Source organism: Pelophylax lessonae (assembly GCF_965119305.1).
Source record: "Pelophylax lessonae genome assembly, chromosome: 1".
Lineage (NCBI taxonomy): Eukaryota > Metazoa > Chordata > Amphibia > Anura > Ranidae > Pelophylax > Pelophylax lessonae.
The window spans coordinates 629,668,883-630,245,598 of NC_138768.1; the positions used below are offsets into that span (position 1 = coordinate 629,668,883).

At 47.5% G+C, this 576,716-nt stretch overlaps 1 protein-coding gene across 1 annotated transcript; it reads left to right on the forward strand.

Annotated features, from left to right (window-relative positions):
* Positions 1-13,388: 13,388 nt before the first annotated feature.
* Positions 13,389-409,308, forward strand: ADAD1 (adenosine deaminase domain containing 1; the record flags this gene model as incomplete). Its single annotated transcript, XM_082243486.1, has 11 exons — positions 13,389-13,563; positions 28,831-29,019; positions 50,107-50,259; positions 73,496-73,582; positions 115,963-116,088; positions 169,986-170,112; positions 186,475-186,645; positions 198,648-198,877; positions 267,689-267,923; positions 365,037-365,169; positions 409,195-409,308. The coding sequence occupies 11 exons, from the start codon at positions 13,389-13,391 to the stop codon at positions 409,306-409,308; spliced, it is 1,740 nt and encodes a 579-aa protein (XP_082099612.1).
* Between the last annotated feature and the right edge of the window lie 167,408 nt (positions 409,309-576,716).

The window sequence follows — 576,716 nt, forward strand, 5'->3', positions numbered from 1 at the left end:
CCTTTGGCTCGCAGGGTGTCAGAACTGGCAGCGTTATCTTGCCATTCTCCGTACTTTGTGATTCACCGGGATAAGGTGGTTTTGCGTCCGCATCCCTCCTTTCTCCCTAAGGTGTTCTCTGAGTTCCACATTAATGAGGACATTGTCCTACCTTCGCTTTGTACGAAGCCTAAGCATCCTAAGGAGGTTGCTCTGCACTCCTTGGATGTTGTTAGGGCGATCAGGGTTTACCTGTCGTCTACGGAATCTTTTCGGAAGACGGATTCCCTCTTTGTCCTTCCTGAGGGACCTCGGAAGGGCATGGCTGCATCCGCAGCGACTATTGCCAAATGGATCAGACAGACCATTGAACAGGCTTATGCTTTGAAGGAACGGGTTCCACCCTTCCCTTCTAAGGCGCACTCTACCAGATCTGTGAGTGCGTCCTGGGCCTTTTGGCATCGGGCCTCGGTGGCCCAGGTGTGCAAGGCTGCGACTTGGTCGTCGGTGCACACCTTTTCCAAATTCTACAAGGTAGATGTTCTGGCATCAGCTGATGCCTCCTTTTGGCCGCAAGGTTCTTAGTGCGGCAGTGCCATGAAGGACCCTTGTTTTCTGGGTCCCTGGCTGTTGGTATTTGCTTTCCTGGGCTGTTGCTCCTGTTGAGCATTGTTTTTTCTGTTTCCCAGAGGTTCTCTTACTGTGCATGTAAGGTTCCTTTCTCTGATGTGGGTACTGTGTTGCCTTTTCTACGGTTGCTTCTCCCACTCCTCATGTCTATACTGCTTTGGGACATCCCAACAGTGATGACTTAGAGGTGGCGGCGACTGTTGGAGGACTTAAGAGAAAACTGAATTTTTGTAAAATCTTACCTGTAAAATTCCTTTCTCTGAGTCCTCCGTCAAGTCGCCGCCCCCGCCCCTCTTTTGGGGTTCTTACATTACCTACTGCTATGCTACCAAACTGAGTTGGGAGTGGTCACTGCAGGGGGGTATTGACCAGATGGGACATCCCCCATTGGTGTGTATATGCAAATGCCTTTGTTCTTTTGACTAAGTCTTTATGCCTAGCTACTCCTGCGGAGCGGAAGTCAATACCCAACAGTGATGACTTAGAGGTGGCGGCGACTGTCGGAGGACTCAGAGAAAGGAATTTTACAGGTAAGATTTTACAAAAATTGTTTTTTCTTTACATTACTAGCTGTTTATTTTGTCAGCACTAGTAAGTTGGATCTTCGGATGAAGGCGGCGTTTGCGGAGCTGGGAATTGGACTGACCGTCCTGGTTCTCCAGGACAGAGGGTCAGATGGAATCCCAGCCTGCCATTGATCGTTTCGCAGGCTATGTGTTTGCCCTGGCCTCGCAAACGACCCATCCCTGTCCTCAGGGATGCAGCCTGTGAGGTGGCTACCTCACTGGACACAGCATAGGTTCGTCCGTGCACTTCTAGTATCGTGCGTTTTTTGGCTGACGCCACTCCCCTGCCATCTGAGGGTGGGCGGTTTTCCATCTGATATGAGGCATCCCACGCCATCGGGTACAGGTAAGTACACTCTGTGTGGGGCCTCTGTCTGGGGTCTGCAGTCCTGTGTGTCTGTGGTATCCCCTATGTCTGTGTTTTGGGCTCCCTGGCCCTGGTCCCTGCGGGGGTTTTATTCTCTCACAGCAGCGCTGTGTGGGGTTTTTGGGGGTCCCTCTCCTAATGTCACTTTAGGGTGCTTGGAGGTACAGACACATGTGGTGACCGCTGCGGGGTTAAAAAACGCCGGTCCGCCATTTTAGGTGTGGGCAGCAAGTCTGGCTTCACTATGGGTGCTTATACAGCATGCTATGTAGTGTATTTTGGCGCCTTGCGGCGCCATCTTGTGTTTGGCAAGCGATCGTTCCGAGCACATGTCGGCGGCCATCTTGCCGAAGCCTCCCATTAGTTTCAATAGGCATCCATTTTCCCTTGGTCTGCAGCCTCAGTTCAGCCTCCGGCGATGATATCACTTCCTTCTTTCTCTCAGACCGACCGAAGAAGCTGGTAACACACGTGTGGGGTTCTGTCCTGCTGTTCCTTTCCTTTCCTGCTTTGTGCAATCTTCCTGGCCAGTTTTGTCCCTGCGGGGGGTCTGTGTTTCACAGTCCTTATAGCGGTGTGCTGCGGGGGTCCGCGGCGCTGTTAAAGGGCCAGTACTAAAAAAAAAAAAAAGAAGAAGAAGAAGAAAAAATCTTTTTCTGCTATGGAATCCCAGGACAGCAAATTCCCTGAATCCTATACCCTGACTAATTTGACTGCTGTTGTGGCAACTTTGGTGTCAAAAATGGATGTGCTTATGACTGAACGTGCTGCTAGAAAAGGCCTAGGATTTCATTTTCTTCTGAATGTGACATGGTTGCTGTAGGTAGCGTGCCCCTTTTTGGGTCTCGCTCTTTCAGGACCTGCAAGAGTCCGAGGGGGAGGCGGAGGTTGCAGGGGTGGATGATCCCCCCCCCCCCCCCACCTGGGATGCCGAGGAACGCGCAGCTATGGATGCGCTGATTCTTGCCGTAAAGGAAACACTACATTTGGAGGATGAGCCCACTCCTCCGGGCGTTGTGTCCTCTTTTGGTACACACAGGACCCGCAAGACGGCGGAGGTTTTTCCTTGCCCCGCAGAGTTTCGCCATAAGGTGAATGAGCTATGGCATAATTTGAAACACACCTTTTGTGGTGCCTAAGAAGTTTCAACTCCTCTACCCTCATCGGACAGGTTTCGGGGGTTTTATTTGAATCTGTTCACTGTGCCCAGAAAGGAGGTCAAAGTGCGTCCGATTCTGGACTTGAAAGCTCTGAACCGCTTTGTGCGCGTTCGCAAGTTCCGCATGGTATCACTGCGCTCGGTGGTGGCCTCCCTGATTCCTGGGGAGTTACTGGCCTCTATAGACCTGAAGGATGCGTATCTGCACATCCCCATTTTTGAGGGTCATCAGAGGTACCTCAAAATTCGCTATCGCGGAGGATCATTACCAGTTTGTGGCATTACCTTTCGGTCTCGCTTCGGCTCCAAGGGTCTTTACCAAAGTGTTGGTGCCTGTTCTGGGCCGGTTGCGGGTACAGGGCATTGTGGTCTTGGGTTATCTGGACAATCTCCTGTTAAGATCGAGTGCCAGTCAGAGCCTGTTGTGCGATCTGTCCACTACGGTCCAGACACTCCAGGAGTTCGGTTGGACGATCAACATTCAGAAGTCAACCTTGTTGCCTTCGGTTCGTCTCCCATATCTGAAAATGGTTCTGGGCTCAAGAAAAGGTGTTCTTGCCGGAGGACAAGCTCCGGACCCTACAGGACGAGGTCATGTCCCTCAGGGACAACGAATTCTCGTCACTCCGGACCTGTATGCGGTCCCTGGGATTGATGGTGTTGGCCTTCGAGTCGATACCATTTGCAGTTTCACACGCGAGCTCTCCAAGCGGAGATCCTCGCCAGGTGGGACAGACTGCCTCAGTCCTTGGATCTGAGGGTGTCTCTGAGTCGCCAGACCAGAATGGATCTATTGGGGTGGCTTCAGTCCCCGGCTGTGTCGGACGGGAAATCCTTCCGGCCAATTCTGTGGACGGTGAGAACCACGGATTCCAGCCTGTCGGGCTGGGGGTGGCGTTCTGGGCAATCTGTCTGCCCAGGGCACTTGGTCGGTGGAGGAATCCTCCCTTCCGATAAACATTTTGGAATTGAGAGCGATCAGGCTGTGCCTGCTCCATTGGTCGGATTGTCTTCAGGGCCGTCCTTTACGGGTGCAGACGGACAATGCCACTGCGATGGCTTACATCAACCACCAAGGGGGCACCAGGAGTGGCAGGGTGGCCCAGGAGGTGACTGGTATTCTATCTTGGGCCGAGACTCATGTCCCGCCGATATCGGCAGTTCACATTCCGGGTGTGGAGCCGCCAGACCCTGGACCAGGGGGAGTGGTTCCTACACCCGGAGGTGTTTAAAATGCTGTGTGCGAAGTGGGGATCCCCGGATGTGGATCTGTTTGCGTCTCGGCTAAACCACAAGGTGGAAAGGTTCGTGGCAAGAACGTGCGATCCTCTGGCAGATGCCTTGGACGAGCTGGTGGTGCCTTGGCATCAGTATCTGCTGATTATATATGCCTTTCCTCCGATTCAGTTGTTGTCCAGGTTCCTTCGCAGGTTGGCTTTGGAACAATCACTGGTGATTCTGGTAGCGCCGGACTAGCCTCGCCGGTCCTGGTACACGGACATCGTTCACCTGGCCGTAGAGCCTCCGTTGCGGCTGCCCATACGAGAAGATCTACTGTCTCAGGGACCGATCTTCCATCCTGCTTTACAGTCGCTGGCTTCAACGGCCTGGCTGTTGAAAGCCAGGTCCTGAGAGACAGGGGTCTCTCCTCAGAGGTCATTCCTACTTTGATCAAGACTAGAAAAGCCTCGTCTGGTAAGATTTATTACCGTACATGGAAAGCTTATTTTACCTGGTGTGAGTCCAGTGGTTTCTCTCCTCGTTCCTACTTGGTGGCAGGGTGTTGGCTTTCCTCCATTCTGGTGTGGACCAGCGCCTTGCGTTGGCCACGATTAGGGGCCAGGTATCCCAGGTATTTCCAGCGCCCTGTGGCGTCTAGTTCCTTGATTTGCACCTTTATTCAAGGTGTGCGTCACTTAGCCCCTCCTAGAAGGGAGCCCTTACCTCCATGGGACTTGAACTTGGTTCTGTCCATGTTGCAGCGTTCCCCGTTTGAAAACATCAGGGAAATTTCGTTACCTATGCTATCTAAAAAGGTTGCATTCCTGGTAGCGATCACTTCTGCCCGCAGAGTGTCGGAGTTGGCGGTGGTGTCTTGCCGCTCCCCTTACCTGGTGGTTCATAGGGATAAGGTGGTCTTGCGACCTAATCCTTCCTTTCTGCCAAAGGTGGTTTCGGATTTTCACCTGAATGAGGACATTGTTTTACCTTCACTTTGTGCGAACCCTAAGCATCCAAAAGAGGTTGCCTTGCATTCTTCGGATGTTGTCAGGGCGATCAGGGTTTACCTGTCGTTGACTGAATCCTTTCGGAAATCAAATTCTCTTTGTTCTTCCTCAAAATGGATCAGACAGACCATTGTACATGCCTATTCCTTGCGGGATCGGGTTCTTCCCTTCCCTGTCTAGGCGCATTCTACCAGGTCGGGGAGTGCGTCCTGGGCCTTCCGGCATCAGGCTTCGGTGGCCCAGGTGTGAAAGGCTGCGACTTGGTCGTCGGTGCACACCTTTTCAAGATTCTACAAAATTGATGTTCTGGCATCAGCTGATGCCTCCTTTGGCCGTAAAGTTCTCTGGGCGGCAGTGCCATAGGGAACCCTGGTTTTGGAGGGGTCCCTAGGTGTTGGGGTTTTTTTCCCCTTGGTTATTTGTTTTCCTGGGTTGTTGCTCCTGTTGAGCCCTTTTTCGTTACCCAGAAGGTTACCTTTCTGTTCATGTAAGGTTCCTTTCTCTGATGTGGGTACTGCGTTGCTTTTCTGACGGTTGCATTGCCCACCCCTCATGTCTACACTGCTTTGGGACATCCCCATTAGTGAAGACTGTGTGAATGGGCGGCGACTGTCGGAGGACGTAAGAGAAAAGTGAATTTTTGTAAAATTCCTTTCTCGGAGTCCTCCGACAGTCGCCGCCCCCGCCCCTCTTTTGGGTTTTCTTCTACACTATTACTGCTTGCGACCAAACTGAGTTGGGATTGCTATTGCAGGGGGGTATTGGACTAGGACAGCCCCCATGGGTGTGACTATGTAGAGGAATTGTTCTTTTAAAAGTCTTATGCCTATAAACTCCTGCGTTGAGGAAGCAATACCCCATTAGTGAAGACTGTGTGAATGGGCGGCGACTGTCGGAGGACTCAGAGAAAGGGATTTTACAAAAATTCCTTTTTTGTGAAGAATCAACAAGTGGGACACAATCATGAAGTGGAATGAAATTTATTGGATATTTCAAACTCTAACAAATAAAAAAACTGAAAAATTGGGCGTGCAAAATTATTCAGCCCCTTTACTTTCAGTGCAGCAAACTCTCTCCAGAAGTTCAGTGAGGATCTCTGAATGATCCAATGTTGACCTAAATGACTGATGATAAATAGAATCCACCTGTGTGTAATCAAGTCTCTGTATAAATGCACCTGCACTGTGATAGTCTCAGAGGTCCGTTTAAAGCGCAGAGAGCATCATGAAGAACAAGGAACACACCAGGCAGGTCCGAGATACTGTTGTGGAGAAGTTTAAAGCTGGATTTGAATACAAAAAGATTCCCCAAGCTTTAAACATCCCAAGGAGCAAGGAGAAGACTGATCAGAGATGCAGCCAAGAGGCCCATGATCACTCTGGATGAACTGCAGAGATCTACAGCTGAGGTGGGAGACTCTGTCCATAGGACAACAATCAGTCGTAAATCTGGCCTTTATGGAAGAGTGGCAAGAAGAAAGCCATTTGTTAAAGATATCCATAAAGTGTTGTTTAAAGTTTGCCACAAGCCACCTGGGAGACACACCAAACATGTGGAAGAAGGTGCTCTGGTCAGATGAAACCAAAATCGAACTTTTTGGCAATAATGCAAAACGTTATGTTTGGCGTAAAAGCAACACAGCTCATCACCCTGAACACACCATCCCCACTGTCAAACATGGTGGGGGCAGCATCATGGTTTGGGCCTGATTTTCTTCAGCAGGGACAGGGAAGATGGTTAAAATTGATGGGAAGATGGATGGAGCCAAATACAGGACCATTCTGGAAGAAAACCTGATGGAGTCTGCAAAAGACCTGAGACTGGGACGGAGATTTGTCTTCCAACAAGACAATGATGCAAAACATAAAGCAAAATCTACAATGAAATGGTTCACAAATAAACATATCCAGGTGTTAGAATGGCCAAGTCAAAGTCCAGACCTGAATCCAATCGAGAATCTGTGGAAAGAACTGAAAACTACTGTTCACAAACGCTCTCCATCCAACCTCATTGAGCTCGAGCTGTTTTGCAAGGAGGAATGGGCAAAAATTTCAGTCTCTCGATGTGCAAAACTGATAGACATACCCCAAGCGACTTACAGCTGTAATCGAAGCAAAAGGTGGCGCTACAAAGTATTAACTTAAGGGGGCTGAATAATTCTGCACGCTCAATTTTTCAGTTTTTTATTAGAAATATCCAATAAATTTTCGTTCCACTTCATGACTGTGTCTCACTTGTTGATTCTTCACAAAAAATTACAGTTTTATATCCTTATGTTTTGAATCCTGAAATGTGGGGGCCGAATACTTTCTCAAGGCACTCAAGGTGTGTGTGTATGTGTGTATATATGTATATATATGTGTGTATGTGTGTGTGTATATTGTGTGTGTGTATGTATGTATATATATATATATATATATATATATATATATAATTAGTGAGCGACCGCTATTTTTCACATATAAAAATTACCCAAAAAAACACACAAATCGACAGAAATCTCTTAATAAACATGTTAATCATTATTAACATTTTTAACAAGTGCTTGTTCTTCACACCTTAACTGCATAAAAACTGATATGAAAACTTCAATTCCAGGGACATTTGCTTTGAATTTCACATCCTGATTGTGCATTAATGCATAAAACTGACAGCACTGCAGTAACGTATTGCAGTGTGTGAGTCCACTACTGCAGCACTTTTATGATGAAAGTGCTGCAGTAGTGGACTCACACACTGCAATATGTTACTGCAGTGCAGTCAGTGAAACAGCTAGAAAAATAGCTAGGCAACAGGTACACAAAATACACATGCACAGTGGATTTGATGGATTGGAGTCTGTGGAAGAGGACTACCTCTGCAATAAGGCACTGACTGCAACTAATGCAGTGCAGTCAGTGCAAAACTGCTAGAAAAAGAGCAAGGCAACAGCTACACAATGTCACTATGGATTGGACTGGACTGTAGTCAGTGGAGGACTACCCTCTGCAGTAAGGCACAATGTCACAGTGGATTGGACTGGAGTCAGTGGAGGACTACCCTCTGCAGTAAGACACTGACTGCAACTAACGCAGTGCAGTCAGTGCAAGACTGCTAGAAAAAGAGCAAGGCAACAGCTACACAATGTCACAGTGGATTGGCATGGACTGGAGTAAGTGGACTACCCTCTGCAGTAGGGCACTGACTGGAACTATTGCAGTGCAGTCAGTGCAAAACTGCTAGAGAAAAGCTAGGCAACAGCTAGACATTGGATTGGAGTCAGTGGACTACCTCTGCAGAAGCTCACTCACTGCAACTACAGCAGTTAGTGCAAAACTGCTAGAAAAAAGCTAGGCAACATCTAGACATTGGTTTGGACTCTTAGCAGTAGGGCACTCACTGCAACTACAGCAGTAAGTGCAAAACTGCTAGAAAAAAAAGGTAGGCACCATCTAGACAGTGGATTGGATTGGAGTGGAGTGGACTGGACACTACTCTTTTCAATACTCCCAGTTTAAAAACAATATTATGCAGAAAGCGGAAGATTTCAGCATATCCACGGTCACCTGTTAAAGGTCTTCTGTTTTCTTCAAACAATGCTGCAACTTCCTAAACTTGCTCAGGAGCGGAGGACAGAGGAGCAGAGAGAGAGAGAGGCATCTTCTAGCAAGGGATGCAAATCCTTTGTAGCGTGCCTCATTTTCTCTCCACCACTGAAGAGGATGACTTCTTCTGTTAATTACGGCTTCTTACAAATAGAGATGAAGTTCCTCATCCAGGCTCATCGTTGCAGATTCAGAAGAAATTGAATCCTCCGCATGAGGCCCCAATAAAACACAGAAAATGTCCTGATCAATTCGACAACGATGAAGCAGATTCTCTTCTGTTCGTTGATGTATTTTTGGACATTTGTCTGTTTTTTTCAGCATGCTGCTCTTCATAAAAGTAGTGTTCTGGACTTTTCTTTTGGGCAGGAACCTCCTGCACCTCCATATCTTCTGTCAGCCATTGTTTCACCTTAGCCAATACATCATCAGAAGAGAGAGCATGGTTCTTGTATCGGATTCAAAAGACTTGCAAGCACATGTTTAATCTCTTCATGCTTCTCAAAACATATATCAAGCAAAGCTCTTTTGCTTGACAGACCGTCATTTTGAAGTTGGAGGCTGTTGTGTGCCTTGATGACACAGAGGTCTGACGTATCAGCAAGCCTCACTCCTTTAGGCATGTTTGCTCCACTGTCTCTAAGTTGCGTAAGCATCACTCTCTTTTGCTAATTCCCATTCTTCAAGCATGCCTAGAAACATTTCTTTACTTTACTCAGCTGTGTGGGATCCTTGCATCACTTTTGTATTCAACACCAATTGCCTTTTTGTCCATTGTCAATGAAGTGGCATGTAAGAATGAGTAGTGACTCTGACTCTTTTTGTGACCAGCAGTCCGTCGTGAATAAGAGCGAGTTGCCAGCATTCTCTGGTTGCAGTATAGCCTTTACTTTGTCAACTACCCTTTTGGTGTAGCTTTGCCAGCATTTTGGTTCGATAATACTTCTCTTCAGTGTGTAGCTTGGCTAAAGCATGGACATCAACCGGTGAAATCCTGAGTAAGACACCATTGTAAATGGCTGGTTATCAGTGACCATCATCTCTGTGATTACTCTGTCCAGCAGTTGGGATCTTCCATCTGAATCTAGACAGTGACATCTGTTTTTTTCACAAACATATCTGTTATTGTTGCCTGGGATAGTGGAGGATGTATTTCAAAATCACATTGATATTCATTTTGTTTTTTCTGTGCTGCATGATACAATTCAGTATGATGAACTCTTAGATGGGCCCAAAGATTTGAGGTATTTTTGTTTTTTTGCAGTTACTGATCCCATGCTTATGTTGCTTGTACATGTGTTGCACACTGCTGCTTTTCCTGGAGATGTTGAGACGAGAAATAGTCCCAGGCCACAATTTTACTCTTTCTCTCCTCATCCATCTCCATTTAGACTTGAAAGGCACAAAATGGCTTAAAGAAATGGCTTGCTGAAGTTGCTGCTGATACTGGCACCCTGTTGTGGGTTGGTGGTGGCTGGCGGCTGGCAGTGTGGCTGGCTTGGTGTCACCCTTTTCTGGGTGGCTGGCTTGCAGGAACACTGTGGTGAGTGAGTGATTGACTGGCTTGGTGTCACCCTTTTATGGGTGGCTGGCTTTCAGGAACAGTCTGTGGTGCCTGGTTGGCTTGCTTGGTGTCACCCTGTTATGGGTGACTGGCTTGCAGGAACACTGTGGTGGCTGGCTTGGTGTCACCCTGTTATGGGTGGCTGGCTTGGTGACTGGTGTCACCTTATTGGTGGCCGGCTTTCAGGAACAGTCTGTGGTGTGGTGGCTGGTTGACTGGCTTGGTGGTGTCGCCCTGTGATGGATGGGTGGCTGGCTGGCTTGGTAACTGGTGTCACCTTGTTATTGTTGGCTGGCTTTTAGGAACAGTCTGTGGTGGCTGGTTGAATGGCTTGGTGTCACCCTGTTATGGGTGACTGGCTTGCAGGAACACTGTGGTGGCTGGCTGCATTGGTGTCACCCTCTTATGGGTGACTGGCTTGCAGGAACACTGTGGTGGGTGGCTGGATTGGTGTCACCCTCTTATGGCTGGCTGGCTTGCAGGAATACTGTGTGGTGGGTGGCTGGCTTGGTGTCACCTTCTTATGGGTGGCTGGCTAGCAGGAACACTGGTGGGTGGCTGGCTGGCTTGCAGGAACACTGTGGTGGGTGGCTGGATTGGTGTCACCCTCTTATGGGTGGCTGGCTTGCAGGAACATTGTGGTGGCTGGCTTGCTGGAACACTGTGGTGGGGGGTGGCTTGGGGTCACCCTGTTGTGTGGATGGCTGGCTTGGTGTCACTCACTCACCCAGGCCTCTCACCCAGGCCTGTGTAGCAGGTAGCTGATGGCTTGCTGGAACACTGGTCACGGTGGTGGGTGGCTGGCTTGGTGTCATCTGGGTAGCTGGTTGCTTGCTCGCTGGGCTGGCACCCTGTTGTGGTGCGCGACTGAGGCCAGGGCCTGTGGGTGGATGGATGGCTGGCAGCGTGACCGGACTGGACTGCAGCTGACTGGAACACGAGGCTGTGGGAGGCAGTTTTAAGCGGTGAAATGGTGTCACGTACGGGCCGCGCAGACGTGGGAGGCGGTGTTAGAAGGCAGAACGTGTGCGCGCAACATACGGAATGGCGTCACGAAAATATCGGCAATATTGGTAAATCAAAAGCCGATTCCGATATATCAGGGAAAGTCTATATAGGCCCTCGATATATCGACTTTGCCAATAATCAGTCGATCCCTAGAGAATAAGATGATTGATGCAATACTTTGCCACACCGTATGTGCGCAACAATAAACACTTTTTTGAATTAAAAAAAAAAAAAAAAAAAAACGTAAAGTTAGTCCAATTTTTTTTCTGTAATGTGAAAGCTAATGTTACGCCGAGTAAATAGATACCCAACTTCTCATGCTTCAAAATTGCGCACGCTAGTGGAATGGCGACAAACAATGGTACTTAAAAATCTCCATAGGCGACGCTTTTAAAGATTTCTACAGGTTACCGGTTTAGAGCCTAATGATCGCGGCAATATCTCGCGTGTGGTTTGAACACCATTTACATATGTGGGCACGGCTTGCGTATGTGTTGGCTAATGCGCACAAGCTCGGAGAGACAGGGCACTTGTTTTCTTCTTTATTTTACCTTTATTTTCACACTGCCCTTTTTCTTTTTTTTCTTTTGATCATCCCTTTTGTATTCCTAATGTAAACATCCCTTGTAATAGAAATGAGCAGGACAGGTCCTCTTTTTAATGTTAGATCTGTGTTCAAAAGGACCTTAGATCTCACATCTACAGTATAAAACAAAACCAGGGGGGAGCGAGACCCTCTCCCGCCGCCTATAAATGGATCCCGCTATGAAACTGCCACTGGGACCATGTTGATGTGAAGAGGACCGCCCACCCTGTAAAAAAATGCACAGGGTTAGGCAGCTATCTGCTGTCATAACCCTGGTATTTAACATCAAAATAATGACGTAAAACTGCGGCGCACAGTCTGGAGGTGGTTAAATTGATGGCAGCAGCATGTCTCAAAAATGTTAGGACAGGGCCAGGTTTACCAAGATGTAGCATTTTCTCTTCTTTAACACTCTATATCTGAGTGTTGCCCCATACATTCCTGATATAGGATTCAAACTGCTCAACTGTCGTCGGTCTTCTTTGCCATATTTTTGGTTCACAATTTGCCAAACATTTTCAATTGATGAAAGATCTGCACTGTATGCAGGCCTTTTAACCACGTCCTTACCGCTGGACATCATATAACGCCCTGGGCTTTAAGTGGGGATATCTGAATGATGCCTGCAGCTGCAGGCATTATTCAGATATCTATTTTCTTTTTTTTTTTTTAGCTGGTGATTTCCTGAACCGTAAGAACAATCATAGCGGCTGTTCAGGCGCTTGATCGTTCTTTTAGGCCGCGGGAGGGGACACACCCCTCCCGCCACCCTCTGGTGCTTCTACAGGCTTGCCTGTGCGATCTGCGAGCCTGAGAAGGATTCCGCTGGTGGCGGAAGTACACCATTGAGACTCCCGAGGACCAGATGGTCCCTGGCAGTCTCTGACTCTCGAAGCCCAGGCACGATGTTATGAGCCTAGAGAAGAGATCTGAGGTCTTATTGACCCCAGATCTCTCCAAAGGAGGACCTGTCATTCACTATTCCCATTACAAGGGATCAAAAAAAATTAAAGGGAAAGCGTAAAAATAACAATAATAAAAAATAAATAAAAATTCAAGTGCCCCCGTCCCCTCGTGCTTGCATGCAGAAGTGAATGCATGCGTACGTTAGACTACATATGTAAACGGAGTTCAATCCATACATGTGAGATATCGCCACAAACGTTAGAGCGAGAGCAATAATTCTTCACAAATTTCTGCAAGTTCTGCAAAAATTTGGGGAACATTTGGTTCAATCATTTGAGGTTAAAATTGGAGATGGCAAAAGGGGTTAGCTCGAGACAACTGAAAAAAGGAATTTGGGCAACCCTTGCTGCACAGACTACATACTTTGTAATGCCTTCTCGAACACTGATTCTTAAACATAGTGAGCTCTGATACACAAATACCGACTTGTATGAGGAAAATCTGTACGTCCCTATTGGTTTGTAAACCGAAGGGCTTAATTACCAATGAGAGGGGAGGGCAAGTAGCAGTTTTAGTGCTTAATGCTAATATTTACATGGGTGTTAGATTTGCAATCCCTCTTTCAAATTCACAGTTTTACAATTTTAGTAAAATGGTAAAATTTACACAATAGTAACGCTACTTCAGAAACGTATAGGGAACGCTTCTCTTTTTTTCTTTTTAAATGAACTCCAGTGTTGTAAATTATGCATCTACTAATATATTTTTTTCTTTTTTCTTTTTTTCTTCTCTTTCTCCAGAAATAAAAAAGATGACAAGTGTTGGTGGTTGGGGTCAGACCTCTAAGGTTCCCAGCTTTGCTCAGATACTGAAGAAAAATTTACCTCCCCAAGAGTCACCACCTGCTGACACCCAAACAAAAGCTTCTACAGCTTCATTACACAGTGAAACACAGGATGGAATAGCCAAAATTTCTCAAGTCACCGGTACAGTTATAAGTATTAAATTGTACATAAAGACTGTTTTTTTTTATTTCGCTATCATTCATTGACGGACGCAGTCCTCTGATCCATATCAGTAGGGTTATACTGCCCCCTACAGAAGTAGGACACTAGGCAGAAAAAATGTTCTGGCTATGCCTATGGGCAGTCCCGAAGGGTACAGCCCCTCTCTTCAAGCATAGGATGTCCGTTTTAATCTGCCTAGTCAGGAGTAAGGACCTAGTTCCTTGCTGGGATCTTTGGTCCTGGCATAAAAAGTATTTTTTTTTTATTTTGATGTTTTTTTTTTTTATTAGCTAGCTTTTTCTACAAATTTTTTTCCTGTGACATCTTCAAGCAACAATGCCGGATCCAGGCGACGGGCTGGATAATCTAGATCCAGTGGTCACCCCCAGCTGGCCAGCGAGCGCTTCCAGACCTTAGCTCCGCGTCCAGACCTTAGCTCCGCGCTGGGTCGGCCGTGACATAGTCCCACTGGCCCCGCGAGTTAAACATCTCGCAAGGTCGCACACGACGGTCTAGGCCTATGTTGCAGTGTTCCTATTTGGCCGACAGCCCCCCACTTCGGCAGAGAGGGGTCTTATCAGTAGATGGCGCCCGCCTGTGTTCCCGTTACGGTGAGTAAACATCCACCCCCCCTTCCCTGTCGAATTTTGGGGTGGACGAGGGCCCCTGGGTTGGTCAGACCCTCACACTCCTGGATTTCCCTCTATCCTTTTGTGCAACCCCCCCTTCCCTTCCCTTGTGGGGGACTGTTTGGGCATACCCCGGGGCTGAGACCTCGTGGCGCGAGGTCGATTGGGGGTGGGGGGGCCTTGGTCAGTTCCTCCAGGTCCTCCTGCTGCAGGATGGTGTAGGAGGGCTGGCGGGGGGGGTTCTCCCTGTGGGCCTTGTTGCAGCGTTTGCCGCCATTTTCTTGTAGCCTTGTCTGCTATTATGACGACGGCCATCTTGGTACAACCGTTTTCGGCCATTTTTCGCTGGATTCTCTGCTGGTAAGCTAGGTGGGAATGCCACGAGGCTTTTACCAGGGGTGGAGCCCCTCCCTTCACCCACGGCAGTTTCCTTTGCTCACTCCCTTATGAGAGTCTGCTTGTTACACATGCAGCCCTGGGAATGCCTATTGGGACAGTGGGTTCTGTGGTATCTCTCTATCTCTCTCTCTCTCAAATCTCTCTCTCTCTCTCTCTCTCTCTCTCTCTCTCTCTCTCTCTCTCTCTCTCTCTCTCTAATCTCTCTCTCTCTCTCTCTCTATCTATCTATCTCTTTGGGTCCCAAGTGGAGGTGGCCTTGAGAGAACGAGGTGCGCTGAAACGTTTCTCCACCTACCCCTGCCTCATCTGATGTCTCGGATTCTGAGTCTGACTCAGCCGCCGCAGACGTGGGCCTCCCTGCCGTGTCTGTTACCTCGTGCTCTGTCTCCTCAAATAATGAGGATGACATTTCTACCTCCCCTGCCGCGCATGATACAGGAGCTGGTGGATGCACTGGTTGTTTCGGTGCGTGACACCCTGCAATTTAAGGGCGCAGCGGTGGCTGCGCCTGGGACGCAGGTTGCATCTGGCACTCACATGCCATCTGGAGCAGCTTAAATTGGTAGCATGCTCATGGATGGGACCAACTGCAATGTTCCCCTGGGGTGTCTAAGCGGCTGCTAGATGTTGCCCTTTTGAGGAGTCTCTGTTATTGTGGACTGTACCGCCTAATGTGGACCTACAGGTCTCTAGACTGCATAGGACTACCATTGTTCCAGTGGAGGAATCCCTGTCCTTTAAGGACCTGGGGGATAGGATGGCGCGGGCTGTGGCTAGCGATCTGTACTCCCTGGCGGGGTCTGCACTGCGAACAGTGTTTGATTGCCCTTGCCACGCAGACTCTGCCTGATGGATGGAGTTCCAACACTGACTTGGTGAGGAGCAAGTCCCACCTACCCTGGGGGAACTGTTGGACCAGCTGGCGCAGGGGCTGCAATTTGTTTGCGATGCCGAACTAGACACGGCTCCTCTGTCGGTTTTCGGCGGTGGTTATTCGGGGTATACTTACTGAAGTGTTGGTCTGCGGATAAAACTTTTAAAAAGGCCTTAATGGATCTCCCTTTTCAGGGGATCGCCTGTTTGGTGCTGCCCTGGATGACATCATATAAAGGTCTCACGGGGGGAAGAGTGCCTTTCTTCCACAGGCTAACAAGGGCGAAACGCATCTAGCCACAGGCAGAGCGTCTGGCGTCACAACCAGCCAGTCTAACGCACGCTGCAGGAACCACCGCGCCACAGCTAGCTGACTTCTATTTCTACTTCTATGTAAGTGGATATTTTATACCTTAATAAAGTTGTTTAAAGTACTACACTATGGAGGACCCTTTTCTTGTATATCACTGAGGAGGATTCTGGCCAGCCCATTTACGATCTATGGCAGTTTATACCGATTCCAACTAAGTTTGAGGACACAGCATTTGGATGCGAACCTGTTTGGGAGACGACACGGCATCTCACACACACACACACACACACACACACACACACACACACACACACACACACACACACACACACACACACACACACACACACACGCTATCCACATTTAGTGTTCTGGTGAGTAGGCATCCAATAGGGGAGCACGAGCACATTGATTTGAAGTGGAGCACTTTATCATCAACTGTGGCATCTAAGAATTACATATATTGGATTTGACATTTGAACGACAATTATTAACTGATAAAGAACACTGAAATCATTTGCACTATTTATCAATATATTGCACAGTTTGCACTGAGCACTTTTGTATCACATATGATATTCGATGATTGTTTGAAGTATTTTTTATTTATTTATAAATACACGCAGCAGCGCCGACATTCACACTCAGCGCTTCACCTTAATTGTCAGCAGCATCTGCTTATTTCATTCATTAACATATTCAGATACTCCTAAGCGTGAGGATTTCTTCTTATTGCAGCTTGTGAGGAGTGAAATCAACAATTTATGCCCTTGGAAAGCTTGAAGGCGGTGATTGGTTTTTGGGGTCCTGTACGCGGCTAGACTGCCAAAAAGTATCACAGATGGGGTATCTCCATACTCAGGAAAAACAGCAGAATGTGTTTTGGGGTGTCATTTCACATATACCCATAGCATGTGTGAGAAAAATATCATTTAGTGACAACTTTGTGTTAAAAAATAAATAAAATAAAATTTTCCCAAAACTTGTGGCAAAATATAAAATATTCCATGGGCTCAACATGCCTCTCAGCAAATAGCATGTGGTATCCCTGTACTCAGGATAAGCAGCAGAATGTATTTTGGGGTGTCATTCCACATATACCCATGTCATGTGTGAGCTATACAACATCAGCCAATCAATTCCAAATGTACAGTCACATGACACAAGCTGTGTAGAAAAGAAATCAGGTGCGCTGAAATTCACTGGTGTCACAAATCAGGAAAAGGTGTGACACTATAATGAGTGTCCCCCATATACCTGTGATGTGTTTCCAAAATTGATGTGCACTTGAACGGGTGTACAGTAAATACTATGCACCCTGGTGCATATACTTGGGTGTGTTATGGTGAATAGGTGATGATAAATGGATAATGTGATACCAACATAAACCAACAAAGTGCACAAGTAATTCAAAGAAAAAGTGTCCAATATTTCAATGGTTGCCACCTCAGTGTAGTCCCCTCACAGGCTAAAGTAGAATCCACTCTGTGGGTTCCTCTAGATCCGTGGGGTGCAGATGGGTTCCACCACCTTTGTAGGGATTAGCCCCTTACCATAGATAAAAGAGGTTAAGGACGGATAATCAGCCCAGTAGTGTCTTGGGAATTCAGGGAGGTCACCGTGAAATAATCAGATAGTAAGTGTGGCCTCTTACCGGATCGCTCAAACCAAAAGGCGACTGTCTCACTGATCTTTCGGTGTCTCAACCCAATCCCGGTCCACTCTTGTTCTGGGTGTTACTCTCCGCACAGGTGAGGGCTTCCACGTGTATCTCACAGAAACAGAATCAGACCATAGCGCAGTACCTTTGACAATTTATTAAAACAAAAGTATCCAGTGCACTTACAGTTAGATGTTAACTAATGGACACAGGAAACCGATACCGATATTGGAGAGGCCGTGGCCGCCTGCAGTGCGGTCCTCGGCAACTTGCAATGACGATGCGGCGCTCCTCTGTGGTAAGGGGCTAATCCCTACAAAGGTGGTGGAACCCATCTGCACCCCACGGATCTAGAGGAACCCACAGAGTGGATTCTACTTTAGCCTGTGAGGGGACGATTGGGACTTTATGCACTTTTATATGTATATGGACTATACACTGAGGTGGCAACCATTGAAATATTGGACACTTTTTCTTTGAATTACTTGTGCACTTTGTTGGTTTATGTTGGTATCACATTATCCATTTATCATCACCTATTCACCATAACACACCCAAGTATATGCACCAGGGTGCATAGTATTTACTGTACACCCGTTCAAGTGCACATCAATTTTGGAAACACATCACAGGTATATGGGGGACACTCATTATAGTGTCACACCTTTTCCTGATTTGTGACACCAGTGAATTTCAGCGCACCTGATTTCTTTTCTACACAATTTTATCACCATTTGGTTCGAAGGTTGCAGCTATTCACATTACTGATCCTGTGCACTTATTTAATTTTATACACATGACACAAGCTACTCGCTTAGAATTAGCCAATGACACACTTATATACATTTAATACACCATAGAAAAGGAGTACACGATCGTGAATGAGCAGAGTGGTGTGCACGGCATCCTGCCTAACACTACACAATGAAACCAATGTGTAGAACCGTGAATGCTGCTCTGATCAAACTCGTGTATGTATTCCCGCTACTACTGCTAGCGTGAATCCTATTCAGCAAAGCTCAGAGGACAATACCTAATAGGATTATGCTAATGTTCCCATAGAATTGAGGCTATCTGCAGGGAAAGAGCTATGCTGTTTCCACTATGGTGATCAGGCATAGTAGAAAGACATGAGCATGTGTCCCTTCATAGAGGCAGATCTCAAAACGATATTGACTCTGCACTGCAATATACATAGATCTTTACTGGTAAACAGACCTGCGCCTGGAGTGTTCGCCGGTGGAGAGCTCTATGTAGAGCGAACGTGTCTACACATCTAAGGGAAGGTTTTCACTGCCAGTGGTCTTTCCTCAATGCCGGTTCGCCCGTACACGCTCCTAATGAGCGTGTTGCAAGCAAACCGACAACCGGAATCATAACGACAATCTAAAACACATCAGGAAAAATGTTTACACTAGTCCTAATAAAATTTCCACTACAGTATGTCCCCGGACCGCTTGCAAGGTCTCTTTTGGGCGTTACAAGACCTACTGCAATGGGATATGATGGTTCCCGCCTTGCACCGGTTTCAGGGTTTTTATTCAAACCGGTTTATGGTCCCAAAGAAAGAGGGCAAGGTGTGTCCCAATTCTTGACCTCAAAGCCCTGAATGGTTTTGTGCGGGTTCAGAATGGAATGGCATCCCTACATCAGGGAGATTTTCTTGTCTCTATCGACATTTACTTACTTATATATTCCAATATGTGCCCGGCACCAGCGCTTTTTCCATTTTGCTTCAGGAGAGGCGCATTATCAGTTTGTAGCGTTACCCTTTGGTCTTGCATCCCCCCCTCGGATCCTCCGCTGCTCTGGTGGACTCACTATACAGACCCTGATTGGGTCTTCTGAATTATCAGAAGTCTGCTTTGATTCCATCCAGAAAATTTGGATTATCTGGGTCTGACTCTGGACTCCACTTTAGCCAGTGTGTTCCTTGCTCTGGATAAACTCCAGAAGTTGCATGTTGCGATTCATCTCCTGCTGTCCAGCAGATGGCCATCCCTCCAGACTTGCATGAGTGTGCTGGCCTGCTGGGCCTGATGGTATCTGTCTTCAAGGTGATTCCGTTTGCAGTTGTATACAAGGTCACTGCAAAGGCAGATCTTGGTCAAGTGGGACAAGTGTCCGAAGTCTCTGGACAATCTGATCCGGCTGAGCTGGAAACCAAAGGGTCTCTGGTCTTGTGGCTTCGCTCCTTGGCTCTTTGACAGGGCAAATTCTTTCTCCCCTTGTATTGGACAGTGGTCACCACAAATGCCAGTCTGTGAAGAAACAAATTTAAACCCGCGCTACAAGATAAATATGTGACTAAATAATATATAGAAAAATATATATGTAAAATATATAAAGGTGTATGCAGCTGCTACATTGGTCACTCCCGGTCAGGACCTTCCTGCTCGTGGAACGCACGCCGAGGGCTGCGAACACGAGTTCTTTTCTGTACATGCCATAACGTTCTTTTTGTTTGTAAGTATCCATTTGGCTATATGGTTGAAATAAAAATAGTTCATACTTCACCATGTACGGCCTTTCTTTTATCGAATGGTGGAAGCGGACCCATTTATTTATCGAAGGATATATGGAGAAATTTCCTTTAAAAGATCCTGGCAACAAGGGCTACTGTGCAATACTATTTAAGGCTTCTATTTATTGGCAATTTGGTGAGTGGGGAACCGAGAGGGGCACCTATCACTTTGAAGCACCCTATATATTTTGGCACTTCAGCACCTTATTTTGGATCACGATTAAGGACTTTTTTTATATTCATGTGGCAGTAATTGTTTATATGGACTTATACGATAATCCACAGCACTGGAGCACTTTACTTTGATCACCTTTAGAGTTTATTCATATAATTTGTGTGTGATGAATTGATTATTTACCATTATTTATTTTCACTTGAATATTAACACTGATGCTAGCGCTGCATAAATTTGATTTTTATTACAAATGCCAGTCTGTCCGGGTGGGGGGGTGTCCTTGATCGAAGCTCTGCTCAGGGTGTTTGGACACCAGAAGAGGCCAGACAACCGTTCAATGTCTTGGAGCTCCGGGCGATCGACTGGGGGCTTCCAGCATGAATTCAGTTGGACAGTGCCACGGCGGTGCCTTATGTCAATCCCCAGGGCAGAACAAAAAGTGTGTTGGCAGCTCTGGAAGTAGCCGGCATCCTCCGGTGGGGAGAACACTTCATTCTGGCCCTCTCCGCTGTACACATTCCAGGAGTGTAAAACTGGCAGGCGGACTATCTCAGTCAACAGGCATTGGCCCAAGGGGAGTGGTCCCTTCAACCGGACATGTTTCATCAGATATGTCTCCAGTGGACTTTTTGGCGTCCCGGCTCAACAGAAAGGTTCTTAGGCTTGTGGCATGGTCACAGGATCCTCTGGCGGACGCCACAGCCACTCTGGTGGGGCCAGTATTGTCTGATCTACGATTTCCCTCTTTTCAAGCTTCTACAGATGCTCTTGGGCAGAATCAAGACAGAAGGGTTTACAGTCTATCTAGTGGCCCCAGACTGGCCTCGCCAGTCTTGGTACGCTGACCTGATGCGGCTGGTTGCCGATGTCCCTTTTTAGACTGCCTCTCAGGGAGGATCTCTTGTCCCAGGGGCCAATCTTCCATCCTGCTTTACAGTCGTTGGCTTTGACGGCTTGTCGCTTAGTGCTTCTTAGGCGTCCATTGCGCAGGTTTGCAAGACGGCCACTTTGGGATTTTTTGTTGTCACACCACTCATGTTTGGCTCTGCTTTGGAGACGTCTCAATGGTTCAGAATCCTGAAGAGCCGTGTCTGTCAATGAACGAAAGAAAATGGGATTTTTGACTTTACCGTAAAATCTATTTCCTCTTACGTCCTCCGACAGTCGCCGCCTCTTCATATTCGTCACATATGGGGTATTAGACTTTGCTCCGAAGGAGTAGCTAGGCAACAGAATATGTTAACATTAAAGCTTTTAACATATCCCACCCTCAAGGGGTGGTCCCCTCAGTCAATACCCTCCTACTTCCTGCAACCATATCTCAGTTTCAATGTCTAGCTTGTCAGGAGTGGCTGGCTCTCTCTGTGCTGGGGCTTTGTGCCCCAGACTCTTTCTTCTTTTTTGATTTTTTGTTTGAGTTTTCTCTCTACCTTTTACTTGGCTGTTCTTTTTGTCAGCATTAGTTAGTTCTTCGGATTAAGAGGATCATGCGGGCTGGGTCTCGGGCTGATCCCCCTGGTCGCAGGTCGTGGGTCAGTGGCTTCCCAGCCTGCCATCGAGCGTTCAGCCAGGTAACGCTCCTGGCACAGTGAACGACCCATCCCTGTTCGGTGCAGGGATGATTGGTGAGGTGGCTACCTCACTGGACGCTGTGCGGTTTCTTAACCCCCATTCTGTGCGTCTTGTATGCGACTCTCCCTGCCTCATGTGCAGCGGCTTGTTCGCCTGTGCGGGTCCCCCACGCCATTGTGAGGTAAGTGTATCTATGTGGGGACCTGTCTGTCTGGGGGGGTGTCAGTCTGGGACTGTGTAACCTGCCTCTGTTCACACTGTTTGTCTCCCTATCACTCGGCTGCATGCTGTGGGCTGCAAGGGGGGGGGGAGCTGTGTGACACTGTGTGTGTCAGCCTTGTCAGTGTGAGAAGCTGTGTGCTGTGGGGCATGTTTTGTGGCATGTTTGGGCACTATACAGCGATCGCTGCGGCGATCTAACATGTTTTTTTATACATGGATGACATGTATGCATTACTGTGCTGTGGAGCGGCGGTTTCGGCGCCAAACGGCGCCATTTTGCCTACACTCGCTCCGGCCGCATGTTCTACATGCATGGCGGCCATTTTCTTGTAGCCTCCCATAGGCTTTCATAGAGCGCCCTGGCCGCATCACTTCCTCTTCTCCAGGAACACCGATCGAGGCAGCAGCAGCGGCGAGGGTCTCCTCAGGTTATATCCTTCTTATCCATTGCCTGTGTCAGTTTTATTGTCCCTGTGGGGGTCTCATTGTGCTTGTGTGTGGTGCGGTGGGCTGCGCTCGCCGCGCTTGTTAAAGGGGCAGTTAACCCTTTATTATCCGGCATTTGTAATAGGGGCAATGGATTCTCAGGAGGGCAAATTTCCTACCGCCTTGGTGGAAAGCCAGGGGACCGCTGTTTCCCCCCCAGGGGGGGATTTAGCCACTATTGTGGCTGGCCTTGCTGCTCAGGTGCAGATGCTGGTGGCTGCTCAATCTGCTAAAAGACCCAGAGTTTCTCTTTCCTCTGATTCTGAGGGTGAAGGTGATGGGGCTGTTATGGCGGGGGCCTCCTTATCGGGGTCCCGCTCCTCCCTGGATCTAGTGGGGTCCGAGGTGGAGGCTGAAGTTGAAGGGGTTGATAATTCTCCCCCTGGCTCGCCTGAAGAGCTTGCAATCATGGATGAATTGATTGCTTCCATAAAACAAACGCTGCGTTTGCAGGATGAAGTGTGTCCCCCCGCTGCCTTGGCGGCTTATGGGACGCAGAGGAAACGCAGGACGCCGCAGGTTTTTCCCTGCAATGATGATTTTCAGCGCGCTGTTAAGGAACAATGGCGCAATCTACGCAAACCTTTTGCTGTACCAAGTAGGTTCAAGCTGCGTTATCCTTTGATCCCCAGTGGATCACGCAATTGCGGTTTTAAACAAATCCACTGCGATTCCTGCAGAGGATTCCCCTGTGTTCCGTGATGCCACGGATAGGAGATTGGAGTCTCTTGCCCTTCATACTTATTCTGTTACGGGTTCTATGCTTAAGGCTCTGTTTGCCTCTCATGGCGGCCCAGGCGGTCGCAAGTTGGACGCAGATGCTTAGGCGCGTCTTGGTGGCCGATTCGGCCTCGCTGGCGACCCTGGATATGGTGGATCAAATCCACCAGGGTGTCATGTATCTGTGTGATGCGGACTTGGACCTAGTCCCGTTGGCTGCACGTGTGCACAGCGTGGCGGTGTTGTCTCGCCGCCTGGTTTGGTTGAAATGTTGGTCGGTGGACCAATCTTCACGTAAGACCTTAGCCAATCTGCCTTATGATGGGTCTCGCCTTTTTGGGGAGTCCTTGGATATGTTGATTAAGGGGATCACCGGAGGTAAGAGCACTCTCTGGCCCCATTTCCCCAAGGCTAAGGGGGGCTTCTGGGAAGAAGCATGCTAATTTTCGGCCCCCTCAGGGGTCCTTTCGTGCCTTTCGGTCGCACTACAAGGGCAAACCGTTAAAGGTCAAGGCTCTCAGAAGAAGCCCTGGTCTGGAAAACAGAAGTCCGGTCAATCCGGATCCGCAGCCCATAACAGTGCGGCCTGAAGGGGCGCCCTCACCCAGTTTTGGGGTGGGGGGACGCTTGCTCAGTTTTCTTCAGCCCTGGTTGGCCCGTGTGCGGGACAGATGGGTTCAGGAGATTGTTCGATCTGGTTACAAGATCGAGTTTCTCTCTCGGCCGGAGAGCAGATTTTTTCCCTCAAATCTTCAACTGTCTCCAGAGCGTTTACGGGACCTGCACCTGGCGGTGCGGGACCTGAGGGCTCAGGGAGTGGTGGTTCCGGTGCCTCATCGGGACAGATTTCGGGGGTTTTATTCCAATCTGTTCACCGTGCCCAGAAAGGAGGGCAAGGTTCGTCCAATTCTGGACTTGAAGGCTCTGAACCGCTCTGTGCGGGTTCGCAAGTTCCGCATGGAATCCCTGCGGTCGGTGGTGGCTGCCCTGGTTCCGGGGGAATTCATGGCCTCCATCGATTTGAAGGATGCGTATCTTCACATCCCCATTTTCGAGGTGATAAGTATGGTGATAAGGACTGTGCCAGGATCTTAGAGGGATGAGTGAATATTGTCGCCAAGAGGGCCAAAACACTGGGAAACCAGTTATCCCCATGTCTGTTTAGCACTACAATTAAAAATACATCAGAAACATGGTTGCATCTGAAAGGTAATTTCCGATGTGGGGCTAAGGACTGCATTACATGTCCCCATATACTAGGGGGTGTTAACTTTCAATCCTCTATTGAGAACAAAACATACAAAATCAACAGGTTTTTTAATTGCAACACTACATACCTTATTTATCTCATTACTTGCAGAGAATGTTTTGTACAATATGTGGGTCGCACCACACGAAAACTTAAAGACAGATTTAGGGAACACCTTAGTGATGTCAGATTGAGGAAATCCACGAATGTGGCCCGACATTTTAATTCAGAACATGACGGTGATCTGTCTTTGATATCGGTCCAAGTGATCGAACGTGTGGTTGCTCCTGTAAGAGGGGGCGATGTGTTCCGCCTTCTGTGTAAGCGGGAGGTTTTCTGGATTCATTAACTCCAGACCCGCTTACCTGGCGGTTTAAACTTTGAATGGGATGTTACTCACTTTTATTCCCAGTAATGATTCATGTATCTATTCGTGGGTACATACATTTAACTATACATACAGAGAGGGCTACCTGTATCCCATACGCATACATGGTACATGTTTCTTTGATTGACCATTCTATGTCTTAGTGTTTCTTTGCTTCTTCTTCTCTTTTTTTTTTTTTTTTTTTTCTCATTTCTCCTTCCCTTTTGTCCCATTTCGGTCTCTGCATCTTCTTTTTTTTTGGAATGCATGTGTTCTTCGATATATATGCATGTTGTTCTGTTCGGCTTGCCTCCATGGCTATATATTTTATGCAATGTGTGGCTGATTCCTTTATGGATATTGATTGTGCTATATGCACGGTGGTTCACACATGTGCATGCTATACTCTGTGTTCAGTATGATCTAAGTCGACATGTACACGTAAGTGTATGTGTGTGTATATATATATATATATAATATATTTTTTTTTTATTTTTTTTTTTGTGTTAGATCGATGTGGGATATGCCTGAGACGTTACCAATGTCTTGGGTATATATCCATTTAAATGTCCCTATTTTTATATCTTTATAGGGGATAATAATACCATTATGCTGATAAAGACACACAGGACTTCTATGTTTATGCATTTATGTATTTATTATTATTTTTATGGTAATGTTTAGTGTTCTTACATATCTCATTGGTTATTTTTATATTCTTTCGATTGGGTGGATTGCCCTATGTATGTGAACACAGTTGCAGATATACCACTCAATGGATGGGGTTATACGTTTTTGGGGGTTGTGCTCATACCTATTACATATGTGTACAATTCCCCCCCCCCCCCCCCCATTTATCTATTTGTTTCATATGCTATATGGACGTGATGTATGTGTTTGTGGTTACACATTTATTATATATTTTTTTTTATGTGTACCACTTATATATTTACACATATATGCTCTTCATGACTATATTATACACCATTTCTTTTTATACCATAGTTCCATCTGGGTATGAACACATCTATATGCTTCCGTTTTACTGTTTTCTTTTTCTTTGTCTTTCTTTTTTCTTTTTCTTGTTTTTTTTCTTTTTTCCGCCTTTTTTTTTTTTTTTTTCCCTTTGTTTTTTTTCCCTTCGTTTTTTCTTTTTTCTTTTACTTTGTTTTTGTTCGTTTTTTGGCTTCTACCAGCTGTCTTTTTATATTATCACTACTGTTTTTTCCTTATTTTTATTGAAAGCTTTTTCGCATATGCATTTATAGAACTTTTTTGCTATGCGTTTTTGGACAAAAGGTGAAGCAAAAACAAACATACAATTCCTGCTGGGCTGTTTGTGTGCTCTTAATTGGGATTTAGTATCTGCAGCTGTGTGGGCTCAATCAAGCACATTCTGGGAGGTACATGTTATTTGAAATGCCTTTTCCTCTATATATAGCAGTGTCTTGTATTGTATAGCATGGTTACGACTAAGCGGAAGACTCCGTGAAACGCATCAACCGCCGTGCTCCCCTTTTCCCCCCATGTCTCCGACTGTTTTGGTTTCATCTTGGATGATTTTATCTTTTTGCCTGCAAAATAAATTTGGATTTTAACTTTTTGCATCTTCAACCGGTTGTGCGGCTTTTTGTGCTCTTCCATTTGAACAATTTTTCCTGCCTAGTGTCCTCCTCCTGTAGGGGGCAGCATAACCCAACGGTCAAGAAGATATGGAGCTGTGTCTGTTAATGAGCTTCACAGAAAAGGATTTTACGATAAGTCAAAAATCCAATTTCTCTATCATCCATTGACAGGCGCAGTCTCCATCTTCATTAACCATTGCGTTATGCTGCCCCCTGCAGGAGTACTTCTAGGCAGGAAAAATTTAAATCTCCTCGCCCATGGGGCTTTCCCCACAGGCATAACCCACACACCCTCTGCTCCAGCAAACCAGTTTGTTTCTGCCTAGAGAAGGAGTAGGACCTAGGTTTCCTGCTGTGACTTCGGTCTCATACTTCTTTTTAGAATATTTTGTTTTTATTTCTCTTTACTCACTTTGCTAGCTAGTGTTCAGGGAGATCCTCCTGGTGATCTGCAAGCAATGCCGGCTGTGGTTTCACACTAGATAATCTAGATCCTTAAGGTCTCCCCAGCATGGCCTACAAGCGTGAGCAGGTTATAGTCCCGCACTAGGCCTCACCACAACGGTGCCCCTTTCTGGATGGGGGAGAGCCTGCGAGTGGATGTCTCCCTTGGACGCGACGACCTTGAACGCCATGAGTTGCAGCGCACCCCCACTTCGGGTGAGAGGCGGTCTGCCCGGAGCATGGTATGGTGAGTAAATGTGATCCCCCCTTGTCCCTTGGTGGTCTTACCAGTTTAGAGTTACAGTAGAGGTCTTCGGCTAGAATTTTGTTCTTGCTCTAACGTTTGCAGAGATACCTCACATGTATGGATTGAACGTTGTTTTACATATGTGGCCGCGAAGTACGCATGCGTTCGCTTCTGCGTGCAGGGACAGGGCACTTTAAACATTTTTTTATATTTTTTTTATCGTTTTTATTTTATTTTTATTTTTTTATTTTTACACTCTCTTTAATTTTATTTTTATTTTTTAATTTTACACTCTCTTTAATTTATTTATTTATTTTTTTGATCACTTATTCCTATTGCAAGGAATGTAAACATCCCTTGTAACAGGTCCTCTTTTTATAGGGAGATCTGAGGTCAATAAGACCTCAGATCTCTCCTACAGCCTGGAAAGATTGAAATTAAAAAAACAAAAACAAAATAAACCAAATGATCTCAGCTGAATGCCGAGATCAGTGCAGTATTGAAACTGCCAGGCCGGGCGTGTCGATCGCACAGGCGAGCCCGTAGGGGGGGGGGGGGTTTCCCCCTACCACCGCCTGTAAGAATGATCAAGTGGCTGTTCAGCCGCTATGATTGTTCTTATGGTGAAGGGAATGTGATGTCATTGCAGGAGGACCCACAAAGTCAAAACCATGAGTTCCTAATGTCTAGGTTAGCAGTGTCTGAAATAACCTAAAACCTATCGACAGAAATAGCAATAGTAAGAGGAGGGTAAGCTAAGGGAGTATATTCTCCCCCTTTCGCATGAAGTAAGGTACTAAAGAAGCTGAGGGGCATAGAAAGGATAAAAAAATAAAGAAGACACAGGAAGAAGCGATAGAGTCAAGAGAAGGTGATAGAATGGGGAGGAATAAGGCAGGGAAAAGGGGAGGAGGAAGTGTAGGTGTAGCTTACTGCATGCAAACCAACCTTTTGCTTCGTCTCTTGAGTAACCATTCCTCCTATGGCCTTCAAGGTGAGACACTGATGAAAAAGATCATTGACCCTGTCATCTAACTGCATGACCTTGCCTCAGACTACCTGGTTTGAAAACTCATAATTTGGACTGGGCCATGGATATGAACTCTAAAATTCATTAATCTCCTGACCACTAAGACAAGTAGTGTTTTGATAGCATAATTCCAGGGGAGAACTAAAAGTTCCAACAAAGACCGACTTGACCTACTGTAGTGCATCTAGATCTATATGTAATAGAAGACTGCTGCATGTTGGTAATAGAGACTGCATCCTTGCCTGAGCATGTGTGATTTATGGGCCACATCTGGTTAACCCTGCATTGGGGGGGGGGGGTCAATGCAAATCAAGATTTCTTCTGCCAGCATTATTGCTGAAGAGGGCATAGAGTTACAAACCTTTCCTTAGGGACACATGGTGACTTCTAGTCATGATCCACTGGCTATAGTAAGGTTTCAGTCTGACCTGAAACACATATTCATATTTGTAAAATCAAAACAGTGCCTGACATCTTTATGTGCATGTTTTTTTCAGTCGGGGAACAAAAAACATTGAAGCAAGAAGGAAGCTAGCATTTGTGAAATGAGAAGTAGCATCCAGAAGTGGCGCCTCCATCTCTGTCATAAATGGCTCCTTAAACCAAAAGTTGCAGTATTGCTTTTTAGTGGATTTTTCTATTACTTATATTTGAGATTGTTTTGAGTTATTTCAGTTCTGACTTGATTACTAATTCTGTTTGCTTTCCTAGGCAACTTTCCTGAACCTTTTTTATCCAAAGTTCTGCCTCCACCCACCACCACCTCTTTGACTCCTAAAACGATCCCTAGAGAATTCATTGTTAAATATAGACGAGGAGAAATCAATTCAGTTTCTGCTCTACACCAGTTTGTACAAATGCAGAGAATGGAACTTGTGCTGAAAGAGACAGTAACTACAGGTAGGTGAAAAAATATTTATTAATACAGTTATGAGATAAATTAGATTCACTGCAGAAAATGTTTTATTTTATTCTCAATTTGACTGCAGTTCATAATCAGTGGAGAAAATATTTGCTACACTTTTATTTAAATCTTCAACAGCTGAGTAGAAGCTACAGAGGTGGAAAGCTTGACACTGCCTTTAACCACTTGCTGACCATTTAACTTGGATATACGGCAGCAAAGGGGCACGGCTGCTCTGGCACTTCTGGGTCTGGGGCACGTGTGCGCACCACCAGTGGCCCTCTCCCCCTGGGATTATACACAGTGGGAGCTGATCAGTATGCACCGCGGAATTAAATGTCCGCCGGCACCTACCGATCCTTTGGTACAGAGGGAAAACAGCGGTCTGCCTATGTAAACAGGGCAGATCGCCACTCTGTCAATACTGAAGGCATGGATCCTGTGTTCCTGCAAAGCAGGGACATGGATCTATGCTTTGCCCTAGTACAAGCACTCCCCCCCCCCCCCCCCCCCCCCCACAGTAAAAAAAACGTTAGCTGGGCACACCGTTAACCCTTTGATCGCCCCTGATGTTAACCCCCTCCCAGCCAGTGTCATTAGTACAGTGACAGTGCATATTTTTTCTCACTGTATTAGTGTCCCTGGTTCCCAAAAAGTGTTAGTGTCAGATTTATCCGCTGCAATATGGCAGTCCCTGCTTGAAGTCGCTGATCACCTTCTTTACTAGTAGAAAAAATAAACCGCTTGTAGACGCTATAAACTTTACACAAATCAGTGAAAACTTATTAGGATTTTTTTTTTTCACCAAAAATATGCAGCAGAATGCACGAATACACATTGGCCTAAATTTATGTAGAAGTGTGTTTTTTTTTTTTTTTTTTTTTTTTTTTTTTAACCTCCCTGGCGGTCTGATTATGTCCAGATTTCTGTGCTAAAAGCGGTACATTGTTTTGCATAGTAATCTGTTTTACATTTTTAAAACTCACCTTCTCCTGTGATTCCCCCGTTGTCCTCCCGCTTTGTGCTCGGCCTATGCCGGCACCTGTCTTCCGGTTCCCTTCCCTGTGAGCGTTGTGACGCAGGGGGTGGAACCGGCGCCAAATTCAAAAGTATAAATACACTAAATGACATGATACAAAGCTGTGATCCTGATGGATCATACTGTATCATGCCATTTCAGCACAGGATTGCACCTGGTGACTTTTCCAGTGCCCTGCCTGTGCTAAGCAGGAAAAAAAAAAAATCCTCATGCACACGCCCACGGGCCTGTCCCTTCAGGCATAACCCCCACTGCCAGAGCCCAGCACATCAGTTTGTTTTTTGTTTTCTGTCTAGAGGAGTAGACCTAGGTTTCCTGCTGGGACTCCGGTCTCAGTTTTTTTTATTCTTTTCAGAATATTTTGTTTTTTCTTTTACGTCCTCTGACAGTCGCCGCCCACTCATACAATCTGCACGTCTGAGTATTGGCCTTCTCCACAGGAGTAAGCTAGGCAGAAGATTTTGTTAGAATATTCACAAAAACTTTGTTTAGACACACCTACAGGGGGCTTTCCATCTGGTCAATACCCCCAGCTAGCTTCATTCCCAATTCAGTTTGCTGCTGCCTAGCTTAGGAGTAGGCTGGCTTTTCCCTGGCTTGGGCTGTGGTCTCAGCTTTTTTCTTCTTTTTATGTTTTATCTCTAGAAAAGTATTTTTTCTTTTAAAAGATAGCTTTTTATTTGTTCCTGCGCTTAGTTAGTCGGACTTAGACTACAGCGTTTGCGGAGCTGGGAATCGCACTGGTTATTCTAGAGCCTTATGGAATCCCAGCCTGCCATCGAGCGTTAGCAGGTTATTGATACACCCAGGCCTCGCCAACGACTATGTCCCTGTCCTCAGGGTCGAGCCTGCGAAGTTGCTATCTTCGCCGGGATGTCTCAACTGTGGTACGCCCGTGTGTTGCTAGTGTCCCCTTCGGCTGACAGCACCCCCACTTAGGGTGGGAGGCTTCCTGTCGCAGAGCGGTACCCATGTTTTCGCTGGACCGGTGAGTACCATGATACCCCTCTGTCTCTGACCGTGTCTGTCTGGGTGTGTATGTGGGCCCTCTGTTTTATGGGGATTGCAGTTCGGTATGGGTTCTGTGATGTCCCCCTCATGTCTGTAGGCGCGGTCCCTGTGTGTCCCTTCCCGGTCCCTGCGGAGGCGCTGTGGCGTTTCCACCGCTGTATGGGGGGTTGCGGGGGTCTCCTACGTCCTTGAGGTGCTTGTGCAACTTTTTGGGGAACAGTACATGGTGTGTGGGGGCAGCTTTTGGCGCAAAACCGCGCGGCCGCCATTTTAGGTGTGGGCAGGCTGTTTGGCCTCATAGTGAGGGCAGCAGCCATTTTCTACTGTACTTTTGGCGCCGATCTGGGGCCATCTTTAGTGTGGGCAAGTGTCCTTGTGTGGACAGCGGCCATTTTCCCACAGCTTTTCCCATAGGCTTGTATTGATTTCCCTCTGTGCTATCGCTTCTGGCTCAGTTTCTTTTCTCCTTTTGGGGGTCTTTTATCACTGTAGCAGTAGCGGTGGGCTGCGCACACCGCAGCGTTCTAAAAGGGGACAGTACACCGTTTTTGCACTGTAATTTGTTCTGATAACTTGAGCTATGGATTCTCAGGAAAGCAAGTTTCCTCCAGCTTTAGTGGGGGGGCCCCAGTTCTCCTGTGGCTCCGCTGCGACCCGATCTGGCTGCTGTGGTAGCGACTTTGGTGGCAAATATGGAAATGCTGATGTCTGAACGGGCTGCGAGAAAGAGGCCCAGGTTGTCTCTCTCTTCTGATTCAGATGGGGATATGGCTGCTGCTGCTGCGAGCGTGCCCTTTTCAGGGTCCCGCTCATCCTTGGACCCCCCGGGGTCTGAGGGGAAGGCTGAAATGGAGGGTGTTGATACATCCTCCCCAGGGTCACCTGAAGAACGGGCGACCATGGATGAGTTAATTGTTTCTGTTAAAGAGACCTAGCATTTAGAGGATGAGCCCTGTCCTCCGGGCATTGTGTCCTCATTTGGGACGCACAGGACCCGCAAGTCTGCGCAGGTTTTCCCCTGCCCAGCGGAATTCCATTACACTGTTAATGAAATGTGGCGCACGTTGAAACGTCCATTCCTGGTACCTAGTTGGTTCAAATTGCTTTATCCCTTTGCGCCGGCTACGGAATCACGATGGTGTGTGCCTCCACAGGTAGATCACACTGTGGCCGTGTTGAACAAGGCTACCTTGGTTCCTACTGAGGATACCCCGGTTTTCCGGGATCCCACGGACCGGCGGTTTGAGTCTCTTGCTCTCCATTCCTATACGGTGGCGGGTTCGTTGCTCATACACGTTTTCGCGTCCGTTCTCCCACCCCTCATGTCTATACTGCTCTTGGACATCCCAACAGTGATGACTTAGAGGAGGCGGCGACTATCGGAGGACATAAGAGAAAACGGAATTTTTGTAAAATCTTACCTGTAAAATTCCTTTCTCTGAGTCCTCAGACAGTCGCCGCCCTCGCCCATCTTTGGGGTTCTTATTACCTACTGCTATGCTACCAAACTGAGTTGGGAGTGGTGATGCAGGGGGGGGGGGGGGGGGTATTGACCAGATGGGACAGCCCCCATGGGTGTATATATGCTAATGCCTTTTGTCTTTGGACTAAGTCTATATGCCTAGCTATTCCTGCGGATGGGAAGACAATATCCAACAGTGATGACTTAGAGGAGGCGGCGACTGTCGGAGGACTCGGAGTAAGGAATTATACAGGTAAGATTTTACAAAAATTCAGTTTTTGTGGTGCCAAAGAGATTTCAGTACCATTATCCCTTTGCGGATCTGGTGGATTCTCGCTGGACTGCTGCTCCTAAGGTGGACCACACTGTGTCCAGGTTAAATAAGGCCACTTTAATGCCCGCGGAGGATTCTCCGGTGTTTAAAGACCCGGCGGATAGGCGGGTGGAAACACTTTCCCGCCACATCTATCTGGTAGTGGGTTCCTTGCTAAAAAACCTGTGTTCGCTTCGGTAATGGTCTCTCAGGCTGTTGTGGAGTGGGCCAAGGCACTTCAGAGCACTCTAATTGCTGACTCAGCCTCTCCTGCTGCTCTGGAGGTGGTAGATCAAATGGACCAGGCGGTTTTATACCTGTGTAGAGGCCCCTTTTGTCACACGACTTTCAGCAGTCGCAGTTGCGATTCGTCGCATCGTTTGGTTAAAAAGCTGGTCGGCCGACCAGTCTTCCAAGAAGACAGTATCTGACATCACTTATGCGGGGAGTCATCTTTTTGGGGACTCTCTGGATGAACTGGTAAAGGGGATCTCTGGATGAACTGGTCAAGGGGATCACTGGGGGCAAGAGAACTCTGTTGCCCCAGGTGTCCAAGGGAAAATCTTTCCGCGGCAAGCGGGGTCCTTCCTTTAAACCTAACCAGGGGTCCTTTCGTGCCTTCAAGGTGCAAGACAAAGGTAAGTCTTTCAAGGCCTCTAGTGGCCAGAAGAAGCCTTGGTCGGGCAAGTCAAAAGCCGCCCACACTGGCACAACGGCTCAGTCTGCCTCGGCCTGAAGGGGCGCTCTCACCCGTTTCAGGGGTGGGGGGACGTCTGGCTGTTTTCCCGAGCCTTGGCTGGCCAAGATTCATGACAGGTGGGTTCAAGAACACATTCGTTCAGGGTACAAGATCGACTTTCGATCTCGCCCCGCAGACAGATTCTTTCCCTCAAATCTTCATTTAACCCCCGATCGTTTTCGAGATCTCCATCGGGCATTTCAGGATCTCCTCGCCCCAAAGGGTGGTTGTCCCGGTTCCACAGCGGGACAGGTTTCGGGGTTTTTACTGGAATCTGTTCAGTGCCCAGAAAGGAGGGCAAGGTGCATCTGATTCTGGACTTAAAGTTTCTAAACCGCTTTGTGCGGTTTCAGAAGTTCCCAATGGAGTCCCTCCCGTCTGTGGTGGCATCCCTGAGTCCAGGGAATTTCCTGGCGTCCATCGACCTCAAGGATGCGTATCTACACATCCCTATTTACGAGGGTCATTAGCGGTACCTCCGATTCGCAATAGCGGAGGAGCACTATCAGTTTGTGGCGTTGCCGTTCGGCCTCGCTTTGGCTCCAAGGGTTTTTACCAGTGTTTTTACCAGTGTTTTTAAGTGTTGGCTCCTGTTCTGACCTTGGTACGGGGGATTGCCATCCTCGGTTACCTGGACAATTTCCTGTTAAGGTCGAGCTCCAGTGCCACTGTTGCGCGATCTGCCGATCACGGTTCAAACGCTCCAGGAATTCGGGTGGAACATCAATTTTCAGAAGTCGACTTTGTCCCCTTCTGTTCTCCTCCCTTACCTGGGGATGATTCTAGACTCCGCCCAGGCGAAGGTTTTTCTTTTCGGGAGGACGAGGTCAGGTCCCTCAGGGACAAGAAGTTTTCCTTGCTTCAGACCTGCATGCGGTCCCTGGGATTGATGGTGTCTGCTTTCGAGACGATCCCATTTGCACAGTTTCACACGAGATCTCTTCAAGCGGAGATTCTGGTCCGGTGGGACAGACATCCTCAATCTTTGGTATGGAGGATTTTCTTGAGCCCCAAGTCAGATCGGTTCTGTGGTGGCTCCAGTCTCCGGCACTGACGGAAGGCAAGTCCTTTCGTCCGTTGCTATGGACTGTGGTCACCACGGACGCCAGCCTGACGGGCTGGGGTGGAGTTCTGGGAAAGTTGTCTGCCCAGGGGACTTGGTCGGAGGGGGAATCTTCACTGCCGATAAATGTCTTGGAACTGCGGGCAATCAGGCTCTTTTTGCTCCATTGGTCGGATCGTCTTCGGGGCTGCCCTGTGCGGGTGCAGACGGACAATGCAACTGCGGTGGCTTACATAAATCACCAAGGGGGCTCCAGGAGTGCCAGGGCGGCCCAGGAAGTAACCAAGATTTTGTCTTGGGCCGAGACGCAGGTCCCGGCGATTTCGGCAGTTCACATTCCAGGTGTGGAGAATTGGCAGGCCGATTATCTGAGCCGCCAGACCCTGGACCAGGGGGAATGCTCCTTACACCCAGAGGTGTTTCAGATGCTGTGTGCGCGTTGGGGATCCCCGGATGTGGATCTGTTCGCATCTCGGCTGAACAACAAGGTGGGAAGGTTCGTGGCAAGAACGCGCGATCCTCTGGCAGACGCGCGGATGCGCTGGTGGTGCCTTGGAATCGTTATCGACTGATTTTATGCCTTCCCCCTGATTCAGTTGTTGTACAGGTTCCTTCGCAGGTTGGTCTCGGAACCGAAGTTGGTGATTCTGGTGGCGCCGGACTGGCCGCGCCGGTCTTTTTTACGCGGACTTCATACAACTGGTCGTCGAGCCTCCCTGGCGGCTCCCATTACGAGACGATCTGCTGTCTCAGGGGCTGATCTTCCATCCTGCTTTACAGTTGCTGGCTTTAACGGCGTGGCTGTTGAAAGCCAGGTCTTGAGAGATCGGGGTCTCTCGTCGGCGGTCATTCCTACCCTGCTCAAAGCTAGGAAGGCCTCGTCCAGAAAGATCTTTTACCGTACCTGGGATGCTTATTTCGCCTGGTGTGAATCAAGGGGCTTCCATCCTCGCTCCTTTTCGGTGGCGAGGGTGTTGACTTTCCTGCAATCTGATGTGGACCAGCGTCTTGCGCTGACCACTATTAAGGGTCAGTTGTCTGCGCTGGCAATCCTTTTCCTTTGATAAGCACCTTTTATTCAAGGGGTGCGTCATTTGGCTCCTCCTAGGAGAGTGCCTTTATCTCCTTGGGACCTGAATTTGGTCCTGTCTGTTTTGCAACGTCCTCCTTTTGAGAACATCAGGGTGATTCCTCTGCCTGTGCTGTCACGGAAGGTTGCCTTTCTGGTGGCGATCACATCTGCCCACAGAGTGTCGGAGTTGGCGGCCCTGTCTTGCCGCTCTCCTTACCTGGTTGTTCATAGGGATATGGTGGTCTTGCGACCTCACCAATCTTTTCTTCCTAAGGTGGTATCCGATTTTCATCTTAACGAGGATATTGTCTTGCCTTCGCTATGTGCGAATCCTAAACATCCTAAGGAGTTTGCACTGCATTCTTTGGATGTGGTACGGGGGCGATCAGGGTGTACCTGTCGTCTACTGAATCCTTCCGCAAGTCGGATTCTCTTTTTGTCCTTCCCGAGGGCCCTCGGAAGGGTATGGCTGCGTCTGCGGCAACCATTTCAAGATGGATTAGACAGACGATTGTACAGGCCTACTCAAATAGGGAACGGGTCCCGCCCTTCCCGGTCAAGGCGCACTCTACCAGAGCGGTGAGTGCATCCTGGGCCTTCCGGCATCAAGCTTCGGTAGCCCAGGTGTGCAAGGCGGCGACTCGGTCGTCCATGCACACCTTTTTCCAAATTTTACAAACTTGAGGTTTTGGCATTGGCAGATGCCTCCTTTTGGCCGCAAAGTCCTGTGCGCGGCCGTGCCTTGAGGGGGACATGGCGTTTACCTGTCCCTGTCTGTTGGGGTTGTTTTCCCCTTTGTTGATTTGCTTTCCTGGGTTTGTTGCTCCTGTTGAGCTTTCTTGTTACCCAGAGTTTACCTTTCTGGTTCAGATAAGGTTCCTTTCTCTGACCTGGGTGCTGCGTTGCTTTTGTGACTGTTGCGTTTCCCACCCCTAATGTCTACACTGCTTTGGGACATCCCATTGGTGAAGACTATATGAGGGGCGGCGACTGTCGGAGGACGTAAGAGAAAACGGAATTTTTGTAAAATCTTACTGTAAAATTCCTTTCTCTGAGTCCTCTGACCGTCGCCGCCCCCGCCCCTCTTTTGGGGTTTTTTTTTGGACTATCTACTGCTTGCTACCAAACTGAGTTGGGAATGCTGATAGCAGGGGGGTATTGGACAAGTGGGACAGCACCGTACAGGTGTGTCTATGCAAATTGTTAGTGTTTTTAACAAGTCTTATGCATAGCTTGCTCCTGTGGGTAAAAGGTCAATACCCATTGGTGAAGACTATATGAGGGGCGGCGACTGTCAGAGGACGACTCAGAGAAAGGAATTTTACGGTAAGATTTTACAAAAATTCAGTTTTTTGCAATTCACATTATCGAGTGCCAAATTAGGAAATCACCCTCATACCCACTCTGTGCGACTTCCGGACAGTCCGGATCGCAGTCGCTTGCTGTGATTTTAGCAGCCCTTGAAAGCCAGGCGACGAAAGTTTATTTAGCACTGGTTGATAGCCATGGAGGTGTCCTCTGATTCAGAGGCTGATGTGGTCACACGGACGGCACCCTGCCTGAGGGATCGCTGTCCTCGCAGTCAGACGGTGATGAGGACCTGTCCTCTTCCGCTGCAGAGCGGGAACCTGCTTTAGTGGAAGCCCCTATTATTTCAGTACGGGATTCTTTAAAATTGGCTGATGAGCCTGCGCGCTGAAAGGGATGCGGGTTGCTTTTGGTTCTCAGAAGTCTCCAAAAGGCGACAGGGTTTCTCTGTCGCTCATTGACAGACGTAGTCCTCCTTGATTAATATCAACTCGGGTTATACTGCCCTCTACAGGAGTAGGACTAGACGGGAAAAAAAAAGTTCTGGCCACACCCTAGGGGCAGTCCCAGAGGGTATATCCTCTCACTTCCTGCTACAGCAAATCAGTTTTTTTCGGTCTAGTTAGGAGTAAGGACCTAGATTCCTTGCTAGGATCTTCGGTCCTGGCAGGATTTTTTTTTAGAAATACTTTTTTAAACAGCTTTTTTTCTCCAGTGTTCCTGTGAGATCTTCAAGCAAGCACGCTGAAACTGGGCGACGGGCTGGATGTTGAGATCCAGTGGTCACCCCAGTTCAGCCTACGAGCGCGTGCAGGCCATAGCTCCGCGCTGGGTCGGCCGCGACATAGTCCCACTGGATGGGGACTGACCCTGCGAGTTAAACGTCTCGCCTGGACGCCAATGACCAGCAGAGTCACGGCATCCACATTGGTCGACAGCCCCCCCCACTCCGGTGGAGAGGGGTTCTGTCAGGAGTTGGCGCCCGTCTGGTTCCGGTATGGTGAGTAGAATGTTCCCCCCTCTCCCCCTGTCGGGTTTGTTGGGGACGCGGGCCCCTCTCTGGGATGGTCGGACACCTGGGTCTCCCCTCTATCTATAACAGGTCACAGACCCCCCAATTTGAGTGTGATTTTGTGAATAGAAACCAGGAGGCTTGGTTTAGGAGCTGACTATCTAAAGTCACTATATGACTGTAAGGGTGACTGAAGTCAGTGGCAGACTACTAAAAGGCATTACTATTGAGGTATAGAGGTATCCTACCTGTCAGTGTGTACACAGGCCGATGCCTATGCCTGAATTACTGCAGCCACAGTTCGCAATCCCTCCAGAAAGCTGGTCACTTCCACAGGCCGCACAGCCTCCCGCAGGCCGCACAGGCCGAATGCGCACCTCCCGCAGGCCGCTGCTAGCCGCCGCTCTCCTACGCAGGCCGCCGCCATTTTCCTGCAGATCGCATGAGGCCGCCATATTGGCGTAGCCTCGTGTCTCCAGCATGGGGGCGGCCATGTTTGAGGTGACCAAACACCTCGTGGAGTAATTGGGAGGCGCCGGAAGGCGTGTAAAGGGGCGGAGCCGCCTCCTTGGCCCGGGAAAGCAAGCCAAAGACTTCCTGTCTGTAACAGACAGTGCTGGAAGCAGGTTGATAAGAAACTTCTGTGCATCAGGTGAGCCTTGGGGTCTCTCTCTCTCTTTCTGAGGGGTCCAAGCAGGTAGACTGAGGGGCGTCTGAGGGGTCTAAGTAAAAAAAAAAAAAAAAAAAAATAAAAAAAGTTTTTTTCTTGCAATTAATTTTTTTGTGTTTGCTGGCAAGTGTCTTGTTACATGAACCCTGCCACTCATGTATCCCCACCTGATCCCCTCGGTGTGGCCGCAGGACCCTCCAGTACCCCACTTGTGATGATGCATTATCAGCAGTTTTGGAGTCTTTGGTATCCCGGGTGGAGGTAGCCTGTCAGGGACGGGGGTCAAGAAGAGCGACCCCCGCCTACCCCTATGTCATCTGATACTTCAGATACGGATTCTGAGCTGGTCATTGCAGTCCCTTTTCTGGGGTTGTTGTCTCAGGTACGGTCTCCTCAGACAGTAAGGAGGACGCTTCTGCCTCCGCCATAGCACAAGAAGCGTTGGTGGAAGCACTAGTTGTGTCTGTCCGGGAAACCTTAAATCTTGAGGTTACACCGGCAGAGGTAGCTGAGACTCATATTCCTTTTTTGGTACTAGCAAGCCTACCAAAATGGTGAAGGGTTTCCCTTGCCCAAATGGGGTCGTCCGTAAAAGAGCCCCTGCTATTTCCAAACGCATTGCTAGGCGCTATCATTTTGAGGAATCCCTCATTACAAAGATGGACGGTATCACCAATAGTGGACTCACCGATTTCCAGACTAAATAAAGCCACTGTTATCTCGCTGGATTGACAGAATGGGCCCCACCCATCTCTAGGGTGAGGGGACGTCTTCACCGGTTTCCGTATCCAGGGCTTTCCAGAATCCCGGATAAAGGGGTTCGCAAGGTCATATGGTCGGGATACAAGATCGAGTTCGATCACTTCCACCGGTGCGATTCTTCCCTTCCAATATTCGACATCCCTGGGTCGCTTAAAAAGCTTTGCGGGGGACAGCTTGATGCAACAAGCAGTGGTAGTTCCTATTCCTTGGAGGAGTTCTAGTCGAACCTGTTCACAATGCCCAGGAAAAAGGGCTAGGTGCGTCCATTTCTGGTCTTGGAAGAGATGGAGTCCATCCATACAGTGGTGGCCTCCCTGCATCAGGGGGATCTCCTGGCGTCCATAGACATTTAGGATGCCTTTCTTCATATCCCCATCTTCGCAGGACAATAGCGTTTTCTTTGCTTTTCCCAAAGATCATCCCTGGTTCCCACCAGGAGACTGAACTATCTGGGCCTAAATTTGGATACATCCTTGGCAAGAGTGTTTCTCCATGCGGAGAAACTCCAGAAGATTCAGTCAATGATTCGGATGTTGCTGTCCGTCAACTGGCTGGGATTGATGGTCGCCTCCTTAGAGGCAGTACCGTTTCCCCAGTCTCATACCCGAATTCTCCAAAGAGGAGATTCTTCTCATATGGAATCGGAATCCTGATTCCCTGGACAATCGGATCCGATTGAGCGAGCGGACCAGGGAGGCTCTGGTCTGGTGGCTTCGGTCTCCGATGCTCAGCCAGGGGAAGTCATTTCTTCTGATAAATTCCAGGTTACCGATAAATGTGTTGGAACTGAGAGCGATAAGACTTTGTCTGATTTACTGGACCGAGCAGCTCCAGGGCAGTCTGGTTCGGATCCAATCGGACTATGCCACGGTCATGACTTATGTCGATCACCAAGGGGCACCAAGAGTGCTCTGGCGGCCATGGAAGTGGCCAACATTCTTATTGGGGGAACAGTTGTTCCAGTTCTCTCTGCGATATTTATCACGGGGGTGGACAGGCAGATTATTTCAGCCGTCAGATTCTGGATCAAGGGGAATGGTCTCTTCATCCAGAGGTATTTCACCAGCTGTCCCTTCATTGGGGCACCCTGGATATGGATCTGTTGGCAGGTTGGCTCAACAGGGCTCGCGCCCGCGATCCTCTAGCGGACGCAGCAGACGCGCTGAGCGCCCCGTAGGGGAAGTATCAGCTACTGTATGTCTTCCCCCCCCTCTCAAGTTACTGCTGAGATTTCTCCGCAGGATAGAGGTGGAGGTAACTCCAGTTATCCTGGTAATTCCGGGCTGGCCTCGTCAATCTGGGTACGCCGACTTGGGCAGGCTAGTCGCAGACGCTCCTTGGAGACTTCTTCTCAGGGAGTATCTGCGGTCTCAAGGACCGATTTTCCATCGTGCTTTACAGTCGCTGGTTTTAATGGCCTGGCCATTGAGACCCAGGTACTGAAGGACAGGGGATTGTCAGCTTCAGTTATTCCTACTCTAATTAAAGCAAGGAAAGCGACTTCTAGCAAAGTCTATTATCGCACATGGAAGACTTGTATTGCGTGGTGTGAACCGTTGGGATTTCCCCCACGTACCTATTTGGTGACCCGAATCTTGTTTTTTTCTGCAAAAGGGGGTTGAGCAGAAACTATCCTTGAGCACTATCAAGGGTCAGGTTTCAGCGTTAGCAATCTTCTTTCAGAAGCCGCTGGCTACTCATTCCTTGGTGCGGAATTTCATCCAGGGGGTGCGGCACTTGGCTCCGCCAGTGCGCGCGCCCATACCGCCCTGGGATCTTAATTTGGTTTTGTCGGTTCTGCCGAAACCTCCCTTAGAAAATATCAGGGAGATTCCCTTGCTTACATTATCCCAGAAGGTGGCCTTCTTGGTGGCTATCACTTCTGCACGCAGGTTGTCAGAACTGGCTGCATTATCATGCCATTCCCCATATCTAGTGGTTCATAGGGATAAGGTAGTTCTTCATCCGAAGCCATCCTTTCTTCCTAAGGTGGTTTCAGATTTTCATCTGAATGAAGATATTGTGCTACCTTCCTTGGGTCCTAAGCCCAATCATCCTCGGAAATGTGCGTTGCATTCCTTGGATGTAGTTCGGGCAATCGGGGTATACCTGAAGACTACGGAATCGTTCCGTAAAACGGATTCACTTCTTGTGATCACGGATGGCCCTAGAAAGGGGTTGCCTGCATCTGCCGCGGCCATCTCCAAATGGATTAGACAGACGGTGGTACAGGCTTATTCTATTTAAGGGTCGGAATCCTCCGTTCCCTGTTAAGGCACACTCTATTCGGGCGCTTAGTGTTTCCTGGGCCTTCCACCATCAGGCGTCAGGGGTCCAGGTTTTCAAGGCGATTACTTGATCGTCGGTTCATACCTTTACAAAATTTTATAAAGTTGATGTGATGGCATCGTCGGATGCCTCATTTGGCCGCAAGGTTTTGCAGGCCGCAATTTGAGGAGACTGTTGGTCTACCTCGAGGGTTTGTTGGGTTTTTTCACTTAGGTCTCATCTTTTTGCTCGATGAGTCCTTGATGCTTCTGGTTGGCTCCGGTTGGGCCTTCTGGATTTTGATTTCTGTTATCCCACCCCTCATTTGTGGTACTGCTTTGGGACGTCCCGAGTTGATATTAATCAAGGAGGACTACGTCTGTCAATGAGCGACAGAGAAAAATGGATTTTTGTAAAATCTTACCGTAAAATCCTTTTCTCTTAAGCTCATTGACAGACGTAGTACCCGCCCCTCTGTTTTTGAGTTGGGTTGTGTTAAATTCTCTAAACACTGCTTTGTGACATAACTGATTTGCTGTAGCAGGAAGTGAGAGGATATACCCTCTGGGACTGCCCCTAGGGGGTGGCCAGAACGTTTTCTTTCCTGTCTAGTCCTACTCCTGTAGAGGGCAGTATAACCCGAGTTGATATTAATCAAGGAGGACTACGTCTGTCAATGAGCTTAAGAGAAAAGGATTTTACGGTAAGATTTTACAAAAATCCATTTTTTCCCTTGTCCTGACACCTTTCACAATATTGTGAATGACCAATGACGGCGCGTTAAGCATGTGTTAGTGGTGCCCAAATGCTTTAAACGCCGGCAAATGTTTCCAACCGTTGGACCGTGCCACCTAAAGTGGACCATCCTGTCTCAAGATTAAACAAATCTACCCTTGTGCCAGGTGACGGCTTTGGCGGTTTTTTCAATGCCCTTTAGCTACGCATTCTTTGATTCACACTTTTATCCAGGGAGTTCGTCATGTGGCTCCTCCGATATGGTCCCCGTTACCTCTGTGGGATCTTAACTAGGAACTGTCTGTTCTTAAAAAATCTCCCTTTGAAAACTTAGGGAGCTTCCTCTGCTTACACTGTCACAGAAGGTATCCTTTTCGGTGGCTATTACCTCTGCCCGCAGAGTGTCTGAATTTGGCGGGGCTGTCCTGCGGTTCTGGTAGTTCGACCTAATCAGGCGTTTTCTACCTAAGGTGGTTTCTGATTTATATTGAATGAAGACATTGTGCTGCCTTCACTCTGTCCTAAGCCCAAGCATCCCAAGGAAAATGCCTTGCCTTGCATTATTTGGCTGTGGTTCAAGCAATTGTGGTTTGCTTGGCGGTTACTGATTCTTTCAGCAAATCAGACTCTCCTTTTGTCCTTACAGAAGGACCTCGGAAGGGATTGGCTACGTCTGCTGCGAACTTACCCAGATGGATCAGGCAGACGGTGGTACAGGCGTATTCACTAAAGGGTCAGGTTACACCTTTCCCCGTGAAGGCGCATTCTGCTAGGGCGCGGAGTGCCTTTTGACATTAGGCGTCAGTGCAAGTTTGCAAGGCGGCAACCAAGATGTCTGTGCACACGTTCACTAAATTCTACAAAGTAGATGTGTTGGCATACTTGGATGATGCTTTTGGCCGTAAGGTTTTGCAGGCTGATGTTTAAAATTGCACTTTTTTCTCTTTGAGGGTGTATGTTGTTTCTAGGTAAGCTCCAGTTATTCCTGGTTGAGCTCCATGTTATCTGGTTGGCTAAGTTTAGCCTTTGGGGTATTACGTTCTTTCTCTGCATTGTTTTTCCACCCCTCATGCCAATACTGCTTTGGGACATCCCAATGGTTTAATAATATGGAGCTGCGATTGTCAATGATTTATAGAGTAAACTATATTTCTCTTACGTCCTCCGACAGTCGCCGCCTCTTCATATTCGTCACATATGGGGTATTAGACTTTGCTCCGAAGGAGTAGCTAGGCAACAGAATATGTTAACATTAAAGCTTTTAACATATCCCACCCTCAAGGGGTGGTCCCCTCAGTCAATACCCTCCTACTTCCTGCAACCATATCTAAGTTTTAATGTCTAGCTTGTCAGGAGTGGCTGGCTCTCTCTGTGCTGGGGCTTTCTGCCCCAGACTCTTTCTTCTTTTTTGAATTTTTGTTTGAGTTTTCTCTCTACCTTTACTTAGCTGTTCTTTTTGTCAGTGTTAGTTAGTTCTTCGGATGAAGAGGATCATGCGGGCTGGGTCTCGGGCTGATCCCCCTGGTCGCAGGTCGTGGGTCAGTGGCTTTCCAGCCTGCCATCGAGCGTTCAGCCAGGTAACGCTCCTGGCACAGTGAACGACCCATCCCTGTTCGGTGCAGGGATGATTGGTGAGGTGGCTACCTCACTGGACGCTGTGCGGTTTCTTAACCCCCATTCTGTGCGTCTTGTATGCGACTCTCCCTGCCTCATGTGCAGCGGCTTGTTCGCCTGTGCGGGTCCCCCACGCCATGTGAGGTAAGTGTATTTATGTGGGGACCTGTCTGTCTGGGGGGGTATCAGTCTGGGACTGTGTAACCTGCCTCTATTCACACTGTTTGTCTCCCTATCTCTCGGCTGCATGCTGTGGGCTGCAAGGGGGGGGGGGGAGCTGTGTGACACTGTGTGTGTCAGCCTTCTCAGTGTGAGAAGCTGTGTGCTGTGGGGCATGTTTTGTGGCATGTTTGGGCATTATACAGCGATCGCTGCGGCGATCTGACATGTTTTTATACATGGATGACATGTGTGCATTACTGTACTGTGGAGCGGCGGTTTCGGCGCCAAACGGCGCCATTTTGCCTACACTCGCTCCGGCCGCATGTTCTACATGCATGGCGGACATTTTCTTGTAGCCTCCCATAGGCTTTCATAGAGCGCCCTGGCAGCATCACTTCCTCTTCTCCAGGAACACCGATCGAGGCAGCAGCAGCGGCGAGGGTCTCCTCAGGTTTTATCCTTCTGTTCTTGCTATCCATTGCCTGTGTTAAGTTTAATATTCCCTGTGGGGGTCTCATTGTGCTTGTGTGTGGTGCGGTGGGCTGAGCTCGCCGCGCTTGATTAAAGGGGCAGTTAACCCTTTATTATCCGGCATTTGTTATAGGGGCAATGGATTCTCAGGAGGGCAAATTTCCTACCGACTTGGTGGAAAGCCAGGGGACCGCTGTTTCCCCCCCAGGGGGGGATTTAGCCACTATTGTGGCTGGCCTTGCTGCTCAGGTGCAGATGCTGGTGGCTGCTCAATCTACTAAAAGACCCAGAGTTTCTCTTTCCTCTGATTCTGAGGGTGAAGGTGATGGGGCTGGTATGGCGGGGGCCTCCTTATCTGGGTCCCGCTCCTCCCTGGATCTAGTGGGGTCCGAGGTGGAGGCTGAAGTTGAAGGGGTTGATAATTCTCCCCCTGGCTCGCCTGAAGAGCTTGCAATCATGGATGAATTGATTGCTTCCATAAAGCAAACGCTGCGTTTGCAGGATGAAGTGTGTCCCCCCGCTGCCTTGGCGGCTTATGGGACGCTGAGAAAATGCAGGACGCCGCAGGTTTTTCCCTGCAATGATGATTTTCAGCGCGCTGTTAAGGAACAATGGCGCAATGTGCGCAAACCTTTTGCTGTACCAAGTAGGTTCAAGCTGCGTTATCCTTTCTCGCCTTCCACTGATGAAAGGTGGTGTGTGCCTCCCCCAGTGGATCAAGCAATTGCGGTTTTAAACAAATCCACTGCGATTCCTGCAGAGGATTCCCCTGTGTTCCGTGATGCCACGGATAGGAGATTGGAGTCTCTTGCCCGTCATACTTATTCTGTTACGGGTTCTATGCTTAAGGCTCTGTTTGCTTCTCTCATGGCGGCCCAGGCGATCGCAAGTTGGACGCAGATGCTTAGGCGCGTCCTAGTGGTCGATTCGGCCTCACCGGCGACCCTGGATATGGTGGATCAAATCCACCAGGGTGTCATGTATCTGTGTGATGCGGACCTGGACCTGGTTCCGTTGGCTGCACGTGTGCACAGCGTGGCGGTGTTGTCTCGCCACCTGGTTTGGTTGAAATGTTGGTCGGTGGACCAGTCTTCACGTAAGACCTTAGCCAATCTGCCTTATGATGGGTCTCGCCTTTTTGGGGAGTCCTTGGATGTGTTGATTAAGGGGATCACCGGTGGTAAGAGCACTCTCTTGCCCCATTTCCCCAAGGCTAAGGGGGCTTCTGGGAAGAAGCATGCTAATTTTCGGCCCCCTCAGGGGTCCTTTCGTGCCTTTCGGCCGCACTACAAGGGCAAGCCGTTCAAAGGTCAAGGCTCTCAGAAGAAGCCCTGGTCTGGTAAACAGAAGTCCGGTCAATCCGGATCCGCAGCCCATAACAGTGCGGCCTGAAGGGGCGCCCTCACCCAGTTTTGGGGTGGGGGGACGCTTGCTCGGTTTTCTTCAGCCCTGGTTGGCCCGTGTGCGGGACAGATGGGTTCAGGAGATCGTTCGATCTGGTTAAAAGATCGAGTTTCTCTCTCGGCCGGAGAGCAGATTTTTTCCCTCAAATCTTCAACTGTCTCCAGAGCGTTTGCGGGACCTACACCTGGCGGTGAGGGCTCAGGGAGTGGTGGTTCCGGTGCCTCATCGGGACAGATTTCGGGGGTTTTATTCCAATCTATTCACCGTGCCCAGAAAGGAGGGCAAGGTTCGTCCAATTCTGGACTTGAAGGCTCTGAACCGCTCTGTGCGGGTTTGCAAGTTCCGCATGGAATCCCTGCGGTTGGTGGTGGCTGCCCTGGTTCTGGGGGAATTCATGGCCTCCATCGATTTGAAGGATGCGTATCTTCACATCCCCATTTTCGAGGGTCACCAGAGGTACCTTCGATTTGCCATTGCGGAGGATCACTACCAGTTCGTGGCGTTGCCTTTTGGTCTCGCCTCGGCTCCGCGGGTCTTCACCAAGGTGCTTGCACCGGTTCTGGCATTGTTGAGGGCCCAGGGCATTTCTGTCCTGGGGTATCTGGACGACATTCTGGTTCGGTCTGCGACCAGCCAGGGTCTGGAGGAGGACCTGTCTGTCACGATGCAAACTCTGCAGGAGTTTGGTTGGACGATAAATTTTCCAAAGTCGACGCTGAGTCCGTCGGTTCGTCTTCCCTACCTGGGAATGATTCTGGACTCGGTACAGGCGAAGGTCTTCCTGCCGGAAGACAAACTCAGAACTCTTCGGGAGGAAGTCAGGTCCCTCAGGGACGTTCCGCACTCGTCTCTGCGGACGTGCATGAGATGTCTGGGATTGATGGTCTCGGCTTTCGAGGCGATTCCCTTCGCCCAGTTTCACACGCGGGGTCTCCAAGCGGAGATCCTGTCCATGTGGGACGGGCGACCTCAGTCTCTGGATCTTCCAATCTCGTTGAGTCATTGCACCAGAAGAGACCTTCTGTGGTGGCTCCAGTCCCCGATGGTGTCCGGGGGCAAGTCGTTTCGTCCTATCTCGTGGACGGTAATCACCACGGATGCCAGCCTGTCGGGCTGGGCTGGTGTTCTGGGCGTTCTGTCCGCCCAGGGGACTTGGTCGGAGGGGGAGTCCTCCCTTCCGATCAACATTCTGGAATTGCGTGCGATAAATCTCTGTCTTCATCGCTGGACGGACCGGCTGCAGGGCTGCCCGGTTCGGGTGCAGACGGACAATGCCACGGCGGTGGCCTACATCAACCACCAAGGGGGCACCAGGAGTGCCCGAGCGGCTCGAGAAGTGGCCGACATTCTGACTTGGGCCGAGACTCATGTCCCGGCGATAACGGCGGTTCACATTCCGGGGGTGGAGAACTGGCAGGCGGACTATCTGAGTCGCCAGACCCTGGATCAGGGGGAGTGGTCTCTCCACCCGACTGTCTTCCAGATGTTGTGCGCGAAGTGGGGTCTTCCAGATGTGGACCTGTTCGCGTCTCGTCTCAACAACAAGGTGAGAAGGTTCGTGGCAAGGACGCGCGACCCTCGGGCAGGCGCGTCGGACGCGTTAGTGGCCCCGTGGCATCAGTACAGGCTGATGTACGCGTTTCCACCGATTCAGTTGCTGTCTAGGTTCCTTCGCAGGTTACACTCGGAACGCAGCACGGTGATTCTTGTGGCACCGGACTGGCCTCGCCGGTCCTGGTACGCAGACCTCGTGAATCTGGCGGTCGACGCCCCGTGGCGTCTGCCTCTTCGAGACGATCTCCTGTCTCAAGGACCGATATACCATCCTGCTTTACAGTCGCTGGCTTTGACGGCCTGGCTGTTGAGACCGAGGTCCTGAGGGAGAAGGGTCTCTCTCCAGAGGTCGTTCATACCTTGATCAACGCGAGGAAGTCTTCCTCGGGGAAGGTTTATTACCGTACTTGGAAGGCCTATTTTGCTTGGTGTGAGTCCAGGGGATTTTCTCCCCGCACTTACTCGGTTTCCCGAGTGCTGTCCTTCCTTCAAACGGGTGTCGATCAGCGTTTGGCGCTGGCTACGATAAAGGGTCAGGTGTCTGCGCTGGCCGTTCTGTTTCAACGTCCCGTGGCTTCCAACTCCTTGGTTGGCACTTTTGTTCAGGGTGTGCGGCATCTGGTTCCTCCTAGGAGGGATCCTCTGCCCCCTTGGGACTTGAATCTCGTTCTATCTGTGTTGCAACGTGCTCCTTTTGAACAGATCAGGGAGATCTCGTTGTCTATGTTGTCCAAAAAGGTCGCCTTTTTGGTGGCGATCACTTCGGCTCGCAGAGTGTCGGAGCTGGCAGCTTTGTCCTGCAAGTCTCCGTATCTGTTTGTTCATTTGGATAAGGTGGTCTTGCGACCTAATCCTTCTTTTCTTCCGAAACGAGTTTCGGAATTCCATCTTAATGAGGATATTGTCTTGCCTTCGCTGTGCGCGAAGCCTAAACATCCAAAGGAGGTGAGATTACATTCTTTGGATGTTGTTCGGGCGATAAGGGTTTACCTTAAATCGACTGAGTCTTTTCGAAAGACGGATTCCTTGTTTGTTCTTCCAGAGGGTCCTCGGAAGGGCATGGCGGCGTCGGCCTCTACCATCGCCAAATGGATCAGGCAGACCATTGAACAGGCCTATGCTTTGCAGGGGAAGGTTCCCCCTGTACCTGTGAAGGCGCACTCTACTAGATCTCTGAGTACGTCTTGGGCCTGTCGTCATGGGGCTTCTGTAGCCCAGGTGTGTAAGGCGGCGACTTGGTCGACCGTGCACACTTTCACAAAATTCTACAAAGTAGATGTTCAGGCATCGGCGGATGCTTCCTTTGGCCGCAAGGTTCTTAGTGCGGCTGTTCCCTAGGGTCCCTTGTTGGGGACTCCTGGCTGTTGGGATATCTTTTGTATCCCCTGGGTTTTTTTGTCTTTTCCTGGGTTGTTGCTCCTGTTGAGCACTTATTTTTGCTGTTGCCCAGCTGGTTTCCTTCCTTTGGTAAGGTTCCTTTCTTTGATGTGGAGACTGCGTTGCCTTTCGGCGCGGATGCGTTTCCCACCCCTCATGTTTGCACTGCTTTGGGACGTCCCCATATGTGACGAATATGAAGAGGCGGCGACTGTCGGAGGACGTAAGAGAAAACGGAATTTTTGTAAAATCTTACCTGTAAAATTCCTTTCTCTGAGTCCTCCGACAGTCGCCGCCCCTCTTTTGGGGTTTGGTTGTATACTCTACTGCTATTCCACTAAAACTGAGATATGGTTGCAGGAAGTAGGAGGGTATTGACTGAGGGGACCACCCCTTGAGGGTGGGATATGTTAAAAGCTTTAATGTTAACATATTCTGTTGCCTAGCTACTCCTTCGGAGCAAAGTCTAATACCCCATATGTGACGAATATGAAGAGGCGGCGACTGTCGGAGGACTCAGAGAAAGGAATTTTACAGGTAAGATTTTACAAAAATTCCGTTTTTTGACTTACCGTAAAATCTTTTTCGCTGAAGTTCATTGACAGACGCAGCACCTGCCCCTCTGAGTGGGTTGGGTTTTTTTTTTTTCCTTTTAATTCTGACACTGCTTGCAACAAATCTGAATCCCATAGCAGAGTGAGTGGGTGTATGCCTGCAGGGGCTGCACCATAGGCTTGGTAAATTTTATTTTTTTTTTTTTTTTGGTTTTTCCTGCCTAGTGTCCTACTCCTGTAGGGGGCAGCATAACCCAATGGTTAAGAATATGGAGCTGCATCTGTCAATGAACTTCAGAGAAAAGGATTTCACGGTAAGTCAAAAATCCAGTTTTTTTTTTTCTCTTTTAATTTCAGAAGAAAAAAATCAAAACCGAATCTTCTGTTTAAAGAATAGAAAAAAAACCTAAATCTTTGCAACTGCAAACTTTGCAATAGTTGTAATTACACCTTGTGTATGTTTTAAATTTCCTATCTCTCTGTTTATTCCTAGGAAATGTCTTTGGTGCTTATTTTGCATTCTGTGCAGTTGTTAATGGAATTCCATACAAAACCGGAATGGGGCAGAATAAAAAAGAAGCAAAAGCAAACGCTTCTCGGTTAGCATTGGATGAACTACTACAATATGAGGAATCTGATCTACAAGGTAATCTAAGAATTAAAGAAGTATTGTAGAGGTTTACTAGTGATGATAATTTTGTTAAGCCAAATTTATTATAAACCAACTTCTGTGTTTTCCTTACCCCAATGTAAGACTATAAAAGCATACTCAGGTTGTTTTTCTGTTTAGGGTGAAGACCTACCTTGTTGGTCTGGTTGTCCTTATATGTTGCAGTAACTTTAAAACCCAATGAAGGAGCGATCTGGAGAATGGCATTACTGAAAAAGGGTAGTTGCCTGGCTTTTATGCAAATTCATTGACCTGAAACATACACACATCAGAAAACACCATTTCTTTATCGTTCATCGACAAACACAGCCTCATCACACTGAGCTGAGTGGGTTATGCTCCTCCCATCAGGAGTAGTCTAGGTAGGAAAAGTTGAATGTACACGCCCTAGGGGCTGTCCCTCTAGGCAGAACCCCCCCACTGCCACAGCCCAGCACATCAGTTTGTTTCTGCCTTGAGAAGGACCAGAACCTAGGTTTCCTGCTGGGCTCCGGTCTCAGATTTTTATTTCTTTCAACAATATTTTACTTTTATTTCTCTTTACTCGCTTGCTAGTAACTTGATAATCTAGATCCTTATGTTCCCCCACAGTCTGGCCTACGAGCGTGAGCAGGCTATAGTTCCAACCTAGGCCTAGCTACGACGATCACCTTTTTCCAGAGGGGGGACGAGCCTACGAGCGGATACTTTGCCAGGACATGACGACCTGGAACGCCCTGAGTCGCAGCGTACCCCTCGGCTGGCAGCACCCCCGCTTTGGGTGGGAGGCAGTCTGCCCGGATCGGAACCCACCCGGTCCATGGTTTGGTGAGTAAATGTACCCCCTGTGCCCCTGCTGGCCTTTAGGGGATGTGGGCCCTCTCCTGGGGATAATGGGATTTGTGCCTCCAAAAAGATCCCCCTGGCCTTCCCTTTCTGTGTGTCCTTCCCTGCGGTGGTTGTGTGTCTGGGGGGTGGGGGTGTGAAATGGTACCTGTTGCGGTTCCTGAGGCCTTCATATGTCCGTCCCAAGCCTCATGGTTCTTCGTAGGCGCCGCCATCTTAAGTGTGTTCAATGGGTTTTTTTTTCCCCATAGACTTGTATAGGGGAGCCATTTTCCCTGTAGGCTCCAATTGTTTTGTATCTTTGTGTACCCCTGGTGCTATAATCAGCAGTGTAACCTTATTCTGGTGACATCACTTCCTGTGCAGTCATTTCCTGCTGCTGAGCCAAAGTCTTTCTTTCCATGCTGCTGGAAGAATCAGGAGGACGGTTTGTCTGAGGTGGTACAGATCTTGGGGTCCCTGCGGGCATATCCTTGCACTTTGTCAGTTTGGTTTAAAGGGGTTCCCTGCAGACAGCGGCAATCGGTGATGGATACCGCGATCGGCGATCTTAAAGCGACAGTACATCGTTTTTTTAAAATTGCAATATGGAGTCTAAAACTGCAACCACCTTCAGGCCCACTCTGTGCGACTCCCGGACAGTCCCGATCGCAGTGGCTGGCCGCAATCTCAGCAGTCCCCATATTCGATGGACATTGATTTCTCAGTTTTGCTGTGGCGGAGGAGCACTTTCAAATTGTGGCATTACCCTTTGGTCTCGCCTCGGCTTCCAGAGTTTTTTACTTAGGTGGTGGCCCTTGTGCTAGCCTTATGTTGGCGAGGTATTTCCATTGTGGGATATCTGGACGATCTCTTGTTGCGTGCAGTCTCCCACTCGGATCTGCTGGACAACATTTCTATCCCCATTCAGACCTTTTAAGTATTCGGGTGGACGATCAGTGTCACCAAATCTGCCCTGACATTGTTCGTGCAGGTCACTTATCTAGGGCTGATCCTCGACTCTCCTCTGGTGAGGGCCTTTCTTCCCTTGGTTGCTGATGGAGGTTGATCAGTTCTCCTTGCGGGCTTGCATGAGGGCCCTGGGTCTGATTGTCTCAACCTGCGAAGCGGTCCAGTTTGCTCAGGCTTATACGAAACAGTTACAGAAATAGATTTTGTCAAAATGGAACAGAGATCCTTGGTCATTGGACCAGAAGATTCGGTTGAGCCATCTCACGAAGTCGGCGCTCTCTTGGTGGCTCCAGTCACCTTTCCTGTGCCAGGGTAAGTCGTTCTGGACAGTGGTCACCATGGACTTCAGGCTGGGGTGGAGTGCTGGGGAAGTTATGTGCCCAGGGGACTTGAGCGACGGAAGAGTCTTCCTTGTCGATATCTGTATTCTGGAGCTGAGAGCGATCAAGCTCTGCCTGCTTCATTGGACGAGTCGGTTACGTGGTTCTCTGGTTCATGTCTAGTCGGACAATGCCACGGCTGGGGCTTACATCCGTTATCAAGGGGGCATCACAAGTGCCCTGACGGCCAAAGAGGTGGCAGAGATTCTGGTGTGGGTGGAACACAATGTTTGGCTCTCTCTGCAGTCCACATACCGGGTGTGTAGAATTGGCAGGCTATTACCGGAGTCGTCAGGTGTTGGATCAGGGGGAGTGGTCCCTGCATCCAGAGGTGTTTCATCTCCTATGTGCCCGGTGGGGGACTCAGGAGGTAGATCTGTTTGCTTCTTGCCTCAACAGGAAAGTCCAGAGGTTTGTGGTCAGGTGTTGGAATCCTCTGGCCGACGCCACAGACGCTCTGGTGGCTCCTTGGAGTCAATATAGCTTGATATATGCCTTCCCTTCGCTAGTTCTGCTGAGGTTTCTTCGCAGGGTGGCGAAGAAAGACATTCCGGTCGTTCTGGTGGCAGCCGACTGGCCTCTTGGTACGCAGAGCTCATATAAATGATCATGGATCCTCCCTGGAGTCTTCCTCTGCAGGAAGATCTTCTATCTCAAGGACCTATCTTTCATCCTGCTTTACGGTCGCTGGCTTTAACGGCTTGGCTGTTTGAAAGCAAGGTGCTGAGGGATCGAGGTCTCTGATTCAGTGATTCCTACACTTTTGAAGGCCAGGAAATCGACCTCTAGGAAGATCTATCATCGTACGTGGAAATCGTACATTTCATAGTGCGAATCGCTGCATCACCCTCGCTCTTTTTCGATAGCTAGGTTTTGGCCTTTTTACAGGGGTTGAGCAGCGCTTGGCGTTGGGTACCATCAAGGGCCAGGTTTCGGCCTAGGCTATTTACCTTCACCTTCAACGTCCGTTGGTTACTTATAGTTTTATTCACACCTTCATTCAGGGGGTGTGTCATCTGTCTACTCTGAGTAGATCCCAGTTACCGCCGTGCGATCTCAATCTGGTTTTATCTGTTCTTCAAAATCCTCCTTTATATAGAATATTAGGGAGATTTCTCTGCTCTTTGTTGCAGAAGGCTACCTTTCTAAAGGCTATCACTTCTGCCCATAGAGTCTTAGTTGGCGGCGCTGTCCTGTCCGCCTTATTTGGTGGTCCATAGGGATAAAGTGGTCCTCCGACCTAATTCATCTTTTCTCCCTAAGGTGGTAGATTTTCATCTTAATGAAGACATTGTGTTGCCTTCCTTGTATCCTTAATTGCCTTGCACTCTCTGGATGTGGTTGGAGAAAAAAGGGTGTATCTGACGGTTACGGAGTCCTTTAGGAAAGGCGGGCTCTTTGTCCTTTGTCCTTCGGGATGGTCCTCGTAAAGCTTTGGCTTTGTCCGCTGCGACCATTTGGAGATGATCAGGCAGACGGTTGTTCAGGCTTCAATAAAGGGTCAGGTTCCTCCTTTCCTTGTGAAGGCGCATTCTACTGGAGCGCTGAGACCCTCTTGGGCTTTTTGCCATCTGGCCTCTGTTCTATAAGCTTGGCAGCGACTTGGTCGTCTGTGCACACCTTTATAAAATGTTACAAGGTTGATTTGTTGGCATCTTCGGATGCCTCTTTAGGCCGCAAGGTTTTGCATGCTGCTGTTTCATAAGAGAATGTTTTTTGTTATTCTTTTACCTGGGTGAGCTCCTGTTGTTTGGTTGAGCTCTGTTGCCCAGTTGGCTAGGTTTATTCTCTTGGTGTTGACGTTACTGTCTGCGGTTTTTCTACCCCCTCATGCCTATACTGCTTTGGGACTTCCCACTCAGCTCATGGAGATGAGGCTGTGTCTGTCGATGGACGATTGCGAAAATACGATTTTTTTTATAGATCTTACCGTAAAATCTTTTTCTCTGCTGTCAATCGACAGATGCAGCACCCACCCCTCTGTTTGGGGTTGGTTCTTTTGTCTTCACTGCTTTAAAACTGAACAGATGTGCTGGGCTGTAGCAGTGGGTGTTATGCCTTGAGGGACAGCCCCTAGGGCGTGTACATTCAAATTTTCCTGCCTAGACTACTCCTGATGGGAGGAGCATAACCCACTCCGCTCATGGAGATGAGGCTGTGTCTGTCGACGGACATCAGAGAAAAAGATTTTATGGTAAGATCTTACAAAAATCGTATTTTCTCTATCGTTCATTGACAGACGCAGCTCCATATCTTGACCATTGGGTTATGCTGCCCCCTACAGGAGTAGGACACTAGGCAGGAAAAAACGTTACCACGCCTATGGGGCAGTACCTGCAGGCATACAGCCACACACTCAGCTATAGCCCTTAGTTTGTTTCTGCTTAGTTTAAGAGTAGGACCTAGTTCCCAGCTGGGACTTCCGTCTTAGCTGTTTTTTTTTTTTTTTTTTTGGGGAACCTTTTTTAAAGACTTTTTTTTTTTTTTAGTTAGTGTTCCTGAGAGAAGTACAGGCAACAGCCGGCTGGGTTTTCGGACTATATATTCTAGATCCTTAAGGTCTCCCAGCCTGACCATCGTGTGTGAGCAGGTTATAGTCCAGCACTAGGCCTTGCCACGACAGAGCCCCGATAGACAGGGGCGGGCCCGCGAGTGCAACATCTTGCAGGGACGCACATGACCTGGGATGCCCTGAGTCGCAGCGTACCCCAGGTGGAGAGGTAGTCTGTTCGGCGTTGTGCTCAGCTGATGCCGTGGTATGGTGAGTAAGGTCCCCCCCTATTCTCTGACGGTCTCTGAGTGGACGTAGCGCCCCCCCCCCTCTCATTGAAATGCATGGGAGGCCATGTTTGGTAGTTCCCCATAGGAATGCATGGGACGGCCATTTTCTTGAACTTCACGATTGCTGGACAGCAAGGGAGAAGCTAGGGGCTCTAGGCAAGACCCAGGTTTTTTTTCTGTTTCCTGTGTCAGATCGTTTCTCTTCTCTGCACAGAACATTCCTGAAGCCTCCAGACCATTTTGGTGGTATGTTCCTAGGTCCCTGTAGGTTTTCCTCACTCACCCTGCTGCAGGCTGTGTTAGGGCTGGGACTTGTGGTACCGCTGGTGCAGCAGTGCGGATGGTGTTTTTTGCGACTTTTCTTAGTGACACTGCTTCTTTTTTTTTTTTAAACTCGGAGCTAATGGAGTCCCAGGACCAAATCTCACCTACAGACCCCCTCAGTTCGGTTGTGGGACCCTCCGGGCCGCAGCCCCTGCCTGCTTTTACAGCAGTTTTGGAAAGCCTATTTTCAAAAGTGGATTTAGTTTTAAAAAATGCCACTAGCCAAAAGTGCCCTATGCCTTCACCTGCCTCTATAGCAGTGTTTCTCAACTCCGGTCCTCGGGGCACACTAACAGGCCAGATTTTAAGTATTACCTTGAGGAGATTCAGACTAGAATACTGCCTTTCACTGAGAAGCAAATGATATCACCTTATGATGTATTTCAGTTTTCTTGCAAACCTGGCCTGTTAGTGTGCCCTGAGGACCGGAGTTGAGAAACACTGCTCTATAGTATCCTCAGATTCTGAGTTAGATGTGGCCGCCACAGACTCCTATCCTGGTGGATCTATGTCTTCGCATTCTGACGGCGAGGAGGACATTTTCACGTCCGCTGCCGCGCGGGGAAGCACGCTGGTTGAGGGACATATAGTATCAGTGCGGGAAACCTTAAAAATGGCGGATGATTCTACAGCGTCAGGTTTGCAGATGTCTTTTGGCATCCCGACATCGGACAAGGTTTTTGACAACATTGTCAATGAACAGTGGGGGCGCATCAAACAAATGTTAGTGGTGCGTAAATGCTTTAAAAGGCGATACGCCCTTCGCAGATGCAGTTTCCATTAGGTGCACCGTGCCACCTAAGCTGGATCATCCGGTTTCCAGACTAATCAAGTCTACTGTGGTCCCGGTGGAAGAGTCCCCGGTATTTCCAGAACCCGTGGATAGACGGATTGAGTCTCTGTCCCGCCATTTACATGTTTTAGCGGGCTCAATACCAAAACCGGTCTTTGTGATCACTCTAGTGTCACAGAGCAAAACACAATGGGCAAAGTTGCTAAAAGGTGACTTGGAAACAGAGCGGCTCTCACCGGGCCTTATAGAGCTAACGGACCAAATGATTCAAGCCCTTTTGTATATATATATGTGATGCGTCGCTGGATGCAGCTCCACCGGTAGCAAGAGTGTTTGCGGTGGGGATTTATATTAGATGCATGGTGTGGCTGAAAAGCTGGTCTGCAGACCAGGCTTCCAAAGACTCCCTTTTTGACCTTCTCTTTACGGGGGACAAGTTGTTTGGATTCTCCCTAGATTAGTTAATCTAAGGCCTTATGGGTGGGAAGAGTACTTTTTCTACCCTAATCCACCAAGGGCAAGGCAACACGTAATAGACGGGGGGCCTTTATTTACTGCTCGTAGGTGTCCCCTTCGTACGAGAAAGGAGCTAAGCCATTCAAGTCTTCTGGGGGTCCCAAGAAGACATGGTATGGTAAGCCGAGAACAGGCCAAACTGGTTCTGCGGATAAATTCTCGTCTGCATGAAGGGACGCCCTTACCCGTTTCTGGGGTGGGGGGGACATCTTCGCTTCTTTCTGGAACCATGGACTTCCTTGATTCAGGACAAATGGGTCCACGAACTGATCCGATCGGGTTACAAGATCGAATTCTGGTCTCAACCATCAGACAGGTTCTTCCCGTCCAATCTGCGCTTATCTCCAGACCGTTTAAGGGACCTGAACAAGACGGTAGAAGATCTGCAGTTGCAAGGGGTGATTGTGCCAGTTCCTTCTCTGGAACGTTTTCAGGGGTTTCATTCAAACCTGTTTACGGGGACAGAAGTTTTGAATGGAGTCCATCCGCATGGTAGTGACGTCTCTACACCAAGGAGACTTTTTAGCCTCCATAGATATCAAGGACGCATATCTTCACATCCCTATTTATGCTGGACACCAGCGTTTTCTTCGCTTTGCTGTAGAAGAGCATTATGCATTTATGACGTTACCCTTTGGTCTCGCTTCCGCCCCCAGGGTCTTCACCAAAGTGTTCGCTCTGGTGTTGGCATTGCTGCGACAATGGGGGATTACGGTACTGAGGTACCTGGACGATCTATTAAGAGCAGACTCACATTCAGCTCTTTTGGGCGACTTGACAATTACTGTACGGACTCTACAAGAGTGTGGTTGGAACATGAATTAAAAAAAAAAAATCTGCCCTGATTCCATCCCTAAAGCCCCGTACACACGTAGCGATTGTCGGCCGAACGATCGGCCGTCTTTTGTCCGGTGCTGTCCTGTCAACAACAGCCGACTGCAGAAGTGATGTCATGTGATTAACTTTCCGTGTGTTTTTTCTTCTCTGAGCATGCCTAGTCTTGCTCATCTGCTGTTTGTCGGCCGAATTCTGTACTGACTGGTGAACAATCGGCCGTTGTGGTGTTGGCCTACAAAAATTTTAAAGCCTGCACACCAGATTCTGTTAGGCCGAAAAGTCGCAGTCGGTTGTCGGAAGCATCATACTAACAAGCCGACAATCGGCCGATCGAAAGTTGGCCGAATATTTACGGCCGACAATCGCTACGTGTACGGGCCTTTAGACTGGATTATCTGGGCCTGACTGGACCTCGCTTTGACTGTTTTTCTCCCCCCGGACAAGCTGCAAAGGTTGCAGGGGGCGATTTGTTTGCTGTTAGCCAACAATCTGTCCTCTCTGCAGACTTGCTTGCTGGTCTTGGGTCAAAGGGAGATTCTTGTCAAATGGAACAAAGATCCAAAGTCCTTGGACACTATGATTCGGTTGAGTCACAACACAAGGACAGTCCTATTATGGTGGCTTCACTTGTTAGCACTATGCCTGGGCAAGTCCTTCCTTCTACCGTGTTGGACTGCGTTAACCACAGACGCCAGCCTGTCCAGCTGGGGAAGCTCTGCATCCAGGGGTCCTGGACAGTGGAAGAGTCCAGACTCCCGATCAATATTCTGTAACTCAGAGCGATAAAGCTTTGCTTGAGTCACTGGACAACTCGTTTACAGAGTAGCCCTGTCCGTATTTAATCAAACAATGCCACGGCCGCGGCTTACATTAATCATCGAGGGGGAACTAAGAGTGTCTTGGCGGCCCGGGAGGTGGCTGAGATCCTAAAATGGGCGGAAAAATGTGTTCCAGCCCTTTCTGCAGTGTACGTGCTAGATGTGAAAAACTGGCAGGCGGATTTCCTGAGTCAGTTGTTGGATCAGGGGGAGTGGTCCCTTCACCCAGAGGTGTCTCATCTTCTATGTGTCCAGTGGGGGGACACACGATGTCGACCTGTTTGCTTCTAGACTCAACAAGATGGTTCCAAGGTTTGTAGCCAGGTCAAGGGATAATTTTTTTCCACCGACGCACTGGTTGCTCCTTGGGGTCAGTGTCGGCTGATCTATGCGTTCCCGCTGCTTTAGCTCCTGCCGAGGCTGCTGCGCAGAATGGAGGTGGAAGGGATTGCGGTCATTCTGGTGGTCCCAGACTATCCTCGCCTGTCTTGGTACGCAGATCTGGTAAGGTTGGTCGGCGATGCTCCTTGGAGACTTCCTCTCAGGGAAGATCTGTCTTGAGGACCGATCTCCCGTCCTGCTTTACAGTCGCTGGCTTTAACTGAAGGTGCATCCCCTCTGGTTTTCGGTGCCTAGGATTTTGACCTTTCTTCAAAAAGGGGTTAAACAGCGGTTTTCCTTGGGCACTATCAAAGTCCAAGTGTCAGCTTTGGCTGTATTTTCCCAACACCCTTTAGCTACGCATGCCATGGTTTGCACCTTTTTATACAAGGGGTTCGCCATATGGCTCCTCCAAGGCTATCCCCGCTACCTCCTTGGGATCTTAATTTGGTATTGTCTGTTCTTCAAAAACCTTTCTTTAGAGAACATTAGGGAGATTCCTCGTCACAGGTTTCCTTTTTGGTGGCTATTACTTCTGCCCGCAGAGTATCTGAATTGGCGGCGGTGTCCTGCCGCTTACCTTATCTGGTGGTCCTCAGAGATAAAGTTGTACGTCAACCTCATCAGTTGTTCCTTCCTAAGGTTGTTTCTGATTTTCATCTGAATGAAGACGTTGTGCTGCCTTGACTCTGTCCTAAGCCCAAGCATCCCAAAGAAATTGCTTTGCATTCTTTGAATGTGATTCGGGAGATTAGCATTGACCTGGCGGCTACTAAATCTTTCAGGAAATCAGACTTTGTCCTCGCCGAAGGACCTCGAAAGGCATTGGCTGCGTCTGCTGCGACCATATCTAGGTTGATCCAGCAGACTATGATTCTGGCTTATTCACTGAAGGGTGGGTCAGGTTCCTCCTTTCCCCATGAAGGCGCATTCTACTAGGGCGCTGATTGCTTCTTAGGCCTTTCGCCATCAGGCGTCCGTGATGCAAGTTTGCAAGGCGGCAACCTGGTCATCGGTGCACACCAAAATTCAACAAGGTAGATGTGTTGGTATCCTCGAATGCCTCTTTTGGCCGCAAGGATTTGCAGGCTGCTGTTTAATAGAGAAACTATTCTCTTTGAGGGTGTTTGTTGTGTTTAGGTGAGCTCCGGTTGTTCCGGGTTGAGCTTCATGTTAACCTGGTTGGCTAAATTTAGCCTTTGGGGAGTTACATTCTTTCTTTGCGTTGTTTTTTCCACACCTCATCCAAATACTGCTTTGGGACGTCCAAATGGTCAAGATGATATGGAGCTGTGTCTGTGAATGAACGATGGAGAAAACTGGATTTTTGATTTACCGTAAAATCCTTTTCTCTGAAGTTCATTGACAGACTCCACACCAGCCCCTCTAATTATGAGTGGGATGTTTTTTTTTTTTTTTCTTCTGAACACTGCTTGCAACAAAACTGAGGGTTATATATAGCAAGAGCGTGTGAGTATATGCCTGCAGAGACTACCCCATAGGCTTGGTAAAGATTTTTCCTGCCTAATGTCCTACTCCTGTAGGGGGCAGCATAACCCAATGGTCAAGAAGATACGGAGCTGCATCTGTCAATGAACTTCAGAGGAAAGGATTTTACGGGATGTCAAAAATCAATTTTTTTTTTTTTTTTTACTTTGTTATTTTTGTTCCTGTGTGAACTACAATCAACAGCTGGACTGCGTGACACACTGGATATTTTAGATCCTTATGGTTTTCCCAGCCTGGCTTGCGAACACGATCCAACTATTAGCTCCGCACTAGGTTGGCCCCACTGTACGGGGGCTGTCCGGCGAGTGAAACACCTCTCAAGGCCGCATAGCCCTGGTCACGACAGCAGTCACGATCAGAGTCGCAGCGTACCTCAGGCCGCAGCACCCCCATTCCAGGATGGTGCGGTTGCCTGCTGGGAGTAGCCTGATTCCATGGTGTGGTGAATAGTGCCCCCCCTCCTTTCTCTTGGGTTGGTCGCGGGCCCTCCCTGGGGATGGTAGGTCCCCTTCTGTGTCCTCCCTTCGCTCATGTCCCCCCCCCCCACTCCTTAACGGGGTTCCCCTGCGCCAGTCGCCCTCACCGGCCCCCTGTTTCTCCCCTGTTACCGATGGGTATTTATGGGTAGGGGGCTTTACTGGTGTTGGGCCAGAGAGCATTGGGTGGGTGTTACTGTTGGCCTCTGTTTTTGTTGTGCCTGTACCTTGGTACTGCGAGAGCAGGGTTCCTCCTGGCGGATGCTTTCTTCCCTGGGGTCTGGCGTGACGCCGCCATTTTGCCGTGGATCCTTTTTGCCGGCTTTGGGGGCCATGTTTGTGTATTCCAGGGCCATGTTTTTGGTTTCCGATTGCAAATAGTGGCGGCCATTTTCTTGTAGTCCGAGTGCCGTGATGTGCTGCGGGGGTTTCTAGTGTCAGTGTCAGCGCTTTCCCTTCCTCTTTCATCGCAGATTGGGAGGCTGTTTGACGCTCTCCAGCTCTGGGGTGATGAGACCCTGTGGGTATATGTTCCTTCCTCTTCTATACAGCGCCATGGGTGCGCTGATTCTTGTGGTGCTGCAGGGGTTTTTGTTTTTAAAAAACGTTTTTTGTGCACAACACGGCTCCGATTAACCATGGAGACTCTGTAGCATGTATCACCACCTGACCCACTCCTTGTAACTGCGGGATCCTCTGGGTCTCAGGTTGCCCTGGTGGCCATGACGGCAGTCTTTCAGTCACTGTAATGAAGACCTAGCAAGAATCCCCCCCCCCCCCCCCCCCGCCTTCACCTGTATACTCTTCCGCCTCAGAGTCTGAGGTGGATTTGGTAGTCGCGGATGGGAGGGTGTCCAGTCGGTCTGTGTCCACGCACGTTGCGTGCTCTGACGGTGAGGACGAATCCTCCGCTGCCGCGTATGAAAAGGTTTTGGTCGAAGCCTTAATTGTGTCAGTGCGGGAAAACCTTAAAGTTGGAGGACTCGGCTACCGCTGAGTCGGCGATGCCATTGCAGTTTGGTACCCTCAAATCTTCCAAGGTGACAAAGGTGTTCCCCTTTCCTGCCTTTTTTGACGAGATTGTTACTAGTTAGTGGGGTTCCCTTAAACGCATGTTTGGACTACCGAAGTATTTTGCTAAGGGATGTCTCTTTGAGGAATCTCTCCTGAAGAAACGTACGGTTCCACCACCGGTGGACTCTCGGGTTTCCAGGTTAAAAAAGGCCACATTTTTTGCCCATGGAGGATTCTCCATCCTTTGGATCCTGTGGACAAGAAAGCTGAAGCTCTGGTCCGGTACCTTTTTTTCACTGTGGCAGGTTCAGTGTTGAGGCCAGTGTTTGCTATCACCTTGGTATCCCAGACTTTTACTGAATGGAAAAAATTTTACGGCAGGATCTGGAATGCGTCCCCCCTTGGCCAGCAGTAACGGCCGTTATTCTCCTCCGCATGATTTGGTTCAAGTACTGGTCAGCCGACCAGGCTTCTAAAAAGGTGCCGACTGATCTACCTTTTGTAGTTGACAGTTTGGTGCCTCTATGGAAGAGATCATTAAAGGCCTTGTGGGAGGTAAGAGTATATTACTTCTGCAGGTTGCTAGGGGTAAGGAACCTTGTCGTCAACATGGTCCTTTGCTAGGGGTAAGAAACCTCATCATAAACGTGGTCCATTGACAAACGCAGCCTCCATCTTCATTAACCATTGGGTTATGCTGCCCCCTGCAGGAGTAGTTCTAGGTAGGAAAAATTTAAATCTCCATGCCCACGGGGCTGTCCCCACAGGCATAACCCACACACTCTCTGCTCCAGCAAACCAGTTTGTTTCTGCCTAGCGAAGGAGTAGGACTTTTCCTGCTGGGACTTCGGTCTCAGTTTTTTCTTTTCAGAATATTTTTGTGTTTATTTCTCTTTACTCACTTTGCTAGCTAATGTTCAGGGAGATCCTCCTAGTAATCTTCAAGCAATGTCGGCTGGGGTTTCGCAGTGGATAATCATGATCCTTCAGGTCTCCCCAGCCTGGTCTACGAGCATGAGCAGGTTATAGTCCCGCACTAGGCCTCGCCACGACGGTGCCCCTTTTCCGGATTGGGATAAGCCTGTGAGTTGATGTCTCACTGGGACGTGACAACCTGGAATGCCCTAAATTGCAGAGTACCCCTCTGCTGGCAGCACCCCTACTCCGGGTGGGAGGTGGTTCTGCCCGGAGCAAAGCCCACCCAGTCCATGGTATGGTGAGTAAATGTAGCCCCCTTTGCCCTCCTGTGGTTTTGGGGGGATGTGAGGATAATAGGACCTGGACTTCCGAAAAGATCCCTCTGGCCTGTCAGTTACCTGGCCCTGTGCCCTGTCCCCCTCCCCCGCTATAACTGGGACGCCTGGCGTGGTGGTGGTGTTTAGGGTGGGGGTTAATAATAACTTTTTCTCTTACGTCCTCTGACAGTCGCCGCCCACTCATTCAGTCTTCACCAATGGGTATTGACCTCATCCATAGGAGCAAGCTAGGCATAAGACTTGTTAGAAACAAAGCAATTTACATAGACAGCCCTATAGGGGCTGTCCCACTGGTCCAATGCCTTCTGCCTAGTTAGGAGTAAGATGGGCTATCCCTGTGCTGGGGCTACGGTCTCAGCCTTTCTTCTGTTTTTTTTATTACTTTTATGCTGGCCCCGGACTGGCCACGCCGGTCTTGGTGGGCGGACATCATGCAACTGGTCGTCGAGCCTCCCTGGCGGCTCCTGTTATTAGACGATCCGCTGTCTCAGGGGCCGATCTTCCATCCTGCTTTACAGTAGCTGGCTTTAACGGCGTGGCTGTTGAAAGCCAGGTCCTGAGAGATCGAGGTCTCTTCGGCAGTCATTCCTACCCTGCTTAAGGCTAGGAAGGCTTCGTCCGGTAAGATTAACCGTACCTGGAAGGCTTATTTTTCCTGGTGTGAGTCCAGGGGCATCCATCCTCGCTCCTTTTCGGTGGCGAGGGTGCTGGCCTTCCTGCAAACTGGTGTGGGCCAGCGTCTTGCGCTGGCCACGATTAAGGGTCAGTTGTCGGCACTGGCCATCCTTTTTCAGCGCCCCTTGGTGTCAAACTCTTGGATACGCACCTTTATTTAGGTGGTGCGTCATTTGGCTCGTCCTAGTTGAGCGCCTTTACCTCCTTGGGACCTGAATTTAGTCCTGTTTTGCAAAGTCCTCCCTTTGAGATTCCTCTGCCTGTGCTGTCACGAAAAGTTGCTTTTCTGGTGGCGATCACATCTGCCCGCAGAGTGTCTGAGTTGGTGGCTCTGTCCTGCCGCTCCCCCTACCTGGTGGTTCATAGGGATAAGGTGGTCTTGCGACCTAACCAATCTTTCCTTCCTAAGGTGGTTTCGGATTTTCACCTTAACGAGGATATTGTTTTGCCTTCGCTGTGTACGAATCCTAAGCATCCAAAGGAGTTTGCTTTGCATTCCTTGGATGTAGTCCGGGCGATCAGGGTGCACCTGTCGTCTACTGAATCCTTCAGGAAGTCTGATTCTCTCTTCGTCCTTCCCAAGGGCCCTCGGAAGGGTATGGCTGCGTCTTCAGCAACTATTTTGAAATGAATGAGACAGACTATTGTGCAGGCCATTCAATTAGGGAACGGGTTCCGCCCTTTCCTGTTAAGGCTCACTCTTCCAGGGCGGTAAGTGCGTCCCGGGCCTTCCGACATCAGGCTTCGGTGGCCCAGGTGTGCAAGGCGGCGACTTGGTCGTCCGTACACACCTTTTCCAAATTCTACAAACTTGATGTTTTGGCATCAGCAGATGCCTCCTTTGGCTGCAAAGTTCTGTGTGCGGCAGTACCTTGATGGGGACAAGGACGTTGCCTGTCCCTGTCTGTTGGGGTTGTTTTTCCCCTTTGGTTATTTGTTTCCTGGGTTCTTTGCTCCACTTGAGCTTTTCTGTTACCCAGAGTTTTTACCTTTTCTGTTCAGATAAGGTTCCTTTCTCTGACCTGGGTGCTGTGTTGCCTTTGTGACGGTTGCGCTTCCCACCCCTCATGTCTACACTGCTTTGGGACGTCCCATTGGTGAAGACTGAATGATTGGGCGGCGACTGTCAGAGGACGTAAGAGAAAACTGAATTTTTGTAAAATCTTACCGTAAAATTCCTTTCTTTGAGTCCTCTGACAGTCACCGCCCCGCCCCTCTAATGGGGTTCTTTTGGACTATCTACTGCTTGCTACCAAACTGAGTTGGGAATGCTGATGGGGGGGGGTGGGAGGGTGGAAGGGTATCGGACCAGTGGGACAGCCCCTATAGGTGTGTATGTAAATTGCTTTGTTTCTAACAAGTCTTATGCCTAGCTTTCTCCTATGGATAAGAGGTCAATACCCATTGGTGGCGACTGTCAGAGGACTTATACTTTGAGATTTTACAAACATTCAGTTTTCCCTGCTGGGTCTGGTTGTAGATTTTTAAGGCCTTCATGTTGGGGTTTCCATCTTAGGTGTAGGCAATGTAATTGTTTGTGTTTTTTTTTTTTTTCCATTGACTGACTTGTATGGGGCAGCCATTTTACCTGTGCTTCCTGTTGAATTGCATTGGCAGCTATTTTTGTGTAGCCCTGTGGAGCTACACAGGCAGCGTGACCTTTCACATACCAGGTTAATGTCACATCCTGTGACTCCCTCTTCCTGCTGCACACAGGAGGTTTCCTCTGGAGGTAGTAAAGTATTGGGGTCTTTTTGGGGGCATATCTCTGCATACTCTGCTGTCGGTATATATTTAAGGGGGACTCAACATACCGCGGCGATCAGGGGTGGGAACCGCAGTCAGCTTTTTAAAAGTGACAGTACCCTTTTTTCTGTTGCATTGAATATGGAGTCCCAGGCAGTAAATTCACCCTCAGACCCATTTAGTGCGATGCCTGGACTGTCCGGATCGCGGTCGCTGGCCGCAATTTAAGCAGCTCTGGAAAGCCTGAGGACCAAGGTAGATTTTGTAATGAAAAGGGTCACTAGCCCCAAACGGCCGCTGCCTTCTCCGTCATTGGTGGGGTCCTCTGATTCAGAGGCTCATATGGTCGCCATGGGACACCCTCCTACCTGAGGTGTCGCTATCCTCGCAATCGGATGGTGAAGAAGACCTGTCGTCTTCAGTTGCAGCGTGGGAACACGCTTTGGTGGAAGCCCTGATTGTTTCAGTAAGGAGAACTTTAAAACTGGCAGATGAGCCCACGTCGGCAGGGACGCGGGTGTCTTTTTGCTCCCGCAAACCCACAAATCAGGAAAGGTTTCTCCTTGTCTCAAGACTTTTCATGATATTGTTAATGACCAATGGCGGTGCATCAAGTATGTGCTAGTAGTGCCTAAGCACATTAAACACCATTATCCCTTTGCTGAGACAGTCTCAAACCGTTGGACGGTACCGCCTAAGGCGAATCATCCTGTTTCCAGGTTGAACAAATCTACTATAGTGCTTGTGGAAGATTCCCCGGTTTTTATGGATCCGGTGGACAGGCAGGTGGAATTCCTTTAACGCCATCTTCATGTTCTATCCTAAAACCGGTTTTTGTGCCTGTTTTAGTATCACAGACAGTTACGGAATGGAATAAAGTTCTGGAGGGGAACTTGGATCCTGACATAGTTGCCCCGGAGCTGATAGAACTTATGGACCAGATGGCTCGGGCTCTTGTGTTCCTGTGTGATGTGTCCTTGGATGCGGATCTCCTGGTTGCCACAGTTTCGGCTGTGGGGGATTGCCCTAAGACGTATGGTTTGGCTGAAAAGCTGGTCGGCTGTCCAGGCTCCAAAAAAGCCCTGACAGATCTTCCGGTTTTTGGGAGAGCGATTGTTTGGGGACTCACTAGATGAGTTGGTCAAGGGTCTGACTGGTGGGAATCCTCCAAGGGTAAAACAACCCGTACTAAGCAGGGGCCTTCCTTTACCACTCATAGGTGGTTTTTTCGTGCCTCTGGGGCGCAAGAAAAAGGTAAGCCGTTAAGAGCTTCTGGAGGGACTAAGAAACACTGGGGCAAGCCCAAGACAGCCCAGTTCAGCAGACAAGTCCTCTTCAGCACAAAGGGGTGCCCTCACCCGCTTTTGGGGTGGGGGGATGTCTGCGCTTCTTTCAGGAACCCTGGACGACTTTCATTCAACACAAATGGGTTCACAAACTGATTCGTTCCGGGTACAAGATCGAATTTCGGCCCCAGCTGATGGGTTGTTTCAGTCTGGATCGTTTGAAAGCTCTCCAGGAGATTGTGCATGATCTCCTGCCTCAAGGAGTGATTGTGCCGTTTCCCCAGCATAAACTCTTTCACGGCTTCCATTCCAATCTATTTATGGTGCCCAGAAAGGAGGGCAAGTTTCGTCAAATTCTGGATCTCAAGGCTCTGTACCGCTTTTGTGCGAGTGCAGAAGTTTCGAATGGAGTCCATTCGATCAGTGGTGGCATCCTTAAATCATGGGGATTTTCTGGCCTCCGTCAATATCAGACGCGTATTTGTACATCCCCCATCTTTGTGGGACATCAGCAATTCCTCCGCTTTGCGGTGGCAGAGGAGCACTTCTAATTTGTGGCGTTACCCTTTGTTCTCGCCTCTGCTCCCACAGGTTTTTTTTCCAAGGTCCTGGCCCCAGTGCTGGCCTTGTTGCGTCAGAGAGGAATTACGATTTTGGGATATCTGGACGATCTCCTGTTGCGAGCAAACTCTCATTCAGATCGGTTGGGCAACATCTCAATTACAGTTCAAACCCTTCAGAAATTCGGGCTGACGATCAATTTTAAAAAATCTGCTCTGACAACATCCAATACGGGTCACGTATCCGGGGCTGACTCTTGACTCTGCTCTGGCAAAGGTCTTTTTCCCCTTGAAAAGCTTCTGAAGTTGCAAAGGGCGATAAGGTTGCTGATTTGAACCGATCGGTCTTACTTGCGGACTTGCATGAAGGCCCTGGGTTTGATGGTATCGGCCTTTGAGGCGGTCCCGTTTGCTCCGTCTCACTTGAGGCCCCTGCAAAAAAGATTCTTGCTAAATGGAATAGGGACCCTCGGCCATTGGACCAGAAGATTTTGTTTGAGCCGTCTCAGGAAGTTGGCTCTATCCTGGTGTATCCATTCTCCAGATTTTTGACATGGCAAGTCCTTCTTGCCGCTGTTCTGGATGGTGGTCACCACGGGCACCAGCCTGTCACGCTGGGGTGGAGTGCTGGGAAAGCTCTGTGCCCAGGGGACTTGGTTAACAGAAGAGTCTTCTTGCCGATCAATATTCTGGAGCTCAGAGCCATCACGCTTTTCCTGTTCCACTAGACAAGTTGGCTACGCTGGTCTCTGGTTCGGATACAATCGGACAATGCCACGGCCATGGCTTACATCAATCATCAAGGGGGCACCAAGAGTGTTCTGGCAGCCAGGGAGTTGGCCGAGCTTCTGGTATGGGCAGAAGACAATGTTTTGGCCCTTAACGCAGTCCACATTCCAGGTGTGGAGAATTGGCAAGCGGATTACCTGAGTCGTCAGGTGCTGGATCAAGGGGAATGGTCCCTTCATCCAGAGGTGTTTTACCTCTTGTGTGTCCGGTGGGGGACTCTGGAGGTGGATCTGTTTTGCGTCTCGCCTCTACAGAAAGGTTCAGGAGTTTGTGGCCAGGTCAAGGGATCCTCTGGTTGACGCCACAGACGCCTTGAGGGCTCCTTGGAGTCATTATCGGCTGTTTTATGCCTTCCCTCCGCTCGTACTCCTGCCGAGGTTTCTTTGTCGGGTGGCGGTGGAAGGCATTCCGGTCGTTTTGGTGGAACCACACTGGCCTTGGCGGTCTTGGTACGCAGACATGGTAATAATGGTCGTAGATCCTCCATGGCAGCTCCCTCTGTGGGAACATCTGCTGTCTCAGGGACTGATCTTCCATCCTGCTTTACGGTCACTGGCTTTAACGGCTTGGCTGTTGAAAGCAAGTTTTTGAGGGATAAAGGCCTTTCTGACTTGGTAATTCCTACACTTTTGAAGGCCAGGAAATCGACATCCAGGAAGATCTATCATCGCTCTATCATAGTACGTGGAAATTGTATATTTCATGGTGTGAATCACAGCAGCGGCACCCTCGCTTGCTTTCTGTAGCTAGGGTTTTGCCTTTTTATAAAGAGGGGTTGAGCAGCGGTTGGCTTTGGGCACTATCAATGGCCAAGTGTCGGCCTTGGCTATTTACTTCCAACGTCCGTTGGCCACTAATGTCTTGATTCGCACTTTTTTTTAGGGGGTGCGTCATCTGGCTCCTCCGAGGAGATTCCCGTTGCCTCCGTGGGATCTCAGTCTGGTTTTCTCTGTTCTTCAAAACCCTCCTTTTTAGATTATTAGGGAGATTTCTCTGCTTTCTTTGTTGCAGAAGGTTGCCTTCCTGGTGGCTATTACTTCTGCTCGCAGTGTGTCTGAGTTGGTGGCGCTGTCCTGTCGTTCGCCTTTTTTGGCGGTCCACAAAGATAAAGTGGTACTTCGACCTAATCCATCTTTCCTCCCTAAGGTGGTGTCGGATTTTCATCTCAATGAAGACATTGTGATGCCTTCCTTATGTCCTAAGCCCTTCAAGCATCCCAAGGTAATTGCCTTGCACTCTCTGGATGTGGTTCGGGCGATAAGGGTTTATCTGACAGTAACTGAGTCTTTTAGACAATAGGACTCGTTGTTCTTACCGAAGGATCTCAAGAGAGGTTTGGCTGCGTCTGCTGCGACCATATCCAGATGAATCAGGCAGACGGTTGTTCAGGCTTATTCGCTCAAGGGTCGGGTTCCTACTTTTCCTGTAAAGGCTAATTTTACTAGAGCACTGAGTGCCTCTTGGGCTTTTCGCCATCAGGCCTCAGAAGTGCAAGTTTGTAAAGCGGCGACTTGGTCGTCCGTGCACACCTTTACAAAATTCTACAAGGTTGATTTTTGGCATTTTCGGATGCTTCCTTTAGCCGCAAGGTTTTGCAGTCTGCTGTTTCATAAGAGAATTGTTTTTCTCTTTAGGGTTTTTTTCACCTTGGTGAGCTCCTGTTGAGTTTCATGTTCCCAGTTGACTAGGTTTAGCCTTTGGTGTTACGTTACTGTCTGGTTGCGCTCTTCCCACCCCTCATGCCTACACTGCTTTGGGACGTCCCAATGGATAAGAAGTAAGAAGGCTGCGTCTGTCAATGGTCGATAGAGAAAACAGTTTTTTTACTTACCGTAAAATCCTTTTCTCTGAAGTCCATTGACAGACACAGCACCCGCCTCTCTAATATGAGGATGTTTTTTTTTGTATCTTCTTCACTGCTTACAACAAAACTGGTTTGCTGGAGCAGAGGATGTGGGGACAGTCCCGTGGGCGTGGAGAATTTTTTTCCTGCCTAGAATTAGTCCTGCAGGCGGCAGCATAACCCAATGGACAAGAAGCAAAAGGCTGCGTCTGTCAATGGACTTCAGAGAAACTGATTTTATGGTAAGTTCTTAAGAAAAAATCCAGATTTTGTTGGTGCGTATAGCCGTCTGTAAATTTCTGGGACAGGTATGGGCTAAATTTTGTGGAGGCCATCATTATCAGGGTCAACGCGTAGACAACAGTGGTTAATGTCATTAAACATAAATGCATTTTTTCTTACTGTAAAATGCATTTTTATTTCCTATCTTCCTGGCCAGTGCAGCAGATAACACGAGCATATGATGCATTGGATCTGTGGACCAATTTGACCGCAATTCATTATTTTTTTTTATTTTTTTTTTAAATAATGCCTATGTTAAGGGCTAGACCCCAAAAAAAGTTTACAATTCAGAAGCTGATAGATTTCTTGAATGGCCTGGCAAGGTATACATTTCGGTTGAGGGCAATATACTGTTGTGCAGAATGATTACTTTAGTTCACCTGTAAAATATGGTGGTCTTTGGTAAAAAAAAAAAAAAAAAATGGCTGAAAAAAAGTCAAGGGGCGTTGTTAAGTTGGCCATTTCCCCTTTAACCCTGTAAATGGGGGGGGGGGGATACCGGGTGCTGCTGAATCTGGTGGCAGCCAATTAGGGTTGGCAAGCACCTCTGTAAGGCTACTATGGGCTCTATGGGCCTTTGTTCAAATTCTTGATGGCTGTGTTTGCATTACAATACTAGTGCTAACCACCTCATCAGCTTGTACTGCGCTGCTGGCGCTTGCTGCTACACTATAAAATACTGCAATGCTGGTGTCTTAAAGGCCAGAATGTACTACGCTGCTGGGGCTCGCCAGATTGCTAAAAAAATTGTGCAGCGCTAGTACTTGTTCCCTGCTGCATCTGACCATAATTATGTTTCTAACACTTTTATGCATTCAGGTAAGCCTGATTTTACCCTTTTTTTTTGGGCACTAACTTTACCCTAGTGGCAACTGGGAAAAAGAGCTCATGGCTACCAATCAGATACTGCTTGTGCATTAGAAATAACATTAAAATTAACTGCTAGTGCTAGCAGAGATCAGGCCTGAACTTGCTAACACTGCAGTTTTTCAGACAGTGTGTCAGAGGTGGCAATGATCCTAAAAATTATATGGACACTACACTTGTTTGAAGGGTGGGGGCTAAACACATTTTTGTGGACATGAGTATAGTTCGGATTATGACCAGGATACTGATCCATACAGACACTATACTAGCAATAATAAACAATAGGGCGGGTTGGATTAAATGAGCCGAAACACCAGGCGGCGCTGAACAATAATTGAAAAGGTATAAAAACAGTCTTTCAAAATTAAAAACTGAAATCCTAAATAATTGCTGTCAATGGGACTATGGAAAAATATAACACAAAAAAATAAATCAAAACATAATTTTTAAATGCTGGGCCCACATATATAAAAAACGCAGAAAGTTTGCCAGAGCAGGAACTGCAGGTTAGTCGCATGGTGCAAAAACAGGATGGATTTCAAGGCCACTGAATTTTAGAAAAATGCTGCATGCACCTTTTTTCTGCGGAAAATGAGGGCATAGCAGCCCGTTCAAATCAATGGACTGCTATGCCTTTGCAAATGTGGGCCACCAACCCGCATGCATGTGAACTGCCAACCCGTATACATGTGAACCAGGCCCAAAGCAATAGTAACGTAATTTATAAATAACACCGGTCCTCCTTCAGGTTTAACCACTTCTTGACCACAACAATTTTTCCCCTTAATGACCAGTCCATCGGATCGGAGCCGAGCGCCAGGACCAGTCATCACCAGGTAGGCCAGACACTGCTTGATGGCTTATTTTAGGCCTGGTTCACAGAGTCTGTACTGACTGACTATATAATAATGTGCATAAGTGAACCAAAGTCCCTAAATTCAGCAATGAAATTCAAGTGAGGTAGAAATTTAATCATTTAAATTTAATAATTGAATACCGTATACCGTGGCAAAACCTTAATCAATTAATCGCAGCATGAAAATCTGATACCGTCACAGCCTATTTCTCTGTGTACATTACAGGACACAGGGATCCCTCCCCTCTTTAAAGTTCTTCAATGCTTGTTACATAGCTGAGGCTTAGTTGAGCTAGGAGGGGTTATGCCTGGGTAATGGATACCCAGGCATAACCCCTCCTAGCTCAACCTGGGCATTGTTTTTTTTTTGTTTTGTTTGTGGCTATTGCCCTTTTACTTGTAAGTGGCAGAGTAACCCAACTATGAATATTAAAGTGGTTGTTAAGCCAGTTTCAGGACTTTGTATAATCCTCTCTGTCTTTGTGTTTTAAAAAAACTTTTGTATATAACTGATTTCAGTGTGCTGCTCAGCGATCACGTGACTGGCTGGCTCTCTCCTCCCCCCGTTTGACAACTGGTGGGGGCGGGGCCGAGATTCCCCTGCTAACATCATTCAAAAGAGAGGGGAGAGAGATGTCCAGTTATGTGATTTCTGAGCAGCACACTGAAATCAGGTATTCACAGCATTTTTTTTTTTTTTTTTTTTATAAAACACAGATGCACAGGCTTGGGAGACAAACAACTGTTAATGTGTTTATATAATTCTGTTCGAGCAGAAGGGGGGGGGGGGCCCTGACATGGAGCTAACATGCAGGGAGAGGGAACACAGGAGAACAGAGAGCAGAGCTGCGAATGATGGTGGTACGTAAGCTGACCACTGTGTCAGGGCTCAGCAGCCGTGATATACCGTGGTCAGTGTACAGAGGGGAGGGCAGAAACTGGCTGCATCAGCCAGATTTTTTAGGTGATAGAATAGGCCAAATTACACAGCACAAACACTGTGCTGTATAACATGCTTTAAGAGAACAGGATCATTTTTTTTTTTTTTTGGTAAAAAACGCTTTAAGTGTCTTGTGAGGTATTCAAGAAAATAATTTGAGAGATAACCAAAAAAATCCTAATCCCCTAATCCTTTTCTGTGAGTTCTTTTAAACATAAATCTTTCTCCCCTCTTGTAGTAGCTATGGCCATTGTAGGTATTAAGGTTATGGTCCCTGGGGGCTGGTATCCTGTTTTTTGTTAGTGTGCCTAGTGTTCAATCCTCCCTTAGATGGCACTGTAACCAATGGATTGCGTATGAAAAATGCCATGTTTTCCAGTAAACACAGAGAAAGATTTTACAGTATGTGCAATCATTTTTGACCATTGTCTGAAATTAATATTTTTATGCCTCTTATTTAAAAAAAAAAAAAAAAAAAACTTACAGCTCATCTTGTGGAAAACACAGATGTCACTTATGTAGCTGGACCGCCATTATTACCCGTGGAATCAAATATCCCAGCTGAAGTTTTACATTCTCCAAGACCTCGTGTTGGTAAGTTGATCATGGCCTTTTCCTTTCTTATGTTATGAAACACTCCTCTCCATAGATTGTATTTCCATTCAACCTTACAAGAACAACAGCAACAGAAACACGTGCTTGACGTACTATGTGTGCTTACAGTTCCCAGCATATACTTACATCATGTTGTATGGCTTAAGTGAACAATAAAGTTACTACTTTTATTAGTACTGCACATGCAAATAATGGAATAGGATTGGACTGTGCTCAAAATTGGATGTTTCATGATGTGCTAACCATGTTTAATAAAGCCCACATATGTGGTTATAACAAATTTTGAACAATAACACTGCCTGTGTAAACTTTTAAAGCTGAAATTTAGCTAAAAATATTTGTAGCCCAACAGCTTTAGTCCCTTCACTTACCTAAAATGGAGGATGTCATGCAGGCAGCGGGATTCTGTAGAAATCTTTACTACAGGTCCTCTTTCTGGCTCTGAACGTTCGATATGCAGGGACTTAGTAGCTTTGAGCTCCAGACTGAGGAGTTATGAAAAAGTTCCAGACGAGGACCCCAAACTCCTCTCTTCTCATGCATAGAGAGAAGTTCTTTCATTGCTTTTACTAGCTGTAGCACAATTTGTAAATAAGGAAAGTCTGATAACTCACAGAATTCTCTCTCCCATTCACAGATTGATGGAGGGCAGGCTCAGTCATCAGAATCACAACTGCTCAGCCCCAAGCTCTCTTGGCCCTCATTCTCCTGCATTCACCTTACAGCGGGCTAAAGTCCGCTGACTTCCCTAAGCTTACCACTAAGAGCCTGAGCCAGCCACTCCAGCCCCCTCTACCATCCAGCGCTTCAGTGAGCTCTGGAGGGGAAGAGGAGAAAGCCAGTGACTGATAATCACTGGTAGTCACTGGCCCACCTCTGTTCACTGAAGAGGGAAAACTGAGCAATTATTGGTCTTTGATCACTCTGTTCTCAGGCTTTGAGGTGAGGGAAAAAAGGCAGCATCAGATCGATACTGCATTTACCTAGTTGAGTACAATAGGTAGGTATGTTGTTTTGAAACCCCACACTTCTCTTTTAAGCCCTTGTTAACCAGACTGACATTAGTGCACTTAAGATTTCTAGAGCATCCAGCAGTCTGCATGACACGCGACACCTTTTTCTCTTGCGTCTTCCGACAGTCGCCGCCCCTCATATAGTCATCACTAATGGGTATTGACTTCTGCTCCGCAGGAGTAGCTAGGCATTAGGGATGCACCGAATATTCGGCGGCCGAACATTATTCGGCCGAAAATAGAAAAAATAGCACTTTCTGTGTTCGGCCGAATAAGTCAAAAGGCTGAATAATTTTGTGCCGAACAATAGGGCTGAACGATAGTCGATATGATATCGACTATCGTTCTGTGGCCGTAGGAGATATTCATATCGCCGAGGTCACGATATTTACAGGGGGAAGGGACTCGGAGGAGGACAGGAGGACTCACAGACTTCCGTGTTAGGCAGGGGAAGCCGGGACACTTCAGCGGTGAGCATACATACATTACTCACTCGTGCACTGCAGCCCGCCCCACACATTCAGTGAGTCTTACTCTCCTCCCTAGTTTTTTCAATGGCACATTCAGGAAGCCAATCACGCCGTGATTAGCTGCACAGCGAACCAATCACGCGTGCCTGCACACCTGATTGGTTCCGCTGTGCCGCTACTCACGGCGTGATTGGCTTCCTGAATGTGCCATTGAAAAAACTAGGGAGGAGAGTAAGACTCACTGAATGTGTGGGGCGGGCTGCAGTGCACGAGTGAGTAATGTATGTATGCGGCTGTGCTCCTTTCCAGGCTCCTACTAGTCCACCTCCAGCCTCCTACTACTACCACTATGAAAGAATGCCTGTCACTGTATAATCTGATCGAGTCCACACTGACACTGACTGACTGTCACTGAGTAATTGATGTTACCACATTAACCCTGACCTGCCCAGTGCCCTGTATCTGCAATTAAAATTTACAAGGCTGCCTGCATGCTTCCTGATTTCCATTCCCAGCATCCTTCCCAATCCCTACAGTGTCACTAACATTAACCCTATGGTACAAGGCTGCAGTGTGCACTGAATCCCATTCCCTACAGTAACATTTAGGGAGAGAGACATGAGAGGACAAGAGAGATAGAGAGAGAGACATGAGAGGACAAGAGAGAGAGAGTGAGAGGACAAGAGAGAGAGAGACAAGAGAGAGGACAAAAAATTGGCAAAATAAATGGAAAAAATGCGAAACACCGCGTTCGGTATTCGGCCTTCGGCCAAACATTTCATTATTATTCGGCTTCGGCCAAGAATTTCATTTCGGTGCATCCCTACTAGGCATAAGACTTAGTTAAAAACCAAAAGCATTTAACATAGACACACCCATGGGGGCTGTCCCACTGGTCAATACCCCCCTGCAGTAAGCCATTCCAATTTAGTTTGTCTCTGCCTAGCGTCGTTGGGAGTAGATAGGCTTCCCTGTGCTGGGGCTACAGGCTCAGCCTTCTAATCTTTTGTTATGATTTTTATTTGCAAGAATGTCAGTTTTTTTTTTCTTTGCTTTACTAGCTGTTTATTTTGTCAGCTTTAGTTTTTAGTCGGATCTTCGGATGAAGATGGATTTTGCGGAGCTGGGAATCGGACTGGCCGCCCTGGCTCTCCAGGGCAAAGGGTCAGAGGGATCCCCATCCTGCCATCGAACGTTCGGCTATGGTTCGCCCTGGCACTATGAACGACCCATCCCTGTTCGCAGCAGGGATGCAGCCTGTGAGGTGGCTACCTCACTGGACACATCTGCAGTTCAGTGCTGCAGTGTCCTGCATTTTTGGCTGACAGTATTCCCTGTCATCTGAGGACAGAGGCTTTCCGTTTCATGGAGGCACCCCACGCCATCTGGTACAGGTAAGTACTTTTCTGTGTGGGGCCTCTGTCTGGGGTGCCAGTCCTGTGTTGCTGTTTGTCCCCTCATGTCTGTGCTTTTGTGGGGCTCCCTGATGCGATCCCTGCGGGGGTCTTTTTTGTATATAAGCCGCTGGCGCTGTGTGGTTTTGGGGTCCTGTGTCACTTCAGTGTTTGGGAGGTGCAGACTGTGTGTGCGGCGGTCGCTGCGGCTAAAAACCGCGCGGTCCACTATTTTGGATGTGGGCAGCATGTCTGGCTTCACTATGGGCTTTGCTGACAGTTGCTGTGTAGTGTTTTGGCGCCATCTTGTGTGTGGCAGAACGATCGTTCCGAGGACATGTCGGCGGCCATCTTGCCCTAAGCCTCCCATTACTTTCTATGGACAGCCATTTTCCCTTAGCCTTGCAGCATATAGTTCAGCCTCTGGTGACCTCACTTCCTTTTCCTCTGTAGCAGCGATCGGTGTGGTAACACTCTGTGAGGCTCTGCAGACTGTCTCTTCCATATTTCTCTGTATATCCCTTCTGGCTTAGTTTTGTCCCTTTTTGGGGGGGGGGGGGGGGGGAGGGGGGTCTGTGTACACAGTATATATAGCGGTTTGCTGCGCGGTCCGCAGCGCTCTTAAAGGGCCAGTACTTTTCATAGTGTTTTTCTGCAATGGATTCTCAGGACAGCAAATTCCCCCCAGCCTTGGTGGGGGACCCCAGTTCTGCTGAACCCCCCCGTTATACCTAATCTGGCCGCTGTGGTGGCGACTTTAGTGTCCAAAATGGAGGTGCTGATGGCTGAACGAGCTGCCTAGATTATCTTTCTCCTCTGATTCAGATGGTGATGTTGCTGCTGTGGCTGGCGTGCCCTTTTCAGGGTCTCGCTCGTCCCTGGACCCGCTGGGGTCTGAGGGGGAGGCGGATGCGGAGGGGGTAGATGATTCTCCCCCGGGGGTCGCCTGAAGAACACGCAGCTATGGATACGTTGGTTTCTTCTGTAAAAGAAACACTACCTTTGGAGGATGAGCCCAATCCTCCGGGCATTGTGTCCTCCTTTGGTACACATAGGACCCGCAAGTCGGCGCAGGTTTTTCCTTGCCCCGCTGAGTTTCATCACACAGTAAATGAACAATGGTGCAGTTTGAAATGCCCTTTCACGGTTCCTAAATGGTTTCAACTGCTCTACCCCTTTGTGCCTTCTACGGATTTGCTCTGTTGTGTGGCCCCCCAGGTGGATCACGCGGTGGCCGTGTGGAACAAGGCTACTTTGGTTCCCACTGAGGATACCCCGGTTTTCCGGGATCCTACGGACAGGAGGTTGGAGTCTCTTGCCCGCCATGCCTACATGGTGGCGGGTTCCATGCTCAAACCTATTTTCGCTTTTGTCATGGTGGCTCAGGCGGTGGCAGATTGGACTAAAGTGCTTAGGCGCACTCTCGCGTCTGATTCTGCTCCACCTGCTATGCTGGACATGGTGGACCAAATTCATCAAGGGGTCATTTATTTGTGCGATTCGGCCCTGAATGAGGCCCCTTTGGCTGCACGCCTGTCTAGTATCGCAGTACTTAACCGTCGACTGATCTGGCTGAAGAGCTGATCGGCTGACCAGATGTCGTGGAAAACGGTGGCTGATTTTCCCTATGCAGGGTCTCGCCTTTTTGGCGAGTCTTTAGATACTTTTGGTGTAAGGAGTCACTGGGGGCAAAAGCACTCTGCTGCCCAATTATCCGAAGAACAAGCCTTTTCGCGGCAAGCGGGGTCCCGCCTTTAGACCCAATCAGGGGTCTTTTCATGCCTTCAAGCCACAAAACAAGGGCAAACCTTTCAAGGGCCAAGGTGGCCAGAAAAAGCCTTGGGCGGGCAAGCAAAAGTCCGGCCATGCCTTTGCGGCCGGTCAATCCGCCTCTGCCTGAAGTGGCGCCCTCACCCGTTGCAGTGGTGGGGGGACGTTTGCGCGGTTTCCTCCAACCTTGGCTGCTCCGGATTCCGGACAGGTGGGTTCAGGAAATCATTCGATCGGGTTACAAGATCGAATTCCTTTCACGGCCGGCGGACAGATTCTTTCCCTCAAATCTTCATTTGACCCCAGGGCGCCTACAGGACCTGCAGGACCTCCTTGCCCAGGGGGTGATTGTCCCGGTGCCTCATCGGGACAGGTTTCAGGGTTTTTACTCAAATCTGTTTACTGTGCCCAGGAAGGAGGGCAAGGGGCGTCTGATCCTGGACTTGAAAGCTTTGAACCGATTCGTGCGCGTTCGGAAGTTCCGTATGGAATCTCTCCGCTCGGTGGTGGCCTCCCTGAGTCCAGGGGAATTCCTGGCTTCTATCGACCTAAAGGATGTGTACTTGCACATCCCCATTTTCGAGGGTCATTAGCGGTACCTCCGGTTTGCCATAGCGGAGGACCACTATCAGTTCGTAGCGTTACCTTTCGGTCTCGCTTCGGCTCCAAGGGTCTTTACCAAAGTGCTGGCGCCTGTTCTTGGCCTGTTGAGGGCACAGGGCATTGCGGTCTTGCGATATCTGGACGATCTCCTGTTCGAGTGTCAGCCAGAGCCTGTTGCGCGATCTGTCGACTACGGTACAGACGCTCCAGGAGTTTGGTTGGACCATCAACGTTCAGAAGTCGATATTGTCTCCTTCGCTTCGTCTTCCCTATTTGGGGATGGTTCTGGACTCTGCTCAGGCAAGGGTGTTTCTGCCGGAGGACAAGCTCCGGACCTTTCAAAACGAGATCCGGTCTCTCAGGTACAACAAATCTTTGTCGCTCAGGACCTTAATGCGGTGCCTGGGATTGATGGTGTCAGCATTCGAGGCGATACCGTTTGCTCAGTTTCACACACAGTCTCTCCAAGCGGAGATCCTGGCTAGGTGGGACAGGCTACCTCAGTCCTTGGATCTGAGTGTCTCGTTGAGTCGCCGGACTAGAATAGATCTTCTGTGGTGGCTTCAGTCCCCGGCTGTGTCGGAAGGGAAATCTTTCTGTCCGTTGCTGTGGATGGTGATTACCATGGATGCCAGCCTGTCAGGCTGGGGTGGAGTCCTGGGCAATCGGTCTGCCCAGGGCACTTGGTCGGAGGAGGAATCCTCCCTTCCAATCAACATCTTGGAATTGAGAGCGATCAAACTGTGTCCCTTCCAGTGGTCGGATCGACTTCGGGGCTGTCCTGTACGGGTACAGACGGACAATGCTACCGCGGTGGCTTACATACACCACCAAGGGGGCACCAGGAGTGCCCGGGAGGTGACCTACATTGTCTGGGCCGAGGCTCATGTCCCGGCAATTTCGGCAGTTCACATTCCGGGTGTGGAGACTTGGCAGGCAGATTATCTGAGCCGCCAGACCCTGGATCAGGGGGAATGGTCCCTACACCCGGAGGTCTTCCAAATGCTGTGTGCGAAGTGGGGATCCCCGGACATGGATCTGTTTGCGTCTCGGCTAAACCACAAGGTGGAAAGGTTCGTGGCAAGAACGCGCGATCCTCTGGCGGACGCCTCGGATGCGCTGGTGGCCCCTTTGACATCAGTATCGTCTGATGTATGCCTTTCCTCCGATTCAGTTGTTATCCAGGTTCCTTCGTAGGTTGTCCTTGGAACGGAACTTGGTGATTCTGGTGGCACCGGACTGGCCACGCCGGTCCTGGTACGCGGACATCGTTCACCTAGCAGTCGCACCTCCTTGGCGGCTGCCATTGCGAGAAGATCTGCTGTCTCAGGGACAGATCTTCCATCCTGCTTTACAGTCGCTGGCTTTAACGGCATGGCTGTTGAAAGCCAGGTCCTGAGAGACAGGGGTCTCTCCCCAGAGGTCATTCCTACCTTAATCAAGGCTAGAAAAGCCTCGTCTGGTACCTGGAAAGCTTATTTTGCCTGGTGTGAGTCCAGGGGGTTTTCTCCTCGCTCATACTCGGTGTCGAGAGTGTTGGCTTTCCTCCAGACTGGTGTGGACCAGCGCCTGGCGTTGGCCACGATAAAGGGCCAGGTATCTGCACTGGCTGTTTTCCAACTCCCTGTGGCGTCTCATTCCTTAATTCGCACCTTCATTCAAGGTGTGCGACACTTGGGAGCCTTTTACCTCCATGGGACTTGAACTTGGTTCTGTCCGGGTTACAGAGTTCTCCCTTTGAAAACATCCGGGAGATATCGTTTCCTCTGCTGTCTAAGAAGGTTGCTTTTTTAGTGGCGATCACTTCGGCTCGCAGGGTGTCGTAGTTGGCGGCGTTGTCTTGACGCTCTCCTTACTTGGTGGTTCATAAGGATAAGGTGGTCTTGCGACCTAACTCTTCCTTTCTTCCTAAAGTGATGTCTGATTTTCACCTAAATGAGGACATTGTGTTGCCTTCGCTCTGTGTGAAGCCCAAACATCCCAAGGAGGTTTCATTGCATTCCTTGGATTTTGTCAGGGCGATCAGGGTTTACCTGTCGTCCACTGAATCCTTTCGGAAATCGGATTCCCTCTTTGTCCTTCCTGAGGGACCTCGGAAGGGCATGGCTGCGTCTGCGGCGACCATTGCCAAATGGATCAGACAGACGTTTGTCCAGGCTTATGTTTTACAGGAACAGGTTCCTCCTTTCCCTGTTAGGGCGCACTCTACCAGACCCTTGAGTACGTCTTGGGCCTACCGGCATCGGGCCTCGGTGACCCAGGTGTGCAAATCTGCGACTTGGTCGTCGGTGTACACCTTTTCCAAATTCTATAAGGTTGATGTTCTGGCATCAGCTGATGCCTCCTTTGGCTGCAAAGTTCTCAGTGCGGCAGTGCTATAGGGGTCCCTTGTTTTTTTGTGGGTCCCTGGCTGTTGGGGTGTTTATCCCCTGGGTAATTTGTTTTCCTGGGTTGTTGCTCCTGTTGAGCCTTTTTCTGTTGCCCAGAAGGTTCTCTTACTGTGCGTGTAAGGTTCCTTTCTCTGATGTGGGTACTGCGTTGCCTTTTCTACGGTTGCGTCTCCCACCCCTCATGTCTACACTGCTTTGGGACATCCCAATAGTGATGACTTTTGAGGGGCGCGACTGTCAGAGGATGTAAGAGAAAACTGAATTTGTGTGGATAAGATTGAGCATAAAATGCCGGGACAGTCAAAACACCCCCCAAATTACCCCTTTTTTAAAAGTAGACACCAAAGCTATTTGCTGAGAGGCATGGTGAGTCCATGGAATATTTTATATTTTGCCACAAGTGTCGGGAAAATTATTATTTATTTTTTTTGTTGTTTTTTTACAGAATGTTGTCACTAAATGATATATTGCTCACGCATGCCATGGGGATATGAGAAATGACACCCCAAAATACATTCTGTTGCTTCTCCTAAGTACAGGGATACCACGTGTATGAGACTTTTTGGGACCCTAGCTGTGTACGCGACCCCGAAAACCAATCCCCTATCTTCAGGTTTTCTAATGGCGTAAATTGCTGATTTTACACTGCACTACCTGTCAGTTTCAGAGGCCCTGAAATTTCAAGATGGCACAAACCCCCCCCCCCCCCCCCCCCCAAATGACTCAATTTTGCAAAGTAAACACTCCAAGCTATTGGCTGAGAAGCATGGTGAGTCCATGGAATAGTTTATATTTCTCTATCGCTCATTGACAGACGTAGTCCTCGGTGATACAGCACCTTCGGGTTATGTTGCCTCCGCAGGAGCAGGACTAGACAGGAAATAAAAATGCTCTGGCCACACCCCAGGGGCAGTCCCCGAGGGTATATCCTCTCTCTCTCCGCCACAGCAAATCATTTTTTTTCTGTCTAGTCAGGAGTAAGGACCTAGATACCTTGCTGGGATCTTCGGTCCTGGCAAGATTTTTTTCTTAAGATTTTTTAGACAGCTTTTTTCCTCCAGTGTTCCTGTGAGATCTTCAAGCAAGAAAGCTGAACTGGGCGACGGGCTGGATGTTGAGATCCGGTGGTCACCCCAGTTCAGCCTACGAGCGCGTGCAGGCCATAGCTCCGCGCTGGGTCGGCCGCGACATAGTCCCACTGGGGGACTGACCCCGCGAGTTAAACGTCTCGCTGAAACGCCAAGGACCATGAGTCACGGCGTCCGTATTGGTCGACAGCCCTCCCGCCCCGGTGGAGAGGGGTATTGTCAGGAGTTGGTGCCCGCCTGGTTCCGGTATGGTGAGTAGTATGTTCCCCCTTTTCCCCTGACGGGTCTTGTGGTGAACGCGGGCCCCTCTCTGTATGGTAAGATAGAGTCCCTCTCTATCCTATAACATGGCACAGATCCCCCTACTTTGAGTGTGATTTTATGTGCAAAAAGCCAGGAGGCTTGGTTTGGGAGCTAACAATCTAATTGTATACATGTTAAAAAGATTGTAATCAGTGGCAGTCTGGGAATCTTACTGTGATAATAATAAGGTACCTACCAGTCAGAAGCCACGGACATGTAGACTGCCTTCCTAGTCAAATCTCCAGCTATAGCAGGCCTTCCGAACGGCCATGCGGTCCGCCAGGGCCGGTACCTCCAACCACGCCAAATCCCCATGCAGAGAGAAGGTGTTGTGTGCCCTGCAGCACACCGCTATTCGGTACAGGCCGCCGCCATTTTTTTTGCTGGATCGCACGAGCCGCCATTTTGGCGTAGCCTCGTGTCTCCAGCATGGGGGCGGCCATGTTTGAGGTGATCCAACACCTCGTGGAGCTAGGGGAGGCGCCGGAAGGCGTGCAGAGGGGCGGAGCCGCCTCCTTTCTTCCTGGGCAGCCAGCCAAAAGACTTCCTGTTTGTGAAGACAGCGCTGTAACCTGTTGCAGTTAAACTCTGAGCATCAAGTGGTGAGCCTGGGGGTCTATCTCTCTCTCTCGATCGATAGGGATCCCTAGCAGGTAACACTAAGGGGCTTTTGTGGCGCTGGGGGTCTGAAAAAAAAAAAAAATTTTTTTTTATTTAATTGAATTGTATTATCCGAGAAGTTACTGGAATAATCATGGACCCTGCCACACAAATTCCCCCACCTGTTTCCCTCGAGGGGGCCACGGGACCCGCCGGTGCACAGAGTATGGATGCATTTACAGCAGTTTTGGAGTCTTTGGTGGCTCGGGTGGAGGCAGCCTGTCAGGGACGGGGGTCAAGGAAGCGACCCCCGCCTACCCCTATATTATCTGACACCTCTGACTCAGATTCAGAGATGGTCACTGCAGCTGCAGGTCCCTCTGCAAGGGCTGTTACCTCAGGTAAAGCTCCCTCAGACAGTGAGGAGGACGTTCCTTCTCCCGCTATAATTCAGGAAGAAGCATTGGTGGACGCACTAGTTGTGGCAGTGCGGGAAACCTTAAGACTTGAGGTTTTACCGGCAGAGGCAACTGAAACAGAGATTCCCTTTGGTACTAACAAGCCCATCAAAACGGTGAAGGTTTTTCCTGTACCCAAGTGTTTTGGTAATAAAATTAAAGGAGAATGGGAGCATTCTAAGCGTACCTTTACGATTTCCAAGCGTATTGCTAGACGCTATCCATTTGAGGAATCCTTCATTAAGAAATGGACGGTACCACCAGTGGTGGATCCACCTATTTCCAGGCTGAATAAAGCCACGGTTATCCCAGTGGAGGACACTTCATCCTTTAAGGATCCGGTGGATCGGAAGATGGAAGCAGAGTCCCGCACTATCTTCTCTCTGATAGGGTCAGCATTTAGACCAGTAATTGTTATTGGTCTAGTTTCCCAGACACTTACGGAATGGGCGAGATTGGTACGCCAAGACCTTAGGGGAAAAGATATTCCCCAGGAAACATCTGATTTGATGGAACAGATTATACAAGGGCTACAGTTTATCTGTGACGCAGCCTTGGACACTACTCCCCTATTAGGGCATGCATCTATGTCAGCGGTAATCCTCAGACGTGTGCTATGGTTAAAATGCTGGTCAGCTGACCTAGGTTCCAAAAAGACCTTGACGAATCTCCCCTTTCAGGGGAATCGTCTATTTGGGGCCACCCTAGATGAAATTATTAAGGATGCCACTGGGGGCAAGAGCACTTTCTTGCCACAGGCTGCTAAAGCTAAGGGACCTCGCAACAAGCGAGGACCTTTCTTTACCGCCCATAAAGGGTTCGTACGCCCGGCTGGAACAAGCGGGAAAGGCAAGACTCCTCCAGGAGGGTTCAAGAAAGGCTGGTCGGACAAACAGAGGACCGACTCAGCCAAACCCGAAGCAAAGGATTACACAGCCTGAAGGTGCGCCCCCACCCGGGTTGAGGGTGGGGGGACGTTTTCACCGGTATTCAGGACATTAGATCGAGCATCGACTACTACTACCGGTGCGATTCTTCCCTTCCAACATTTAAGTACTACAGGGAGCGTTAGTCACCGTTCCCTGAATAGATCTTTTCCTTTACCTTTTCCTAAGATTAGTCTCTATTCCCCACAGGAATCGGATCTGGTTGACCAGACAGACCAAGAAGCCTCTAGCCGGGTTGGGCCTTCTAGATTGGGATTTGATTTCCATTTTCCCACCCCTCATTTGTGATACTGCTCTGGGACGTCCCGAAGGTGCTGTATCACCGAGGACTACGTCTGTCAATGAGCGATAGAGAAAAATGGATTTTTGTAAAATCTTACCGTAAAATCCTTTTCTCTTAGCTCATTGACAGACGTAGTCCCCGCCCCTCTGTTTTTGAGTTGGGTTGGGTTAAATTCTCTAAGCACTGCTTTTGTGACATAACTGATTTGCTGTGGCGGAGAGAGAGAGGATATACCCTCGGGGACTGCCCCTGGGGTGTGGCCAGAGCATTTTTATTTCCTGCCTAGTCCTGCTCCTGTGGAGGCAACATAACCCGAAGGTGCTGTATCACCGAGGGCTACGTCTGTCAATGAGCTAAGAGAAAAGGATTTTACGGTAAGATTTTACAAAAATCCATTTTTTGCCACAAGTTTCTGGAAAATCCGCACCTTCTGGCTTTCTAAGGGCGTAAATTGTTGATCTCACTCCTTACTACCTATCACACTTTTGAATTCCATGAAATGCCAAGATGGCACAAAACCCCCCCAAATGACCCCATTTTGCAAAGTAGACACTCCAATCTATTTGCTGAGAGGCATGGTGAGTATTTTGCAGCTCTCATTTTTTTTGGAAAATGAAGAAAAAACAGGAAAATGCATTTTTTTCCCTCCTTTTTTCAATTTCCAAAACTTTGTGACAAAATGTGAGATCTGCAAAACACATGCCTCTCTGCAAATAGCTTAGGGTGTCTACTTTCTGAAAAGGGGTCATTTGGGGGTTGTGCTGTCTTGGCATTTCATGGCCTCCGAAACTGTGTTAGGTAGTCAGGAGTGAAATCAACAATTTACGCCCTTGGAAAGCCTGAAAGTGGGGATTGGTTTTCGGGGTCCTGTACTCGTCTAGACTGCAAAAAAGTAAAAAAGTTTCACATATGGAATATTCCTGTACTCAGGAGAAGCAGCAGAATGTATTTTGGGGTGTCATTTCACATATACCCATGGCATGTGTGAGCAATATATCATTTACTGACAACTCTGTGTAAAAATAAATAAATGAATAATGTATGTATGTGTGTGTGTGTGTATATATATATATATATATATATATATATATAATATATATTCCGGAACTTGTGGCAAAATATAAAATATTCCATGGACTCGCCATGCCTCTCAGCAAATAGCTTGGGGTGTCTACTTTCCAAAATGGGGTCATTTTGGGGGGGTTTTGTGCTATCTTGGAATTTTAGGGCCTCCGAAACTGTGACAGGTAGTGCAGAGGTGACATGCACAATTTACACCATTAGAAAACCTGGGAGTAGGGATGCACCGAAATTTCGGCCACCGAAATTATCGGCCGGCCGAAAATGAGCCTATCTCATTTCGGCCGATAATGGGTTAACAGTGCCGAAATTAATATGGCCGCCGTGAGGAATAAGGAGGGCGCAGGGCAGGTTTTAAAAGTCTCGCCTCTGGCCGGCCGCCCGCCTCTCAATGACGTCCCTACTACTATGATTTCTGCATTAATGAAGGGACATATCAGGCGGGAGGGCGGGGCGAGCGGCCGCTAATAGATAGAACTATGTGATCCTTCCTGTCAGCTCAGCGGGACTGTGACTGTGTGTGAATGAGATCTGATCTGACCTGACGCCGGGTGGGGGGAGCGGCCGCTAATAACTATAACTATGTGAGAGCTTCACTTCCTTGTCAGCGGAGATACATGCCTGACAAGGAAGTGAAGCTCTCACATAGTTATAGTTATTAGCGGCTGCTCCCCCTGCCCGGTGTCAGGTCAGATCAGATCTCATTCACACACAGTCCCGCTGAGCTAACAGGAAGGATCACATAGTTCTATCTTTTAGCGGCCGCTCACCCCGCCCTCCCGCCCGGTCTGTTAGGGAATTGAAGGGCTCACATAGTGACAGATATTAGCGGCCGCTCGCCCGCCCGGTGTGTCAGTTCATTCATGGACAGATGGTAGTAGTAGTGACATCACCGGAGGCGGGCGGCCGGCCAGAGGCGGGACTTTTGAATAATGGACACCGTGACCGGAGGAGCTGAGTGAGTAGGAGAGGGACGCTGAGGCTGATGTGGGGGGGGGTGATAGCTGAGGCAGCTTACCATTGGTATTTGTATTAATTATGCAGCATGAGGGGGTTAATGTATTGTCACTGCTGCATTAGTGACCTTCCAGTGGCAGTTAATTAACCCCTTTGTGCTGCATTAGTGCAACCAGTATCAGTGCAACCAGTGTTAATTAACACTGATACTGGTTGCACTAATGCAGCACAAAGGGGTTAATTGCCACTGGTCGGTCACTAATGCAGCAGTAACAATACATTAACCCCCTCATGCTGCATAATACAAATACCATTGGTAATTAAACCTATTGCCAACCCGTCACAGTACATATACTGTGACAGGGTGGCAGCGACAGGTGTACGTCGCTGCCTGTTTTTTGGCATATGCCCCTGTTCTATCTATTTTAAAATTATTTGGGGGGAAAAAGTCTTTTTTGGTTTTCGGCCAATGGCATCCTGCATTTTCGGTTTCGGCCCAAAATTTTCATTTCGGTGCATCCCTACCTGAGAGTGTTGATTGGTTTTCGCGGTCCTGTACACAGCTAGGCTCCCAAAAAGTCTCACACATGGGGCATCCCCATACTCAGGAGAAGCGGCAGAATGTATTTTGGGGTGTCATTCCACATATACCCATGTCATGTGTGAGAAATGTATCTTTTAGTGACAACGTTGTGTAAAAAAAAAAATTGTAATTTTCCAAAAACTTGTGGCAAAATATAAAATATTCCATGGACTCACAATGCCTCTCAGCAAACAGCTTGGGGTGTCTACTTTCCAGGGGTCATTTGGGGGGGTTTTGTGGTATCTTGACATTTCAGGGCCTCCTAAACCGTTATAGGTAGTGAGAAAATGCAATGAAAAATGTACGCCCTTTGAAATTCTTATGGTGGTGATTTGTTTTCGGGCTCTCGTACACTGCTAGGCTCCCAAAAAGTCTCACATATGTGGTATCCCTGTACTTGGGAGAAGCAGCAGCATATATTTGTATATGTTTGTACTGCCCTGCCATTTTAGCACTTTATGAAATGAGATAGGCAGTCAGAGATTAAAGCTGCATAAATTTCAGTTTCTCTTACGTCCTCCGACAGTCGCCGCCCCTCTAAGTCATCACTGTTGGGTATTGACTTCCCCTCCGCAGGAGTAGCTAGGCATATAGACTTAGTCAAAAGACAAAAGGCATTAGCATATACACACCCATGGGGGCTGTCCCATCTGGTCAATACCCCCCTGCATAACCACTCCCAACTCAGTTTTAATCTGCCTAGCGTCAGCAGTAGTCACGCTTCCCTGTGCTGGGGCTTCAGTCTCAGCCTTCCTAATCTTTTATTTGATTTTCTTTGAAAATGTCAGTTTTTTTCTTACTTTACTAGCTGTTTATTTTGTCAGCTTCTAGTTTTAGTCGTTTCTTCTGATGAAGATGGATCATGCGGTGCTGGGATCCGGACTGACCGCCCTGGTTCTCCAGGGCAGAAGGGTCAGATGGACCCCCAGCCCGCCATCGAGCGTTCAGCTATGGTTCGCCCTGGCTTTACGAACGACCCATCCCTGCTCGCTGCAGGGATGCAGCCGTGAGGTGGCTACCTCACAGGACACATCTTCGATGCTGCAGTGTCATGTCCCTGGCTCACGGCACTCCGTCAGATGAGGACAGCGGTTTTCCGTTCATAGAGGCATCCCACGCCATCAGGTACAGGTAAGTACTTCTGTGTGGGGCCTCTGTCTGGGGTTGCAGTCTGTGTTGCTGTGTGTTCCCCATGTCTGTACCTGTGTGGCTCCCTATGCGGTCCCTGTGGGGATCGCTTGTGCATACTGTGTTTTCTGGGGGTCCCCTTCCCTGTGTCACTTCGGTGCATTGTTGGGGGTGCAGACGTTTTTTTGTGTGGCGACCGCAGCGGTGTATGTTCGCGCGGTCCGCCATCTTGGCTTTGGGCAGGCATGTGTGGCTTCCCTGGGGGCGATACTGCATGCTATTTTGGCGCCATCCGCCGCCATTTTGTGGGAGGTGGACGATCGGTCCGACCGCATGTTCGGCAGCCATTTTGGCGTTGCCTCCAATGCATCCCTATGGGGCAGCCATTTTCCCTAAGTTTGGCAGTCTATAGTTCAGCCTACTTCAGCAGCACTTCCTTTCCATCTGCAGCAGGACATCGGTAGCAACACTCTGCGGGCTCTGCAGGTTATCGCTCTCAATTTTCCTCTATATTATCGCTTCTGGCTCAGTTTTCTCTTCTCCTTTTGGGGTCTTTGTCACTGTAGCTGTAGCGGTGGGCTGCGCATTCTGCAGCGATTTTTAAAGGAGCAGTTCACATTTTATTGCACGGTTTGTTTCTGTAACCCTGAGCAATGGATTCTCAGGGTAGCAAATTTCCCCACAGCTGTGGTGGGGGTCCCCAGTTCTCCTGTGGCCCTGCTGCGACCCGATTTGGCTGCTGTGGTGGTGACTTTGGTGTCTGATATGGAAATGCTGATGTCTGAACATGCTGCAAAAAAAAGGCCCAGATTGTCTCTCTCCTCTGATTCAGATGGGGATATGGCTGCTGCGGCGAGCGTGCCCTTTTCAGGGTCCCGCTCATCCTTGGACCCCCCGGGGTCTGAGGGGAAGGCTGAGTTGGAGGGGGTTGATACCTCCTCCCCAGGGTCACCTGAAGAACAGGCGACCATGGACGAGTTAATTGTTTCTGTTCAGGAAACCTTACATTTGGAGGATGAGCCCTGTCCTCCAGCGTTGTGTCCTCATTTGGGACACACAGGACCCGCAAGTCGGCGCAGGTTTTTCCTTGCCCAGCTGAATTTCATTACACTTTTAATGAAATGTGGAGCACGTTGAAACGTCCATTCCTGGTACCTAGTCGGTTCAAATTGCTTTATCCTTTTGCGCCGGCTACGAAATCACGATGGTGTGTGCCTCAGCAGGTGGATCACACTGTGGCCGTGTTAAGGCTACCTTGGTTCCTACTGAGGATACCCCGGTTTTCCGGGATCCCACAGACCGGCGGTTGGAGTTTCTAGCCCGCCATTCCAACACGGTGGCGGGTTCATTGCTCAAACCCGTTTTCGCGTCCGTTTTGGTGGCTCAGGCGGTGGCTGATTGGACTAAGATGCTTAGGAGCAATCTCGTGTCTGATGGTGTTCCGCCTGCCCGGCTGGAAATGGTGCATCAGATCCACCAAGGAGTCATGTATTTGTGTGATGCGGCCTTGAATGAGGCCCCCTTAGTGGCTCGCCTCTCTAGTGTCGCGGTGCTTAACCGGCGACTGATATGGCTGAAGAGCTGGTCGGCCGACCAGTCCTCACGGAAAACAGTTGCTTATTTTCCCTATGCTGGCTCTCACCTTTTTGGCGAGGCGTTGGATACTCTGGTGAAAGGCGTCACGGGGGGCAAGAGCACTATGTTGCCCCAGAACCCGAAGAACAAGTCTTTTCGAGGCAAGTGGGGTTCTGCGCCTAGATCCACTCAGGGGTCCTTTCGTGCCTTCGTAACCAATCCAAGGGCAAGCCCTTCAAGGCCCAGGGAAACCAGAAGAAGCGCTGGGCGGGTAAGCAGAAGTCGGGTAATACCGGCTCGGCGGGTCAGTCCGCCTCTGCCTGAAGGGGCGCCCTCACCCATTTCAGGGGTGGGGGGACGTTTGCGCGGTTTCATCCAACCTTGGCTGCTCCGGATATCGGACAGGTGGGTTCAGGAAATCATTCGATCGGGGTACAAGATCGAATTCCTTTCCAGGCAGATTTTTTCCCTCAAATCTTCACTTGCCTCTGGGGGGCGTCTGCAGGACCTGCACCAGGCGGTACAGGACCTTCTTGCTCAGGGGGTGATTGTCCCGGTTCCTCACCGGGACAGGTTTCGGGGGTTTTGTTCAAATCTGTTCACTGTGCCCAGAAAGGAGGGCAAAGTGCATCCTATTCTGGACCTAAAATCGCTGAACCGCTTTGTGCGTGTTCGGAAGTTTCGTATGGAGTCTCTCCGTTCGGTGGTGGCCTTTCTGAGCCCAGGGGAATTCCTGGCTTCGATAGTTCTGAAGGATGCGTATCTGCACATCCCCATTATCGAAGGTCATCAGCGGTACCTTCGGTTTGCTATCGCAGAGGACCATTACCAGTTTGTGGCGTTACCTTTCGGTCTCGCTTCGGTACCCAGGGTTTTTACCAAAGTGCTGGCGCCGGTTCTGGGCCTACTGAGGGCACAGGGCATTGCGGTCTTGGGCTATCTGGACGATCTCCTTCTGAGGGCACGGGCCAGCCAGGACCTAGTGCGCGATCTCTCCACCACGGTACAGACGCTCCAGGAGTTCGGATGGACCATCAATGTTCAAAAATCGGCGTTGTCTCCATCGGTTCGTCTTCCCTATCTGGGAATGATTCTGGATTCTGCTCAGACAAAGGTGTTCTTGCCGGAGGTTAAGCTCCGGACCTTGCAGGACGAGATCAGGGACAACCCGTCCTCGTCACTCAGGACCTTTATGAGGTCTCTGGGGTTGATGGTGTCAGCCTTCGAGGCGATACCCTTTGCTCAGTTTCAGACGCGGGCTCTCCAGACAGAGATCCTGGCCAGGTGGGAAAGACTGCCCCTCAGTCCCTGGATCTGAGTGTCTCCTTGAGTCGTCAGACCAGATTGGCTCTTCTGTGGTGGCTCCAGTCCCCGTCGGTGGCGGAAGGCAAGTCCTTCCGTCCGTTGGTGTGGACAGCGATTAACACGGATGCCAGCCTGTCGGGCTGGGGTGGAGTCCTGGGCAACCTGTCTGCCCAGGGCACTTGGTCGGAGGAGGAGTCCTCCCTCCCGATAAATGTGCTGGAATTGCGAGCGATAAAACTCTCTCTTCCAGTGGTCGGACCATCTTCAGGGCCTTCCTGTCCAAGTACAGATGGACAATGCTACCGCGGTGGCTTACATCAACCACCAAGGGGGCACCAGGAGTGCTCGTGCGGCCCGGGAGGTGTCCGACATTCTACCGTGGGCCGAGACTCGTGTCCCAGCGATCTCAGCAGTTCACATTCCGGATGTGGAGATTTGGCAGGCCGACTATCTGAGCCGCCAGACCCTGGACCAGGGGGAATGGTCCCTGCACCCGGAGGTATTCCAAATGCTGTGTGCGAGGTGGTGATCCCCGGACGTGGATCGGTTCGCATCTCGACTCCACCTAAAGGTGGAAAGGTTCGTGGCAAGAACGCGCGATCCGCTGGCAGTCGCCTCGGATGCGTTGGTGGCCCCTTGGCATCAGTATCGTCTGATGTATGCCTTTCCTCCGATTCAGTTGCTGTCCAGGTTCCTCCGCAGGCTAGCCTCGGAACCGCACCTGGTGATTCTGGTGGCTCCGGACTGGCCACGCCGGTCCTGGTACGCCGACATTGTTCATCTGGCAGTGGCGCCTCCGTGGCGGCTGCCCATGCGGGAAGATCTCCTGTCTCAGGGTCCGATCTTCCATCCTGCTTTACAGTCGCTGGCTTTAATGGCCTGGGTGTTGAGACCCAGATCCTGAGGGACAAGGGTCTCTCCTCTGGAGGTCATCCCTACTCTTGTCAAGGCTAGGAAGACCTCCTCTGGAAAGATTTATTACCGTACCTGGAAGGCTTACTTCGCCTGGTGCGAGTCCCTTGTGTTTTTTTTCTGGGTCCCTGGCTGTTGGCATTTGCTTTTCTTGGCTGTTGCTCCTGTTGAGCATTGTTTTTCTGTTGCCCAGTTGGTTCTCTTACGGTGCATGTAAGATTCCTTTCTCTGATGTGGGTACTGCGTTGCCTTTTCTACGGTTGCGTCTCCCACCCCTCATGTCTATACTGCCTTGGGACATCCCAACAGTGATGACTTAGAGGGGCGGCGACTGTCGGAGGACGCAAGAAAAAACGGAATTTTTGTAAAATCTTACCTGTAAAATTCCTTTCTCTGAGTCCTCCGACAGTCGCCGCCCCCGCCCCTCTTTGGGGTTCTTATTACCTACTGCTATGCTACCAAACTGAGTTGGGAGTGGTTATGCAGGGGGGTATTGACCAGATGGGACAGCCCCCATGGGTGTGTATATGCTAATGCCTTTTGTCTTTTGACTAAGTCTATATGCCTATCTACTCCTGCGGAGCGGAAGTCAATACCCAACAGTGATGAGGGGCGGCGACTGTCGGAGGTCTCAGAGAAATATATTTTGGTCAAAAAAGTGACATAAATTGAGCATATTGGATATTTTTTAAAAGACAAATTTGAAAATGTAATTTTTTCTCAAAATTTTCGCTCTTTTTTTATTAATATCGCAAGAAATTAAAAGCGCAGAGGTGATCAAATACCACCAAAAGAAAGCTCCGTTTGTGGGGAAAAAAGGACATAAATTTTGTTTGGGTACTGCATTGCATGACCGCGCAAATGTCAGTTAAAGTCACGAAGTGCCAAGTTGAAAAAAGGGGTCTGGTCAGGAAAGGGGTAAAATCTTCCGGGGCTTAAGTGGTTAAAATTACAAAATTCACATTATAAATATATAATTTTTAAATTTCAACATTTTTTTTTTTTTTTTTTTACACATGTTTATTTATAGGTCAGTCCTATTTGCAAGGTAGGGCACACACTGTATTGGTTTAAAGCCTTTTTAGGCACTTCACATTATTATGAGGTAGGGCATGTATCCTAATAATGTCCCATTGGCATACTTACTACTTACTGTCGATAAGGGGCTTTTTTATTTTTTTTTGCTAGGTTTTAATTCTTATATATTCCTAATTTTTGTTTTAACTAATGTCTAAATGATGTGCTTATTTCTTATCATACATTCTTCCTGTATTGTTGTGTATAATGCAGTTATGTGAAGTCCAACTCCCTCCCCTTTGTTAATGAAAATGTGGCCAATACGAGTGCTTGAGTTCACATATAAGGAAGTGAGTATCGAGTACGTGCATTCCATTTCGGAAGACTTCACACCCTTTGATGAAACGTGTCAACTTGGAGCACACCTTGTCCACGTGATTTCAGGGTGGAAGTGGTAGGTGGAACACACGCTGGTAGCTTGTGCGGCATCCCCTCTATCTAGACCCTTGGGACACTATTTACCTTTTTCAACGGAGGCTGCTGTCCACTCTGTTTGGAAGCTCTTTTTATTAACCTTTTTAATTGTCTAAGTTTTAAAATAAAATGTTTTTTACGGAAATCACTGAGGTTCCATTCCTTTATATTTATACAACGAGCCACCTGGGCCACTAGAGGAAACGGGAGAGGGAGGTCGAATCCAGATGCCACAGATTTACAGGTCACGGAGACCACCTAAGCCTGAATGATCCCCCTGCCGTAAGGCAAGAGGATCCATTTCATCTGGTGAGTTTGATCCACAGCTCCCGTGCACACGTGGTGATCCTGGTCTTCACTCCCTGCATGAATTAATGCTTTAAATCTCCTTCAGGATTAACACTACTCCACCTCCCATTTCTTTTATATATCAACCCAGTGGGACTATATTAAGACATTGGATTTTTTGTCATAAATCAGTTTTGCTGGAACCATTTTTCCATTTCCTTCACCTATTGCACTTTATTTTTGTTTGGTGGTATTTCATATAGGTGTTACATGTATTTTTCTATTACTAACTCGTTTTGAATTGTTTTGCTATTGCACATTTGCACTTTATTGGTCCTGTTGGCCCCCTTCCGTAGGTGTATACATCATTGCATTTATTTTAGGGACTGACCGATTATCGGAGGGTCGATCTTAACTTTTCCCGATATATTGGTATCGGCCCTGGAACTGGCCGATATTACCGATATTTTAGTGTCGTCATTCTGCCTTTTTAGGCTGCCTCCCTCGCCTTTGACAGCCTCAATTGGAGTCGGGACTAGTCTCGCGGGAGTGTATCACAGCCGTACACCCACCCACAGCAGCCCTGTGCCAGCCAGCCACAGCAGCCCTGTGCCAGCCAGCCAGCCACAGCAGCCCTGTGCCAGCCAGCCAGCCACAGCAGCCCTGTGCCAGCCAGCCAGCCACAGCAGCCCTGTGCCAGCCAGCCAGCCACAGCAGCCCTGTGCCAGCCAGCCAGCCACAGCAGCCCTGTGCCAGCCAGCCAGCCACAGCAGCCCTGTGCCAGCCAGCCAGCCAGCCAGCCACAGCAGCCCTGTGCCAGCCAGCCACAGCAGCCCTGTGCCAGCCAGCCACAGCAGCCCTGTGCCAGCCAGCCAGCCACAGCAGCCCTGTGCCAGCCACAGCAGCCCTGTGCCAGCCACAGCAGCCCTGTGCCAGCCACAGCAGCCCTGTGCCAGCCACAGCAGCCCTGTGCCAGCCACAGCAGCCCTGTGCCAGCCACAGCAGCCCTGTGCCAGCCACAGCAGCCCTGTGCCTGCCACAGCAGCCCTGTGCCTGCCACAGCAGCCCTGTGCCTGCCACAGCAGCCCTGTGCCTGCCACAGCAGCCCTGTGCCTGCCACAGCAGCCGCAGGCCCTGTGCCTGCCAGCCGCCGCAGGCCCTGTGCCTGCCAGCCGCCGCATGCCCTGTGCCTGCCAGCCGCCGCAGGCCCTGTGCCTGCCGTCCAGCCGCAGGCCCTGTGCCGTCCAGCCGAAGGCCCTGTGCCGTCCAGCCGAAGGCCCTGTGCCGGCCAGCCGCAAGCCCTGTGCCGTCCAGCCAGCCGCAGGTTGCCAGCCAGCCACTACAGGGTGCCAGCCAGCCACTACAGGGTGCCAGCAAGCCAGCCATTAAACCTTAAACCAAAATTAGCATGTTCAGTACCAGATTTGTCAAAATGTCTTTATTTTTCAAAAGTTTAAATGTACAAAATATTGGCCGATACCGATACGTTGTGACCAAAATATCGGTATCAGCCCTGAAAAAACATTGGTCTATCCCCAAGTTATTTATCAATTTATATTTATTTTATTTATTAACCCAACAACCCCCTCCGCTTTTCACACATCCATGATTATTTAAAGGGTATTTAGTTAACGATAATAGGTTTGGCACTTATTATTGCACATATTCAATTAAATGTATAGCAAGCGCTTTGTCTGTGGGATAAGGTATACTTGCCTTCTCCTCTTCATTGTTCAAAATCCTGAATGTAGTAGCTATGCTACAGACAAATCATTAGATTTCGGTCAGAAGGGTTATGTCAGCCCTAGTAACCCAAACCTAAACTATGCCAGCCATTCAATGGGCAAGGCTCCATTTTAGGCCACTCCAAAGTTTGCTGCTGAAGGTTTGGGATCACAGTCCAAAAACCCTAGAAGCAAAGGTATAGATCTCCATCAGGGTCAAAAGGACCCTTTGGTGGTGGAGAAATCAATCATCTTTGTCAGTGGGCTTACTATGGACCTTTCTGATCCAAAGAAGAGTGACAAAGATGCCAGCATATGGAGATGGGGGGCCCACTGGGATCATAATCTGGCACGAGTAGTTTGGTCCCAAGCCGAGGCAATAAAGTCCTCAAACTGGAGAAGAGTTAAAGGCAGTCTTTTTAGCTTTGGCTGTCTTCTCTCCAACCCTCCAGGGGTCCCATGTGCAGATTTTATTGGACAACGCCACTGCTGTGGCTTACTTAAACGGAGGCACGAGAAGCAGGACCCTTCAGTTGCTGTCAACCAAAATCCCAGAGTGGGCAGAAATTCACTTGCTTACCTTATCAGCAGTCCATCTCAAAGGCACGTTAAACGAGGTTTTGCAAATTTTTTGAGCAGACGGAAGATGCAGAAAGCAGATTGGGGCCTGAATCCAGAAATCTTTGCATTAATCACCAGGACTTGGGGGCGTCCACATGTGGACTTGTTTGCATCAAGAAAACGCACAGCTCCCTCAATTCTTTGTGCTCCACCGAGATGACGGTTCCCTGGGCATAGATGTCTTAGCGCGTCCTTGGAACTTTCTCCTGGGTTACGCCTTTCCCCTTTTCAGCTGGTGTTAAGGAAAATACAGAAAGATTCTGATTACCCCATTATGGCCAAAGAGAGCTTGGTTCTCCACCATTCTACAGATGGCAGTTAAACCATTTTGGCAGCTTCCTCTCCAATAGGATTTGCTTCTTCAAGGCACAGTATGTCACCCGGATGTAGCCAGGCTTAACCTCACTGCCTGGTATCTGAGGAGCAGCTTTTGAGAAATAAGGGATTCTCAGAACCTCCTAGTGACCACTTTGTTTTCTAGTAGGAAGAAAGTAACTAGGGCTATTTACACTTATGTTTGGAAAGTCTACTATGCTTGGTGTCATTCAACAAATCAAACCTTGGAAGATATTGTGTCAGTGTTTGAATTCCTGCGGAATGGTGCAGACAAAGGTCTGGCACTTAGTACTCTTAAGGTGCTGGTTGACGCCTTAGGAGTATTCCTGGAGAGACCAATTTCTTCAGAAACCTTGGTCGCAAGATTTTTAAAGCACTTGTTCCAGACCAGCACCTGCAAACATTTTTCCGAAGTGGGATTTGTTAGTGGTTCTGCAGGCCTTCACAAAGGAGCCTTTTCAACCTTTAGAATCTTTTTTTTGAGGAATCTTTCCCTCAAGGTGGTATTTCTAGTCGCAAGATTAAGTGAACTGCGCACACTATCAGTTAATGAGCCTTTCTTGTCCATCTACCCTGATAGAATTATACTAAAACGGATTGGGATTTTTGCCAAAGTCTCGGTCTCGGTATTGTCCTTGCCAAAGGTGGCATTCAAATCCGGTCTCAGGATATTGTCCTAACCCATCAGGGGCTAAGGAAAGACTTTTTCACAATCTAGATGTGAGAAGAATCCTTATACATTACCTTGAGGTAACAAGAAGCTTTAGGTCTTTGGACTCTTTTGTTCATTTGCTAGGTGGCTTAAGTCAACTATTTTGGAGGCTTACTCCCAGATGGAATTATCTCCCCCGCTGGGCATTTGAGCACACTCTACTAGAGCTCTTGCCACTACGTGAGCAGAAAAAGTCTTGTTTATCCTCTCAAAGTGCATTCCTGAAAGACGTTAAGGGAAAATTCAAGGTAGACTTACCGATAACTTGTTTTCCAGGAGTCTTTCAGGACAGCAGCAACCCTCCATTTCTGTGTTTTGCTGTTATTAACCATATTGTGATTGTGTTCTAGCATGGGCCAGAGGAACTCTACTACTACTACTACTACTACTACTACTACTACTACTACTGATGAGCAGTGGGGAGAAGGCTACTTTTAAAGTTTGGTGAAAGTAGTGTTTCTGTATTGTCCATTGACAGACGCAGCTCTCATACTTAGCCATTGGGTTATGTTGCCCCCTGCAGGAGTAGTACTAGTCAGTAAAAAAAAGCAATTCACCACGCCCACAAGGCTGTCCATATAGGCATAACCCCACACACCCTACTCCAGCAAATCAGTTTTCAGAGTAAAATAAATAAATATTCTTTTCAGAATATTTTGTTTTATTAATCTTTACTCAGTTGCTAGCTAGTGTTCAGGTTCAGGGGGATCCTCCTGGTGATCTACAAGCAATGTTGGCTGAGGTTTTTCACTGGATAATCTAGATCCTTAAGGTCTCTCAGTCTGGCCTACGAGCGTGGGCAGGTTATAGTCCCCGCACTAGGCCTCGCCACGACGGAGCCCCTTTTTGGATGGGGACGAGCCTGCGATTGGATGTCTCGCTGGGACTCGACGACCTGGAACGCCATGTGTCGCAGCATACCCCTCGGCTGGCAGCACCCCCACTCCGTGTGGGAGGTGGTTGGTCTGGGCGGAGCCCACCTGGTCCATGGTATGGTGAGCAAATGCAGTCCCCCCGGTGGTCTTGGGGGGGGGGGGGGGGACTACGATGATGTGGGCCCTCTCCTAGGGATAATGGGACCTGGACTTCCTTAAAGATCCACCTGGCCTGTCAGGCTATCCGGCCCTGCCCCCTTCTCCCGCCCCCGGGGGGCTGCTATTGTTGCGGCGCCTGGCTCCCGGGGGTTTAAATGGTATTTTCTCTCCTCCCCTTCCAGGACGGCCCAACAGTGAGAGATGATAGGCTCCTCCCTACCGGAAACACAATCAATTAAGAATAGTTAAAAGGCTTCACCTTTCCCTCTGGCCCCAGTTTAGATTGTGTTTCTTCCTACGAAAAAATTACGATTAAGATCTCACCTGCAGACTCCTAGAGTTGAAAGGTACCCTGTGAGCCAGGTTCAGCAGAAAGCCACGGGTTCCCCTTGCAGAACTCTCTGGAGTGGGGGGGGGGGGACCTTACGAGAGGAGCAGTCCCTGCACTCCCATCCAAGGGAACTCACAGGTCGCCCACAGGCAAGCCCTCGGTCACTTCCTAGTGTTTCCAGGTCTTCTTTTCCGGCGCTAGCAGCTCTCCTCCGTTTTGAAGATTTTGAATTTCCCGCCGAAGAAATTGAGAGGACGGGCTTTCCAAACCTCGCTTTGAAACCGGAACTTCCGGCGCAGACGTCAGATGCACGCGACATGGGAAGGAAGAGAAGCATGGAGGAGACGCCGGAGCCGCTCGTTAGCGGGAAAGCAGAGTCCAAAGCTAGTACAGCTCGGGCTCCTGCTTCGGAAATGAAGTCCTCCACGACTCATCCCCCGGGGAAGGAGAAGGAGAGACAGTCCTAGGTGTCGGCAGCAAAAAACCAGGTCGGGCAAGGTAAGTGATAATCCTTACTGACTTATGCTGAAGCCTGCTAGCTTACCGACATAACATGTGCCTGGAACTTATCATTTCCCTGACCCTAGTAGATGATACTACCTTCTTTCTATGGTACCTATGTTTGATGTCTTTTGCTGGAAGGGCTATACTTATGTTATTTCTGTATCCAGTCTTCCAGAGTCCCAGAGCGGTTCACAAGAAGCTACATCTGCATTACAAGGGCCTGCTGTCCATAAGAAATGTGGTTATTGTTCAGAAAAGTTGCCCAGTACCCACACTAGACCGTTTTGCTATAGATCTATTCATAAATTGTCAGGAAGGGAAACCTCGGACTTTATGAAAGATTTCTTTGAAAATATGCAAGACGAAATGCTTTCTACTATGATGGCAGTACGGTCTAATCTAGGTGTAGCTTATAGAGAGGAACAGGTAGACCCTTCCACAATGGCAGGGACTTCGTGTCAAGAAACCCCTTTAAGTATAGCAGGGCCCTCAGCCACCACACCAGCTACTCAAAAGTCTTCCATCAGCACAGGTCACAGAAGAAGATGGAATATTTCCAGAAGATGACCACTCAATTTCCCCATCTTGTTCAGAAGCTGAGGGAAATAGGGACTCGGATAGCTCTGAGGAGGTAGAATCAGCAAAAAAACCTGTTTGGATTGGATAATATGCAGGGTCTGCTTCAAGCCATATATGCTTCAGAAGAGATTCCTGATCTGCCTAAAGAAGTCACGGCACAGGACAAACTCTATAAAGGGATAGGAAGAAGCCTTTCTAGAGTTTTTCATATTCACCATTCCTTGAAGAATCTGATCCTTCAACAATGGCAATTGCCTGAAAACAGGTTAAGCAAAGGGAATTCTTGGAAAAGATTTCCCTTTAAGGATGAGGATGCAAACAAATTCCTTAAAAGACCAAAAATAGATGCTCCCCTAGCGCAAGTCTCCAGAAAAACAGATCTCTCCTTTTTAGATACTGGTAGTATCAAGGATACTATGAATCAGAAAGCAGAGACATTCCTGGGAAAAGCTTGGGATTCCAATGCAAAAGCAATGGGTTCAGCTCTAACTGCTTCTTGTTTTTGCAAGAAATGCCTTTTCCTGGGTTGAAAAACGAAATAGAATTTCTCTTACGTCCTCCGACAGTCGCCGCCCCTTCATATTCATCACCAATGGGTTATGTCCTCTCATCCGTAGGAGTAGCTAGGCAATAGAATATGTTAGTACAAAGACTTTTAACATATCCCACCCCCAGGGGGTGGTCCCCTCAGTACATAACCCTCCACTTCCTGTATCCAACTCAGTTTCATTTGTCTAGCTGTCAGGAGTGGCTGGATGTTTCTGTGCTGGGACACCTTGTCTCAGCTCTCTTTCCTTTCTTTGGATTTTATTTGAGTTTTTTTCTCTCTCTTTCTTGTTAGCTGTTATTTTATCAGCGTTAGTTAGTTCTTCGGAAGAAGAGGATCGTGCGGGCTGCGTCTCGGGCTGACCCCCCTGGTCGCAGGTTGTGGGTCAGTGGTTTCTTAGCCCGCCATCGAGCGTTCAGTCAGGTATCGCTCCTGAGTTATCTGAACGACCCATCCCTGTTCCGTGCAGGGATGCCAGGTGAGGTGACTACCTCACCGGACGCTGTGCGGTTTCTCAACCCACCTTCTGATGCGTCCTAGATGCGACTCTCCCTGCCTCATGTTCAGCGGTTTGTTCGCCTGTGCGGGTTCCCCACGCCATGTAAGAGGTAAGTGTATGTATGTGGGGACCTGTCTGTCTGGGGGGTGTCAGTCTGGGACTGTGTTACCTTACCCTGTGTTCACAAATGTTACTGTCTCCCTATCCCTCGTATTGCATGCTGTGGGCTGCAGGAGGGGGGGTTGTGCTGCACTCTGTGTCAGTTTGCATGTGAACGGCTGTGTGCTGTGGGGCTTGAGTTTCTCATGCTTGGGGCACATTACAGCGCCGCTGCGGCGGTTTAACATGTTTTTTTCCTTTTGCTGGGCAATTGGTACGTTTTTCTACTTCACCCTCATGGGGTGTGGGAGCGGCGGTTTCGGCGCCAAACGGCGCCATTTTGGCTGCGATCGCTCCGGCCGCATGTTTTACATGCATGGCGGCCATTTTCTTGTAGCCTCCATAGGCTTTAATAGAGCGCCCTGTACACCAGCACTTCCTTTCCTTCAGAAGCACCGCAGGCAGCAGCAGCAGCAGCGATCTCCAGGTTCATTTCCCTCTATTCCCTGTATCCTGCCTTGGTTCATTGTCCCTGTGGGGGTCCCTTGTGTGGGGTGTTTTGTGTGAAGTGGGCTACGATCGCAGCGCTCTCTTAAAGGGGCGGTCACCCATTTATTTTTCTGCTACAGGGGCATGGATTCTCAGGAAAACAAATTTCCTACAGCCTTAGTGGGAAGCCAGGGGTCTGCACTCTCCCCCCCCGGGGGGGATTTGGCTGCGATTGTGGCTAGCCTTGCGACTCAGGTGCAAATGCTGGTGGCTGCTCAATCCTCAAAAAGGCCCAGGGTGTCAGTTTCCTCTGATTCAGAGGGTGATGGTGCTGGGGCTGCTGTGGCTGGGGTCTCCTTATCGGGGTCCCGTTCCTCCCTGGACCTTATCGGGTCAGAACTGGAGGCTGAGGTGGAGGGGGTTGATAATTCTCCCCCTGGCTCGTCTGAAGAGCTTGCACTCATGGATGAATTGGTTGCTTCTATCAAGCAAACACTGCGGTTAGAGGAGGAATCATGTCCTCCAGCTGCCTTAGCGGCTTATGGAACGCAGAAAAGGCGCAAAGCGTCGCAGGTGTACCCCTGCACTGATGATTTCCAAAATGCTGTGAAAGAACAGTGGCGTAATATACGCAAACCATTTGCTGTACCTAGTAGGTTTAAGCTACGCTATCCCTTTACGCCTGCTACTGATGAGCGCTGGTGTATTCCACCGCCGGTGGATCATGCAATAGCGGTTTTGAACAAATCCACTGCGATTCCGGCTGAAGACACCCCGGTGTTCCGGGATGCCACGGACAAGAGACTGGAATCTCTTGCCCGTCACACCTATTCTATTATGGGTTCTATGTTAAAAGCCTTATTTGCTTCTCTTATGGCGGCCCAGGCGGTCGCGAGCTGGACGCAGGTGCTTAGGCGGGCCCTGGTGGCTGATTCTGCCCCCCAGGCGACTTTGGATATGGTGGATCAAATCCACCAGGGTGTCATGTACTTGTGTGATGCGGACCTGGATATGGTTCCATTGGCTGCACGTGTACACAGTGTGGCGGTGTTAAATCGCCGCCTGGTTTGGTTGAAGTGTTGGTCTGTGGATCAATCTTCCCGTAAGACTTTGGCCAATCTGCCTTATGATGGTTCTCGCCTTTTTGGCGAATCCTTAGATGCACTGATTAAGGGAGTCACGGGTGGTAAGAGCACGCTCTTGCCTCAATCCCACAAGCCCAAGGCAGCTCCCGGTAAGAAGCATGCTTCCTTTCGACCCCATCAGGGGTCCTTTCGTGCCTTTCGGTCACACTATAAGGGCAAGCCGTCAAAGGGTCAAGGCTCCCACAAGAAGCCGTGGGCAGGTAAGCAAAAGTCCGGCCAATCCGGTTCTGCGGCCCACAACAGTGCGGCCTGAAGGGGCGCCCTCACCCGAGTCTGGGGTGGGGGGACGCTTGCTCGGTTTCTCTCGGCCATGGCTGTCCCGGGTTCGGGACAGGTGGGTTCAGGAAATCGTTCGATCTGGCTACAAGATCGAGTTTCTCTCTCGGCCGAAGAGCAGATTCTTTCCCTCAAATCTTCTGTTATCCCCGGAGCGTTTGCGGGACCTGCGCCTAGCGGTGCAGGACCTGAAGGCTCAGGGTGTGGTGGTCCCGGTGCCTCATCGGGACAGATTTCGGGGGTTCTATTCCAATCTGTTCACCGTGCCCAGGAAAGAGGGCAAGGTACGTCCGATTCTGGACTTGAAGGCGCTGAACCGCTTTGTGCGGGTGCGCAAGTTCCGCATGGAATCCCTGCGGTCGGTGGTGGCTACCCTGGTTCCGGGGGAATTCATGGCTTCCATCGACTTGAAGGATGCGTATCTTCACATCCCCATCTTCGAGGGTCACCAGAGGTACCTTCGATTCGCCATAGCGGAGGATCATTACCAATTTGTAGCTTTGCCTTTCGGTCTCGCCTCGGCTCCGAGGGTGTTCACCAAAGTGCTGGCACCGGTTCTGGCCTTGTTGAGAGCCCAGGGCATATCGGTCCTGGGATATCTGGACGATATTCTGGTTCGGTCTGCGACCAACCAAGGTCTGGTGAAGGATCTGTCCGTCACGTTGCAGACTCTGCAAGAGTTTGGTTGGACGATCAATTTCCCAAAATCAACATTGTGCCCGTCGGTCCGCCTCCCATACCTGGGAATGATTCTGGACTCTGTCCAGGCGAAGGTCTTCCTACCGGACGACAAACTCAGGACTCTTCAGGAGGGAGTCAGGTCCCTCAGGGACTATCAGTTCTCGTCCATTCGGACGTGCATGCGGTGTCTGGGATTGATGGTCTCGGCTTTCGAGGCGATTCCCTTCGCCCAGTTTCACACTCGGGGTCTCCAAGCGGAGATATTGTCCAAGTGGGACGGGCGACCGCACTCTCTGGATCTTCAGGTATCCTTGAGTTCTCAGACCAGAAGGAATCTTCTGTGGTGGCTTCTGTCCCCCTCAGTGTCGGGGGGCAAGTCTTTTCGTCCCTTTTCATGGACGGTGATCACCACGGACGCCAGCCTGTCGGGCTGGGGTGGTGTTCTGGGCGTTCTGTCCGCCCAGGGTGTTTGGTCGACGGAGGAGTCTTCCCTTCCGATCAACATTCTGGAACTGCGAGCGATACTCCTCTGTCTTCGCCGTTGGACGGACAGTCTTCACGGCTGTCCGGTCAGGGTGCAGACGGACAATGCCACGGCGGTGGCTTACATCAATCACCAAGGGGGCACCAGGAGTGCCCAGGCGGCTCGAGAAGTGGCCGCGATTCTGTCTTGGGCCGAGACGCATGTCCCGGCGATATCAGCAGTTCACATTCCGGGGGTGGAGAATTGGCAGGCGGATTATCTGAGCCGCCAGACCCTGGACCAGGGGGAATGGTCCCTTCACCCGGATGTCTTCCAGATGTTGTGCGCGAAGTGGGGCCTCCCGGAGGTAGACCTGTTCGCGTCTCGTCTGAACAACAAGGTTCCACGGTTCGTGGCAAGGACGCGCGATCCTCGGGCAGACGCGTCGGACGCGTTGGTTGCCCCGTGGCATCAGTACCGACTGATGTATGCGTTTCCACCGATTCAATTGCTGTCCAGGTTCCTTCGCAGGTTGCACTCGGAACCAACTGCGGTGATTCTTGTGGCACCGGACTGGCCTCGCCGGTCCTGGTACGCAGACCTCGTAAATCTGACAATCGACGTCCCGTGGCGTCTGCCTCTTCGAGAAGATCTTCTGTCGCAAGGACCGATCTTCCATCCTGCTTTACAGTCGCTGGCTTTGACGGCCTGGCTGTTGAAACCGAGGTCCTGAAGAACAGGGGTCTTTCCCCTGAGGTCATTCACACCTTGATCAATGCGAGGAAGTCTTCCTCGGGGAAGGTTTACTACCGTACTTGGAAGGCGTATTTTGCCTGGTGCGAATCCAGGGGTTTCTCTCCTACCACTTATTCAGTGTCTAGGGTGTTGTCCTTCCTTCAGACGGGTGTTGAACAGCGTTTGGCGCTGGCTACGATCAAGGGTCAGGTGTCCGCTTTGGCCGTTCTGTTTCAACGTCCTGTGGCATCTAACGCTTTGGTTAGCACTTTTGTGCAGGGGGTACGTCATCTGATCCCTCCTAGGAGGGACCCTCTTCCCCCTTGGGACTTGAATCTAGTCCTGTCTGTATTGCAGCGTGCTCCTTTTGAAAGGATCAGGGAGATCTCGCTGTCTTTGTTATCCAAGAAGGTCGCCTTTTTGGTGGCTATCACCTCGGCTCGTCGAGTTTCGGAGCTGGCAGCCTTGTCCTGCAAATCTCCGTATCTGGTTGTGCATTTGGACAAGGTGGTCCTGCGACCTAACCCTTCTTTTCTTCCAAAAAGGGTTTCGGACTTTCATCTCAATGAGGACATTGTCCTACCTTCGCTCTGCGCGAAGCCTAAGCATCCGACGGAGGTGCTGCTTCACTCCTTGGATGTTGTCCGGGCGATTAGAGTCTACTTAAACTCGACTGAGTCTTTTCGCAAGTCGGATGCCTTGTTTGTTCTTCCGGAAGGTCCTCGGAAGGGCATGGCGGCGTCGGCTTCTACCATCGCCAAATGGATCAGACAGACCATTGAACAGGCCTATGCTTTGAAGGGGAAAGTTCCCCCTGTACCTGTGAAGGCGCACTCTACCAGATCTCTGAGTACGTCTTGGGCCTGTCGTCATGGGGCCTCTGTGGCCCAGGTGTGTAAGGCGGCGACTTGGTCGACCGTACACACTTTCACTAAATTCTACAGAGTAGATGTTCAGGCATCGGCTGATGCTTCCTTTGGCCGCAAGGTTCTTAGTGCGGCAGTTCCCTAGAACCCTTGTTACGGGTTCTTTGACTGTTTGGGACTTTTGTTTTTCCCTGGGTTTTCTTGCTCCTGTTGAGCGAGTGTTTTGTTCTTATGCCCAACTGGTTTCCTTCCTTTGGTAAGGTTCCTTTCTCTGATGGGGAGACGGCGTTGCCTTGGGCGCGGCTGCGTTCTTCCCACCCCTCATGTTTACACTGCTTTGGGACATCCCATTGGTGATGAATATGAAGGGGCGGCGACTGTCGGAGGACGTAAGAGAAAACGGAATTTTTGTAAAATCTTACCTGTAAAATTCCTTTCTCTGAGTCCTCCGACAGTCGCCGCCCCCGCCCCTCTTTTGGGGTTTTGATATACTCTCTACTGCTATTCCACTGAAACTGAGTTGGATACAGGAAGTGGAGGGTTATGTACTGAGGGGACCACCCCCTGGGGGTGGGATATGTTAAAAGTCTTTGTACTAACATATTCTATTGCCTAGCTACTCCTACGGATGAGAGGACATAACCCATTGGTGATGAATATGAAGGGGCGGCGACTGTCGGAGGACTCAGAGAAAGGAATTTTACAGGTAAGATTTTACAAAAATTCCGTTTTTTTTTACAGATAAAAACCCAGGATATACAAGATTCCCTGTCGGTTAGAACTAAGGCAGTAGCCTATCTGGCAGACGCTGCACTAGAATCAGTGGAAGCCACTATTAAAACAGGGGCACTTTTGAACTCAGCTAGAAGAGCCATTTGGCTTAAGGAATGGGAAGGAGACATCACGTCCAAGACCAAGCTCTGTGGCCTTCCATTTGAAGGGTCACTCTTGGTTCAGGGCTTGATGAATTCCTTTCCAGATCCTCAGAAAAAGGAATTAAATTTCCCACAAAACCAAAAGAAACCAATAAAACGTTTTTATTGTGGCCCTCTGGATAATAAGCAGCGAAGTAGGAGAAGAGAACCTACAAAGAATTGGAGTTTCAGGAGGGAAAAGTCAAAAAACAATTCTTCTTCCTCCGGCCCAGCTGGGAGGGACAAAAAATGACTCCAACATCAAAGTAGGGGACAGACTGGAACTCTTTTTTCCAAAGGAAGAAATGAGAGTCTTTCCCTATACCCTCAGCATCCTAAAAATAGGCTACAGACCACAAACTGCACTTATATCCCTTCAGAAAGTAACCCTTACCCACCCCCCCCCCCCCAATAGAGTTGCAAAGGGACAGCTCATAATGCTTCCAGGGATTCAAGAACTTGGAAAATTACATGTAATTGTTCCAGTACCAAAAAGCCGGTGTTTCCAGGGGTCTTGTTCCCATTTCTTAGTGGTAACAAGACCCTCAGGAAAATATTATCGGATCATGATCCAAAGGAATCCAGGAAGCATTCCAGTCACTTCATGGGCTCAACCCTTTGCAAAAAATCTACGATTCTCCCAGATAAACTTTTGGGTAAAATGAATAAATTCCTTGGGCAGGATACGCACCCTCTTTTCACAGGACCAGAACTCTCTGAAGTGGTGGCCCAACCAAAGCAATCCAAAAAGCAAATTGGTGGGGCTGAGAGTTCAAAACCAGCAGTCGCTATACAAACCAGCCAATGCTCTTCCTCCCCTGACGCCAATTCCCAGAGTCTACCAGAAACTTGGCAGGCGTCAGGGACGGAAAATAATCCTGTCCGCTCCCCTATTCCCCATAGGATCACGGTTCATATCCTTAAAAACTATGTCCACGGCTCGCAGGTGGTATCGCCCAGTCCCCTCAGACCTTCTGTCTCAGGGACTAGTAAAATTTCAGAATCCAGGATTCTTCCAATTGACTGCCTGGTTACTGAACGCCAATTGCTAAAAGCAAGAGTGCTCAGATAGAGTGGTAGATACACTCTTACTGAGTAGAAAACCAGTCACTAGAAAGATTTACGTAAAAATATGGAAAAGATTATGTACCTGGCAGAAGCAAAATAATTTTGCTACTACCTCTACTCCAATTATTTTGGAATTTTTACAAGATGGAGTAGATAAGGGTGTGGCAGTTAACACCCTCAGGGTACAGATTGCAGCTCTTTCAGTTTTTCTAGACATCAGTTTGGCAAAGGAGCCATTGGTTAAGAGATTTTTTCTTAGCTAGGAGTAGGGCTACTCCTATTACAAAAAACAGGTTCCCTCCTTGGGACCCGAATAAGGTCTTAGAGGCGTTATCTAAAGAACCCTTTGAACCTATAAAGGACATTTCTTTAAAATTTCTATCCTTAAAAATAGCCTTTTTGTTAGCTATCACCACAGCCAGGAGAATAGGTGATTTACACGCTCTGTCTATTAAAGAACCTTTTATGTTGGTCTTCCCAGATAGGATAGTCCTAAAACCAGACCCTTTATATCTACCCAAGGTAGTATCCTCTTTTCATAGAACTCAGGAGATAAATCTACCTTCCTTTTGTGACAGACCAAAAAACAACAAGGAAAGGGAATTCCATTGTATTGATGTGAGAAGAGCTCTTCTCACTTATTTAGAAAGAACTAAAACCTTCAGAAGGTCAAACCACCTCCTAGTACTCCATTCTGGGCCTAGGAAGGGATTGCAGGCTTCTAAGCCTTCACTAGCCAGGTGGATTAGGCAACCAATTACCACTTCTTATGAATTATCAGGTCTTCCTGCTCCAACCAAGGTAAAAGCGCACTCAACAAGAGCCATCGCCACATCCTGGGCTGAGAAGGCAGGAGCTTCATGGGAACAAATCTGCACTGCAGCCAGCTGGTCTAGTCATGACACCTTCCTGAAGCATTACCGCATCGAAGTACTGTCTCAACAAGACCTAGCCTTTGGCCGAAAAGTCTTGCAGGCAGTGGTCCCACCCTAAGGTAGGCAAGGGATTTCTATTATCCTCTCACTGTTGGGCCGTCCTGGAAGGGGAGGAGAGAAAACCTACCGTTAGTTTACCGGTAACGGTCTTTTCTTCCCAGCCTTCCAGGACGGCCCGCCTACCCACCCTAGTTAAAAGGGTGTATGATGTTATGCATGAATGTAGGTGATAAGTACCTATACTATTGTTAGAACATTTCCCTCATAAATTTGGTTGTGGAAGTTTACTGTATTACAACTGGGGCCAGAGGGAAAGGTGGGGCCTTTTAACTATTATTAATTACCTTACCTGGAAACTAACGGTAGGTTTTTGCTGCTGGGTCTGGTTGTAGATCCCTTGTGGCCTTCATCTTCGGGGTCCCTGACCAGATGGCACACCGTTGGCACCGCCGTCTTTAATGTGGTGCAACAGCCCTGTTTTTACCATTGACTTGTATGGGGCAGCCATTTTCCCTGTGTTTCCCATAGACTTGCATTGGCAGCCATTTTTGTGTAGTCCTATGGAGCTACAGAGGCAGCGTGACCTTTCACATACCAGGCTGATGAATTTTCCTGTGACTCCTACTTTCCTGCTGCTGATCGATTTTCAGGAGGTTTTCGCTGAAGGTGGTACATTACTGGGTTCTTTCTGGGCATAGCCCTGCTCACTCTTTCTGTATATATTTAAGGGGGACTCCGCAGGCCGCGGTGATAGTCAGTGGGGACCGTGATCGGCAGTGGGGACCGTGATCGGCGATCTTAAAGTGACAGAACTTTTTTCCTATGCATTACTATGGAGTCCAAGGTGGTAATTTCACCCTCCGACCCCCTTAATGCGACTACCGGACCTTCTGGATCGCAGTCGCTGGCTGCAATTTCAGCAGCACTGGAAAGCCTGGTAACCAAGGTGGATTTTGTAATGAAAAAGGTTACTAGCTGCAAACGACCACTGCCTTCACCTTTATTGGTGGGGTCCTCTGATTAAGAGATTGATATGGTCGCCTGAGGGGTCGCTGTCCTCACAATCGGATGGTGAAAAGGACTTGTCCTCTTCAGCTGCAGGGGGGGGATGTGCCTTGGTTGAAGCCCTGATTGTTTCAGTAAGGGAAACTTTAAAACTGGCAGATGAGCTTACGCTGGCAGGGACATGGGTGTCTTTGGCTCTCGCAAGACCCAAAAATCGAGCAAGGTTTTGCCTTGTCCCTAGAATTTTCTTGACATTAATGACCAATGGTGGCGCATCAAGCACGTGCTAGTAGAGTCTAAGCGCTTTAAATGCTGTTATCCCTTTGCTGAGACGTTTTCCAAACGTTGGACGGTACCGCCTAAGGTGGATCATCCTGTTTTTAGGTTGAACAAATCTACTATAGTTAATGTGATAAAGAAGGATGTGCTAACCCTTAATATATTGCGCAATATATAGCGCGACTTTTTTAATATTATTTGCTTTTGGGATGTTAGTCACACTTGAAGTCGCAGCTCACATATTTTTGGTGGATTAGCGCAGTTGTTTGTTCTTATTTTATATTGTGGCAGTACCTAGAGCTCCTAGAACATAGGATTAATTTTCAGTAAATCTGCTGTAGTGCCTGTGGAAGGTTCTCCTTTTTTTTTCCCTATCCGGTGGACAGGCAGGTGGAATCACTTTCCTGCCCTATTCATGTGTTGGTGGGTTCTATCCTAAAACCGGTTCTTGTGTCTGTTTTTGGTGTCTAGACGGTTACAGAATGGGTGAAGGTTCTAAAAGGGAACTTGGATCCTGACATTGTTCCTCCGGAGCTGATGGAACTTATGGATAAGGTGGCCCAGGCCCTGGGGTTCCTGTGTAATGCTTCCTTGGAGATGGCTCCCCGGTGGCTAGAGTGTCGGTTGTGGGGATTGCCTTGAGACGCATGGTGTGGCTGAAAAGCTGGTTGGCTGACTAGGCTTCCAAGAAAGCCTTAACAGATCTTCTGTTTCTGGCAGAGCGATTTTTTGGCGACTCGCTGGATGAGTTGATCAAGGGTCTGACTGGTGGGAAGAGTACTCTTCTTCCTCAATCCCCCAAAGGTAAAGCACACCGTAATAAGCGGGGACTTTCTTTCACCGCTCATAGACAGTTTTTTTCGTACCTCCGTGGTGCAAGAAAAAGGTAAGCCGTTCAGAGCTTCTGGAGGGACTAAGAAGCCCTGGGGCAAGCCCAAGACCAGTCATTCTGGTTCTGCGGACAAGTCCTCTTCAGTAGGAAGGGGCACCCTCACTTGTTTCTGGGGTGGGGGAACGTCTGCACTTTTTTCATGAACCCTGGATTTCCTTCATTCATGACAAGTGGGTTCACAAACTGATTTGTTCCGGGTACAAGATTGAATTTCAGTCCCAGCCATAGAATAGGTTTTTTCCTTCAAATCTTTGCCTGTCTCCGGATCGTTTGAAGGATCTCCGTGAGGCTGCGCATGATCTCCTTGCACAAGGAGTGATTTTGCGGCTTCCTACGCAGTAACGCTTTCAAGGTTTCTATTTAAACCTATTAACGGTGCCCAGAAAGGAGGGCAATGTGCGTCAAATCCTGGATCTCAAGGCTCTGATCTGCTTTGTGCGGGTGCAGAAGTTTTGAATGGAGTCCATTTAGTCGGTGGTGGCATCTTTGAATCAGGGATTTTCTGGCCTCCATCGACCTCAACGATGCGTATTTGCATGTCCCCATCTTTGAGGGACACCAGTGATTTCCTCCGCTTGCGGTGGCAGAGGAGCATTTTCAGTTTGTGACGTTACCCTATGGTCTCTCCTCCGCTACCCTGTGGTCTCTCCTCCGCTTCCGAGTTTTTATGAAAGTACTGGGTCCCGGTGTTGGCCTTGTTGCATCAGAGAGGGATTGCGATCTTGGGATATCTGGATGATCTCTTGTTACGAACTGATTCTCACTCGGATCCATTGGGCGACCTCTCAATTAAGGTTCAGACCCTTCAGGAATTCAGATGGATGATCAATTTAAAAAAATCTGCTCTGACTCCTTCCGTACGGGTGACTTGGCTGGGGCTGACTCTATACTCCGCCGCCTTGGCGAAGGTCTTTCTTCCATTGGAAAAACTTCAGATTTCTGTGGGAAACCAATCTGTCCTCCCTACGGACTTGCATGAGAGCCCTGGGTCTGATGGTATCGACCTTTTGAGGCGGTCCCGTTTGCTCAGTCTCACTTGAGGCCTCTGCAAAAAGCGATTCTGGCAAAATGGAACAGGGCTCCGCGGTATTTGGACCAGAAGATACGTTTGAGCCATCTCACGAGATCGGCTCTATCCTGGTGGATCCAGTCACCAGCTTTGTGTCAGGGCAAGTCCTTCCTGACGCTGTTTTGGACGGAAACTGGGGAAGCTCTGTGCCCAGGGGACTTGTTCGATAGAGAAGTCGTCCCTGTCGATCAATATTCTGGAGCTCAGAGCGATCAAACTTTGCCTGTTCCACTGGAGGAGTCGGCTACACGGTTCTCCGGTTCGGATACAATCGGACAGAGCCACGTCTGTGACTTGTATCAATCAAGGGGGCACCAAGAGTGTCATGTCGGCCAAAGAGGTGGCAAAGATTCTGGTATGGGCGGAAGACAATGCTCCGGCTCTTTCCATATTCGGGGTGTGGAGAATTGGCAAGCAGATTACCTGAGTGGTCAGGTGCTGGATCAAGGGGAATGGTCCCTTCATCTGGAGGGGTTTCGTCTCCTATGTGCCCGCTGGGGGACTCCGGAGGTGGATGTTTGCATTTTGCCTCTACAGAAAAGTCCAGAGGTTTGTGGCCAGGTCTCGGAATCCTCTAGCCGATGCCACAGGCGCTTTAGTGGCTCCTTGAAGACGGTATCGGCTGATTTATGCCTTCCCTCTGCTCGTTCTCCTACCGAGGTTTCTTCGCAGGGTGGCGGTGGAAGGAATTCCGGTCGTTCTGGTGGCCCCAGACTGGCCTTGTCGGTCTTGGTACGCAGACCTCGTAAAAATGGTCGTTGATCCTCCGTGGAGATTTCCTCTGCGGGAGGATCTGCTGTCCCTGGGACCGATCTTCCATCCTGCTTTACGGTTGCTGGCTTTAACGGCATGGCTGTTGCAAGCAATTTGTTGAGGGATAGAGGTCTTTCTAACTCGGTGATTTCTACACTTTTGAAGGCCAGGAAACCGACGTCTAGGAAGATCTATCATCGTACGTGGAAATCGTACATTTCATGGTGTGAATCACTGCAGCTGCACCCTCGCTTGTTCTCTATAGCTGGGGTTTTTAGATTTTTTTCAAAAAGGGGTTGAGCAGCAGTTGGCTTTGGGCACTATCAAGGGCCAGTAGTCGGCTACTTATGCCATTGGCTACTCATGCCCTCATTCACACTTTTATTCAAGGGGTGCACCATCTGGCTCCCCAGTGGAGATCCCCATTGCCTCCGTGGGATCTCAATCTGGTTCTGTCTGTTCTTTAAAAGGCTCCTTTTGAGAACATTAGGGAGATTTCTCTGCTTGCTTTATTCAAGAAGGTTGCCTTACTAGTGGCAATTACTTCTGCCCGCAGAGTGTCTGAGTTGGTGGCTTTGTCCTGTCCGCCTTTTTTGGTGATTCACAGAAATAAATTGGTTCTTTGACCTAATCCGTCTTTTCTTCCTAAGGTGGTGTCGTATTTTCATCTTAATGAAAACATTGTGTTGCCTTCCCTATGTCCTAAGCATCCCAAGGAAATTGCCTTGCACTCTCTGGATGTGTTTAGGGCAATAAGGGTTTATCTGACGCTAACAGTCTTTTTTTTAGAAAATCTGACTCTTTGTTCTTACTGATGGACTTCAAAAAGGTTTGGCTGCATCTGCAGCGACCATATCCAGATGGATTAGGCAGAAGGCTTATTCACTGAAGGGTCAGGTTCCTCCTTTCCCTTTTGAAGGCACATTCTACTAGAGTGGTGAGTGCCCCTTGGGCTTTTCGTCTTTAGGTCTCAGCAGTGCAAGTTTGTAAATCAGCGACTTGGTCGTCAGTGCACACTTTTACAAAATTCTACAAGGAAGATTTGTTGGCGTCTTCGGATGCTTCCTTTGGCCGCAAGGTTTTGCAGGCTGCTGTTTAATAAGAGAATCTTTTTTTTCTCTTTAGGCGTTATTTCTTTCATGGGTGAGCTCCTGTTGTTCCTGGTTGAGCTCCTTTTTACCTAGTTGGCTAAGTTTAGCCTTTGGAGTATGCGTTTACTATCTGATTGTGCGTTCTCCCCACCCCTCATGCCTACACTACTTTGGGACGTCCCAATGGCTAAGAAGTATGAGAGCTGCGTCTTTCAATGGACGATAGAGAAAACTGGATTTTTGTAAGAACTTGCCGTAAAATCCTTTTCTCTTGATTCCATTGCCAGACGCTGCACCTTTCCCTCTGCTATGGGGACCGAGAAGAGGAGGATCCAGGCTGCCCTGTGCAAAGCCAACTGCACAGAACAGGTAAGTATAATAACAGGTTTGTTGTTTTTTTTTTTTTTTTTTTGGTTTATTCTTTAAAACAAGATTTTACAATAACTTTAATGAAAGAATTTTGAGTCTTTTTGTAAAGTCCTAAATTATTGGAAGTTCACTCAGCTTAAGACATGCAAATCTTGGAATACAATTCAAGTAACAATTTACTTCTCAATGCAGTTATCAAACAAGTGAAATATGCATTTCTGCCACTAGATTCAAAGAAAAATATTTTATGCAGGTGTGAACAGAATCTCAAATTCTTACAGTATGTTATGTTTGAATGTGCTTGACAATTTTGATTACACATTCTCCTGTGCACCATATGTTGTAGAGTTGAGACAACTCCAAAACAGCCCTTACAAATGTTCCCAAATTAACATTTTGGCTGTTTTTAGTCTTTATTCACACTTGTGTAGCATTCAAAATTGTGTAAATCTGCACATGTGCACAAAAGGGACGTGTCATGCTAGCGATGCCATTAATAGTGATGGCACGCCAAACAAAGCTAGCAAGATATGCAGGTTTGTGCACAAAAAATGAAAGTAAATGGGTTGTCCTGTGTGCAAAGCATGCAACGCTACATAGTGTGAGTGGAGGCTTAAAGCGGAGTTCCGGCAACACAAAAAAAAAATTTCAATGAACATACCCCCGGGACAGTCAGGGCTAGTGCATTCCACAATGGCTAGCCTCTGATCTGTCCCGGTTCGCACTTACCTTTTTAGAAGAAATACTTTTAAAATTTCTTCTCCAGCGCTGCCATCTCAGGTGTGGGCAGCTTGAAGCCAGCGCGATCCTCTTCTGCGTCCCCTTCTGTCCTCTTCAGTCCCACGATGCACTGCGCCGGCCCCGCCTTGACTTCCGGGTCTGCAGCGTCATCCCTGCACAGCTTCTGGGCATGCCCAGAAGCTATTTAGCAAGGTATGACGCGCCTTCACCGGAACTGACGTCGAGGCCGGTGCAGGCGCGTTGATTCCTGGGAGCGATGACGTTCAGCTCCCAGGAATCATTGTAAAGCGGAAGTGACGGCGCGGGCCTTGCGGCCGAGGGAGGAAGAGGAAGAGAGGCGAGTATGTTCTTCCTGCAATTACAAGGTAAGTAAAAAAAAATACTTACTACCCATTTCTTTTTCAGGTGAGCTAGAGCAAGTGGATGGCCCAAAATCGACTGTCGATTTTGTGGCCGGAACTCCGCTTTAAAGTTTATTGGAACTGGGAGCATTTTCTATGGTCCAAATTGTTGAAGGGGTATTCTGATATGCAACTGTCTTTCTGTCTAGTATTCGTAATGCAAATATGAGCTTGTCTGTCTTTTTACGAAGCCTGAAAAGAGAATATAGTTTCTGCCCTCAAGCTTCATTTATTGTCAAAGGGGGCTCCATATGTTTGCATTGTCGGCTTGGGTGAACATAGATATAGTTTTACTAGGAGAATAGTAATTGTTACCAGTTGCTTTTAATGTCTGCTGTTAGAGAAAAACCGTAGCCATAGTTTAGCAGGAAGAATGCGATTTCCACCAAAAATTTTGTAGGTTTGGGACCTTTTTATTTTTTTTATTTTATTTTTTTATACGTTTTGATTTTGTGTTTGGTTTTATGTATGTAAGTTTTTATTTTTTTATTTTTTAACCCTGCAAAACTTTAAAAACTATTTGATGAAAAAATAATTTTACACAGTTGTATATTGTTTTGCAGATAAGAGGCCTTTTGTTCATGATAGGATATCTTCTGTAATCAAGGAAAAGTTTTTGGATCTGTTGACAAAGTATCCTCAGTTTAAGAGCTGTGGTAGCTCTTTAGCTGCTTTTGTAATGGAAAAGGGTAAGTACTGTTTACAAATGCCTATACAAATTCGTAAATACCATTTATATTTCTCTGTCGCTCATTGACAGACGCAGAATCCATATCTTGATATCCATAGGGTTATACTGCCCCCTACAGGAGTAGGACACTAGGCAGGAAAAAAGTTCTGGCCACACCTATGGGCAGTCCCAGGGGGTATATCCTCTCTATCCCTGCTATAGGATGTCAGTTTTTTTTCTGCCTAGTCAGGAGCAAGGACCTAAGTTCCTTGCTGGGATCTCTGGTCCTGGCAAGTTTTTTTTTTAGATAAATCTTTTTTTAGTCAGCTTTTTTTCTCCAGTTCCTGTGAGATCTTCAAGCAATTATGCCGGATCTGGCCGACGGGCTGGATGCTGAGATCCAGTGGTCACCCCAGCCGGCCTACGAGCGCGTGCAGGCTCAGCTCCGCGCTGGGTCGGCCGCGACATAGTCCTGCTGGACGGGGACTGGCCCGCGGGTTAAACGTCCCGCCGAGTCGCATACGACCGGTCGACGGCCGAGTCGCAACGTCTCCTTTGGCCGACACCCCCCCACTGGGTGGCGAGGGGTTTTGTCTGGAGTGGCGCCCACTCTGTTCCGGTATGGTGAGTAAATGCCTCCCCCCCCTTTCTCCTCATGGCTGACTCTGGGGTGGACCCGGGCCCCTCCCTGGGATGGTCGGACCCCCACTAATCTGGGTTCCCCTGTGCACCCCCCGCCTGTGATGTCCCTCTCCCCCCTCCATCCCCCCCTAAGGGGGGGGGGGCTGTTTGTGGGTATGTGGGGTGGCTAGCTGTTCGTTCAGGCCACTAAGGGGGTGGGGGTCCCGGCGGTGCTGTTGGGCGGGGAGCTCCCTCCTTGGCTTCCCAGGGCCTACCTGCCGATCGATCATCTGTAATTGATGTGGGGACCCCCCTTGCCGCCATTTTCTTGTAGTCCCTCGTGTGGCTCATGGCGTGGCCATCTTGGTACACCCAGCTTGTTTTGTTTGCAAAGCTGGGCAACTGGGAGTTACTGAGGGCGTGGAGCCCCTCCCTAGACCCAGGAAGATCGCTTCACAGAACTTCCTTGTCATGTAGACAGCGCTGAGAGCAGTCCTTTTGAACTCTGAAGCATCGTGTGGTGAGCCTTTGGGGGTCTCTCTCTCTCTGCGGGGGTCTCGAGGCACGCTGTCTGACCATTGAGGGGCGCTGGGTGACATTTTTCAAAAAAAAAAAAAAAAAATTTTTTTTGCACGTGTCCCCACCTGATCCCTTTGAGGTGGCCGCGGGGCCCTCCGATTGTCCGCTCACCATTGATGCGTTTTCGGCAGTCCTGGAGTCATTTGTGTCCCGGATGGAGGTGGCCTGTCAGGGACAGGGGGTTAAAAAGCGACCCCCGCCTACCCCGGTCTTGTCTGATGCCTCAGATTCTAAGCCAGTCGCTGCTGCTGCGGGTTCCTCCTCTGGGGCTGCTGTCTCGCGCCCCGTCTCCTCTGATAGTGAGGATTACCTTTCTGCCTCCGCCATAGCGCAAGACAAGGCACTGGTGGACACACTGATTGTGTCTGTCCGGGAGACCCTAAAACTGGAGGTTGCACCTGTGGATGCAGCTCATACGGAAGTTGCCTTTGGCACTCACAAGCCCTCCAGGGTGGCAAAGGTGTTTCCCTTTCCCAAATGCTTTGACTATATTATCAAAAAGGAGTGGGTCCATCCAAAACGACCCCCTGGGATGCCCAAACGGAATGCTAGGCGCTACCAGTTTGAAGAGTCCCTCCTTAAGAAATGGACGGTGCCACCTTCCGTGGATCCGCCGGTTTGCAGACTAAATAAGGCTACAGTTATCCCGTTGGAGGATTCCCTGTCCTTTCGGGATCCGGTTGATCGCAGGGCGGAATCTGTGTCCCGTTCCATATTCTCCCTGGCAGGGTCGGCCTTGAGGCCAGTGTTTACCATTGCTCTGGTTTCGCAGACGTTGACGGAATGGGCCAAGCTGTTACGCCATGACCTGGAGGGGAGAAGTCTCCCCCCTGCCGTGGCAAATGGTGCAGGGGCTACAGTTTGTTTGTGACGCCGCGCTGGACGCTGCTCCATTGCTGGGGCGTGTGTCGATCTCGGCGGTGGTCCTCCGGCGCATGCTATGGTTGAAGTGCTGGTCGGCGGATCAGGCTTCCAAAAAAGCCTTGACTGATCTCCCTTTTTAGGGGGATTGCCTGTTTGGTGCTACCTTGGATGAGATTATCAAGGATCTCACTGGGGGCAAGAGCACCTTTCTACCACAGGCTAATAAGGGTAAGGAACCTCGTCGCAGACAGGGACCTTTCCTTTTCAGCTCACAAGAAGTTTTTTCGCTCTTCCGGAGCGGGCGACAAGGCGAAGCCCTCCAAAGCCCCCCCCACCCCGGGGTTTCAAGAGACCCTGGTCTGGTAAGCAAAAATACGGTCCTTCCAGACCTGAGGATAAGACCGCTTCAGCCTGAAGGTGCGCCCCCACCCATATCAGGGGTGGGGGGCGTCTTCGTCAGTTCCTGGACTCGTGGCTCTCCAGGATTCAAGACAAATGGGTTCACGAGGTCATACGGACGGGATACAAGATCGTGTTTCGATCGCTTCCACCGGTGCGGTTCTTCCCTTCCAATATGCGACTGTCCCGGGATTGCCAAAAGGCTCTGTTGGGGGCAGTGCAGGACTTGAGGCAACAAGGAGTGGAGTCCATTCGCACAGTGGTGGCCTCCCTGCATCAGGGGGATTTTCTGGCGTCCATAGACATCAAGGATGCCTATCTTCACGTTCCCATTTACGCAGGACACCAGCGGTTTCTGCGTTTTGCTGTGGGAGAGGACCATTATCAGTTTGTGGCGTTACCCTTTGGTCTCGACTCTGCTCCCCGGGTTTTCACAAAGGTTTTGGCCCCAGTTCTGGCGCTGTTGCGGCAGCGGGGCATATCGGTTCTGGGCTACCTGGACGACCTCCTCCTCCGTGCGGAGTCTCCGCAGGCTCAGTTTTATACGCGGACTCTCCAAAAGGAGATTCTTCTCGAATGGAACAGGAATCCCGATTCCCTGGACAATCGGATCCGGCTGAGTGAGCGGACCAGGGAGTCTCTGGTTTTGAGGGCTTCGGTCTTCGATGCTCAGTCAGGGGAAGTCCTTTCCTCCGATCTATTGGACGATTCTCACCACGGATGCCAGTCTATCCGGGTGGGGAGGGGTTCTCGGCAGGCTGTCTGCTCAGGGGCTCTGGTCCCTGGAAGAATCCAGGTTGCTGATAAATGTGTTGGAACTGAGAGCGATCAGGTTTTGCCTGGTTCACTGGACCGAGCATCTTCGGGGCTGCCCGGTTCGGATTCAGTCGGGCAATGCTACGGCCGTGGCAAATGAATCCCCAAGGGGCACCAAGTGTTCTGGTGGCCGTGGCTGGCATTCTTCGTTGGTCGGAACGGTTTGTTCCGACTCTTTCCGCAGTTCACATTCCGTGCGTGGAAAATTGGCAGGCAGACTTTCTCAGCCGTCAGTCCTTGGATCAAGGGGAATGGTCTCTTCATCCAGAGGTGTTTCACCAGTTGTGCCTTCGTTGGGGCACCCCGGACGTGGATCTGTTGGCATCTCGGCTCAACAGAAAGGTGCAGAGGTTTGTAGCCCGCTCCCGCGATCCTCTGGTGGACGCCGCAGACGCACTGGTTGCTCCGTGGGAAAAGTATCAGCTGCTGTATGCCTTTCCTCCTCTCAAGTTGCTGCCCGAACTTCTTCGCAGGATAGAGGCGGAGGGAATTCCAAACATCCTTTTGGCTCAGGACTGGCCTCATCGGGCCTGGTACGCCGACTTGGTCAGGCTGGTCTTGGACTCTCCTTGGCGACTTCCTCCCAGGGGGGATCTGCTGTCTCGGTCCGATCTTCCATCCTGTTTTACGATCGCTGGCTTTGACGGCTTGGCTGTTGAGAGCCAGGTGGTGAAGGATAGGGGTTTGTCTGCTTCAGTTATTCCTACTCTGATTAAAGCGAGGAAAGCGACTTCCAAAAAGATCTATCATCGCACATGGAAGTCTTATATCGCATGGTGTGAGTCCCTCGGGGGTTCCTCCACGTTCTTACTCGGTGGCTCGGATTTGGCCTTCTTGCAACGGGGGTTGAGCAGAAGCTGGCCTTGAGCACTATCAAGGGTCAGGTTTCAGCATTGGCGATCTTCTTCCAGAGGCCACTGGCTACTCATTCTTTGGTGCGGAATTTCATCCAGGGGGTGCGGCACCTGGTTCCTCCTGTGCGCGTGCCCTTGCCACCCTGGGATCTTAATTTGGTGTTGTCGGTTCTCCAGAAACCTCCCTTTGAAAATATTAGGGAGATTCCCTTGCTTACCTTATCCCAGAAGGTGGCCTTTTTGGTGGCTATCACTTCTGCACGCAGGGTGTCGGAACTGGTTGCGTTGTCCTGTCGTTCCCCATATCTGGTGGTTCATAAGGATAAGGTGGTTCTTCGTCCCAATCCATCCTTCCTTCCTAAGGTGGTTTCCGACTTTCACTTGAATGAGGATATTGTGTTACCTTCCCTGTGTCCTAAGCCCAGTCATCCTCGGGAGTTTGCGTTACACTCCTTGGATGTGGTTCGGGCGATCAGGGTGTACTCTGCTACTACTGACTCTTTTCGTAAGGCTGATTCACTTTTTGTGATCACGGATGGCCCTAGAAAGGGGTAGCCTGCGTCTGCCGCGACTATCTCCAGATGGATCAGACAGACGGTGGTGCAGGCTTATTCTATTAAGGGTCAGGTTTCTCCGTTCCCTGTTAAGGCGCACTCTACTCGGGCTCTCAGTGCTTCCTGGGCCTTCCGCCATCAGGCGTCGGTGCTTCAGGTTTGCAAGGTGGCTACCTGGTCCTCTGTTCATACCTTTCGAAAATGTTATAAGGTTGATGTGCTGGCAACTCGGGTTATACTGCCCTCTACAGGAGTAGGACTAGACAGGAAAGAAAACGTTCTGGCCACACCCTAGGGGCAGTCCCAGAGGGTATATCCTCTCACTCCCTGCTACAGCAAATCAGTTTTTTTCTGTCTAGTTAGGAGTAAGGACCTAGATTCCTTGCTAGGATCTTCGGTCCTGGCAGGATTTTTTTTAGAAATACTTTTTTTAGACCGTTTTTTTCTCCAGTGTTCCTGTGAGATCTTCAAGCAAGTACGCTGAAACTGGGCGACGGGCTGGATGTTGAGATCCAGTGGTCACCCCAGTTCAGCCTACGAGCGCGTGCAGGCCATAGCTCCGCGCTGGGTCGGCCGCGACATAGTCCCACTGGACGGGGACTGACCCTGCGAGTTAAACGTCTCGCCTGGACGCCAATGACCAGCAGAGTCACGGCGTCCGTATTGGTCGACAGCCCCCCCACCCCGGTGCAGAGGGGTTCTTTCAGGAGTTGGCGCCCGCCTGGTTCCGGTATGGTGAGTAGAATGTTCCCCCTCTCCCCCTGTCGGGTTTGTTGGTGGACGCGGGCCCCTCTCTGGGATGGTCGGACACTCATAGTATAGAGGGGAGACCCAGAAACTAACAGGTCACAGATCCCCCAATTTTGAGTGTGATTTTGTGAATAGAAACCAGGAGGCTTTGTTTGGGAGCTGACGATCTAAAGTCACTATATGACTGTAAGGGTGACTGAAGTCAGTGGCAGACTACTAAAAGGCATTACCATGAAGATAGAGGTATCCTTAGTGTGTACACAGGCCGATGCCTATGCCTGAGTACTGCAGCCACAGATCGCTATCCCTCCAGAAAGCCGGTCACTTCCACAGGCCGCACAGCCTCCCGCAGGCCGAGGACACCTCCCGCAGGCCGAGGCATTCCCGTAGGCCGCACAGGCCGAATGCACACCTCCCGCAGGCCGCTGCTAGCCGCCGTTATCCTATACAGACCGCCGCCATTTTTTCTTGCAGATCGCACATCGCCGCCATATTTGCGTAGCCTCGTGTCTCCAGCATGGGGGCGGCCATGTTTGAGGTGACCAAACACCTCGTGGAGTAATTGGGAGGCGCTGGAAGGCGTGTAAAGGGGCGGAGCCGCCTCCTTGGCCCAGGGAAAGCAAGCCAAAGACTTCCTGTCTGTAACAGACAGTGCTGGAAGCAAGTTGATAAGAAACTTCTGTGCATCAGGTGAGCCTTGGGGTCTCTCTCTCTCTTTCTGAGGGGTCCAAGCAGGTAGACTGAGGGGCGCTATTGCGCTGGGGGACTAAGTTAAAAAAAAAGAAAAATGTTTTTTTGTTTCTTGCAATTAATTTTTTTGTTTTTGCTGGCCAGTGTCTTGTTACATGAACCCTGCCACACATGTATCCCCACCTGATCCCCTCGGGGTGGCCGCAGGACCCTCCAGTACTCCATTTGTGATGATGCATTATCAGCAGTTTTGGAGTCTTTGGTATCCCGGGTGGAGGTAGCCTGTCAGGGATGGGGGTCAAGAAGAACGACCCCCGCCTACCCCTATGTCATCTGATACTTCAGATACGGATTCTGAGCTGGTCATTGCAGCCCCTTTTCTGGGGTTGTTGTCTCAGGTACGGTCTCCTCAGACAGTGAGGAGGACGCTTCTGCCTCCGCCATAGCACAAGAAGCGTTGGTGGAAGGTCGCCCGAGGGGGTCCCGACCCCGCGCCCACGGCCTCCCGCCCCGGCGGCGGTGCGCACATCGCCCGCAACTCCCGCGACACCACACTAGTTGTGTCTGTCCGGGAAACCTTAAATCTTGAGGTTACACTGGCAGAGGTAGGAGAGACTCGTATTCCTTTTTTTTTTTTTTGGTACTAGCAAGCCTACCAAAATGATGAAGGGTTTCCCTTGCTCAAATGGGGTCGTCCGTAAACGAGCCCCTGCTATTTCCAAACTCATTGCTAGGCGCTATCATTTAGAGGAATCCCTCATTACAAAGATGGACGGTACCACCAATAGTGGACTCACCGATTTCCAGACTAAATAAAGCCACTGTTATCCCGTTGGATTGACAGAATGGGCCCCACCCATCTCTAGGGTGAGGGGACGTCTTCACCGGTTTCCGGATCCAGGGCTTTCCAGAATCCCGGATAAAGGGGTTCGCAAGGTCATATGGTCGGGATACAAGATCGAGTTTCGATCACTTCCACCGGTGCGATTCTTCCCTTCCAATATTCGACATCCCCGGGTCGCTTAAAAAGCTTGGCGGGGGACAGCTTGATGCAACAAGCAGTGGTAGTTCCCATTCCTTGGAGGAGTTCTAGTCGAACCTGTTCACAATGCCCAGGAAAAAGGGCTAGGTGCGTCCAATTCTGGTCTTGGAAGAGATGGAGTCCATCCATACAGTGGTGGCCTCCCTGCATCAGGGAGATTTCCTGGCGTCCATAGACATTTAGGATGCCTATCTTCATATCCCCATCTTCGCAGGACATCAGCGTTTTTGTTGCTTTTCCCAAAGATCATCCCTGGTTCCCACCAGGAGACTGAACTATCTGTGCCTAATTTTGGATACATCCTTGGCAAGAGTGTTTCTCCATGCGGAGAAACTCCAGAAGATTCAGTCAATGATTCGGATGTTGCTGTCCGTCAACTGGCTGGGATTGATGGTCGCCTCTTTAGAGGCAGTACCGTTTGCCCAGTCTCATACCCGAATTCTCCAAAGAGGAGATTCTTCTCCTGTTCAAACGGTTTTTATTAAGGCAGAAGGAATGTAGTACAAAACAATACCAATAGGTAACAGTGGTGCATAACAGATCAATACACGTCAAAATGACATCATGAACAGCAAGTAGTAGCATAACAATCAGGTTAAGGAATAGGAAAGGGGCAAGCTGGGCGCCCGGAATACAGGTACAAGGGATAAACACAGTGCGCAGGGGCGGCTGGGGGTAGGGCAAAAAGGGAGGCCGTAGTGCAGCAAAAGTTTGTGGTCCAGCCACAATAGGGAAACAAATTAGGTAGCGGCCAACTCGAGGCAACAAGGGGGGGGGGAGAAAAAGAAGGGAGTAAGGGGGGCAAGAAGGACGGGGGGGAGAGGAAGGGCAAAACAGTGGGGGGGGTTATACGGGAGAGGAAGGGTGCCCGGAGGGAGTCCCGGGCCACTGATGTGGTTCAGATCGACAAAGCCATCAGGGAGTCGGTAACCACAGGTCAAGCTAGTACAAGAGATTCATCAAAGCCTATCGGAAGACAGTTGTCAATCCATGGTTTCCAGAGCCTTTCGTAAGGTATACGTTTATCCAGCAGGATAGCTTCAGTTTTAGCATGGATCATAGCTTGAGTGACTCTATTTTTCATGGTCAGGAAACAAAGGGAGGAAGTTTTCCTGGCCTTCGCTATGGTCTGTTTGGCAGCTGTGGTGACATACAGGAAAAGTTTAAATTGGCGATGTGTGAGGTCAGGAGGAGATTCTTCTCATATGGAATCGGAATCCCGATTCCCTGGACAATCGGATCCGATTGAGCGAGCGGACCAGGGAGGCTCTGGTCTGGTGGCTTCGGTCTCCGATGCTCAGCCAGGGGAAGTCATTTCTTCTGATAAATTCCAGGTTACCGATAAATGTGTTGGAACTGAGAGCGATCAGACTTTGTCTGATTTACTGGACCGAGCAGCTCCAGGGCAGCCCGGTTCGGATCCAATCAGACTATGCCTCGGTCATGACTTATGTCGATCACCAAGGGGCACCAAGAGTGCCCTGGAGGCCATAGAAGTGGCCAACATTCCTATTGGGGGAACAGTTGTTCCAGTTCTCTCCGCGATATTTATCACAGGGGTGGACAGGCAGATTATTTCAGCCGTCAGATTCTGGATCAAGAGGAATAGTCTCTTCATCCAGAGGTATTTCACCAGCTGTCCCTTCATTGGGGCACCCCGGATATGGATCTGTTGGCAGGTTGGCTCAACAGGGCTCGCGCCCGCGATCCTCTAGCGGACGCAGCAGACGCGCTGAGCGCCCCGTAGGGGAAGTATCAGCTACTGTATGTCTTCCCCCTTCTCAAGTTACTGCTGAGATTTCTCCGCAGGATGGAGGTGGAGGGAACTCCAGTTATCCCGGTATTCCGGGCTAGCCTCGTCAAGCCGGGTACGCCGACTTGGGCAAGACTAGTCACGGACGCTCCTTGGAGACTTCTTCTCAGGGAGGATCTGCGGTCTCAAGGACCGATCTTCCATCGTGCTTTACAGTCGCTGGCTTTAACGGCCTGGCCATTGAGACCCAGGTACTGAAGGACAAGGAATTGTTAGCTTCAGTTATTCCTACTCGAATTAAAGCAAGAAAAGCGACTTCCAGCAAAGTCTATTATCGCACATGGAAGGCTTATATTGCGTGGTGTGAATCGTAGGAGTTTTCCCCCACGTACCTATTCGGTGACCCGAATCTTGGTTTTTTCTGCAAAAGGGGGTTGAGCAGAAACTATCCTTGAGCACTATCAAGGGTCAGGTTTCAGCGTTGGCAATCTTCTTCCAGAAGCCTCTGGCTACTCATTCCTTGGTGCGGAATTTCATCCAGGAGGTGCAGCACTTGGCTTCGCCAGTGCGCGCGCCCTTACCACCCTGGGATCTTAATTTGGTGTTGTCGGTTCTTCAGAAACCTCCCTTTGAAAATATCAGGGAGATTCCCTTGCTTACATTATCCCAGAAGGTGGCCTTCTTGGTGGCTATCACTTCTGCACGCAGGGTGTCAGAACTGGCTGCATTATTGTGTCATTCCCCATATCTGGGGATTCATAGGGATAAGGTAGTTCTTCATCCGAAGTCATCTTTTTTTCCTAAGGTGGTTTTCAGACTTTCATCTGAATGAAGATATTGTGCTACCTTCCTTGTGTCCTAAGCCCAGTCATCCTCGGGAATGTGCGTTGCATTCCTTGGATGTGGTTCGGGCAATCAGGGTATACCTGAAGACTACGGAATCATTCCGTAAGACGGATTCACTTTTTGTGATCACCGATGGCCCCAGAAAGGGGTTGCCTGCATCTGCCTCGACTATCTCCAGATGGATTAGACAGACGGTGGTACAGGCTTATTCTATTAAGGGTCGGAATCCTCCGTTCCCTGTTAATGCGCACTCCACTCGAGCGCTCAGTACTTCCTGGGCCTACCGCCATCAGGCGTCAGTGGTCCAGGTGTGCAAGGCGGCTACCTAGTAGTCGGTGCATACCTTTATAAAATTTTATAAAGTTGATGTGATGGCATCGGCGGATGCCTCATTTGGCCGCAAGGTTTTGCAGACCGCAATTTGAGGAGACCGGTGGTCTACCTCGAGGGTTTTTTTCCGTTGGAATTTCTGTTGAGTCTCATCTTTTGATTGATGAGCCTTTTAAACTTCTAGTTGGCACCGGTTGGGCCTTCTAGATTGGATTTTGATTTCCATTTTCCCACCCCTCATTTGTGGCACTGCTTTGGGACTTCCCGAGTTGATATTAATCAAGGAGGACTACGTCTGTCAATGAGCGACAGAGAAAAATGGATTTTTGTAAAATCTTACCGTAAAATCCTTTTCTCTTAAGCTCATTGACAGACGTAGTACCCGCCCCTCTGTTTTTGAGTTGGGTTGGGTTAAATTCTCTAAACACTGCTTTGTGACATAACTGATTTGCTGTAGCAGGAAGTGAGAGGATATACCCTCTGGGACTGCCCCTAGGGTGTGGCCAGAACGTTTTCTTTCCTGTCTAGTCCTACTCCTGTAGAGGGCAGTATAACCCGAATTGATATTAATCAAGGAGGACTACGTCTGTCAATGAGCTTAAGAGAAAAGGATTTTACGGTAAGATTTTACAAAAATCCATGTTTTTTTTTCAGGTGGGTCTCATCTTCTTGTTTCGATGAGTCCTCTGTTCTTCTGGTCGGCTCTGTTTTGGCCTTCTGGATTGGATTTTATTTCTGTTATCCCACCCCTCATTTATGGCACTGCTTTGGGATGTCCCTATGGATATCAAGATATGGATTCTGCGTCTGTCAATGATCGACAGAGAAAACTGGATTTTTGACTTACCGTAAAATCCTTTTCTCTTAAGCTCATTGACAGATGCAGTACCCGCCCCTCTATTTTGAGTTGGGTTGGTATGAGTCTCTGACACTGCTATGTAGCATAACTGACATCCTATAGCAGGGAGAGAGAGAATATACCCCCTGGGACTGCCCATAGGTGTGGCCAGAACTTTTTTCCTGCCTAGGGTCCTACTCCTGTAGGGGGCAGTATAACCCTATGGATATCAAGATATGGATTCTGCGTCTGTCAATGAGCTTAAGAGAAAAGGATTTTACGGTAAGTCAAAAATCCAGTTTTTGATTTCCCTCAGGCTCCATTCACATCTAGGCCCCCCCGGTTCGGGGGTAGAATTGCCGCCATTCTGCTCGCAGTTCGAATTGCAATTGTCGCCCGGCAAATAATGGTAAAATCGTGAAACTGAATCGTAGGACACCTGTCGCCCAAAAGAAGTACAAGAAATTTTTTCCACACAAATGGAGCTTTCTTTGCTTTTTGATCACGACCTTTTATTTATTTATTTTTTTACATATAAACTAAGAAAAACCGAAAATTTAGAAAGGGGGGGATTTTTCTTTTTTGTTCACTGACGGACACCGCTCCATATCTTCTTATACTGCTCTCTCCTCAGGAGTAGGACTAGGCGGAAACAAATTGGCTACCCCCTGAGGCAGTCTCAGGGGGTATACCTTCTTTTCCTACTATAGAACTTCAGTTTTTCTTCCTAGTCAGGAGTAAGGACCTGGATCCCTGCTGGGATCTGCATTCCTAGCATTTTTTCCTTTTTTATATGGAATTTTCTTCTTTTTGTTATTTTCTGTTCCTGTGTGAACTACAAACAGCCGGACTTTGCAATGCACTGGATATCCTAGATCCTTACTGTCTTCCCGGTCTGGCCCTGTGGACAAGAGAGCTTAGGCTCTGGTCCGATACCTTTTCACAGTGATGGGTTGAATTTTGAGGCCAGTGTTTACTATCACCTTGGTATCCCAGACCTTAACGGAATGTGCAAAAATTTTACGCTAGGATCTAGAAGGGGATAAGCATCCTCCTGAGCTGGCAGATCAGTTGATTCAGGAGCTACAGTACATCTGTGACGCATCCTTGTATCCTTTGGCTGGCAGAGCATCTGTGACGGTGGTGATCCTTCTCCGCATGATATGGTTGAAGTGCTGGTCAGCCGACCAGATTTCTAAAAAGGTATTGACTGATCTCCCTTTTGTAGGAGAGTTTGGTGCCTCTGTGGAGGAGATCATTAAAGGTCTTACAAGAGGTAAGAGCACTTTGCTTCCGCAGGTTAATAAGGGCAAGGAAAGTTGTAAATGTGGTCCTTTTCTCTCGGCTCACAAACGGCCCTTTCGTCCAACTGGATCACAAGACAAGGGTTTGTCAGAATGTTTATACTACTCTGATAAACAGTGTCTATTTATGCAAAAAATCTTTAATGAAGGAGATTCTTAACTTACAGTGCATTGCGAAAGTATTCGGCCCCCTTGAACTTTTCAACCTTTTGCCACATTTCAGGCTAAAAACATAAAGCTATAAAACTGTAATTTTTTTTGAAGAATCAACTAGTGGGACACAATTATGAAGTGGAACAACATTTATTGGATATTTCAAACTTTGTTAACAAATAAAAAAACTGAAAAATTGTGCGTGCAAAATTATTCAGCCCCTTTACTTTCAGTGCAGCAAACTCTCTCCAGAAGTTCAGTGAGGATCTCTGAATGATCCAATGTTGTCCTAAATGACTAATGATGATAAATAGAATCCACCTGTGTGTAATCAAGTCTCCATATAAATGCACCTGCACTGTGATTGTCTCAGAGGTCTGTTTAAAGCGCAGAGAGCATCATGAAGAACAAGGAACATACCAGGCAGGTCCGAGATACTGTTGTGGAGAAGTTTAAAGCCGTATTTGGATACAAAAGGATTTCCCAAGCTTTAAACATCCCAAGGAGCACTGTGCAAGCGATACTATTGAAATGGAAGGAGTATCAGACCACTGCAAATCTACGAAGACCTGGCCGTCCCTCTAAACTTTAAGCTCATACAAGGAGAAGACTGATCAGAGATGCAGCCAAGAGGCCCATGATCACTCTGGATGAACTGCAGAGATCTACAGCTGAGGTGGGAGACTCACGATTGGACAACAATCAGTTGTATACTGCACAAATCTGGCCTTTATGGAAGAGTGGCAAGAAGAAAGCCATTTCTTAAAGATATCCATAAAAAGTGTCGTTAAAGTTTGCCACAGGCCACCTGGGAGACACACCAAACATGTGGAAGTAGGTGCTCTGGTCAGATGAAACCAAAATCGAACTGTTTGGCAACAATGCAAAACGTTATGTTTGGCGTAAAAGCAACACAGCTCATCACCCTGAACACACCATCCCCACTGTCAAACATGGTGGTGGCAGCATTATGGATTGGGCCTGCTTTTCTTCAGCAGGGACAGGGAAGATGGTTAAAATTGATGGGAAGATGGATGGAGCCAAATACAGGACCATTCTGGAAGAAAACCTGATGGAGTCTGCAAAAGACCTGAGACTGGGACGGAGATTTGTTTTCCAACAAGACAATGATCCTAAACATAAAGCAAAATCTACAATGGAATGGTTCACAAAGAAACATATCCAGGTTTTAGAATGGCCAAGTCAAAGTCCAGACCTGAATCCAATCGAGAATCTGTGGAAAGAACTGAAAACTGCTGTTCACAAACGCTCTCCATCCAACCTCACTGAGCTCGAGCTGTTTTGCAAGGAGGAATGGGCAAAAATTTCAGTCTCTCGATGTGCAAAACTGATAGAGACATACCCCAAGCGACTTGCAGCTGTAATCGCAGCAAAAGGTGGTGCTACAAAGTATTAATTTAAGGGTGCTGAATAATTTTGCACGCCCATTTTTTCAGTTTTTTATTTGTTAGTTTGAAATATCCAATAAATTTCGTTCCACTTCATGATTGTGTCCCACTTGTTGATTCTTCCAAAAAAAAATAGTTTTATATCTTTGAAGTCTGAAATGTGGCAAAAGGTCGAAAAGTTCAAGGGGGCCAAATACTTTCGCAATGCACTGTATTTCTATAAATCAACTAAAATATGAGATTGTTTTAAGTGGCGCTAACCTGAAGATAAGAATACAATTTTGTGCAAAAATATATATATATATATATATATTTATTAAATACTTCATTGCAGAATAAATGTCAAAAATATAATTGGTATCCACACAAAATCAGGAACAAAATTCAATAAAATGTATCACACAGGTAATGTGAGAAATGTAATCAAAGAATATTATTACAGAATATCAAGGTAACCAAAACCAATGACTTCTAGAATATGATTAATAGCCTACCAAAAGTATGCAAAAGATGGCAAAACATCTAACAGACTTGACACATGACTTCTCTCAGCCAACAGATGTTCACAACACAATGTTTAAAAGAAATGCATGGACAAAACGTGTTACATCATGCACGGACTTGTTAAAAGTCCAGATAGTTTTTGGTAAAATAAACTTCTATTAAGTTAATCTATTATTAAGAATACATCATAACTGACCCATTTACTATGGCCAAAATTAGCCTAAAATGACAAGATAAGAAATATTAAACCAATCATACTTGAGTTAGAATGGTCTATATTCAAATCTTGATGCTACAAGTTTAAGAATGGTTTAGTCAGGTGTATAAGGCAAATTCATTACCTGTAGGAAAATAAATATATACTTTAGCAAAGAAACTTCTATTTCTGTTGCCTGGGATGTCACGCTGTGTAGCCTCCGCTTCAAATATCGCCAATCAGTGTCCCAGAATCTCCTTCAAGGCATCTTAATCCCTTCTTGGTCTGTTCAATTCTCCTTCTCTCTCCTCGTCTCTAACGGACATGAATCTTTTATCCCATGGATAAGTAGACGGGGAACTGGTTTTCCATATGAAAAAAAATACCTCAAAAAGGGCCTATTAGCTACATTTCTATAACTCTTATATAACTTGGAAGATCACCAGGGAGCACTGTTGGATTACATACAAATGTGGGATATTGAATTTAATTTCATTATTTTCTCAAAGATAACCTTTTGACCGAAGTCTAGAAAAGAAACTTAAATCTTATGTGGGATATCTTCATGCCACCATTCTGTCAAGAAAAGTGTCACGCTTAAAGATATGTTTGCTTGGATAAAGTTTACGACTATATAGCGTCTTAGTACCCTACTTCAAATACCTTAAAAGTTAGTAATTTGGTTCAAGATACAATTTAGTTCTTTACACATAAGAAAAAAATGGTATACATATCTACCCAACTATATATAATGTATATATATTCATACATTTAAAGTTCACACCTACTATATCAATGATATAAAGAAATTGTTGCTAATATATTTTTTACACATAATAATAATGTTTCCTCAAGCATATTTTAAATGAGCCCTAAAAAAAAATATACTGATGTATTGTTCATTGTGAAACTCAGACAAGATTGACATCACATCACCCTCATTAGCATCTGGTGCCAGCATGGCTGGACTCTTTTCTTGGTGAGATGTCAAAAGGGCCTTTTTTTATGGCTTAAAGAAAAAAAGAAAAGTCTTTGCTGGACTTTAAACTTGTCTGTAAAGAAATCTTACTTAAAGAAAAATGAACTTTCATTCACCTCATGACGAAAAAAATGGCTGCTGGGCTGCCCAGTATAATATGTATGGGCTTTATATGACTCCTTTTTAGCCCCCAATAGTCCTGACAGGTTCAAGATTCACCCTTACCTTTGTGGGCGGCTTCAAGAGACCCTGGACTGGTAAAGTCAAAAGTGTGCTCTGTTGGTTTCGCAGACAAGCCTTCCTCAGTCTGAAGGGGCGCCCTCATCCGTATCTGGGTGGGGGAACGTCTTTGCTTTTTTCCGGACCCCCATGGACCCTACTCATTGAGGACGAATGAGTCCACAAGTTGATTTGCTTTGGTTACAAGATCGAGTTTCGGTCCTTGCCTCAAGCAAGTTCTTTCCTTCCAACTTACGCCTTTCTCATGATTGGCTGCAGGGTCTCTACGGGATAGTGCAGGACGTGTTTGCACAAAGATTAATTGTGCCGGTTCCATAGACGGAACATTTTCAACGTTTTTTATTCAAATCGGTTTACCGTTCCCAGGAAGGAAGGCAAGGCCTGCCTGATCTTGGACCTCAAGGCTCTGTGAACCACTTCGTGCGGGTTCCGAAATTTCAGATGGAGTCTATTTGCATGATAGCGGCATTCCTTCATCATGGGGATATTTTGGCCTATATCGAAATCAAGGACGCTTTCCTTCATATTCCAATATGTTGGGCACCATCCTTTTCTTAACTTTACCGTGGTTGAGGAGCACTATCTATTTGTGGCATTACCCTTTGACCTCGCTTCAGCTCCTCGGGTGTTCACAAAAGTGTTGGCCAGGGCTGTGGAGTCGGTAGATACATTTTTCCGACTCCTCAGTTTTTTGTACTCCCGACTCAGACTCCTCTGTATTAATTTGTATTAATCTTTCGACACTGACTTGGGTGGGGGGCATTGCAGTAACTATTCTGGCCACATCACGAACGATCTCTGGATAAACAAGGATGGCTTCTTCAACTAACAAGATTTAATTTTCCAGCAAAAGACTCTCTCTTTTCATCATTGAAGATGCAATGCCCTCAGCTATTAACCCTCCATTTTTGTTCAGGCGATAGAACAGGCTCTTCCATTCCAAGAGTAATTTACCCAGGGTTAGATAATCACATTGCAACCTCTTGGTGACAGTGAAGGGGTGAGAAAGAAGGTTCTCCAGTTTTTGTTTGTGTCCACTGGCTTTCAGTTAATGCAAGATTTTCATTGTCCATTTCTTCTATGAAGTATAAGTTCAAGCAAACGCTTCACCATTAAATAAGTGCTTCCCCAGCGAGTTGTTTGATCCAAAATTACTCCTTTTCCTGCACATCTTTTCAAAATTGCATCTGTTTTCGGGGCCCTGGCTGCAACAGTTACTTGCCGTAATTTGCCAATTAGTGTAGCTGCATGGCGATCTTTTAATCCATCTCTTATGGCAAGTTGCAGTGTATGAACAGCCCATCACATATGATGAATAGTAGCAAGCTTCAATGCTTCAAAAAAGTGGTCTAAAAAAAGTCAGCATTTTCTTCAGTTTCTAAACGTTCTCCAATACTTGCAGAGCTGTCTTCCTCTAACTCTTTTCTTTAATTGATTTTTATTGAGAAAAAGTCCAGTACAAAATACAACAAACATGGTAAAACGAACAGGCTAGACATGGTCCTGAATACCATACCTATAAAATTGAGGAGTACTAACATTCGAGGGGGGGCATATCCATTAACCGAGGTCAAAGAGGGTAGTCCAAAGATCCACCCCCAACATGCTATGGGAGCTGAAACAGGATGCAGAGGGTCGAGTCCCCATATAGAGGGATGCAAAGCCCAAGAATAAACCACAGGCAATATACAACGAGGTAAGGCGGAGGGTATCTCCAGGAGGGGAAGTATGAGGGGACACTATGCCCCCAATGGGTGGCGAGACATATGGGTCCAGCACATTCCCTTTCCAAAGAAAGCCCCCAAGAGTGGTAGGGCGGCAAAGAAGGGTGGGGGGGGGGGGGGAGTAAGGTAGGATAGACTGCAAGGGGGTAGAAGGGAATAAGAGCATAGGAGGCTCAAGAGGTTAGCTGAAATAAGGAGAGAAAAGAGGAAAAACAAAGAGGGTCTGGCGGCCAGATCAAATGGAATCCTGTACATATTTAGCCCAGGGTTTCCAGATGGTCTCAAATTTAACCACATTATTATTGATAATACCAGAGATTTTTTCCTTTGACATGATTCAGGAGATCTTAAGTTGGGTTTCCCTGATGGACACCCTGGGTGTTTTCCATACTCTGGCTATGGTGAGTTTGGCTCCCAGGAGCATAAAATGGAGGAGTTTCTGAGCAGGTTTAGAGAGTTTAGGGACCTTGACCTTGAGAAGTGCAATTTGTGGGGACTGAGTGATGAGGTGATCAAGTACTTTACGAATGATCTGGAATAATTTATTCCAGAATAGCCTAATCTTGGGGCAGGCCCACCAAGTGTGCAAGTGGTCAGCAGATGAACTGCAGCCCCTAAAGCACTGTGGAGAGGCGTTTGGAAACATGGCCGCAATGCGGGTAGGGACCAGGTACCATCTGGTGAGCAATTTAACATTAGCTTCGATGAAAGAAACATTCAGTATACCTGTAAAGGAGCGTTGACGGCGAAAACCCCAGTCGTCCAGGTCCTACTCCATTTCCAGGTCCCTCTCCCAGGCTAGTGCATATACAGGTTTGACATCGCTGTTGGATAGTATTGAATAGATGAGGGAAATCCCTCCCCTTGGGTCCCTGGCTACTGAGCACCAGCGTTCATAAAGAGTGTTTTGTGGAGGGTCAGGTTTATCGTCCCATATTGAGTGGAGGAAATGTGATATCTGGGAGTGGCGATATCTCTGTGAGGGGCATTTTGAGGAAATTGACACAGTATGGGAAAGAAAAGGGCCTCATGGAGTTAAAGAAGTGTCCAATGCGAAATAGGCCCTTGTTAAGCCACCAATGGAAGGCTTTGATATTTAGTCCAGGGGGAAATAGGGGGTTGTTAAAAACTTCCTCTAAAGCCCTGTACACACGTACCGATTGTCTGCCGCCGACCGATCGGCCGATTGTAGGTTTGTTAGTATGATGCCAACAGCGCATTTTCGGCCGAACAGAATCTGTCGTGCAGGCATTAAAATTTTTGTTGGCCAACACCAGAACGGCCGATTGTTTGCCAGTCAGTACAGATTTCAGCCGACAGACAGCAGATTAGCAAGACTGGGCATGCTCAGAAAAGATAAGACAAGGAAAGTTAACCATCACATGACATCACTTCTGCAGTCGGCTGTTGTTGGCCGACAAAATTCGTGTGCAGTCTTTTGCAGTTTTCAACAGACATGACAGCCCTGGACAAAAGATGGCCGATCGTTCGGCCGACGACACACGGGGCTTAACTCTATCTGTTTACCTTCTTCATCTGCGTTCATCTTCTCAATTGTGCTCAACATGTTAGAAGCGTTATCAGTCACAACACATAAAATCTGTTACTTTTGTAATTTCAAAATCTTCTATAACACCCTCCACTAACTTCTGAAGATAATCAACTGGTGTGATGTGCCCGAGTGTCCTTTAATCCGTGGGTCCGTGTTATTGTTTTGTTATTTTCATCCACAAATCTAACATTAATAGCAAAATAATTGACTCTGTGACGTGTGCATGCATCCATTTTTAAGGAAGACAGAATGTCCTTTCAGAACTTTCTGTAGTTCTTCCTTTTTACATTTGTCCTTCTCAATTATAAGTTTCCTTCTACGTCATTAATTATAACTTTTTGTGAATTGGGACATTAAAACTTGCTTTCTCTGTTGCTCATTGACAGACGCAGTCCTCTTGATTAATATCAATTGGGTTATACTGCCCTCTACAGAAGTAGGACACTAGGCAGAAAAAAACGTTCTGGCCACACCCTGGGGGCAGTCCCAGGGGGTACATCCTCTCTCTCCCTGCTATAGGATGTTAGTTTTTTTCTGTCTAGTCAGGAGTAAGGACCCAAGTTCCTTGCTGGGATCTTTGGTCCTGGCAAGATTTTTTTTAGATAAATCTTTTTTTAGTTAGCTTTTTTTCCAGTTGTTCCTGTGAGATCTTCAAGCAATTATGCCGGATCTGGGCGACTGGCTGGATGTTGAGGTCTAGTGGTCACCCCAGCCGGCCTACAAGCGCGTGCAGGCTCTAGCTCCGCGCTGGGTCAGCCGCGACATTCAAGCAATTATGCTGGAGCTGGGCGATGGGCTGGATGTGAGGTCCAGTGATCACCCCAGCCCGCCTACAAGCGCGTGCAGGCTCCAGCTCCGCGCTGGGTCGGCCGCGACACATTCAAGCAATTATGCTGGAGCTGGGCGAGCGGGATGCTGAGATCCAGTGATCACCCCAGCCGGCTTGCGAACGCGTGCAGACCCTAGCTCCGCGCTGGGTCGGCCGCGACATAGTCCCACTGGACAGGGACTGGCCCAGCGAGTTAAACGTCTCGTCAGGTCGCCTACGACCAATCTGAAAATTGGAGTAGTGGCGTCCGGGTTGGCCGACAGCCCCCCACTGCGGGGGAGAGGGGTTCTGTCAGGAGTTGGTGCCCGCCTGTTCCGGTATGGTGAGTAGAAGGCCCCCCCCCCTCTTTGACGCGGGCCCCCTCCGTGGGATAATCGGACCCTCATAATCCCGGGTTCCCCTCTATCCTGTAACATACTCCTCCTATCTTCCCCACCTATTAGGGGTTGGCAAGTAAGGCTTGTCCTGTAAAGATATACAATTGGTCACTGAGCTCCAGGCTTGGTTAGAGACTTACTATCCCAATCCATGACTAAGGGGTAAAGGATGGAGTATGATGCCGCGGGCATTACTAGTGAACGGTCATTCAGATTGTCAAACACTTACCGCTTAAAGTTAAGGTTGGTCAGGGATGGAGGATGGCCAGTAAAACAATCAGGCAGATTGTCGGACACCTACCGTGTGATCGGTCGGTTGCAGCGCACGGAACACCATCCTTTCAAAGCCATAAACTAGGGTTGTCAGGGATGGAGATGGCGGCGCAGGCATTCCCACTAAGAACATTGTCAGACACCTACCGTTGATCGGTCGGTTGCAGCCCGGAACACCATCCTTTTGAGTCGATCGGTCAGCTGTAGCATGGAAGCGGTCAGGTATGGGGCCGCGGCATCGCACTGACACCGGCAGAGGCTGCAAACACGCGGAACCCCCCTTTTTTTTGTGGGCCACGCAGGGCCGCCATTTTGGCGTAGCCTAGATGTCCCCTCTATGGCGGTGGCCATCTTGGATACACCCAGCCTCGTGGAGCAGCGGTGGGAGTGCCGGAAGGGGCGGGGCCGCTTCCTTTACCTGGGTAGATCAATCCACAAGACTTCCTGTCCTGTAAAGACAGCGCTGAGAGTAGTCCGGTAGGAACTTCTGTGCATCAGGTGGTACTTGCATGAGGGTCCTGGGTCTGATGGTGGCTTCATTCCAGGCAGTACCATTTCCCAGTCCCATACCCGAATCCTTCAAAAGGAGATTCTTCTCAAATGGAACCGGAATCCCGATTCCCTGGACAATCGGATCCGACTGAGCTAGCGGACCAGGGAGTCTCTGGTCTGGTGGCTTCTGTCTCCGATGCTCAGCCAGGGGGAAGTCATTTCTTCCGATATACTGGACGATTGTCACCACCGATGCCAGTCTATCCGGATGGGGAGGAATTCTCGGCAGATTATCTGCTCAGGGGCTTTGGTCCCTGGAAGAATCCAGGTTACCGATAAATGTATTGGAACTGAGAGCGATCAGACTTTGTCTGATTCATTGGACCGAGCAGCTCCAGGGCAGCCTGGTTCACATCCAGTCAGACAATGCCACGGCCGTGGCTTACGTCAACCACCAAGGGGGCACCAAGAGTGTTCTGGCGGCCATAGAAGTGGCCAGCATTCTTCGTTGGGCGGAACGATTTGTTCCAGCTCTCTCCGCGGTATAAATTCTGGGGGGTCGAGAATTGGCAGGCAGATTATCTCAGCCGTCAGATTCTGGATCAAGGGGAATGGTCTCTTCATCCAGAGGTATTCCACCAACTGTGCCTTCATTGGGGCACCCCGGATGTTGATCTGTTGGCATCTCGGCTCAACAGGAAGGTGCGGAAGTTTGTAGCTCGCTCCCGCGATCCTCTAGCAGACGCCGCAGACGCGCTGGTCGCCCCGTGTGGGCAGTATTAGCTACTGTATGCCTTCCCTCCTCTCAAGTCGCTGTTGAAACTTCTTCGCAGGATAAAGGTGGAGGGAATTCCAGTTATCCTGGTAGCTCCGGACTGGCCTCGTCGGGCCTGTTACGCCGACCTGGTCAGGCTGGTCGCAGACGTTCCTTGGCGACTTCCTCTCAGGGAGGATCTGCTGTCTCAGGGACCGATCTTCCATCCTGCTTTACGATCGCTGGCTTTAACGGCCTGGCTATTGAGACCTCGGTGCTGAAGGACAAAGGGTTGTCAGCTTCTGTTATTCCTACTCTAATTAAAGCAAGGAAAACGACTTCCAGAAAAGTCTATAATCGCACATGGAAGTCTTATATCACGTGGTGTGAATCCCTTGGGTTCCCTATACGTTCTTACTCGGTGGCCCGAATATTGGCTTTTCTGCAAAAGGGGGTTGAGCAGAAACTGTCCTTGAGCACCATCAAGGGTCAGGTTTCAGCGTTAGCAATCCTCTTTCAGAGGCCTCTGGCTACTCATTCCTTGGTGCGGCGGGGGTGCGGAACCTGGCTCCGCCGGTGCGCGAACCCTTGCCGCCCTGGGATCTTAATTTGGTGCTGTCGGTTCTTCAGAAACCTCCCTTTGAAAATATCAGGGAGATTCCCTTGCTTACTTTATCCCAGAAGGTGGCCTTCTTGGTGGCTATCACTTCTGCACGCAGGGTGTCAGAACTGGCCGCATTATCCTGTCGTTCCCCATATCTGGTGGTTCATAGGGATAAGGTGGTTCTTCGTCCGAATCCATCCTTCCTAAGGTGGTTTCAGAGTTTCATTTGAATGAGGACATTGTATTGCCTTCCCTGTGTCCTAAGCCCACTCTTTCTCGGGAATTCGCGTTGCATTCCTTGGATGTGGTTCGGGCGATCAGGGTATACTTGAATACTACGGACTTGTTTCGTGAGACGGATTCACTTTTTGTGATCACGGATGGCCCTAAAAAGGGGTTGCCTGCATCTGCCGCGACCATCTCCAGATGGATCAGACAGACGGTGGTACAGGCTTATTCTATTAAGGGTCGGGAGCCTCCGTTCCCTGTTAAGGCGCACTCCACTCGGGCGCTTAGTGCTTCCTGGGCCTTTCGCCATCAGGCGTCAGTGCTTCAGGTTTGCAAGGCGGCTACATTGTCGTTGGTACATACCTTTGCAAAATTCTATAAAGTTGATGTGATGGCATCGGCGGATGCCTCTTTTGGCCGCAAGGTTCTGCAGGCCGCTGTTTGAGAAAGACCGGTGGTCTACCTCGAGGGTTTTTTTCTGTTGGGTTTTCAGTTGAGTCTCATGCTTTTGTCTGATGAGCCTTTAAAACTTCTGGTTGGCACCGGTTGGGCCTTCTAGATTGGATTTTGATTTCCGTTATTCCACCCCTCATTTGTAGCACTGCTTTGGGACGTCCCAATTGATATTAATCAAGAGGACTGCGTCTGTCAATGAGCGACAGAGAAAATTGGATTTTTGTAAGAACTTACCGTAAAATCCTTTTCTCTTAAGCTCAGTGACAGACGTAGTACCCGCCCCTCTATTTTGAGTTGGGTTAAATTCTGACACTGCTTTGTGACATAACTAACATCCTGTAGCAGTGAGAGAGAGTATGTACCCCCTGGGACCGCCCCCAGGGTGTGGCCAGAACGTTTTTTTCTGCCTAGTGTCCTACTCCTGTAGAGGGCAGTATAACCCAATTGATATTAATCAAGAGGACTGCGTCTGTCAATGAGCTTAAGAGAAAAGGATTTTACGGTAAGTTCTTACAAAAATCCAATTTATTTTATAAATTCCAATCTAAATTTAGGAGTCGGTGCATTGTTGGCCGACTCAGACTCCGACTCCAGGTACCCAAAATTTCCTCCGACTCCTCGACTCGACACAGCCCTGGTGTTGGCCCCGGTGTTGGCCTTGCTCTGGCAGAAGGGGATCGCGGTACTAGTCCACCTAGACGATCTGCTTCTGCGTGCAGAGTCTCTAGAAGTCGATTTGAACATTAATGTGCAAACTCTACAAGAGTTTGGATGGACACTGAATTTTCACAAATCGCCTCTGACTCCATCCACCAAACTGGACTACTTGGTTCTGACGTTGGACTCAGCCTCGGCCCTGGTGTTTCTTCCACAGGCGAAACCACTGAAGTTGCAGGATGCAATTCGACTCCTGTTGTCGAACCCTCAGTCGTAGCTCAGGACTTGCATGCAAGTGCTGGGTCTGATGGTCTCCACCTTCGAGGCGTTTGTTTGCTCAGTTCCATTCCTGACCTCTGCAAAGAGAGATTTTTGGCAAACGGAACAAGGATCCGCAGGCTCTAGACAATCTGATCCTGTTGAGCCGTAATGCGAAAGGGTCTCTTATATGGTTGCTCCGCTCTCCGGTACTTTGGGGAAGTACTTTCTTCCCCTGTATTGGACAGTGAATTCCACCAATGCCAGTCTGCCGATCAACATCCTGGAGATTCGGGCGATCAGGCTTTGTCTGTCCCAGTGGACGGATTGTCTGCAGGGATGCCCTATGAGGATACAATCAGACAATGCTACGGCTGTGGCATATGTCAATCAGGGTGGCACCAGAAGTTCCCCCGGTGGCTGGGGGGGGGGGGGAGTAGCTGGCATCCTAAGGTGGGCAGAACCATGTGTTTCGGCCCTCTCTGCTGTACACTTTCCGAGGGTAGAGAATTGACAAGCGGACTATCTCAGTCGGCAGACGTTGGATCAGTGAGAATGGTCTCTCCAGCCGGAGGTTTTTCATCAACTGTGTCTCCGGTGGGGGACTCCCGATGTGGACCTGTTGGGCTCCCGTCTCAACAGGAAGATGCAGAGGTTCGTGTTAAGTTCATCGGCTCCTCTGGCTGACACCGCAGCCACCCTGTTGGCCCCCTGGTTCTTTATCGTCAGATTTACCCTTTTCCCCAATACAACTTTTGTCGAGACTGCTACGCAGAATTGAGGTGGAAGGAATTCCAGTCATGCTGGTGGCGCCAGACTGGCCTCGCTGGTCTTGGTATGCAGGCCTGATAAGGGTGGTAACAGACTTTCCTTTGAAATTGAAGATTTTCTGTAATGGTCTGTGATCATGCAATCAGACCGGTAGTAATAAACTCCTCCAATCTTATAAAATGGCAGATATATTCCTCTCCAGAAGTGGATGGCTCAGATAGAGATAAAAAAAACAAGGAACTCCTCATAGTGTAATAGGTTTCAACGGTTTTATTGCACACAAAGTCATAAGGCTTACATTATCTTGGAGTCAGGTCAGCATTGAGTGGTTCCTCCGCCTATGGTCCGCATCCGTAAGTTTCCCCACCAGAAAGATGGAGAGGAATATATCTGCCATCTTATAAGATTGGAGGAGTTTATTACTACTGGTCTGATTTCTGTTTATGACCTTTGTTATGAGGGTCCCGACCATCTGGTAAGAGGCAGTGTGATTTCTGGGCTTGGTGGCGGTTCTTCAGGCTTGCGGTTCTTTACACCTTGTTTGGAGTGGACACTTATTTATTGTGGATTTTCCCTATCATATGGACTTTTACATCTGTTACCCATATATTTGATTAGCGCTACACCTTTATTGTCTGGTAGATCGCACGAGGCCGCCATTTTGGCGTAGCCTCGTGTCTCCAGCATGGGGGCGGCCATGTTTGAGGTGACTCAAACACCTCGTGGAGCTAGGGGAGGCGCCGGAAGGCGTGCAGAGGGGCGGAGCCGCCTCCTTTCTTCCCGGGAAGCCAGCCAAGAGACTTCCTGTCTGCTCTAGACAGTGCTGAGACAAGTTGCAGTTGAAACTCTGAGCATCAAGTGGTGAGCCCTGGGGTCTCTCTCTCTCTCTCTCTCTCTCTCTCTCTCTCTCTCTCTCTCTCTCTCTCTCGCTCTATAGGGGTCCCTAAGCAGGTACACTGAGGGGCTTTGTGGCGCTGGGAGTCTGAGAAAAAAAAAAAAAAAAAGCAGTTTTATTTTTTTTTTTGGCAAATTGATTTTTTACGGGTAGCATCTGGAATTATCATGGACCCTGCCACACAAGTACCCCCACCTGTTTCCCTCGAGGGGGCCACGGGACCCGCCGGTGCACAGAGTATGGATGCATTTACAGCAGTTTTGGTGGCTCGGGTGGAGACGGCCTGTCAGGAACGGGGGTCAAGAAAGCGACGCCCGCCTACCCCTATATCATCTGATACTTCAGATTCAGATTCTGAGATGGTCATTGCAGCTGCAGGTCCCTCTGCAGGGGCTGTTGTCTCAGGTAAAGTTCCCTCAGACAGTGAGGAGAACGTTCATGCTTCCGCCATAATTCAGGAAGAAGCATTGGTGGACGCACTAGTTGTGGCGGTTCGGGAAACCTTAAGACTTGAGGTTTTACCGGCAGAGGCAACTGAAATAGAGATTCCCTTTGGTACTAACAAACCCACCCAAAACGCTGAAGGTTTTTCCTGTACCCAAGTGTTTTGGTAATAAAATTAAAGAAGAATGGGAGCATTCTAAGCGTACCTTTACCATTTCCAAGCGCATTGCTAGACGCTATCCGTTTGAGGAATCCCTCATTAAGAAATGGACGGTACCACCAGTGGTGGATCCACCTATTTCCAGACTGAATAAAGCCACGGTTATTCCGGTGGAGGACGCTTCTTCCTTTAAGGATCCGGTGGATCGGAAAGTAGAAGCGGAGTCCCGCACTATCTTTTCCCTGATGGGGTCAGCCTTTAGACCAGTAATTGTCATTGGTTTAGTGTCTCAGACATTAACGGAATGGGCGAGATTGGTGCGCCAGGACCTGAAGGGGAAAGATATCCCCCAGGCAACATCTGATTTGATGGAACAGATTATACAAGGACTACAGTTTATCTGTGACGCAGCCTGGGATGCTACCCCACTATTAGGGCATGCATCTATGTTAGCGGTAATCCTCAGACGTGTGCTGTGGTTAAAATGCTGGTCAGCAGACCTAGGTTCCAAGAAGACCTTGACGAATCTCCCCTTTCAGGGGAATCGCCTATTTGGGGCCACCCTAGATGAGATCATTAAGGATGCCACTGGGGGCAAAAGCACTTTTTTGCCACAGGCTGCTAAAGCTAAAGGACCTCGTAACAAGCGGGGACCTTTCTTTACCGCCCACAAAGGGTTCGTTCACTCAGCTGGAGCAAGCGGGAAGGGCAAGACTCCTCCAGGAGGGTTCAAGAAGGGCTGGTCGGACAGACAAAAGACCGACTCAGCCAAACCTGAAGCAAAGGATTACACAGCCTGAAGGTGCGCCCCCACCCGGCTTGAGGGTGGGGAGACGTCTTCACCGGTATTCAGAGCATTAGATCGAGCATCGACCACTGCTACCGGTGCGATTCTTCCCTTCCAACATTTAAGTACTACAGGGAGCGGTAGTTACCGTTCCCTGAACAGATCCTTTTCTTTACCTTTTCCAAAGATTAGCCTCAGTTCCCCACAAGAATCGGATCCGGTTGAACAGACAGACCAATATTGGCCTTTCTGCAAAAGGGGGTTGAGCAGAAACTAGCCTTGAGCACCATCAAGGGTCAGGTTTCAGCATTAGCAATCCTCTTTCAGAAGCCTTTGGCTACAAAATCCTTGGTGCGGAATTTCATCCAGGGGGTGCGGCACCTGGCTCCACCAGTCCGCGCGCCCTTTCCGCCTTGGGATCTTAATTTGGTTTTATCGGTTCTGCAGAAACCTCCCTTTGAAAACATCAGGGAGATTCCCTTGCTGACTTTATCCCAAAAGGTAGCCTTCTTAGTGGCTATCACTTCTGCATGCAGGATGTCAGAACTGGCTGCATTGTCATGCCAGTCCCCATACTTAGTGATTCATAGGGATAAGGTAGTTCTTCATCCTAAGCCATCCTTTCTTCCAAAGGTGGTTTCAGACTTTCATCTGAATGAAGATATTGTACTATCTTCTTTGTGTCCTCAGCCCAATCATCATCATCGGGAACATGCGTTGCATTCCTTTGATGTGGTTCGGGCAATCAGGGTATACCTGAAAGCTACGGAATCGTTCCGTAAGACGGATTCACTTTTTGTGATCACGGATTGGCCCCAGAAAGGGGTTGCCTGCATCTGCCGCGACTATCTCCAAATGGATTAGACAGACGGTGGTACAGGCTTATTCTATTAAGGGTCGGAGTCCTCCGTTCCCTGTTAGGGCGCACTCCACTCGAGCGCTCAGTACTTCCTGGGCCTTCCGCCATCAGGCGTCAGTGGTCCAGGTATGTAAGGCGGCAACCTGGTCATCGGTACATACCTTTACAAAATTTTATAAGATTGATGTGATGGCATCGGTGGATGCCTCATTTGGACGCAAGGTTTTGCAGGCCGCAATTTGAGGAGACCGGTGGTCTACCTCGAGGGTTTTTTTCTGTTGGAATTTTCTGTTGAGTCTCATCTTTGATGAGCATTGAAGACTTCTAGTTGGCACCGGTTGGGCCTTCTAGATTGGATTTAATTTCCATTTTCCCACCCCTCATTTGTGGTACTGCTTTGGGACGTCCCGAGTGTGTTGAATCAACGAGGACTACGTCTGTCAATGAGCGACAGAGAAAAATGGATTTTTGGAAGATCTTACCGTAAAATCCTTTTCTCTTAAGCTCATTGACAGACGTAGTACCCGCCCCTCTGTTTTTGAGTTGGGTAGGGTTAAATTCTCTAAACACTGCTTTGTGACATAACTGATTTGCTGTAGCAGAGAGAGAGAGAGAGGATATACCCTCTGGGACTGCCCCTAAGGTGTGGCCAGAGTGTTTTCTTTCCTGTCTAGTCCTACTCCTGTAGAGGGCAGCATAACCCGAGTGTGTTGAATCAACGAGGACTACGTCTGTCAATGAGCTTAAGAGAAAAGGATTTTACGGTAAGATCTTACAAAAATCCATTTATACCTCGGCACGCCACTAGGGGGCCATCCCTCAGCCATTATCCTGAAACCAATCTGATAACCTCTGTTTTATGCTGCCTAGCTTAGGAGCTGGTTAGGTCTTTCTGGCCGGGACCTTGTGTCTCGGTTTTTTTTTTTTTTTTTTCTGAAATCATGTGTTTTTTCTTTGCACAAAAGATTTTTATTTCTCTCACTATCACTAGTTTAGTCAGGGATTCCTTTCCTGGAGGACTACAAGTGACTGCAGAGCTGGGCCTCTGACTGGGTAATATTGATCCTTATGGAGTCCCAGCCTGCTAACGAGCATTGCAGGTTACTGGTACGCCCAGGCCTCGCAACGACTGTGCCCCTCCGAATGGGTATAAGCCAGCGGAGCTGCGTCTTCACTGAGGATGTCTAAACCCGGATCGCCCACGTGTTGCCAGCCCTCCTTGGCTGACGGCACCCCCACATAGGGTGGGAGGTCTCCGGTATCAGAGCGGTGCCCGCTTCCTGGACTGGTGATTACTGATACCCCCTTATTCCTTGGGACTTGGGGGGTTGTGGGCCCACTCTTAGGGGATAGCAGGGCTGGTGGTCTCTGTGGGATCCCCCTTCTGGCCGGCTTTGGGTTTTCTCCCTCCCTCCCTGTTCCAGCTGAGGGCGCTGTATGGGGTACTTGGGGGGGTTGTGCTCCATAGCTCTGAGGGTCACCCTGGGGTCCCCTGTGGTAGCCAGAACATGTGTGTGTACTTTTTTGGCGCCGTTAGGAGCGGCCGCCATGTTTGTTGTGGGCAGATCCTGGACTCTGTGGGCAGCAGCCATTTTAGGATTCTACACAAGGCTCCCGATCAGGCGCCATCTTGGATGTGGGCACATGCCTATTAAGGGCAAGCGGCCATTTTTCCCTGTGCCTTTTTACATAGTTTGCGTAGGCACCTTTTTGTCTGGGCTCGAGGGCTGGGCCTCTAGCGGCGTGAGGTCATTTCCTCCTTCACACATCTCCTGTGTTAAAATGTACTGAGGAGTTTTGAAAATCATTCTGCTATTTTTCCACCAAAACTACTTTTAATTGTGGCTGGCGTGTTTTCTGGGGGGGCACTTTCAGTAAGTGCAGATTGCGGGGGGGCGCAGGAACCGCCGATTTAAAGGGCCAGCGTCCCTTTAATTTTTTATGGCAAAAATGGACTCCCAGGACAACCAATCCACTGCAGGCCTGGTGGGGGTTTCGGGTCCACCCTGAAACCTCTGCCATGACCTCCATATCTGCTGCTCTTGCGACTTTGGCGTCCCAGGTGGATCTGCTCTAGTTGGAACACTTCTCCAAAAAACCGCCTGTGCCCTCCCAGTCCTCTGACTCTGAGCCCGAATTGGTTGCCACAGACAATGGTTACCCTGAGGGGTCCCCGTCCTCCGCTTCTGAGGAGGAGGAGGCTTCCTCCTCGGTAGCGCGGGTACACGCGCTACGATGGATACTCCCCTTAGCGACGTTAAAAGAAACCTATCTTGACGATGAGCCATCTCCGTCAAGTAAGCGGTAAGCTTTTGGGTTACAAAGTTCCCAGAAGTCAGGTCAAGCTTTTCCCTGCCCTGAGGAATTTCACGGGAGTGTGAATTCCCAGTGCTGGTGCATTAAGCACATGTTGGTGGTGCCTAAGCAGTTTTTCACTCCGATATCTGATTTTGGAGGCGAGGGACAAATGTTTAACGGTGTCCCCCAAAGAAATGGATCACACTGTGTCTAGGCTGTATAAGTCCACTTCGGTGCCAGTAGAGGATTCCCCAGTATTCAGGGATCCGGCAGTTAGGGGTGTGGAAGCACTCGCCCGCAACATTTATCATGGTGGCGGTTTCCCTGTTAAACCCTGTGTGTTGCCTCGGTGATGGCCTCTCAGGTTCTCCCGGCATGATCCAAGATGCACTCTGGTGGCGGAGTCGACCTCTCTGCCTGCCCTTGCCATGGTGGATTGGATCACCCAGACTGGGATGTTCTTGTGCGACGCAGCCTTGGACGAGGCTCCGTTGGTCGCCCGGTTGTCCGCGGTAGGGGTCGCGATCCACCGTATTACCTGGTTGAAGAGCTGGTCGGCTGACCACGCGTCCAAAAAGACGGTATCTGAGGTCCCCTATGTGGGGGGGTCGTCTTTTTGGGGATACTCTGGATGAGTTGTGTAAGGGGCTCACTGGAGGTAAGAGTACTTAGGGACGCAGGAGAAGGGTAGACCCTTCCGGTGGCCACAAGAAACCGCGGACGGGTAAGCCAAAAGCTGGTCAGTCTGGCTCGGCGCACCAGTCCACCTCTTCCTGAAGGGACGTCCTCGCCCTTTGTCGGGGTGGGGGTCGTCTGCGTTGTTTTAAGGAACCCTGGTTGTCCGGCATTCAGGACAAGTGGGTTCACGAGCTGATTCATTCAGGGTACCAGATAGAGGTTCGATCTCGCCCCGCAGACAGGTTTTTCCCGTCCAATCTCCAGCTGTCCCCCGATCGTCTCAGAGATCTCATGGGGGCAGTGCATGATCTGCTTGTCCAGTCATTGCACCGTTTCTTCACGGGAAAGGTTTTGAGGGTTTTACTTCAACCTGTTCACGGTGCCAAGAAAGGGTGGCAAGGTGCGTCCGATTCTGGATTTGAGGTCTCGGAACCGCTTTGTGCGGGTGTAGAAGTTCAGGACGGAGTCCCTCCAGTCGGTGGTGGCATCGTTGAGGTCCGGGGACTTCCTGGCCTCCATCGACTTGAAGGATGCGTATCTGCGCATCCCTAATTTCGAGGGTCCTCAGAGATATGTCCACTTCACGGTGACTGGGGAGCTCTATCAGTTCGTTGCGTTACCTTTCAGTCTTTCTTCGGCTCCCAGGGTTCTCACCAAGGTGTTGGCTCCGGTTCTAGCTTTGCTGCTTTTACGGGGCATTGCGGTACTCGGTTATCTGGAAGACCTTTTTATTCAGGTCAAGCTCATGTGAGACTTTAGCGAGCGATCTGGCCGTGACGGTTCAGACACTCCAGGAGTTCGGGTTGACCATCAATCTTCAGGAGTCTGCACTGCCTCCTTCAAATTGTCTAAAGTACCTGGGGATGGTCCTGGACTACTCAGGCTCGAGTTTTTTTCTTTTGGAGGAGAACTCGGGTCTCTGCGGGATGAGGTCAGGTCCCTCAGGGACAACGATCTCTCCTACTTGCGGACCTGCATGCGGGCTCTGTGCCTGATGGTTTCGGCTTTCGAAGCAGTTCCGTTTGCTCAATTTTACAGCAGGACTCTGCAAGCGGAGATCCTGGACAGGTGGGACAGGACGTCTCCGTCCTTGGTCAGGAAGATTTCTCTGAGTCATCTTTTTCGGCCGGATCTTTTGTGGTGGCTACGGTCACCGGCCTTGTCGCAGGGCCTGACCTTCCGGCCTCTGTTGTGGACGATTCTCGCCACTGATGCCAGCCTGTTGGGCTGGGGAGCAGTTCTGGGCACGCGTTGGGCCCAGGCGACGTGGTCGGCGGTGGAGACTTAATTGCCGATGAACGTCTTGGAGCTTCAAGCGATTGAGTTTTGTCTGTTCAGTTGTTTGTCTCTGCTTCAGGGGTGTCCGTTCCGGGTACGGATGGACTATGCCACGGATGTGGCTTGTATCAATAACCAAGGGGGCACCAGGGGTGCCTGGACGGCCAAGGCAGTGGCCGAGATCCTGTCTACGGCCATTTCGCTTGTACTAGCGATTTCAACTGTTCACATTCCGGGTGTGGAAAACTGTCAGGCGGACTATCTGTGTAGCCAGCCTTGGGACCAGGGGGGATGGTCCCTGCATCCGGAGGTGCTTCACCTCCTGTGCGTCTGGTGTGGGACTGTGGACGTGAATCTGTCACGTCCTGTCTCAACAAAAAGGTGGAAAGGAACCTAATGTATGCCTTTCCTCCGAGTCAACTGTTGTCCAGGTTCCTCCGCGGGTTGGCGTCGGAACGGATGTCAGCCATTCTGGTAGTCCCGGACTGGCCTCGACAGTCCTGGTACGCGGACATCGTTCAGATGGTCGTCGAACCTCCCTGGCGGCTTCCGCTGCGAGACGGATCTTCTGTCTCTATGACCGATCTTCCTTCCTGCTTTCCAGTCTCTGGCTTTTACGGCATGGCTGTTGAAAGCCATGTCTTGAGGGATAGAGGTCTTCCACAGGCGATCATTATTACCTTGTTAAAGGCTCGTACAGCTACCTCTAGGATGATTTTATCACCACACCTGGAAAGCGTATATCGCCTGGTGCGAAGCACGTGGTTCTCATCCTCATTTCTTCTCGGTGGCGAAGGTCTTGGCCTTCCTGCAGAAGGCGTGGACTACGGTCAAGGGTCCGTTGTCGATTTTGGCCTTATTTTTTTCCTTGGCGTCGTATTCCTTGGTCCACACCTTCATTCAAGGGGTACGGCATTTGGATCCCCCGAGGAGAGCTCCCTTACCTCCCTGGGATCTGAATTTGGTTTTGTCTGTGTTACAACAACCTTCCTTCGAGAACATCAGAGAGATTACTCTCGGTGTTGCCCCAGTAAAGTTTCCTTTCTGATGGCCATCACGTCGGCTCGCAGAGTGTCTGAGTTGGCGGCCTTATTTCGCTGTTCTCCTTATCTGTTACGTCATGGAGATAAGGTGGTTCTGCGATCCAATCAGTCTTTTCTTCCACGAGTGGTTTTCTTCATTCCACCTTCAATGAAGATATCGTGTTGCCTTCGCTGTGTGCGCGGCTTAAGCATCCCACGGAACTTGTCTTGCATCCCCTGGATGTGGTCCGGACGGTCAAGGTTCCCTGTCCGCCACGGAGGCTGTTCGGCAGTCTGAGGAAATCAGACAGGCGATTTGTTAAGGCCTATTCTATTTAGGGTCGGATTCCTCCTTTTCCAGTAAAGGCCCATTTTATTCGAGCCGTCAGCGCCTCTTGGGTTTTTTCGCCATCGGGCTTTTGTGGCTCAGGTGGGCAAGACGGCTACTTGGTCGTCCAGGCACACTTTTCACAAAGTTCTACGAACTTGATATTTTTGGCATCTTCGGGTGCTTTTCTTGGCCGCAAAGTTTTGAGTGTTGCAGTTGTTTGGAGGGGACAATTTTTTTTTTCTGTCCCTTCTTCTTGGGGTGTTTTTTTGTTGTTTCTGGATTTGTTCCAGTTTTTTTTCTGTGCGCTCAGGTTGTTACTGGCACGTCTGTTTACGTTCCCTTCTGAGTTGGTTGCATTTTTTTTCCCATCCCTCATACCTGCACTGCTTTGCAGGGCCGATCCTGGGGTCACAGGCGCCTGGGTGCAGATATATTTTTGGCACCCCCATGTGGGCGTGGTTATCTTACTAACTCCTCCCCTTTAAAATGGTAGCGGGCGCTGTGGTGGCAGGCGGGTAGGCGCTGTGCTGACAGGCGCTGTGGTGGCAGGCGGGAGGCCTTGTGGTGGCAGGTCGGCAGGCGCTGTGGTGGCAGGTGCTGTGGTGGCAGGCAGGCCTGCCACCACTGCGCCTGCCCGCCTGCCACCACTGCGCCTGCCCGCCTGCCACCACAGCGCCTGCTACTACAGCACCTGCCTGTCACCACAGCGCCTGCCACTACAGCGCCTGCTCACCTGCCACCACAGGACCTGCCCGCCTGCCACCACAGCGCCTGCCGCCACAGGACCTGCCTGCCTGCCACCACAGCACCTGCCTGCCTGCCACCACAGCACCTGCCTGCCTGCCACCACAGCACCTGCCTGCCTGCCACCACAGCACCTGCCTGCCACCACAGCACCTGCCTGCCTGCCACTACAGCGCCTGCTCGCCTGCCACCACAGGACCTGCCCGCCTGCCACCACAGGGCCTGCCACTACAGCGCCTGCCACCACAGCGCCTGGCCGCCTGCCAACACAGGCGGCGCAGCCTGTGTTGGCAGGCGGGCAGGCCTTGTGGTGGCAGGTGGGCAGGCGCTGTGGTGGCAGGCCCTGCCTGCGGCCTGCCACCACAGCGCCTGCCACCACAGCGCCTGCTACCACAGCGCCTGCCCGCCTGCCACCACAGCGCCTGCCACCACAGGGCCTGCCAACACAGGCTGCGCCTGCCCGCCTGCCACCACATCGCCTGCCTGTTGCAGACCATCTAACTTGAAGGAGCTAGAGCAGTTTTGCAAGGAGGAATGGGCAAAAATCCCAGTGGTAAGATGTGGCAAGCTCATAGAGACTTATCCAAAGCGACTTGGAGCTGTGATTGCCACAAAAGGTGGCTCTACAAAGTATTGCCTTTCGGGGGATGAATGGTTATGCATATTGACTTTTTCTGTTATTTTGTCCTATTTGTTGTTTGCTTTACAATTGCAAAAAAAAAAAAAAAAAAACGTTTTCAAAGTTGTGGGCATGTTCTGTAAATTAAATGATGCAAATCATCAAACAATCCATGCTAATTCCAGGTTGTGAGGCAACAAAACTCGAAAAGTGCCGGGGTCGAGGGGTGAATTCTTTTGTAAGGCACTGTAAATTTCTTATGCATCTATTGATTTTTGGACAGGAATATTTGTACAAAAATTATTTGTATATTAGTTGAATGGAGTGTTGTTGGAAAATTCCACTTGCTTTTAACATTCAATTTTAAAATAAATAAAACTTCTGAGGAAAAACCACATCCACTATTTGAAGATTCGTTTGATCAAGGTTTCTGGTCTGCTCTTTAGAATTTTCATGTCACTGTGGTTGACAACAAACCCCGAATGGACCCCACTAATGGTTAGAAAATCCAATTTCTCTCCTCACCTTCCAGGGCGGCCCAACAGTGAGAGATGAGAGGCTCCTCCCTACCGTAAACACAATCAATTAAGATTAGTTAAAAGGCCCCACCTTTCCCTCTAGCCCTCAGTTTAGATTGTGTTTCTTCCTACAAGAAACGGTTACGTGTTACTCACCTGCAGACTCCTAGAGTCGAAAGGTTCCCTGTGAGCCAGGTTCAGCAGAAGGCCACGGGTTCCCTTTGGGGGACCTTACGAGCGGAGCTTTACCTGCCATCCCCTCCGGGAACTCACAGGTTGCCCATTGATGCACAAGCCCTCGGTCACCTGTGATTGTGTTTCCAGGTCTTCTCTCCAGCGCCAGCAGCTCTCCTCCACAGGATTTTGAATTTCCCGCCGGGCGGGCGTTCCAAGCCTCATCTTCAAACCGGAACTTCTGGCGCAACGTCAGACGTGCGTGACATGAAGAGGAAGAACAACATGGAGGAGCCGCCGGAACCGCTGGCTCGTGGTAAAGCAGAATCCAAGTCTATCGGAGCTCGGATACCTGCTGGGGAAATTAAGTCCTCCACGACTCATCCGCCGGCGAAGGAGGAGGAGAGACAGGTCCAGGTGTCGGCAGCCAAACCCAGGTCGGAACAGGTTAGTGCTGAACATGTATCCTTTATTGAGTCTATGCATCCTAAATTCAGCTGGTTACCGACATTAAATGTACCTGGAAGTTGTCCCATTTCCATGACCTTAGTCGAACTTGCTATGTTCTTCTATGGTCTCCATGTTGTATGTTATTTAAGGAAGAGTGATACTTATACTATCCTGTATCCTGTCTTCCAGAGTCCCTGAGCGGTTTACACGAAGCTACATCTATCCCGGCATTACAAGGGCCAGTTGTCTATAAGAAGGGTGGTAATTGTTCAGATAAGTTTTCCAGTTCCCACACCAAGCCCTTTTGTTAAAAATGCATTTATAAATTGTCAGGGAAGGAAACTTCAGGAATGATGAAAGACTTTTTTAAAACCATGCAAGATGAAATGCGGTCTACTATGATGACAGTTCGGTCTACCCTTGGAATACCTGGTAGAGGGGAACCTATAGGCCTTTCTTCAATGGAGGGGACCTCATCCCAAGAAAGCTCTCTGTCTAGAGCAGAACCTTCAGCAACAGCTACACAAAGTCTTCCACCAATCCAGGTCACAGAAGAAAATAAGATTATCTCTAGAAGATAACCGCTCAGATTCCCCATCTGGTTCAGAAGCTGAGGGGGATAGGGACTCTGATTCCTCAGGAGAGGTAGAGTCAGCCAAAAACCTTTTTGGGTTAGAAAATATGCAGGCTCTTCTTCAGGCCATCTATGCCTCAGAAGAGATACCTGATTTGCCTAAAGAAACCACGGCACAAGATAAACTCTTGAAAGGGATAGGGAAAAGCCCTTCTAGAGTTTTTCATATTCACCATTCACTGAAGTCCTTGATTCTTCAACAGTGGCAATTACCCAAAAACAGGTTAAATAGAGGGAATTCTTGGAAGAGGAGATTCCCCTTTAAGGAAGAGGATTCAGGAAAATTCCTGAGAAGGCCAAAACTAGATGCCCCCCTCGCACAGGTCTCTAAAAAGTCAGATCTCTCCTTTTTGGATGCAGGTAGCATCAAGGATGTCATTAACCGAAAAGCTGAGACATTACTGGGGAAATCCTGGGATGCCAATGCAGTTGCTATGGCCTCAGGCCTAACTGCCTCTTGTGTGGCAAGAAATGCCTTTTCCTGGATAAACTGAATAAAAACCTTTTGCAGACAAAAACCCAGGATATCCAAGATTCCCGATTGGTGATAACCAAGGCAGTGGCATATCTTGTGGATGCTGCACTAGAGTCGGTAGAAGCCTCTCCTAAAACACAGCCAGAAGAGCCATTTGGCTTAAGGAGTGGGAAGGAGACCTCACTTATAAAACCAAGCTTTGTGGTCTTCCATTTGAGGGGACCCTCCTGTTTGGTTCAGGGCTAGACGAAGTTCTTTCCAGATCTTCAGAAAAAGGAAATACATTTCCCACAAAGCCTAAAGAGGCTAGTTGGAAATTTTTTCGTGGCCCCCGGGATAATAAGCAGCAAAGAAGAAAAAGGGACCCACAAAAAACTGGAACTTTAGGAAGGGAAGATCAAGGAACAATACCTCATTTCCTTCCACCTCAACCGCAAGGAATAAAAAATGACTCAAAATTCAAAGTAGGGGGCAGACTAAGTCAATTTCTTCCTAGTTGGGAAGAAATCAGTCTCTCCATACATCCTCAGTACCTTGAAGGAAGGCTACCGACTAGAATTTGTATCAATACCCCCTCCAACAATGATCCTTACACATGTCCCAGAGGGAACTGCAAAAGGACAAACCCTATTAGGGATTCGGGAACTGGCAGAACAACAAGTAATCAGGGAAACATTGTCTGATAATAAACCTGAGGAATCTCAACAAGTTCCTTCTCTACAAAAAATTCACTATGGAAACCATCTTCTCAGCAAGAAAAAATTTACTGAAAGATGTGTTCATGACCACTTTGGACCTCAAGGATGCATACCTGCATGTTCCTATTCACCAGGACCATCAGCCATTTCTGAGGTTTGCAATAGTGACAAAGGAAGGAACTTCTCATTGGCAATTCAGAGCACTACCTTTTGGCCTATCATCCAGTCCAAGAATCGTTACCAAGATCCTAGTGGAGCCGGTTGCTCATTTGAACAACCAGGGGATAGCCCTAATCCCTTACCTGGACGACTTGCTGATCTTTGCAAGATCAGAGGCGCAAATAAAAATAGACACCCAGCAAGTAGTAACCTACCTACAGAAGCTAGGTTGGCTTATAAATTGGGAAAAAGCCTCCCTGGTGCCGACTCAAGTGAAAACCTTCCTAGGATTTCAAGTGGACTCTGTGTCAGAAGCTTTTTCTTCCCAAAGACAAGAGGGAACAAATAGTTTTGACAGTCTTAGACCTAAAAAATGCTCAATCCTGTACCAGGAGGAAAGTTCTAAAGGTCTTAGGCCTCATGTCAGCCAGCATCCCAGCCATTGTGTGGGCTCAGCTCCACGCAAAAGAACTATTGTTCTTCCATATGTCCTCCTGGGACAAAAGAATAGAATCACTAGACTAAATTTTTGGTCACCCTCACTCCACAGGTCCAGAACTCTCTAGGGTGGTGGACCAATCAGGACAACCTAGCGGAGGGGAGACCTTGGGGTCAATGGGACCCAGTAAGGGTTACCACAGATGCCAGTACCAGAGGCTGGGAAGCCCACCTAGAAGGGGCGCAGGCCCAGGGGATTTGGAGCAACAAAACAGCTCAGGCCTCGTCCAACTTCAGAGAACTGAAGGCGGTCGGGAAAGCCTTAAAAGCATTTGGGAAATTCATATGGAACAGAGAAGTTTTGATATTATCAGACAACACCACGACTGTGGCCTACTTGAATCGACAAGGAGGAACCAGATCAAGATCACTCCTTAGACATCTTGGGGTGGACCGAAGGAAGGGTAATTTCCCTAGTAGCGGTCCACATCAAGGGGAAGGACAACCTGCAGGCAGATTTCCTCAGCCGCCACTGCATAAAAGAGGGGGAGTGGGAACTGAATCCCAAGGTCTTCCAATCTGTAGTAGAGAGGTTTGGGCAACTAGAGATAGACCTATTTGCCTCAGCCCAGAACAAAAAGGTGAAGAACTTCTTCTCCATAACCAGGGCACAAGAAATGGTTGGACTGGATGATCTAGCCCAGCAATGGCAGTTCAATCTGGCCTATGCCTTTCCCCCTCTGATGCCGATTCCCAGAGTCCTCCAGAAGTTGAGCAGGTCTCAGGGTCTAAAACTAATCCTGATTGCTCCATGGTGGCCCAAAAGACCATGGTTCCCATTCCTAAAAGCCATGTCTGTGGCTTGTCCTTGGCATCTCCCAGTTTCACCAGACCTTCTGTCTCAGGGACCAGTACAGTGTCTGTATCCAGGCTTCTTCCAATTGACAGCCTGGTTACTGAACGCCAATTTCTTAAAGCAAAGGGATGCCCAGATAGAGTGGTAGATACCCTCTTACTGAGTAGAAAACCAGTCACTAAAAAATTTAAAAATATGGAAAAAATTCTGTGCCTGGCAGAGGCAAAAGGGTTTTGCTTCTAACTCTACTCCCACTATTCTGGAATTTTTACAAGATGGACTAGATAAGGGTGTGGCAGTTAACACCCTTAGGGTACAGATAGCGTCTCTTTCTGTATTTCTGGACACCAGTCTGGCAAAAGAGCCGTTAGTTAAAAGATTTTTGTTGGCTAGGAATAGGATTACCCCTATTACTAAAGACAGGTTCCCTCCTTGGACCTAAACAGGGTCTTAGAGGCGTTATCTAAGGACCCCTTTAAACCTATAAAGGAAATCTCATTTAAATTTCTGTCTTCAAAAGTAGCTTTCCTGTTGGCCATCACTACAGCAAGAATATTCGGTGATCTACAGGGTCTTTCTATTAAAAAACCCTTTATGGTGGTCTTCCCAGATAGGATTGTTCTAAAGCCAGACCCTCTGTATTTACCCAATGTAGCATCCTCGTTCCATAGAACTCAGGAGATAAATCTACCTTCTTTTTGTGACAAACCAAAAAATAAGAAAGAATTGGAATTCCACTGTATTGGTGTGAGAAGAGCTCTTCTCGCTTATTTAGAGAGATCAAAAAACCTTCAGGAGATCAAACCACCTCCTATAGTCCTTCATTCTGCGCCTAGGAAGGGATCGCAGGCTTCTAAGCCTTCATTGGCTAGGTGGATTAGACAAGCAATTACCACCTCTTATGAGACATTAGGACAAGGTAAAAGCGCACTCAACAAGAGCCATTGCCACATCCTGGGCTGAGAAGGCCGGAGCTTCATGGGAATAAATCCGCACGGCAGCCACCTGGTCTAGTCATGACACCTTCCTGAAGCAATACCGTATTGAAATACTGTCTCAACAAAACCTAGCCTTTGGCTGAAAAGTCTTGCAGGCAGTGGTCCCACCCCAAGGTAGGCAAAAAGGATCTCTATTATCCTCTCACTGTTTGGCCGTCCTGGAAGGTGAGGAGAGAAAACTTACCGTTAGTTCACCGGTAACGGTCTTTTCTTCCGAGCCTTCCAGGACGCCTGCCTACCCGCCCTTGTTAAAAGGGTGAATGATAATATGGATAAATGTAGGTGATACCTATAAAAATTATTACAACACTTCCCTCGAAATTGGTTGTGGAAAATACTCTATTACAACTGAGGGCTAGAGGGAAAGGTGGGGCCTTTTCACTAATCTTAATTGATTGTGTTTCCGGTAGGGAGGAGCCTCTCATCTCACACTTTTGGGCCGTCCTGGAAAGCTCGGAAGAAAAGACCGTTACTGGCGAACTAACGGTAAGTTTTAATGTTCTTAAAAATTTTCTAAAAAAAATTAGCTTGTGTATGGCCAGCATAAGTGACAGGTGCAGGGAGCATGTATCAAGCGGTCTGTCAAGAATATTCTAGAACAATCCGGTCTGAAAATTTGCAAAACAGTGTTTTTAGGTCTTTTGAAATTTTTTAAATTTTGATCTCAAAGTCTGATATGTACCACATTTAAACCTCTAGTACATATATCTGTCTCAGAGTGGATTCAAAATCCAACTATATAGCTGGATAATATAGATTTACCAATGCATATTGATTTTCAAGAATATTACCAAAATTATACACCATACTCTTTTTTTTTTTTTTTATTTATTTATTTTTTTTTTTTTTTTATCCGATTAGTCGATTCATCAAAATCGGCCAACCAATCGATTTATGAAAATAAGCATTAGTTGCAGCCCTAGTGCGTTGTAACGTCTTTGGAGTCTTTACAGGGCAACCGCTTCTAGGAAGAGTATTTCCAGTACTAAACTCCATTCATAGGCATTATTTTTTCCTGTAGACTGATGGATGTGTAAACACTTCTGGGATTCCTTTGTGTCCCGTTCCAGCCTTATGTAGATCAACTACTCTTGATAGTATGTCCTCAGAGAGCTACTTTTTGTGAAGCATTGTTCACATCAGTTGATACTTCTTATGAACAGCAATCTTAAAATGTGTCATCAATCAAAGTAGTTCTAAACCACACCTTCAAACTCACTGCATTACCTGGACTCCAGATGTGTAAACTTCTGACTTCAATTTACTTTCGTTCAAGTAATTCATCTGAGTTCACTTACTTTTCTCTTACGTCCTCCGACAGTCGCCGCCCCCTCTAAGTCATCACTGTTGGGTATTGTCATCTGCTCCGCAGGAGTAGCTAGGCATATAGACTTAGTTAAAAACAAAAGGCATTTTCATGTATACACCCCTGGGGGCTGTCCCATCTGGTCAATACCCCCCTGCAGTGTCCAGTCCCAACTCAGTTTTAATTTGCCTAGCATCAGGAGTAGTTAGGCTTTCCCTGTGCTGGGGCTTCGGTCTCAGCCTATCTTCTTTTTTATTTGATTTTCTTGAAAAATGTCCGTTTTTCTTTATTTACTAGCTGTTTATTTTTGTCAGCTTTAGTTTTTAGTCGACTCTTCGGACGAAGATGGACTTGTGGTGCTGGGATTCGGACTGGCCGCCCTGGTTCCCCAGGGCACAGAGGGTCAGATGGACCCCCAGCCCGCCATCGAGCGTTCAGCTATGGTTCGCCCTGGCATTATGAACGACCCATCCCTGTTCGCAGCAGGGATGCAGCTGTGAGGTGGCTACCTCACTGGGTGCATCTGCGACTCAGCAGTGCAATGTCCCTGGCAAACAGCATTCCCTGTCAGATGAGGACAGCGGCTTTCCGTTCTGTGAGGCTCCCCACGCCATCGGGTACAGGTAAGTACTTCTGTGTGGGGCCTCTGTGTGGGGTGGCAGTCCTGGTTGCTGTGTGTTCCCCATGTCTGTGCCTTGTGTGACTCCCTGCTGCGTTCCCTGCGGGGATCGCTTGTGCTGGCGCTGCGGCGCTGTGTGTGTTTGGGGGTGCAGACTGTGTATGGATTGCGGCGGGGTGTCACCGCGCGGTCCGCCATTTTTTTATACCAGTGTTTCTCAACTCCGGTCCTCTGGGCACACCAACAGGCCAGGTTTGCAAGAAAACTGAAATACATCACAGGTGATATAATTTGCTTCTCAGTGATTGCAGTATTCTAGTCTGCATCTCCCCAAGGTAATACTTAAAATCTGGCCTGTTAGTGTGCCCTGAGGACCGAAGTTGAGAAACATTGTTTTATACACTGAGCTAGCATGTGAGCTTCTCTATGGGCATAAATACATGCTGAATTGGCGCCAATCGCCGCCATTTTTGAGGTGACCGATCGCTCGGTTCGGCCACATGTCGATGGCCATTTTGGTGGAGTCTCCCATACGTTCCTATGGGGCAGCCATTTTCCCTGGGTCTTGCAGCAGATGGATCAGCCTACTTTTACAGCACTTCCTCTTTCCTCTGAAGCAGGACAGCGGTGGCAACACTGCGGTGGTTCTGCAGGTTATTGCTCTCAATATTTCTCTGTACTGTCGCTTCTGGCTCAGTTTTGTCTCCTTCCTGTTTGGGGGTCTTTTTTTATCTTTATAGCTGGAGCGGTGGGCTGCGCACTCGCAGCGCTTTTAAAGGGACAGCACCTAATTTTTACACTGTCCTTTTTTTTTCTCACTTGAGCATGGATTCTCAGGATAGCAAATTTCCACCAGCCTTGGTGGGGGCCCCCAGTTCTCCTGTGGCCCCTCTGAGACCTGATTTGGCCGCTGTAGTGGCGACTTTGGTGTCTAATATGGAAATGCTGATGGCTGAACGTGCTGCTCGTAAGAGGCCCAGATTGTCCCTCTCCTCTGATTCAGATGGTGATATGGCTGCTACTGCGAGCGTGCCCTTTTCAGGGTCCCGCTCATCCTTGGACCTGCAGGGGTCTGAGGGGGAAGCAGAGGTGGAGGGGGTTGATACCTCCTCTCCGGGGTCGCCCGAAGAACGGGCGACCATGGACGAATTAATTATTTCTGTGAAGGAAACTTTGCATTTGGAGGATGAGCCCAGTCCTCCGGGAGTTGCGTCCTCCTTTGGGACGCACAGGACCCGCAAGTCGGCGCAGGTTTTTCTCTGTCCCGCTGAGTTTCATTACACTGTTAATGAAGTGTGGCGCACGTTAAAACGTCCGTTCGTGGTGCCTAGTCGGTTCAAATTGCTTTATCCCTTTACGCCGGCTACGGAATCGCGCTGGTGTGTGCCTCCACTGGTGGATCACACGGTTGCAGTGTTGAAGAAGGCTACCCTGGTTCCTACGGAGGATTCCCCCGTTTTCCGGGATCCAACGGACCGGCATTTGGAGTCTTTGGCCCGCCATTCCTATACGGTGGCGGGCTCTCTGCGCAAACCCATTTTCGCATCCGTGTTAGTGGCGCAGGCGGTTGCTGATTGGACTAAGGTGCTTAAGAGCAACCTCGTGTCTGATGATGTTCCGCTGGCCCGGCTGGAAATGGTGGATCAAATCCACCAAGGAGTTATGTATCTGTGTGATGCGGCCTTGAATGAGGCCCCCTTGGTGGCTCGCCTCTCCAGTGTCGCAGTGCTTAACCGACGCCTGATATGGCTGAAGAGCTGGTCGGCCGACCAGTCCTCGCGGAAAACGGTTGCTGATTTTCCCTATGCTTGCTCTCGCCTTTTTGGCGAGGCGTTGGATACCCTGGTAAAAGGCGTCACGGGGGGCAAGAGCACTATGCTGCCCCAGAACCCGAGGCACAAGTCCTTTTGAGGCAAGCGGAGTTCTGCGCCTAGATCCAGTCAGGGTTCCTTTCGTGCCTTTCAGAACCAATCCAAGGGTAAGCCCTTCAAGTCCCAGGGCAGACAGAAGAAGCCCTGGGCAGGTAAGCAGAAGTCAGGCAATACCGCTTCGACGGGCCAGTCCACTTCTGCCTGAAGGCACGCCCTCACCCGTTTCTGGGGTGGGGGGACGTTTGCGCGGTTTCCTCCAACCTTGGCTGCTCCAGATTTCGGACAGGTGGGTTCAGGAAATCGGTCGGGATACAAGATCGAGTTTCTTTCCCGGCCAGCGGACAGATTCTTCCCCTCGAATCTTCATTTACCTCCGGGGCGTCTGCAGGACTTGCACCTTGCGGTTCAGGACCTCCTTGCTCAGGGAATGGTCGTCCCGGTGCCTCACCAGGACCGGTTTCGGGGCTTTTATTCCAATCTGTTCACTGTGCCCAGAAAGGAGGGCAAAGTGCGTCCTATCCTGGACCTGAAAGCTCTGAACCGCTTTGTGCGAGCCCGAAAATTCCGTATGGAATCTCTCCGATCTGTGGTGGCTTCTCTGAGCCCAGGAGAGTTCCTGGCTTCGATAGACCTCAAGGATGCGTACCTGCATGTCCCCATCTTCGAGGGTCATCGCGGTACCTTCGGTTTGCTGTCGCGGAAGACCATTACCAGTTTGTGGCGTTACCTTTTGGTCTCGCTTCGGCTCCCACGGTCTTTACCAAGGTACTGGCGCCGGTTCTGGGCCTACTGAGGGCTCAGGGCATTGCGGTCTTGGGGTATCTAGACGATCTCCTCATTAGATCAAGTGTCAGTCAGGACCTAGTGCGCGATCTGTCCATCACGGTCCGAACGCTTCAGGATTTCGGATGGACCATCAACATTCAGAAATCATCGTTGTCCCCTTCGGTTCGTCTTCCCTACCTGGGGATGATTCTGGACTCTGCTCAGGCGAAGGTGTTCCTGCTGGAGGACAAGCTCAGAACATTGCGGGACGAGATCGGGTCCCTCAGGGATGTGCCAGCATCGTCACTCAGGACCTGTATGTGGGTCCTGGGGTTAATGGTGTCGACCTTCGAGGCTATACCTTTTGCTCAGTTCCACACTTCAAGCGGAGATCCTGGCAAAATGGGATGGGCTGGCTCAGTCCCTGGATCTGCATATCTCCTTGAGTCGTCAGACAAGATTGGCTCTCCTGTGGTGGCTCCAGTCTCCGTCGGTGACGGAGGGCAAGTCTTTCCGTCCGTTGGTTTGGACGGTGATCACCACGGATGCCAGCCTGTTAGGCTGGGGTGGGGTTCTGGGCAACCTGTCTGCCCAGGGCACTTGGTCGGAGGAGGAGTCCTCCCTTCCGATCAACGTCTTGGAATTGCGAGCGATCAGGCTCTGCCTCCTCCAGTGGTCGGACCGTCTACAGCAGGGGTCCTCAAACTACGGCACGCGGGCCGCATCCGGCCCGCCTGGGTCCTTAGCCCGACCCGCCTGCCCGCCTAAATTGTCAGGCATCGGGACGCTGCTTTGCTGATGCAGAGATTTGAAATCCCCGTTGCTCCTATCCAACACTTCTCTGTGTACTGACAAGAGGCATTTTAATTGGTCAGCACCGTCACATGGACGGCGCTGACCAATCAGAACCGGCTGCCTCTTCTCCACTCAGCACATCCATAGGACGCACTGCTCGGCTTCTGCCACTATCAACCTCCTCGTTTCGGTCACTCGGCACACATCCATCTGACATCAGGTAAGAGTGCCAGGTCCGCGGCTGAGCGGTGTGAGGCTGGGGAATGGTGCGCCGGGCTCTGCACTGGATTTCATGTGTCAGCCCCATCCCACTGCTCCAGCCTGCCTGTGTGTCACTGTTTTCTCAGCCCCTGGGGGAGATGGGAGTGCAGACTGAGCCCATCCTGCCGTGGCTGAGGGAAGGGCACCACCTACAATTAGTTGGGGGGCACAGTTTACATTTATTTGGCTAGGTGTGGGAGCCCCCCTCAAAGACACGTGTGTGGGAGAACAGAGCAGACCATTTTCTGGGTGCATGTGAGGAAGGTGGAGGTGGGACAGCTCCACACTTCTGGAGGATTCCTCTGTACACACCATAGAGCTGAGGGGACCTCACTGCACATATATATACACATCTGCCTGAGACTTTCACTCCCCCCATCTCCCCTTCTCTACCTCCCTCTCCTCTTTTTTTCCTCTTTCTTTTTTTCCCTCCTTCTTTCCATTGCTTTCCCTTTTATTTCTTTCTTGCTTTCTTTTTTTTTCTGGGTACTGGGCAGCCAATTTGAAAAACTGGCTCCTAACTTTTTTTAGCTGGCTCCTAGATTCAAAGGAAATTTGTCAACCCCTGGCCTAACCTATAATCAAAACGGCCGCTGTCTGCTGACATTTATTTTATTTTTTTTGCGTGTGCAGGAAATAGGCTGTGGCGGCCGCCAATTGGCTGTGTTACTGCCGCGCTGCATTCTGGGAGTTGTAGTCCTGGCCGCACTCCAGTTCCTTGTGGTGGTGGGTGGGGAGAACTGAACAGGGATGCGTAGCAGGAAACTACAACTCCCGGAGACTTTGAAGGCGGGCAGAGGCGGTGCGCACGGCGCATCAGGGAACAGGTTATGCACATCACATGACCCACTCAGGCTGGGCACTGGATGGCTGCAACAGTGCAGTCTGAAGTTTTTAGAAAGAGTGAAAGCGGCTTACTTTGGATTGGGAGTCTTCGAACTGAAGGCAGGGAGTGCCAGCCTGCCAAGGGAGGGGGCTGCAGCTTGAAGTGGTCATCAACCCCAGGATTCACTAGTTGGGGGGGGTCAGATTTATAGCTCTGAGGGGTTCATACAGGCATTGCTTGAACTTTAGTTCCTGAGGTCATGGTTTTAAATATTGTATCGTTTTTCCTGTTTTTTGTGCACTACAAATAAAATATGGGCATAGGAATTCATTCATATTTTTTCAAACTATAGTCCGGTCCCCAACAGTGTCCGTGGGACAGTGAACTGGCCCCCTGTTTAAAAAGTTTGAGGACCCCTGGTCTACAGGGCCGTCCTGTCCGGGTACAGATGGACAATGCTACCGCGGTGGCTTACATCAACCACCAAGGGGGCACCAGGAGTGCTCGGGCGGCCCTGGAGGTGACGGATATTCTGTCTTGGGCCGAGCTTCATGTCCCGGCAATCTCAGCGGTTCACATTCCAGGTGTAGAGAATTGGCAAGCAGACTATCTGAGTCGCCAGACCCTGGACCAGGGGGAATGGTCCTTACACCCGGAGGTCTTCCAGATGCTGTGTGCGAAGTGGGGATCCCCGGACGTGGATCTGTTCGCATCTCGGCTAAATCGAAAGGTGGGAAGGTTCGTGGCAAGAACGCGCGATCCGTTGGCGGACGCATCGGATGCGTTGGTGGCCCCTTGGCATCAGTATCGTCTAATGTATGCCTTTCCTCCAATTCAGTTGCTGTCCAGGTTCCTCCGCAGGCTAGCCTCGGAGCCGCACCTGGTGATTCTGGTAGCGCCGGACTGGCCTCACCGGTCCTGGTACGCAGACGTTGTTCACCTGGCAGTGGCGCCTCCGTGGCGACTGCCCATGCGGGAAGATCTTCTGTCTCAAGGACCGATCTCCCATCCTGCTTTTCAGTCGCTGGCTTTAACGGCCTGGCTGCTGAGACCTGGGTCCTGAGGGACAAGGGTCTCTCCCCTGAGGTTATCTCTACGCTGATCAAGGCTAGGAAATCCTCTTCTGGTAAAATCTATTACCGTACCTGGAAAGCTTATTTCGCCTGGTGTGAGTCCAGGGGGTTTTCCCCTCGCTCGTACTCGGTGTCAAAAGTGTTGGCTTTCCTCCAGTCTGGCGTTGATCAGCGTTTGGTGCCGGCCACGATAAAGAGTCAGGTGTCTGCCCTGGCTATCCTTTTCCAACGCCCTGTGGCGTCTAATTCCTTGGTCCGCACCTTCATTCAAGGTGTGCGACACTGGGCTCCTCCCAGAACGGAGCCTTTACCTCCATGGGACTTGAACTTGGTTCTGTCCGTGTTGCAGCGTGCTCCCTTTGAAAATATCAGGGAGATCTCTTTGCCTCTGTTGTCGAAGAAGGTCGCTTTTTTGGTGGCGAGCACTTCGGCTCGCAGAGTGTCGGAGCTGGCGGCGTCTTGCCGCTCCCCTTACTTGGTAATCCATAAGGATAAGGTGGTGTTGAGAACACTTCCGTCCTTTCTTCCCAAGGTGGTCACTGAATTTCACCTTAATGAGGAAATTGTTCTGCCTTCGCTTTGCACGAAGCCTAAGCACATATTGCTTTGCATTCTTTGGATGTTGTCCGGGCGATCATTGTTTACCTGTCATCTACAGAATCTTTTCGTAAAACGGATTCCCTGTTTGTTCTTCCTGAGGAATCTCGGAAGGGCATGGCTGCGTCCGCAGCACCTATTGCCAAATTGATCAGACAGACCATTGAGCAGGCTTATGCTCTGAAGGAACGGGTTCCACCCTTCCCTGTTAAGGCGCACTCGACCAGATCTGTGAGTACATCCTGGGCTTGTTGGCATAGGGCCTCGGTGGCCCAGGTGTGCAAGGCTGCGACTTGGTCGTCGGTGCACACTTTCTCAAAATTCTACATGGTAGATGTTCTGGCATCGGCTGATGCTTCCTTTGGCCACAAAGTTCTCAGTATGGCAGTGCCATGAAGGACCCTTGTTTTTTTATGGGTCTCTGGCTGTTGGTATTTGCTTTCCTGGGCGGTTGCTCCTGTTGAGCATTGTTTTTTTCTGTTGCCCAGTGGATTCTCCTTACAGTGCATGTAAGGTTCCTTTCTCTGATGTGGGTACTGCATTGCCTTTTCTACGGTTGCGTCTCCCACCCCTCATGTCTATACTGCTTTGGGACATCCCAACAGTGATGACTTAGAGGGGGCGGCGACTGTTGGAGGACGTAAGAGAAAACTGAATTTTTGTAAAATCTTACCTGTAAAATTCCTTTCTCTGAGTCCTCCGACAGTCGCCGTCCCCGCCCCTCTATTGGGGTTCTTGTTACTTACTGCTATGCTACCAAACTAAGTTGGGAGTGGACACTGCAGGGGGGTATTGACCAGATGGGACAGCCCCCAGGGGTGTATACATGCAAATGCCTTTTGTTTTTAACTAAGTCTATATGCCTAGCTACTCCTGCAGAGCAGATGACAATAACCAACAGTGATGACTTAGAGGGGGCGGCGACAGTCGGAGGACTCGGAGAAAGGAATTTTACAGGTAAGATTTTACAAAAATTATGTTTTTTTTCCTCCAGCACTGTGAATGTTTAACTGCTTTCGATCCGCGCTATAGCCGAAAGACGGCTACAGCGCGGACTCAAATTTCCGGGAGGCCGTCTTTAAACGGCCTCCAAGTAACAGGCTCCCCGCGCGCGTGCATCGGGGAAAATCTGTGTTGGCCGTGTCCCTTGGACACAGCCAATCACATCGTGGCGAATGGACAATCACAGTGGCCATTCGTCACTCGATCGAAGCATCCAATGAGAGATGATCTCAAATGTAAACATGTGAGATCATCTCTCATTGCCAGCTCTCCTTCCTCACACACAGACTGCAGTGTGAGGAAGAGGAGAGATCTGTGAGTTTTTAGACAACACAGTGTGCGATCTGAGTTCAAATAAGTGTGCCCATCAGTGTGCCCATCAGTGTCACAGTGCACCATCAGTGCCACAGTGCACCATCAGTGCCACCAGTGTCACGTCTCACCGTGTCAAAAGTGCCTACAGTGCCTGCCATTAGTGTCACTGTGCCAGTGTGTAGGATCACCAACAATGGCAAAGAAATTTTTTTCAGCCGAGGAGGCCTTCAATATCCTGAGTCTGGACGACGAGATCAACAGGGAGCTCTCTGCTTCGGAATCTTCTTTGAATTCAGAGTCTGACTCCGAAGTAAATTACGAGCCGGTTTATAAGCAGTAAGACACAGACTCAGACGAGGAAGAATATTGCATGCCTACCAAACAAAGGCGTTCTGGTGAGGAGGAGGCAGTGCCATCCACCAGCACCACCGTGCCATCCACCAGCACCACAGGGCCTTGGCAAGAAAGGCCAAGTTCAAGTGGGGTGTCACCTCGCCCCCAAAGGGTTAGGACCAACGCCAGCCTTCCCTATGCCCTTCAGAACCCCTTGTGGCTTCCTCCTGACTCAGGAGAAGCCATCATCCCCCCTTTCACTGCCCAGCCAGGAGTTCAGGTTAACACTGAGAACGTTGCCCCCATAGATTTCTTCAGTTTAATTTTTACGGAGGACCTGCTGACGTCAATTGTGGCACAGTGCAACCTGTATGCACAACAATTTATTCAGAGTAACCCCACGTCATTTTATTCCCGTCCCTTTGAGTGGAGAGACCTAACGGTGGAGGAGTTCAAGATCTTTTTAGGCCTCACCTTCAATTTGGGACTCAATAAAAAAAATTAATTGCGTGCATATTGGTCAACCAAACCTATCTATCATATGCCAATCTACTCTGTAGTAATGCCCAGGGCCAAATATTTGATGATAATGAGGTTCCTCCATTATAATGACAATACCAGTGCCCTCCCCGAAATTCCCCAACATTTGACAAGCTTTATAAAATTCGGCCACTTCTAAATTATTTTTCGGAAATATTCCCTCAATTATTTACCCCAGACCAACATGTATGTGTGGATGAGTCCCTTGTTAAATTTACCGGCAGGCTGGGCATCAAACAATTTATTCCCAGCAAATGGGCCCGCTATGGGGTGAAGGTGTATAAATTATGTGACCGAGGCACAGGGTACACATATGCCTTCAAGGTGTACGAAGGGAAGGACACCCAGCTGCATCCCCCTGAATGTCCAGACTACTTGGGATCAAGCGGGAAAGTTGTTTGGGACCTCATTTACCCTCTCCTAGAAAATGGCTACCACCTTTACGTAGATAACTTCTACACAAGTTTGCCCCTGTTCCGCAACCTTCACAGGAAGAAGACTCCTGCATGTGGCAGGGTCAGAAAAAACAGGAAAGGCTTTCCTCAAAAGCTCATAAACACCAAGCTGAGAAGAGGGGAGACGGCTAGTCTGCGAAATGAGGAAGTTCTGGCTGGGAAGTGGAGGGACAGAAGAGACGTGTACATGCTGTCTTCAATCCACAATGACAACTACGTGGAAGCCCGAAGAAGGAATGGCCCAATCCGAAAGCCAACGTGTGTTCATGAGTACAACTTGTTCATGGGGGGAGTGGACTTCAGCGGCCAAATGATGGAACCCTATCTACACACAAGACGAACATATCATTGGTACAAAAAAGTCTCAATTTATCTTTTTCATTTGGCCACATACAATTCGTACATAATTTACCGCAAGTCCACCGAAAGCCTCCAACCCTTCCTTTATTACCTGGAGGAAATCTTCACTGCCCTTATTTCCAAACGGCCCACCAGAAAACATTCGATCTGACGTAATAAGTAGACTTTCTGAATGCCATTTTCCCAGTAAAATCCCTCCCACACAAACAGACAAAAGACGGCAGAAAAAATGTAGGGTGTGTACCAAAGCAGGAGTTGGAAAAGACACCCCGTTATTATTGTCCCCAGTGTCTTTCCAAACCAGGCCTCTGTATAGAAGACTGTTTCTGCCGTTACCATACTTGTCTAAATTATTAGTGAAGTATGGTAAACATAGTCCTCAATTCCTAACATTTACCTTCACCCCTTATGCCACTGTATGCTCCTGAAATGATCCTGGCCTGTTATTCAACGACGCCTTTGCCTGCTGATTTTGTACATATGTCTGCCTGCTCCTGAACTGACCCTGGCCTGTTTTTTGACCATGCTTCTGCCTGCTGATTCTGTTCATGCCTCTGCCTGATCTGGAACTGACCCTGGACTGTTATTTGACCACGCCTTTGCCTGCTGATTTTGTACATACCTCTGCCTGCTCTGGAACTGACCCTGGACTGTTTGACCATGATTTTTGCCTGCCTCTTGGAGTAGTGGGATTTATACCACAGGGGTCTCGCATATGTGAGGGGACCAGAATTGTTTTTCTGGATGAAGAAAACACATTTTTTTGTTTTTCTTCTTCTCCGATTAGGGTCTGGATCCCGGCGGCTTCAAAACAATTTGGGTGGGAGAAGCCTCTACCCCTGTCCCCATTCTATCCCGACAGAGGCCCTACTTCTGCCTGCAGGACTTACTACCATCATGCCTCTGCCTGCCGCATGAACTGACCACACCAGCACTGCTCACAATATCTCGGCCTGCAATGACACTGGACTGGTATCCTTGCCTGGACAATTGCATGCACTGTTGCTGACCAAGTCCCTGCCTGCTGCCTGGACTCAACTCCTGTGGACAACTGCGCTTCTAAAACTACAGGTAAGCTTTTGTTTAGCCTTTGCTCAGCAGAATGTATTTTGGGGTGTAATTCATGGTATGTGCATGCTATGTGTCCCTAGAACACCTGATGGGGTTCTTTACATGTTGGGCCTCTGTATGTGACCTGACTGCGTAAAAGTCCCACACGTGTGGTATCGCCATACTCAGGAGGAGTAGCAGAATGTATTTTGGGGTGTCATTTTTGCTATGTACATGCTATGTGTTGGAAATATCTTATAAATGGACAACTTTGTGTAAAAATAAAATGAGTTTTCATTTTTTTTTCCACATTTTCCAAAAACTTCTGGAAAAAAATGACATTTTCAAAAAACTCATTATGCCTCATAGATTATACGTTGGGGTGTTTGCTTTCCAAAATGGGGTCATTTAGTGGGCTTTTCCATTGTGTTGGTGCTCCAGGGCCTTCAAAATTGTAACAGGTGGTCAACAAGTAAGATGTGTAGTTTATGCTCCTAGAATGCCTGATGGTGCTCCTTGCATGTTGGGCCTCTCTATATGAGTAGACTGTAAAAAAGTCTCACACATGTGATATCGCCATACTCAGGAGGAGTAGCAGAATGTGTTTTGGTGTGTAGTTGTAAGTATGCATATGCCATGTGAGAGAAATAACCTGTTGAAAATGACAATTTTGTAAAAAAAAAAAAAAAAAAATGAATTTTGCAACGAAATGTAGGAAAAAATTACAACTTCAAAAAACTCACCATGCCTCTTATTAAATACCTTTGAATGTCTACTTTCCAAAAAGGGGTCATTTGGGGGTCATTTGTATTTTCCTGGTTTGTTAGGGTCTCAAGAATTGAGATAGGCTGTTAGTACATTAGGTGTGATCAATTTTCAATGATTAGCATAATAGCTTGTAGACTCTCTAACTTTCACGCAGACCAAATAATATACACTTATTTGGGTTATTTTTACCAAAGATATGTAGAAGTATAAATTTTGGCCAAAATTTATGAAGAAAAATTACTAATTTGCAAAATTTTATAACAGAAACTAAAAAAAAAGTTTTATTTTTAATTTTTGGTCTTTTTTCATTTATAGCGCACAAAATAAAAAGCCCAGTGGTGATTAAATACCATCAAAAGAAAGCTCTATTTCTATGAAAAAAAGGACGAAAAATTGATATGGGTTCAGTGTTGCATGACCAAGCAATTGTCATTCAAAATGTGAGAGCACTGAAAGCTAAAAATTGATCTGGGCAGGAAGGGGGTTTAAGTGCACAGTAGGCAAGTGGTTAATAGGTATGTTCTATAAAGACTCGAGACATTAGAATTGTTTGTGTGTTATCAGCCTAAGCACATTGTTGTCTATTGTGACTTCGATGAGCATTAAATCACATTTTATGGCAAATTTCTGCAGAAAGCCTGTTAATTCTAAGTGGTTCCTATATTTTCTCTTGCTACTATGTGTGCAGATTCCCTTTCCTTTACAATTTGAAGGCATGCATCGCAATAGGTTGTCTAATTTGTCAGGTATGTTTTGCCTTTATTTTTAGATGGCCAGGAATGGGAAGTAGTTGCAATCGGAACAGGAGACTTAAACTACAGTCAAAGCACACTGAATGATGGAAGATTTCTTCATGACTCGCATGCTATTGTCTCTGCCAGGCGTTCACTACTTAGGTAAAGTGAAGCTGTGGTCATTTGTGTTTGTCCATTTAATCTTTTATGATGTGTAAGTTCTTTCTAAAGCTGACTTTTTAATCTTCCTGTAATATTTTATAAATCAAAATTTGTACTAAGAAAAAAAATAAGCTTCACAGTCAGAAAAACAAGACATGGGTGATTTATACTTAGATGTATTGGTTCAGCTTGGACCAATATAGCTATGCATATACCATACCTATGCCCCTGGAAGCTGGAAATCAATGAAGTACTCCAGCTATCCCTGCATGCTTTTAAGTCCCGCGACTCAGTGACTGCCCTGCTGCATTCTGAACACAGGAGGTCTGCCACACCGCTTGGGTGCCACTCAGAGAATCCCTTGCAATTTCTGTAAAGTTGCGTAGTTTGTCAGGTTGAAAAAAAGACATTAGTCCATTTATTTCAGCCAATTAAAAAAAAAAACACAAACGTTCGTTCTCGTTTGTGCATGGCTCCGCTTAACCCTTTGTTGGCAATGCAGCCTCTGGAACGTGTGTCACCACCTGACCCACTCCTGTAAGCTGCGGGACCCGCTGTGTCTCAGTCTGCCTTGGCGGCCGGGAATTGCGGTCTTAAGTTATCTGGACGATCTCCTGTTAAGATCGAGTGCCAGCTCGAGTCCATTTCGCGATCTGTCGACTACCGTTCAGACGCTCCAGGAATTCGGGTGGACCATCAACGTTCAGAAGTCGACTTTGTCCCCTTCTGTTAGTCTCCCTTACCTGGGAATGGTCCTGGACTCTGCCCAGGCAAAAGTCTTTCTGCCGGAGGACAAGCTCCGGACTCTGCAGGACGAGATCAGGTCCCTCCGGGACGAGGTTTCCTCGTCACTCAGGGCCTGCATGCGGCTCCTGGGGTTGATGGTGTCGGCCTTCGAGGCTATCCCGTTTGCACAGTTCCACACGCGATCTCTTAAAGCGGAGATCTTGGCCAGATGGGACAGGCATCCTCAATCCTTGGAAAGGAGGTTATCTCTGAGTCGCCACATCAGAGAGGATCTTCTCTGGTGGCTCCAGTCTCCTGCTCTGACGGAGGGGAAATCCTTCCGCCCGTTGATGTGGACAGTAATCACCACGGATGCCAGCCTGTCGGGCTGGGGTGGCGTTCTGGGCATTCGGTCTACCCAGGGCACTTGGTCGGAGGAGGAATCCTCCCTGCCGATAAACAGATTGGAATTGCGAGCGATCAGACTGTGCTTGCTCCGTTGGTTGGATCATCTTCGGGGGCCGCCCTGTGCGGGTGCAGACGGACAACGCCACTGCGTCGGCTTACATCAATCACTAAGGGGGCACCAGGAGTCCCCGGCGGCTCAGGAAGTGACCAAAATTCTGTCTTGGGCCGAGACGCACGTCCCGCGATTTTGGCAGTCCACATTCCAGGTGTGGAGAACTGGCAGGCTGACTATCTGAGTCGCCAGACCCTGGACCAGGGGGAATGGTCCCTGCACCCAGAGGTGTTTCAGATGCTGTGTGCGAGATGGGGAACCCCGGATGTGGATCTGTTCTCATCTCCGCTAAACAACAAGGTGGGAAGGTTTGTGGCAAGAACGCGCGATCCTCTGGCAGATGCCTCAAATGCGCTAGGGGTGCCCTGGCATCAGTATCGCCTGCTTTATGCCTTCCCCCCAATTCAGTTGTTGTCCAGGTTCCTTCGCAGGTTGGTCTCGGAACCGAAGTTGGTGATTCTGGTTGCACCAGACTGCCCGGGCCAGTCTTGGTACGCAGACATCATGCAACTGGTCGTCGAGCCTCCATGGCTCCCATTACGGGACGATCTACTGTCTCAGGGGCCGATCTTCCATCCTGCTTTACAGTCGCTGGCTTTAACGGCGTGGCTGTTGAAAGCCAGGTCTTGAGAGATCGTGGTCTCTCTTCGGCGGTCATTCCTACCCTGCTCAAGGCTAGGAAGGACTCGTCCGGTAAGATTTATTACCGTACCTGGAAGGCATATTTTGCCTGGTGTGAATCTAGGGGCATATATCCTCGCTTTTTTACGGTGGCGAGGGTGTTGGCCTTCCTACAATCTGGTGTGGACCAGTGTTTTGCGCTGAACACGATTAAGGGTCAGTTGTCTGCACTGGCCATCCTGTTTCAATGCCCCATTGGCGTCAAATTCCTTGATACGCACCTTTTATTCAAGGAGTGCGTCATTTGGCTCCTCCTCGGAGAGCGCCTTTACCTCCTTGGGACTTGAATTTAGTTCTGTCCGTTTTGCAACGTCCTCCCTTTGAAAATATCAGGGAGATTTCTCTGCCTCTGCTGCCATGGAAGGTGAGTGTCGGAATTGGCGGCCTTGTCTTGCCGCTCTCCTTACCTGGTCGTTTATAGAGATAAAGTGGTGTTGCGACCAATCTTTCCTTCCTAAGGTAGTTTCTGATTTTCACCTTAACGAGGATATTGTCTTACCTTCACTGTGTGCGAATCCTAAGCATCCTAAGGAGTTTGCCTTGCATTCCTTGGATGTAGTCCTTGCGATCAGGGTTTACCTGTCGTCTACTGAATCCTTCAGAAAGTCGTATTCTCTTTTCTCTTACGTCCTCCGACAGTCGCCGCCTCTTCATATTCGTCACATATGGGGTATTAGACTTTGCTCCGAAGGAGTAGCTAGGCAACAGAATATGTTAACAATAAAGCTTTAACATATCCCACCCTCAAGGGGTGGTCCCCTCAGTCAATACCCTCCTACTTCCTGCAACCATATCTCAGTTTTAATGTCTAGCTTGTCAGGAGTGGCTGGCTCTCTCTGTGCTGGGACTTTTTGTCCCAGACTCTTTCTTCTTTTTAATATTTTGTTTGAGTTTTCTCTCTACCTTTACTTAGCTGTTGTTTTTGTCAGCGTTAGTTAGTTCTTCGGACGAAGAGGATCATGCGGGCTGATCCCCCTGATCGCAGGTCGTGGGTCAGTGGCTTCCCAGTCTGCCATCGAGCGTTCAGCCAGGTAACGCTCCTGGCACAGTGAACGACCCATCCCTGTTCGGTGCAGGGATGATTGGTGAGGTGGCTACCTCACCGGACGCTGTGCGGTTTCTTAACCGCCATTGTGTGCGTCTTGAATTGCGACTCTCCCTGCCTCATGTGCAGCGGCTTGTTCGCCTGTGCGGGTTCCCCACGCCATGTGAGGTAAGTGCATTTATGTGGGGACCTGTCTGTCTGGGGGGGTCTCAGTCTGGGACTGTGTAACCTGCCTTTAATCACACTGCTTGTCTCCCTATCTCTCGGCTGCATGCTGTGGGCTGCAAGGGGGGGGGGGGGAGCTGTATGACACTGTGTGTGTCAGGCTGGGCAGTGTGGGAAGCTGTGTGCTGTGGGGCATGTTTTTTAATGGCATGTTTGGGCATATACAGCGATCGCTGCGGCGATCTAACATGTATCCATATATTGGGATGTAAATGTGTGTGTTTTTATGCACTGTGGAGCGGCGTTTTCGGCGCCAAACGACGCCATTTTACCGGCGCCCGCTCCGGCCGCATGGTTTACATGCACGGCGGCCATTTTCTTGTAGCCTCCATAGGCTTGCATAGAGCGCCCTGGCAGCATCACTTCCTCTTTCCTGGAACACCGATCGAGGCAGCAGCAGCAGCGGGGTCTCCTCAGGTTTTATCCTTCTTTTTCTTGCTATCCATTGCCTGTATTCAGTCTGTATATTCCCTGTGGGGGTCTCATTGTGCCTGAGTGTGGTGCGGTGGGCTGCGCTTGCCGCGCTTGCTGAAAGGGTGCAGTTAACCCTTGGTTGTCTGGCATTACAGGGGCAATGGATTCTCAGGAGGGCAAGTTTCCCACAGTATTGGTGGAAAGCCAGGGGACCGCTGTTTCCCCCCCAGGGGGGGATTTAGCCACTATTGTGGCTGGCCTTGCTGCCCAGGTGCAAATGCTGGTGGCTGCTCAATCTACTAAACGGCCCAGAGTAGCTCTGTCCTCTGATTCTGAGGGTGAAGGTGATGGGGCTGTTCTGGCAGGGACCCCCCTATCGGGGTCCCGCTTCTCTCTTGATCTAGTGGGGTCTGAGGTAGAGGCTGAAGTTGAGGGGGTTGATAATTCTCCCCCTGGCTCGCCTGAAGAGCTTGCAATCATGGATGAGTTGATTGCTTCCATTAAGCAGACGCTACGTTTGCAGGACGAAGTGTGTCCCCCCGCTGCTTTGGCGGCTTATGGGACACAGAGAAAACGCAGGACGCCGCAGGTTTTTCCCTGCAATGCTGATTTTCAGCGCGCTGTTAAGGATCAATGGCGCGATCTGCGCAAGCCTTTTGCGGTACCAAGTAAATTCAAGCTGCGTTATCCTTTCTCGTCTGCCACTGATGAACGGTGGTGTGTGCCTCCGCCAGTGGATCATGCAATTGCGGTTTTGAACAAAGCCACTGCGATTCCTGCAGAGGGTTCCCCTGTTTTCCGTGATGCCACGGATAGGAGACTGGAGTCTCTTGCCCGTCATACTTATTCTGTTACGGGCTCTATGCTTAAGGCTCTGTTTGCTTCTCTCATGGCGGCCCAGGCGATCGCAAGTTGGACGCAGATGCTTAGGCGCGTCCTAGTGGCCGATTCGGCCTCGGCGGCGACCCTGGATATGGTGGATCAGATCCACCAGGGTGTCATGTATCTGTGTGATGCGGACCTGGACCTGATTCCGTTGGCTGCACGTGTGCACAGCGTGGCGGTGTTGTCTCGCCGCCTGGTTTGGTTGAAATGTTGGTCGGTGGATCAATCTTCACGTAAGACCTTAGCCAATCTACCTTATGATGGGTCTCGCCTTTTTGGGGAGTCCCTGGATGTGTTGATTAAGGGGATCACCGGGGGTAAGAGCACTCTCTTGCCCCATTTCCCCAAGGCTAAGGGGGCTTCTGGGAAGAAGCATGCTAATTTTCGGCCCCCTCAGGGGTCCTTTCGTGCCTTTCGGCCGCACTACAAGGGCAAACCGTTCAAAGGCCAAGGCTCTCAGAAGAAGCCCTGGTCTGGGAAACAGAAGTCCGGCCAATCCGGACCTGCTGCCCATAACAGTTCGGCCTGAAGGGGCGCCCTCACCCAGTTTTGGGGTGGGGGGACGCTTGCTCGGTTTTCTTCAGCCCTGGTTGGCCCGTGTGCGGGACAGATGGGTTCTGGAAATCGTTCGATCTGGTTGCAAGATCGAGTTTCTCTCTCGGCCGGAGAGCAGATTTTTTCCCTCAAATCTTCAACTGTCTCCAGAGCGCCTGCGGGATCTGCACCTGGCGGTGCGGGACCTGAGGGCTCAGGGAGTGGTGGTTCCGGTGCCTCATCGGGACAGATTTCGGGGGTTTTATTCCAATCTGTTCACCGTGCCCAGGAAGGAGGGCAAGGTTCGTCCGATTCTGGACTTGAAGGCTCTGAACCGCTCTGTGCGGGTTCGCAAGTTCCGCATGGAATCCCTGCGCTCGGTGGTGGCTGCCCTGGTTCCGGGGGAATTCATGGCCTCCATCGATTTGAAGGATGCGTACCTTCACATCCCCATATTCGAGGGTCATCAGAGATACCTTCGATTTGCCATTGCGGAGGATCACTACCAGTTCGTGGCGTTGCCCTTTGGTCTCGCCTCGGCTCCGCGGGTCTTCACCAAGGTGCTTGCACCGGTTCTGGCATTATTGAGGGCCCAGGGCATTTCTGTCCTGGGGTATCTGGACGACATTCTGGTTCGGTCTGCGACCAGACAGGGTCTGGAGGAGGACCTGTCTGTCACAATGCAAACTCTGCAGGAGTTTGGTTGGACGATAAATGTTCCAAAGTCGACACTGAGTCCGTCGGTTCGTCTCCCCTATCTGGGCATGATACTGGACTCGGTGCAGGCGAAGGTCTTCCTGCCGGAAGACAAACTCAGGACTCTTCAGGAGGAAGTCGGGTCCCTCAGGGACGTTCCACACTCGTCTCTGCGGACGTGTATGAGATGTCTGGGATTGATGGTCTCGGCCTTCGAGGCGATTCCTTTCGCGCAGTTTCACACGCGGGGTCTCCAAGCGGAGATCCTGTCCAGGTGGGACGGGCGACCTCAATCTCTGGATCTTCAGATCTCGTTGAGTCATCGCACCAGGGAAAACCTTCTGTGGTGGCTCCAGTCCCCGTTGGTGTCCGGGGGCAAGTCGTTTCGTCCAATCTCATGGACGGTAATCACCACAGATGCCAGCCTGTCGGGCTGGGGTGGTGTTCTGGGCGTTCTGTCCGCCCAGGGGACCTGGTCGGAGGGGGAGTCTTCCCTCCCGATCAACATTCTGGAATTGCGTGCGATAAGGCTCTGTCTTCATCGCTGGACGGACCGGCTGCAGGGCTGCCCGGTTCGGGTGCAGACGGACAATGCCACGGCGGTGGCCTACATCAACCACCAAGGGGGCACCAGGAGTGTCCGAGCGGCTCGAGAAGTGGCCGACATTCTGTCTTGGGCCGAGACTCATGTCCCGGCGATAACGGCGGTTCACATTCCGGGAGTGGAGAACTGGCAGGTGGACTATCTGAGTCGCCAGACCCTGGATCAGGGGGAATGGTCTCTCCACCCGGCTGTCTTCCAGATGTTGTGCGCGAAGTGGGGTCTTCCAGATGTGGACCTGTTCGCGTCTCGCCTCAACTACAAGGTGAAGAGGTTCGTGGCAAGGACGCGCGACCCTCGGGGAGACGCGTCGGACGCGTTAGTGGCCCCGTGGCATCAGTACAGGCTGATGTACGCGTTTCCACCAATTCAGTTGCTGTCCAGGTTCCTTCGCAGGTTACACTCGGAACGCAGCACGGTGATTCTTGTGGCACCGGACTGGCCTCGCCGGTCCTGGTACGCAGACCTCGTGAATCTGGCGGTCGACGCCCCTTGGCGTCTGCCTCTTCGAGACGATCTACTGTCTCAAGGACCGATTTACCATCCTGCTTTACAGTCGCTGGCTTTGACGGCCTGGCTGTTGAGACCGAGGTCCTGAAGGAGAAGGGTCTCTCTCCAGAGGTCGTTCATACTTTGATCAACGCGAGGAAGTCTTCCTCGGGGAAGGTTTATTACCGTACTTGGAAGGCCTATTTTGCCTGGTGTGAGTCCAGGGGGTTTTCACCCCGCACGTACTCGGTTTCCCGTGTGCTGTCTTTCCTTCAGACGGGTGTCGATCAGCGTTTGGCGCTGGCTACGATAAAGGGTCAGGTGTCTGCGCTGGCCGTTCTGTTTCAACGTCCCGTGGCTTCCAACTCCTTGGTTGGCACTTTTATTCAGGGTGTGCGGCATCTGGTTCCTCCTAGGAGGGATCCTTTGCCCCCTTGGGACTTGAATCTCGTTCTATCTGTGTTACAACGTGCTCCTTTTGAACAGATCAGGGAGATCTCGTTGTCTATGTTGTCCAAAAAGGTCGCCTTTTTGGTGGCGATCACTTCGGCTCGCAGAGTGTCGGAACTGGCGGCTTTGTCCTGCAAGTCTCCGTACCTGGTTGTTCATTTGGATAAGGTGGTCTTGCGACCTAATCCTTCTTTTCTGCCGAAACGAGTTTCGGAATTCCATCTTAACGAGGATATTGTTTTGCCTTCGTTGTGCACGAAGCCTAAACATCCAAAGGAGGTGAGATTGCACTCTCTGGATGTTGTTCGAGCGATAAGGGTTTACCTTAAATCGACTGAGTCTTTTCGTAAGACGGACTCCTTGTTTGTTCTTCCAGAGGGTCCTCGGAAGGGCATGGCGGCTTCGGCCTCTACCATCGCCAAATGGATCAGGCAGACAATTGAACAGGCCTATGCCTTGCAGGGGAAGGTTCCCCCTGTGCCTGTGAAGGCGCACTCTACTAGATCTCTGAGTACGTCTTGGGCCTGCCGTCATGGGGCTTCTGTAGCCCAGGTGTGTAAGGCGGCGACTTGGTCGACCGTGCACACTTTCACGAAATTCTACAAAGTAGATGTTCAGGCATCGGCGGATGCTTCCTTTGGCCGCAAGGTTCTTAGTGCGGCTGTTCCATAGGGTCCCTTGTTGGGGACTCCTGGCTGTTGGGATAGTTTTTTGTATCCCCTGGTTTTTTTGTCTTTTCCTGGGTTGTTGCTCCTGTTGAGCACTTGTTTTTGCTGTTGCCCAGCTGGTTTCCTTCCTTTGGTAAGGTTCCTTTCTTTGATGTGGAGACTGCGTTGCCTTTCGGCGCGGATGCGTTTCCCACCCCTCATGTTTGCACTGCTTTGGGACGTCCCCATATGTGACGAATATGAAGAGGCGGCGACTGTCGGAGGACGTAAGAGAAAACGGAATTTTTGTAAAATCTTACCTGTAAAATTCCTTTCTCTGAGTCCTCCGACAGTCGCCGCCCCCGCCCCTCTTTTGGGGTTTGAATGTGTACTCTACTGCTATTCCACTAAAACTGAGATATGGTTGCAGGAAGTAGGAGGGTATTGACTGAGGGGACCACCCCTTGAGGGTGGGATATGTTAAAGCTTTATTGTTAACATATTCTGTTGCCTAGCTACTCCTTCGGAGCAAAGTCTAATACCCCATATGTGACGAATATGAAGAGGCGGCGACTGTCGGAGGACTCAGAGAAAGGAATTTTACAGGTAAGATTTTACAAAAATTCAGTTTTTGTCCTTCCCGAAGGACCTCGGAAGAGTATATGGCTGCGTCTGCGGCAACCATTTCAAAACGAATCAGACAGACGATTGTACAGGCCTATTCGATTAAGGAACGGGTACCACCCTTCCCTGTCAAGGCGCACTCTACCAGAGCGGTGAGTGCGTCATGGGCTTTCCGACATCAGGCTTCGGTGTCCCAGGTGTTCAAGGCAGCGACTTGGTCGTCCGTGCACACTTTTTCCAAATTTTACAAACTGGATGTTTTGGCATCAGCAGATGCCTCCTTTGGCCGCAAAGTTCTGTGTGCGGCAGTGCCTTGAAGGGGCCCTGGCGTTTGCCGGTCCCCGACTGTTGGGGTTGTTTCCCCTTCGTTTATTTGCTTTCCTGGGTTGTTTGCACCAGTTGAGCTTTTCTGTTACCCAGAGGTTTTATCTTTTCTGTTCAGATAAGGTTCCTTTCTCTGACCTGGGTGCTGCGTTGCCTTTGTGACGGTTGCGCTTCCCACCCCTCATGTCTACACTGCTTTGGGACTTCCCATTGGTGGAGACTGTATGAGTGGGCGGCGACTGTCCGCGGACGTAAGAGAAAACTGAATTTTTGTAAAATCTTACCGTAAAATTCCTTTCTCTGAGTCCTCTGACAGTCGCCGCCCCCGCCCCTCTTTTGGGGTTTTTGGACTTTAACTGCTTGCTACCAAACTGAGTAGGAAATGCTGATAGCAGGGAGGTATTGGACCAGAGGGACTGCCCCCTACAGGTGTGTCTATGTAAATTGTTTTGTTTTTAACAAGTCTTATGCCTAGCTTGCTCCTGTGGATAAGAGGTCAATACCCATTGGTGAAGACTGTTTGAGTGGGCGTCGACTGTCAGAGGACTCAGAGAAAGGAATTTTACGGTAAGATTTTACAAAAATTCAGTTTTTTTCTGTTACATTGAATATGGAGTCCCAGGCTGTAAATTCACCCTAAGACCCGTTCAGTGCAACGCCCAGACAGTCTCGATTGCAGTCGCTGACCGCGATTTCAGCAGCTCTGGAAAGCCTGGCAACAAATGTTGATTTTGTTATGCAAAAGGTTACTAGCCGAAAAACGGCTGCTGCCTTCTCCATCATTGGTGGGGTCCTCTGATTCAGAGGCTTATGTGGTCGCCACGGACGCCCCTGTACCTGATGGGTCGCGGTCCTCGCAATCGGATGGTGAAGAGGACTTGTCTTCAGCTGCAGCACGGGAACCCGTTTTGGTGGAAGGCCTGATTTTTTTCAGTTAGGTAAACTTTAAAATTGGTAATGGGGACACGGGTGGCTTTTTTCTCCCGTAAGACCCAAAAATCGGGCAAGGTTTTCCCTTGTCCTGAGACTTTTCATGATATTGTGAATGGCCAATGGCGCATCAATCACGTGCTAGTAGTGCCTAGGCACTTTCAACATTGTTATCCCTTTGCTGAGACGGTCTCCAACCGTTGGACAGTGCCGCCTAAGGTGGACTTCCCTGTTTCCGGGTTGAACAAATCTGCTATAGTGCCTGTGGAAGATACCCCGGTTTTTATGGATCCAGTGGACAGGCGGGTGGAATATCTTTCCCGCCATCTTCACGTGTTGGCGGGTTCTATTCTAAAGCCATTTTTTTTGTGTGTTTTTTTTTAGTATCGCAGACTGTAACTGAATGGATTAAGGTTAAGGGACTTTGGACCCTGACATTGTCTCCCCGGAGCTGATGGAACTTATGGACCAGATGGCTCAGGCCCTGGTGTTCCTGTGTGATGCATCCCTGGATGCGGCTCCCTTGGTGGCCAGGGTTTCAGCCGTGGGGATTGCCCTTTGGCGTATGGTTTGGCTGAAACGCTGGTCGGCTGACCAGGTATCCAAGAAAGCCCTGACAGATCTTCCTTTTCTGGGAGAGCGTTTGTTGACTCACTGGATGAGTTGATCAAAGGTCTGACTGGTGGGAAGAGTACTCTTCTTCCTCAATCCTCCAAAGATAAACCAAAGTGTACTAAGCGGGGGCCTTCCTTTACCGCTCATAGGCATTTTTTTCGTGCCTCTGGGGCGCATGAGAAAAGTAAGCCGTTCTGTGCTTCTGGAGGGACTAAGAAGCACTGGGGTAAGCCCAAGGCCAGTCAGCCCAGTTCTGCGGACAAGTCCTCTTCTGCATGGAGGGGCACCTTTTCCAGCTTTTGGGGTGGGGGACTTTTACGATTCATTTGGGAACCCTGGATGTCCTTCATTCATGACAAAGAGGTTTTGTGAACTAGGGCTGTATGATTTTGGGAAAAACAGTACATGGCGATATTCGTTTTTCAACGATGTATATCGCGATATTTAACTGGGTGGAATGCAGAAGACACTGACAGTGTGAGGCACAGTCGGGACTCACAGTGGTGGTAGGAGGTAGAAGAACACAGCCCGACATGACATCCGTCCCATACGTTTAGTCTGCCGCCCTGCAGCTAGTTCTCTTGACCGAGCGGTGAGCGCGGCAGAGGGAACCAATCAGGTGTGCAGGCGCGCGTGATTGGTTAGCTGTGCAGCTGCCCACGGTGCGCTGCTCACCGTTGAACGTGTGGGACGTATGTGCAATCACTGTGAGTCCTCCTCTTCCCCCCGAGTCCCGACTTCTCCCTGCCTAATGCTAAATATTGTGTCTTCGGCAATATGAATATCGCCCCCGCACGCAGAACGATAGTCGATATCCTATCAACTATCGTTCAGCCCTATCGTGAACTGATTTGTTCCGGGTACAAGATCGAATTATGGTCCTGGCCGGCGGACAGGTTTTTTTTAGTCAAATCTTCTCCGGGAGGCTGTGCGAGATCTCCTGGCTCAAGGAGTGATTGTGCCGGTTCCTCCATAGGAATGCTCTCAAGGTTTCTATTCAAACCTGTTCACTGTGCCCAGAGAGGAGGGCAGGTGCGTCTTTTCCTGGATCTCAAGTCTCTGCACCCGAACAAAGCGGTTCAGAAGTTTCGATTGGAGTCCATTCGGTTGGTGGTGGCATCTTTGAATCTGGATTTTCTGGCTTCCATCAATATCAAAGATGTGTCAAAGATGTGTATCTGCACGTTCTCATATTCGAGGGATGTCAGCGGTTCCTCCGCTTTGCGGTGGAAGAGGAGCATTTTCAATTTGTGGCTTTACCCTTTTGTCTCGCCTCGGCTCCCAGAGTTTTTACAAAGGTCCTGGCCCCGGTGCTGGCCTTGTTACGTCAGAGAGGAATTTCAATTTTGGGATATCTGGACGATCTCCTGTTGTGAGCAGACTCTCATTTGGATCTGTTGGGCAACATCTCAATCATGGTTCAGACCCTTCAGGAATTTGGGTAGATGATCAATTTCAGAATATCTGCTCTGACGCCATCTGTATGGGTCACATATCTGGGGCTGACTCTCGACTATGCCCTGGTGAGGGTCTTTCTCCCCTTGAACTGGATTCAGGGGTTTCAAAGTGCGATCAGGTTGCTGATGGAAACCGATCAGTCTTCCTTGTGGGCTTGCATGAGGGCCCTAGGCCTGATGGTATCGACCCTCAAGACAGTCCTGTTTTCTTAGTCTCACTCGAGGCCTTTGGAGAAAGAATTTGGTGAAATGGAACAGGGACGCCCGGTCATTGGACCAGAAGATTATTTTGAGCGATCTCACAAAGTCGGCTCTATCCTGGTGGCTCCAGTCACCTGCCTTATGTCAGGCCAAGCCCTTCCTGCCGCTGTTCTGGACGGTGGTCACACAGACGCCAGCCTGTCAGGCTGGGGTAGAGTGCTGGAGAAGCTCTGCACTCATGGGATTTCGTCGACAGAAGAGTCTTTCTTGCCGATCAATATTGTGGAGCTCAGAACGATCAAGCTTTGCCTGTTCCACTGGAAGAGTCGGCTACGTGGGTCCCCGGTTCGGATTCAATCGGACAATGCCACCGCTGTGGCCTACATAAATCATCAAGGGGGCACCAGAAGTGTCCTGGGTGCCAAGGAGATGGCCGAGATTCTGGTATGGGCGAAAGACAATGTTCTGGCTCTTTCCGCTGTCCACATTCCGGGTGTGGAGAATTGGCAAGTGCTTAAGGAGAATGGTCCCTTCATCCTGAGGTTTTTCATCTTGTGTGTCCGGTGGGGACTCCGGAGGTGGATCTGTTTGCGTCTCACCTCAACAGAAAAGTCCAGCGGTTTGTGACCAGGTCTCGAGATATTTTGGCCGACACCACAGATGCTCTGTTGGCTCCTTGGAGCCAGCATCGGATGATTTATGCCTTTCCTCCACTCATACTCTTGCCAAGGTTTCGTCACCGGGTGGCTGTAGAAGGTATTCCGGTCGTTCTGGTTGTGCCAGAGTGGCCTCGATGGTCTTGGTACGCAGACCTGGTAAAAATGGTCATAGATCCTCCGTGGCGATTTCCTCTGCGGCAAGATCTACAGTCTCAGGGACCTATCTTTCATCCTGCTTTACGGACGGTGGATTTAACGGCCTGGCTGTTGAAAACCAGGTGTTGAGAGAGGTCTTTCTGACTGTGATTCCTACGCTGTTGAAGGCTAGAAATGCAACTTCTTGGAAGATATATCATCTTGAATGGAAATCGTACATTTTCTATAGGTAGGGTTTTGGCCTTTTTACAGAAAGGGGTTAAGCAGCGGTTGGCTTTGGGCACTATCAAGGGCCAAGTGTCAGCCTTGGCTATTTATATGCAACGTCCGTTGGCTACTAATCCTGATTCACACTTTTATTCAGGGAGTGCGTCATCTTGCTCCTCCGTGGGATCTCAATCTAGTTTTGTCTGTCCTTCGAAACTATGAAGTGGCTGTGTCTGTCAGAGGACGTAAGAAAAAATAGAATTTTTGTAAGAACATACCGTAAAATTATTTTTTCGGTGTCCTCTGTCAGACGCAGCCCCGCCCCTCTATTTTTTGGGGTTAGTTGTCTTTTTCCTCTACTGCTTGCTACGAAACTGATTAGTAAGCACGGTGTGTCTGGGGTAATGTCTGAAGGGACAGCCCCTAAGGGTGTGTCTAGTGAAAAGGTTTTCTATGAGTTTCACTGCCTAGCCTGTAGATGGCGCATTACCCATTTGTAAGGAAACTATGAAGTGGCTGCGTCTGTCAGAGGACTCAGAGAAAATAATTTTACGTTAAGTTCTTACAAAAATTCAAGTTTTTCCAAAAAAATTCAGTTTGAAACACCGCTGTGCAAATACAGTGTGACCTAAAATATTTCAAAGACCACCATTTTATTCTCTAGGGTCTTTGCTAAAAAAGAAACATTTCATGTCTGGGGGTTTAAATTGATTTTTTTTTTTTTTTTTTTATACAATCAGGAACTTTTATTTAATGCTCATTTAGTGAGATTTCAGCTTCTCTATCACAGTGAACGGTTTCCCCAGACAGGAAGTGTGGGATAATCTGACAGATACAGACAGAAATAAAATTTTTATGAGGGGTTCTAGCCTTCCAGTATACTACTATAATAATCTAGTATTCTGGTTTTCTGACTTAGTCCCTGTTGAAGATTCTCATTTGTCTGGTGAAACCAGGGGAAATCTCAATAAAGATGCCACGGTTGCTATTTGAAACAAAACAGGAGTTCTCATTTTTCCCTCTTCTATCCAGAACTTAGGCTTGACTTACACTTTTTGAAGCGGAACTTGTCTCATAACACATTAACTTTTAAGCAGAAATGTTAAAAACTGACTTTCTCTTTTTTTTTTTTCAATCTCTTTTGAGAGATGAAAACAGCTGGAACATGATATTTTAGCTTTCCTGGTTCTTATGGAGGTGGAATAGTTGTTACAATCTGGTAATCCACAAAAAATATTACTGACTGTTTTAAGAGTCCGTTTACTAGGTATGCTATGGTTAAATTAAATATATGGCTTTGGCTACATTCATATATCTGTGTGCCAAGTGTAGTGCTGTTTGTTTTATATGTATTATATTCATGTGAAAGGTAGGTTGCAAGATGGAGCAGGCAGGTGGTGAGGAGGTGGTTACCACACCTGAATGCAAATATGTGACTGCACCCTTGTAATAAGCTTGCTAAAGTATGATAGTCTTTTAGGGTATCTATGGAAACACTAAAGGTATAGGTGGTTGCCGTCATCCCTAGATGATAGAACTGTGTTGTATTGGTTCCTCAAGCCAAGAGAAATGGGATTGTGTAGGCAAAAGCGTGGCTTAAAAAGATTATATTTATTTTACAAATTAACATACAAAAGGTGAAAACAGTAAAGACAACAATGGCGGTAGATACCGCTAATTTTTCTTATACTTTAGTCTATTGCGTGATTCCGTTGTTTAAACATTGGAGACATCCGAAGTGGATGGGAGTCAAACAGACGGTATAGCATTAGTGATATAGAAATATACATTGAAAACAATATATAGAAAAACAAGTGGAATTAATTTTTATTCTACCACACAATAATTTCAATATAACCTAACCAAAATGACTATTTTTCTTGCTGCTTTGCCACTAGGAACCCTGAAATTATACACAGAGCTTGTTCCAGCACCCAATACATACATAAGGTCTTTGTTTGGGTAATCTAGAGGATCCCGACCATGCATAAAAGAACAGTAGGTCACCTCTATATTTGCTAAATATACCTCCACTGATCCTCATTGGGATCCAACCCATATAACTATAATTTATACTTCTTGCTATATTTCTACAGCCGAAATGCGTCAGTAAACCGCCCGTTTGACTCACATCCACTCCGGATGTCTCCACAGTATAAACAGAATCACCCAATAGACCAAGGTATAAGAAAAATTAGCGGTATCTACCGCCATTGTTGTCTTTACTGTTTTCACCTTTTGTATGTTAATTTGTAAAATAAATATAATCTTTTTTAAGCCACGCTTTTGCCTACACAATCCCATTTCTCTTGGCTTGAGGAACCAATACAACACAGTTAAAGTATGATACAGTTGCTGGCAGGATTCAGGTTACTTTTTTACCTTTTGACACAAAGCTGAAAACTTTTTCACTAGTTTAACAATGGTAATATTCATGTTCTGAATAAAAAAAGTAGTGCACTTCTAAAAAATTGCATAAATATGCATAAAATAAAACTAAACCTACATACACATATGTAAACAAGGTACACCTGATAATGACATGTGATAATGCACAAACCACCAAAGTGATAAATTACTCTCAAATAAAGCGACTCCTTCAGATCCTGGGGTGATATAATAAACCCCGTAATTATGTGATGATATCTTCAAAGATTCAAAATAGTTGTGCACACTGTGACATTCCTGTGCATATTGTGGCCCCATACAAAAATAGGCTTTGAAATCAAGCGACAAATATATTTCTCACTCAGAAACAGTCTGACTTGGCCAGTTACACCCAAAAGTAGCGATTGCTTCTTACCAAATCATAGGGAGGTTGAGCTTTAAACTGATGAACGGATACACAGTGGCAGAGGATAAATAGGCTGGACTTCCAATATATATGGATCTCCCAAACCTATCCGCTTCATAAAGGTGTGGATCACACTTGGGTCGATGGCAAAATTACCATCAGATGGCTCCCCCAAATGAAAAGATAAAGCGCTGATAGTGTATTATCCTTAAAACTTACTTTATTGTAAAAGACAGACACTTAGAGTAAGAAATCTTGATCACACACGTCAGACAGTTCCTCTCGTAGAAGATCGCGGCCGCCTGCAGAACAGACCGTGATGTGTGACGGCGCGGCTTGCTCCCCCCTGATGCGTTTCCCCTCACAAGGCGTCAGCTGGGACTGGAGCTTTTTTATTCATTCATTTATTATTTCTAGTGCTGCCTCTATCTTTTTTCGTGGTTAGAGCACCCTTTTTCTCATATTCTTGTTCTGCCTTTTAGGTATTTCTATAGACAGCTGCTACTTTTTTATAGTGGAAATACTGTTATGATGAATAAATCCATCTTCAGCAGACAACCGGAAACTGATCTTCTTTCACTTAAACAAAATTTAAACCTCTACCTGTATATGAATCAGCTTCCAAAAGGAGCTGCACAAACGATCCCCAAGCTGTAAGTATTATCGGTTTGCGAAAAATATATTTTCTGATTAACAGTAGTAATAGTAGAGACTTGGACTGTGTTAGCCATCAATTAATGCAGAGAATTTAGGTGATGCCCTTGTTTGACTTTAAGCAGTATTAAACAAAAAAAAAAAAATGTAATACTGTATATTGCTTTTTACCAGTCTGTAAATGTGGTGGCTGCATTCGTTTTTCTCTTTAAGCTTTTTTTTCCCTCCCTTTATTTTGGTGATCCAATCACACACTTGTTGTCTTTTGTCTCCACTTTGGATGGAGGAGCAACTGTGACGCCATTTGGTTAGCTGCATTGTCAATCTGAGGTGATGCGATAGAATTATTTAGATGGACTTGAGCAAGAAATTAAATCTGAAATTCAGCTAACACATTTTAATCCGTTCCTGCCGCCGCCTCCCGACCTTTTAAGTGGATCAACATGCAGGGAGGTGGGCATTCCGATCACGTGACTGTTGTGATTGTCTGTCTGTCACAGCATTGAAAGCTCTCAATGCATTGCTTTCCGTAACAGTATATTTGTTTACATATAGGCGCATATATGCGGCCACTCAGCATTAAAGCCCACCCATGAGAGGCCGTATATATGCATGTGGGAGGAGGTTAAGCAGTTAAAGCAACCTTTTTGCCCTTTCGTTTGATAAATGTTTTATATAAATGAAAAGCTGAGCGTTGTACATAGTCAGTGGTAAATAGTTTGTCTCAACACTCTAACTTCCGCTTTTGTTGGACAGCTTAGTCTATTAAAGCAGAACTTTTGAACACTTCAAGCAGATAAACTCTCTATTGCAGAAGAGACATGTGGTGTCTCTTCTGAAATAAAGGAAACCTACCTCCCTGTAACACTGTCTTCTGTGAAAACGTACACTGAGCTGCTCAAGCACAGCTCAATCCATGTTCAGGCACAGCATCTGTGTACTGGAATGACTGCACTCCTGGGTGATGTCATCCTGCCTATGACAATGAAAACGGCTGCCGCCCGGCACCAGGAACAAGCCAGGTACAAGGCAGTGGCACAGACAAAGGATGTTGGAATGAGGCAAGTATCGCAGAGTTTAGCTCCATTTGAAAGGAAGTTGAAAAACAACAGACTTACTGGAAGGATCTCTATGTCAAAATAAAAGCAGAAAGGCAGAAAAAATGCAACATTTAAGGATCGGTAAGCTGCAATATATTTCATTTTTTTTTTTTTTGGGGTTAATATCACTTTAAGTTGTTAAAAATGCAAAGTTTTGGAACCCCTTCTTCATGCTTTGCATAAGGCCTAAACTGATCCAAGGAGTCCTGAAAGCTTGCTTCCTTCACATCTTAAAGTGCAATTAACAATATCCTTATTCTCCTAAAGTAATCCATATATACCCACTTCTTAATGGTTCTGTTATATATATTTTATGAAATCTGTGTAAATGTTCCCTTTGAGCTCCTGAATCCCCTCACTTCCATTTGTTTGGAACAAGCTGTGCACATTAGTTGAGTTCATGTGTGCTACTCTTTAAACAGTACAAAACTATGTAGGAATAGACCGATATGGTCTTTTCAGGGCCAATACTGATATTTTGGTCACAACGTATCGGTATCGGCCAATATGGACCGATATTTTGAACATTTAATGTTTTGAAAAATAAAGACAATTTTTTACACAAATCTGGTACTGAAAATGTTCATTTTTGTTTAATGCTTAATGGCTGGCTGTCTGGCACCCTGTGGTGGGTGGGTGGCTTGCTGGCTGGCACCCGGTGGTGGGCGACTGACTGGTACAGGGCCTGTGGGCGGCTGGCTGGTACAGGGCCTGTGGGTGGCTGGCTGCCTGGCACCCTTTGGTGGGTGGCTGGCTGGCTTGCAACCTGTGGTGGGTGGGTAGCTGGCACAGGGATTGTGGGTTGCTTGCTGGTACATTGCCTGTGGCTGGTTGGTACAGGGCCTGTGGGTGGCTGGTACAGGGCCTGTGGGTTGCTGGCTGGCTGGTACAGGGCCTGTGGCTGGCTGGCTGGTACAGGGCCTGTGGATGTGGGTGGCTGGCTGGCACCGGGTTGCTGTGGTTGGGTGTGATTGATACACTCCCGCGAGACTAGTCCTGACTCCAGACGAGGCTGTCCAAGGCGAGGGAGGCAGCCTAAGAAGGCAGAATGATGTCACAAAAATATCGGCCAGTTCCGGGGCCAATACCGATATATCCGGGAAAGTGCATATCGGCCCTCCATCTATCGACCTATCCCTAGTTCATAGACCCTAGTCCATGTCGGGAGTAAGAGTAAGTCTATCAACAGTGGGACCTTGGAGAACGAACATAGCCACCTTCCAACAGTAGGTTGGATCACAGCTGCAAAAATAAAGGAATTTGTGATTTTGAGGAGGCTGAGAGCAATAAAATGTAGTAATTTTAAGTTAGGAATACTTACCTGAATAGTTTTTTTCCCTCTATTGTCCATTGACAGACACAGCCTCATCTTCATGAGCTGAGTGGGTTATGCTGCCACCTGCAGGAGTAATCTAGGCAGTACGTTAGTACAAACTTTTCGCATATACACGCCCACGGGCTGTCCCTCCAGACATAACAGACACATCACAGTACATCAGTTTGTTTCTGCCTAGAGAAGGAAGGAGTAGGACCTAGGTTTCCTGCTTGGACTCCGGTCTTAGTTTTTTTTTATTCTTTTCAGTCTATTTTCTTTTCTCTTTACTCGCTAGCTAGTGTTCAGGGAAGAATTTTCCTGGTGATCTACAAGCAACGATGCCGGCTGGGGCTTCGCACTGGATAATCTAGATTCTTATGGTCCCCCCAGCCTGACCTACGAGTGTGAGCAGGTTATAGTCCCGACCTAGGCCTAGCCACAAAGCTGCCACATTTGCATGTGGGCCTTGGGTCTGATGTTATCAACCTTTTGAGGCGGTTCCGATTGCACAGTTCCATACAAGAAAGGGAGATTCTTCTCAAACTGAACAAGGTTCCAAGGTCCTTGGACTCTTTGATTCGGTTAAGCTACAACACAAAGTCTGCTCTGTTGTGGTGAATTCAGTCTCCAGCACTATGCCAGGCAAATCCTTCCTCGCGTTGTTTTGGACAATGGTGACCACGAAAGCCAGCCTTTCGGCCTGGGGCTGGGTGCTGGGGAAGCTCTGTGCTCAGGGTACCTGGACGATGGAAGAGCCGAATCTGCCGATTACGATTATGTCCTCTGACAGTCGCCACCCACTCATTCAGTCTTCACCAATGGGTATTGACCTTTAATCCATAGGAGCAAGCTAGGCATAAGACTTTTTAAAAACAAAGTAATCTACATAGAAACACCTATGGGGGCTGTCCCATTGGTCCAATACCCCCCTGCTATCAGCATTCCCATCTCAGTTTGTCTTCTGCCTAGTTAGGAGTAAGATAGGCTCTCCCTGTGCTGGGGCTACAGTCTCAGCCTTCTTCTATTTTATTACTTTTATTTCATGCTAAGTGTTTTTTTCTTGCACTACTAGCTTTTTATTTGTTCCTGCGCTTAGTTAGTCGGATCTTCGGAGGACTACGGCGTTTGCCGAGCTGGGAGTCGGAGGCTTCCCGTCGATGAGAGGCGCCCACGCCATCTGGTACGGTAAGTACATTCTGTGTGGGGCCTCTGTCTGGGGCTGGCAGTCTGCTAGGTCTGTGGTATCCCCTCATGTCTGTGTGTCTGGGGCTCGCCTTCCTCCCGATCCCTGCGGGGGCTCTACCGCGTCTAGGACGATATGTGGGGGGTCGTGGGGGTCCCTACCCTGGGTGACACTGTTGTGGTGTGTTTTGGTGCAGACATGCATGCATGGGTGCCCCACTACGGAGTAAAAAACCGCGGGTCCGCCATTTTAGGTGTGGGCAGCTGCTTAGCTTTACTATGGGCACTTTCTGCAGCTCTCTATGTAGTGTTTTTTGGCGCCTTCGGGCACCATCTTGCATGTGGCATTGTGTTTTCTACTGTGCACATGTCGGCGGCCATTTTCCCGGAGCCTCCCATTGCTTTCTATGGGCAACTATTTTCCCTTAGCCTGAGTCCTGTTCAGCCTCATGCGGTGTGACATCACTTCCTTTCTCATACAGAGGAGATCGTCAGCCAGCGTGGTGGTATTTGTGGGGGTCTGTTCTTGCTGTTTTGTGGGGAATATCTCTGGCTATCGGCTTTATTCCTGCCTGTGAGGTCTATCAGTGTAGTCCTTAATAGCGGTGTATTGCGGTGGGATCGCCGTGCGATTTAAAGGGCCAGCGCCACAAAATTTTATTTTATGGAGTCCCAGGACAGCAAATTTCCCCCAGCTTTGGTGGAGGATTCAGGCTCCTCTGAATCATCTACACTTACTGCTGCACTTGCGACTTTAGCGTCCAAGGTGGATCTTTTGATGGCTGAACGGGATTCTAGGAAAAGGCCTAGGTTTTCTCACTCTTTTGATTCTGAGTCTGACATGGTTGCCGTAGATAGGGTGCCCCTTGAGGGGTCTCATTCCTCCCAGTCTGGAGGGGAGGCGGAGGACGAGGAGGGGGATGATTCCCCCCCGGGACGGCCAGAGAACGCACTGCTATGGCTGCGCTGATTACTGCTGTTAAAGATGCACTAAATTTAGAGGATGAGCCCAATCCTCTGGGTAAGCGGTCTTCCTTTGGGACCCACAGATCCCAAAAAGCGGCGCAGGTGTTTCCTTGCCCCGCTGAGTTTCACGAGACTGTGAACGAACAATGGCGCAATTTGTAGCGCAATTTTGTGGTGCCTTAACGGTTTCAACTCCGTTACCCCTTTGCGTCTCCTACGGATTCGCGCTGGTTTGTGGCCCCTAAGGTGGACCACACGGTGTCCAGATTGAACAGGGCCACTCTGGTACCCACCGAGGATTCTCCGGTGTTCAGGGACCCTACGGATAGGCGGTTGGAATCCCTTGCCCGCCACGCCTATATGGTGGCGGGTTCCATGCTGAAACCTATTTTCGCCTCAGTCATGGTGTCTCAGGCTGTGGCAGATTGGACCAAGGTGCTCAGACGCACCCTCGTGGCTGACTCTGCCCCCCCACTACTTTGGAGATGGTGGACCAGATTAGTCAGGCGGTTATGTACCTTAGATGAGGCCCCTTTAGCCGCGCGCCTGTCTGGTGTTGCGGTGCTTAACCGTCGCTTGATTTGGCTGAAGAGCTGGTCGTCTGACCAGACTTCCAGGAAGACGGTGTCTGACATCCCTTGTGCGGGGATTCGTCTTTTTGGGGAATCCCTGGACGAATTGGTTAAAGGAGTCACTGGGGGCAAGAGCACTCTGCTGCCCCAGAATCCTAAGGGTAAGTTTTTCCGCGGTAAGCGGGGCCCTTCCTTTAAACCGAACCAGGGGTCCTTTTCGTGCCTTCAAAGCACAGGACAAGGGGAAACCCTTTAAAGGCCATGGTGGCCAGAGGAAGCCTTGGGCGGGTAAGTCAAAAGCCGCCCAGGCTGGAGCAGCGGGCCCAGTCCGCCTCAACCCGAAGGGACGCCGTCGCCCATTCCAGGGTTGGGGGGGACGTCTGCACGGTTTTCTCAAACCTTGGCTGCTCTGGATTCCGGACGGGTGGGTTCAGGAAATCATTCGATCAGGTTACAAGATCGAATTCCTTTCGCAGCCAGCGGACAGGATCTTTCCCTCAAATCTTCATTTGACCCCAGATCGTTTGCAAGATCTTCATCGGGCGGTTCAGGATCTTCTCGCCCAGGGGGTGATAGTCCCGGTGCCGCATCGGGACAGATTTCGGGGGTTTTACTCAAATCTGTTTACTGTGCCCAGAAAGGAGGGCAAGGTGCGTCCAATTCTGGACTTGAAAGCTCTGAACCGCTTCGTGCGATTTTGGAATTGCGAGCGATCAGGCTGTGCCTGCTCCATTGGTCAGATCGTCTTCGGGGCCGCCCTGTACGCGTGCAGACGGACAATGCCACTGTGGTGGCTTACATCAATCACCAAGGGGGCACCAGGAGTGCCGGGCGGCCCAGGAGGTGACCAGTATTCTGTCTTGGGCAGAGACTCGCGTACCGGTGATCTCGGCAGTTCACATTCCGGGTGTGGAGAACTGTCAGGCCGATTATCTGAGCCGCCATACCCTGGACCAGGGGGAGTGGTCCCTACACCCGGAGGTGTTTCAGATGCTGTGAGCGAAATGGGGATCCCCGGATGTGGATCTTTTCGCGTCCCGGCTAAACAACAAGGTGGGAAGGTTCGTGGCAAGGGCGCGCGATCCACTGGCAGATGCCTCTATTCAGTTGTCCGGGTTCCTGCGCAGGTTAGTCTCGGAACCGAAGTTGGTGATTCTGGTGGCCCCGGACTGGCCACGCCGGTCATGGTACGCAGACATCATTCAAATGGCCGTCGAGCCTCCATGGCGGCTACCGTTACGAGACGTTTTGCTGTCGCAGGGGCCTATCGTCATCCTGCTTTACAGTCGCTGGCTTTAACGGCGTGGCTGTTGAAAGTTAGATCCTGAGAGACAGAGGTCTCTCGTCTGAGGACATTCCTACTTTGCTCAAGGCTAGGAAAGCCTCGTCCGGTAAGATTTATTACCGCACTTGGAAGGCTTATTTTGCCTGGTGTGAATCCAGAGGTTTCCCTCCTCGTTCCTATTCGGTGGTGAGGGTGTTGGCCTTCCTACAAACTGGGGTGGATCAGCGCCTGGTGTTGACCACGATCAAGGGCCAGCTGTCTGCTCTGGCCGCCCTTTTTCAGCGTCCCTTGGCGTCTAACTCCTTGATTCGCACCTTTCTTCAAGGTGTGCGTCACTTGGCCCCTCCTCGGAGGGAGCCTCTACCTCCTTGGGACCTGAATTTGGTCCTGTCCGTTTTGCAACGTCCTCCCTTTGAAAACATCAGGGAGATTCCTTTGCCTGTGCTGCCGCTCTCCCTACCTTGTGGTTCACAGGGATAAGGTGGTCTTGCGACCTAACCAATCCTTTTTTCCCAAGGTGGTTTCGGATTTCCACCTTAATGAAGATATTGTTTTGCCTTCGCTGTGCGAATCCTAAGCCTCTTAAGGAGTTTGCTCTGCAATCCCTGGATGTGGTACGGGCGATTAGGGTGTACCTATCGTCTTCTGAATGCTTCAGGAAGTCGGATTCTCTTTTCTTCCTTCCCGAGGGACCTCGGAAAGGTATGGCTGCGTCTGCGGCAACCATTTCTAAATTGATTAGACAGACGATTGTACAGGCCTATTCCATTAAGAAACGGGTGCCGCCGTTCCCGGTCAGGGCGCACTCTACCAGGGCGGTGAGTGCGTCCTAGGCTTTCCGGCATCAGGCCTGAGTGGCCCAGGTGTGCAAAGCTGCAACTTGGTCGTCCGTGCACACCTTCTCAAAGTTCTACAAACTTGATGTTTTGGCATCAGCAGATGCCTCCTTTGGCCGCAAAGTTCTGTTTGCGGCAGTGCCTCGATGGGGTCAGGCCTTTGCCTATCCCGGTCGGTTGGGGTTGTTTTTTTCCCCTTCGGTTATTTGCTTCCTGGGTTGTTGCTCCAGTTGAGCCTTTTTGTTACCCAGAGGATTACTTTTCTGTTCACGTAAGGTAAGGTTCCTTTCTTTTGAAGTGGGTACTGCGTTGACTTGGACGGTCACATTTTCCCACCCCTCATGTCTACTCTGCTTTGGGACATCCCATTGGTGAAGACTGAATGAGTGGGCGGCGACTGTCGGAGGACGTAAGAGAAAACTGAATTTTTGTAAAATCTTACCGTAAAATTCCTTTCTCTGAGTCCTCCGACAGTCGCCGACCCCCGCCTTTCTTTTGGGGTGGGTTCTTGTGGACTTAAATGCTTGCTACCAAACTGAGTTGGGAATACTGATAGCAGGGGGTATTGGACCAGTGGGACAGCCCCATAGGTTTGTCTATGTAGATTACTTTGTTTTTAACAAGTCTTTTGCCTAGCTTGCTCCTATGGATAAGAAGTCAATACCCATTGGTGAAGACTGAATGAGTGGGCGGCGACTGTCGGAGGACTCAGAGAAAGGAATTTTACGGTAAGATTTTACAAAAATTCAGTTTTTTTAAACCAACAAAGATTTAGTTGGATAAAGAAAGGGGGTATGAGGTAGGCGCTTCTCTGGTGTGTGTTCAATCTAATGCTAAACCAAATTGAATTGCGATGCAATAAACAATAAATGCTACCAAATAAATACTCATACAATGATAAGTGAATTGTGATGCCCTTCCCTAGCCACTAGAGGGAGTGGCGTGCACAAATAAATATGCAAGATACAAATTAAGTGATAAATTAATGGGTGATCTTGTTAAGGTGCCGATGTGCAAATACATGAAAATCCTCTATGTCCAATTATTCCACGGATATAATATAAAGTGCTTTATGTTGAAAAATTATATATAGATGAAAAAAATATATATAGAGAACACTTAAAGTGACAGTAATCAAATTGTGCTGGTTCGTGATAGTGCTTTAACAGTCCGCAGTCCATAAATACAATAATAATTCTGTGTGGATTGCAGCTATTACAAATAGCTGGAAAGTGCCTGTGCTTCTTTTATCTTTATATGCGTGTTTGAATCCAATGGGGAGCCTTCCTGTGATCCTGTGCTGTGAGCATATCCGAACTTAAGTTGACGGTGCTTCCTTCTTCCTTAGTGCATCTAGGCTCATGCAGGTGCTAATCCCCTTATGGTTATGTACTCACCACAGATCTTTACCCCTACAGGGGTTTGTAGCCTTAGTTGCAGTAAAGATGTGTACCTGGACTTCCGCGCTCTCCTGCCGGCTTCCTATGGTGCCATCGCTCACATATGGAGAAAATATAGCAATACGCAGTTAAGCAGTAAAGATGCGGTATACAGCAGGCTTCTGGGTCCGTGCGTTCCACGGCCCTCAACACCCTCTAGCAGAAGTGACGCAACTATGTGAAAGATCCTGCCCTATGTACGTTTCGTCAGAATTATATGAGAAGAGAAGCGCTTACCTCATACCCCCTTTCTTTATCCATACAAGATTTCCATTTGGAAATACAGAGGTGGCAGCATACTCCATTTTTTCACACTGGTAATCACATCTCTACTGTATATCTTTAACACGCCTACACAATTTCCAGTGCGCGGTATAGTCTGTCCTTTTTTCACAACACAATTTAGTAACTAACCCTCTTTACCTCAAGTGCTACATTGGAGGAGTCCTTATCAATCATGACCACAGCATTAAGCAAGAGAGAGTTATGACACTGACATGTTCATTGTCTAAATTACACAACCTCGACAAACACCATAAAACTCGACCTGATTGTCTGTCTGTTGCAAGCTGAGCTTACTCGTATACGAGAACCGATCAGAAAACATTAGCTATTCCAAGCTTAAAACAAGCTCATGAAAGCTCGTTGATCCTTTTATGGATTTGTTGACAAGTGTAGTAGGTTGCTGGCAAAAGCTCTACGCGCCAAACAAAACCTGTCATATATGCCAGCTTTTTCCACCCCCTTGAATGCTAAGATCCATTCTTCCTCAGAGATGGCCAAGGCCTGCCTTGTGTTTTATGCATCTCTAAATAACTTACACTTCTTTTCTTCCCAACCCATCTACCCTGAAGAATTTACAGACACGTAAGCAGGCTCTCGGTCAGGCAAAACTCCTGTTCTCTATGGCTTTACAGTCTACTATTATTATAAAGCCTGGCACTATCTACTAGCATCCCATTTCACAAATGCTTTCAACACTATCCTGGACGGCTGCACTGTGCCTTCTGATCTCTTCCGCACAAGCATTTCTGTTATCCCTGAAGTGGGCAAGGACCCGCCCCTCTGCACCAGTTATACCTGATTTGGAGAAATGGAAATACTTACCTATCTCCTGGTTTGGTAGATATAACATCCACAAGATGATCATGCCACGTCTCCTGTATCTCCTACAAGGTTTGCTCAATAGGATACCACAAGTGTTTTTCTGAACAATTAGGGCAGCTTTCATCAAATACGTCTGGCAAGGCAAATCATCCTGCCTCCAAAAACCCCTTCTGCAGTGGCCTTAGCTTAGAGTTGGGGGTCAGTCTCCCCGATTCAGCCTTATGCTGCACGGCGATACATGTGATCAGATTGTCTGGTGCAGACCTTCTCCTTATAAGCTCTGGGTCTCCTTGGAGCAGGAGTCTACTTTTTTTTCCTTAGCCACCCATACTTTTATAGACCACTTATCCCGGTTGAAGACTTCTGTTTAGGAGAAAAGCCCATAAAGTCTTTCTTCCTCTTATGGTATTCTGCTTACAGCTGATTCTCGGCAAGACCCTCCATATTTGCTTAAGTGGGAAAGATACCCGAAAAAACAAGAAAATCCAAAAGAACCATATTCTTTGCTCACAATTCCTCACTTTTTAGCAAGTACCAGGAAACTTCCTACAAAATTGACGCAGTGGTACCAGACTTGTCACTGTTAGGATTGCTGTTCCCGGGACATAGCCCTCTATGCTGGAGGTGTGGTACCCAGGTAGGCACGCTACTTTATGCTGGGATTTTCCAAAACTCTGCAGATTATACACAAACCTACAGATTTCAACCTTTTTTTACAATCAAACTTTGGTACTTCTTAACCTGACCCCTGTGTCCAGCAAAATATGCAGCAAGCCTCTACTAAATCATTTATTGACTGTTGTAAGGGCCGGCGTCCAGATAACATCAATCCCAGCCCTCTGTGTCTCAATGGTTTGCCAAGGTGAAAGATATTCAACATATGGCACACCTGAATGCTGCCCTTAGGGACAAAACAGAGGAACATAATACTCAGGCTTTATTGGGATACGTTTCATTTTTCGGATGAGTATTTATCCTATTTCTAATATGAGGTTATTCCTTATTGTGATCAGTTAATCTATCTGCTGCACTGTGTATAAACTATACGTGTTTTCCCAAATCTAAACATAGGTAAAAAAGATACATGCATTGAAGTGTTATACCAAACCAATAACAATGAAACAATGTTGCATTTGAAAATTTCACAATCATATATTCCACTCCTAAAGTTAATCAGTGAATTCTATCCATGATCATCCATCCTCGCTTCAGCACAAAGAAAAGAGGTTTGTCCGGGTTTTCAGCTTTACAAGTGAGTCAGTAAAATCCATCCATAATAGTTAGCCAGTATGCACCAGTGATCCCCTCCACCTCTTTCAACATAGCCTCTTAGCAGTCAGGTCCCCAAATAATAGGTGGTCTTATGAACACTTCAGGGGTGTCTGAAACTTGTAGCACGGTTTTCATTCACAATAGAGATGCACAGCAAGCAAGTGGGGGACTGCACCAAGTACTTCCTCTTCAGCATTTAATCCGATAGATCATAGGAAAAATTCTCCAATAGTCTCCAATAGTAAAATACTGTATGATTTAAAAAAATAAAATAAAGTGGAAGATCTACTCGCATAGAATCAGTGCTTGTTACATCAAGGTCCAAATACCCAAGGCAATATACGACCTACCAGCTGGAGCTGATACTAGTTGTGGTATTTGTATCTTAATGTGACAAGCCATCATCCTGTGGTTATTTCCCTGTAGTTTGATTAAACTTTTTGGTATGTGCATGATACTCGTGGTCTCCTCATCAGTTGAATCACAAATTATTTAATCATCAGTATTTAGCCTCTTAGGCTTAAGTGCTTAAGTTGCTGTATATGGATAATGTGGAGCTTTTGGATACCAAGTTTTACCCTGTCGTTCTGAGTTTGTATACACAGTGCCTGTTGATGTAATTGACAATGGACATGATGTCATGTCATGATATTGTATTTTGTTGCATACATAAAAAAAAAAAAAAAAAAGAGCAAATGAGTAGCAGCTTTGTTCAGATCAGCCCGGTGTTTTCTGCGTCTATCAGCCAACTGCTTGTGTACTGTGCAATGGAGCTTAATAAGCTTTTTTTCAGTCTACATAATGCTGTACATTGAACTTCAAGATCCTAATATAAAGACAGACTAAAATAAAAAATTGAAAATAAAATGATTACCTGAATTTATAATTGGAACGATTGAAGTTAAATATTTTCATCTTCTTTTCTAGACAGCTTAGCCCTCATTCTCTTTCTGCACATGACGTAAATGACCAGCTGAGTCTTCATATTACAGTGGAAGGCAAAATCTACCCAGTTGATTATCATCCACAAGACGTTACTAATCACATAAGCAGTATATCTGCTACTGATAAGCTTACGAAATGGGAAGTCCTCGGAGTTCAAGGAGCACTGTTGAGCATTTTTATACAACCAGTGTACATTTACAGCATTATTGTGGGTAAGTTGATGTGTAATTTTGCTTTTGTAGTTGACATTTTGTATAGCTTAAAATAGCTCTGCTGGTCCATTTTATTGTAAATGTACTCGGAGGAAAATAGTCCTTGAGCTTGGACGTAAATTAGCAAAAGTGTGAACGTGCTAGAACAGGCAATATTGGCGATGTAACAAACAATGCTAAGAAAGTGTCTCAGTAAGCAATGTCTGATGCAGAGGAGTATGAGAGAGTATGATGGCATTAGGGTGGGGGTGGTGTATGACAGTACACAGTATTTGTGAGGCGGAGAACATTGGGCAGTATGTGTAGAATATGACAGCGGGGGACAGTAAATGCAAAAGAAGGGTATAAAGGCAGTGCACAGGAGAGAGGTAGGGGAATAAACTGGGCAGTATATTTGCAAGGAATCAGTGCAGAAGATATGACAGTGGCAGTAGAGAAGGCTTTTTTCTCTTTCGCTCACGGACGGACACAGCGCTCCATATTCAGAACCATAGTTATATTGCCCCCTACAGGGGGTAGGACACTAGGCAGAAATCCAGTGCTCCCACCAGTCTGGCTAGCGAGCGAGTGCACAAAGCCGAGACCTCTGCGCTAGGTCGGCCACGACATAGCCCCCCTGGACGGGGGTTGGCCTGCGAGTCCAACTCCTCGCAAGGTCGCATACGACTGGGTTATGGCCTGAGTCGCACATTCCTCCTGACCGACAGCCCCCCATTTCGATGGTGAGGAGGTTCTGTCTGGAGTGGTCGCCCACTTGTACTCGCTATACCAAGAACCATGTGGTTTGGGGTGGACGTGGGCACTCTCCTTGGACGGTCGGACTTGCTGCAATGTACCAGTGGGGCAGATTGGCATGCCGCTGGTGAAGCAGTCCTCCTGGCTGGGGTGGGCACTGGCTGTTGCTGCAGTCCCTTGCCCGTATTTTCCCCCTCCATTTCGGAAATGCCTGGGCTCCAGGGGGTCCCTCCAGGGTCCCTTGGAGCCTTGTGGTTGCTGCATGTGGCAGGCATTTGGCCGTGGTCAAAGCCATTGTGTTAGGGCCTGTATGATTCTTTATGATGGCGGCCATTTTTAGTTGGTCCGGCGGCCATTTTTGGTCCGGTGTGCATTATGAGCAGGGGCTATGACAGTGGACCTTATGGTGACAAATATGGCTGTGGGGCTCCTCCTTTTCCCCTGGTGTTGACACTTGGGTTTCACATGAATACTGGCTATCTCTGGTCCGGAACGGTGCTACTCTGGTGGGGTGGTAAGTTCTAGTGGCGTCCCTCCCTCTCTCTGCTGCAGGTTGTAGGGTGCTCTGCTTTCGGGTGCCCTTGTGGTGTTACAGGTGCAGTACCCTCGGTGGGTGAGTCCCCTAGCGGTGTTAAACCTTTTTTTGCTAGTAGGTTCCCTCTTCACCTTTTAGGAAATCTCAGGAGCATATTTCCCCACCTGACCCCTTGGGGTCCCAGCCCTCCATTGTTGCACTGACGGCAGTCCTAGAGTCCTTTTTTTCCCAGGTGGAGGTGGCCTTTGGGTGGCGGGCTAGCAAAAAGCACCCCTCGCCCTCCCCTGTCTCATCAGATCCTGAATTTTGCTGTGCTGCCGCAGACGTGGCCCACCCTGCTGGGTTGCTAGCCAAGCTCCCTGATTGATTAGATAGGATGATTTCTCCACTCCTGTTGTTTCCTTATCCCTCCTATTTTTGACAAGTTTGTCTAAAAAGATTGGGAGCGTCCAAAACATCCCTTTGTGGTTGCTAAACGCTTTGCACTTAGGTACCCCTTTGAGGAGTCACTCCTGAAGAAGTGGACTTGTCCCTCTTGTCTCCAGGTTGAACAAGGAAACCATGATTTCGATAGAGGAATCTCCGGCATATAAGGACCTGGCTGACAGGTGGAGTCCTTGGCCCGCATATGTTCACTATTGTTGGTTCAACGCTGAGTCCGGTCCTGGAAACTTAGTGGGCAAAACTTTAGCGCCGTGATCTGATTGGGGGGGGGGGGGGGGGGTCAGATTGCCCCTGCCGTTGGTGAGTTGGCAGACCAATTTGTCCAAGGGGTGCAATTTGTTTGCAATGCCTTTTCTAGACGTGACTCCCTTGATTTCTAAGCTATCTGTTTCAGCAGTGGTGCTTAGGTGTGTCTTGTGGGTTAAGTGTTGGTCTGCGGACACCTCTAAAAAGCTCTGATTTACTCTTTCAAGGTGAAAGCCTATTTGGGGCTACCCTGTATGACATCATTGTACAGTGCCTTGCGAAAGTATTTGGCCCCTTTGAACTTTGCGACCTTTTGCCCACATTTCAGGCTTCAAACATAAAGATATAAAACTGTATTTTTTTTGTGAAGAATCAACAAGTGGGACACAATCCTGAAGTGGAACGAAATTTATTGGATATTTCAAACTTTAACAAATATAAAAAACTGAAAAATTGGGCGTGCAAAATTATTCAGCCTTTACTTTCAGTGCAGCAAATTCTCTCCAGAAGTTCAGTGAGGATCTCTGAATGATCCAATGTTGACCTAAATGACTAATGCTGATAAATAGAATCCACCTGTGTGTAATTAAGTCTCCGTATAAATGCACCTGCACTGTTATAGTCTCAGAGGTCAGTTTTAAAGTGCAGAGAGCATCATGAAGAACAAGGAACACACCAGGCAGGTCCGAGATACTGTTGTGGAGAAGTTTAAAGCCAGATTTGGATACAAAAAGATTTCCCAAGCTTTAAACATCCCAAGGAGCACTGTGCAAGCGATTACTATTGAAATGGAAGAGTATCAGACCACTGCAAATCTATGAAGACCTGGCCGTCCCTCTAAACTTTCAGCTCATACAAGGAGAAGACTGATCAGAGATGCAGCCAAGAGGCCCATGATCACTCTGGATGAACTGCAGAGATCTACAGCTGAGGTGGGAGACTCTGTCCATAGGACAAAAATCAGTCGTTTACTGCACAAATCTGGCCTTTATGGAAGAGTAGAATCCAAACAGGGGAGACCGCTCTAGGTGAGGCTAGGATCAGGTGCTGGTCGGATCCGCAATCCAAGGTAGCTTCAAACAAAAGGAATGACCGCACTTCCGATAACTTCAAAGAAAAGGAGTGTCTTTATTCCACATCAATCGAGTTGGCAAATACAAATACACACTGTGAGTGCAGGACAATCGGTGGACGCGTTTCACGACTGGATATGTGATGAATAAGCGACATATCCAGTCGTGAAACGCGTCCACCGATTGTCCTGCACTCACAGTGTGTATTTGTATTTGCCAACTCGATTGATGTGGAATAAAGACACTCCTTTTCTTTGAAGTTATCGGAAGTGCGGTCATTCCTTTTGTTTGAAGCTTTATGGAAGAGTGGCAAGAAGAAAGCCATTTCTTAAAGATATCCATAAAAAGTGTCGTTTAAAGTTTGCCACAAGCCACCTGGGAGACACACGAAACATGTGGAAGAAGGTGCTCTGGTCAGATGAAACCAAAATCGAACTTTTTGGCAACAATGCAAAACGTTATGTTTGGCGTAAAAGCAACACAGCTCATCACCCTGAACAACACACCAATCCCCACCGTCAAACATGGTGGTGGCAGCATCATGGTTTGGGCCTGATTTTCTTCAGCAGGGACAGGGAAGATGGTTAAAATTGATGGGAAGATGGATGGAGCCAAATACAGGACCATTCTGGAAGAAAACCTGATGGAGTCTGCAAAAGACCTGAGACTGGGACGGAGATTTGTCTTCCAACAAGACAATGATCCAAAACATAAAGCAAAATCTACAATGGAATGGTTCACAAATAAACATATCCAGGTGTTAGAATGGCCAAGTCAAAGTCCAGACCTGAATCCAATCGAGAATCTGTGGAAAGAACTGAAAACTGCTGTTCACAAATGCTCTCCATCCAACCTCACTGAGCTCGAGCTGTTTTGCAAGGAGGAATGGGCAAAAATTTCAGTCTCTCGATGTGCAAAACTGATAGAGACATACCCCAAGCTACTTACCGCTTTAATCGTAGCAAAAGGTGGCTCTACAAAGTATTAACTTAAGGGGGCTGAATAATTTTGCACGCCCAATTTTTCAGTTTATTTGTTAACAAAGTTTGATATATCCAATAAATTTCGTTCCACTTCATGATTGTGTCCCACTTGTTGATTCTTCACAAAAAATAACAGTTTTATATCTTTATATTTGAAGCCTGAAATGTGGCCAAAGGTCGCAAAGTTCATGGGGGATGAATACTTTCACAGGGCACTGTAAGTCTCGGGGGGGGGGGGGGGGGGAGCACCTTTCTTCCACAGTCTGGAAAGGGGAAAGAGCCTTGTCGCAGACTTGGCCCTTAATCCTCGGCGCACACAGTTTTTTCGTCCCTCAGGGTCCACTGACAAGGGTTCAAAATCTTTCAAGCTCTCCTCTGGATGGTCCAAGCAGCCCTGGTTTGGTGAGCCGTGATCGGAATTCTCTAGGCCCATGGACAAGGCTTTCTTTAACAAGTGCAGCGCAATCATAATAGAACAATTTCCACACAAATCCTGGAATAATGGGTATAAGACGATATAAGTCAATAGGAATGAATACATAGGATAACACCTCAATCAATGTGAATTGATCATTAAGCCAAGCATGCCAAGTGAAGTAAAAATCTAATATATATTAGTCCACAAAACCAATTGACAGAGCAGACTTCTCTCAATACTGGTTTAAGGTCCGGTAAAAGGAGGATTCCCCAGAGTGCAATCAGGGTGCTAGTAGTCCATGCAATGTGATGATCAAAGTGCTTCTATGATCCCATCACCACGGCATACATATGCTCTCACCTCCAGACCCTGCAGGGTCATACAGCATATATGAACACTATAGCTCCAGTCTTCTATACCTCTAGATGGCTGCTTCTTGACCTCCTTGCATGTGATAGTAGGCTAAATTCTGAGATTCTGTGAACACTGACAGTCTTTTAAAAACTGTAACCTCTCTCTTTCATTGGGATGGTTCCATTCATTTTGCTAGGTAGTGCGCAAAAAAACTTAAGCATGAAGGTGCGCCCTCACCCATGCATGGGGGGGGGGTTTATCATTGTTGCATTCTGGGATCGTGGACTTCCTTTGTATACGACAAATGGGTTCACAGAGTGATTCTGTCCAAGTACAAGATAGTTTCCTCCTTGCCCTCAGGAAAAGTTCTTTCCTACCAATGAACGTCTGTCCCCGGGCCGTTTGCAAGTTCACATCGGGGCAGTGCAGGACCTGTTGCTTCAGAGAGTGATGGTTCCGGTCTTAGTGTGGTTTCAAGGTTTTTATCCAAACTGGTTTATGGTCCCAAAAAAGGAGGGGACGGTCCTTCTGATTCTGGACTTCAAGACCCTGAACTGCCTTGTCCGGGTACAATAATTTGGAATGAAGTCCATTTGCCCGGTTGTGGCATCCCTACATCACTGGGATTTTCTAGCCTCTATCGACAACAAGGATGCCTACCTGCACATTCCAATATGTGCCCGACACCAGCGTTTTCTCTGCTTTGCTGTGGGAGAGGAACACTATCAGTTTGTGGCGTTACTCTTTTTGTTCTCGCCTCAACTGCTCGGGTCTTCGCAAAAGTGTTGGCCCCAGTTCTGGCGTTGCCACGTCAGCGGGGGATTATGGTACTGGGCTACCTGGACGACCTCCTCTTGCGAGTGGAGTCCTTTTCTGCCCTGATGGACGACGTGGAGATCACTATAAAGATCCTGATGGGAGTTTGGCTGGCTTCTAAACTACCAGAAGTCTGCTCTGATTTTATCCAGGATATTGGATTATCTGGGCCTGACTCTGGGTTCAGCTCTAGCCGGAGTTTCTTCCTCTGGACAAACTCAAGAAGTTGCATGCCACAATTCATCTATTGCTGTCCAGCAGGTTGTCTTCCCAGCCGACTTGCATGTGGGTGCTGGCCCTGATGGTGTCTACCTTCGAGGCTGTTCTGTTTTTCACATTTTCATTTGAGGTCCCTCCAAAGGGAGATCATGGTAAACGAGTTGAGAAACCAGGAAATCCCTGGTTTGGTGGCTTTGCTCTCCGGCTCTTCGGCAGGGCAAATCTTTTTTCCCCTTGAAATGGACTTTGGTCACCATGGATGTCAGTCTGTCCGGGTGTGTAGGTGTCCTGGGACTGAGATCCATCCAGGGTTGTTGGACGCTGGAGGAATCCAGACTGCTGATCAATTTCTCTGAACTTCAGGCGATTTATCTGTGCCTGGATCACTGGATGAATCGGTTCCGGGGGCTCCCAGGATTGATCCATTCGGACAATGCCATGGCGGTGGCTTATGTCAATCATCAGGGCAGAACAAAAGGTGTGTTAGTGGCTCTGGAAGTAGTCAGCATTCTCTGGTGGACAGACCACTTCGTTTCGGCCCTCTCCTCCGTACACATTCCAGGGGTGGAAAACTGGCAGGCGGACAATCTCAGTCGGCCGGAGTTGGACCAAGCGGAGTGGTCCCCTCATTCAGATGTGTTTTCATCTGTGGATCTGTTGATGCCTCAGCTCCACAAAATGGTCCCGAGATTTAGGGCAAGGTTTTGGGATCCTTTGGCGGACACTACAGACGCTCTGGTGGCCCCATGAGGCCAGTATCCTCTGATTTATGCCTTCCCTCCTCTCAAGTTTCTGCGGTTTCTTCGCAGGATCGAGGTAGAAGAGATTCCAGTCATTCTGGGGTTCCAGACTGGCCTCGCCGGTCTTGGTACAGCGGCCTGGTGCGATTGGTCACCGACGTCCTTGGGAGATTGCCTCTCAGGGAGAACCTGCAATCCCAAGGGCTGATCTTACATCCTTCTTTAGTCGCTGGCTTTGATGTCCTGGCTGTTAAAAGGCAGGGGCTGAAGGATAGAGGTTTGCCTCGGTCAGTGATCCCAGCACTGCTGAAGACTAGGAAGTCTACCCTTAGAAGCAATTACCATCATACGTGAAAAGCATGCAATTCATGGTGTGAGTCGATTGGTGTTCACCCTCGTTATTTTTTGGTGGTTCGGATCTTGACCTTTCTTTAATGTGGTGTTAAGCAGAAGTTGGCCTTGAGTACCATTAAGAGCCAGGTGTCTGCCTTGGGGGTGTTCTTTCAGCGACCCCTCGCCGCAAATTCATTGGTGTGTACTTTTATTCACTGGGTTTGACACCAGACTCTACCGCCGTAAGATTTGAACTTGGTGCTCTGTTCTCCAGAAGCCTCCCTTTTGAAAATATTCATGAGATTCCCCTGCTTAGGATTTCTCAGAAGGTAGCTTTTTTGGTGGTTATCACCTCAGCTCACAGGGTGTGTGAACTGGTGGCGTTTTCTTGTCATACCCCCATCTGATGGTCCATTAAGATAAGGTGGCTCTTCCTCCACTCATGTCATTCCTACCTAAGGTGGTCTCTGCCTTCTATTTAAATAAAGACATTGTGTTGCTTTCCTTGTGTCCCAGGCCCACTGATCCCAGGGAATTTGCGTTGCATGCCTTGGATGTGGTTCGGGCGATTCGGGTGTATCTGGCAGCCATGGAGTCCTTTCGGAGGTCAGACTCACGGTTTGTGATCATGGACGGGCCAAGAAAAGGGTGGTCTGCTGATTCTGAGATGGATCAGTCAGACTGGCCTTTTGTCATCAGGTGTCAGTGGCACAGGTTTGCAGGGGGATCCACTTGGTCGTTGGTGTACACGTTCACAAATTTCTACGAAATGGAGGTTTTGGCATCGTGGATACTTCCTTTGACCGCAAGGTTTTGCAGGCTGACGTTTAGAGGGTCTGTTCCTCTTGGGGGGTGTAATTTGTTCAGGTTGGGCTCCAGTTTTTTGTTGAGCTCCTGCTACCTAGTTGTCTTCTTGTGTTTAGCCTTTGGATTTTTTGCTGTCCCACCCCTCATTTTTGCCACTGCTTGGGAAATGTCCCCATGGTTCTGAACATGGAGCGCTGTCTGTCAATGAACGAAAGGGAAAATTAGGATTTTTGTATTTACCGTAAAATCCATTTCAGAGTTCCTTGACAGACACAGCACCCACCCCTCTATGGATTTTTGATACTTCTGACACTACCTGTTACTAAACTGAAGGCCTACAGCAGAGAGGGGGATGTATACCAGCTAGGACTGCCCATAGCGTAGCTAAGTCTTTTTTTCTACCTAGTATCCTACTACTCTAGGGGGCGATATAACCCTATGATTCTGAATTTGGAGCTCTGTGTCTGTCCATGAACTCAGAGAAATGGATTTTACTGTAAGTACAAACTCCTATTTTTTTTTTTTGTTAAGTTTCACAAAAGCTACAGCTTGCAAAACGTGTGCTAACAATCAACAGATACATATCCACAAAATGTAAACAGGAAAGTAACACTTCAGTAACCGTACCATTACATTCCATGTATGTATAAAGCATCAGCCTACCAGGAACAAATTAACAACTACAATTGTTCAAGTTCTCAATCCATCCCCACATGATCGTCCTCGTGCTCTTTTAGCACAGACCTTCCTTGGGGTTATGCAGCCCTTTTTGGCACATGCCTTCCTTGGTGTTAGGGAGCTCCTCCTTCCCAGGTCTTTTCAGTGCCTTTCTTGCCCTGGATATGGTATAAGCTGTTTGAAGGCATTTGTTTGTTAGATTTGCAATACTGCCACATGGTCTTTCTGTTTAAGTTTTACTAGGTGGACACAGTGGTGTATTTCGTTTTTGTGCTGCCCTAGGCCGGACTAAATTCATGCACCCCCTAATTTAACTACGACCCACCCCTTCATGTATGCCACACCCCTTCCTGTTTCGCGCAGCCGAGCCAACATGCCGCAGTAAAACTGCAGCGGGCGGTCGGCAAGTGGTCAACCACTTGCTGACTGCCTTCCGCAGAATTACTGCGGAAGGCTGGCTCGGCTGCGCGAACCAACGTATGGGTACATTGGTTCATAGGAGCGCTGTTGGGGGTAAGCGCGCGTTCCTGCCCTCACTAGGCAGCGGGGATGCCACTCCACAGGGCCAGCGGTCGCAGTTGTCGCTGGGCACCCGCGATTGCTTCCCGTTGAGAGAGAACGATGGTCAGCTGTTGTAAACACAGCTGACCTTTCTTCTCTCTGGAATGATCATAGAGCCCCTGTGATCCACCTACTTAGGATCACAGGTCCCATCCCCATACAGTTAGAAAACACCCCCTAGGCTCACACTTAACCCTTTGATCACCCACAGTATTGACCCCTTCCCTGCCAGTGTCAATATTACAGTAGCAGTGCATATTTATAGCACTGATTACTGTAGTAATGTCTCTGGTCCCCCTAAAAGTGTCAAAAATGTCAGTTAGGGCTCCGATCTGTCCGCCGCAATGTCGCAGTCCCGCTAAATATCGCTGATCGCCGCCATTACTAGTAAAAAAAATGAAATAAATAAAAATGACATAAATCTTTCTCCTAGTTTGTAGACACGATAAGTTTTGTGCAAAACCAATACTAATACGCTTATTGGGATTTTTTTTACCAAAAATATGTAGCAGAATACAAATTGGCCTAAAAGGATGACATTTTGATTTTTAATTTTTTCTTGGGGGGAATGTGATATAGCAGAATGCGAAAAAAATTTGTTGCTCTTTTTTTGTTTATAGCGTAATAAATATAAATCACACAGGTGATCAAATACCGCCAAAAGAAAGCTTTTTGTGGGAAGACTCGAACAACCGAACAAATGTCAGTTAACCACTTGCCGACCGCCGCACGACTATCTACGTCGGCGGTCAGCCCCTCACAGGCAAACTAACGTAGGGCTACGTTGCTTGCTTGTGAGGGTCTAGGGAGCGAGCGCGCGCCCCCGGAGGCGCGCTCCCGCGTGGTCACGGACCCCCCCCCCCGCGCGTGTGACCAGCGGACCCGATGTCCGCCGGCCACTCCGCGATCGGCGGGGGAGAGGGAGAATGTCAGGCAGCTTGTGTAAACAAACTGCCTGTCATTCTCCTCGCTGCAAAGACACTGATCACTCGGATCTAGTATGTAGATCCGTTGATCAGTGTCCTTACAGCTAGAGCCACAGCCAATCACAGTAGAAACCACGCCCCTAGGGACACACATAGCCCCTCCCTCCCAAATAAAGTTAACCCCTTCACTACCAGTGTATTTTTACAGTAACAGTGCATATGTATAGCACTGATTACTGTAGAAATGTCACTGGTAACCCCAAAAGTGTCAAAAATGTCAGTCAAGGGTCCGATCTGTCCGCCGCAATGTCGCAGTACCGCAAAAAAAATTGCAGATCGCCGCCATTACGCGTTAAAAAAAACAACAAAAATGACAAAAATCTTTCCCTTTGTTAGTAAACACGATAACTTTTGCGCAAACCAATCAAAATACGCTTTTTGCGATTTTTTTTTTTTTTTTTTTTTTTTTTTTTTTTTTTACCAAAAATAGGTAGCATAAAACAAATTGGCAGAAAATTTTTAAAAATTTTGATTTTTACATTTTTTTTTGGGGGGAATTTCATATAAAAAAAAGGGAAAAATATTGCTATTTTTGCAAAATTGACGCTCCTTTTTTGTTTATAGCGCGTGATCAAAAAATCGCACAGGTGATCAAATACCACCAAAAGAAAGCTCTGTTTGTGGGAAAAAAAGGACGTCAAATTCGTTTAGGTACAGCGTCGCACGACCGCGCAATTGTCCGTTAAAGTCTCGCAGTGCCGAATCGCAAAATACCCCCTGGTCGGAATGGGGGTAAAATCTTCCGGGGCTTAAGTGGTTAAAGTAACACAGTCCTGAATTCGAAAAAGTGGCCTGGTCATTAAGGGGGAAAATATTCCGGTCCAGAAGTGGTTAAAGCTTGTAGCAGTTTGCAGTACATGAACTTTCACTGCATGTGAACTGTTAAATGCATTTCTATTGGTTTCAGCATGCATGGAGCAGGTTGCACATGCTGAAACTAATGCAAACTCATTTAACAGTTCACATGCAGTGAAAGTTCATGTACTGCAAAGTTTAAATGGAATTATTATTTGTAGCCATAGCAGTGATAACCTAAAATCGGGATTCCTACCTAGCTGCTGTCGGATGTCCTGGGGGTTCCCTTGTCCTCCTCTCTCTCCTCCTACATAGACCTGCCCCACTGAATTAAGTGCAGCCGATCTGGCCAGTCACTGGCCGCTCTATGGGGGTGCCAGTCCCTCCCTCCCTAGCAAGTTCGTACGCCTCCCTCCCTAGCATGTTCGTACGCCTCCCTCCCTAGCAAGTTCGTACGCCTCCCTCCCTAGCAAGTTCGTACGCCTCCCTCCCTAGCAAGTTCGTACGCCTCCCTCCCTAGCAAGTTTGTACGCCTCCCTCCCTAGCAAGTTCGTACGCCCCTTCACTGCCGAAAGCCGGAGACTGTGTGTGTAAAAGAGGCGGCAGGAGCAGACAAGCAGACGGGACTCACAGAACGGATCAGGTTTTTTTTTTTCATGCGGGGGTCGGCTTTTTTGCCGCCCCCCGCAAAGTGCCGCCCTAGGCCTAGGCCTTGTCGGCCTAGGCCAAAATACAGTAGTGGGTGGACATTCAGATCCCAGTAATTTCTGGCTTCAGTCATAAGGCACTTCAGGTAGTTCTGTGAGTTCTGCTGTTCAGCCACCTTTTGTAACCTGTTTGGTTTTCTTTTGGGCTTGGGTTGGATTAGCCTTTTGTTGGTCTGTTGCCCACCCCTCAGTTGGACTGCTTTTGGACATCCTATTGGTTTCAGAATACTGTTTTGTGTACGATAAAAAAAAAAAATAGGATTTTAGTATTGCTTTTTCTAATATTTAGAAGACCGATTCATTTGCCAGTGTCCAGTCTTCTGAGGATAACCACATATCCAATTGGTTCCATAATACTTTATTCTGTGTTCTGTAATTTTCTCACAAAAAAAGGATTTTTACAGGTTAGACCAACTGCAAACTTTGTCTAAGATTTTAAATCTTCTGTCTAGGAGTCTGATGGTAGCCTCTTTGGAGGCAGTCCCATTTGCCAAGTTTCACTCAGACCTCTGCAAAGCAACATTCTGTCAGTTTAGGACAGGTCAATCTTGTGTTTTGATAGACTGTTTCTTTCCAAGAACCAGGTTCCCCCTGGCTTGGGGGCATATTAATCAGGCTCTAGAGTCAGGAGAGCCCTTCCTTACAGTCTTTTGGAGGATCCTCAAGGTGGATGCCATCCTGTCCAACTAGGGAGGTGTTCTGGGCTCCCTGTTGATATAGGAGACCTGGTCATCTGAGCAGTCTTGTCTCCTGATCAACATCCTGGAGATTTGGATGAAGTGGCTGTCTCTGTAGGGGCAAATCATTTTCCTGGAGGGTCACTGGAATTGGATTCAGTTGGACAATGCTGTGTGCTGGTGTAAAATAATCATCAGGAAGGTCTCGCCCTGATAGGAGAGAGGTGCGCATGTTTTTATTGGTGATCGACATATTTTCACACATGTAAAATTTTCCCAAAAAAACACAAATTTTGACACAAATCTCTTAACAAACATGTTAATCTTTATATATTAACATTTTTAACATGAAGTGCTCGTTCGTCACACCTTAACTGCATAAAAACTGATAGGAAAACTTAAATTGCAAGAAGTTGGACATTATCATTTCACATCATCTGATTGTGAATAATGTATTCTAAAGTGCTGCAGTAGTGGACTCTCACTGCAATATAAAAATTTAATTCACTACTGCAGTGCAGTAAGCGCAAAGCTGCTAGGAAAAAATACTAGGCAACAACAGCTACACAATAAAATACACATACACACTGCACAACTGCTATAAAAAGAGCAAGGCAACAGCTACATGTCACAGTTGATTGGACTGGACTGGACTCTGAGTCTTTGGATGACTTCCTCTGTGTGCTGTATGGCACTCACTGCAACTCCTGCAGTGCAGTCAGTGCAATACTGCTAGAAGAAAAGCAAGGCAAGTAGGCAACAGCTACACATGTCACAGTGGATTGGACTGGAGTCAGTTAAGGACTCGCTACAGTATGGCACTCACTGCAACTACTGCAGTCAGTGCAATACTGCTAGAAGAAAGGCAAGGCAACAGCTACACAGTGGATTGGACTGTGTACTACCGCTGCAGTAGGGCACTCACTGGAATAATTTTAAATCACTACTGCAGTAGTGATTTAAAATTATTGCAGCAGTGAGTGGCGTTCTACTCGCTGCAAAGACACTGATCACTCGGATCTAGTATGTAGATCCGTTGATCAGTGTCCTTACAGCTAGAGCCACAGCCAATCACAGTAGAAACCACGCCCCTAGGGACACACATAGCCCCTCCCTCCCAAATAAAGTTAACCCCTTCACTACCAGTGTATTTTTACAGTAACAGTGCATATGTATAGCACTGATTACTGTAGAAATGTCACTGGTAACCCCAAAAGTGTCAAAAATGTCAGTCAAGGGTCCGATCTGTCCGCCGCAATGTCGCAGTACCGCAAAAAAAATTGCAGATCGCCGCCATTACGCGTTAAAAAAAACAACAAAAATGACAAAAATCTTTCCCTTTGTTAGTAAACACGATAACTTTTGCGCAAACCAATCAAAATACGCTTTTTGCGATTTTTTTTTTTTTTTTTTTTTTTTTTTTTTTTTTTTACCAAAAATAGGTAGCATAAAACAAATTGGCAGAAAATTTTTAAAAATTTTGATTTTTACATTTTTTTTTGGGGGGAATTTCATATAAAAAAAAGGGAAAAATATTGCTATTTTTGCAAAATTGACGCTCCTTTTTTGTTTATAGCGCGTGATCAAAAAATCGCACAGGTGATCAAATACCACCAAAAGAAAGCTCTGTTTGTGGGAAAAAAAGGACGTCAAATTCGTTTAGGTACAGCGTCGCACGACCGCGCAATTGTCCGTTAAAGTCTCGCAGTGCCGAATCGCAAAATACCCCCTGGTCGGAATGGGGGTAAAATCTTCCGGGGCTTAAGTGGTTAAAGTAACACAGTCCTGAATTCGAAAAAGTGGCCTGGTCATTAAGGGGGAAAATATTCCGGTCCAGAAGTGGTTAAAGCTTGTAGCAGTTTGCAGTACATGAACTTTCACTGCATGTGAACTGTTAAATGCATTTCTATTGGTTTCAGCATGCATGGAGCAGGTTGCACATGCTGAAACTAATGCAAACTCATTTAACAGTTCACATGCAGTGAAAGTTCATGTACTGCAAAGTTTAAATGGAATTATTATTTGTAGCCATAGCAGTGATAACCTAAAATCGGGATGCAATACTGCTAGAAGAAAGGCAAGGCAACAGCTACACAGTGGATTGGACTGTGTACTACCGCTGCAGTAGGGCACTCACTGGAATAATTTTAAATCACTACTGCAGTAGTGATTTAAAATTATTGCAGCAGTGAGTGGCGTTCTACTGCAGCAGTAGTCCACTGGCACTGACTCCAATCCACTGTCTATTTCTAATATTTTTTTCTATCACTTTTGCAAGTCGGTGCAAAACTGTTAGAAAAAAATGGATAGACACAAGCTAGACAGTGGATTGGACAGACTCAGTGGACTGGTGGACAGACACTACTATAGACTAGCTACACTTTCAAATCAATACTCCCAGTTAAGTAGAACAATATTATAGTGCAGAAAGCATAACATTTCAGCATGTTCACCAGTTAAACGGCTTCTTTTCAAAAAATGGTGCCACTTCACTAAAAACACGCTCACTTGGTACTGAGGAAGGAGGAGCAGAAAGGTATCTTCTAGCATGAGAAGCAAGTCTTTTGTAGCGTGCCTCATTTTCTTTTCACCACTGAAGAGGATCACTTCTTCTGTCAACTACTGGTTCCTTCAAATAGAGATCAGGTTCATCATCCAGGCTCATTATTGCCAATTCTGATAATCCTCTGCATGCGGCCCCAATAAAACGCAGAACATGGCATCTATTTGACCACGATTAATTTTCTCTTCTGTCCGTATTCTTTTGGGACATTTTTCTCCTGCATCCTGCTCTTCCACATCAGAAACCTTCTCTTCTTGTCCTCGACTTTTCTTTTCATCAGGAGGAACCTCCTGCACCTGCTGTTGAATATCTTCTGTCAGCCATTGCTTTGCCTTGGAGAGAAAGGATGGTTCTTGTATCAAGGATCCAAAAGACATGCAAGCACAACAGTTTTATTCTCATGCTTCTCACTTTTTGGCGAGGCTGTCCCTGCCTACATGCTTTGATGCCATGTGTGTTGGGTCCTTCATTCTGTTGAAGAAGCATCTTCAGGACTCTCACACATGGGATCACAGAGGAAACAGATGAGTCGTAATGACTCGCCTCCAGTTTCACTTCCTCCATGGGTACGAGCGTCTCTATAATGTTGCCTACTATGTCCCACTGATCTGCATTAGGGCAAGAATGTCCTCCAAGTCCATATTCACCAGCATATATAGTGAGAGCTCGCTTCTACTCCAGCATCCTCTGTAACGTGTAGCGTTGAGTTCCATTGTGTTGCAACAGCCTGTATCAGGTTGTTTTTGGATAGGCCAAGGTCTTCCCTGAATGCACCTCAGTCGCTACTTGGCAAGAACAGAATGGTGGAAATGGCCTGTACACTTCAGCGTGGTAATAATGTCCAGCAAAGCTTTCTGGTGTGACAGACAGGGCCGCTGATAGAAATCACAGGGCCCCCTACAACCTACCTGACAGGCCCCCCCGGAAATATCAATTGGCTAAAATGCCATGGTCGCAATGGTATGCTTTGTAGCCATGGCAGAAATTAGAGCCTCGCTACTGACACCTGTTTTGTTTTTTTATTGTTTTTACTTGCTGAATGGCAATTTTACATTGCAAGACCGCATTGCCACTGTGAGCCAATTATTTTACTTCAAGGTGCAGTGCGTATATAATGGGGATTGGTACTGCCTGTCAAACTCTGTAGCCTGTGTTAAAAATGCCACAGCTATGAAGTAAAGCATTGCAGCCATGGCATGTCTACAGTCCTGTCTGACTATAGGATAGCTGGCTTCTGTCGAAGGGGCATGAGCAAAAAAGGTCTGCCGACCATCTCCCGATCAGCCCTCTCAGCCAATGGCCCAAGAGTGCTGACTAGTTTTCTGGTGGGCGGGTGGTCCCCTTGTCACAACACAATTGAACAGCAGGGGAGATTGCTGTACTGGCATTGGGTTGTTAGTACAGCGGCTCTGACCTGAGGGGTAAGGTTTTTTTTGTTTAGCCGGCAGGGTTGAACGATAAGAAAAACTAGCAGTATATACTAGGCATTAGGCCGCATTCCCACTTGTGTGGCGATTGCTGAATGTGTGAAAAAGTGCATGGGTAACGGGCGTTTTGCAGTGCATTTTGGAAATGCACTGCAAATGCGCAAAGCACTTGAGGTGTCATTAATTGTTAATGTCACCCCAAATGCAATTCGCAGACCAGTGTTTTGTCATGTGGCAAAGCTGCATGTCCTAATAGGTTCTAGAGCTTCTGTGATGTTTGTCACACAAATGACAGCCCATTCAAGTGAATAGGCTACCTATGTACTAAAAGCAAGAAAAAAAAAAAAGAGAAAAACGCAAGCAGGAACGTGTGTTCCTGCTATGTGAAGTATAAAGTGGGCCTTAGGAGTGGTATATAGAAAAGGTTGGGCAGAGATGCCAGATGGACAGAGAGATGTGTACATTGGCTCCCAGCTCCAGCACCACAGTAGCAGCTGCCTGCAGTTCTAGGCTGGGTCCATATTCACCCCTCTCAAAAATACTGAAGTTTGTCCCTTCACTCCAGCAGGAACCCCCCAACACCCCACACTCACCCCCTCCAGCAGAAGCATTGATGCATCCAAACCTTGGAGGTCACAGTGAAACAGAGCAGTGAGTGCACGATCTGGAGGGAGGTGGAGCAAGCTTCCTGCTCATTCATCTCACTGACAGGAGATAACCCTGCCGATTGCTGTGCAGGGGGAGACGGAGGGGAGTTTCAGGATCCGGCAGAGACACAGACAGAGACTCTGCAGCGGTCTCCTACTTCAGATCTGGACACTGTCAGTATGTAGAACCGATCCCCCTGTTGGGCTGCTGGAGGAAGAAAGCTGGCAGTGTTGCAAGTAGATCCACAGAAGTCACAAGGCAGTACAGCTGACTCTCCTCTCCTGCAGGTGCCCGGGCCCCTCTTCTGAAGTGACAGAGCTCGGGCCCGGTACAGGAGGGCTGGCTGTACTGGCTTATCAGTGGCCCTGGTGACAGACCATCATTTACCACCAGTTGGAAGGTGTGTGCCATGCAACTGAGGTCTGACACTTCAGCAAGTCTCATACCTTTAACCATGTTCGCTCCACTGTCTCGCAGCACAAGCATCACTCGATCTTTGCTGATTCCCCATTCTTCTAGCATGCCTAGAAACTTTTCTTTAATGTATTCCCCAGTGTGGGATCCTTGATCACTTTTGTATTCAACACCAAATGCCTTCTTGTCCATCCGCTGTCAATGTAGTGGTATGTAAGACTCATTAGTGATTCTGTTTGTCCTGACCAGCAGTCCGTCGTGAATGAGAGTGAGTTTCCAGCCTTCTCTGGTTGCAGCATAGTCTTAACTTTGTCAAAGACCTTTTGGTGAATCTTTTGCAGCATTTCAGTTCGTTAAAACTTGTCACTCTTCAGTGTGTACCTTGGCTCAACTATGAACATCAACCACTTAAAGCGGAGATCCACCCTCGGAAAGTTTTTTTTCGCTAAAAATACCCCCGGGACAGGGCTAGTGCATTCCACAATGGATATCCTCTGAACTGTCCCAGGTCGCACTTACCTTTTTAGAAGAAATACTTAACTTGAAAATGTCTTGTCCAGCGCTGCCATCTCAGGTGTGGGCAGCTGAAGCCAGTGCGTCCTCTTCGGCATCCTCTTCTGTGTCCTCTTCGTCCCAGAATGCCCTGCATCGGCCCCGCTCATCATGTCCGGTGCAGGCACGTCATTCCTGCACAGCTTCTGGGCATGCCCAGAAGCTGTTTAGCAGGGAATTATGCGCCTGCACTGGACATGACGAGCGGGGCCGGTGCAGGTGCATTGATTCCTGGGAGCGATGACGCTCCGCTCCCAGGAATCAATGCAAGCCGGAAGTGACGGCGCGGGCCACGGCCGAAGAGAGAGGAAGTAAGGTGAGTATATTTTCTTCTAAAACAAGGTAAGTAAAGAAAAAAAAAATAGTGATTATCCATTTATTTTTCAGGTGACACAGAGCAAGCAGATGGGGCAAAGTGCCTTTTAAGGGTGGAACTCCACTTTAATTTCAGAGTCAGACACTATTGTAAATGGCTGGTTATCAGTGACCATCATCTCCAGCAGTTGGGATCTTCCATCTGATTTTTGCCACCTGTTTTTTTTCTGAAACATATCGGTTATTGTTGCCTGGGATAGGGATGATTCACCTTGTGATTCATTTTGTTTTTTCTGTGCTGCATTATACAATTCAAGATGATGAACTCTTAGATGGGCCCAAAGATTAGACGTATTTTTGGTTTATGCAGTTATTGATCCCATGCTCACATTGTTTTTGCATGTGTTGCACAGTGCTACTGATTTTCCTGGCAATGGAGAAGAGAAATACTCCCAAGCCACACTTTTAATTTTTCTATCTCCAACCATCTCCATTGAAACAAAGAGTCAGACACTAATTTAGGCTTACACAAAATGGCTGGCCTGCACCCAGTTGTGGGTGGCTGGCTGGCAGGCACCGTGTGGTGGGTGGCTGGCTGGCTGGCACACTGTGGTGGCTGGCACCCTGTTGTGGATGGCTGGCAGGCACCGTGTTGGTGGGTGGCTGACTTTCACCCTGTGGTGGGTGGCTGGCTGTCTGGCTTGCACCCTGTGGTGGGTGGCTGTCTGGCACCCTGTGTGGTGGGTGGGTGGCTGGCTTGCACCCTGTGTGGTGGGTGGGTGGCTGGCTTGCACCCTGTGGTGGGTGGGTGGCTGGCTGGCACCCTGTGGTGGGTGGGTGGCTGGCTGGCACCGGGTGGGTGGCTGGTTGGCTCTCATCAAGCTTTGGTGGCTGGCCTGCCCCCCTTTGTGGCTGGCTGGCACCCTGTGTGGTGGCTGGTTTGCTGGCACCCTGTGTGGTGGCTGGCCTGGCATGTACAGGCCTGTGGCTGGAGAGCTAGTACAGTCAGGAGGAGGACTCAGGCCCTGTGGCTGGCTGGTATACTACACTGTGGACTGTGTGGGACTTGGTTGCTGGCTGGCACTGGCAGCTGTGAGTGGTGGATGGGTGGCCGCGTTACAGAACAGATACAGAACGTGTGTCAGAGAGAGTGTTTTTTGTTGGTTACTGTTATCAATTATCACCGAACGTGTTTCAGACTGTTGGTCACTGCACTCACTAGATGTAGAAGAACTCTGTCCGACTCTCCTGACCACCCGCCTTTGCCGCATGCAGACTCCTGTGTGGCAGCGGCAGGTAAATGACACTGTAAGGAGGCAGAGGGAGGTGGCCTAAGAGCTGTGCAGTGCGCGGAGGCGCGTGGGGCAACATATGCGATGACGTCACGAAAATATCCGCAAATCAACAGGCCGATTCCGATATATCGGGGAAAGTGCATATCGGCCCCCGATATATCGGTGTTGCCGATAAACAGTCGATCTCTAGTTTTTATACTTATGCGAGTAGCACTCGCTTTTAAAACAGTTGTAAAGGTTCTTTTTTTTTTTTTTTTTTTTAATTTTATAAAATAATTTATTTAATAAATAAATAAAAATAACACCTGTTATACTTACCTGCCCTGTGCAAGGAATTTGCACAGAGCAGCCCCGATCCTCTTCTACTGGGGTGCCACGATGGTGCTTCTGGCTCTTCCTCTTTATCTGGCGCCCCCCCACAGAAAGCTGATTTCCATGGGGGCACCTGTGCGGGTGCATTCCTGAGTCCTGCTGCTGCGTCTATTGATACAGACAGCAGGACTCAGCCCGCCCCCACCCCCCCACTCCCATGTCACTGGATTTCATTGACAGCAGCAGTAGCCAATTGCTCCCACTGCTATCAATCAATCTGTCCAATGAGAGGCTTGTGCATCTTTTATTTAAAAGGATTGTAAGGTCTCAAGGTCTTTCATCTTATTACATTCTTTACATTAGGCTGAAAAACTTTGTTGCAATGCCCCCCCAGACCCTTCCTTTTTCTTCCCTGAGTCTATTTGTACCAGCGCCGTGCTGGTACAAAGAGGCTCAGGTAAGAAAAAGGAGGGGTCTAAGGGGGCACTGCAACAAAGAATGTTTTTCACCCTAATGCATAGAATGTAATAAGATGAAAGACTTCCAGACCTTACAATCCCTTTAAATACGTTTGTTTTAAAGGTTTTACACTATTTAGTGTTCTTTATTTGTATGTACAATGAATGGGGAATTGTAGGTACCTTCCTGGATTTACACCCTAAGATACCATCCCTGAGATTGTGCTGTCTAGTTTAAGCACTGCTAGGGGGCGCAAAGGCCGTTAGACCCCCTTGCACATAGTGGGTCCACGAACTCTGGTAAGAGGACATCTTATTAGGGTGTTGGTTAATAGGCTCTTCGGTGAAGGGAAAGAGAGACAACATCCATCTTTGATCTTTTGGCTGTTGGAACCATGCTTTTTTTACTTTTTTTTTTTTTTTTTAATTTGTGGACTTTCTTCATGTTGGACAGCAGAGGGATGGAGGTGGGACGGATGAGATGAGGCACAGAGGTGGGATGGAGGTGGGATTGATGAGATGAGGCACAGAGGTGGGATGGATGAGATGAGGCACAGAGGTGGGATGGAGGTGGGATGGATGAGATGAGGCACAGAGGTGGGATGGATAAGATGAGGCACATAGGTGGGATGGAGGTGGGATGGATGAGATGAGGCACAGAGGTGGGATGGAGGTGGGATGGATGAGATGGGGCACAGCGGTGGGATGGATGAGATGAGGCACAGCGGTGGGATGGATGAGATGAGGCACAGAGGTGGGATGGAGGTGGGATGGATGAGATGAGGCACAGAGGTGGGATGGATGAGATGAGGCACAGAGGTGGGATGGATGAGATGAGGCACAGAGGTGGGATGGATGAGATGAGGCACAGAGGTGGGATGGATGAGATGAGGCACAGAGGTGGCGTGGATAAGATGAGGCACATAGGTGGGATGCAGGTGGGATGGATGAGATGAGGCACAACAGTGGGATGGAGGTGGGATGGATGAGATGAGGCACAGAGGTGGGATGGATGAGATGAGGCTCAGAGGTGGGATGGATGAGATGAGGCACAGAGGTGGGATGGATGAGATGAGGCACAGAGGTGGGATGGATGAGATGAGGCACAGAGGTGGGATGGAGGTAGGATGGATGAGATGAGGCACAGAGGTGGGATGGATGGGATGAGGCACTGAGGTGGGATGGATGACATGAGGCACAGAGGTGGGATGGAGGTAGGATGGATGAGATGAGGCACAGAGGTGGGATGGATGGGATGAGGCACGGAGGTGGGATGGATGAGATGAGGCACAGATGTGGGATGGAGGTAGGATGGATGGGATGAGGCACGGAGGTGGGATGGATGGGATGAGGCACGGAGGTGGGATGGATGGGATGAGGCACGGAGGTGGGATGGATGGGATGAGGCACTGAGGTGGGATGGATGAGATGAGGCACAGCGGTGGGATGGATGAGATGAGGCACAGAGGTGGGATGGAGGTGGGGTGGATAAGATGAGGCACTGAGGTGGGATGGAGGTGGGATGGATGAGATGAGGCACTGAGGTGGGATGGAGGTGGGATGGATGAGATGAGGCACTGAGGTGGGATGGAGGTGGGATGGATGAGATGAGGCACAGAGGTGGGATGGATGAGATGAGGCACAGAGGTGGGATGGATGAGATGAGGCACAGAGGTGGGATGGATGGGATGAGGCACAGAGGTGGGATGGATGGGATGAGGCACAGAGGTGGGATGGATGAGATGAGGCACAGCGGTGGGATGGATGAGATGAGGCACAGCGGTGGGATGGATGAGATGAGGCACAGCGGTGGGATAGATGAGATGAGGCACAGAGGTGGGATGGATGGGATGAGGCACAGAGGTGGGATGGAGGTGGGATGGATGAGATGAGGCACAGAGGTGGGATGGATGAGATGAGGCACAGAGGTGGGATGGATGAGATGAGGCACAGAGGTGGGATGGATGAGATGAGGCACAGAGGTGGGATGGATGAGATGAGGCACAGAGGTGGGATGGATGAGATGAGGCACAGAGGTGGGATGGATGAGATGAGGCACTGAGGTGGGATGGATGAGATGAGGCACAGCGGTGGGATGTATGAGATGAGGCACTGAGGTGGAATGGATGAGATGAGGCACAGCAGAGTGTCTTGTGAAGAGTAGAGTGTTTGTATTGTGCCCTTTCTTCCTTACCTTGCAGAGTTGCAGCAGGCCTTGGGTGCCGGTGTCTTCTTCGCGCCAGGCCCGGATCAAGCAGGAAGGAGTCCCGTCTAGCTCCTCCTCCTTCACAGCCAGTCCTCCCCCTCCGGCCTCCAGTATGGCGATGGCTGAGCCTGCGGAGCCGGCCGCAGTGAGCGCAGCCCGGCAGCTGCCAGCCTGCCACTATGCCTAGGACTAGGGGAACACTACACAGTGAGTGCAGTGACATACCCAGCCGGCGGCCGGCCAGCCAGAAGAATATGCGGCCGGCCGGCCGCGGAGAGGCCAGCTTGGGACGGGACTCAGAGGGAGGGACACTGTCTGGGACTGGCACACAAAATGACAATGCGCCCGGAGGTCGGCCCACCGGGCATATGCCCGGTCTGCCCTATGGCCAGTCCGGCCCTGTTATAACCTATAGGCTAAATACTTGTGTATCCCTCAAGTCCCTTAAATGGGCTCAATTTAAAGAACATTATGGTGAGTAAAGAAATCCTAGTTTAATGCATTGTGTAAGTTTTACTGGTACTGTAATGTGCTTACTGGTACTGTAATGTGCTTTTTGAGGAAAATAAACACCTTTTTGTAGAAACAGTGATATGCAGAATTGATTTCTTAGCATTGTGAACTGCAATTGAAGGCTTCAAGAGCCAATGCAGCTTTCAGTCTAGTTGACCATATAGGTAGAAAGCTTCTGGTTCTAACTGACATAAAGTGTGTCAGTTATGGGGGTTGGATAGCCCTCATAAATGGAAATGTCCCTGACAGACTTGGTTATAACCTGTTATGGAAAGGATTTTGCACCTCATTTGGCAAAGCAGCTCCAGTCCTTTTCCTGCTATTATTATTATTGCAGAATACACAGATCATCGCTGCAGTCTGTAGCCCGCAACTCTGATCGAACACCGAAAATCTGACAGTATTTAAACAGAAGTTGGGTTGGGGGTGGTACGGGTGCATTTTGGTAGGGGGGCTTGTCTGGTGTTGGGCCGGAGAGTGGTGGGTGGTTGCCGCTGTCGGCCCCCCTTTTTGGGGTGCAAGTACCTGGGTGCTGCGGGGGGGGGGGTCCCCTCCCCCTCCATAGAGAGTAGCGGTGGCCATTTTCTTGTAGTCTGAGTGGGGTGATGTGCTTCGGGGGCTCTAGTGTCAGTGTCGGCTCTTCCCCTTCCTCTTTCATCGCAATGTGGCAGGCTGTTTGACACTCTCCAGCTCTGGGGTGGTGGGTCTCTGGGGGTATAAGATCCTTCCTCTGCTATATACAGTGCCGTGAGTGCGCTGATTCTTGTGGTGCTCCGGCGATGCGCGGGGAGGGGGGTCTGCCGTTTTTTTGAAAAAAAAAAAAATATTTTTTTTTCTCGTTTACTTTGGTCTCCTTAACCCCTTGTTGGCAATGGAGCGTGTATCACCACCTGACCCACTCCTGGAAGCTGCAGGAACCTCTGGGTCTCAGTCTGCCCTGGCGGCCATGACGGCAGCCCTGCAGTTACTTGTATCCAAAGTAGATATGGCCCTGCAAAGGAGGCCTAGCAAGAAACGCCCCCCTGCTTTCACCTGTATCCTCTGCCACCTCACAGTCTAAGGGGAATTTTGCCACTGCTGATGAGTCAGCCCACTGGGTGTGAGTCTACGCATGCTGAGTGCTCTAATAGTAAAGATGATTCGTCATCCTCCGCAGCTGCGCTTGAATAAAACGCTGTTGGAGGCCCTAATTGTGTCAATGCGGGAAACTTTAAAGTGGGAAGACTTGTTGGACACTGAGTCGACGACGCCGGTGCAGCTTGGCACCCGCAAATCTTCCAAGGTGACTAAGGTGTTGCCCTTTCCTATTTTGACGAAATTGTCACTAGTCAGTGGGGTTCCCCGAAATGCATGGTTGGAATACCTTCTGAAGAAATTGATGGTTCCACCATCAGTGGAGACTCAGGTTTCCAGGCTAAATAAGGCCACGCTTTTGCCGGTGGAGGATTCTCCTTTTTAAGGATCCTGTGGACGAGAGCTGAGACTCTGGTCCAGTACCTTTTCACCGTGGCTGGTTCAATTTTGAGACCGGTTTTTGCTATCACCTTGGTTTCTTAGACCTTAATGGAATGGGCAAAGATTTTACGCCAGGATCTGGAAGGGAGTCCACACCCTCCTGAGCTGGTGGATCAGTTGATCCACGGGTTACAATACATTTGCGATGCATCCCCCTTGGCCGGCAGGGTATCTGTGACAGCGGTGATTCTTTGCCGCATAATAGGGTTGTAGGTGACCGTTCGGGACCTCTATGGAAGAGATCATTTTAAGGGTCTTAGGGGCAGGGTTTGTACGGTCATGAAAATCCTGGAAAAGTCATGGGATTTTGACATGACACTTTCCAGGCCTTGAAAAGTCCTGGAAAATGACTAAACTTGCTAAGTTTTGGAAAAGTCATGGAAAAGTGTTGTGCAACTATTTATTTTTGTCTCGGGTCCCCCTGTATTCTGTGGGAGCGGGGGACAGTAAGTGGACTATTTTCTCTGTTTCGGGTTTAGGCGGATTAATCAGCCACAGCGCTGAAGCCTGATCACTGGTCTCCAATATGAATAGACCGTGACAGGCTGGGAACCCTGCAGTGGATTGATTCGCGGAAACCTGAAACTGAGAAATCATGCATTCACTTTCCCGCTCTCAGGGACGTACGTGGGCGTGCGCTGGGGGGTGTCAGGCCGACTGCTTCTCTCCTGTACTGTGGTATGTGATATGGAATGTAAAAGCTGACTGCCCGTACTGTGGTATGTGATATGGAATGCGACTGCCCGTACTGTGGTATGTGATATGGAATGCGACTGCCCGTACTGTGGTATGTGATATGGAATGCGACTGCCTGTACTGTGGAATGTGTTGTGGAATGTGTTGTGGAATGTGTTGTGGAATGTGCTGTGGAATGTAGAAACCGACTGCCCGTGTTGTGGAATGTGCTGTGGAATGTGCTGTGGAAATGGGGGGGGGGGGGGAAAGTCATTTTCTGTTTTGGTGCTCTTTTAGCCCCCCCAGTGCTCTTTTAGCCCTCCCTGCTCTTAGCCCCCTCCGTGCTCTTATTCTGGCTCCCCCAGTGCTCTCCACCCCCCTGTGCTCCCTGGCTCCCCCCTCAGAGATTTCCTGTCCCCCCCCAGACAGTGCTCTCCACTCCCCTGTGCCTTCCAACCCCCCTGCAATGCTTTCCAAACCCCCCCTTAATTCTCTCTATCCCCCCCCATGCCCTTCAGCTCCTCCAGTGCTCTCTGCTTCCCCTGTGCTCTCCAGCCCCCCCTAGAGCTCTTCTATCTTCTATCATGTCCGCAGTCTCTGACCTTCTCTTCTATCATGTTCACAGTCCCTGACTATCTCTTGTATCATGTCCACAGTCTCTGACCATCTCCTGTATCATGTCCGCAGTCTGACCATCTCTTCTACCATGTCCGCAGTCTCTGACCATCTATTCTACCATGTCCGCAGTCGCTGACCATCTCTTCTACCATGTCCGCAGTCTCTGACCATCTCTTCTACCATGTCTGCAGCCTGTGAAAATCTCCTGTACCATGTCCGCAGCCTTTGAAAATCTCCTTTACCATGTCCACAGCCTTTGACTACCTCCTGTACCATGTCCACAGCCTTTGACCACCTCCTGTACCATGTCTACAGCCTTTGACCACCTCCTGTATCATGTCCACAGCCTTTGACCACCTCCTGTATCATGTCCACAGCCTTTGACCACCTCCTGTATCATGTCCACAGCCTTTGACCACCTCCTGTATCATGTCCACAGCCTTTGACCACCTCCTGTATCATGTCCGCAGCCTTTGACCACCTCCTGTATCATGTCCGCAGCCTTTGACCACCTCCTGTATCATGTCCGCAGCCTCTAACCACCTCCTGTACCATGTCCACAGCCTTTGAAAATCTCCTGTACCATGTCCGCAGCCTCTAACCACCTCCTGTACCATGTCCACAGCCTTTGAAAATCTCCTGTACCATGTCCGCAGCCTCTAACCACCTCCTGTAACATGTCCACAGCCTTTGAAAATCTCCTGTACCATGTCCAAAGCCTCTGACCACCTCCTGTACCATGTCCACAGCCTCTAACCATCTCTTCTATCATGTCCGTAATCTCTGACCATCTCTTGTCTTTTATCATGTCTGGAGAGGAGTCAAAAGTGGGAGTGCTGTCGGGATGGGGATCACAGGAGAAGTCAGACATGTGTGGACTGGGGAGAGGAAACTACAGGATAAAACCAGAGCATGGTGCACCTAAGAGGAGGTCAGTGACAGTGCTGCCCGGCCAGTCTGAGGGGGGGTCACTGATGTAAGGGGGCACTGTTATAAAGGTTCCTCCTTATATCAGGACCCCCCCTCCCTTCCTTAGTGCATTCTCTCTGTGGAAAGTGGTCTCTGGTCACCAGAGTCCCCCCTACATCAGAGTTCTCAGCTTTTTCACCCGTGCGCCTGAAGTGACACCCGCTCCCAGCTGTGGCAGTGGTGCTTCCATCTCATCCACTGTAAAACAAGGGACCATTTTGAGTCGCGCTGTATCCAGAAAGGAAACCCTAACTGCAGAGGTACTGTACACTACAAAGATTGTCATTTATTTTAGTGAAAATATGCTGGGTGTGACATGGATTTTCTTCTTATTTAACATGTATACATAGACATTTCATGAAACTTTTGGTCATGAATATTTACGTGAAGTCATGGAAAAGTCATGGAATTTTCTTGGTAAAAATGTGTATGAACCCTGTAGGGGGACATAAGAGTACATTACTTCCGCAGGTTGCTAGGGGCAAGGAACCTCGTCGTAAACGTGGTCCTTTCTTCTCTGGTCACAAGCGGTCCTTTCATCCATCTGTATAACAGGAAAAGGGTTTGCGATCCACCCGTAAGTTTGTGGGAGGCTCTAAGAGACCCTGGAATAGTAAGTCCAAAGTGGGCACTTCGGTTCCGTAGACAAGCCTTCACCAGCCACAAGGTGTCTGGGGTGGGGGGACGTCTTTGCTTTTTTATGGATCCGTGGTCCTTGCTCATTCAGGACAGATGAGTCCACGAGTTTGAAGTTCGGTTACAAGATCGACTTTCGGTCCTTCCCTCGGGCAAGGTTCTTTCCTTCCAACTTACGAGTGGCAACAGGGCCTCTACGTGGCTGTGCAGGACCTGTTAACACAAGGAGTTATTGTGCCAGTTCCATAGTCAGAACGTTTTCAAGGATTTTATTCAAATCTGTTAACAGTTTCCAGAAAGGAAAGCAAGGTTTGACCGATCTTGAATCTCAAAGCTCTGAACCACTTTGTGCAGGTTCAAAAATTTCAGATGGAGTCCATCCCCAAGGTAGTAGCTTTCCTTCATCAAGGGGATCTTTTGGCTTCTATTGATCTCAAGGGCGCTTACCTTCATTTTCAAATATGTCGGGCATCAGCGTTTTTCTTTATTTTTCCGTGGGTGAGGAGCACTATCAATTTGTGGTGTTACCTTTTGGTCTTGCCTCAGCTCCTCAGGTGTTCACAAAGGTTTTGGCCTTGCTACGACAGAAGGGGATTGCGGTACTGGGTTACCTGGATGATCTGCTTCTGCATGCATAGTCTTCCTCTGCTCTAGAAATCAACTTGGACATTACTGTGCAAACTCTACAGGAGTTCGGATGGACACTAAATATTCAGAAATCGTCACTCATTCCGTCCACTAAGCTGGACTACTTGAGTTTGACGCTGGATTCAGCGTCAGCCCGGGTGTTTCTTCCTCAGGAGAAACTTCTGAAGCTACAGGATCTGGTTCGGCTCCTGTTGTCCAACCATTGGTCGTCACTCAGGACTTGCATGTAAGTGCTGGGTCTATGGGTTTCCACCTTCAAGGGGGTTCAGTTTGCGCAGTTCCATACCAGACATATGCAAAGGGAGATTCTGACCAAATTAAACATAGTTCCGCTGTCTTTGGACAATTTGATCCCGTTAAGTCGGGGGTTTGAGAGAGTCTCTGCTTTGATGGCTTTGCTCCCCAGCCCTTCCTCTGGGAAAATTTTGTATTGGACTGTGATCACCACAGATGCCAGTCTGTCTGGATGGGGAGGTGTCTTGGGAGTGTACTCGACCCAAGGTGTTTGGACTCGAGGAGTCCAGGCTACCGATCAACATCCTGGAAATTCGGGCGATCATTCTTTGTCTGCCCCAGTGGACTGATCGCCTGCAGGATGCCCGGTGAGGATACAATCGGACAGTGCTGTGGCGTTTGTCAATCATCAAGGGGGCACAAGAAGTGCCCTGGTGGCCTGGGAAGTTGCTGGCATCCTATGGTGGGCAGAACGATATGTTCTGGCGCTCTCTGCTGTGCACATTTAGGGGGTAGAGAATTGGCAAGCGGACTATCTCAGTCAGCAGACGTTGGATCAGGGAGAATGGTCTCTCCATCCGGAGGGGTTTTATCAACTGTGTCTCCGGTGGGGGACTCCTGATGTTTACCTGTTTGCCTCCCGTCTCAACTGGAAGGTGCAGAGTTGCGTGTCAAGGTCTCAGGTCCTCTGGCTGACACCGCAGATGCCCTGGTGGCCCCCTGGAGTCAGTATCATCTGATACGCGATTTTCCTCCAATACAGCTTCTGTCGAGACTGCTATGAAAAATCGAGATAATTGCGATTCCAGTCATTCTGGTGGCAGAATGGACTCGCCAGTCTTGTTACGCATGCCTGGCAAGACTGGTAGCCGACGTTCCTTGGAAACTTCCTCTCAGGGAAGATCTTCGGTCTCAGGGACCAATTTTCTATCCTGCTTTACAGTCGCTGGCTTTAGTGGCCTAGCTATTGAAAGACAAGTGCTGAAGGACAGAGGGCTGACGGAGTCAGCGATTCCTACACTGAAAGCTAGGAAATCTACTTCTAGGAAGATTTATCATCGAGTTTGGAAGGTGTACATGGTGTGAGTCTCGTGGGGTTTGTCACCTTTCCTTTTCTGTGTCTCGCCCGTTGGAGTTTCTACAGCTAGGTGTAGATCAACTTTTGGCTCTGGGCAACATCAATGGTCAGATTTCCGCTTTGGCCATATTTTTCCAAAGGCTGTTGGCGACGAAGTCCTTGGTTCACACTTTTGTGCAGGGAGTTCGCCATCTTGCTCCACCGTAGAGATCCCTGGTGCCTTTGTGGGACCTCAATTTGGTACTGTCTGCTTCAAAAGCCTCCCTTTGGAAATATGAGAACTTTCTCTGCTCACTGTCACAGAAGGTGGCCTTCTTAGTCCCTATTACTTCCGCAAGTAGGGTGTCGGAGTTGGCTGTGTTGTCCTGTCGGTCACCTTACCTGGTGATGCATAGGGACAAAGTGGTGTTGCGACCCTGTCAGGCGTTCCTTCCTGAGGTTGCCTAGGCGTTTTATCTGAATGAATATATTGTGTGTCCAACTATGACTGTTTCAACCCAAAACTGAAATTCCTGTACCCTGCGTTTCTATACTGTGTTTTTTACTTGAATTAATTTTTATTTGGTTTTTCACAAAAAGGGACAAAAATATAAAGCATAAAAAAGATAAATTACAGTGCAATGTGACATTATATAAAGCAAGAACAGGAAACAAAGGACCAAGAAAATACATACATTCGTGACGTGAGAGAATACCACAAAACTTTGAATAACACCATAATCTGGCGTCAATATCTCATTGAACACAATGAAAGTAAAGGCTCTGTTGCCAGAGAAGCCAAGCTGTATGAAATTTGCTACCTCGAAACAGAGTATGCATATGCCTTTTCCAAGGATAAATGTTGGTTAACTAGACTTATTACCTCTATATGGGAAGGGGCTATAGGTTGTTTCCAACATCTAGCGATGACCGTTTTGGCTGCTATCAATATATGTGTAAACACCGTTCTGATGTCAAAGGGTATGTTTTCAATGCCCAAAAAAAGAAGGGCTAGGGCGGGTTCAGGTTTAATCAGTATACCCGTAACATCAGAAAGTATTTCAAAGATTTTCCTCCAAAAACTAGTAAGTCCTTTACAGGACCAGAATATATGAAAAAGTGTGCCAATTTGGTCACACTTACGCCAACAAAGTGGATCATACTTAGGGTAGATTGAAGAAAGGCGGTAAGGAGTCAGGTACCATCTAGTAACTATTTTTTGAAATTGTTCCCAGTGTGTAACACATTGTGTTGCCTTATAAGACGTGCGTATCGCCCATCTCCATTGCTCATTGGAAAAGGACGAACCCAGGTCTCTTTCCCATTTCGTCATGTAGGACGTTTTAAAAAAAAAGTGAGTTTCTGCTGTTGTCGATTGTAAAACACCGATATCCCTTTAATCTTAGAATTTGGGTCTGTAAGGTATTTCCACAGTGATTGAGGAAGGTCAAGTTTAGGGAGTGGATGTTTGGATATAAAGCTCACTATGCTATTGTAAGCAAAAACAGCCTGAGGGGAAAGTGAGAATTCTCGTTGAAGGGCTGCAAAGGATTTAATAGTATTGTCTTGATACAATTGCGTGACTGTGTCAATGCCCGCTGACACCAATTTATTAATGTGAACACAAGGAAGCAGAATGCTCATAGTCGATAAAGGTATGGGAACTGATATGTTGTTTTGCTGTGGCTGAGGTTGGGCAATTAGATAACGCCAAGACTGTAGGGACGCTCTTATTGTTAGTGGGAGAATATGTATTATAGGTTTCCACATGTCCGCCAAGAGTAACGTATATAAGTCCTGTGAATTGGATAACACAGATTCTATCGGAAGCCACGGGAGAAGTATTTTATGAGTTCTATGGGTGAACCAATACTGCAAAGGGGCCAGGCGGGATGCATGATAATAGTCCTCAAGGCTTGGCAATCCCAACCCACCAACCGATATATGTCGTATCATATGTAAGTATGCACATCTTTCTCGTTTCCACTGCCAAATGAAGATACGTAGAAGTTTATTAAGCGAGTTGATATAATGTTTGGGGATATGAATCGGAAGAGCGCGAAATATATATAATATCTTAGGGAGGCACGTCATTTTAAATGCAGCTATTCTACCAGCCCAGGATAATTCCGTCTTCTTTAATTTATTAGTGTCGTTGGAGATAGAGGCTATCAATGATCGCTAATTAGATGTCAGTAGCCCAGAGGTCGGAAACGTTAAGGATTTACCCAAATATTGCAAAGCTTGAAGGGTCCATGTATAGGGTAGTTTTTGCTTAAGGTGACCAAGTGCGTGACCCTGTATGCCCACATTTAGAATGACAGATTTATCGAAGTTGACCTTATAATAAGAAATAGCGCTAAAGGTTTGCAGAATATCATGAACAGCGGGTAGGGACACAGTGGGGTTCGTCAAGCTCAAGATTATATCATCAGCAAAAAGCGTGATAACATGTTGAAAATGTGCTGAAATTTAAAACCCGAAACCCTAGAGTTTTGTCTAAGCTTTTCTGCCAAAGGTTCGATCAATAAATTAAATATCAGAGGGGAGAGTGGGCAGCCCTGGCGCGTGCCATTTAATATTGGAAAAGTTTTAGATAGGGTGCCCGCCGAGAGCACTCTGGCCGTTGGGGAAGTATATAGAGTCAAGATAGCCGACAAAATCGGGCCATCGAAACCAAACTTTTCCAGTACTGCTCTCATATACCCCCAATGAACACGGTCAAACGCCTTCTCTGCATCTATAGATAAGAGCAGAGAAGGCGTTTTAGTGCGCTCAGCATGATTGAGCAGGTTGATGACTCGCCTTGTGGCGTCGGGGGCCTGTCTACCCTTAACGAACCCCATCTGGTCGTCCTTTATAAGGGTGGGCAAAATTAATGCAATCCTATTAGCTATAAGTTTAGCATATAATTTAATGTCATTGTTCAGAAGAGATATCGGCCTATAGTTGGCGGGAACGGTAGGAGATTTGCCTGGTTTAGAGATTGTAATGATATTAGCCTGTAACATTTCGGAGGGTAATGTACCCATCTTAACCATATTTGAAAAAAGTTTCAATAGGTGGGGTAATAATTGGTCTTGCATGGACTTATAATATTCGTTTGTGAAGCCATCAGGGCCTGGAGACTTATTTAGGGGCATGGTTGCAAGTGTGTCAGTCCATTCTTTAGGGGAGAATGGTTTATGGAGTTTATGGAGGAAATCCCAAATAGATGCGTCCGTGGGTTGGGGGGTGTCTGTGTCTAGCTTAAGATTATATAGAGAGCTATAATAATCTGCGAATGCATCCGCTATTTCTTGTGGGTGTGAATGTTTGTTACCAGTGTGTGGATGCACAATGGATTCAATTCTAGTTTTGACCCTCCTCGCCTTAATCCTGGATGCCAAAAATTTGCCTGCTTTGTTATGTGCAGAGTAGTACCGCATGTGAAGATGTGCTAGCATGCTTTCGTGGCGCTCAAGCAGAAGTCTTCTAAGGTCAACGCTGAGGGAGCCTAGTTTAGAAGCATTAGATGGGGAAGGAGTCTTTTTATTTGCGGTATCCAAATCCTGGATAACGCGAATAAGATCTTCCATTTTGCGATTGAACCTCCTCCTCAGCTTAGACCCTAGCTGAATAAGAAGTCCCCTCGCAAAAGCCTTATGTGTATTCCACAGCATGGCCGGGTCAATATCAGGAGTGTTATTAATAGAAAAGAATTCTTCCAGCTGGGATTTCAAAAATTTAAGAGACTCTGTATCCGATAAGATGGAATTGTTACACCGCCACAAGAATGTGGTAGAAGAGGCGGGGCGATGGGACAATGACATGTGGATAGCGGCATGGTCTGACCATGTTATGGGGGAAATAGATGTATGGGTAACATGAGGTAATGTTTGTATGTCAACTAAAAACATGTCAATTCTAGTATAAGAATTATGGCTCGCGGAGAAGTAGGAATAATCCCTCTCCTCCGCATGCTGATACCGCCACACATCATGGAGCCCCTCAGAATGGATAAATGTAGCTAAAGAAGGAGCCGAGGGTCTTCCTTTAGAGGAAGCATCCATAACGTGATTTGCCACCAAATTGAAGTCTCCTCAAACAATTAGTCTTCCGGATTTGAGTTTGTTAATCTTTACCCACAATTTGCGGAGAAACCTCAATTGGTGCGTGTTGGGGGCGTACACGTTCACTATGGTGTATAAACAATTGTCAAGAATGCAGTTAAGAATAATATAGCGGCCTTCTGTATCCAACACCACCCTAGTGAAGGTGAAGGATACAGAATCACTGATTGCCACCAAAACTCCTCTTTTTTTTTTTTCCCCAGCGGAGGATTGGAAAATATGTGGGTAATCCTTATGAGAACATCTCGGGCTGTGATCAAGTTGGAAATGTGTCTCTTGGATGGCAAGGATATCTGCCTTGTGGGAAGATGCCTCCTTCCACATGGAGTACCTTTTAGCAGGATGGTTCAAACCCCTAACGTTTAAAGATAACAATTGCAAAGACATGACATAAACGTTCTACTTTGATCGTAATCTGTTGGCATATATTAGAGAGGTGGTACCTTAAGTTTATGAATACGTTTAGTAACATCTGGCAAATACCGTGTTGTAAGTGAGGTAGTTCGGTCAGAGTAAAAAAAATAAATAAAAAAAAAACAGTTCGGCCGGCGGTGAACCCCAATCCAAGGGGTGAGTTGGGACATAGTAGTATTTCGTATTGTTCGTAGTATGAGGCTTCAGTGTGTTCATCATGAACCTGTTCTGCAAGAGAGAGCGTAATACACAAAAAGCAAAAAAGACAAAAAAAAAAAAAAAACAACATATAAACATACAGACAAACATACAAACAAACAATACATGTAAAAAAAAAAACAAGGCCCAAACGGACCAAGTGCGCAGCTGTGGCTGCATCTTCAGTGAGAGAAAAAAAAGCACGATTTAGGGTGCTATTCAAGAGCAGGGGGTCTCATTCCATCTAGCTCAAGGAAGTACGGCAGTCATCATTTATGACGATGGGTAGACCTGGAGGAGCGATTAGCGACTTGCCAGTCTGTAAGTGCTGGGGTCTCTGATCGTCGCTGTGCTGCTGCAGGTCAGATGTATCTGGGAGGATATTCCATTGGCGGAGACATCTTAGCCCTTGTTCCATGGTGGTTATCTGGGAGGTTGAGCCTTGATGGGTCACACATAGCTTGGCCGGGTATTTCCACTTATACGGTATTTTATTGTTGCGGAGAGCCTTAGTAACTGTATTAAGGTTGCGTCTCAGTTGGAGAGTATACTGAGAGTAGTCCGGAAGGATTTGTAGTGACGCAGCCTGGTCGGGAAGGCGATCTTTTTTCCTAAAGGTGTCCAAAATCTTTTCTTTCGCTTGAAAAAAGTGGATTCTCAGCAATACATCTCTGGGGATCTCTTGAGGTAAAAAAAGAGGGTTTCGGGATGCGGTGGATCCTATCTATAGTGAGATCGGAATTCGTGAGTTCAGGCACTGCTTTGGAAAGGAGATCATGTACAAAACCTGGTAATTGAGACGATTGTATGGATTCAGGAATTCCCCTTATCTTGAGGTTATTTCGCCTCGACCTATCCTCCAAATCAGCTATTTTAGCTTTCATACGCTGCATGTCTTCTTGATGTGAGGAATAGGAATCGATTAAGGCATTGTGAGATACCACAAACTCCCCCATTCTGTTCTCAACCACATCTACCCTGTCTCCCATCTGATGCAGTTCCTTCTGGCAGTACTGGATAGATGCTAAAATGTTGTTTTGCATAGATGTATGAAAAATCGATAACATTTCCTTCAGTGTCGTATCGGACACTGGTTGGCCCGTGGTGGGGAGATGTACAAAGGGATCTGGCTGTGGTGTAAAAGCCCAAACACCCTGCGGTTTTGTGACATTACTGCTCACCTCCATAGATAAGTTGCTATGCTGCTGAGTGTCTTCTTGTGTGTCTATCTCTCTCCTCGGTTTAGATTTTGCAGGGCTCTGCATTGAGGGTGATGCGGGGGAAGAGTCTGCAGATCGTGCTAGCCTCATGGGAGAGCTGTCTGACGGTTGCACGGGCTGTCCCTGGGTTGTAGCGTATCCTGCCTCCGGAGTCACCGCTAGAGGACCTGGCAGTTGCGGGCCGGAGGTATCACCGCCGCCATTTTGCCGGAGTCCCGCTGGTGCCTGCGGGAAGAACTCCAATAATTTACGGAGTTGTACGGCGGTTGTCTTCCGTCTAGGCATCCCGGCTGAGCCCTGCAATCAGTCCTCCAATATCAGTCAGCAATGTGCGGTAAGGTGGGGCTGCTCTGGCTGCCGTGTCGGGCCGTAGCTGTAGAGATAGCGGACGGAGTGAGGAGCTCCCTGATCATGCGGCCATCTTGGACCGCCCTCTCAGTACATTAGCTATACTGTGTTTTTAATGTGGTATGTTTATTTGTTTATCCATCCGTAGACTGGTCCTTCCTATGTTTTCTTACCTTTAATTTATAACTATTATAGCCTTTAACCTTTAGAGGTATCTCCGAGTTATCTGTGAATCTTTGTGAAGTGAAAGTGCTGTGTCTAACCAGCCCTAAATTATCAATTCCTGATTGCTTAACCGCTTCCATACAGCTTTCAGCACTCTCACACTTTGAATGACAATTGCTCAGTCATGCTACACTGTAACCAAACAAAATTTTTATCATTTTTTTCACACAAATAGAGCTTTCTTTTGGTGGTATTTGATCACAACTGGGTTTTTTTTTTTTTCGTGATATAAGCAAAAAAAGAGCAAAAATTTTGCAAAAAAAAACATTTTTTTTAGTTTCTATTATAAAATTTTGCAAAAAATTAATTTTTCTTCATACATTTGGGCCAAAATTTATACTGCTACATATCTCTGGTAAAATTAACCCAAATTAGTGTATATTATTTAGTCTGTGTGAAAGTTATTGAGTCTAGAAGCTATGGTACCAATTACTGAAAATTGATCACACCAGATGTACTGATGGCCTATCTCCTTTCTTGAGGTCCTGAAATGTCAGGACAGTACAAATACCCCCCAAATGACCCCTTTTTGTAAAGTAGACAGTCCAAGGTATTTAATAACAGGCATGGTGAGTTTTTTTAAGTTATAATTTCTCTAGCGCTCATTGACAGACGTAGTCCTCGGTGATACACCACCTTCGGATTATGTTGCCTCCACAGGAGCAGGACTAGACAGGAAATTAAAAAGCTCTGGCCACACCCTAGGGGCAGTCCCAGAGGGTATATCCTCTCTCTCTCTGCCTCAGCAAATCAGTTTTTTTCTGTCTAGTTAGGAGTAAGGACCTAGATACCTTGCTGGGATCTTAGGTCCTGGCAAGATTTTTTTCTTAAAGGATTTTTTAGACAGCTTTTTTTCTCCAGTGTTTCTGTGAGATCTTCAAGCAAGAAAGCTGAACTGGGCGACGGGCTGGATGTTGAGATCCGGTGGTCACCCCAGTTCAGCCTACGAGCGCGTGCAGGCCATAGCTCCGCGCTGGGTCGGCCGCGACATAGTCCCATTAAAGGACTGACCCCGCGAGTTAAACGTCTCGCTGAAACGCCAAAGACCATGAGTCACGGCGTCCATATCGGTCGACAGCCCTCCCGCCCCGGTGGAGAGGGGTACTGTCAGGAGTTGGTGCCCGCCTGGTTCCGGTATGGTGAGTAGTATGTTCCCCCTTTTCCCCTGACGGGTCTTGTGGTGAACGCGGGCCCCTCTCTGTATGGTAAGATAGAGTCCCTCTCTATCCTATAAATGACACAGATCCTCCTACTTTGAGTGTGATTTTATGTGCAAAAAGCCAGGAGGCTTGGTTTGGGAACTAACAATCTAATTGTATACATGTTAAAAAGATTGTAATCTGTGGCATTCTGGGAATCTTACGGTGATAAGAATAAGCTACCTACCAGTCAGAAGCCACGGACATGTAGACTGCCTTCCTAATCAGATCTCCAGCTATTAGCAGGCCTCCCGAATGGCCATGCGGTCCGCCAGGGCCGGTACCGCCAACCACGCCAAATCCCCATGCAGAGAGAGTGTTGTGTGCCCTGCAGCACACCGCTATTCAGTACAGGCCGCCGCCATTTTTTTTGCTGGATCGCACAAGCCGCCATTTTGGCTTAGCCTCGTGTCTCCAGCATGAGGGCGGCCATGTTTGAGGTGATCCAAACACCTCGTGGAGCTAGGGGAGGCGCCGGAAGGCGTGCTGAGGGGCGGAGCCGCCTCCTTTCTTCCTGGGCAGCCAGCCAAAAGACTTCCTGTTTGTCAAGACAGCGCTGTAACCTGTTGCAGTTAAACTCTGAGCATCAAGTGGTGAGCCTGGGGGTCTATCTCTCTCTCTCTCTCGATCGATAGGGATCCCTAGCAGGTAACACTAAGGGGCTTTTTGTGGCGCTGGGGGTCTGGAAAAAAAAAAAAAAACAACGTTTTTTATTTTTGAATTATATTATCCAGGAAGTGACTGGAATTATCATGGACCCTGCCACACATATTCCCCCACCTGTTTCCCTCGGGGGGGCCACGGGACCCGCCGGTGCACAGAGTGTAGAGTCCTTTACAGCAATTTTGGAGTCTATGGTGGCTCGGGTGGAGGCGGCCTGTCAGGGACGGGGGTCAAGGAAGTGACCCCCGCCTACCCCTATACTATCTGACACCTCTGACTCAGATTCAGAGATGGTCACTGCAGTTGCAGGTTCCTCTGCAAGGGCTGTTATCCCAGGTAAAGCCCCCTCAGACAGTGAGGAGGACGCTTCTTCTCCTGCTATAATTCAGGAAGAAGCATTGGTGGACGCACTAGTTGTGGCAGTGCAGGAAACCTTAAAACTTGAGGCTTTACCGGCAGAGGCAACTGAAACAGAGATTCCTTTTGGTACTAATAAGCCCATCAAAACGGTGAAGGTTTTTCCTGTACCCAAATGTTTCGGTAATCAGATTAAAGGAGAATGGGAGCATTCTAAACGTACCTTTTACTATTTCCAAGCGTATTGCTAGACGCTATCCGTTTGAGGAATCCATCATTAAGAAATGGACGGTACCACCAGTGGTGGATCCACCTATTTCCAGGCTGAATAAAGCCACGGTTATCCCAGTGGAGGACACTTCGTCCTTTAAGGATCCGGTGGATCGGAAGATGGAAGCAGAGTCCCGCACTATCTTCTCTCTGATAGGGTCAGCATTTAGACCAGTAATTGTTATTGGTCTAGTTTCCCAGACACTTACGGAATGGGCGAAAATGGTACGCCAAGACCTTAGGGGAAAAGATATTCCCCAGGAGACATCTGATTTGATGGAACAGATTATACAAGGGCTACAGTTTATCTGTGACGCAGCCTTGGACACTACTCCCTTATTAGGGCATGCATCTATGTCAGCGGTGATCCTCAGACGTGTGCTGTGGTTAAAATGCTGGTCAGCTGACCTAGGTTCCAAAAAGACCTTGACAAATCTCCCTTTTCAGGGGAATCGTCTATTTGGGGCCAACCTAGATGAAATCATTAAGGATGCCACTGGGGGCAAGAGCACTTTTTTGCCACAGGCTGCTAAAGCTAAGGGACCTCGCAACAAGCGAGGACCTTTCTTTACCGCCCATAAAGGGCGCCCGGCTGGTACTAGCGGGAAAGGCAAGACTCCTCCAGGAGGGTTCAAGAAGGGCTGGTCGGACAAGCAGAGGACCAACCCAGCCAAACCCGAAGCAAAGGAGTACACAGCCTGAAGGTGCGCCCCCACCCAGTTTCAGGGTGGGGGGACGTTTTCAACGGTATTCAGGACATTAGATCGAGCTTCAACCACTACTACCGGTGCGATTCTTCCCTTCCAACATTTAAGTACTACAGGAAGCGGTAGTTACCGTTCCCTGAATAGATCTTTTCCTTTACCTTTTCCTAAGATAGTCCCTATACCTCACAGGAATCGGATCTGGTTGACCAGATAGGCCAAGTAGCCTCTAGTCGGGTGACTTCGGTCCCTGAGGTTCAACCAGAAAAGATCACCCTTCCTGATAACAATCAGGTATCTGATAAATGTGTGGGAACAGAAAACGACCAGACTTTCTCGGATGGTCGGGGCCAGATACCTCTAGGGACGCCTTGTTCAGATTCTATCAGCGCCAGTGGTCCTAGAAATTCTAGGCTGGCCTCCTCAAGCCGGCCTGGCCGACTTGGACATGCTAGTCGCAGACGTTCCGTGGGAACTTCGTCTCAGGGAGTGTCTGTGGTCTCAAGGACCAATTTACCATCATGCTTTACAGTCGCTGGGTTTAATGGCCTGGCCATTGAGACCCAAGTACTGAAGGACAGAGGTTTGTCTACTTCAGTCATTCCTACCCTTATTAAAGCAAGGAAAGCGACTTCCAGCAAGGTCTATTATCACACATGGAAGACTTATATTGCGTGGTGCGAATCTTTAGGATTTCCTCCACGTACCTATTCGGTGACTCGAATATTGGCTTTATCCCAGAAGGTGGCCTTCTTGGTGGCTATTACTTCTGCTCGCAGGGTGTCAGAACTGGCTGCATTATCATGCCAGTCCCCATACCTAGTGATTCATAGGGATAAGGTAGTACTTCATCCTAAGCCATCTTTTCTTCCTAAGGTGGTTTCAGATTTTCATCTGAATGAAGATATTGTACTACCTTCCTTGTGTCCTCAGCCCAAGCATCATCGGGAACATGCGTTGCATTCCTTAGATGTGGTTCGGGCAATCAGGGTATACCTGAAAGCTACGGAATCATTCCGTAAGACGGATTCACTTTTTGTGATCACGGATGGCCCCAGAAAGAGTTTGCCTGCATCTGCCGCGACCATTGCCAAATGGATTAGACAAACGGTGGTACAGGCTTATTCTATTAAGGGTCAGAGTCCTCCGTTCCCTGTTAGGGCGCACTCCACTCGAGCGCTCGGTACTTCCTGGGCCTTTCGCCATCAGGCGTCAGTGGTCCAGGTATGTAAGGCGGCCACCTGGTCGTCGGTACATACCTTTACAAAATTCTATAAAATTGATGTGACGGCATCGGCGGATGCCTCATTTGGCCGCAAGGTTTTGCAGGCCGCAATTTGAGGAGACCGGTGGTCTACCTCGAGGGTTTTTTTCTGTTTGAAAAAAAAAAAAAAAATTTTCTCTTTTTTGTTGAGTCTCATCATTAAGGATGAGCATTGTAAACTTCTAGTTGGCACCGGTTGGGCCTTCTAGATTGGGATTTGATTTCATTTTCCCACCCCTCATTTGTGATACTGCTCTGGGACGTCCCGAAGGTGGTGTATCACCGAGGACTACGTCTGTCAATGAGCGCTAGAGAAAAATGGATTTTTGTAAAATCTTACCGTAAAATCCTTTTCTCTTAGCTCATTGACAGACGTAGTCCCCGCCCCTCTGTTTTTGAGTTGGGTTGGGTTAAAATCTCTAAAGACTGCTTTTTCACATAACTGATTTGCTGAGGCAGAGAGAGAGAGGATATACCCTCTGGGACTGCCCCTAGGGTGTGGCCAGAGCTTTTTAATTTCCTGTCTAGTCCTGCTCCTGTGGAGGCAACATAACCCGAAGGTGGTGTATCACCGAGGACTACGTCTGTCAATGAGCTAAGAGAAAAGGATTTTACGGTAAGATTTTACAAAAATCCATTTTTTTTTTTTAAATAAAAATTGATAATTTTTATTTCTATTACAAGAAATGTAAACAGTACTTGTAATAGAAAAAGGCACGACAGGACCTCCTTTTTTGTGAGATCTGGAGACAAAAAGTCCTCAGATCTCACAAGTACACTAAAAGATAGAAAAAAAATGAAAAAAAAAAAAATTAAATAAAATGAAAAAAAAAAGGGACCTTTAAACTGGTTGCTAGGCAACGACGTTTGCCGTAGCTCCGGTCCTCCAAGACCATAGAGTCGAGTGAGGGCAAGCTTGCCCTCACTCGACATCCTGTCTGTGAGGATCTGGGACCGGATCGTTTTCTCCGCTGCCGGCGGGTCCGGTAAGCGGGGAAAAGGACCAGAATGCGGCGGGAGGGGGGGGGGCACCTCTTCCGCCACCCCGGAAGGGTGATCCCGCGGAGAATCCGCGATGAGTAGTGATGGGTACTGATGAGCAGGTGGCAAGTACTCGGGTACTTCAGGTGTCAGGTACTCTGATGAGCAGGTGGAAGGTACTCGGGTACTCTGATGGGTAGGTGACAGGTACTCGGGTACTCTGATGGGTAGGTGACAGGTACTCCGGTGACGGGTACTCAAGGTACCCGAGTACCTGTCATCAGAGTACCCGAGTACCTGTCATCAGAGTACCCGAGTACCTGTCATCAGAGTACCTGATGGGCTGGTGACAGGTACTCGGGTACTTTGATGGGCTAGTGACAGGTGCTTTTTATTGGGGGAGGGCAATCAGTGTGGTTGGGGTGCACTGTACTTGGTAACTAGCTGTTACCACAGTCTCCTCCTCACACAGGATCAGTGTGTGAGGAGGAGAACACGGTGACAGCTAGTTACCTGTTCTCTGATGACATTTGTGACCGGCTGTGATTGGACACAGCCGGTCACGTGGTAAAGAGCCAATTTCATTGGCTCTTTACCTAGATCAGGGATGGGCTCTGTCCGAGGGACGAGCTTCGTCCCCGATCGCTGCTCTGTGCGCCCCCGGGGGGCGCGCATTAAGAAAGGAACGAGCGGCTCGCGCTGGAGCCGCTCATGTGATCGGCTGTAAATGACACAGCCGATCACGTGGTAAACAGCCAATTTCTCTTACGTCCTCCGACAGTCGCCGCCCCTTCCCAATTCGTCACCAATGGGTATTTACCTTTGCTCCGTAGGAGTAGCTAGGCAACAAGAATTGTTAATACAAAGCTTTTAACATAGACACACCCCTAGGGGCTGTCCCCTCAGTCAATACCTCCCTGCACCAGCATTCCTAACTCAGTTTGTCTTTGCCTAGCTTAGGAGTAGCTGCTATCCTGTGCTGGGGCTCAGTCTCAGCCTTCTACCCTTTCTTTGATTTTATTTCAAGTGTTTTTCTCTTTTCCTGGCTAGCTGTTATTTTGTCAGCCTTAGTTTACAGATCTTCTGATGAAGAATCATCATGCGGAGCTGGGTCTCGGACTGGCCGCCCTGGATCCCAGGGCTGAGAGCCAGATGGATCCCCAGCCTGCCATTGAGCGTTCAGCTTAGGTTTTACCCTGGCACATTGAACGACCCATCCCTGTTCGCTGCAGGGATGCTGCCTGTGAGGTGGCCACCTCACTGGACGCCATGACTGCGGTCCACAAGCGTCCTGGCTGCGGCACTCCCTGTCTGCCCTGATAGCGGTTTGTCGCTGGAGACGGCTCCCCACGCCATCTGGTACGGTAAGCACCTTCTGTGTGGGGACCTTCTGTATGGGTGTCAGTCTGTGGCTGTGTTTACCCTCCATGTCTGTGTGACTGCGGGCTCCCTGTCAGATCCCTGTGTGGCTGCATGCCTGTGGGCTGCGGGGGGGGGGGGCATCCTGCTCTGCTGTTTTATTATGCTCTGAGTGCAGTTTGAGTACAGACGTGTGTGTGCGGTGATCGCTGCGGCGATCCGCCATTTTTATTTGACTGTATACTGTGACCGGCCCTGTCTCAATGCAGCGCCGTGTTTTGGCGCCATTCGCCGCCATTTTGGCGGGCGATACTGTCCATGCACATGGCGGCGCCATTTTCTAGTAGCCTTTTTTCCTCTGCCGAGCGGCCATTTTGCTGGAGCCTTCCATAGGCTATATCTATCAGTCAGCATTGCATCACTTCCTCTTTCCCCGGGAACAGCGATCGGTGGCAGCAGTCTGGTGTGCTCTCTCCAGGTTTTTACCTGTCTGTCCTGTCATTCCTTGCTCAGTGTTTGTCTTTCCCTGCGGGGTCAGTGCATACAGCAGTGTGCGGTGGGCTGAGCTTGCCATGGTTTTAGAGGGCCAGTACCTTTATTGCTTTTCTGTACTGGGACATGGATTCTCAGGATAGCAAGTTTCCCCCCGCCCTGGTGGGGGACCAGGGGGTTGCTGCACCCTCCGAAGGGGCCGATCTGACCACTGTAGTGGCTTCCTTGGTGTCTCAGGTGCAGATGCTGCTGGCTGAACGATCCGCAAAAAGGGCCAGGTTATCCATTTCCTCTGATTCAGAGGGCGATATGGCTGCTGGGGCTGGCGTGCCCTTCTCAGGGTCCCGCTCATCTTTGGACCTTGCGGGGTCTGAGGGAGAGCCTGAGGTGCAGGGGGTTGATGTTTCTCCCCCTGGCTCGCCTGAAGAGCTTGCACTCATGAATGAGCTGATTGCCTCCATAAAGGACACCTTCCACTTGGAGGATGAGCCTACTCATCCTGCTAGGACGTCTGCTTTCGGAACACAGAGGGCTCGCAAATCAGCGCAGGTTTTTCCCTGCCCTGCTGAATTTCACCATACTGTTAATGAACAGTGGCGCAATTTAAAGAAGCCTTTTACTATGCCAAATAAGTTTAAATTGCTTTATCCGTTTGCGCCTGCCACCGACGAGCGTTGGTGTGTGGCGCCTCCGGTGGATCACGCGGTTGCCGTTTTGAACAAAGCTACTGCGGTGCCCTCCGAGGATACCCCGGTTTTCCGGGACCCTACGGACAGGAGAATAGAGTCTCTTGCCCATCATGCCTATATGGTGGCTGGTTCTATGCTGAAGCCTATTTTTGCTTCCATTATGGCGGCGCAGGCTGTTGCTGATTGTACCAAGATGCTCAGGCGCACCTTGGCGGCTGATTCCTCTCCGCCTACCACGTTGGCTATGGTGGACCAGATCCATCAGGGTGTCATGTACTTGTGTGATGCGGACTTGAATTTAGCTCCCTTGGCTGCACGCCTGTCCAGCGTGGCGGTACTGAACCGTCGTCTGATTTGCCTGAAGAATTGGTTGGTCGACCAATCGTCTCGCAAGACGCTGGCGGATTTTCCTTATGCGGGGTCTCGCCTTTTTGGCGCGGCTTTGGATACCCTGATAAAAGGGGTTACGGGGGGCAAGAGTACTCTCCTGCCCCAGTCTTTCAAGCAGAAGTTTCTCTATCGCTCATTGACAGACGTAGTCCTCGGTGATACAGCACCTTCGGGTTATGTTGCCTCCACAGGAGCAGGACTAGACAGGAAATAAAAATGCTCTGGCCACACCCCAGGGGCAGTCCCCGAGGGTATATCCTCCCTCTCTCCGCCACAGCAAATCAGTTTTTTTCTGTCTAGTCAGGAGTAAGGATCTAGATACCTTGCTGGGATCTTCGGTCCTGGCAAGATTTTTTTCTTAAAAGATTTTTTAGACCGCTTTTTTCTCCAGTGTTCCTGTGAGATCTTCAAGCAAGAAAGCTGAACTGGGCGACGGGCTGGATGTTGAGATCCGGTGGTCACCCCAGTTCAGCCTACGAGCGCGTGCAGGCCATAGCTCCGCGCTGGGTCGGCCGCGACATAGTCCCACTGGGGGACTGACCCCGCGAGTTAAACGTCTCGCTGAAACGCCAAGGACCATGAGTCACGGCGTCCGTATTGGTCGACAGCCCTCCCGCCCCGGTGGAGAGGGGTACTGTCAGGAGTTGGTGCCCGCCTGGTCCGGTATGGTGAGTAGTATGTTCCCCCTTTTCCCCTGACGGGTCTTGTGGTGAACGCGGGCCCCTCTCTGTATGGTAAGATAGAGTCCCCCTCTATCCTATAACATGGCACAGATCCCCCTACTTTGAGTGTGATTTTATGTGCAAAAAGCCAGGAGGCTTGGTTTGGGAGCTAACAATCTAATTGTATACATGTTAAAAAGATTGTAATCAGTGGCAGTCTGGGAATCTTACTGTGATAATAAGGTACCTACCAGTCAGAAGCCACGGACATGTAGACTGCCTTCCTAGTCAAATCTCCAGCTATAGCAGGCCTTCCGAACGGCCATGCGGTCCGCCAGGGCCGGTACCGCCAACCACGCCAAATCCCCATGCAGAGAAGGTGTTGTGTGCTCTGCAGCACACCGCTATTCGGTACAGGCCGCCGCCATTTTTTTTGCTGGATCGCACGAGCCGCCATTTTGGCGTAGCCTCGTGTCTCCAGCATGGGGGCGGCCATGTTTGAGGTGATCCAAACACCTCGTGGAGCTAGGGGAGGCACCGGAAGGCGTGCTGAGGGGCGGAGCCGCCTCCTTTCTTCCTGGGCAGCCAGCCAAAAGACTTCCTGTTTGTGAAGACAGCGCTGTAACCTGTTGCAGTTAAACTCTGAGCATCAAGTGGTGAGCCTGGGGGTCTATCTCTCTCTCTCTCTCGCTCGATAGGGATCCCTAGCAGGTAACACTAAGGGGCTTTTGTGGCGCTGGGGGTCTGAAAAAAAAAAAAAAAAAAGTTTTTTTTTTATTAATTGAATTGTATTATCCGGGAAGTTACTGGAATAATCATGGACCCTGCCACACAAATTCCCCCACCTGTTTCCCTCGAGGGGGCCACGGGACCCGCCGGTGCACAGTATGGATGCATTTACAGCAGTTTTGGAGTCTTTGGTGGCTTGGGTGGAGGCAGCCTGTCAGGGACGGGGGTCAAGGAAGCGACCCCCGCCTACCCCTATATTATCTGACACCTCTGACTCAGATTCAGAGATGGTCACTGCAGCTGCAGGTCCCTCTGCAAGGGCTGTTACCTCAGGTAAAGCTCCCTCAGACAGTGAGGAGGACGTTCCTTCTCCCGCTATAATTCAGGAAGAAGCATTGGTGGACGCACTAGTTGTGGCAGTGCGGGAAACCTTAAGACTTGAGGTTTTACCGGCAGAGGCAACTGAAACAGAGATTCCCTTTGGTACTAACAAGCCCATCAAAACGGTGAAGGTTTTTCCTGTACCCAAGTGTTTTGGTAATAAAATTAAAGGAGAATGGGAGCATTCTAAGCGTACCTTTACGATTTCCAAGCGTATTGCTAGACGCTATCCATTTGAGGAATCCTTCATTAAGAAATGGACGGTACCACCAGTGGTGGATCCACCTATTTCCAGGCTGAATAAAGCCACGGTTATCCCAGTGGAGGACACTTCGTCCTTTAAGGATCCGGTGGATCGGAAGATGGAAGCAGAGTCCCGCACTATCTTCTCTCTGATAGGGTCAGCATTTAGACCAGTAATTGTTATTGGTCTAGTTTCCCAGACACTTACGGAATGGGCGAGATTGGTACGCCAAGACCTTAGGGGAAAAGATATTCCCCAGGAAACATCTGATTTGATGGAACAGATTATACAAGGGCTACAGTTTATCTGTGACGCAGCCTTGGACACTACTCCCCTATTAGGGCATGCATCTATGTCAGCGGTAATCCTCAGACGTGTGCTATGGTTAAAATGCTGGTCAGCTGACCTAGGTTCCAAAAAGACCTTGACGAATCTCCCCTTTCAGGGGAATCGTCTATTTGGGGCCAACCTAGATTAAATTATTAAGGATGCCACTGGGGGCAAGAGCACTTTCTTGCCACAGGCTGCTAAAGCTAAGGGACCTCGCAACAAGCGAGGACCTTTCTTTACCGCCCATAAAGGGTTTGCACGCCCGGCTGGAACAAGCGGGAAAGGCAAGACTCCTCCAGGAGGGTTCAAGAAAGGCTGGTCGGACAAACAGAGGACCAACTCAGCCAAACCCGAAGCAAAGGATTACACAGCCTGAAGGTGCGCCCCCACCCGCTTTGAGGGTGGGGGGACGTTTTCACCGGTATTCAGGACATTAGATCGAGCATCGACTACTACTACCGGTGCGATTCTTCCCTTCCAACATTTAAGTACTACAGGGAGCGGTAGTCACCGTTCCCTGAATAGATCTTTTCCTTTACCTTTTCCTAAGATTAGTCTCTATTCCCCACAGGATCTGGTTGACCAGACAGACCAAGAAGCCTCTAGCCGGGTGACTTCGGTCCCTGATGTTCAACCAGAAAAGATCACCCTTCCTGATAGGAATCAGGTATCTGATAAATGTGTGGGAACAGAAAACGACCAGACTTTCTCGGATGGTCGGGGCCAGATAGCTCTAGGGACGCCTGATTCAGATCCAGTCAGCACCAGTGGTCCTAGAAATTCTAGGCTGGCCTCGTCAAGCTGGCCTGGCCGACTTGAACATGCTAGTCGCAGACGTTCCGTGGGAACTTCGTCTCAGGGAATGTCTGTGGTCTCAAGGACCAATTTACCATCGTGCTTTACAGTCGCTGGTTTTAATGGCCTGGCCATTGAGACCCAAGTACTGAAGGACAGAGGGTTGTCAGCTTCAGTCATTCCTACCCTTATTAAAGCAAGGAAAGCGACTTCCAGCAAGGTCTATTATCACACATGGAAGACTTGTATTGCGTGGTGCGAATCTTTAGGATTTCCTCCACGTACCTATTCGGTGACTCGAATATTGGCTTTTTTGCAGAAAGGGGTTGAGCAGAAACTAGCCTTGAGCACCATCAAGGGTCAAGTTTCAGCATTAGCAATCTTCTTTCAGAAACCTTTAGCTACCAAGTCCTTGGTGCGGAATTTCATCCAGGGGGTGCGGCACCTGGCTCCACCAGTCCGCGCGCCCTTACCGCCCTGGGATCTTAATTTAGTTTTGTCGGTTCTACAGAAACCTCCCTTTGAAAACATCAGGGAGATTCCCTTGCTTACTTTATCCCAGAAGGTGGCCTTCTTGGTGGCTATCACTTCTGCTCGCAGGGTGTCAGAACTGGCTGCATTATCATGCCAGTCCCCATACCTAGTGATTCATAGGGATAAGGTAGTACTTCATCCTAAGCCATCCTTTCTTCCTAAGGTGGTTTCAGATTTTCATCTGAATGAAGATATTGTACTACCTTCCTTGTGTCCTCAGCCCAATCATCATCGGGAACATGCGTTGCATTCCTTGGATGTGGTTCGGGCAATCAGGGTATACCTGAAAGCTACGGAATCATTCCGTAAGACGGATTCACTTTTTGTGATCACGGATGGCCCCAGAAAGGGGTTGCCTGCATCTGCCGCGACCATTGCCAGATGGATTAGACAGACGGTGGTACAGGCTTATTCTATTAAGGGTCAGAGTCCTCCGTTCCCTGTTAGGGCGCACTCCACTCGAGCGCTCAGTACTTCCTGGGCCTTTCGCCATCAGGCGTCAGTGGTCCAGGTATGTAAGGCGGCCACCTGGTCGTCGGTACATACCTTTACAAAATTCTATAAAATTGATGTGATGGCATCGGCGGATGCCTCATTTGGCCGCAAGGTTTTGCAGGCCGCAATTTGAGGAGACAGGTGGTCTACCTCGAGGGTTTTTTTTCTGTTTGAAATTTTTCTTTTTGTTGAGTCTCATCATTAAGGATGAGCATTGTAAACTTCTAGTTGGCACCGGTTGGGCCTTCTAGATTGGGATTTGATTTCCATTTTCCCACCCCTCATTTGTGATACTGCTCTGGGACTTCCCGAAGGTGCTGTATCACCGAGGACTACGTCTGTCAATGAGCTAAGAGAAAAGGATTTTACGGTAAGATTTTACAAAAAAATGGATTTTTGTAAAATCTTACCGTAAAATCCTTTTCTCTTAGCTCATTGACAGACGTAGTCCCCGCCCCTCTGTTTTTGAGTTGGGTTGGGTTAAATTCTCTAAGCACTGCTTTTGTGACATAACTGATTTGCTGTGGCGGAGAGAGGGAGGATATACCCTCGGGGACTGCCCCTGGGGTGTGGCCAGAGCATTTTTATTTCCTGTCTAGTCCTGCTCCTGTGGAGGCAACATAACCCGAAGGTGCTGTATCACCGAGGACTACGTCTGTCAATGAGCTAAGAGAAAAGGATTTTACGGTAAGATTTTACAAAAATCCATTTTTTTCCGTGGAAAGCGGAATTCCTCGTGTAGGCCCTCTCAGGGGTCCTTTCGTGCCTTTCGGTCGCAGTCCAAGGGCAAGCCCTTCAAAGGCCAAGGCTCCCAGAAGAAGCCGTATGCAGGGAAGCAGAAATCCGGCCAGTCCGGTTCAACTTCCCATACCACTTCCGCCTGAAGGGGCGCCCTCACCCGTTTCTGGGGTGGGGGGGACGTCTGCGCGGTTTCCTACAACCTTGGCTGGCCCGCGTTCGGGACGGGTGGGTTCAGGAAATCGTTCGATCTGGTTACAAGATCGAATTTCTCTCTCGGCCGGCGGGCAGATTTTTCCCTTCAAATCTTCAGCTGTCCCTGGAGCGCTTGCGGGATTTGCACCTGGCGGTGCGGGACCTGCGGGCCCAGGGGTAGTGGTCCCGGTGCCTCATCGGGACAGATTTCAGGGCTTTTACTCCAATCTGTTCACTGTGCCCAGAAAGGAGGGCAAAGTGCGTCCGATTCTGGACTTGAAAGCTCTTAACCGCTTTGTGCGGGTTCGCAAGTTTCACATGGAATCCCTGCGCTCAGTGGTGGCTGCCCTGAGTCCGGGGGAGTTCATGGCCTCCATCGATCTGAAGGATGCGTACCTACACATCCCCATTTTCGAGGGTCACCAGAGGTACCTTCGATTCGCCATTGCGGAGGATCATTACCAATTCGTGACGTTACCTTTCGGTCTCGCTTCGGCTCAGCCGGTTTTTACCAAAGTGCTGGCGCCGGTTCTGGCCCTGTTGCGAGCACAGGGCATTGCTGTCTTGGGTATCTGGACGATATCCTGATAAGGTCAAACGCCAGTCAGAGTCTGGTGACCGATCTGTCCACCACGATGCGGACTCTGCAGGAGTTCGGTTGGACCATAAACATTCCGAAGTCGACTCTGTGTCCTTCGGTTCGCCTTCCCTATCTGGGAATGATTCTGGACTCTGTCCAAGCGAAGGTCTTCCTGCCGGAGGACAAGCTCCGGACTCTTCAGGACGAGGTCAGGTCCCTCAGGGACAACCGACACTCGTCTCTCCGGACATGCATGAGATGTCTAGGTCTTATGGTTTCGTCTTTCGAGGCGATACCTTTTCTCTAGCGCTCATCGACAGACGTAGTCCTCGGTGATACACCACCTTCGGGTTATGTTACCTCCGCAGGAGCAGGACTAGACAGGAAATTAAAAAGCTCTGGCCACACCCTAGGGGCAGTCCCAGAGGGTATATCCTCTCTCTCTCTGCCTCAGCAAATCAGTTATTTTCTGTCTAGTTAGGAGTAAGGACCTAGATACCTTGCTGGGATCTTAGGTCCTGGCAAGAATTTTTTTCTAAAAGGATTTTTGGACAGCTTTTTTTTCTCCAGTGTTCCTGTGAGATCTTCAAGCAAGAAAGCTGAACTGGGCGACGGGCTGGATGTTGAGATCCGGTGGTCACCCCAGTTCAGCCTACGAGCGCGTGCAGGCCATAGCTCCGCGCTGGGTCGGCCGCGACAAAGTCCCATTAAAAGGACTGAACCCGCGAGTTAAACGTCTCGCTGAAACGCCAAAGACCATGAGTCACGGCGTCCGTATCGGTCGACAGCCCTCCCGCCCCGGTGGAGAGGGGTACTGTCAGGAGTTGGTGCCCGCCTGGTTCCGGTATGGTGAGTAGTATGTTCCCCCTTTTTTCCCTGACGGGTTTTGTGGTGAACGCGGGCCCCTCTCTGTATGGTAAGAAAGAGTTCTTTCTATCCTATAACATGTCACAAATCCTCCTACTTTGAGTGTGATTTTATGTGTGCAAAAAGCCAGGAGGCTTGGTTTGGGAGCTAACAATCTATTGTATACATGTTTTAAAGATGTAATCTGTGGCATTCTGGGAATCTTATGGGTTAAGTATAAGCTACCTACCAGTCAGAAGCCATGGACATGTAGACTGCCTTCCAAGTCAGATCTCCAGCTAATAGCAGGCCTCCCGAACGGCCATGCGGTCCGCCAGGGCCGGTACCGCCAACCACGCCATATCCCCATGCAGAGAGAGTGTTGTGTGCCTGCAGCACACCGCTAGTCAGCACAGGCCGCCGCCATTTTTTTTTGCTGGATCGCACGAGCCGCCATTTTGGCGTAGCCTCGTGTCTCCAGCATGGGGGCGGCCATGTTTGAGGTGATTCTACACCTCGTGGAGCTTGGGGGAGGCGCCGGAAGGCGTGCAGAGGGGCGGAGCCGCCTCCTTTCTTCCTGGGCAGCCAGCCAAAAGACTTCCTGTTTGTCTAAGACAGCGCTGTAAGCTGTTGCAGTTCAACTCTGAACATCAAGTGGTGAGCCTGGGGGTCTATCTCTCTCTCTCTCTCGATCGATAGGGATCCCTAGCAGGTAACACTAAGGGGTTTTTTTTTGTGGCGCTGAGGGTCAAAAAAAAAAAAAAAAAAAAAAAGTTTTTTCTTTACTTTGAATTATATCATCCAGGAAGTAACTGGAGTTATTATGGACCCTGCCACACATATTCCCCCACCTGTTTCCCTCGAGGGGGCCTCGGGACCCGCCGGTGCACAGAGTATAGAGTCATTTACAGCAATTTTGGAGTCTATGGTGGCTCGGGTGGAGGCGGCCTGTCAGGGACGGGGGTCAAGGAAGCGACCCCCGCCTACCCCTATACTATCTGACACCTCTGACTCTGATTCAGAGATGGTCACTGCAGTTGCAGGTTCCTCTGCAAGGGCTGTTATCCCAGGTAAAGCCCCCTCAGACAGTGAGGAGGACGCTTCTTCTCCTGCTATAATTCAGGAAGAAGCATTGGTGGACGCACTAGTTGTGGCAGTGCAAGAAACCTTAAAACTTGAGGCTTTACCGGCAGAGGCAACTGAAACAGAGAGGCCTTTTGGGACTAATAAGCCCATCAAGACGGCGAAGGCTTTTCCTGTACCTAAATGTTTTGGTAATCAGATTAAAGGAGAATGGGAGCATTCTAAACGTACCTTTACTATTTCCAAGCGTATTGCTAGACGCTATCCGTTTGAGGAATCCATCATTAAGAAATGGACGGTACCACCAGTCGTGGATCCGCCTATTTCCAGGCTGAATAAAGCCACGGTTATTCCAGTGGAGGACACTTCGTCCTTTAAGGATCCGGTGGATCGAAAGATAGAAGCGGAGTCCCGCACTATCTTTTCTCTGATAGGGTCAGCATTTAGACCAGTAATTGTTATTGGTCTAGTTTCCCAGACACTTACGGAATGGGCGAAAATGGTACGCCAAGATCTTAGGGGAAAAGATATTCCCCAGGAGACATCTGATTTGATAGAACAGATCATACAAGGGCTACGGTTTATCTGTGACGCAGCCTTGGACACTACTCCCTTGTTAGGGCATGCATCTAAGTTAGCAGTGATCCTCAGACGTGTGCTGTGGTTAAAATGCTGGTCAGCTGACCTAGGTTCCAAAAAGACTTTGACCAATCTCCCTTTCCAGGGGAATCGTCTATTTGGAGCCAACCTAGATGAAATCATTAAGGATGCCACCGGGGGCAAGAGTACTTTTTTGCCACAGGCTGCAAAAGCTAAGGGACCTCGCAACAAGCGAGGACCTTTCTTTACCGCCCATAAAGGGCGCCCGGCTGGTACTCCCGGGAAAGGCAAGACTCCTCCAGGAGGGTTCAAGAAAGGCTGGTCGGACAAGCAGAGGACCAACCCAGCCAAACCCGAAGTAAAGGAGTACACAGCCTGAAGGTGCGCCCCCACCCGATTTCAGGGTGGGGGGACGTTTTCACCGGTATTCAGGACATTAGATCGAGCATCAACCACTACTACCGGTGCGATTCTTCCCTTCCAACATTTAAGTACAGGAAGCGGTAGTTACCGTTCCCTGTATAGATCTTTTCCTTTACCTTTTCCTAAGATTAGTCCCGATACCTCACAGGAATCGGATCTGATTGACCAGATAGGCCAAGTAGCCTCTAGTCGGGTGACTTCGGTCCCTGAGGTTCAACCAGAAAAGATCACCTTTCCTGATAACTATCAGGTATCTGATAAATGTGTGGGAACAGAAAACGACCAGACTTTCTCGGATGGTCGGGGCCAGATAGCTCTAGGGACGCCTGGTTCAGATCCAATCAGCGCCAGTGGTCCTAGAAATTCTAGGCTGGCCTCTTCAAGCCGGCCTGGCCGACTTGGACATGTTAGTCGCAGACGTTCCGTGGGAACTTCGTCTCAGGGAGTGTCTGTAGTCTCAAGGACCTATTTACCTTCGTGCTTTACAGTCGCTGGTTTTAATGGCCTGGCCATTGAGACCCAAGTACTGAAGGACAGAGGTTTGTCTACTTCAGTCATTCCTACCCTTATTAAAGCAAGGAAAGCGACTTCCAGCAAAGTCTATTATCACACATGGAAGACTTATATTGCGTGGTGCGAATCTTTAGGATTTCCTCCACGTACCTATTCGGTGTCTCGAATATTGGCCTTTTTGCAACAAGGGGTTGAGCAGAAGCTAGCCTTGAGCACCATCAAGGGTCAAGTTTCAGCATTAGCAATCTTCTTTCAGAAACCTTTAGCTACCAAATCCTTGGTGCGGAATTTCATCCAGGGGGTGCGGCACCTGGCTCCTCCAGTCCGCGCGCCCTTACCGCCCTGGGATCTTAATTTGGTTTTGTCGGTTCTACAGAAACCTCCCTTTGAAAACATCAGGGAGATTCCCTTGCTTACTTTATCCCAGAAGGTGGTCTTCTTGGTGGCTATTACTTCTGCTCGCAGGGTGTCAGAACTGGCTGCATTATCATGCCAGTCCCCATACCTAGTGATTCATAGGGATAAGGTAGTACTTCATCCTAAGCCATCTTTTCTTCCTAAGGTGGTTTCAGATTTTCATCTGAATGAAGATATTGTACTACCTTCCTTGTGTCCTCAGCCCAAGCATCATCGGGAACATGCGTTGCATTCCTTGGATGTGGTTCGGGCAATCAGGGTATACCTGAAAGCTACGGAATCATTCCGTAAGACGGATTCACTTTTTGTGATCACGGATGGCCCCAGAAAGGGTTTGCCTGCATCTGCCGCGACCATTGCCAAATGGATTAGACAAACGGTGGTACAGGCTTATTCTATTAAGGGTCAGAGTCCTCCGTTCCCTGTTAGGGCGCACTCCACTCGAGCGCTCAGTACTTCCTGGGCCTTTCGCCATCAGGCGTCAGTGGTCCAGGTATGTAAGGCGGCCACTTGGTCGTCGGTACATACCTTTACTAAATTCTATAAAATTGATGTGACGGCATCGGCGGATGCCTCATTTGGTCGCAAGGTTTTGCAGGCCGCAATTTGAGGAGACCGGTGGTCTACCTCGAGGGTTTTTTTCTGTTTGAAAATTTTTTTTGTTGAGTCTCATCATTAAGGATGAGCATTGTAAACTTCTAGTTGGCACCGGTTGGGCCTTCTAGATTGGGATTTGATTTCCATTTTCCCACCCCTCAGTTGTGCTACTGCTCTGGGACGTCCCGAAGGTGGTGTATCACCGAGGACTACGTCTGTCGATGAGCGCTAGAGAAAAATGGATTTTTGTAAAATCTTACCGTAAAATCCTTTTCTCTTAGCTCATCGACAGACGTAGTCCCCGCCCCTCTGTTTTGGAGTTGGGTTGGGTTAAATTCTCTAAGCACTGCTTTTTCACATAACTGATTTGCTGAGGCAGAGAGAGAGAGGATATACCCTCTGGGACTGCCCCTAGGGTGTGGCCAGAGCTTTTTAATTTCCTGTCTAGTCCTGCTCCTGCGGAGGTAACATAACCCGAAGGTGGTGTATCACCGAGGACTACGTCTGTCGATGAGCTAAGAGAAAAGGATTTTACGGTAAGATTTTACAAAAATCCATTTTTGCCCAGTTTCACACGCGGGGTTTCCAGGCGGAGATTCTGACCGAGTGGGACGGGCGGCCGCAATCCATTGATCTACGGATCTCGTTGAGCCAAGACGCCAGAAGGGGTCTTCTGTGGTGGCTCCAGTCCCCGGCGGTGTCGGGGGGCAAGTCTTTTCGTCCGTTGTCATGGACGGTGCTCACCACGGATGCCAGCCTGTCGGGCTGGGTGGTGTTCTGGGCGTTCTGTCTGCCCAGGGAACTTGGTCGGAGGAGGAGTCCTTTCTCCCAATCAACATTCTGCAATTATGGGCAATAAAGCTTTGCCTTCTGCGATGGACGGACCGGCTTCGGGGCCGTCCGGTTCGGGTTCAGACGAACAATGCCACCGCGGTGGCTTACATCAACCACCAAGGGGGCACCAGGTGTGCCCGAGCGGCTCGGGAAGTAGCCGACATCCTGTCTTGGGCCGAGACGCACGTCCCGGCGATAACGGCAGTTCACATTCCGGGGGTGGAGAACTGGCAGGCGGATTATCTGAGTCGCCAGACCCTGGACCAGGGAGAATGGTCCCTTCACCCGGATGTCTTCCAGATGTTGTGCGCGAAGTGGGGTTCCCCAGATGTGGACCTGTTCGCGTCTCGTCTGAACAACAAGGTGGAAAGGTTCGTGGCAAGGACGCGCGATCCTCGGGCAGACGCCTCAGACGCGTTAGTGGCGCCCTGGCATCAGTATCGTCTGATGTATGCCTTTCCCCGATTCAGCTGCTGTCCAGGCTTCTTCGCAGGTTAGCCTCGGAACCGCACACGGTGATTCTGGTAGCGCCCGACTATCCTCACCAGTCCTGGTACGCGGACCTCGTAAATCTGGCAGTCGACGCTCCGTGGCGTCTGCCACTTCGGGAAGATCTCCTGTCTCAAGGGCCGATATTCCATCCTGCTTTACAGTCGCTGGCTTTAACGGCCTGGCTTTTGAAAGCCAGGTCCTGACGGATAGGGGTCTTTCCCCTGAGGTCATTCCCACTTTGATCAAGGCCAGAAAGGCCTCTTCGGGTAAAATTTACTACCGTACTTGGAATGCATACTTTGCCTGGTGTGAGTCCAGGGGGTATTCCCCTCGCTCATACTCGGTGTCGAGAGTGTTGGCTTTCCTCCAAACTGGAGTGGACCAGCGTTTGGCGCTGGCCACAATTAAGGGTCAGATTTCTGCGCTGGCCGTTCTCTTTCAACGCCCTGTGGCGTCAAATTCATTGGTTAGCACCTTTGTTCAGGGGGTGCGACACTTGGCCCCTCCTAGGAGTGACCCTATACCTCCATGGGACTTGAACTTGGTTCTGTCCGTATTGCAACGGGCTCCCTTTGAAAAGATCGGGGAGATCTCGTTGTCTCTATTGTCCAAGAAGGTTGCCTTTTTTGGTGGCGATCACTTCGGCTCGCAGGGTGTCGGAACTGGCAGCTTTGTCCTGCAATTCTCCCTACCTGGTGGTCCACAAGGATAAGGTGGTCCTACGGCCTAACCCATCTTTTCTTCCGAAAAGGATATCGGGTTTTCACCTGAATGAGGACATTGTCTTGCCTTCACTCTGCGCGAAGCCTAAGCATCCGAAGGAGGTTGCCTTACATTCCTTGGATGTTGTCCAGGCGATCAGAGTTTACCTGTCGTCCACTAAATCTTTTCGCAAGTCAGATTCTCTTTGTCCTTCCTGAGGGACCTCGGAAGGGCATGGCGGCGTCGGCTGCGACTATCGCCAAATGGATCAGACAGATCATTGAACAAGCCTATGCCTTGAAGGGGAAGGTTCCTCCTTTTCCTGTGAAGGCGCACTCTACCAGGTCTTTGAGTACGTCTTGGGCCTTCCGGCATCAAGCTTCTGTGGCCCAGGTGTGTAAGGCGGCGACTTGGTCGTCCGTTCACACCTTCTCCAGATTCTATAAGGTGGATGTTCAGGCATCGGCTGATGCCTCCTTTGGCCGTAAAGTTCTCAGTGCGGCAGTCTCCTAGGGACCCTTGTTTTCACGGGCCCTTGGTTGTTGGGGTGTTTTACCCCTGGGTTACTTGTTTTTCCTGGGTTGTTGCTTCTGTTGAGCACGTTTTTCCTGTTGCCCAGTTGGTTCTCTTACTATGGTAAGGTTCCTTTCTCTGATGTGGGTACTGCGTTGCCTTTCTACGGTTGCGTCTCCCACCTCTCATGTCTACACTGCTTTGGGACGTCCCATTGGTGACGAATTGGGAAGGGGTGGCGACTGTCGCAGGACGTAAGAGAAAACGGAATTTTTGTAAAATCTTACCGTAAAATTCCTTTCTCTGAGTCCTCCGACAGTCGCCGCCCCCCGCCCCTCTTTTGGGGTTTTTGTGTACTCTTACTGCTATGCTACCAAACTGAGTTGGGAATGCTGGTGCAGGGAGGTATTGACTGAGGGGACAGCCCCTAGGGGTGTGTCTATGTTAAAAGCTTTGTATTAACAATTCTTGTTGCCTAGCTACTCCTACGGAGCAAAGGTCAATACCCATTGGTGACGAATTGGGAAGGGGCGGCGACTGTCGGAGGACTCAGAGAAAGGAATTTTACGGTAAGATTTTACAAAAATTCAGTTTTTATTGGCTGTTTACCTTGATCGGGGTTGGGCTCAGTCCGAGGGACGAGCCTCAACCCCGATCGCCGCGCTGCGCGCCCCCGGGGGCGCGCAGTAGCGGGGAGATCAGGGCGACGTCGTATGACGGCGGCCCGGATCGCTAAAGCCATCTTGCCGACGTCATTTTACAATGACTCGGTATTGAAGTGGTTAATCGGATAAACTCCCACCCCAGGTCTAAGAGTATAAAATTAGAACATCACTTGGGGAAGGCATGTGTGCAGGGGGGCTCTCTTCTCAAAGTGGGGGCGATTTCTCTAAGTGGGACGCACTTCTGATTTTGCACTTCAGAGAATGCACGAAGTGAATGAACACAGGAAAGGTTGAGATATACACCACATAGACTGCAGGTGACTTTTTTTTACCCCTTCAGCTCTCTCTCCTTGTAAAATGCACTCTCTACAACTTCTTCTGACAGCTCTGTCTTCTATCCTTAAACTCTCTCTGCTTCACCCCTCTTTTCCACAGCTTATATATATCACCCTCACTTCTGTCCTCACCTTATTACTGCACTCACCATCTCCTGCTATTTCTAAATCCACCTGCACACAAATCCTCCCGGACACTAAGGCATGTCCCTTCATATAAATCACACTCTCATATTACCACCCTCACCTTTTTGCTTCTCTTCGCCTCTGGAGACATATCCCCAAACCCTGGGCCTCCATCTATTACCTGTATTCAACACACCACTTACCCTGCACCCTCTGGCTGCAGTCGCAGTCAGCACAATCTAGTTCCCATCTCTCTTCTTTCCAAGACCAGACTCCCTTTCTCTTGCGCCCTTTGGAACGCCCGCTCTGTCTGTAATAAACTCACCTCTCTCCATGACCTTTTCATCGCTAATTCATTTAATCTATTAGCCATCATCGAAACCTGGCTTCACGAATCCGACACTGCGTCTTCTGCTGCCCTATCCCAAGGTGGTCTTCTCTGGACTCACTCCCCTAGACCCAATGGACGCAAGGGAGGGGGTGTCGGGATCCTTCTAGCCCCACGTAGCACCTCTCAGGTACTTCACCCGCCTCCATCTCTGTCACTCTCCTCATTTGAGGTACACTGCTTTCGTCTTTTCTCCCCTGTTTCTCTAAGGATAGTTGTGATCTACCGCCCTCCTGGACCAGTATTGACCTTTCTTGACGACTTCTCTGCCTGGCTACCTTACTTTCTCTCTTCCGAAATCCCCACAATCATTCTCGGCGACTTCAACATCCCTATTAATACGAACACTCCTGCCACTTCCAAACTTCTCAGTCTAACCTCCTCCTTTGACCTGAAGCAATGGATACATGCTTCTACTCACTCTGAAGGCAATATCTTTGACCTTGTTTTCTCCCACCTATGCACTCCGCACAACCTTTCAAAAAATCCTTTCCCTCTCTCTGATCACTACCTTATTAGTTTCACTCTCTCCCTCTCCTCCACCTCCTCTCCCGCAAGCTACCTGCAGTTACCCGCAGAAACCTACGCTATCTCAACCCTTCTCTTCTCTACTCTGCTACCGACCACCTCTATGACACAATCGCACCCTGTCCTGCCCCAACCTAGCCAATTCTGTCTACAATGCTTCACTCTTAGCCTCCCTGGACACACTGGCCCCCCTCACCACACACCGAATCAGGCCCCGACCCCTTCAAGCTTGGCAAACGGATAACAGTAGAAGTCTGAAAAAGCATAGCCGTGCTCTTGAGCTCCTATGGCGTAAGACTAAGTCTCAGAAGGATTTTAACCAATATAAATCTGCCCTCCAAAAATACAATTCCAGTCTCCACACTGCCAAACAGACCTATTTTATCACTCTCAATAACAGCCTGTCATCACGCCCCCGGCAACTCTTCAATACCTTTAACTCTCTACTCCGTCCTCCACTACCCCCTCCCACCGACTCACTCACTGCCCAGGAGATTGCCTACCACTTCAAACAGAAGATTGATACAATTCGTAAGGAGATCGTTGCTCTTCAGATACCTTCCATGCCTTATGCTTCATGCCCACAGGTGCGATCATTACTTCCTTCATTCAACCCCGCCACTACAGATGAGGTTGCTAAACTACTTGCTAACGTCCACTTATCCACCTGCCCTCTGGATCCTGTTCCCTCACAAATGCTACGTTCCCCTTCTGGCCCTATTCTATGCGCTCTAACCCACATCTTCAATCTCTCCCTCTCTTCTGGCATCTTCCCCAACTCTCTAAAACATGCACTAGTCAGCACCATACCTAAAAAGCCCTCACTGGAACCAACCAATCTGAACAACCTACGTCCTATTTCCTTGCTCCCCTTTTCATCCAAACTCCTCTAACGTCTAGTCTACAACCGACTGTGTGACCACCTTGCCGAGAATAGCCTCCGTTATCCCCTTCAGTCTGGATTTCGGCCTCAACACTCCACTGAAACTGCTCTCCTAAAACTGACAAACGATCTACTAACGGCCAAAACCAATCGACACTATTCTGTACTCCTACTTCTGGACCTTTCTGCTGCCTTTGATACTGTTGACCATCCCCTCCTCCTCAAAAAACTCCATGCTTTTGGTCTCCGTGACTGTACTCTTCACTGGTTAGCTTCCTACTTATCCAACCGCACCTTTAGCGTTGCATACAATTCTACTTCCTCCTCTCCTCTTCCCTTCTCTGTTGGGGTCCCCCAAGGCTCTGTTCTTGGACCCCTTCTATTTTCAATCTACACCTCCTCTCTCTGGGTCAGTTGATAGCCTCCCACGGCTTCCAATACCATCTCTACGCTGACGACACCCAAATCTATCTATCAACCCCTCAGCTCTCTCCCTCAGTCTCCTCGCGTATCACTAATTTACTATCAGACATATCGGTCTGGATACAGTAACAGGGATAATATCAGCGCAAAAAGATATTTAAAATTCACATGAAGCAGCTGCACTCTCAGGTCAACAAACAAAACCCGTGTAAATTCTATAACATAAAATAGAGCAGCGCTAGCAGACATAAACTAAACACAAGAATGAGACAAAATAAATTAAATATTTGATGTTAGAGAAAAATGTCCATGCAAAGCCCGTGGAAAGAACAAGTGTCATGCACTCTCTCATGAAGGACAGACAGGTGCGCTTGTGCACTACCGACCACCACCATACGAAATGGCCTCTCACCTCCAGAGCACTGATTGTAAGCATATATCAAACGGGCAATCAATGGACGATCATCCACAAATGTAAGGGAAGACAGCTCTACTCCACCGCACCTTAAGCAATATATGTCCCTGGATAAGGCTCTGGACTGCTGCTCCACTCAGGACCATGTAATGGGGAACATAAAAGCAGACAAGCCCATAGTGCAATACTGACATATACTTTATTTGCTAGGTGCACACAAAGACAGCCTCTTACTTTGTAGTTGTGTAAAAACGGCAATAATGATCACAGCGGTGCTGGCGGGTCATACAGACAACCGCGCCAGACTTCCAGATAGTAGCAGGTGACGTCAACGGCTCCGCCTTCCCCCCGAACGCGTGTCGTCCTCCAAGGGGTGGAGACTTCTTCAGCGGTATGAAGGCGGCCGAGGGACGTCACCCCTTATGTAAAACGGGCTTACCGCTCATTGGATGGGCGGTCCCGGTCTGCTGATTGGCTATTCTCCCTCGTCATGGCAACACAGATGCCGCTTCTCACTACACAGCGGAAGTTGAGACATCTGGTGCCGGAGAGATAGCCTATGCTGTATGCTATGCCGCTCGCTGATTGACCGAGCTAGCACTAAGATTACATAGTATGTAAATCTCAAAATGATTCACTACCAATGCTTATCCTCTCCACTGGCTAGCGGAAACAGATTAGCAGAGGGAAAACAATAGTATGGTCTATATGAATTCTATGGTTAACCCTAAGGACACTGTAGGTGCGTTATTGTTGTGACTGCAGGGAAGGTAATCTCCCTATTAGGCTTATAACCCTTTAGCTACACAACATACCATCAGGCACTATACAGGAACCCCTATATAGACAAACTAAAATAAATAAATAAATATATATATGGAGCTATCGACGTCCCGCTACTATCTGGATCACATAATTAGGCTGAATACAATATAAAATTGGCTAAATACAATGTAAAATTATTCCTAAAACATTATAAAACACTAAAAACCTAAATTACTAAAAAGTAATATAATTTCTAAAAGACAGTTAAAACAATATTATCGATCTGAAATAAAACAATTGAGATCAAACTCAACGTTTAACCCGCGGGGAACCCCCACTTTGGTTTCATATATCCAGAACGATTCGCGTTGACTGAGTTTCCTGATAAAATTTCCCCCCCTCCAATGCTTATTGACCTTTTCAATTCCCCAAAATTTCAAACTGCTAGGGTCTTTGTTGTGATGTTTTTTAAAATGTTGGGTAACATGGTGGGGGGTTTTTCCTTTTCTTATGCTTCGTACATGCTCGGCTATTCTAGTCTGTAGGGCCCTGGATGTCCTGCCGACATACTGCAGACCGCAGTCACACTCGAGCATGTACACCACTCCTGTAGTGGAGCATGTAATGAGGTCTTTAATCTCGTATTTTTTATTTGTGGCATTAGCCATGAAATCTTTCCTGCGTTTAAGATTCTTTTTTGCGGTGCGGCATACTACACATTTGCCGCAGGCATAGAATCCTGACAAAAATGTAAATAATTTACTTTTGGTTTGTGTGGGCGGGTCTATTACCCCTGGAGCCAAGATGTTCCTCAAAGTTGGAGCCTTTTTGTATACAAAAGAAGGTTTAGGTGGTAATTTAGCCCCAAGTACCTTGTCCTGTTGTAAGATCGGCCAATGCTTCTTTATTATTTTTTCGATTTTTTTATATTGGATATTGTAGTCCAATATAATCATGATTTCATCAGTTTTAGGATTGGCCACCTTAGGGATATTGGACAGGAGGGAATCTCTTGCGACACTCTGTACCGTTAATCTATCCCTCTCCAATTTTTCTTTACAGTACCCTTTTTGAATGAACCTCTCTGTATACAATTTTGACTGGGACTCAAAATCCGTATCTGATGCACAATTTCGCCTTAGGCGCATATATTGTCCTTTAGGGATGTTACAAAGCCATGTGTGATGGTGGCAACTGTCCAGCGGGATGTATGCATTACGGTCTGTTGGTTTTGAGTAATTGGAAGTGATGAATTTGTTATCGGTTTTTGAAATGACTAGGTCCAAGAAAACAACCTTTTCTTGACTAGTTGTCCATGTTAGAACAATGTTCTTATTGTTTAGGTTTAACTTATCCATAAACATGACCAGGCTATCTTGATCCCCATCCCAGATTAGGAACAGGTCATCGATATACCTTCGATAACATAACAACTCTGGAGGGCGATCGCCAAACACTACCTCTTCCTCCCAGTGGGCCATAAACAAGTTGGCCACACTGGGAGCAAAACGTGCTCCCATCGCCACTCCTCTAGTTTGTAAGTAATATGAACTGTCGTACCAGAAATAATTTCTGGTCAGACAAAACCACAAACTACTGAGAAGGAAACTCCTTCGTTTTCTTGGAAGGTGGGAGTTGGAAAAAGCCCATTTGACTGCTGCTTCAGCAGCATTATGTCCGATGATGGTATACAGGGATCCAACGTCCGCTGTAACCAATATTGCAGAGCTTGAGCACGGTAAGTTTTCCACAATCTGTATTATGTGCTTGGTGTCCTTTAAGTAGGCCTTGGTGTTGATGACCAATGGTTGTAGGTGTACATCTATAAACTGGCCTAGTCTGGACGTCACAGACTCAATTCCATTTACAATTGGCCTACCCGGTGGCTGTTCTTTGTCCTTATGCATCTTAGGTAAAAAATAGATGACTGGGGTACGGCAAAATAAGGGATCCAAGTAAAGGGACTCCTTTTTATTAAGGACTCCTTTCTTTTTGCCTGATTCTACTAGAACGTTGAGTTCACCTTTGTATTCTGACAGAGGGTCACCCCGCAATATGCAGTATGTTTCCCGATCAGAGAGGAGGCGTGTCATCTCCTTTTTATAGTATTCTTTACTGAGGACGACCAATCCTCCCCCTTTATCGGCGGGTCTGATGACTAACTCTTTGTTCTCTTCTAATGATTTTATTCCCGCTCTAATAATTTGGGGGTCATTCACTTTTCTTACTTTTAACTCCTCCAAATCCTTGAATACCATGTTCTTAAACACGTCCATATATTTATTATCCCTATTTTGGGGATTAAAAATAGACTTGTTCCTTAGGTTAGTGTGTAGTATAGGATTACTGGAGGAACTAATAGAAGCAGAGGAACTGGCGGCGGGGGCAGAGGAATTCTTAATGATGGGGTTGGACATGCAGTACTTTTTTACATTTAGAGAACGGACAAATTTTTGGATGCCAACATAGGTCTGAAACTTGTTTAAGTTTCGTGCCGGAGCAAATTTTAGGCCTTTGTCCAAAGTTCTCAATTCATCGTCTGCTAATTGGACCCCACTCAAATTAAAAATGCCGGCTCCTAACGGGATTTTTTTCCTCTGGACTCTCCTGCCGCCTCTGTTTCCTCTCTGCTTCTTTTCCCTCCTTTGGCTCCTGGGGTGCCCTCTAACGGGCCCCTCCACCAGTTGTCTAACTGGTTCTGGCAGGGGAGGGGGGGGGCCCTCTCTTGTCCCCCCGTGTTCCCTAAAAAAGAGTTCTCATATTGGTTATTCCTAAGTGGATCAAACCTATTCTGGGTAGCAACTTGCGCATAGGTGTAATCGTTCCTTCTGTTTCCATGCCCTCTATTACCATGCCCTCTTATAGGCTGACCACCTCTTTGGGGGAGGTTTGTACCCCCTCTCCCCCGATTATACCCTTGTGGGTTATGTCTCGGGGTCTGTGGTCGTTCACCTTGGGGGTATGTGTAATAACCATTTTGGTGATTATTAGGCGGGAAATGGTAATTCCCTCTTCCGGGGGTTTTATTTTTCCCTCTTCCACCTCTACCCCCCCTTTTCCTTCCCCGATTAGAGTGTCCTTGTTGGGGTTCATTATTATAATAGGGGGCAGGTGAGGCTCTCCAGACATCATTAGGAATATCCCCAATAATAGGAGCAGGAGTGGTGGGGGGGTTTTGAGGACCTTCTCCACCATCATCAGCATTATTGGTACTTTTTTGCCACTTATAGATACTATCTACCTGGAAATCCCCAAAATCTCTGATGAATTTTTTCTTTTTCTTATTTTGGGTTTCTATATCCCATTTGACCATCCTATTTTTGAGGATCCCTGAGAGTCTGGTGAACTCCTCGGTATCCTTATGCGGCTCTAGGGATGTTTGTAGATCTTTAATCTGGGACTCAATAATTTTCAATTTGCGTTTTTTCCTGATAAGGAGGAAATCAATAAGTTCAAGACCTTTTTTATTAAAAAATCCCTTCCATTCCTCCATAGACTCATTGTCCAGGAGTCCATCATTGGGTGGCAGATCCCACCTCAGGCGCCTGGGGATGAGTTTCTCACGCAAGTAGTATTCAAAAGTGGTAATATCCCACCATATTTTGATTTTTTTCTCTAGTGCATATCCTAGTTTTTTGAAAGCAGAAGAAACATCTCCTTCTATATTGGACACTTGACTACTAGAGAATATATCCCCCAGATTTACCTCTCTTTTTTCTAGATAGTTGAAGATATCCATATTAATTGCAGCTAGATATATGTAAATTGAGATACACAATGATACAGTAACAGGGATAATATCAGCGCAAAAAGATATTTAAAATTCACATGAAGCAGCTGCACTCTCAGGTCAACAAACAACACCCATGTAAATTCTATAACATAAAATAGAGCAGCGCTAGCAGACATAAACTAAACACAAGAATGAGACAAAATAAATTAAATATTTGATGTTAGAGAAAAATGTCCATGCAAAGCCCGTGGAAAGAACAAGTGTCATGCACTCTCTCATGAAGGACAGACAGGTGCGCTTGTGCACTACCGACCACCACCATACGAAATGGCCTCTCACCTCCAGAGCACTGATTGTAAGCATATATCAAACGGGCAATCAATGGACGATCATCCACAAATGTAAGGGAAGACAGCTCTACTCCACCGCACCTTAAGCAATATATGTCCCTGGATAAGGCTCTGGACTGCTGCTCCACTCAGGACCATGTAATGGGGAACATAAAAGCAGACAAGCCCATAGTGCAATACTGACATATACTTTATTTGCTAGGTGCACACAAAGACAGCCTCTTACTTTGTAGTTGTGTAAAAACGGCAATAATGATCACAGCGGTGCTGGCGGGTCATACAGACAACCGCGCCAGACTTCCAGATAGTAGCAGGTGACGTCAACGGCTCCGCCTTCCCCCCGAACGCGTGTCGTCCTCCAAGGGGTGGAGACTTCTTCAGCGGTATGAAGGCGGCCGAGGGACGTCACCCCTTATGTAAAACGGGCTTACCGCTCATTGGATGGGCGGTCCCGGTCTGCTGATTGGCTATTCTCCCTCGTCATGGCAACACAGATGCCGCTTCTCACTACACAGCGGAAGTTGAGACATCTGGTGCCGGAGAGATAGCCTATGCTGTATGCTATGCCGCTCGCTGATTGACCGAGCTAGCACTAAGATTACATAGTATGTAAATCTCAAAATGATTCACTACCAATGCTTATCCTCTCCACTGGCTAGCGGAAACAGATTAGCAGAGGGAAAACAATAGTATGGTCTATATGAATTCTATGGTTAACCCTAAGGACACTGTAGGTGCGTTATTGTTGTGACTGCAGGGAAGGTAATCTCCCTATTAGGCTTATAACCCTTTAGCTACACAACATACCATCAGGCACTATACAGGAACCCCTATATAGACAAACTAAAATAAATAAATAAATATATATATGGAGCTATCGACGTCCCGCTACTATCTGGATCACATAATTAGGCTGAATACAATATAAAATTGGCTAAATACAATGTAAAATTATTCCTAAAACATTATAAAACACTAAAAACCTAAATTACTAAAAAGTAATATAATTTCTAAAAGACAGTTAAAACAATATTATCGATCTGAAATAAAACAATTGAGATCAAACTCAACGTTTAACCCGCGGGGAACCCCCACTTTGGTTTCATATATCCAGAACGATTCGCGTTGACTGAGTTTTCTGATAAAATTTCCCCCCCTCCAATGCTTATTGACCTTTTCAATTCCCCAAAATTTCAAACTGCTATCGGTCTGGATGTCTCACCACTTCCTCAAACTCAATCCATCCAAAACCGAGCTTATAATTTTTCCTCCACCACGTGCCCCTTCCCCTGATTTCTCTGTCAATATCAATGGCATTACTATCAGCCCATCCCCGCATGCCAAGGCCTTAGGTGTTATCCTGGACTCTGAACTCTCCTTAAAACCCCACATCCAATCGCTTTCCAAATCTTGCCGCCTCAGCCTCCGCAACATCTCCAAAATACACCCCTTACTAACCAAAGACACAACAAAACTCCTAGATCACTCCCTGGTCATCTCGCGCCTCGACTACTGCAATTCCCTTCTCGTTGGCATACCTCTAAACAGGCTATCCCCCCTTCAATCCATCATGAATGCTGCCGCCAGACTCATCCACCTCACCAATCGCTGTGTCCGCTGCGCCTCTCTGTCAAGCCCTCCACTGGCTTCCACTCACCCAATGAATTAAATTCAAAATACTAACAACATCTTACAAAGCAATCCACAGCTTAGCCCCCAGCTACATCACCAGCCTCGTCTCAAAATACCAACCTAATCCCTCTCCTAGTTCCTCTCAAAACCTTCTGCTGTCTAGCCCCCTTGTCACCTCCTCCCACGCTCGCCTCCAGGACTTTTCCAGAGCCTCTCCAATCCTATGGAACTCCTTACCCTTATCTGTGCGATTATCTCCCACTCTATTAGCTTTTAGGCGATCTCTGAAAACCCTCCTTTTCAAAAAAGCCTATCCTACCAACCCCTAACAAATGTACCTCCATTTTCTCCATCAACCCATCCCCCACAGTTATTGCCTTTTGTTTCACTTGACCCTCCCTTCTAGATTGTAAGCTCTAACGAGCAGGGCCCTCTAGTTCCTCCTGTTTTGAACTGTACTGTAACTGTATTGTCTTCCCTCAAATTGTAAAGCGCTGCGCAAACTGTTGGCGCTATATAAATCCTGTATAATAATAATAAATAATAATTGTGTTACCATCCTTGAGTCCTAAGCTGAAACATCCTAAGGAAATTGCATTACATTCCTTGGATGTGATCTGGGCGAATCTGGTGTATCTGGCGGCGACTTAACCGATTAGAAAATCCTAGATTCTTTGTTCTTACAGATGGACCTCGTAAGGGGCAGGCCGCATCTGCTGCAACCATTTCCAAGTGGATCAGGCAGACGGTGGTGCAGGCCTATTCCATGAAGGATCAGGTTCCTCCTTTTCCTGTTAAGGCGCATTCTACGAGGGCGCTTAGTGCCTCCTGAGCTTTCCATCATCAGGCGTCAGAGGTTCAGGTGTGCAAGGCGGCTACGTGGTCATCTGTACACACATTCACAACGTTGTATAAGGTGGATGTACTTGCATCTTCGGATGCGGCATTTGGCCGCAAAGTTTTGCAGGCTGCGGTTGCAGAGGCTTCCACTTTTTGGGGTGTATTTTTTTTTCTTTTTCCTGGTTGTGAGCTCCTGTTACTAGCTGAGTTCCTGCAGCAGGAAGTGATGGTATACCCTCTGGGACTGCCTCAGGGGTGTAACCAAAAAGGTTTCCGCCTAGTCCTACTGAAGAGTGAGCATCATAAAGGCTAATGATCTAGAAGACATGGAGCTGTGTCCGTCAGTGAACCTCAGAGAAAAGGATTTTACAGTAAGACAAAAATCCAGTTTTCCTTTACAGCCAAGGAAGCTTCCATCTTAGTCTCTGTTCAATCTGCAGTTGCGATGATGCGGCGCATGGGATCAGTTATGACACCAGCCATTAGATAGTTTGACATTGCAGTTGAGGGCACAAGCAAATGTGACAGTTATCATTCACAGCATGCCTTGAAATTGACTGTATTGGAAAACCGTTATAGCGGAACTATAATCATATCGGCTCCAGCGATGCAGTATCCCCGAGCTCATTGTCTGGCTGCTTCGGGCGGCTGGCTTTCAGATTTTGGTTGGCAGACATGTTCATTGCCAGGGTAGGGATAATGTTACTGCCATGTATGCGTGGGAGTTCAGGCAGACTCGGCATTACAGAATTTTTAGAGTGAGCTGTGTGTGCGCTGTACACTGTACAGATGTAACTTTAATGCAGAAGAGACACAGCATGTCTCTGCATTTAGATTCCTGCCTGTTTGCCCATTAATTTTCCCTTTTTTAAATTTCTGTGTTTGGTTCCATTGCTGTGTTTGGTTCCATTTAACAGATCTATAATTTCTGGAATTTTACTTTAAAATAAATTCAGCTTTTTTTTTTTTTTTTTTCAGGTGATGCAAATTGTAACAGTACCAGAGGACTGGAGATTGCTCTTAAACAAAGAATTGAGGATGAGTTTACGTCAAGCCTGCCAATGTTTTATCTAGTAAACAAACCCTACATAAGCATTGTCACAGCAGCCAATCCAGTTCAGACTGCCTCTAGGAACTGCTTCTCTCTTAACTGGTCACAAGGAGATAGTTCACTGGAAATAGTTGATGCTTTGCTGGGAAAGATTACTGAAAGGTATTAAATCTTTCGGGAGTTTGGTTAAACCTCCTATTTAAATCATACAGTAAAGGACACACAAATTGATTCTTAGGCCTTGAGTTATATGCGAGTATAATTCTAAATGTGGCGCTAATCTAAAAAACTGTTTGCACAGAATGTTCATATAGATCCAAGAGAGGAACAGTTCACAGGTGATCCGTGTGTATGTATGTATGTGTATGTATATATATATATATATATATATGTGTGGAGATCTTTGGATGGATAGAAGTGAAGATCCTCAGTGGGAGAAAACCACCACCAAACACCCGTACACACTGATCCTTACCGGATATATATGACCCTCATCACAAAGGTCATATAGCGTTTTATGTATAGCGTATGTATCACAGGCAAATAGGATCCTCCACTCCTTAGTCCCAGCATATATCAAACGATCGTCATCTCATCATCATGGGGCCCAAAAAAAGGAAACAGAACACCGCCTCATAGTGTAACCTGTTATACAACTTTATTTGGCCCAAAAGCAATGTAAATAACTTACAGAATCACTGCTGATAGTGAGCGTTGTGTGTTACTTCCCTCCGATGGTTTGATGCTGCTGCATCCCACCGACAAAATGGCCGCCGTGTCTCTTCCCCGTGTGGCGTGCGTCGCCGTGGGCTCCACCCAACGTGTTTCGTCATAGACTGACGTCGTCAAAGGGGTGTGGTCCTACGGCGGCGACGCTATATATATAGCGGTTGAGATTGGACGGAAGCATTGACTCTCACCCATACCCGGAAGTGATCGGCTTGCGCTCAAACGACCGGATGCGGATGTTAAAGAGATAGACTAGGGTATAACAACCTCTCAATCATGTCGCCAATATGATATGCAACAAAAAAAAGAAAGCTAACAATCCCTTATATTAGTTTAATATTTTTATGTTACGTGGAACCAAACAACCACATTTTAAACATAAAATACACACACAACACCTCGGAGGTCACGGCTCCATCTGGTGGTCGCACTCTAAACCACAGGTTAGAGAACACACAACTCCCTCTTCACATAGCAGTACATTACATAAAAACACATTTAGTTAAAAACAATCCATATAAAACATGTAAAAACACATAAAATTCTTACAAATAGAGACTAAAAGGAGACTAGAAAACTGACTAGAATATTCCTGAATAACAGCAACATCCATAAAAATTCACATATAAAATAGCAAAAAATATATTCTAAAAATACTATCATGAATTATTAATGAATGCGTTAATATCCCATTCGATATTCAGGCCTAAAGGGGTATAGGATTTCAACCTATAAATCCAGCTGGTCTCCAATTTGGAGACCCACGGGTCATATTGCTGCCCCTCCAATTCTTGGAGTATTTGTCTATTCCCAAGAAGATCGTCCCCTTAGGGTTCCTTTGATGGCACTGGTCATAGTGCCTTGAGACACTATGTTTTGGAAACCCCTTGACTATGTTGGCCACATGCTCCTTAAGTCTGACATGATGCTCTCGGATAGTGCGGCCAACATAGTCAAGGCCACAGGGACACCTAAGTAAATAAACCACATATCTAGTGGTACAAGATATGAAAGGCTTAATGTTAAATTCTTGACCTGTAGAGCCTGAGGTAAAGGAACAAACTCTCCTGCTTCTCTCATGATTGTTTGCAAATGGCACCTTTCCTACATGGGAAGAATCCTCCCATCGTCTGAAAAAAAGATGTTGGCTTAGGGGGATCTCTCACATTAGGAGCCACTTGTAATTTTAAAGGTGGTACCCCCCTAAAAACCACCTGAGGTTGCTCTGGGATCAGGGGGCCTAATACTCCATCATTTTTCAAAATATGCCAGTGGCGGCGAAGAATCTTTTTTACCGAGAAGTGTTGCGTGGAATAGGATGAAAGAAAAGCAAAACCAAAGGACTCATTCTTCACCTTGGCTCTAGCAAATCATCTCTATTGCGCACGTCCGCTCTCACTATGGCCTCATCTAAGACCTGCTCACTGTATCCTGTTTCCATAAACTTGTCTTTTAAGATGAAGGCTTCTTTAAGAAAATCAATCCTTAATGAGCAGCTACGCTTTAGGCGCAAGAACTGACAGGAACGGATCTAAGCCACGCAGCATGATGACAGCTGGTGGTATCAATAAATCCTTTCCTGTCAGTAGTTTTGAAAAAGGTAGATGTCATGATACGACCCTCCTGCACCATTATTTTCAGGTCCAAGAAATGAATCTCGGAGCTGCTAAACTCGTATTGTAAATTAATACCTCTATCATTCTGGTTGAGAGTGATCATAAACTCTTTTAAGGAGTCCGTACTGCCATCCCATAGGAGGAGGATGTCATCGATATACCTACTTCAGAGCACTAGCTCTGGCCTAGGCATACCCATGACAACATCCTCCTCCCACTTGGCCATAAAAAGGTTGGCCATACTGGGCGCAAATTTTGCGCCCATGGCCACACCCCTATTTTGCAAATAGAAATTGCCTTTAAACCAAAAATAATAAATTATGGGCCATCGCGAAACTCAGCAAAGAAATTAAATAGTCCTTCTGGAAGCTCAGAGGGATGTCCTGACTTAAATAGTAGGACACCGCTTCCAAACCCTGATCATGGGAAATATTAGTGTACAAGGACGAAACGTCCGCTGTCACTAAAATATAACCTTCTTTCCACTGAATCTTGCTGAGTTCGTTAATGACATGCATCGAATCCCTGAGATATGAGGGCATCTTAGAGACCAATGGTTGCAGAAAATGGTCTATATATTTGCCCACCCGGGAGGTCACGAAATCAATACCGCTGATGATAGGTCTCCTGGGTGGGCAAACAGGGTCCTTATGCACTTTGGGCAAAAAATATATCACCGGGATTGTGGGTGCTGTGGGTACTAGAAAGGCCTTTTCTTTCTTGGTAAGCAATTTCCTATCAAAACCTTCCGCCACCAGAATTTCCAGTTCAGTTTTATACATCTTAGTGGGATCACCTCTTAAAGGGATATAAGTATCTTGATCAGACAAAAGTCTCATCATCTCTGTGTCATATTATGCCTCTGTATCGAGAATTACAATCCCCCCCCCCCCCCCCCCTTATCAGCGGGCCTGACAACAATATCCTTAGGTTCCTTGAGTGTTCTGAGGCCTCTATTGAAGGCAAGATCAGTTCCACACTTTTTAATCTGTAACTGGTCTAGATCTCTGGCTACTAGGTCTCTGAACACAGTCAAGGACGGTGCTAAAGGTCCCGGGGGGTTTAGTAAATTGAGTATTTCTCACTCCCATAACATATTCCTGTTTAGATGGAATAGGGTTACTGGTTAGATATCTCTTAATACTCATCTTTCTGACGTATTTCTGAAGATCAATGAAAGTATCGAATTTGCTAAGGGGTTTGGGGGGGAGGGGCAAACTTCAACCCACGGTTGAGTACATGTCTCTCATCGGAAGAAATGATGGCTTAGCTCAAATTAAAGAGCCCACCGTCCTTCAGAGCCGCCTCCTTTTTGTATTGGAGTCTCCTCCCCCCTCTTGTCCCCCTTTTTACATTTTTTCGTCTTTTGTTTTTCGGGGTAACACCCTGAAAAAAAACTTTGTTGGGATCCCTGATTGTATTGGTCTGGGTGATATCCATTTCCATATCCATTATTTACCTGATGGGGGAAAAATGTTTGGTACCCATTAGGATGGGAATTGGATAGCTGACCTGACCTTCTGGATGGATCGGAGCCCTATCCCTTTCATAGGGATGATTGGTAATATAACGTTCTGGTTCTGGAGGGTTATTAGCCAAAGGTGCAAACCTGTTAGAAGTAGGTGTAATACCCCTTTGTGGTTGGGGTTGAGATGGATGCCCCCTCCCTCTCCCCCGTCCTCTTCCACGTCCCTGATTGGTCCATTGCACCGGTCGAGGATAAGGGGAAAAGGTTTGCCCACCATTATTAACCCCGGGCAGTGGGGTATCGGGAGGTTCAGCATAAGTGACGTCCATAGGCGCGGTTAAGTCATCCTTGGCTGGTTCACTTAGTTTGGCAACCTGCCACTTAAAAATACATTGAGATTTATAATCGCTCAAGTCCCTAGCAAATTTCTTCCTTTTTTTATTCCTTTGTTCAGTCTCTTCTTTTTCTAGATGCTTTTTCAGAGCTTCAGATTTATTTTTATATTCATCTTTCCCTTTAAAAGCAACCAATTTTTCTTTAATTAAATTAATATCATCGTCCAGTTTTTTTGATTTCTGTGTCTTTTTAGTCAACATAAAATTTAATAGGCTGATCCCAGCATTGGTAAAAAATAGAAACCAATCATTGGTGTCTACAATGTCACTTTGTGGAAACACCTCCCACCTGAGACTCCTGGGCACCATGCCATCAGCAACATATCTCTCAAAGAAGTCTATGTCCCAATTCGCATGGAGCTCAGCAGTCATCAGGTTTTTCAAACGCATAAAGAGACCCCCCAGATCATCCAGGGTGTCATCTACAGGGGTAAACATGTCGCATATCATATTGGCGACATGATTGAGAGGTTTGTTATAACCTAGTCTATCTCTTTAACATCCGCATCCGGTCGTTGGAGCGCAAGCCGACCACTTCCAGGTATGGGTTCAAATCAATGCTTCTGTCCAATCTCAACCGCTATATATATATATATATATATATATATATATATATATATATATATATATATATATATATATATATATATATAGCGTCGCCGCCGTAGGACCACACCCCTTTCACGACGTCAGTCTATGACGAAACGCGTCGGTTGGAGCTTACGGCGACGCACGCCACACGCGGAAGAGACACGGCGGCCATTTTGACGGTGGGATGCAACAGCATCAAACCATCGGAGGGAAGTAACACACAACGCTTACTATCAGCGGTGATTCTGTAAGTTATTTACATTGCTTTTGGGCCAAATAAAGTTGTATAACAGGTTACACTATGAGGCGGTGTTCCGTTTCCTTTTTTTGGGCCCCATGATGATGAGATGACGATCGTTTGATATATGCTGGGACTAAGGAGTGGAGGATCCTATTTGCCTGTGATACATACGCTATACATAAAACGCTATATGACCTTTGTGATGAGGGTCATATATATATCCGGTAAGGATCAGCGTGTACGGGTGTTTGGTGGTGGTTTTCTCCCACTGAGGATCTTCACTTCTATCCATCCAAAGATCTCCACATATATATATATATATATATATATATATATATATATATACGGATCACCTGTGAACTGTTGTTCCTCTATTGGATCTATATGAACATTCTGTGCAAACAGTTTTTTAGATTAGTGCCACATTTAGAATTATATTGTCTTTGATCTGTTATTTCAAGATTTGTGTTGGCTGCTTTTCGCCCCCTTTTTTGATATATTTCTATTTGTTTTTAGCGCAGCAATATTGTGGTATACTTATATACGAGTATGTTCAGTTGCTTGGGCACTGGTTAAAGCTTTCCTAAGTACTTCCCTCCATTATACAAATATAATCCTGCTCACTTTTTTTAGTGTCCTTAGGTGATAGATGACTTCTTCTATTGGAGAAGAACTTTTCACTAGTTTTCCCTTTCCTTTTTCGACTGACATTTCTGCCAAGATCTGACTCCTCTTTTGGCTCGTTTGCAATTTCTGAATCAGTTACCCTTGATGTATGCCTTCAGAACCGGACCTCGCAGCAACAGGGATGGCTTGCAATGTTTTTTTTGGGTTCAGTGCTCACCTTGGTACATGGTAATACTAGTGAATCGTGGGGTTCTATACAGGTCCAGGGCTGTGGTCCACCCTTATGGCACCCAGACCCTGGAGACCCCTTTGTGAATATATCTGTTGTGATGGGCAAAGCCTGGGCCCCGGATGGGTCCAGTAATGTGAATGTGGGCGAAGAAAGATAGGGTTTCCTTGTACCTTTTACATACCAGTTCCTGGCTATACATGTCTTTTTTTGATCATTAATTATAGTGATCACAATCAGCGCAAATAAACCCCCTAAAAAGTAATAAACTTGCAAAAATTAGTGAAAACATTTTTCTCTTACGTCCTCCGACAGTCGCCGCCTCTTCATATTCGTCACATATGGGTATTAGACTTTGCTCCGAAGGAGTAGCTAGGCAACAGAATATGTTAACAATAAAGCTTTAACATATCCCACCCTCAAGGGGTGGTCCCCTCAGTCAATACCCTCCTACTTCCTGCAACCATATCTCAGTTTTAATGTCTAGCTTGTCAGGAGTGGCTGGCTCTCTCTGTGCTGGGACTTTTTGTCCCAGACTCTTTCTTCTTTTTAATATTTTGTTTGAGTTTTTTCTCTACCTTTACTTAGCTGTTTTTTTTTTTGTCAGCATTAGTTAGTTCTTCGGACGAAGAGGATCATGCGGACTGGGTCTCGGGCTGATCCCCCTGATCGCAGGTCGTGGGTCAGTGGCTTCCCAGTCTGCCATCGAGCGTTCAGCCAGGTAACGCTCCTGGCACGGTGAACGACCCATCCCTGTTCGGTGCAGGGATGATTGGTGAGGTGGCTACCTCACCGGACGCTGTGCGGTTTCTTAACCGCCATTGTGTGCGTCTTGAATTGCGACTCTCCCTGCCTCATGTGCAGCGGCTTGTTCGCCTGTGCGGGTTCCCCACGCCATGTGAGGTAAGTGTATCTATGTGGGGACCTGTCTGTCTGGGGGGGGTCTCAGTCTGGGACTGTGTAACCTGCCTTTAATCACACTGCTTGTCTCCCTATCTCTCGGCTGCATGCTGTGGGCTGCAAGGGGGGGGGAGCTGTATGACACTGTGTGTGTCAGGCTGGGCAGTGTGGGAAGCTGTGTGCTGTGGGGCATGTTTTTAATGGCATGTTGGGGCATATACAGCGATCGCTGCGGCGATCTAACATGCATCCATATAATGGGATGAAATTGTGTGTGTTCTATGCACTGTGGAGCGGCGATTTCGGCGCCAAACGACGCCATTTTACCGGCGCCCGCTCCGGCCGCATGGTTTACATGCACGGCGGCCATTTTCTTGTAGCCTCCATAGGCTTACATAGAGCGCCCTGGCAGCATCACTTCCTCTTTCCTGGAACACCGATCGAGGCGGCAGCAGCAGCGGGGTCTCCTCAGGTTTTATCCTTCTATTCCTGTTGTCCATTGCCTGTATTCAGTCTGTGTATTCCCTGTGGGGGTCTCATTGTGCCTGAGTGTGGTGCGGTGGGCTGCGCTTGCCGCGCTTGCTGTAAGGGGGCAGTTAACCCTTGGTTGTCTGGCATACAGGGGCAATGGATTCTCAGGAGGGCAAGTTTCCCACAGTATTGGTGGAAAGCCAGGGGACCGCTGTTTCCCCCCCAGGGGGGGATTTAGCCACTATTGTGGCTGGCCTTGCTGCCCAGGTGCAAATGCTGGTGGCTGCTCAATCTAGTAAACGGCCCAGAGTTGCTCTGTCCTCCGATTCTGAGGGTGAAGGTGATGGGGCTGTTCTGGCAGGGACCCCCCTATCGGGGTCCCGCTCCTCTCTTGATCTAGTGGGGTCTGAGGTAGAGGCTGAGGTTGAGGGGGTTGATAATTCTCCCCCTGGCTCGCCTGAAGAGCTTGCAATCATGGATGAGTTGATTGCTTCCATTAAGCAAACGCTACGTTTGCAGGATGAAGTGTGTCCCCCCGCTGCCTTGGCGGCTTATGGGACGCAGAGAAAACGCAGGACGCCGCAGGTTTTTCCCTGCAATGCTGATTTTCAGCGCGCTGTTAAGGATCAATGGCGCGATCTGCGCAAGCCTTTTGCGGTACCAAGTAGATTCAAGCTGCGTTATCCTTTCTCACCTGCCACTGATGAACGGTGGTGTGTGCCTCCACCAGTGGATCATGCAATTGCGGTTTTGAACAAAGCCACTGCGATTCCTGCAGAGGGTTCCCCTGTTTTCCGTGATGCCACGGATAGGAGACTGGAGTCTCTTTCCCGTCATACTTATTCTGTTACGGGTTCTATGCTTAAGGCTCTGTTTGCGTCTCTCATGGCGGCCCAGGCGATCGCAAGTTGGACGCAGATGCTTAGGCGCGTCCTAGTGGCCGATTCGGCCTCGGCGGCGACCCTGGATATGGTGGATCAGATCCACCAGGGTGTCATGTATCTGTGTGATGCGGACCTGGACCTGATTCCGTTGGCTGCACGTGTGCACAGCGTGGCGGTGTTGTCTCGCCGCCTGGTTTGGTTGAAATGTTGGTCGGTGGACCACTCTTCACGTAAAACCTTAGCCAATCTGCCTTATGATGGGTCTCGCCTTTTTGGGGAGTCCCTGGATGTGTTGATTAAGGGGATCACTGGGGGTAAGAGCACTCTCTTGCCCCATTTCCCGAAGGCTAAGGGGGCTTCTGGGAAGAAGCATGCTACTTTTCGGCCCCCTCAGGGGTCCTTTCGTGCCTTTCGGCCGCACTACAAGGGCAAACCGTTCAAAGGCCAAGGCTCTCAGACGAAGCCCTGGTCTGGGAAACAGAGGTCCGGCCAATCCGGACCTGCAGCCCATAACAGTTCGGCCTGAAGGGGCGCCCTCACCCAGTTTTGGGGTGGGGGGACGCTTGCTCGGTTTTCTTCAGCCCTGGTTGGCCCGTGTGCGGGACAGATGGGTTCTGGAAATCGTTCGATCTGGTTACAAGATCGAGTTTCTCTCTCGGCCGGAGAGCAGATTTTTTCCCTCAAATCTTCAACTGTCTCCAGAGCGCCTGCGGGATCTGCACCTGGCGGTGCGGGACCTGAGGGCTCGGGGAGTGGTGGTTCCGGTGCCTCATCGGGACAGATTTCGGGGGTTTTATTCCAATCTGTTCACCGTGCCCAGGAAGGAGGGCAAGGTTCGTCCGATTCTGGACTTGAAGGCTCTGAACCGCTCTGTGCGGGTTCGCAAGTTCCGCATGGAATCCCTGCGCTCGGTGGTGGCTGCCCTGGTTCTGGGAGAATTCATGGCCTCCATCGATTTGAAGGATGCGTACCTTCACATCCCCATATTCGAGGGTCATCAGAGATACCTTCGATTTGCCATTGCGGAGGATCACTACCAGTTCGTGGCTTTGCCCTTCGGTCTCGCCTCGGCTCCGCGGGTCTTCACCAAGGTGCTTGCACCGGTTCTGGCATTATTGAGGGCCCAGGGCATTTCTGTCCTGGGGTATCTGGACGACATTCTGGTTCGGTCTGCGACCAGACAGGGTCTGGAGGAGGACCTGTCTGTCACAATGCAAACTCTGCAGGAGTTTGGTTGGACGATAACTGTTCCAAAGTCGACACTGAGTCCGTCGGTTCGTCTCCCCTATCTGGGAATGATACTGGACTCGGTGCAGGCGAAGGTCTTCCTGCCGGAAGACAAACTCAGGACTCTTCAGGAGGAAGTCAGGTCCCTCAGGGACGTTCCACACTCGTCTCTGCGGACGTGTATGAGATGTCTGGGATTGATGGTCTCGGCCTTCGAGGCGATTCCTTTCGCGCAGTTTCACACGCGGGGTCTCCAAGCGGAGATCCTGTCCAGGTGGGACGGGCGCCCTCAATCTCTGGATCTTCAGATCTCGTTGAGTCATCGCACCAGGGAAAACCTTCTGTGGTGGCTCCAGTCCCCGTTGGTGTCCGGGGGCAAGTCTTTTCGTCCGATCTCGTGGACGGTAATCACCACGGATGCCAGCCTGTCGGGCTGGGGTGGAGTTCTGGGCGTTCTGTCCGCCCAGGGGACTTGGTCGGAGGGGGAGTCTTCCCTCCCGATCAACATTCTGGAATTGCGTGCGATAAGGCTCTGTCTTCATCGCTGGACGGTCCGGCTGCAGGGCTGCCCGGTTCGGGTGCAGACGGACAATGCCACGGCGGTGGCCTACATCAACCACCAAGGGGGCACCAGGAGTGCCCGAGCGGCTCGAGAAGTGGCCGACATTCTGTCTTGGGCCGAGACTCATGTCCCGGCGATAACGGCGGTTCACATTCCGGGAGTGGAGAACTGGCAGGCGGACTATCTGAGTCGCCAGACCCTGGATCAGGGGGAATGGTCTCTCCACCCGGCTGTCTTCCAGATGTTGTGCGCGAAGTGGGGTCTTCCAGATGTGGACCTGTTCGCGTCTTGCCTCAACTACAAGGTGAAGAGGTTCGTGGCAAGGACGCGCGACCCTCGGGCAGACGCGTCGGACGCGTTAGTGGCCCCGTGGCATCAGTACAGGCTGATGTACGCGTTTCCACCAATTCAGTTGCTGTCCAGGTTCCTTCGCAGGTTACACTCGGAACGCAGCACGGTGATTCTTGTGGCACCGGACTGGCCTCGCCGGTCCTGGTACGCAGACCTCGTGAATCTGGCGGTCGACGCCCCTTGGCGTCTGCCTCTTCGAGACGATCTACTGTCTCAAGGACCGATTTACCATCCTGCTTTACAGTCGCTGGCTTTGACGGCCTGGCTGTTGAGACCGAGGTCCTGAAGGAGAAGGGTCTCTCTCCAGAGGTCGTTCATACTTTGATCAACGCGAGGAAGTCTTCCTCGGGGAAGGTTTATTACCGTACTTGGAAGGCCTATTTTGCCTGGTGTGAGTCCAGGGGGTTTTCACCCCGCACGTACTCGGTTTCCCGTGTGCTGTCTTTCCTTCAGACGGGTGTCGATCAGCGTTTGGCGCTGGCTACGATAAAGGGTCAGGTGTCTGCGCTGGCCGTTCTGTTTCAACGTCCCGTGGCTTCCAACTCCTTGGTTGGCACTTTTATTCAGGGTGTACGGCATCTGGTTCCTCCTAGGAGGGATCCTTTGCCCCCTTGGAACTTGAATCTCGTTCTATCTGTGTTACAACGTGCTCCTTTTGAACAGATCAGGGAGATCTCGTTGTCTATGTTGTCCAAAAAGGTCGCCTTTTTGGTGGCGATCACTTCGGCTCGCAGGGTGTCGGAACTGGCAGCTTTGTCCTGCAAGTCTCCGTACCTGGTTGTTCATTTGGATAAGGTGGTCTTGCGACCTAATCCTTCTTTTCTGCCGAAACGAGTTTCGGAATTCCATCTTAACGAGGATATTGTTTTGCCTTCGTTGTGCACGAAGCCTAAGCGTCCTAAGGAGGTGAGATTGCACTCTCTGGATGTTGTTCGGGCGATAAGGGTTTACCTTAAATCGACTGAGTCTTTTCGTAAGACGGACTCTTTGTTTGTTCTTCCAGAGGGTCCTCGGAAGGGCATGGCGGCTTCGGCCTCTACCATCGCCAAATGGATCAGGAAGACCATTGAACAGGCCTATGCTTTGCAGGGGAAGGTTCCTCCTGTACCTGTGAAGGCGCACTCTACTAGATCTTTGAGTACGTCTTGGGCCTGTCGTCATGGGGCTTCTGTAGCCCAGGTGTGTAAGGCGGCGACTTGGTCGACCGTGCACACTTTCACTAAATTTTACAAAGTAGATGTTCAGGCATCGGCGGATGCTTCCTTTGGCCGCAAGGTTCTTAGTGCGGCTGTTCCATAGGGTCCCTTGTTGGGGACTCCTGGCTGTTGGGATAGTTTTTTGTATCCCCTGATTTTTTGTCCTTTCCTGGGTTGTTGCTCCTGTTGAGCACTTAATTTTGCTGTTGCCCAGCTGGTTTCCTTCCTTTGGTAAGGTTCCTTTCTTTGATGTGGAGACTGCGTTGCCTTTCGGCGCGGATGCGTTTCCCACCCCTCATGTTTGCACTGCTTTGGGACGTCCCCATATGTGACGAATATGAAGAGGCGGCGACTGTCGGAGGACGTAAGAGAAAACGGAATTTTTGTAAAATCTTACCTGTAAAATTCCTTTCTCTGAGTCCTCCGACAGTCGCCGCCCCCGCCCCTCTTTTGGGGTTTGAATGTATACTCTACTGCTATTCCACTAAAACTGAGATATGGTTGCAGGAAGTAGGAGGGTATTGACTGAGGGGACCACCCCTTGAGGGTGGGATATGTTAAAGCTTTATTGTTAACATATTCTGTTGCCTAGCTACTCCTTCGGAGCAAAGTCTAATACCCATATGTGACGAATATGAAGAGGCGGCGACTGTCGGAGGACTCAGAGAAAGGAATTTTACAGGTAAGATTTTACAAAAATTCCGTTTTTCTTTACCGATTGACGGACGCAGCTCCAGAATCTTCTTCAACATTGGGTTATGCTGCAGGAAATAACTAGGCAGGAAAAAAATCTCCTCTTTTATTATTTTCTGTTCCTGTGAGAACTACAATCTACTGCTGGACTGTGCGACCAACTGGATATTCTAGATCCTTATGATCTCCCCAGTCTGGCCAGCGAGCACGGTGCAGGCCTCCGCTCCATGCTAGGTCGGCTGTGATATAGTCCCACAGGACGGGGGCTGTCCTGTGAGTTAAACCTCTCGCGAGGGCGCATATGACCTTGTCCCGGCCTTAACCACACAATGCCTCCTGGCCCGCAGCACCCCCATTCCAATGGTGCGGTGGTCGCCTGGAGCGCTGCCCACCCAGTTTCATGGTATGGCAAGTAGTTTCCCCCCCTTTTTTCCCTAATGGCCTTTTGGGGTGGACGTGGGCCCTTCCCTGCGACGGTCCGACCTCTTTAATGAGTTGGGTTAAATTTCCTCTGACACTGCTTGCAATAAAACGGAGTGCCTATAGCAAGAACGGGGAGTTATAGCCCCTGGGACCGCCCCATCGGCATGGTAAAGTTTTTTCCTGCCTAGTGTCCTACTCCTGTAGGGGGCAGCATAACCCAATGATCAAGAAGAATCTACAGCTGTGTCCATCAATGAACATCAGAGAAAAGGATTTTAGGGTAGGAAAAAAATCCAATTTTTGTACAATAAATCTTGCGCAGCCAAACACTGTGCAAGTGACTCCACCATGCTCATAATAAGCAATCAAAGAAATATCAGAGTCCCATCAAATACACTGACGACTCAATCTGCAAATGTGTGCTGAATGAATGTATAATGACTCCTCTGTGAGTATGTGCACTACATCAACTACTTCAAAACACCACGTGCCTGAAATCTTCATGCACTGTGAATATCCATTACCAGATGAAAGGCCTGTTCACCTCAATACAAATGAGAAAAAGCTTGTCATTTTAAACTAAGGCAAATATTTTCTCTCCTCCTCTCCACACCAATAGAGCAGAACCTTCTGTCCTCACAACTCCAAACACATATGAGAAAGCTTGTCGCTTTAACCAAAACTGATATCTCCTCTCCCTCTCTCCACACTGATAGAGCAGAATGTTCCATTCTCACAGTACCCCACAGGTAAAATGTAACAGGGTAAAAAGGAGTATACACCGTGACAAATCTTTTTTTTTTTTTATCTAAATCCCCATTAAAATTCTACTTACAAGAAGGTATATAATACACTTATTATTGTCATCCGGCTCATCACCTCCAGTGGTGCGACTTTGGTAAATTGTCACATGGCTCAGCTCCTCCCCTACACTTCCTATTACCAGGTGATGGGGCTTCTTCAGTAGGTGTGAAGCCGAGGCTCCTGTGACATTATATACACAAACATCTCTATGGCAACCACATCTAACAATCTTTTGAAAGCAGGAAGTGTAACGTCGCTGCCGCATCCTCACCACTGGAACTATAATCGCCCTGCTCTTAGACTGGGGGACACTGAGGGAATAGGATTATATATATCTACATTCTTTTCAAAAACATTAAAAGCCCCAAATACAATAATTGACAGAGGCTGGGCTGAGGACGTCTATCTTCCTGGAGCTCCCAAACCCCATGTACTCTCCCGTTTATCGAGCAGCACTGTTGCTTATATATCATTTTTATTTACGAACATATTAGATAATGTACAATATACATGATATTATTAGTGCCATTCGAGAGATATACTCAGATATACATAAACCACTAAATCACTACAGTGAATCCAGAAAGTATTCACAGCGCTTCGCTTTTTACAAATTTTGTTACAGCCTTATTTCAAAATGGATTACATTATTTCACTTTCGTTCATTAGGTTATGCTGCTCTTTCTAGGAGTAGGACACTAGGCTGAAAAGGGTTAAAAAAAGCTTACCTACGCCTATAGAACAGTCCTAATAGTATAAGCTCACTTCCTGCTCTAGAATCTTCATTTTTTTTTTCTCTGCCTAGTCAGGAGTAAGGACCTAGCTCCCTGTTGGGATCTTTGGTCCTAGCATTTTTTCCTGTTTAAGCGGAACTTATTTCTTTTTGTTGTTTTTCTTTCTACAATCAAGTCTGTTCCAGTGAGAACTACAATCCGCTGCCGAACTGGGTGGCACTTTGGCTTATCCTAGAGCCTTAAGATCCCCACAGTCGGTCCAGCGAGCGCGTGCAGACCGCAGCAATATAGCCCCACTGGGCGGGGGCTAGGCGGTGAGTGAAACTTTGTGAGGACGCACACGACCTAGTTGCGGCCTTAGTCGCAGCACACCTCTGGCCCTCAGCACCCCCTTTGTGGTTCTTAGGGGTGGACGTGGGCCCCTCCCTGGAATGGTTGGTTCTTAGGGGTGGACGTGGGCCCCTCCCTGGAATTTATTTTATTTATTTCAGGTACTTGTATAGCGCTGTCGATTTACGCAGCGCTTTACATATACATTGTACATCAGTACCTGCCCTCAAGTAGCTTACAATCTAAGGTCCCTAACTCACATACATACACAGTAGGGACAATTTTTATTTTTTTTTTTAATACAGGATTCAATTAACCTAACAGCATGTCTTTGGAGTGTGGGAGGAAACCGGAGTACCCAGAGGAAACCCATGCAGGCACAGGGAGAACATGCAAACTTCAGGCAGGTAGTGTCGTGGTTGGGATTCGAACCAGTGACCCTCTTGCTGCTAGGTGAAAGTGCTAACCACTACACCACTGTGCCGCCTGGAATGGTTGGACTCCCGGGTTCCCTTCCATGCCCCCAGCTCCTCTAAACAGTCACGGTGGGTTTTTTAGCCCCAACTCACCCCCTCCCCCCCTGGGTGAGGCAGGAGCTGGCTTTGCCACACGCTCCAGGAGGGGGAGGGGTGGATGTGGTTGTTGCTGACTGGGCTTTCCCGATCGCACATGGGGGCTTTTTGAGCAGGTTCCCAGTCCTCTGAGGGTTAGTGTCTGTGGCAGGGATGTTTCATTGTCCCCGCCTCACGGGGCTGAATTGGGCCGAAAATTTAGGCCGCGGCTTTGCGGCCTACTCACGGCTGTCCTTATTACTGGCCAAGCTGTCCGAGTGACTGGCCAAGCTGTCCGAGTTGCTGACCCAGTTTTCCGAGCTTCTAATCAAACTGTCCAAGCGGCGATATAGCAGACAGTACTGCCGACGGATGCGTGCCTCACGCAGCCGGATAGGGCCAAAAATTTAGGCTGCGACTGACGGGACTAACGGTCTAAGTGACTCCCCAAACTGTTGGGACTAACGGTCCAAGTGACTCACCAAGCTGTCGGAACTGCTGATCAAGCTAACAGAGCTGCCAGCGGACACACGGCCAGATTGGGCCGAAAAATGAGGCCGTGGCTTTGTGGCCTACTCACGGCTGACGAAACTAGCTTTCCAAGCGAATGACCAAGCTGCCTGAGCGCCTAACCAAGCTGTCCGAAACTGCTGATCAAGCTAATAGAGCTGCCAGCGGCCAGATCGGGCCCCAAACTTAGGCCGCAACTTTGCTGCCTGCTCTCGGCTGGCTGTTGACCAGGCTGTCTGAGCTACTGACCGGGTTGATAGAGTTGCGCTCCCCCCTTGAAGGGGGGGGGCCATATGGTCAGCCTGGCGCCTCCCTTGAACCGGGGGGCGCTTCTGTTTTTTAGCAAGGTGCAGCAGCCATTATTGTGTGGGTGTGGGTGAGGGTAATCTGCCTGCATCACGGAGGCCATGTCATATTATGCCTTCTATGGTATGGAGGGCGACCCTCTTTTTTTTTTTTTTTTTCTTTATTTATGCGTGTCTAATAGGTGGTCTTTTTGTGAACCTTTGCTCGGCGTCTCTTTGCGGGACTGTGGTCAGCGACCTCCCCTGCTTGTTATGTTCTTAAGGTGAGCTTAGCATATAGCGACTCTGCTAGGTCCACGTCCACACACTCCGGGTGCTCTGACGGTAAGGATGATTCTTCTTTTACTGCGCATGCAAAGGCGCTGGTGGATACACTGATTGGGATGCAGTCGCTGCGTCAGAGGAGCCGGTACCCTTGGGGCCAAAAGTTCCTCCAAAGCGGCAAAGGTATTCCCCTTTTTCCGCCTACTGTGATGAAATTGTAGCAAATCTGTGGACGCAAAACTCAATATGGCAATGCCTAAGCGTTTTGATTGACTGTATCCCTTGAGGAGTCTGTTAAATATGCTGGCAGTCCCACCTGTGGGGGACTCTCAGGTTTCCAGGCGGAATAAATTCACCATAATTCCAGGTGGAGGAGTTTCCGGTTTTTAAAAAGAACCCTTTGTCAGGAGAGCCCAGACTTTGGTCCGCCACATGTTTTACTGTGGCTGGTTTTGTCCTTGGGTCTATGTTCACCATAGCATTGGTGTCCCTGACTTTTCCAAATGGGCACCGCTTTTGAGCTGGGATCTGGACGTGGGAATAGCCTCCACCTGCCCTGTTGGAGCTGGGGGGCTTTTTGGTCCAGGGGTTGTAGTTCGTCTGTGATGCCTCTCTGGATGTGCCTCCCTTAGTCTCCGGGCTGTCCGTGACAGCAATATCCTTCGGCGCATGATATGGCAAATATACTGGTCTGCGGACCAGGCTATCTTGAGGGCTTTGCGTTATCTTTCCTTTGGGGGAATCGCCTGCTCGGCGTCTCCCTTCAAGGACCTCCTCCAGATGTTCCTTGCGAACCCGGTCTGGTATGCCCAGAGCAGTCATTCCATCACCAGTGTTTGGGGAGGCGGAGGACGTCTTTGCTTCCTCGAACGACAAGTGGGTCGTTTTTGGATAGGATCAGAAGTGTCCGAGATTATATCTGCCCCTGGCCTGATTAGATACGATGTGTGCACACACACAGGAAGAATCATACACTCACACCAAGTTCGGAGTTGAAGTATCTTCTGCTTTAATTCTACAGTGTCAGTGTTATATAATATTGTTATTAGTGTCATCAGTTAGTACGTAGATAAACATAATGTCCTCTGCTTGCTTCTTAATTGGTTATGTTCATTATAAGATACACTCCCTCCAATGTTATGTGTTGGGTGTTCTCTCCTTTTGAGGTCGCCATCTTTGCTCAGACGAAGGGAGGGGTGATCTGGCAGCCATATTGAGTAAGGAAAAGGAAATAAACTGAAGCAGTAACATAAATATCATAAACATCATAAGTGAAATAGGAATTTCACTATAACCATTGATTACATCCATAAGTTTCCCCCCTTGAAATGTCTATTTCAATTTGTCCCTATTACTAAAGCCCATACTCCTCTGGAACTTTTTTGAGGCTGTATATAGAGAAGGGCAGTAACTAGCTCACTACCCCCCTCAATACCGCTTGGAGAGGGCAGCCAGGTGCTACCTATCCCTATAACCCTATAGAACTGTGATATTATGAACAGGGAGTGACTGTAGAGGGGTGAAGGGTTTGTCCTCTTCCATCATAAGGCGGTCTTCTTCTTGGTGGAGAAATGTAGGTGTGCTATTGTCTACAGCCTTTTGCTCATTAACTTTTTTACAAATGGTAGAATACAGCATACAATTGGGGCTAAAAGAACTAGGATTATTAGTACTGTTACCCCTACCTGGGCGAGCACCTTCTGACACCCACTCATCCAGCTAAAATGTTGATCCCAAGGGTCTGTAATACCTGAGTTCTTCAACTTAACAAAGACTCAAAACCAGCTCTTACCTAATCACTGGCTTTGAATTCATCGGGGACCTCCCTTGGGACCCCTAAAGCATCTATGTACACATGAGGGTCAAAGCTTCCAGAGGGAGCTGTTCGCTTACTCCTGTGGCTTGGTGCTGGGTCAGTGTATCTATCGGGTATTATACTACAAAAATCAGAAGTAAACGCAACCACACGTGTGCTGGATGAATTGTACCAAGATGTAGTGATACCATTTATCTTAGTGATGGCCGCCTGTTGCGTACCTGTTTTGGTGATAATCACCTGCTGAGCTTTTATCAGACCTAAAGGAAAAAGGATATACAGCACAATCATTGTGCTGCTAGCAGAATCTTTTCTTCAAGAGATTGGGCCTTCTTGCAGTGGGAGGTGTGTATCCAGGTGCTTTTCCCTTCTAGCTTGACTGATGTAGATGTAGTCAGCAGCACCTGGAATGGTCCTTCGTATCGGGGATCAAGGGAATTTTTCCTCGTGAATTTCTTCACTAACACCCAGTCTCCTGGCTGAAGACTGTGGGTTCCCGAGTCTGTTTTCTGGATCTGGAATGGAGGAAAATACTCGAGAATGGATATTAATGCTTTAGACAAACGTGTAACATAACTAGTTAACACATCAGATTGTAACTGCAACTGCTGTGGGAAGTAACAGCCAGGTCTGGGGGCTGAACCAAACAAAATTTCATAAGGAGACGGGCATGTTTCCCCTGGGGGGTGTGAATGACACTGAACAGGGCAATGGGCGAACTGTCTGGCCAACTCATGTTAGTCTCTTAGGCCATCTTTAACATCCTGTTCTTTTGAGTCCCATTCACCCTTTCTTCTTTCCCACTACTTTGAGGGTGGTATGGGGTGTGTAGAGCCAACTGATCTCCCAGTGCTGCCCAAATCTTTTTTATGGGTTGCTGTGAACCTCTAGGACCCCAAATCTACATACTACTCACTGAGTAGTTTCTTGGCCGTGGTCTTGGCTGTTATGTTTGTAACGGCATAGGCTTTTGGCCAACCGGAGAACATGTCCACCACCACTAGGGCGTATTCATGTTTGCCGCTTTTTGGCATCTGTATATGATCAATTTGTATCCTCTGAAACGGATATAGGGGTTTCGACAAATGTTTCTGCAGTGTTTTTCCTGTCCTCGCCGGATTGCATCTTGCACATACTGCACGAGACGCAGTCATTTCTGGTTAAGGTGGTTATTCCTGTGGCCCAGTAATATTTGCTGATCAGTGAATTCATTAAGTTCTTAGAGAGATGTGCATGTCCATGCGCCCATTGGACAACTGCTGGATACATATATTTTGGTAAACGGGTTTTCCCTTTCATCAGATGCAGATCACCATCATAGTCTGCTCCTTTATCGATGCATTCCAGATTTTCATCTGTGTGAGCCACCACCTGCAAGTATAGCCTGTCAGATGGCACATGCACCGCCAAAGGCATCTGCACTGGGGATTCACTCTCCTCTTCTGTCACTTTGTGGCCGTTTTTCGTTGGTTTGTTGCTGCTTTTTTAGCCGCTATATCCGCCAAGTGGTTCCCTCTGGCTTCTTGAAGATTGTTTGCCATATGCTTTAACCTTCAAGACAGCCACTTGGTCAGGAAGGAGTAGTGCACTCATTAAATCCTTGATGGGTGGGCCATGTTTCACCTGTTTTCTGGCCGCTTTCAGGAACCCTCTAGTCCTGCAGATGATACCAAAGTGAGCTACTTCAAGGGCATACCTTGAGTCTGTGTAAATGTTGGCTCTTTTTCCTTCTATCTTGCACGCTGCAGTGGGGTCTTGAAGCTCTGCTTGCTGAGCAGATACAGTTGGTGGTAATGCTCCTGCTTTTAGGATTTCAAATTCAGAGGTCACAGCATAAACTGTGTGGTATTTGCCTCCTTTGTCTGCATATCTGGAGTATTATAGGTGTCGTCTTCACCTTCTCCTTCTTGTCCCCCCTCGAAAAACGGCAGAAGTGTGGCCGGGCTGAGAGTGAGACACCTTTTGAGGGTCACATTTTCCGGGATGAGTAGAGCACATTGAACTCTGAGAGGTCTTGCTTGCGACAGGTGTCTCGGCTGTACTTGATTCAGTATGGCTGCTATATCATGAGGGGCCAGGAGGTTGAGATGATGACCCAACACAAGGTCAGCAGTCTTGTCCAGGAGGGCCTGGGCTGCAAACACTGCTCTGAGACAGGAGGGTCCCCCCTAGCCACTGGGTCCAGTTGGCAGGAATAATAACCAATGGGTCTGAGCCTGTTGCCATGAGCCTGTGCCAGTACTCCTGTGGCATGTCCCTCTCTCTCTGAGACAAATAGCTTGAAAGGCTTCTCATAGTTCAGGAGGCCAAGGGCGGGGGCCATGGACAGAATTTCTTTCAGAAGTTTAAAGTTGGCTAGGGCTTCTGGGGATAGTAGGAAAGGATCAGTCTTCAGGGTATCATACAGGCGTCACATCAGTAGGGATGCCTCTAGAATCCAGGAACGGCAGTAGGAGATCAGTCACAGGAAGGCATGGAGGGATCTCTGACCCATTGGCACTGGAATGGCCTTGTTTGCGGCGTCTTGTTCTTGGGTAAGATGTTGTGTGCCTTCCGAGATGCAGTGACCAAGAAGGACCACTGCGCCTTTGCACCACTGGATCTTGTTTTGAGGCTTTGCAACCTTGTTCAGCCAAGTAGCAAAGGAGGCTCTCAGAGCGAGTTGATGCCTCTTCTTAGGTGTCCGCACAAAGCAAGAGGTCGTCTTCATACTGGAGGAGCACAACCTCTGGGTGGAGTTGGATCCATGTGTCTAAAATGGATGTCATTACCTTGACAAATTGGGATGGGGAATTGTTGGGCTCCTTGAAGCATTACAGTCCAGGTGTAACCTCTGCCTTCATGGGTGAAGGCAAAAAGGGATTGACAACAAGGGTCAAGGGGGACACTGAAAAAGGCACAATAGGGGTTTCCAACACTGTGGCTTCATTAACTGCTCGGAGGTCTTGGACCATTTTGTATTTCTCTGGTTCTCCTTTTGGGGTCCTTTTCTTCACTGGGAACAAAGGTGTATTGCATTCGGAAGTACAGGGAATCGGAGCTCTCTTAGACACAAGGGTGTCAACTTATTTTGAGATAGCTGCAGATTGAGCTGGCTTCAAAGGGTATTGTGGTTTACTGGGCAGGAGTGCCCAAGCTTTTAGTTGCACTATGACTGGTGGTATTTTTAAGTGACCGATGTCTTCCGGTCCTGTGAACCATAGGCCCGCAGGGATCCTGTCAAGTACTTCCTGTGGTATTGAACTTGGAGTTGTCGCTTCATGAAGTGTCATCAGAAGAGGCAGAGAACACAAAGCAGATGAGTCTTCTAAGGATAGAGTAGTATTTAGCTGCACTCCTCAAGGCGTGAAAATGATTTGAGGCCTGTAGATGGAAGTGTGTAACCTATAAAGCAATCTGACCCTGCTCTCTCTTTTTTTTTTTATATATATATATATATATAATTAGTACGTAGATAAACATGTCATCTGCTTGCTAGTAGCTTCCTAATCGGTTATGTTCATTATAAGGTACACTCCCTCCAAGCTCGGAATGTTATGTGTTGGGTGTTCTCTCCTTTTGAGGTCGCCATCTTTGCTCCGACGAAGGGAGGGGTGATCTAGCAGCCATTTTGAATAAGGAAAGGAAATAAACTGCAGCATTAACATAAATATCATAAACCTCATAAGTGAAATAGGCATTTCACTATTAACGTTGATTACATCCATAACAGGTTTTTGATGCGATCGGCCCGGCTACAAGATTGAGTTTCTCTTTCTCCTCTGACAGTCGCCGCCCACTCATGCAGTCTTCACTACTGGGTATTGGTCTTATCCACAGGAGTAAGCTAGGCAGAAGATTTTGTTACAAACATTCACAAAAAACTTTGCATAGACACACCTGGTCCAATACCCCCCCTGCTAGCAGCATTCCCAATTCAGTTTGTCTTTTGCCTAGTTAGGAGTAGGCAGGCTTCCCTTGGCTGGGGCTGCAGTCTCCGCCTTTTCTTCTTAATTTTTATTTCTGCTAAGTGATTTTTCTTTACACTGATAGCTTTTTATTTGTTCCTGCGCTTATTTATTTAGACTTCGGAAGACTACAGCATTTGTGGGCTGGGAATCGCACTGGTTGGGCTAGAGCCTTACGGAATCCCAGCCTGCCATCGACCATTAGCAGGCTATGCTAACGACCCAGGCCTTGCTAACGACCTGTCCCTGTCCTCAGGGACAAAGCCTGCGGAGTGGCTACTTCGCTAGGATGTCTCAACTGCAGTACGCCGCGTGTCGCTAGCGTCCTGTTCGGCTGACGGCACCCCCACCCAGAGTGAGAGGCTTGCCGTCACAGAGTGGCACCCACGTTTTCGCTGGATTGGTGAGTACCATGCTACCCCTCTATCTATGGCATTTGTCTGTCGGGGGGTGTATTGTGGGGCCTCTGTTATCGTGATGGCAGAATATTTGGAGTCTGTGATATCCCCCTCATGTCTTTCTGTATGGTTCCTGTGTGTCCCTCACCATCCCTGCGGGGGCGCTATAGCGAGATTAGAGATTCTGTCCTGGGCCGAGACGCATGTCTCGGCGCTTTCGGCAGTTCACATTCCAGGTGTGGAGAACTGGCAGGCCGACTATCTGAGCCGTCAGACCGTGGACCAGGGGGAATGGTCCCTACACCTGGAGGTGTTTCATATGCTGTGTGCGCGATGGGGATTCCCGGACGTGGATCTGTTCGCGTCTTGTCTAAACAACAAGGTGGGAAGGTTCGTGGCAAGAACGCGCGATCCTCTGGCAGACGCCTCGGACGTGCTGGTGGTGCCTTGGAATCGGTATTGTCTGATTTATGCCTTCCCCCCCCCCCCCCCCCCCCGGATTCAGTTGTTGTTCAGGTTCCTTCGCAGGTTAGTCTCAGGAACCAAGGTTGGTGATTCTAGTGGCCCCGGACTGGCCGCGCCGGTCTTGGTACGCAGACATCATACAACTGGTCGTCGAGCCCCCTTGGCAGCTCCCTCTGCGTGACGATCTGCTGCCTCAGGGGCCAATCTTCCACATTGCTTTACAATATGAAATGGTAGACTTGTGCGCTAAAATGAGGTACGCGACACCCTAAAATCTCTAAGATAAAATGAATCGTGGAACCCCTCAGAGAAAGCAGCTGATTTGATAGTGTCCCCACGTATCCAAATAATATTTATAAAATCAGAAAATCAGCGCTCAACTCTTAATGAGATGAACCACTCTATCTGCATCAACACGTAAATCACAAATCGATATTCTCTCAAAAGCTGTAAACTGCATAAAATTCAGGTAATTCCAAATAGATAAATATATAAACACAGTTCGTGAGCATCTACAAATAGCCAACCACAGTATTAAAATATCCAGAGATGTTTAAAAGCACAGGGGATGTCGAAGCGATGAAGAGAAAAAAAAGGAAACAATGATCCCAAACGGAAAATCTAATCAATCCAAACAGATAAGCAGTGAAGAGCAAATTAATTGCAAAAAATGTGCGGAATATGTTTTCATAAATATACAATGATGAAAATAAAAAGTGATGAGATAAATAGCAGAAAAACAATGTACAGTATATAAATAAATAGCAGCAATCAACATTGGTGTCAATCTAGACATACACTAGTGCCAAAAAAAACGGAATGGATATCAAAGTGCAGAGGTGCTGAACTAAGGTGCATAAATGTCTATAAAGTCCTTCAAAAATATAAATAGAGTGATTAAGGTGCAAAGTGCCCGGAAATTCAATAATAAATTCAGGTGAATAGAAGAGTGAGATCAAGCTTCCAATCACAGCCAGGTGGATGTGCACCGGTGAGCTTGCAATCCAACGTTAAGTGAAATGGCCGCTCACCTCCATAACACTCAAAAAGAGCGTTTAATGATGTGATCCTAACTCTTCTCAGACATCTCAATCTTCGGAAATAAGCTTGTTTTGTCTCCACTGGTTATGGCTTAATAGTTCAGGAAGAGGACTGGTCCCAATATAGATATGTGCAGATCTCCCTCGATCCATCTTATCAGATACTCAGACAAGAGAGGCTCTCATGGTGCAGTATATCAGGGTATATGTTTATTTAATGCAAGATACAAATTACTTACTAGAAGGAAGTTAATACAGCGCAGTTCTATATCCAACACAGCCGCCGATGCGGTGAGTTCCGAAGCGTCCGGTCTCGGCCGAAGACCGGAAGTGACGTCAATACGGCTTGTCCCTGACGCGTTGCGCTACAAAAACACGTAGCTTTTTCAAAGGGGTTGATTTACGTGTTGATGCAGATAGAGTGGTTCATCTCATTAAGAGTTGAGCGCTGATTTCCTGTTTTTATAAACACCTTGCTTTACAGTCGCTGGCTTTAACGGCGTGGCTGCTGAAAGCCAGGTCCTGAGAGATCGGGGTTTCTCGTCGGCGGTCATGCCTATCTTTCTTAAGGAAAGGAAGGCCTCGTCGAGTAAGATTTATTATAGTACCTGGAAGGCTTATTTTGCCTGGTCCCGAGTCGCAGGGTTTCCATCCTCGCTCTTTTTCGGTGGCGAGGGTATTGGCATTTCTGCAATCTGGTGTGGACAAGCATCTTGCACTGACCACTATCAAGGGTCAGTTATCTGCGCTGGAAAAATTATTTCTCTTACGTCCTTCGACAGTCGCCGCCTCTTCATATTCGTCACTAATGGGGTTATTGACCTTTGCTCCGTAGGAGTAGCTAGGCAACAGAATATATTAATATCAAAGCTTTTAGCATATACCACCCCCAGGGGGTGGTCCCCTCAGTCCATACCTCCCTGCTTCCTGCATTTCCAACTCAGTTTCTAATGCCTGGCTCAGGAGTAGGTTGGGCTGTTCCTGTGCTGGGGCTCTTAGTCTCAGCTTCTTTTCTCTTTTTGATTTTATTTGAAGTTTTTTCTCTTTCTTTTACTTTTAGTAATTTTACTTTTACTTTTTCTTTTCCAGCCTGCCATCGAGCGTTCAGCTTAGGTTTTGCCCTGGCACATTGGACGACCCATCCCTGTTCGCTGCAGGGATGCTATCGGTGAGGTGGCTACCTCACTGGATGCCATTGCGGTTTCGCACCGCAGTTCCGCTGCGTCATGCTTGCGACACTCCCTGTCCTCAGTGCAGCGGTTTGGTCGCTGGAGCAGGCTCCCCACGCCATCCGGACTGGTAAGTGTAACTCTGTGGGGACCTGTCTATTTGGGTGTCAGTCTGGGACTGTGTGACCCTGCATGTCTGTGTGGCTGCTGTGCTCCCTGTCAGTTCCTGTGTGGACTTGCTGCCTGTGTGTGGGCTGTGAAGGGGGGGCTCTCCCGCTCTGCTGGGTGTCATAGTGAAGCAGTCAGATTTTAGGCATGCTGTGCGGTGATCGCTGCGGCGATCCGCCATTTTTTTGGGGCAAAATCATGGTGGCAGATCCTGTGAGGTAATGTACGGCGTTTTTGGCGCCAAACGCCGCCATTTTGAGCGGCGATCGATCAGGCCACATGTCGGCGCCATGTTCTATTTGCCCAAGGATTCCTCAGCCGAGCGGCCATGTTTGTGTAGCCTTGCATACGCTTCATAGGGGCGGTCAGTCTTGCATCACTTCCTTTTGATCTGGGACAGCGATCGGTGCAGCAGCCTGTGTGATCTCTCCAGGTTTTTATATTTCCTTTTTTCCTGTATTCCTTGCCCAGTTTCTTGTCCCTGTGGGGGTCGGTGTATTCAGTGGGTGCGGTGGGCTACGCTCGCCGCGATCTTAAAGGGGCAGTATCCCTTTATTACTTATTTTGCTGGGGCATGGATTCTCAGGATTGCAAGTTTCCTCCCACCTTGGTGGGGGGCCAAGGGGCTGCTGCTTCCCCGAGGGGGCTGATCTGGCCACTATTGTGGCAAACTTAGCTGCTCAAGTGCAGATGCTGGTGGCTGATCGATCCACAAAACGGCCCAGAGTGTCTATTTCCTCTGATTCAGAGGGCGATGGGGCTGCTATGGCTGGAGTGCCCTTCTCAGGGTCTCACTCATCCCTAGACCTTGTGGGGTCTGACGGGGAGGCTGAGGTGGAAGGGGTTGATAATTCTCCCCCTGGCTCGTCTGAAGAGCTTGCACTCATGGATGAGTTGGTTGCTTCTATCAAACAAACGCTGCATTTGCAGGATGAACCATGTCCTCCTGCTTTGATGTCCTCTTATGGGACGCAAAGGAAACGCAAAACATCGCAGGTTTTTCCTTGCTCTACGGAATTTCAGCGCGCGGTTGATGAGCAATGGCGCAATTTAAAGAAGTCTTTTGCTGTGCCGAGTAGGTTTAAGCTGCGTTAGACCTTTACACCAGCACTGATGAGCGTTGGTGTGTGCCGCCTCAGGTGGATCACGCGGTGGCGATTTTGAATAAATCGACTGCGATCCCTGCTGAGGATACCCCGGTGTTCCGGGACCCGACGGACAGGAGGTTGGAATCTCTGGCCCGTCATGCTTATACAGTTGTTGGCTCTATGCTGAAGCCCCGCCGACAACTTTGGCTATGGTGGATCAGATTCATCAGGGTGTCATGTATTTGTGTGATGCGGACTTGGATTTAGTCCCTTTGGCTGCGCGTCTTTCTAGTGTGGCGGTCTTGAACCGTTGCCTGTTATGGCTGAAATGTTGGTCTGTTGACCAATCTTCCCGCAAGACTTTAGCTAATTTGCCCTATGCGGGATCTCGCCTTTTTGGCAAATCTTTGGATACTCTTTGAAGGGTATTTCTGGGGGTAAGAGCACTCAATTGCCCCAATCTCACAAGAATAAGTTTGTTCGTGGTAAGAAGAATGCCTCGTTTAGGCCCTCTCAGGGGTCCTTTCGGTCGCACTATAAGGGCAAGCCCTTCAAAGGCCAAGGCTCCCAGAAGAAGCCGTGGACGGGTAAGCAGAAGTCCGGCCAGTCCAGATCCGCTGCCCATAACAATGCGGCCTGAAGGGGCGCCCTCACCTGTTTCTGGGGTGGGGGGACGTTTGCTCGGTTTTCTTCGACCCTGGCTGGACCGCGTTCGGGACAGGTGGGTGCAGGAAATCGTTCGATCTGGATACAAGATCGAGTTTCTCTCTCGGCCGGCGGGCAGATTTTTCCCCTCAAACCTTCAGCTGACTCCGGATCGCTTGCAGGATCTGCACCTGGCGGTGTGGAACCTGCGGGCCCAGGGAGTGGTGGTTCCGGTGCCTCATCGGGACAGATTTCGGGGGTTCTATTCCAATCTGTTCACTGTGCCCAGAAAGGAGGGCAAGGTACGTCCGATTTTGGACTTGAAAGCTCTGAACCGCTTTGTGTGGGTTCGCAAGTTCCGCATGGAATCCCTGCGATCGGTGGTGGCTGCCCTGGTTCCGGGGGAATTCATGGCCTCCATCGACTTGAAGGATGCCTACCTTCACATCCCCATTTTCGAGGGTCACCAGAGGTACCTTCGATTTGCCATTGCGGAGGATCATTATCAATTCGTGGCGTTGCCCTTTGGTCTCGCTTCGGCTCCGCGGGTTTTCACCAAGGTGCTTGCGCCGGTTCTGGCCTTATTGAGGGCCCAGGGCATTTCTGTCCTGGGGTATCTGGACGATATCCTTATTCGGTCCGCGACCAGTCAGGGCCTGGTGAATTCGGCTGGACGATAAATTTTCCAAAGTCAACGTTGTGTCCGTCGGTTCGTCTTCCCTACCTGGGGATGATTCTGGACTCTGTTCAAGCGAAGGTCTTCCTGCCGGAAGACAAGCTTCGGAAACTTCAGTGCGAAGTCAGGTCCCTCAGGGACAATCAGTGCTCGTCCCTCTGGACGTGTATGAGGTGTCTGGGATTGATGGTTTCGGCCTTCGAGGCGATTCCCTTCGCCCAGTTTCACACACGGGAGCTTCAGGCGGAGGTCCTGGCCAAGTGGGACGGGCGTCCGCAATCTCTGGATCTGCGGCTGTCGTTGAGCCATCTCACCCGAAGGGGTCTTTTGTGGCGGCTCCAGTCCCCGGCGGTGTCGGGGGGGCAAGTCCTTTCGTCCTTTGTCGTGGACGGTGATCACCACGGATGCCAGCCTGTCGGGCTGGGGTGGTGTTCTTGGTCGGAGGAGGAATCCTCCCTTCCGATCAACATTCTGGAATTGCGAGCGATAAATCTCTGTCTTCTGCGTTGGACTGACAGGCTTCAGGGCCTTCCAGTTCGGGTACAGACGGACAATGCCACAGCGGTGGCCTACATCAACCACCAATGGGGCACCAGGAGTGCCCGGGCGGCTCGGGAAGTAGCCGACATTCTGTCTTGGGCCGAGACGCACGTCCCGGCAATATCTGCAGTTCACATTCCGGGGGTGGAGAACTGGCAGGCGGATTATCTGAGCCGCCAGACCCTGGACCAGGGAGAATGGTCCCTTCACCCAGATGTCTTCCAGATGTTGTGCGCGAAGTGGGGGTCCCCAGATGTGGACCTGTTCGCGTCTCGTCTAAACAACAAGGTGGAAAGGTTCGTGGCAAGGACGCGCGATCCTCGGGCAGACGCATCAGACGCGTTAGTGGCGCCCTGGCATCAGTATCGCCTGATGTATGCCTTTCCACCGATTCAGCTGCTGTCCAGGTTCCTTTTTCAGGTTGGCCTCGGAACCGCACACGGTGATTCTGGTGGCACCGGACTGGCCTCGCCGGTCTTGGTACGCAGACCTCGTGAATCTGGCGGTCGACGCTCCGTGGCGTCTGCCACTTCGAGCAGATCTCCTGTCTCAAGGACCGATATTCCATCCTGCTTTACAGTCGCTGGCTTTAACGGCCTGGCTGTTGAAAGCCAGGTCCTGAAGGATAGGGGTCTTTCCCCTGAGGTCATTCCCACTTTGATCAAGGCTAGGAAGGCCTCTTCGGGGAAGATTTACTACCGTACTTGGAAGGCTTACTTTGCCTGGTGTGAGTCCAGGGGGTATTCCCCTCGCTCGTACTCGGTGTCGAGAGTGTTGGCTTTCCTTCAAACGGGCGTGGACCAGCGTTTGGCGTTGGCCACGATTAATGGTCCGATTTCTGCGCTGGCCGTTCTCTTTCAACGCCCTGTGGCTTCTAACTCTTTGGTTAGCACCTTTGTTCAAGGGGTGCGACATTTGGTCCCTCCTAGGAGGGAGCCTTTGCCTCCATGGGATTTGGACCTTGTTCTGTCCGTGTTGCAACATGCTCCTTTTGAAAATATCTGGGAGATCTCGTTGTCTGTTGTCCAAGAAGGTTGCCTTCTTGGTGGCGATCACTTCGGCTCGCAGGGTGTCGGAGCTGGCGGCCTTGTCCTGCAAATCTCCGTATTTGGTGATTCACTTGGATAAGGTGGTCTTGTGACCTAACCCGTCTTTTCTTCCGAAGAGGATCTCGGAATTTCACCTCAATGAGGATATTGTTCTGCCTTCGCTTTGCGCGAAGCCTAAGCATCCGAAGGAGGTGGCTTTGCATTCCTTGGATGTTGTTAGGGCGATCAGGGTTTACCTGTCATCGACTAAATCCTTTCGCAAGTCGGATTCTCTTTGTCCTTCCTGAGGGACCTCGGAAGGGCATGGCGGCGTCGGCTGCGACCATCGCCAAATGGATCAGACAGACCATTGTGCAAGCCTATGCTTTGAAGGGGAAGGTTCCTCCTTTTCCTGTGAAGGCGCACTCTACCAGGTCTCTGAGTACGTCTTGGGCCTATCGTCATCAGGCTTCTGTGGCCCAGGTGTGTAAGGCGGCGACTTGGTCGTCCGTTCACACCTTCTCGAAATTTTACAAAGTGGATGTTCAGGCATCGGCAGATGCTTCCTTTGGCCGTAAAGTTCTTAGTGCGGCAGTGCCTTAGGGTCCCTTGTTTGGGCCCTTGGCTGTTGGGGTGTTTTTACCCCTAGGTTACTTGTTTTTTCCTGGGTTGTTGCTCCTGTTGAGCACGTTTTTCTGTTGCCCTGTTGGTTCTCTTACTTTGGTAAGGTTCCTTTCTCTGATGTGGGTACTGCGTTGCTTTAGACGCGGCTGCTTTTTTCACACCCCTTATGTCTACACTGCTATGGGACGTCCCCATTAGTGACGAATATGAAGAGGCGGCGACTGTCGGAGGACGTAAGAGAAAACTGAATTTTTGTAAAATCTTACCTGTAAAATTCCTTTCTCGGAGTCCTCTGACAGTCGCCGCCCCCGCCCCTCTTTTGGGGTTTGTTTATGTACTCTACTGCTATGCTACTGAAACTGAGTTGGAAATGCAGGAAGCAGGGAGGTATGGACTGAGGGGACCACCCCCTGGGGGTGGGATATGCTAAAAGCTTTGATATTAATATATTCTGTTGCCTAGCTACTCCTACGGAGCAAAGGTCAATAACCCCATTAGTGACGAATATGAAGAGGCGGCGACTGTCGGAGGACTCGGAGAAAGGAATTTTACAGGTAAGATTTTACAAAAATTCGGTTTTTCCAGTGCCCCTTGGCATCAAATTCCTTGATCCGCACCTTTATTCAAGGGGTGCGTCATCTGGCTCCCCCTAGGAGGACACCCTTGCCTCCTTGGGACTTGAATTTGGTTCTGTCTGTTTTGCAACGTCCTCCATTTGAGAACATCTGGGAGATTCCTCTGCCTGCACTGTCACGGAAAGTCACCTTTCTGGTGGCGATCACATCTGCTCGCAGAGTGTCTTAGTGCGCGCCCCTATCTTGCCGCTCTCCCTACCTGGTTGTTCATAGGGATAAGGTGGTCTTGCGACCTCATCGATCTTTCCTTCAAAAGGAGGGATTTCCATCTCAATAAGGACATTGTCTTGCCTTCGCTGTGTGCAAATCCATAGGATCCTAAGGAGTTTGCCTTGTATTCCTTGGATGTAGTCCGGGCTATCGGGGTTTACCTGTCTACTGAATCCTTCAGAAAGTCGGATTCTCTTTTTGTCCTTCCTGAGGGACCTCGGAAGGGTATGGCTGCGTCTGCGGAAACCATTTCTAAATGGCTCAGAAAGACGATTGTACAGGCTTATTCGCTTAAGGAACGGGTTCCACCCTTCCCTGTCACGGCGCACTCTACCAGAGCGGTGAGTGCTTCTTGGGCCTTTTGCCATCAGGCGTCGATGTCCCAGGTGTGCAAAGCGACAACCTGGTCGTCCGTGCACACCTTTACAAAATTTTACAAACTTGATGTTTTGGCGTCGGCAGATGCCTCCTTTGGCTGCAAAGTTCTGAGTGCGGCAGTGCCTTATTGGAGACATGGCGTTTTTAGCCTGTACCCCACTCCCCCCCCCCCCCCCCCCCCCCGTTGGGTTTTTTTCCACCTTGGTTATTTTACTTTCCTGGGTTTGTTCGCACCTGTTGTGCTTTCCTGTTGCCCAGTGGTTGCCTTTCTGGTTCAGATAAGGTTATTTTCTCTGAACTGGGTGTGGCATTGCCTTTTGAGAAGGTTACGTTTCCCACCCCTTAACATCTACACTGCTTTGGGACATCCCAGTAGTGAAGACTGTATGAGTGGGCGGCGACTGTCAGAGGACGTAAGCGAAAATAGAATTTTTGTGAGGTGTGTGGTTTTCTTAGGTGTGTCTATGCAAAGTTTTTTGTGAATGTTTCTAACAAAATCTTCTGCCTAGCTTACTCCTGTGGATAAGACCAATAGACTGTATGAGTGGGTGGCGACTGTCGGAGGACTCAGAGAAAACAATTTTAAGGTAAGTTCTTACAAAAATTATATTTTTCGATCTTCTATTCTAGTGCGGTTCTCTCCTTCCAACCTGCGTTTATCCTTGCGAGGTCTCTTTGTGATGCTGCAAACTTGATACTACAAGGGGTGATTGTTTGGTCTCCGAATCGGAAGGTTTTGTTTCATGGCTTTTATTTCAAACATGTTTTCAGGTCCTAGGAAGTAAAGTGTGGTAAGGCCAATCTTGGACCTACAGTTCTGAACTGCGTTTTTCGGGTACAGAGGTTTAGAATGGAGTCCATTTGTATGGTAGTGGTATCCCTACCTCAGGGGGATCTTCTGGCCTATGGACATTAAAAAGGCTTACCGTCCTATTCTGTTATGTCGATCATCCGCACTTCCCCTGCTTGCCGTGGGCAAGGAGCATTGTCAAGGGGTATCACCTCAGGCCCTCTGAGTTTTCACTGGCTTTTCACGAGTATTGGCCCCGATGTGGGAATTGTTGCATCAGAAGGGGATTGCGGTACTTGAATTCCTGGATGATCTTCTACGAGCAGAATCTCAGACTGTACTGATAGACAACTAGGAGATTACTGTGCGGACTCTGTAGGAGTTTGTAAATGTAATTTCCACTTACTAGCCTTGGTTCCATCCACCTAGTTGGACTATCTGGGTCTGTTCTGGTCTCTGCCTCAGCCAGGGCGTTCCTCCCATGCGACAAGTTCCAATATCTGTTCACGCGAGACCTCTGCAAGAGTTTCTTGCTATGTGACGCGAGAATCCACAGTCTTTAGATAATCTGATCCTGTTGAGCTGGGGTACAAGAAGTGCCCTGCTTTGGTGGCTTTGCTCTCTGGCGCTTCATCAGGGTGATTCTTCCTTCCCCTGTACTGGACGGTGGTCACCATGGATGCCAGCCTGTCCGGGTGGGGTGGCGTGTTTTTGACACTGTTCAGGGGATCTGGCCTCTGGAAGAATCCAGACTACCAATAAATATAATTGACATTTCCTCTGGGCTGTTTCATTAGTGGGAGTTGGTCCTGTTGGCTTCAAACAAGAAGGTGTTTGCATTTGTGGCATGGTCTTGGGATCCCCTGGCCGTTGCCACTGATTCACTGGTGGCTCCATTGGGGCCGGCGTCGTCTCCTGAAATACGTCTTTCCTCTCCTGGAACTTCTGCAAAGGCTCCTGCGTAGGCTTGAGATAGAAGGGATTACGCCCATCCTAGTGGCTCCAGACTGGCTTTGCCGGTCTTGGTACGCAGATCAGGTTGTGGTTGGTAGTCGATGTTTCGTGTTAACTTCCTCTTAGAGGAGATCTGTCGGCTCAAGGGCCAGTCTTCCATCTTTATAGTCGCTGGCTTTAAAGAGGAAGTAAACCCACCAAAAAAAAAACCCTGTAAGACACCGACATAATGATCTAGTATAAATCGCATATTAAGCTCAGTATGAAATACTTACCTTAGAACGAAGCCCCTACAGTGCCGCCCGCTCAGCGGCAGGACGGCCGACGTGTTCCTGGCCTGACCTCCCGGTTCGTGGGAGCCACCATTCACGGCACAGGCCTCTGAAGGAACGGCATGGGTGGCCGTTCCTTCAGAGCGCATGCACCGATGACGACATTGGCTGCATTAAAAGTATCTTTCTCCTAAACGGTGCAAGTTTTGGAGATATTTACAGTAGGCTTACCTATGGGTACAAGTTATAAGAGCGGGTTTACAACCTCTTTAACGGCTTAGCTGTCGAAGCCAGGTGCTGCAGGCTAGAGGGTTGTCTGACTTGGTGATTCCCATGCTGCTGCAAGCTAGTAAATCTACTTTTAGGTAGTTTTACCATCGCCTTTGAGGAACATACTTTGTAGATGTGAATCCCCTAGGGCTGACTCCTGCTCCTTCGGTTATTCGGAGTTGGTTTCCTCCAACGCGGTGTTGAGCAGCATCTGACCTCGGGTACCTTCAAGGGCCAGGTTCGGCCATTGGTGATTTGCTTTCTTCGGCCTTTGGCCATGTGTTCTGTGGTTCGCACCTTTGTTCAGGGGGTTCGCCACTTGGCTCTCCCAGTACTGTCTCCGTTGCCCTCGTGGGATTTCAACTTGGTGCTATCTGTTTTGCAGGCTGCAGTTAGAAAGGATTAGTCCTCTTTGAGGGTGTACATTTTTGCCAGATGAGCTCCAGTTGTTCCTTGTTGAGCTCCTGTTTTACCTGGTTGGCTATGTTTTAGCCTTTGGGAAGTATGTTTATTGTTGTGTTCCTCATATTGACCCTGCTTTGGGACGTCCCATCTGTCAAAGAAGATATGAAGCAGTGTCCGTCGCTGAATGAAAGAGAAAACTGCATTTCTCTTACGTCCTCCGACAGTCGCCGCCCCTTCATATTCGTCACTAATGGGTTATTGACCTTTGCTCCGTAGGAGTAGCTAGGCAACAGAATATATTAATATCAAAGCTTTTAGCATTTTCCACCCTCAGGGGGTGGTCCCCTCAGTCCATACCTCCCTGCTTCCTGCATTTCCAACTCAGTTTCTAATGCCTAGCTCAGGAGTAGGTTGGGCTGTTCCTGTGCTGGGGCTCTTAGTCTCAGCTTCTTTTCTCTTTTTGATTTTATTTGAAGTGTTTTCTCTTTCTTTTACTTAGCTGTTTATTTTCAGCGTTAGTTTAGTTTCTTCTGATGCAGATGATCGTGCGGAGCTGGGTCTCGGTCTGGCCAACCTGGATCCCAGGGCTCAGGGCCAGGGGCTTCCCAGCCTGCCATCGAGCGTTCAGCTTAGGTTTTGCCCTGGCACATTGAACGACCCATCCCTGTTCGCTGCAGGGATGCTATCGGTGAGGTGGCTACCTCACTGGACGCCATTGCGGTTTCGCACCGCAGTTCCGCTGCGTCATGCTTGCGACACTCCCTGTCCTCAGTGCAGCGGTTTGGTCGCTGGAGCAGGCTCCCCACGCCATCCAGACTGGTAAGTGTAACTCTATGTGGGGACCTGTCTATTTGGGTGTCAGTCTGGGACTGTGTGACCCTGCATGTTTGTGTGGCTGCTGTGCTCCCTGTCAGTTCCTGTGTGGACTTGCTGCCTGTGTGTGGGCTGTGAAGGGGGGGGCTCTCCCGCTCTGCTGGGTGTCATGGTGAAGCAGTCAGATTCTAGGCATGCTGTGCGGTGATCGCTGCATTTTTTTGAGGCAAAATCATGGTGGCAGGTCCTGTGAGGTACTGTACGGCGTTTTTGGCGCCAAACGCCGCCATTTTGAGCGGCGGTCGATCAGGCCACATGTCGGCGCCATGTTCTATTTGCCCAAGAATTCCTCAGCCGAGCGGCCATGTTTGTGTAGCCTTGCATAGGCTTCATAGGGGCGGTCAGTCTTGCATCACTTCCTTTTGCTCTGGGACAGCGATCGGTGCAGCAGCCTGTGTGTTCTGTCCAGGTTTTTATATTTCCTTTTTTCCTGTATTCCTTGCCCAGTTTCTTGTCCCTGTGGGAGTCGGTGTATTCAGTGGGTGCGGTGGGCTACGCTCGCCGCGATCTTAAAGGGGCAGTACCCCTTTATTGCTTATTTTGCTGGGGCATGGATTCTCAGGATTGCAAGTTTCCTCCCACCTTGGTGGGGGGCCAAGGGGCTGCTGCTTCCCCCGAGGGGGCTGATCTGGCCACTATTGTGGCAAACTTAGCTGCTCAAGTGCAGATGCTGGTGGCTGATCGATCCACAAAACGGCCCAGAGTGTCTATTTCCTCTGATTCAGAGGGCGATGGGGCTGCTATGGCTGGAGTGCCCTTCTCAGGGTCTCACTCATCCCTAGACCTTGTGGGGTCTGACGGGGAGGCTGAGGTGGAAGGGGTTGATAATTCTCCCCCTGGCTCGTCCGAAGAGCTTGCACTCATGGATGAGTTGGTTGCTTCTATCAAACAAACGCTGCATTTGCAGGATGAACCATGTCCTCCTGCTTTGATGTCCTCTTATGGGACGCAAAGGAAACGCAAAACATCGCAGGTTTTTCCTTGCTCTATCGAATTTCAGCGCGCGGTTGATGAGCAATGGCGCAATTTAAAGAAGCCTTTTGCTGTGCCGAGTAGGTTCAAGCTGCGTTATCCCTTTACCCCAGCTACTGATGAGCGTTGGTGTGTGCCGCCTCAGGTGGATCACGCGGTGGCGATTTTGAATAAATCAACTGCGATCCCTGCTGAGGATACCCCGGTGTTCCGGGACCCGACGGACAGGAGATTGGAATCTCTGGCCCGTCATGCTTATACGGTTGCTGGCTCTATGCTGAAGCCTATTTTTGCTTCCATTATGGCAGCCCATGCTATTGCGGATTGGACGCAGGTGCTCAGGCGCACTCTGGTGGCTGACTCTGCCCCGCCGACAACTTTGGCTATGGTGGATCAGATTCATCAGGGTGTCATGTATTTGTGTGATGCGGACTTGGATTTAGTCCCTTTGGCTGCGCGTCTTTCTAGTGTGGCGGTCTTGAACCGTCGCCTGATATAGCTGAAATGTTGGTCTGTTGACCAATCTTCCCGCAAGACTTTAGCTAATTTGCCCTACGCGGGATCTCGCCTTTTTGGCGAATCTTTGGATACCCTGATAAAGGGTATTTCTGGGGGTAAGAGCACTCTTTTGCCCCAATCTCACAAGAATAAGTTTGTTCGTGGTAAGAAGAATGCCTCGTTTAGGCCCTTTCAGGGGTCCTTTCGTGCCTTTCGGTCGCACTATAAGGGCAAGCCCTTCAAAGGCCAAGGCTCCCAGAAGAAGCCGTGGACGGGTAAGCAGAAGTCCGGCCAGTCCGGATCCGCTGCCCATAACAATGCGGCCTGGAGGGGTGCTCTCACACGTTTCTGGGGTGGGGGAACGTTTGCTCGGTTTTCTTCGACCCTGGCTGGACCGCGTTCGGGACAGGTGGTTTCAGGAAATCGTTCGATCTGGATACAAGATCGAGTTTCTCTCTCGGCCGGCGGGCAGATTTTTCCTCTCAAACCTTCAGCTGACTCCGGAGCGCTTGCAGCATCTGCACCTGGCGGTGCGGGACCTGCGGGCCCAGGGAGTGGTGATTCTGGTGCCTCTTGGGGACAGATTTCGGGGGTTCTATTCCAATCTGTTCACTGTGCCCAGAAAGGAGGGCAAGGTACGTCCGATTCTGGACTTGAAAGCTCTGAACCGCTTTGTGCGGGTTCGCAAGTTCCGCATGGAATCCCTGCGCTCGGTGGTGGCTGCCCTGGTTCCGGGGGAATTCATGGCCTCCATCGACTTGAAGGATGCATACCTTCACATCCCCATTTTCGAGGGTCACCAGAGGTACCTTCGATTTGCCATTGCGGAGGATCATTATCAATTCGTGGCGTTGCCCTTTGGTCTCGCTTCGGCTCCGTGGGTTTTCACCAAGGTGCTTGCGCCAGTTCTGGCCTTATTGAGGGCCCAGGGCATTTCTGTCCTGGGGTATCTGGACGATATCCTTATTCGGTCCGCGGCCAGTCAGGGCCTGGTGAACGACCTGTCCATCACGATGCAGACTCTGCAGGAATTCGGCTGGACGATAAATTTTCCAACATCAACGTTGTGTCCGTCGGTTCGTCTTCCCTACCTGAGGATGTTTCTGGTCTCTGTTCAAGCGAAGGTCTTCCTGCCGGAAGACAAGCTTCGGACACTTCAGTGCGAAGTCAGGTCCCTCAGGGACAATCAGTGCTCGTCCCTCCGGATGTGTATGAGGTGTCTGGGATTGATGGTTTCGGCCTTCGAGGCGATTCCCTTCGCCCAGTTTCACACGCGGGAGCTTCAGGCGGAGGTCCTGGCCAAGTGGGACGGGCGTCCGCAATCTCTGGATCTGCGGCTGTCGTTGAGCCATCTCACCCGAAGGGGTCTTTTGTGGTGGCTCCAGTCCCCGGCGGTGTCGGGGGGCAAGTCCTTTCGTCCTTTGTCATGGACGGTGATCACCACGGATGCCAGCCTGTCGGGCTGGGGTGGTGTTCTGGGCGTTCTGTCCGCCCAGGGAACTTGGTCGGAGGAGGAATCCTCCCTTCCGATCAACATTCTGGAATTGCGAGTGATAAATCTCTGTCTTCTGCGTTGGACTGACAGGCTTCAGGGCCGTCCAGTTCGGGTACAGACGGACAATGCCACAGCGGTGGCCTACATCAACCACCAAGGGGGCACCAGGAGTGCCCGGGCGGCTCGGGAAGTAGCCGACATTCTGTCTTGGGCCGAGACGCACGTCCCGGCGATATCTGCAGTTCACATTCCGGGGGTGGAGAACTGGCAGGCGGATTATCTGAGCCGCCAGACCCTGGACCAGGGAGAATTGTCCCTTCACCCGGATGTCTTCCAGATGTTGTGCGCGAAGTGGGGGTCCCCAGATGTGGACCTGTTCGCGTCTCATCTAAACAACAAGGTGGAAAGGTTCGTGGCAAGGACGCGCGATCCTCGGGCAGACGCGTTAGTGGCGCCCTGGCATCAGTATCGCCTGATGTGTGCCTTTCCACCGATTCAGCTGCTGTCCAGGCTCCTTCGCAGGTTGGCCTCGGAACCGCACACAGTGATTCTGGTGGCACCGGACTGGCCTCGCCGGTCTTGGTACGCAGACCTCGTGAATCTGGCGGTCGACGCTCCGTGGCGTCTGCCACTTCGAGCAGATCTCCTGTCTCAAGGACCGATATTCCATCCTGCTTTACAGTCGCTGGCTTTAACGGCCTGGCTGTTGAAAGCCAGGTCCTGAAGGATAGGGGTCTTTCCCCTGAGGTCATTCCCTCTTTGATCAAGGCTAGGAAGGCCTCTTCGGGGAAGATTTACTACCGTACTTGGAAGGCTTACTTTGCCTGGTGTGAGTCCAGGGGGTATTCCCCTCGCTCGTACTCGGTGTCGAGAGTGTTGGCTTTCCTTCAAACGGGCGTGGACCAGCGTTTGGCGTTGGCCACGATTAAGGGTCAGATTTCTGCGCTGGCCGTTCTCTTTCGATGCCCTGTGGCGTCTAACTCTTTGGTTAGCACCTTTGTTCAAGGGGTGCGACATTTGGTCCATCCTAGGAGGGAGCCTTTGCCTCCATGGGATTTGAACCTTGTTCTGTCCGTGTTGCAACATGCTCCTTTTGAAAATATCAGGGAGATCTCGTTGTCTCTGTTGTCCAAGAAGGTTGCCTTCTTGGTGGCGATCACTTCGGCTCGCAGGGTGTCGGAGCTGGCGGCCTTGTCCTGCAAATCTCCGTATTTGGTGATTCTCTTGGATAAGGTGGTCTTGTGACCTAACCCGTCTTTTCTTCCGAAGAGGATCTCGGAATTTCACCTCAATGAGGACATTGTCTTGCCTTCGCTTTGCGTGAAGCCTAAGCATCCGAAGGAGGTGGCTTTGCATTCCTTGGATGTTGTTAGGGCGATCAGGGTTTACCTGTCTTCGACTAAATCCTTTCGCAAGTCGGATTCTCTTTGTCCTTCCTGAGGGACCTCGGAAGGGCATGGCGGCGTCGGCTGCGACCATCGCCAAATGGATCAGACAGACCATTGTGCAAGCCTATGCTTTGAAGGGGAAGGTTCCTCCTTTTCCTGTGAAGGCGCACTCTACCAGGTCTCTGAGTACGTCTTGGGCCTATCGTCATCAGGCTTCTGTGGCCCAGGTGTGTAAGGCGGCGACTTGGTCGACCGTTCACACCTTCTCGAAATTTTACAAAGCGGATGTTCAGGCATCGGCAGATGCTTCCTTTGGCCGTAAAGTTCTTAGTGCGGCAGTGCCTTAGGGTCCCTTGTTTGGGCCCTTGGCTGTTGGGGTGTTTTTACCCCTAGGTTACTTGTTTTTTCCTGGGTTGTTGCTCCTGTTGAGCACGTTTTTCTGTTGCCCTGTTGGTTCTCTTACTTTGGTAAGGTTCCTTTCTCTGATGTGGGTACTGCTTTGCTTTAGGCGCGGCTGCTTTTTTTGCCCACCCCTCATGTCTACACTGCTATGGGACGTCCCCATTAGTGACGAATATGAAGGGGCGGCGACTGTCGGAGGACGTAAGAGAAAACTGAATTTTTGTAAAATCTTACCTGTAAAATTCCTTTCTCTGAGTCCTCCGACAGTCGCCGCCCCCGCCCCTCTTTTGGGGTTTGTTTATGTACTCTACTGCTATGCTACTGAAACTGAGTTGGAAATGCAGGAAGCAGGGAGGTATGGACTGAGGGGACCACCCCCTGGGGGTGGGATATGCTAAAAGCTTTGATATTAATATATTCTGTTGCCTAGCTACTCCTACGGAGCAAAGGTCAATAACCCATTAGTGACGAATATGAAGGGGCGGCGACTGTCGGAGGACTCAGAGAAAGGAATTTTACAGGTAAGATTTTACAAAAATTCAGTTTTTTGTCTTACCGTAATATCCTTTTCTCTGATGTTCATTGAGGGACACAGCACCCACCCCTCTGTTGAATTTGGTTATGTACAGTGCATTGCGAAAGTATTCGGCCCCCTTGAACTTTTCGACCTTTTGCCACATTTAAGGCTTCAAACATAAAGATATGAAGATAAAGATAGATGTATTTGTTTTTTTGTTTATTTTTTGAAGAATCAACAAGTGGGACACAATCATGAAGTGGAACGAAATTTATTGGATATTTCAAACTTTTTTAACAAATTAAAAAACTGAAAAATTGGGCGTGCAACATTATTCAGCCCCTTCACTTTCAGTGCAGCAAACTCTCTCCAGAAGTTCAGTGAGGATCTCTGAATGATCCAATGTTGACCTAAATGACTAATGATGATAAATAGAATCCACCTGTGTGTAATCAAGTCTCCGTATAAATGCACCTGCACTGTAATAGTCTCAGAGGTCCTTTTAAAGAGCAGAGAGCATCATGAAGAACAAGGAACACACCAGGCAGGTCCGAGATACTGTTGTGGAGAAGTTTAAAGCCAGATTTGGATACAAAAAGATTTCCCAAGCTTTAAACATCCCAAGGAGCACTGTGCAAGCGATAAAATTGAAATGGAAGGAGTATCAGACCACTGCAAATCTACGAAGACCTGACCATCCCTCTAAACTTTCAGCTCATACAAGGAGAAGACTGATCGGAGAAGACTGATCAGAGATGCAGCCAAGAGGCCCATGATCACTCTGGATGAACTGCAGAGATATACAGCTGAGGTGGGAGACTCTGTCCATACAGGGAGTGCAGAATTATTAGGCAAATGAGTATTTTTGATGATTAATTTTATTATTGAACAACCATGTTCTCAATGAACCCAAAAACTCAATATTAAGCTGACTATTTTTGGAAGTAGTTTTTAGTTTGTTTTTAGTTTTAGCTATTTTAGGGGGATATCTGTGTGTGCAGGTGACTATTACTGTGCATAATTATTGGGCAACTTAACAAAAATCAAATATACAGTATACCCATTTCAATTATTTATTTTTACCAGTGAAACCAATATAACATCTCAACATTCACAAATATACATTTCTGACATTCAAAAACAAAAACAAATCAGTGACCAATATAGCCACCTTTCTTTGCAAGGACACTCAAAAGCCTGCCATCCATGGATTCTGTCAGTGTTTTGATCTGTTCACCATCAACATTGCGTGCAGCAGCAACCACAGCCTCCCAGACACTGTTCAGAGAGGTGTACTGTTTTCCCTCCTTGTAAATCTCACATTTGATGATGGACCACAGGTTCTCAATGGGGTTCAGATCAGGTGAACAAGGAGGCCATGTCATTAGCTTTTCTTCTTTTATACCCTTGCCAGCCACGCTGTGGAGTACTTGGACGCGTGTGATGGAGCATTGTCCTGCATGAAAATCATGTTTTTCTTGAAGGATGCAGACTTCTTCCTGTACCACTGCTTGAAGAAGGTGTCTTCCAGAAACTGGCAGTAGGACTGGGAGTTGAGCTTGACTCCATCCTCAACCCGAAAAGGCCCCACAAGCTCATCTTTGATGATACCAGCCCAAACCAGTACTCCACCTCCACCTTGCTGGCGTCTGAGTCGGACTGGAGCTCTCTGCCCTTTACCAATCCAGCCACAGGCCCATCCATCTGGCCCATCAACACTCACTCTTTTAATCAGTCCATAAAACCTTTGAAAAATCAGTCTTGAGATATTTCTTGGCCCAGTCTTGACGTTTCAGCTTGTGTTCAGGGGTGGTCGTCTTTCAGCCTTTCTTACCTTGGCCATGTCTCTGAGTATTGCACACCTGGTGCTTTTGGGCACTCCAGTGATGTTGCAGCTCTGAAATATGGCCAAACTGGTGGCAAGTGGCATCTTGGCAGCTGCACGCTTGACTTTTCTCGGTTCATGGGCTGTTATTTTGCGCCCTGGTTTTTCCACACGCTTCTTGCGACCCTGTTGACTATTTTGAATGAAATGCTTGATTGTTCGATGATCACGCTTCAGAAGCTTTGCAATTTTAAGAGTGCTGCATCCCTTTGCAAGATATCTCACTATTTTTGACTTTTCTGAGCCTGTCAAGTCCTTCTTTTGACCCATTTTGCCCAAGGAAAGGAAGTTGCCTAATAATTATGCACACCTGATATAGGGTGTTGTCATTAGACCACACCCCTTCTCATTACAGAGATGCACATAAACCTAATATGCTTAATTGGTAGTAGGCTTTCGAGCCTATACAGCTTGGAGTAAGACAACATGCATAAAGAGGATGATGTGGTCAAAATACTCATTTGCCTAATAATTCTGCACTCCCTGTAGGACAACAATCAGTCGTATACTGCAAAATCTGGCCTTTATGGAAGAGTGGCAGAAAAAAGCCATTTCTTAAAGATATCCATAAAAAGTGTCGTTTAAAGTTTGCCACAAGCCAACTGGGAGACACACCAAACATGTGGAAAAAGGTGCTCTGGTCAGATGAAACCAAAATCGAACTTTTTGGCAACAATGCAAAACGTTATGTTTGGCGTAAAAGCAACACAGCTCATCACCCTGAGCACACCATCCCCACTGTCAAACATGGTGGTGGCAGCATCTTGGTTTGGGCCTGCTTTTCTTCAGCAGGGACAGGGAAGATGGTTAAAATTGATGGGAAGATGCATGGAGCCAAATACAGGACCATTCTGGAAGAAAACCTGATGGAGTCTGCAAAAGACCTGAGACTGGGATGGAGATTTATCTTCCAACAAGACAATGATCCAAAACATAAAGCAAAATCTACAATGGAATGGTTCACAAATAAACCTATCTAGGTGTTAGAATGGTCAAGTCAAAGTCCAGACCTGAATCCAATCGAGAATCTGTGGAAAGAACTGAAAACTGCTGTTCACAAACGCTCTCCATCCAACCTCACTGAGCTCGAGCTGTTGTGCAAGCAGGAATGGGCAAAAATTTCAGTCTCTCGATGTTCAAAACTGATAGAGACATACCCCAAGCGACTTACAGCTGTAATCGCAGCAAAAGGTGGCGCTACAAAGTATTAACTTAAGGGGGCTGAATAATTTTGCGCGCCCAATTTTTCAGTTTATTTGTTAAAAAAAGTTTGAAATATCCAATAAATTTTGTTCCACTTCATGATTGTGCCCCACTTGTTGATTCTTCGCAAAAAAATTAGTTTTATACCTTTATGTTTGAAGCCTGAAATGTGGCAAAAGGTTGCAAAGTTCAAGGTGGCCGAATACTTTCGCAAGGCACTGTATGTCGATGCTGGTTGTATTTTGCGAGGGTTGCACACTCTGCTGTTCCAATAATGGCTCTGACTATGCTCTCATATAATGTTAGAGGCCTGAATTTTGCTGCCAAACCCCACCAGGTCCTAAGTGAACTTAAAAGATCACACTGCTCCACAGCTCTTATACAAGAGACTCAGTTAACTCACTGTTCTTCTGTTAAACTCTATTCTCCTTCCTTTTCAAAGTGGTATTAGTGTATAGTCTTTCAGGCACTAATAAGGCCGAAGGGGTGGCCATTGGATTCAGGAGAGATGTACCCTTCCAACTTGAGATTTTATCAGATGATTACAGTAGTTTTCTTTTTCTTAGGGGCTCCATAGGCAAAACCCAATGCACGTTTGTGAACATCTATTGTCCTAATGTAAATCAACCTTCTTTCATGTCCCAGCTATTGTCCAAGCTATCTGATTTTGCCAAAGGTTTTACTATTCTTCCAGGTGATATTAACATGCCTTTAGACACACTCCTTGATACCTCCTAAGGTTACTCAACTGCCCCTTTAAATGACTAGCCTTCATTAAAAAGCGATTGCTAGACTTGCAACTAATTGATGTCTGGATAATACTCCACCCTAAAACTCAGCCTCCATTGGGAATATATCCATTTCAGATCATGCACCAGTGACCATAGACTTGGCCTTGCACTCTTTCTCCTCGCACTGCTAACGGAATGATTCCCTACTTTCAAATCCCGCTGATGTGGCTGTTTTTTCTTCTGCCTTGACCCAATACTTTACTGACTGCCTCACCTGACACAGCTTCTTCGTTGCTATTGGATGGTCATAAAGCCACAATGTGTGTCAAGCTGATTGAACTTAGTTCGCGGAGGAAGAGGGGGCACGGCCAACAGCTTAGAGACTTGTTACAACAGGTTACTGCTCTTGAAAGGACACACACACTCTCCTTATACAATGCTCACCGGGAGGCCCTTGCGCAGAAGAGGGATGAACCTAAATCCCTTCTTGATCTAGATCTTAAAAGGCGCTCCCATATGGTTTCCCAGAAAATGTACGAATGGGGGGATAAGCCTGGTAGACAGCTAGCCCATTTGCTTCAGGCCAACAAATCTGCCTCTTTTATACCCAAGATAAAAACCTCTTCGGGTGACCTTACTTATTTTACACCTGCTATAGCCAAACTTTTTAGATATTTTTATTCACGCTTATATAATGTTCAAGGTGACCTCTCCACTCTTCCTCCTAAGGTCAAACACAAACAAATACTTCAATACCTCAAACTAGCCAACCTTCTGAAGCTTTCTAAATTACTTTTTTAAAATTTTCGAGAAGAAATTCACACTTGAAAACAATGCCCACAGGAAAGGCACCAGGTCCAGATGGCTGTACAGCCCGCTATTACAAAATGTTTGGAGAAATTATACTCCCCCACTTAACTTCCTATGCCAACTCCATTAACTGCAGCTCTGGCCTCCTCCCTGAATCACTTACCGCTCATATCTCGGTCATACGCAAGCCTGGCAAGGATCCCTCCTGCTGTGGCAGCTACCAACCCTATCTCCCTCCTAAATATAGATGTTAGGTTATTTGTTAAAGTGTTGGCCACTAGACTGATGCCATTTGTACCAAAATGGATCTCGGCAGATGAGACTGGTTTTGTCCATGGGCGAGAAGCGAGTGATAACTCTCCGCGGGGTAGTACCACGAGTGCGTATAACATATCCCATAAAATACAGCTCACTGTGTCGCAGGTCGTGATAAGAACCAGCATGCAAAAGGGTGAAGGGTGGATGTGGGGACACACATAATAATGGTGACCAAACAGTCTATAACGAATAAAAGAGAATAAATATGTATATACATATATAGACATAGACAGTGTGCAGGAAAGTCCATAAAAACATATACAACATGCATACCCCAGGATATCGGTAATGGTGTGTAGGAGCAATAGAGGCCCTTAGTGATTTCCTTAGTTCATAATGGTACAAATAAATCAACTTGACTTGGGGACCATTCATCTCATGATGACTTGGGGACCATTCATCTCATGATGAGTAAAATACCAACAGCTAAGGGGGCAAAATTTATGAATATATACATGTATGTTAGTATAGATATCGGGACATGTTGAATTTGCAAGCAGTCACATATATAACAAGAGGGAGCAGCCGGTATTTGATTCCGACCATGCAGCCCCCAGGATGATCACGTATAACAATGACTTATCCCCTCATATACATACGGGACAGTAAGGCTTACCTCACTGGTAACCCGTGCCTGAATGGAAACAACATAGGATAAGAGTACAAATTTTTTTTTTGTTTGTAATTCCTTTTATTTAACCACGGATTGAATTGTACAGGTCATACAATGACTTAAGTCTGTCAGTTACAAACACGTGATAACAACATTAGAACTGCAGGGATAATATGATATAAGACCTGATAAGTTCCATGCCGGGCTGGTATAGCATATCCAGTAGGACATGATGGTATAAGACTCCAGTAATTCCAACCTAAAAGGAAAACACCCAGCAGGCAATCGCCCCACAAAAAGAGGGGGATGGGGGGATATGATCTACTAAGAAACGATCCTGTATTCATGACAGCGATTAGATGGGTCAATAGGCAAAAAGAGGACAACTGAATACTTAGGAGAAAAGGAAAAAGAGGAGGACTAGAAGTGCATACAAGAGAGAGAGACAAAAACGGATAAAGGACATGAAAAACTCCGCCAAGAACTCCCCCACCTTGGGCCCCCAGAGAAGATCAATCGTGTTTTTCGAGATCTCCTGTAAATAGGCATCTGTGGAAAGTAAATGCTGCTATGGTCTCCAGATGTCACAAAAGGACTCCTCTCGATTATGAAGGGTAGTCGTAAGGTCTTCCATGTCCCTGAGTTTAATTTTAGAGAACCAAATAGACTCTGAAGGCGGATGTACAGACCTCCAGCACAGCGGAATACAGGCTCTGGCTGCATTTGAAAGCTGGATGATGGAGGTGCATGCGTGGCTTCTGGACATGGCGGATGCATAGACGCTGAGCTCTGGACCCAGCCGACTCTCCGTGACCCCTGCAAAGCTTCTATCTGCTCCACCATTGATAGGGGTAAGCTGTTTCACTCCCTGACATCCCAAGGCACCTCATGGGAAAAATCGGTCAGCAAAGGCAAGTCTATTCTGCGTCACAAGAGACACGCGCACAGGCCGCCATGGACCGCTTCTTTACTAGGCCGCAACCCCTGGCCTCGATTACTCAGCCCGATCTGTTTTCCTCTGTGGATCCCACGCTGGGGTTAGAGAATGCTGGCGATCCCCCCTGGGTACCCCTGCACTACTGAGTCAGCCCCCCCCCCCCCCGTCTGCTCCGGTGGTAATTACACCCGCTATACTGGATGAAAAGCTGCAGGCTACATCAGATCACACGCAATATTGCCACGGAGGTGGACAAGATATCCCAGGAACTCAGGGGGGGAGATTATACAAATTGGGGAGTAATTAAGCCTCGTACACACGTACCGATCGTCGGCCGACCGATCGGCCGTCTTTTGTCCAGGGCTGTCCTGTCCGCGGAAAAGTGCAAAAGACTGCACACGAATTTTGTCCGCCGACTGCAGAAGTGATGTCATGTGATGGTTAACTTTCCCTGTGTTTTTTCTTCTCTGAGCATGCCCAGTCTTGCAAATCTGCTGATTGTCGGCCGAATTCTGTACTGACTGGCGAACAATCGGCCGTTCTGGTGTTGGCCAACAAAAATTTTAATGCTTGCACGAAAGTGCGCTGTCGGAAGCATCATACTAACAAGCCTACAATCGGCCGATCGGTCGTCGGCCGAATATTTACGGCCGACAATCGATACGTGTGTACGGGGGATTAGAGACTAAATTTGATGATTTAGTACAATATGTGCAAGTTTTGGAATAGGAGAACTCTTCCTTGAACACTCAGTAACACAACTCCAATTACAACAGGAGGACTTGGAGAACCGTGAGAGGCGCCAAAATCCCACTTTCGGGGCATACTGGAATCAGTGGGTGATAACAATCTACGCTCCTTTTTTATTGGGCTTATTTAACACGCTTGCCCCCAACATAGTGGATATTGACAGGCGCTTGGACTGGGCACATGGGTCTCTAGGCCCTAAGCCACCAGCTGGGGCCAGGCCCTGAGATGTGATAGTCTGATTCCACTACTATGAATGCAAGGAGGCCCTGACTGGCTACCCATACTAAATCCCAAGTGGAATACAAGGGTGCCAAGATTCAGATCTTTTAACGACCTTTCGCCCTTCACTCTTAACAAGCAGAGGAATCTACGGCCCGTGACCTCTCACCTTCAAAGGCAACGCGTTCCATATTACTGGGGCTTCCCGTTTCGTCTCATTGTTACTAAAGAGAGTGCACAGCATGCAGGATCTCCAGGAAGGAGAGGCTTTCATCAAGGGAGAGGGCCACCCCCCTCTTCCCGACAAGGAGATGCTACAGCAACAACTCCTGGGACGCCCTCTCCCGGCTACGCCGAATCGTATGTGGACCCCTGCAAAGAGCCAACATCGGAGACAAAATACTATCCCTCAACGCTCACGCTTTCCCAGTCGTCCTACTTGATGTGCCTTAGATGGTCCCCTGACACTTTTTTCCCTTATCTTACCAAGGCCTGTTGCCTATATGGCCTTTTCATGGGCTTCCTGCTACCCTGGTGTGGGTAGTTGTTACTCCTCCCATGGGGTAATTAAGTTACGTTAAATGTTTCCTGTTTCGCTATGGAACACTGGAGCTTTCTTATTCCTTTTTTGAGCTGGGTTTTTTTTTTTTCTACCACTAGACTGTACTGCCTTTTCTATCCGCTGGAGTGTCGGCGGGTCCTACCCCCCCCCCCCCCCCCCACACTGGAGTTCGTATCCTGGAGGCACCCCTGTCCCTCTGCCCTGACCGGGGTTCTGTCCCCGGTTTTGCTGAGATGCTCTTGCCCCCTCAGGCCTCTTTTGGATGGTTTTTGTGGACGTTCTTGTTTTTTTTATCTGATATTTGTCTTTTTTTTTTTGTTAATTTTCTTTTTCCTTTTTTTCTCACTGGACCCTTTTTGCTTTTGGTCCAGCCTTGTAATTTTGAAACTGTGGGTTGGTGCCTCTGTCCCCGGTCACTGGACCCATCACAGACTGCAAATGGAGATGTTTGTTTTTCTATGTGCTATATAGACATGTTTACTTTTTTCAACGCTTGTGTCCTCTGCTCAAATTACTTACGGCCATGGCTTTGAGGTTTCTCTTACAATGTAAAGGGTTTGAGTACAGAAGCGTTGGTTAGCACTTAAGGAATTTCGGTCCTCTGGTGCGGACGTGATCCTGATCAAGGAAACACACTTTTATACTTGTGGTTCACTTAAATTTGCCCTCTGATCCCTCTGGCAAGGTGGGGGTGGCTGTGCTTATCAGGAAATCCTGCCACCCTTGAGTCAGGGACTCATTCCTAGATCCTCATGGGCGGTTTATCGTGTTAGTCTGTGACTACTTGTCAACCTTGTTTACGGTAATTAATATCTATGCACCCAATTCCAGTCAATTGGAATTTTTGGATGAGGAACTGCAAACAACCTCCTGATTTTCTCAGCCTTTTATGGTAGTAGGGGGTGACTTCAGTTTAATCATGTCCCCTTAAGGAGATAGACAGTCCCTGAGTCAGGGAACCCCCTCTCACAGACTCCTTACGCAGGCTAAGGCTTTCCGCAAGTGTGTTAGGTCCCATAGACTTTGATTCCTGGAGAATTAAGCACCCTACACACAGACAATTTTCTTTTTACTCTGCGGCTCATAAGATGCATTCTAGACTCGACCATTGTTTCATTTCTTGCCCCTCTTATCCCATGTACGGTTAACTCCGATATACTCCCCATTATGTGGTCAGACCACGTGCCTGTTGTCCTCGATTTGTCCTTGACCTCCTCTTCCCCCAAAACTTGCCACTGGAGCTTAAATGACCTCCTCCTTCAGTCCCAGGTTGATCGGGATCGGCTGGCTGAGGGACTGACCGAGTTTTCTGCTCTTAATACAGGTTCGGTGGACGATGTGGGAGGACCACAAGGCTTTTTTCCGGGGAACTTGCATAGCCGAGGGCACCCGGATGAAGAAAGAGTCTTTACTCGACGATTTGCGGTTGGCGGAGTCTCAACTTGTGGGTACTCCCTCAGTGTCGGGGCTTAGGAGAATTGTATATCCTTGGGAACGCATTAAAACGTTTGCGATGTCCAAAATAGCTAAATCTCTGACATAGGCTAAACAAAAATTCTACAAATTTTCCAACAAACCCCACAGAATGCTAGTGAACTAGCTTAGTCCGCGTCCTTTCCACTCGATTTCGGATTTATTGATCCAACCAGATGGCACCCCTACACACTGCCCCTTTACCATGGTCAAGGTCTTTGGTTCATTTTACAGTAAGCTTTATAACTGCCTCACTCCTGAGAACCACATTGCTTTTACCCAAGAAAACTTTGATACATTTTTCAAAGACTTGTTACTTCGCAAACTTTCCGCATCTGACTTGCTGAAATTGAACGTGGACATTTCCATTGAAGAGCTTACAGCCACTGTTAAGGACTTGCTTTCCCCTAAGACCCCTGTCCTGATGGCCTCCCTTATCTTTACTATACAACCCTTTTATCGGTTTATGCCCCCCATATGTTGGACTTGTATGCCTCTGTGCTTCAGGGAAAAGCCCCTCATCCCCAATTTACACACTCGTACATCTGTCATCCCTAAACCCGGTAAGGACGCTTCCCTTCCCGACAATTACAGACCTATTGCTTTACTGTACTCGGAAGATAAAATCTTTACTAAGCTCTTGGCCAATAGACTATGCTTATGCCTAAATTGATTGATCGAGACCAAGTGGGTTTTGTTATGTCCCGTCATGCAGGCGATAATACCAGGCGAACTGTTTACCTAATTGATCTCCTTAATAGATTCCCTCGCCCGGCACTGGTCCTGAGTTTAGACGCCCAGAAGGCCTTAGATAGGCTGAGTTGGCCTTACCTCTTTGCCACTTTGACGCGATTTGGGCTACGAGGACCCTTTTATGAGGCACTAGAAGCTCTTTACTCCCCCGCTACAGCCCAGGTCCGGATGTCATCTGCTTTTATGTCGCCTCTGTTCCCCATGCACAATGGCACTCGGCAGGGATGTCCCTTGTCCCCCTTGCTTTCTATATTGTGTCTGGAGCCTTTGGCCGAGGCCATTCGTTCACATCCTGACATAAGCGGGGTCCTGATGCGACTTAGGGAATATAAACTATCTCTGTTTGCAGACGACCTCTTGTTGATGTTGACAAATCCATTGCTGTCCTTGCCCTCTATTCATTCTGTCCTGTCCTCTTTTAGTGCCCTTTCAGGTTATAAAATAAACTCCTCCAAAACTGAAGCTATGCCGCTTCACATGCCCCAAGATCTCCTGTCCCAACTTTCACAGTCTTACCCGTACAGGTGGTGCCCCTTGGCGCTCACCTACTTGATGTCAAGCTGACCCTATCCCACTCTACTCTCTATTCCATTGATTTTGTCCCTCTGTTCCGTTAGGTATCTAGATCCGTGGTGCAGCAGTGTTGGGATATCCACTTACCTTGCTGCCTAAATTACTCTACATTTTTGACACCCTGACCATCTCGATCCCTATGGCCTAACTTAAGGCTCTACAGCACAAATTTCTCAGCTTTATATGGAATAATAAGTCTCATAGAGTGGCTAGCTTGGTAGTGTTCTCCCCGAGCAGACGGGGGGGGGGGGGTCTAGGGGCCCCTGACATTAAGTATTATTATGCCTCTCATCTCCGAGTGGCGGCCTCCTGGTCTTCCCTGGTGGCCCCCAGTCGGTGGTCGGAAATAGAGAGGGGTGTAATTTGCCCATTGCTTTGGTCGTCGTCACTACATGCTGACCGGGTTCTGAAATGTGCCTTGCGTCTATGCATTCTACCTTGGAAGTCTGGTGTAGATGCTTTCGTAATTTTTCTTTCTCTTCACCATGCCCGCCACTCACTATGTCTTGTTTAATCCTTTCTTACCAGATGGCCTGCAGGCTGGCTGAGTGTGGTCCTGGTCCCAGGCACCTCTTTTCCAGCTTCTTAACCTGGTCCACCTGGTCGTTCGCAACTTTAGTCATTTGAGACCTTACGAGAAAAGTTTGCCATCCCCAAACACGCTTTTTATTTTTATTTGCAAATCCGCCACCTTTGTCTGTCTTTCGGTTTCAATGACCCTGGAGAAACCTACCCCCTTTGAGTATCTAAGCGCTCAAGGCCCTCACCAGAGACATTTGGTGTCCTCTATTTATAACATCCTTAATGATGACCTCCCGTTAGCTGAGGACTCACACTATTACATGTGCAAATGGTCAGAGCTGCTGCAGAGACCTATAACCCTGCAGATGTGGGAATAGATTTGGACTTCTGCCTTCAAGTCTTCCCAGTGTGTGGTGCAGAGAGAGACTACTCTAAAAATTCTGTTTTCTCTTACGTCCTCTGACAGTCGCCACCCCTCATATAGTCTTCACCAATGGGTATTGACCTCTTATCCACAGGAGTAAGCTAGGCAGAAGATTTTATTAAAAACACAAAACTTGGCATAGACACACCTACAGGGGGCTGTCCCTCTGGTCCAATACCCCTGGCTAGCCTCATTCCCAATTCAGTTTGTCTTTTGCCTAGATAGGAGTAGGCAGGCTTCCCTGTGCTGGGGCTACAGTCTCAGCCTTTTCTCTGTTTTATTACATTTTATTTTCTGCTAAGTGTGTTTCTTTGCACTAATAACTTTTTATTTGTTCCTGCGCTTAGTCAGACTTCGGAAGACTACAGCGTTGCGGAGCTGGGAATCGGACTGGTTGTCCTGGTGTCCCAGGACAGAGAACCTTATGGAATCCCAGCCTGCCATCGAGCATTTAGCAGGCTATGCGTACACCCAGGCCTCGCAAATGACCTGTCCCTATCCTCAGGGACAAAGCCCGTGAAGTGGCCACTGCGCTGGGATGTCTCTACTGCGGTACGCCGCGTGTAGCTAGCGTCCTGTTTGGCTGACGGTACCCCCACCCGGGGTGGGAGGCTTCCCGTCTCAAGGCGGCACCCACGCTATCGCTGGTCGGTGAGAAACCTCTCTATTTGTGGGGTGTTTGTGGGGCCTCTGTGTTGAGAATGGCAGTCTGTCTTTGATGTCTGTGTTATTCCCCTCCTGTCTGTCAGTGTGCTTCCCGGTCTCTCCCTGTCCCTGAGGGCACTATATCGGTTATACCGCGCTGTGGGGGGGTCGCAGAGGGTCCCTCTCCCCGATGTGTGCTTTTTGTGTACAATTTGGGGTACCAGACATGTGCGTGCGGCCCGCTGCGAAAATTCGCGGGGCCGCCATTTTTGGTGTGGGCATGCATTTCAGCTTCATGTATGGGCTTCTGCTCTCCTCCCTGCAGCAAATTCGCGCATTTCGGCGCCATCTTGGATGTGGCACGGTCATCTTCACAATGTGCTCGGCGGCCATATTCCTGTAGCCTCCTCATTATTTTACATGGGCAGCCATTTTCCCTTAGTCTGTGTTCTCTAGCTGATGACATCACTTCCTTTCCTCAGACTGCAGATCGTTCCAGCTAGCGTAGTGTCTGTTTGTATGCACTTCTGGGGGTCTTTTCACTTCTCCTGGGTCGTTTTTTCATGCTGGCAGTCACTTTCCTGTGGTTTGCTTGTAGCACCATTTCATTTCTATTGCGGAACCTCGCGGTGCGGTCCGCAGCGGTTGCTTCTTAAAGGGCCAGCGCCTTCAAAACCTTAATCCGTTTTGATATGGATTCCCAGGACAGCAAATTCCCCCCCAGCTCTGGTGGAGGATTCAGGTACGCCTGGGTCCTCTGAGCAGAGCTCTCTTAGCGCTGCACTTGCGACTTTAGCACCAAAGGTGGATCTGCTGATGTCTGAGCGGATGTTTAGAAAAAGGTCCACTTCGCCTTCTTGTGATTCAGATTCTGATATGGTTGTCGTGGACAGGTACCCCCCTGAGGGGTCTCGGACTACTCAGTCGAGGGGGAGGGGGAAGTGGAGGAGGGAGTAGTTTCCCCCGTCAGGGCTGCCAGAGATTGCGCTGCTATGGCTGCGCTCATTAGTTCTGTCAAAGAAACGCTGCATTTGGAGGATGAGCCCCACCAGCAGGGTACACGGTCATCCCTTGGGACCCGTAGAACCCAGAGATCGGTTCAGGTTTTATCCTGTCATGACGACTTTCATGCAATGGTGACTGGACAATGGCGCAATCTGAAGCGCAACTTTGTGGTACCTAGGCGGTTGAGTACCGTTATCCCTTCGCGTCTCCAACGGATTCGCACTGGATTGTGGCCCCTAAGGTGGACCACACGGTATCCAGATTACACAAGGCCACTCGGACGCCCATGGAGGCTTATCCGCTGCTTATAGACCCGGTGGATAGGCGGGTGGAATTTCTTGCCCGCCACTCCTATGTGGTGGCAGGTTCCTTGCTGAAGCCAGTGTTCGCCTCAGTATTAGTCTCTCAGGCTGTGGTGGAGTGGACTAAGGTGCTCAGACGCACCCTTGTGACTGATTCCGCCCCTCCTGCTACTTGGAGATGGTGGACCACATTGTTCAGGCGGTTTTATGCCTGTGTGATGCGGCCTTGGATGAGGCCCCTTTACCCTTACGCTTCTCTGCTGTCGCAGTGCAATCCGTCGCCTTATGTGGCTGTAGAGCTGGTCGGCGACCGAACTTCCAGGAAGACGGTGTCTGACATCCCTTATGCAGGGAATCACCTTTTTGGGGACTCCCTGGACGAGTTGGTGAAGGGGGTCACTGGGGGTAAAAGCACTCTGCTGCCCCATGTGTCCAAGGGTAAGTTTATTCCGCGTTATGCGGGGCCCTTCCTTTAATCTCAACCACAGATCCTTTCGTGCCTTTAAGGCACATGACAAGGGCGAATCCTTCAAAGCCTCTGGTGGCCAGAAGAAGCCTTGGGCGGCCAAGTCTGTAGCCACCCACTCTGGCTCGGCGCCCCCATCCGCCATTCGGGACAGATGGGTTCAGGAACTCATTCGGTCGGGTTGCAAGATCGAATTTCGATCGCGCCCAGCAGACAGATTCTTTCCCTCACATCTTCACTCAACCCAGATCGTTTCACGATCTTCAACAGGCGGTTCAGGATCTCCTCGGCCAGGGGGGGGGATAGTCCCGGTGTCACATCAGGACAGGTTTTTGGGGTTTTTTCCTCTAATCTGTTCACGGTGCCCTGGAAGGAGGGCAAGGTGTGTCCGCTTCTGGACCTAAAGTTTCAAAACCACTTTGTGCGGGTTCAAACATTGCGTATGGAATCCCTCTCTGAGCCCGGGAGATTCCTGGCTTTAATCAACCTCAAGGATGCGTATCTACACATCCTTGTATTCGAGGGTCATCAGAGGTACCTCCGTTTTGCAATCGCGGAGGAGCGCTATCAGTTTGTGGCGTTACCTTTCGGTCTCGCTTCGGCTCCAAGGGGGTTTACCAAAGCTTTGGCTCCTGTTCTGGCCCTGTTGCGGGCGCAGGGGATCGCTATCCTTGGATATCTGGACGATCTCCTGTTAAGGTCGAGTTCCAGTTCAACTGTGTTGCGCGATCTGTCAACCACGGTTCAGATGCTCCAGGAGTTCGGGTGGGCCATCAACTTTCAGAAGTCGACATTGCTCCCTTCTGTTCGTCTCCCTTATCTGGGAATGGTCCTGGACTCCGCCCATGCGAGAGTTTGCCTGCTGGAGGTCATTCTCCTGACTCTGCTGACCGAGGTCAGGTCCCTCATGGACAACGAATCCTCATCACTCAGGACCTACATGCGGTCCCTAGGATTGATGGTGTCAGCTTTCGAGGCGATACCATTTGCACAATTCCACACGCAATCTCTGCAAGCGGAGATCCTAGCCAGGTGGGACAGGCATCCTCAGTCCTTGGACAGGATGATAGCTTTGAGTCGCTGGGTCAGAGCGGACCTTCTGTGGTGGCTCTAGTCTCCGGCTCTTAAGGAAGGGAACTCCTTCCGGCCGTTGTTTTGAAAGGTGCTCACCACGGACGCCAGCCTGTCGGGCTGGGGTGGCGTTCTGGGCAAATTGTCTGCCCAGGGCACTTGGTTGGAGGAGGAATCCTCCCTACCGATAAATGCCACTGAACTGAGAGCGATCAGACTGTTTGCTTCGTTGGAGGGATCATCTTCGGGGCCACCCTGTGCGGGTGCAGGCGGATTACGCCACTACGGTGGCGTACATCAATCACCAAGGGGGCACCAGGAGTGCCCGGGCAGCCAGGGAAGTAGCCGAGATATTTGCCTTGGGCCGAGACGCGGGTCTCAGCGATTTCGGCAGTTCACATTCCGGGTATGGAACGTTGGCAGGCCGACTATCGTTGTCGCCAGACCATGGGGAAGGGTCCCTACACCCAGAGGTGTTTCCGATGCGGTGTGCGCGATGGCGCGCCTTTTCTAAACAACAAGGTGGGAAGGCTCGTGGCAAGAACACACGATCCTCTGGCAGCCACCTCGGATGCACTGGTGGTGCCTTGGAATCAGTATCGCCTGATTTATGCCTTCCCCCGATCCAGTTGTTGTCACGGTTCCTTCGCAGGTTGGTCTCGGAACCGAGGTTGGTGGTCCTGGGGGCCCGGACTGGCCGTGCCGGTCTTGGTGCGTGGAAGTCATGAATATGGAGACGATCTGTTGTCTCAGGCTGATCTTCCATCCTGCTTTGCAGTCGCTGGCCTTGAAGGCGTGGCTGTTAAAAGCCAGATCTTGAGAGATCGGGGTCTCTCGTCGGCGGTCACTCCTACCTTGCTTAGAGCTAGGAAGGCCTCGTCCGGTAAGATTTATTATCGTACCTGGAAGGCTTGCTTCGTCTGGTGTGAATCGCAGGGTTTCCATCCTCAATACTATTCGGTGGTGAGGGTGTTAGCCTTCCTGCAATCCGGTGTGTAACCTACGTCTTGCGCTGACCACTATTGAGGGTTAGCTATCTGCGCTGGCCATTCTTTCCCAGCGCCCCTTGACGTCAAATTCCTTGATCAGCCCCTTTATTCAGGGGGTGCGTCATCGGGCCCCCCCCTCAGAGGGCGCCCTTAACCCCTTGGGACTTGAATTTGGTTCTGTCCGTTTTGTAATGTCTCCATTTGAGAACAGCCGGGAGATTTCTCTGCCTGCACTGTCACGGACAGTCGCCTTTCTGGTGGCGATCACATCTTCTCGCAGAGTGTCAGAGTTGGCGGTCCTAGCTTGCCGCTCCCCCTACCTGGTGGTTCATGGGGATAATGTGGTTTTGCGACCTCATCAATCCTTCTTTCCAAGGTGGTGTCTGAAATCCATCTCCATGAGGACATTGTTTTGCTTTCGCTGTGTGCGAATCCTACACATCCTCCAGAGTTTGCCTTGCTTTCCTTGGATGTTGTCAGGGCAATCAGGGTTACCTGTCATCTACTGAATCCTTCAGAAGGTCGGATCCTCTTTTTGTCCTTTCTGGGGGCCTCGGAATGGTATGGCTGCATCTGCGGCGGCCATTCCTGTCTGGTTCAGACGGACGATTGTACAGGCTTATTCGCCTAGGGAACGGGTTCCACCCTTCCCTGTCACGGCGCACTCTTCTGAGCAGTGGGTGCGTTTTCGGCCTTTCGCCATCAGGCGTCGGTGTTCCGGGTGTGCAAAACCGCGACCTGGTCGTCAGTGCACACCTTTAAAAAGTTTACGAACTTGATGTTTTTCGGCATCTGCAGATGCTTCCTTTGGCCGCAATGTTCTGAGTGCGGCAGTTTTTTGGGGGAGACATGGCGTTTTTATCCTGTCCCCTCCTGTGGGGGGTTTTTCCCCCCTTGGTTATTTTACCTTCCTGGGTTTGTTCGCTCCTGTTGAGCTTTCCTGTTGCCCAGTGGGTTGCTTTTCTGGTTCAGATAAGGTTTTTTTTATCTGACCTTGGGTGCTTTGTTGCCTTGAGACGGTTGCGTTTCCCACCCCTCCTGTCTACGCTGCTTTGGAACATCCCATTGGTAAAGACTATATGAGGGGCGGCGACTGTCAGAGGACGTAAGAGAAAACAGAATTTTTGTAAAATCTTACCGTAAAATTTCTTTCTCTGAGTCCTCTGACAGTCGCCGCCCCCGCCCCTCTTTTGGGGTTCATGGACTATCTACTGCTTGCTACCAAACTGAATTTGAAATGAGGCTAGCCAGGGGTATTGGACCAGAGGGACAGCCCCCTGTAGGTGTGTCTATGCAAAGTTTTGTGTTTTTAACAATATCTTCTGCCTAGCTTACTCCTGTGGATAAGGGGTCAATACCCATTGGTGAAGACTATATGAGGGGCGGCGACTGTCAGAGGACTCAGAGAAAGGAATTTTACGGTAAGATTTTACAAAAAATCTGTTATTTTGGTATAGAACACCTGCTAGACTACACAGAATTGATCCGTCCTTCTCCGCCAACTGTTGGCGGTGTGGCACGGGCCTGGGTACACTGTATCACATTTTTATGGCAATGCCCTCATATACAGCCTTTTTGGGACATGGTTAGGTCAATTATACAATCTGTTACTGATTTGCATTTCCTGCTTGATCCTATACATTATTTGTTGGGACTTCTCTGGTGTCACCAAGCCTACCAAGCGATTGATTTCTTACCTCCTTCTGGCAGCCAGGAGGGCTATTCCGCTTCGTTGGCTTCAGGGGGCACCCCCTGATAAAACTCTTTTCCAGTGCTTAATGATGGAGATACGGAGGATGGAATTCTTAGCGGCCACGGTCCACGACGATGTCACTCAGTTTAATGTTATCTGAGCTGATTGGGACTTATATGTTCTTGGCATGTCATGATTGTTTGGGATTCTTACAGTCGTGGACTTTCTATAGTCCTGCTGCCCCCTTCATCTCCCCCTTATTTTCCTGCTTTACCCTTATGTTTGGTTGAAGTATATTGTTGCACCTGCTATATTGTATTTGGACTGACAATTTTCTGTTTGTTTATTTTATTGGGGGCGCCCCCCCCCCCCTTTTTGTATGTTAGGATTTTTTCTGTTTTATTAAATAAAAACACAATTTCAGAAAAAACAAAAGCTGGATGGTAAGCGAGGTCTTATATTTTTTTAATGGGCGGTTGCGTAAGGTGCAGCAAACATGCTGCAGGTTCGTCTGCCAGATCTACGATGGTCAGATTTTTGATGGTCCTAGTCACTGCCTACCAAAAGGGTTTAACATGGTGCCCCGGCCAGTATTACATCGCCAGCAAGTTGATGGTCCTAGTCACTGCCTGCCAAAAGGGTTTAACATGGTGCCCCGGCCAGTATTACATCGCCAGCAAGTAACTGGCACCTTGGGAAAGAAGCGATGTAAGGTTGAGGGCACCCTATACCACCTTATCAAAATCGTATAGCTGGTTTCCTGTACTTTCGTAGTTATGGAGGATTTTAGTGCTGAGTGAAGGATCTTTTCTCTCTGAGAGTCTGTGAATTTCATGACGAGGTCTGTTTCCCACTGCGAGAGGAAAGAGGGGGAAAAAGTCAGATCCTGGACGGATCAAGGCGGCGTAGATGGTAGAGAGGCTGTGGCGGATCGGTTCCCTCCTATGGCATATACATTTCAGCTCCGTAAGCTGGCGAGAGATACCTGGGAGACTAAGGCATTTGCGGAGAAAGTGTCGGAGCTGGAAACTTCTCCAAAAATCTAAGGGAGGAACCTCAGCAGAGGCAATTGCAGCCGGGGAGGGATTACCATCCGACCCCAGGAAATCCCATATATGGAGATGGTCACCAGACACTCGATGGAGAAACTGAGGGCTCTGGAGGCCAGGTGCAAATTCAGGATTGGGGAAGGCAGTGGGTAGATCGAGGTGCAACAAAAGGCCTCCCTGGACACCCGCAGTGTACTTCCCAACGTAGGATGATTACGGAGCTCCTTCCGCAATAGTGAGGTGATTCACGGCCAGCTCCTTGCTGTGTGAAGACAAGAGATTTGCACTATGAGCTTTTTCGGAGGCTGCAAACCCCAATAAACATTAAAGAAAAACAAGAGAAAATTTCCCCAGGGTTTTTTTTAGCAGCAATTCATTCCGAAGAACAAGTATTTATAATAAAGTACAAAAGATTCTTTTATTTTACAATTCTGTTATGAAATAGGTTTTCTTAGAATAAAAGTATGAGCTCTGGTTTACAAAAATATTGATAAAATGATATCCAACAGCGAAGAAAAAAATGTGCATAGTTACAAACGGATACTACAGCATATTGACTTCGACACGTTTTTACCATAAAGCAGGGGTAGTGGTCTTCTTCGGGGGGGGGGGGGGGTTTAAATCTGCAGAGTATACAAACGTTATAAGCATATATATGCATTTCTATGTTTGGTTTCAGAAAATAATTAAGCTCCATGAGCGGAGTGGGTTAAGCTGCCACCTGCAGGAGTAATCTAGACAATTACGTTAGTACAAAACTTTTAACATATACACGCCCACGGAGCAGTCCCTCCAGGCATAACCCACACTGCCACATCCCAGCACATCAGTTTTTTTCTGCCTAGAGAAGGAGTAGGACCTAGGTTTCCTGCTGGGACTCCGGGCTCAGTTTTTTTTATTCTTTTCAGAATATTTTATTTTTATTTCTCTTTACTCACTTGCTAGCTAGTGTTCAGGGAAGAATAATCTACAAGCAACGATGCTGGCTGGGTCTTCGCACTGGATAGTCTAGATTCTTATGGTCCCCCCAGTCTGGCCTACGAGCGTGAGCAGGTTATAGTCCGACCTATGCCTAGCCACAAAGGTGCCCCTTTTCGGGATGGGGACAAGCCTGTGAGGGGATGCCTCGATGGGACGCGATGACCTGGAACGCCCTGAGTTGCAGCGCACCCTTCGGCTGGCAGCACCCCCACTTCGGGTGGGAGGCAGTCTGCCCATAGCGGAGCCCACCCGGCCCATGGTATGAGTAAATGTGCCCCCCTTGCCCCTGCTCGCCTTGGGGGGATGTGGGCCCTCTTCTGGGGATTATGGGAATTGTGACTCCCAAAAGATCCCCCTGGTCTGCCCGGTCTGTGTCCTATGCTCCCCCACTTCCCTTTCCCTGCGGTGGCTGTGTGTCTGGATTGCGTGGCGGATGGGGTGACATGGTACCTTGGGCTTTCTGGTTCCTGTTGTGGTTCCAAAGGACTTCATGTGTCGGTCCCTAGCCACATGGTTTGCTGTGGGCGCCGCCATCTTAAGTGTGGGCAATGTGAATTTTTCCCCATAGACTTTTGTTTGTGGCAGCCATATTCCCTGTAGCTTCCTATTAATATGTACAGTGGTGATCGAAAGTTTGGGCTCCCCAGGTAAAAATTTGTATTAATGTGCATAAAGAAGCCAAGGAAAGATGGAAAAATCTCCAAAAGGCATCAAATTACAGATTAAACATTCTTATAATATATAAACAAAAGTTCGATTTTTTTTCCATCATTTACACTTTCAAAATTACAGAAAGCAAAATAATGGCGTCTGCAAAAGTCTGAAGGGGCGCCCTCACCCATCTCGGGGTGGGGGGGTCGTCTGCGCTTCTTTCAGGAACCCTGGACTTCCTTCATTCAGAACGATTGGGTTTGCAAACTGATTTGCTCTCAGTACAAGATTGAATTTTGGTCCTGGCCAGGGGACAGGTTCTTTCAGTCGAATCTTCACCCGTCTCCGGAGAGTTTGAAGGATCTGCGGGATCTCCTGGCTCAAGGGGTGATTGTGCTGGTTCCTCTGCAGGAATGCTCTCAAGGTTTCTATTCAAACCTGTTCACGGTGCCCAGAAAGGAGGGTAAGGTCTGTCCAATCCTGTACCTCAAGGCTCTGAACCGCTTTGTGTGGGTGCAGAAGTTTCGAATGGAGTCCATTTACCAATGTCCTAGCCCCTGTGCTGGCCTTGTTACGTCGACGAGGTATCTCCATTGTGGGATATCTGGGCAACCTCTTGTTGCGAGCAGTCTCCCATTCAGATCTGCTGGACAGGGTCTCCTCACCATTCAGACCCTTCAGGAATTCGGGTGGAAGATCAATTTCCACAAATCTGCCCTGTCACTGTCTGTGCGGGTCACTCATCTGGGGCTGATCCTCGACTCTGCTCTGGTGAGGGTCTTTCTTCCCTTGAACAAGCTTCAGAAGTTGCAAAGTGTGGTCTGGTTGCTGCTGGAGACCGATCAGTCCTCATTGTGGGCTTGCATGAGGGCCCTGGGTCTGATGTTCTCGACCTTCAAAGCGTCCCGTTTGCTCAGTCTCACAAGAGACATTTGCAGAAAGAGAGTCTGGCATAATGGAACAGAGATCCTCGGTCCTTGGACCTTAAGATCTGGTTGAGCCATCTCACGAAGTCTGCTGTCAGAGAAACCTTAAGCTGCAGACTGGCCGTCACATGACACGCACCACATGACTTTCTGGCTGCCTATAAAAGCTGAGCAAGTGCTCAGAAGAATTGCTGGTTTGTCTTCAGCTTCCTGTATCGGAGTTCCTGTTTCCTGTTTGATCGTTTACCTATTGTGACCCGGATCGACCCTGACCTACTGTGATCTTCTCCTGTACCCGACCTCTGCTTGTTTCACGGACTTTGTTCCTGCCTCCTGTGTTTGACCCTCTGCCTGCGACCCGGATTCACCTTCTGTCCCCTGTGCCTCGACCTTCTGCTTGTTACCCAGTCTTGCCTCCTGTCTCCAGTGCCTTGACCCCCAGCCTCTGACCTGGATTATCTGCTTACCTTTGTTTGACCCTCAGCCTGCTCTGGACTTTCTACCTACTTCTTCTGCTGGATCCTGATCAGTCTCTGCTCCAGTTCTATAGGACCTCCACGCAAGCTCTATCCTGCCTGCTGGTAGCTTGTGTCTCTTTGTGCCATCTACCCTCTGTATCACCTCCAGAGGGGCGGAGTGTGCTTAGTGGCAACAGAGAACCGCTCTCGGCATCTGGGCCTCGGTAAGTACCTCTATTCTGATATTGGCTCTCTTGGTGGCTTCAGTCACCTGTCCTGTGCTAAGGTAAGTCCTTCCTGCCGGTCTTTTGGACAGTGGTTACCATGGAGGCCAGCCTGTCAGGCTGGGGTGGAGTGCTGTGGAAGCTCTGTGCCCAGGGAATTTGGGTGACGGGAAAGAGTCTTCCTTGCCAATCATATTTTGAAGCTGAGAGCGATCAAGCTCTGCCTACTTCACTAGACGATTCGGCTACGCAGCTCTCCGGTTCGGGTTCAGTCGGACAATGCCATGCCCGTGGTTTACATCAATCACCAAGGGAGCACCAGGAGTGCCCTGGTTGGCCAAGGAGTGAAAGAAAAAAACGAAGCGCCTCTAAGTGTAGTATGTTTAATTATCCATAGTAGAACAGATACAAAAACTTGCTCACATAAGAACAATGAGAATAAGCTCATCTAAACGGTTGCAATCCGAAATGGGGAGTCCACATCCAGGTATATGTCCCCACGTCAGTAGTACAGGGGAGGAAGCGTAGTATATCTGTGGCTCAAGTGTTTGTGAGGAGAGCGGTACCCGGATGTCGCCGGCCATCTAGCCTGACGAAGCCACGGATATACTATGCTTTCTCCCCTGCACTACTGGCAAGGAGTCATACACCTGGATGCGGACTCCCCATCTCGGATTGCAACAATTCAAATGATTGTCATTGTTCTTATGTGAGCAAGTTTTTGTGTCTGTTCTACTATGGAAAATAAACATACTACACTTAGAGGCGCTCAGATTTTTCTTTCACTTTTGCATTACGGAGTTTACTTCTCTCTGCCGCAGAGCCAGCCCTTGGTGTCATCCGCTGTTTTAATTCCCTTTATTTTATTGAACTGCTTAGTGACTATGCATTGACTTCAATCCCTATGGTGATGCTATTTAGGTATGTGTTATGTGCCAAAATCTTCCCTTGTTTGGCGGCCAAGGAGACGGCTGAGATTCTGGTGTGGGCGAAACACAATGTTCCGGCTCTCTCTGCAGTCCACATCCCGGGTGTGGAGAATTGGCAGGTGTTGGATCAAGGGGGAATGGTCCCTTCATTTGGAGCTGTTTCGCCCGTGGGGGACTCTGGAGATGGATCTGTTTGCGTCTCGTCTCAACAGGAAAGTTCAGAGGTTTGTGGCCAGGTCTCAGGATCCTCTGGCCGATGCCACAGACGCTCTGGTTGCTCCTTGGCATCAGTGTCGCGTGATCTATGCCTTCCCTCAGTTTGTTCTCCTGCCGAGGTTTCTTCGCCGGGTGGCGATGGAAGGCATTCTGGTGGCACCAGACTGGCTTTGGCGGTCCTGGTACGCAGAACTGGTAAAAATGTTCATGGATCCTCCATGGCGTCTTCTTCTGCGGGAAGATCTACTATCTCAAGGACCAATCTTCCATCCTGCTTTACAGTCGCTGGCTTTAACGGCATGGCTGTTGAAAGCCAGGTGTTGATGGATAGAGGGCTTTCAGACTGTGATTCTTACGCTCTTGATGACTAGGAAGTCGACTCCCAGGAAGATATATCTTCGTACGTGGAAATCGTACATTTCATGGTACAAATCGCTGAAGGTGCACCCTCGCTTTTCGGTTGCCAGGGTTTTGACCTTTCTACAGAACGGGGTTGAACAGCGGTTGGCTTTGGGCACTATCAAAGGCCAAGTGTCGGCCTTGCAATATATTTTAAACGCCCGTTAGCTATGCATGCTTTGATTCCTTCCTTCATTCAGGGAGTGCGCCATATGGCTCCCCCGACACGATTCCCGCTACCTCCATGGGATTTAAATCTGAAATTATCTGTTCTTCAAAAGTCTCCTTTTGAGAACATTCCAGATATTCCTCTGCTTTCATTGTCTCAGAAGGTTGCCTTTTTGGTGGCCATCACTTCTTCCTGCAGAGTGTCTGAATTGGCGGCGTTGTCTTGCCGTTCACCTTATCTGGTGGTCCACAGAGATAGTGGTACTCTGCCCAAATCCATATTTTCTCCCTAAGATGGTTTCTGATTTTCATTTTAATGAAGACTGTGTGCTGCCTTTACTCTGTCTCAAGCCCAAGCATCCTAAGGAAATTTTCTTGCTTTATTTGGATGTGGTTTGGGTGATCAGGGTTTACCTGGTGGCTACTGAGTCTTTCAGAAAATCTGATGCTCTTTTTGTCACTAGTGAGGAACCTCCTAAGGGATTGGCTGTCTGCTGTGACCATTTCCAGGTGGATCAGGCAGATGGTGGTTCAGGCTTATTCGCTGAAGGGTCAGGTTCCTCCTTTCCCAGTGCAGGCGCATTCTATCTACTAGAGCGCTGAGCGCCTCTTAAGCTTTCCACCATCTTGTGTCAGTGATGCAAGTTTGCAAGGTGGCAACTTGGTCGTCTGTGCATACGTTTACACATTTCTTCAAAGTTGATGTGTTAGCATCTTTGGATCCCTCCTTTGACCGCAAGGTTTTGCAGGCTGCTGTTTAACCACTTAAGCCCCGGAGGATTTGGCTGCTCAAAGACCAGGCCCTATTTTGCGATTCGGCACTGCGTGACTGTAACGGACAATTGCGCGGTCGTGCGATACTGTACCCAAATGAAATTGACGTCCTTTTGTTTTTTTCCCCCACAAACAGAGCTTTCTTTTGGTGGTATTTGATCACCTGTGCGATTTTTTTTTTTTTTTTTTTTTTTTTTTTTTTTTTTACTTTCAATGATTTTTTTATTGAAATTTGTACAATACAACAAAGAAAATCGTGCATAGCTTATACATTGTTTCAAGCAGTTAAATTCAACAACTTCAACAGGTGCAAGGAGCAGTAAACTGTAACAAGCAAGAGTGCAACATAGAAACATGGGTTCATCATATGGAGACTAGGACGTGTCAGTAGCCAACCCACAAGGGCTATACACATGTCAAGGAAGAGCAGGGATGGTAAGTGAGCGCTGGCATTTTAGCCACGGTTGCCACGAGGAGAGGGACTTTTGGTAGTTCCCTCTACTGGAGGCAAACAACTCATACGAACTGTGAGTGTGCACCATGTCCGAGACATCTACTATAGGGGGATGTAAACCTTTCCAGTGTCTGGTGATAGTAAACCTGGCTGCCAAGAGTACATGGGTAATGATGTGCCTAGATTCGGGAGGGTATGTCTCTATCATGAGGTTCAGTAAGGCAAGGGCCGGAGAGGGCGCTACGGTAAGGTTAATGATTTCCCCTAATTTGGCAAATGCATCTAGCCAGTAGCGGCGTAGAAATGGGCAATCCCAAAGGATATGGAATATGTCACCTATGTGTCCGCATTGTCTCCAGCAAAATGAAGAGGAGGATTTGTAGAATGTAGCTAGTTTGGAGGGCGTTAAATGCCAACACAGGGTAATCTTAATTGTTTGTTTCCAGAGCACTGAGCACTTGGTGTGTTTGTAGGCATGACGGAGTGCTGTCTGCTATTGGCCCAGTGTGTACGAGTGTTGGATATCCGCCTCCCATTGGAGGAGAGGGGTGATTTGGAGAGTGTGGACTTGTCTTGCAGGATCGAGTATATCAGCAAAATGTCCTTTGAGGAGGTGGTAGGAGAGTTCAAGAAGTTCCATATGCGGGATGGAAGGCCATTTATCGGAGAGGGAAAAGTAGAAAGGAGGTGTTTAATCCTTAGATAGGTAAAGAGTGCTGAGGGAGAGAGGTCGTAGTCTAGCTGTAGGGATGGAAAAGGTCTCAGGATTTTGTTTTGAAAAAGATGCTGAAGCATCAAGATGCCGTGTGATGTCCAGTCTGTGAGAGAGATGTCGGGGATCAACAGGGTGATGGTTTCCAATGAAATTGGCAGTGGGGTTATGTTGGAGGAGATATTTGTTAGGGGCAGGAGTTTACACCACGTAGCAAGTGAAGCTACCATAGGGGGAGAGAAGGATGACAGAATTTCGGGACTAAATGGGGCGCTGAGTAACCAAGTTCTCAAGGACAATTTGGGTAGATTCAATCTGACCCCAGCTAGTGGCGGGTGAGGAGCGGAACCAGACCTTCAGTTGAGTCGTCAGTGTAGCGAGGTAGTAGTCTCGAAAATCAACATAGCCAGTTCCCCCCGCTAGGCGGTGCTTAATCAGAATCGAGTGAGCGCAACACGGTTTCTTGTGTTGCCACATATATGCTCTCAGGATGGATTGTAGGGATGTGAAATACGAGTTGGGAATGGGGATAGGTAACGGGCGGAATAAATACAAAAGCTGGGGGAGAATTGTAATTTTAAATGCTGCAAGTCTACCTGACCATGAGAATTCATGGTGCTGGAGTGATTGAAGTTCAGATTGCATTTTAGAAAGGAAGGGGGCATAGTTTGTCTTGAAAAGGGATTTTACCGACGCGGTCAAGTGGATACCGAGATATGGAATGGAGTGGTCTGCCCATGAGAACGGGAATCTTTGTTGGAGGATGGATTTAGTCGCTAGGTCGAGATGTAGATCAAGGATTGTGGATTTGGTCACGTTGACTTTATAGTACCATACATAGCTAAACCATTGGAGGATTCAATACGTTTCTGGGACGGACTGTAGAGGCTTAGTCAGCATCACTATTACGTCGTCCGCAAATGGGCTAATTTTGTGGCTAACCGATCCAAACTGAAACCCCGAAACAAGGGGATTAGAACGTATATGGGCCGCTAATGGTTCATGAGAAGGTTGAAAATCAGGGGGGACAGGGGGCAACCCTGACGGGTGCCATTCGTGATGTCGAAGGGCCGGGATAACATGTGGGAAGTGTAAACTCTCGCCGAGGGGGTGGAATACAGTGCAAGAACCACCGGCAGGATAGTACCTTGGAATCCGATTTCAATCAGTACAGCTCTGAGATAGTCCCAGTGGACCCTGTTGAACGCCTTCTCTGCATCCAAGGAGAGAAGCAGAGAAGGCGTTCGAGAGGCCTCAGCATGATAGATAATATTGAGGAGTCGCCTGGTAGCATCTGATGCCTGGCGAAAAGGTGTAAATCCCGTCTGGTCTAGGTGAACAAGGGAGGGAAGGACTGCCTGGATCCTGTTGGCAAGCAATTTAGCGTAGATTTTGGCATCTAAATTTAATAGGGATATTGGCCTAAAGTTTTGAGGGGAAGTAGGGGCCTTCCCTGGTTTTGGAAGGGTTATGACCAAGGCTTGGAGCATTTCAGGGGGGAACTTGGATGATGAGGCAGCTTGGAGAAAGAAAGGTAACAGATGGGGTGAGAGGACGGAATGGAAGTGTTTAAAGTATTCGCCCGACAGGCCGTCAGGTCCAGGTGCTTTGTTGGATGGCAGGGCCGAGATGACATCCGTAATGTCTTGTGTCGTGAACGGGGCATTCAGGAGTGCCAATTGTTCCGTGGGGAGTGAGACCGCGGCCAGAAACTCATCTACCTCCGCTTTGGAGGGCTGGTGCGTTTCCGGATCTCGGTTGATATTATACAGGGCCTCGTAGTAGAGACTAAACGCGTTAGCTATGTCTTGTGGGTTATATTCCTTTTTGGAGGATATGGGGTTGTGTACATATTCGATTCTAGTCTTTACCCTTTGCCCCCTAATTTTTTGTGCCATGCTCTTCCCCGCTTTATTGGAGGTGGAGTATGAAGCTGCCTTACATCGGCGGTGTAAGCGTTCAATGTCCACCAGCAATAGAGACCTAAATTCTTGTCTCATAGCAGTAAGCTGCAGTTTGTGGGTATGATCAGGGTGCCGCTTATTCAAAGCGTCCAGGTCAGCAATAGAAGAGAGTCCACATGGGCGGATCTCTTCTTCTCCCTAGAACCCACCTGGATGAGCAGACCTCTAATAAACGGTGTGCATTCCACACCACAGCCGGGTCGGATACAGAATGTTGATTATGGGCAAAGAATTGTTCAAGTTGGTTGGAGATGTGAGTGACGACATGGGGTTGTTGGAGTAGAAAATTATTTATTGGTACGCCAAATGAAATGGGATTGTTGGGACGATTTGTCTGGCAGGGTGAGTGTCAGTGGGGCATGGTCCGACCAGGCTATCATGTGGATCTCAGAAGATAAAACATTTTGCAATAACCACTTGTCCAGTAGGAAGAGGTCAATCCTGGAATAAGTATTGTGGCTTGGGGAAAAGTACGTATAATCACGCTCCTTGGCGTGCTGACATCGCCACGCATCGTGGAGGTCATGGGAATAGAGCAGTTTTTTCAGCCGGGAGTTGTGGCGCTTGGAAGGGGCAGTAGAATCAAGAGTCACATCGGGAACCTTGTTGAAATCGCCACAGACAATTAAATGTCCCTTGTGGACTTTGGCAGTGGCTTTAAGAGCCTTGGAGAGAAAAGGAATCTGTCGTTGGCGATTTTTACTTTTTGCGCTATAAACAAAAAAAGAGCGTTCATTTTGAAAAAATAACAATTTTTCAAGTTTTTTTATATGAAATTCTCAAAAAAAAATGTAAAAATCAACATTTTTTTAACACTTTTTAGGCCAATTTGTTTTATGCTACATAATTTTGGTAAAAAAAAAATCGCAATAAGCGTATTTTGATTGGTTTGCGCAAAAGTTATTGCGTTTACAAACTACGGGAAAGATTTATGTAATTTTTAATGTTTTGTTTTTTTAACAAGTAATGCCGGTGATCTAAGATTCTTTTTTTTGTTTTGTTTGTGGGACTGCGACATTGTGGCGGACGGATCGGACCCCTGACTGACATTTTTGACACTTTTGGTGGTACCAGCGACATTACTACAGTAATCAGTGCTAAAAATATGCACTGTTACTGTAAAAATGACACTGGCAGGGACGGGGTTAACTTTATTGGTGATCAAGGGGTTAAATGTGTCCCTAGGGGTGTGATTCTGTCAAGGGGCGTGGCTTGTTAGATCGCATAGCCTCTGTCATGATCTAAGGGAGAATGACAGACGGCTGTGTTTACATCAGCCGTCTGCCTTTCTCCCTCTCCTGAGCGTGATTGCGAGTGACTGGCGGACATCGGAGCTGCCGCTCACACGCGCTGGGATGTTAGTGAACGAGCGGGGGCGGGAGCACGCAGCCGGCGGCGAGCGCGCAGCTGGCGGCGAGCGCTCGCCCCCTACAGGCTCATGGGTGAGTGACGTACCGATACGTCACTTTGCTCAGGAGGGGCTGACCGCCGCAGTATATAGTCGTGCGGCTGTCGACAAGTGGTTAAAGAGAATCTTTTTTTTGTTCTCTTGGAGGGTGTATGTTTTTTTTTTTTCTAGGTGAGCTCCAGTTGTTCCTGGTTGAGCTCCATATTACCTGGTTGGCTAAGTTTAGCCTTTGAGGAGTTACGTTCTTCTTTGCGTTGTCTTCCCACCCTTCATGAATATACTGCTTTTGGACATCCCAATGGTCTAAGAAGATATGGAGCTGTATCTGTCGAACGATAGAGAAAACTGGCGTAAAATCCTTTCTCTGAAGTTTGACAGACGCAGCACCCGCCCCTCTGCTTTGAGTGTATGTGTTTTTTTTGTCTTCTAAACACTGCTTTCAATGAAACTGGCTGCTGTAGCAGAGTGTTTGGGGTTATGCCTGCAGGGACAGCCCCCATTGGCTTGGTAAAGCTTTTTCCGGACTAGTGCCTATTCCTGATTTGAGGAGCATAACCCAATGGTCTAAGAAGATGTAGAGCTGCGTCTTCAGAGAAAACTATTTTACAGTAAGTACAAAATCCAGTTTTTCATTACAAGTTGCCCCTACCCTTTGCCATAAAGGGGTGTATATATACTCACCGGTCACTTTATTAGGTACATCTTGCTAGTGCCGGGTTGGACCCCTTTTGCCTTCAGAACTGCCTTAATTCTTCGTAGCATAGATGCAACAAGCTGTTGGAAACATTCCTCAGAGATTTTGGTCCATATTGAGATGAGAGCATCACGCAGTTGCTGCAGATTTGTTGGCTGCACATCCATGATGCCAATCTCCCGTTCCACCACGTCCCAAGGGTGCTCTATTGGATTGAGATCTGTTGACTGTGGAGGCCATTAGAGTTCTGTGAACTCATTGTCATGTGCTTGTGACATGGTGCATTATCCTGCTGGAAGTAGCCATCAGAAGATGGATACACTGTAGTCATAAAGGGATGGACATGGTCTGCAACAATAATCAGGTAGGCATTGTCATTTAAACAATGCTCAATTGGTACTAAGGGGCCCATAGTTTGCCAAGAAAATATCCCCCACACCATTACACCACCAGCCTGGACCGTTGATAAAAGGCAGGAGGGATCCATGCTTTCATGTTTATGCCAAATTCTGACCCTACCATCTGAATGTCACAGCTGGAATAGAGGCCCCTCAGACCAGGCAATGTTTTTCCAATCTTCTATTGTCCAATTTTGTAAACCTGTGCGAATTGTAGCCTCAGTTTCCAGTTCTTAGAAGACGGGAGTGGCACCTCGGTTTGGTCTTCTACTGCTGTCGCCCATCTTCTTCAAGGTTTGATGTGTTGTGCATTATTAGATGGTATTCTGCATACCTTGGTTGTAACGAGTGGTTATTTAAGTTACTGTTGGCTATCATCTCAAACTAGTCTGCCCATTCTCTGACATCGTCAAGGCATTTTCCTCCACACAACTGCTTCTCACTGGATATTTTCTCTTTTTTGGACCATTCTCTGTAAACTCTAGAGATGGTTGTGCGTGAAGATCCCAGTAAATCAGCAGTTTAACTACTTCCGGCCCGCACTATAGCTGAAAGACGGCTACAGCGCGGGCTCTAATTTCCGGGAGGCCGTCTTTATACGGCCTCCCAGTGACAGGCTCCCCGCGCGCTCCTGCGTGCGCATCGGGGAAAATCTGTGTTGGCCGTGTCCCTTGGACACGGCCAATCACAGATCGTGGTAAATGGCCAATCACAGCGGCCATTTACCACATGATCGGACCATGCAGTGAGAGATGATCTCATATGTAAACATAAGAGATCATCTCTCATCGCCAGCTCTCTTCCTCACACAGAGACTGCAGTGTGAGGAAGAGGAGAGCCGATCAGCGGTAAGGGGACACAGAGGAATGTAATCAGGGCACTGATCACCAGTGCCCTAATTACACAAGAGGGGGAAAAATATGCCGTAAGTGCCCGCCATCAGTGCCCCCCATCAGTGCCCACATTCAGAGCCAATAGTGCTGCCAGTCAGTGCCTGCCATCTAGGCACTGACTAGCAGCACTATGGGCACTGATGGTGCTGCCCATCAGTGCTCATCAGTGCCACCCGTCCGTGTCCATCAGTGCCACCTCTCAGTGCCCAGCATTGCCACCTCTCAGTGCCCAGCAGTGCCGCCTATCAGTGCCACCTATCGGTGCTCATCAGTGCGGCATATTAGTACCTCATCAGTGCCCATAGGTGCCACCTCATCAGTGCCCATAGGTGCCACCTCATCAGTGCCCATAGGTGCCACCTCATCAGTGCCCATAAGTGCCGCCTCATCAGCGCACATCAGTGAAGGAGAAAAATGTATTTATTTTCAAAATTTACTCACAGGAAATAAGAAAAACTTTTTTTTTTTTTTTCAAAATTTTCTGTCTTTTTTCATTTTTTTTGTAAGAAATAAAAAACCCAGAGGTGATTAAATACCACCAAAAGAAAGCTCTGTTTGTGTGAAAAAAATGATAAAAATTTCATATGGGTACAGTGTAGCATGACCGTGCAATTGTCATTCAAAGCGTGAGAGCGCTGAAAGCTGAAAATTGGCCTGGGCAGGAAGGGGGTAAAAGTGCCTAGTAGGCAAGTGGTTAAATACTCAGACCGGTCCGTCTGGCACCAACAACCATGCCATGTTCAAAGTCACTTAAATCCCCTTTCTTCCCCATTCTGATGCTCGGTTTGAACTTCAGCAAGTCGTCTGTCATGTAATTGGCTGATTAGCAATTTGTGTTACCAAACAAATGAACAGGTGCACCTACTAATGTGGCCGGTGAGTGTATGTGTGTTGGGTGGGGGGGGAGAATTCATTAACATTTGTTCAACATTAGACAAGGGTGCCCTGACCTTTTGAGGTACAAAAATATTCTCTATTGCCTTCCTCTCTCCGTTGTTTTTTTTTTTTTTTTTTCTGTGCTACTCGTTCCTACTTGCTTCAACAGGCAGATGATTTTTCTTACACCTTCTTGCAGCTTACATCCTCCAGGGGTATTCTCGTTTTCCTGCTAAGAGAGGATTTCGAAGACATTCAAAATGCACACGAACCCATATCTATTCAACAATGGGTGTTCCATCAGGCTCCTAAGAATATCTTTTTTTTCTCTTCCATAATTTTTAACCACTTGCCGTCTGCGTACAGTAATAGTACTGCGGCAAAGTGGCTCGTTATCGTCTGATGACGTAGATCTACATCATCAGACAATCCCCTTTCTCGGCGGCGCGTGCCCGCTGTATTCAGTCACAGCGGGAGTCGGGCCAGGGGAGGAGCAGCGGCGATCGCCGCTGTTCTTCCCCGATCGTCGGGGATCTAGTGTGGAGATCCACCTGCTTGTGTGTGACATTGTGTCAGATTGCAGGGTTCAGCATAGCTGAACCATGGATCTGTCCTTGTGTCACTCAGTCACCTCCCCCCACACACGTCAGTAAGCACCAGTCATACATTAACCCCTCCCTCTCCAATAAAATTAACTCCTTCCCTGCCAGTGTCATTTTTACAGTAACAGTGCATATGTATAGCACTGATTACTGCAGTAATGTCACTGGTAACCCCAAAAATGTCAGTCAAGGGTCCGATCGGTCCGCCGCAATGTCGCAGTCCCGCAAAAAAAATCGCAGATCACCGCCATTACTCGTTTAAAAAAAAACACCAAAAATTACATAAATCTTTCCCTTAGTAAACGCAATAACTTTTGCGCAAACCAATCAAAATACGCTTATTGGCCAAAAATTTAAAAAAATTTAGATTTTTACATTTTTTGGGGGGGAATTTCATATAAAAAAATGTGAAAAATATTGTTTTTTTTTTTTTTAAATTTACACTCTTTTTTTGTTTATAGCGCAAAAAGTAAAAATCGTACAGGTGATCAAATACCACCAAAAGAAAGCTCTGTTTGTGGGAAAAAATGACGTAAATTTTGTTTGGGTACGGCGTCGCACGACCGCGCAATTGTCAATTAAAGTCGCACAGCGCCGAATCGCAAAAAGTGGCCCAGACGTAAGACAGCAAAATCCTCTAGTGGTAAAGTGGTTAACAGCATATCAATTTTTTTTTACTGCAGTAACCATCTTCTTGACTGATATTCTGTAGACTTGTAACTATTGCAGAGTGACTGCTGCCTACTCTTCTTTAGAGCAACTACTTATCCTTTAAACTGGTTAAGTCAAAGAAAGATTACTGCCAGCCCCTCTTTTCTACCAAGCCATACTACACTGTGTACATGTTTGTATAAAAATATGCCTCTAAATACCTTATTTCATTTGGTTTATATTCGGTTACATGACCTCTGGCCGCTCTCCTCCCCCGATCTAAGGGCTACAGCGAGAGCAGCCTGGTAGGTCACGTGACCGCTGTGCTGTCCGCTCAGCCCCTCCCACTGTAGCCCTCAGGTTAGGAGAGCTGCCATGGATCAATTCACTGAACAGACACAAACTGAACTAAGGTATTTATAGGAATGATTTTATACAAACATGTCCACAGTTTAGTATGGCTTGGTTGAACAGAGGGGCTGGCAGTAATTTTTCTTTTTACTAATAGCAGCAGAAGGGGAAGGGTGGGGAAGAGATCACTCACACACATAGCTGACAGGCAGGGAGGGAGAGAGGAAAGCAGCGGGATGAAAGAGCCTGACCACAGTATCATGGACCAGCAACCATAATTGCTGTACTCAGCACACTAAGGGGGACACAGGAACAGGCAGGATCTACCAGGTTTTTCACAGCATAGAAAGGGACAGATTAGACCGCACAAGCACTGTGTGGTTTATTTAAACTGCCATAAGGAAACAGGATCTCTTTTTATTTTTTTGTTTAGAGTTACAACCTCTTTACCTTTTTAATAAGAGCCCCAATGTGACCAGTTTTTAATCTCCATCTCTCCATAATTTATTGTAGTTGCATCCTGTGGTGGTGTCTTTTTAGATCCTTAATCCGACCCTTGTACCATGGTGCATTGGAGAGCCCCTCAACCAAATCTCTGACCATCGGCCCAGGCATGGATGCTTTTGCTTTCCCCTACAGTTGACACCGCACCCTTCTCTGGCTACACCCCTGACCTTGTACTATTCAGGAATATCTGGGTCAGATTCTCATATCTTGTATGATTTACGTTCCACTTAGCATACAATTTTGTCTATCCTTGACACCATGTTTCTGATCAGGTGGTCATTGGCAAATTTGGTGCCATTCCTTCTCAGAGGGCATGTAGACCGCACTCATCCGCCCCACCCCCCTCATATTGTGTAATCTATTATGTAAGGTAGTTCTGATAGGGATCTCCTTCCTAGAAACTGTTCTCATTCCTTATTCTGCATCTTTTTCCATTGGACTTGCAAAACAAGTAGTTCTTGTTAGGCCTTGTTTTTCCTCTTCATAACACTTTGGCTTTCCACTCTTTGTGCACTTTTTGCAGGAAGTTTTATTTCTTCATCGCCGTTGCATCTTTTGCTGCCCCTCTGGGGTCTTCCTTGTATACTCAGAGCGCTCTTTCTGGTCAAAGAGGCTACTCCCTTCAAAAGGGCCATTCTAAGAGAGGAGCTTTCTCCTCTCTTAGCCCCAAAAGCAGTATGTCTGCTTTGTGCTTCCACGTGTTCTACCTGGAGTGCCCCCTCCTTTGTTTACGCTACAAAGGAACAAAATATCAGAGAAGTCTGTGTTTCTTGCTTCCCTGGACCTTCTGTAGGAATGTATTTCTCCCCCCCCCCCCCCCCCCTCTGTCCTGCCTTGAGGACATCAACACTTATATATGTTATAGCTAGATTTGGGGCTGTGATTCATGGCTAGCTGCAATGTATTACTTTGCCAACTGACCCCCTTCTCTTTCTCACAGAAATCGTCCTCTGTGGGATGCCTCCCTTCTCTTCAACCCCACTGTGTGGTTAACTTACCTTTCACTAGGGCATTTTCCCTCAGGGATTGCTTCTTTCCCTACCGGCACCTGTTCCCATTAGAAGTTAGGGTTCTTTGATACTTAACAGCATCTAGCATTGGTTCTTATCAAGGGTTACAGGGCCACTGCCAGTTCTTCTTTTCAGATTTTTTTAAACTATTTGAGGCTCTGCTGATCCCTGCTTTGGCTACAAGGTGCTTCTGCTGTCTGTTTCAGTCTTTTGACCCGTCTTCCTGTAGGTCTGTTGCTGCAATTTTGGTTGTTCTGTTGCCCTCCTCACACTAGGGGTGAGCACGTCAAAGCATTTGCCAGTGTCCAATTACCTGAAGGTAGCAGCATATAACCCATGGTCTACAAATCGATTCCTGTGTCCTGTACCATACTTTATATAGAATTTGCAGATATGTCAAAATTCTACTTTCTTTTTCGTTAATTGACGGACACAGCTCCATATCTTCTTTGACTCTTGGGTTATGACGGACACAGCTCCATAGGAGTAGGACTAGGTGTAAACAAAACTTGACTACGCCCCTAGGGTTTTCCTAGGGGTATACTTCCCACTTCCTGCTATCGGACTTCACTTTTTTTCTGCCTAGTCAGGAGTAAGGACCTGGCTCCCCGCTAGGATTTGCGGTCCTGGCATTTTTCCCTTTTTAAATTGAATTTCTCTTACGTCCTCCGACAGTCGCCGCCTCCTCTAAGTCCTCACTGTTGGGTATTGTCTTCCTATCCGTAGGAATAGCTAGGCATATAGACTTAGTCCAAAGACAAAAGGCATTAGCATATACACACCCATGGGGGCTGTCCCATCCGGTCAATACCCCCCCTGCATCACCACTCCCAACTCAGTTTTAATTTGCCTAGCGTCAGGAATAGTCAGGCTTCCCTTGTGCTGAGGCTTCAGTCTCAGCCTTCCTAATCTTTTATTTGATTTTCTTTGAAAATGTTAGTTTTTTTTCTCTTACTTTACTAGCTGTTTATTTTTTCAGCTTCTAGTGTTAGTCTTCTCTTCGGATGAAGATGGATCATGCGGTGCTGGGATTCGGACTGACCGCCCTGGTTCTCCAGAGCACAAGGGTCAGATGGATCCCCAGCCCGCCATCGAGCGTTCAGCTATGGTTCGCCCTGGCATTAAGAACGACCCATCCCTGTTCGCTGCAGGGATGCAGCCATGAGGTGGCTACCTCACAGGACTCGTCTGCGGTGCTGCAGCGTCATGTCCCTGGCTCACGGCACTCCCTGTCAGATGAGGACAGAGGTTTTCCGTGCATAGAGGCTCCCCACGCCATCTGGTACAGGTAAGTACTTTTCTGTGTGGGGCTTCTGTTTGGGGTGACAGTCTGTGTTGCTGTATGTTCCCCGTGTCTGTGCCTGTGTGACTCCCTGTGCGATCCCTGCTGGGTTCGTTTGTGCAGACCTGTGTGTTGCCTTGGGGGTCCCTTTCCCTGTGTCACCTTAGGTGCATGTTGGGGGTGCAGACGTTTGTGCTTGTGCGGCGACCGCAGCGGTGCATTTTCGCGCGGTCCGCCATCTTTACTGTGGGCACACATGTATAGCTCCTCTAGGGCGATCATGCTTGTCATTTTGGCGCCATCCGCCGCCATTTTGTGAGCGGTGGAACGAGCGGTTCAGCCGCATGTCGGCGGCCATTTTGGCGTAGCCTCCAATGCATCCCTATGGGGCAGCCATTTTCCCTGGGGTCTGGCTTATAGTCCAGCCCTCTCCAGCAGCACGTCCTTTTCCATCAGCAGCAAGGACACTGGTAGCAACGCTCTGCGGGCTCTGCAGGTTATCTCTCTCAATCTCCCTCTGTATATTGCTTCTGGCTCAGTTTCTTTTCTCCTTTGGGGGTCTTTCATATCTGTGACAGTAGCGGTGGGCTGCGCACTCCGCAGCGCTATTTAAGGGGACAGTACACTGTTTTTTGCACTGTAGTTTGTTTTTTGATAACTTGAGCCATGGATTCTCAGGAAAGCAAGTTTCCTCCAGCTTTAGTGGGGGGCCCCAGTTCTCCTGTGGCCCCGCTGCGCCCTTATCTGGCTGCTGTAGTTGCGACTTTGGTGGCAAGTATGGAAATGCTGATGTCTGAACGGGCTGCAAGAAAGAGGCCCAGGTTGTCTCTCTCTTTTGATTCAGATGGGGATATGGCTGCTGCTGCTGCGAGCGTACCCTTTTCAGGGTCCCGTTCATCCTTAGACCCCCCGGGGTCTGAGGGGGAGGCTGAAATGGAGGGTGTTGATACATCCTCCCCAGGGTCACCTGAAGAACGGGCGACCATGGATGAGTTAATTGTTTCTGTTAAAGAAACCTTGCATTTAGAGGATGAGCCCTGTCCTCCGGGCGTTGTGTCCTCGTTTGGGACGCACAGGACCCGCAAGTCTGCGCAGGTTTTTCCCTGCCCAGCTGAATTTCATTACACTGTTAATAAAATGTGGCGCACGTTAAAATGTCCATTCCTGATACCTAGTCGGTTCAAATTGCTTTATCCTTTTGCGCCGGCTACGGAATCGCAATGGTGTGTGCTTCCACAGGTAGATCACACTGTGGCAGTGCTGAACAAGGCTACCTTGGTTCCTACTGAGGATACCCCGGTTTTCCGGGATCCCACGGACTGGTGGTTGGAGTCTCTAGCCCGCCATTCCTATACGGTGGCGGGTTCGTTGCTCAAACCCGTTTTCGCGTCCGTTCTGGTGGCTCAGGCGGAGGCTGATTGGACTAAGATGCTTAGAAGCAATCTCGTGTCTGATGACGTGCCGCCTGCCTGACTGGAAATGGTGGATCAGATCCACCAAGGAGTCATGTATTTGTGTCATGGAGCCTTAAATGAGGCCCCCTTGGTGGCTCGCCTCTCGAGTGTCGCGGTACTTAACCGGCGACTGATATGGCTGAAGAGCTGGTCGGCCGACCAGTCCTCACGGAAAACAGTTGCTGATTTTCCTTATGCTTGCTCTCGCCTTTTTGGCGAGGCATTGGATACCCTGGTAAAAGGCGTCACGGGGGGCAAGAGCACTATGCTGCCCCAGAACCCGAAGAACAAGTCTTTCCGAGGCAAGCAGGGTTCTGCGCCTAGATCCAATCAGGGGTCCTTTCGTGCATTTCGGAACCAATCCAAGGGCAAGCCCTTCAAGGCCCAGGGCAACCAGAAGAAACCCTGGGCGGGTAAGCAGAAGGCCGGCAATGCCGGCTCGGCGGGACAATCCGCCTCTGCCTTAAGGGGCGCCCTCACCCATTTCAGGGGTGGGGGGACGTTTGTGCGGTTTCCTCCAGCCTTGGCTGCTCCGGATTTCGGACAGGTGGGTCCAGGAAATCGTTCGATCAGGTTACAAGATCGAATTCCTTTCCAGGCCGGCGGACAGATTCTTTCCCTCCAATCGCCATCTGCTTCTGGGGCGTCTGCAGGACTTGCATCAAGCGGTGCAGGACCTGCTTGCTCAGGGGGTGATTGGTCCCAGTGCCTCATCGGGACAGGTTTTGGGGGTTTTATTTGAATCTGTTCACTGTGCCCAGGAAGGAGGGCAAAGTGCGTCCTATTCTGGACCTGAAAGCGCTGAACCGCTTCGTGCGTGTTCGGAAGTTTCGAATGGAGTCTCTCCGTTCGTTAGTGGCCTCCTTGAGTCCAAGAGAATTCCTGGCTTCGATAGATCTGAAGGATGCGTACCTTCACATCCCCATTTTCGAGGGTCATCAGCGGTACCTTCGGTTCGCTATCGCAGAGGACCACTTCCAGTTTTTGGCATTACCGTTCGGTCTTGCTTCGGCACCCAGGGTGTTTACCAAGGTGTTGGCACCGGTCCTGGGCCTGCTGCGGGGTCCTGGGGTACCTGGACGATCTGGTTCTGAGATCGCGTGCCAGTCAGGACCTTGTGCGCGATCTGTCCATCACGGTACAGACGCTCCAGGAGTTCGGATGGACCATCAACGTTCAAAAATCAGCGTTGTCTCCGTCGCTTCGCCTTCCCTATCTGGGAATGGTTCTGGACTCTGCTCAGACAAGCTCCGGAGTTTGCGGGACGAAATCAGGTTTCTCAGGGACAATCCGTCCTAGTCACTCAGGACCTGCATGCGGGGCCTGGGGTTGATGGTGTCTGCCTTCGAGGCGATTCCCTTTGCCCAGTTCCACACGCGGGCTCTCCAGACGGAGATCCTGGCCAGGTGGGACAGACTTCCTCAGTCTTTGGATCTGCATGTCTCCTTGAGTCGCCAGACCAGATTGGCTCTTCTATGGTGGATCCAGTCCCCGTCGGTGGCGGAAGGCAAGTCCTTCCGCCCGTTGGTGTGGACAGTGGTTACCACGGACGCCAGCCAGTTGGGATGGGGTGGAGTCCTGGGCAACCTGTCTGCCCAGGGCACTTGGTCGGAGGAGGAATCCTCCCTCCCGATAAATGTGCTGGAACTACGAGCGATAAAACTCTCTCTTCCAGTGGTCGGACCGTCTCCAGGGCCTGCCTGTTCGCCTACAGATGGACAATGCTACCGCGGTGGCTTACATCAACCACCAGGGGGGCACCAGGAGTGCTCGAGCGGCCCGGGAGGTGACCGATATTCATGTCCCGGCGATCTCGGCAGTTCACATTCCGGTGTGGAAAATTGGCAGGCCGACTATCTGAGCCGCCAGACCCTGGACCAGGGGGAATGGTCCCTACACCCCGAGGTCTTTCAGATGCTGTGTGCGAGGTGGGGATCCCCAGACGTGGATCTGTTCGCATCCCGGCTAAATCGAAAGGTGGGAAGGTTCGTGGCAAGAACGCGCGATCCGTTGGCGGATGCGTTGGTGGCCCCTTGGCATCAGTATCCGTTGATGTACGCCTTTCCTCCGATTCAGTTACTATCCAGGTTCCTCCGCTGTTTGGTCTCGGAACCACACATGGTGATTCTGGTGGCGCCGGACTGGCCTCGCCGGTCCTGGTACACCGACGTTGTTCACCTGGCAGTGGCGCCTCTGTGGCGTCTGCCTCTGCGGAAAGATCTCCTGTCTCAAGGTCCGATCTTCCATCCTGCTTCACAGTCGCTGGCTTTAACGGCCTGGCTGTTGAGACCCAGGTCTTGAAGGACAAGGGTCTATCCCCTGAGGTTATCCCTACCCTGATCAAGGCTAGGAAATCCTCCTCTGGTAAGATCTATTACCGTACCTGGAAAGCCTATTTCACCTGGTGTGAGTCAAGGGTGTTTTCCCCTCATTCTTACTCGGTGTCGAGAATTCTGGCTTTCCTCCAGTCTGGAGTGGATCAGCGCCTGGCGCTGGCCACGATAAAGGGCCAGGTGTCTGCACTGGCTGTTCTTTTCCAACGCCCTGTGGCACCTCATTCCTTGGTGCGCACCTTCATTCAAGGTGTCCGACATCTGGCTCCTCCCAGGAAGGAGCCTTTACCTCCATGGGACTTGAACTTGGTTCTGTCCTCGTTGCAGCGAGCTCCCTTTGAAAACATCGGGGAGATATCGTTGCCTCTGCTGTCGAAAAAGGTTGCTTTTCTAGTGGCGATCACTTCGGCTCGCAGGGTGTCGGAGCTGGCGGCGTTGTCTTGCCACTCCCCTTACTTGATCATTCACAAGGATAAGGTGGTTTTGCGGCCACCCCCATCCTTCCTTCCCAAGGTGATCTCTGAATTTCACCTTAATGAGGACATTGTCCTGCCTTCGCTTTGTACGAAGCCAAAACATTCGAAGGAGATTGCGTTGCATTCCTTGGACGTTGTCAGGGCGATCAGGGTTTACCTGTCGTCTACGGAATCCTTTTGAAAGACGGATTCCCTCTTTGTCCTTCCTGAGGGATCTCGGAAGGGCATGGCTGCATCCGCAGCAACTATTGCCAAATGGATCAGACAGACCATTGAGCAGGCTTACGCCTTGAAGGAACGGGTTCCGCCCTTCCCTGTTAAGGCGCACTCTACCAGGTCTTTGAGTGCATCCTGGGCCTATTGGCATCGGGCCTCGGTGGCCCAGGTGTGCAAGGCGGCGACTTGGTCGTCGGTGCACACTTTTTCCAAGTTCTACAAAGTAGACGTTCTGGCATCAGCTGATGCTTCTTTTGGCCGCAAAGTTCTCAGTGCGGCAGTGCCATGATGGACCCTTGAATTTTTCTCTGGGTCCCTGGCTGTTGGCATTTGCTTTCCTGGGCTGTTGCTCCTGTTGAGCATTGTTGTTTTCTGTTGCCCAGTTGGTTCTCTTACGGTGCATGTAAGATTCCTTTCTCTGATGTGGGTACTGCGTTGCCTTTTATACGGTTGCGTCTCCCACCCCTCATGTCTATACTGCTTTGGGACATCCCAACAGTGAGGACTTAGAGGAGGCGGTGACTGTCGGAGGACGTAAGAGAAAACAGAATTTTTGTAAAATCTTACCTGTAAAATTCCTTTCTCTGAGTCCTCCTACAGTCGCCGCCCCCGCCCCTCTTTTGGGGTTCTTGTTACCTACTGCTATGCTACCAAACTGAGTTGGGAGTGGTGATGCAGGGGGGGTATTGACCGGATGGGACAGCCCCCATGGGTGTGTATATGCTAATGCCTTTTGTCTTTGGACTAAGTCTATATGCCTAGCTATTCCTACGGATAGGAAGACAATACCCAACAGTGAGGACTTAGAAGAGGCGGCGACTGTCGGAGGACTCAGAGAAAGGAATTTTACAGGTAAGATTTTACAAAAATTCAGTTTTTTTTTTTTCTTTCTTTATCATTTCCTGTTCCTTTGAGAACTACAATCAACTGCTGGACTGGGCGACGCACTGGATATCCTAGGTTCTTACGGTTTTCCCAGTCTGGCCAGCAAGCGCAACCCAATTATTAGCCCTGCTCTAGGTTGGCCGCGACATAGCCTCACTGGATAGGGGCTGGCGAGTGAAACACCTCGCGAGGATGCATAGCCCTTGTCACGATAATGGTCATGGCCAGAGTCGCAGCGTACCTCTGGCCTGCAGCACCCCCATTCCAAGATGGCGCAATGGATTGTCAGGAGTGGTGCCCGCTCGGTACCTAGGCGTGGTGAGTAATGTCCCCCCCCCCCCCTCTCCTCTGGGAAATTACTGGGGTGGACGCGTACCCTTCCTCACTAGCGGGTCCCCCTCTGCTGGTCACCCTTACCTACCCCCGTCCCCCCTCTGGGTGCTTGGGCTTTTGTGGTGTATGGGATGTCATTGGTGATGGGCTGGAAGGAGGTGAGAGCTTGCCGCTGGTGACTCGTTTCTGATGCTCTTGCGGCGAATGACTGAGGGGGGTCGTCCCTGTCTGAAGTGGCTTTGGCCACTGCGGACGCGAGTCAACCGACTGGGTCTGCGTCCAGGCACCCTGAGTGCTCTGACAGTGGGGATGGTCCCTCTTCCACTACGGCCATGCATGAAAAGGCGCTTGTGGAAATACTGATTGTGTCAGTGTGGGCAACTTTAAAATTGGAGGACACCGTTAAAGCTTCGATTGCACCGGTGCAATTTGGTACCCGTAGACCATCCAAGCTGACTAAGGTGTTCCCCTTTCCTGCTTATTTCAATGAGATTGTCGCTAGTCAGTGGGTATCCCTGAAACGCATGGTTGGAATACTTAAGCGTTTCGCTTGGAGATATCCCTTTGAGGAGTCTCTTTTGAAGAAGCTGGCAGTTCCACCAGTGGGGAACTCTCAGATTTCTAGATTAAATAAGGCACGCTTCTTCCGGGGGAAGATTCCCCCGTCTTTTAAGGACCCTGTGGACAAGAGAGCTGAGGCTCTGGTCCGATACCTTTTCACAGTAGCGGGTTCAAGTTTGAGGCCAGTGTTTGCCCATTCCATTAAGGTCTTAGTGATGAGGTTGCACACAGGATATATATATATATATATATCACCTGTTGCCTTGCAGTCCTTTGCTCGTGTGTTTGTGCTTCAAGGTGCATCTCAGCTTGCTTTCTCCTGTTTTCCGTGTTTCTCCGTGCATGACCTGGCTTTGGCTGACAACCTTCATGGCTCTCGATTTCCCTTCTGGCTGACGACTTTCCTGGCTCTCGATTCCCATTGGCTGACTACTTACTTGGACTATGCTTCTGTCTGTTCCCTGTCGATTCCTTCGATCCCGGAGCCTAACTCGCTCACCCCATGGTGGGGCAACCCTGAGGACCGCGTCCTGGCGCCAACAAGCAGCGAAGTCTATCTCCACCATTAGGAACTTTGATAAACACTGGTTTGCGCTTAGACTCCACACCTCAGGTAAGCCTGCTTCTTCCACCAGGGTGACCCCAGGACACATTAGACTTCGCTACGGGAGGCCTGACAGGGAATTACAGTACATCTGTGATGCATCCTTGTGGCCCTGTTGGCTGGCAGTGTGTCTGTAATGGCGGTGATCCTCCGCCGCATGATTTGATTGAAGTACTGGTAGGCTGACCAGGCTTCCAAAAAGGTGCTGACTGATCGACCGTTTGTTCGGTGCTTCTATGGAAGAGATCATAAAAGGTCTTATGGGAGGAAAGAGTACTCTGCTTCCACAGGTTGCCAAGAGCAAAGAGCCTCATTTGTAAACGTGGTCCTTTCTTCTCGGCTCAGAAACAGCCCTTTCGTCTCGTGGGCTCGCAGGACAAGGGACAAAAGTCCACCCGTAACTTTGCGGGAAGTTCCAAGAGGCCCTGGGCTGGTAAGACAAAAGCGGGTTTCGCTGGTTCTGCAGATAAGCCCTCCTCTGCCTGCCTGATGGGTCGCCCTCACCCGTATCTGGGGTGGGGGGACGTCTTTGCTTATTTCCAAACCTGTGGACCTTGCTCATTTAAGACAAATGGGTCCGCGAGTTGATGCGGTCCGGTTACGAGATCGATTTTAGTTCCTTTCCTCCGGCAAGGTTCTTTGCTTACAACTTATGCCTGTCTCTGGATCAGCTGCAGGGCCGTTATGGGGCAATGCAGAATCTGCTATCACAGGGAGTAATTGTTCCTTGGAGACTCCTTCTCAGAGAAGATCCTTTGTCTCAAGGGCCGATCTTCCATCCTGTTTTACGGTCGCTGTCCTTAACAGCCTGGCTATTGAAAGCCAGGTACTGAAGGATGGAGGATTGTCGAATTCGTTGTTACCTTCTGTTAAAAGCTAGTAAATCAAGTTCTAGGAAGATTTTTCATAGAGTTTGGAAGGCGTACATTTTTCGGTGTGAGTCTCGGGTGGGGGTTCCCCCGTTCCTTTTCGGTGTCTTGTCTGCAGGAGTTTCTACAACAAGGTGCAGATAAACGTTTGGTTCTGGGCACCATCAAGGGGTAGATTTCTGCTTTGGCAATTTTGTTTCCAACAGCTGTTGGCTACAAATTCTTTGGTTCACACTTTCGTTCAGGGGGTTCGCCACTTGGCTCCTCTGGTAAGGTCTCTCGTACCTCCATGGGATCTCAATTTGGTTTTGTCGGTTCTTCAAAGACCGCCTTTTGAAAATACTTGTGAACTTGCTCTGTCACAGAAGGTAGCTTTTTTGGTGGCTATTACTTCTGCACGCAGGGTGTCTGAACTGGCTGCGTTGTCCTGTCAGTCACCTTACCTGGTGGTTCACAGGGACAAAGTGGTGCTACGTTCCTGTTAGTCGTTCCTTCCGAAGGTCGTCTCGGGTTTCCACTTGATTGAAGACATTATGTTGCCTTCCTTGTGTCCGAAGCTGAAACATCCTAAAGAAATTGCTTTGCATTCCCTGGATGTGGTTCGGGCAATCAGGGAGTACCTGGCGGGGACTGAGTCGATTTCAAAATTCGGATTCTGAATGTTTGTCCTTATGGATGGATCTCGATAGGGTCAGGCCGCATCTGCTGCGACTATTTCCAGATGGAGCAGACAGACGGTGGTGCAGGCCTATTCCATGAAGGGTCAGGATCCTCCTTTCCTTGTTAAGGCGCATTCTACAAGGACATTCAGTGCCTCCTGGGCCTTCCGTCATCAGGTCTCAGTGGCACAGGTGTGCAAGGTGGCCACATGGTCGTCTGTGCATACATACACCAAGTTTTACAAGGTGGCTGTACTAGAATCTGCAGATGTTGCGTTTGGCCGAAAAAGTTTTGCAGGCCGCTTTTGCAGAGGATCCTGCCTTTTGAAAGTGTATTCTTTCTGGTTGGTGAGCTCCAGTTGTTCCTTGTTGAGCTCCTGGTTTACGTGGTTGGCTATGTTTAGCCCTTTTTGGGAATTATGTGCATGTTGACACAATCATGTTGTCACTGCTTTGGGATGTCCCAAGAGTCAAAGAAGATATGGAGCTGTGTCTGTCAATGAACGAAAGAAAACTAAATTTCTCTCTCGCTTATTGACAGATGCAGATTTGATATCCGTAGGTTATTACTGCCCCCTACAGGAGTAGGACACTAGGCAGAAAAAAATTCTGGCTACGCCTATGGGCAGTCCCAGGGGGTATACTCTCTCTCTCTCTCTCTCTCTCTCTCTCTCTCTCTCTCTCTCCCTGCTATAGGATGTCAGTTTTGTCTGGAGTGGCGCCCGCTCTGTTCTGGTATGGTGAGTAAATGTTTCCCCCCTTTCCCTCATGGCTGACTCTGGGGTGGACGCGGCCCCTCCCTGGGACGGTCAGACCCCCATATTTCTCTGGGTTCCCCTCTGTTCCTCTGTGCACCCCCCTTCCTCGGGGGGGGGGGGGATGTTTGTGTGTGGGATGGCTGGCAGTTCATGCAGGCCGCTAAGGGGCAGGGGTGGGAGGTCCCGATGGTGTGGACAGCTGTTGTGCGGGGGGGGGCTTCCGCCCTTGCTCCCCAGGGTCCACCTGCCGATTGATCGCCTGTTAGTGGGGGACCCCCCTTCCCGCCGCAGCGCGCGCTTCCGCCATTTTCTTGTAACCTCCTCGTGCAGTTCATAGCGGCGGCCATCTTGGTACACCCAGCTCGTTTTTCTTCAGAGCTGGGCTGCAGTGGGAGTTCCTGGAGGCGTGTGAGGGGGTGGAGCCCCTCCCTAGACCCGGGCACATCACTCCACAGGCCTCTCTTTCCATTCAGACAGCGCTGCTGAGCAGTCCTTTGAACTTCGGGTGGTGAGCCTTTTGGGGGTCTCTCTTCTCTCTCTGCGGGGGTCTCTAGGCACGCTGCCTATGTTTGTCATAATTTGCTGACGGGTTCCCCTGGTGTACCATGGACCCTGCTGCACATGTGTCCCCACCTGATCCCCTCGAGGTGGCCGCAGGGCCCTCGGGTCCCCAGCTCACCATTGATTCACTTTTGGTGGAGGTGGCCTGTCAGGGACGGGGGCTAAAAAGCGACCCCCGCCTACCCCTGTCTCGTCTGATGCCTCTGATTCTGAGCCAGTCGCGGCTTACGCGGGTCTCCTCTGGGGCTGCTGTCTCGCGCCCCGTGTCCTCTGATAGTGAGGATGACCTTTCTGCCTCCGCTGTAGCGCAAGACAAGGCTCTGGTGGACGCGCTGATTATGTCTGTCCGGGAGACCCTAGAGCTGGAGGTTGCAGCTGCGGATGCGACTGATATGGAAGTTGGATTTGGCACAGGCAAGCCCTCCAGGGTGGCGAAGGTTTTTCCTTTTTCCAAATGCTTTGACGATATCATTAAGAAGGCGTGGGTCCGTCCGAAACGACCCCCTTGGATGCCCAAACGGATTGCTAGGCGCTACCTGTTTGAAGAGTCCCTCAAGAAATGGAGAGTGCTGCCTTCGGTGGATCCGCCAGTCTCCAGGCTAAATAAGGCTACTATTATCTCGTTAGAGGATTCCTCGTCCTTTAGGGATCTGGTTGATCGTAGGGCGGAATCTGTGTCCCGCTCTATATTCTCCCTGGCGGGGTCAGCCTTCAGTGAAAGTAGAAAAAGTGAGACCGCACTCCGGTTGATAGTTTGGTTGAAATCAAAAAATCGTTTCCTTTATTCCTCAAATAAAAGCAAAAAGACAGTGTACAAGCAGACGTATAGGTTGACTCGTTTCACGACATTCCCAGTCGCTTACTCGTAAACACAACAGTGTGGTTATGAGTAAGCGACTGGGAATGTCGTGAAACGCTTCAACCTATACGTCTGCTTGTACACTGTCTTTTTGCTTTTATTTGAGGAATAAAGGAAACGATTTTTTGATTTCAACCAAACTATCAACCGGAGTGCGGTCTCACTTTTTCTACTTTCAAATGTTCCTGGACTACGGATCCGACCTGCACCAGGTTTGAGACACACACCTGAGCGGCTACACCTCTCGGGGTTAGCCTTCAGACCAGTGCTCTGGTTTCACAAACATTGACGGAATGGGCCAAGTTGTTATGCCGTGACCTGGAGGGGAGAAGCCTCCCCCCTGCCGTGGCAGAGTTGCTGGACCAGATGGTGCAGGGGCTGCAGTTTGTGACGCCGCGCTGGATGCTGCGCCACTGCTGGGGCATGTATCGTTCTCGGCGGTGGTCCTCCGGCGCATGCTATGGTTGAAGTGCTGGTCGGCGGATTAGGCTTCCAAAAAAGCCTTGACTGATCTCCCTTTTCAGGGGGATCGCCTGTTTGGTGCTACCCTGGATGAGATTATCAAAGGTCTAACTGAGGGCAAGAGAGCCTTTTTCCCGCAGGCTGCCAAGGGTAAGGAACCTCGTCGCAGACGGGGACCTTCCTTTTCAGCCCACAATAAGTTTTTTCGTTCCTCCGGGGCAGGTGACAAGGCGAAGCCCTCCAAGCCCCCATCGGGGGGTTTCAAGAGACCCTGGTCTGGTAAGCAAAAATCCGGTCCTTCCAGACCTGAGGATGTCAGTTTCGGCCTGAAGGTGCGCCCCCACCCATGTCAGGAGTGGGGGGGGGGGGGGGCGTCTTCGCCGGGTCCCGGACCCGTGGCTCTCCAGGATTCAAGACAAATGGGTTCACAAGGTCATACGGTCGGGATACAAGATCGATTTTCGATCAGTTCCACTGGTGAGGTTCTTCCCTTCCAATGTGCTTCTGTCCCCGGATCGCCTAAGGGCTCTGTTGGGGGCAGTGCAGGACTTGTTGCAACAGGGAGTGGTCGTTCCGGTTCCCTTTGGGGAACGTTTTCGGGGCTTTTACTCAAATCTGTTCACAGTGCCCAGGAAAGAGGGCAAGGTGCGCCCAATTCTGGACTTAAAGGCGCTCAATTGTTTTGTCCAGGTGCAAAAATTCAAGATGGAGTCCATTCGCACAGTGGTGGCCTCCCTGCATCAGCGGGACTTTCTGGCCTCCTTAGACATCAAGGATGCCCATCTTCATGTTCCCATTTTACGCAGGACACCGTTTTCTGCGCCTTGTTGTGGGAGAGGACCATTATCAGTTTGTGGCGTTACCCTTTGGTCTCTCCTCTGCTCCCCGGGTCTTCACAAAGGTTTTGGCCCCAGTTCTGGCGCTGTTGCGGCAGCGGGGCATATCTGTTCTGGGCTACCTGGACGACGACCTCCGTGCGGAGTCTCCGCAGGCTCTGTTGTCAAACTTGGAGATCATCATGACCTCTTTGGAAGAGTTCGGGTGGCTTGTGAACCTGCAGAAGTCATCCCTGGTTCCCTCCAGGAGGCTGGACTATCTGGGCCTGACTTTGGACGCGTCCTTGGCCAAGGTGTTTCTCCCTGCGGAGAAATTCCAGAAGATACAGTCAGCGACTCAGCTGTTACTGTTAGCCAACCGACCGTCCCTTCGGACCTGCATGAGGGTTCTGGGACTGATGGTGGCATCTTTCGAGGCAGTACCTTTTGCTCAGTTTCATACGAGGACTGTCCAAAAGGAGATTCTTCTTGAATGGAACCGGAATCCCGATTCCCTGGACAATCGGATCCGGCTGAGCGAGCGGACCAGGGACCAGTTTGGTGGCTTCGGTCTCCGATGCTCAGTCAGGGGAAGTAATTTCTTCCGATCTATTGGACGATTATCACCACGGATGCCTGTCTATCCGGGTGTGGAGGGGTTCTCGGCAGGCTGTCTGCTCAGGGGCTCTGGTCCCTGGAAGAATCCAGGTTGCCGATGAATGTGTTGGAACTGAGAGCGATCAGGCTTTGCCTGGTTCACTGGACCGAGCGTCTTCGGGGCTGCCCGGTTCGGATTCAGTCGGACAATGCCACGGCCGTGGCTTATGTCAATCACCAGAGGGGCACCAAGAGTGTTCTGGCGGCCGTGGAAGTGGCCGGCATCCTTCATTGGAACGTTTTGTTCCGGCTCTCTCCGCGGTTCACATTCCGGGCGTGGAAAACTGGCAGGCGGATTTTTTCAGCCGTCAGACCTTGGATCAAGGGGAGTGGTCTCTTCATCCACAGATGTTTCACCAGTTGTGCCTTCTTTGGGGCACCCCGGATGTGGATCTGTTGGCGTCTCGACTCAACAGGAAAGTGCAGAGGTTTGTAGCCCGCTCCCCTGACCCTCTGGCGGACGCTACAGACACGCTGGTTGCCCCGTGGGGGCGGTATCAGCTGCTGTGTATGCCTTTCCTCCTCTCAAGTTGCTGCCGAAACTTCTTCGCAGGATAGAGGCGGAAGGAATTCCAGTCATTCTGGTGGCTCCAGACTGGCCTCGTCGGGCCTGGTACGCCGACTTGGTCAGGCTGGTCGCGGGCGCTCCTTGGCGACTTCCTCTCAGGGAGGATCTGCTGTCTCAGGGACCCATCTTCCATCCTGCTTTACCGTCGCTGGCTTTGACGGATTTGCTGTTGAGAGCCAGGTGCTGAAGGACAGGGGTTTGTCGGCTCCAGTTATTCCTACTCTGCTAAAAGCGAGGAAAGCGACTTCTAGAAAGATCTATCCTCGCACGTGGAAGTCTTATATCGCATGGGGTGAGTCCCTTGGGGTTTCTCCACGTTCTTACTCGGTGGCTCGGATCTTGGCCTTCCTGGAACGGGGTGTTGAGCAGAAGCTTGCCTTGAGCACTATCAAGGGTCAGGTTTCAGCCTTGGCGATTTTCTTCCAAAGGCCACTGGCCACTCATTCCCTGGTGCGGAATTTCATCCAGGGGGTGCGGCACCTGGTTCCTCCGGTGCGCTCGCCCTTGCCGCCCTGGGACCCTAATTTGGTGTTGTCGGTTCTCCAGAAACCTCCCTTTTGAAAATATTAGGGAGATTCCCTTGCTTACCTTATCCTAGAAGGTGGCCTTTTTGGTGGCTATCACTTCTGCGCGCAGGGTGTCGGAACTGGCTACGTTGTCCTGTCGTTCCCCCTATCTGGTGGTTCATAGGGATAAGGTGGTTTTGTCCGAATCCATCCATCCTTCCTTCCTAAGGTGGTTTCCGGTTTTCACTTGAATGAGGATATTGTATTGCCTTCCCTGTGTCCTAAGCCCAGACATCCTCGGGAGTTTGCGTTGCACTCCTTGGATGTGGTTCGGGTAATCAGGGTGTACTTGGCTACTACTGACTCCTTTTAGTAGGTCTGATTCGCTTTTTGTGATCACGGATGGCCCGAGAAAGGGGTTGCCTGCGTCTGCTGCAACTATCTCCAGATGGATCAGGCAGACGGTGGTGCAGACTTATTCTATTAAGGGTCGAGTTCCTCCATTCCCCGTTAAGGCGCACTCTACTCGGGCTCTTAGTGCTTCCTTGGCCTTCCACCATCAGGCGTCGGTGCTTCAGGTTTGCAAGGCGGCTACCTGGTCGTCTGTTCATACCTTTACTAAATTTTATAAGGTTGATGTGCTGGCATCGGCGGATGCCTCTTTTGGCCGCACGGTTTTGCCGGCTGCTGTTTGAGGGGACCTTTGATCTACCTCGGGGGTTCTGTTTTTTTCAGGTGGGTCTCATCTTCTTGTTTTGATGAGTCCTCTGTTCTTCTGGTTGGCTCTGTTTGGCCTTCTGGATTGGGTTTTTTCTGTTTTCCCACCCCTCATTTATGGCACTGCTTTGGGACATCCCTACGGATATCAAGATATTGAATCTGCGTCTGTCAATGAGCGACAGAGAAAACTGGATTTTTGACTTACCGTAAAATCCTTTTCTCTTAAGCTCATTGACAGACGCAGTACCCGCCCCTCTATTTTGAGTTGGGTTGGTATGATTTCTCTGACACTGCTTTGTTACATAACTGACATCCTATAGCAGGGAGAGAGAGGGTATACCCCCTGGGACTGCCCATAGGCGTAGCCAGAATTTTTTTCTGCCTGGTGTCCTACTCCTGTAGGGGGCAGTAATACCCTACGGATATCAAGATATCGAATCTGCATCTGTCAATGAGCTTAAGAGAAAAGGATTTTACGGTATGTCAAAAATCCAGTTTTCTCTTAAGTTCATTGACGGACACACCTTCATAGCTTCATTGACCGTTGGGTTATGCTTCCCCCTACAGGATTAGGACACTAGGTGGAAAAATATTGACAATGCCTCGAGGCCTCCCTTTCTGCCTAGTCAGGAGTAAGGACCTAGCTCCTTGCTGGGATCTTTGGTCCTAGCATTCTTTTCCTTTTTCATCTGAACTTTTTTCCTTTTGCTGTTTTCTTTCTACAATCAAGTTTGTTCCAGTGAGAACTACTAGTAGTGAACTGCCGAACTGGGTGACGTACTGGATATCCTAGACCCTTTTCGCATCTTTCCTTGCAAGGAAGCACACGACCGGGTTTCAGCCTAAATCGCAGCGTACCTCTGGCCCGCACCCCCCCCCCATTCCAAGATGGGGAGGTGATCTTCCCAGGGTGGTGCCCAAGCGGTTCCGAAGGTGTGGTGAGTAGTTCCCCCCCCCCCCCCCCCTCTCCTCAGGAAAATCAGGGTGGGCACAGGCCCCTCCTTGGGTTGGTCGGCCCCTCTTGTGCCCTTCCTACCCTGATGGCACCCCCTCCTCAATAGTGGTCACCTGCTCAAGCTACCCCGCCCCCCCCCCCTGGCTGCGATGGTTGTGCTGATGGGTATGGGGGGTGGGAGCGCGCTGCGGCGGCTCCATTTGCTGTTTACTAATGTCATAATGCCCTGGAGGGGGGTCCTCGGCTTGGCCCCCCATGCTGGATGGGACACCTGATGATGTGTTCAGGGAGTCGCACGCTCGCCACGTGGTGCCACCATTTTCCCATAGCTGACTGCATGGGAGCTCGGCGGCTATTTCTGTGTAGCCCGGCGCCCAAGTTTTAGGTGTTTGCCATTAAAGTCTATGGGCGGCCATTTTCTTGTAGCTTATTGGAGCTGTGCTCGGCGGTGGGCCTCTAGCGGCGGTACAGCCATTTTCTCTTCCTCTGACCGGCATGGAGCAAGCAGTTTGGCGCTTTCTCTCTCCCTACAATAGCGGTGGATGTGAGTCCCTGGGGCTATATATTAGTACTCCTCCTGCTATAGCAGAGCCGGTTGGCGTGCTGGGACCTGTAGTGGCATCGTTACTGCGGTGGTTGAATTTCACAGCTTTTTTTTTTTCCTCAGTTTTTGTGGAACACTGTTGGTCCCCAGGTTATTATGGAGCCCCTAGAGCATGTGTCACCTGACCCATTCTCAGACGGCAGGGCCCTCTGGGTCTCAGCCCGCACTGGCGGCCATCACTAGTGTCAAAAGTGGATATGGCGCTTCAAAATATAGATGGTAAAAAAGTGCCCTCCACCTTCACCTGCTTCCTCTGCGTCCTCAGATTCTTAGGCTGATTTGACCCCACGGGGTCTGCGTCCACACAATTTGAGTGCTCACCGTGAGGATGAGTCCTCTTCCACTAATATCTGCGCAAGAGAAAGCGCTTGTGGAACCACTGTTTGTATCGGTGCGGGAAACTCTAAAAATGGAGGATTGTCGGTGCAATTTGGTGCCCGCAGACCTTCCAAGGCGACTAAGGTATTCCTCTTTCCCACCTATTTTGATGAGATTGTCGCTAGTCAGTGGGGTTCCCCCCCGAAACGCATGGTTGGAATACCTAAGCGTTTCGCTAGGAGGTATCCTTTTGAGGAGTCCCTCTTAAAGAAACCGACAGTCCCACCTGTGGTGGATTCTCAGATTATAAGGTCACTCTGCTACCAGTGGAGGACGCCTCGTCTTTTCAAGACCCTGTAGACAGGAAGGCCGAATCGCTGGTCCACCATCTTTTCACCGTGGCAGGTTCAATTTTGAGGCCGGTTTTCGCCATTACCCTGGTCTCTTAGACCTTAACCAAATGGGCAAAGCTTCTGCGCCACGATTTGGAAGGGGGTCAGCATTCCCCTGAGCTGGAAGAATTGGCGGACCAACTGATACAGGGGTTACAGTATATCTGTGATGCCTCTCTTTACACAGCCTGCAGGGCATCTGTGACTGCAGTGACCCTTCACCGCATCATTTGGCTAAAATGCTGGTCTGCTAACCAGGCTTTCATAAAGGTGCTGAGGGATCTTCCCTTCATGGGGGATCGTCTGTTCAGAGCTTCTATGGAGGAGATCATAAAGAGTCTCACGGGAGGTAACAGCTTCCTGCTTCCGCAGGTCACAAAATGCCTCGCTGCAAACGTTGTCCTGTCTTCTCGGCCCATAGTGTCCCGCGGGGTCACAGGACAAGGGTTCTAAACCTTCCTGTACTTTCTCCGTAGGGGCCCAAGAGACGCTGGGTTGGTAAATCAAAAGTGCTGGACCCGCAGATAAGTTCTCTTTTGCCTGATGGGGCGCCCTTACCTGTTCTTGGGGTGGGGGCACATCTTCGCGTCTTTCCAGACCTGTGGACCTCTTTCATTCAAGACAAATGGATACGCGAGTTGATCCGGTCCGGTAACAAGATTGAGTTTCGGTCCTTGCCTCCGGCAAGGTTCTTTCCTTCCATCCCACGCCTGTCCCCGGATTGGCTACAGGGCCTTCTAGTGGCAGTGCAGGTTTTGCTCTCAATAAGAGTCATTGTACCTTTCCAGAGCCAGAACTTTTTCAGGGGTTTTATTCCAATCTGTTTACTGTTCCCAGGAAGGAAGGCAAGGTCCGTCCAATCTTGGACCTCAAGGCCCTGAACCGCTTTGTGCGGGTTCAGAAATTCAGAATAGAGTCCATTTGCACAGTATTCGCATCCCTTCATCAATGGGATTTTCTGGCCTCTATCGATTTTAAGGACGCTTACCTTCATATCCCAATATATGCCTGGCATCAGCGTTTTCTTCGTGGAGCACTGTCAGTTTGTGGCGTTACCCTTTAGTCTCGCCTCCGCCTCCGCTCCTCGGGTTTTCACAAAAGTGTTGGCCTTGCTCAGGCAGAGGGGGATCGTGGTATTGGGGTACTTTGATGATCTCCTTCTGCAAGCAGAGTCCCAGTATGTCCTACAGAATGATTTGGATATAACTCTGCGAACTCTGCAAAAGTTCGGCTGGACGCTAAATTTTCTGAATTCACACTAAAAATCTGCTCTGGTCCCATCCAATAGATTGGACTACTTGGGCCTGACTTTGGATTCAGCCCTGGCTCTGGTGTTTCTTCCAGAAACAAAAGTGCTGAAGTTGTAGCATGCGATTCGGCTCCTGTTATCCAACCTCCGGTCATCTCTCAGGACTTGCATGCAAGTGCTGGTTTTGAAGGTCTCCGCTTTCGAGGCAGTTCAGTTTGATCAGTTTCATACCAGACCTCTGCAAAAAGAGATTTTGGCCAAATGGAACAAGATTCCTTGGTCCCTGGGCAATCTGGTCCTATTTTGCTGGAGTACGGGGGGTCTTTGCTGTGGTGGCTGTGTTCCCCGGCGCTTCGGCAGGGAAAGTCCTTTTTTCCTCTGTACTGGATAGTGGTTTCCACGGATGCCACTCGACAGGGTGGGGAGCGGTCTTGGGCATGGAATCCGCACAGGGAGTTTGGTCTCGGGAGGAGTCCAGCCTGCGCTCAATATCCTGGAAGTTTGGGCGATCAGACTTTGCCTGGCCCAGTGGACGGATTGATGAAAAAACAGGAATATCGGCGCAAGCATGAATAAATAAATGGATGGAAATAAATAAAAGCAGCTGACACCAAGGTAAAAAATATGTAAAACCCAATGTAAAACTGATAGTGAAAAGTGCAGCGCTAAAACAATAAGACAATAAAAACATCAATGGATAAATGAAAAGTCTATGAATGGTACGCAGTAGTCTTGTAAAAAAGAGGAGAAAACAGTCCAATAAGAAATCCCAATGAAAGTGCTCAGTGCTGATCAGTAAACAGGACACAAGTGCTTGTTCAGTGCAATCCTTCACCAGAGGTACTAGCCTCTCACCTGTAGGCTGTGAAAAGACAGCCTTAAAAGTACACTCCCAGCAATGTGAAAATCCTGACCAGGACAGCAATCACAGAGGGCATCTCTCCTTTTTGTAAAGGTGTTCACAACGATCCCCATGTAATAGAAAGGGGGCAGACCATAGTGCAATATGTTTCAAACACCACAATTTATTAATAAAACAAATGGACAGCCTCTTACTTCAAGGTAATGCAAAAACGAGCAGTACAGCAATCCAGCTGATCTCCAGACAGAGCGGAACGCTCTGCTAACAGGGGCTACGAGTGACGTCACAATCTCCTCCCCCTTGCGCACGCGTATCGTCCATGGGCGGGAGGCTCTGAGTCCGGGTGAATGGTTCCTTCTCCCAGAGGTTTTTCAACAACTGTGTCTCTGGTAGGGGACTCCCAATGTGGACCTACTTGCTTCGCCTTAACCGGAAGGTTCAGCGGTTTGTGGCAAGGTCTCAAGATCCTCTGGCAGATGCTGGGGGCGCTCTGGTGGGTCCTTGGGGCCAGTATCGTCTCACATGCCTTTTTCTCCGTTACAGCTTCTACCGAGACTTCTGTGCAGAATCAAGGCAGAAGGGATTCCAGTTATTCTGGTGGCTCCAGACTAGCCTCTACGATCCTGGTATGCGGGCCTGGTGCTCTTTGGCAGCTCCCTCTCAGGAAAGGTCTTTTGTCTCAAGGACCGAGCCTGCTTTACAGTCGCTGGCTTTAATGGCCTGGCTATTGAAAGCCAGGTATTGAAGGACAGAGGGTTGTCCGATTTTGTGATTCCTTCTTTAAGAGCTAGAAAATCTACTTCTCGACACATTTATCATCGAGTTTGAAAGACGTACGTTACTTGGTGTGAGTCTCGGAGGGTTTCCCCCACGTTCCTTTTCGATATCACATCTGCTGGAGTTCCTACAAAGTGGTGTAGATCAGCGTTTGGCTCTGGGCACCATCAAGGGCCAAATTTCAGCCTTGGCAAGTTTTTTCCAACGCCCGTTAGCCTCTAATTTTTATGGTGCACATTTTCATGCAGGGGCTTCGCCACTTGGCTCCTCCAGTTTGGTCCCCGATACCTCTGTGGGATCTTAATCTGGTGCGGCTACTTCATCAAAAACCACCGTTTGAAAATATTTGTGCGATTCCTCTGCCTACCCTATCACAGAAGGTGACTTTCTTGGTGGCTATTACTTCTGCACGCAGGGTCTCATAACTGGCTGCACTGTCCTTGTTGGTTCACCTTATTTGATGGTTCACAGAGATAAAGTGGTTATCTTCCCCTGTGTGTCGTTCCTTCCCAAGTTCGTCTCAGGTTTCCACTTGAATGAAGACATTGTGTTGCCTTCATTGTGTCCCAAGCCAAAACATCCAAAAGAACTTGCCTTGCGTTCCCTGGATGTAGTTCGGGTCATCATGGTTTACTTGGCGGCGACTGAGTCGATTCGCAAATCGAATTCCTTATTTGTTCTTACGGATGGTTCCCGTAAAGGGCAGGCTGCATCTGCTGCGACCATTTCCAGATGGATCAGGCAGACGGTTGTGCAGGTCTATTCCATCAAGGGTCAGGTTCCTCCTTTCCCTGTTAAGGTGCATTCTACGAGGGTGATTAGTGCCTCCTGGGTCTTCCGTCATGCGACGTCAGTGGTCCAGGTTTGCAAGGCGGCCACCTCGTCTGCTGGGCACACATTCACAAAGTTTTACAAGGTGGAGGTCCTGGCATCTGTGGATGCTGCTTTTGGCCGAAAGGTTTTGCAGGCTGCTATTACAGCGACTACGGCCTTTTGAGGGTGTGTTTTTTCCTGGTAGGTGAGCTCAAGTTGTTCATGGTTGAGCTCTTTGGTTACATGGTTGGCTACATTTAGCCCTTTTGGGGAATTCGTTTTTTCTGCTGTTGGTTCCCGCCCCTCAAGATGACACTGCTTTGGGACATCCCAACGGTCAATGACGATATGAAGTTGTGTCCCTCAATGAACATCAGAGAAAAGGATTTTACGGTAAGACAAAAATCAGTTTTTTTTCCGGACACAGCACCCACCCCTCTGTTGAGTTGGTTTATATATTCCTCTGACACTGCTTGTTACAAACTTAAGTCCTATAGCAGGAAGTGGGAAGTATACCCCCATAGGAGGGCCGTAGGGACATAGTTAAGTTCTGTTTCCACCTAGTCCTACTCCTATGGAGATCAGCATAACCTAAGAGGCAAATAAGATATGGAGCTGTGTCCATCAATGAACATCAGAGAAAAGGATTTTAGGGTAAGACAAAAATCCAGTTTTTTTTAATAAATGTATTTAAATTCTTCATTGTAAACCTTGTCTTATGTAGTTCACCATTTAAAAGCGGACACTCTATGGCAAGTCGTCTTTGCAAAGCTGCAATGTTAAGCCGGTTTAATTTGCTTGTAAAAGAATCAAGAAGAGAGGACATTGGTTGTGGCCTGACCTATCATGAAGCAAAGGTAGAGATCCATTTTATTAATTGCATTTAACCTCAAAATTATTTGTTTTTCAAATTATGTGAAGTTGTCAGGATAGAAAAATAGTAGAATAATCTATTTTTGGAATGTGCCAGACTGTTAATTTAACTAACCAAACATAGGTAAGGATAACCTCTTCACAATTTAATTTAATGATAGTTTATCTTGAACATAACCTGGGTTGAGGAAGTATGTTGGCTGCAATATCTCCTAAATCAGTGGTGTATTTAGGTTTTGTACTGCCCTAGGCCTGACTAAGCTTGTGCACCCCCTAATTTAAATATGACCTACCTTTTTCTGCCAAGTACACACCCCGTCCTGTTTAAGACCCCCCTTTGTCATCTGCAAACCACATCCCTTCCTCTTTAGACTTAACAAACGCAGTGGCTGGTGTGAATGGACCCTAAGCTGTGTTGAGAGGCTTTTGCTGGTTCAAGTAGGTTTTCCATATATATGCAAGTTTATTGGAATGCAAAATCTGTATTAAGCACAGGTAAATGCAGGTCAGAAGGAGGTCAAGTGCACCTGTGAATGATTTCTGAATGATCACTGATACATCTCAATGTCAGAATAAATGCCAGTGCGAAGTGATAACAAAGGCACTTCCAGTGGTGGATGTGCTCATATTCACCTGTCTAATTACTATCTGTGTGTGTTTTGCGGACATAATGTAAGTCAATGGCATTGCGGATGTCAGCGGAATACCATCCGCTGACATCCGATTTTCTTCCTTTCAGTTCTGTTCCGTTTTTTGGAACGGAACAGAACCCTATTTTTCCTTTAAAAAAAAAAAGGAAGGGAAGGAAAATCGGATGTCAGCGGTGTCATCCGCTGACATCCGCAATGTCCATAGACTTACATTATGTCCGCATAATATCCGCAAATGGATGGGATGATATGCGGACACACGGGGCGGATGACACAAGTGTCATTCGCTCCGTGAAAAAAACAAAAAGTCCCGCAGCGGATAAGATCAGCGGAGCAGCCGTGTGAAAGAGCCCTTAAAGTGATACTAGACACACACTAGGGATGCACCGAAATGAAATTCTTGGCCGAAGCCGAAGCCGAATAATAATGAAATGTTTGGCCGAAGGCCGAATACCGAACGCGGTGTTTCGCATTTTTTCCATTTATTTTGCCAATTTTTTGTCCTCTCTCTTGTCCTCTCGTGTCTCTCTCTCTTGTCCTCTCGTGTCTCTCTCGCTTGTCCTCTCGTGTCTCTCTCTCTTGTCCTCTCACTCTCTCTCTCTTGTCCTCTCATGTCTCTCTCTCTCTCTTGTCCTCTCATGTCTCTCTCTCTCTCTTGTCCTCTCATGTCTCTCTCTCTCTCTCTTGTCCTCTCATGTCTCTCTCCCTAAATGTTACTGTAGGGAATGGGATTCAGTGCACACTGCAGCCTTGTACCATAGGGTTAATGTTAGTGACACTGTAGGGCAGTGGTTCTCAAATCCGGTCCTCGGGACCCACCAACAGGCCAGGTTTGCAAGATAACTAAATTACATCACAGGTGATCTCATTTGCTTCTCAGTGATTGCAGTATTCTAGTCTGCATCCCCCAAGGTAATACTTAAAATCTGGCCTGTTAGTGGGTCCCGAGGACCGGATTTGAGAACCACTGCTGTAGGGATTGGGAAGGATGCTGGGAATGGAAATCAGGAAGCATGCAGGCAGCCTTGTAAATTTTAATTGCAGATACAGGGCACTGGGCAGGTCAGGGTTAATGTGGTAACATCAATTACTCAGTGACAGTCAGTCAGTGTCAGTGTGGACTCGATCAGATTATAGTGACAGTCTCTCATAGTGGTGGTAGTAGGAGGCTGGAGGTGGACTAGTAGGAGCCTGGAAAGGAGCACAGCCGCATACATACATTACTCACTCGTGCACTGCAGCCCGCCCCACACATTCAGTGAGTCTTACTCTCCTCCCTAGTTTTTTCAATGGCACATTCAGGAAGCCAATCACGCCGTGAGTAGCGGCACAGCGGAACCAATCAGGTGTGCAGGCACGCGTGATTGGTTCGCTGTGCAGCTAATCACGGCGTGATTGGCTTCCTGAATGTGCCATTGAAAAAACTAGGGAGGAGAGTAAGACTCACTGAATGTGTGGGGCGGGCTGCAGTGCACGAGTGAGTAATGTATGTATGCTCACCGCTGAAGTGTCCCGGCTTCCCCTGCCTAACACGGAAGTCTGTGAGTCCTCCTGTCCTCCTCCGAGTCCCTTCCCCCTGTAAATATCGTGACCTCGGCGATATGAATATCGCCTACGGCCACAGAACGATAGTCGATATCATATCGACTATCGTTCAGCCCTATTGTTCGGCACAAAATTATTCGGCCTTTTGACTTATTCGGCCGAACACCGAAAGTGCTATTTTTTCTATTTTCGGCCGAATAATGTTCGGCCGCCGAATATTCGGTGCATCCCTAACACACACTGTTTTATTTACAATTGTTTCTCCTTTTTATGTTCTGTATATCGATAGTGGCACTGTATTTATTTTAAAACTGCAAAAAAAAAATCCAAGTACCCTGTTTTCATAGTCATATCGACAGCTGTTGCATGACTCAGCTTTTTCCCAGCCAGTCAGCAGGGAAACGTCACAGAGGAAAAAAACATAATAAAAGTTTTAAATCATACAAATGTGTATTTAATCTAAATCTTTATTATTTTTGTACAAAAACATTGTGTGGGCTATCTAGGGGGAGGTTCTTCCAATCACAGCCTATTTCACACCCCTTCTGCCTGTGTCTATTGTTTATGCTTAAAAGTGCCTAGACTTACAGGGGGGTGAAGCCTCCATCAATCAGCATGTAATACTTTGCCCCCCATAGTGTGGAGCTTTTTAGTGGGCATGGAGGAGAAGAGAGGGAGTCGGCTGTCATTTATTCAGAATGTATATGCCCACTAGGGATGCACCGAATGTTCGGCAACCGAAATTATTCGGCCTAAAATAGCAAAAAAAGCACTTTCCGAATAAGTAAAAAGGCCGAATAAATTTGTGCTGAACAATGACGTTTGTTCACCCGACCGGCGACCCGCCATTCCCGAGCATCACTGTAAACATAGCCGGAGGCACTACAGGAAGCAGAGCGGATGCTTCCTGTATAGCCGCTTAGCGCCGGCTTCTGTCACAGGCGGAGTGATACCAAATGTACTCCGCCTCCGCCTGTGACAGAGCACAGGAACCATACAGCAAACATCGACTCTGCAGATGGGAGGGAGGTAAGGAGAGACATGAGAGGACAGAGACACGAGAGGACAAGAGAGAGAGACAGAGGACAAGAGAGAGCGGACAAGAGAGAGAGAGAGGACAAGAGAGAGAGACATGAGAGGACGAGCGAGAGAGAGACATGAGAGGACAAGAGAGAGAGAGACATGAGAGGACAAGAGAGAGAGAGAGACATGAGAGGACAAGAGAGAGAGAGAGACATGAGAGGACAAGAGAGAGAGAGTGAGAGGACAAGCGAGAGAGACACGAGAGGACAAGCGAGAGAGACACGAGAGGACAAGCGAGAGAGACACGAGAGGACAAGAGAGAGGACAAAAAATTGGCAAAATAAATGGAAAAAATGCGAAACACCGCGTTCGATATTCGGCCTTCGGCCAAGCATTTCATTATTATTCGGCTTCGGCCAAGAATTTCATTTCTTTGCATCCCTAATGCCCACATATGGAACACTAAAGTCATGTCAGCTAATTAGAATATAGAGAAAGTGAATATTTTAGAAGGAACTGAAACTGGAGCATGCTCAACAGATGTGGCTGGTATACACAACCTCAGCTACAGCAGGGAGACAGACAAGGAGGGAGGAGCAGTGAACAGAAGGATCTACCAGTTTTTTTTTTTTTTTTTTTTTACAAAATCATAAAACATCCCATAGTGACTGAGTGTGAAAAGCATGTACTGACAATTAATGATGATGTGGGTTTAATGACACTTTAGGTCTGCTGGGGCTGCTAAAATATCATCCAAGATGGTGGCATCCAGCAGCAGTGTAGGGGCTTTTGGATGTCTATACAACATAGTCTTTTACAGTTAAACATGCCTGAAATACGATAAATGCACATATAATCTTATGGATAATTGTTGTTGAAATGAAAGGTGAGCCGGTCTTTGTAATGATTTAAGCTCCGGAAGGATTTACCCCCTTCATGACCAGAGCATTTTCTCCTTTCACCCTTCCAAGACGGCCTACATATGAGAGATTGTGGCTCCGCCTCACAGGAAACACAACTAATTTGCAGCTGTTAAAAAGGTCCCACCCATCCTTGAGCTTCAGTTCATTTGTGTTTCCAACCTCACATCGGAACGTTTGTTTTTTTTCTGACCTGAAGGCAAAGGACTGTCTGATAGGTACCCCTGGAAGGCAGCTATGGATGGCCTAATGGCAGGTTCCTCCCTATCTGCATCCTGGAAACAGGAACTTTCAGGTCGCCAACATGCCAGGTAGTCGGTTTACCTTACAGTGAAGGTCCCTCTATACCTGAAGTCCTGTTGTCTCTGCAGGAAAAGTCTCCTCCATTGGCTCCTTTAGGCGGTAAGGATTTTCGAATTTCCTGCCAAGGAGCGCGCCTCAAGCCTCGCTGTGGAGACCGGAAGTTTCGGCGGAAGAGGCGGAGCGAGTGATACCCGGAAGAGGCGCAGCGTGGAGACGACGCCGGGTCCATGTGAATTCATGGCAGAGTCTCCGGCTACGAAAGGGCTGAAATTGCCCCAAAAAGAGACACGGATGTCCGCACTTCCCACAGAGGAAAAAGCGGCAGTGCAGGTGGCGACAGGACCGGGTAAGTGACTACACCGGTGGCGGGCCGACTGCTGTCTATTGGAAGACAGGCATGCCTTGTCATTTCCTGATCTAAGTAGCCGCAGTGGTAGACTAGAGAATGTCTATTGTTTCACATTACTGTGTCTCTTTTGTCTTCTTGTGTTTATACACAGTTCTGCCACCGGCACAGGAGGCCCCTGCCAAACCCCCTTCTAACACCAACACTAGCCTGTCTAGAAAATGTGGAAATTGTGGGGTTAGATTGTCTAAGTCTTACTTAAAGCCCTAAAGCCATACTTGTATTAATAAGTTAGCAGGGCAAGAAGCATCAATTCTAATGAAGGATTTTCTCAAATCAATGCAAGAGGAAATGTTAGCTACTATTCAGTCATTCAGGACTACAGCAGCTATCCCGCAAACCCCAGCACAGACAGAGGAAGTATCCAAGGATAGCTTGTCCTCTCAGGATAGTGGGTGGTCAAGAGGACCCTCATCTCTCTGGTCAGGATCACAAACCATTCCCTCATCACAAGTCAGGGAAAAGGAGGATCCAGGGGAAGGCACTAGTTACATGGGAGGTCCATCCTGTTCGGATAAGGACTCAAAGTGACAGTAAGGAGGAAAGGGATAAGTTCAGAAGAAACAAAAGCCTCTTTCCGTTGGAATGTATGGAGGGCCTCCTTAAGGTGGTACATGCCACTGAAGGTATCCCTACCCCAGTAAGGGAGTCTTCCAGTAAAGACAAAGTGTACAAGGGCTTGGAAACAGCCCAGTACAGAAAAATTCCCATTCACAAGTCGTTAAAACACATGATACACCAAGAATGGAAATTCCCTATGCATGCCTTAGCCAGACCAAATAGCTGGAAAAGAAGGTATCCCTTTGAGGAACAGGAATTAGAGGTATTTACAAAGTCCAAAACTGGACGCTCCTCTGGCTCAGCTATCAAGAGGGACAGATTTGTCCTTTGAAAATGTTGGTCATATTAAGGATCCTATGGATCGCAGGATCTAATCCTTATTGAAAAAGGCTTGGACCTCTAACGCTTATAATATGACTACAGCTCTAGCTAATACCTGTATGTCCAGAAATGCAGACTTCTGGATCAAGGAATTGTCTAATCATGTCCCTGCGATGGAGGGATCACAAGACCTGAAAAAGATTGAAAAAGCAGTATCCTACCTAGCAGACTCAGCAGTGGAGTCAATAGTAGCATCTAGCGCTAGTGAATTCTGCTAGAAGGGCAGTTTGGGTCAAAGCATTAGAAGGTGATAAAGCTTCCAAAGTAAGACTCGGCGCATTACCCTTTGAGGGTTCATTTCTGTTTGGTTCAGGACTAGATGATGCCTTGTCCAGATCCGCAGAGAAGGGGAAAAAATTCCCCATTAAGAAAAAGGACAAAATGGGAAGGTATTCCTTTCGGAACTTCCAGGACAAAAATCAAAAAAGGCCTTTCAGGGGACAGGCCAGGAGAGGTGGTCCTGCCAGGAGAGGTGGTCCAGATAATTCGGGAAGGTTACCGACTGGAGTTTGCCTCTCAGCCGGTGTCAGAAATAACAGTGACTTATCCCTCAAAAGTAGAACAAAAGAGAAGGGCACTGATGGAAGGTATTCGGGAACTAACAGAACAGAGGGTGATTTCACCTGTACCAACAGGTCAGGTATTCCAAGGCTTTTACTCCCACATATTTGTGCTGCCAAAACCCTCAGGAAAATTCTGGCTAGTCATAAACCTCAAAAAATTAAACAAATTTCTGATATACAAGAAGTTCTCCATGGAGAATATTTATGCGGTCAGAAAAAAATCTGTGCCAGAACGTCTTTATGACCACATTGAATTTAAGGGATGCTTACCTACATGTTCCAATTTATCCGGAACATCAAGCATTTCTCAGATTCGCTATTGTGACGGAAGAAGGAACTGCACATTGGCAGTTCAGAGCTCTTCCCTTTTGGCTTGGCAGCAAGTCCAAGGATCTTTACAAAGATCTTGGCAGAGGTAGTAGGCCATCTTCATCTGCAAGGCCTTAATTTGATCCCGTATCTGGACGATATGTTGATCTTTGCAAGTTAAGAAAGACAGGCCATGGCAGACACCCAAAAGGTGATGTCGGTCCTACAAATAGTAGGATGGCTGCTAAATATGAAGAAATCTTAAATACAGCCAACGCAGGTCCAACTCTATCTGGGGTACAAGATAGATTCCGGACTCAAGAAACTTTTTCTCCCAGGAGAAAAGGTGGTCTCAGCGGTAAAGGATATCTGCTGTCATCCTTGGTGTTTCAGGAGACAGATCATGAGAGTTTTAGGGCTAATGACAGCATGTATTCCAGCTGTAGAGTGGGCCCAATTGCACTCACGAGACCTCAAATTTTTTCACCTGATCTCTTGTAACAAGAGACAGGAGTCCATAGACGAAAAGAAAAGATTACACTGTCCCCTCAAGTAATATTATCACTAAAATGGTGGACAGTTCCCCAAAACCTGAAGGAGGGGCGACTCTGGGGTCAAGAGCTACCCGTAAGGATTACCACGGACGCAAGTTCCGAAGGGTGGGGAGCTCACCTAGAAGGAGCTCGGACCCAGGCACCTGGGATATACAGCTGAGTCAAGCCTCATCCAACTACAGAGAACTGAAAGCAGTGGGAAAGGCCTTGAGCCTTCGAGAAGGACATTCTAGGGAAAGAAGTCCAAGTCCATTCAGACAATGCTACAGCAGTAGCTTACTTGAATCATCAAGGGGGGACCAGATCAGGCACCCTGCTAAGATTAGCTCAAGAGACTCTGGGCAGAAAAGAGAGTGATTTCCCTTTCAGCCATGTACATAAAAGGAAAGGACAACTGGGAAGCGGACTTCCTCAGTCGTCATTCCATCAAACAGACAGAATTGGAACTGAACCCCAGAATTTTTCAACTACTAGTCCAAAAATATGGTCAGCCAGAAGTGGACATGTTTGCCACTTGGCAGAACTGAAAAGTAGGACAGTTCTTTTCTCTGACAAGGCAGATGGTTATGCTGGGCCTGGATGCTCTTGCACAGCCTTGGCCTTTCAGGCTAGCCTATGCCTTTCCCCCACAAAATCTGATTTCGAGAGTTCTGTAGAGACTCAGCGGATGACCGCAACTACGCCTCATCCTGGTGACACCTGAGTGGCCAAAGAGAACGTGGTTCGCAACCTTGGTATCCCTATCAGTGACAGCTCCTTGGAAACTACCAGAGGTTCTAGATCTGTTACTACAAGGGCCTCTGATCCCAGACCGCAGTTTTTTCAGTTAACAGCCTGGGTAGTGAGCGCCAAATCCTGAAGGAGAAAGGTTGTTCAGACAGAGTCATTGATACCCTCCTTTTAAGTAGAAAGCCAGTGACTAGGAAAATTTATTCCAAAATCTGGAAAACATTATGTACTTGGCAGAGTCGGAAGAAAAATTCCTCTGCCTCAATCCCAATGATCCTGGAATTTGTACAGGATGGGGTAGATAAGGGGGTGGCAGTTACAGGATGGGGTAGATAAGGGGGCGGCACTTTGTTTTTTTAGACAATAGTCTGGCCAAAGAGCCTTTAATTAAGAGGTTTCTGTTAGCTCGGGGAAGAGCATCTCCAATTAACAGAACTAATGTTCCAGTTTGGAACTTAACGCTAGTAGTACTAGAGACATTATCTAGTGAAGCCTTTGAACAAAATTAGTTTAAACATTTTGTCAATTAAGTTAACTTTTTTCTGTTGGCAATCACCACAGCCAGAAGAGTGGGAGATTTACAAAGTTTATCCATAAAAGAACCCTTTATTCAAATTCTCCAAGACAGAGTGATTCTTAGACCAGACCCACTGTACCTACCCAAGGTAGTGTCTTCCTTTCACAGGAATCAAGAAATGGTTCTGCCATCTTTCTGTGAAAAACCTAAATGTGCAAAGGAACAAAAATTTCATTGCTTAGATCGGGGGGGGGGGGGGAACCTACGTCCGGGGGGCCGTATGCGGCCCTCAAAGTCATTTGGTCCGGCCCCCCATGCAGCTGAGTCTGTGTCTCTCAGCTGATCTGTCAGAATGGAGCCAATGCTTCCTGTATAGTTCTGGCTCCGTTCTGACTGAGTGAGTCACAGGTGGAGTGATATCAAATGCCCTCCGCCTGTGACCAATACAGGAAACATTGCCACTTCCCGCCAGCAGCACACACAGCAGTACCAGCCAGAGCCAGCAGTACCAGCCAGAGCCAGCAGTACTCACAGCAGTACCAGCCAGAGCCAGCAGTACTCACAGCAGTACCAGCCAGAGCCAGCAGTACCAGGCAGAACCAGCCAGAGCCAGTAGTACCCACAGCAGTACCAGCCAGAGTCAGCAGTACCCACAACAGTACCAGCCAGCAGTACCTACAGCACAGTACCAGCCAGCTGTACCCACAGCAGTACCAGCCAGCAGTACCAGCCAGCAGTACCAGCCTTAGCCAGAAGTACCAGCCAGCAGTACCCAAGGCAGTACCTACAACACAGTACCAGCCTGAATAAGCAATACCCACAGCAGTACCAACCTGAGCCAGCAGTTCCCACAGTACAAGCCAGCAGTACCAGCCTGAGCCAGCAGTACCCACAGCACAGTACAAGCCAGCAGTACCAGCCTGAGCCAGCAGTACCAGCCAGCAGTACTCACAGCACAGTACAAGCCAGCAGTACCAGCCAGCAGTACCCACAGCACAGTACAAGCCAGCAGTACCAGCCAGCTGTACCTACCAGCAGTACCAGCCAGCTATAGCCACCAGCATTACCCACCAGCAGTTCTTTTCAAAACTTACCACCACAAAGTCGACTGCGCTCCAGACTGACCGACGCAAACCTGGAAAACCAGTTGCGAGTAGCAACATCATCAAGACCAGCTAACATCACACACCTCACCAAACAGAAGCAGTTGCAGCCATCACATTAGGGGTGAGTTAATTGGATTTTTGACCAAATTTAACAGGCACATTTTTAAGTTGATAATTTTGTACGGCCCCCGAATGATTCTATAAATACCCAAATGGCCCTTGGCAGAAAAAAGGTTCCCCACCCCTGGCTTAGATGTAAGGTGTCTTCTTGCATATTTGGAAAGAACCAAAGGGTTTAGGAGGTCTAGCCACCTGTTAGTTCTACATTCTGGACCAAGAAGGGGATTACAAACTTCAAAGCCCTCGATCTCTAGGTGGATTAAGCAAGCCATTAGCATGTCATATAAGGTGTCAGGTATCCCCACACCAGCAAATCTAAAGGCACATTCCACAAGGGGCATGGCAACTTCCTGGGCCGAGAGAGCCGGAGCATCCTGGGAGCAGATCCGCCATGCAGCCACCTGGTCCAGCCAAGATACCTTCCTAAAGCACTATCGTGTGGAAGTACTGTCGCAACAAGACCTTGCCTTTGGCAGAAAGGTTTTACAGGCAGTGGTCCCGCCCTAAGGTAGGCCAGTATGGATTCCTTTATTATCCTCTCATATGTAGGCCGTCCTAGAAGGGTGAAAGGAGAAAACTTACCGTTAGTGTACTGGTAACGGCCTTTCTCTTAATCCTTCCAGGACGGCCAGCCTACTTCCCGCCCAAAGATGGTGGTGAGTTAAAAATGTATATATAGATATGTATATATGTGTAACTGTATGTTATTGGATAACTATGTCCCTTGAAGGTTCGGTTGGAAAGGTACTTTTCTATTACTGAAGCTCAAGAATGGGTGGGACCTTTTTAACAGCTGCAAATTAGTTGTGTTTCCTGTAAGGCGGAGCCACAATCTCTCATATGTAGGCCGTCCTGGAAGGATTAAGAGAAAGGCCGTTGCCAGTACACGAACGGTAAGTTTTTGCTATTCAGCACTGCGCTATTTTAAGTGACAATCGTCCGGTCGTGCAGCACTTTACCCAAATTACATTAATATCGTTTTTACACAAATGGAGCTTTCTTTTGGTGGTATTTGATTACCACTGAGTTAAACAAATAAGTTGACATTTTTGAAGAAAAAATAAAATAATTCTTTGTACTTTCGGTTATAAAAAATATTCAATAAAATCAAATTTGGTCATTAATTTAGCCCAAAATTTATTCTGCTACATGTCTTTGATAATAAAAAAAAGTGTATATTGTTTTGAGTGAAAGTTAGTGTCTACAAACCATGGTGTATATACAGTGCCGTACAATGGTGTTCTTTGGGTGATGTGTTCGGTTTGCGACAGAGATGGCGTTTTCTTTGACGGCAGAAAAGTCTAATTTTAGTCTCCTCAGACCAGAGCACCTTCCTCCATACATTTTGAGAGTCTCCCACATGCCTCTTCGCAAACTCAAAAAGTGCCATTTTGTTTTTTGCTGAAAGTAATGGCTTTCTTCTAGCTACTCTGGGCTTCCCTGTGCTGGGGGAAAGCCCAACTCTATGGAGCGTATGGCTTATTGTCGTCCTATGTACAGATACTCCAGTCTCTGCTGTGGAACTCTGCAGCTCCTCCAGGGTTACCTTAGGTTTCTGTGCTGCCTCTCTGATTAATGCCCTCCTTGCCCGGTCCATGAGTTTTGGTGGGCGGCCGTCTCTTGGCAGGTTTGCTGTTGTGCCATGTTCTTTCCATTTGGTTATGATAGATTTGATGGTGCTCCTGGGGATCATCAAATATTTGGATATTTTTTTTATAACCTAACCCTGATTTGTACTTCTCAAAAACATTGTCCTTTACTTGTTTGGTGGGTTCCTTGGTCTTCATGGCAGTGTTTGGATAGTGGTGCCTCTTGCTTAGGTTTTGCAGCCTCTGGGGCCTTTTAAATAAAGTGTATGTATGTTTAATCACAGATCATGTGACACTTAGATTGCACACAGGTGGACATCATTTCACTAATTATGTGACTTCTGAAGGTAATTGGTTGCACCAGAGCTTTTAATGGGCTTCATAACAAAGGGGGTGAATACATATGCACATGACAATTTTCTGTGTTCTATTTCTAAAAAATAGTTTCTCTGTCGCTCATTGACAGACGTAGTCCTCCTTGATTAATATCAACTCGGGTTATACTGCCCTCTACAGGAGTAGGACTAGACAGGAAAGAAAACGTTCTGGCCACACCCTAGGGGCAGTCCCAGAGGGTATATCCTCTCACTTCCTGCTACAGCAAATCATTTTTTTTTCTGTCTAGTTAGGAGTAAGGACCTAGATGCCTTGCTAGGATCTTCAGTCCTGGCAGGATTTTTTTCTTAGATTTTTTTTTTAGACAGCTTTTTTCTCCAGTGTTCCTGTGAGATCTTCAAGCAAGAAAGCTGGAACTGGGCTACGGGCTGGATGTTGAGATCCAGTGGTCACCCCAGTTCAGCCTACGAGCGCGTGCAGGCCATAGCTCCGCGCTGGGTCGGCCGCGACATAGTCCCACTGGACGGGGACTGACCCTGCGAGTTAAACGTCTCGCCTGGACGCCAATGACCAACAGAGTCACGGAGGCCGTATTGGTCGACAGCCCCCCCACCCCGGTGGAGAGGGGTTCTGTCAGGAGTTGGCGCCCGCCTGGTTCTGGTATGGTGAGTAGAATGTTCCCCCTCTCCCCCTGTCGGGTTTGTGGTGGACGCGGGCCCCTCTCTGGGATGGTAGGATGGGTCTCCCCTCTATCTTATAACAGGTCACAGATCCCCCAATTTGAGTGTGATTGTTTGTGAATAGTAACCAGGAGGCTTGGTTTGGGAGTTGACAATCTAAGGTCATTGTAAGACTGTAAGGGTGACTGAAGTCAGTGGCAGTACAAAAGGGCATTACTATTGAAGTAGAAGGTATCCTGCCTGTCAGAGTGTGTACACAGGCCGATTCCTATGCCTGAGTTACTGCAGTCCAGATCGCCATTCCTCTAGCAACCGGTCACTTCCACGGGCTGCACAGCCTCCCGACGGCCCACGGAACGCATGCGGCCCGCCAGGGCTCCCATACCGCCGGCCAGGCTTATCACCATTCAGGGTGAAGTTTGTGGGGCCGAGGCACTCCCGCAGGCCACCAGGCCGAAAACATACTTCCCGCAGGCCGCTGCTAGCCGCCGCTATCCTACACAGGCCGCCGCCATTGTTTTGCAGATCGCACGAGGCCGCCATAATGGCGTAGCCTCGTGTCTCCAGCATGGGGGCGGCCATGTTTGAGGTGACCAAACACCTCGAGGAGCTAGGGGGAGGCGCCGGAAGGCGTGTAAAGGGGCGGTGCCGCCTCCTTGGCCCAGGGAAAGCAAGCCAAAGACTTCCTGTCTGTAACAGACAGTGCTGGAAGCAAGTTGATAAGAAACGTCTGTGCATCAGGTGAGCTTGGGGTCTCTCTCTCTCTTTCTGAGGGGTCCAAGCAGGTAGACTGCGGGGCGCTATTGCGCTGGGGGACTAAAAAAAAAAAAAAAGTTTTTTTTCGTGCAATTAATTTTTTTGTGTTTGCTGGCAAGTGTCTTGTTACATGAACCCTGCCACACATGTATCCCCACCTGATCCCCTCGGGGTGGCCGCAGGACCCTCCAGTACCTCATTTGTGATGATGCATTATCAGCAGTTTTGGAGTCTTTGGTATCCCGGGTGGAGGTATCCTGTCAGGGACGGGGGTCAAGAAGAGCGACCCCCACCTACCCCTATGTCATCTGATACTTCAGATACGGATTCTGAGCTGGTCATTGCAGCCCCTTTTCTGGGGTTGTTGTCTCAGGTACGGTCTCCTCAGACAGTGAGGAGGACGCGTCTGCCTCCACCATAGCACAAGAAGCGTTGGTGGAAGCACTAGTTGTGTCTGTCCGGGAAACCTTAAATCTTGAGGTTACACGGGCAGAGGTAGCGGAGACTCATATTCCTTCTTTGGTACTAGCAAACCTACCAAAATGATGAAGGGTTTCCCTTTCTCAAATGGGGTTGTCCGTAAACGAGCCCCTGCTATTTCCAAACGCATTGCTAGGCGCTATCATTTTGAGGAATCCCTCATTACAAAAATGGACGGTACCACCAATAGTGGACTCACCGATTTCCAGACTAAATAAAGCCACTGTTATCCTGTTGGATTGACAGAATGGACCCCACCCATCTCTAGGGTGGGGGGACGTCTTCACCGGTTTCTGGATCCAGGGCTTTACAGAATCCCGGATAAAGGGGTTCGCAAGGTCATATGGTCGGGATACAAGATCGAGTTTCGATCACTTCCACCGGTGCGATTCTTCCCTTCCAATATTCGAAATCCCCGGGTCGCTTAAAAAGCTTTGCGGGGGACAGCTTGATGCAACAAGCAGTGGTAGTTCCCATTCCTTGGAGGAGTTCTAGTCGAACCTGTTCACAATGCCCAGGAAAAAGGGCTAGGTGCGTCCAATTCTGGTCTTGGAAGAGATGGAGTCCATCCATACAGTGGTGGCCTCCCTGCATCAGGGGGATTTCCTGGCGTCCATAGACATTTAGGGTGCCTATCTTCATATCCCCATCTTCGCAGGACATCAGCGTTTTCGTTGCTTTTCCCAAAGATCATCCCTGGTTCCCACCAGGAGACTGAACTATCTGGGCCTAATTTTGGATACATCCTTGGCAAGAGTGTTTCTCCATGCGGAGAAAGTCCAGAAGATTCAGTCAATGATTCGGATGTTGCTGTCCGTCAACTGGCTGGGATTGATGGTCGCCTCTTTAGAGGCAGTACCGTTTGCCCAGTCTCATACCCGAATTCTCCAAAGAGGAGATTCTTCTCATATGGAATCGGAATTTCCGATTCCCTGGACAATCGGATCCGATTGAGCGAGCGGACCAGGGAGGCTCTGGTCTGGTGGCTTCGGTCTCCGATGCTCAGCCAGGGGAAGTCATTTCTTCTGATAAATTCCAAGTCACCGATAAATGTGTTGGAACTGAGAGCGATCAGACTTTGTCTGATTTACTGGACCGAGCAGCTCCAGGGCAGCCCGGTTCGGATCCAATCGGACTATGCCTCGGTCATGACTTATGTCGATCACCAGAGGGCACCAAGAGTGCCCTGGCGGCCATAGTAGTGGCCAACATTCCTATTGGGGGAACAGTTGTTCAAGTTCTCTCCGCGATATTTATCACGGGGGTGGACAGGCAGATTATTTCAGCCGTCAGATTCTGGATCAAGAGGAATAGTCTCTTCATCCAGAGGTATTTCACCAGCTGTCCCTTCATTGGGGCACCCCGGAGATGGATCTGTTGGCAGGATGGCTCAACAGAGCTCGCGCGCGCGATCCTCTAGCGGACGCAGCAGACGCGCTGAGCGCCCCATAGGGGAAGTATCAGCTACTGTATGTCTTCCCCCTTCTCAAGTTACTGCTGAGATTTCTCCGCAGGATAGAGGTGGAGGGAACTCCAGTTATCCCCGCAATTCCGGGCTAGCCTCGTCAAGCCGGGTACGCGGACTTGGGCAAGACTAGTCGCGGACGCTCCTTGGAGACTTCTTCTCAGGGAGGATCTGCGGTCTCAAGGACCGATCTTCCATCGTGCTTTACAGTCGCTGGCTTTAACGGCCTGGCCATTGAGACCCAGGTACTGAAGGACAAGGAATTGTCAGCTTCAGTTATTCCTACTCTAATTAAAGCAAGAAAAGCGACTTCCAGCAAAGTCTATTATCGCACATGGAAGGCTTACATTGCGTGGTGTGAATCGTAGGAGTTTTCCCCCACGTACCTATTCGGCGACCTGAATCTTGGTTTTTTCTGCAAAAGGGGGTTGAGCAGAAACTATCCTTGAGCACTATCAAGGGTCAGGTTTCAGCGTTAGCAATCTTCTTCCAGAAGCCTCTGGCTACTCATTCCTTGGTGCGGAATTTCATCCAGGAGGTGCAGCACTTGGCTTCGCCAGTGCGCGCGCCCTTACCACCCTGGGATCTTAATTTGGTGTTGTCGGTTCTTCAGAAACCTCCCTTTGAAAATATCAGGGAGATTCCCTTGCTTACATTATCCCAGAAGGTGGCCTTCTTGGTGGCTATCACTTCTGCACGCAGGGTGTCAGAACTGGCTGCATTATTGTGTCATTCCCCATATCTGGGGATTCACAGGGAGAAGGTAGTTCTTCATCCGAAGCCATCTTTTTTTCCTAAGGTGGTTTTCAGACTTTCATCTGAATGAAGATATTGTGCTACCTTCCTTGTGTCCTAAGCCCAGTCATCCTCGGGAATGTGCGTTGCATTCCTTGGATGTGGTGCGGGCAATCAGGGTATACCTGAAGACTACGGAATCGTTCCGTAAGACGGATTCACTTTTTGTGATCACGGATGGCCCCAGAAAGGGGTTGCCTGCATCTGCCGCGACTATCTCCAGATGGATTAGACAGACGGTGGTACAGGCTTATTCTATTTAGGGTCTGAATCCTCCGTTCCTTGTTAAGGCGCACTCCACTCGAGCGCTTAGTACTTCCTGGGCCTACCGCCATCAGGCGTCAGTGGTCCAGGTGTGCAAGGCGGCTACCTGATAGTCGGTGCATACCTTTACAAAATTTTATAAAGTTCATGTGATGGCATTGGTTTGGCCGCAAGGTTTTGCAGACCACAATTTGAGGAGACCGGTGGTCTACCTCGAGGGTTTTTTTCCGTTGGAATTTCTGTTGAGTCTCATCTTTTGTTTGATGAGCCTTTTAAACTACTAGTTGGCACCGGTTGGGCCTTCTAGATTGGATTTTGATTTCCATTTTCCCACCCCTGATTTGTGGCACTGCTTTGGGACGTCCCGAGTTGATATTAATCAAGGAGGACTACGTCTGTCAATGAGCGACAGAGAAAAATGGATTTTTGTAAAATCTTACCGTAAAATCCTTTTCTCTTAAGCTCATTGACAGACGTAGTACCCGCCCTCTGTTTTTGAGTTGGGTTGGGTTAAATTCTCTAAACACTGCTTTGTGACATAACTGATTTGCTGTAGCAGGAAGTGAGAGGATATACCCTCTGGGACTGCCCCTAGGGTGTGGCCAGAACATTTTCTTTCCTGTCTAGTCCTACTCCTGTAGAGGGCAGTATAACCCGAGTTGATATTAATCAAGGAGGACTACATCTGTCAATGAGCTTAAGAGAAAAGGATTTTACAGTAAGATTTTACAAAAATCCATTTTTCTCTATCGTTCATTGATGGACGCAGTCCTCTGATGCATATCAGTAGGGTAATACCGCCCCCTACAGGAGTAGGACACTAGGCAATAAATTTCTGTCTAAACCTATGGGCAGCCCCTGGGGGTATACCCTCTCTCTTCCTGCATAGGATGTCCGTTTTTAATCTGCCTAGTCAGCAGTAAGGACCTCGTTCCTTGCTGGGATCTCTGGTCCTGGCATATAAAGTGGTTTTCTCTTACGTCCTCCGACAGTCGCCACCCCTCTAAGTCATCACTGTTGGGTATTGACTTCCGCTCCGCAGGAGTAGCTAGGCATATAGACTTAGTCAAAAGGCATTAGCATATACACACCCATGGGGGCTGTCCCATCTGGTCAATACCCCCCTGCATAACCACTCCCAACTCAGTTTTAATCTGCCTAGCGTCAGGAGTAGTCAGGCTTCCCTGTGCTGGGGCTTCAGTCTCAGCCTTCCTAATCTTTTATTTGATTTTCTTTGAAAATATCAGTGAATAATACACAGAAAAGGTTATCTACAAGGTTATCTACCTGACCCCTCACCCTGGGAGATATGGACCCAACACTCCATATAACCCCACACCAAAACCTAGGGAAAGACTTCCTAGCACTCCCTACTACAGAATCCCGGTACAAAATCGGTTTACACCACTAAGGGAGGAAGTGCCACCCCCCTACTATGGAAATAATGTTGGGAATCCTCACCCCCAGCAAAATAAAGGAAGGGGACGGGGCAGAGGAAGGGGAAGAGGAAAACCCCATTGGCAACAAAATGACCAATACAACAATCAGTACTATCAGAGTTACTGGCAACCCAATGGCCAGCAACACTATTACCAGAACGATCAGCCCCCATGGAACTACAATCAACCAAGGGGGGGTTTTCCCAAGAGAGGGTATGGAGGACCCCCGGGGAGAGGGAGAGGAAACAACCAATATCGGGGGAGAGGAGGAACCCAAGGCAACAACCAGCCCCAAAGAGAAGAGTCTTGGACCCCATGGCAACACACCCCAGTCCAGAGTCAAGAACCAGAAAGAAGAAACACAGACCAAGAGGATGCCGAGGAGGCCAGGGGAAGAAAAAGACAGAGACCAGTAGGCCAAGGCATTTTCAACCTTAGCAATGCTACATTCAATGAAGAAGAACTAAAGGTCTTGGAGCTGGGATTAAAATTTGCCCCGAATAAAAACATCAACAAGTTTGAGGTGTATATAGACCTACAAAAGTTCTTAAGAAAAATCAACATCAAAAAACATTATTTCTCTTACGTCCTCCGACAGTCGCCGCCCCCCTCCAAGTCCTCACCAATGGGTATTGACCTTTGCTCCGTAGGAGTAGCTAGGCAACAAGAATTGTTAATACAAAAGCTTTTAGCATAGACACACCCCTAGGGGCTGTCCCCTCAGTCAATACCTCCCTGCACCAGCATTCCCAACTCAGTTTGATCTTGCCTAGCTTAGGAGTAGCTGGCTTTCCTGTGCTGGGGCTCAGTCTCAGCCTTCTACCCTTTATTTGATTTTATTTCAAGTGTTTTTTCTCTTTTCTTTACTAGCTGTTGTTTTGTCAGCCTTAGTTTAGGGATCTTCAAATGTAGAATCGTCATGCGGAGCTGGGTCTCGGACTGGCCGACCTGGATCCCAGGGCTGAGAGCCAGATGGATCCCCAGCCTGCCATCAAGCGTTCAGCTTAGGTTTGCCCTGACACATTGAACGACCCATCCCTGTTCGCTGCAGGGATGCTGCCTGTGAGGTGGCAACCTCACTGGACGCCATGCTGCTGTCTCTGGCTGCGGTCCACAAGCATCCTGGCTGCGGCACTCCCTGTCTGCCTTGATAGCGGTTTGCCGCTGGAGACGGCTCCCCACGCCATCTGGTACGGTAAGCACCTTCTGTGTGGGGACCTTCTGTGTGGGTGTCAGTCTGTGGCTGTGTAGTACCCCCCATGTCTGTGTAACTGCGGGCTCCCTGTCAGATCCCTGTGTGGCTGCACTGCCTGTGGGCTGCGAGGGGGGGCCATCCTGATCTGCTGTGGATTATGCTCTGGGTTCAGTTTTGTGTGCAGACGTGTGTGTGCGGCGGTCGCTGCGGCGATCCGCCATTTTCTTTGCCTGAATGCTGTGACCGGCCCTGTCCCTGTGCAGCGCCGTGTTTTGGCGCCATTCGCCGCCATTTTAGCAGGCGGTGCTCGTCCGAGCACATGTCGGCGCCATTTTCCTGTAGCCTTCCCCCCCCCCAGCCGAGCGGCCATTTTGCCGGAGCCTTCATAGGCTATATCAGTCAGCCAGCATTGCATCGCTTCCTCTTTCTCTGGGAACAGCGATCGGTGGCAGCAGTCTGTTGTGCTCTCTCCAGGTTTTTACCTTCTTGTCCTGTCATTCCTTGCTCAGTGTTATCTACCCCTGCGGGGTCGGTGCATACAGTAGTGTGCGGTGGGCTGCGCTCGCTGTGGTATTAAAGGGCCAGTACCTTTATTACTTTTCTGTGCTGGGGCATGGATTCTCAGGATAGCAAGTTTCCCCCCGCCCTGGTGGGGGACCAGGGGGCTGCTGCACCCCCCGAGGGGGCCGATCTGACCGCTGTAGTGGCTTCTTTAGTGTCTCAGGTGCAGATGCTGATGGCTGAACGATCCGCAAAAAGGGCCAGGGTGTCCGTTTCCTCTGATTCAGAGGGCGATGTGGCTGCTGTGGCTGGCGTACCCTTCTCGGGGTCCCACTCATCTTTGGACCTTCTGGGTCCGAGGGGGAGGCAGAGGTGGAGGGGGTTGATGTTTCTCCCCCTGGCTCGCCTGAAGAGCTTGCACTCATGAATGAGCTGATTGCTTCCATAAAAGATACCTTGCACCTGGAGGATGAGCCTACTTCTCCTGCTAGGGTGTCCTCTTTTGGATCGCAGAGGACTCGCAAATCAGCGCAGGTTTTTCCCTGTCCTGCTGAATTTCACCATACGGTTAATGAACAGTGGCGCAATTTAAAGAAGCCCTTTACTGTGCCAAATAAGTTTAAACTGCTTTATCCGTTTGCGCCCTCCACCGACGAGCGTTGGTGTGTGGCGCCTCAGGTGGATCACGCGGTGGCCATTTTGAACAAGGCTACTGCGGTGCCTTCTGAGGATACCCCGGTTTTCCGGGACCCTACGGACAGGAGAATGGAGTCTCTTGCCCGTCATGCTTATATGGTGGCTGGTTCTATGCTGAAGCCTATTTTTGCTTCCATTATGGCGGCACAGGCTGTTGCAGATTGGACAAAGATGCTTAGGCACACCTTGGTGGCTGATTCTGCTTCACCTACCACGTTGGCTATGGTGGACCAGATTCATCAGGGTGTCATGTACTTGTGTGATGCGGACTTGAATTTAGCTCCCTTGGCTGCGCGCCTGTCCAGCGTGGCGGTACTGAACCGTCGTCTGATTTGGCTGAAGAATTGGTTGGTCGACCAATCTTCTCGCAAGACACTGGCGGATTTTCCTACGCGGGATCTCGCCTTTTTGGCGAGGCTTTGGATACTCTGATAAAAGGGGTTACGGGGGGCAAGAGTACTCTCCTGCCCCAGTCCCACAAGCATAAGTCCTTCCGTGGTAAATGGAATTCCTCGTCTAGGCCCTCTCAGGGGTCCTTTCGTGCCTTTCGGTCACAGTCCAAGGGCAAGCCCGTCAAAGGCCAAGGCTCCCAGAAGAAGCCGTGGGCGGGGAAGCAGAAGTCCGGCCAGTCCGGTTCAACTTCCCATACCACTTCCGCCTGAAGGGGCGCCCTCACCCGTTTCTGGGGTGGGGGGACGTCTGCGCGGTTTCCTACAACCTTGGCTGACCCGCATTCGGGACAGATGGGTTCAGGAAATCGTTCGATCTGGTTACAAGATCGAATTTCTCTCTCGGCCGGCGGGCAGATTTTTTCTCTCAAATCTTCAGCTGTCTCCGGAGCGCTTGCAGGATCTGCACCTGGCGGTGCGGGACCTGCGGGCCCAGGGGGTGGTGGTTCCGGTGCCTCATCGGGACAGATTTCGGGGGTTTTACTCCAATCTGTTCACTGTGCCCAGAAAGGAGGGCAAAGTGCGTCCGATTCTGGACCTGAAAGCTCTGAACCGCTTTGTGCGGGTACGCAAGTTCCGCATGGAATCTCTGCGATCAGTGGTGGCTGCCCTGAGTCCGGGGGAATTCATGGCCTCCATCGATCTGAAGGATGTGTACCTACACATCCCCATTTTCGAGGGTCACCAGAGGTACCTTCGATTCACCATTGCGGAGGATCACTACCAATTTGTGGCGTTACCTTTCGGTCTCGCTTCGGCTCAGCGGGTTTTTACCAAGGTGCTGGTGCCGGTTCTGGCCCTGTTGAGAGCACAGGGCATTGCTGTCTTGGGGTATCTGGACGATATCCTGATACGGTCAAACGCCAGTCAGAGCCTGGTGACCGACCTGTCCACCACGATGCGGACTCTGCAGGAGTTCGGTTGGACCATAAACATTCCGAAGTCGACTCTGTGTCCTTCGGTTCGTCTCCCCTACCTGGGAATGATTCTGGACTCTGTCCAAGCGAAGGTTTTCCTACCGGAAGTCAAGCTTCGGACTCTTCAGGACGAGGTCAGGTCCCTCAGGGACAACCGACAATCGTCTCTCCGGACGTACATGAGGTGTCTAGGTTTGATGGTCCCGGCCTTCGAGGTGATCCCCTTTGCCCAGTTTCGCACGCGGAGTCTCCAAGCGGAGATTCTTGCCGAGTGGGACGGGCGGCCGCAATCCCTGGATCTGCAGATTTCGTTGAGTCACAACACCAGAAGGGATCTTCTGTGGTGGCTCCAGTCCCCGGCGGTGTCGGGGGGCAAGTCTTTTCGTCCATTATCTTGGACGGTGCTCACCACGGATGCCAGTCTGTCGGGCTGGGGTGGTGTTCTGGGCGTTCTGTCCGCCCAGGGAACTTGGTCGGGGGAGGAGTCCTCCCTTCCGAACAACATTCTGGAATTGAGGGCGATAAAGCTTTGCCTTCTGAGATGGACGGACCGGCTTCGGGGCCGTCCAGTTCGGGTTCAGACGGACAATGCCACCGCGGTGGCCTACATCAACCACCAAGGGGGCACCAGGAGTGCCCGAGCGGCTCGGGAAGTAGCCGACATTCTGTCTTGAGCCGAGACGCACGTCCCAGCGATAACGGCAGTTCACATTCCGGGGGTGGAGAACTGGCAGGCGGATTATCTGAGTCTTCAGACCCTGGACCAGGGAGAATGGTCCCTTCACCCGGATGTCTTCCAGATGTTGTGCGCGAAGTGGGGTTCCCCAGATGTGGACCTGTTCGCGTCTCGTCTGAACAACAAGGTGGAAAGGTTCGTGGGAAGGACGCGCGACCCTCGGGCAGACGCCTCGGACGCGTTAGTGGCGCCCTGGCATCAGTATCGTCTGATGTATGCCTTTCCACCGATTCAACTACTGTCCAGGCTTCTTCGCAGGTTAGCCTCAGAACCGCACACAGTGATTCTGGTGGCACCGGACTGGCCTCGCCGGTCTTGGTACGCAGACCTCGTAAATCTGGCAGTCGACGCTCTGGCGTCTGCCGCTTCGAGAAGACCACCTGTCTCAAGGGCCGATATTCCATCCTGCTTTACAGTCGCTGGCTTTAACGGCCTGGCTGTTGAAAGCCAGGTCCTGAAGGATAGGGGTTGTTACGACACCCCAAAGTATGAAAGGGGTTACAGTCGTCTAGAATAATCCACTCCCGAACACCCGGACAGCTATCGACCACTCCAATCCGCCATACATGAAACACATCAATAATTCCCCCCCCAAGTACGAGACAAGGCTCTGTAGTGAGGTTTGATCGAGAGTAACTCTCTTCTCTTTTATTGCAAGAAACACACACTTATATATACTTTGAGAATACCACATGAACAATGACTGTGTAATTACAGCCAGGTGAGCTCATTAACATGCTTATCAATAGTTTCAGACTCTATTAACATACTGTCCTATTTTAGACAAAAGCACTGAGTTAATCAGTAGACATTCTTTAGGAGGGGGCTGCTGGAAACAATCCCCCCCCTCCATCTGCAGCTAATACACATTGAATTTGCAGACATAGTGACAACCTCTTTAAAGGAATTTGGAGCGTAGCAGCTAAAACATAGGGGAACAAAGTCTTTTAAAGCCTGGTCCATAGTCCAAAGGCAGCAGGCGGGCAACCAGGCTCCTCCAATGCAATGGGGCAAGATTGGTCTCATCACATCTCTCCCCCTTTCCAAAAAGACTAACAGGGTACCTGACCTCCTGCCGGTCAGTGCCCTCGTTAGTCCAGCAGCCCACCCACAAAGCAGAAAACACAGTACAGCCCACCCACAATAAATGGTCACTACACCTGGGTAGAGGAGAATTTTGTCCATGTCCAGGTGCCTCACCTTGGCTGTGTGGGAGACTGGCAGACTGCCTTGGTGGGTTGCTGAGTGGGCAGAGACCAGCGGTACTCTGCCCTGGTGCCAGCGCTACCACAGAAGTAGCCTGGTTGGAGACGGGTTGTTGGAGGGGGAGACCGACTGTCTCCCCTTTAGATACACCACCATGCTGCTGTGGCGGAAGACCGACTGTCTTCCCTTTGGCTAAACAGCCCTGTTGCTGGGGGTCAGGACCGACTGTCCCTACCCCCTGTGCTGTGAGTGCAGAGACCACGGTCCCATCTGCACTGTTGGGGGGCTTACTGTCTCCCCCTGGTATGTTAAGCTGCTGCTGTGGGATGGAGACTGGGCTCCCAATTCCCAATAGCTCAATCTGCCGCTGGGGGACAGGACCAACCGTGTCTGCCCCCTGTAAGTCAATCGGCCGCTGAGGGATGGAGACTGCGCTCCCAATTCCCTGGATATCACTCTGCCAATGGGGAGAGGGGGTAACAAGCTCCTCTCCCAAATATACTTCCAGCCCCTGGGGAGGGAGACCGACTGTCTCTGCTCCCAATACAGTGTCCTGTTGCTGAGGAAAGGAGACTGGGCTCTCTGTTTCCTGCAGGACACTCTGCTGCTGTGGGATGGAGACTGAGCTCCCAATTCCCAACAAATCAATCTGCTGCTGGGCGACAGGACTGACTGTCTCTGCCCCCTGTAACTCAGCCTGCCGCTGGAGAATGGAGACTGGGCTCCCAATTCCCAATAAATCAGGCTGCCGCTGGGGAATGGAGACTGGGTTCTCCTCTTCCCTTAACTGTACCTGCCTCTGGAGTTCCTCCCAACGTGCCAGCTGGCCCTCTCTCTCTGCCCTGTCTAGCAGAGTCCCGAATACTAAGTTCTTCGCGAACCGCTTGGATCTCTCCAGTGGATTGGGTCCGAAGAAGCTCATCCGTAACCACATCATACGGTCATATTCTTTCAGAGAATATCTGTACTCCACTGCTGGTTCCATGCTGGTGCTGTCAGGGTCGCTGTACTGGGACATGCGTTGCCCTCAATTGTAAAATCCAGGGAATGGTGTCTCCTGTAGCTGTCCTTCTGGCTGTGGGAACGATCACGCCGCTTGCCACCAATTGTTACGACACCCCAAAGTATGAAAGGGGTTACAGTCGTCTAGAATAATCCACTCCCGAACACCCGGACAGCTATCGACCACTCCAATCCGCCATACATGAAACACATCAATAATTCCCCCCCAAGTACGAGACAAGGCTCTGTAGTGAGGTTTGATCGAGAGTAACTCTCTTCTCTTTTATTGCAAGAAACACACACTTATATATACTTTGAGAATACCACATGAACAATGACTGTGTAATTACAGCCAGGTGAGCTCATTAACATGCTTATCAATAGTTTCAGACTCTATTAACATACTGTCCTATTTTAGACAAAAGCACTGAGTTAATCAGTAGACATTCTTTAGGAGGGGGCTGCTGGAAACAATCCCCCCCCTCCATCTGCAGCTAATACACATTGAATTTGCAGACATAGTGACAACCTCTTTAAAGGAATTTGGAGCGTAGCAGCTAAAACATAGGGGAACAAAGTCTTTTAAAGTCTGGTCCATAGTCCAAAGGCAGCAGGCGGGCAACCAGGCTCCTCCAATGCAATGGGGCAAGATTGGTCTCGTCACAGGGGTCTCTCCCCTGAGGTCATTCCCACTTTGATCAAGGCTAGAAAAGCCTCTTCAGGGAAAATTTACTACCGTACTTGGAAAGCATATTTTGCTTGGTGTGAGTCCAGGGGGTATTCCTCTCGCTCATACTCGGTGTCGAGAGTGTTGGCTTTCCTTCAAACGGGAGTGGACCAGCATTTGGCGTTGGCCACGATTAAGGGTCAGATTTCTGCGCTGGCCGTTCTTTTTCAATGCCCTGTGGCGTCTAATTCATTGGTTAGCACCTTTGTTCAGGGGGTGCGACATTTGGCCCCTCCTAGGAGGGAACCTTTGCCTCCATGGGACTTGAACTTAGTTCTGTCCGTGTTACAACAGGCTCCCTTTGAAAAGATCAGGGAGATCTCGTTGTCTCTGTTGTCCAAGAAGGTTGCCTTTTTGGTGGCGATCACTTCGGCTCGCAGGGTGTCGGAGCTGGCGGCTTTGTCCTGCAACTCTCCCTACCTGGTGATCCACAAGGATAAGGTGGTCCTGCGACCTAACCCATCTTTTCTTCCGAAAAGGATCTCGGAATTTCACCTAAATGAAGACATTGTCTTGCCTTCGCTCTGCGTGAAGCCTAAGCATCCGAAGGAGGTTGCCTTGCATTCCTTGGATGTTGTCCGGGCGATCAGGGTTTACCTGTCGTCCACTAAATCTTTTCGCAAGTCGGATTCCCTCTTTGTCCTTCCTGAGGGACCTCGGAAGGGCATGGCGGCGTCGACTGCGACCCATCGCCAAATGGATCAGACAGATCATTGAGCAAGCCTATGCCTTGAAGTGGAAGGTTCCCCCCTTCCCTGTGAAGGCGCACTCTACCAGATCTTTGAGTACGTCTTGGGCTTACCGTCATCAGGCTTCTGTGGCCCAGGTGTGTAAGGCGGCGACTTGGTCGTCCGTTCACACCTTCTCAAAATTCTATAAGGTGGATGTTCAGGCATCGGCTGATGCCTCCTTTGGCCGTAAAGTTCTCAGTTCGGCAGTTTCTTAGGGACCCTTGTTTTTGTGGGCCCTTGGTTATTGGGGGGTTTTACCTCAGGGTTACTTGTTTTCCTGGGTTGTTGCTCCTGTTGAGCACGTTTTCCTGTTGCCCAGTTGGTTCTCTTACTGTGGTAAGCTTCCTTTCTCTGATGTGGGTACTGCGTTGCCTTTCTACGGTTGCGTCTCCCACCCCTCATGTCTACACGGCTTTGGGACGTCCCATTGGTGAGGACTTGGAAGGGGGCGGCGACTGTCGGAGGACGTAAGAGAAAACGGAATTTTTGTAAAATCTTACCGTAAAATTCCTTTCTCTGAGTCCTCCGACAGTCGCCGCCCCCGCCCCTCTTTTGGGGTTTTTGTGTACTCTTACTGCTATGCTACCAAACTGAGTTGGGAATGCTGGTGCAGGGAGGTATTGACTGAGGGGACAGCCCCTAGGGGTGTGTCTATGCTAAAAGCTTTTGTATTAACCATTCTTGTTGTCTAGCTACTAATACGGAGCAAAGGTCAATACCCATTGGTGAGGACTTGGAAGGGGGCGGCGACTGTCGGAGGACTCAGAGAAAGGAATTTTACGGTAAGATTTTTCAAAAATTCCGTTTTTAACAAGGAAGATTTTAAAACATGTGACACTAAATTTACCTATACACAATTGAGGAACAAATCCACTTTTAATCCTAAAGTACGGAATCCTCATTTTAGTGAAGTTTTTAAAGTTTTAGTAGAACAAGAAATTGAACAGTTCAATGTTGGCAATGGGAGAAAACAAAAGGACAGAATCAGGGATCAAGCAATTAGAAAATAAAAAAGAAGTGGTCATCAGACCAGCAGACAAAGGGGGCGGTCTTGTTATTTTAAATAAAAAGGACTACCTAGATCAGGGGTAATGAATTAAAATTCAAGGAGGTCCGGTTGCTAAAATTTTCTTTGGGCCGAGGTCCGAATCTGAAGTCTTTGCTATGACTCAGAAAGAATGGCAAAACAAAACGTGTCCATCAGCGTTGCTCTTAACATAAAATATGCCCATCCGAGTGCCCCCTAACATAAAATATGCCCATCAGAGTGCCCCCTAACATAAAATGTGCCCATCAGAGTGCCCCCTAACATAAAATATGCCCTTAGCATAAAATTTGCTCATCAGCGTGACCCTTAACATAAAATAAGGGACACGCTGATGGGCATATTTTATGTTAGGGGGCACTCAGATGGACACATTTTATGTTAGGGGGCACTCTGATGGGCACATTTTATGTTAGTGGGCACTCTGATGGGCACATTTTATGTTAGTGGGCACTCTGATGGGCATATTTTATGTTAGGGGGCACTCAGATGGGCACATTTTATGTTAGGGGGCACTCTGATGGGCATATTTTATGTTAGGGGGCACTCTGATGGGCACATTTTATGTTAGGGGGCACTCTGATGGGCACATTTTATGTTAGGGGGCACTCTGATGGGCACATTTTATGTTAGGTTGCACTCTGATAGGCAAAACAAAACGTGTAAATCAGCGTTGCTCTTAACATAAAATATGGCCATTAGAGTGCCCCTTAACATAAAATATGCTCCTCAGCGTGCCCCTTAGCATTAAATATGCCCATCAGAGTGCCCCTTAGCATAAAATGTGTCCATCAGAGTGCCCCTTAGCATAAAATATGCCCATCAGAGTGCCCCCTAACATAAAATGTGCCCATCAGCGTGCCCCCTAACATAAAATGTGCCCATCAGCGTGCCCCCTAACATAAAATATGCCCATCAGAGTGCCCCTTAGCATAAAATAGGCCCATCAGCGTGACCCTTAACATAAAATAAGGGGCACGCTGATGGGCATATTTTATGTTAGGGGGCACTCTGATGGGCACATTTTATGTTAGGGGGCACTCTGAAGGGCACATTTTATGTTAGGGGGCACTCTGATGGGCAAAACAATACGTGTAAATCAGCGTTGCGCTTAACATAAAATATGCCCATTAGAGTGCCCCTTAACATAAAATATGGCCATTAGAGTGCCCCTTAACATAAAATATGCCCATTAGAGTGCCCCATAACATTAAATATGCCCATTAGAGTGCCCCTTAACATAAAATAAGGGGCATGCTGATGGGCACATTTTATGTTTAGGGACGGCACTCTGATGGGCACATTTTTTTTTATGGGGCACTCTAATGAGCACTACAAAATATGCCCATCAATCTGCAGACTTTTAAAACCTCCCATCCGCTTTAAGTGCATCTATGGCCACATTACATTCTCCCCTTGTGCTCCACATACCTGGAGCCAGGAGCCGAGCCAGAAGCCGCGAGCAGGGGGGCGGGGCGCGCACATAATGTCACGCCCCAACTCGCTGCCTGGCTGAATGGGAGCCGCAGTCAGGAGCGGGGGGCGGGGCGCGCGTGTGACGTCACGCCCCTACTCGCGGCCCGACAGGACACCGGCCGGGAGCCGCAGCGCGCACACAGTACGTCAGTGGTTGCTGGGACACCCGCGGTCCCAGCAAACCATTGAATCAATACAGGAGGCGGCCTCGCGGTCCGGGTGAAAGCATCGTGCGGGCCGCCAATGGACCGCGGGCCGCCATTTAGTGACGGCTGACCTAGATGAATTCAACAGGCTGGTTGGGGATCGGGAAACATGAAAAGTTAAGAGGAAACCCCACCAACAAAAATAAAGCCAAGTTGAAAAGATTGATCAAAAGAGCACGGAATGATGAATTGATCAACAAACGAGAAGCAAGATACCTGATCCCAGATGCCCCCCGTCTACCTGTTATTTATCAAATCCCCAAAGTCCATAAAAACAAAGATAAACCCCCGGGAAGGCCCATTGTGAGTGGGATCGACTCCCTGTTTAGTCGACTAGGGGGAATACCTTGATTGCTTTTTGCAAACCCTAGCAAAAAAAATTCCCAGCCTACCTGCGAGATAGCAAGGAGGTAATACAGATTTTACAGGGAGTCAAGACCAACCAACAACAGATATTGGCAAATGTGGATTCATTTTATACGAACATTCGTCAAGAACATGCATTGCAAGCCATCAGATGGGCCTTGGAAGGCTCAGCTATGGAGAAGGAACAAGTTGAATTTTTACTACAGGCATTGGAACTGGCCATGAGTGAGAACTTTTTTTGGCATAGTGGTGATTTTTTCAGGCAGATTAAAGGTGTGGCGATGGGGGCGAAATATGCCCCCTCGGTGGCCAACATCTTCCTCAGTAAATGGGAGGAGGAGGTAATTTTTAGCAAACTCAGACCGGAGTTACGGTTATACAAACGCTACATTGACGATATTCTGATCATTTGGGATGGGAATATGGAGTCATTCCAAGAATTTATGTCAGAGATCAGATCCAAGGAGTATGACATATCCTTCTCCGATCAGTGGAACAAAGAGCATATCAACTTCCTGGATCTGGTGATATACAAAAAAGATACAAAACTGTGTACAAAAACTTACTTCTAGGAAGTGGATCGGAACGGATATATTCCGTTACACAGTTGTCACCATCCAAGATGGTTGAACACAGTTCCAAAAAGTCAGCTAATAAGAATTAGACGCAACTGCGATAATGATGAAGATTATGAGATTCAGGCTGACACGATTCTAAAGAGATTTGAAGAGAAGGGGGTATAAGACCAATGCCTTGAAAAAACTAAAAGAAGAAGTCAAAAAATCTAACAGACAACAAATGTTAGAGACCCGCCCAAAAAGTTCAGATAAACAGCATGGGACGTCATTTATGACTGGTTTTTCTAGGCAACACAAACAACTAGAACATATAATCAGAAAGCATTGGTACATTTTACAGAAAGACCCCATTCTTGAAAAAGTACTACCCAAAAAGCCTGTTTTTATTTACACCAAACCCACCACTTTAAGAAATAAACTAGCAAAGAACGTAGTAAATCCACCTGTAGCTATGCAAGCATTTTTTGATCAGACCGGCTTTTTCTCATGTGGGCGATGTGTAATATACAAAACTTCAAAACACAGAACCCGCAAAACCACACAATTCACATCCACTAGTAGAGGAACCAACTTTAAAATAGACAAGTTTATTTCTTGTATGTCTACCCACGTAACGTATCTTTTGGAGTGTCCATGCAAGCTCCAGTATGTGGGTCGCACAACCCGAGAGCTGAGGATACGCCTAAGGGAACATGTAACAAACATAAAAAACGGTTTCAAAAAACAGTTTGTCCAACCACTTTAGAATGGTACACAACAAAGATCCCTCAGTTTTAAAATTCTGTGGGATTGATAGAGTAAAACCCAATTGGAGGGGAGGCAACATGAAACAGGGAATTTCACAGAATGAGGGAAAATGGATTTTTCTATTAAAAACTTTGCAGCCTGAGGGATTGAATGTGGAATTCGACCTAAACTGTTTTTTGTCAAACTGGTAACACATTTTCCGTGTTTAGTGGTTACATTTGTTCCCCGTGGTTCCTTTTTTTACCATCTTTTTTACCATTCACCAACTATTAATTACATCCATATTTTTATATTTTAATCTGAGAATTTGAGCTTTAAAATTAATATTGACCTTTTAAAATAATATTTTAAGTGTATTCACACCCATTTTTATATATATAATAATTTATAACAATATATTTAATGGGAATGTGTGCTATGAGATTTGATCTCCACGGAGCGTCCAAGCGGCACCATACAGTCAGGAAGGACGAGACCTTTTGTACTACATGCCTGATAATAGCTACGAAATGTGAGTTTTGATTTTAGAATTTGCACAATAAACTTTCTTAATCGGATTTACACTATTGTGAGCATCCTCTTTTACATGCATCGGGGTATTTGAAGTATTGGAGGCATACCTGTCTTGGAGAAGTTTGTTAGCTGGTTCCTTACTAGGACATAAGCTCTGTCGACCCTTATAGCTGTATAGCGTAGGGGTCATTTTTGTCCGGTAAGTGAATATCCAAAGGGGGAGGACCGGCACCTTTTCACTGCACCGAAACGATTGCATGATTGTGCACTTTCTTCTTGGCACTCCAGCACTTTCGTGGGACCCATTTGGGACTGTTTACAACCATCCATCTATTGGAAATCTTATTGAACTATTTTATCTGGACTGGCACTTTACTTTATATATTGATTTTACTAATTAATACATTTTCTACACTTAAGCCTTTTTTGCACATTTTTTGCATTCAATATTGCACGGTGCACTTTTAAGAGCTCTACATTGTAGATAACCTTTTCTGTGTATTATTATTATTTTTTGCTCTGCAGGTTATCGCTCTCAATTTTCCTCTGTATTATCGCTTCTGGCTCAGTGTTCTCTTCTCCTTTTGGGGTCTTTGTCGCTGTAGAGGTGGGCTGCGCATTCCGCAGCGATTTTAAAGGGGCAGTTCACATTTTATGGCACTGTTTTTGTTTCTGTAACCTTGCAATGGATTCTCAGGATAGCAAATTCCCCCCAGCTCTGGTGGGGGTCCCCAGTTCTCCTGTGGCCCCGCTGCGACCCGATTTGGCTGCTGTGGTGGCGACTTTGGTGTCTAATATATGGAAATTCTGATGTCTGAACGTGCTGCAAGAGGCCCAGATTGTCTCTCTCCTCTGATTCAGATGGGGATATGGCTGCTGCTGCGAGCGTGCCCTTTTCAGGGTCCCGCTCATCCTTAGACCCCCCCGGGGTCTGAGGTGGAGGGGGTTGATACCTCCTCCCCAGGGTCACCTGAAGAACGGGCGACCATGGATGAGTTAATTGTTTCTGTTAAGGAGACCTTAAATTTGGAGGATGAGCCCTGTCCTCCGGGCGTTGTGTCTTCATTTGGGACGCACAGGACCCGCAAGTCGGCGCAGGTTTTTCCCTGCCCAGCTGAGTTTCATTACACTGTTAATGAAATGTGGTGCACGTTGAAATGTCCATTCCTGGTACCTAGTCGGTTCAAATTGCTTTATCCTTTTGCGCCGGCTACGGAATCACGATGGTGTGTGCCTCCGCAGGTGGATCACACTGTGGCCGTGTTAAACAAGGCTACCTTGGTTCCTACTGAGGATACGCCGGTTTTCCGGGATCCCACGGACCGGCGGTTGGAGTCTCTAGCCTGCCATTCCTACACGGTGGCGGGTTCGTTGCTCATACCCGTTTTGGTGGCTCAGGCGGTGGCTGATTGGACTAAGATGCTTAGGAGCAATCTCGTGTCTGATGGTGTTCCGCCTGCCCGGCTGGAAATGGTGGATCAGATCCACCAAGGAGTCATGTATTTGTGTGATGCGGCTTTGAATGAGGCCCCCTTAGTGGCTCGCATCTCTAATGTCGCGGTGCTTAACCGGCGACTGATATGGCTGAAGAGCTGGTCGGCCGACCAGTCCTCACGGAAAACAGTTGCTGATTTTCCCTAGGCTGGCTCTCGCCTTTTTGGCGAGACGTTGGATACCCTGGTGAAAGGCGTCACGGGGGCAAGAGCACTATGCTGCCCCAGAACCCGAAGAACAAGTCTTTTCGAGGCAAGCAGGGTTCTGCGCCTAGATCCACTCAAGGGTCCTTTCGTGCATTTTGGAACCAATCCAAGGGCAAGCCCTTCAAGGCCCAGGGCAACCAGAACAGGCCGACGGACAGATTTTTTCCCTCAAATCTTCACTTGCCTCCGGGGCGTCTGCAGGCCCTGCACCAGGCGGTACAGGACCTTCTTGCTCAGGGGGTGATTGTCCCGGTGCCTCATCGGGACAGATTTCAAGGGTTTTATTCAAATCTGTTCACTGTGCCCAGAAAGGAGGGCAAAGTGCGTCCTATTCTGGACCTAAAATCGCTGAACCGCTTCGTGCGTGTTCGGAAGTTTCGTATGGAGTCTCTCCGTTCGGTGGTGGCCTCTCTGAGCCCAAGGGAATTCCTGGCTTTGATAGATCTGAAGGATGCGTATCTGCACATCCCCATTTTCGAAGGTCATCAGCGGTACCTTCGGTTTGCTATCGCAGAGGACCATTACCAGTTTGTGGCGTTACCTTTCGGTCTCGCTTCGGCACCCAGGGTTTTTACCAAAGTGCTGGCGCCGGTTCTGGGCCTACTGAGGGCACAGGGCATTGCGGTCTTGGGCTATCTGGACGATCTCCTTCTGAGGGCACGGGCCAGCCAGGACCTAGTGCGCGCTCTGTCCGTCACGGTACAGACGCTCCAGGAGTTCGGATGGACCATCAACGTTCAAAAATCGGCGTTGTCTCCATCGGTTCATCTTCCCTATCTGGGAATGATTCTGGACTCTGCTCAGGCAAAGGTGTTCTTGCCAGAGGACAAGCTCCAGACCTTGCTGTACGAGATCAGGTCCCTCAGGGACAACCCATCCTCGTCACTCAGGACCTGTATGAGGTCTCTGGGGTTGATGGTGTCAGCCTTTGAGGCGATACCCTTTGCTCAGTTTCACACGCGGGCTCTCCAGACGGAGATCCTGGCCAGGTGGGACAGACTGCCTCAGGGATCTGAGTGTCTCCTTGGCTCTTCTGTGGTGGCTCCAGTCCCCGTCAGTTGGGGAAGGCAAGTCCTTCCGTCCGTTGGTGTGGACGGCGATTACCACGGATGCCAGCCTGTCGGGCTGGGGTGGAGTCCTGGGCAACCTGTCTTCAGTCCTCCCTCCCGATAAATGTACTGGAATTGCGAGCGATAAAACTGTCTCTTCCAGTGGTCGGACCGTCTTCAGGGCCTTCCTGTCCGAGTACAGACGGACAATGCTACCGCGGTGACTTACATCACCCACCAAGGGGGCACCAGGAGTGCTTTTGCGGCCCAGGCGGTGACCGGCATTCTGTCGTGGGCCGAGACTTATGTCCCGGCGATCTCAGCAGTTCACATTCCGGGTGTGGAGAATTGGCAGGCCGACTATCTGAGCCGCCAGACCCTGGACCAGGGGGAATGGTCCCTGCACCCGGAGGTATTCCAAATGCTGTGTGCGAGGTGGGGATCCCTGGACGTGGATCTGTTCGCATCTTGACTAAACCAAAAGGTGGAAAGGTTTGTAAGAATAACGCGCCTCGGATGCGTTGGTGGCCCCTTGGCATCAGTAAGGTCTGCTGTATGTCTTTCCTCCGATTCAGTTGCTGTCCAGGTTCCTCCGCAGGTTAGCCTCAGAACCGAACCTGGTGATTCTGGTGGCTCCGGACTGGCCACGCCGGTCCTGGTACGCCGACATTGTTCATTTGGCAGTGGCGCCTCCGTGGCGGCTGCCCATGCGGGAAGATCTCCTGTCTCAGGGTCTGATCTTCCATCCTGCTTTACTGCTTCCAGCTGGCTTTAACGGCCTGGCTGTTGAGACCCAGGTCCTGAGGGACAGGGGTCTCTCCTCTGAGGTCATCCCTACACTTGTCAAGGCTAGGAAGACCTCCTCTGGAAAGATTTATTACCGTACCTGGAATGCTTACTTCGCCTGGTGCGAGTCCAGGGGGTTCTCCCCTCGTTCGTACTCGGTGTCGAGAGTGTTGGCCTTTCTCCAGGCGGGGTGGACCAGCGCCTGGCGCTGGCCACGATCAAGGGCCAGGTGTCCGCCCTGGCTATTCTTTTCCAACGCCCTATGGCGTCTCATTCTCTGGTTCGCACCTTCATTCAAGGTGTGCGACATTTGGCTCCTCCCAGGAAGGAGCCCTTACCTCCATGGGACTTGAACTTGGTTCTGTCCGTGTTACAACGTGCTCCCTTTGAAAACATTTGGGATATCTTGTTGCCCCTGCTGTCTAAGAAGGTTGCCTTTTTGGTGGCGATCACTTCGGCTCGCAGAGTGTCGGAACTGGCAGCGTTATCTTGCCGTTATCCATACTTAGTAATTCACCGGGATAAGGTGGTTTGTCGTCCGCAGCCCTCCTTTCTTCCTAAAGTGGTCTCTGAGTTCCACATTAATGAGGACATTGTCCTGCCCTCGCTTTGTACACAGCCTAAGCATCCTAAGGAGGTTGCTCTGCACTCCTTGGATGTTGTCAGGGCGATCAGGGTTTACCTGTCGTCTACGGAATCTTTTCGTAGAACGGATTCCCTCTTTGTCCTTCCTGAGGGACCTCGGAAGGGCATGGCTGCATCCGCAGCGACTATTGCCAATGGATCAGACAGACCATTGAACAGGCTTACGCCTTGAAGGAAAGGGTTCCACCCTTCCCTGTTAAGCCGCACTCTACCAGATCTATGAGTGCGTCCTGGGCTTATTGGCATCGGGCCTCGGTGGCCCAGGTGTGCAAGGCTGCGACTTGGTCGTCGATGCACACTTTCTCAAAATTCTACAAAGTAGACTTTCTGGCATCAGCTGATGCCTCATTTGGCCGCAAGGTTCTCAGTGCGGCAGTGCCATGATGGACCCTTGTGTTTTTTTTCTGGGTCCCTGGCTGTTGGCATTTGCTTTCCTGGGCTTTTGCTTCTGTTGAGCATTGTTTTTTTCTGTTGCCCAGTTGGTTCTCTTACGGTGCATGTAAGATTCCTTTCTCTGATGTGGGTACTGCGTTGCCGGTTCTACGGTTGCGTCTACCACCCCTCATGTCTATACTGCTTTGGGACATCCCAACAGTGATGACTTAGAGGGGCGGCGACTGTCGGAGGACGTAAGAGAAAACTGAATTTTTGGAAAATCTTACCTGGAAAATTCCTTTCTCTGAGTCCTCCGACAGTCGCCGCCCCCGCCCCTCTTTGGGGTTCTTATTACCTACTGCTCTGCTACCAAACTGAGTTGGGAGTGGTTATGCAGGGGGGTATTGACCCGATGGGACAGCCCCCATGGGTGTGTATATGCTAATGCCTTTTGACTATATGCCTAGCTACTCCTGCGGAGCGGAAGTCAATACCCAACAGTGATGACTTAGAGGGGCGGCGACTGTCGGAGGACTCAGAGAAAGGAATTTTACAGGTAAGGTTTTACAAAAATTCAGTTTTTTTTTTTATGTAGATTTTTTTAGCTAGCCTTTTTTTCTCCAGAACTTTTTATCCTGTCAGATCTTCAAGCAATTATGCCAGACAGACTGGACTCCCATATCCAGTGGTCACCCCAGTCTGGCCAGCAAGCGCGTGCAGACCGTAGCTCCGCGCTGGGTCGGCTGCGACATAGTCACACTGGATGGGGACTGACCCCGTGAGTTAAACATCTCGCCTGGACGCACACGACAGGGTCTAGGCTTATGTCGTTCCTAATTGGCCAACAGCCCCCCCCCCCTTCTCCAGTGGCGTGGGGTTCTGTCAAGAGATGGTGCCAGCCTGTGTTCCCGTTATGGTAGGTGGATATCCCCCCCCTTCCCTGGCGGATTTTGGGGTGGACGCTGGCCCTCTCCCTGGGATGGTCGGGCCCTCACACCCTCCTGGGTTCCCTCTGTCCTGTTGTGACCCCCTCCCCCCTCTCCGCCTCCCCCCCCCCCCATGTGAGGGACTGTTTGGGCCTAGTGTGCCGGCCACGTGGGGGGCCGGGGGAATGTGCCGTCAGCGGCGCTCGACCGATTGTGCGTGGGGGTGTCTTAATGGGGTATTCTGGTGTGGATTGCCATTTGGGTGGTCCCCCTGTGGGCCCCGATTACGATACGTGGGGCCGCCATTTTGTTGTAGCCTCTGTCTGCTTCTATGACAGCGGCCATCTTGATACACCTGTTTTCAGCCATTTTTCGGTAGATATTTTGCTGTCAAGGCCGGTGGGGGTGCCTGGAGAACAGTGTGTCTTGAGCGTGGTCTCTCCCTCTCTCTGGGGCTCCGTTAGCGCGCGCCTGACCTGTGGGGGGGGGCTGTGGGCCGCTTTTTTTTTTTAAATCATTTTTGTCAAAGTTGCTGGCGGGTTCCTCAGGTTCAGTATGGACCCTGCAGGCCATTTGTTCCCACCTCACCCCCTCACAGAGGCCGCAGGGCCTTCCGGACCTCCACTGTCTGTCGCTGCCTTTTTGGCAATTTGTGAAGCATTTGGGATGATAGGTGCGCTGAAACGTTTCTCCGCCTACCCCTGCCTCATCTGATGTCTCGGAGTCTGAGTCTGGCTCAGCCACCGCAGACGTCGGGCCTCCCTGCTGGGTCTGTTACCTCGCACCCTGTCTCCTCGGATGATGAGGATGACATTTCTACCTCCCCTGCCGTGACAGGCCCTGGTGGATGCACTGGCTGTTTTCGGTGCGTGGCGCCCTGCATTTTGGGGGTCTCACAGGGGGGAGAGTGTTTTCTTCCACAGGCTAACAAGGATAAGTGCCTTCGATGTGGCGAAGTCCTTCCAGACTTCAGCGTGTGGTTCTAAATTACCCTAGTCTGGAGAACATGATTTTTTTTTCCAGATCTGCGGACAAGGCCTACTTGGCCTGAAGGTGCTTCCTCACCCATCTAGGGGGTGGGGGGAGGTCCTTGCTTGTCGTTGACCTGGGGCTGGCCCGGATCCCAGGCTGACTGGGTTCAGGAGGTCATGCGGTCCAGTTGCAAGATCGAGTTCTGATCAGTTTATTTCTGTTAAGGTTTTTCCCTTTCAATGTATGGCTGTCCCCGGATCGCTTACAAGTGCTCTGTGGGGCAGTTCAGGCTCTGGTTTAACAAGCTAGACCAACTGGTGCTTTGATGGTTCCGTGGAGATCAAAATTTCAAGTTGGTATCGCTTCGCACGGTGGTGGCTTCCCTGTATCGGGGGGATTCCTTGCCTCCATTGACATCAAGCTGCCTACCTTTACATCCTGTTATGTTCGGGACACCTACAGGTTCTCCGTTTGTTGCCATGGGTAATGATCTCTATCGGTTTGTGTCGTTACCCTTTGGTCTTGCTTATGCTACTAGGGTCTTCACAAAGGTGTTGGCTCCGGCGCTGTTGCAGCAGCAGGGCGTATCGGTCCAGGGTTCCTGGCCGATCTGCTTCTCCATGTGGAGTCTCCTTCGGTGCTGACAAAGGAATTTGGAAGTCACCACTAGAACTCTAGAGGAGTTCGGGTGGGTTCTGAACCTTCAGAAGTCATCCCTGGACCCTTCCATGAGACGGGACTATCTGGGTCTGACTCGCCCTCAGTCAGGGTGTTTTCTCCCTCCTGGGAAAAAACTCTTGGAACTTCAGCCTGCGGTTCATGTCCCTCACATGGTCGTCCCTTCGGACCTATATGCGAGTTCTGGGACTGATGGTGCCATCTTTCGAGACGGTCCCTTTCGCTCATTCCCTCTCGGGGATCCCCCAGAAGGCGATCCTTCTCAAATGGGACTAGAATCCAAACACTGGACTTTCGGATCCGGGTGAGCTGGCTGACCAGGGAGTCATAAGCTGGAATCCTTCCTCCCCTTTTTCCTGAACACTTATCACTCTGGATGCATGCCTGTCTGGGTGAGGAGAAGTCCTCGGCAGGTTCTCTGCTTCGCTTCGGGAGTATTTTCCCTGGAGGATCCAGGTTACCGATCAATGTCCTGGGGCTGAGAGCGATCGGCACCTGTAGCTGCCCGGTGCATGTTCAATCAACTACGCCACGACCGTGGCTTAAGTCATTCAGCAAGGGGGCACCAAGGGTGTCATTGCGGCCTTGGAAGTGTCAATTCTTCGTTGGGCAGTGCGCCTTGTTCCAGGTCTTCCGCTGTTCCCTTTCCAGGTGTGGAAACCTTGGAGGGCGAATTGCCTCAGTCGACAGGCCTTGGATGCAGGGGAATGGCCCCTTCATCTGGAGGTGTTTCAGCAGTTGTGCCTTCGTTGGGGGCACTCCAGACGTGGACCTGTTGGCGTTGCATCTACAGGATAGTGCTGTGGTTTTTGACCCGCTCCCGGGACCCTCTGGCGGGTACAATGGTGGCACTATGGGTTCTGTCATGGGCAAGAACTTTTTGCTGAGTTCAACATGAACGATGCTGTGGAGTTTAGCATGGTCTGCGCACGGCTGCCGCTGGCATGGTCGTGTGTGCATGCTCACGGATGGGCCAAGGTCAGTATCAGCTGCGGTCTTCCTTTCCTCCTCCCAATTTGCTGCCAAGAATTTTTCTCAGGATCGAGGTGGAAGGGATTTCTTTCTTTCTCGTGGCTCTAGACGGGCCTCGCCAAGCTTGGTACGCTGACCTGGTCAGGCTAGCCGCAGACGCTCCTTGGAGAATTTCTCTAAGGGAGGAGTTATTGTGTCCAGGGCCCATCTCCCATCCGACTTTACAGTTGCTGACATTGCCGACTTGGCTGTTGAATGGCAGGTGCTGAAGGACGGGGGTTTGGCTACTTCAGTGATTCTCACCCTGCTTGAAGTGTGGGAAACGACTTCTAGGGTGACTTTTTTTCATCATACGATTCTTCAGGGGATCCCCTGAAGAAGTCACGTGGTATCGTGACTGAACGCGTAGGGCGTACTAGGAAGCATACACCGGAAGTGACATTACGGGACATTCATACAAACCCCGTGGCAAACAGAATGAGCAGATTGGGGCAGTTTTAACTGTAAGTTACTATGATTTTTTTTTATAAATAAAGCTTGACAATACTACAGTATGATGGCCTAAAATTCTTTCTGAGAAAACAGTAAAACTGCGAGGCAGATGTAAGGAGTGTCTGATACAAGAGAGCCCGTTTAATACCCCACAATATCCTAGTGGTTTGGAAAGTGTACCCACAGTCCCGCAAAGAAATGGAAGGATAACCATATGGCGATTGGAGTGGAGCCACCACACTGGCAAAAAAAACCAAGGTGTATTATATGCAGCAGTAAGGTGTGCGGTTTGCACACCTAGAAGTGATTGACACTGAAGATCACTTACACATTATAGAGGTGGAAGAGGTGTATTAAAGGATTTGGATCTAAGATTGGGACATTGACACCCTTTACTCTGACACTGAAGCACCTTGTTAAATGGACTTGTCTTATAAAAGAAAAACATATAGGATAGCATTTACTCTGTAAAAAAACAGCAGTTTATTAGCACTAAGCACTTTGAGTAATCATAAGCACTGGTATTTTGGTAAGATTAATATTGGTATACAGCATCATAATATATGCACTTTATTTTATAGAAGATTGCACAGCACCACTACTTTAAACAACATATGCACCTTATATTTATATGTTAATTTTTTACTGCCCTGAAGTCACACAGCACTTCTTTTGGATAAATGGAGCTTTTATTTCCGTTTGAATTTTTCTGATTTATGCATATACTGATGGTCTAAATATTGCACAGAGAAGCACGGAAGATTTTGTTTATTAACTATTTACTTATTAATTACTTTTTCACTATTTTTTCACATATTTATTATATTTAAGGACCTATTCCCATACTCTCAAAATTATCCTTGAAGTGCAGTACTCCCCCCCATTAATAATTATCCTGTCGTTCTCCCTATATGTTGATCATGGGGCCAAGTGGAACTTCGTCCGGATCCGTCCTTCCCTCCGAAGGATGTTTCTGATGTTCACTTGCATGGGGACATAGTATTCCCATCTTGTGTCCTGAGCCCTCCCATCCTAAGGAATGTGCATTGCTTACTCTATTTAGAGTGCGGGCACTCAAGGTGTACTTGGCGACTACTGAGTCTTTTCATAAGCCAGGCTCGCTCTCGGTACTTATAGATGGCCCGTGAACGGGACTGCCTGCACCTGCTGCATCAATTCCTGGATGGATCGGACAGACGGTGGTGTAGTTGTATTTAAATTAAGGGTCAGGTCCTACCATTCCCTGTTTCGGCGCGTTCTACTCGGGCGCCTAGTGCTTCCTGGTCTTTTCCCCTTGTAGGCATCTGTGCTCCAGGTTGCAAGATGGCTACCTGGTAGTCAGTTCATACATTTACCACGTTTTATAAGGTGGATGTACTGCCATCTGCAGCTGCCTCTTTTCGGCCGCAAGGTTTTTTGCTGGCTGCTGTTTGGAGGGCTTTTGACCTTCTTTTTAGGGTGTTTACTGTTTGTTTCAGGTGGGCCTCATCTTTTGTTCTGATGAGTCCTTGGATGCCTGGTCGGCTTTGTTTGGCCTTTGGGACTTGTTGTTTTCTGCTGTTCCCACCCCTCGTTTTATGGCACTGCTTTGGGACGTCCCTACTGGTATGAATCGGAGAGAACTGCGTCCGTCAATGAACGATAGAGAACTGGATATAGAACTTACTGTAAAATCCTTTTCTCATAAGTTCATTGACGTACCCAGTACCCGCCCCTCTCTTTTGAGTTGGGTTATGTCCTCTGACAGTCGCCGCCCGTTCAGTTAGCCTTCACGAGTGGGTAATGCACCTCTCTGCAGGAGTAGGCTTCGGCAGTAAAAAGGTTAAAAACAAAAGCTTTTACACATAACGCACCTCTAGGGGGCTGTTCCTCAGCTATTACCCATCAGCCACTAGGAGCTGCCGGGCCTGTTACCTTGCGCCCTGTCTCCTCGGACGATGAGGATGACATTTCCACCTCCCCTGCCGCGACAGGCGCTGGTGGATGCACTAGCTGTTTTCGGTGCGTGACACCCTGCAATTTGGGGGTCGCATCGGCGGCTGCACCTGGGGCGCAGGTGGCATCTGGCACTCGCATGCTATCTGGAGCTGTTCTTTTTTTCTGGCTGCTCGTGTAGGAGGGGACCGTCTGAGACCTCACCTACTCACCTCACCAATGGTGTCTAATTTTTTCTGTGGAGGATTGTCACTGCCAGTTTCTGGCATTGCTATTCAGCTTCTCCACTGCTCCCAGGGGGTTTATTAAGGAGTTGGCTGGTTCTGAGTTTCTTGAGGACCTGAGTTATCCCTAAGGTGGGATGCCTGGACAGCCTGCTCCTTTGAGAGCCATCAGTATATATTTTGATGTGAACAATCTGGCATACAGTGCAAGTCCTAATGTGGTTCGGTTGGGTACTGAACCTCCAAAAACCAAGCTTGGTCCTAACACAACATCTGGAATACTTGGGCCTAGTCAACACGGAATATGTGAGTGGGTAGTTCGAAACATTACACATAAGGAAAAAAATATATACCTCTGGAAACTGAACACTGGGAGTGCTGCTATTGATAGGCTGCGCAGGGGAGCGGTGCAATCTTTATGGAAAAAGGCAAAAGAAAGAGAGCGCACATCTCGCAGTACAGTACAGAAATTGAATGGTGAAAACCAATAAAATATTACACTCTCAAACTATGAGAGGATGCGGTGGAAAGCTGGAGTTGAAGTGAAATATGTGGAAGTCTAACTCCCCCCACTTAGGCCACAGGCTGGGGGGAAACGCTGGCTGCTGCTGCTTTTTTTTATTTTTTTTACCTGTGCTCACCGCAGGGTAGAGGCCAGACCAAGCCTCCCGTTTCATGTTTGTTGCCATTCCATATGCTTAGTTGCACACGGAGTTGCAGCTCAATATTTTGTCCACCTTGGACAAAAGTCCACAGTCCCTGGATCTGCCTATACATTTCCAAACCTGATCTTGTCTTTGAATCCAGAAGTGAAACTCTTTTCCAATAACTTAGAAGGTTCTTATAACAGATGCCAGCCTGTCAGGCTGGGGAGAGGTGTTCTGGAGAACCAGTCTGTTCAAAGAATGTGGTCAGTGGAGGAACAGACTTCACCAATCAACTTCTTGTAAATTTGGGCAATTCATCTGTGTCTCCCAACATTGGTCCTTTTTGCCTTCAAGGTGACACTGTTTGAGTACAGTGAGACAATGTTACAGTAGTGGCACATATCAATTACCAGGGGAAGACAACAAGCCTCCCTGCTCAAGAAAAGATGAACATGATCATGTCCTGGGTGGAATAGCATATTCCAGCTTTCTCCACTGTGCACATTCCAGGTATGGAAAATTGACAGGCAGATCAGCAACTTGAATGCAGGTGAGTGGACCCTTTTTAACAGAGGCTTGTTATCAGAGATGCAGATCTTCTGACAGCCAGGTTTAAGCTGGACAGATTTGTCTCCTGGTCAAGGGATCCGCAGGCATTTGCTCTCTGATCTCCCTGTTGCCTGGCAAGGGCTTTTCGAGATTGTCCAGATGGACCAATATTCCATCCTGCCTTCCGGTTTGTCTTTTGCTGGCATGGCTTTTAAGGTACAAGTCATGGGGGACAGGGACATTTCTGACTCCCATCATTCTTACCCTGCTCTGTGCCAAAAAGCCTGACTCCAGAAAGGTGTACCATCGTACATGGGAAGCTTATTTCACCTGGTGTGAGGCTTGAAAGTTTCATCCCAAACCATAGCTCGAGGGGCGCTGTTTGGCATTTCTCCTGTCTGGTCTGGAGTTGCCTCTGGTCTTTGTTAATCAACCTCTTACCCTTTATAGTACTCAAAGTCTGCTCTTTCACTGATCTCATTCCTTGAACCGACCAGTTATAAGGAGTGAAGAGATCCACTACTCCAGCGCTAACCTGGGCTTTGGATTCAGATGCATCTAATTCCTTTTTAAAGCCATTTGTGCAAAGGGACACATGGATTGTCCTGCCTCTTCGGTTTCCATTGTCTGAGTGGGACCTTAGTTTGGTATTGTTTTACAGAATTCTCTGTTTGATATTCAGTTGTTTCTTCTTACTCGAAAGGTGATCCTTTGCTCATAGTTTCTCGGAATGCCGGTACTCCCCTTCCCTGCTTGCTCTGTCTGTGTAAAAACAGGCTGCTTTCTGATCCACTGTTTGTTGTTAGATTTGTTAACTTATTTCTTTAGCCTATACCATTAAGGACAAGGTTTCTACTTTTTCAGCCAAGGCTCATTATGCAAGGAGTGCCAGTGTTTCCTGGGCTATTCAGCATCAAGCTTCAGCCATTCAATTTTGTAAGGATGCCACCTTAACATCTATTCACACGTTTACTAAATTTTACCAATGCCGTCAGAAGTTCCTGCTTCCAGCTCTGTAGTAGGGTTTTAGCCTATTCTGTTTTTGAGTTTTGAACTTGTTGCTGTATTGCCCATTCCTCATGTTCAGTGCTTTGGGGCATCCTAGTAATTCTGGATATGAACAAACCATGTGTTCTGTAATGTATGATACATTTTTGGTAGACCTGCAAAATCATTTTCTTGCACCCAGGTATTCAGCCTTTTTCTGTGGTTTCTCATTAGTACAAATCCTGTCTTTTTTGCCAGTGTTCATTCAGTCACCTGTGAGTGATAGCATAACCCAATTTTTATGGATATGAAGAAACCCTATGTTCCTGTGATGTACTCCCAAGAAAAGTATTTTACAAGTAAACCAAAAATCCTAATTTTAGGACCCTCCAAACAGCTCTGTAAATGGTAGAGTAGAGTGTGGTACATTTTTTGAATAAAATTATGCAATCTGCAGATAACCAAATGTGATTATTTTTTTGTCTTTTAGAGACGTGCTTTATCATACCAAATGGCCAAAACCTTGCTGAAATCCTATTTGAAAGCACAAGGGTATGGAAATTGGATAGAGAAGCCAGATATAATTGGTTCCTTTAAAGTGTAATCATACATTCTGTATACAAATTTTACAGTTTACTTTTCAGAATTTTTTTTAAATCCCTTGTGTTGTGTAACATGTTATACAAGTCTGACTTTTCTAAACTTGTTCAGAACATGTTCTGAGGCATTTCAAATGTAATGCTTTAACTAAAAGTTATTCGTGCCACTTACACTTTTTAGATTGTGTTTAGTCATTAGCAGATTTGTTTAATACTGTAAACAAGCACATTATGTTCTCTAAAAATAGATATATTGTTTGGTCAGTTTTTAGTCCTTATGGACATTAGGCCAAACATGCTTAAGTATAAAATGCCTGGTGCTTTCCAGTGGCCAGGGAGGCTTAGGTACTGCGTACAGCCACCAATACAAGTAAACGGCTTTATGCAGTCTTGCTTGTATAAATGTTTGTTTTATCATTTGCATCTACCCATGCATGCGTGTACGACATATTTTGTCAAATGCAAAATTGGATAGTATAGGGAAATATATTGTATGTCCATGTGCAGGAATACACCAGTGCAAAAATCAATCAGTATTTACACAAGTACAGCTGCGTACAGCAGTTTAGTTGTATTGATGGCTGTATGCAGCATTTACAACTCCTCGCAAACCAAGATATGTGTGTGAGCCACTCGGGCTGTATGGGAATTATGTCCTGTACCTACTGCTGTTAGTGCTGGCTGGAAAGGGAGCTTGTCTATGCTTTAGGCAATGATAGAGAGCCAGGCTACGCCACCAATGTATATTTAACTCTGCCCATCGAAGTTTAATCAACTTCCCGGTTGTAGAAAGTGTGAGGACATTTAGGCTAATAAACGGCTTTTGTGCATGAGGTCTTAATAAAAGAACTGAAAATTTACATGTTACCTATGTACCTATATCAATGAAGGTTGTCAAGGCAGAAAAAAAAGATTCTGCCATTGTTGCCTCCTGCTCTGAGGCAGTTCCATCTGTCATTCATACAATGCCTGGTGAATCCCTGACCTGGAACAAATTCATTCTTAGTAGGTGTCGGAACCCCTAATAGGCATGTTCTAGGCCATTCATTGAGTTGGGACAGAATAAAGATTAGGTAATTTTAACCAAACCTGAAAAGGATAGCTGCCTTGGAGCATGTTTGTAATCAGAGAAGCCAGAAAATGTCAGTACTCCCGATCAAAGCCTTTGTATTAGCATACTAGCTAGGCAACAAGCATTTTTTTTTTTTAAGTTTAGCACTGGTGCGATGCAACTATCTTTAAGTACAAATTGACTTGACCAATTGTTGATATGTTTTATTTTTTTGCATTAAGCAGTTCAATGTAACATTTTTTTTCTCTTTTACAAAATTAAAGTGATTCTAAATGCTCAATCGTGTTTTTTTTTTTTTTTTTCTTTTTCTTAAAATAACAAAATGATATACCTACCTGCTCTGTGGCCAATCAACATCTTCTAGGGTCCACAGCCAGCGCTCCTGGCTTCTCACCTCTTCTCTATGTGCCACTATAGAAGGCCACTTCCATTGAAAGCACTGCTCTGCCCTACCCATGGGTGTTTTGAGAGAGAAGGGGGGGGATAGATAGTGGAAATTAAAAAAAAATAAAAAGCTTTATTTAGAACCACTTTGATTTTCTGTTCATTTTTTTTTTCTTCTCCTTGTGAACCAAGATGCATTTGTTTCATACAGACTTGATAACATTCTGTTAGCTCTTTTCTCTTTGTTTTATATGCATCATAGTAGTCAGCTCACTATGCCTACATTGGTGTAAACAAATTTAAAATGTGAACCCAGTCAAATGAAAAAGAAATGAAACTCCATGCTATTAAGAACCTTCTTCAGTTTCACAATAATTGTTGAAAATAAACATGTTTTGTTGATCCAAATGTCTGATTTTGAATTTACTTGTCATTTAACCAAACTTAGCAATCTTAGTCTTAGGCCTCATGCACATGGGACATTAAAAACAAAATCTGCTTTAACGCCAGTGCTGCTGAAGCAAAAAAACAAAAAAAAAGTGCTTTAGCTGCGTTTTGCATACATGTTTAAGCGCGTCAGCATTTGAGTTTTTTCACAAAAACTCTCCCCTCATTTTTTCACTCCCAATTTCCCACAATGAATTAATAAATATTGATACACACACGAGCAGCGCTAGTGGATAGATGAGATAACAGTAATAATGTTCATCAAAGTCCCATAAAAATGATGGTTAAGCAAATAAGTTCAGGATTACGGACTCTTCACCCAGGTGCTTGGTACAGCAGAAAGGTGACAGATCATCCACCACACACTGACTCTTACCGACAGGTGGAGATCAGAACAGCAGTAAGTGGTTATGGGACCACTACACCCCACTCTCCTGGAAAAAAGGCTGGGGACATCCACAATTCAGTCAGCCAAACAGCACCAATCCTTAGGTGACCGTACTCCACATAGGATGATAGGCAGAAACAATCCACCTTAAATCTCCAGGCAGGTAACCATCCTCGTGCATGGGAGAAATATTAAAGAGAATGCGCCCATAGTGTAATTCGTTTAAAAACACCTTTATTATAAAACACAGGCCTACACTCACAATCCAACAGAGGCACAGTGGGCAGAAAGGGTATAAAAACACTCAGTAGGGGACGCTCCTCGGTTTCCACTAAAAAGATGGGCGACTTCCGGGTGTGACGTAATGACACTGGCAAGCTCCTTCTGATGCGTTTCTCAGAACGACGTCTTCAGGGGGTGTGGCCAAGTGTCTGCTTCAAGTCCATTATATAGCCCAGATGGAGAGGGTGGTAATTGTGAACAACTGTGTGTCTGGCTCTAAAAACAGTTCCGGGGGGAGGGACGATCCAAGCATCCCACATGCGCTCCACCCAGGGAGAACACAGAAGACAAAACCAACCCGGAATCAGGAAATAGAACGGAGTCACAGCAAGGGGACACATCCCATTAATTAAACAAGGTTATAAAATTGAAATTTAGATCATCACACGCGGGAGTCGGAGAGGAACGTTGTTAACAATCAAAATACAAAAAATTGCACAAAGTTACAGACCATTCATATAAGCATGAAAATTAAACTGATGCAGACTGAAAAACAAAAATAATACAAAGAAAAACTGAAATTTGAGAGAAAAAAACGTTTTCTCTGTCGCTCATTGACAGACGCAGTCCTCTTTGATTAATATCAGTAGGGTTATACTGCCCCCTACAGGAGTAGGACACTAGGCAGGAAAAACGTTCTGGCCACACCTTAGGGGCAGTCCGAGAGGGTATATCCTCTCTCTCCCTGCTACAGGATGTCAGTTTTTTTTCTGCCTAGTCAGCTTTTTCTCTCCAGTTTTTTGTTTCTGTGAGGAACTGGGCTGGAGCTGGGCGACGGGCTGGATGTTGAGATCCAGTGGTCACCCCAGCCGGCCTACGAGCGCGTGCAGGCCCTAGGTCCGCGCTGGGTCGGCCGCGACATAGTCCCACTGGACAGGGACTGGCCCTGCGAGTTAAACGTCTCGCCAGAACGCCTACGACCAGTCGGAAACTGAGTTGCGGCGTCCGTATTGGTCGACAGCCCCCCACCTCGGTGGAGAGGGGTTCTGTTAGGAGTGGGTGGCCGCCTGTTCCGGTATGGTGAGTAGAATGTTCCCCTTCTCCCCCTGTCGGGTTTTGGGAATGGATGCGGGCCCCTCTGTGGATGGTCGGACCCTCATGATCCCGGGTTCCCCTCTATCCTGTGACACACTTCACATATCTCCCCCTTGCTAGTGTGAGTTGGTGAGTAAGGATACCACTCCAGGAGGCTTGGTTTGGGAGCTGACAATCTATATGTATGTCACTGCAAGGAAAGCCTGCATGGTAAAAGGACTAAGGAATCCATGACTGAAGGTCAGGGATGGAGACAGGGCGCCGCTGGCGTTACTGTTGAAACAGTCGTGCATGATACTATCAGGCACCTACCTATCGCAAGTCCTCTATTAGCGATGCAGCTGCACGCTTCCATGGGCCGCACGGAGCCGCCATCATTCCGCGGGCCGCCATTTTGGCGTAGCCTAATGTCTCGTGCATGGCAGCGGCCATCTTGGATACACCCAGCTACCTCGAGGAGTAGTGGTGGGAGTGCCGGAAGGCGTGTAAAGGGGCGGAGCCGCCTCCTTTACCCGGGTAAATCGATCCACAAGACTTCCTGTTCTGTAAGGACAGCGCTGAGAGCAGTTCGGTAGAAGCTTCTGTGCATCAGGTGGTGAGCCCTTGGGGTCTCTCTTTCTCTCTCTCTCTCTCTCTCTGTGGGGGTCCGAAGCAGGTGGCACTGAGGGGCGCTGTTGCGCTGGGAGATTACATACAAAAAAAAAAGTTTTTTCTTTTGCAATCCTTGTTTGCTGACAGGTGTTCCTGGATTTATCATGGACCCTGCCACACATGTATCCCCACCTGATCCCCTCGAGGTGGCCGCAGGACCCTCCAGTTCTCCACTTACTATTGATGCATTGTCAGCGGTTTTAGAGTCTTTTGTATCCCGGGTGGAGGTGGCCTGTCAGGGACGGGGGGCGAAAAAAGCGACCCCCGCCTACCCCTATTTCGTCTGACACTTCAGATACAGATTCTGAGCCTGTCGCAGCGGCTGCAGGTCCATCTTCTGGGGCTAGTGTCTCATATCCCATCTACTCGGATAGCGAGGAAGACATTTCTCCCTCCGCTATAGCGCAAGATGAAGCGCTGGTAGATGCACTGATCGTGTCTGTGCGGGAAACTTTAAGACTTGAGCTTATACCTACGGAAGCAGTTGATACTGAAATTGCTTTTGGTACTCGCAAGCCTACCAAGATGGCAAAGGTGTTTCCTTTGCCCAAATGTTTTCAAGATATAATTAAGGAAGAATGGGTCTGTCCAAAACGAGCCCCTTGTATTTCCAAATGGATTGCTAGATGATATCCGTTTGAAGAATCCCTCCTTAATAAATGGACGGTACCACCGTAGGTGGATTCACCGATTTCCAGATTAAATAAAGCTACGGTTATCCCGGTGGAGGACGCTCCGTCTTTTCGGGATCCGGTGGACCGTAAAGCGGAATCTATATCCCGCTCTATATTTTCCCTGATAGGGTCAGCCTTAAGGCCAGTGTTCACCATTGCTCTGGTTGCACAAACATTGACCGAGTGGACCAAGTTGTTACGCCGAGATCTGGAGGGGAGAAGTCTCCCCCCCCCCCCCCCGGCATTATCGGACTTGCTGGAGCAGATGGTACAAGCGCTACAGTTTGTCTGTGACGCCGCTCCATTAATGGGGCGCGTATCGATCTCGGCAGGGGTCCTTCGGCGTATGCTGTGGTTAAAATGCTGGTCGGCGGATCAAGCTTCCAAAAAAGCTTTGACTAATCTCCCCTTTCAGGGGGATCGCCTGTTTGGTGCCACTTTGGATTAGATCATCACTGGTGGCAAGAGCACCTTTTTAGCACAGACTACTAAGGGGAAAGTACCGCGTCGCAGACGGGGACCTTCCTTTTCCGCTCATAAGTTTTTTTGCTCCTCTGGGGCGGGCGATAAGGCGAAGTCCTCCAAAGCCCCCCCGGGGGGTTTCAAAGGGCGCTGGTCGGGTAAACAAAGATCCGGCTCTGCCAGACCTGAAGATAAGACCAATACAGCCTGAAGGTGCGCCCCCACCCATATCTGGGGTGGGGGGACGTCTTCACCGTTTCCGGACCCATGGCTCTCCAGGATTCCAGACAAATGGGTTCAAGAGGTCATACGGTCAGGATACAAGATCGAGTTTCGATCACTTCCACCGGTGCGGTTCTTCCCTTCCAATATCCGACTATCCCCGGATCGCTTAGAAGCTTTGCGGGGGGCAGTGATGGATTTGATGCAACAAGGAGTGGTGGTCCACGTTCCTTGGACAGAACGTTTTCAGGGGTTCTATTCGAACCTATTCACAATACCCAGAAAAGAGGGCAAGGTGCGTCCAATTCTGGACTTGAGAGCACTCAATCATTTTGTCCGAGTGCAAAAATTCAAGATGGAGTCCATTCGCACAGTAGTGGCCTCCCTGCATAAGGGGGATTTTTTGGCGTCCATAGACATCAAGGATGCCTATCTTCACATTCCCATTTATGCAGGACATCAGCGTTTCCTTCGCTTTTCCGTGGGAGAGAACCATTATCAGTTTGCGGCGTTACCCTTTGGGCTCGCCTCTGCTCCCCGGGTCTTCACAAAGGTCTTGGCCCCAGTTTTGGCACTGTTGCGACAGCAGGGCATTTCGGTTCTAGGCTACCTAGACGACCTTCTACTCCGTGCGGAGTCTCCGCAGGCTCTGTTGCTAAACTTGGAGATCACTATGATGTCTTTGGAAGAGTTTGGGTGGCTGGTGAACCGGCAGAAATCATCCCTGGTCCCCACCAGGAGACTGAACTATCTGGGCCTAACTTTGGATACATCCTTGGCAAAGGTGTTTCTCCCGGCGGAGAAACTCCGGAAGATTCAGTCGACGACTCAGTTATTAACCGTCAACTTGCCTTCCCTGCGGACATGCATGAGGGTTCTGGGACTGATGGTGGCCTCCTTCGAGGCAGTACCGTTTGCCCAGTCTCATACCCGGATGCTTCAAAAGGAGGTTCTTCTCAAATGGAACCGGAATCCCGATTCCCTGGACAATCAGATCCGGCTGAGCGAACGGACCAGGGAATCTCTGGTTTGGTGGCTTCGGTCACCAATGCTCAGTCAGGGGAAGTAATTTCTTCCAATCTATTGGACGATTGTCACCATGGATGCCAGTCTATCCGGGTGGGGTGGCGTTCTCGGCAGACGATCTGCTCAGGGGCTCTGGTCCCTGGAAGAATCCAGGTTACCGATAAATGTATTGGAACTGAGAGCGATCAGACTTTGTCTGATTCACTGGACCGAGCAGCTCCGGGGCAGCCTGGTGCGGATCCAATCGGACAATGCCACGGCCGTGGCTCACATCAATCACCAGGGGGGCACCAAGAGTGTCCTGGCGGCCATGGAAGTGGCCAGCATCCTTCGTTGGGTGGAACGATTTGTTCCAGCCCTCTCCGCGGTATTCATTCCGGGGGTGGAGAATTGGCAGGCAGATTTTCTCAGCCGTCAGATTCTGGATCAAGGGGAATGGTCTCTTCATCCAGAGATATTTCACCAATTGTGCCTTCGTTGGGGCACCCCGGATGTGGATCTGTTGGCATCTCGGCTCAACAGGAAGGTGCGGAGGTTTGTAGCTCGCTCCCGCAATCCTCTAGCAGACGCCGCAGACGTGCTGGTCGCCCCGTGGGGGCAGTATCAGCTACTGTATGCCTTCCCTCCTCTCAAGTTGCTGCCAAAACTTCTTCGCAGGATAGAGGTGGAGGGAATTCCAGTTATCCTGGTAGCTCCGGACTGGCCCCGTCAGGTCTGGTACGCCGACCTGGTCAGGCTGGTCGCGGACGTTCCTTGGCGACTTCCTCTCAGGGAGGATCTGCTGTCTCAGGGACCGATCTTCCATCCTGCTTTACGATCGCTGGCTTAACGGCCTGGCTATTGAGACCCAGGTGCTGAAGGACAAGGGGTTGTCAGCTTCAGTTATTCCTACTCTAATTAAAGCGAGGAAAGCGACTTCCAGAAAAGTCTATCATTGCACATGGAAGTCTTATATCACGTGGTGTGAATCCCTTGGGTTTCCTCCACGTTCTTACTCGGTGGCCCGAATATTGGCTTTTCTGCAACAGGGGGTTGAGCAGAAACTGTCCTTGAGCACTATCAGGGGTCAGGTTTCAGCGTTAGCAATCTTCTTTCAGAGGCCTCTGGCTACTCATTCCTTGGTGCGGAATTTCATCCAGGGGGTGCGGCACCTGGCTCCGCCGGTGCGCGCGCCCTTGCCGCCCTGGGATCTTAATTTGGTGTTGTCGGTTCTTCAGAAACCTCCCTTTGAAAATATTAGGGAGATTCCCTTGCTTACTTTATCCCAGAAGGTGGCCTTTTTGGTGGCTATCACTTCTGCACGCAGGGTGTCAGAACTGGCCGCATTGTCCTGCCGTTCCCCATATCTGGTGGTTCATAGGGATAAGGTAGTTCTTTGTCCGAATCCATCCTTCCTTCCTAAGGTGGTTTCAGATTTTCATCTAAATGAGGATATTGTGCTACCTTCCCTGTGTCCTAAGCCCAGTCATCCTCGGGAGTTTGCGTTACACTCCTTGGATGTGGTTCGGGCGATCAGGGCGTACTTGACTACTACGGAATCTTTCCGTGAGACGAATTCACTTTTTGTGATCATGGATGGCCCTAGAAAGGGGTTGCCTGCGTCTGCTGCGACTATCTCTAGATGGATCAGACAGACGGTGGTACAGGCTTATTCTATTAAGGGTCGGATTCCTCCGTTCCCTGTTAAGGCGCACTCCACTCGGGCGCTTAGTGCTTCCTGGGCCTTCCGCCATCAGGCGTCAGTGGTTCAGGTTTGCAAGGCGGCTACCTGGTCGTCGGTTCATACCTTTTCAAGGTTGGGCCTTCTGGATTGGATTTTGATTTCCGTTATCCCACCCCTCATTTGTGGCACTGCTTTGGGACGTCCCTACTGATATTAATCAAAGAGGACTGCGTCTGTCAATGAGCGACAGAGAAAATTGAATTTTTGACTTACCGTAAAATCCTTTTCTCTTAAGCTCATTGACAGACGCAGTACCCGCCCCTCTATTTTTGAGTTGGGTTGGGTTAAATTCTCTGACACTGCTTTGTTACATAACTGACATCCTGTAGCAGGGAGAGAGAGGATATACCCTCTGGGACTGCCCCTAAGGTGTGGCCAGAACGTTTTTCCTACCTAGTGTCCTACTCCTGTAGGGGGCAGTATAACCCTACTGATATTAATCAGAGGACTGCGTCTGTCAATGAGCTTAAGAGAAAAGGATTTTACGGTAAGTCAAAAATCCAATTTTTTTTGGTGATTCAACATTGTTTGGGGCAACAGTGAGTCTAAGAGGTGGTATTCCTCTAAAAGTGACAGAAGGGCCTCTGGTAGAAGTGGTCCTAAATTTCTGTCACTTTTAAGAACATCCCAATGTTTTGAAAGAAGTCTCTTTACGAGATAATGCTGGGCAGAGTAGGTGGTAAAAAATTAGAATCTAGGTGAAAAACTGGAGGTGGTCGCTGCCTGACCATCATTGGGTAAACGAAGAGAAGGATTTATTCACAAATCTTCAACTTATTAGCTTCCTCTTGGTAATCGAGAGGGGAACAGTTGTGCCTAAGACACCTGAACTGGCTCCTAGGAACTGCCTTTAGCCAAGGCCGATGGTGGCAACTGTCCAAGCTAATAAACCCATTACGGTCCATCTCTTTGAAATACGTGGAAGTACCCAATTCACCACCATCTACCCTGATTCTTAAATCCAAAAAGTTGATTTCCGAGTCACTGGCCTCATATTTGAGCTCAATGCCCCTGTTGTTGGAATTGAGGGAAACCATAAACATATCCAATGAGGACCTGTACAATATTAACCACTTAAGCCCCGGAAGATTTTACCCCCTTCCTGACCAGGGGGTATTTTGCGATTTGGCACTGCGTGAATTTAACAGACAATTGCGCGGTCGTGCGACGCTGTACCTAAACGAATTTGACGTCCTTTTTTTCCCCACAAACAGAGCTTTCTTTTGGTGGTATTTGATCACCTGTGCGATTTTTTGATCACGCGCTATAAACAAAAAAAGAGCGTCAATTTAAAACAAAATTTAACATTTTCGGCCAATTTGTTTTATGCTACCTATGTTTGGTAAAAAAAATCGCAAAAAGCGTATTTTGATTGGTTTGCGCAAAAGTTATTGCGTTTACTAACAAAGGGAAAGATTTTTGTCAATTTTTTTTTTTTTAACGCGTAATGGCGGCGATCTGCGATTTTTTTTTTTTTTTGCGGTACTGCGACATTGCGGCGGACAGATCGGACCCTTGACTGACATTTTTGACACTTTTGGGGTTACCAGTGACATTTCTACAGTAATCAGTGCTATATATATATATATATATATATATATATATATATATATATATATATATATATATATATATATATATAATATGCACTGTTACTGTAAAAATACACTGGCAGTGAAGGGGTTAACTTTATTTGAGAGGGAGGGGCTGTGTGTCCCTAGGGGCGTGATTCTAACTGTGATTGGCTGTCTGCTGAGCTGTAGTTACACTGATCAGCGGTCCTACATAGTAGAACCGTATGATCGGTGTCTCTACACGGGAGAATGACAGGCAGCTTGTTTACACAAGCTGCCTGACTTTCTCCCTCTCCCCCGCCGATCGCAGAGTGAGCGGCGGACATCGGGTCCGCCGGTCACACGCGCGAGGGGGTCCGTGCCGCCCGCTCGCTCCCCAGAGCCTCACAGGCTAGTGACGTATATTTACGTCATTTTGCCTGTGAGGGGCTGACCGCCGCAGTAAATCTACTTGCGGCAGTCGGCAAGTGGTTAATAAATATTGTTTATTTGCGTAACTCCTGCGCTACCAAATGTGCTCAAATAATGATAAATTCACAATACTCTTAATAGGTAATTAGTAGGTTGTTGGCAGCATAAAATTGTGTTCAAACAATTCATACGTATAAAAATAAAGTACGTCATTTTTTTTTTTTTCAAAGTTTGCTGGCTGGTCCTATTAGTGCAACATGCACCCCTCAGACCATGTGTCCCCACCTAATCGCCTCACGGAGGCCGCAGGGCCCTCCTGGTCGCAACTGTCCACTGATGCGATTTCAGCGGTCCTGGAAGCCTTTAGAGGGCGGGGTGCGAAGAAACAACCCCCCCTACCCCTGCCTCCTCTGATGTTTGGGATTCTGAGTCTGACCCAGCCACCGCAGATGTGGGTACCCCGGCCGGGTCGGGTACCCCCCGAGGTGCCGCCTCTGATAGTGAGGATGAGCTTTCTGCCTCTTCTGCGCAGGATAAGGCGGGGTGGACGCACTGGTTGTTACGGTGCACAAAACCCTAAAATTAGAGGATGCGGCTGTCGTCGCTCTTGGGGCGTGGGTTGCCTTCGGCACCCATAAGCCTCAGAGGGTGGAAAAGTATTTTCCCTTCCCCACCTATTTTGCTGGCCTACTCGCCAAAGAATGGGAGCAGCGGACACATTCTCCCTGGGTGTCTTGGCGGTTTCCCAGGCACTACCCTTTTGAGGAGTCTTTGGTGAAGAAGTGGTCGGTGCCACCTAAGGTGGATTCCCCGGTCTCCAGACTTAACAAGGCTACCGTGATTACGGTGGAGGATTCCCCATCCTTTAAGTACCCAGAGGTTAGGAAGGCAGAGGCTGTGGCCCGCAACATGTACGCTATGGCGGGGACTGCACTACGGCCTGCCTTTGCTTCGACCTTTGTCACCCAAACGGTGACTGAATGGGCGAAGATGCTATGCCGTGACGTGGAGGGCCAGCCTGTCCCTCCTGAGTTTGGGGAACTGTTGGACCAGATGGTACCGGCGCTGCAGTATGCTTGCGATGCTGCGCTGGGCATTGCTTCCCTTTTGGGCCGTCTGTCGTTTTCGGCGGTGGTCATGAGGCGTATGCTCCGGCTGAAGTGTTGGTCTGCGGATCAGGCTTCTAAGAAGGCCTTGACGGAACTCCCCTTTCAGGGGGACCGTCTGTCTGGGGCTACCCTGGACGACATTAATAAAGGTGTTATGGGGGATAAGAGTACCTTTCTCCCACAGGCTTCCAGGGGTAGGGACTCTCGTCGTAGGCGGTGTCCGTACTTTTCGGCTCACAGAAAGTATTCTCGTCCCTCGGGGGCAGCCGATAAGGCTAAACCCTTCAAGGCTCCCTCAGGTGCTCCCAAGCATCCCCCGGCTGGGAAACAGAAGTCCAGTTCCGCCAGACCTGCGGACAAGGCCCTGTCGGCCTGAAGGTGTGTCCTCACCCGTGACTGGGGTGGTGGGATGCCTTTGCCGCTTCTCGGACGTGTGGCTGGCCCGGATCCCCGACAAATGGGTCAGAGAGGTTGTGCAGTCCCGATACAAGATCGAGTTTCGATCCGTTCCTCCGGTCAGGTTTTTCCCTTCCAATGTCCGCCTATCCCCGGATCGCATGCGAGCCATCTATGGGGCAGTGCAGGACTTGCTACAGCAAGGAGTGATAGTGTCTGTTCTGCACGTGGAACGCTTTCACGGGTTTTATTCCAACCTGTTCGCAGTTCCCAAGAAGGAGGGCAAGGTGCAACCGATCCTGGACCTAAAGGCACTGAATGTGTTTGTGCTGCTCAAAAGTTATAGATGGAAACCATTCGCATGGTGGTGGCTTCCCTACATCACGGGGACTTCCTGGCCTCAATGGACATCAAGGATGCCTACCTCCACGTTCCAATCTGCTGCTCACCAACGGTTTCTCCGTTTTGCCGTGAGAGAAGATCACTATCAGTTTGTGGCGTTACCCTTTGGTCTAACCTCCGCTCCTCTGGTCTTCACAAAGGTGTTGGCCTCGGCACTGTTGCGACAGCGGGGGATATCGGTCCTGGGCTATCTGCACAATCTGATTCTCCGTGCAGAGTCCCCCGCGTTGCTGACGGAAAACTTGGGGGTCACCTTGCGTACTCTGGAGGAGTTTGATTGGGTCGTGCACCTTCAAAAGTCGTCTCTGACCCCTTCTATGAAATTGGTCTTTCTGGGCCTGACCTTGGACTCGTCCTCTGCCAGGGTGTTTCTTCCTCCGGAAAAACTCCAGAAGATCCAGTCAGTGGTTCGTTCGGTGATGTCCAACGACCGGCTATCCCTTCGGACCTGTATGAGAGTACTGGGATTGATGGTGTCGTCCTTCGAGGCGATCCCCTTTGCTCAGTTCCACACAAGGGTTCTTCAAAGGGAAATTCTTCTCAAGTGGAACAAACACCCAAATTCTCTGGATTCTCGGATTGGGTTAAGCCACAGGACCAGAGAGTCCCTGGTCTGGTGGATTTGGCCGCCGATGCTTCAGTCAGGGAAATCCTTTCTACCTATATACTGGACAGTTGTCACCACAGGTGCGAGTCTGCCGGGTAGAGGGGGGGGGTCCTCAATCAGGACTCGGCTCAGGGAGTCTGTCCCTGGCGGAATCTCAATTGCCGATCAATGTCCTGGAGCTGAGAGCGATCCGGCTTTGCCTGATGCACTGGACCGACCCTCTGAAGGGTTGTCCCGTGCGCATTCAATCGGACAATGCCACGGCCGTGGCTTAAGTCAATCACCAAGGGGGCACCAAGAGTGTCCTTGCAGCCCTGTAAGTGGTGGACATTCTACGTTGGGCGGAGTGCCATGTTCCGGCTCTCTCCCCGGTCCACATTCCGGGAGTGAAAAATTGGCAGGCGGATTACCTCAGCCGCCAGGCTTTGGATGCAGGGGAGTGGTCCCTGCATCCGGAGGCGTTTCATCAGTTGTGCCTTCGCTGGGGCACTCCGGACGTTAATCTGTTGGCGTCTCGAATCAACAGGAAGGTACAGAGGTTTGTGGCCTGCTCCCGGGTCCCTCTGGCAGACGTGCTTGTGGCCCCCTGGGGCCAGTACCGACTGATATATGCCTTTCATCCTCTCAAGTTGCTGCCAAGGCTTCTTCGCAGGATAGAGGCGGAAGCGATTCGGGTAATTCTTGTGGCTCAGGACTGGCCTCGTCGCGCCTGGTATGCCGACCTGGTCAGGCTCGTTGCAGATGCCCCGTGGAGACTTCCTCTCGGGGTGGATCTGCTCTCTCAGGCCAGTCTTCCATCCTGCTTTACGGTCGCTGGCTTTGACTGCTTGGCTGTTGACAGGTTCTGAAGGACAGGGTTTTAAATGCTTCAGTGATTCCCACTCTGCTAAAAGCGAGGAAGGCGACTTCCAGGAAGATTTATCATCGTACGTGGAAGTCGTACATTGCGTGGTGTGAGTCCCTTGGGACCCACCCTCGCTCCTATTTGGTGGATTGGATCTTGGCTTTCCTTCAACTGGGAGTTGATCAAAAGTTGACCTTGAGTACTATCAAGGGTCAGGTCTCGGCCTAGGCTAATTTCTTCCAGAGGCAATTGACCTCCCATTTCCTGGTGCATAGTTTCATCCAGGGGGTGTGACACTTGGTACCTCCGGTGCTACCGCCATGGGATCTTAATTTGGTGCTGTCGGTTCTCCAGAAGCCTCCCTTTGAGAATATTCGGGAGGTCCCCCTGCTTACCTTACCTAAGGAGGTGGCCTTCTTGGTGGCTATCACTTCTGTTCTCAGGGTGTCAGAACTCGTGGCGCTGTTCTGTCGTTCTCCCTATCTGGTGGTTCACAGGGACAAGGTGGTACTTCGGCCGGATCTGTGCTTGCTGCCGAAGGTGGTTTCCAGTTTTCACTTAAATGAGAACATCGTGTTACCTTCCTGATGTCCTAAGCCAAAACATCCTAAGGAATTTGCCCTGCATACCCTAGATGTTAGTGCGCTCAAGCTCAAGGTGTATTTGCATCTACTGAGTCTTTTCGCAAGTCTGACTCGCTCTTTGTGCTCACGGATGGCCCAAAGAAGGGGCTTCCTGCGTCTTCTGCAACTATTCCCAGATGGATCAGACAATGGTGCAGGCTTATTCCATTAGGGGTCAGGTTCTGCCCTTTCCCTCCAAGGCGCCGCACTCTACTCGGGTGCTTAGTGCTTCTTGGGCTTTTCACCATCAGGTGTCTGTGCTTCAGGTGTGCAAGGTGGCGACTTGGTCGTCTGTTCACACCTTTACCAAATTTTATAAGGTGGATGTGATGGCATCTGCGGATGCCTCCATGGCCTTGCTTGAGGGTGTTTTTTCTGTTTGTTTTCAGGTGGACCTCATCTGGTTGTTCTGAGGTGTCCTGTGTTGCCTGGTTGGCCTTGGGGGACTGTTTTCTCTTTGTTCTGGTTCCCGCCCCTCATTTTGGTACCGCTTTGGGACATCCCTACTGATATGCATCAGAGGACTGTGTCCGGCGTCAATAAACGATAGAGAAAACTGGATTTTTGACTTACCGTAAAATCCTTTTCTCTTAGGTTTATTGACGGACCCAGTACCCGCCCCTCTAAATTTTGAGTGGGTTGGTATGTTTTTCTCTGACATTGCTTTGATACAAAACTGACATCCTATGCAGGAAGGGAGAGGGTATACCCCCAGGAACTGCCCATAGGTGTAGCCAGAATTTTTTGCTGCCTATTGTCCTCCTGTAGGGGGCGGTATTACCCTACTGATATGCATCAGAGGACTGCGTCCGTCAATGAGCAAAGAGAAAAGGATTTTAGGTAAATCAAAAAAACAGTTTTCTCTATCGTTCATTGACAGACGCAGCTCCATATTCTTCTTAACCATTGGGTTATGCTGCCGCCTAATGGAGTAGGACACTAGGCAGGAAAAAAAAATGTACCACACCTATGGGGCAGTCCCTGAAGGCATACACCCACTCACTCTATTGGATTCAGTTTGTTTCGGCCTAGTTTTGGAGTAGGACCTATTTCCCGGCTGGGACTTCAGTCTTAGCTTGTTTTTTTATTCTAAAGGGAAACTTTGTTTAAATTTTTAATTTTTAGCTAATTATGTTCCTGAGAGAACTTCAATCAACAGCCAGACTGGGTTTCGGACTGGATATCCTAGCTCCTTAAGGGCTTCCAGTCTGGCCAGTGGCCAGCGAGCATGTGCAGGTTATAGCCCCGCGCTAGGCCTCGCCACGACAGAGCCCCAATGACGGGGGCTAGCCCGCGAGTGAAACACCTCGCCGGGATGCACATGGCCTGTTTTGGCCTTAGTCGCAATGCGTCCCCTTGGCCATCAGCACCCCCACCCCGAGTAAAGAGGTAGTCTGTCCGGAGTGGCGCCCACCCGATTGTCGTTGGTATGCTGAGTAGTGTCTCTCCATAGCTCTTGCGGTCTTGGGGTGGACGTAGGCCCCTCCTTGGGATGGTCGGACCCCCCTGAGTTCCATTTCCCCAGCCCATCTAACAGTCACGGTGGTCTTTTGGCCCCAACCTACCCCCATGCCCCCCCTCCCCCAGGGTTATGTAGGAGCTGGCTTTGCCACTTGCTCCAATAAGGGGGAGTGGATGCGGTTGTTGCTGACCTGGCTGTCCGGATCTCACACGGGGGTCTTTGAGCAAGTTCCTGTTTGTCGTTTTTGGTGCCTCAGGTCAGGTTTGGGACTTTACTGGCAGTAGTAAATGAATATTGATGATTTGGTAAAAACAATTTATTGAAAAGAATATAATATATTTACAACCATTTGTAAGTGAATGGGTGGAGGCCCATTGGGTGAAAGTGATAAGAAAGATTGAAGGTAAGTGTACAGGTGAGTATTGGCGACATTGATTTAGGACATTCCTGCTCTGCTGTTCCTTGTGTTTGACGACAGGAACAAGTTTCAGAGTGGGTGTCTGAATCGGTTAATCCGACGCGTTTCGGCCATGTGTGGCCTTTTTCAAGGATGTATCACCAATTCTATGGGTGACAAAGTATAGTATAAATGATACATCTGTTGCATAACATTCACGTGGGAATTTATGCAATATAATAAATATTTTACATACATGTTTTGTGTCCGCTTAGTATGTTTGTACCTTCCCAGTATTTCCAGAATGCTACAGGAACTTATGCTGCTTGAGAGTGAAAATGTATGCATTAATGAATATCCGGGATAAATGTGCTGAATATATATAAGTGGGTAATACATAACATATGTAATTTACTTGTTTGGACTTGGAGTTTCGGTCCAGGGGTCCAATATGGTTCCTAGTGGTATAGGACTTTTTGTAGGAATAGATAATCCACAGAATCTATAAGGTAGTTGTGCATATAACATTCAGTATACCTGTTTGTTAAATGTAAGAACTAACAAACATTTTGAGGTGTTCAAGGCATACAAGATGTGATTACTTGCAAGGTGGCCGAAAAATGAGCCACTACATGTTTGGTAAGAGATTGGTAACAATCTCATCCAAGACTTAGTTTGTTCTGGTTACAGGTAAGAAAACCGGATCGAGCAGCATGTGAAACTCCGGCATGTCTTCTCCCTTGGTTGGAGAGAGACTGAATGCCTTGGAGCGTTCCCCTGCCTTATATAGCGGGTCGCGCATGCGCAGATCAGCGCTGCGTGACGTTGTCTGGAACACAGCTGAACAGGTGCGCCTGCGTCGTAGACTGTGCGCATCCCCAGAGGCTGTGTGGACGTGCCACGTAGGCCACCGACACAGATAAGGAGTCCGAGTAATCCCGAGAGCGGGATTGTGGGAGGTGCAGAACACCTACCTTCGGCTCTGGTTGCCCCGATCTTGAACCAGAATCGGGGCTTTCTGTGCCGGGAGCTTCTGAAGTTCATGGGAGGTTGATCATACAAGAAGTGGATTACAGTGGTTTGCTCAAACATTGTTATGCATATAACATGAGTAACATATAATAAAGCAGATAAATAAAGGGCAATGCACATCATTCTTCGTGCGATCACCTTGTATACAATGAAAATCTATTATATTGTTAACAGCAGTTGAAGTAAAGGATCAAGAAGGAGGTTATATTGGGGGGGGGGGGGGGAGATCAAGCTTTAGGGATTTTGGCATGGGCATGAGTCCTTTTGAGGGGACTTCAAGGTAAGAAATGGAATCGGTACAATCTGATAGGTATCAGATTGTTAATACAAATAGGGTTTTTCCAGGTTCTGGGTTTTATGGTTTTTTTAACCATTGTGGGAGATTCAGACATATGGGGAAAAGAAGTATTAATCTGTTTTCCCTGAAGAGAAACCTTCAAGGAAGGGACGGAAGCTTTGTGCTTCGTTTAAACCAGGTGGGCTGGTGGCCTTGAGCAAAATGATCCATCACATCTCCATTTGGAGAAGGGTCTTATTCCAGTCCCCTCCTCGTATTGGGATGTGAATCCGGTCGAGAGCTGTGAATTTGACTTTGGGCATTTTGTATTTGTGGTCATAGGCCACATGTCTCCCAAGGGGAACATAGTAATTACCGATACTCATAGTTTGTAGGTGTTTGTTAACACGTTTTCCTAGTTCTTGTCGGTTTTTCCCGATGTAGAATGACCCACATTCAAAGGTCATCATGTAGACCACTCCTCTGGTCTTGCAGTTGCAAAAGTGTTTTGGCTTAAACAACTCTCCATTTGGTAAGATGGTATCTTTTGTTTGGCAAATCACATAGCACTGGGCACAACTGCCACATGGGAAAGTGCCCCTGGTTTTACAAGGGTCTTTTCTGGATCCATCCTTGTGTTCACTATGAACTAGGGTTTGTTGTAGTGATCCGGCCTTTCTGAAGGTGATGGGTGCACGTTCTGGTATTAAACTGGAGATGCTGGGTTCTTCCTTTAAGATGGACCAATGTTCGGTGAGACTATTCCTAATTTGTTTATGTTCGTTGGTAAATCTGAGAATTATTCTGGTATTGTGTTCATTGCTTGCTTGTTCCTTTTTGTTTTTAAAGAGGAGTGTCTCTCTCTTTTTTATTGGCTCGATTGAATGCCTTTCTGAGTGAGGTTTTTGTGTAGCCTCTTTGTAATAATCTCATAGTTAGGGCATCTGCTTCCAGTTGGAAGTTGTTCGGGTCAGTACAATTTCTTTTTAGCCTTAAGTATTGACTGTAGGGTATCGAGTTTATCAATGGTTGTGGGTGAAATCTTGCGGCGTGTAGGATTGTGTTGCCTGCGGTCTCTTTTCTGTATAAAGTGGTAGAGATTTTTCCAGATGGATCTTTGTATATTAAAGTATCCAGAAAGGAGACTTGATTTTTGCTGTAGGTCATGGTAAAGAACATGTTATGTTCGTTCTGATTTATGTCTTTCAGTAGATCATGTATCATCTGTTCTGGTCCGTTCCACACAATCAGGATATCATCGATATACCTTTGCCAGATGAGAATTTTCTCGGAGTAAACATTGTTTTCTTCTTTTGACAAGAAATCCTGCTCCCATGAGCCCAAATAGATATTGGCTACACCACACGTTTGTAAGTAATAGCGGCCGCAAAAGGTGAACACATTATGATTCAATATGAATTCTAACATGTCAATAATGAAATTATTGAAATTCTGATCATGTTCACTTTGTCGTCCCAACGTTTTTCTAACTGCATCTAGGCCTTTGGTGTGCGGAATATCGTTATACAAAGACTCAACATCTATGGTGACCAGGTAAGTATCTTCAGGTATGACCATGTCATTTAGGATTCGCCGCCTCTAAGTCATCACTGTTGGGTATTGACTTCCGCTCCGCAGGAGTAGCTAGGCATATAGACTTAGTCAAAAACAAAAGGCATTTGCATATACACAACCATGGGGGCTGTCCCATCTGGTCAATACCTCCCTGCAGTGATCACTCCCAACTCAGTTTTAATCTGCCTAGCGTCAGGAGTAGTTTGGCTTCCCTGTGCTGGGGCTACAGTCTCAGCCTATCTAATCTTTTCTTTGATTTTCTTTGAAAATGTCAGTTTTTTTCTTACTTTATTAGCTGTTTATTTTGTCAGCTTTAGTTTTAGTCGACTCTTTGGAAGAAGATGGATGCATGCGGCGCTGGGATTCGGAATGACCGCCCTGGGTCTCCAGGGCAGAGGGTTAGATGGACCCCCAGCCCGCCATTGAGCGTTCAGCTATGGTTTGCCCTGGCATTATGAACGACCCATCCCTGCTCGCTGCAGGGATGCAGCCGTGAGGTGGCTACCTCACTGGACGCATTTGCGATGCTGCAGTGCAATGTCCCTGGCTAACGGCATTCCCTGTCAGATGAGGACAGCGGCTTTCTGTTTCTGAGAGGCTCCCCACGCCATCTGTTACAGGTAAGTACTTCTATGTGGGGCCTCTGTATGGGGTGGCAGTCTGTGTTGCTGTGTGTTTCCCCATGTCTGTGCCTGTGTGACTCCCTGATGCGATCCCTGTGGGGATCGCTTGTACATACGCTTCGGCGCTGTGTGTTTTTGGGGGTCCCCTTCCCTGTATCACTTTGGTGCTTGGAGGTGCAGACTGTGTTTGTGGCGACCGCTGCGGGGGAAAACCGCGCGGTTCGCCATTTTAACTATGGGCAAGCATGTTGGCTTCTCTAAGGGCAATACTACATGCTGTTTTGGCGCCATCCGCCGCCATTTTGCGGTAGCCAAACGATCGTTTCGACCGCATGTTCGGCGGCCATTTTGGCGGAGCCTTCCATGCAATCCTATGGGGCAGCCATTTTCCCTGGGTCAGGCAGCCTTTAAGTTCAGCCAACTTCAGCAGCACTTCCTCTGAAACAGACATCGGTGGCAACACTCTGCGGAGCTCTGCAGGTTATCGCTCTCAATATTTTTCTGTATCGTCGCTTCTGGCTCAGTTTTTTCTTCTCCTGTTTGGGGGTCTTTTGTCGCTGTAGCAGTGGGCTGCGCACTCCGCAGCGATCTTAAAGGGACAGTACAAATTTCTTGCTATGTTCTTTTTTCTCACATTGGGCAATGGATTCTCAGGATAGCAGATTCCCCCCAGCTCTAGTGGGGGTCCCCAGTTCTCCTGTGGCCCCTCTGAGACCTGATTTGGCCGCTGCAGTGGCAACTTTGGTGTCAAATATGGAAATGCTGATGGCTGAACGTGCTGCAAGAAAGAGGCCCAGATTATCTATCTCCTCTGATTCAGATGGTGATATGGCTGCTGCTGCGAGCGTGCCCTTTTCAGGGTCCCGCTCATCCTTGGACCCGCTGGGGTCTGAGGGGGAGGCAGAGGTGGAGGGGGTTGATACCTCCTCCCCGGGGTTGCCTGAAGAGCGGGCGACCATGGATGAATTGTTTCTGTTAAGGAAACACTGCATTTGGAGGATGAGCCCAGTCCTCTGGGCGTTGTGTCCTCATTTGGGACGCACAGGACCCGAAAGTCGCCCTGTCCCGCTGAGTTTCATTACACGGTTAATGAAATGTGGCGCACTTTAAAACGTCCATTCGTGGTGCCTAGTCGGTTCAAATTGCTTTATCCCTTTGCACCGGCTACGGAATCGCGATGGTGTGTGCCCCCACAGGTGGATCACACTGTGGCCGTGTTAAACAAGGCTACCTTGATTCCTACGGAGGATTCCCCGGTTTTCCGGGATCCCACAGACCGGCGGTTGGAGTCTCTGGCCCGCCATTCCTATACGGTGGCGGGCTCGTTGCTCAAACCCATTTTCGCGTCCGTGTTGGTGGCTCAGGTGGTTGCTGATTGGACTAAGGTGCTTAGGAGCAACCTCGTGTCTGATGATGTTCCGCCTGCCCGGCTGGAGATGGTGGATCAAATCCACCAAGGAATCATGTATCTGTGTGATGCGGCCTTAAATGAGGCCCCCTTAGTAGCACGCCTGTCTAGTGTCTCGGTACTTAACCGGCGACTGATATGGCTGAAGAGCTGGTCGGCTTTGTGCGCGTTCGGAAATTCCGTATGGAGTCTCTCCGCTCGGTGGTGGCTTCTCTGAGCCCGGGGGAATTCCTGGCTTCGATAGATCTCAAGGATGCGTACCTGCACATCCCCATTTTCGAGGGTCATCAGCGGTACCTTCGGTTTGCTATCGCAGAGGACCACTACCAGTTTGTGGCGTTACCTTTCGGTCTCGCTTCGGCACCAAGGGCTTTTACCAAAGTGTTGGCGCCGGTTCTAGGCCTGTTGAGGGCTCAGGGCATTGCGGTCTTGGGTTACCTGGATGATCTACTTTTGAGATCGCGTGTCAGCCAGGACCTAGTGCGCGTTCTGTCCACCACGGTACAGGCGCTCCAGGAATTCGGATGGACCATCAACGTTCAGAAATCAACGTCTCCATCGGTTCATCTCCCTTATCTGGGAATGATTCTGGACTCTGCTCAGGCAAAGGTGTTCTTGCCGGAGGAAAAGCTCCGGACCTTGCAGGACCAGCTCAGGTCCCTCAGGGACAATCCGTCCTCGTCACTCAGGACCTGTATGCAGGGCCAGGGGTTAATGGTGTCGGCCTTCGAGGCGATACCCTTTGCTCAGTTTCACACGCGGGCTCTTCAGACGGAGATCCTGGCCAGGTGGGACAGACTGCCTCAGTCTCTGGATCTGAGTGTCTCATTGAATCGTCAGACCAGATTAGCTCTTCTGTGGTGGCTCCAGTCCCCGTCGGTGGCGGAGGGCAAGTCCTTCCGTCCGTTGGTGTGGACGGTGATTTCCACAGACGCCAGCCTGTCAGGATGGGGTGGGGTCCTGGGCAACCTGTCTGCCCAGGGCACTTGGTCGGAGGAGGAATCCTCCCTCCCGATAAATGTGCTGGATTTGTGAGCGATAAAACTCGGTCTCTTCCAGTGGTCGGACCGTCTTCGGGGTCGTCCTGTCCGGGTACAGACGGACAATGCTACCGCGGTGGCTTACATCAACCACCAAGGGGGCACCAGGAGTGCTCGGGCGGCCCGGGAGGTGACCGACATTCTGTCTTGGGCCGAGACTCGTGTCCCGGCGATCTCAGCAGTTCACATTCCGGGTGTGGAGAATTGGCAGGCAGACTATCTGAGCCACCAGACCCTGGACCAGGGGGAATGGTCCCTACACCCGGAGGTCTTCCAAATGCTGTGTGCGAAGTGGGGATCCCCGGACGTGGATCTGTTAGCATCTCGGCTAAAGCGAAAGATGGAAAGGTTTGTGGCAAGAACGCGCGATCCACTGTCAACCGCCTCGGATGCGTTAGTGGCCCCTTGGCATCGGTATCGTCTGATGTATGCTTTTCCTCCGGTTCAGTTGCTGTCCAGGTTCCTCCGCAGGTTAACCTCGGAACCGCACCTTGTGATTCTGGTGGCGCCGGACTGGCCTCGCCGGTCCTGGTACGCCGACGTTGTTCACCTGGCAGTGGCGCCTCCGTGGCGACTGCCAATGCTGGAAGATCTACCGTCTCCGGGACTGATCTTCCATCCTGCTTTACAGTCGCTGGCTTTAACGGCCTGGCTGTTGAGACCCAGGTCCTGAGGGACAAGGGTCTCTCCCCTGAGGTTATCCCTACTCTAATCAAGGCTAGGAAAACCTCCTCTGTTAAAATCTATTACCGTACCTGGAAAGCTTATTTCACCTGGTGTGAGTCCAGGGGGTTCTCCCCTCGCTCTTACTTCGGTGTCGAGAGTGTTGGCTTTCCTCCAGTCTGGAGTGGACCAGCGCCTGGAGCTGGCCACGATAAAGGGCCAGGTGTCTGCACTGGCTATCCTTTTCCAATGCCCTGTGGCTTCTCATTCCTTGATTCGCACCTTCATTCAAGGTGTGCGACATTTGGCTCCTCCCAGGAAGGAGCCTTTACCTCCATGGGACTTAAACTTGGTTCTGTCCGTGTTACAGCGTGCTCCCTTTGAAAACATCAGGGAGATATCGTTGCCTCTGCTGTCCAAAAAAGGTTGCTTTTTTAGTGGGGATCACTTCGGCTCGCAGAGTGTCGGAGCTGGCGGTGTAGGTCTTGCCGCTCCCCTTACTTGATAATTCACAAGGATGAGGTGGTTTTGCGACCACCCCGTCCTTTCTTCCCAAGGTGATCACTGAGTTCCACCTTAATGAGGACATTGTCCTGCCTTCGCTTTGTACGAAGCCTAAGCATCCGAAGGAGTTTGCTTTGCATTCCTTGATTCTACGAAATCCTTTCGGAAGACGGATTCCCTATTTGTCCTTCCTGAGGGATCTCGGAAGGGCATGGCTGCGTCTGCAGCAACTATTGCCAAATGGATCAGACAGACCATTGAGCAGGCTTATGCTTTGAAGGAACGGGTTCCACCCTTCCCTGTTAAGGCGCACTCTACCAGATCTTTGAGTGCGTCCTGGGCCTATTGGCATCGGGCCTCGTGGCCCAGGTGTGCAAGGCTGCGACTTGGTCGTCGGTGCACACCTTTTCCAAATTCTACAAAGTAGATGTTCTGGCATCAGCTGATGCTTCCTTTGGCCGCAAGGTTCTCAGTGCGGCAGTGCCATGAAGGACCCTTGAATTTTTTCTGGGTCCCTGGCTGTTGGTATTTGCTTTCCTGGGCTGTTACTCCTGTTAAGCATTGATTTTTTCTGTTGCCCGGTAGGTTCTCTCACGGTGCATGTAAGATTCCTTTCTCTGATGTGGGTACTGCGTTGCCTTTTCTACGGTTGCGTCTCCCACCCCTCCTGACTATTGACTTAGAGGAGGCGGCGACTGTCGGAGGATGTAAGAGAAAACTGAATTTTTGTAAAATCTTACCTGTAAAATTCCTGAGTCTGACAGTCGCCGCCCCCGCCCCTCTTTTGGGGTTCTTATTACCTACTGCTATACTACCAAACTGAGTTGGGAGTGATCACTGCGGGGGGGTATTGACCAGATGGGACAGCCCCCATGGGTGTGTATATGCAAATGTATTTTGTTTTTGACTAAGTCTATATGCCTAGCTACTCCTGCAGAGCGGAAGTCAATACCCAACAGTGATGACTTAGAGGAGGCGGCGACTGTCGGAGGATTCAGAGAAAGGAATTTTACAGGTAAGATTTTACAAAAATTCAGTTTTTTTTCAATATTTTTGGCAAATATGTATTCTGCTACATATTTTTGTTAAAATCCCAATAAGTGTATATTGATTGGTTTGTGCAAATGTTATCGTGTCTACAAACTCGGGGAAAGATTGGTCTTATTTATTTTTTACTAGTAATGGCAGCGATCAACAACTTTTAGTGGGACTGCGACATTGCGGCAGACAGATCGAACACTTAACATTTTGGGGGGACCAGTGACATTACTACAGTAATCAGTGTTAAAAATATGCACTGTTACTGTACTAATGACACTGGCAGGGAAGGGGTTAACACCAGGGGCGATCAAAGGGCTAAGTGTGTCCCTAGGGGATGCTTTCTAACTGTGTGGGGGATGGACTTGCTGGATGAACACAGAGACCTGTGTTCCGAAAGAGTAGGAACACAGGATCCCTGTGTTCATCACTGACAGAACAGCGGTCTGCCCCCGTCCGCTGGACCCGCTGATTGGCTCCCCCTCTGTCTCACAAAGCAGACAGATATGTCATTTTGTGGGACAGAGCCAACCTGCCGCAGTAAAAGTACGGCAGCGGGTCGGCAAGTGGTTAAGAAGTGCTGGGCTAATTTGGTAAAAAAAAACAATAAATTACATATATATAAAAATATATAAAATTCATGTCAGCAAACCTACAGCGAAAGTAATTCTCAAGGTAAATCACAGTGATAACCCACTTAGGTAAAAAAAAAATAAAAACACCCTTGTAAATGAATAAAGAAATGGTTATGAATGTATAAAGGTAGAGTTCCACACAGTGCATAAAAGTGAAATTCCAAACTTTGGTGCACACCAAAAAAGGTCCAAAACAAAAAAATCTCTAAAACTTTGTACTGATAAACACTCCAAATGAAAACCTCAACTGTCCTGTTAAGGGCAGATGCTCCCCTTCAATATTGACCCTTACTACAAAGGTCGAGTCTGCAAGTTGTCTGGCACCAGGACCCATGAAGAAGGAATTTGCAATGGTTTTGCCTTTCAGTATGATCCAGCCTGCATGAATCAGCAGCACAGTTCAATGAAACCACAATGCCCATCAGCACAAATGAATCAGCAGACTCAGTCATCAAGGGGCTACATCAAGCATTTAAGCTCATAAATGCAAGAAAAGTAGCATATTGCTCATGCAGAAAACAATTTTATTAAAACCAATAAATTATACTCGCATTTATATAGGAGGAAGAAACTATCCTGATTATATAAGACACAAACAAAATGCGTTGGGCGGAGCTTGGCATTCCTGGAGTGGACAAGCTGTTGGCTGGAGGGATTACAGCTTTGTTTTGCTTTTCTGGTTTTACTCCTCCAAGAAAGTGTTCTCTATTACAAGCAACTATTATGAACAGCAGTTTTTCTTCTTATATAGAGGCGAGTGTAGTTTATTGGTTTTAATAAAAATGTTTTCTGCATGAGCAATATGCTAATTTTCTCTTACGTCCTCGCCGCCCAATGGTATTAGCCTTCACTAATGGTTATGGCGCCCTCTGCAGGAGCAAGGCTAGGCTTTAATACAAAAAAACTTTTTTATACCTCGGCACGCCACTAGGGGCGCCATTTTCCTGGAGGACTACAAGTGATTGCAGAGCTGGGCCTCTGTCATGGTCTTACCTTCTTGCTGTTCTCCTTCGTTTGACATGTGCTGGCGGCCATCTTGGTTTCTGGGTTTCTTGTAGCCTCCCACCCTGCGGCTCCTCCTTCCCACTGGGAGGAGCTGGATGCCTAGCTCATATATATAGGAGGTCTGTGGCTTCAGTTCCTTGCTTGGTCCTCCTGTGTTCACATGCTTCTAAGACTGCTGCTGCTTCTGGTCCCTGATCCTGGCTTCGTCTGACTACCCTGCTGGTTCCTGATCCTGGCTTCGTCTGACTACCCTGCTGGTTCCTGATCCTGGCTTCGTCTGACTACCCTGCTGGTTCCTGATCCTGGCTTCGTCTGACTACCCTCCTGGTTCCTGACCTCTGGCTTCGCAAGGACTCTGCCTCGGTTTCGCCATCCGTTTGGACTTTTGCTTTACAGCTTGATTTTCAATAAAGCCTTCTTATTTTCACTTATCTGTTGTTGTACGTCTGGTTCATGGTTCCGTGACATTAGGACCAAGCCATGAATTCTGACGGTACAGGGCCATCCTCGCTACCCACGCTGGTTGCCAGACTTGATCAGCAGGATCACCTGTTGGGTCGGTTCGCCGTGGCGTTGCAAACCCTGCTTGAACGCACGGCTCATTTCGCTCCCGTTGCCGATGGGTCGGTTGTTGCTCCTGGGCCCGCTCCACAGCGCTTTGGGGGAGAGCCAACTCAGTGCCGAGGTTTCCTTAACCAGGTGGGCATTTATTTCGAGTTGCTGCCACATGCCTTTCCTACTGAGAGATCAAAGGTGGGCTTCTTAATTTCGCTGCTCTCGGACAAGGCCTTGGCCTGGGCCAGCCCTTTATGGGAGAACAACAATCCGGTGGTTGCCGAGTTTTCCGGTTTTGTTGCTTCTCTTCGGAGGGTATTCGATGTGCCGGCTCGTGCTGCCTCTGCTGCGAAGCTTCTTATGTCCATCAGACAGGGTTCACGATCCGTAGCTGAATACGCCATTGAGTTTCGTACCCTGGCAGCAGAGGTGGGCTGGAATAATGAGGCTCTGGTCGCTGCTTTCTCTTATGGTCTCTCGGATGCCTTGAAGGATGAGGTTGCAGCTAAGGACCTACCAGTGGAGCTCGAGTCTCTTATTTCTTTCTTGATTTTGATTGACACCAGACTCAGGGAGAGACCTTCCTTTAAGGAGAGTCTGCGGAGGCCTCCTAACAGATTGGCGCCTACCTTTGCTGTCCCACCCGTGCCTCCCTCTCCTCCCACGCCTCCTGGGGATGACTTGGCTGGGGGTGAACCCATGCAGCTGGGCTTTGCTCGCCTGTCCGAGGGGGAGAGGGTACTCCGAAGACGCGAGGGTCGATGCATGTACTGTGGTCTCGGTGGGCATTTTCGGTTGGCATGTCCGAACCGTCCGGGAAACGCTCGCACCTGAGATCCTGTCGGGGGCAGATCTTGGGTGGAGTCTCCTCGTCCTCGGTTTCCCGTGTTGACAAACCACTGATCACTGTTGTCCTCTCCTGGGTCGGGGGCTCTGTGACGACCCAGGCGTTGGTGGACTCTGGTGCTGGTGGTTTGTTCATTGATAGTGTGTTCGCTGCCGCCAATTCCATTCCTCTGCAGGCCCGAGGTTCTCCACTGGCTCTTGAGGCGATAGACGGCAGACCCCTTCTGCCGCCACACGTGACTCATGAGACCCTTCCAGTGGGGATAGCCATTGGTGCCGTTCACAGAGAGTCGGTCTGCTTCCAGGTTATTTCGTCTCCACACTACTCGGTGGTCTTGGGGTACCCCTGGCTCCAGAAGCATAATCTGACTTTCGATTGGAGATCGGCCGAGATCCTCTCGTGGTCACTGCAGTGTGGGGCTAGTTGCATCCATGGGCCTGTCAAGTTGCTGTGTACTTCCTCGGACTCTCTGTTGCCTCCTGAATACGAGGAGTACCGGAATGTATTCGATAAGGTGCGCGCGGTTGCCCTACCTCCGCACCGCCCATACGATTGTGCCATCGAGTTACAACCTGGTGCCGTTCCTCCTCGTGGCAAGGTCTATCCACTGTCGGTAGCGGAGAATGAGGCCATGGAGGAGTACGTGAAGGAGGCGCTTTCACGCGGACACATTCGCAAATCCCCGTCCCCGGCAGGGGCTGGATTTTTCTTTGTGAAAAAGAGGGGAGGTGAGTTGAGGCCTTGCATCGATTACAGGGGTCTCAATCGCATCACGATCAAGAACGCTTACCCGATACCCTTGATTTCCGAGCTGTTCGATCGCCTTAAAGGGGCCACGGTCTTTACCAAACTCGACCTGAGGGCGGCATATAACCTTGTAAGGATCAAGGCGGGCGATGAGTGGAAGACCGCGTTTAACACCAGGACCGGTCATTATGAATCCTTGGTTATGCCCTTTGGGTTGTGCAATGCGCCCGCAGTCTTTCAGGAATTCATTAACGATGTTTTCCGTGACCTGTTGCAGCAGTGTGTGGTGGTCTATTTGGATGACATCTTGGTATATTCTGAATCCATGGAGACCCACATTCTGGATGTCAGACGAGTGTTGCAACGGTTACGAGAGAACAAGCTGTTCGGTAAGCTTGAGAAATGCGAATTTCACCGATCCCAGGTAACCTTCTTAGGTTACATCATTTCCGCTGAGGGGTTCTCCATGGGTCCTGAGAAGGTTTCGGCTGTCTTACTGTGGCCCCAGCCCAGTGGTCTTCGCTCCCTGCAGCGCTTTTTGGGCTTCGCCAATTATTATCGGAAGTTCATCAGGGACTTTTCCATGCTAGCCAAGCCTCTCACGGATCTGACCAGGAAGGGCAGTAATTCCCAGGTGAGGCCATCCGAGCTTTTGAGGCTCTAAAGTCCGCCTTTGTGTCGGCTCCGATTCTGTCGCATCCCAACCCTGGGTTGCCCTTTGTCCTCGAGGTGGACGCGTCTGAGACGGGAGTAGGCGCCCTTCTGTCTCAGCGTAGAACACCAGAGGGTCCTCTGCTTCCTTGTGGGTTTTACTCCCAGAAACTGTCTTCTGCGGAGTGCAACTATCAGATTGGTGACAGGGAGTTATTGGCCATTGTGCAGGCCCTTAAAGAATGGAGGCACTTGCTCGAGGGTTCGGTGGTTCCGGTCCTCATCCTGACGGACCACAAGAATCTGACCTACCTTTCTGAGGCCAAGAGATTGACACCACGTCAGGCCAGATGGGCCCTGTTCTTGTCACGTTTTAATTACGTGGTCTCCTACCTACCCGGTTCCAAGAACATCAGGGCGGATGCCTTGTCACGGCAGTACTCCGACCTGTCCAGGGAGGAGTCGATTCCGACTTCGGTCATACCTCCGAATCAGATCCTGGCCGCCATTCGCACCAGCCTGACCTCTCCCCTGGGTGAGCAGATTTTGGCGGCTCAATCTGGTGCTCCCTCTGGGAGACCCAACGGCAGATGTTTTGTGCCTGAGGAGTTGCGCACTCGGTTGTTGCGAACCTACCATAACTCCAAGACTGCGGGGCATCCTGGAAAGAATCAGCTGTCCTGGGCTGTTTCACGTCTGTTCTGGTGGCCTTCCCTACGTTCCGACATCGCCGCATATGTAGCGGCATGCTCCGTTTGTGCCCAGAGTAAGTCCCCTCGGCACCTTCCGTTGGGCCTTCTGCAACCCATAGCCACCGGGGAGCACCCATGGTCACACCTGGGGATGGATTTCATTGTGGACCTCCCTGCATCCCGAGGCCATACGGTCATTCTCATGATTGTGGATCGATTTTCCAAAATGTGCCACTGTGTTCCTCTCAAGAAGTTACCCTCTGCACAGGAGTTGGCCACGATTTTTGCCAGGGAGGTCTTCCGGTTGCACGGTTTGCACAAGGAGATTGTGTCGGATCGGGGGAGTCAGTTTGTGTCCAGGTTCTGGCGCGCCTTTTGCTCCCAGTTGGGGATTCATCTCTCCTTCTCCTCGGCCTACCACCCTCAGTCCAATGGGGCTGCAGAACGATCCAATCAGGCCTTGGAGCAATTCCTTCGTTGCTATGTCTCCGATCACCAAGACAATTGGGTTGACCTCCTGCCTTGGGCTGAGTTTGCCAGGAACACGGCGGTGAACTCTTCCTCTGGGACGTCTCCCTTCATGGCCAATTATGGGTTCCAACCTGTCGTGTTACCGGAGGTATTCTCTTCCCAGGATATTCCGGCTGTGGAGGATCACCTTTCCGTCCTACGTGCTTCTTGGGTACAGATCCAGAAGTCCCTTGAGGTCTCTGCGCAGCGCCAGAGACTCCAGGCTGATCGCAGACGAGCGCCTGCTCCTTCCTACCAGGCCGGAGACCGTGTATGGTTGTCCACCCGCAACCTCAACCTTCGAGTGCCCACTCCCAAGCTGGCGCCTCGCTTTGTTGGTCCCTTCCGAGTGCTTCGCAGGGTAAACCCGGTAGCCTATGCCCTTGCGCTTCCTCCTGGCATGCGGATCTCCAACGTGTTTCATGTTTCCCTGTTGAAGCCACTGGTGTATAATCGTTTCACTTCCTCGGCCTCGTCCGGTCCAAGTGGGCAATCGTGAGGAGTATGAGGTGAGCAATATCCTGGACTCACGCCTGGTCCGCGGTCGGTTGCAGTTTTTGGTTCATTGGCGTGGTTATGGTCCAGAGGAGCGTTCCTGGGTTCCCTCCGCAGATGTCCATGCTCCTGCCTTGCTCCGAGCCTTCCACGCACGCTTCCCTCAGAAACCGTTCTTTACTCTGCGGTGGAGGGGCCCTTGAGGGGGAGGTACTGTCATGGTCTTACCATCTTGCTGTTCTCCTTCGTTTGACATGTGCTGGCGGCCATCTTGGTTTCTGGGTTTCTTGTAGCCTCCCACCCTGCGGCTCCTCCTTCCCACTGGGAGGAGCTGGATGCCTAGCTCATATATATAGGAGGTCTGTGGCTTCAGTTCCTTGCTTGGTCCTCCTGTGTTCACATGCTTCTAAGACTGCTGCTGCTTCTGGTCCCTGATCCTGGCTTCGTCTGACTACCCTGCTGGTTCCTGATCCTGGCTTCGTCTGACTACCCTGCTGGTTCCTGATCCTGGCTTCGTCTGACTACCCTGCTGGTTCCTGATCCTGGCTTCGTCTGACTACCCTGCTGGTTCCTGATCCTGGCTTCGTCTGACTACCCTGCTGGTTCCTGATCCTGGCTTCGTCTGACTACCCTCCTGGTTCCTGACCTCTGGCTTCGCAAGGACTCTGCCTCGGTTTCACCATCCGTTTGGACTTTTGCTTTACAGCTTGATTTTCAATAAAGCCTTCTTATTTTCACTTATCTGTTGTTGTACGTCTGGTTCATGGTTCCGTGACAGCCTCCTACTGGGTAATATAGATCCTTATGGAGTCCCAGCCTGCCAACGAGCGTCGCAGGTTACTGGTACGCCCTGCCTCACAACGGCAGTGCCCCTCGGAATGGGGACGAGCCTGCAGAGCTGTGTCTTCGCTGAGGGTGTCTCAACCCGGAACGCCCGCGTGTTGCCAGCATCCCTCCGTGGCTGACGGCACCCCCACTTAGGGTGGGAGGTCTCCCATGTCAGAGCGGTGCCCGCTTTCTGGACTGGTGAGTACTGATACCCCTTGTCCCTGGAGACTTTTGGGGGGTTGTGGGCCCATTCTTAGGGGATAGCAGGGCTGGTGGTCTCTGTGGTATCCCCCTTCTGGCCAGCTTTTGGTTATTTCCCTCCCTCCCTGTTCCCGCTGAGGGCGCTGTATGGGGTACTTGTAGTACTTGGGGGGTACTCCATAGCTCTGGGGTCTCCCTGAGGTCCCCTGTGTTAGCCAGAATGTGTGTATGCGCTTTTTTTGCCGCCGTTTGGAGCGGCCGCCATGTTTATTGTGGGCAGGTTCCTGGGCTCTGTGTAAGGGCAGCAGCCATTTTAGGATACTACATAAGGCTCCCGATCGGGCGCTATCTTGGATGTGGGCACATGCCTATTAAGGGCAAGTGGCCATTTTCCCTGTGTCCTTTTACATAGAGTTTCAATAGGCACCTTTTTGTCTGGGCTCGAGGGCTGGGCCTCTAGCGGCGTGAGGACACTTCCTCCTTCTTCACACATCTCCTGTGAGAATGCTGGTGGCAAGTACTGACAGGCTGGGGGATTTTTGATCATCCTTCTGCCATTTTTCTACCAAAACGATTGTTACTTGTGGCTAGTGTGTTTTCTGAAGGTGCTCTTTCAGTTAGTGTAGATTGCGGGGGGGTTCAGGTCCCTTTTAATTTTTATGGCAAAAATGGACTGCCAGGACAACAAATTCCCTGCAGACCTGGTGGGGGCTTCGGGTCCCCCTGAAACCTCTTTCATGGCCTCTATATCTGCTGCTCTTGCGACTTTGGCGTCCGAGGTGGATCTGCTGATGTCGAAACGCTCCTCCAAAAAATGGCCTGTGCCCTCCCAGTCCTCTGACTGTTAGCCCGAATTGGTTGCCACGGCCGATGGCCATCCTGAGGGGTCCCGGTCCTCCGCTTATGAGGTGGCATCTTCCTCGGTAGCGCGGGAACGCGCTACGATGGATGCTCTCATTAGGGCTATTTAAGAAACTCAATCTTGACGATGAGCCATCTCAGTCAAGTAAGCGGTTCGCCTTCGGGTTCCGAAGGTCCCATGAGTAAGGTCAGGTTTTTATCCCTGCCCTGAGGTATTTCACGAGATTGTGAATGACCAGTGATGGCACATTAAGCACATGGTGGTGCCTAACCGTTTTTCCCTCCGCTATCCATTTTTGGAGGCGGTGGACAAATGGACGGTGTCCCAAAAGTGGATCACACTGTGTCTAGGCTGAATAAGTCCACCTTGATGCCAGTAGAGGATTCCCCTGGTATTCAGGGATCCGGCAGATAGGCGTGTGGAGGCGCTCACCCGCCACATTTTTCTGGTGGCGGGTTCCCTGTTATAACCTGTGTTTGCCTCGTTGATTGTCTCTCAGGCTCTCACAGCATGGTCCAAGGTGCTTCGCCGCACTCTGGTGGCGGAGTCGGTCTCTGACTGCCCTTGCCATTGTGGATCAGATCACCCAGACTGGGATGTTCTTGTGTGACGCGGCCTTGGAAGAGGCCCCGTTGGTCGTCCGTTTGTTCGGGGTCGTGATCCCCCGCTTTACCTGGGTGAAGAGCTGGTCGGCTCACCACGCGTCCAAAAAGACAGTATCTGAGGTCCCCTATGTGGGGGGTCGTCTTTTTGAGGATACTCTGGATGAGTTGATTACGAGGCTCACAGGAGGTAAGAGTATTCTGTTGCTAAGGGTAAGCCCTCCCGCACGCGGCGGGGGCCCTCCTTCAAGACTCAGCATAGTTCCTTTCGTGCCTTCGGGACGCAGGAGAAGGGTGACCGTGAACGGGTTAGCCACAAGCCGGTCAGTCTGGCTCGGCGACCTAGTCTGCCTCTTCCTGAAGGGACGCCCTCACCCGTTATTGGGGTGGGGGGACGTCTGCGTTGTTTTCAGGAACCCTGATTTTCTAGCATTCAGGACAGGTGGGTTCACGAGCTGATTTGTTCAGGGTACAAGATCGATTTCCAATCTCGCCCCGCAAACAGGTTCTTCCCACCCAGTCTCCAGCTGTCCACCGACGTCTCAGAGATCTCATAGGGGCAGTGCACGATCTGCTTGCCCAAGAAGTCATTGTACCCGTTCCCTCACGGAAAAGGTTTAGCGGGTTTTACTCCAACCTGTTATCTGTGCCCAGAAAAGAGGGCAAGGTGCGACCGATTCTGGATTTTGAAGTCTCTGAACCGCTTTGTGCGGGTACAGAAGTTCAGGATGGAATCCATCTGGTTGCTGGCGGCACTGTTGAGGCACAGGGACTTCCTGGCCTCCATCGACTTGAAGGATGCGTATCAACACATCCCTATTTTTAAGGGTCAGAAGAGATATCTCCGCTTCACGGTGGCTGGGGAGCACTACCAGTTTGTGGCGTTACCTTTTGGTCTCGCTTCGGCTCCCAGGATTTTCACCAAGAGGCTCCGGTTCTAGCTTTGCTGCATTTACGGGGCATTGCGGTTCTCGGTTACCTGGACGACCTTATGTTAAGGTCAAGCTCATGTGCGACCTTGGCGAGCGATCTGGCTGTGTCGGTTCAGACACTCCAGGAGTTCGGGTGGACCATCAATTTTCGGAAGTCGGCACTGACTCCATCAACTCGTCTTCGGTACCTGGGGATGGTCCTGAACTCTGCTCAGGCTCGAGTCTTTCTTCCGGAGGCAAAAACTTGGGACTCTGCGGGACGAGATCAGGTCTCTCAGGGACAACGATCTCTCCTCCTTGCGGACCTGCATGCAGGCTCTGGGCCTGATGGTTTCGGCTTTCGAAGCCGGTCCGTTTGCTCAATTTCACATCAGGACTCGGCAAGCGGAGATCCTGGACTGGTGGGACAGGACGCCTCAGTCCTTGGTCAGGAGGATTTCTCTGAGTCGTCCGGTTCGGTCGGATCTCTTGTGGTGGCTCCGGTCGCCGCCCTTGACACAGGGCCAGACCTTCCGGCCTCTGTTGTGGACGATTCTCACCACGGATACCAGCCTGTCGGGCTGGGGAGGAGTTCTGGGCGCGCTTTGTGCCCAGGGGACGTGGTCGGCGGTGGAGACATCATTGCCGATAAACGTCTTGGAGCTCCGAGCGATCAAGCTTTGTCTGTTCCGTTGGTCGTCTCTGCTTCAGGGGTGTCCAGTCCGGGTACAGACTATGCCACGGCTGTGGCTTATCTCAATCACCAAGGGGGCACCAGGAGTGCCCGTGCAGCCCAGGAATTGGCCAAGATCCTGTCTTGGGCCGAATCGCATGTACCGGCGATCTCGGCTGTTCGCATTCCGGGTGTGGAAAACTGGCAGGCGAACTATCTGAGTTGCCAGACTTTGGACCAGGGGGAATGGTCCCTGCATTCGGAGGTATTTCGCCTCCTTTGCGCCCGGTGGAGGACTCCGGACATGGATCTGTTCGCGTTCTGTCAACAAAAAGGTGGAAAGATTTGTGGTCGAAACTCCCGATCCTCTGGCGGACGCCACAAATGCGTTGGTGGTGCCTTGGCACCACTATAGGCTGCTGCATGCTTTTCCTCCAATTCGACTGTTGTCCAGGTTCCTCCACAGGTTGGCGCCGAACCGATGTCAGTCATTCTGGTGGCCCCGGACTGGCCTCGGAGGTCCTGGTACGCGGACATCGTTCAGATGATCGTCGAACCTCCCTGGCGACTTCCGCTGCGAGGCGATCTTCTGTCTCAAGGACCGATCTTCCATCCTGCTTTACAGTCTCTGGCTTTAACGGCATGGCTGTTGAAAGCCAGATCTTGAGGGATAGAGGTCTTCCACAGGCAGTCATCCCTAACTTGTTAAAGGCTCGTAAAGCTACCTCTAGGAAGGTTTATCACCGCACCTGAGAAGCGTATATCGCCTGGTGCGCAGTGCATGGTTTTCATCTTCGTTCTTTCTTGGTGGCGAAGGTCTTGGCCTTCCTGCGGAAAGGCGTGGATCAGCGTCTGGCGCTGACTACGGTCAAGGGTCAGTTGTCGGCCTTGGCCATCTTTTTTCAATGTCCTTTGGCGTCGCATTCCTTGGTCCGCACCTTCATTTGAGAGGTGCGGCATTTGGCTCCCCCGAGGAGAGCTCCCTTACCTCCCTTGGATCTGAATTTGGTTTTGCCTGTATTACAACAACCTCCCTTCGAGAACATCAGAGAGATTCCTCTGTCTGTGTTGTCCCAGAAAGTTGCCTTTCTGGTGGGCATCACGTCGGCTCACAGAGTGTCTGAGTCGGCGGCCTTGTCTTGCCGTTCTCCTTATCTGGTACTTCATAGAGATAAGGTGGTTCTGCGACCTGATGAGTCTTTTTTCTTCCTAGGATGGTTTCTTCATTCCACTTCAATGAGGATATCGTGTTGCCTTCGCTGTGTGCGTGGCCCGAGCATCCCAAGGAACTTGCCTTGCGTTCCCTGGATGTGGTCCAGGTGGTCAAGGTTTACCTGTCTGCCACGGAGTCTGTTCGGCAGTCTGAGTGGAACAGACAGACTTATTCTATTAAGGGTCAGATTCCTCCTTTTCCGGTAAAGGCCCTTTCTACTCGAGCCGTCAGCGTCTCTTTGGTTTTTTCGTCATCAGGCTTCTGTGGCTCAGGTGTGCTAGGCGGCAACTAGGTTGCCCGTGCACACTTTCACAAAGTTATACAAACTTGATGTTTTTGGCATCTTCAGATGCCTCCTTTGGCCCAAAGTTTTGAGTGCGGCAGTTGTTTGAGGGGACATTCTTTTTTTTCTGTCCCTTCTTCTTGGGGTGTTTTTTTGTTTCTGGATTTGTTCCATTTTTTTCTGTGGGCTCAGGTTGATACTGGTCCGACTGTTTGTTACCTTCTGAGTTGGTTGCTTTTTCTTTTTCCCACCCCTCATACCTGCACTGCTTTGGGACGTCCCATTAGTGAAGGCTAATACCATCGGGCGGCGACTGTCAGAGGACGTAAGAGAAAATAGAATTTTTGCAGGAACTTACCATAAAATTCTTTTCTCTGAGTCCTCTGACAGTCGCCCGCCCCCACCCACCCCTGGCTGAGGGATGGCCCCCTAGTGGCGTGCCGAGATATAAAAAGTTTTTTGTATTAACCTAATGAATTATCTGCCTAGCCTTGCTCCTGCAGAGGGCGCCATTAACCATTAGTGAAGGCTACTGTCAGAGGACGGCGACTGTCAGAGGACTCGGAGAAAAATAATTTTACGGTAAGTTCTTACAAAAATTCTATTTTCTTGTGTTAACCTACTATAAGGAGACCCTTAGGCTCCCCTAACACAACATGTTGCCATGTGTTAACCACTTGCATACTGGGCACTCAAACCACCTTCCTGCCCAGGCCCATTATAAGCTTTCAGCGCTATTGCACTTTAAATGACAATTGCGCGGTCATGCAACGCTGTGCCCAAATTAATTTTTTTTTTTCAAACAAATAGAGCTTTCTTTTGGTGGTATTTATTCACTATTGGGGTTTTTTGCTGAACAAAGACATACCAGAAATTTTGAAAAAAATAAATAAAAAAGGAGTTTTGTTTTAAAAGTTTGCAAACAGGTAATTTTTCTCCTTCATTGATGTGCACTGATAGGCTGCACTGCTGGGTAGTGATAAGGTGGCACTGAAGGGCACTGGTAGGTGGCGCTGAAGGGCATGAATAGGCCACACTGATGGGCAATGATTGCCACTGGTAGGTGACACCTATAGGCAGCACTCATGATGGGGCACTGGTGGGCACTGATAGGTGGCATTGGTGGGCACAGATGCCCCTCTCCTCATCGGGACCGATGTCCCTCTGACAGCAGCAGCCATCAGCTTTTTTTTTCTCCTCCCACTGACAGCGTGAAGAGAAAAAAAAACAACTGATCGTCGGCTGCTGTTTACATCACATGATCAGCTGTCTTTGGCTGACAGCTGATCACGTGGTAAGGGACCGGGAGAGGTGTAACGTGAGAAAAGCATACCCCGTGAGAAATCCATACCCACGTCCCTTCCTGTTAGAAACTAAATGGAACAGCTGAGGAGCAGACTAATGCGCATGCTCGGAGGGTATGAAATTATCATGGTAGTGTGTGTAACGTTACACCGACTCAGCGGTTACATTAAAAGAGCTCGGCTGCAACATGAATCATCCCCGCTCCTACCCCTGTCACTTCCCTGATCTTGGCTAATAAATGTAAAAGCGGCGGCGGGTGTATGAAATCTAAATGATGGAGAACTTGGATCCGTGATCCGCTTTTACATTTAGTAGCCGACATCAGGGAAGTGACAGGGGTAGGAGCGGAGATGTTTTAATGTAACCGCGGAAACAGCTGATGGAGTGTAACGTTATAACACACATTCCATACCCTCCGAGCATGCGCACTAGTAAGCTCCTCAGCTGTTATCTGACCGGAAGTGACGAGGGTATGAAATTTTCACGGGTAAGTTTTTTCCACGGAACTCCGGCCCCTTACTCCGATCTGTGACCAGCCGAGTCTCACAGACTCACTAATCACAGAGCGAACCATGCGGTTAAGGCAGCCCATTTTTTGATTTGTTTGGTTCTGAAGAGATTCACCCTCTGTTAGTCCTGGGTACTATTATAACTGGAACAGAAAGTGATAGGAAAAAAATCTTCAAAACACTTTCATATGCAATATTTTAAATTTGTGAAGGGGTAGTAATATAAATTACAAAAGTGCGCTAAACAAAATAAAAAGAACACAAATGTTCATGTGAAATGTCTGCTTTGTCAGCAGTAAGTGCACAACCTGTGTATCCAAAAGACTATGAAAAATAAGAAAATATATATATATAAAGTCTTTCAGTCCAAAAAGGTGAAGGTTAGGGAGTGATGGGAGGTGGGTGGGGCCTCATCCCAGACAGTAATCCAAAGTGAATAAAAATAATCTCAGATGCACTGTGAACACCCAGTGATAGGAGTGGACTCTTACCACAATGTGGAGAGATGTGAGTATATACTGTATTTATCCGGAGGTCCAAACTTCTCAAATGGATGATACGATTCTCAGGAGAATAGATCAGCTAGCTGCTTCCAAATTGAGGAGATCTATAGGCTTCCAAGCAGGGGGATAGTGCCAAAAGATCGTGCCCAAAAAAGAAGAGGGGACTATAGTGCATTACCTTCAGTTTATTATCAAAAACAGGTGAAATGACACTTACAATTTCCAGATGAAAAAACAGCGTGTACAGGATAGTCCCGGACGTCTGCAGTACGGTCCGAGACTGGTGACAACACGGCTAGCTCCCCCCGACGTGTTTCCACTGATGAGTCGGCTTCTGGGACTGGAGCTGTAGCCGTGCTTTCTACATCTCTCGTAAATAGTTTGGCTGGTGGAGACTTCCGGTGCGGCCGCGGCGGGGACCCGGAAGTGTAATGACGTACTTCCGGTCGCGGGGTCAACCAATCAGGATGGATCAGCCCGAGGACCCGGAAATGTTATAACGTCCTTCCGGTATCTTCCCTAGCCAATAGTAGCGGATGTAAACAAGACACCTTGTCAGTGACACCGGGATGTGGAAAGAGCAAACTTTTGCAATCTTGCGATGCTCACAGTGTCTTTTCCAAAGCGAAGGCAAGCAATGTAGCCATATCTTACCTTCTTAATTAGGCTCTTAAAAAATATTTTATTTTATTAAAAGGCAAAAACTGTATATATTTAGATAAAAGCACGAACTGTGAAAAAATTAAGAGTATAGTTTTAAAATTATTAAATCATCCTTGGGGAATTACCTCAAAGGAATGGTTAATGATATGGCCACAAAGTTATATATAGGCACCATGTAAAACAATAATTCAAATATTAAAATTTATAAAAATTTAAAAATTTAAAAATTATATAAAGATATATAGAAGGCCATAAAATTTGGGCAATTTGTTGGAATGGGTCGCAATGAAAATCTCCACCTTCCAACCATTGTATATATCACTAACATTGGAATTCCAGTGATAAAAATCACAAACATCAATTTATAGACATATACAAAAACACCACTAATTATGGTTTAATTATCTTAAAGGAGAAAGGAACGGGGAAGGAAAGAAAGGTAACCAGAGAAGAGACAGTAGATAAGAATGTTATCATGCCCAATATGTATAAGGGGACTAGTCATTATTGATGTGGGCATTAATGTCCCATTCCACATTCATACCCCAGGGCTGGTAACATTTTAATTCATGTATCCAAAACGTTTCACGCCTAGAGATGGTTCTCTTCATGTCACTTCCCCTCCAATGGGGGGAGTAACCCTCAATCACGACAGCTTTCAATTGTGAATAGCTTTGTTGATGGCATTTGTCGTGATGAGCTGAGAGACTATGTCCAGGGAAACCAGTTGATATGTTGGTGAGGTGCTCCCCGATTCTGATACTTGGAGTCCTGATGGTTCTCCCAACGTATTGCAAACCACATCCACATGTTAGGAGATATACAACTCCTTTACTGTGGCAGGTGACGAAGTTTTGGATATCATATTCCTTCTTGGTTACAGTCGAGTAAAAAGTTTTCGTTCTTTGGGTTTTTAACTCTTTGCATACACGGCATTTCTTACAAGGGAAAAAACCTTTTAGATTAGAAAACATTGCAGGGATAGCAGGCTTTTCGACTGGAGTAGGGGCAATCAGGTCTTTTAGGTTCCTGGCCCTCTTGTAAATGATGGGAGGTCTTTCGGGAAGATTGGGTCCCAATATTTTGTCTCCCCTGAGAATATGCCAATACTTCCGGAAAGTGCGATTAACCCATCTGTATCCAGTAGAAAAGGAGGTGATAAAGGCATATTCAAATTTAGAAAAGGCCCCTTTTTGTTTAGGTTTGGGAACCACCAGTTCTCCTTGTGGTAGATCTTTAACTTGAAGGATATTTTGTTCCAAAGTTTCTTTCTTAAATCCCTTTTCCAAGAATCTATCCTTCAGTATGTTACTCTGTACCTCAAAGTCATGGGGGTCCGTACAATTACGGCGGATCCTCCTAAACTGACTGGTGGGAACCAAGGTTAACCAATTGGGATGATGGCAGCTATCAAGGGGGATAAACCCGTTTTTATCGGTGGGTTTAAAGAATGTCTTAGTGCCGAACTTGCATCCTATCCTATAGATGATGAGATCTAGGAAGTTGATGGAAACCTCACTGAACTGGTAGGTGAGGCGAATACCCCAGTCATTACAGTTCAGTCGGTCCATAAAAAGTTTAAGGGAAGAGATGTCACCTTTCCACAGCAGTAAGACATCATCTATATATCTTCTCCAAAGGAAGATATTAGATTCTCTGTTCTCATAGATGTTGCGATCCTCCCATAGTGCCATAAATAAATTGGCTAGGCTGGGAGCAAATTTTGCTCCCATCGCCACACCAGTCTGTTGCAGATAGAAGTTCCCACCATAGTAGAAATAGTTGTGTTCCATTCCGAATTGTAATAATTCCAGAATGAACACTTTTTGTCTGACTGGGAGATCATAATTGTTGTTAAGGAAGGTGCTGACAGCTTCGTATCCCATCTGGTGAGGTATGATGGTGTACAGGGATGAAACGTCCGCTGTCACCATCAATATGTCACCGTCTACCTCCAAGCTGGTAAGTTCCTGGATACACTGGGATGTATCTTTGAGGAACGCTGGGGTTTGTTGCACTAAGGGTTGGAGGAAATGGTCGAAGTATTTCCCTATACGTGAAGTGACTGAATCTATACCACTAATTATTGGTCGTCCAGGGGGTTTTAATAAACTTTTGTGGACCTTGGGTAAATAATAGATAAGTGGAATTCTTGGGGCTAAAGGAACTAGATGTTCTTTCTCCTTTTCATTGAGAATGCCCTCTTCATAACCTCTCAAGACTAAACGTTCAAGTTTTTTCTTGTATGAATAGGTTGGGTCGTTCGGAAGAATCCGATATGTGTCGCTGTCAGACAACAAGCGGTCCATCTCCTCTATGTAGTCATCTTTCTTAAGCAGCACAACCCCACCTCCCTTGTCAGCTGGGCGTATAATTAGATCTTTACGCTCACATAATGACTTGACTCCTGTCATCAGATCTTTCTGAGGGTGGTGAGAAAATTTAGCTTCATCAAGGTCTTTTAAAACCAAATCTTTGAACACCGTGATGTTGCTACTTTTCACACCTTGGGGATTAAACAGTGAGGCATTTTTTAAAGTGGTGTGAGTATATGGGGAAACTTGGTAACTGGTGTAGTTTCTTTCCTTGGCATTTGACAAAAAGTGCCTTTTTACATTTAACTTTCTAACAAATTTGTGCACATCTATAAATGTGTCAAATTTGTTAATGCCTTTCTTTGGTGCATATTTTAAGCCTTTATCCAGGGTGCGTTGTTCTGAGTCTGTTAGTGTGACTCCACTCAGGTTAAAGATGCCCTGCCCTTTCATCTTTTCCTTTTTCCTGGAGTCACCTCCCCTGCACCCCCTTGTTTTTTTCTTTTGCCTTTGTTGTGGCCCTTCCCTAAAAAACCCCTCGGTTTTTGGCTGATGGGGGTATTATTATGATGATTATATTGGTGTTCATATTCATCATCTTCACTCTCATCTGGAAGATACCGGAAGGACGTTATAACATTTCCGGGTCCTCGGGCTGATCCATCCTGATTGGTTGACCCCACGACCGGAAGTACATCATTACACTTCCGGGTCCCCGCCGCGGCCGCACCGGAAGTCTCCACCAGCCAAACTATTTACGAGAGATGTAGACAGCACGGCTACAGCTCCAGTCCCAGAAGCCGACTCATCAGTGGAAACGCGTCGGGGGGAGCTAGCCGTGTTGTCACCAGTCTCGGACCGTACTGCAGAAGTCCGGGACTATCCTGTACACGCTGTTTTTTCATCTGGAAATTGTAAGTGTCATTTCACCTGTTTTTGATAATAAACTGAAGGTAATGCACTATAGTCCCCTCTTCTTTTTTGGGCACGATCTTTTGGCACTATCCCCCTGCTTGGAAGCCTATAGATCTCCTCAATTTGGAAGCAGCTAGCTGATCTATTCTCCTGAGAATCGTATCATCTATTTGAGAAGTTTGGACCTCCGGATAAATACAGTATATACTCACATCTCTCCACATTGTGGTAAGAGTCCACTCCTATCACTGGGTGTTCACAGTGCATCTGAGATTATTTTTATTCACTTTGGATTACAGTCTGGGATGAGGCCCCACCCACCTCCCATCACTCCCTAACCTTCACCTTTTTGGACTGAAAGACTTTATATATATATATTTTCTTATTTTTCATAGTCTTTTGGATACACAGGTTGTGCACTTACTGCTGACAAAGCAGACATTTCACATGAACATTTGTGTTCTTTTTATTTTGTTTAGCGCACTTTTGTAATTTATATTACTACCCCTTCACATTCACTTACCTCACAGTGCTGCTTTCACCTTTTTTTCATCCTGCCACTAGGTTCGCGCACCTATTTTTCTTCATTTACAATATTTTAAATTTACCTATTTTAAAAATTTTTTTTTTTTTTAGCCCTTACTGTTCTCAGGAGAAAATTTTGAAAATGTGTAAATTTCATTTTATTTATTTATTTTTTAATATATGTATATTTTCCTTTCATCTTCTATAGCGGAGGGCAACTGGGGACAGCAATTTAGAAGGGCCATTGATTTGTATAGTAGGTGGTAAGGCGTTGATCTCTTGTAACATGTCTTCCACAGAATGTCCCTGGTCTCTATCCACATCTTTGACATACCGCCTCTGACCATCATTTGTAGTATGTCATTTGATGTTTGAAGGATGGTAATTAAGGCCCTTTATATCTTCTTAGTCTACCACCCTTGGTATATAGCTGACCTGCTTGTAGACAAAATACTTTTGGAATAACACTTACAATGATCCATGTTCATACAATATTTGTATTTGCATCTAGATGTTCTGTATATAACTTGTACCATTTCATCTGTGTCAGTGGGAGGAATAGTAGCCATAAGGGTAAGCAAAGAGCCGCACCTGGGCCCCGGACCACAGTTTGGAGACCACTGATCTACATAATCTGCACTCATCCTAAAAGAACTGTAGTTCACAGAAGATAAAAATGTTCTCTAAAAACACCAACCCAGCCCCCAAGACCATTCTCAGAAGATATAGCAATAATTAAGATATTGTGAAACTTGGAAATTGCATCCAGTAATTAGAAAATAAAGTCGTTTTATCAATTTATTATTTTTCATGGTGAGTTTCAGTAAAATAGCCATGTGATGTTGGTTTGTATATACATTGATCACAGCTTGTCTGTCAAAATAAATAAGTGGCAATATAATAACTTAGGGACAAAAATAAAATAAATATGCTATTTAAATAAATATATAAATATTTAAATAATACATAGCAAAAATAATGCAAATCATTTTTAACTATAGTTCTGCGGTCACACGCTGCAGAAGGTTTAACAAATCATCAAGTAAAATGTGGACATTCTTCAGTTCTCGGGGGAAGTCACATTGATTGCACATCTCCTACAAATAAAAACATATATATATCAGTCTTTTATTTCTATATACTTTTTCATAATTTAGAAATCAGACTCATTTGTTTTTATGGCAGTAGAAGTAATAAACCATATTTTCAAAAACGGGACTAAACAAATGCAGTCCACATCTACAAATCCAAGGTTTTTATGCACCTGAACTCTAGTTATTATAGCGATCTGATTCCACCTGACATGTATGATTCTCTGTGTGAGGTACAAAATCTTTTAGCAGCAGCAAAATATTGTACTGGTGTTTTTAAATGATAACATTGTATTGTTTGACTTCATAAACCAAGAATGTCTGACATAGAAACCGAACGTTTCAGAAGCTTGCATTGTCCATCTATTAGTTAAAGCCCCAGTGCCACGCTGAGATGGCTGACATCTTCCCTGGTCTTCCTTCCTGGTTTGTGGCCTCCAAGTACATGAATAGCCAGAGGCGTTGTTTACTGCATGGGCTCTGGAGGGTATAGCACTGTAAGCCGGACCTTCAGAGCGCTTGCCCCAGTGATGTAATTGACTGTATGCACTCTGCATATCTCCTAAACTGTGCAAGTTTAGGAGATATTCACAGGACCTACAGGTATAAGTGTAACAGAGTTTACTTCCACTTTAAGCTAATATATGGTATCACATAAATACCAAACTAAAGCTCTAGCACATAATTAAATAAAAACTATGGTACCTAACATTACAATCGTGTCAAGAATGTAGTTTTTCCACAAGTAAACTGGAAGCTTCACATCAGCAGTCATAATGCACATATACAGAAATGTGATTTTTAGGATAGGTTTTCAAACATGCATATTGGTTGCGTTTTGAGCCGCATCTAATTCGCATGACATGAGAAAGAACATTGCTTTGTATTGTGCTTGTTCACATATGTCTGGCACAGCTGGAGTGCAGAGTAAGCCCCGGTTCACATTAGTGTGATCGCGGAGATCGCATGTAATTCGGAACGCACTGCTCCTAAATTACATGCGATCTCATGTGCGGTGAGAATTTCAGCCATACATTTTGTATGGCTGAATTCGCACCGCATCTGCACTAAACTCGCACATGAGGCTTTTTTTATCCGCAGCAGAATCGGATCGCATAGTGGTTCACACTAGTGCGATCCGATTCTGTGCGAACTTGCAGATTGCACTGTGATATGTGATCGCGACTGGGGGTGTCGTTAACTTTTAATTGACACCCCCTGCGTATCGCATATGGCAGTGTGAACTGCCAGAGGTGCAGATGCGATGCGGGATCACGCTGCATATTCGCAGCGTTCCCGCATCGCACAAATGTGAACCGGCACTAAGTGTGAATTCAAAAAAGAGTCCTGTCATTTTTCTGAGCAGTGTGGTCCGGCTCCGGTGCGATCAGACCATTAACTTCTATGTGAACGCTTCTGAATCGCACATGTCCTTCAGTTGTGAACAGGAGAAAATCCTGACCTGATCCTGATCAAAACCGAACCTAAAGTGCTGAAAAACTACTTTGTCAGTTAGCTGTGAAAACTAGCTTTAATTCACACCCCACATGTGTGAACCCAGCCTAATAGTTCAGATTAGTCAGGAATCAGATGATGTCTTTAGTAGCTAATGTGGTTGGTGCCTTCTTGGCTGTGTGTATTTACAATGTATACTTTTTGAAGTATACGTAGAAGTTCACACTGACTCTGCATGAAAAAAATTAAATTTCCCATACTAAAATGCAGGTTTCTTGGTTAGTAAACTATAACCTGGAGAGCATTAAAATGTTGAGTAGCTTGTTTACAAAGTTAAATAACTCAATAGATCTGACTTTCCTCCTCCCTTCACCTTCCTGGCATTCGATTCAGACAAGAGAACCACGTCTGCTGTGTTCTTTCTAGAAAACCGTATGGTCTGTGAATCCTGTATCCGGGGGGGGGGGGGGGGGGGGGCGCTTTCTAAAGTTTATAAATATTGACTAAAGTATTGAATTTTTTATTTTTTTTTTAAACCTAAAAGTGGAATTCTGGGCTATTGCCCAAGTATGCTTAAACCTGCCTCTCCCATTCTAAATCTTTTTCTAACTACTTGAGGGTGCTCTGGTCCTATCATGTGATCTCTCCAGCGGCCAGCTTCAGGGGAAAGGAGACATTACCAACAACGGATGGAATGCCTGGGCAGTAATGTTGCCCATAGGCGTCTGTTGTCGGCTGTCCCGCCTCTCCCCTGGAGCCACTGCTGGGAGCCAATCACATTACCAGATCGGAGTGTTCTGAGAATAGGTAAGTATAAGTATCTTCCTTTCACAGGGTAGCTAGAACTTTCATAAATGCTGGAAAACAAATTACAATAACCTGCTGTTAATGTAACAAAGAAAATCAGGATTGTCTAGCTTGTTTTGTAAAAAGGTTAAAGATAATTACCTTTGGTTTGACTTCTCCTTGTAAACTTTTTTCCTGAAAGTATGAAAGAAACCGTTACCTTTGAAAATCATTTTCACAAATCTTATTATGCTTGCTCTGTGGATTTTTTTTTCTCCTTTTTCCCGGTGGGCCCTAATTGGACTACTGATTCTGTCTGACCTGAGCCCAAGTAAGTGACTCGGTATTGGGCAAGTCATACTTTGTGATTAATGCTATGTTTAAACTTAGGGATTTTCATAATTATGAGAACATGGTACCACAGCATCCTGGATTAAAGGTCAGTGAACATCCTTATAGCTGAGTTATCTGACCTAACATCCTGCATTTGGGATATACAGATAAAGAAGGCACAAAAACCAAAGTCTCCCTTCTAAAAAAAAGTGCTTCTATTTTACCATGTAAGGCTAAGAAATGTGCCTTACAATGGGGCCATGCTCAAGATCTCTCTTGTGGAAATGATTGGGAAAAGTATCTAGGTGGAAGTTTGAATGTCAAGATAGAAACCTAAAACATGCTGGTGGCAGCAGCAGTGGAGGGGTAACTTAGAAGCTAAGCTTGATAGTTACTGGTTGTTGGCAGAATGGAATTTAGCAGTTTTAAAAATACGCTGTTTCTTGCTACAGATTGAATAAAGAAGAGTCGGTGAAGCCGAGAGTGAATTTTTGGGATTTTATTTTGTATATAACTCCCAGGGTTGGGAACCCTTATATCCCTGTGTTGGCCCAGATCTCAGACTGTGGGTGTATTTGGCCAGCAATGTATTGAGTGGTGTGTAGGATTAGTTTGTATATAGACATTTGAAAACCAAAGTTCACCTGTAATCCTATTTTAAACCTAACTAGTAGTGGCATAGCTCCCAACTGTCCCTGATTTGAAACAAAGTCCCTCTTTCCTCCTCATTTGTCCCTCAATTTGTTCTGATCTTATTAATTATATATAAAATGCACTATTTATCTTTCAAAAGGTGTTTACCCATTGCTAAACTATTAATCCAGTTTCTAAGTTTCTGCATTAGCAAATTTCAAAAGCCAGTATAAAGAAATAATAGCAGTTAAAAAAAGCACTTGTGGGTTTAATCATGTTTTTGTTTTTTTTTATAATTCTCCTTTAAGGGGGCAGTCCTATACGTACCTACTTTTGCTAATAGGTGTTCCTCGTTCCTATTGCAAAAAGTTGGGAGGGATGGGTAGTGGAACAGCACTATAGCCATAACATAGAACTATTGGGGTTAATATATGTAAGAAAGTTTACATTTTACTTGTAATATTTTACAGCATGACTGTTTAGAATGCCCCTACACTGAAAGTACTGAAATTAAATGAAAGGGAAATAGTGTGGCCACACCACAGCTTTCTCATGCAAAGAACAGCTGACCCTCATTTGTGACTTAGATCAAGGATGTGGCTTTACACACATTAGTTTTGAATTTCTTTACATCGTACACAAGAAACGTTAACATTCATAGGTACAGGTGTAACTTATATATGTATAAAATAAATTCGAAAATTATTTAAAATAATTCCCTGCATGCAGGAATCTATTTATATATTGCAACCTGCAGTATTATAAAGAAGTTCTAGAAGTTTGAAGGGATGTTTATCAAGCAAATTAACAACTCCCTTGGACCCAAATCAGGCTCATCTAAAGTACACTATATTGTCAAAAGTATTGGGACCCCTGCCTTTACACGCACATGAATTTAAATGGCATCCCAGTCTTAGTCCGTAGGGTTCAATATTGAGTTGGCTCTCCCTTTGCAGCTATAACAGCTTCAATACTGCTGGGAAGGCTGTCCATTAGGTTTAGGAGTGTGTCTACGAGAATGTTTGACTATTTTTCCAGAAGTGCATTCGTTAGGTCAGGCACTGATGTTGGATGAAAAGGCATGGCTCGCAGTCTTCACTCTAATTCATGTCTCGCTCATCCATATCTTTATGAACCTTGTTTGTGCACCGGAGTGCAGTCATGTTGGAACTGAAAGGGGCCATCCCCAAACTGCCGTCACAAAGATGGGAGCATGAAATTGTCCAAAATGTCTTGGTATGCTGACTCCTTAAGAGTTTGCTTCACTGGAACTAAGGGGCCAGGCCCAATCCCTGAAAAACAAGCCCGCACCATAATCCCCCCCCCCCCCTCCACCAAATGATTTTGACCAGTGCACAAATCAAGGTCCATAAAGACATGGATGAGCAAGTTTGGGGAGGAAGAACTTGACTGGCCTGCACAGAGTCCGACCCCAACCCAATAGAACACCTTTGGGATGAATTAGAGCAAAGACTGCGAGCCAGGCCTTCTTGTCCAACATCAAATTTGCTTCTGGAAGAATGGTCAAACATTCCTATAAGCACACTCCTAAACCTTGAGGACAGCCTTCCCAGAAGAGTTGAAGCTGTTATAGCTGCAAAGCATGGGCAAACTCAATATTGAACCCTACGGACTAAGACTGGGATACCATTAAGGTTCATGTGTGTAAAGGCAGGTGTCCCTATAATTTTGACAATATAGTTGACATGCAAGCCAATGTGTGTATTTGCAACCCCTGGGCCTATAACTCTGGGCAGCACTGAACGTTTTGTACAGACCTGCAACAGATTTTACACTATTTGTAAGAGAGATTTTCCCTGTAAACACAAGCAAAATGAAGAAGTGGTCTAAGCCAGGTTTTATATTGTCACAATACTACTTTAGAGCAACAGAGTCAAGAATATATCAATTAAGCTACAGGCTTATAGTAAATATGTCTTGTGCTCCTCCTTAGCATCATCTTGCTGTGCCATAGAATTGATAATGTCGTATGTATTGCCTTTTCTGTGAATAAGCCTTTTTTTTTTTTTTTTTCTTGTAAGCCTTTTTTTTTGTCTTGTTTTGCTTATTTGTCATTTTGTATGCATGCAAGCAAGGAAGACGTGTTACATTTCCGACTTATTAGGTGAACTAAATACACAACACAATCATTGCAAAAGAACTAAAAAGGAAGCAGTTTGGCCAGTATTTGCAACATGTTCTCTTACCAAATAGGCACGTATATTGGTATTAATGTTTCCAACAATACTTTTTTCATTTCTTTGTTTAGGTCTAAGAGAATACTGCATACGATCCAGCAGGTCAATAACACAGGCGAGGGCATTCAATGAGCAGTTTTCCTAAAAGCACAGTTATGTTTAATAAACAGTCATATTAAAGTATATATTGAAATACTACAATAAAATAAAGTTGCTTTATAAATTCAGAATCCTATCTTTGTGTACAACATATGGCACTAAAGGGGTACAGATGTTCTAGTTTCCAATGGCAACCAATGAGGTATTCTTTTCACTTATCCATATACTGTGAAATAAAAAGCAGGAATTTTGACAGCTGTTGTCAACAAGGTTGGTGCTTCTTTTTGACATTAAAAAATTAAGCCCATTGACCATAGATATACCAGCATGGAATATTGTTTGGTCACTTACATTAAAGTTGAAGTTTATGGATTGGCAATTATTAAGATAATTTCGGGGAGAAACAAGAAGTGTAGTTTTTAGCATGGCAGAAAATGTGTGCATTGATTCTGAAGTCATTAAACTTGTTTGAAGAACATAACAGACTTAATTTACTTGCAAATCACAGTCACCCTTAATGTTGTATCATTTTGTTATGAGGTTGGATTTCTTAAAGCTTACATGCCGGGGGTTTATTTGTAAAGAATAAATGTATTGGCCACACATACTGCACCTTTCAGTTATTAATACAGTCATGTTAAATGGAAAAAAATAAAATTAACTCTGTCCTGAAAAAAGAGAATGTATAATAGGGTAGACTTTAAACCCCAAAAGACATAATGTGCGGAACTGAGATATCGCTGAAATGTGAAGGTGAAATAAACGCTGTGGAACTCAAATGGTCGTTACGAAGAAAAATGCATGGGAGCTTACGTGGTTAATAATGAGATAGACATACAAATTATATAATTATTTGTATGGCCAACTTCAGTGCTGCAGAACAGTAATATACTAGACTTCTGTAATAGAACCTGTGTCCTGATAAGCAAATGAATATCCGAGCATACTTGCATTCACATTTTAACAAAAACACAACTTGCCAAACCACATACACTTGTAGAGTTCAACTATTTTGATTTTATAAGCCTGTTAGGATTCTGAGAATGTGTAAATGTCTATTCTAGGGAACTGTATTGTAATACATAATTTCTTAAAAATGGAAATTGGTTTATTAGGTTTAGCATTAAAACAAAAACTATTATTGAACAATGTTACAGTATAGAAAACATGGGGATAGATAGATTTAAATATCTGTCCATTTTCACATTTTTTAGCAGATTGTAAGGAATACTTGGCAATGCTCACATAGAAGCACCAAAAGACTGTTTATTGCATAATCCTGTCATCACATCAACTGTAAAAAAGCACCACCGTTTTATCTTCAGTTTGTTTAAGATTAACCTTTGCAACAAAGAGTCTTGAGGTGAGATGCCTGCTAAGTTTCTCCACACCCAACTACCTCAATCCATGTTAATACCAAGTGAAACCATTTGTTGGCCAATTCAGTAGTATTAAAGCCCAACTCTGGGCACAAGAATTTTAATTGTTTAAGATGTGTTGATATGTGTTTACATCGGCTGCATATTAATTTCTTACTAGAGTTTAGAAAACTGCCCTAAAAGATTTTTATAGTCTTCCAGAATAGTACATCTGCCACTGTACTTCTGTCCACCAGCCACATGAGAACTTCAGGTCTGCAGGCACCCAACTACTGTCATGTATATGCCCCGACTCCACTTTGCTGTTCACAAAATGAACAACCCCATTTAACCATTTGCCGACCAGTCACCATAGTTTTATGGCTGCAGGTCTTCTCTGTCCCGCGAAACCTGTACGTCGCTTTGCGGGGCCGCGTGCCAATCCACCACAGAGAAAGCTGATCAACGAGTCCGGTGGCCGTGATTGCTGCTGGGAACCCGCGATCGCTCCTTGTTGAGACAGAATGGCGGTCTGTTCTGTCAGTTATGAACATAGGGTTCCTGTGTTCCTCCTATTTAGGAACACAGGTCTCTGTGTTCATGCAGCAAGCCCCCCCCCCCCCCACAGTTATAAAGCAGCCCCTAGGGACACATTTAACCCTTTGGCAGGGAAGGGGTTAACACCAGGGTCCATCAGTGTCATTAGTACAGTAACAGTGCATATTTTTAGCACTGATTACTGTGGTAATCTCACTGGTTCCCCCGAAAATGTCAGGTGTCCGATCTGTCCACCGCAATGTCTTAGTCCCACTAAAAATCGCTGATCACCGCCATTACTAGTAAAAAAAAATAACAAATAAAAATGACACATCTTTCCCCTAGTTTGTAGACGCAATAACTTTTGCGCAAACCAATCAATATACACTTTATTGGGATTTTTTTTTATCAAAAATATGTGGCAGAATACAAATTGGCCTAAAATGATGAAAAAATTTGATTTTTAATTTTTTTTTTTTTTTTTGTGAATGTTATATAGCAGAAAGTAAAAAATCTATGTTTGTTCTTTTTTGTTTTTCAGAATTGTCGCTATTTTTTTGTTTATAATTTGTTTATAGCGTAAAAAATAAAAATCGCAGAGGTGATCAAATACTACCAAAAGAAAGCTCTATTTGTGGAGAAAAAAAAGGACATTAATTTTTTTATTATGTTACGATGTCGCACAATCACACAATTGTCAGTTAAAGTAACGGAGTGCCGTATCGCAAAAAAATGGCCTGGTCATCGGTAAATCCTTTCGGTCCAGAGGTGGTTAAACACATACTTGCACCTCTGTTATATTTATGGTGCCAGGAGTTGGATGTTAAAAGCAAGCTTTAAAAGCGCCTAACACAAGATACAATGGGGTTTATTTACTAAAACTTGAGAGTACAAAATCTGGTGCAGCTGTGCATGGTAGCCAATCAGCTTTTAACTTTATCTTGTTCAAATAAGCTTTAACAAAACATGGAAGCTGATTGGTTTCTATGCAGAGTTGCACCAGATTTTGCACATTCCAGTTTTAGCAAACAAACCCTAGCTGGTTTTAAAGTTGCATGAACCAATAAGTGGTATTCATATAGCTCATGTTCTAGATCCGGGGTCTCCAAACTATGGTTCTCCAGTTGTTCAGGAACTACAATTCCCATCACGCCTAGTCATGTCTGTGCATGTCAGGGTTTTGCAATGCCTCATGGGATGTGTAGTTCCGCAACAGCTGGAGGTTTGAAGATCCCTGTTCTAGATGGATAAATCCTATTCTGTGTATATATTGTAATAGTTTATGCTTTTCAATAAATGTAGAAAATCTAGTACATTTAGTATCCAGGTTAGGAAAACTATACATGTATTGAGATTAAGTTGCAAGACTAAAATATATTTGTATAACCTTGCCTGCAACCAAACAGAAACAGTAATTCCAGTACAAATATTATTAAGGGCAAAGGCAATGTAAAATAAAATTTACTTTATCAGCCTAAATAATTTAAGTTTAGGGAATAAATATTCTGGGCAAGGCAAGCAAAAAATAAAGACTTACTGGAACGTCTTGTGGCATTCTGTATTTTGCAGTCATTTTTTTTATCTAGGAACATTAAAATAATATATTTAATAATTTGGAACATTAAAATAATATATTTAATAATTTAAGAAAAGTTAGTTATATACTGGTACAAATCCATAAAAATACAAAAAGCTGCAAAAATGTACTTACGTTGATTGATTCTTTCAATGCTTTGACATCTTTAATTGCAGTACTCAGAATATTAGATCTGTTGTCAGCAGCACCTGAGGACGCTTGTGAAAAATAAAGCAGAGTTACTACTAGCAAACCAAATGCTTGGATCTTGCACATTGTAATCAAGTGTAGAGTTAATCAGCTTTCAGCTACTATGCAAAGAATGCTAACATGATAAATGCAGGTACTAAAGGAGAATTTATATGAATATTTGTGGAAATAAAACATGAGGGTGGGAAGAGATAGTTTAGATATTACAAGTAGTTGTAGACAGCTGTAAATGTGAGGCCATAAATGTTACTTTCTTTTCCCTCCTTGATGACTCTTTGGAATTTCTTTCAAGTTTTAGCAGCACAGAATGGATGTAGGTAAAATCCCTCATGGTTATTAGTAACCCACACTAACAGTCTTCAACTTTTCTTTTCTAATGCGTGACGTTTCTGTGAGCCAGTTTTTTCCCCCTTGTTCCATGTGCCACCTCCAGGCATAGAGCTATACAAGAAATTAATAATTTACCTAATCGTTTCCTCCTTATTTGTAATGCAAAAATAATGCATGTTAAATTCAGAAAAGACACGCTACTATTCTAATAAGGTTGAAGAGAATACCTCTAAAACAACCTGTCTAACAGGAAATGTTTATTTCCTGTTCAAGAGAGGCTTTTCCACTCTATACAGACACTGTGGAGTTACTTAGAAAAGGACCATTGCAATCTTTTCACTCACGCTTACAATTAATAGGACCTGTCTATAAAATTCACATATATGAATCCCAGCAGGCAAATTAGCATTACCAGTGATGTTTTCAATAACAAAACAAATAGTTCCATAGTGTTACAGCACAAATGGCTGCAGGGATGTTGTGAATGTTTGATGTCATTAGGGACTGCCGTATCTATAGTTTTTAATCTTATCAGTAAGCTACAAAGGTGATCATGGAGTAAAACCTTCTAATGTGAGAAAGCTATTTTATAATATTTATATTTAGATGATCTTGATGGTCACATCGATATTTAAAAAAAGAAAAAAGCAATCCAGGTTTAAAGTTGATCTTTTATACCCTTTCGCTGCCAGAGCCATTTTTGTGTTTTTTTGCACACATGCTTAAAAAATCATTTTAGTCCTGAAATTGACATAAAATTCCCAAAACATGTATTTTCTTAAAGCAGATACCCTAGAGAATAAAATAATGGTAGTTCCAATTTTTTTTTATGTCACGCGATATTATTGTAAAGGTCTGGCAAATACAAAATGGCAGTAGAAAATACACTACAGTTAGTTTTAAGGCACACAAACGTAATAAGTTGCCTAATATTTTGGTAAAATCTAAAAGATGAGATTGCATCGAGTAAATAAGGATTATAGGCTAGCGCTGAGGATTACAATTATTCTGATACCACTGTATAGTAGGCTGCTGCTGGTATAAAAGGTGGTGTACCTTTATAAAGTGTATAGTGAAAAAGTATACCTGCGCTGCGCATCGAGTAAATAGATACCCAACATGTCAAATCTTAAATGTGCGTCCTCTTGTGAAATGGTGACAAACTTCAGTACCCTATATTTTGCATAGGAAACACTATAGTATAGTGTTATGGATGAGGTCTGGTGCTAGAAATATTGCTCTTTCGGACATGCGTGGCAATATGTATGGCAGTTGAGGTTTTCATGTGCTCCGATGCATTCGTAGGTGTGCATATGTGGGGATGGGGGGCCTCAAAAATTTGGGGGGGGGGTTTAATGTGCTTGGATGTAATTTTCTATTAAAAAAACTTTTTTTTTTTTTTTGATTTTTCTAAAAGACCCTCGATGTCTCTCCTGTGCTCCACTAAATGTAATGCAATGCAGATCTCATTGTAAAACATTCTTTCCTTCCAACTGAGAGGCTGATCTGGAAGCGACCTCAAAAACATCACTTTCCGGGTAGACAACAAGGAGAGAAGGAGAGCAAACGTGTGTTCACACTTCTCCCTCCCTTCTACCCAGCGGCACCTGCTAGGTGAGTCCCGGGCCACAGATGGGCAAGCGGAGCCCAAGATACATGGCGGGGGGGGGAACCCCATTACCGAGGGGGTGTTGAAGCAATCAGGTGTAAACCCCCCTGAGAGATCAGGGAAATCTAGAAAACTCAACTGTCCTCAAATAAGTAGAGGTAGAGCTTGAGGGGATTGGGCCCCACGAGATCAGGCATTGCTACGGAGTATGATAACCTTTACCTCCTATTGTTAGGGTACAAGACTGTGTCTAAAGTATGGGACATTCGTTAAAAATAGATCTTGTGGGGTCAAAATTAGTGAATATTGTGTTGCATGAGAAACCTTGCGCCAGAAATTTCTGTACTGGACGATTCTTCCACAAAATATGTTTAACGCTTGGGGGAGAGGTCTGAGAGGGAATAGATATAGGGGAACAAAAAAGAGGGGGGGAGTGGGAGAGGAAGAATTAGTAAGCTTAGAAAATGTGGGCTATTTCGGTTTGGAAACAGGGCGTGGGGTAAATCAATACCTATGTGAAGGCCATATCAGCTATAATACCACAGGAAAGAACCTACCAAGATTAGTTAAAAGGTATTCTGGTGGTAAGAGATGGATTTTTTCATGCATGTATTACTTATTTTTACCCATTTTTTTTTTTTTTTTTTCAAAAAGCCACACACCAACAGTTTGCTTGCATGATATACCTGTGTATTATGAGTGGATATTACAATGGATGTGACATCTTAGATGCCCTTGTGGATTATACATTTTCCTCACTCATGCACTGGGCCTTGGTTATGTGAAGTGAATTCTGACAGCACTCATCCAACAATATGGTTTATCTAGTCTCCTGCAAAGAGACCAACAGCCTTTATTGTCTTTGGTGGCTCAAGCAAACACAATTGAAGTATTGGATACACTGAAGAATGATGGATTTAGCTTCAAGGCCTTGTAGCTTAATGGGAAGTTTAGATTGACTTTACATTTTAATGTGGGGTGTATACAAATGCTGTTAGAACAGAACTGCTATAATGATCATGCTATACATAATGCACATTTTGCCAATTTGACCCCATGTTTTGAGGGACTATATCTTGAATGTACATTATGTTCTGATATTAACCACTTCCCACGCCCCCCCCCCCCCCCCCATAGGCATTCAGCGGGAAGGTGGTTGCATTATCCTGACCCGCCGTCATAAGACAGGATAATGCGCTCTGCTCGCCCCCCGCGCAAACGGTGCTGCATTTTCACTCTGACACAATGCATCTCCGATCTCGGTAAAGAGCCATTCCTCGGTCAGGCACGAGTAGAGGAGAGCCGATCTGCGGGTCTCCTGACAGGAAGGGTCTGTGCTGGTAATCAGAGCATTGATTACCAGCGCAGACCCTTGAGGGGGGGAACTAGAGCCACCAGGGATGGCAATCATGCCTGCCAATGCCCTCCCCATCAGTGCTGCCCATCATTGCCATCTATCAGTGCCGCCAACCTATGCTGCATATCGGTGCTACCCATCAGTGCCACATATTAGTGCCTCCTCATCAGTGACTGTCAGTGCGTCCTAATAAGTGCAGGAAAAAACATATTTATTTACAAATTTTTATAACCTAAACAAAAAAACTTTTTTTTTTTTTTTCAAACTTTTCGGTCTTTTTATATTTGTGTAGCAAAAAAGAAAAAACCTTGCGGTGATCAAATACCACCAAAAGAAAGCTCTATTTGTGGGGGAAAAAATTACATAAATTTGGTTTAGGTACAGTGTTGCATGACCGCGCAATTGTCATTCAAAATGCAACAGCGCTAAAAGCTGAAAATTGGCTATCTTTAAATGGTACTGTGACCATACATTACATAAAACCAACATTTATTTCTAGTAATTATAAAGCACTGACATAGTACCATTTTCCCTGACAAATTTCAGCCCCACCAAACCAGAAAACAGTTACTGGACTGCTGTAACACGCCGCAACAGACCACAAAGGTATGATGGTGGTGCTAGGCACTGTAGAGTAGCTAGGATACTCAGCAAAAAGCACAGGAAGATTATCTTTGTCATGCATACCCTTCATTTCCAGTAAATTTTATTTTATTCATACAAAGTTTCTTTATAGCATATATTACTGTATATTGGTTTCTCAGTTTTCCCTGGTCTATGACTAATAACACAAACCACCCTTGTATAGTGGTTACAATGGACAGTCCTACTGAAAATGTGAGAAAAATTCTTTGACATTATTTCTTTTAAATATATTCTTTAACCACCCTAGAGGTATTCCCGAGTGTGGCTCTGGGTTCATTTTCAGTACCAAAAGCGGTAACCCCGGGCCACACTCAGGATTACCCCAGAATCACACTCCCCTTCCCTGCGATCCCCCGCCATCCTGCAGGCATCCGCACACCCTCTCCCCGCTCTGTGCTCGGCAGATGCCGGCACTTGCCTTCTGGTTCCCTTCCCTGAGAGCTTTGTGACGCAGGGGGCTGGAACCGGCGGCAAATTCAAAAATGTAAATCCACTAAATGACATGATGCAAAGTTGTGATCCTAACGGATAACACTGTATCATGCCATTTCAGCACAGGATTGCACCTGGTGACTTTTCCAATGCCCTGCCTGTGCTTTTCCAGTTCTTTGGAAATTGAGAACGACCGACCGTGACAATTCTGATCTCTCTTTCTGGCACATAGCTTGTGGAATTTGGGAAGTATATCAAATGATTCTTCAGAATTTCCAACGGAGCTATGTGCCAGAAAGAGTCCTCAAAATCGTCGCTGTCGTCACTTTCTGTACCTGATGACGAATTTTCCCACGAATCGCAAGTAACTCAGTTTGGCTGTCGCTGTTTTCCAGTTCGTCTAAAAGCGCTTCCGCGCAAAAAGAACGCTTTTTGGATGCCATGGTCGTTCTCTATTTTCTAGGCACAAAGAACTGGCATGATACAGTGTAATCCGTTAGGATCACAACTTTGTATCATGTCATTTGGTTTATGTACATTTTTTAAATTGCCGCTGACTCCACCCCCCTGCGTTGCAACGCTCGCAGGGAAGGGAACCAGAAGATAGGTGCTGGCATCTGCCGAGCACACAGTGGGAGGACGGCGGGGGATCACAGGGGAAGGTCAGTTTTAAAATATAAAACAACAGATTGCTATGCAAAACAATGTACCGCTTTTAGCGCAGAAAGCCTGACCTAATCGGACCGTCAGGGAGGTTAAAGTCATTAAGAAGCCAGGCATTCCTGCATTAGGGAAAAAAATGTACCAGGAGCAGTATCATCCCCTCACCCCCCTAAAATACTTACCTCACTCAATCCAGGGCTGTGTCTGTAGCTGCTCTCTCCCTGCATTCACAGGACAACAGTGTGAGCAATTGGCTTCTGCTGCTGTCAATCAAATTCTGTGAGCAGGGGGGCAGGGCTGAGCCACACTGTATAGTGATTATAGATATACACAGCCCAGCTCTGGAGTGCGCCCACACATCTGCCTCCATAGTAAGCGGCATATTATGGTGGCGCAAACAGAAGAGGAGGAGCTGAGCATGCAGACGGGACCCCAGAAGAGGAGGTTCAGGGCCTCTGTGTAATATCATTGCATAGAGCAGGTAAGTATACCATGTTTGTTATTTTAGGAAAAAATCTTTTATAACTGCTTTAACCACTTTAGCCCCGGAAGATTTTGCTGCTCAATGACCAGGCCACTTTATTCAACTTGGCATTGCGCGGTCATGCAATACTGTACCCAAACAAAATTTACATCCTTTTTTTTTTTCCCCACAAACAGAGCTTTCTTCTGATTTTTATTGATCACCTCTGCGCTTTTTATTTTTTGCAATATTAATAAAAAAACAGCAAAAAGTTCGCGAAAAATTGACATTTTCTACTTTGACTGTTAAAAAATATCCAATATATTCAATTTTTGTCATATAGTTAGGCCAAAATGTATTTAGCTACATGTCTTTGACAAAAAATTTTTTTAATGAGCGTATTTTTATCCACTTTAACCACTTGCCGACCGCCGCAAGTACATATACTGCGCGGTCACCACCCCCCCCTGGGCAAAGTGACGTATAGGTACCTCACTCGCCCGCGAGCCAATAGGGGGCGAGTGCGTGCCACCGGAGGCGCGCTCCCGCTCACACTTGTTCACTGTTATCCCTGTGCGAGTGACCGGCGGGTCCGATGTCCGCCGGTCACTCGCGATCTCCCACTGGAGAGGGAGAAAGGCAGGCAGCTGATGTAAACAAAGCCACCTGTCATTCTCCCTGATGTAACAGCAGAGCGCATACGATCCTGCTATGTAGGATCGTATGTCTCTGTGGTTACATCAAAAGCCACGCCTCTTTACAGTTAGAATCACGCCCCTAGGGATACATTTAACCCACTGATCACCAATAAAGTTAACCCCTTCCCTGCCAGTGTAATTTTTACAGTAACAGTGCATATTTCTCTGTCGCTCATTGACAGACGTAGTCCTCGTTGATTAATAACAACTCGGGTTATACTGCCCTCTACAGGAGTAGGACTAGACAGGAAAGAAAACGTTCTGGCCACACCCTAGGGGCAGTCCCAGAGGGTATATCCTCTCACTTCCTGCTACAGCAAATCAGTTTTTTTTCTGTCTAGTTAGGAGTAAGGACCTAGATGCCTTGCTAGGATCTTCGGTCCTGGCAGGATTTTTTTTCTTAGAAAGATTTTGTTTTAGACAGCTTTTTTTCTCCAGTGTTCCTGTGAGATCTTCAAGCAACCACGGCGTCCGTACTGGTCGACAGCCCCCCCACCCCGGTGGAGAGGGGTTCTGTCAGGAGTGGCGCCCGCCTAGTTCCGGTATGGTGAGTAGTATGTTCCCCTTTTCCCCTTGACGGGTTTGTGGTGAACGCGGGCCCCTCTCTCAAATGGTAAGGATGGGTCTCCCCTCTATCCTATAACAGGTCACAGATCCCCCTATTTGAGTGTGATTTTTGTGAACAAGAAACCAGGAGGCTTGGTTTGGGAGCTGACAATCTAATGTCATTTCAAAACTGTAAAGGTGACTGAAGTCAGTGGCAGTACTAGAATGTTACCATGGTAGCATAAGGTATCCTACCTGTCAGAGGTGTTCACAGGGCGATGCCTATGCATGTATCACTGCAGTCCAGATCGCATTCCTCCAGCAAGGGCAGAGGGCTGCCTTCCGACGGCCCACGGACTGCATGCGGTCCGCCAGGGTCCGGTACCGCCGGCCAGGCTGATCACCATCCAGGGTGAAGTTTGGGGGGCCGATGCACTCCCGCAGGCGGAATACAGCAGGCCGCTGCTAAGCCGCCGCTATCCGGCCGCCGCCATTGTCTTGCAGAGCACACGAGACCGCCATATTGGCGTAGCCTCGTGTCTCCAGCATGGGGGCGGCCATGTTTGAGGTGACCAAACACCTCGTGGAGCCAGGGGGAGGCGCCGGAAGGCGTGTTAAGGGGCGGAGCCGCCTCCTTTACCCAGGAAAAAGGGCCAAAGACTTCCTGTCTGTAACAGGACAGCACTGAGCAAGCTGATGAAAACTTCTGTTCATCAGGGATGAGCCTTGGGGTCTCTCTCTCTCTCTCTGTGGGGTCCAAGAAGGCAGGTAACACTGAGGGGCGCTGTTGCGACTGGGGGATACAAAAAAAAAAAAAGTTTTTACTTTGTCATTTTTTGTCGCTGGCAAATGTCTTGTATAATCATTGACCCTGCCGCATAGGTATCCCCACCTGATCTCCTCAAGGTGGCCGCAGGACCCTCCAGTACCCCACTTGTTTTTAATGCATTATCGGCAGTTTTGGAGTCTTTGGTATCCCGGGTGGAGGTGGCCTGTCAGGGACGGGGGTCAAGAAGCGACCCCCGCCTACCCCTATTTTTTATCTGATACTTCAGATACGGATTCGGAGCTGGTCAATGCAGCTGCAGGTCCCTCTTATGGGGCTGTTGTCTCAGGTAATGTCTCCTCAGCAGTGAGGAGAACGTTTCTGCCTCCGCCATAGCACAAGAGTGGTGGATGCACTAGTTGTGTCCGTCCGGGAAACCTTTAGTCTTGAGGTTACACCGGCAGAGGTAGCTGAGACTGAAATTCCTTTTTGGTACTTGTTAGCCTACCAAAAGGGCGAAGGATTTTCCTTTACCCAAATGGGGTCGTTTTGAAACGAACCCCTGTTATTTCCAAACGCATGGCTAGGCACTATCCGTTTGAGGAATCCCTCTTTAAAGGATAGACGGTACCACCTGCTGTCTTGCCACAGACTGTTAGGATAAAAAGGACCTCGTAACTAACGAGGACCTTCCCTTTCTGCTCATAAAGAGTTTGTTCGTTCCACGAGGGCGGGCGATAAGGCGAAACCCTCCAAAGCCCCTTCAGAGGGTTTTTCAAAGGGCGCTGGTCGGCTAAACAAAAAGTCCGGCTCAGCCAAGCCTGAAGAATACAGCCTAATGCGCCCCTACCCATCTCTGGGGTGGGGGGATGTCTTCACCTGTTTCCGGATCCATGGCTTGCCAGAACCCCGGACTAAGGGGTTCGCGAGGTCATACGGTCAGGATACAGGATCGAGTTTCGATCACTTCCACCGGTACGATCCTTCCCTTCTAACATTGAACGGTTTCAGGGGTTCTATTCGAACCTGTTCACAATGCCCAGGAAAGAGGGCAAGGTGCGTTCAATTCTGGACTTGGAATGTTGGATACATCCTGGGCAAGAAAGTTTCTCCTTGCGGAAAAACTCCAGAAGGTTCAGTCAACGATTCGGATGTTGCTGTCCGTCAATTGGCTGGGACGGATGGTGGCCTTCTTAGAGGCAGTACCGTATACCCAGTCTCATACCCGAATTCTGAAGGAGATTCTTTTCTTATGGAATCAGAATTCCGATTTCCTGGACAATCGGATCCGGTTGAGTGAGCGGACCAGGGAGCCTCCGATGCTCAACCAGGGTAAGTCATTCCTTCCGATAGTATCCAGGTTACCAATAGGGTATCGGAACTGAGAGCGATCAGATTTTGTCTGATTTACTGGACCGAGCAGCTCTAGAGCAGCCCGATTCGGATCCAATCGCACAATGCCATGGTCGTGACTTATGTCAAGAAAGGGGCACTTAGAGTGTCCTGGTGGCCATCGAAACGACTAGCATCTTTCGTTGGACGGAACGGTTTGTTCCGGATCTCCCCGCAGTGTTCACTCCGGGGGTGGGAAATCGGCAGGCAGATTATTTCAGCCGTCAGATTCTGGATCAAGGGGTATGGCCTCTTCATCCAGAGGTTTTTCACTAGCTGTCCCTTCATTGGGGCCCCCCCGGATGTGGATCTGTTGGCACCTTGGCTCAACAGGAAGGTGCGGAGGTTTGTAGCTTGCACCCGCGATCCTCTAGCGGACGCAGCAGAAACGCTGATCGCCCCGTGGGGGCAGTATCAGCTACAGCATGCCTTCCATCCTCTCAAGTTACTGCGGGAACTTCTTCGCAGGATAGAGGTGGAGGGAATTCCAGTTATTCTGGAAATTCCGGACTGACCTTGTCGAGCCTGGTACGCCGACTTGGTGAGGCTAGTCGCGGACGCTTCTTGGAGACTTCCTCTCAGGGAGGATTTGCGGTCTCAGGGACCGATCTTCCATCTTGCTTTACAATCGCTGGCTTAATGGCCTGGCCATTGAGACCCAGGTACTGAAGGACAAGGGAGTGTCAGCTTCAGTTATTCCTACCTCCTAGTTAAAGCAAGGAAAGCGACTTCCAGCACATGGAAGTCTTATATTGCGTGGTGTGAATCTTTTGGATTTCCCCCACATACCTATTCAGTGACCCGAATCTTGGTCTGTCTGCAACAAGGGGTTGAGCAGAAACTGTCCTTGAGCACTATCAAGGGTCAGGTTTCAGCGTTTGCAATCTTCTTTCAGAAACCTTTGGCTAATCATTCCTTGGTGCGGAATTTCATCCAGGGGGTGCGACATCTGGCTCCGCCAGTGCGCGCACCCTTACCGCCTGGGATCTTAATTTAGTGTGGTCGGTTCTTCAGAAACTTCTCTTTGAAGATATTAGGGAGATTCCCTTGCTTACATTATCCCAGAAGGTGGCCTTCTTGGTGGCCATTACTTCTGCACGCAGGGTGTCAGAACTGGCCGCATTATCTTGACGTTCCCCATATCTGGTGGTTCATAGGGATAAGGTGGTTCTTCTTCCAAATCCATCCTTCCTTCCTAAGTGGTTTTCATCTGAATAAAAATATTGTGTTACCTTCCCCGTGTCCTAAGACTAACCATCCTTGGGAGTTTGCATTACACTCCTTGGATGGGGTTCAGAAGGATACACTTGACTACTAAGACGGACTCACTTTTTGTGATCACGGATAGCCCTTGAAGGGGGTTGCCTGTGTCTGCCGCGACCATATCTAGATGGACCAGTCAGACGGTGGTACAGGCTTATTCTATTAAGGGTCGGAATCCTCCGTTCCCTGTTAAGGCGCACTCTACTCGGGCGCCTAGTGTCTCCTGGGTCTTCCACCATCAGGCGTCAGCGATCCAGGTTTTCAAGGCGATGACTTGATCGTCGGTTCATACCTTTACAACATTTTATAAAGTTGATGTGATGGCATCGTCAGATGCCTCTTTTGGCCACAAGGTTCTGCAGGCCGCAATCTGAGGAGACTGTTGGTCTACCTCAAGGGTTTGTTGGGTGTTTCACTTAGGTCTCATCTTTTTGCTCGATGAGTCCTTGATGCTTCTGGTTGGCTCCGGTTGGGCCTTCTGGATTTTGATTTCTGTTATCCCACCCCTCATTTGTGGTACTGCTTTGGGACGTCCCGAGTTGTTATTAATCAACGAGGACTACGTCTGTCAATGAGCGACAGAGAAAAATGTATTTCTGTAAAATCTTACCGTAAAATCCTTTTCTCTTAAGCTCATTGACAGACGTAGTACCCGCCCCTCTGTTTTTGAGTTGGGTTGGGTTAAATTCTCTAAACACTGCTTTGTGACATAACTGATTTGCTGTAGCAGGAAGTGAGAGGATATACCCTCTGGGACTGCCCCTAGGGTGTGGCCAGAACGTTTTCTTTCCTGTCTAGTCCTACTCCTGTAGAGGGCAGTATAACCCGAGTTGTTATTAATCAACGAGGACTACGTCTGTCAATGAGCTTAAGAGAAAAGGATTTTACGGTAAGATTTTACAAAAATCCATTTTTATAGCACTGATTACTGTAGTAATGTCACTGGTACCCCCAAAAATGTCAGTCAAGGGTCCGATCTGTCCGCTGCAATGTCGCAGTCCCGCAAAAAAAATCGCAGATCGCCGCCATTACTAGTAAAAAAAAACAATAAAAATGACATAAATTTAGTTAGTAGATGCAATAACTTTTGCGCAAACCAATCAAAATATGCTTATTGCGATTTTTTTACCAAACATGTAGCAGAAAACAAATTGGCCTAAAATGTTAAAAAAAATTTGATTTTTACATTTTTTTGGGGAATTTCATATAAAAAAAATGTGAAAAATATTATTTTTTCAAAATTGTCGCTCTTTTTTTGTTTATAGCTCAAAAAGTAAAAATTGCACAGGTGATCAAATACCACCAAAAGAAATTTCATTTTGGTACAGCGTCGCATGACCACGCAATTGTCCGTTAAAATCACGCAGTGCCGAATCGCAAAATAGGCCCTGGTCTTTGAGCAACCAAATCCTCCGGGGCTTAAGTGGTTAAAGTCCCACTAGGGTTACCTCTTTTCATTTTGCGGGAAGCTGCCTCTTGGCCTCTGTTTAATCTACAAGTGCTATGATGCAGCAGATGGGATCACTTATGACACCAGCCATTTGATGGTTTGGCAGTTTTGTTGAGAGCACAACCATTGTGACAGCCAGCATTTTTTGCATGCCAGGAATGTTAACTGTTTTTTTGAAACCATCAAATTGATGGGCTTACTTCCTTTAATTTTGCAGAATGAGGCATCTTCTGTACCAACCCCTCAAAAAAGCTTAAGGTGCAAAACACATCTGACTGTGCAGAAGCAACTGCAGCTCCAGGGAATGCAGAGATGGACTCTTGATGGGAGGGCAGAGCATGGCTGAAAACTTTCCTGTAAACTTACATAGTAGCGGAGAATTGCTCCCTAGATGAAACTGAAGCATTTATCCCTGAAGAGGTTAAGGCAGACTCTGAGGAGTGTTGCAACCTAAATAACAAAGGCACGGACCACTGTCCCCTGTCGTCCACTTATCAGCTTAGTTACGCTGCTGGACAGGCTGCACAGTAAGTTACAGCAGGTAGTGTGAATAAGGAGAGAAACACTGCATCAAAAGTTTGTTTTTTCTCCATCCAGCATCCCTAAATGTGTTTAACACCTTCCTTTGCAATTATCACTCTTATTACTCTTCAATAACAGTACATCATTCTTTCTGCGTTGATTGAAAGGCTGAAAGGAAAGTTAAAAATTCTCCTGTTAACATCCCCAAACTTGTGTGTTTTTTTTTTTTTTTTTACAGGCACTCCGCAATAATAAAATCATTCTATCAAATACTACTCTTCATTATTTCACACTGTTAAAACCTAAAGTAGATTGATCAATATACTTAACATTTTTCTGATAACATTTTTCTTAACTGTAAGTATAGAATGGTTTTATATTGTATCTGCGTACCTATTATATACTACATTGAACTTAGACTAGAAATGTTTTCTTCAAAATAAGATGGGCATTTATTAACTTGGAAAATATTGTTAGTTTGTCTCACTAGAACCAACAGATTATTAAAATCACCTCCCTAGAAGCGCATTCCTAAGGCTAGATTTTACTTTTACAGTTTTAAGCAGAATTAAACCAAGACTTGATAAATCACAGACAGGTACGGTTTTTTTTTTTATAACAGAAAAGACCCTAGTGGTCTCTTCTGTCATAAATGCTTCTCCCGGCCTATCTTTAGTAATGTACATTGAGCCAAAATTGTGGCACTATTCTGTGCTGTGGTGAAGTGATGTCATCGTGTCCCGGCCATTCAAGTGGCTGAACAGACCAAACCCAAAAGGAAGACTAGGCAATGATGGAAGTGCCACAGAGACTAGCTGAAGCACTAACGCTGCAGCACTGGAGGGCTTTGTTTGACAGGAAGTTCTGCCATAATGTGCTAATATTTGGTGTATCCTGGTACATTGTGGCATTAACCTCCTGGGGGGCCATTCAAAAAAGTTTAATTCAGCTTTAACTGACCTCATTATTCCAGTCTATCTTAGACTGTACCAGTAGTTTCTAATTTTGGTGATGCAAGGAATTTATTTTATTCTATTTAATAATATCAATCTTCTCTACTTATAAGTTGTAATCATGATAAACACATTTGTTTCCTTACTCATTTTTATTAATAATGTGGAGGTTTAATAAAGTGTATATATGAAATGGTATGACAATGTCTGAATTATAGATTTATCTTACACTTGGAGTGATTACCTATTTTATCCAACCTATGATTAAAGCAGTATTAAACCCAAAACCGAAAATGTAATATATTGCAGCTTCCCAATCATTGGATGTGGTGGCTGCATCAGTTTTATTTTTACCTGGTGCCAGTAATACACCTTCTGTATTAGTGAGACACCACTCTGGATGAAGGAGGACAGGAGGCGCATCAGCATTGTCAGTCTGGGGGGGAGGGTAGCTTTAAATGTTCTTTAGTGTATTTAAATACACTAAAAAATTGAAGCCAACCTCCAACTTACACGTTATAATTAGTTACAGCAAACAGTTTTGTTTTCCTTTTGGGATAAAGGCTTTACATGAATAAATAACGCTGATCATTTTAAGCACCCCCTGCCAGTGTTAAATGGTTTGTCTCATCCATGTAAACTGATGCATTCTGCTAGAGAGCTTGTGCTTTTGAAAAACAACTAACTTGCTGACTGGATCACCAGATGAAAATAGAAGAAAGAAATCCTAACAAAAATGAATGCAGACATCACATCTACAAATTGGAAAGCTGCAATAGAACAAAAGTTTGCTTTTGGGTTTAATACTGCTTTAAATTTTATATTGGTTTATCTTGGTGTACTATACCATTACTTGTAGATTACAGACAATTATATACCATTATTTGGCAACAACAACTATTGATCTTTGCCAGCATGTTTTTACACACAGGTATTTTTATATCTTCTTACAGGTTTTGTCTTTTATAATTTTATATTGCTTTGTTTTATAGCCCTGATCAAAAGGGAATTTCGAGCCCCCAAAATGCATTAGATACCCACCTCTATGTGATGCTAAATAAAGCTTTTACTGGACAATTGTTGTGGTCCTTTCATTCTTTGTAAATATATGCTTTCTCTGGGGACCCTGTTCTACCCCACATGAATGAAGAGCAGTTATCAAAGGTTTTAACGTTTACATTGTTGAAATTCAATCAGTTCAGAGTTCAGCACTCCTACAATACACATCAAATAGGTAAGCAGCCTTTGAAGGGTAGATGTGTACCTGACAACATAGAAAGAAATGTATCAGTTCTAGGAACGGCTAACCACATCCATGAACTAAAGTTGCACAATAAAATCAAAAGAAGGGGTAAGGGAGCAAAAGACTTTCCCATATCCCTTGCAATGTGGTAGGACTTTAAAGGGTGTGGAGCTGTCACAATAGATAAGCACTACAACAATTGTTGAATTTACTATATAAAAACATTTATTTATTCAATATACAAAGTTAAAAACTACTCAGAGAGATACAGAAATTGGGCTCCCACGCGCATGGAGGATAATCACTCACTGTGAGGACAAAGATCTGATGTTTCATTGATCAGCATCTCTCTGAGGGGGTACAACTGCATTTCCCTGCACTCTCCAAGTGAAGTTGATACCTCCTGCATGAATGTCATAGCCATGGTCCGGTGCACATCAATCCCACCCCCGCCGGCAATTGGCTGTCAGGTGGATATATGGCCACACTGGGTGACTTTTTTCACATGCTGTCCATGCTCAATCGATGAAAGGTTTTCTATGGATTGTAATACTTGTAGAAACCAATTAGCCAACATTTAATGGTCCCCGAGGAAGCAATATATGAGCAAAATGTTCTGCAAGACACTTTTGACCGTCTAATGGGTTTCATTATCAACATGCAACCCTAGAATGTATTGGAGTTGATGTAACTTGTACAATTTCTGTATCGGTATCTTTCTGAGTAGTTTATAACTTTGTATATTGAATAAATAAACATGTTTTTATATCATTAATTCAAACAATTGTTGTAGTGCTCATCTAGTGGGATGGCTTCACATCCTTTTAAAGTCCTATCGCATTGCAAGGGATATGGGAACAATTTTTGCTCCCTTACCCCTTCTTTGACTTTGTGTACCTGACAACATTTAAGTGATGAAATATGTCACTGTAAAAAATATAAACGTAAGGCCCGTACACACGTACCGATTGTCGGCCGAAAATGTTCGGCCGATTTTCGGCTTGTTAGTATGATGCTTCCTACAGCGCACTTTCGGCCGAACAGAATCTTTTGTGCAAGCATTAAAAGTTTTGTATGCCGACACCAGAACGGCCGATTGTTCGCCAGTCAGTACAGAATTCGGCCGACAGACAGCAGATTTGCAAGACTGAGCATGCTCAGAAAAGAAAAAAAACACACGGAAAGATAACCATCACATGACATCACTTCTGCAGTCAGCTGTTGTTGGCTGACAAAATTCGTGTGCAGTCTTTTGCAGTTTTCAACAGACAAGACGGCCAATCGTTCGGCCGACGATCGGTACGTGTGTACGGGGCTTTAGCCTACCCTAAACGTTCACTACAATAAGAATCTTAGCATTCATATTCATTCAAAATTTTTTGGAGAATAATTGGTCGACAAGTCTGATATGGGAACCCATCATGAAGGCAGAACAAGTAGTACTGCAGGCTGACTTGCTCAACTAGTTTCAGGCTTCATATGTTATTATCAAGCACACGTGTGTCCCCACAATGGATTTCAACAGGAGCCAGATGAATCCACAACGCCTCCTGGTGGATGTTAACCAAATGTAGTCCACACCATCCAGCGCTATTTAGCAAACACTCCTTTATTTAACAGGTCTGTGAACATACACAGACCTGTTGGATAGAGGAGTGTTTGCTATATAGGGCAGGATGGTATGGACTACATTTAGTTTCAGGTCTAGCTGCCTACTCTGTGGTGTAAGTATACAGGGCAGTGTTAAGTGGTCAGTAGTTTGTTGGGCAGTGTACAGCAGTCATTAATATGTATTATTACATTTTACACACCTGTGTAAGTCTGCTGTCCATGTGCCTTAACAGTGCTGTTTTTGGTGTGGGGGACCAGTGATCCAGGGCTGCAGATGTGTTCAGCCAGTTCCAAACAGATCCTTTTGCTGAGAACCCGATCACTGGACAGCCAATAGGTGTACACATCATGCATGATTACAGAACCTCATGTGAGCACAGAATTATAAGTTATAAAATGCCCTTTTAATGCGTCTAATGCTAGCAGTAATATGGATATGGGGGGGCAGACAGCAGGTTGAAGTGGGGATTAGTGATTGACTGATTATCGGCAACACCAATATATCGGGGTCCGATATGCACTTTCCCCGATATATCGGAATCGGCCTTTTGATTTACCGATATTGCCTATATTTCGGGAAAGTGGTGTACCGGAGTGATGCCTGCAGCTAGAGGCATCACCCCGGTACCGGTGTCCATAGCCGATGGTCGGCTGTCTTGTAATGACAATCGATGCGGCTGAGGAGCCGCTCTGCTGTCATTCCAAGGAGCGGGAGGGGACAACCCCCGCTGCCTTCCGCGGCTGGTCCGGGTCTCCTGTCCTACTAGGAGACCCGGGAATCCTACCTTCACCGCCATCGTTTGACTGGGTCTCCATTTCTTTAAATTTGGTGCCGCCGAGCACCCGGTAGTGATGTCATGACATGACATCACTTTCAGGTACTGGCGGCGCTTAATTAAAAAAACTTACAGCATTCAAAACAGCCAAACTTGGCATTTTTGAATGATTTTAGGTGCAGAGGAGGGGGTTGGGGTCTTTTAGACCAGTGGTTCTCAAATCCGGTCCTCGGGACCCACCAACAGGCCAGGTTTGCAAGATAACTAAATTACATCACAGGTGATCTCATTTGCTTCTCAGTGATTGCAGTATTCTAGTCTGCATCCCCCAAGGTAATACTTAAAATCTGGCCTGTTAGTGGGTCCCGAGGACCGGATTTGAGAACCACTGTTTTAGACCCCCAGATCCCTCCACAAGAGTACCTGTAGACATTAAAAAAAAAAATGTAATGTCCGAAAATATCAGCCGATACTGATATCAGATGACTAAAATATTGGTATCGGCGAAAACAATTAATAGTGGGGATATAAGAAAGGTTTTAGGGCAGACTGACTTAATTGCGGCTTACATACGACTTCTTTAACAGAAGTCAATGCAAGCCATCTTGAAGTCGCCCCAAAGTAGTGCAGGGACCTTTTTCAAGTGAGAGCGACTTGGATTTGAAGGGTTTCATTAATGAGGCGCAACTTGTCCCAGCCAGGGCTTATGGTATAATACTTTTTTAATTTCTGCCTTTTTAATAACAGTAACTCTGGTGTCATTTTGCTGCTCATTATTTACCTAAACAGCAGCATATGGCCGGACGAGTCTCAGCATGTGTTGAGTGTGTAGGTGTTCTTGACCTGTATCTGCTAACAGTGAAGTGGACAATGAGCGCAAACAATGAAATTAAATATATGAAGGCTATTTATTCATGACTGATTGTATTTTGTAAATAAACTACAACTCTGAAAATTCTTGCCATTTTCCAGAAAACCGTATTCGGATCAAGTAGGAAAATGTAGGATTTAATTATTGGAGTTTGCTGCATCACTATAAAGGCAATTCTTTATGTTATAAAATGTGTGCGGCTGAGGTCTCTAACCTTTGCTCATAACTCACAGCAGTTATAAAAAAGTGACATTACAATACATTTTAATAATGAAAAATTATTACGCAGGCAAATTACCTGGCAAATCTGAGCACCAGATCTTATAATGTCCCAGTGGTATGAACTTTTTTTTAATTCTAGGTTTTTGACTCAGATTATGCCTGCAATATGTGAACTACATATAGGACTAACTAAAAAAATGCCCCAGTGTCAGTAAGAGGAAAACATGCTGCTGTGTCAATGAGGAGTAACAAATCCTGCTATATTGGTGGGAGAAAAAAAGCACTACAGAGAGGGGCATTTGATGGCCTGGATCAGACATTTAAAGAGGGAACAGTTAATAGAAGAGAACAAGCAGTACATGCTGGTTCCTGGTGGTGCCCTCCCACACATGCAGTTTAACAGTTTCTAGTGGGCTCAGGTAGTGCAGAGGGTGGTAGTTGATGGGCTCAGGCAGTATATACAGGCTCCAGGCAGTACACATGCTGTGGGGCAGTTGATGGTGGGGATCAGGCAATTCCTATTACAATCAGGACAGTGGGAGGTACTGCTCCACAGACTCAAACCCCATACAACACACCTACAAGGCCAGGATCAGTGAGATGAGTACCACATACCTGTGCTCTTACTTCTTCCCAACCCCTCCCAGAGACATGGATCAGGAACCACTGACACTCTGCAGGACCCAAAACAGGCTAGGGGGTATCGCCATTTGGCATGTTTGCCCTGGGCTCTAGATGGCCTTGTTCCTGCCCCTGGTTGTAACAAAATGTATGCTTGGACACACATGGCACTGCAGATTGGGAGATACCATAAACCTTAGGTGTGAATCCAACCTTATTTATAGCCTTAGTTGCGTATTTATAGTTTTGCGTCCCTTTACTATTTTGCAAAAAAGCACAATTTAACATTGACAAATTGTTCTTTATTAACGGAATACAGTTTTATTTTTTAGATTTAGGAGTTTTATAAATCAATTTCTCTTTGTGTGCATTAGTAATGATTTTAGAGCAATTTAAAAAAAAAAAACTTTAGTTTTTAAACGTTTGTGCAACTAGCATAAGACTTCAAAAATACTAGCAATATTTTTTTTTTTTTTTTACTCATCCTGTGCTTTCAGAAAATGGGAGGAATTTTACAAACTTTGAAAGCTGTAAATAAAAAGCGAAATAATGCAAAAATGGTTTGACCACCTTAGGATAAAAATGGAGCCCATAGCCCTACAGCAAAAATGTTAAAGAGAAATCAAGTTTACATGAATGACATTGCAAACCTTTTTCTTCATTTTGGATATAGTGTTTTTTTGTTGCGATCTTTGTCCCTGTTAAGGAGATTTAACCCCTCTTGTTGTACTGATGACAATTGTCACTGAGAGAGAAAGTGAAGGAAGATTTCCATAGAACAGAGCATAAGAGGAAATCCTTCTAATGTTGATAACTGTCTAGAAAGAGTTTTCTCTTCACTTTGGTCGATTTCTATTAACTTCGGACAAACAGGGAGAGTAGATCTGTCACATCACATAAAGTATCTAGCTGTCTCCATCCCTTTGTAAAATATGGAAAAAGCAGAGGAGATTGTGGGACTTTGAGTGAGCACAGCTAGATATATATAAATGTATAATTGTATATGTGTCATGGCTGTCCAATGAGGTCCCAAGTTGGGGACCCGAAATGGACTGACATTAAATATACAATTCTTAATAAATAACATCGATATAGGTGATACATCATATATATATATAATTATTATAGGTATGAATAAATGCAGTAATAACATATTCAAAATCATTATTTATAAATGACAGATTTATTGTGACAACAAATTCTCTGTAGGTACACAAACTTTAAATATACAGAAAATTTTACTAGGACCCAAAAAATGGGGACCTACAGAGGGCTGACACAAGGTTCAACATATTCAATTCAAAATTCTTAACCTAAAATATAACATGTATCGATATCAATAACAGGTCGTATAAAATTCACATAAATAACAAACATATTAATAACGTCTCCAGAATGATTGATCATACGAGGCGTGTAAATTATGAGAATCTATTCTTTGTTGGTATATAATCTTTCAGTATGGCGGGCTTGTATCTGATGGCTGAGTAATTGTAGGCTCGACGCGTTTCGTGGACCTCCGTCCACTCATCAGGAGCATAAGAATTAAATTGTATATCTGGAAATATAAATCAGGATTGTATCAAAAGTAATAATAATATAAATGAGGGGGAAAAAAAAAAAATTGATCTATCTATCATAGTATACGTGGAGTACACACTACCTTGAGTAGTGTCATGTCTCCGAAAATCCAGTCCTAGAGAGGAGGCACAGGGCTGGGCCGAGAGACGCCTGATCCGGGGCTGAGGCATGGACAGCATTCAATAGAATGGGGAAAAGCAGCAAGAAAATAAGAACCCCATATGAAACCGAGGAATAAGATGGTAGATAAAATCGATACCAGTAAATTCTGAAAATATATAATATATTGGACTATGTTTAGTTTTAATTCTTCTAGTACAGTAGAGATATAACTGGTATAATAAGAGGAAGAGAGAAAGATATATCCAGATATAGAGAAATTTCTGAATGGTAGATGAAAGTTAGTGAACCACCAAGGAGAAAGCCGCCCGCATGGAAATACCCAAAAAAAAAAAAAAAAAAAACGGGGGTTACCAAACGTGGAAGTGAGCAGATGATATTGGTATATCAATTGAGGGGACGCGTGAAGAGAGAAGAGATGGTTGTGATGATAGGTTGTTTAAAGAAGATCCCAGATTAGGAGTGAAATAAAGGGGAGAGTGGAGAACCAGAGCCAATGGTGAAATGTAAGACACCAATGAAATCCATATTTGTCCCAAAAAACACGTGAATCATATAAAGACAAGAGAGTTGCATGCAGTGACTGAGAAGAATAGTTTAGCATAATGACAATAGTTTACCCCAAAGCAAATGTGCAGGAACAAGTAAGGATGGGATGAGAAGATGAAAGGCTGCAGATATAACCAGGCTGCGTTGCTCCAAACCTCGGATGCATACCACGCCAACGCCATGTCGACATCGGATATATAGGCGGAGAACAGACCCTCCCACATCCGGTAAGAGACCGGATGCTGGGCGGAGAGGACCGCCTCCGATGCAAATGGTAATCAGTAGTCATAGCGATGCGGCGTCAGAAAGACGCCGCACCACCCGACCGCTGTAGCATGGCGCCGATGGTAGAAGCACAGCCACGCCCCCAGCCTGGATGTGAAACACAGAGACAGGCAAAGGGGATCGGCGGCTGACTAACATCGCAGCCCCGGAGCAGGGACCCGGAACCAAATCCCTGGTTTATAAAAAAAAAAAAACCTTCATTAGGACTGTATGGGAATATGAAAGCTAAAAAATGTAAAAGATATTTAATAATATTGATAGCTCGATCTTGGGGAAGGGAGTAAGTGTCTTTGATAGGTGTAATAGGTAATATTGAGGGGTTATTGATAAATTGCTATTAGCAGGAAAAATAATAATTACTTGTACGGCTAAAAAAGAAAAGGGGAAAAAAAAAAAACGGTAGATGTGGCAGACCTAGAAAAGAGGGGTGTCTACCACCCAAAGTAAACTAGGACAAACAGGGAGAGTAGATCTGTCACATCACATAAAGTATCTAGCTGTCTCCATCCCTTTGTAAAATATGGAAAAAGCAGAGGAGATTGTGGGACTTTGAGTGAGCACAGCTAGATATATATAAATGTATAATTGTATATGTGTCATGGCTGTCCAATGAGGTCCCAAGTTGGGGACCCGAAATGGACTGACATTAAATATACAATTCTTAATAAATAACATCGATATAGGTGATACATCATATATATATATATATAATTATTATAGGTATGAATAAATGCAGTAATAACATATTCAAAATCATTATTTATAAATGACAGATTTATTGTGACAACAAATTCTCTGTAGGTACACAAACTTTAAATATACAGAAAATTTTACTAGGACCCAAAAAATGGGGACCTACAGAGGGCTGACACAAGGTTCAACATATTCAATTCAAAATTCTTAACCTAAAATATAACATGTATCGATATCAATAACAGCTCGTATAAAATTCACATAAATAACAAACATATTAATAACGTCTCCAGAATGATTGATCATACGAGGCGTGTAAATTATGAGAATCTATTCTTTGTTGGTATATAATCTTTCAGTATGGCGGGCTTGTATCTGATGGCTGAGTAATTGTAGGCTCGACGCGTTTCGTGGACCTCCGTCCACTCATCAGGAGCATAAGAATTAAATTGTATATCTGGAAATATAAATAAGGATTGTATCAAAAGTAATAATAATATAAATGAGAGGGGGAAAAAAAAAATTGATCTATCTATCAAAGTATACGTGGAGTACACACTACCTTGAGTAGTGTCATGTCTCCGAAAATCCAGTCCTAGAGAGGATTTCTATTAACTTCCTTTTGCATCGCTGGAACAAGTATATGGTGCCATAGGAGGAACAACATCAATTTTTAAACTTATTACTCTAAATTATAAATAATGTACTATGACTCACAGACTTGCAATTGGTATGAATGGCCGAGGCCTTTTATTTTTTTTTTTAAATTTACAAATATAGATATAACATAGTTCAGTCATGGAGCTCGAACGAAACTAATAACACACACCTTTACTCAAATATGTAACTTGGCCATAATGCCAGAGTTCCCCATAACTATTTAATATTTAAAGAAAAACAACCTCAGCAACAAAATCGTCACATAGAAAACAAACTTAAAAGAAAAGAAAAATTGACATAGGGGCCGGGTGGGAGGGACAAAGTCTTGGTCTGCTCCCGCTGCCTGATGCTGCTAATGAATTTGTCTTGTTTATATAGGGCACTGTTATGATGCAAGGTGGCCAAATTCTAAATTTTAAACCAATCCCTTATAAGTTTTAAGTAACTGTCCAATTATCTACATTTATTTAACTGACCTATCGGCATATCATGCTTAACTGGCCAATCACCAATTACCCTTATTGTTGTCCTGCCATGGCCCCATACATGCATGGCGAGTACTTTAACTCGCCCTGCATTTCCATGGTGCCATAGGAGGAACAACATCAATTTTTAAACTTCTTACTCTAAATGATAAATAATGTACTATGACTCACAGACTTGCAATTGGTATGAATGGCCGAGGCCTTTTACTTTTTTTTTAATTTACAAATATAGATATAACATAGTTCAGCCATGGAGCTTGAACTAAACTAATAACACACACCTTTACTCAAATATGTAACTTGGCTATAAAGCCCGAGTTACCCATAACTATTTAATATTTAAAGAAAAACAACCCACAAGCCTTGCTCAACCACTTAAGAGCAAGGCACCACCACCACGACAGCGGCCTGTTCGATGCAAGTCTGGATATCTAGATTAAAAATATAATTCGCAACATCAGAAAGATGGACCCCATTAGTTCCGTAAAACCCAATTAAACCGCTCTCTAAATCCACATGGCGAAACGAAACCGCCTATATAAGGCATGAATTTCGCAACAGCCCTATTAATTCTCTTCCTATTTTTTTCAAAAAATTTTAAATTATCAGAGAACCAACCCAAGCGGGAGACCACCTCAGAAAAAACAAATGTACAATTTACAAATAAAGATTTAAAATATAACAGGTCAGATTTGATATTTAAAAGAAGATCAATAATCTTCCTAGAACTGATATCATTGCCCCCTAAATGAAGGATAACACTATCTGGAGGAGGCCAGCAATGACTAAGTTGTTGGAAGGTAGAAAGCAATTCTTCCCACCGCATGCCCCTCTTGCCATACCAAAAAGTCTGAATCATAGAAGGAGAGAATCCCAGACTAGCACCATAGTTCCTGAAAGCCACTCTTCTGTGGGCCCAAAAAAGGTATGAGTGCCAAGGATCCAAACAGTCCTAGACAAACCTGTAATCAGCAGTAAAATTTTGGTCTGATGTAAGACTTAAAAGCAGAACGCCACCTACCTAGATCTTTAATAGAAGATTCGGAAAAACCTAAACCCACAGCAGTAGTAGCCACCCCCATCCTGAAGGAATGTAAGGAAATAGGTAAATGGCTCAAATTCAAATGTGTCAAACATTTCTTTAAAACAGCCCCAAATTGAAAAGTTGTCAAGGGGGACCCGTCAAGATTAATAAAAAATTGCAAAAATGGTAAGGGCCGAAGACATAAATAACTCTCGGCCAATGGGACAGGGCAAATAGCAAGATCTGACATACGAACCAAGGAAATCCACTGGCCAATCCCCCTCTGGTCAGTCTTGGATTTTCTCAAGAAAATACGCAAATTATTATTGACAATGGATATGTCACCAAAATGAAGACCAGTAGCAGCAGCACTAGACTTACTGGCCAAAAGCTGTGAGATGCAAAATGCACCAAAATAGCACATGGAGAAGGCACAACTAAACAATTTTGCTTCATAGTCGGACAAACAAACAGCCAATGTAGCTGAACAAGCCCAATGAAGCTTGGCAAAAAAGGAAACACCAGCCAATAGCTTCACAACATGTGAATAAGAATAACCACAGCCTAATAACATATTCAAAAATTCCAAAATATGAGGTTCAGAAAAGAAAACAGAATTAAAACCTCTGTTACATGAAAAAGAACTCCACAAGGACCACGCTGAACAATAAAATTTCCATGTAGAGGGAGCTTTAGAATTCCTAACAGCTACATCAACCGCATTCAGACCAAATCCCATAGATGAAGTGGGCAAGGTAGGCCAGAAGGATCCGATCCAGGAGCTATACTGTGAAAACGCTCCATCTGCATGCGATAAAGAATCCGCAATCCCATTAGTTTCACCTGGAACGAATTTAGCTTTCAACCAGACATTAAATCTTAAACACTGAAGCACTAAGTGTCTAAGCAAGGATATAACAGGTAACGAACGGGAAGACAGACAATCGCAAAAACAACACCTTTATTGTCAGAAGGCAATAATATCCTTTTATTACAAAATTGCTCACCCCACAACTCAAAAGCCACCAAAACAGGGAACAATTCTAAGAGAACAATACAACTTGTAAAACCTTTAGAAATCCAAGAAGGGGGCCAGGAAGCAGCGGACCAATGCCTGTCCCAAAAAACCCCGTATCCATGAGCACCAGAGGCATTCGTGAACAGTGACAAAGCCTCAGAAGAGCAAAATTCTTCCTGCCATAAAGATGAGCCATTAAAATATCTCAAAAACTTAAACCATACCCAAAGATCCTCTTTAATAGCAGGAGATAAAACCACTAATTCAGAAGGAGACACACCAGCAATCGCCCTATATAATTGTTTCGTCAAAGCCCTGCCCATAGGCATAACTCTAGATTCAAAATTAAGTAACCCCAACAAAGATTGAATGAAGAACCAGATTGAATGAAGAACCAGATTTAGACACTACTACCCATTCCAAGAAACATGAAAATAGCTCAAAATAAGAACATGAGATGGAACAGCCCATGGGCAGGCACTTGTCAAAAAAGAAACTACCTTCAAAAACAAAACCCAATGAATTAAAAGCAGAAGGAATAATAGGTAGCAAGCAAAAAGCTGATTTAATGTCAGCCTTAGCAATCAAAGCTGCACTACCTGCACACCTAATCTTCTGTAATGCGTCTTCAAAAGTTGCATAAGACACCGAACACAAAGAATGGTCAATATCATCATTCAGAGACAACCCTTCTGGGTATGAAAAATGGTGGATCAATCTATAATCACCTTTCTCTTTCTTAGGGATGACACCCAGCGGGGAAACCCTAAAATTTTCAAAAGGGGGACAAGGAAAGGGGCCCGCAACCCTACCGCATTCAATTTCTTTGATCATTTTAGACCTAACTACATCTGGAAAAGCAGCAACAGATGGTAAATTAGGCACAACAACACAACCAGAAAAGCTGGGAAGGTCAAAACCAATAGAGAAACCACTAAAAAGAATTTCAGCTGCTTCCCTATTTGGATAAGCTAGCAACCAGGGGAGCATGTTTTCCAATTTCACCTGAATTCCCGCTCTTAAGAAAAAGCTGTTCCTTAGCAGGATGACCTGCCAAAGAAGAACCTTTCTTGAAACACTTTGCAGCGGGGTGAGACCCAGCACAAATAGAACATTCGTGTTTAAACTTACACGTAAGAGGCCATTTACATAAACCATCGTTGAACCCAAAACACACCCCTATATGGTGTTGCCCAAAAGAGGTAGATTTTTGCAAATTCACAGCTTTTGAGGCAACAACAAATTCAACCAAAGGCCTACATCTTTTACTCCCCAAGTATCTTTTACTCCCCAAGTAAGAGACCTGTGGATAGACATTTTTTTGCCGAAAAGACTCGTCCTAGGAGAACCATCCTGTCCCAGGAAAGTTTTTATATGCCTCCAGTACAATGTCTAAATGCTGGAAATGACCGCTGCATAAATGAGGATGTCGTTCACCCAACATATTGGCATATATAAAAAAACCTTGCAGCCAGTTATTAAATGAACGAGGTGGAAACTTACTCTTTTCAGCAGCAGCCTTATCAGCATCAAATTTGGAAAGCCTGGCAAAACCAGGCAACAAGGACAATAAATCGACAAATTCCCCATTACAGATCTTATCTTTAATAGAATCCTGTAAGTGAAAACCTAAAGGGGAAAGACTACAGGGCAAAGCCTCCTTATATGACACACCAGGTACAGAACCTGAAGAACTAGGGACATCAAATGAATACCCACAACCTCATTCAATATTCCCACAACTTCTTTCAATATTATCTGTACATACCTCATCTTCAGAAACATGAACTCGCCCAGCAGGTAATGAAGTGGCAGGCATAACATTATCCATATCAGTCACATTATAACCCTCCCTCACAGGAACAACATTACTACTAAGAACAGTGACATTAGAACCTTCCCTCACAGGGACAACAGCATTACTAGCAACAGTGTCACAAACAGAAGTAATAAAAGCATACAGTTTGTTAAGAACTACATTTGACAGTTGCTCCCCTCCAGCTGCATCGCTAACGACCGCAGCAGTTGGAGCCATTGACTGAAGATTCGACTTTTCATTCACCGCAGGATCCAACCGCACCGGAACTGCGACAGCAGAAACAGTTGAATGACTACCGACAACCGTTGTTTCCTGTGGGAAACAAGGTAAATTATCCGGAGGGGGGTACCGGAAAAGTGGCACTAACAGTACCTTTATTGAGTCTCCCCTTAGTAGTAGAACACTTCTTCTGCGGAGCAGGAGCCGACCCGAATCATCCTGGACGCTTTGCCATCCGCCGCGGACGACCTCCATCTTGACTGGAACTTCCTGATGCCGGAGAATGACGCGGCCGGAAGCCGTCACCGGGGTCACGCACCTCCAATCTCATCATAGGACGGAAAGGAAGTTGCTCACGAAGGGAGGTCAACAGGAACCGGAACGACGTCACCCTCAAGCAACGGAGATGGCGGACCAGGCGGCAGTGAAACTGAATCTTCCTCCGAAATCGGCAAAGTCTTGGTCTGCTCCCGCTGCCTGATGCTGCTAACGAATTTGTCTTGTTTATATAGGGAACTGTTATGATGCAAGGTGGCCAAATTCTAAATTTTAAACCAATCCCTTATAAGTTTTAAGCAACTGTCCAATTATCTAAATTTATTTAACTGACCTATCTGCATGTCATGCTTAACTGGCTAATCACCAATTACCCTTATTGTTGTCCTGCCATGGCCCCATACATGCATGACGAGTACTTTAACTTGCCCTGCATTTCCAAGGAAATGTCCCTAATGGCACACAGACAGACAACAGAAAAGAAATGGACAGGAGTTTTAACCCTTCTCTAACCTTGAATTAAAAAGCATCACAAAGGAAGGCACTTTCAGTGACTTTAGGTCCTGTACGTATACATAGGTCACCAAACTAAAAAATCTATTTCATATTTTTTTTTTTTCCAAGTATAAAAAAATTTTGATTGAAAACAATGTATACAATACTATTGCTGTTCCAGTACATACAGCTGGTAAAATAAGTATTGAACACGTCACCCTTTTTCTAGGTAAATATATTTCTACAGGTGCTATTGACATGACAATTTCACCACGTCGGTAACAACCCATACAATCTATACATAGAAAGAAACCAAAACAAATAAGTTCAGAAATTAAAGTGGATTTAAACCCTATTCATGAAATCTGACCTGGACACATACGTTATATCTGTAGTGTTTACTTATCTCTCTCCCAAGTCCCGTGTCTTTCTGCTGCTCCTTTCCTCTGTTATCAGCATAGTTATTTAGTGAAGTTGAAAAAAAAAGAGTCCATCCAGTTCAACCTATGATGAGTGTGTGTGTATGTTTGCTGTCAATAGTACATCGTATACCCCTGTATTTTGTGGCCATTAAGGTGCCTATCTAATAGTTTTATTAAAAATATTGATGCTCCCTGCTGATACCACTGTTTGTGGAAGAGAATTACACCTCCTTATTGCTCTGACGGTAAAGAACCCCTTACGCAGTTTGAGGTTAAACCACTTCTCTTCTAATTTTAGTGAATGGCTGCGTGTCCTTTTATTTTCCCTTTCGCTGAACGTTTTTTCCCCTATGTTAGGGTTACCAGTACGGTATTTGTACATTGATATCATATGCCCTCTCGAGCGTCTCCTCTCCAGAGAGAACAAGTTCAGTGCTTGTAGTTTTTCCTCATAGCTGAAGTCCTCCATTCCCTTTATTAGCTTTGTTTCCCTTCTCTGGACTCTCTGCAGTTTCAGCACATCCTTCCTGAGGACTGGTGCCCAAAACTGGACGGCATACTCGAGATGCGGCCGGGCCAGAGTCATGTAGAGTGGGAGAATTATCGTTTTATCTCTGGAGTGAATCCCCTTCTTTTAAACATACCAGCATTCTGTTGGCTTTGCTTGCAGCAGCATGCCATCGCATGCTGTTGCCTACTAGGACCCCCAGGTCCTTTTCCATCTTAGATTCCCCCAAATGTTTCCCCCCCTAGTGAGTAACTTGCATTCAGATTTCTGGCACCCAAATGCATTACATTTTCCAACATTAAACCTCATTTGCCACGTAGATGCCCACCCAATTATTTTGTTCAGGTCTTCTTGTAAGCTTTCCACATCCTGTGTAGAAGTTATTGCCCTACCTAATTTAGTATTGTCCACAAATACTGAGATTGAGCTGTTTATCCCATCCTCTAGATCGTTTATGAATAAACTAAACAGGATTGGTCCCAGGACAGATTCTTGGGGGACCTGACTTTCCACACCAGATCATTCCGAGTACTCCCCATTTATTACTACCCTTTGGACTCGCCCCTGAATCCAGTTCTCAATTCAGGTACTCACCCTATGGTCCATACCTACGTACCTTAGATTTTACAGTAAACATTTGTGGGGAACTGAATCAAATGCCTTTGCAAAATCCAGATACACCACATCCACAGGCCTTCCTTTATGTAGATGACAGCTCACTTCTTCATAGAAGGTTTATAGATTGGTCTGGCAAGAATGATTTTTTATGAATCCATGCTGATTACTACTAATGATACCGTTTTCATTATATAGTCCCTTATCCCCTCCAATAACTTGCAGACTCTTGATGTTAGGCTAACCGCCTGTAGTTCCCAGGGATATACAGTATCTCACAAAAGTGAGTACACCCCTCACATTTTTGTAAATATTTTATTATATCTTTTCATGTGACAACACTGAAGAAATGACACTTTGCTATAATGTAAAGTAGTGAGTTTACAGCTTGTATAACAGTGTAAATTTGCTGTCCCCTCAAAATAACTCAACACACAGCCATTAATGTCTAAACCGCTGGCAACAAAAGTGAGTACACCCCTAAGTGAAAATGTCAAATTTGGGCCCAATTAGCCATTTTCCCTCCCCGGTGTCTTGTGCTTTGTTAGTGTTACAAGGTCTCAGGTGTGAATGGGGAGAGCAATTAGCCATTTTCCCTCCCCGGTGTCTTGTGCTTTGTTAGTGTTACAAGGTCTCAGGTGTGAATGGGGAGAGCAGGTGTGTTAAATTTGGTGTTATCGCTCTCACTCTCTCATACTGGTCACTGGAAGTTCACCATGGCACCTCATGACAAAAAATTCTCTGAGGATCTGAAAAAAGAATTGTTGTTCTAGATAAAGATATCCTAGGCTATAAGAAGATTGCCAAGACCCCGAAACTGAGCTGCAGCATGGTGGCCAAGACCATACAGCAGTTTAACAGGACAGGTTCCACTCAGAACAGGCCTCCCCATGGTCGACCAAACAAGTTGAGTGTACGTGCTCAGCGTCATATCCAGAGGTTGTCTTTGGGAAATAGACGTATGAGTGCTGCTAGCATTGCTGCAGAGGTTGAAGGGGTGAGGGGTCAGCCTATCAGTGCTAAGACCATACATCGCACACTGCATCAAATTGGTCTGCATGGCTGTCGTCCCAGAAGGAAGCCTCTTCTAAAGATAATGCACAAGAAAGCCCGCAAAAAGTTTGCTGAAGACAAGCAGACTAAGGACATGGATTACTGGAACAATGTCCTATGGTCTGGTGAGACCAAGATAAACTTATTTGGCTCAGATGGTGTCAAGCGTGTGTGGCGGCAACCAGGTGAGGAGTACAAAGGCAAGTGTGCCTATAGTCAAGCATGGTGGTGGGAGTGTCATGGTCTGGGGCTGCATGAGTGCTGCCAACACTGAGGAGCTACAGATCATTGAGGGAACCATGAATGCCAGCATGTACTGACATACTGAAGCAGAGCATGATCCCCTCCCTTTCGGAGACTGGGTCGCAGGGCAGTATTCCAACATGATAACGAACCCAAACACACCTCCAAGACAACCGCTGCCTTGCTAAAGAAGCTGAGGGTAAAGGTGATGGACTGGCCAAGCACTTCTCCAGACCTAAACACTATTGAGCATCTGTGGGGCATCCTCAAATGGAAGGTGGAGGAGCGCAAGGTCTCTAACATCCACCAGCTCTGTAATGTCATCATGGAAGAGTGAAAGAGGACTCCAGTGGCAACCTGTGAAGCTCTGGTGAACTCCATGCCCAAGAGGGTTAAGGGAGTGCTGGAAAAGAATGGTGGCCACACAAGATATTGGCACTTTGGGCCCAATTTGAACATTTTCACTTAAGGGTGTACTCCTTTTTGTTGCCAGCGGTTTTGACATTAATGGTTGTGTGTTGTTTTGAGGGGACAACAAATTGACACTGTTATACAAGCTGTACACTCACTACTTTAAAATATAGCAAAGTGTAATTTCCTCAGTGTTGTCATATGAAAAGATATAATAAAATATTTACAAAAATGCGAGGGATGTACTCACTTTTGTGAGATACTGTATCTCTGCACTTTTTTAAATATTGGTGCCACATTGGCTTTTCTCCAATCAGCTGATGCCATTCCCGTCAGTAGAGACTGTCAATAAAACTAAAGCTGGATACACACTATACACATTTTCTATAGATTTTTTTTCTTTAGATTTACCAAAACCATATACAGAACAGTGGGGATTGATAGTTTGGTCACCCCAGGTAAAAATGTGTATTAATGTGCATAAAGAAGCCAAGGAAAGATGGAAAAATCTCCAAAAGGCATCAAATTACAGATTAAACATTATTATAATATGTCTACAAAAGTTAGATTTTATTTCCATCATTTACACTTTCAAAATAACAGAAAACAAAAAAATGGCATCTGCAAAAGTTTGGGCACCCTGCAGAGTTAATATCTTGTACTGCCACCTGGCAAGTATCACAGCTTGTAAACGATTTTTGTAGCCAGCCAAGAGTCTTTCAATTCTTGTTTGAGGTATCTTTGCCCATTCTTCCTTACAAAAGTCTTCCAGTTCTTTGAGATTTCTGGGCTGTCTGTCACGCACTGCTCTTTTAAGGTCTATCCATAGATGTTCATTTATATTTTTGAGGTCAGGAAATATGTTGATGGCCATGGCAAAACCTTCACTTTACTCCTCTTGATGTAATCCCCCATGGATTTCGAGGTGTGTTTAGGATCATTATCCATTTGTAGAAGCCATCCTCTCTTTAACTTCAGCTTTTTCACAGATGGCATCAAGTTACCATCCAAAATTTGCTTGAATTTTATTGAATCCATTTTTTCTTCTACTCGTGAGATGTTCCCTGTGCCACTGGCTGCAATACAACCCCAAAGCATGATTGATCCACCCCCATGCTTAACAGTTGGACAGAGGTTCTTTTCATTAAATTCTGTGCCTCTTCTTCTCCAAACGTACTTTTGCTCATTCCGGCCAAAAAGTTCAATTTTAACCTCATCGGTCCACAGAACTTGTTTCCAAAATGCATCAGGCTTGTCTATATGTTCATTTGCAAAGTTCAAACGCTGATTTTTGTGGTGAGGACGTAGAAGAGGTTTTCTTCTAATGACTCTTCCATGAAGACCATATTTGTACAAGTATCTCTTTATAGTGGAATAGTGTACCACAACTCCAGTGTCTGCCAGATCTTTCTGGAGGGATCGTGCAGTCAAACGTGGGTTTTGAATTGTTTTTCTCACAATCCTGCGAGCTGTTCTGTCTGATATTTTTCTTGGTCTTCCAGATCTTGCTTTAACTTCCACTGTTCCTGATGACTGCCATTTCTTAATTACATTCCGAACAGAGGATATTGACATCTGAAAACGCTTTGCTATCTTCTTATAGCCTTCTCCAGCTTTGTGAGCGTCAACTATTTTCAGTTTCAGTTTTCTAGACAACTGCTTAGAAGATCCCATGGTGCTGATTGTTGGGGCAAAGTCAGATGAGTCTGGGCATTTAAAACCTTTGAGATTGACTTTACCTGGTCTTCCCAGACGATGATTGAGAACAATCCATGACACTGGCAGGTCCCAGCCTTGCAAAGGGGGCAGTGCATGCTATAAATTCTGCAAGGTGCCCAAACTTTTGCAGACGCCATTTTTTGTTTTCTGTAATTTTGAAAGTGTCAATAATGGAAACAAAATCTAACTTTTGTTGACATATTATAAGAATGTCTAATTTGTAATTTGATGCCTTTTGGAGATTTTTCCATCTTTCCTTGGCTTCTTTATGCACATTAATACACATTTTTACCTGGGGTGCCCAAACTTTCGATCCCCACTGTAATATGAGGTCAGTCCTAAACACTCAATTTGTATGCAATCAGGCAGGCACTTTCACTACATAGTTGAAGGTAAATCTAAAGGAAATCAAACAACAAAAGTTGGATAGTGTGTATCCAGCTTTAGGAACAATGGTCTGGCTATCACCTGGCTGAATTACTTAAGGACCCTCGGGCGTAAGCCATCTGGTCCTGGTGACTTATTTATGTTAAGTTTTTCAAGTCTAGTTCTGAGTCTGTCTCCTGTTAACCATGAGGGTGCTTCCTGTTATGTGTTATTAACATTACAGTCTAGGTTACTGTATCCCCTGTTTCTTTTGTGAAGACTGAGGAGGAAAATTTATTTAGAACCTTTGCCTTCTCTCTGTCCTTTATAGCCAGATTCCTTTCATCATCGTTTATGGGGCCAATATGTTCTGGCCTCACTTTCTTACTATTTATATACCTAAATAATTTCTTGGGTTTTTTTTTTTACCCCCTTTGCTATGTGATTTTCGTGTTCTATATTAGCCACCTTGATTGCACCCTTACATTTCTTATAGCCTGTTTTTTTTTTTAAGGCCTTTTTTTTGTTTTTATATTCATTTTTTTGTTAAAGTTTAGCCACCCAGGATTTATTTTAGCTCTTTTAAATGTATTCCCTGTTGGAATGCACTGGCCATTCCCTTTATTTAGTAGGTTCTTAAAGCACTCCCATTTTTCCTCAGTGTTCTTTGTTCCTGGGATTCTATCCCATTTAATATCGTCTAGCAAAGAATGCAGTTTAGGAAGTTGGCACTTTTGAAATTCAATGTCCCTGTATTACCTATGTGTTTCCCATTTCTGTTGTTTATAACGAAAACCAATTGACCTATGGTCACTGTTTCCTAAGTTACCCCATAATTCTACATCTGCAACCAGGTCTGTATTGTTAGTAATCAGTAGGTCTAGTAACGCATTGTTTCTCGTTGCTGCGTTCACCATCTGACCCATGAAATTGTCCTGCAAAACATTTAGGAAATGGCGAGCCTTAGACGAATGCGCGGTTCCCTCTGCCCAGTCTATATCTGGATAATTAAAATCCTCCATTATAATGACATTTCCCATTCTTGCTGCCATTCAAAGCTGTGATAGTAGATCTGCCTTCCCCTCCTCCCTCTGGTTGGGGGGGCCTATAGCATATGCCCAATATTACTTTCCCCATAGTACCTTCCCTTTGAAGCTCTACTCCTAAGGATTCCACCTCTTGGCTAGCTACATTGGTGATATCGTCCCTCATGTTCACTTGCACATTGTTCTTGATATACAGGCATACCCCTTCCTCTTTTTACCTTCTCTATCTCTGCGATAAAGGGAATACCCCTGAATGGTTGCCAGCCAATCATGAGAGCTGTCAAACCAAGTCTCTGAAATTCCCACAAAATCAAAATCCTCATACATTAACAGCTCCAGTTCTCCCATCTTGTTGGCCAGACTTCTAGCATTGGCATACAAACCTTGTTATTTTGTCCGGTTGCATACTATATCCTTGTTCTATGTTATGAGGCTGCACTTTGGATTTGTCGAATTACCTACCTTGGGTTTTTGGATCTCTGATCACCCTACCACTAATGCCCCCAATATTGCCCACTGAACTTTGCTCCCTGCTGGCTAGCTCTACATCTGGACCCTCCCCCCATCACCTAGTTTAAAAGCCCCTCTAACTTTTTGCCCATCTTTACTCTCAGTAGGGCTGCACCTTCCCCATTTTGGTGCAGCCCGTCCCTACTAAAGAGCCGGTAGCCGACTGAGAAGTCAGCCCAGTTCTCCAGGAACCCAAACCCCTACTTTCTACACCAGCTCCTCAGCCACTTGTTAACTTCCCTAATCTCCCGCTGCCTCTCTGGCATGGCTCGAGGTACAGGTAGTATTTCTGAGAATACTACTTTGGAGGTCCTACTCCTCAATTTGGCTCCTATGTCCCTGAAATAGTTTTTTAGGATTCTCCATCTAACTCTAACTTTGTCATTGGTACCCACGTGTACCATGACAGCTTGGTCTTCCCCAGCCCCACCCAATAATCTCTCCACCAGATCCATGATGTGCCGAACCCGAGCGCCCGGTAAACAACATACAGTTCGGGGCTTACGGTCTTTGTGACAGGTTGCCCTCTCTGTCCTACTAATAATTGAGTCCCCTTCCACCAGAATCTGTCTATCCTTACCCTTAGCCTCGCTCCCGCCCTCACTTGAGGAGTTCTTCCCCTTGCAGCTAGGGGCCTCGCTCTGCTCCAGCAATGCTGGTCCCTGACTGGTTTCTCCAACATCACGCAACAGGGCCTATTTATTGGGATGTTCCAGCCCAGGACTGGCCTCCTTGACTCTTTCCCCTCTACCCTTCCTAACTGTTATCCAACTACTCTGCCCTGGTGCCTGCACCCTTATATCTCTACCCACCTCTGTGCTGGCCCCTGCTGGGTTGAAAGATTGTATTAACATGCCTTATTATATTTCATATATATTTCAGCTTATGCCCATTCTATGATAGAATGTGGGCCCTTGCATTTACATAGTAACGAGCCAGACTAACACTCATTCATACAACTCTGGACATCAGACAGCTATATTTTGCATTTAGACGACATGCTAAACATCTTTCCATTCATTCATTTGGACACTTGACAAAGTTAAGTCTGCGCATAGAGATTACTGACACCACCTAAACACATTTGACAATTGCTTACATTAACACATGACAGCTGAATACAGACAGAGCGACTCGTCCCACAAAACACAGATTCAGATACAAGAACACCTCATATTGACACAGGTGTATAGGAAACAAAAGCCTTTCATGTACTGTTTCTGTGAGACATGTTCTATTGTCAAATTGACCGGTAAATTGTAAACCAGTTTAAAGCAGTTTTTCCCGCTCAAACTTGCCTTAAATACGAGCTAAACTCGCAATAAAATCAATTGTGTCTGCGCTAAGTTTGAGTGCTATGTGTCGTCACAATTCCTGGCCGGATGAGGGAAAATTCACTATCTAGGGGGGGTTAGCAACTGAAGGGCCGTATATCATCGTGAAATTGCCTCCTGACGAGATTTGAGCTAACAGTTTGGTGTCAGAAAATTTGGATCTGCCATAACACAGTATGGGGTAAGTAATTATATTTTTTATTATTATTATTACCACCCTATACTGTCAAGAGCAGATAAACGGTACCCAGTTAACCACTATTTTTAGCGCCTCCCGAGAATCTGGTATTCCCAAAGATAAGATGGGGTCTGATACTCCAGGGCCTTAAGCCCGAAGATAAGATGGGGTCTGATATCCCAGGGTCTGAAACCCGTTTACAAAGCAGTACTGTGTGTGATAGTGAATTCTCCCTCTAAAACTTGTATATATTGCTGTATAGACATTTAAGTGTATTTTTAGTCGATATAAGATTGCATGCCATTGTATAGATGTATGTGGAGATTGTATGTGATATTAAGCTGAACTTGAAGGTATAAACTTGCCCACCCAGGATAGTTAACAGCAAACCATAAATCGGTTGTAGATAAATCCGATTATAAAGACGCAGGAAACCACATAAGTTGGGAAACTAGGTTTTCCAATAAAGTCTAAATACTGACCTCACCATCCCTATGTATATATATAAACCTTCAAACTCAGCTGATCTCACTTTGTATTCTGAGCTTAGATAATGGGCAATTCTCAAGGTAAGGGGAATCTAAAAAAAAAAAAAAAATGATGAAATTTACATTTGGGAAAATTGTATCGTGTATGGGCAACCTTAGATCCATGAATCGTTATGTTGTGTTAGTTTTAACACTGTTCCTAAAGGTGCTGTATCAGCAAAGCATTTCATAACACTGAATGAAAAAAAAAAAAAAAGGTAACAAATCCGTACTATGATGGTCATGGCAGCTTTTAGAAGCAAGAAAATATATTTGGTGTGAAAAGTGTGACCTTAAGGACTAAAATTGTATTTCTATCCTTAAAAATCGTAAGCAATTTTGAACTTTTATCATTGAGGTTTTGTGTCACCGACTTTTCTTTCTTTATCACTGACTTTTTAAAAAAAAAATATATTTTTTCTGGTGCCTTTTTAGCAAACAAACCCCCCCTCCCCCCTCTCCTGTCTGTGACACAGGTAACTACAAAAGGGATTGTAAAGAGTTGCATTGTCATACAGATTGACTGAGCTGGGTGAACTTGAAGAGCAAAGTACAAAAGAATCTGTTAATTGTATATGCAAATGTATATTAACTATCAGTGTTGCTTTTGTAGAAAAAAAAAACAGTTTTGAAGGATGTTCCAAATGGGTGAGAAGAATGGTGATGGTGACGTATGGGTTCTTGTATCCAAATGGGAAATTGCTAATGTTTATTTTTGAGCTGCTCATTTTTTAACCATGGTGAGCAATAATAATTTTTTCTTTAAGTTTATGGTATACAATAACATAAAAAAAATATAGAAATCCACGTGGTAATAATTAATTTGACGTCAACAAATTTTGGTATTAGAGAAGTGCACTGTTAGGAAGGAAAATGTTTGACATGCTTACTGTATGCTAAATTCCTCTAACTGTTGGTTTATTTTTAGGAGTAAAAGTGAAATGTTTTGTTACTGAATTTTTCTTGATGCTTATTTCTCAGACAAATTTAATGTGAGACTTTCAGAACGGAGGACGATCACAGCCTTCAACGACAACTCAACCTTATGGGAGTATTGTTTATAAATTGTTTCTTTCTGATTGATTAGACTGTTTTTATTGGGTGTCAGATATTTGATGTGTTCTAATTTGACATATATGAGCTCTGGCATTAATGAGGTGCTATGCTTTAGATAATTAAGCATCTCTTATAAAGTTTTCTTTTCAGATATTGTGGAAAAAAAAAAAAAATAGGATGGAATTGGATGACTTGTTGATAGTGTGCTAAGAATTATAATGAATTTATGCCAGCGTTACTACTTTGAGATGTTACTACTTTGATATTGTTAAAGATTTAAAATTTTAAGGTAACCTCCTGCGGTGAATTCAATTAGTTGCCAAGCCATCTCTTTTCATTCTAAGGTGACTCATTTCCCAGGCTTTGCATATAAATGGTCCTTGAAGTCAGATCCTGTGTCTCCAAGGCTATTTGGTTTCAATTTCTGGTTCGGTGTCACCGAGCAATTGTGCAAACCCGTATAAATTTATGTTTGCATGAGTACTTCTAGCTGTTTTGTGTGTCTCTATGTGTCCATGTACACAAGACAGCTTGAATTTTACTCCCTGCTGCTCAGTAATCACAGCATCTTAGCCATGCAAGGGATTCTCAGTTCTGGGTAGCTGCCTGCTTGGGTGAGTCAGAGGACTGCAGGTTGACCCATCTCCACCTTTGGAGAATACAAGGCAGTTCAACCCCTCCAAGGGCCCTCACCTTTGTTGCATGCGTAGACATGTTGTGCTCTCCCAAAACAGTGCCATTAGGTATCCTTCCTGTCTTAAAATTACCTGCCTTCCTGTAGGCCCTAAACCCCAGTGCTGCGAGTAGTTTTTACTAACATTTATTTTTGATGCCTGCCTGTAGGCCAGAAGCCCAGTGCCGCAATATACTCCTGCCATTTTTGTAAAACTTGCATTCTTGTCTCTGTACTTACCTGCTATTCTTGCTGAAGTCAGAATGACTCCAGACCAAGTACCAAGCGATCTCCCTTTGAAATTTTGATGGGGAGACCCGTCTCAACCCCATGAGTCCATTTATTCTCATATCTAGAGATTTTGCAAGAGGAATATGTGGCAGAATTAATTGAAAAAAAAATGAAACAGTGATTATGGTGATATTTCGCTCTCGTTTCCTTTGCCAACAGGTGCACCAACCCACCCATTCAAGCCTGGAGACAGAGTCCTGGTGAAGGCCCCCCTCCATAAGCTGACGTCCCTAGACCCACCCTACGGACCTCCTGCGACAGTTCAAGCAGTGACCAGAACAGCAGTATTGACAGACGACTCCCCGGTTTGAATCCACGCATCGCGACTGAAGGAAGCCCCACCTCTGGACCCCATGACTGCAGACCGGAGATTGTGACGAGCACCAGACAGACGCATTGGTACAATGCCAACAGACACCCCTACTCCTGGAAGACTTCGCATTCGTGCGACAGTGGTACTCTTTGTAGCAAGCTTAGAACTAGTAGCCACTGTTTGGTTACTTGCAACATGTGCTCACCACCCCGAGAACCTCTCCTCATTTTGCCCTTGCTCACCCCAGGAAAAGAGAGAGACACGAGACATTCATGTCTCCACTTTACAGTCGAAGTCAAGCCTATTGGACACAAAGGACATTGTTTTACGTTGTAGCCGCCAGGGACTTAGTCTGACCGCTCTGATGACATGAGGGTCGAAAGGGAATTTTTTCCTCCCATTGAATGTGGGGGTTTATTTTTGCCCTTTCCTGGCAAAGGCTTTAGGAGATGTTGAAAATTCACATGCTATAGTCAACAGGTGGTATGTGCTGCCATGGTCTATTTGTAGTGACTTTATTGCCATAATATGGAGTTGGATTTTTCAGGCCATGGATTCTTGCAAGCTATGACCCTCCCCATTGAACATGTCTGTTTTTGATTTGATAGAATTCTAAGAAGTTATATCCCTATGTGCACACAACCAAGTCACCAGCCTACATACACTTTAGAATATAATATCACCTGTTCTATGCAAGTCAGTTACCAATAATATGACATGCACTCATACAAGAACACAACCCAGGTATGTCAAGAATGTCCAGCTCATTCATAGTTGGACATATATCCCAGGAGGGCACATAGAGCTATTCACAGACTCTAAGTGATCCCACCGTTATGAATAAAGTTGGGATCAAAGGTTGGGTTGAAAGATTGTATTAACATGCCTTATTATATTTCATATATATTTCAGCTTATGCCCATTCTATGATAGAATGTGGGCCCTTGCATTTACATAGTAACGAGCCAGACTAACACTCATTCATACAACTCTGGACATCAGACAGCTGTATTTTGCATTTAGACATACATGTTAAACACCTTTCCATTCATTCATTTGGACACTTGACAAAGTTAAGTCTGCGCATAGAGATTACTAACACCACCTAAACACATTTGACAATTGCTTACATTAACACATGACAGCTGAATACAGACAGAGCGACTCGTCCCACAAAACACAGATTCAGATACAAGAACACCTCATATTGACACAGGTGTATAGGAAACAAAAGCTTTTCATGTACTGTTTCTGTGAGACATGTTCTATTGTCAAATTGACCGGTAAATTGTAAACCAGTTTAAAGCAGTTTTTTCCCGCTCAAACTTGCCTTAAATACGAGCTAAACTTGCAATAAAATCAATTGTGTCTGCGCTAAGTTTGAGTGCTATGTGTCATCACAATTCCTGGCCGGATGAAGGAAAATTCACTATCTAGGGGGGGTTAGCAACTGAAGGGCCGTATATCATCGTGAAATTGCCTCCTGACGAGATTTGAGCTAACAGGTACGTTCTCAGATCTCCTTTAGCATGATAACTTCTGGTAATCTATCCGACACAGGAGCTAAAAGCAAAAAGAAACACGATGTGCACTTTCTAAAGAATATAGAAAGCTGAAGACAACAGATATACATGTAAAACTTATGTAGGGAGATTTTCATCTCCGTGTATCATCTGAGGCTGTTCACTCCACTGGGTATAGGAGTATTTTCATCCACTTCAAGTTATGTGTAATAAAATGCAATGACACAGGGAAAAAGTATTGAACACGCTAACTGAAATGTATTTAACCACAGATAGCTGCCATAACCCTGGTATTTTCTTACTTGGCCGGCGGTCCTCTTTCCCATAAAAGTGGTCCCAGAGGCAGATTAGCCGCAGGATCACTTTTATGGGCGGCGGAAAAGGTGCCCACCCCCCTCCCGCCGCTTCCCAGTTGTTTTCCCCAGTTACTGGAACTGTCGGTAGTGGGAAAAACTATCCGATCCATCCATGTCCCAGGCAGGAAGTCGAGTGAGGGCAAGATGACTCTATATTTTTTTTGTTTATTTTTTTTTGCTTTTTTAGGATAGATGTGAGATCGGAGGTCTTTTTGACCCCACAGCTCACATTAAAGAGTACCTGTCCTGCTTATTTCTATTACAAGGGATGTTTACATTCCTTGTAATAGGAATAACAGTGATCAAAAAAATAAAGGTACAGTGTAAAAATAAAGGTAAAATAAATAAGAAAAAAATAAATTAAAGCGCCCCGTCCCTCCAAGCTTGCATGCAGAAGAGTTTCTTTGGCGTTGGCATCATTGTCTTGCTGAAATGTCCATCCTCTTTTCATCTTCATCATCCTGGTAGATGGTAGCAGATTTTTATTAGGAATGTCTTGGTACATTTTTCCATTCATCTTCCTTCAAAGATATGAAGTTTGCCAGTACCGTAGCCCCACACCATGATGTTCCTACCCTCAAACTTCACTGTTGATGTTCACTGTATGGTGTGTTTAGGGTGATGTGCATTAGGGAAAGACCAATATGTTTTTTTCAGAGCCAATACCGATATTTTGGTCACAAAGGGGGAGATTTACTAAAACTGGTGCACACAAAATCTGATGCAGCTGTGCATACTAACCAATCAGCTTCTAACTTCAGCTTGTTTAATTAAGTTTTGATAATAAAACATAGAAGCGGATTGGTTACTAAGCAGAGCTGCACCAGATTTTGTGTGCACCAGTTTTAGTAAATCTCCCCCAAAGTATCGGTATCGGCCGATATTTTGTACATTTAAAGTTTTGAAAAATAAAGACAATTTTTGACACAAATCTGGTACTGAACATGTTAATGTTTGTATATTAACATTTTTAACATTAAAGGCTCGTTCTTCACACCTTAACTGCATGAAAACTGATAGGAAAACCGCACAGCTTTCACTTGCAGGGGCATCAGTTTCACATCATGTGATTGTGAATGAAGCATAAACTGCTGCAGTAGTGAACTCACTCGCTGCAATGATTTTAAATCACTACAGCAGTCAGTGCAAAACTGCTAGAACATGGATTGGAGTGGACACTAGTACTACTACACTTTTAAATACTCCCAGTTAAGTAGAATATTATAGTGCAGAAAGCATAACATTTCAGCATGTTCACTTGTTAAACAGTTTCTGTTTTTCTTCATATATTGCTGACAATTCATTAACACGCTCACTTGGTACAAGAGAGGAAAGAGGAGCAGAGAGGTATCTTTTAGCATGAGAGGCAAGTCTTTTGTAGAGTGCCTCATTTTCTTTCCACCACTGAAGAGGATCACCACTTCTTCTGTCAATTAGTGGTTCCTTCAAATAGAGATTAAGTTCATCATCAAGGCTCATTATTGCAGATTCAGAAGAATCCTCTGCATGAGGCCCCAATAAAATACTGAACATGCCATCAATTCGACCACGATGAAGAAGATTCTCTTCTGTTCGTTGTCTTGTATTTTGGAAATTTTTCTGTTTTTGCAGCATCCTGCTCTCCCAGATTACAAAAATGCTGTTCTGGACTTGACTTTTCGGCAGGAACCTCCTGCAACTCCTGTTGAATATCTTCTGTCAGCCATTGTTTTGCCTTGGCCAATACATCATCAGAAGAGAAAGCATGGTTCTTGTATTAAGGATCCAAAAGACTTGCCAGCACAACATTTTTAATCTGTTCATGCTTCTCAAAACATATATCAATCAAGGCTCTCTGGCCTGACAGGCCATCATTTACAAGTTGGAGGGTGTTGTGTGCCATGCAACTGAGGTCTGACACATCAGCAAGCCTCATTCCTTTCTGCATGTTTGCTTTGTTGATTCCCCAGGCTTCAAGCATGCCTAGAACCATTTCTCTACTGTACTTAGTGTGGGATCCTTACATCACTTTTGTATTCAAAACCAATTGCCTTTTTGTCCATCGGCTGTCAATGAAGTGGCATGTAAGATTCATTAGTGACTCTGTTTGTCCTGAACACCAGACAGTCATGCATGAGAGCGAGTTGCCAGCATTCTCTGGTTGCAGCATAGCCTTTACTTTCTCAACGACCTTTTGGTGAGTCTTTCCCAGCATTTTGGTTTGATAATACTTCTCACTCTTCACTGTGTACCTTGGCTCAACTATGGACATCAACCGCTTAAATCCAGAGTCAGACACCATTGTAAATGGCTGGTTATCAGTGACCATCATCTCGATGATTACTCTGTCCAGCAGTTGGGATATTCCATATGAATTTATCCACCTGTTTTTTTTCTGAAAAATATCTCTTATTGTTGCCTGAGATAGTGGAGGAGGTATTTCACATTGTGATTCATTTTGTTTTTTCTGTGCTGCATGATATAATTCAACATGATGAACTCTTAGATGGGCCTGAAGATTTGAGGTATTTTTGGTTTTTGCAGTTACTGATCCCATGCTTACATTGTTTGTGCGTGTGTTGTACACTGCTGCTTTTCCTCGAGATGGCTGAGACGAGAAATAGTCCCAGACCACACTTTTACTTTTTCATACTGCATCAATCTCCATTGCAATTTGAAAGAGACAATATAAGGTTAAGAAAATTGCTGGCTACTGGCACCCTGTTGTGGGTGGCTGGCCCTGTTGTGGGTGGCTGGCTTGCTGTCACCCTCTTGTGGGTGACTGGCTTTCTGGCACCCTATTGTGGGTATCTGGCTTGCTGGCACCCTGTTGTGGGTGGGTGGCTTGCTGGAACCCCTTTGTGGCTGGCTGGCTTGCTGGCACCCTGTTGTGGGTGGCTGGCTGTCACCCTGCTGTGGCTGCTGGCTGGCTGTCACCTTGTTGTGGGTGGCTGGCACCCTGTTGTGAGGTGGGTGGCTGGCTGTCACCCTGTTGTGGGGTGGGTGGCTGGCTCCAGGCACCCTGTTGTGGGTCGGTGGCTGGCACCCTCACCCTGTGGTGGGTGGCTGGCTGGCTGGCACCCTGTGGTGGGTGGCTGGCTGGCACAGGGGTGCCGGTCCATGGCGATGCGGAATTGTGGAAGCACAGCACAGTGCACTGTGACTGCACGCAGTCCGAGGCAAGGGAGGCAGCCTAAGAAGGCAGAACATGTATAATTATAGGGTCAGCGCGTGGAGACATGTGGAGCAACACACGCAATGACGTCATGTGTGCGGCGCACACACTATTGGTATTATCGGCAAGTTCCAGGGCCGATACCGAAAAGTGAATATCAGCCCTACAATAATTGGCTTTGCCAATAATCGGTTGATCCCTAATGTGTAGTGCCATTTGACCGCCAAAAATGGTGTGTATTATGGCATCTAAAGAGTTCAAATTTGGTCTCATCAGACTATATTGACCCATTATTTCACAGGCCTGTCTAAATGTTGTACAGCAAACTTTAAACAAACAAGTCATGGCGGTTGAGTGCATTGCCTATGGCGGGCACCACTAAATGGCGGCCCGCGGGCCGTTTCCGGCCCGAGCTGCTGCTCCATCCGGACCGCCACGATTAGCTGCTGGTTTTCTTCCCTGCCTCTGCTGCCTGTCATTAGCAGAGCAGGGCGGATGGCCGGAGGCGGGACTGGGACTGGGGGCGGGACCGGCATTGAATGGAGGGAGGTGCCTGCCTGAATTAACATTTCAGGCTAGAGGCGATTGGCTGCTGGGACGGAAGGTGATTGGCTGCTGGGAGGCGGGAGGTGATTGGCTGGGAGGCACACAGTCGGCTGCCTCTATGCATGCGGTGCTGCTGTTCCTCTGACTTCCTCTAGATTGTCCCGCCTTCTGCTCTCCGCTCTGTGTAAGGTAGGAGAGTGAAGGGAGGACAGGGTTGTGAAGTTGTGAAGGATGATTGGGGAGCAGAGATCATGTACAGGGGGTTAGTGTGGTGTGTGGGGATTCATGTAAATGGGAGCAATGCTGTGGGGGTGATATGTCAAGAGGGTAGTGGTGTGTGTTGATGTAAAGGGGGGAAGTGCTATGGGGGTGTGTGTTAACAGGGCAGTGCTGTGTATGTGTGTGGGGGTGATGCAAAGGGGCAGTTTTGTGGGGGTAATATAAGGGGGCAGTGGTGTGTGTGGGTGGGGGGGGGGGGTGATGCAAAGGGAGACAGTGCTGTGAGGGGGATATGAATGGGGCAGTGCTTTGGGGGTGATATGTGAAGGGGCAGTGGTGTGGGGGGATGTGAGAAGGACAGTGCTGTTGGAGGGATATGTAAAAGGGACAGTGCTGATGGGGGGATATATGAAGGGGGCAGTGCTGTGGGGGGGATATGTGAGGGGGGCAGTGTTGTGTGGGGAGGTGAAGGGGGCAGTGCTGTGAGGGGGGGATAATAGGGGGCAGTGCTGTGGGGGGAGGTAAAGGGGGCAGTGCTGTGGGGGGGATATTCGGGGGGCAGTGCTGTGGGGGGAGGTAAAGGGGGCAGTGCTGCAGGAGTGATATGTGAAGGGGCAGTGGTGTGGGGGGATGTGAGAGGGACAGTGCTGTTGGGGGGATATGTGAAGGGGGCAGTGCTGTGGGGGGGATATTAGGGGGGCAATGCTATGGGGGGAGGTAAAGGGGGCAGTGCTGTGGGGGGGATATGAATGGGGCAGTGCTGCAGGACAGATATGTGAAGGGAGGCAATGCTGTGGGTTGGGGGTTATGAAAGGGGCAGCGCTTTGTGGGGTGATATGTGAAGGGGACAGTGGTGTGTGTGGGGGGTGGTGATGTGAAGGGAACAGTGGTGTGTGTGGGGGGTGGTGATGTGAAGGGGACAGTGGTGTGTGTGGGGGATGGTGATGTGAAGGGGGACAGTGCTGTATGTGTGTGTGTGGGGGGGGGGTGGTGATGTGAAGGGGGACAGTGCTGTGTGTGTGGGGGGGATGGTGGTGATGGGAAGGGGGACAGCGCTGTGTGTGTGTGGGGGGTGGTGATGTGAAGGGGGACAGTGCTGTGAGTGGTGGGGGGTGGTGATGTGAAGGGGGATAAGCAGCTGCACAGAAAACGTGCAGGGGTACAATTGACTCTTAAATGCAATGAAATACAAGGTGCGGTTTCCCACACATGGAAATTGCATGGTACATACGCACCATGCAGTCTCCATCCGACAGCATTTTTAAAAAGGTGCCAGGGCCTTTTCCCAGCAGAAAACGCAGACACAACAGCCCATTCAAATGAATGAGCTGTCGTGCCTGCACACCTGCGCTGTGATATAAAGAATCCGAGTCATCACGCAAAAATGCAATCTGGACCTCTGCTGGAAGAAAATTTTACTAATCGGACCCCCGTGAATTTTAATTCAATACCCCTGGCCTATGGTTTTCTTTGAAACAATTTTACCCGTTAATTCCAGGTCTTTCTGCATTGCTCTACAAGTGGTCCTTGGCTCTTGGAAACCTCTTCTGATAATTTTTTTCACTCCTTTTCAGAAACCTTGTGAGGAGCACCTGGTCATGGCCGGTTTATGATTAAATGATGTCATTCCACTTCTGAATGTTCCAGTGAGCAGTGTTGAGGCCATAATTCGGAAGTGTAGAAATCCTTCTTTAATCAAAGCCATCAGTATGTTTTGCAACAATAAGTTTGCAAAGGTCTTTGCTTTTACCCATCATTGGAGATTTGTTGTGTAACACCTTGGTAAAAAGACACCTTTAGGCCCCTTTCACACAGGCGGACCGTTCAGATCCGCCTGTCCGTTTTTTTGGCGGATCTGAACGGTCCCCCCATGTATTTCTATGGGGCATCGGATGTCAGCGGAGACATGTCCGCTGACATCCGATCCGATCCGTCAAATCTGGACGGATGGAAACCCTATTTTCCATCCGTCCAGCGGATCGGATAGGATGGGATCGGGTGAGAACGGACTGACGGTCCGTTGACATCCGATTTCCCCCATAGAGATGCATGGGGAACTGTCAGCTGTGTCTCCGCACACAGCGCGGAGACACAGCTGTCCTCCTGCTGCTCAGCGGGGGATCGGCGGCTCGATCCCCCGCTGAGAAAAACGGACTCCGTCCAATGGACGGAGTAAGTGAAAGGAGCATTATGTAGGCCAGCAGTTGCATTGACAAAGAGGCAGGATTGCTTTATAATTATTGATAGATTTCAGCTGGTTTCTTGGATTTCCATGCCTTGTTGCACCTCCCATTCTTCATTTGTTTTAAACTTTTTCCCTGTGTCATTTCATTTTTTTTTTACACATAACTTCATTTCTGAACTTATTTAGGTTTCTTTGTATGTTTACATGGGTTGTTACTGACGTGGTGAAAATTTCATGTCAATAGCACCTTTAGAAATATATTTGCCTAGAAAAATGGTGACGTGTTCAATTCTTTTTTTACCCGCTGTATATATATTTCACAATCGTCTGTACATCACATATTCTCTAATACTTAGTTCCTAACCACTAACATAAATTAGCCTATAGCTTTATCGTATCACAGTGTCCTATTGGGTGGGGTTACTAAAGGCAAATAGATTTTGCAAGTGCAGTTGCTCCAGAGCTTAGTAAATGAGGGGAAGCTCTGCTGACTTATCATCCAATCATGTGCAAGCAAAAATCTTGTATTTTCCATAAATATGATTGGATATTCTTTGCAAAGTGAAACTTTGTCCTTTTTTTTTTTTTTACTAAGCTCTGGAGCAACTGCGCAGTTTATTTGCTTTTAGTAAATCTACCCCATTTTGACAACAGCTTGTTTAAAATGGGAACTTCTCAATGCATTTCCCAGACCAACTGTCTCGTGTTGTCAGAAGCAATAGAGAGGTAAGTGTTTGTAATGTAAATCGTAGTTTGAGAATGAGATTTATCTTATTGCATCATCTTTATAAAGTTATTAACGTGTTTCTCTGAAAATTAGACCGGGTCTTATATTTATTTTGGCAACAAAAGACACAGTAGGGCTTATTTTCGGGGTAGGTCTTATCATGTAATGTGCTGTCTTCTCTCCCCCTCTCCCTCCCTGCCTTTCAGGAATCCCTAGTGTGAACCGAACCGAGTAAAAGTGGTTGCAAAATCCTAGAATCCACTTTATTACAGTATTATATAATGCCCAATGTGTGTGTTTCTGTAATATTATAGTGCCAAATACCTTCGGTACAGCTTCCGTGACCCGCCAGAGCTCTCTTTCCCACTCCAAGCACTGCAGAGTGAGGGGCCGAGATCCCCCGCTGACAGCTGGGAGAAGAGGAGGAGGAGAGCAGCAGGAGGTCAGCTGAGCACCGAGCGGCGCTGTACCGAAGGTATTTGGCACAATTATATTAAGAAACGCACACACTGGACATTATATAAAAAAGTAATAGAGTGGATTCTAGGATTTCACAACCACTTTAAACTAGGGCTCATTTTCAAAGTAGGGCTTCTATTGCAGCCCTCTCTGAAAATAACAGTAGGTCTTATTTTCAGGGAAACAGGTTATATACTATGTTCTCTCTTCACTTATTTGAACAGCACAAATTATGTTACAGCAACTTCATAAATTCTTTAAAACAGCATCCAGATGAATTACAGCATTTCCTCTAACTAGATACTAGAAAGTAGGCCAAAGAGGGGGAGGGGGGAGAGAAAAAGGAAGGGGAGGACCCCCCAAAAGGGCAAATATTGATATATTAACCTGCATATGTGTACTGACCCCTAATTGTAGTTGCTAAATAAACATCAGTCAAAGGTCACTAGTTATATGTGACAAGCAAAATACTTGACTGGTTCAAACCACATATATAATGATGAAGGAGAAAACAAAAATCTTTTAAAAAGTCAATCACCAATACCATCTAATACTTACCATTTACTATCTTAGAAGATCTCCTGTACTTTTCACTATTATAGTTCAATAGTAAAGACCAAATAATAGGAGAAAAAGACAAAGTAAACATTGGGGCATATCTACCTTATGTTTGCATGCTCTGCCTTCAAACTGTTTTCAGTCACCAATGTGATTGCTCATTAATGTTAGGGATTGGTTGTCTTAGATACCTATCTTCCCATCAGCTCACTGCCTGGCCCCCGCTGCATCAGACACCATTAGCACCATTTGACCACCTGTGTGTTACGTAATGTAGCGACGCAATTAAATCATCACGTATAGCATAATGTCACTCCACAGCATTTCATCAGAAGGGGGAGCCTGGAAATCACTTGTATAACTAAATAAGGAGCACAAACTTTGGCATCATATTTATGGGTAACAGAATCTATCGGTTTTGATTCTCACTGGCTTCTCATTCCGTGCTGGAATACTATCACAAGCAACATTATTAGTTGTTTCAGTGGGTAATCAAGGTCAACGCAGGTCTGCAGCTTATGCTGGCCATACACTATACGAAAAGTCATTCAAACTCATTTTCAAAAAAACGAACACTGGCCGTGAGAGCAGACGATCGTGTTATCATGTAATGACCGAATTTTGATCGATTAATCGTTCAATGGACATAAATTAATCAGTTTTTCGTTCATTTTGTCACATATGCCTAGTGCAAACAGTTCGGGCGAAAAACACATTAACCTTTCAATTTATCGTTCATTCGGCAGAATTTTCCAGCTCTATAAAGTTAAAACTGATTTTCTATTTGTGCCCATTACCTGGACGAAAAACGAACAAACGGACCAAATGAGCAAACGGACCAAATGACAGATTTTCAAAGTTTTTTCGGCAAGTGTATGGCCAGCATAAGTGTTAATGCCTACTGCTTGCTGACCTGCTGTCCCCATAGCATCAAGCACAGTGCAGTTCTGTATGAGTAGTGGGACAACCTTTTTCAGTTGCAGCTGAGCCAGTGCCAGCTGCAGAGGGAGCAGGCAGCCCCTGTGTGAGCCGATACCTCCTCTGTAGCTCCAGCTGCAGGATAAGGTGGAGTGATATCAACTGCACTTTGCCACATCCCTGCTAGTATTATCCGGAGCAGTGTCAGCATCAGCTGAAAGTTGTACTGAAGTTGGACCCTCCTGCATAAATTTCTTCAGGTCAGATTAAACTGGGCATAATAGATTTTAAACTTAGTGTACTCTGAGTTATTATTTTCGGGGGCTCAGGCCAGTAAGGGCTTGTTTCGTTTGCGGTTGGGGGGGGCAGTAAATCCCCAATAGTTGAGCCCCCGACCCCCCCCCCCAGATTCTCTTTAGCTGAAGTAACCAGGGGTATGGGTGTAGCTTGAGGGGCTGCATGGGTCATAGTGGCCACCCCACCCATGCTCTAGGAGGCCTGTGTGGCCTTCCTGTCACACTTGGACAAGAGGGGCGGCATTTACCAGAACCGATCTCCTATAGATTTCACTTCCTTCCTCTTGCCAGCATTCAGCCGCTCATGAAGAAAAAACATGAGAATGGTTCTGCCCCCTCCACCCCTGTGGGGTAAGCTGACAGTAAATGTAATTTACTGACCCCTTCCTCTTCTGAATAAACACAGTGATTAACCATTTGGCGACCAGAATAGCCGAATGACAGGTACAGCGCGGTCGGCTTATTCTGGGAGGGCGTACTATGACGTCCTCCCAGAATCGCGCTGCCTGTGCGCCCCCTGGGGCGTGCACACAGAAGTGTCTGTGCTCACCGGGTCCAGGGGACCCAGCGCATCATGGATCGTGGTAGTGGTAAAGGGCTAATGACAGCCGCCGTTTACCACGAGATCGCTCTGTCCAGTGATGTAGCAATTACTTGTCAACAAACCGGGACATGTCCGGGTCAGTTCTCTCCTTGCACTCTGTACACAACAAGAGGAGAGAGACTGCAGCTGCACTCATCCTCTGCCTCCTCCATACCTCAACTATGCCCATCCGTGCCTCATCCATGCCACATCCATGCCTCATCCGTGGCACATCAGTGCACATCCGTGCCACATCCATACCATGTCAGTGCACATCCCTGCCACATCAGTGCTCATCCGTGCCACATCAGTGCTCATCCGTTCCACATCAGTGCTCATCCATGCCACGTCGGTGCTCATCCATGCCATATCCATTCCACGTCAGTGTTTATCCGTGCCACATCAGTGTTCATCCATGCCACATCCATGCCACATCAGTGCTTATCAGTGCAGTGGCATAGTGTGGGGGGGGCTGAGGGGTGCCGTTGCCCGGGGGGCAAAATCACACACCAGTGTGTCACTCCCGCCGCCTCTGTACTCCTAATTTTTCTGTAGTGTCCCTCTGCTCCAGGCCGCCATGTTCCCTGTCAGGCTGCGCCCTGTTATTGGGCAAATAGGGTCATGTGCGGCAGGGAGGCTGGCCTGTCTGAGATCCCGGGTGGCACATGCACACGGGTTGCTCCTGGAGTCCTGCCTCCACCTTGCTGTGAGTGTGAACCACCACGGTCTTCTCCTCCTCCTCTCCTTCGGCTTGGATCTCAGGCATGTCAGCAGACAGAGAGTGAGTTAGAAAAAATAAGAAAAAAAAATTTAAAAAAAAACGACTTACACTGCTCTATGGACACCAATCTCTGCCCTATTGACATCGTCCTCTGCCCTACTGACACTGTTCACAGACCAACCACTGTCCTACTGACTGACACTGTCCACTATTAAGGAAGGCTAAGTTTTTTTTTTTTGCAGTGACATTTGTTTATTCAATTTTTTTAAGTTTACTTTTTTTTTTAATGCGTTTTCATTTTCCTTCCACATTTTCCAAAAACTTACCATAAAGGAGTCATTTGGGGGGAAATTGGACTTTACTGGCTTGTTAGGGTCTCAAGAAATGAGATAGGCCATCAGTACATCAGATGTGATCCATTTTCAATGATTGGCACCATAGCTTGGAGACTCTTTACCCTTCACAAAGACCAAATAATATATACTTATTCGGGTTATTTTTACCAAAGATATGTAGCAGTATACATGTTGGCCAAAATTTATGAAGAAAAATTACTAAATTTGCAACATTTTAAAACCAAAACAAAGAAAAGTGCATTTTTTTTTTTTACAAAATGTTTGGTCTTTTTTCATTTATAGCGCAAAAAAAAAAAAATCCAATAATTAAATACCACCAAAAGAAAGCTTTGTTTGTGTGGAAAAAAAGGAAGAAAATGTCACATGGGTATAGTGTTGCATGACTGAGTAATTGTCATTCAAAATGTGAGAGCACTGAAAGCTGAAAATTGGTCTGGTTAGGAAAGGTGGTTTAAGTGCCCAGTCGGTAAGTGGTTAATACCGATCACTCACTGTGTTCATTCACAACTGAAGCATAATGCGTTTACTGGGCTTCAGCTTTTGAATGAACAGGAAGCTGCTCACTACAGAGTACTTCCTGTTCATTCACTGTCCAGTCTAGCCAAAGGCTGCAGAGAAAGGGATTCATGCATATGCCCTTAGTCTCTTTCTCTGTCTCAAAAATAAGATATTTCACTGAAATCCAAAACAACATTGTTAAAAACAAAAAAGGGAAAAAATATTAAAAAAACAACTTACACTATCTATGGACACCAATCTCTGCCCTATTGACATCGCCCTCTGCCCTACTGACACTGTTCACACGCCAACCATTGTCCTACTGACTGACACTGTCCACTATTAAGGAAGGCTAAGTTCTTTTTTTTTCTTTTTTTTTTTTTTTGCAGTGACATTTGTTTATTACATTTTTTTAAGTTTACCTTTTATTTTATTTTTTTAAAAGCCGTTTTTTATTTTTAGAGAGTAGAAGAGTTACAGAGTCCAAGTGGCTTCCCATGCAGGGGAGAACACTTGTTATAATAAACAAGTTAGGGTCGACAATACAATAGAAAATGGAAACAAAAATAGACAAAAGTTGTCTTATGTAGCAAAAGGGGTAGAGCAGTAACTTTTTTCCAGTACATTGTAATTGCTTTTCTAGCATAATAGAGTAGAAAGGTTCTATCTGCAACCATAAGGACCAAGGGTTCCACGAGGCCTAATAGGCATTTATTAGAATCCAAAGTAAGGTGGGATTAGTCCATGTTGTTTATTCCCTCCACCCAATACTGGAAGATGAAGGGCAAGTCCAGAAGACATGATAGAAGTCAATTTAATATTTGTAATCTGCAAGAAGTGAAATATGCCCTGTGGAGGATTTTGAATTGAACCATTGTGTCCCTAGCAGAGGCTAATTGTTTGGTAGGTCCCAGATTTTGGGCCAGTCATTATTGTCTATGTCTGGTATATCTCTCAGCAACTTATTCCAGAGTCAGGACAAATCTGACAGAGTAGTAAAAGTAAGTTGATTAAGTGAGGACATATACAACAGAGGTAAAATGCCAGCATTAAAATTATCCATAGATGTGGCTAAATGCAAGTAATGTCTGTAGTAATGTCCACAACAGGCTGGGGTGGTCAAACACTAGGGAAAAAGCTCTCCTCGAAGAGTCAAGACGACTCTAGATCAGGTTCAAAGGAAACACAGAAGAGTGCCTCTAAGATTTCTCTCTACTCAGTAGAGGCTTTTCATTTGCTCCCAATATCCAACCCAACTCCTTTCTATTATTCAAAGATCTTAATAAATTCATCCATAACCTTACACTCAAACGATTTTTCCAGATAAAATCTATTAGGAAATCTGAGTACCCTTCTCCTTCTGATGAGAACCATACAGCCACAGACAATGAGGTACCTTTGGTGCCAGAGTTGTCCGATAGCTTTTTTAGTATATATGATGGCTGCTCTGAATCTACAAATTTAGATCTGGATTTGGATTTTTACAGATTAGCCAAACTTTTACCTATATTGCCCCAATACAACATATTTCACTTAAGCCTCAGTCTGTCTTCTATCTCTCTCATTCCAAGGGACCATACCTTGAGGCTTTCTATAGAGCGGATTTTCGTATTTCAAAAAATGATGTCAACAGTCCTCTGATTCCAACAGATACATACAGTATATCATAATTTAAGCCCAGGAGAAATGTTGCCCTTGAAACAATTTACCAACAATTCCTCATTAGTGATTAAACCAGCAGACAAAGTTAGTGGTATTGTGATACAAGATCGCTCTGATTATCTGGTAGAGGCCAGCAGACTTCTCTTAGACTTAGCCACCTATCAAAAACTTGGTAAAGATCCCCTTACCTCTTTTAAAATGGAGGCTGAATCACTCATCCAACAAGCTATCCAGAATGAAGTGATTGACAAAAGAGAAGCATCAGTCTTAAGAAACAAATATTACAATACACCTTATTTCTATCATTTGCCCAAAGTCCATAAAAATCCACAGCAGCCTCCAGGCCGTCCCATTGTTGCATCCATGGGTAGTGGCTTCTCACTATACATTGATACTTTCTTGCAACCACTAGCTCAAAACCTTCAATCCCACATACAAGATCCCATACATCTCCTCAAACTTTTAGCCCCATACTCTTGGGAAGATAGCTTGGAAAGATGCATCTTGGGAGATGCAGACTAGAATACTGCAATCACTGAGCAGCAAATTATATCACCTGTGATGTATTTCAGTTTTCTTGCAAACCTGGCCTGTGTAACGCTCCTGTGTTTTCTGTATAATGTGGATTTGCAGCTGCAGAAATATTCCACTTCAGTAGTCATGTAGAGAAACGCTGAGATACCAATCCCAACTCCCAAGACTCATCATATGTGGATAGTCTCAATTCAGCATACAAATATACACACTCAATAAGATGTTCCTGGAGTGATCTATGTATATAGTAGTATAGAGGTGATAGGCTGAAGAGACAGGTTGAGTAGAGACGATAGGTGACAGACACTTGAGAGGAATGTTCTTGAGAATGAGATAGTAACAGGTGGGATGCAGATAGGTTAGCAATCATGTATGGTAGTAGATGATAGGATAGCAGATGACATACAGGAGAGACTAACCCAGTGCAAGAGCAGATGATAGTAGGCTCAAGAGCTAGCAATCTAGATAGTGCAGATGTAGTAACAGTCCTTAGTATGCAGAGCTAGACAGTGTAAGCTTTAGTATGAAGGTTATTGAGGATTCCCTTGTGGGGTACTTATCACTAGTAGCAAGTAGCAGAGGAGAGGTTCGGTAAGAGCGGATGATCCGGTAGCAGGTTACAAGGATCAGCAGCGAGGTTCCGATAGCGAGGTATGCTTGCAAGCATGCGAGCTTCAAGGCAGGTTATGCGGTGGCACAAGACAAGGTAAGCATCAAGGCACATTGAACGAACACATGTGAATGAAAGCTGGTGGTTTAAATAGCTGTTCAGTCCGGCGCCTCCTGATGATGTCAGCACTCTTAAAGGGAAACACACCTATATGTGCTTCATCTACCTAGGTAGATGGAACGCACCCGGAAATGATGTGATAGGAAGGCACTGAGAGTGCCAGAATCTTACAGCCTTTTAGATAGCCCTGAGGACCGGAGATGAGAAACACTGGCCTAGGCTATAAGAAGATTGCCAAGACCCTGAAACTGAGCTGCAGCATGGTGGCCAAGACCATACAGCAGTTTAAAAGGACAGGTTCCACAGAACAGGCCTCCCCATGGTCGACCAAAGGAGTTGAGTGCACGTGCTCAGTGCTCCGCGTCATATCGAGAGGTTGTCTTTGGGAAAAAGACGTATGATGGCTGCCAGCATTTCTGCAGAGGTTGAAGGGGTGGGGGGGGGGGTCAGCCTGTCAGTGCTCAGACCATAAGCCGCACACTGCATCAAATTGGTCTGCATGGCTGTCATCCCAGAAGGAAGCCTCTTCTAAAGATAATGCACAAGAATGCCCGCAAACAGTTTGCTGAAGACAAGCAGACTAAGGACATGGATTACTGGAACCATGTCCTGTGGTCAGATAAGACCAAGATAAACTTATTTGGTTCAGATGGTGTCAAGTATGTATGGCGGCAACCAGGTGAGTAGTACAAAGAAAAGTGTGTCTTGCCTACAGTCTAGCATGGTAGTGGGAGTGTCATGGTCTGGGGCTGCATGAGTGCTGCCAGTACTGGGGAGTTACCGTTCATTTAGGGAACCATGAATGCCAACATGTACTGTGACATACTGAAGCAGAGCATGATCCCCTCCCTTCGTAGACTGGGCGGCAGGGCAGTATTGCAACATGATAACGACTCCAAACACACCTCCAAGACGACCACTGCCTTGCTAAAGAATCTGAGGGTAAAGGTGATGGACTGGCCAAACATGTCTCCAGACCTAAACCCTATTGAGCATCTGTGGGGCATCTTCAAATGGAAGGTGTAGGAATGCAAAGTTTCTAACATCCACCAGCTATATGATGTCATCATGGAGGACTGGAAGAGGAATCCAGTGGCAACCTGTGAAGTTCTGGTGAACTCCATGCCCAAGAGAGTTAAGGCAGTGCTGGAAAATAACGGTGGCCACCCAAAATATTGATACTTTGAGCCCAATTTTGACATTTTAACTTAGGGGTGTATTCACTTTTGTTGCCAGCAGTTTAGACATTAATGGCTGTGTGTTGAGTCATTTTGAGAGGACAGCTAATTTGCACTGTTATACAAGCTGTACACTCATTACTTTACATTGTAGCAAAGTGTCATTTCTTTAGTGTTATCACATGAAAATATATCCTAAAATATTTACAAAAATGTGAGGGGTGTACTTACTTTTGTGAGATACTGTAAATTTCCTCTATACATCTATACCTCATGATGTAGGCATTGTTGCTACACAACATTTTTTACTACAGGACCATTTGCTTCATCCTAAACAAGCAGCCTTTATCCTAGACTCCACTCGATTTGGTCTTAAGCACATCTACTTCCAATTTGATGGTGACTTCTTTTTACAAATCAATTGCACGGCCATGGGTGCAAATTTTGCACCCTCCTATGCCAATCTAACCATGGGATACTAGGAAGATCTTTTCATTTGGAAAAAAAAAATCCCTTTGCACAGCACTTGATATTTTTTGGCAGATATATTGATGACATTGGATGGCCCCTCCACCCAAATAGATACATGTTTAGTACACTGCAATAACAACCATATGGGCCTCTCCTTTACATCTGTTTCTGACAAAGACACTCTAGCATTTCTGTATTTAGAATTAGGTCATGAAGATAAACTTATCTTCGCCTGCAACTATACCAATTCCACTGCTGGCAACTCTTATCTGCATTTTAAGAGTTGCCATCCTCCTTCTTGGGTTAACAACAGACCCAAGGGTCAATTCTGCCGTCTCCAACAGAATTGCACCAGGGACCAGAATTACATCACGCAGAGTTGTCATCTCAAACAAAAATTCCTTGACAAAGGGTATCCTCATGATCTGGTCGCTCAAGCTTATGACATGTACCTCCCTGGCAAACCACCCCCCATACATAAACCATAAGATAACCTTCTGGTCAGATTAATTACCAGGTACCGCGATCAATACAAAAAAATGGAGACTATTCTAAATAAACATTGGATAATCCTTAAGCAGGACCCCCATCCCAACTGCATCTTAAGTGACAAGCCCAAAGTCACTTATAGGAGAGCCCGACACTTAAAAATAAGATTGCTTCAAGTAAATTGAAGGAACCCAAGAATGGGTACCCAACCCTCTGAGTCTTTTTTCCCTCAAAAGGTATGTACCCCTGCCATAAAGCATAGTGTCCCTAGACATTTCTTGGAAGTACATAATAAGTCTACTACAGGCCTACGAGTTTATGGATTATAGAGGCCATTCCCAAATAGCTCTCCAAAGCAGAACGTTTCACCAAACTTTATCAATGCAAAATGTTTTGGATTTATACCCTGGATACCCTTAAACCATATGGCTTAAACAAGGAACTTGAAATCAGTACTATCCTTCAAACATAAATACATGGTCCCTTTCATTACTATTTTTTTTTTATTTGAACTTCGGAAGTATTTTACACTAATTGGCATTATTATATATCTTTTTAAGTCAGTTTTTGTCAGTATCCTTGCACTTCTATTAGGCAATCTCCAGTCCAGTATGCCTAATTTCATCTAAAAGCACTGTAGCCCCTCTAAGGAGTTAAGAATAGTCAACTTCAACATGACCAAAGGATTACTCGGGTCAACTCCAACATGACCAAAGGATTACTCGGGTTAGGTATCAACTGCCAGTGGGCTGTTACAAGCGGTGTGGCTACAAAGTGCTTGTGAAATTCCAGCAGTCTAGGCCCTTCTTGAGAGGATGGCCTAGTAAGGATGACAAGTTTGTAGCATGATGCCTGGAGTCCCCATAAAAACAAGATAATTATTTGGTTGAGGTGTTTAAAGAAGGATGTTGTAATCCAGGTAGGTGAGTTATGGGAGAGGTATGTTAACTTGGGAAGAACCTTCTTTTTTATTAGGTTAATATGACCAAATAATACACATGTTCCTTTAACCAGTATATACTATCATTATAGACCTGGAAAGAAATAACATTAGCAGCGCTATTAACCACATAACGACCGCCCACTGCAGTTTTACTGCTGCAGGCAGCCGCTCCTGGGCAAAGCGACGTTATGTTACTTCGCTTGCTCAGGAGACTCTAGAGGGCGAGCACGCGCCGCCGCCGGCGCGCCCCCGCCAGCGCGCCCCCGCTCGTCAGCTGGGGAGCCAGTGCATGTGCCCGGCGGCTCCGATGGCCGCCGGCCACTTGCGATCTCCCGCAGCTGAGGGAGAAAGACAGACAGCTGATGTAAACAAAACCGTGAAACCTGAAGTGATCACAGAGGCTATGTGATCCTGCTATATAGGATCACATGTCTCTGTGATTACTTCACAAGCCATGCCCCCTGACAGAATCACGCCCCTAGGGATACATTTAACCCACTGATCACCAGTAATGTTAACCCCTTCCCTGCCAGTGTCATTTTTACAGTAACAGTGCATATTTTTAGCACTGATTACTGTAGTAATGTCACTGGTACTCCCAAAAGTGTTAAAATGTCAGTTAGGGGTCCGATCTGTCCGCCGCAATGTCGCAGTTCAGCAAAAAAAAAAATCGCAGATCGACGCCATTACTAGTAAAAAAAAAAAAAAAAACAATAAAAATTACATAAATCTTTTCTGTAGTTAGTAAACGCAATAAGTTTTGCGCAAACCAATCAAAATACGCTTATTGCATTTTTTTTTACCAAAAATATGTAGCAGAAAACAAATTGGCTTAAATAATTTGTTAAAAAAATTGGATTTTTGTAAGATCTTACCGTAAAATCCTTTTCTCTTAGCTCATTGACAGACGTAGTCCTCTTTGATTCACATCAATTGGGTTATGCTGCCTCCGCAGGAGTAGGACTAGGCAGAAAGAAAAAACGTTCTGGCTCCACCCCAGGGGCAGTCCCAGAGGGCATATCCTCCCTCTCTCTGCTACAGGGAATCAGTTCTGTTGTAAAGCAGTGTCAGAGAATTTAACCCAACCCAACTCAATGATAGAGGGGCGGGTACTACGTCTGTCAATGAGCTAAGAGAAAAGGATTTTACGGTAAGATCTTACAAAAATCCAATTTTCTCGCTCATTGACAGACGTAGTTCAATTGGGACATCCAGAAGCAGTGCCACAAATGAGGGGTGGGATTGACAGAAATCAAAATCCAATCTATAAGACCCAACCGGTGCCAACTAGAGGTTTTAAAGACTCATTATAAACAAAGAATGAGACTCAAATAAAAATTCCAACGGAAAAAAACCCTCGAGGTAGACCACTGGTCTCCTCAAATTGCGGCCTGCAAAACCTTGCGGCCAAACGAGGCATCAGACGATGCCATTACATCAACTTTATAATGTTTTGTAAAGGTATGCACCGACGACCAGGTAGCCGCCTTGCACACCTGGACCACTGACGCCTGATGGCGAAAGGCCCATGACGCACTAAGTGCCCGAGTGGAATGCGCCTTAACAGGGAACGGGGGCTCCCGACCCTTAATAGAATAAGCCTGTACCACCGTCTGTCTGATCCATTTGGCAATAGTCGCAGCAGATGCAGGCAACCCCTTTTTGGGTCCATCCGGGACCACAAAAAGTGAATCCGTCTTGCGAAACGAGTCTGTCGTTTTCAAGTATACCCTGATCGCCCGAACCACATCCAAGGAGTGTAAAGCAAACTCCCGATGATGGCTGGGCTTAGGACACAGGGAAGGTAATACAATTTCCTCATTCAGATGAAATTCTAAAACCACTTTTGGTAGGAAGGATGGATTCGGACGAAGAACCACCTTATCTCTATGAACCACCAGATATGGGGAACGACAAGATAATGCAGCCAGTTCTGACACCCTGCGTGCAGAAGCTAGACAGAAAAAAACTGATTCCCTGTAGCAGAGAGAGGGAGGATATGCCCTCTGGGACTGCCCCTGGGGTGGAGCCAGAACGTTTTTTCTTTCTGCCTAGTCCTACTCCTGCGGAGGCAGCATAACCCAATTGATGTGAATCAAAGAGGACTACGTCTGTCAATGAGCGACAGAGAAATTTTGATTCTTACATTTTTTTTTGAGAATTTGAAAAAGAATGTGAAAAATATTGTAATCTTTTCAAAATTGTCGCTCTTTTTTTGTTTATAGCACAAAAATTTAAAATCGCACAGGCGATTAAATACCCCCAAAAGAAAGCTCTATTTGTAGGAAAAAAAGGACGTCAATTTTGTTTGGGTACAGTGTCGCAAGACTGTGCAATTTTCGTTAAAGTAACGCAGTGCCAAATCGCAAAATAGGGCCTGGTCATTGAGCAGCCAAATCCTCCGATGCTTAAGTGGTTAATATCCTTATTCATAAAAGTCCTTATTTTTCAAAAAAAAAGTTTGAATAAAAAACTGGGAATAGAAAACTGGCAAGGAGATATAGTTCAATAAAGTCCTTTGTTTCACTGGTGTTCAAATGCCACAAGGTTCACGCATTGCACCAAGGTTCACACCATGTACCTTCACCACACCTTACATGCTCCTTTTAAAGGCAATGGACACTCACTAGAACACAGGTTTAATACGTCTTTAAATAATCCACTCAATTGAATTTCAGCCTCCACTCCTCCATATACCTCCACAACGAACTTCACACCCCTTGTTTTATAATCACCTATTCAGATTATCATTCCAAGATATGGTATTATTTTTTCCTACTTATATTTTTCTTAGAATTTTATAAACATCTACTCCTGATGAAGTGGCAATGTGCGTCCACGAAACGCGTTAAGGTTATGATGTTTAAAATATACCCAAATACCTAATCACCTGGAATTTCAACATTCTATGATGTGAACATATTCAATATTATACTACTTTCTGGAATCAGCATTGCTGTCTGTCTGAATTATGAATTTGGAGATGCCATACCAGCTTGTCATTATCTGTGCAATATGTATCTATTCTATGTTGTTTTAACTGCAATATTTATCCATTTCCATATGTATGTACCTATGCCCTATGTGGATATTTGTATTATTGATGACCTGTATCATTAAATTGTGTTCCTTTGTTTCTATGTTGTGGACCCACTTTTATAATCATTATAGCCATGTGTCAGGGACACAGCCGTACTGGCATTTCTGCCAGTACTAGTCATGGGACGCTCCTGGCTCAATCGACACAGCCCTCTGCTGGCCCATCAGGGAAATGACCGTAGGAGAACTGGCAACATTGCCAGTAATAGCAATGGTCATTCCTGCCTCAATTGACACTGCCCTCTGCTGGCCTATAAAAGGTGGCCATAGGAGCAACTCATTGCTGGATTATCTCTCCGCTTCCTGTTTCCTGTTTGGACTTCCTGTTGTTACCCGGCTTGTTTCTGAACCATCTGATCTCCTCCTGGTGTTTGACCCTCGGCTTGCCTCTCGGACTTTGCTCTTGCTACTACCTGCCTGTTTTCCCAGTGTATGACCCCAGCTTGCCTAAGGACTCTGTTTCTGCCTGCTCACCTGTGTATGACCCCGGCTCGTCCCTGTCCTGCTACTTACCTTGCTCTTGGACTGATCACCGGTGTTTGACCCTCGGCCTGGCTTTTACTACTCCTCTAGTTGCCTGCCTTACACAGAGTTCCTGAAATCATCTGGTGCTCACCACAGGCGACCTGTGCTACTTGGGATGCTTCACTTCCTGTACCACTTCCAGGGGTGACTCGCACTGAGCTGCAAGGGAAGCCCTCTCTGCACTTCGGCCTCCATCCAGATTGTGACACCATGTTACATATCCCAACCATCTGTATGCACTTCATTTAAAGTCCCAACTGTCTCCCCTTTTTTACCTTTTCCCCTATATTTAGGGAAGCTGGGGCATCGGCTCTTTGTATTGCATTACTATGATGTTGTGGAAGTGTTCACACATTATTTATTTTATTATATGTTACAAACCTTGCCGATAGCCTTATTACGTTTTATCTATATTCCCCCTCCCCCAATTCCTTTATGAATAGGGATGGAGGCACACAGCCTTAGTCAGACGAAGCCTCATTTAAAGTCCCAACTTCTTTCTTTGTTTGCATTGATTTAGGGATGGAAGTGCTTTCATGGTTGGTTACACGGCCAATATACTATCATATTATTTTTGTTTGTATCTAGTGGTTCCACATCATGCGATTTGATTGATTACTATTAGTGTCATCACCTGTCCCTTACCATGTGAATAAAAAGACACACACTGACCTAGGTCAGTGAATCAGCGCTCACTGGACCATTTTGGAGGGGACCACATGACCAGTGGTACCACAGATAAATCAGCAATAAAAAAAAAAAAAAAAAAATTAAAAATATAAATGGATAAATAATTAAATTAAATTGGGTAACAATGAAAATATTGAGAATATTTGCAGGGCAAACAAGATACAAGAACCTCAAGTGTGTAGAAGTCCTAATCAATCATGCGATGATCCCGGATGGATCCTTGCTGATGAAAGAGTACAAAAAGTCCAAATCAGGGTACTGGGGTGAAGATTGGACAGGCAGCTCCTCAAGAGGTAGGGATACCCTCCAAACATGTAACAGAGAAAAGAAACAAGGGCACCAAGTCATAAAGGTAGATGAACAGCTGTGTAATTTAATGTAGTAACTTACATGTTAAAAACAGGTGTTCCAATGAAACAGCATGCATGGTGTAAAAGGACAGTCCCCACAGTAGATCCGATGGAAGATGCAAATGAAGGACAGTCACATCTGGATCCTGTGTGGCGCGTCCTGTGTAGTGGTGAAGGAAGTCCTGAATACCGGCAATGCCGGGTGATGCTGCAAATGGCGTGGGCTCCCTGGCTGGGCAGCCTCACCGCTGTCTGCCGTACAGCAGGAAGGTAATAACCCGGAACCGGAAATAGAAGGACAAGTCTGTCGGTTCCTCCACGGAAGCCGACAGGAACGTACACTGAACCGAGAGTGGAAAGCGGGCTGCAACGTCGTTTCGGAGGACCTCCTCCTTCATCAGGCAAGCCAGTCCCTTACCATGGCCAATGGGTTACTCATAGGTTTTGGATCATTGCCTATTATCAATTTTTTAGTATCTTTTATACTATGGATTTTTTGGCCTGTCCTCTGTGTGGCAATTGGTTTTCTCCCCGGGAGCTGCGATGCGTGCAGCGTATCCTCCCTCTCTTCCTCTGCTCCACAGCGTAGGGGACTAGGTGGGCGTTGCCACCACGCATCGGCGCCACGCCTCCTGCCGACGCGTGACGTCATTTTGGTGCCATTGCGCCGGCGGTGTTTTGTTCCAACAGTGCACAAAAGCCAGCCCACGGGACGGTAATGCCTTTTGGCTGTTGCCCTCCCCGTGGTGCAGGAGGCTGTACACGATCGTGACGCTGGGCTCACCTTGCAAGGCGGCTCTCTGGTTTACACGTCCTACTTCACTTGGTAATCCTGACCTTATTGTTGCACCCTATTTCTGGTGCTACCCACTCACTCTATTTCTAACTCTTTTCCTCACCTGTCCTTCACTGGTTTGGAATGCCATCACCAGTTTGGTTTTTTCATTGCTCTTTCTAAGGTTTTTTCTATTTTTATTTTCAGGCTCTGCATTGGGCATTGCTATCATCAATCCCCCCTTCACTCATATCTATCTTTGGCATACCTGTCTGGTGTTTCCACAGTCTATTCTTTTACACCCTTGCCACATCCACTTTCTATTCTTTTCTTTTTTATCACACTCCGCTTAGGAGTATTATGACACCCTTAATTGTATACAATTATCTTTATTTATTTTTACAATTTTACCCATATGTATAGACAATATATTTTTCCTCTACAGATATTGTATAAGCTTACATACTCTGGGCTAGTCATATCTTATATCCTGGCACGTTTTCACCATGCTCTACATGTGTCCTTTTTGCCCGCCTGCTGGTGCGCCCTCCGCTCTCATGGGGGACATACTAAGCCCACACAGTTTCAGTACCAATTCAGTACCATCACGTAAGTGTTGGGGTGAAATGGGGGTTTGTTTCTTCCCCCCCTGTTTCTTCCTCCTCCTTCTCCTCCTCATTCTAATTGGCATTCATCAACATGATCCTTTTTTCCTACTTATATTTTTCTTAGAATTTTATAAACATCTACTCCTGATTACCTGGCAATGTGCGTCCACGAAACGCGCTGAGGTTATGTTTACCATATACCCAAATACCTAATCACCTGGAATTTCAACATTCTATGATGTGAACATATTCAATATTATACTACTTTCTGGAATCAGCATTGCTGTCTGTCTGAATCATGAATTTGGAGATGCCATACCAGCTTGTCATTATCTGTGCAATATGTATCTATTCTATGTTGTTTTAACTGCAATATTTATCCATTTCCATATGTATGTACCTATGCCCTATGTGGATATTTGTATTATTGATGACCTGTATCATTAAATTGTGTTCCTTTGTTACTATGTTGTGGACCCACTTTTATAATCATTATAGCCATGTTACATATCCCAAACCATCTGTATGCACTTCATTTAAAGTCCCAACTTTCCCCCCTTTTTTACCTTTTCCCCTATATTTAGGGAAGCTGGGACATCGGCTCTTTGTATTTCATTACTATGATGTTGTGGAAGTGTTCACACATTATTTATTTTATTATAGGTTACAAACCTTGCCGATAGCCTTATTACGTTTTATCTATATTCCCCTTCCCCCTATTCCTTCATGAATAGGGATGGAGGCACACAGCCTTAGTCAGACGAAGCCTCATTTAAAGTCCCAACTTTTTTCTTTGTTTGCAACACTGCCTATTACTCACAGCTCCCCAAGCAGGGAGCGATGACTGTCTCACTCTCTGCTCTGCCCCCTCCTTGCTCACTGGAGCGCTGAGCTGTGGAGGGGCAGAAGTGGATGGCTCAGGCTCTCAGTGGCTTGCTGAGAGGCTGAGCTGGGTGCCGGTCCAGGCATATGGGTGGATCCCAACTCCATGGTCGCAATCTTGCCTGAGTCTGGACCAGCTTTGTGACGTCAGCAGAGAGCAGACTTCAGCCCGCTGCCTACTGAAAACGGGTCACAGGAGTGCAAAACAAACAGCACTACTGTGATCCATAGAAGAAGTACAACCAAATTAGCTCTGGCTGTACTGTACTTCTTTAAGTTTCAGTACTCTGAATCTCCAAGTGCAGGAATCCCATCTCATAAACTTGCCTAGTAAAGGAAGCAAACAGTAACAATCTACATGAATATACTGTGACATTCTGAAGACGTAACAAAATCCTTTTTGGATTTTGCCATTTTAGAAAAATAAAATTATCCTTTGATAGAGTATGCATCAGGCATTTTAGACTATGCCAGTTTCAGATTTAAAGCAAATAACAGTGATGACTCAAAATAATGCATTTACAAAATGTATAACATGTAATGTCCCTTTTCTTTGGGAGATTATGGCATTAGAGAAATGTTAATTTATGATGAGGCTGAGCTTAGAGACACAGCAGACTGTAGTCTGTGAGGTGATGTAACTAATTCATTCCACTGAGTAAACCACAATGACTCTCAAAGATTTGACTTCACAGTGAGGCCATGCATATAGTGAGCAGGTAAACGTAAGACAAAATGATTATTGTAAGTGCATCACTTAACAAAACCAAAAGTTTTTTCCAGGCATGTGTCATTCAATTAAAATGATAGCTTATTGTAATTAGTCAGGTTAAGGGTTTGCACACTTGCATAAATAGGACTAATTTATTTGTGGGAATTAGCCAATGTGATATTTTTACACAGATAATAATTATAAAGCATGGTAAAACCCATGACATTTTGGGAAATGACCTAAATTACCTTTACAGGCCTGAGAGCTCGCCAACGCCACAGATTATTTCACACCCCATAATGCAGATTTCCAGGAAAAAAAAAAAAAACTTTCAGTAATTCAGTCATAAATGCAGGAAAGAAGTCGGGTGTTACTGTGATGCTAAAAAAAAAAATAAAATAATTTAGCATTTCATGACAGAAGAGTGAGTGATAGCAGACAGCAAACATGGCCATTTTGAAAGTGGTCACTGAAATCAAACGCTGTTAGTCAATAAACTGTTGAACGTTTGCAGGAAAAGCGTTCGTCAGAATATCCTTTCTTGCCATCATGAAGGCAGCTATAATAGTTTGAAAGCCCTTAAAATTTGGTCCAGACCTGCTAATTGAATGCAATCTCTTACTTATTATTGTAATATGAAGGCCAAGCGGGAGCCCTATTATTTAGAGAGGACGGTGCCTCACAGGCCATGCTTCGGCACGGTTTGTCACCGACCATGTCCACCAGGCACTGCCAATGACAGATCATTGTGTCAGTAACGTGATCACTGTGGCCAATCACAACAGATCACATGGCAGTTGTACACAATGAAAGACATTGTTACATGCCTTTTATTGTGTACTATTGTGATGAGCTTTGTGATTGTTCACAGTGATCAAATGTTACAGACAGGACCAATCACAGCCTGTCGGTACCATGTGATTAGCTGTGGCCAATCACAGCTAGTCACATTAGTATACATTCAGAAAAAAATGGTTGCTTATAACTGTAAGATTCAGTTATAAGCAATCAGTGTGCAAAAAAATTAATAATCCTGACTACCTCCCCAGAGTCATGCAGTGTTACATAGTTACATAGTAGGTGAGGTTGAATAAAGACAATAGTCCATCCAGTTCAACCTGTGTAGGTGTGTGTGGCTGTAATCATCTCACATAGCCCTGAATGTTCTGATCCTGTAAGGTTCTGGCACTCTCAGTGCCTCCTATCACATCGTTTCCAGGTGCTTTCCATCTGCCTAGATGGATGAAGCACATATAGGTGTGTTTACCTTTGGGACTGATGCTGTCATCACTGAGCGCCGGACTGAACAGCTATTTAGGTCACCAGCTCTCACATGTGTTCGTTCAACCTGCTGTGTTCCTAGATGTGCCTTGATGCTAACCTGTCTTGAAGCTCTCATGCTTGCAAGCATACCTCGCTGTCGGAACCACGCTGCGCTGATCCCTGTATCCCGCTACCGGATCATCCGCTCTTGTCGAACCTCTCCTCTGCTACATTGCTACTAGTGATAAGTACCCCACAGGGGAAACCTCAATAACCTTCATACTAAAGCTTACACTGTCTAGCTCTGCATACTAAGGACTGTTACTACATCTGCACTATCTAGATTGCTAGCTCTTGAGCCTACTATCATCTGCTCTTGCACTGGGTTAGTCTCTGCTGTATGTCATCTGCTATCCTATCATCTACTACCATACATGATTGCTAACCTATCTACATCCCACCTGTTACTATTTCATTCTCAAGAACATTCCTCTCAAGTGTCTGTCACCTATCGTCTCTACTTAACCTGTCTATTCAGCCTATCAGCTCTATACTACTATATACATAGATCACTCCAGGAACTTCTTATTGAGTGTGTGTATTTGCTTGCTGAATTGAGATCATCCACACATGATGAGTCTTTGGGAGTTGGGATTGGTGTCTCAGCGTTTCTCTACATGACTACTGAAGTGGAATATTTCTGCAGCTGTAAATCCACATCATACATAAAACGCAGGAGCGTTACAGATTGAACGAACCAGATAAAATGGATTCAGCAGAAATGACCACTCAGGTGACACAGTTAACACAACAAGTAACTGCGTTAATACACGCACTTACTGAATTAAAAGAAGACAATCAGGCTCTGACGCAGCAGGTGGCCAGACTGACACAGCCTACTGCTGCTCAACCCCCTGAACCTCTTGTCCTTCTACCAGACAGGTTTGATGGTTCCCGTTCCTCTTTTCTTTTTTTTCGTATGGATTGTGAGCTCCTATTTATCCTTAAGCCTAGGACCTATCATAATGACTTTATTAAAGTGCATGCTGCCATTAATTTGCTTTCTGGCAAAATGAAAACGTGGGCATACGAGAAACTGCAAGAAAAAAGTCCGATCCTAGACAATTGGGAATCATTTGCAATTGCGATGCACTCCCAGTGTCTCCCCTCCCAAAAAGCTACTCCTAAACCTGCTCCAGGTAACCGCAGACCCCGGCTACCTAGGGAAAAAAGGAAACCAAATGAATATGGTGATCCTGCCTGGTCATGGTCCAAGCCTGCCTTAAACAGTCAGCCTTGTCACTCTGACACATCTCATTTGAACCCTGATCCTACAGAGATGGATGAGGAGCCTATGGAGATTGGTGCCGTACATACTAAGTTGTCCTTACAAAAAAAAAAAGATCACAGGAGAATCTGTGGCCTTTGTTTTTATTGTGGAGAAGGGGGACATTTCATTACATCCTGCCCAACCAGACCCCATAGGCCTAAGGCTCTCCCAATGGAGGCCAGGCGAATCCGAACTGTCTTCCCTGAAAAACAGCCTGGAAATTACCAAGGCTGTTGCCAGCCCTGTCCCCGTTCTATATCAGAAAAGGACACCCAGAAATTGGCAGATGTTGGTATAGATACTCCTATTTTTGCAAGTACATTTCTAGCTTCCAATGAAAACATTGAGATTCTTGCACCTGACTGCGTACGCGCTTCTAATGGCACGGTGGTATGTAGGAAGGATCTGAGGATGTTTGAAGAAGCATTGGTTGCTAGGACTACTAGGACTACTTCGGATGGTTATGCGTCCGATTCTAGTGAGGGGCTCATGTAGCAGACACCCTAACAACAAGTCCTATCCGATTCTCGTATCGGCAACAAGTGATCCGATTCTCGCATCGGTTACCAACCTGATCCGATTTTCATATTGGCAACAAGTGATCCGATTCTCACATCGGTTACCAACCTGATCCGATTCTCGTATCGGCAACAAGTGATCCGATTCTCACATCGGTTACCAACCTGATCCGATTCTCATATCGGCAACAAGTGATCCGATTCTCACATCGGTTACCAACCTGATCCGATTTTCATATCGGCAACAAGTGATCCGATTCTCAGATCGGTTACCAACCTGATCCGATTTTCATATCGGCAACAAGTGATCCGATTCTCACATCGGTTACCAACCTGATCCGATTCTCATATCGGCAACAAGTGATCCGATTCTCAGATCGGTTACCAACCTGATCCGATTCTCATATCGGCAACAAGTGATCCGATTCTCACATCGGTTACCAACCTGATCCGATTCTCATATCGGCAACAAGTGATCCGATTCTCACATCGGTTACCAACCTGATCCTATTCTCGCATCGGTTACCTACCTGATCCGATTCTCATATCGGCAACCAGTCCTATCCGATTCTCGTATCGGCAACCAGTCTTATCTGATTCTCGTATCGGCAACCAGTCTTATCCGATTCTCGTATCGGCAACCAGTCTTATCCGATTCTCGTATCGGCAACCAGTCTTATCCGATTCTCGTATCGGCAACCAGTCTTATCCGATTCTCGTATCGGCAACCAGTCTTATCTGATTCTCGTATCGGCAACCAGTATTATCCGATTCTCGTATCGGCAACCAGTGTTATCCGATTCTCATATCGGCAACCAGTCTTTTCTGATTCTCACATCGGCAACCAGTCTTTTCCTATTCTCACATCGGCAACCAGCTTTTTCCGATTCTTATATCGACAACCAGCCTTAGAGGCCTTCCGGAGCCGGCCTTACGGGGGGGGGGGGGGGTACTGTAAGGTTCTGGCACTCTCAGTGCCTCCTATCACATAGTTTCCGGGTGCTTTCCATCTGCCTAGATGGATGAAGCACATATAGGTGTGTTTACCTTTGGGACTGATGCTGTCATCACTGAGCGCCGGACTGAACAGCTATTTAGGTCACCAGCTCTCACTCACATGCGTTCGTTCAACCTGCTGTGTTCCTAGATGTGCCTTGATGCTAACCTGTCTTGAAGCTCTCATGCTTGCAAGCATACCTCGCTGTCGGAACCACGCTGCGCTGATCCCTGTATCCCGCTACCGGATCATCCGCTCTTGTCGAACCTCTCCTCTGCTACATTGCTACTAGTGATAAGTACCCCACAGGGGAAACCTCAATAACCTTCATACTAAAGCTTACACTGTCTAGCTCTGCATACTAAGGACTGTTACTACATCTGCACTATCTAGATTGCTAGCTCTTGAGCCTACTATCATCTGCTCTTGCACTGGGTTAGTCTCTCCTGTATGTCATCTGCTATCCTATCATCTACTACCATACATGATTGCTAACCTATCTACATCCCACCTGTTACTATTTCATTCTCAAGAACATTCCTCTCAAGTGTCTGTCACCTATCGTCTCTACTTAACCTGTCTCTTCAGCCTATCACCTCTATACTACTATGTACATAGATCACTCCAGGAACTTCTTATTGAGTGTGTGTATTTGCTTGCTGAATTGAGATCATCCACACATGATGAGTCTTTGGGAGTTGGGATTGGTGTCTCAGCGTTTCTCTACATGACTACTGAAGTGGAATATTTCTGCAGCTGTAAATCCACATCATACATAAAACGCTGAGATCCCCATTGAGATATTTAAAAATTGCTATCATGTCCCCCCTCAGGCGTCTCTTCTCCAGGGAGAATAAATCAAGCGATTGCAGACGCTCTTCATAATTAAGGTCCTCCAATCCCGTAATTAGTTTATTTGCCCTTCTCTGGACTCTCTCCAGCTCCAACACATCCCTCCTGAGGACCGACAACCAGAACTGGACAGAATACTCCAGATGCAGTCGGACCAGAGTTTTATAAAGTGGAAGGATTATAGACTTATCTCTGGAATACATACCTTTCTTTATGCATGCTAATATTCTGCCGGCTTTGCCAGCTGCCGCTTGACATTGCATGCTATTGCCTAGTCTATCATCAACCAAGACTCCCAGATCTTTCTCCATTTTTGATTCCCCCAAGGGTTCCCCTCCTAAAGTGTATTGTGCTTTTATGTTTCCAGTCCCCAAGTGCAAAACCTTACACTTCTCCACATTAAACCTCATTTGCCAAGTCGTTGCCCATTCCGTTATTTTGTCCAGGTCATCCTGTAGGATATCTGCTTCATGCTTTGCAGTTATTGCCCTGCCTAATTTTGTGTCATCTGCAAAAACTGATATCGAACTACTGATCCCGTCCTCAATGCTGTTTATGAATAAATTGAACAAGGTTGGTCCCAGGACTGAGCCTTGGGGCACCCCGCTTGCCACCTCAGACCAGTCTGAGTATGCGCTGTTTATTACCACCCTTTGGACACGCCCTTTTAGCCAGTTCCGTATCCAAGAGCAAACCCTGCTGTCGATACCTGCAGACCTTATTTTATAAATTAAGCGCTTATGGGGAACTGTATCAAACGCCTTAGCGAAATCTAAGTACACCACATCCACTGGTCTGCCCCTATCTAGCTCCCAGCTCACCTCCTCGTAGAATGTTAGGAGATTGGTTTGACAAGAACGCCCATTTGTAAACCCGTGCTGGTTACTGCTGATGATGTTGTTGTCTTTAGCAAACTCTACGATATAGTCCCTTATCATCCCCTCCAGAAGTTTACATATTATTGATGTCAAACTGACAGGCCTATAATTTCCCGGGATATGCCTCTGACCCTTTTTGAATATCGGAATCACGTTTGCTTTCCTCCAATCCCCTGGTACATCTCCTGTCCTAATACTGTCAGCAAAGATCAGGAACAAGGGTCTAGATATAACCTTACTGAGTTCCTTGAGTACTCTCGGATGTACGCCATCCGGGCCTGGTGATTTGTTTGTGTTAATTTTATCCAGCCTTTCCCTGATTTCACCCTCTGTAAGCCATAGTGGCAAGTCCTGTGTATTACTACTAACCATACAGTCATGGTCAGTGTACCCCTCCATTTCCTGTGTAAATACTGATGAGAAAAAAGCATTCAGCACGGTTGCTTTTTCAGTGTCCTCTGTAACCATCCTCCCATCATCGTTGATTATGTGTGCAATATGCTCTGCCCTAGTTTTTTTGCTGTTGATATATTTAATTTCTTTGGGTTTTTTTTTTTACTATCCTCTGCTATTTGTCTCTCAAAGTTTATTTTAGCCATCTTGATTTCGTGTTTACTTTTCTTATTTGCCTCCTTGTATTGGTCGAAAGCCGATACTGTGCCCTCTGATTTATATTTCCTGAAGGCCAATTTTTTTCCCCTAATAAGTTTTTTAACGCTATGGTTTAGCCAGCCAGGTTTGGCTTTATCTCTTCTAAATTTATTTCCCATAGGAATGCACTGCAAGATGCATTTGCTTAATATGTTCCTAAAGCATTCCCATTTTTCCTCTGTGGTCAGGGATCCCAGGGTTTGGTCCCAGTTTACCCTTTCCATCAAGGAGTATAATTTTGGAAAGTTTGCCCTTCTGAAGTTTAGGGTTCTTATGTTCCCCACTTGCCGTGTTATATTGTTATTTACACTAAATGTGATCATCCTGTGATCGCTAGAGCCCAGGTTGTCCTGGACTCCTACCTCCGAGATTAGGTCTGGGTCATTAGTGATCAATACATCCAGGACTGCTTTTTCTCTAGTCGGAGAATCCACTAACTGTGACATGTAATTATCCTGTAAGGTTTCGGTGAATAGACGGGCCTTCTGTGAGTGTGTAGTCCCCTCTACCCAGTCAATGTCGGGATAATTGAAGTCACCCAATATGATGACTGATCCTAGTTTTGCCACTTTACCCAATAGTGCTAAAAGTTCAAGCTCTACCTCCTCCCCTTGTCTCGGTGGCCTATAGCAAACCCCCACAATTACTTTTCCCTTTTCTCCTTCCCTATGGAGTTCTACCCGCACGGATTCTAACTCCATACTCCTCCCTTCCGTAATGTCACTCCTCTCTATCACCTTTACATTGTTCTTGACATAGGGACCCCTCCCCCTCTTTTTCCTACCCTGTCCTTCCGGTACACCGAATACCCTTGGATATTGGCCAGCCAGTCATGTGAGGGGTCGAACCAAGTCTCCGTTATTCCCACAAGGTCTATGTCCTGCTCACGTACTAACATTTCCAACTCATCCATTTTATTAGCTAGGCTCCTGGCATTAGCATATACCCCTCTTAGTTTTACGGAAGTTAAACGTGATTGGTGGTTATGTTTATTCCTGTTTGGTCTGAGGTTTTCCCGCACAGACCTACCAATTGACATTATGGCCCTACTGTCGCTGCTGACTCTAATACTACCTTCTGTCCCTTGCTCCCTCCTGACTGACTCTACTTCTGAGCCCTCCCCCCGTCTCCTAGTTTAAAAGCCCCTGCAACTTGGTGGCCATCTTTCTCCCCAAAAGAGCTGTACCGTCCCCATTAAGGTGCAGCCCATCCTTACTAAAGAGCCGGTAGCCGACTGAGAAGTCAGCCCAGTTCTCCAGGAACCCAAACCCCTCCTTCCTACACCAATTCCTCAGCCACTTGTTAAGTTCCCTAATCTCCTTCTGCCTCTCTTGTGTGGCTCGAGGTACAGGCAGTATTTCAGAGAAAACTACCTTGGAGGTCCTATTCCTCAATTTATTACCTAAGTCCCTGAAATCGTTCTTTAGGATCCTCCACCTTTTACTTTGTCATTAGTGCCCACATGCACCATGACCACTGGGTCATCCCCAGCCCCGCACAATAATCTGTCTGCCAGATCTGCGATGTGCCGAACTCTGGCGCCCGGTAAACAACATACTGTTCGGCTACCGAGATCTTTTTTACAGATTGCCCTCTCTGTCCTCTTGATAATTGAGTCCCCAACTACCACAACCTGTCTAACCTTTCCTGAGTCAAGGCCCCCCTTCTTCCTGGAGTCGCCCCTCCCCTGGTAGCCGGGGGGGGGGGGGGGCGCCTGCTCCAGCCCTGCCACCCCTGAGCTGATATCCCCCTCAACTTGCAACTCGGCAAAGTTGTTAGGGTGTACCAACTCAGTGCTGGCCTCCCTGACACTCATCCCTCTACCCTTCCTAATGGTCACCCAGCTGCGTACCTCTGCTGCTTGCGTCTCCTCTACTCCATCCTCCTCTATGCTGGCCCCTGCCAGCGCCTGATGGTTAATGTCCAAGCTCCTTTCCAGGTTGTTGATGCTACGCAGTCTTGCTACTGTGTTCTCTAGATCCAGGATCTGGTCTTCCAGAGCAACAAGTCGCTCACATCTTGCACAGCAGTATTCGCCCTCAATTTGTTCATCAAGGAACGCATACATGCAGCAAGAAGTGCATTGAGTGGCATCCGCAATCCTGTCGGACATTATTACCCACTACTCTATGGGGATAATGTTAACGACCTGCTCTTCCTTACCTACACTACCTCTAACTCCCCTGGTACTAAACCTGGGGTACTAACCAGTCGCTAAGATACTAACCAGTCGCTAAGATACTTACCAGTCGCACAGATACTTACCAGTCGCAAAGATACTAACAGTCGCAAAGATCCTCACCAGTCGCGAAGATCCTCATCAGTCACAAGATACTCTCCAGTCGCAAGATACTCACCAGTCGCCCGGATACTTACCAGTCGCAAAGATGCTCACGAGTCGCAAAGATGCTCACCCACCAGTCGCAAAGATACTCACCAGTCGCAAAGATACTCACCAGCCGCAGATACTCACCAGTCGCTGATACTCACCAGTCGCAAAATACTCACCAGTCGCAAGATACCCACCAGTCGCAAGAAACTCAGCCCGTCGGTCAGTTGCAGAGCACCTCTCAGTCTATAGTAGCCCCTTAGTAACCTGTATTGCTTGTAGTTTTTGTACTTGTATGTAGTTTGTACTTGTAGTCCCCCACCAGCCCACCCCCCTACCAGCAGATCAGTTGCTTCCTACTTATGTCCCTCAGTCGCAAGATACTCACCAGTCGCAAAGATACTCACCAGTCGCAAAGATACTTACCAGTCGCAAGATACTCACCAGTTGCAAGATACTCACCAGTCGCAAAGATACTCACCAGTCGAGAGATACTTACCAGTCGCAAAGATGCTCACCAGTTGCAAAGATACTCACCAGTCGCAGATACTCACCAGTCGCAGATACTCACCAGTCACAAAATACTCACCAGTCGCAGATACTCACCAGTCGCAGATATTCACCAGTCGCAAAGATACTCACTAGTCGCAGATACTCACCAGTCGCAAGATACTCACCAGTCGCAAAGATACTCACCAGTCGCAGATACTCACCAGTCGCAGATACTCACCAGTTGCAAGATACTCAGCACCGTCGGTCAGTCGCAGACCACCTCTCAGTCTATAGTCTTCCTACTTACGTCCCTCGATCTCGGTCAGGTCCAGGTCCTGTCAGGTCCTTGTCTCCGCCGCTGCTGCTCTGTCCCCGCACTGTCTCCCTGGTCCGCTCTGTCGCCGCTGCTGCTCTGTCCCCGCACTGTCTCCCATGGTAAGGCTGTATTGCTCTGGTCACTATATGTAAAAAAAAAAAAAAATCTTAATAAAGAAAAATAAAAAATGCAATAAAAAAAAAAAAAAATATATGGTTTTCAAAATATTTGTAAAGTGTGGCAAGCATTTGTATTTAGCCCCTTTACTCTGATACCCCTAACAAGAAAATGGAACCAATTGCCTTCAGAAGTCACCTAATTAGTAAATAGAGTCCACCTGTGTGTAATTTAATCTCAGTATAAATACAGCTGTTCTGTGAAGCCCTCAGAGGTTTTTTAGAGAACCGTAGTGAACAAACAGCATCATGAAGGCCAAGGAACACACCAAACAGGTCAGGAATAAAGTTGTGGAGAAGGTTAAAGCAGGATTTGGTTATTAAAAAAAATAAAAAATCAAGCTTTGGACATCTCACAGAGCACTGTTCAATCCATCATCTGAAAATGGAAAGAGTATGACACAAGTGCATACAAATGCATGCCACCCTTTTACATCTTTGTTAAATATTTTCAAAAATGTTATAATTTTTCTTCTACTTCACAATTATGTGCCACTGTGCTTGTCCATCACATAAAATCCCAATAAAATACATTTACGTGTTTGGTTGTAACACGGCAAATTATGGAAAATTTCAAGGGGTATGATCACTTTTTCAAGGCACTGTACGATTTGAAAAAACTTGCCATGCCTCTTACTAAATACCTTGGACTGTCTAGTTTCCAAAAAGGGGTCAATTGGGGGGTATTTGTTCTGTCCTGGCATTTTTGGGACTCAAGAAATTAGATTGTTGTCAGTACATCAGGATTGATCGATTTTCAGATCTATATATACACACCATAGTTTGGGACCCTATAACTTTCTTACAGACTAAATAAACACTGATTTGGCGTATTTTCACCAAAGAAATGTACCAGTATACATTTTGGTCTACATATGTGAAGAAAGATTATTTATTTGCAAAATGTTATAACAGAAACAAATAAAAAACTATTTTTTTTTTTTTTTTTACATTTTCGGTCTTTTATTTATTTATTTAGCAAACAAAAATAAAAAAATAGTGGTGATTAACCACTTAGGGACCAGGCCTATTTCTGACACTGGTTTACAAGTTAAAATCAATATTTTTTGCTAGAAAATTACTTAGAACCCCCAAACATTATACATTTTTTTTTTTTAGCAGAGACCCTAGAAAATTAAATGGAGATTGTGCAATACTTTGTCACATCGTATTTGTACAGCGGTCTTACAAACGCAATTATTTTTGAAAAATAACACATCTTTTTTTAATAAATAAGAAAACGGTAAAGTTAGCCCAATTTGTTTCTATATTGTGAAAGATAATGTTATGCAGAGTAAATAGATATCCAACATGTCATGCTTCAAAATTGTGCACGCTCATGGAATGACAACAAACATTGGTACTTAAAAATCTCCGTAGGCGACGCTTTAAAAATTTCTACAGGTTACCAGTTTAGAGTTACAGAGGAGGTCTGAGGCTAGAATTATTGCTCTCACTCTAACGATCCCGGCAATACCTCACATGTACGGTTTGAACACCGTTTACATATGTGGGCACGACTTGCGTATGTGTTTGCTAAAATGTTTTGATCACTTTTATTCCTATTACAAGGAATGTAAACATCCCTTGTAATAGAAATAAGCATGACAGATCCTCTTTAATGTGAGATCTGGGGTCAAAAAGACCTCAGATCTCACATCTACCCTTAAAAGCAAGAAAAAAAAAATGGGCCCTTTAACTGCTTCCTGACCATCCGCTGCAGTTTTACTGTGGCAGGCTGGCTCTCCTGCATGAACCAACGTAGCTCTATGTCGGTCACGCGCTATCTGCTGTCATAACACCGGTATTTAATGTCACAGTACCAATGTAAAACTGCAGTGGGCAGTCCAGAAGTGGTTAAATACCACTGAAAGAAATCTGTATTTGTGTGAAAAAAAATGAAAAAAATCTCATATGGGTACAGTTTTGCATGACCGCACAATTAACATTCAAAGTGTGACAGTGCTGAAAGCTGGAAATTGGTCTGGGCAGGAATCGGGTAAAAGGGTTTAGTATTGAAGCAGTTAAACAGGTTTTATTAACCATTTTAAGACCGGAAGGATTTGCCCCCTTAATGACCAGGCCCTATTTTGTGATTTGGCACTGCTTTATTTTAACGGACAATTGCGTGGTCATTTGTCACTGTACCCAAACAAACATTTGCATCCTTTTTTTCCCCACAAATAGAGCTTTCTTTTGGTGGTATTTGATCACCTGTGCAATTTTTATTTATTGCGCTATAAACAAAAAAAGAGCGACCATTTTGAAAAAAAAAAAAAAACAATATTTTTCACTTTCTGCTATATGACATTCTCAAAAAAAAAATGTAAATGGAAAGATTTATGTCATTTTTATTATTATTTCTTTTTTACTAGTAATGGTGGCGATCTGCAATTTTTTTTACGGGACTGCGACATTGCGGCGGACAGATCGGACCCCTAACTGACATTTTTGACACTTTTGGGGGGACCAGTGACATTACTACAGTAATCAGTGCTAAAAATATGCACTGTTACTGTAATAATGACACTGGCAGGGAAGGGTTAACACTGTTGGTGATGAAGGGTTTAAATGTATGCCTTATGCTTACTGATGTGTGTGTGTGTGTGGGGGGGGGGGGGGGGGGTTCTGTGACAGATCCTGTGATGGACATAAGAAGAAAAAAATAAAAAAAAGGGGGGGGGGGGAGAAGGGACAAAAAAAGAGGGTAGGGGGGGGGGGGAGGGACAGAGCAGGCAACATCAATCCGCAGTCCATGGTGCCCAGACCTTATCATATTTCCAAGGGCATCCCCTATTCATATACGTTAGCTTGTACAAGGGCAAGTCCGCATCCACCAGTTTAAGCCAAAACGGCACATCTGGAGGAGACGGAGTCGACCACCGGAGGAGTATACCCTTCTTTGCATAGAAAAGAAGAAACGAGATGAGGAGCTTGGAGTGGTGAGAGCGCTGGTCATCCTCATGAATACCCAGGAGTGCGAGTTCGGGGGAGGGCAGTAGAGTCAATCCCAGCTTAGCATTAATAGCCCCGAAAACTGCCGACCAGTAACTAGCAATCACAGGACAGTCCCAAAACATATGAAGGTAAGACCCCGGGTGGGAGCGACAGTGCTGGCATGTGGCCTCCCTGTCAGGATAGATACGATGCAACCTCTCAGGAGTGTAATATACTCTATGCAGAAATTTTACCTGAATCAATTTGTCACGGGAGGGGATAACCAACTTAGGACCTGCTTCTAGGCATTCCTCCCAGCCCTCCCTGTCCAATGAGGGGAGATCAGACTGCCACTGGCTCCAGAGGCGTTCAAGTTTGGGAGACTCAGAACCCAGGAGAGAGGCATAGAGGGTAGACAAAGGTTTTAACAAGTCCCCAGGGGCCAAGATCTTTTCGATGGGATCGGGCTGGAGGAGAGGAGGCACCCTGAATTGTGATCGGAGGGCATGACGGAGCTGGAAGTACCTAAACCTCATCCACAAAGGCAGGCCAAACCCGTCCCTCAACTGCGCAAATGACAGGACCCCATCCGAGGCCACGACATCCCCCAGGGTCGTCACCCCATATCTCGCCCAGACCTGCGGGTCCGGAAGCATACGCAGGTGAGGGAGAGAGGGGTTCCCCCAAAGAGGCTGGTCGGGAGACCACTGATTAGGCTGCACAAATCTTTTCCGGGCCACCACCCAAACACGCCAGGTAATACGAGAGGGGCCGGGGACAGAATCATAAGCCCTAGGGCCACGGTACACAAAGTTACGCAAGTCTGCCAGGGAGCCCAGATGGGCCGCCTCCAAGCACGTAGCAGCATTCATAGTGGAACCCTGAAACCACCAGTGCACAGTGACCAAGACCGCCGCCCAGTAATACACCTGAAAGTTGGGAAGAGCCAGGCCCCCCAGGTCAGGCGGAAGCCACATAGTGGATCTAGCCAGACGTGGGACCGAGCCCCCCCAAATGAAGGACCCCACACAGGCATCAACCTCACGAAAAAACCTACCAGGGACCCAGCACGGGGAATTACGAAAAACATAGGTGAACTTGGGCAGAATCATCATTTTCAGAAGGTTAATTTTCCCCAAGAGATTCAACGGCAGACTGGCCCACGTGGCGCAGCGTGCCTTCAGGTCAGACAAGAGAGGTAGCAGATTCTTTTCCATAAAGGACTCAAGGGGTTTGGACACCTGGACCCCAAGATACCTAAACTCAGTCACCCAATGGAGGGGGGTCTGCGGAGCCAACTGCCGTGCCGAATCATCAAGCGGGAAAAGCACTGATTTAGACCAGTTAATGCGAATACCAGAATACACCCCAAAGGTATCAAAAATGGTGAGTGCCGCCGCAAGAGAAGAGCCCGCATCCCGGAGATACAGAAGGGTGTCGTCCGCATAAAGAGAAATTTTCTCCTCCAGTGCACCCACCCGCAGACCCTCCACCGCGTCAGCCGCCCAGATTAAAATAGCGAGAGGCTCCAGAGCCAGAGCGAAGAGGCTGGGGGACAAAGGACACCCCTGACGAGTGCCCCGGTGGAGAGGAAACAGCCCAGAGAGGTCACCATTTGTGCGAACACGCGCTTTAGGTGCCTTATACAGCAGCTGCAGGCCATGAATAAACTTGGGACCAAAGCCGAATCTGCGTAGGACCTCCCAGAGCTAGCCCCACTCCACCGAGTCAAACGCCTTCTCGGCATCTAAAGATGCAATAACCCTGGAGCCTGCGTTGTCGTGGGTGATAGACATATTGAGAAAAAGACGCCTAATATTAATATCGGTCCCCCGCCCAGGCATAAAGCCCGTCTGGTCGACGTTAATCAACTCCTCAATAACTGTGGACAAACGAGAGGCCAAGATCTTAGCAAAGATCTTGGCATCCACATTCAGCAAGGAAATGGGGCGATAGGACGCACAGTCCAGGGGGTCCTTGCCCGGCTTGGGAATAAGGACCACCACCGCCTCCTCCATCGAGGCAGGGAGGGAGTCCAGAGAGGCAAACTCCGCGAGCAGGGACAAGAGGCGCGGGGCAAGCAAGTCCACATTCATGGAGTAAAATTCGCCCGGAAGCCCATCCGCACCCGGCGTCTTACCCTTCTGCAACCCAGAGATCGCCGCCCGAACCTCCCCCAGAGTAAACACATCCTCCAACCGATCCCTGGCCGTTGTCTCCAGAACAGGAAAGGAGACCCCGTCCAGATAGGCGGACAGATCAGACAAGGAGTACTCAGCCCTAGAAGAGTAGACAGATTCAAAAAACTCAGCAAATCGAGCATTAACCCAGTCTGGAGAGGAGACAAGGTCTCCCCCCTCCAACCTAATAGATCCCACCGGCGTGGTCGGCGACTGACTCCTCGCCAACCAAGCCAAGAGTCTGCCATTTTTACCCCCATATTCAAAGATACGCTGAGCAGAGTGCACCATGGCCTTGGTAGTAGCCTCCATTCTGAACACCGAAAGAGCACGGAGAGCCCGCTGAAACTCCGCATGCCTCTCAGGCGAAGGGTCCGAGGCATAGGCCTCCTCCAGGGCAGCCGTCCTCTCCTCCAACTCCCGCAGGGATCCCAGGGCCCTCCTCTGAATATGGGAAATGCGGGAAATGTACTCCCCCCTAATCCAAACCTTAAAGGAGTCCCACACAACCGGAGGCGCAGCAGAGTCAACATTAGAGTCCCAGTGGGCAGCTATCACCTCGGTCATCTGAGCCTGCAGTCGTTCATCCTGAGCCCAGTACCTCGATAGTCTCCAGAGCCTGGAACCCACAGCACGTGAAAGTTCAATATGCAAACAGACAGGTGCGTGGTCCGATATGCCGCGGGAAAGGATCTCCGCCCCCGTTATCAGGCGCAAAAAAGAGGCAGAAGCAAAGGCCAGATCTATACGAGACAGAGCCCGATACGAGGCAGAATGACACGTATAGGCCCTATCCGTCGGATGCAGAAAGTGCCAGACCTCCGTTAAGGCAAACGCCTCGGCCCAGCGCGGGAGGTCCGGGGAGTCCCGCCCCGCAGCATGCAGCCGATCCAGGCCAGGGGAGAGCACCAGGTTAAAGTCCCCCAACAGCAGAATATTAGGAGTGTCAAATTGCAAAAGCGTCTCCATAAGGGAGTAGAGAAGTTGGACGGAGGCAGGGGGGGGGGGGTAAATACAGCCCCACTAGTACTAAGGGAACATCATAGATCCTAGCATGAATCACCACATACCTACCACTCGGGTCAGTTTTAACCTCCAGGACATGGAAGGGAAGGGACTTACGTATCAAAATACTAACCCCTCTAGCATAGGATGAGTAGGTTGCATGGTATTGGGGTCCCACCCAGGGTCTACCAAGGCTGCGCACCCTCGAACCGTGTAAGTGTGTCTCCTGCAATACACAAATATGAGGAGAATGCTGCTGCAGAAACCGAAAAACCAGAGATCTCTTAACAGCAGCATTGAGCCCCCTAACATTCCACGAAATAACCTTTATAGAGGACATCGCATGGTCAAAACATTATGTGGAAGTGGCGGTGCCCGGCCCCAGGCGGCCCCCCCAGCAGAGAGACAACCTCCCCGCCACGGAGACCCCCCGCCGACGGACACCCCCACCGGATAGATCACCACACACATGCATACAGCCAACATCTCCCACCACCTGCAAATCCGTACAGTAGCACTCCCAACATAAGTAAACAAAAGAAAAAAACAAAAGCAACAAACCCCCAAAACTTGCATAGGACACAAAAATAGCCCCCCACCCCCCACCCCGCAACACCAACCCAATCTTGGTGAGCATAGTTCCCCAAACCGTGCAACCGCACAACCATCGGGAGGGGCGATCACCATATGAGATCTTTCCCGAAGGAGCAGCGGTCCATGCAGCAGAGATGCTGAAAAAGTAGGATCACCAGTCAAGTCAACAGCAATTTCCCCCCGCCAAAATGTACCAGTACCAAAAATGGGGAGAGACCCACCCCTCCACCCCGCTCAAGGGTGCAGAAGAAGGCCCAGGATAAAATAAAACAGAAAAAAGGGAAAAAAAATAATAACCCAATAGTCCACGCAGGGTCCTGTACAGTAAAATGTTCCAGCAATTCAGGTGTAGCCAGACATTCCAACCCTGAGACAGCAAATGTACTGGGGTACCGCAACAGGAGCCAGACAGGAACGCATAGGATAGGAACAAATAGTAGCAGCACAGTCTCCTGGAGTCCCAGGGGCACACACTTAGAGAAACATTGCAAACAACCGTAGGTAAGAACTTTTTTCCCTCCCCAAGGTCCAAATGGCAGGACTCTCAGGGAGAACCACAGGCTGATCATCCAGGACAGCACCAGAGGCCATCAACGCTGCGGTGGCAGGGTATCCATCCAGGCAGACACATCCGAAGGGTTCACAAAGAAACGGACCGCCTCCCCATCTTGGACTCGGAGGCGAGCGGGAAACAGCACACTATATTTGATGCCACGGGTCCGGAGAGCGGCTTTAACAGAGTCAAAGGATTTCCGGAGCTTCTGAGTCTCAACGGAGTAGTCCGGGAAGATGAGGAGCTTGGTATTCTGGTAGGATAAGGCCCCCTTCAGTCTAGCAGCCCGGATCACCTCATCCCTGTCCCGGAAATTAAGCAGGCGCAGGATCAGTGTGCGAGGGGGGGCCCCGGGGGGGCCCGGCTTAGGTGGGACACGATGGGCTCTCTCCACAGTATAGAAGGGAGAGAAGCGGGCTTCAGGGAGCAGGGACCGGAACAGTTCCTCAACAAAGAGCGTCGGGTTAGCCCCCTCCACCCCCTCAGGCAGCCCCACAATGCGAAGGTTGTTGCGCCTGTTACGGTTCTCCGGTATGATCCCCAACCAGATCCTCGGTCTGGCCCAGGCGCTGCTCTGCCATGGACAGGCGCGAGCGCAGTTTGTCCATGTCCTGCCGAATGATCCCCACATCCAGCTGCACTGCCTCGATTTTAGAGGTGAGGGCAGACTGGCAGGTAGCAATAGCGGCCATGACATCCTCCAGTCGCAGCTGCGAGGAGGAAGCCTGCATGTCCGGATCAGTCTGTGACGCCATATTGGAGCGAGGGAGCAGCCTTCCCGCCACTGACCTGCTTGAAACCGTCGGGGGAAGAATCCTCCAAAATGGTCGGAAACTTCAACTTTTTTCCCCTCCCCGTGGTCCCCGCAGACCTCCTGCGCATGGATGGTGGGACAGTACAGGTCCGGGAGCTGCAGGAGAAGAATAGCCGGCAGAAGGGACAGAAGGTTCAGCAGAGCTCCGGCAAGTGCAACCGCTCAGGTCTCCATCTTGGCCACGCCCCCCTTTTATATGAACTTTAATTGAAGTGCATAAAAGTAACACGTGATTAATGTCACTGTATAGAAGCTTGGTGCATTACGCTGCTTACAATGACATGCAGTGCCCTCCTATACACTGTGATAAAATGCAGCATGTTTTCATTATACCGCAGCTCACTGGGAACAGGGCAAGTAGAAAACAAATTGTTTTTTATGTGCCTTTGTCATGGGTCTTCAAACTATGGCCCTCCAGTTTTTTAGGAACTACAGTTCCCATCATGTCTGTGAATGTCAGAGTTTTACATTGCCTCTTGGGATGTGTAGTTCAGCAACAGGTGGAGGGCCGAAATTTGAGGATCCCCAGCCTTAGTGCTGAATGACTTTCTTCCAGAGCAGGAAAATACCAGTCACCGCAATATATGTGAACGGGCACCTAAAAGGACTCTGTTGCTAAAATCAAACTGTTCAAATTTACTCAGGTGCGAAAGGGACGTAGCTGGGTCTTTACTCATCATAAACAATATTGGCTCCAGAAAGCAGCAGATCTGTCAGTCCTTGCCTCTAATGCTCTGTGGTTTTAAGTATCCATTTTATTTATTTGTTTTAAATGCACTGGTATCATTTAATACTAAAAGTTTATTTTTTCCTAGATTTTAAAAGATAGTTCTATAACATAAGAAATCGGTCCTGACTTAGTCAGAAAATTCCTCCTCCATACGCAACCCACCTTCTAAATTAGAAATATGGTTTTGGGGATTACCACATGCTTGTTTGTTCTATGCAGCAGTACAAGGGAAATCAGTTTGAGCTTTTTGTGGTTACATGCTTCATAGTGCAGGAAAAAAAGCATATGCATACAAAAAGCAATAAAACATCTTGTGGTTGGATCATACTTGGGGTTATTTGATTGTACAGTGAAGTAGATAAACAGATTAACAAGCAGATGGCATTTTTTATTTGCAGCAAATGTAAAAAGCTGTGTGACGTTGAATCCTAAAGGCAGAGATAACGTTTCTTATCACTGAAAAGTATCAAAAGGAATTAGCGAAAATAGATCAGCAGTCAGATCAGTCAAGTGGATGGACCAGACTAACACATAATGTGGCAGAATCTGAAGAAACTGGATGTTTATCACCCAAGCTAAATGTAAAATAAATGAGAAAATAACAAAAATATGTAATGTGTAATGACCCAGGCATAGTGCCAGGAAATTTTGGTAGATGTTTGCAGTTAGATCATAGCTGCTATAGTATCAGTATCATAAACTAATCACAGTGATAGTCTTTTTATCATTCTCTTTTATCCCCTATTTTCAACATATTCAGCAGTATTTGTACATGTCAATACATTTCAATTAGCTCACCGCAAAAAAAAAAAAAAAAAAAAAAAAAAAAAATTGTTCCATGCATTTTTGCGTAACATGATTTCTTCATCACAATGGGAAATGTGTAGGCAGAAAACTAATACCTTACAAAGGGCAAAAATGTACTCCTAGATCTTCAGTGTTGTGAATGTATAAAAAGCTTTAATGACAAAAAGTTTCCTTCATTTTTCCCTCTAGTTATGTTCCTAACAGAGAAACAGTATATTCCCAAAAAGTTTTTTTTTTTTTTTAACCATTCCATGTTTCAAAACTATAATAAAGGAATATAATGTATTTTCTATACCTAAAAACAGACATTTTGCTAATGCAGAAAAGCACCCCCAAACCATTATGTTTCCACCTCCATGTTTGACGATGGGTATGGTGTTCTTGGGGGTCATGGGCAGAATTCCTCCTTCTCCAAACACAGCGAGTTGAGTTGATGTCAAAGAGCTCAATTTTGGTATCATCTAACCACAACACTTTCACCCAGTTCTCTGCTGAATCATTCAGATATTCATTAGCGAACTTCAGATGGGCCTGTATATGTGCTTTCTTGAGCAGGGGGACCTTGCAGGCGCTGCAGGATTTTAGCCCTTAACGGTGTAGTATGTTACTTATTGTTTTCATGGGGACTATGGTCCCAGCTGCCTTGAGATCTTTAAGAGAGTGCTCCTAATCTCAGCTATTTACCTGGGAGCCAGAAACCTTGCTGATTAACAGGGGATCAAATACTTATTTTCTCTATCGTTCATCGACAGATGCAGGTCTTCCTATTCATAGACTCATAGGGTTATGCCCCTCCTTCTAGGGATAGACACTAGGCAGAAAAAAAATGCCCACGCCTATGGGGGCTGTCCCAGCAGGCATAACCCCTCAGGCTCTGCTATTCTCAAACAATTTTGTTCTGCTTAGTGTCAAGGATAGGACCTAGCTCCCTGCTGGGACTTCGGTCTTAACTGTAACAGGGAAAGTTTGTGATTTTTTTTTTATTTTATTTTAACTGGTTAGTTCCTGAGGACCAAGATCTAGAGGAACTACAAGCAACAGCTGGCTGGTATTTGCACTGCATAATCTAGATCCTTAAGGTCTCCCAGCCTGGCCAGCGAGCGAGAGCAGGTTATAGTCCAGAACTAGGCCTCGCCACGACAGTGCCCTGATGGATGGGGACGAGCCTGCAAGTGGATTGTCTCGACCGGGACGCAAACAACCTGGAATACCCTGAGTCGCAGCTTCCCCTTGGCTAACAGCACCCCCATCCCGGGTGGGAGATGATCTGTTTCGGAGTGGTGTTGGTTCTGGACCTCGATCACGAGTCTGGAGCAGCTGTAGAGTGTATATATAAGGCCCAATGAAGACAGACTATAAAGGCCCCTTGATGATCAATATTGGTTGGAAATGCGTTGGGCGTGTTTGCTTTTGCGCCACTGATGTGCTTGTAACAGCGGTGTGACTGATGTGAGTGAACTGTGTTCATTTGATTTATTCTAAATAAACGGAATTGGGTTTTAATCACCGGTCTTCTTTGTATGACATGTGGGAGTGCTGTCATCCGTTGGAGTGTGCCCGAGGAGAGGAGTTTTCAGAGTGTGGGTTTCCTCGTTCCCTATATGCTGATTATATGCCAGCAGTTGGTGAGTGTGCACTGCGTGGAGGAAGGAGGAAGATATTATCACCATACCAGCACTAAAGTGTTTTTCTCCATCGCGGGTGTGACCCTCCCCTATAACTTGTCTTTGGGTGATTCTCAACGGAGTCACGCTATGTTGGACTTTATGTTCTGTTACATGTTCCAATTTTGAGTGACTCAGAGGATTTATGAACCCATCGGTTATCCACTGGACAGCCGCAATATTATGTTTGGAAGACCTAAATTACTTTAGCTCTCTTTGGTTTTTTCAAGCTAAGTGACTTATTTATTTGGGGCACTGCAATTTTCTTCTTTTTGATGTTAAGGAACTGTGTCTTTTTGCAAGCTGCCTTTTTTTTTTATTTTTAGTTTTGCGCAGATGTTTTTTATTTATCTGTTATCTGTTTTTGACACCATTAGATCCAGCAGCATTTTATCCACTTATAATGCATGTGTTTGAAATTAAAAAAATGAGGGTCCTCGATGAAGATGAGGTATTTATTGAGGATGATAATTGTGGTGAACTACATGGAATGTTCATTCACCTCAAAAATATCATGACATCTGGAATTAGAGTGTCATGGGACATTTCATTGCTAGAACATTACATTACTGAAAGGATTGTACCCAGGTCCCTTAGATGGGACTTACCCCCAGAGCAGGATGGTCTGGGTGATGAGAAGGAGTGGTACAATTATTTTTAATGAAGCAGGTATAGATCTTCTAGAAAAAAAAAAATAGCGAGATTAGATACAGAAATCAATGCCACTAGAGAAAAATGAATACCATTTAAGGACAAAGAGGAATATATGAAAGAATCAGAAAAACTCAGTAAAATATTATACACCACAGAAAAAAAACAGAAATTTAAAAAGAAAAAAGTATAACAGGGACATTAAGGATGGTGTTGTATGTAAATGGCAGGTGATTACGGAGGATAATAACACTGAAGGTAATATAGAGCCTCCTGGGACGGAGGCTGCAGGACCTTCAATACTTGGGTCTCGGCCAGAAAGTAAAAAAAGAAAAACAACAATAAGAAACCTAGGACTAATAATTTTGAATTATTCCTCTGGTGGCTATAATGGATATTACACTGGAGATCAGCAAGTTGCACCTGGTAAACCCATGAGTAATCGCTTCCAACCTCTCACTAGTTCTAGAGAGGAAGGGTATGGGGCTAATTATATCTTTGAACATCCACAACAACCATCTGTATAGGGGGACACAGTCATACCATCAACCAAGGCCCAAACCTTATTATAATTCTTATCAAAATACACCAAGGAAGGTAGGGTGGGCTAACAATAGGAATGATACTAAAAGTAATATGAATAAAAACTCCAACCTACGCTGGAGGCCAACAGGTCGGAGAAGTCATAGTAATCATAATTATACCACACCAGATTATAGGAATTATAATGAAGGGAGGAATCAAAGTTTCCAACAACCATATAGAAATTCAGGTCCACAACCACCCACAAACAACAACCAGAATGGCCATTTTTTAGGGATACGAGGAGACAGAAAGAGGAACACGGGAGGAAAGAGAAGAGGACAAATAGATCCCAAAAAACGGAAGATCAGGCACTAAACCAAGGCATTTTTAATCTAAGTTCGGCAACACTGAACAAGGAGGAACTTTTTTTCTTGAATAGGGGTCTTAAATTTGCAACCAAAAAGAAATTAAACAAATTCCAAACGTTTATAGACTTAAACAAGTTTGTTAGACAATTAAAGCGGAGTTCCAGCCACATACACATTTTTTACCTAAAAATACCCCCCTAATCCTAAGCTATCCCCAATTACCCTAACACTAACCCCACATTACAGGTCATTACAGTTATAGAATAAAGATAAATACTTACCTTTAAAATTGATTGCAGAGCGCGGTCATCTCCAGTGTGGGTATCTGAAGCCGTGGTGTCCCCCGATGTGTCCTTCTTCCGGGGTACCTGGCTACCCAGAATGCCGATCGCAATCTACAGCGCATGTGTTGATTGATGACGCTCATCTCCCAGGATGCAATGCACAGGAGGAAGTGACGTCGGGGGCCACGCCCGCACAAGGAGGAAGAGGAAGGAAGGTACATTTATTTTCATTAAAAACAAGTTTTTAGTGAAGTTCGAGTTTTGTTATGTTAACTGATGCTGCAAAGTTTTTTTTTAGGGTGGAACTCCGCTTTAAGCATTAAAAGACACTATATGCAAAATCCTATACATATTCAAGCTCAGTTCTCCTCCCAATACAAACATACTAACCTCAACTCAAGAATGCTTCGCTCTTTAACCCCCCTATCACCAACTCTATTATATTGGTCTTTCGAGATAGAGTGATTCAAGATCTAGAAAAAAAATCAATGTTCAAAGGACTTATGAAGAGAGGATGTTTTCTTCTGTTCTTAAGAAACCAGAGTGGGAGAGATCCTATTATAAGGCCTGCAGACAAAGGTGGGGGTATTGTTGTGTTGAACAAAGAACAATATATTAAGCAGATGTATGATATCCTCAAGGATAGAGACACCCATCTACCTCTCCAAAGGAACCCCACTAAAGATTATCTGAAAGAATTGGAAGGTCTAAAATCAGTAAAAAGGTAACACACTTGGGATTCTGACAAAAAAGGAAAATACATTTTTGATTCGGGTAGGTCCAAGAACACCAGTCATGTATTGTCTGCCCAAGATTCACAAGGACAAGCAAAATCCACCAGGCAGACCTATCATAAGTGGTATTGGGTCACTAACCTCCAAAATAGGTGAATGAGTACACTAATATAAAGCATGAGGATGGTCTAAGGGCAGTTAAGTACTATTTCCGCCAGGATGTGACTATTAACCTCAGGCAGAGGAAGTTTATCCTGGAATTATTGATATTTGCTACGTCTCATAATTTTTGCTGGTTCCAGAATAGATTTAACCTTCAACAAAGGGGGGTTCCTAGGGGGGAACATTTGCCCCTAGCCTAGCTAATTTATTTATGTCCTACTAGGAGAGAGATGCAATTTATAATTGGCAATGGGAAGGTTTAGCATTCTATAAGAGATTTATAGACAAAATTCTGTTCATCTGGAAAGGCGATGCCTCCTCACTGGATGTTTTTATGAGTGAACTGAATACAAATGGACAGAAAATAGACTTCTTGGACCCTACCATAGAGGTCAAGGAGGGTAAACTAGAAGCTAAAACGTTTTTCAAGATAACAGACAGAAACAGTTACATCCTGATCACCAGTTGTCATTATTCACCATGGCTCCAGAATATCCCAAAAGGACAGATTATGAGAATTAAGAGGAATTGCACATCTCCAGAAGATTATGTTGAACAGAGTGCAATACTTAAATACTTAATACTTAAAAAGAGGTTCCTAGAGAAGGGATATGATCAGGATACCATTGATATGGTGATAGAGGAGGTTGGTAAGATGGACAGGAGAACACTGTTGGATAAGAGTAAGTCAGGGATTGATAAGAGGAAAATGGCATGCCCATTCATCACTTCTTTTTCCACTTAAGCATACCAGATCAAGCCGATTATTAAGAGGAGATATCTTGCAAAAAGACCATGCCTTAAAAGAAATTAAGGAGGTCATCTTTAGAAGAGCTCAGAATTTAAGGAACAAGCTGGTCCACAATGTGATAGACCCCCCCCCCCCAAACCAAAAATAATTTTGTTGGGAGGCTTTAAAGGTTTCTATCCCTGTAACAGATGTGTTATTTTCAAATTGAGCAAAAATACTTACCAACCGCCCGCCGCAGTTTTACGTTGGTCCTTTGACGCTAAATACCAGGGTTGTGGCTGCAGATAGATAACTTAGATAGATTGATAGAGATAGAGCCTCTCTGGGGAAAGAGAGGTTCACCCACGGGAACCTGGAGCCTTGTCGTAGGTCCGGGGTGGGTAAGAGATGGCGAGACCCTAACCAAGCTGCGGCGGTTCGTGGGGTCTGATGGAGTGCTTGGAGCCCTCGGGAAGCACTAGGAGTATCCGTCAATGGAGGTGCCCGGTTGGGTGCAGGTTGATCCTTTACAAAAACGATCCGGTCCCGGATCCTCAGAGATAGGAAGTCGAGGGAGGGCAAGATGGCCCTCACTTGACTCTATGGTCTTGGAGGACCGGAGCGATGTCAAACGTTGTTGCCTAGCAACTGTTTTTTTTTTTCTTTTTAGTGTAGTTATGAGGTCTTTTTGACCCCAGATCTCACAATAAAGAGGACCTGTCATGCCTATTTCTATTACAAGGGATGTTTACATTCCAACATTACAACTGATTCGGCATTTTCCCTCCCCTAGCAGGTTTTTACCCTGGGGGGGGGGGGGCGTAAATAATGCGGCCGCTTTGGCGCTTATTTGATGAGGGTGGATGTCCTGAGTGAATCCATGATTAGGGACCCTTTTGATGCTTTCTATTTTGGGACCCTTCCCGGGGGTCCCAGAAACCACATGGCGCACGTGTGGGCCGCCATTTTGTTGTGGTTCATAATCTTTGTGTTCCCATTAGTTTGTATGGGCAGCCATTTTATGTATTTGTATATAAGGAGGGTTTTTTTGGGACTTTAAAATGAGGCATGCTCAGCATGGCTAAGCGATGAGTCAAAAAATGGACAATATAACCGTTTATTTGACATAGAAAATAGTAAAAACAGTACAACAGCATAATGATATTGATTAATAGCTGACATAAAAACACAGTATGTCCATCCATCTTGTGAAAACAATAAATAACAGAATCACATTGATCCATGTAAAAGACAGATATATATGACATGTTAGCACACACATGCCAAGAAGCTGCACACCAACATAGCACATTGCGTCCAATGGTGGTAAGACATAAATGCATGTTGGAAAAAGATAATGAAAAATCAGGGTAATAAGTAAAAACAAAAGTAAATGATATGTATAGAGCTGTAATGGTGCGTCTTGATGGCAGCACTTCCCTTTGATCCTGTATATTTGGACTTTAAATCTGTCCACGTAGTCATACTAAGTAAGCATTTCTATCTGGAAACTTTTGGACACTTTTGTACTATGTTTCACTGCACACCCATGCCTTATTCCTCTCTCTATCAAATCTATATACACTGGTATAAATCCAAATTCCAGTGGTGGGTAGTCTAAACCCCTTGACTATATTGGAACTATTACTAGGAAAGAAAAGATGGGGCTTTGTATAGACTGGTGGAAAGAGGAGGATCTCAATTATATAAAAAATCGACTCTTTATTGTACATGTATATAAAAAAACATATATATCATATAGACATATATCAAATGGAAAATATAAAAGAAAAACCGCATGTGTAAAAATATATTCCCAAAGGGAATGCAGATACTGTGTATCAAAAAGATGGTATGGTCTCTATATATAGCACGGTCTAGGGTCCCCAGTAAGCCAACGCGATTCGCAACAAGGCTTCCTCAGGGTCAGAGAGACCACAGCAGACCGATATTTCCCGCTACGACAGAGACCTGAGTGGACACATGCGTTGAGGGACAGATCATCGAAGAGGATATACAGGAAAAGCATGCGTAGGATTCACTGCAATTATGCAGTTAAGGAAAAGGTTACAGTCAGTGCCTTAAGTATCGACAGTGTACCCATAATATACTTGTGATGGAAATATTCCTCTGGCATTCTAGATCAGTATTAATTGGGCCTCCATCTCGCCCGCTATATTAATGAGGCAGGTAGTTCCCAAAGTGTATTGTATATATTCAAATATAATGGAAATATCAGAGGTATTACACCCTGACCGCCCAAATAGAGGGCTCCTTACATCCACCAGCACCACATGGACCTGCCACTGGTACTGGGCTATCTTCAGACTATCTCTTACTGCACACCCATGTCCTATCCTTCCCTTTATAGAGGCTCTCACACTGGTGATGCATCCTCACGATTATCTACTATTATCACTATTATTGACTTAGTCGCATTGTTTATTTTCAGTAAGGAAGTCCATTGAACCATCACCCCTACTTCTCTATGCAGCATGGGGTCCCCAAGTCGAGTATTTTTTTGGGGTGAGGGCTTGGGTTCTCCTCCCTCCTCCTCCCCCCTGGCCTACCTATTCTTTCCTGACATATTCTTTTATATTTTGGGTACAATATTTATTTACATATTTATGCTTTGTTTTATAGATTTGGATGCATCTACCCCTGAGGAAGGGTTTTTTAACCATGAAACGTGTCGGTCATATTTGGATGCACCATTACAGTTCTATACAATTCATTTACTTTTCTTTTACTTATTACCCGGATTTTTCATGATCTTTTTCCAACATGGATTTATGTCTTACCACCATTGGACACAATGTGCTATGTTGGTGTGCAGCTTGTTGGCATGTGTGTGCTAACATGTAATATATATCTGTTTTTTACATGGATCAATGTGATTCTGTTATTTATTGTTTTCACAAGATGGATGGACATACTGTGTTTTTATGTCAGCTATCAAATAATATCATTATGCTGTTGTACTGTTTTTACTATTTTCCACTTTTGGACTCATTACTTAGCCATGCTGAGCATACCTCATTTAAAGTCCCAAAAAAAACCCTCCTTATATACAATTAAACAGGGATGGAGATATATATATATTATATGTTTCATTTAAAGTCACACCTTTCTCCTTTTTTCCATTTTATGTATTTCCCCATTGAGAATGTATTGCGGTCATTTTCTTGAGGTTCGTGGGCTGGACAGACATGCAGCAGGCTTTTTTCATGATAGAGGCAGAGCTTCTTCCTTTTCCTGTGCAGCTCAGTGTTACTTTCGTTTTCTACACTAATCAGACTGAAAGTTTTTTCGCTGGACGCTGGTAAAGTTTTCTAGGGGCTCCCTGTAGGTTTTTTCTCCCTCCTGCTCTGCTATTATACTATATATAATATACTTATCAGGGTCGGGGGTCCGCTGTATTAGCGGTGGGTCCGCATTTTTTGCGGTCTTAAAGGGGCATACACAAAAAAATATTTGCAAATGGAGTTGCAGGATAAAATTCCACCTGCAGACCCCCTGGAAACGATTGCGGGACCCTCCGGTTCACAGTTGCAGCCAGAAATAGCAGTTTTTTTGCAAAGCCTGATGTCAAAAGTGGAATTTGTGTGTTCTGATGTTGCCAGCTGCAAACGTCCTCCGCCCTCACCTCCATCGGCAGGGTCCTCAGGCTCTGAGATAGATATGGTCACCACAGACACAGACCACCTTGAGGGGGGGGGTCGGTGTCTTCGCATTCTGATGGTAAAGAGAACCTGTCCTCATCAGCCCCCGCGCGGGAATGCACATTGGTGGAAGCCCTGATAGTTTCCGTGCGGGAAACTTTAAAAAGGGCTGATGAACCCACAGCACCGGGTACGCAAGTGTTTTTTGGCTCCCGAAAATCCCATAAGTCAAGCAAGGTGTTCCCTTGTCCAGAATTTTTTCACACTATTGTGGATGAATAATGGCAATGCATTAAGCACATGGTGGTGCCTAAGAGTTTTGCACGCCGTTACCCATTTGCAGAAGCAGTCTCCACTAGGTGGAGTGTACCACCAAATGTGGACTTTCCGGTGGCCAGGTTAAAAAAAGTGACTCTGGTACCGCTGGAAGAGTCTCCAACTTTTACGGATCCCGTGGATAGATGGGTGGAATCCTTGTCCCGCCATTTATACGTGGTAGCAGGTCAGATGTTAAAGTCTATCTTTCCATACTTTGAATCTCCTGGCGAGACTTTTACGCAGGTTGGGGGGGGGGGGAGAATGCTGGTCATTCAAGTGGCCCCAGACTGGCCTCGCCGATCCTGGTACGCAGATCTGGTAAGGTTGGTCTCCGATGCTCAGGGAAGATCTGCTGTCTCAATGCCCAATCTTTCATCCTGCTTTACAGTCGCTGGCTTTAACAGCATGGCTGTTGAAAGCCGGGTGTTGAGAGATAGAGGTCATTCTGCCTCTGTGATTCCTATGCTATTGAAGGCCAGGAAGTCATCTCCCAGGAAGATGTATCATCGTATGTGGAAATCGTACTTTTCACATATAGATAAGGTGGTACTTTGACCTTATTAATCGTTCCTTCCTAAGGTTGTTTCTGATTTTCATCTGAATGAAGACATTGTGGTGCCTTCACTTTGTCGTAAACCTCAGCATCCGAAGGAGCATGCTTTGCATTCTTTGGCTGTGGTTCGGGCAATCAGGGTCTAGTTACAGACCACTGAGTCCTTTCAAAAATCAGACGCTCCTTTTGTCCTTTCTGATGGACCTCGTAAGGGTATGGCTGCATCTACTGCGACCATTTCCAGATGGATCAGGCAGGTTCTTCCTTTCCCAGTGAAGGCTCACTCTACGAAAGCGCTGAGTTCCTCTTGGGTTTCATCATCATTGGTTTTACAAGTTTGCAAGGCGCCCACTTGGTCGTCTGTGCATACGTTCACTCAATTCTACAAAGTAGATGTGTTGGCATCCGCGGATGCTTCTTTTGGCCGCAAAGTTTTGCGGGCTGCAGTTTAAAAGATAATTATTTTTGTTTCTCTTTGAGGGATTTATTGTTTCCGGGTGAGCTCCATTTTACCTGGTTGGCTACTTTGGCCATTGGGGAATTTTGTTTTATGTTTCTGTCTTATTCCCACTCCTCATGATATACTGCTTTGGGACATCCCTATGTGTCTATGAATAGGAAGAGCTGCATCTGTCGATGAACGATAGAGAAAACTGGATTTTTGTAAGAACTTACCTTAATATCCTTTTCTCCTGAAGTTCATCGACAGACGCAGCCCCAGCCCCTTTATTTCTGAGTTAAGGTTTTGTTTCTAACACTGCTTGCAACCAAACTGTTTGAGAATAGCAGAGCCTGAGGGGTTATACCTGCTGTGACAGCCCCCATAAGCGTGGACAAGTTTTTTTTCCCGCCTAGTGTCTATCCCTACAAGGAAGAGCATAACCCTATGAGTCTATGAATAGGAAGAGCTGCGTCTGTCCATGAACTTCAGAGAAAAGGATTTTATGGTAAGTTTTATATAAAAATCTATTTTTTCATCAATTTAGGCCAATATATATTATGCTACATATTTTTGGTAAAAATCCTAATAGGTGTATATTGATTGGTTTGCACAAAAGTTATAGCATCTACAAATTATGGGATAGATTTATGGAATTTTTCTTTTTTATTTATTGTTTTTACTAGTAATTGGGGCGTTCAGCGATTTTTAGCGGGACTGCGACATTGTGGCCGACAAATCTTACACTAAGTGACACTTTTTGGGACCAGCGGCACCAGTAGAGTGATCAGTGTTAAAAAAAATGCACGGTTACTATATAAATGACACTGGCAGGGAAGGGGTTAACACTTTGGGGGATCAAGGGGTTAAGTGTGCTCCTAGGGGGTGCTTTCTAACTGTAGGGGGAGTGGATGCACTAGATGTAGAGCTGTCAAACTGGCGGCCCTCCAGCTGTTGCGGAACTATCATGCCTCTGCCTGTGGGCGTCATGCTTGTAACTGTCAGCCTTGCAATACTTCATAGGACTTGTAATTCTGCAACAGCTGGAGGGCCGCCAGTTTGACACCTGTGCGACTAGAGGAAAAGAGAGATCTGTGTTTCAGCTTAGCTAAAACAAAAGATCTCTCTCTTCCTCTGTGGCAGAACAGCGGTCTGCCTTGTTTACATAGGCAGATAACCGTTCTGTCCTTCCGCCGATGGCTGCGATGTCCGCCGGGACCCGCCGATCGGCTCCCACTGTGCCCAATCACAGCGGGAGCAGCGCACGCCCCCCGACATCTTCTGCACAAAATCACATACATGTACATGATTTTGCGCAGCCGGGCTGCCCTTCTGCAGTATATATGCGGCAGGCGGCCCGGAAGTGGTTAAAAAAAGTGCACTTTTTTATATATAATTTTAAATATTATAAAATATTTTTTTTTTTATATATAATTAAATGTTTATATATAATAACTAATAATATAAGATAAAAAAACTGCTGAAAATGTTTTGTACTAGAATAATCTTGTCTTTAAACTGCATAGTAGATAGAATAGAATATAAAAAAAATAATAATAATTGCAAAAAAAAGCCAAAAACATGTAGCACCCTCTAGTGTGTGCTACTAGAAGTAAGAGTAGGCAAACTATAGCTTGGCCCAGGGATAAACCATCTCAGAACCAAACCAAGTCACTGAATCTGGGTCAGGATTTTTAGAGGCCAGGGCTAGATGACTCATCCTGGCAGCTCTCTAGTGCCTCCCCCTGTTTCTAGAATGTTGGAGAACGTTCTAAAAATAGTGGGTAGAAACTAGGAGGGGTTTCCTTTGAATATTTTAAGGGCCTTTAGCCAATCCCCAGGTTGGGGGCCTAGCAGGGAGCTAAAGAAGCCCTTAAATAGACAAGAGCCATGCCAGCAGGGGAGTCGGGTGGAAGATACACAGTGACAAAAGGCAATAAAACTGGAAATGAGCAGTGGCATACAAAATTAAGACAATGCAGATAAACATAGACAAATCTGTGGTACAGTAAAGAGCTAGGATTGTGAAACTTTTAAACTACATTACTCAGAATAATTGTTCCGTCAGTCACTCATAATGTTCTGGGGCATACAAGGCTTTTTAATGGATTAGTGAATGAATAGAAGGGTAAGACTAGTGGAGAGAGGATGGCGGAGAAAAGGGAGAGAGGGGAAAAATAAAATTGAATAAATAAAAAGGAGGCAGGGAAGCCGGAGGGGGAAAAGCCATGGTTCTCCCCCTTTACAGTTTTTTTTTTTATTTTTGTTCACCTTCTTACCTTGAACCCTGGGTTGTTTACAAAAAAAAACGAAAAAAAAAAAAAAAATATATACCCACCCATCTTGTGTCTCAGAACACCAGGCCCTGTGTCCCCATCTTCTGATCTTACATTATCAGGTAGCCAGCCAGCTGTTTCTTCTGGGTTCTTTGAGCCAAAGGGTCCCCAGCACATACATAGTGAGGCAAATGATTGCCACAAAGCCTGTAATGTTGGTATCCCAGGAGGTGGCTGTGGGGTGGGGTTGCCTAGGCAAGAAAGCAGCAAGTGGGACTAGGTCTTGCAGGAAAGTCTGTTAACCCTCCAAAAAGGTTTTTGCTGTCCAACTATGTAAAGGGATGGGGAGAAAAAAAAATGGTAGGCGATAGAAGAGCGTGAAGATCTGCTTTAGGTAATGAGTTTTTGCTGAATCAATAGCCTCATAGCTGAAGTGTAAAAGTTGCTCTTGTCAGAAAGGCATATACAGGTTGGAATTGGGAGCTAAAATGGTGAAAAAATTGTGAAATTACAGAGACATTACCAGGATTTTTTAAAATATTAAAGTGTCTGGAGCATAGAAAAATAAAATTAAACCTAACAGCAGCTTGAGACCTCCCCTTAAAGTAGAATTCCAACTTACACCTAGCTAGCCTTAAAACTGTCCCCTTTCCTAACACCTATACTAAGTACCCTGTGAAAGAAGAGTTTACGCAGTGCTTGCCTATATAAATATTAGATTATAAATCCTATTTCAAGCATAATACAGTGTATATATGTATATTTATGTTTATTAGTACTAGTTATAAAATATGATACCACAATATACTGCTAAACAATAATATGGATAATAAGAGAACTAAATCTGTGAAGTATATCTAAAAAGAGCAAAGTTATTCCTAGTTGTAAAAGTCCAGAGTCTGTGCAGAAATATAAAGGTTGTGACAATGAAGGCCAATGAACAAGATCAGTTCATAAACACTTATTGCACAGTACCTTGTTGAAACCCTGGATTGGGCGGCAGTCCGCATTAAGCTGCTCCAGGTTCCGACCCTCTTTTTCCCAGATGAGATAGTAATGTGCCTGTCTTTTCCTAAAAGGTGAATCTAGCTTTTAATCAGCACTGTTATATAACTGCTACCCTTTATGATCTCTCTCCTTTATCTCTGTTACTCCTTGCCTCTTTCCTTCCTTTTCCATGATGGCTTCCACTGTGCTAAAAAGCTTCTGAGCATGTGCAACTGGCCATCGCTGCTTCCTATAGCCTCTGTAGGTCTCTCTTGCCAAGATGGCAGACATCTCCTGGTGCTTCTGAACATGCGTGAGCATCCACATGGCGGAGGATTTAAAATACTGCCCCTGTTGCAACCAAGTTACTTTACAGCCATGCTGCTGACTGAACCTTGCTGTTTCCTGTCTCTCCACTCTGCCTCACTTGGAGTATATTCTGCCCCCTACTGGCAGATTTCCTTTCTATTTATTTGAACTATGACTGACACTTTTTTCCCTCTCTCCTGCCTTTCAGCATCTCTGCATTTTGATGGACAGTGCTGCCTTTAAAGGTAAGTGTAGGGTAAGTTAAATAAAAAAAGGAGATTGTGATCTTTGTGTTGACTAAACATAATTTAGCTCCCTCATAAAAATGCTGCTGTGAGGTCCCCTTCTTATAGACAACACCACCGTCATTGGATTTGGTCACCACAGCTATTACTCAGACTCCAGATTGGTATTCCAATCTTACCTCAATGAAAAATGCAAATTATTATCACGCAATTAGTTCAGGACTGCATCATAGATTTTAGAGAGCTGGGATACAGCCTGTTCTTGGTACCGCTCCTCAACTGGCAGAGGAGGCCTCAAGGGCTGATTTCAGTGACCTTTTGCAGGAAGAGGAGCCTTGCCGCAGAGGATTTCAGCTGGGTGGATCCATTTGTCACAGCCATAAAAGAGGCTAAAAATGGGAGGATCCAGTCAAAGAGCCTTTGAAAGTCTGAAGATGCTTTCCTCAATTTAAAAAAAATCTAGTAGTTCCTTTCATGGGAGGATATAAAGTAGTTAATCACAGAAGAGTGGAAATAAAGAAAGAAGCCTTGTCTAAATATTCGGCTCACTGGGCTTTACCCCTTAAAAGAAATGAGACATGAAGTCACAACAATTCTACCTTTGTGAAAGCTTCTGTAATGAGACTAGCTTGCCTTGTTGCCCTGCTGATGGAGGATACATGCTTTTTCAAAGACCTGCTCAACGGGAAGGCAAATCCAAACCTCAAAAGGGCTTATCTGTCCTTCAAAGCTGCATGCCATCCTGCTATACATTTGTTGCCAGGGATATTTCTTATTGGAAGAACAATAATGAAGTTGTACACAGGGCATGTATCACCAGAGATTATATAATTGCTTCCATACAGAAGCTTAAATTAGCAGGCAACTTCATAAGAGAGGCTTCCATTAAGGTCTACAGATCTTTGTCCAGAGCTATGTTATCCTCTTATTTCTAAAGAAGAAATTTTACTGTTGGACCCATCCAGCCCTGCACAATGAGTGGCCATATTCAGGCATTCGCACAGGTGTTCACCTTCAAGGATACTTAGATGAATTCTACCTTCAAGTATCCTCCTCCTTAGAACCAATTCATACAGACCAATCTTCCAGCCTCTTAAGAAAAAATACTGATATTAATTTAGTATATACAAACATTACTTCTAAAAGTAAGCCATTCACTCAGTACCAAAAAAAACAGGTTCTTTGTTTTCTACTCTCCACTCTTTCTAGTAAAACAAAACACAGGGGACCTAAGACCTATTTTAGACCTGAAGAGTCAATAGACACATTAAGGTACCATCCTTTCACATGGATTCTCTCCAGTTTATAGTTCAGTTCATTTGGGGGCTGGATGATGTTGGTAGATCTTTCTGATGCATGCCTCCTCATCCCTATTCATCTGTGAGTCCAAACGTTTCTTTGGTTTGCGGTCCTAGGGTACCCCTTCCAACTTATACACCTATTTTTCAGAGTCTTGCAGAGTCATTGCTTCAAGGACATTCACGAAGGTCCTTCTGCCCCTCGCTCCACATCTAAGAGTAAAGGATCTCGGACTAAAACATTACCTAGATTACATACTTCTATTGGCCAAGAACCGTGATGACCTAATGAAACACCAGGGGATGCTCTTCCTTGCTTTACAGACTTTCAGATGGCTGATCTACGAGTGCAAATCCAATCTAGTCCCCACCCAGCTCCTGATTTTTCAAGAAGCCCTGCTAAATACTGTCAACAACTCAGTTCAATACCACAGGAGAAGATCTTCAATATCCAGACCTCAGTCCAGTCAGCAATGCAATCAAAATAGATGTACGATTCCAAATGCCTAATGCTCCTGGGCACTTTTACTTCTCTGATTTCCAAGGTAAGGTAGACATATTGGACAATGTGGGCATTCCAGGTAAAATCTCTAGCTCAATGGAAAAATTAGATCTAGTACAGTGTATAACAATCTCCTATTGTATGAAGGATTAACTATGGTGGTGGTTATGCCACCCAAACCTATATAGACACCATTCCATTGTTCCAGGCACAAAGAGAATCCTTTCCTCTGATACCAGCCACCAGGGATATGGCTTTCACTAAAAAGGCCTTTCCGATCAGGGGAAGTGGAAGTTCCAAGCCTTCAACATTTGTCTTATGGTATTGGAGATCAGAGCAGCTCTAAAAAACATTCAGTCTCTCACCTCCGTCAGCCCCCTGTTCACACCAGCGCAACTTGTCACGTGACTTTATATTTTCAAATCATATGACAAGTCGCACCATATTTTCTGCAATGGGAGCAGTCATTGATTTTGAAAGTAGTTCTTGTACTACTTTTTGCAAGTTCAGATACCACTTGCATAGACAGTGCAATGTGTGCCTTCTACTGCTTGCTGCCAATTTAGTTGAAATCTTCTGTCCTCGGATTCTCCCCCCATTCTTGCTGTAGGGTGTGCTACAAAAAATGATATAGTCTAAATTGTCGGCAAATGCTGCAGCACTTTCTGTACATCATAGAGATCCACTCCTTCACAAGTGGGATTAGGGCACCCCCCAGGCATGCTATTTAAAGGAATAGCACATATTTATTCTTCCACTTTCGGCATTTAAAATTCACTGCTCCTAGCCAAATCGTTTTTTATTTTTTTGTTCGGTTGCATTGCTACATGTTTCCCAGGGAAGCGCCCACCCCCATGCTATTTTTGTGACACCCTATTTTTAAGAGGGAGATGTCTGTAAGAAAAAATAAATTTACAAATTCTGATTATTTTCATTTTTGATATGTTTGCAAAAAGAAATCTGTTTACTAGTAACTTAATTCAGAGTCAATATGCACTTCAAGCATCTAATGATATGAAAAGAAAATCCATATTATTTATTTCATCTGCACATGACTAAATAATTAAAGTGAATCTTCACACAATTTACTTTGTGAAGATTCTCAAATCCTTCAGCTTCATTTTATGTGTAGAGTATGTATTTCACTCGTAGGCATAAAGCTGAGGGGAAACCCCATCTCCCTCTGTTTCATACAACCCACAAGGTTAGGACCTACTGTATTTGTGAACGTATAGTGACCCATATGATAACTTAGAAGGATGTACACATTTCCTGTTTTTCAGGTGTTTTCTCACTGTTAAGCAAAATGAAAACGGCAGAGATTCACTAAACAGCAGTTATGATCTTGGAAATTACAAGGCACAAATGACTGCTCATACTTAAGTCAAGCTAGTTTGTTACTAATATGAAATACTTAATCTTTTACAAAGAGTGCATAAAACACTTCAAAGCCATAACTTCACATTCCTAGAGCCTCTCCCATTCCTTTATTCCCTATTATTCCCAAAATATAAACTTCAGGTAGGTTTTTGGTAGAAATTGGCTAGTATCGGGATATTGTGTGAGCATTTGAATAGGCAGCAAATAGAGACAAGACAGGTTTTATCTTGCAATGTATTATCTTAGCAAACAGAACCATTAAAATGGCACACCTTACTGTGATGGATTTACCAAAGAACACCTGGTAAGTAACTCTGGTTGTTCTAAACCACCTTAAGGTAAACATATACGCAAGTCTGGATGACCATCAAACCCTTGTCAGATTTCTCTATTACACAGGTGTGAAATTGGTCATACATTATATCAAAAGTTAACCACAAACCATCCACATTATAAAAAATAAATATATCTGTTATTGTCTTGGTAAATCACACAAACACCCGGCTGCTGCTGTAAACACCACCCTAAGGCCCCGTTCAAACTGGGGCGATCCGACTTCCCGGGGCGACCTCACAGGTCGCGGCGCGCTGCTCGCACCGCGACCTCGGAGCGGCCGGCACGGACTTCATAACATTGAAGTCAATGCAGGTCGCTCCAGGTCGCCCCAAAGAAGCTCCGGACCCTTTTTCTAAGTCGGAGCGACTTGTGTCGCTCCTATTAGAATGGGTCCATAGCTTCTCTATGCCAGGCGACCTACGGCGACCTGTCAGGCGACCAGGTCGCCTGACAGGTCGCCCCAGTGTGAACGGGGGCTCAGAGTCAAGGGCATTTTTTTGAAAGCAGTGGCACTGTGTGCAAGATTAGAAGTTGGACACCCTAGACTGTGAATGGAATAATGCAGCACACACAGCGTCAAAAATGGACATGTTTCTATTTCTACTGAATTTTAGGTGTGGCCTACAGAGATGTTGTTACATAAAGTCTCAATTGACTTACATAGTAAAGAATGAGACAGTTATGGGCACGAATGTACAGCACAGCATCTGTAGGGGTACATTGGAGGATCCAGGGTCCACCATTAGACATTAGGGCACTTGTTCAGGGGTTAGTAGTTGTCGACTTACTACTGACCTCGATCTCTGTGTCCCTTACCACTGACCTCTGAACTCTTACATCACTTATTACTGACCCCTGAGTCATTACCACCTCTGAATTCTTTGTCACTTACTACTGACCCCTGAACTCTGAGTCATTTACTCCTAACCTCTGAGTCACTTACTACTGACCCCTGAATGCTATGCTGTGTCACTTACCACTGAACTCTAAATAATTTACTACAAACCCCTGAACTCTGCATCCCTTACTACTGACCTCCAAGCTTTGTGTAATTTATTACTGACCTCTGAACTCTGCATCGCTAACTGCTGACTCCTAAACTCTGCATCGCTAACTGCTGACGCCTAAACTCTGCATCGCTAACTGCTGACTCCTAAACTCTGCATCGCTTACTGCTGACTCCTAAACTCTGCATCGCTTACTGCTGACTCCTAAACTCTGCATCGCTAACTGCTGACTCCTAAACTCTGCATCACTTACTGCTGACTCCTAAACTCTGCATCGCTTACTGCTGACTCCTAAGCTCTGCATCGCTTACTGCTGACTCCTAAGCTCTGCATCGCTAACTGCTGACTACTAAACTCTGCATCACTTACTGCTGACTCCTAAACTCTGCATCGCTTACTGCTGACTCCTAAGCTCTGCATCGCTTACTGCTGACTCCTAAACTCTACATCGCTTACTGCTGACTCCTAAACTCTGCATTGCTAACTGCTGACTACTAAACTGTGCATTGCTAACTGCTGACTCCTAAACTCTGCATCGCTAACTGCTGACTCCTAAACTCTGCATCGCTAACTGCTGACTCCTAAACTCTGCATCGCTAACTGCTGACTCCTAAACTCTGCATCGCTAACTGCTGACTCCTAAACTCTGCATCGCTAACTGCTGACTCCTAAACTCTGCATCGCTTACTGCTGACTACTAAACTCTGCATCACTTACTGCTGACTCCTGAAATCTGTGTCACTTTCGGTGGAACCCTGTGTCACTTATTCCTGACCACTGAATGCTACGTCACTTATTGCTGAATTCTGAACACTGTGTTACTTACTACTGGCCTCTAAACTCTGCATCACTTACTCCTGACCCCTAAACTCTACATCACTTCTCCTTACCCCTGAATTCTGCATCACCTACTCCTGACCTCTGCGTCTTTCACTATTGATCTTTGAAATCTGTGTCACTGCTGACTCCTGAACTCTGCATTGCTTATTCCTAGCTTTTGAACTCTGTTACTTACGACCTCTGTGTCAATTACTACAGTCCTTTTAACTATGCATCACTTATTGTTGACCCCTAAACTCTCCATTTGTTGCTGACCCCTGAACTCTGTCTCATTTATTACTGACCTCTGAAGTCTGCATCACTTACTACTCATCCCTAAATTCTGCATCGCTTTCTACTGACCCCTGAACTCTGCGTTACTTAGGTTCGATTCAAATCTATGTATGTTTCTTTTGAGCGTCTTTTAATTGCGTTTTTTATACTTTTTTTTTTTGGGGAAAATTTGTTGTTGGGCAAATTTAAAAAAGCAAAACGCAAATTGTGGCAAACCTGTGGCAAAAACGCAGTAAACACACACTACATGCTTTTTTGCAGCTTCTCAATTAAAGCCTATTGAACCAAAAAAAAAAGCACCGTTTTGTGTTTAAAAAACGTTGCTGACCCTATCCAAAAATCCAGTGGCACAAAAATGCATTGATGTGAACGTGTTCCATAAGAAACCATGTTTAAAAAAAATGTCCTGCGTTTCTGCAAAAAGCATGAAAAAAAACACATTGGTGTGAATGGAGCCAAACTGAATTCTACATCACTAACTCCTGACTCCTGAACTCAGCATCACTTGCTGCTGACCCCTGAACTCCATGCTACTTAATACTGACCTCTGAACTCTGCATCACTTACTACTCACTTCTAAATTCTGCATCACTTATTTCTGACCCCTGAACTCTGCATCACTTACTATTGACCTCTGAACTGTAAATCACTTACTACTGATCTCTGATCTACTTATTACTAACCCCTGCATCACAACTGACCTTTGCATCACTTTCTACAGGATTCAGGGATCAAACTGAAGTAATGCAGAGTTCAGAGGTCAGTAGTGAGACAGAATGTACAAAACAGTCCTCCATTGCACAGCTTAACTCTATTCTTCTTTCCGACATCTTCACAGCACTTGGGGTACTCACTCTTCTCCCCCTTTTCCTATTATCTGGTTCAGTAAACGGGGCTAAATTACAGCTAACCTTAGCCACACCTACTGGATTACGGAATAAGAGAAGGGGGAGGGGAGCTAAAGCTGCAGTAACCTATGTACCATGAAGAATGCAGGCAGGAGGGAAAACAGAGGTATGCTAACCGCCTCTTTTGTGTCTCCACTCCAGCTGGGTTTGTCACAGGCAGCTGCAATAGAAATGCCTGTGTAAAGTTAAAAAACCCTACCCCGTGAAAATTCCCTACCCTCGTCACTTCCTGTGCACGTACATCATTGAACAGCTGATCAGCTTCCCACTGCGCATGCCCACAGCTGCAGAGGGTAGGGAATTTTCATGGGATAGTATTTTTTAACGTTACACTGCATCATATATCAGCTGTAGCCGTGCGTCCCACTGCGCATGGGCAGCCACTACATTAACTCAGATTTCCCTGCGGGCGCCCATCATTCATCAGCAGGTGCGGAGTCCCACATGATCTCGGCTCCGTGATTTATATTTTCATAGACCCACCGCCACTTTTACATTTTGAAGCTGAGATCAGGGAAGTCTGACGGGTTGCAGCGGAGATAATTTAATGTTGGAGCAGAGATGATTTAAGGTACACGCGGCAACAGCTGATGGGTAATGTTAAAAACACTACCCCCTGAAAATTCCATACCCTCCGCAGCTGTGCGCATGCGCAGTGGGAAGCGGCTCAGCTGTTGAGTGACGTAGGTTCACAGGAAGTGACGAGGGTAGGGTATTTTCACAGGTAGGGTTTTTTCATGGAACACCGGGAAGGGGGTGGGTGCTAACAACTGGTGCAGGGAGTAGGGGGGCTATAGGTGGCTTTGATTGACATACCAATTACAGTCCATCCTAACCACACATCCCTACCGACAACTGCTGTGGACACAAGGGAAGGAAACTGGAATGTTGTTTCCTCACATTTGTTTTACATTGTGTGAAGGCATAGTGGGGCCCATATCCCCTGGGGCCTATGTGCACTGAACACTTTGCACAAGTAAATGATAGGCAACTACCCAGAATGCAAGGATGGAGTTGCAGTAAATGTAAGATCAGTCATAAATTACATCAAAAGTAATCCACTAACCATTTATTATGTAAAAAAATACAATAGATAAATATACTGTAATATATATACACACACACATACACACACACACACACACACACACACACACACACACACACACACACACAATCAACTTGGTGAACCAGTTGCATGAGCCCACAGCATATAAGGCCCATTTCACACTTGTGCAACTTGTAATGCAACTTTGGACCCCAAAGTCTTATGACAAGTTGCACGCCATGTTTCCCAATGAGTACCATTCGTATATGTGGGACGCAGCAACTTTGAAGTAGTTCCTGCACTACTTTGGTCCGATTTTTCATGTGACTTGAGGGCCATGGACTTCAATGTGATCACCTCAAAAGTTGCACCTGCATGATATATATGCTTGTGTGCAACTTTGTAGAGCACAAAGCCAAAGTCGCAACAAAGTCGCACTCATCCAAGGTTGATTACAATCGCATCAAGTTGCACTGCAAAGTCGCAATGGAAATTGCACAATTTTGAAGTTGCACACGTACAAATGGACAATAAAATTCATGGCGGAGAGCACAGCTGTCAAAAGAAGCTCAAAGTGGGGATATTAGAACAAAGCTTTCAGGTAGAAACTAATTAAACCACCCCTGTCAGCTAAAATCCACTCTGGCAGTAAGCAATTCAGAATCACACAAAATTAAAAAACAAGCAAAAAAAAGGGACACTCGTGGGTGAAAATTTGTCTGGTTGTGTCTATATATGTATATGTATATATATATATATATACACATATACATATTTTTTAGAGATTGATTATCGCAACACTGATATATTGGGGGCCGATATGCACTTTCCCCGATATATCGGAATCGGCCTTTGGATTTACCAATATTGCTGATATTTTCGTGACGTCATTGCGTATGTTGCGCGCACATGTTCTGCCTTCTAACACCGCCTCCCACGCCTGCGCAGCCCAGACGTGATGCAATTTCAAAGCGCACTGCACACATTCTCTGCCTTAAGACCGCCTCCCATGCCTCAGACAGCCTTGTGTACAGCCAGCTGCAGTCCGGTCCGGTCACTGTGCCAGCCATCCATCCACCCACAGGCCCTGGCCTCAGCCAACCACCAGCCGCCTGCCATCTGACCTACAACAACATAACAGGCCAGGGTGCCAGCTGGCCAGCATCCAGCCAGCCACCCAGCCCACAACAGGGTTTCCAGCAAGCAAGCAAACCAGCCACCCAGACGACACCAAGCCAGCCACCCGCCACCATGACCAGTGACCACACAGTGTTCCAGCAAGCCAGCTACCCACAACAGGCCAGGGTGAGTGAGTGACACCAAGCCAGCCACCCACACAACAGGGTGACCCCAAGCCAGCCACCCACCACAGTGTTACAGCAAGCCAGCCACCCACCCACCACAGTGTTCCAGCAAGCAAGCCACCCACAACAGGGTGACACCAAGCTAGCCAGCCACCACAGTGTTCCTGCAAGCCAGCCACCCAGAACAGGGTGACACCAAGCCAGACAGCCACCACAGTGTTCTTGCAAGCCAGCCACACATAACAGGGTGACACCAAGCCAGCCAGCCACCAGTGTTCCTGCAAGCCAGCCACCCAGAACAGGGTGACACCAAGCCAGCCAGCCACCACAGTGTTCCTGCAAGCCAGCCACCCTGAACAGGGTGACAAAGCCACCCAGAACAGGGTGACACCAAGCCAGCCACCCAGAACAGGGTATCACCAAGCCAGCCAGCCAGCCACCACAGTTTTCCTGCAAGCCAGCCACCCATAACAGGGTGACACCAAGCCGGTCACCCACCACAGTGTTCCTGCAAGCCAGCCACCCATAACAGGGTGACACCAAGCCAGCCAGCCAGCCAGCCACCGCAGTGTTCTTGCAAGCCAGCCACCCATAACAGGGTGACACCAAGCCAGCCAGCCACCACAGTGTTCCTGCAAGCCAGCCACCCTGAACAGGGTGACACAAAGCCACCCAGAACAGGGTGACACCAAGCCAGCCACCCACCACAGTGTTACAGCAAGCCAGCCACCCACCCACCACAGTGTTACAGAAAGCAAGCCACCCACAACAGGGTGACACCAAGCTAGCCAGCCACCACAGTGTTCCTGCAAGCCAGCCACCCATAACAGGGTGACACCAAGCCAGCCACCCATAACAGGGTGACACCAAGCCAGACAGCCACCACAGTGTTCTTGCAAGCCAGCCACCCATAACAGGGTGACACCAAGCCAGCCAGCCACCAGTGTTCCTGCAAGCCAGCCACCCAGAACAGGGTGACACCAAGCCAGCCAGCCACCACAGTGTTCCTGCAAGCCAGCCACCCTGAACAGGGTGACAAAGCCACCCAGAACAGGGTGACACCAAGCCAGCCACCCAGAACAGGGTATCACCAAGCCAGCCAGCCAGCCACCACAGTTTTCCTGCAAGCCAGCCACCCATAACAGGGTGACACCAAGCCGGTCACCCACCACAGTGTTCCTGCAAGCCAGCCACCCATAACAGGGTGACACCAAGCCAGCCAGCCAGCCACCACAGTGTTCTTGCAAGCCAGCCACCCATAACAGGGTGACACCAAGCCAGCCAGCCACCACAGTGTTCCTGCAAGCCAGCCACCCTGAACAGGGTGACACAAAGCCACCCAGAACAGGGTGACACCAAGCCAGCCACCCAGAACAGGGTATCACCAAGCCAGCCAGCCAGCCACCATAGTTTTCCTGCAAGCCAGCCACCCATAACAGGGTGACACCAAGCCGGTCACCCACCACAGTGTTCCTGCAAGCCAGCCACCCATAACAGGGTGACCCCAAGCCAGCCAGCCACCACAGTGTTCCTGCAAGCCAGCCACCCATAGCAGGGTGACAGCAACCCAACCAGCCACCACAGTGTTCCTGCAAGCCAGCAACCCAGAACAGGGTGACACCAAGCCAGCCACCCACCCACCACAGTGTTCTTGCAAGCCAGCCACCCATAACAGGGTGACACCGAGCCAGCCACCACAGTGTTCCTGCAAGCCAGCCACCCATAATAGGGTGACACCAAGCCAGCCAGCCACCACAGTGTTCCTGAAAGCCAGCCACCCATAACAAAGTGACAGCAACCCAGCCAGCCACCACAGTGTTCCTGAAAGCCAGCCACCCATAACAGGGTGACAGCAACCCAGCCAGCCACCACAGTGTTCCTGCAAGCTAGTCACCCATAACAGGGTGCACCAAGCCAGCCAGACACCACAGTGTTCTGCAAGCCAGCCATCCAGAACAGGGAGACACCAAGCCAGCCACCCAGAACAGGGTGACACCAAGCCAGCCACCCAGAGCAGGGTGACACCAAGCCAGCCAGCCACCACAGTGTTCCTGCAAGCCAGCCACCCATAACAGGGTGACACCAAGCCAGCCACCCATAACAGGGTGACACCAGGCCAGACAGCCACCACAGTGTTCCTGCAAACCAGCCACCCATAACAGGGTGACACCAAGCTAGCCAGCCACCACAGTGTTCCTGCAAGCCAGCCATCCAGAACAGGGTGACACCAAGCCAGCCAGCCACCACAGTGTTCCGGCAAGCAAGCCACCCAGAACAGGGTGACACCAAGCCACCCACACTGCCAGGCGTCAGCCACCACCAACCCACAACAGGGTGTCAGCAAGCAACTCACACTGCCACCCACCCACAACAGGGTGCCAGTAAGCAACCCACACTGCCAGGCATCAGCCACCAACCCACAACAGAGTGGCAGTGCCAGCAGCAGCAGCTACTTCAGCAAGCCATTTTTTAAAATCTTTTTTGTGTCTTTCAAATTGAAATGAAGATGGATGAGGAGAGAAAAAGTAAAAAAGGTTGGTCTGGGACTATTTCTCGTCTCAACCTTCTCCAGGAAAAGCAGCAGTGTGCAAAACATGTACAAACAACATAAGCATGAGATCAGTAACTGCAAAAAACAAAAATAATATGTCAAATCTTTTGGGCCATCTAAGAGTTCATCATATTGAATTGTATCACGCAGCACAGAAAAAGCAAAATGAATATAAATGTGATTTTGATTCAGTACCTCCTCCACTACCCCAGGCAACAATAACAGATAGGTTTGTGAAAAAAAAAACACATGTCAGTGTCTACATTCAGATGGAAGATCCCAACTGCTGGACAGAGTAATCACAGAGATGATTGTCACTGATTAGCAGCCATTTACAATGGTGTCTAAAGCCCTGTACACAGGTACTGATCGTCGACCGAACGATCGGCCGTCTTTTGCCAAGGGCTGTCGTGTCTGTTGAAAACTGCAAAAGACTGCACACGAATTTTGTCGGCCAACAACAGTCGACTGCAGAAGTGATGTCATGTGATGGTTAACTTTCCTTGTCTTTTTTCTTTTCTGAGCATGCCCAGTCTTGCTAATCGGCTGTCTGTCGGCCGAAATCTGTACTGACTGGCGAACAATCGGCCGTTCTGGTGTTGGCCAACAAAAATTTTAATGCCTGCACGACAGATTCTGTTCGGCCAAAAATGCGCTGTCGGCTGTCGGAAGCATCATACTAACAAACCTACAATCGGCCGATCGGTCGTCGGCCGAATATTTACGGCCGACAATCGGTACGTGTGTACGGGGCTTGACTCAGGATTTCAGCGGTTGATGTCCATCCAAGCTACACTGAAGAGTGATAAGTATTATAGAACTGAAATGCTGGCAAAGCTTCACCAAAAGGTCGTTGACAAAGTTAAGGCTATGCTGCAACCAGAGAATGCTGGCAACTCTCATTCATGACAGACTGCTGGTCACAAACAAAGTCATAGTCACTAATGATTCTTACATGCCACTTTATTGACAGCGGATGGACAAAAAGGCAATTGGTGTTGAATACAAAAGTGATACAAGGATCCCACACTGGGGAGTACAGTAGAGAAATGTTTCTAGGCATGCTTGAAGAATGGGGAATCAACAAGAGTGATGCTTGTGCAACTTCGAGACAGTGGAGCAAACATGTGGAAAGGAATGAGGCTTGCTGATATGTCAGACCTCTGTGTCATCATGGCACACCACACCCTCCAACTTTCAAATGATGGTCTGTCAAGCCAAAGAGCCATGCTTTCTCTTCGGACGATGTATTGGCTAAGGCGAAACAATGGCTGACAGAAGATATTCAACTGGAGGTTCCTGCCGAAAAGACAAGTCCAGAACACTTTTTTTTTTAAAGAGCAGCATGCTGCAAAAACTGAAAAATGTACAAAAATACATCAAGGAACAGAAGAGAATCTTCTTCATCGTCGTCAAATTGATCAGGACATTTTCAGTGTTGTATTGGGACCTCATGCAGAGGATTCAATTTCTTCTGAATCTGCAACTATGAGCCTGGATGATGAACTTCATCTCTATTTGAAAGAAGCAGTAATTGACAGAAGAAGTCATCCTCTTCAATGGTGGAAAGAAAATAAGGCACGCTACAAAAGACTTGCTTCCCATGCTAGAAAGTACCTCTCTCTCTCTCTGCTCCTCTTTCCTCCACTCCTCCTGAGCATGTTTATGAAGTGGCAGCATTGTATGAACAAAACAGAATGCCTTTAACAGGTGACTATGAGCATGCTGAAATTTTCTGCTTTCTGCATTATAATATTATTCTACTTAACTGGGAGTATTGAAAAGAGTAGTGTCCACACCAATCCACTGTCTGGCTATTGCCTAGCATTTTTTCTAGCAGTTTTGCACTGACTGCAGTAGTTGCAGTGAGTGCCCTACTGCAGATGTAGTCCACTGACTCCAATCCAATCCACTGTGTAGCTGTTGCCTAGCTTTTTTCTAGCAGTTTTGCACTGACTGCTGCAGTTGCAGTGAGTGCCCTACTGCAGAGGTAGTCCACTGAGTGACTCCAATCCACTGTCTAGCTGTTGCCTAGCTTTTTTTCTAGCAGTTTTGCTCTGACTGCTGTAGTTGCAGTAAGTGCCCTACTGCAAAGAGTTCAATCCACTGTGTAGCTGTTGCCTAGATTTTTTTCTAGCGGTTTTGCACTGACTGCTGTAGTTGCAGTGAGTGCCCTACTGCAGAGGTAGTCCACTGACTCCAGTCCAATCCACTGTGTAGCTGTTGCCTAGCTTTTTTTCCAGCAGTTTTGCACTGACTGCTGTAGTTGCAGTGAGTGCCCTACTGCGGAGTGCAGAGGTAGTCCACTGACTCCAATCCAATGTCTAGCTGTTGCCTAGCTTTTTTTCTAGCAGTTTTGCACTGACTGCTGTAGTTGCAGTTAAGTGCCTTACTGCAGAGGCAGTCCACTGAGTGACTCAAATCCACTGTATAGCTGTTGCCTAGCTTTTTTTTCCAGCAGTTTTGCACTGTCTGCTGTAGTTGTGCAGTGAGTGCCCTACTGCAGAGGTCGTTCACGGACTCCAGTCCAATCCACTGTGTAGCTGTTATCTAGCTTTTTTTTTCTAGCAGTTTTGCACTGACTGCACTGCAGTAGTGATTTATTGCAGTGAGTGAGTGCAGTACTGCAGCAGTTTATTATGCAATATGCATTCCATTAATGCACAATCAGATGATGTGAAACTGATGTCCTTGCAAGTGCACTTTTCCTATCAGTTTTCATGCAGTAAAGGTGTGAAGAATGTTAAAAATGTTAATAAATAAAGATTAACATGTTTATTAACAGATTTGTGTCAAAATTTGTGTTTATTTTGCAAAATTTTAAATGTGTGAAAATATCGGCCTATACAGATATGCGATCGCCAAAATATCGGTATCGGCAACGAAAAACCGATATCGATCGATCACTAATATATATAAATATATATAATAAATTATTACAAAAAGAGTTACATGGCTAAAATGCATCAATTAAAATAAATAATTAAATGTCAATAGATATAAAAACCTAATAAATGCAACTAAATTAAATAGTAAAACTGCAAAACTACTGTATATACATAGTGGATTAAGGAATAATTCCACTTTTACTCCTAAAGCATCGTCCGATAATTTTGTGGAAACCTTTAAGACATTAGTGGAGCAGGACTTGAAGGAAATGGAGAAAAAAACCAACACAACTAAAAAAAGATATCTGGACTGGAACTAAAGAATTGGAAAAAAGAAAAAACATAGTAATCCGTCCGGCGGATAAAGGGGGGGAGGGGGAATAGTGATTTTAAACACAGAGGACTATTACAAGGAATTAAATAGATTGGTGGGGGATAAAAAAACCTATGGAAAATTAAAATGCAACCCTATTAATACATATAAACATAAACTGCATAAAATACTTAAGGCAGCATATAACAAAGGCATTTTGAATAAAAAAGAATATTGTTACTTACAAATTGAAGCCCCTAAAACCCTGATTATTTACCAGATCCCTAGGGTTCATAAAAACCCAACAGCACCTCCAGGTAGGCTCATTATAAGTGGCATTAATTCTCGGTTTGCAAGGATCAGACAGTATATAGACAATTATTTACAACCCATAGCCCAACAGTACCCTGCTGGGCTATGGGTCTTAAATAAGATGGCAAACAACTAATTGGCCTGTTGGATACTTTTACTATGGATGAAAGTTCCCTCCTTGCAACTGTGGATGTAGAATCCATGTATGCCAATATTAATCAGGAGGATGACTTAAAAGCTGTTGAATGGGCATTGAGAGAAAAATCAGAACTAAATTTGGAACAACAACAATTTATACTCGAGTTGCTGGAATTTGCCATAAATAGTAACAATTTTGGCATGAGGGGAGTTACTACCGTAAACATAGAGGAGTAGCCATGGGG